The 492500-nt window shown below is 40.9% G+C and overlaps 22 protein-coding genes and 2 non-coding genes across 47 annotated transcripts in view; 12 read left to right on the forward strand and 12 right to left on the reverse strand.

Moving 5' to 3' along the window:
- Positions 1 to 84495, forward strand: part of frmd4a (FERM domain containing 4A) — a 103179-nt gene extending 18684 nt beyond the window's left edge. The window contains exons 1-25 of one of the 10 annotated variants that reach the window (XM_028584812.1): positions 22186 to 22395; positions 47603 to 47668; positions 52644 to 52738; positions 54625 to 54717; positions 58714 to 58798; positions 61412 to 61468; positions 62359 to 62381; positions 64277 to 64360; positions 64477 to 64542; positions 64639 to 64696; positions 64920 to 65006; positions 69475 to 69551; positions 70465 to 70606; positions 70770 to 70911; positions 73323 to 73456; positions 73548 to 73670; positions 75140 to 75371; positions 75591 to 75647; positions 75790 to 76027; positions 76446 to 76604; positions 76880 to 77209; positions 77321 to 77904; positions 79911 to 80019; positions 80490 to 80561; positions 81149 to 81234. In XM_028584812.1, the coding sequence (XP_028440613.1) occupies positions 22303 to 22395; positions 47603 to 47668; positions 52644 to 52738; positions 54625 to 54717; positions 58714 to 58798; positions 61412 to 61468; positions 62359 to 62381; positions 64277 to 64360; positions 64477 to 64542; positions 64639 to 64696; positions 64920 to 65006; positions 69475 to 69551; positions 70465 to 70606; positions 70770 to 70911; positions 73323 to 73456; positions 73548 to 73670; positions 75140 to 75371; positions 75591 to 75647; positions 75790 to 76027; positions 76446 to 76604; positions 76880 to 77209; positions 77321 to 77904; positions 79911 to 80019; positions 80490 to 80559 (3204 nt within the window). In that variant the 5' untranslated portion in view covers positions 22186 to 22302 and the 3' untranslated portion in view covers positions 80560 to 80561; positions 81149 to 81234. Of the gene's footprint in view, positions 1 to 13848; positions 14386 to 22185; positions 22396 to 44431; positions 45041 to 47602; positions 47669 to 52643; positions 52739 to 54624; positions 54718 to 54754; positions 54826 to 58713; positions 58799 to 61411; positions 61469 to 62358; positions 62382 to 64276; positions 64361 to 64476; positions 64543 to 64638; positions 64697 to 64919; positions 65007 to 69474; positions 69552 to 70464; positions 70607 to 70769; positions 70912 to 73322; positions 73457 to 73547; positions 73671 to 75139; positions 75372 to 75590; positions 75648 to 75789; positions 76028 to 76445; positions 76605 to 76879; positions 77210 to 77320; positions 77905 to 79910; positions 80020 to 80489 lie in introns of those variants that run through there. The other 9 variants (XM_028584810.1, XM_028584806.1, XM_028584809.1 and 6 more) reach the window with 9 other exon arrangements.
- trnam-cau (transfer RNA methionine (anticodon CAU)) lies at positions 77996 to 78068 on the reverse strand. Its single transcript has one exon. It is a non-coding gene; the product is annotated as a tRNA-Met (tRNA).
- trnam-cau (transfer RNA methionine (anticodon CAU)) lies at positions 79577 to 79649 on the reverse strand. Its single transcript has one exon. It is a non-coding gene; the product is annotated as a tRNA-Met (tRNA).
- Positions 84496 to 85696: 1201 nt separating the features above from the next.
- tmem253 (transmembrane protein 253) lies at positions 85697 to 89198 on the reverse strand. Its single transcript, XM_028585237.1, has 7 exons — positions 89189 to 89198; positions 87540 to 87724; positions 87321 to 87431; positions 87178 to 87234; positions 86977 to 87087; positions 86599 to 86745; positions 85697 to 86308 (listed from the first exon to the last, which is right to left on the reverse strand). Exons 1-7 carry the CDS (start codon positions 89196 to 89198, stop codon positions 86255 to 86257), a joined length of 675 nt encoding a protein of 224 aa, XP_028441038.1. The 3' UTR covers positions 85697 to 86254.
- A 1508-nt stretch (positions 89199 to 90706) lies between these two features.
- LOC114560085 (B-cadherin) lies at positions 90707 to 95275 on the reverse strand. Its single transcript, XM_028585239.1, has 14 exons — positions 95245 to 95275; positions 94837 to 94943; positions 94570 to 94725; positions 94286 to 94427; positions 94037 to 94200; positions 93838 to 93966; positions 93562 to 93747; positions 93232 to 93467; positions 92971 to 93113; positions 92653 to 92877; positions 92162 to 92386; positions 91948 to 92078; positions 91269 to 91412; positions 90707 to 91127 (listed from the first exon to the last, which is right to left on the reverse strand). The coding sequence occupies exons 1-14, from the start codon at positions 95273 to 95275 to the stop codon at positions 90873 to 90875; spliced, it is 2274 nt and encodes a 757-aa protein (XP_028441040.1). The 3' UTR covers positions 90707 to 90872.
- Positions 95276 to 96149: 874 nt separating this feature from the next.
- On the reverse strand, positions 96150 to 101451 carry pdp2 (putative pyruvate dehydrogenase phosphatase isoenzyme 2). Its single transcript, XM_028584673.1, has 9 exons — positions 101366 to 101451; positions 100673 to 100808; positions 100352 to 100570; positions 100025 to 100144; positions 99651 to 99937; positions 98972 to 99077; positions 98651 to 98887; positions 97586 to 97885; positions 96150 to 97457 (listed from the first exon to the last, which is right to left on the reverse strand). The coding sequence occupies exons 2-9, from the start codon at positions 100751 to 100753 to the stop codon at positions 97188 to 97190; spliced, it is 1620 nt and encodes a 539-aa protein (XP_028440474.1). The 5' UTR covers positions 100754 to 100808; positions 101366 to 101451; the 3' UTR covers positions 96150 to 97187.
- Positions 100382 to 115715, forward strand: terb1 (telomere repeat binding bouquet formation protein 1). Of its 6 annotated transcripts, none has more exons than XM_028584669.1 (21): positions 100382 to 100589; positions 102656 to 102766; positions 102995 to 103126; positions 103790 to 103921; positions 104117 to 104177; positions 104276 to 104394; positions 104554 to 104682; positions 104797 to 104949; positions 105161 to 105292; positions 105433 to 105558; positions 106077 to 106219; positions 106305 to 106684; positions 106781 to 106851; positions 106959 to 107036; positions 107356 to 107592; positions 108500 to 108580; positions 108762 to 108827; positions 108928 to 108969; positions 109997 to 110073; positions 111233 to 111411; positions 111488 to 111706. In XM_028584669.1, exons 2-21 carry the CDS (start codon positions 102703 to 102705, stop codon positions 111639 to 111641), a joined length of 2556 nt encoding a protein of 851 aa, XP_028440470.1. In that variant the 5' UTR covers positions 100382 to 100589; positions 102656 to 102702; the 3' UTR covers positions 111642 to 111706. The 6 variants fall into 6 exon arrangements, 5 of the variants coding, with proteins under 5 accessions (XP_028440470.1, XP_028440468.1, XP_028440471.1 ...); XM_028584667.1 differs by lacking the exon at positions 100382 to 100589 and adding an exon at positions 102044 to 102522; XM_028584670.1 differs by lacking the exons at positions 100382 to 100589; positions 111488 to 111706 and adding exons at positions 102045 to 102522; positions 113583 to 115715.
- On the reverse strand, positions 113928 to 116546 carry LOC114559783 (protein TsetseEP-like). The gene is made up of 2 exons (XM_028584674.1): positions 116411 to 116546; positions 113928 to 115516 (listed from the first exon to the last, which is right to left on the reverse strand). The coding sequence occupies exon 2, from the start codon at positions 115507 to 115509 to the stop codon at positions 114472 to 114474; it is 1038 nt and encodes a 345-aa protein (XP_028440475.1). The 5' UTR covers positions 115510 to 115516; positions 116411 to 116546; the 3' UTR covers positions 113928 to 114471.
- An 11852-nt stretch (positions 116547 to 128398) lies between these two features.
- Positions 128399 to 136113, forward strand: neto2b (neuropilin (NRP) and tolloid (TLL)-like 2b). 3 transcript variants are annotated; one of them, XM_028585853.1, is made up of 13 exons: positions 128399 to 128461; positions 128558 to 128756; positions 130360 to 130416; positions 130594 to 130752; positions 131321 to 131569; positions 131762 to 131809; positions 131917 to 132044; positions 133218 to 133319; positions 133606 to 133732; positions 134134 to 134247; positions 134772 to 134902; positions 135004 to 135096; positions 135173 to 136113. In XM_028585853.1, the coding sequence occupies exons 2-13, from the start codon at positions 128693 to 128695 to the stop codon at positions 135620 to 135622; spliced, it is 1722 nt and encodes a 573-aa protein (XP_028441654.1). In that variant the 5' UTR covers positions 128399 to 128461; positions 128558 to 128692; the 3' UTR covers positions 135623 to 136113. The 3 variants fall into 3 exon arrangements, with proteins under 3 accessions (XP_028441654.1, XP_028441653.1, XP_028441655.1); XM_028585852.1 differs by having other exon boundaries at positions 128402 to 128756; XM_028585854.1 differs by lacking the exon at positions 133218 to 133319 and having other exon boundaries at positions 128402 to 128756.
- A 680-nt stretch (positions 136114 to 136793) lies between these two features.
- On the reverse strand, positions 136794 to 143660 carry LOC114560586 (transmembrane protein 116). 2 transcript variants are annotated; one of them, XM_028586071.1, is made up of 12 exons: positions 143394 to 143660; positions 142859 to 142902; positions 142031 to 142094; positions 141658 to 141789; positions 139848 to 139952; positions 139699 to 139748; positions 139469 to 139588; positions 139337 to 139382; positions 139116 to 139187; positions 138768 to 138921; positions 138541 to 138623; positions 136794 to 138448 (listed from the first exon to the last, which is right to left on the reverse strand). In XM_028586071.1, the coding sequence occupies exons 4-12, from the start codon at positions 141733 to 141735 to the stop codon at positions 138296 to 138298; spliced, it is 861 nt and encodes a 286-aa protein (XP_028441872.1). In that variant the 5' UTR covers positions 141736 to 141789; positions 142031 to 142094; positions 142859 to 142902; positions 143394 to 143660; the 3' UTR covers positions 136794 to 138295. The 2 variants fall into 2 exon arrangements, with proteins under 2 accessions (XP_028441872.1, XP_028441871.1); XM_028586070.1 differs by having other exon boundaries at positions 143015 to 143660.
- Positions 143661 to 143780: 120 nt separating this feature from the next.
- LOC114560331 (ADP-ribosylation factor 5) lies at positions 143781 to 150048 on the forward strand. The gene is made up of 6 exons (XM_028585630.1): positions 143781 to 143993; positions 144931 to 145011; positions 145146 to 145255; positions 146896 to 146967; positions 148412 to 148537; positions 148660 to 150048. Exons 1-6 carry the CDS (start codon positions 143927 to 143929, stop codon positions 148744 to 148746), a joined length of 543 nt encoding a protein of 180 aa, XP_028441431.1. The 5' UTR covers positions 143781 to 143926; the 3' UTR covers positions 148747 to 150048.
- Positions 150049 to 152616: 2568 nt separating this feature from the next.
- On the forward strand, positions 152617 to 157679 carry LOC114560087 (protein tyrosine phosphatase domain-containing protein 1). The gene is made up of 12 exons (XM_028585240.1): positions 152617 to 152789; positions 152879 to 152959; positions 153629 to 153747; positions 155245 to 155382; positions 155496 to 155767; positions 155865 to 156167; positions 156275 to 156529; positions 156623 to 156739; positions 156836 to 156937; positions 157087 to 157167; positions 157273 to 157383; positions 157509 to 157679. Exons 1-12 carry the CDS (start codon positions 152617 to 152619, stop codon positions 157587 to 157589), a joined length of 1833 nt encoding a protein of 610 aa, XP_028441041.1. The 3' UTR covers positions 157590 to 157679.
- Positions 157680 to 158481: 802 nt separating this feature from the next.
- cimap1b (ciliary microtubule associated protein 1B) lies at positions 158482 to 161129 on the forward strand. The gene is made up of 7 exons (XM_028586095.1): positions 158482 to 158563; positions 159756 to 159871; positions 159974 to 160174; positions 160305 to 160406; positions 160499 to 160620; positions 160727 to 160867; positions 160947 to 161129. Exons 1-7 carry the CDS (start codon positions 158559 to 158561, stop codon positions 161037 to 161039), a joined length of 780 nt encoding a protein of 259 aa, XP_028441896.1. The 5' UTR covers positions 158482 to 158558; the 3' UTR covers positions 161040 to 161129.
- A 1233-nt stretch (positions 161130 to 162362) lies between these two features.
- rabl2 (RAB, member of RAS oncogene family-like 2) lies at positions 162363 to 167746 on the forward strand. Its single transcript, XM_028585309.1, has 8 exons — positions 162363 to 163149; positions 163805 to 163834; positions 164022 to 164101; positions 164222 to 164301; positions 164811 to 164922; positions 165126 to 165223; positions 166314 to 166397; positions 167428 to 167746. The coding sequence occupies exons 1-8, from the start codon at positions 163043 to 163045 to the stop codon at positions 167500 to 167502; spliced, it is 666 nt and encodes a 221-aa protein (XP_028441110.1). The 5' UTR covers positions 162363 to 163042; the 3' UTR covers positions 167503 to 167746.
- A 4760-nt stretch (positions 167747 to 172506) lies between these two features.
- On the reverse strand, positions 172507 to 361177 carry shank3a (SH3 and multiple ankyrin repeat domains 3a). Its single transcript, XM_028585066.1, has 25 exons — positions 360977 to 361177; positions 359711 to 359857; positions 322626 to 323059; positions 294495 to 294698; positions 291711 to 291782; positions 262451 to 262559; positions 261313 to 261464; positions 259985 to 260152; positions 255954 to 256070; positions 246480 to 246557; positions 245902 to 245968; positions 244802 to 245031; positions 244402 to 244571; positions 235085 to 235266; positions 211815 to 211928; positions 195180 to 195255; positions 192540 to 192622; positions 191030 to 191154; positions 189906 to 190041; positions 185754 to 185834; positions 185024 to 185151; positions 184653 to 184758; positions 183422 to 183951; positions 181294 to 183338; positions 172507 to 174020 (listed from the first exon to the last, which is right to left on the reverse strand). The coding sequence occupies exons 3-25, from the start codon at positions 322935 to 322937 to the stop codon at positions 173450 to 173452; spliced, it is 5856 nt and encodes a 1951-aa protein (XP_028440867.1). The 5' UTR covers positions 322938 to 323059; positions 359711 to 359857; positions 360977 to 361177; the 3' UTR covers positions 172507 to 173449.
- A 32570-nt stretch (positions 361178 to 393747) lies between these two features.
- Positions 393748 to 398136, forward strand: arsa (arylsulfatase A). The gene is made up of 8 exons (XM_028584938.1): positions 393748 to 394075; positions 394945 to 395185; positions 395327 to 395545; positions 395719 to 395888; positions 396140 to 396264; positions 396659 to 396786; positions 396878 to 396980; positions 397087 to 398136. The coding sequence occupies exons 1-8, from the start codon at positions 393819 to 393821 to the stop codon at positions 397380 to 397382; spliced, it is 1539 nt and encodes a 512-aa protein (XP_028440739.1). The 5' UTR covers positions 393748 to 393818; the 3' UTR covers positions 397383 to 398136.
- Positions 398137 to 399224: 1088 nt separating this feature from the next.
- mapk8ip2 (mitogen-activated protein kinase 8 interacting protein 2) lies at positions 399225 to 428489 on the reverse strand. 2 transcript variants are annotated; one of them, XM_028584936.1, is made up of 14 exons: positions 427951 to 428489; positions 414719 to 414824; positions 408768 to 409007; positions 408591 to 408666; positions 407762 to 407965; positions 404291 to 406493; positions 403865 to 404070; positions 402981 to 403056; positions 402107 to 402279; positions 401901 to 402010; positions 401660 to 401782; positions 401444 to 401514; positions 401253 to 401351; positions 399225 to 400373 (listed from the first exon to the last, which is right to left on the reverse strand). In XM_028584936.1, exons 1-14 carry the CDS (start codon positions 428013 to 428015, stop codon positions 400301 to 400303), a joined length of 3825 nt encoding a protein of 1274 aa, XP_028440737.1. In that variant the 5' UTR covers positions 428016 to 428489; the 3' UTR covers positions 399225 to 400300. The 2 variants fall into 2 exon arrangements, with proteins under 2 accessions (XP_028440737.1, XP_028440738.1); XM_028584937.1 differs by having other exon boundaries at positions 399565 to 400373; positions 407864 to 407965.
- On the forward strand, positions 416632 to 419462 carry LOC114559916 (gastricsin-like). Its single transcript, XM_028584939.1, has 9 exons — positions 416632 to 416690; positions 416847 to 416988; positions 417121 to 417238; positions 417597 to 417715; positions 418055 to 418254; positions 418387 to 418503; positions 418645 to 418792; positions 419070 to 419168; positions 419298 to 419462. The coding sequence occupies exons 1-9, from the start codon at positions 416632 to 416634 to the stop codon at positions 419460 to 419462; spliced, it is 1167 nt and encodes a 388-aa protein (XP_028440740.1).
- A 2740-nt stretch (positions 428490 to 431229) lies between the features above and the next one.
- On the reverse strand, positions 431230 to 441457 carry LOC114560088 (zona pellucida sperm-binding protein 3-like). Its single transcript, XM_028585241.1, has 10 exons — positions 441415 to 441457; positions 440493 to 440935; positions 434193 to 434311; positions 433879 to 433982; positions 433596 to 433773; positions 433386 to 433503; positions 433198 to 433280; positions 433051 to 433121; positions 431605 to 431889; positions 431230 to 431410 (listed from the first exon to the last, which is right to left on the reverse strand). Exons 1-10 carry the CDS (start codon positions 441455 to 441457, stop codon positions 431343 to 431345), a joined length of 1512 nt encoding a protein of 503 aa, XP_028441042.1. The 3' UTR covers positions 431230 to 431342.
- A 6725-nt stretch (positions 441458 to 448182) lies between these two features.
- chkb (choline kinase beta) lies at positions 448183 to 457155 on the forward strand. The gene is made up of 11 exons (XM_028585606.1): positions 448183 to 448756; positions 449702 to 449810; positions 450327 to 450440; positions 450542 to 450675; positions 450774 to 450878; positions 452856 to 452914; positions 453364 to 453451; positions 453597 to 453705; positions 455580 to 455680; positions 455791 to 455872; positions 456015 to 457155. The coding sequence occupies exons 1-11, from the start codon at positions 448248 to 448250 to the stop codon at positions 456069 to 456071; spliced, it is 1467 nt and encodes a 488-aa protein (XP_028441407.1). The 5' UTR covers positions 448183 to 448247; the 3' UTR covers positions 456072 to 457155.
- A 214-nt stretch (positions 457156 to 457369) lies between these two features.
- Positions 457370 to 461262, forward strand: LOC114560483 (actin-binding protein IPP). Its single transcript, XM_028585885.1, has 10 exons — positions 457370 to 457431; positions 457641 to 457711; positions 457903 to 458080; positions 458165 to 458353; positions 458472 to 458656; positions 458751 to 459102; positions 459197 to 459342; positions 459497 to 459651; positions 459807 to 459964; positions 460110 to 461262. Exons 3-10 carry the CDS (start codon positions 458045 to 458047, stop codon positions 460290 to 460292), a joined length of 1404 nt encoding a protein of 467 aa, XP_028441686.1. The 5' UTR covers positions 457370 to 457431; positions 457641 to 457711; positions 457903 to 458044; the 3' UTR covers positions 460293 to 461262.
- An 82-nt stretch (positions 461263 to 461344) lies between these two features.
- On the forward strand, positions 461345 to 476303 carry cpt1b (carnitine palmitoyltransferase 1B (muscle)). Its single transcript, XM_028584480.1, has 19 exons — positions 461345 to 461505; positions 462719 to 462871; positions 463677 to 463816; positions 464006 to 464177; positions 464388 to 464489; positions 465548 to 465685; positions 465775 to 465852; positions 466184 to 466291; positions 466394 to 466478; positions 466797 to 466992; positions 467083 to 467268; positions 467881 to 467986; positions 468074 to 468190; positions 468327 to 468491; positions 473481 to 473615; positions 475098 to 475250; positions 475374 to 475487; positions 475589 to 475681; positions 475773 to 476303. Exons 2-19 carry the CDS (start codon positions 462731 to 462733, stop codon positions 475905 to 475907), a joined length of 2364 nt encoding a protein of 787 aa, XP_028440281.1. The 5' UTR covers positions 461345 to 461505; positions 462719 to 462730; the 3' UTR covers positions 475908 to 476303.
- A 728-nt stretch (positions 476304 to 477031) lies between these two features.
- sephs1 (selenophosphate synthetase 1) lies at positions 477032 to 487128 on the reverse strand. 2 transcript variants are annotated; one of them, XM_028584858.1, is made up of 10 exons: positions 486867 to 487128; positions 484969 to 485091; positions 484743 to 484839; positions 483384 to 483487; positions 483093 to 483200; positions 482702 to 482856; positions 482503 to 482593; positions 482296 to 482395; positions 480696 to 480908; positions 477032 to 477874 (listed from the first exon to the last, which is right to left on the reverse strand). In XM_028584858.1, exons 2-10 carry the CDS (start codon positions 485062 to 485064, stop codon positions 477660 to 477662), a joined length of 1179 nt encoding a protein of 392 aa, XP_028440659.1. In that variant the 5' UTR covers positions 485065 to 485091; positions 486867 to 487128; the 3' UTR covers positions 477032 to 477659. The 2 variants fall into 2 exon arrangements, with proteins under 2 accessions (XP_028440659.1, XP_028440660.1); XM_028584859.1 differs by lacking the exon at positions 486867 to 487128 and adding an exon at positions 486771 to 486855.
- Positions 487129 to 487654: 526 nt separating this feature from the next.
- Positions 487655 to 492500, reverse strand: part of bend7 (BEN domain containing 7) — a 5713-nt gene continuing 867 nt past the window's right edge. For 3 of the 5 annotated variants that reach the window (XM_028585362.1, XM_028585364.1, XM_028585365.1), the window contains exons 3-10: positions 492120 to 492473; positions 491136 to 491255; positions 490705 to 491051; positions 489961 to 490068; positions 489650 to 489767; positions 489441 to 489554; positions 489206 to 489247; positions 487655 to 488264 (exon numbers count right to left, since the gene is read on the reverse strand). In XM_028585362.1, the coding sequence (XP_028441163.1) occupies positions 488206 to 488264; positions 489206 to 489247; positions 489441 to 489554; positions 489650 to 489767; positions 489961 to 490068; positions 490705 to 491051; positions 491136 to 491255; positions 492120 to 492473 (1262 nt within the window). In that variant the 3' untranslated portion in view covers positions 487655 to 488205. The remainder of the gene's footprint in view (positions 488265 to 489205; positions 489248 to 489440; positions 489555 to 489649; positions 489768 to 489960; positions 490069 to 490704; positions 491052 to 491135; positions 491256 to 492119; positions 492474 to 492500) is intronic. The other 2 variants (XM_028585363.1, XM_028585366.1) reach the window with 2 other exon arrangements.

The following is a 492500-nucleotide window of genomic DNA, read 5'->3' on the forward strand; positions in this document are numbered from 1 at the left end:
AGACAGGGAAAAGCAATAGCCTTTAAAAGCTGCACTACTCCTAATCCCCAGCTCACTAAAATGGGAAAATTGTGCTGAGATGGCTGTGTTGAAGAGTTGTGCTCAAAGCTCCCTCTCCTCTACCTCACTCCATGTTTCCTATTTTTTTTCCCTGCACTCTGAGTCTGTATCACTCTCCCTCTCTATTTTATATACAGTATTTAGGGTGACAGTAATGGGCAGTGAAGCAGGAAAATGAAATAAAATAAGCATCAGTAAGCTGTGTTGTTACATCCAACGGCAAAGCAGGTCAGCACACACAGAGCATGCAGAATATAGTGAGCAAAGTATTCCTGAGGGAATCTGAAAGAAGTTGCCAATTTGTTATCTTCGGCATCCATAAACTTTGCTCATGCGTATTCCTCATTATTGTATAGTCTCTCCTTACGTCTTTTTAATGGGATGTTATAGTTTGGTATTGCAGTTAGGACATTACTGATTCACATAGACATTATTGCAAATTATTTCCACATCCCAGCTCTGCTTAACTGTGCACACTATCCGCCTCTTATCTTTCTGAGCCAAAGATGAGAGGGAAAGAACAGATTCAGACACACTCACACTCACAGATTTAAAACTGAAAGATCAAGTCCCCTGTTGGTATACCCAGTTGTATGTAATATATGAATATAGGGCAGTAGAACAAGGAGCTCTAGCCTCATAGAAAACTTCCTCTGGAGAATGTATGCTGTTGTACGGCAGATATTTTACACAGATCACTTAGTGTGTGTGTGTGTGTGTGTGTGTGTGTGTGTGTGTGTGTGTGTGTGTGTGTGTGTGTGTGTCTCAACTCCTGTGTGTTAGTGGATCAATAGGGAGTAGTTATCAAGAGATTAACCCCGTCAGTGCTCGATCAATCTAATCAGAGAGACTCCTCTGCTCTTTCTCTCTCGTTTACTCTATCACTCTCTCACTGGTGTCGTTCATCTGCTGGCTCGCTCTCTTTTTCGGCACAGTGTCACTGCCTCTCTTGTCTCTAGCCTCTTTCCTCTTCAGGTCATGTGTGTGTGTGTGTGTGTGTGTGTGTGTGTGTGTGTGTCCAGCTGCCCATGACAGATGGAGCCATTACAGAAATGACCAAAGGCTTGGGCATGCATGCACACTTGCCCAAACACATATTTATTCCATTAAGGAATGGCCATTTCACACACACGCACGCGGACACACACACACACACACACACACACACACACACACACACACACACACACACACACACACACACACACCCTTCTTCTCACTTTCCCCTCTTCTTTGTTGTTGCCTTAGCTCCACTGCATCACATGCAAAACATCACAAACACTCCAACTTGACATCAGTCTGACGCATTTTCTCCCTCCCCCAAAATCCCTACAAGCCCTGGGTAGCACATGTTCTCCCCCCCCCCTCCCCTGCCCCTTCGCTCCTTCCTTTCCCCCTCCATCCGTCCATCCATCCATCCACCTGGTTCATTAGCGGCCAGGCGGCTGTCAGGATGGTTAAGGTCAGGGTGGCACGGAGACGAGGATGAAGCAGCCAAGAGGGAAGTGACCAGACCCACATCCCTGAAGCCAACCGTCTCACTGCTTAGATGAAAATAATTAGGAGAGAAAAGGCAGATCTGGTGGGGTTTGGATTAGCAGCACAAGGTGGAGCTGCCTTTGGCAAGCCACTCAGACACAGAGACACACACGCACCTACACACATTCAATACACAGCATGTTGGCTGGCAGCATTTAAAGGCCAAAGTAAGCAGCAATGGGGAGATGTCTGGTGGCTGCAACATGAGGCACATGCATACAAACACACATGCTGAGGCACACACACACACACACACACACACACACACACACACATTGTACAGCGCCATCTCCCAGCTGTCATCACTGTCAAGGGTAGTCTCTATTATGGACAGTGTCACTATGTGTCATTATGTACTGTGATTTTATTAAAAGTAAAAAATAAATGTAACCCATTTGTCCCATTTTGTTTTTCAGAGATAATGAATCTTAAATATAATAGAGATGCATTCATTATTTGGTTTTGATAATTGAATGAGGTGAAATTGCTAAAACACAAAAAACTAAAACATAGCCACACTATACAGTAATAAAGCTAATTGTAGCTAATAATCTTTAATGACTTTATTAGCTTCTGACCTTTTCATACAGTGTTCATACAGAGTACAAGGGAAATGTGAATCCCAACATGCACATCTGTTAGGACATTTATGCATTCATGACACACAGGGAGGCAGATGAAGATAAAGAGAGGCGGAACTGTTGCTTTACTGTGTAAGATGAGATCGGTGGGATGCCATGTAAAGAGATATCCTCCTACAGTTCCCTGTTTGAATCTCTCATCTCCAATTTGCCCATTTGAAGATGAGGCACTGCATGTCGGCCGTACGCCATCTCTGATCGTGAGTGTGTGTGTGTGTGCAAGTGTGTTTGTGTTTGTGTGTGTGTGTGTGTGTGTGTGTGTGTGTGTGTGTGTGTGTGTGTGTGTGTGTGTGTGTGTGTGTGTGTGTGTCAGCACATGTGAGCGTGCCCTGCTGTGTCAAGCATGTCAAATGTACTCTTGTCCTCTTGAAGAGGCCCGACCGATGACATCAATCAGAGCGCAATTGAGCAACCAAAGAGGCAAACCTGTGATGCACTTAATGTTAGGTGTTGTCATGGAAACATGGGGAGCAGATTTTCCACTTCATCGCCTGACATCAGTCTACAGGCATTTTTCAAAATGATTTCCAAGAAAGCTGATTGAACGATGGGAGGAGAAATCAGTCAAGTGTCCAAAAAGATAGTTAAAAGACACAGCAAGACACAGTAGTATCGTAATGAGAAATTCACACCAAATTCAACACCATGCTTCAGTTAAATGCACTTGTGTTTGTGTGTCAGTGTTAAAACCATGCACTTTAGATTAAAGAGCCTTTAGCAGTCCTATTATGTATATTGACTCTATCTGTGTGATCGCATAGAATAGATAGTCCCAAGAGAGCTTTGCCTGTACTGCTTTTAGCCTTCGGAGAATCAGAATGGCAATTACACTTTCCTATATTGGAATGTAATCACAAGCACGCGCACACACACACACACACACACACACACACACACACACACACACACACACACACACACCTTTGATGAACGAGCAGAGGATTGGTACTGTCACCTCTGCGACAAAAGGTGACCCTGCATTGAACAGGTATCATACATCACCCTATCAGTAGATCTACTTAGCAATTTTACGCATGCACAAATACACATCCACTCACACAGGAAATAGGTGTTTCTTATCTCCTCCAGTCACACGCACTTAAGCATTTCCTGCACTCTTCATTGTGCCATTTTTACCTCAACCCCACCAGAGAGCCACCGTTTCTAGCCCATTTCTCCCCTCTTTTAAGCCATCCTACCTCCTTCTCTATACATCCTCCCATGGGCTCTGAACTGTGACCTCTTTACATGAGCAGAGAGGAAGCTGGCAGCAGTCACTAGCAGCACTCCTGAAATATGATTGGCTGACCAAGAACTGGAGTAGTGTCAACCCTGTCCTGAGGGGAGAGAGAGAGAGAGAGCGAGGTGTGTTGTTGTAGAAAAGAGAGAGGAAAGAGATGATAGAGGTAAAAGAACAGTGTACAATGTATTGTGGAACCTAATTTTCCGAGGTGCTCAGTACATCTATATCAACAGAAAAACACCATAAAACAAGTCAGCATTTAATACTCACAGTTGGTCTCCGGCAGCAACTGCACTGGTCCAGCTTTGACCTGTTCACATACACGAGGGATACTGGCTCTATTACAAATAGAAATGCAGCCTGAAGCGCCGGGCAGGACAATGGAAAACCGTTCCCCCACCACCGCAGGGACTCAGGTTCAATCCCTGGCAGTGGTGTTTCTGGCTACTGGCCTGGGTGCCCCTTTGAGCGTAATTGGCAAAGTAGCAGGTAGGAAGCCACAAAGGATCATATCTTTGTAACCGCAATGATGTGATCACATGGACCTCCTTGTGTTCCTGCCTCCTGGTGAAGCTTCTAAGTGGCAGATGAAAAGAAGCAACTTGCGAGTCCACGTGTCTCGAAAGGTCTACACCTTTCCCAGGCCAACAGAGGGAGGTATTACTTTAGCGGAAAAAACCCTGCAGTGCAGAGGTACAAAAGGAGAACAGAAAAATACCAAGGGGGAAAGCTTCGCTTCAGAACGCTAACCTCCGATGCACCATTTTGTTGCTACTAAGCGATCACCTCTTGATAGCATTACACTGACCGCCTTTTTTTTTTTACGTCACTTGACTGCGAATAACTTTACATCTGAAGCGTTTAAAGACTCTATTTGTCCGTTGCTTATTTATAAAGAAACACGACAATGTATAAAAGGCTCCATTACCTTGTATCTCACGTTATGGCTCTGTAGCAGACGTTTTTGTAAAAATAAGCTAACGATTGTGTCATAACCAAGTGACTTACTGTCGCACAGTAGAGGAATTACTGTACAGTACAGGAGAAGCTCGCAGGCAGTTTCGACTTACATTAGCTGTTTAGGTTTAATTACTAATGTTAACTAGCATGTTAGTTAGCAATAATTAGCCTGTGCTTATGTTATCTCCTTACATATACCTACACTCTCCGTCTCTGTAAGATTGGAAATGATTGAGATTTCTCTTGGCACAGCTACCACAAGACTTACAACTTTCAGACACGTTGCTCACGTCACATTTACGTTGTCTCTGTCAGTTGTAGGCTGCGCAGTAAAGCAAGTGATCACCGGAAAAGTGCTTCTAATAGCCTGCACTGGTCTCCGTCCAGAGCAACGGGGTCTATTGGTCCATTGTATATATGTCAATGAAAAATACAAATGCTGCCATTTTTATTTCAAACAGTTATGCTCTCTACGACTATAAAAGCAGTATTTTGGTTTGTATTATACTTGTCCTTGTTCATTTGTTCACTTCTTAAGGATATTGGAAGACAGAGCGATAAGAGCGGAACATTTTGTGAAAGACCATACTGTTGCAGAGTTTACAGCTCTTATTCTAAATATTTCATTTTTATGTTGTTCAGTGGAATACTTTAGTCATTTCAGTTTAAAGTGCACAGTGCATGCACAGATTTTACAATTGCACTTTTTATGCTCCAGCACGCTAATGTCTAATTCATGATTAACACACACGCCTTCTCAAGGAGACAAAGACATTGCACACTTTCCCCCGTACACACATACAGATGCACACACAAACAGTGCATACCCGCAAACACACATGCACACTGGTCCATTTGCATGCTCCATAACATCTGCATGTACAGCTCCAGACATATGGACCCATATGCTGCCACCAGACAGCCTTATTGATGTAGGCCTGTCAGCCTCCCAGCAACACGACTGGGGCTAGCAGGCTCAGAGCTGCTGCAAGGATGGATGGAGGGATGGAGGGATGGATGGATGGGATAAGGGGAGCGATAGAATGAGAGACGATGATGGTGAAGGTGCCAGATGATTGGAAGCGGAGGGGGGAGGAGAATCTTTAGAGCCGTTCTTGACTTTGTGAAGCATTAGTCCATGACACCAATGCAGTTTACCGATCCCATCCAGCTTTTGGGATCTTATTGGTGCTTCTCAGAGGGAAAAGCAGCAGTGGAGACATGCTTTTAATAAATGTCTTTCTAAAATAGGTCTACACTAAGGGATTACTTGCAAAGTGTGTGTGTGTGTGTGTGTGTGTGTGTGTGTGTGTGTGTGTGTGTGTGTGTGTGTGTGTGTGCATGCGCGTGCATGTGCGTGTGTGTTTGGCTGCTCATATAAGGCAGTCCTTCCTGGGAAAATGGCTGCTCTTGTGTGAAGTAAACGCAACATTTTTCAACTTTCTGCTAAGATATATGTGACTTTTTTGCAACGAAAATGCGGGGATTATGAAATCATGCAAGCCCATTTTGCGCGGAAATCGGCAATTTATGGGGCAAAAGTGCGCCGTATTTGGGAAAAAAGGGGCCCCCCCACATAAATATGCGGACTTTGGCTGATTATGCATTGAATTATGCGATCGCATTATCGCATTTTTCTGGATGGACTGATAAGTGGGTCATTCAACTAAATATACTTCAACTGGTGTGGAGAATCAAACCATTTATTTTCTTTAATTTCAATCTCACTGTCTTGCTTCATTACCAAAGTGTAGGTAGTAGAGTTCCGTATTTTATTGGACTCTTCCTGCCAGATTTTTTTCCGATCTTCCAATCCGTTTCTTTAGTTACGAACACTCTGCAGCGGTTGCCAGGTATCCTATTACCACCCTTCTCCCATGTGTAGACATCTGCCATTACGCTGAATTAAACCCAAATATGGAATCAAGGTTGCCAGAGTGATGCTCATCTATCCTCCAAGGAATACTTACATCATCCTAAGTGTCTGGCTGACCCTCAATGCTCTCATTACTGCTTGTTAGAACAATTAAATGTGACGTGTGTCAGATTCATAACTCACCCCTGTGTGTGTTTGTGTGTGTGCTGAACAGATGTGAGCATCTGCCATTGCAGTTAAGGCCATTAATACATGTCTAGAGGTGTTTGTGTGTGGATGTGTCTGGTTTTTGGCAACAGCTGTTTGTATTTGCTGTGTACTCTGTTTGCACATGCACTTTTGGAAGTTGTCTGACAAACTTGATTTTATATAGATGTGTATTTATGAGACACAGATAGTCAAAGTGTGCGTCTCTTTTCACGTGGGAAATGACTGGATCCTACGCTTCCTGCTTTAGTTTGTTGAATGTGCAGATATGTACATTTACACATTTAACACATACTTAAAACACACAGCAACAGAAGCCAAAACATTTGGTAAATAGTGATAAAAATGTTCTACATGCATTGCATCAATCGCATGTTGGGATTCCATAAATATAAAGTGGATAATAAAGAGGAGGCCGATCTCTTTAATTAAGTACAATGTCAACCTCAGTTGTGGAATGTTGTCTGGCATGTCCTGAAGTGGGTGCAGTTAAATCTTGGGAAATTATGAATACTGGCCTTGAATACAAACAAAATAATAGTTCTACAGAAATACACTTTTGTAAATCATAAGGTGTTTTTTGTTGAGGCAAACGTTTCCCATGGGCACTGATCCAATTTTGTGGTAAACAGTGTGTTGCAACCATCCTCTTGTGTCTTTGTGTAAGCTTGCACCCACCGTTCCTGTTCTCACCAGTGTGCTGCATTTCCTACTCTGACCACCAGAGTGCGCTGTGTGATGGGATTCCCCTTGCTTAGCCCAAGGCTTCCCTAAATCATGAGCCCTAGCACTAAGTTGAGTCTCATTCACTGGAGAAGAGCAGGCCATCTTGGCCCTACGTGTGAAGTGGTGTACGTACTTCTTCCTGTAGCTCCTTCAGTAAAGTTTATTTTAGAGGAATTTCTCCACAGCAAGGTCAGCCCTGGTGAAGAAAAACTCCTGACTTGGCTTAAGATTTGCGGCTGTCAGTAGCAACCGGCCTCCTCCTCGCCATGTCCTCTCTGATGTATGGAGCCAATAAGAGGAGACCTTCAGCTCTAATGAGCAGTGGGTCTGCTGCTCCGCTGCTGTGTGTGTGCGCGCTGGCCGTTTGGCCCCAATAAACACCGAGCTGTATTGGACAACTCCACAGTTCCTCTCATCCGTCATCACAGCTTTCTCAGGGCACAAGGGCTTGTGGAAGGGACCAGGTGGGGAAGGAGGAGAGAAAGAGTGTGCGTGTGTGTGTGTGTGTGTGTGTGTGGGTGTGTGGGTGTGTGGGTGGGTGTGTATGTGTATAATTAATGACATCATCCTGCTCCTCCTGCTGTCCAAGAGGGGGGACAAAGAGCAGGGAAAGAAAGTGAAATCAAGAGCGAGAAACTGACAAGAAGGAGTAAGGGGAGGACAGCGAGGGACAATGAGATTGAAGGAGGGAAGCATATGTTAAAGGCTGCATGGCTTAATAATGAGTTTTGTCAGTGACCGAGTGGCCGTCCCATTACCCCTGCTGTCTAATGGAGGGGCTATTACATAGGACTTACCCCCCCAATAAGTCCTCCCCCTCTTCCCCCAGTCCTTAATTTTTCATGTGCCCAATATTTAGCTCTGTCCTGCCTCCCTTCTCTTTCGTAGCTTCAGCTGCTCCTCTGTTCCCATGGCAATGATGCGAGCTGAATGTTACTAAGTGGTAAATACCAAGGGACAGGACCTTGGCTTGCAGTGAAACCTGGGAATGATCAAGCCCTACCTGTCACAGCACCTTTTTTTTCTGACTGTTGTGGGGGGGAGGAGGTGTAGCAAGGACAAAGGCAAGAGAAGGGTGGGAGGTGACCAGTCTGTCTAGAAGTGGACTCCAGTGGAGGCTGTAGCCCCAGGGGGTCTGTCTGGCCCCCCTCTGTCAGCCCACCCCCTCTCTGGGTCCTTCTTTGATCCATTTTAGATATTAAATGTTTGCCCGTACAACATGCAGTAGTAGCTGACCATCAATACCTCAAACTAATCAATGTAAAACCATACAGACACAGACTGCACGGCTGTGATTTATATTTTACCTTCACAGCGATGCGAGGGGTGGCCTGTAGTAATGTCAGGAGGTGGACGTGATCTCCTCAAATTACGCATGTTTTCCCCTGAACCCCCGCCCCCCCCAGGGCTCTCCTCCTCCTCTGCACGTTAACAAAGACAATCTGCCTGAGTCATTTGACCAGAGTTCGGCATTGGCTTGCGTGGCAGCGGTGCACCTGTCAGAGGTGTAGGGCCCATCTGTACAGTGACAGGCAGCTTAGTCCCATGCCTGCAGCAAGAGGTGGATCTGGCACAATCTGGTTTGGGTTACTGCACTCCTGGGAGAAGGCGTGCATGTGTGTTGTAGGTTATAAAATGAGTAGGTCATGTTAGCTCATTAGAAGAACAAGGAAATGCAAGTGTGTGTGTGTGTGTGTGTGTGTGTGTGTGTGTGTGTGTGTGTGTTTAGAACGGTGTGCACAGGTGCATCCTCTTTGTACTTTGCATTTGTTTTTTTTTACCAATCCTTTGTTAGTTTGTGGTTTGCATGCTTAAGGGGTCTTTAATGATTGTCTATAAAGGAGAGGAGTTGTGTAGTTATGAGCGGCTGAGAGGTTTACGAGGGTTACAAGCACAGCTGCATCCTGCGTGTAGACGAATGAGTCTTACGCAAAGGTCTGAGGAATGAAAACTCTTTGGCTCGAGTGTGAGGAGTGCAGGAAAGCTTACATTAGTTTATGGGTTTTCAGTAGTTAGCCTCCGTGGATAATGAAACTAATCCTAGTTTATACAGGACCTAGAATAGCAGCTGTGGGGGCCTACTTTTTGTAGACGATACACATATCTATAGTAAAGAATCAACATATAGGACAGAGATCCATTTCAAATTCTCTGTCCACATTTTTAAAGCACCTAGACACACACACACACACACACACACACACACACACACACACACACACACACACATTAAAATGTGTTACCCCATGTTTTCCCCTTTATCCAGTATCCCAGTATTCTCCCCTGGGAGTACGATCATGTATAACCCATTTCCCCTCATGATCTGGTCTGTAAAGATTAAATATGTAGCCGTATCATCAAACATTTAACCCTCATGCTGCTACAAATCAGAGTCCTAATCGTGTGTGGACTTTGGGGATGGGGACTCACGTGTATGTCTTGATCCTAAGTTGATGTGAGTGTGCTGTTTTGCACGCTAGAGTAATTCATAAAAGTTGTGCAGACTTGCTGGCAGACGGGCATGCCTGCTTACCAGAGTGTTAATTGTTAAATTAGTGTCAGGTAAACAATGTTTTCATATCCCTCTATCTGTGCCTACTTCTGCGCATGGCGTGGGCTGGGAAGCCTCCTCGGCACTGAGTAAAGTGGGCTAAGTTTACTGGGGCAGAAAATGCTGGAGCGTGACTCAATCCAGCGCCTTCATACAACCAGCCTCTAAAATATGCCTCTGTCGCATTCTGTCTGCTCAGTGCCTCTCAGACACACTCACTCTGTGTTAAGAGGCTTGTATGTAGGACAGGGAAGATAGAAGCAAAGGCTGTGACCTTTGCAAAGTTAGAAAAGGTGGAAGGTGTGTGTGTTTGCTTTAACGAATGCCTTTTGATCCCCTGCATAACAGATATTCTATTCATTTTCTACTCATGTATGAATGGGTCTCGCTAAAATCCAAGGTGACTTCCAATGCAGCAAGAATGACATAAGATAGTAGAGTGCACCTGCCTCTCCCGTCGCAGGCCTTTCTAGAAATCACACACACACACTTCCATGCACACACACGCACACATGCACACACACACACACACACACACACACACGCGTGCGCGCCTGCGTCCAGAGAGACACACAGAAATGGAGAGCCATTTATTGTAATGTGGAACGACAGATTTGGGGTGCGGAGTGACAAAGCAAAATTCAAATTACTAACAGTACTGCAGAGAATGACTAAGCAGAATCCCTTTCATCTGCACTTGCTGTCCTTTTGTCACTCGAGGCGGACAAAAAAAGACATGAATGGAGACAAAGAAAACTGGAAAAGACAGAACAACGGACAGCAAAAAAAGATAAAAATACTAAAGACAAAAACAGACCTACATTAAATAAAGATATGTCAATAATAATAATGCTTACAGGCAGAATGGTAGGCATAGAAAAATGCAACACAAAGATAATAAACTCACAGACATGATATGACATACATCAAGTCATAAAAGCATTTAAGTTGATTTGGCTCTACACATGAGCAGTTGAGGTGTGTATGAACTGTGTTGCATTCTCTGGAGACTTGAACAGCTACTTGTCCGCTGTATAAGAGTAAACCCTTTAGACAGTTAGCTTTAGACAGGTGCTTAAGAGGCTTTATCAACATGTCTGGAATAGATACTATTTTTGAGTGTGCGAGTGTGTGTGTGTGTGTGTGTGTGTGTGTGTGTGTGTGTGTGTGCAAATCTCAAACCACTTGGAAGATTTGATTAGAACACATCCCTATTTTCCAAGCCAGGTGGACATCGCGATCAATGAGGCTCACACAGAAAAACACTCTGCGCTCTTGCTCAAAATTAGAATTAAAGACCAAAACTGTCCTCGGAGCTTTTACCATCAATCAGAATTTAGAGAGGCTTGTTAAGGCCAGTTTTGCGATGCACAGTCTGAGGTGCTGCAATAACCACGACCCTGGTGTTCTCGCTGCTTACTGGATTACTGGGACAGTCAACTTCCATGAGGAAAGCGTTGGGGGAGAGACATTGGAAGACTCCTCAGACTTAAACTGCTTCAGCGCTCTTCATCTTAAGGTACTGTAAATTGGAGTTGATGTAGTGGGTGATTATCAGTTTGCATTCGCTACCACGTCTTTTATTTGTATCTATAAATCTATGTAATAGTTATTGTTTATTTATGTGTGTATGATCACGTTTACGTGGCAGTGTTCACAGGGCATTCTTTATTCCACATGTATATTCACAAAGATCTGTTCAGAAACAGTAGCTTGGCTGTTCAAACTCCCTCTCTTGTGTAAATGACATGAGTAATGTGTTTGTGTTTGTGCATTTGTAAGCACATGCGAGTGTCCCCTGTATGTATGTGTGTGTGTGTGTGTGATGGAACATAACGTGTTGTTTGCTTCTGCGTATTATGTAAAGAGGGGAGGGGATGTTCTGCTTTCTCTGCAGTGACTGTTGTAACCATTGCATCGACGATTCATTCCTCTACCTTCACACACACACACACACACACACACACTGGATTCTACACAGAAATCTGGGTTTTAACCCTAGCCGTGCTAGGGAGTCACACTGGGACATGCTGTCCTGTGTTGCCTCTCTGTTGGGGGCTAAGCTCCTCACTAATGACGAATGCTGGTCTAGATAGGCTACCTGCTGCTCTCGACACTCTTCACTGCATTCAGACTCCACGTGCCACCTGCTTCGCAAGTCTTAGTAGCCATATACTGTCCATCTTCACCATGCTGGAAGGTATTTATGATACATGAGCGGCATGCAGATGAGAATTAGAGGGATATTCTGAGTTATGGTGGGGTGTTACATATTCACATCAGGCAGCACTAGGAGAGAATTCAGGATAACAGTGAGGCCTACTGAGGGAAAACAAAGGACTGATGGATCTGTGCACTCTATCTTTAACACCCAGTGACGTGTATTATGGTGAACGTATGCATGTGTGTGTGTGTGTGTGTGTGTGTGTGTGTCACACACAGAATCCCGGGTGTGCAACAGACTTGGTCACAGCCCAGTGCTCCTGACCACAGAGTTGACGTGAGGACTGATGAGCGGCCGATCCAGCCGACCCCACTCCCGAGATAGGTCAGAGGGCAAAGGTCATTGGTACTCTGGGTCTGTACTGGTTTAGGAAGGAGAGGCAGGAGAGAGAGACAAGATTGAGAGGGATGTGTCTGAGACGCAGCGGGGCTGAGAGAGAGAAAGAGAGATGAAGCAAGAAGAGAGAAGAGACAGAGGTGTGAAAGGGGTTTGATTTGGAGAGAAAGGAAGAGATGTGACCATTTTAGTTAGAGCATTACAATGCTTTGGTTCAAGGAGAACAATGTAGTCAGTGTGTCAAAAACTGCTCACTGAATTAGTAATTTGCATGGTTAATCTTGGTTCTATGCAGGAACCTTATGCGCTAAATGGTCAGTGCGTCCATTTAAGGAAAAATGTGATTATATGAGAGCCACACTGTCAGTCAAAATGCTTTGGCCAAAACAGTCAAGGAAATCCTCAGTAACCAGCATCCTATATCACTAATACACTTCAAATAAACCAGCCCTGACTCCTAAAATTGTAAAGGATGGCAGAGAAATCTGATCACTAACCAGTTGCATGGTCCGGTTTTCCTGCAGTACCTCCTGTTCCCCAAGTAACTTGGTTACTTTGGTGCATGTAAATGTAGTTTGTGTCTCCGTCCTTAAAGCTTGTTACTGTATTCAGTCATATCCTGTTTGTTGGGACAGCCCAGCTAAGCTCACTCTCCCCCTTACACCCTGCTGTCTGACGCTGTCTCTCTGTTTCTTTCTTTCTCTGTGTCTGGCTAACACAGAGAAAACAGGGGGGGTACATTCCACCAGCGTTTGACTGAAAAACAAAAACAACCCCTCTCCATGGAGCGTCCCACCAACATCCGTCGTCCCCCTGTTTCCCTTCTATTTCCCTTCCTCCCTCAGTGAATCTTTTCCCCCCCTGCTCTGCTTCACCCTTAATTCCCCTCCCACCCCTCTCCTTCCCAACCAGCCCTCTACCCCACATGCCCTGTCTCCTGCAAACCCCAACGCACCCCTCCCCATCACTGTTACATAAGCTTCCAGTCATAGATCCAGGGCCATATCGCTGTTGTTTTCCCCCTGTGTGTCTATTGGAGCCTCAGCATCCAGGGCCAGCCGTTAATGAGCCCCCTACAAAGGCCCATTGATGAGAGGCTCAGTGTGAGAGAGGATGACCCCAGCCAAGAGCACCCAGAACTGGGCATCAGCTGCCCTAGGCTCTCCCTTCACACAAAGACGTCCACTGTGGACAGGGACCTGAAAGGGCACAGAGAAAAACAGGGAGAGAGAAAGTGGAAAAAGAGGGAGGTGATGTCCTGTTCAAACAACTTAGAGAATGTGAGCTAGAAAGATATAAATAAAAAATAAAAAAATGAAACAGATGTATGACTTCATCACATAGTAGTTGATTATCTGACTATTAGCGTATGCTTCTTCCTCCTCCTCCTCCTCCTCCTCCTCTGTGAATCTTCTGAACAGTGAGACCCACCCTCTGCCAGGGAGTCTTTATCTCACCCATGGATCATAACTCAGATCTGAACCGGGGACTACAAGGCTCTAGTCTGTCACAAATCCAAGCCATAGGCTTGATTAAAGGAGCGACCGAAGCACTTTGAGGGGACCCCCACCCCACACTCTTTTTTCGGAAACATTTGGAGCACTAACTGGAATCCAGACGGTTTTCAGAGCCAAGTTTAGTGGAGATTGACACGCTTGTTTATCATATTTGGACTACAACTGGTCTTTTGGGAAGCTGCGTTGGATGGAGAATGAGAGGAGAATGTGGACGTATTAGGCTGGACTGTTAGAAGCCGTCATGGTACGATCAGATGAAGAATCGGGATGTTATATGACTGACATGGCTTAACTACTTCCTCTAAGTCATCTGTCAGTATCCCATGGTTACACCTAAGAAGATATAGAGTTTGAGTCCTTGTTGAGACTTTTCAATTTTGTCGAAAAATCTTTATTATTTTCCGTGGTGTTTTTTGTTTTTTTTTGGATCAGCTGAAGGATGACTCTTGCGGCACGGCTCGAGGACTTAGAGGTGACCCTGGAGCACATGCTTATGGATGTCTTTGTAAGTTTTCTCACTCTCTTTTTGGGGTAAATTGTGTTTTTAAAATGCGTTTGTCTTTCGTCACTATTCCCCTCACTTCTCTCTGTGTGACCTCTCCGGTCCATAATTACAGTTGGAGACCCGAGGCCAGCATATGTCTCTTTCCAGATGCTCTCTCGTTAATTGGCACCGACAAAAAACAAAAAAACATGCTGATTAGAAGTCAAACTCTCTGCAGAGGGAGAGTTAGGGAATAAACTGGCTGACCAGGAATGTAACATGGACTGCATGGCCAATGCATGACTCAACACAGGGTTAGCCCACTGAGTTAAGACTTTGGGAATGTTAACTCAGCATGTGAGGAGCACTGATGCAACCAAGCTCCAAAGTATTACATCTAGGTACTGGGCTTACTTGTGCTTTTCCGTGGTCTGCAGCCTTCATATTTATCCGCATGTAGCCATAAATCTTTTTGATTAGGAAGGAATGAAATCTCCAAGTGAAGGAAGGTGAGGATTGAGAATGAGGAAATGAGGGATGAAAGAGGAATAAGAACCAGAAGTAAAGTCTGATGGATGTGATCGTCAGGTTTCCATTCCCCGTGACGCTTGGTTAGAGGTAGATTACTCAGGCCCCTGTGGTTTACAAAGCATTCGCGCTGTGGGAATAAAAAAAATAAAAAAAATTGCTCTACACTGCATCCCGGCTCAGGCTCACAGATACACAAATGTGCCCTCACACACATTTAAATATGATAGCACGCAGTCACACACGCAGTCTACCTCTGCAGACACACACAATCATTGTAAATACGAGATGTCAGAATCCCGGGTTGCTTTGATCTGCCGGCTGCTGTAATGACTTTGGTCGTTAAGCTGCTGTTTCCCTTTAACATTGTTTACAGGCACAGGCATCTGTTGGAGGAAACAGTAATCTGTCCTTCCCTGAGATATACTTCGCTTTCACTGAACACTGTCAGCACTCACTCCACTGCTGCAGGGGCATCACCCACATATGTGGATATGTGCTTCCTAAATCTATCAACCTATTTTGGAGATTTAGTCATTTTCATATATCCAATAGATGATTTATGACTGAAGCAATAACGATAAGTGTTTGTGGCCAGAACCGCATTTGGATTATTCATGCATGTCATGTGGGATGGAGAAATGGGAGTCAGGAAAATGCTTCCGTCCTCCACATTTCTTCTCAGCATCCTAATTAGACTGCTTATTTATTTATTTATTTATTTCGGTAATTGCTGGAAGAGGCTGGAAAACAGAGGGTTATCTGGCCACTTTGCATACTTAAATGAGAAATATTCAAATCGCCTACACCCTTTCCAGGCTGCTTGCTTACTGGACGTGCATATGGCAATGCATGCGTACATCCAACACACGTGCGCGCACACGCACACACACACAAACACACACACACACACATGTTAAGATGAGCTAAGAAGAGGCCTATTTCAGTGAACCATCAAATGAAGGCAGGGTGATTTAAATACTTTGATGGGAAGGCTTACCAGCAGCAGACGTTGTGTCTTGGATCAGGCATGTTACTGAAAACATTTTGTCAGAGTGTTCCAAAACAGGAGACCAACAGTAATATAGGCTATAATATATATTGAAGGGTTCAATTTTTCCGTTTGTGTGAATTTTCCCAGCAGTGAGCAAAGACAGGGGTCGTTAGAGGAATATTGAGGGTCATTAGAATAATGACAGTGCTTCTCCATCCTCCAGTAGAGACGGACCTCCAGGGCCCTATCTATGATGCTCATTGGCTTGGAGCAGCAGCTGAGTGCGCAGCTATTTTCATTAGCACAGCAACGCATATGAATGATTCAGGAAAGCCGAGAGGATCCAGGGCAACAAACTTCCTCTGCAACCTATTTTACTACTAGAAAAGGAGGTTATTATTTTGTCGCCTTGATTGCTCGCAGGAAACTGGAGTCGAAGCGAGAGTCATTTGTAGACTTGTAGATTTTTCAAGTCAACACGTTTATTTCCTCTGCATTCGAGACCACTCATAGATTTAAAGCACAAAATGAAGACCGGTGTCAGGTTAGCTCAGTTGGTAGAGCGGGCGCACATACGCAGAGGTTTGTTCCTTCGATGCAGAAGTCCAGGGTTCGAGTCTGACCTGTGACGGTTTTCCTGCTTGTCTCTCAGCTTTCCTATCCAATAAAGGCAGAAATGCCCCAAAAAACAACAACAAAAAGCACATGACTGAACACAACATGGTGAAAAAGTCAGCCTACTGTACCAGCTTAGACTTGAGAAAAGTAGCACGAACATCCATCAATCCTGTTTACATTAACTTGTATTTTCAAAGAACACGGCACTGCCATTGTCACAAAGGCAAGGCAAATTTGAAAATAGCAATTGAAAATTGTGCTGCTGGTCCGCTGAGCTGTGTGAACTGCGAGGGGAGGACAGGACAGGACAGGGAGAGAGACGGCAGCTCCTCTTTGAGACTCTGCCTCACAAAGGCTGACGGTTACGTCAGGGAACGAAGCGACGTGATTAAAAATGCATTCGAACCTTGTGTAGTTTAATTGAATCTCCTCCTCGTGCGCCCCACAAGCATCTCCAGCCCCGCACGGCCCTCTCCCCCAACATCCTCATCGCGTTTATGATGCAGGCCTGGAGGCAGAGCTAAACTTCCCCTCTCTCGCTCTTCTTCCTCCCAGGCCTGTCGTTTTCTCCTCCATCCCCCTCGCCCTCCTCTGACAGAGGAAGATCTCAGCTGGCTGCCAGGGGAACAAACACTGTGATTTACTGAAACTCTCTCCACATTGTGTCACTGTATTGTACGTTATGTGCGTCTATGTGCATGGCGCGTAACCTATTCTCCAGCATGCTCTTCTCTTTTGACTGTGCTACTGTAGATGGGTTGTGGTCAGATGGAGGCCATTGACTGGGTGTATTATGTGTGACCATTCGGTTATGTAACGGGTGTGTCCTCTGCCCAGTGATAAAATTGTTAAATTATAGCAAGCAGAGCTCTTCGAGCTATCTCCATCCCTCCCTCCCTCCCTCCCTCTCTCTGTCTCTTTCTCCTCTCCCCCTCTACATCTCTCGCTCTCTTGCTTTTCCTCTCTCTCCACCAAGCAGTTGTCATCCCGTCTACATTGACCTGATAGTGGTAATGATCGCTACGAGGCTGGAGTCACAGTGTCACGTCCTGTCAGGACCAAGGCATAACTTTTAAGAAATCTCAAAGCCTTTTTTCTCTGCAGCCTTACCCTGCTCGTCCTTTTTTTTATTGATTCCTTTTCAGGCATTTTTGCCTTTATTCGATACCAGATAGAAAACGAGGGGAGAGATAGGGGGGTGGCATGCAACAAAGGTCTATCTAACTGGGGACGTTGTGGTTATGTGGTATGCTTTGGTATACCCAGCCGTCCGATTTTTCAAGACTATTCCTGTATTCTATATTTGATTGTTAACAAATCAAATAATAAGACCAAAACCAACATTGTTTAGTCTATTAATATGTATTGACTTTCCTACTCTGTCTGTGGCATTCAGCCCCGAGCTCATTCATTCCTACTGAAGACTTAAATCTTTAAAAATAGTTCACAAATATACATATTTCCTAAAACAGACAGGTATTTATTTTTGGAAAACATTACCAAACAGGAGTAGATAGTGTCAGGTCGTGGATTAATCTTAGTCTTGGTCTTTGCATAAAATTTAGAACTAAAGAAATATAGAACAGAGGAACACATTCTGTGTTATTATACAAAGTTCTGGGAAAACTTCAGTTCCCTCCATAATATAAATTTAATTTAAATAATATAGGCAGATTTACCTATCAGATGTTTCTCATTTTCTTGCCTCATGAGTCTTCACTCTGACTGCAGAATCACCCGAATAAATAGAGAAAAGACAAGCATCATAAACTTTATCCATTTTTTATGCGCACACCCATAAACTAATCAGCTATTATCATTCAGCCTTTAATTCCTATCGTAGGCATGGCCCAGAGTCTGACGGTGACCGGCCCAGCACATACAGAGGCTTTCCAGTGGACTTGGGTGAATAATTGAGAAGCCTTGTGTGCTGTTCACTGGTGCAAATTGCACATCCAGCGCCCCATTCAAGTCTTTGGCTTCCCTCATAACAGACGACTGATTGGCCCATTGGAATGATAGCCTATATTCTAATTCCATTTAGGCATGAATGACTATATAATGACAGTGTATGTGTGAATGTGGACTGCACCCAGACAAAGACAGAGTTTTTTTTACGCACCACGTCGGGGTCCAAACATTCAAAGATGGATGTGATTTTTCAGTCTGTCTACATTCCATTGGTGCCTCTGTCTGAAATTGTAATCATTTTTGAAAGACACACGAGCAGATATGCAGTATGTGCACACACCCAAACACAGTCACCTCCCAGCGGGATGAGCAGATGTTGTGCTGAGCGACACGGTTTGTCCAGGACAACCTGTCCCCGTGCACCAAATCTCTCCGAAACATAAACGCGTCCCAGTTTTCACAACGAGTCGCACAAATGTCCCTGTTTCCTGAAAATCCTTCAGCCCCTCGGTCACCTTTCCGAGCATGTAAAAGTGTTTCCCAGGCCTTCTCACACACACACTATGATAATGGGATGATAATTGAAGTGGATGCTCCCCTGTGGAGAAGTCATTATGATTGGTTCTGGCCTGATGAAGGGTGGGAGGGCCCCCTTTCTGCTCATCTCACTCTCATGAGATAGAGGAAAAACAACACCAGCATACACTTAGAAGCGCAGACAGAAGCGCACAGTGAGAAATGAATTGAGTTACGCTATCAGGGTGGTATTGTTTAGATATATAATCTGTTTTCTGCGCAATGGCCCTGCAACTCAACCCCTTTGTAATTTGTGGAGTCTTGGAACATAAACATTCAACCCCCTTCTTCACTGCCTGGGATGGGGAGAGAGTCCAGCTAGAGGGCATTTCCATAAACACCACCCACACACACACACACACACAAACACACACACAAACACAGTGAGGAGTGGGACCAAAGGGATGAGTCAGACAGCCGTGGGCAGAGACTGGCTGGGTTATCAGGGTAAATTAATGCATCACAATGCCAGCGGTCTACAATTGAGAACCATTGGTTCTTCTTATTACAAATACAGACAAAGACTAAGCAGACAAACACACACACACTAAACACACGGTAGAAATAAAACCCAGACAGTCTAAGCGCTTTGTTTGCACCTCCCTCATTAGCATCTCTCATAACCAGGTAGTGATTTTCTCTCTTTCTCTTCTTTGTCTCGCTCCTTCTCTCTTTTGTTATATGCAGGTGTGTTGGAAATGTATTAATAGTTAGTTCATTTTTGAGGACAGTTGGTGTGAACTGATCCAGCACAGAGAGGCAGAATCTCCTAGCTTTTTGTTTTATGTTTATGCCTCATTATGTATGCAGTTTAGTACTTCACATATTTTTATTACGTGCAAATCCCATTTGTGTTTATTTCTGTTGACTGAAATGGGTCATTGTGCATCTAGCCTGAGGCATCAAGAATAACAAGATTTTTTTTTGGTTTCTTTTCCTCCTGTCAAGACGAGGGCTTATCACCTCACTGGATTTGAGGCAGTGGAATTTAAAAAATCTCAAAAGTGAAAAAATAAATAATAATAATAAAAAAAACAGAGCGAGGAGGAGAACAAACGAACACAAACCATACTTAAACTGTTCAATTAGAGTGTATTGTCATCTCCCTGTCAAGGTGTCATACGAGCCTACTATGAAATGTCTCCTGAATCAGCAGTGGCTGTTAATCTCTGTCATCGCAATCTGAATTAACATCAAACGCACACATCGCAAAGAGTACCAGGAACAGGGCAAAGATAAATGAATTCTGTCTTTTTGGATCCCTGTTCAGTTATTCCAGTGTGTCATCTGCAAGACCTGGATGTCTGCAAACTAAGTTTATAAATAGCCCTCTGATATTTCTCATGTAGGCCACAGTCACTCACACACTGATGTGGGCTAGGGTATTGAATAAGTAATGCTTACTGGGGATTACCACCGCAGATGATTTTTCCTGTATGCTTGCTGTGCAGCTTTAGCACAATGTGTGTATGTGTGTGTGTGTGTGTGTGTATGTGTGACATATACAGTATCATGTCACTAAAGCCAGCGCTGGTCCCCACTTAAAGAAATGATATAATGGATGGAAAAGGCTTGTTTGTTTGCTCATTTTGACTGGTGGCTTTAATCTGATTTCATACCCTGTCACCTCATAACTGATAATACCAAGCTAAATCATACTGGTTATAATACAATGCTGCTGGCTTACAATAGCTAGCTAGCCCATACAAAACGTTAGCTGTTTAATGCGTGAACCTACTGTAGCCTATAGGGGTGGGGGAAAAATTGATACAGCATAGTATCGCAATATTTTCCGTGGCAATACTGTATCGATACACAGACGCCAAGTATTGATCTTTTATTCTATATGTGTTGGTCAGTTTGTCTGCTTGACAAACCCATTTTGCAACAATAAAATTGAAGTGAGATGAACAAACAGAGAAATGTATCTTTTTAGATAAAACAGATGTTGACAAAGTTTTCTTTTGGGGACATCATTTGAAATTGGGAAAGTTGGGAAAAAAGGTAACAAATTGCAATATATCGCAGAATATTGCAATATCTTTAAAATCGCAATAATATTGTATCGTGATGATATCGTATCGTGAGGCCTCTGGTGATTCCTACCCCTAGTAGCCTACATGTATGTGTGCATATGTGCAAAGTGAACATCTGTGTACGCCCACATATGTGTGTGCATGTGTGTTGATCCACTTAAGTTAATCAGCTGGCAGTGGAGTATTGATGTGCAGAGGCAAACAGAGCTTAGTGGTGAGTGATGATGAGAATATGACAGTAAGTCACTAGGTGCAGATGTAACTCATGAGACCAATAGCTTTAATGGACATGTAAAGACCACCGTGGTGGAAACAGAGGACTGACTCAGCTCTCCGTGGCTGCAGCCATCATGATAGAAGATCTCTGCTGGAGCCCCGCCCCCAAAAGTCCACAACTGTCACAGCTTTGTGAAAAGAAATTCAGGCCAGTTTCCACACTTTTCTGCATGTAGACGATGAACCAAGTGATAGGATGATCAATATCTGCATGCGTGAGCATTGTGGAAGGATGTGTGTGTGTGTGTGTGTGTGTGTGTGTGTGTGTGTGTGTGTGTGTGTGTGTGTGTGTGTATTCCCCCTTTGTGTCCTCGTCCAGACAGTGCAGGGAGAGAAAGCTGGATGTGGGATTTCAAAGATAATCTCCCTACCAGATGGCAAAACATCCCATATTCCTTTTGAGGTTCCCCACGTGATCCCCTGTAAGGGCTGTGTGTGTGTGTGTGTGTGTGTGTGTGTGGATGGTGGGGGGGTATATATCCCCACACACAATTATTATTGGATCACGTGACACGAGCGCGTATGCTAATAACAGCCGTAACGTCACATTAATCCAGTGACCTGGTTAAGCCCCCCACTGAAGGAAGTGAGTGTGGGAGGCAGGGAGGGGGAGCTGCCAGAGCCGGAGAGAAGAGAGTGGAGAAGAGAGAGGAAAGACAAAGCGCGCTCCCTCTCCCTCTACACTCTCTCTCCTCCTGAGCGGCAGAGTGGAGCTGAGCGGAACAGAATGGGAAGTGTTTCAACACAGAGGGAAATAGAAGGAGAGAGAGGCACATAGGACCAGTGTGGGGCTGCTATACCCACCCACCCACCCACCCACCCACACACACACACACACACACACCACTAATATCACACACTTTTTTTCCTCGTACACACCCACGCGCATAGCTCGCGTGGACCCTTGCTGCCAGGCTGGACGGGACGGCGAGGACACCCACCTCACACACTCGCACACATGCTCGCACACCCACGGACACACACACTCTGGAGCGTACTATGGTGGTCCAGGGAGCAGTGACGCCCGGGAGAACCCGCCGGATGATGCTTAAGCTGCCGGTGGGGACTCTACGGAGGAACAGTGGAGAGAGGGTAAGACACAAACTTCCCTCAATTCCTCTTTTACACTTTCTCCCTTCTTCTCTGACTCCATCCTCTCCGAGACCGTGTCTTGCCGTGCTGTCCTGTGTGTAAATGGGATTTAAAACGGTTCTTGGCTAATCCAGGGGATGGTATTAGATTTGAATTGGTGGAAGGCAAGTCAAGAGCAAAGCTTTTAATCTCCACAGTGGACAATACTTCTCTGTGTTTCTCTGTCTGTCAGTCCGAGTCTGTCAATCTTTCCAGAGCTCAGTCTGTCTCTGCTAATGTATTCCACTGCGGTCCTCGGATTTCAAGGTTACAGGGAAGTCTCACTGTGGGAGAGCTGTCTTTGAGTGCAGCTCGTTTGCCTGTCACTGTCAACGCAATTGAACTGACTTGAGGCATGAGTTAGCTTCCTTTTATCAAGCAAAGCCGCACATAGTCTCGCCTTCAGCGTGGTTTAAAGTGCTGGATCCCGTCCTGGCCGAGCTTTCCTGCCAGGCATCAGAAGCTTCAGTGTTTATGTGTTTGTGTGAATCTGGTGGGTGTGGGCTGACAGCAGAAGATAATAGTTTTCAAGCTAAGCTCAAGACGTGGAATGTGTGTTGCAAAGTTACCCTTTATTTCAGTTGTAAAGACAAGCTGTAACCTGCCAGGTGATTCACCTCTTACGCTCCTCCACAAAGTTGTTTACACCGCGAGAAAGCTGCGAGCGTTTGGAAAGGAAAGTAGCACTCAAGTTCGCAGCTGTGACTGTATTTGTGTGTGCGTGTCCCCATTGCATTCATAGGGTGATGCACGTCAGCACTCTTTCATGTTGTAAATACAGCAGTATTAAGTGAATCCGATTTAAGTAGAGTGTGTGTGCAGGTGATGAGCGAGCTGGGCCTATGGCTCATCCAAACTGCTTTCCTAAAATCATGAGGGGCTTTATAGGATCATGCTGAATTGAATTCCATCTCCTTTTTGGAAAGCTCAGTCTTCCCACTTGATGTAATGTGACTTTAGTTTCATTAACGCGCCTCTTTGAGTGAATGTGACTTCTGAGAACCGCTGGTCTCTTAGTAGTTCTCTCTTTGATTGAGCGTGTACACAGAGGATACAGTAATACGCACAAGCACACACATGCTGTGCTCATGCTATCATAAATTACACAGAATGGCTTCTACATATTGAATGAATACAGCTTTCACTCTAATAACCCTGGACACAGTACATATTCCCAGCCTGCTTCAACACAAAAAGAACTGCTATAACCTTCACATCTCTTCAGTCAAATACATAAAACACTACGTGGTTCCTTTGCTTCTGTAGTGAAGTTGCACTGAAGTAAACAACTTGACAGGTCTCAGGCGATATAAATTAGAATTTGTTCTAATGCTTTCAGGTCATTTTTTAGTGGATGGAAAACTGATTAACTGTGATCCAACTGGCTGGCTATCATATTGCTTGATGGGAAGAAACTGAATATTCACTGTCCTTTTCAGAGAAGTAATTGCTACTGGTTGATTAGCTGGTGCCCGTGCAGATACACATACACTCACTCAAATCAACTTCATTAATGGAGAAAAGCAGATTTTCTCACACAAAGGGGGGTCTCTGTCTCCTGATTGCATTCCTTTTTCTCTGCCTTCCATTCTTCTTGCAGCCAGCTGTGTGCAGACAGACTGAAGGGGGGGGGGGGGAATACTTGTTGTGATTTACATACATTCACTCGCATTATTGTGCTGCAAAAAAGGTCTGAATGGATGCATGTGCGTCAGCTTGCTGCGTAAGGTAGTGAATGCATCGGATTTTCAAAATAGCTATCCATCAAATCACACAGGCAGAAAAGTGTTCAATAAAGGTGTTTCTGAAAAGAGAATTTAAATCCTCAGACTGACTGATTCCTCTCCTCAGCGATGGCAGGTGAACAAAGCTCAGCGATCGACCGGTTTCTACCCTAGAGGCTCCATAAAGGTTGACTGTCTGCTGGGTTATGACTTTACCTGCCCATGTGTTCACTGAGCCACTGAAATACTTTCACTTCTATACACAGATGCAGCTCTGTCTTGCTCTGACTTGCTATGTTAGATAACTCATTGCTTTGTCGTCCATTCTCCGCCTTATGCAACTGCGTGAGCCGCATAGAGCTGTAACAGCATACAGAAAAAATATTAAAAAAGTCTTTATCTATAAGCAGCTGACTGAGCAGAGGGGAATGTTGTAGTGGAAATGTTTATTGCTGCCTGCTTAGATCCCGCTAAATGCGTTTTGCACACTTGGCAGCTTCATTTTTCATATCCGGACCTTCACCATTTCCCAGTGAACACACAGAGGTTTGTAGGTGTGCACTGCCGCTGGCTAAACACTCTTCTCCATAACCATTAGCATAAGTTAACTAGTCTGAAAGATATTTTCAAAATGGATCCTCCAGATTGCTTTTCACCTTTCAGATTGCCCACCTTCTCATCCGTGCCCTGTCACTCATCTAATGCAGATGAATCGCCTCACGTCTGTGTCAGTAGTTTCTGATGGATGTGGGTTTCTATCACAGTTAATTGAGTAACATCTACAGGCAGAACACAGACCATCTTTGTTCACGGTCAACAGCAATGACACATCCGAACAAAACATGCCTCGCTAACTCCAGAACAATAGGAGAGGAGGCAAACTTGATTACTCCTCTTTTGCTCAGTGAATCACTTTCTTTTCTATATCCCCATCCCGTCCTTCTACTCCTCGCTGTCGTGGCTCAAATCGTGGCTGTCTTCAGATCTAGACCCGTCATGCTTCTTTATCACTCATTCCCCCTTTCTCTGGCTCTTGCATACCTTTTATTACAGTAGAAATGGCAACACGTGAAAGAAATGTATCAGCGTGGACAAAATGGGGAAAAAGGACTTATAGATCATCCTAAACACTAGGTGTTCACAGTATAATGTGATGATGATACATTGCACAGTTGGTGTTGACAGTTTGAAACAGCTTCTTTTAGGGATGTTTACTGTTTAGATTAAGGCCTGAATTAGGATTATCTCCCGCCTTTGTTATTTTGCTTTCATATTTTTTTTTTGTTGCTTTTCTGTGAAATTAAGAACAAAAACAACAAACAAACAAGGGAAGACAGGGCACAAGAAAGAGCGAGACATGCGTGTGCGTGTGCGTGCATGCTTTTTCTAAACACACAAAAAACATTTCAGATTTGAGGAGGTTGAATCGCTCTCCAAGGGAAACATGTTGTTGTCAGGGGCACCGCAGGGGAGCGAGGGTTTAAAGGTGGGAGGGGTGGATCACTGTCAGAGAAGTTCACAAAGACACGCAAATACAGACATGCACATGTTCAAAACACACATTCATGAGCGGAATAGGAATGCAAACGCACAATGGCACGACTGTAACTTACCACAATAGGCCTGGGAGCTACAGTAGAGGCAGCCAGGCAAGTGGCGAGGCAGGAATACTAATCGATCCCTGTTACCTTTAAACATCTCGTCTGCACCAATCACAGAGAAGGTCATCGCTGGACTCGGGCATTCTGTGGGTCAGGTTGTTACTCTGCTTGTTTCTTATTAGATTGATTTAATTGTCTCGACATTAGAGTCAGGATTCATTTATGCAGCTGCAAAGTTGATGTGGACACCAAAGGAACAACATTCAAAATGAGTTCCTGTTTCGTTTTCTTTTAACATCCCTCTGTTGGCACATCAGTTCTGAGCCTTTGAGTTTTTGCCCCCGCAGCTCTGCTCTGCCTCGCTACAGTATTGATTCCCAGGGATCTCAACCTGCCCCCAGGACTGTAGGTGAGAGAGCTGTGGTCAGTCAGTCCAATTAAAGAGACAAAGAAAAGGGGGAAAAGGGGAAGAAAGAGAAACAGGGGTGGGAATAGCTGGAGCTAAAAGGCTCCTGAAGGCCCCTCTTGCACCACACCCTGTTTGGCATGAAAGGGGACCCCCCTTTTCTCCCCAAGGCAGCTCAGAAGGAAGAATGTTTTTGAGCAAGCGAGGAAAGGGGGGAGCACATGGGAGACTCCCACCCTCCTCTCCATTCCTGCCTCTTTCATCACTCTCTGCTAAGATTTTTTTTTCTTTCTCACTGTCTTTTATTCCCTGTCCAAAATCAACCCGCAGACCTATAGACGCATGGCACAGCTGCATACAAGTTCAAAGTAAATCTGAACCGAGCATGATCAAACAATGAAGAGACGATCGGCCATTGACTGTGAGCGAAGACTGAAGGCGCTGAGCTGCTGATAATGTGTTTTCGCTATGGAGACATAGCAGGGTAGCTATGGTGAGAGTGGACTCTGTCCTCTTCCAAAAAATGCCCAGTGGATGTGTGTGTGTGTGTGTGTGTGTGTGTGTGTGTGTGTGTGTGTGTGTGTGTGTGTGCACGCGTGTGTGTGCGCGCGCGTGTGTTCCCATCCTCATGCAGAGCTCAGAATGATTTCTTCATTATCTCTGCTTCTCTATTCTCAGAAATGACTGCGTGGAATCCTTTTAAGAAAGAGAGAAACCGAGCAGAGAAAATGAAAAGATGAGTGTGGATTGATGGGAAGGAGTCTGTTGGATTCCATCTTCCCCCAGAAAACAGGATGTGGAGACCCCGACATGTTCCTTAAATATCCCAGCACAATCTGTGCCCTTTGTCAGACAGAAATAACACGACTCAATGAGAACGGAGGCACTGTCTGTGACTCACTCACATGAAGGGGTTTGATCATAGCTTGTGAGTGTGTTGTGTGTCAGAATCCTGCTGTGACAGAATAAGAGGAATAGAAAGGAGAGATGGGGATAAAAAAAGAAAGAATTTCTCTTGTAAAATAAAAAAGACAAGATGTTGAAGTGTGTGTGTGTGTCTGTGTGTGTGTGTGTGTGTGTGTGTGTGTGTTTTTGGGGGCGTGTGTGTGTGGGCGTGTGTGTGGGCGTGTATGAGTGACAAAGAGAGACAGAGCGGGAAAGGGTTATAAAGAGTGAGAGAGGTGCAGTCTCTTGTTTTCCCGTGGGTGTGCTGCAGTAACATAGTACTCCTCATTAATATGTATCTGCCAGGCAAAGTGGAGAGAATGATTAGCTTGAGAGTGTGCATGTGCATGCTTTCTTGAGTGAACAACCCTTTGTGCATGTGTGTATGGCATATTAAAGCATATAACGCATGAACTAGGTCAACTTCTCTACTTAAGAGACCAACAAGTCCCAATACTTTAATTATTGTAACCACTTTTGTGAATACTGAAGCTCAGGCACATACATTCTCACATACACACACACACACACACACAAACACATAGACATAAAGATGCTCACTGCTTTCATCCCCCTCTCGAGCCACATTACGTTTTGTTATTGATTTTCCTGCTTGCACCTCTAATACAATCACATTAAACTAGACTGATCGGAATGGAATTTCATACTGGGTCTATACACGTATGTCACTTATAATCTCTGTCACAGTGATGCTGGTGTGTGTGGGTGGGTGTGCGTTCCAAATGAGCCAATAAGAATATTAAGCCTGCAAAAGCCAGATGCCAGGTTTATTGTCAGAAGAAGTGCACGAGTAGTACCTGTACAACTTTTCCTGTGTCATACGCACGTCCTCTCTTGCACACAACTGGTTTTATGAATTTGTCTGCCATAGTGCCTCAGCTGAGTATGTTCTCGTGAATTTATGGGGTCTGTGACCCATTTCCCTCCACTGCTCTCCCTCTCTCTCTCTCTCTCTCTCTCTCTCTCTCTCTCTCTCTCTCTTGCCTGCACTAGTATAACACGCCTGAGTGGAGATCAGAGAGCAGGAGGACGATTGAGAGATAGAGAGAGATATGAGGGAGAGATGAAAGAGGGAGAGAGATGGAGACAGGAGAAAGTAAGAGGGTGGAAGACAGCAGGAGACCTCAGGCTCTTACAACTGACTGGGTACAGGTCTGAGGTTTATTTGTCATTAATATGTGGATCAATATGTGTAAGAAAGAATGAAGCAACACACAGATAATCTCACTGTTTGGCTGTCAATTCCTGTCCATCACAAGGCAAATAGCGTCTTCGTCTCGCTGTCTTATTACTATGGTAACAGCCGGCCAGCTGACACTCTGGTGATGACTGTTTACATCGCAGGGCCTGTGTGACCTTTCCCAGGATTCAGCGGGACATGTGTCATGTGAACAGTGCACTGTCATACCTAACCTCCTGCCTCCCTCCCTACCACAACAAACATTTACACAACTCATAAATTACAGTGGCTCCAGTGTGTGGCTCCAGCCAAACCCTGAATTATTTTGGAAAATTCACACTATAGGAATGCTACGCATTCCTCATGGGTTTCTCAAGACACCACTGAGAAAGCAACATGAGGCCCTGAGATAGAGGGATGGGAAATTGGTGCTGTGGAATGAGGGATCTCGTAGCATGTGGTTGGTGAAATTAAGTAAATTTTAAAAAGATGCAAGCTTATTGCGTTATCGAGGATTAGGATTTCTGTGCAGTCAACCTTCTGCAATCTATTTAATTAGCCATCTGTGGAGAATATAAAGTGAAAGAGAAAGCGGCAGAGAGAGAAAAAAACAAGTTTTCATATACACACTATACTATAGTTGATTAATGCCATGGCAGTAACTCACTCATGTTCATGTTGACATTCAGTAACAAACAAATGCTTTGAGCATCATACAACAACTTGAATGCACACACACACACACACACACACACGCACCACCTCAGCAGTACAGGAGTGACCTCTTTCATCGATAAAGCCCTCCATGAATCAGAGTGAGCTACGAAAGACCATTTAATCCACCTACAGTCTGATCGGGTTTGGTAGGAAGGCAGAGAATTACTGGACAGTACAGAGTTATTGAATTCTCTATTGATCAAGGCTCTCAGAGGAAAGTGGAAAAAGTGAATCAGTCCGGCTGAATAAAACCATTGGATATTTGACCTTTTTTTCTTTTTTAAATGTTTAAACTGGCATATAAGATATCCTTAGTGACCGTAAAGATCAAGAAATGGCTGCTGGAGCTTGAAAAAAGTGTGTGCCTGTGTTTGATTTCAGAATGATTTCAACATTTCATATCACCCATAACACAGAGAACATTGGTCATTTAAGCTGTATTGTTTTAGCAGAGCTGTTAAGCCAATAGTTTATCACCGACTGGCAAGGATATACACACAGACTGTAGGCCTGGCACAGGTTGTATATGGAGGTTGTATTGCCTCCATGTGGCCATTGTTGCAAATGGGTGTGTATCAGCAAAAGCAAGATAAGCTTCATTGTGGATTTCTATCTTGAACACTGTGCAGGCATAATGTGTGGAGTTGGAAGAGACTAACAGATGGGTTGTATTCTTGAATTTGTTTTGGAAGAATTTAGCCAGGTCAAGTCAGGATACTCCGGCCTGGGAAAACTGGCTCAGAGGAAAATGTCTCCTTTTTAAAAAAACATTCTGGCTACAATCCCAGTGCTGTTAGAAAGTAGTATACTCTAGACTTTGGAGACAAAATATCATAATGTGTGTGTGTGTGTGTGTCAATGACAGTGTCTTCTTCAAGCATACAAGATATTGTCCAGTCTGACCAGGTGTGTGAGGAGGTGTGCGGCTTGTAACCAACCCCTCTCTCCTTGAAAAGTGTGACGGTGAAGGAGCGAGTGCTGTCGTCTGTTCATTTCTCTGGCCCTGGACTGGTTGCTCTCCATGTGAGCTGCAGTATGAGAGTGCATATCGCTTTAAAAACAACTACCAGCCAGGGAGACTAAGAGACCGGCTGCATTTTCTTAGTGGGAATGTTTGTGTTTGTGGCGCGCAGACCAACGGACGGAGGCTACATTGCTTCGGCGAGAAGAAAAGAGAGAGGAAGGGAGGAGGAAGAAGAAGACCGAGAGAGAGAGAGAGAGAGAGAGAGAGTCAGTAGGGACCACTAGCTGTGTGGGACTGGGACAGAAGCACCAGTCTTCAGACAGCTGAATCCCAGAGAGACTGGGAGGACAGAGAGGGACACAGGAAAGGAGACAGCCACAGGGTTATCCTGTCTCTCTGTGGCTTACCTCTAGAGATGACCCAGTTATTATCTATACTGGAGCTAAGTGGTATCAGGAGGACAATAAAGGCTAATAACTTCTAATTACCTGGGCCTCAGTGGATTTTACCTGTAATGGCTCACTGATATCAACTTGTTCTGCTACACTGCACATACCTCTGGAGCTGCATCACAGAGAGCTTGCAGTCAGTGAAGTCATGGAGGCGGTCCTGTTGGGTCTAGACGAGGTGGTCTGCACTCGGCAGGGTCTGCTGTCGACTCTCACCTCGACAGCCCTCCGACGCCTTCGTGTGCATGCCAGGAACCTTCCTGCACCCCTGCGTCTATTACACACACACAGGTGTGTTTCAAGGCCACTCTACCAGGTACAGTAGGCTGCACCTCACATACAGCACATACAAAACAAACATAAGCTAGATGCGCATGTGCGAAGCATTCAAAAAGGGCACCCTCGCACAGGGAGTTTATTGCTAATTTAATTTAGAAATTAGAGAATTTTGAAATTGAAGTGAATAAAATAATGGGTGCATCGAATCGTGGACGTGGACGATGCTGCATCGATAATTGTCCAGGCCATAATCGATTATTTCTGTTTACAATTTAATGTGGACCTAGCAACATTTCAAATTACATATTCTGTTATGTTTTGCACATTCAGGAAGTGCCATGTGCTCAGTGCTGTAGTTTTATGTATCCAATTTATTTAGCATTAGAGCACTGCAGAATGTTTTTTTTTTGAAGCTTGAAAAGCTATGAATTAAATATCCTACACGGCTTTAATAGAAAAATGTATTTGACGCATCGTGATGCATCGAGATATCGAATTTAATTGAATCGCTTACACGATAATCGTAATCAAATCAAATCGGGAGATCAGTGAAGATTCACACCTCTTATTAGAAATGTGTACTTAATGCAGTGATTACATTTGAAACCTATTCCACACTTGTGTCGAGGCTTGGAAGTGATGATGTACTGTAGGCCAGGTATGTCCTTCAGGCGATAGACCGGGCCCAGAGACAGGGGCAGGGTTAAACATGACTGATTTGTGTCATTAAGCATGGAGGACAGAACTGGGTTGGATGCTGTGGCAGTGTTCATGCTTTGGGAAATGGGACACATATGTTGACATAGTTTATAACACTCAGCTCAGGTGCATGTGAAACGCTGTCCTGCAAAGTTCAGAACGCTGCCTTGTTTTACATCGTTGTCCTTGTGTGGCGTGCTCTTTTGTAGTTATTGTTGGATGCAGAGCCTTAACAGGAAGTCGTGTTGCTTGGGTCACTATAAGGAGTCGGAAAACTAAGCTGTTAAGCTGGTAAGTGTTTCTATGGATACAGTATGTGAAAGGGGAGATGCTTGCACACAAAACACACACAAAGACACTGTTTTATAGGCTGTCCGGTCGGTCACCATGCCTCCTTTGCCTTACACATTTAATCTAACTCTGGTGACGCACTAAACGTGTCCGTTTGCTTGAAGAGAACAGTTTCACCGCTGAATTATGTTTGAATTGCTTTTATTAGGAACTGTGTCTTTTGGGCCTTGTGTTTGTCTGTGATTCAGCAAAATGGGTGATTAGTATTCTCTTCACCATGTCAGAATCGGCACTCAGGGCTTTCATGGAGCCATTAGTATTCTCCAGGCGTCTCACCTGCCCTGTATGCAGCTGGCACTACCAGATAACAAAAAGCACACACTAGACTGCATAGCACAAAATCATCCCACAGCATCTGTGGACTAACTTAAATACATGCACACAATAATAAACACACACACACACACCATGTGTATTTTCCTGTCGTTTTGCTCTAATTCCTTTATTCTCAAGAGGGGGATAAACTGGATTGTTATTCTAACTTTTGTCTTAGGATGTGTTTTTATGTGGCTCCTAAGTTTAAGCATCCTGAGGGAGGGCAACACAATCAGAGGAAACTGAAATAACATACCAGACCTCCCGAAGACAAACCCGTCCTTGACACCCCCTCCTGGTTTTGAGACGCACAAACATCTGAGAGAGGCCACACTAAAACCCCTTTTAAACAGAGGTATTTTAACACTTTCCCAAATATCCTCTGGACAAGTGCTTTGATGATGAGCTACAAACAGTATCTCCCCCTAGACTGATGAAGTGGTACGGTCCAAGGTGGAGCAGTTAATAGTGGAGGGAGTTACAAAAGCAGGGAAGGAGGGGTCAGTGTGTCAGGCTGCAGGCTGGGGATACCCCTGGCTCACTGCACTGCCTCTCTGCCTAGCTTCCTCTATTACTGTTAATGAGATACCCAGCTTCAACTGGCAGCAGACACACAATGGAGAGAGACAGATCAGAGTGAGAGAGGACTTAACTGTGTCTTTATATTTTTTCAACCCATTTTTACTTTTCTACACTCATTGTCCACCTTTTTTTTCATCCTAAAAGGAAAATACATTTCCACTCCAGTGCCCTGAGCTAAACCTGTTCCCCCATGTATCCTTTTCCTCTCGGACATTCTATTTTTTCTTTTTTTTTTTTTTCCTACTTAAATTACTTCTTCATTTCTTATTTAACTCTCTCTACTCTCTTTTCAACTCTCACTGGAGAAGGCCATCATCCTTCGCCAGCCGTCCTACATACTCAATCAGGACACCAGCTCAGATATCGTACTGCGCTCCAGTGTGTGGCACACATGTCGAAGGTGATCACTTTACGCTTTGCATGTTACGCGGCGCCGCACCGCGTGTGATTGAGCTGTGGCGTTACGGTAACCAGCAGACTGCAACGTTTGTGAAGTGTTGTTTGCTCCCGCAGATGTGTGTTTATGTCTCTCGTGAGAGAACGCAGCCGCGCGTTCACACTTTCATACATCAGGCTGAGTAATATTGACTCAACAGCCTCCAGTCACACATTTTCCTCTGGTGGTATGACCCTGTAAATACGGACGGTTAGTGCTGTCAGGCGTGTGAGGGCGGTGCTCTGTGCTACGCAGCATCTCTGGGTAATTGTTGCATTGTGTCATTTCTTTGGTTGCTTTGGCGAAATTTGATTGATCTGTGTATCTTTTTGCCTCTTGTTTTTTTTTTTTCTTCTTCCTACCAGCCCCCCCTTTCTTACCACCTGACCCCATCCCAAAAGCAGGATATCCTGCATGGGGAAGAAGCAGGGGTAAAGGACTGTAGCAAACACAGGTGGTTGGACTTTCCCTAAGTTGCAAGAATTCCTCATTTACCTGTAATCATCACAGTCCTGCAACTATCAACACTTACCGCACGCCATCGATTTTGTTGTTAGGAATGTGAAGTGACACTTTTATGAAGCCAAACTCATCCTCAGTGTGTTCGACATCCTCGTATCCTAGATAGACCAGGTTTATTTCCTGTTCTAGTGCTTGCTAATAACAGTAGCTGTCAGGAAGCTGGTTCTCCTCGCTGTCAAATGAACTTAGATTCAAGCTGTTTCCTAGCAACGCAATTCCGCTGAAATGTTTTAGACGTATTTAAAATCTTGCATTGTGTCACATCGATCATACACATTCATCAGACCTCGCTGCTCTGTTAGCTTGTAGGGTGGACTGCATCATATTTAGGAATGCAACCCAGGCCAGTTTACTCCCACTGAGCTCATCTGGTCCTGTTTCCTGTGAGAACGGCTCTGCCACCGATCATATTCCTTTCCCGCTGACGAGTCCCAGTCCATCGTGATACCAAGCAGAGACACAGCAGCACAAGTCTGGAATAACCAAGATACACAATCCTCCCTCTGTCTAGGAGCTGGATCGTTTGTGCCTGTTCCGTTACTTCTTTTGTTTGTGGTCAGATAAGCTGTGGGCACTCAGTCAAACCATGGTGTTTTCAAGCAAGTGGATTTCTTGGAAGAGGCTTGTTGATGTCTGAATTTAAGAACAAGGTTCCTGTGGAGATTCATCAACAGTTCAACCACGGGACACACATTTCTCTCCACCTCATAAATCATAAATCGCGATCGAAATCTTATCAGTCATTCATATTCTTTTGATATAAATGTGTTTGACGAGTCTCTTGGTGATCTGCAGGCTTGTTACATGTTAAACATTTAAAGCACAACACCCCTGCTCCCTGATGCGCCATGTGTCATTTAGTTACTGTGCGCCATAAGCTTCTTAGCCACGCTAGAATCTAATTTCTCTGGTAATGCGCGAATACGGCACGCTACTTGATAGGACGGCCACTCGCTTGATTAATTACAGGCGTTTGCGTGCTCACACGCTCCCTTCCTCACACAGTCATCCCAAAGGACTACTGATTCTCTGATTTAAGGCATATTGTTGATTAAAAATGGAATGGTATTTCTACTTTGGCATTTCCAGCAAAGCTACACAGGAAATGACATATTATTGTTGCATGACACACAAAGATATTCCCGATATAGGCTAAGCCTTACTGACAGTGTTTTTGATTTGATATAAAAAGGATTCCCAGATATCAGTTGCCATGTTGGAAACTATTTAGATGTTAAACATGATAAAACACACGGATTGCAATATCTTGCTGGTGTTTTATTGGGCCAAGGTTGAGCGGCCTACGTGACACATCTGGCTGGTATCCCTCTAAATCCTCTAAGTGTGTCTGAGTCGTGGCCAGAGTCACAACTGAGTGGCCAGAGCGGACACGATATAAGGTTTTTGGAGGTGGTCCACTTGTATTGAGTGAAGTGATAGGTTTAACTGTGGCATTAGTGATGGGGATATAAGGGCTTATAATGTTTTAGGTTCAGAGGTTAGGGCCTGAGTATAGAATGGTAATCCCAGAGGATTACTAGGGGAATCTGGTGAATATCTGAGGAAATCCCTCTCAGGGACTCCCAGATCCTCTGTTTGTATGGATATTATATCCTCCTGCAGTGTGTCCTGCATTGTGTTTACCGAACAGAGGTTTAAAGTTTTGTGTGCGTGTTAACTTGCAGAAATGAGTTAAGAGATATGATCATTTCCTCGAACCAAATCTTCACAGTTTACAACTAGTGCCTCCTCTCTGCAGCCATAATCTGACCACAGTTTCCCTATAAGGACACTTTGTAGATACAAGACAAGACAAGTGTATCAGTCACATTAATGCTGAATGAGAGTGGAAAATATTATGCATACGTGTTCGGACAAGATGGAGTTTAGTCATTGATTTTCCATGGTCCTTTGGGGGAGGCATGGTTAGCCACTATAGCATATTTAATAAATTATATAAGACATCATTTTGAGATTTGAAAGCTGGAGGGACTACATTTTGGCTCTCATACATTTTTATTATATGTGCTTTGATATTACAAAGGCCTTCAAACTCTCTCTGTCTCTCTCAAGTATGTACACCTGTATGCTTAATTATGCATTCATAAATTGGACACACACATAATGTGCACATGCTCGCATAGGCCATGCAGGTCTACAGTATGTTGCCTGGATGTGTGTGTGTGTGTTTGTGTGTGTGTGTGTGTGTGTGTGTGTGTGTGTGTGTGTGTGGTTGTGTGTGTGTGTGTGTACACATTTCAAGGTTACCAAGGACTTTAACGTACAGAACAAGCTTTCGACAAATACATCAACCACTAAAGCTAAAAAATGAACCCAGTTCCCAACTGTAACCGTAGCACGTGATTAATCAGGTGTTTATATTTATTGAACAAAAGTTTTCCACCTCCTACCTTCAGATTCTGGCTACCCCGAGTCCAAATGGCCAAATGGAAGACATAATACGTTTACAATGACGGGATTCCCTTTGGACAAAAGGAATTGCACACGCACCCACACACACACACACACACGCACACGCACACGCACACGCACACACACACACACACACACACACACACATACACAGACCACACATACTTGCCAAAGGACTCTCCCAGCAGATGATCTGGGTCATTTTTCATTACCCTGGCACAGAGGAATCAAGTGTGTAATAAAGGAGCACAGTCACATTGAGCCAAAGCAGTGGAGGGATAAATCCTGACTGCAGAGCACAGTGGAGGCAGACCAGACAGGCTGCAGGACAGAGCCTGTGGAGGTATATACATATAGCTCTTTTTCACTCTTCTATCTGTCATTAGAATACCTCAGGCTAGATCCCGAGGGAAGCGGAGAGAAAGGTTCTGAGGCTGCACTGCAGCCTATTCACACCGTCTGCTCTTATCGCTCCAATGCTTCTGTTTCCCTTATTATATTGCTTCTATTTGTCTGCCTCATCTCCAGTTTATTCCCACTTTCTGTCCTACCTGTCTGCTCTTCCCTTTTCAGACTCTTCCCCTGTGAATCCCTTGCCTCACTGTCTTTTCACTGTTGAAGTGTGTGTTTGTGTTTCTCTTCTACAGTATATACCTGTCCCTTTACTGTTGTTGCACATAAACCCTCTTACATCATCTGAGCCATTCTAGCTCGAGGAGGAGCAGGGGGAGGTATGACTGGGGCGGAGGAGGGGGGGGGTGGGGGGTGATGGGTAGGGGGAATGTCTTTTAAAATTTTGTATATGTTGACTTTATAGAGCGAAGGATTTCCTTGTTTTTGCCATCCAGGGTTCATGATACTGTCGTCAACTGGATTGAATATTTTTGTGAGAGAAACATTCATGGCATGCTTTTTTACTTTTTATACCCCTGGGTCATACTTTCCCCTGGTACAGTGTCTTATTGTCTTACAGTGCCTCTTCCTCTAAGTGCCCTACATTTCTGGCAGAGTGTGCATGGCGGAGATGGCAAGATCTCCCAGAAAGTTGTCATGGCAACTTTTGTGCGTCTTAGGTTGGAGAGCACCAGGGAGTGAGGCTGGTCAAACATTTAAGTGAGTGTGTGTGTGTGTGTGTGTGTGTGTGTGTGTGTGTGTGCGTGCGTGCGTGCGTGCGTGCGTGCGTGCGTGCGTGCGTGCGTGTGTGCGTGCGTGCGTGAGTGTGTGCGTGCATGCTTGACAGACAGTGCAGGTTGTGTCTATGCCTCTCAGCTTAAGAATGTAAGCACTTTAAAAACCTAAAAGTTATCATTTGGATGTAAGCTCACCGAGCTTCTGTAAAGCCAGTGCCTTGAATGATGTTGTTCTGTGGCTGTCTCCATAATTAGCCTGGAGGGTCTTTGGAGCCCCTGAAGGCCCCCCCACACACACACACACACACACACACACACACACACATACACACACAAACACAAGGGCAAAATTTGTGAACAACAGAGAGGATTTGGGTGCTTTTAACCCTAAACTCCCTTTCTCCTCTCCCCTGCTGTTCTAGTCTTAGGGTACATGTTTAATAGGCTAGTAGAATACATTAGGACTGTGACACACACACACACACACACACACACAGGAGTTTTCGGACAGGACTGTTTAATATTCAGCATGCTAAAAGATTAGAGTGTTTGGTATTCTATCCAGTCACAGGACAGGGGATAGAGGCCACTGGAGTTCAACCGCTCTGCAGTACACAGTACCCTTGAATTTAGAAGCAGTGTGTGTGTGTGTGTGTGTGTGTGTGTGTGTGTGTGTGTGTGTGTGGTGTGAGTGTGTGTGTGTGTGTGTGTGTGTGTGTGTGTGTGTGTGTGTGTGTGTGTGTGTGTGTGTGTGTGTGTGCGTGCGTGTTTATTTGTTTAAGAGAAACAGAAAGAGAGACAGAAACAGCAGCAGAGAGATAAAGAGAGGTCAAGGATGAAGATTCATCAATCAACAATTGGTTTACAGGCACTAAAAGAGAGTACACTATGTACATATATATATATATATATATATATATACAGTGGGGGAAATAAGTATTTGACCTCTTGCTGATTTTGCAGGTTTGCCCACTTACAAAGAATGCAAAAATCTACAATTTTAATCATATTTACATTCTAACAGTGAAAGACAGAATCCCAAAGAAAATTTCGGAAAATCACAACATATGAATTTATTCAAATTGATAACCATCTGATGAGGAAAAACAAGTATTTGACCCCCTGGACAAACAGCATGTTAATATTTTGTAGAAAAGCCATTATTGGCCAGCACAGATGTCAAACGGTTTTTATAGTTGGCGACAAGGTTTGTGCACATTTCGGCAGGGATGTTGGCCCACTCCTCCCTGCAGACAGCCTCCAAATCATTCAGGTTCCGAGGTTGTCGCCTGGCAACTCAAATTTTAAGCTGCCTCCAAAGATTTTCCAATCGGATTCAGGTCTGGAGACTGGCTAGGCCACTCCAGAACCTTGATGTGCTTCTTCTTCAGCCACTCTTTTTGCTTTGGCGGTGTGCTTAGGGTCGTTGTCGTGCTGAAACACCCATCCTCGACCCATCTTCAGCTCTCTCACTGAGGGAAGGAGATGTCGGTCCAGAATTCCACGATACATGGCCCCGTCCATCCTCCCCTCAATACGATGGAGTTGTCCCGTCCCCTTGGCTGAAAAGCACCCCCAAAGCATGATGTTGCCACCACCATGCTTGACGGTGGGGATGGTGTTCTTTGGGTTGTACTCGGTGTTCTTTGCCCTCCAAACACGACGAGTTGAGTTGAGGCCAAAAAGTTCTATTTTGGTCTCATCTGACCACATCACCTTCTTCCAGGCCTCTTCTGAGTCGTCCAGGTGGTGAATGGCGAACTTCATGCGGGCCTGTACATGTTTCTTCTTGAGCAGGGGGACCTTGCGTGCGCTGCAGAATTTCAATCCATTACGGCGTAGTGTGTTACCAACCGTTTCTTTTGTAACTGTGGTCCCAGCTGCCTTCAGTTGATTCATCAGTTCCCCCTTGTGGTTTTGGGATGATTCCTCACCGTTCGCATGATCAGGGACACCCCACGAGGCAAGATCTTGTGTGGAGGCCCAGACCGAGGGAGGTTGGCGGTGGTGTGGTGCTTCTTCCATTTCCTGACAACTGCACCGACAGTTGATCTTTTTCTCTCAAGTTGCTTTCCGATTCTCTTGTAGCCCATCCCAGCCTTGTGCAGATCAACAATCTTGTCCCTGATGTCCGTGAGAAAGCTCTTTGGTCTTGCCCATGGTGGTGATGTTGTTTGGGTGTTGACAGGTGTCTTTTATACAGGTAACGAGGTGAGGCAGGTGTATTTGATGTAGATAATTGGTTCGGATTGGGGCTGTGTCTTAAAGAAAGACTAACTGGCTTGTAGGAGCCAGAATACTTGCTGTTTGTCCAGGGGGTCAAATACTTGTTTTTCCTCATCAGATGGTTATCAATTTTAATAAATTCATATGATGTGATTTTCTGGAATTTTCTTTGGGATTCTGTCTTTCACTGTTAGAATGTACATATGATTACAATTGTAGATTTTTGCATTCTTTGTAAGTGGGCAAACCTGCAAAATCAGCAAGGGGTCAAATACTTATTTCCCCCACTGTATATATAGGATTCAATTAGCAGTGCAGACTGCTCTACGTCACTTTGTCTTTCTGCATGCATTACCAGCGGTATCAGTAAACACAGGGTCACTCAGGTCTACGTTGATTTCTCACTGTGTAAATTATAGATGAAAAGAGGAGGTGTAGGGGTAAAAGATCCTTCCCCTGTGAATGGCTCAAAGGCACACACACACACACACACACACACACACACACACACTGACGACCTCGATCCTTGCAGATCAACCCCCATGATCACTAACTTCAAATGATGTCCTCAAAGAATTAGCTACGTATCTACTACGTATCTTTCACGCTTTCACCCCTGCTGACTCCACCAGAAGAAGAAAAAACTCAACTGCACCACCTAGTGTACTGAAAAAAAGCTATTTTATTATTCTAGTTTTAAAAAGTTGTGTGTGCAATTTATATAATAAAAGATCCATACTTGGCGTCCGTGTATCGATACAGTATTGCCACAGAAAATATTGCGAATCTGTGCTGTATCTATTTTTTCCCCGCCACCCCTAACAGACACACACAACCGTTGTGCTTACAGTATAATGGCTTAATCAACCAAATGCTCTCTCTGGACTGAAATTTTAGGAATGTCCAACCCGTGTCAGTGAAGGGGAAAAAAAAGCAATGCGTGAAAGAGAGGGAATCACAAGCTCATCCCCATAAAAAAAGGCAAACGTGAGCAGACGTGAGTATTCAAATTGTTGGTAGCATGCAAAAATTGTCCAGTGGTGACTTGCTCTCAAACGACACACTGTGGCGCAGCATCATCACACTGTGCCCATGAAAGGCTTTTATTTGCTTGGATGTAATCAAGGGAGACATTTTGCTGTGGCTTTGTTTAAGAGCTTTCTGTATGAAATGCTGTATACGTTCTGGCTATATGTGAGTGCCTATACACACAGGGTTTTTTTTTCAGCCGCATCAGTGAAACAGAAACAAACCACATTATGGATAGGGAGAGGAAAGGAAAAGAAACAAATGAGGAAAGAAGAAAGATGTGAAGAGGAAACCAGTGGCTGAGCAGAGTAGGAGGGTCCATTAGCCGTCTTTTGCGTGGATAGGTTACTAGTTGGCAGCTAGGAAATAGATTCAATTCCCAGCACAAGATAATACTCCATTACTCACTGTTGCGGTATGCTGCTGGATATAAAAAATTTTTTCACACAATGAAAAGGATGATAACAAGAATGTCAGACCATCAGGAATTTATCAAGAACAAGGTGAAGTTATCAGTGTTATGACTACAAGACAATATTCAAACTTTGTGCCTTTCTGTTATTTATCTGTCTCTGACACGCGGTGTCATTCTGTCTGCGTTGCAAAGTGCAAACTGTTGGCTCACATTTTGCATAATATTTTGAGAACCTTTAATGGTTTGTTCTGACCGGTGACTAGAAGACTGCTGCTACCGCTGTTGCATACCCATTTTTATATATATATATATTTTTTAGCAAACTATAGATGTGTAATGAACATGTAAGAAGCAACTTTTGTACATCTTCTGGGACTTTTCAGCATGACCTGAGCGATTCTTTGCAGTTCATTGGGGGTTGAGGCTCCTCTAGGTGCATATGACAGCGAGGCTGAACTGAGGCAGAGATGGATTCCTGTGGATTCAGCACAACTGAAGTTTGGATCACACAGAATCGTCTATAAAGCATGATTTCTGATGTCTTTATTGTGCCAACTGAAACACCTCACAGCGATGTTCCCAGTAAAAGTATGTAGTATTTGAAATCCATAAGCATCTCCATCTGTCTGTTTTAGAGGAAGTAGTTTTGATGTGAAAATGTGGGGAAAAACCTCTCCTGAAAAAAAGGGGGAAAGATGTTTTGTAAAGTCTGGCAATTGGGCTGTGTTGTAAAATGGGAACAAAGCAGGGTTGGCTAGAGAAATATCTCCAGTTTGTTTGAAGTGGCAGTGTTTTTCTGATTTAAAAAAAAAAAACGGCCTAACTGGAACCACATTTCAGTCCCAAAGTCACTCACGGGCAGGGAGGGTGGAGCTCACACACACACACACACACACACACACACACACACACACACACACGCGTATATATACACTTGAACAAACAAAACAGATCTCTCCCGGTCAGTCGTTTCTCTACACATTCCTGGCTGCCTTTCCATGACCCTCCCTGCTCCGTCTCACTCTGCAGCTTCATGAAGCGCTGGATGGAGAAGATGGATTTGGCCCTGCTATTATTTTTCTAGCAGGTTTTCAATAACCCATTCAACTGAAACTGTAGTGTATTGAGAGCCACAGTGTGTGTTTGCTGAATCTTGTGTTGTAATCTAATCTGCACCACATGCAGATACTGTTACATTAAAAACTGACGGCAAGTCATAAAGCCTTTTTAGCTACAATGATCTCAGCGTCATAAATCACCTTGGGACTGCTGGTGTCAGACCATGCTTGCTCTCAAAGTGATGTGTTTAAGTGTGTGTGTGTTTGTTTAGTCTCCATAGATGTGGGAGGGATGCAGACAAAGACAGACAGAGCAAAACAGAGAGCGAGACTGTGGTGTGTGTGTGTGTGTGTGTGTGTGTGTGTGTGTGTGTGTGTGTGTGTGTGTGTCAGTCTTAACTGCCTACCGCAGCGTCCCGCAGTCAGGGTTAAAGAGATTCTCCATCTTGCTTCAATTAACCGCTGGGCGCTGTTTATATCACATTCCACCAATATAGGTTACCTTTTCCAGCACAGACAATCAACCCTGTTCCCCTGCTCGACGCTAAAACCTGACTCTAATTCCCACCGCCTGTTAAACCCACCTCACCCATCCAGATCTGTCCCATTTGGAGCCCTGCACTATGGAAATACACCAGATCAGCACCTCATTACGACCACACCTCAGCCCAGAATAGAAGCCCACTGGCTCCATAACAAGGCTCTGTCAGGGCCCAGATATGTCACACCTGCAAGTGTTACCCACCTTGTGCTTCTTGGAAACACTCTCTATAGGTCGCTGAAAGGTGACCATCATGTAAAGGGAAGTTAAGGGACATGAGCATCGGACAGAGAGGCTCACTAAATCACAGCTTTATTTTTCATTCTTGCTTTGCTTCCTTTCTTCCTTCCTTTTCCACTCTGGCTTTTTTCTGGGAATCTGTCTCCCTCTCATTCAGCTTCTCTGGAGCTCCTCACATCCATTCCAAACAGGAACAATCATTCATTAACTCACATAGTTAAAGGGTTCAGGATCTTCCTTCTGCCTTTTTTTTTTTTTTTTTTTTTTTCCCTCCTCTTCTGTCTTCTATCAGTTTTACCCCATTCCCCCACTGCCTGCATTGTCCCCTTCTCTCGTCCTCCCTTGCATTGGTCAAACAACAGGGCCCTTGTGATAGCAAACTGGGGAAGTTACCAATAAAGGGAGATATGTATTTGACCGGAGAAAGCGAAGGAGGGATATGTGTAAAGCCAAAGAAAGAGTCATCTGGAGATGTTTAAGTTAGACAGGCCAGTTTCCGGTGTCTGGAACAGGCCAAAAATATCCAGAAACAGACAAATCCAGCAGGGAGGGGGTAAGGATACACCACCTTTTTTTCTCATGTGACATTCTATTCAGCAAACTAAGCTGATGATTTAGGGCCTGCAACATAAGCTATGGTAGCAACACAACTGTTCAAGCCAAGCACATTCAATTGCTTAATGTCTGAGAAGAGAGTATTTCTGATGAATCCTGCAAATTTAAGATTATGAATTTCCTGTCATATACAAATTTGGTGCAACTGCATTTGGCTCGGACAAACTGTATTTATGACTATCGGAGAAGTTAAGACTGCCTTTAGTCAACAAATGGTAAAGTATCACTGAGGCTGACAGCTTAGTGGTGTACTACATATGTGTGCATACTGTACATGTGGCCTCACAGTTTTCATAACGTAGGGATTACTCATGTTGTAATACAACAATAGAAAACAGACTAGCCTATGCTTGCCGAGTCATTCAAATACTTCATTGACAGTATAGGTATAGGCTTAGCCCTGCCTTCACACAACCCACATTAATATCTATTTATGGTACCAAAAACTGGGCTGATTTTGTTATTTTAACAACTTGGTGGTTTCAACGGCTGCTGCTCCAGCTGTGTAAGGTGAACACAAGTGCCCAATTTAGGTCATACAGAAAAAAAGAAGTCAGTCTAACGGCTGCAGTGGACTGAAGGCCAGAAATCATTCAAGCAAGCCAAGCTTGAGAGCAACGAGATCTGTGTTTAAAACTGCAGACAGGAAGTGACAAGGTGGAGAGAGAGAGTGATCTCTACATCCCAAACCAGGGATGTAGAGATCTAACTGAATCTCCTACTCTCTTTTTTTAGCAGAATCATTTAACCATTTCAGGCCCATCAAAATACACATGGCATAACTGTATTGCCAAAGTAATAAGATGAGAAACTCTTTCTCACTCACAAAGCCTGCATTTCTAAAAAAAAAAAAAAAAGTACAGCTGCTTTTTTTAAGTAGGCAGACTTTGATCACTGCTTACTGTATCAGCAGTGCATCCCTTGTTATGTTTTAAAGACAGACTATTGGTGTGCTCTGCTGACACAGATGTCTGTTTGGGTTTGTAGGCACACACACACACACACACACACACACACACACACGCACGCACGCACGGAGAGAGAGAGAGAGAGAGAGAGAGGTCTGCAGTTTCTCATGGCTGTGAGCTGCTGCAGAAAATTTCCCCTCATCTCCTCCTCTCCCCGCCCCCACATCTTGCCTCTATTATTCCCGTGTTTTCGAAGCAACTCCGATGACAGCGAGAAACATAGCTGGCAAGTGAAGGCAGGCTGGAATCGTAGCCATTTCTTCCGGTCGTCCCCCTCGGTTGCTGACCGTTGGTATGGTCTCCTGCTATCCGCACATTCACACACCGTTTGTGCACGGTACCGGTAGCGAAAGGGGGGGGGCGGGTGGTCGACCAGGACTAGCCCCGTGAGACGCTCTCTGCTTTCGGAAGGAGGGAGACAAGCCAGCCTTGGAAAACGCTACACGGTCGCCGTTAGTTAGCGCTGAGTCTAGCTTTGAATGGCGAAGATATGAGATATAACGTGTCTGTGGCGTTTAGAGAATACAGGGAAGACACAGCGAGCTGCGTCGCTTGTAACTAACGTTAACTAATGGTCACTAACATGGATGCTGATGTGCCTCCTCCCCTAGGCCGGCCGGGGGGGTGTTTTTTGACGATTTTCTGGCAGTAACTCGACTCGTTTCTTTCTGGGATTAATAATTTGTTATTTTCTCTTCCTCTTGGAGTCGATTTTTGTTTTGTTTTTGTGGGAGCCTCGCAGCGAGCGCTTGTTTGCAAGGTAACTAACTAATGATAACGTTGGTACCGTTGCCAGCACTGACCAAAGCATCACTGTCAGCTGTATGTTTGTGTGTGCCTCTGTAATTTGTGCCAGCTCCAGCGAAATAATGAAACGTTGTGAACATGGCTGCTTTATAAGTTGTTTATTTTCATGTCTTGTCTTTTAATTTCACTGTTTCTTGCCAGTGAGTCAGGCCTGCCTGGGGATGTAGCTAAGTTAGCCAATTCAAACCTGCCTAGTAATGGATCAGAAATGTTGGTGGATAGCATGAATCACACACCAGGGCAAAGTGATATTGCCAGTAGCACGTGCGTTCTAACCTACTACATTGTACTACTACATTGTAATGTCATGATGATTGCAACATACATTAGAGGTCAGTGTCAAGATGCTGTAAATATCTTCAGCGAATTTTGTCATGTGAAAAGGGAAATAAAATGAACTGTGTGTCTAAACTATGTCATGGTGCAGCAGTATCCACATTTTCTATTTTTCAACTGTTATGACAAGAAGCTATTCATAGAAACTCTATTACATTTGGTTTCACAGTGGATAGAAACTCAGTAGCATGTGTCCAATACCACAAAGTGACTTGTATGACTAAAACCAATAAGCGTCTGTCTCTGCCAGATTGGGTTGCCTAATTTTAGCCTTAAGGCAGTGATTTGTTACCTTGCCGTTAAGATTTGTACTATTCCCAGGTGCCTCAAGCAGAGTGCCAGTGAGTGTGTGTGTACACTGTCTGCATTGCAGTTTAAAGTATTATGCAGACAAGATACGCAAGATGTTTTGTCATTATACTGACTCAGGGCTATTATATTAACTATTTTTGGCAGGAATTAATCTATGGAATTATGTTTGCACCACTGACCTTCTACTCAGTTGACATGGCATTAATTAAAACCACTGTATACAGTATAAACATGAAACGTTTTGGAAAGGAAATGTAACTCCAAGACAGGAGGGTGGGAGATGAAAACAAAAGCCAATATTGGAAAATGTGTGTGTCTGTGTCTCTGTGTGGGTGTGGATGTGGGTGTGGGTGTGTGTATGTCACTGTGTGCGCAGGTGCACCCAATCTAAACCGTCAAACCACAGGAGATCAATGGTGAGTGGGAGGGTAAACCAAACCCTTCAAAGTAGCTAGAAGCCGCACACACAGCGCGCACACACACACACACATACACCAGTAATCATTTAGCCGGGTTCACAAAGTGATGAGTGTTGAGAACCAATGCTGTAACTCTTCTTCCTCTCTTTCTCTGCTATCTTCAGCTCTCTGCTAAACTCTCACCTCCAACTTGCCACCTGGATGCAAGCTGGCACGAGTGGTGAGAAAGTAGGAGCTCTGTAATACCCATGTTATGGACACACCCTACCCAAATTGCAAAGGCCTCAGGTGGCCAATATGATCCCTGTGGTGAAGAGTTACAAACCGGTTACGCTCATGCTCGTGTTTACAGCATCCAAAGATATAAAACAATATATGGTGGCATCTATGGGGATGTCTCTCCCCCATTCTTTCTACTCCTTCTTCTCTAACATTTTCTTACCCCTCCACCTCCACCTCCTACTCCCAACCCCCCCTCCCCTCCGGTGTCCCTCCCCATCTCACAGATGTGAGGGAAGTGTGGGAGGAGCCAGGGGGTGTTTGTGTTCCTCAGAGTCCCAGCTTCCTGCTAAATTGTAGAGAAACTCCACATGTGCTGAAAACACCAGCACAAACAAACAGACCCTAACATGGGGGAATACTCTGGCCCAGTTTGTACATCTTTTCTTGACTTTATTGCTCCTGTGCATTTTTTTTTTAACTTTAATCCTGTGTTTGTTTGAATTTCATCACGCAGTAGCAAACTTTTAGACAGGTTTGGAGAATTGCCTTGGCTTTGTCAGTCATGTAAAATATTTGGTCTAACGTGTGTGTGTGTGTGTGTGTGTGTGTGGCGCAAATTTCTCACAGTTGACTGTTTCATCATTGCACCTGCTTTACACCTGAACTTGGCAGACGAATAGTATCAAACATAGTTTTTTGCAGCTCTATTCAGCAAACCTTGTATCAACGACGCAGACAAACACTCGAGTGAACATCAGCAGGCAGCTTTACTCATTGTGGTCACTGTAGTCCACTGATGGATAATGGATTTCCTGCTTAAGGAGGAATGCTAGAAATGTCAGCAAGGAAGAGAGCAGCGCAGTCATCGTCTCTATTGGCCCATTGTCTAGTTAGGTCAGCTAACCTTGTTAAGACTTTAAGACTTCATTGCTCAGATTTATGAAACGCTAACTGATCTATAAGTGCTAGTTCTTAAGAGTCCAAGGGTGGGCAAGGAAAAGGTTTTTAGCCGTATGCCCTACATGTTTTTAATAAGACTTCACTGAGATAACATATGGACACACCAAGCTTGCCATACAGCACATCACCCATACGAATTGATTCTTGTTTGTTATATGGAAATATAAGTACATTTCTTTGTATAATTGGCATCAGTGGAGCCCTGCTTTTGATCTGTAATCAATTTATAAACAAGCATCCCTTGTCTTTTTGTCTCCTTTTCTCAGATGACAGAGGGGAGGCGATGTCAGGTCCATCTCCTGGACGACAGGAAGCTGGAGCTCCTTGTACAGGTGAGTCTCTCTTCCTCCCACCCTTTCGCTCGTCCTTCTCTTTCTTCCCTTTCTCTTTGTGGACTCTCATTTCCTCAGAGCGAGGGAGAAGTGATGTCTTGTGTCCTAAGAGACTCGATTACTGCTGACCAAGGGAAATTTGGTCAGCAGTAGATGACGTTGCTCTTTCTTGATGCTCACCTGATCTCTCCACACACACACACACACACACATACACAAATACACACAAGGCTGCATGCGACAGACCCTGCCCTGAATTACTCTCCCTGTAGAAGCTTTGCATCCCAATACAGAGTTCAGTCCTAATCATCAGGAACTCTTACTTCCCCTAAACTCATGCTTCGCTGATCATTCTTCATCATCCATCCCTACTGCCTACCCAGAATGCCTCAGAAATGCTGGAATCATCTAACAAAAAACATCAACTGTGTGTACTTTGTGTAATTGACAATGCTCCCTTTTATCTTCTAAACATCTTTGTGTAATTGACAATGCTCCATCCTATCCTCCAAACATCTAGGAAAAACAAAGCATCATGCTACCCCCCCACACACACACACACGCACACACACACACACACTTTCAGCCTACAATCCTCACTGAAGCCTTTTTGCAGTCATGGCCAAAGGCAGCAGCGCCCACAACACACCTGTTTTCCCCTTGTTTGTCATTTAAAGCCCCTACCCTTTTTAGATAGCTGTTTACTACTGTAGATCTGCTCAGGTCTGTTTTCTGTTCTATATCTGTTGAGGTTAAACGCTGTTATGGAAGCTTTTTCTTCATTGATTGTTGATGACATTCACTTCCATCATCTATAAGATCATGGTTTGGCTTTAAAGTCTGAAGCAATTTTATTAGAGGCTCCGTCCCTCTTCCTAACCTCCCTTAGCCCCTTTTGGGTCTGACCATTACCCAATTCCACTGGAAAAGAGAGAAAGACAAAAGAAGGAACAGAAGAAGAAGAGCAAGTGGAGAATAGAAAAATTGACACAGAAACTCAGGAGGTTTAGAGAGAGAGAAAAGTGAGATGAGAGCTCAGGAATGGAGAGACGGGAGATGACACTAAAGGGATGGGAATGGAGGGGAGAGCCGAGGATAGGTCTGCTGACTTTCTGATTTGATTACTCTGCCAGAGCTGATCCTCTCTTTCAAATTGGTACTTCTCTCTGTTCCTCTTCCATTTCTCTTGACTTTCCCCTCTTCATTTTCCATATCTTCCTTTCTCAGCTCCTTCCTTGCCTTTACTTGCACCGGTTCTGTCTCCTTCTAAATCTCCAAAAATACAGCTGCATCAGCTCCATATCTCATCCATTCATCATCTTTTCCGCTCATCCTCTTGGTCATCAAGAAAGGAAATAAACAAAAAGAGAGTTAAAGAGTTGAATAAAAACATTAAAGTAATCTGTTTATGTAAAGAGTTTAACAGATACTTGAATACCTTGTGAATGAGAAAATCTGTTCTATTTACCACATACTATACACAAGGTAACTAATGTTTTTTTTTTAAGTTTGGCAATGGTATTAGCAAGAGAGACGTCTGGAAGACGGGATGTTATTAACAAACCATTGTCATATAAATCAGGATACTGCTCTCTTTTTTTTTTCTCTTCCTCTCACTCTCTCTCAGTAGGCCAGTAAGTTGCTAGTAGGACCACAGAGAATTAGGATGTTATTCTCAGTGTTCCGGTGAACTAAGAAACAGTCAGGACCTCCACTTGTTTGCAAAAAAAAGGATTTCTCGGAGTGATGCTCATAATTCATAAGCATTGCACACAGTCATGTTTCAAATATTACGGCAGAACTCCAGTATTACACACTCCGTTGGGCTATTTCATGTCTTCACTGATCATTTAACAGCAGTGTGGCCAAGTCAGTCCTGCTGCGGTTTTCATTTAAGTTCCTGTAGCATGCCAAGTGCTCCAGCCAGCTAGCCTCTGAAAGGCTGGGTCTCATTTCTGTCACTGACTTGTAACATTGACTAGCTGTTCAATCCCAGAAGTGCCGTTCACCTTTTTCCTCTTCCTCATCCCCTTCCTCCTACCTTTGATAGTGTGTCCTCTGTGGTTTTTTTATGGAGCAACGCCTCATTGGCAGGGAACTATGTGCCATAAGGCCAACACACCTATTGACCAGGCCGTAAAAATAAAAGCAAGCTAACCACCAAATACACCACTGGGTGAAAATATATATGTCATATGGCTATCACTCCCTAAGGCTAGAGTGGTGTAGGTTGAAGAGAATGGGGTATTAAGCTGTGTAACAGTTTTGTTCTTCCATGCCAATGTTTATATGAAGAACTCTACATTGATGTAATAAAGAGACACTTCAGGGTTTCACTGTGACATGGTATGGTGCTACAGCATAAGTCTGTATACAAAGTACTATTTATTAAAACATGTAGGGCATGTGGCTAAACACCTTTTCCTTACCCAACCCTGGAATCTTAAGGACTGGCACTGATAAATCAGTTAGCGTCCCATAAATCTGAGCAATCCTGAAGGCGCCAAGGGCCTGACTAGCTGTTTGCAGAGATTGGGCCGTGACTTGCTGCCAGCCAGGCAAGTGAGCTACTGTTGTGTGTTTGTCACCTGTCTGGGGGTCTCCTCCTCACTTGCACCTCCCTGTAATTGCTATGCTGTTAATTACCTGTGCTGCTGAGGAGGCACAGGCTAAATGTCTATTAGCAGTAATGCTGTCTAAGCTAGCAGAGAGCTTTACAGTCTGATAGATGGCTTCATAGTGTGTGTGTGTGTGTGTGTGTGTGTGTTTGTATGTATGTATGCTGTATGTGTCTGTATATATCTGGAGTGTGTCTCAATTGTGTGTGTTTAGTGTCCCATATCACTTACTATATTACCTGTCATTCATTGTCTGTATCCCTGTTGGTATCTCCCACAACATTATTACACATCCGTTGGGTATCTGCCATCTCACAGATAAGCTGTAGCGTCTGGATGTGGGTATGCGTTAGGAAGCGAGTCGTCACTTGAAGTGGGAACCAAACTCAATTATACTATCCAGTGCAGCCCATTTGATTTTTACAGTCTGCTTGGTATTCATAACAATATTGAGGCAAGAAGCTCAGCTTAACCTTACAGGGGTCCTTCAGTGTTTATTGGGCTCATTTTCTCTCCATATCATCCTTCTAACAGTTTACTGTATGTGTCCATGTGTCCCTGTCCCCCGCTCGTTGTTTGTCATGCTGTGGTGGCATGGATGTCGGTGATTTGATATTGTTGCCAAGGCAGTTGACGGCTGTGTGGTAATGAGAGACCACGACAGCATGTGTCTCAGACTGAACCAAAACATGTATTACTGCTAATACTGTAAACATAGCCTGCTCCAGGCCTTAAATTTCCACATCTAAAACGTTTTTGAGTACTTCAAAGAGATCTAGTGTCGCTCTTGTGAATCGCTGCTCTCCCATTTGGAGAAACAACAGAGCGAATCAGAGCCTTTGTGGACGGGACAACCAGTGTCAGACTGATGCGACTTAAACACAGATAAGGTCAGCACTTAAATCACCACTCGTGTTAACTACACGCAACCATAGTATAAATACAATTTAGAATGTCCATGATCTTCTCTTTGCTGAGATAGGTGAGTTTATCATTCCTACTGTGAATATGCATTTGAAAGATGTTCTGTTAATGATAACCTCAATATTCCATAACACAGCAGTGTGGGAGTCTCCTAGATAATTCACCAATGCTATAGGGTGTAGTAAGGTTAGATCAAATGGACATAGAGACAGAACCAGCTACTACAGTAGCCATGTTTTTTTTTTCTATTTACAGTAACACTTTTATCTGATGCAGAAATCTGATACATGGGAATATAAGTCAGAATCAGCCTGTGTTTGCTCCTCTCTATCTATTCACTCCAGAACCTTTTTCTGTTGCAGGATCACTGTAGGCGTCGTGCTTATATGAGATCTAGGTCATTGGAGTTTTGTGTGTATGTGTGTGTGTGTGTGTGTGTGTGTGTGTGTGTGTGTGTGTGTGTGTGTGTGTGTGTGTGTGTGTGTGCTTGCCGTGTGTATGATGTCACCTCCTTCTCTTTAAATAGCTCTCAGTACCTTCTGTTACTGAAGTTGTAGTTGTGCAGGGGGAGATATATATGTTGAGTATATATGCATAGCACAACACATACCTCCTGTCTGTTGTGAGCGGGCTGCATGCATGTTGTGAATGGGCTCTTGTGTGCAAAATATGTTCATGCAGATTTGTCTATCTGTGTGTGTGTGTGTGTGTGTGTGTTTCCATGTTACTGTATGTGCTGAATCTGTCTTTTCTGCCCTCAGAACCTTTGCATTCAGGCCAGTGTGTGTGTGTGTGTGTGTGTGTGTGTGTGTGGTGTGTGTAATGAAAATGTAGGCAGCGAGGCACACCCATGGTTGACCTCAGGGTGGGGCGGGCTGTTACTCAGGATGTCACAAACCAGCAGCATATGGCAGCAGTCCCCGGCCTCTGCTTGGCTTTAAGATGCTCTGCATGCCCTGAATGTCGTGATGAATAGAGGTGGTCATCACATAGTATAGCTTGAACAGTATTCCACAGTATTAACTAGTTAGAAAGCTCTAATGCTAGCTGCAGCCCTCTCCCTACAATACAGTGGTTGAGCCCAGAGCCATGACTCTGCAGTAGATGTTCGGGTCAGACGGGCGGAAAGGAGGGAGGGAGGGAAGGGCAGGGTACCTGCACTGTCAGCAACATCCACACACTCCATCCATCTTTCTCGCACTCTCTCTCTTATTTATCTCCTCCTCTCTTGCTCTTTCCCCCAGTGTTTGTCAGAATGCTTAGTCATTGCAGTAAATCAATAGCTGATAGAATACATTAACATAAAGCTCTACACATGCATGTGTTCCAATTAAACTACAGTGAAATAAACTGCAACACTCACACACAGGGAAAGTTTGAACTGGTATGTAAAATCATAAAAGAGCAATACTAATATTTCTGTCCCCCTGCAGCCCAAGCTGATGGCTAAGGACTTGCTGGACCTTGTGGCCTCTCACTTCAACCTCAAGGAGAAGGAGTACTTTGGAATTGCATACACAGACGAAACGTAAGTCACATTCAAATACTAATGCCATTAAACTCTACTACTGCACATGGTGTATCAGTAGCCCAGGACTATCTCTTCAGTTGATCTTGTTTGTTGGATTGGATTTGTCAGTGCTTCCCCACAACACCGCAACTACACCCAGGCTATCAACAGTTACACTCATGTTTGGATAGTCAGTTTCTATCAACAGAATTGTTAAAGCAACATGTGGGACATATTAGACTAGTAGCAGACAATCGGCAAAGTCAGTATCAAAGTTCAGGTGCAACCAGTTGTGCTGGTAAACAAAACAAGGCCCTAAAGTGGAGTGTACAGTATCGTCTGTTTCTGTGAACTTCTTGGTGGCTTGTAACTAATGATAATGACATGGTCAGCACAGTTGTAGTCATAGATGACAGAGGTGGAAAGACTGCAGTTGAGAATTCTCTGTCAAGTTTTAGGCATAATGTGTAGTAGCAGGTTTGGTTTCCAGTTACTTCAAAAAAGCCAAACCACATTTACATGTAATTGATTTCAGCTTTGGGTTTATTATTTAAAAATATTTTTGCTTTCAGCATGTTTCCATATGTCTTGTCCAAGACCTATTTGTTACACAAAACAGTATTACTTTAGTTCCAACATTATGCAAAGAAATAATACTTGAATTGTACCCACGTATTTTGAAAAGACAAACGGTATTGTCAAATACATAGAGTTAACATTAGCAAGATGCTGCACCATGAACAGAAACACCGCTATGAAAACTCCAGTTCCCAGTTCATTGTTTGAGTTTTAGATACAGTTTCAGAACTCTTACAGTGAAATGTCGCTGTTGGTTTTGGTCTGTTCTCCTGATAAATTAGCATTACCAGTGCCTTTATATATTATTATATTTATATATTATTATATTTCTTTTTGTAGGTTTATTTAGGTATGAAATGGCTCTTGAATTAAAAAAAATTCACATTTAACTTAAAAAGAAAAGCTAGATATCCAGTTTACGGTTTTCATCTTTTACTGCCAAGTAAAAGGGGATGGCTACCTTCATTCAAGTTAAAATAACATAATTGTGATCATGAATATCACGTTGAACCATAAACTGATATATGATGAAATCCCTAGTTAGAAAGCGTTTGAATGTTATGATGAGGCTACGATAACCTTGCTCTGGGGATAGCAAAGGATCACAGGTCTATGTCGGCCAGAAGGCTTGCTACGAGAACTGTGACTTGAAATGCAAAACTTACATTCAAATTATATGTTCTGTGTTTGGTGACCTAAAAAGACTGAAAAACCACAGCATAGTCCAGCACTAGTCATGCAAACATATACATTTTTTACACACAGGCAAACATTGCCATGGCCTTTGTTTTAGCTCTTTTTTGTTTTATCTCATGCACCCACTGATGCCAAGCAAGACTGACCTCTGCTCCATTGCATTTACATGGCTGTGACACATACTGTAGCCAATGTTAGTGCAGTAAAGCAGTATCAGCTTTGCAGTCGTGTAGTCCCCCAGGGCTAATTCTATGATGTGTATATTTGTTGTGTGTGCCTGAGGACAGCAGACAACTCAGCTCTGTCCGCTCAGTGGTCAAAGAGGCCATTTGTGAGGGAAAGAGTGAGAGAGATTGAGAAACAGAGACAGAAGGAGGGAGAGTTTGAGGGAGATGTTGCTCAGGAGACCATGCAGGGTTACCAGGGTGACAAGCTGTCTCTGCAGTTTTTCCCCCTGTTGGTTGGAGGGAGATAGAGAAAAGGAAGGGGGGGGTAACAGGAAAATAGAAATGTGGAGGCTTAAGGAAAACATGTTCAGTGTGATTAGACAACATTTGTGTCCATCCTTGTTGGATATTCAGACATCCCTGAATAATAATAGCATTGATTGTTTTGTTGTTTTGTCTCAGGGGCCATTTTAGTTGGCTGCAGTTGGACCGCAGGGTATTAGAACACGAGTTCCCCAAGAAGTCTGGTCCCATTGTCCTCTACTTCTGTGTCAGGTAAGTCTTTCTTTATTAAATTATTCACCTAACTTACGCATGCCATGTTCTCTGATTGCAGACGGTGTATGAACGTCTGTGGAAGAGAGAAAGAAAGATGGAGCGAGTGTATGTACTGTATATGTGTTTGTGCATGCACATGCCTTCATATGGTAATAGGAAGAAAATTAACAAGGTTAGTTATGATATGCTCCTATGAAATTGCTTTGACCCTGGTGTTTAACTTCCGCCACAGGGCCTCTCCGCCAATCATGAGCCTCTTAGACCTCATCTGTATGTGCTGCATGTAAATCCCGTCAAATAGCTTTGCAGTGACTGAGACCGCCATACTCCAAATAAGATGGCAGAATCCCATAAAGAGAGGAGCCGTACCATTTTTATCTCTACGTTAGTAGTACTATACATTTTTATGCAGAAGCACTATGACAACTGTTGGAAACTCGTTTGTAAAATGTTCACTTGTCAATGTAATGCTAAACATGGTAGAAAATATTCTGGTACATGATTCAACCTATGATGAGGCATGTGTCCTTGCAGTGTGTTCTTGCTATTGCTGTCTTAGAGTCGTCCCCTCAATTGAAGCCAATTCTTCTGAGCTATTATGAAGGGTTATGAAATAACCCTACAATCCCATACTCCTCTCTTAGCCCTTTGCACTGCTCATACAATGGCCCCACTCATACAGTATATGAAACACTCCTGACTCACACACAGGCACTTGATCATGTGTGTGTATATAACCTGTGACAGAAATGCAAAGGGTGCACATTTGTGTGTGTGTGTGTGTGTGTGTGTGTGTGTGTTTTTCTTTGTTTGTGTGTATGTGGGTGTTTTATCTTCAATAAGCTATTGAATAAACAAGAAAAGGGTGCCGCACCTGGCTTTGTTTTGGGTCCACTGGTGTGCTCTGCCCCCAACATATCTCTATGATCTGATATACACCCTAGGGACTAAGTCTTGGTTAAAGGGTTACTGCCGTTTTTTCAACCTGGACCCTATTTTCCTATGTTTTTGTGTCTCAGTGACTGATGGGAACAACAATCTTTGACATTGGTCCGGTATTAAGCGAGATCGCTGCAGTCGGCAGCGGCGAAACAAGCTACAATGTAAGTTAATAGGGCAATTGTCTAGCTTGTATTTACCTTCACAAAAGTGCTCGTTTTGCCAACGAAAATCGTTGCTGCCTACATCGTGTTATCCTCCTGCTACAGTTTGCACCCAGGAGGCTGAAACAGGGCAAGTTTTAAATGTGCTTTTAGCCTCTTAACATGTTAGAAATGTCATTACAAGGGCCTACCCACGTGAAGTGATTCCTTCTGAGGGAACACAGTGAATCTGACTGCAGTAGATGTGAAAGAAATGCATAAATGTTGTCCTAACTAAATAAATAAGGTAGCAGTGTTTCCTCTATGTTCCGTTTCATTGGAAAGGTGGGGGGAGGGGGGGGAGTTCGGACCTGCCCCCACTGCTAAAATAAATCCTAAAGGAAACATTGAGGTAGTGTCTCCAAACTTACCTCAATTATAACTTGTATCCTGCTAGTTGTTCTACAGCACTTACTTTTAAAAAATAAGCATATGCCTATTTTTTAAAAATATTTTTGTATCTCTTTTCGTTGTTGTAGTTTGTAGACGGTCCCGAAGCACTCGTCTTACCGTCTCAACACCGGAACTAAACAGAGCTGATTTAGAACAACATTTATGCATTTCTTTCACATCTACTGCAGTCAGATTCACTGTGTTCACTCGGAAGGAATCACTTCACATGCGTAGGCACTTGTAATGACATTTCTAACATGTTAAGAGGCTAAAAGCACATTTAAAACTTGCCCTATTTCAGCCTCCTGGGTGCAAACTGTAGCAGGAGGATAACACGGTGTAGGCAGCAACGATTGTTTTCGTTTTTCTCGCTACTGACAGCACTCCAAATTTACAAACAACAGAGCTACGTGTTGAAATCGACCGGAATTCTCCTTTAATACTGGACCAATTTCAAAGATTGTTGTTCCCATCAGTCACTTAGACACAAAAACATAGGAAAACAGGGTCCAGATCAGGTTGAAAAAAACGGTAGTTACCCTTTAACAACATAAATAGTAACGTGACGCACATTGCTGATTCCGCTAAACAATGTCATAGAGAAGTCATTTCCACATAGGCATTTGCGACACAGCTCGTCGGTCTCGACACAATAAGAGGACTGGAAATAGGAAAATCGTATTTTTAGCACATAGACTTATTGTGGACTATTTAGCGAACAATGGTATCATTGTGCAATGTGACAGTGATATAATCAATAGATGTGCAGATAAGTACATTTGGCTGCTGTTACTGCTGTTTTAGCCATCGTCGCTATTTCAGTTAAGTTAGGTTACTATCTATCTTCTCTCTTGGGTCAGCCATAGAACCATATAAAATAACTGTGTGTGTGTGTGTCTGTGATGGTCAGGGTGGGGTCACTGTGTGTATTTACATAGACTAATAGGTGTTTGAGGATATGGTCGTGCTGCTGTGACATTGTGAACTTTGACACCATTTTGATGCTTCATCCCCCTTTTTGTCTCGCAGTTCAGTCCAATCTCTAACCTCAATCTCTCCAAATGTCACACTGACTACACCCCCCTCTCTTACGTGCACACACACATCCCACCCTATTTCTTCGTCACATGTACACACACATACGCAGATTCAGGACTATACTACATTCAGCCCAAATGTCAGGCCTGAATCCATTATCAATTTGAGCATATTGTTTTCATTAGCACTATGTGTGTGTGTGTGTGTGTGTGTGTGTGTGTGTGTGTGTGTGTGTGTGTGTGTGTGTGTGTCTGTGTCTGCGCAGGTGCATGCCCGTCATGTATTTGCATTTTTATGTGGTATTTGTGTGACGTGTGTGTTCCAAATATGCTCGGCAATGCAGATGCCCACCTCCTGCTGATTCAGTGGGTGCCTTTTTGCATGCTTGCTGCTGTGCTGGCAGTGTGTGTATGTCCCATCAACACTGGGGCTTTAATTAAATGTTCACACTGAATATTGACAGGGCTCCTCTCATTCTCTCTTGCAGCTCAATAGGTAATGCGATTTAAGCCCCCCAATATTGATCCTCCCACAATCACTCTCACTCAATATACCTATACACTCATACAAACACACATCGACACATTCATTCACGTGTGTTCATGGGAACATGTGCTTAGGTCACATTATACACACTTGTAGGGAACTAGGGATACATCAAGTCATATACTGGAAGGTGTTTACTAATATGTTACATTTCGGTGTACGTTTCCACCAGAGATGAGCTAACAACGAGTAGCTTCCTAGTGAACCATCATGGCTCCCCTCTGGCTCTGCATGCTATCATGAGCTAAATTTAGACTGCATTATTATGTTAGCTTCTTCCTCACTGCTCTGCCAGAAGTGGGTTACTATGCTTCTCTCTCCAGTGTGTGACAGTGTGTGTGTGTGTGTGTGTGTGTGTGTGTGTGTGTGTGTGTGTGTGTGTGTGTGTAAGTACTGTATGTGCGTGTGGAATCACTACACACTGCTGATGATGCAGAGAGGCAAACAATGTGCGAAGTGCATCATGTGCACATTCAGTGTAGTGTGTGTGTGTGTGTGTGTGTGGGTGTGTGGGTGTGGGTGTGTGCATTCAGATTGTGGAATGTGCTCACACTAACAAACTAATAATGGATCATTGCCAGCCTTCATTGGGAGAGGGGGAATTGGTTTAAGGGGTGAAAGTGAAAGGATGTTGGTATACAGGGTCAGCATTTGGTATGGTGTGCCCCCCTCTGGTCACTTTGGCCATTGCAACATTTCTGTTATATGTTCACATGACATAGCCTCCATGTTTAACTCGTTCTCCTATATTATTTTTGTTTCTGAAGCAAATGAATAATAAACCTCACTGATCTTATTCTTGGACTGATGGTCAACCATTTCCCTTTGCTGTTGCATACTGTATGTATTGAAGCTTTTCCTTCTATGTTTACAGGTTCTACATAGAGAGTATATCCTACCTGAAGGACAATGCCACAATTGAACTGTTTTTCCTTAATGCAAAGTCCATCATCTACAAGGTAAACTCATTATTTAGTTGCCATAATTAGGGCTGGGCAATATGTCGATATTATATTGATATTGTGATATGAGACTAGATATTGTCTTAGATTTTGAATATCGTAAGTGGCTTAAGTGTTGTCTTTTCCTGGTTTTAAAGGCTGCATTACAGTAAAGTGATGTCAATTTCCGGTACCAGACTGTTCTAGCTCTTCTATTATTTTTACCTTTACCCACTTAGTCATTATATCTACATTAAGTTTATTAAGATTAAGATTATTTATCTAAAATCTCATTGTGAAGATATTTTGTTAAAGCATCAATTGTCAACTTGATAATATCGCCACAATATCGACATTGAGGTATTAGGACAAGAATATCGCGATATCTGATTTTCTCCATATAGCCCAGCCCTAGCCCTAATGTATGTTCCTAATACTGTTGGAGGAATGTATTTATCCTGAAATGCTTTAAAAACTATGGACAGTAGGAATACTCTGTAATTTTGTATTTGAAACTTAAGTTTTCTTCTAGACATTTTTTTTGTATTTTTTGCTAGAAGAAGTTGAAGGTGTTCAATGGGTATATTTAAAGAATTCCACTTCATTAGCCCATTTTTGGTCCAAAATGAAGAGGCCAGCTTGGACTTTGGTCCTCCACATGATTTGGTGAAGCAGAACATTTGAACCATTTGCATCAGCTGTTAGCCATCATGTTATGTGCTGCACCACATTCTAGCAACGCAAATCATTCTACACATTTACTGTCATCTGTCAGTGTTGAAGCACATGTATTTCAAGTGCTTAAATAGACACTGACAAGTTGCCCAAAAAGAAATGCAAATAGGCAAATATAGAGTTTGTACATTTAGTGGTAGACTTAAAGCATTCCACTCAGAGAAGGCCATTTGCATGTTTGCTTACAGTGAGGGGAGACTGTCTTAATTCAGTGGTTCACTTTCTCTTATCATATGTCTACCTGCTACCCTGTGCATAGCTTTACTGTAGCCTGGTTAGTGTACTGTACATGCAGTGACACCAATGTCAAGCAGTTATTTGCCATGTCCAGAAGAGGGCATATGTGGCCTGAAGGAAAATAATTGATGCAGAAATGTCCCAGTCAAAGCCCTGTAGAAAGCTGTGATAATTAAAAAGACCCATTACTTTATTAGAGCCAAATCAAGTACATTTAAATACAGTGTCCCATCCATCAATTGACATAGAGCCAGCACTTCTCACCTGTAATGTTCAATGTTTTGAGTGGGTCAAACGGTTGTTGAATGCATATCCAGAATAGTGCATCATTCACAGGTTTCTCGTATGCAGTATACATTAACTAAGAAAGGCACCCATGCATACCCCGCCTTTCTTAGTTAATGTTGTCAATTAGTAAAACAAACCTAAGTGTACATTGGAGGCTTTAGGTTGTCTAGTTTAAGCCTAGTTGTACACATGTCCATTAGGACACTGAGACTTGAATAGCAGTGACTATGTAACCAAGTAGTCAGGAAGAGACTGTCCCACAAACAAAAGGTTTCTGATTCAGTCCCACCAATAGCTCTGTTAAAATGTCCTTGGCAGAGATACCTGATCCCTCTCTGCTCATTTATCACAAATCACCCTGATAAGAACAACAGCTAAACACCAATGATCTCTCTAGCAACTTTGAGTTTGTGAAAAGCGCTATATAAATTCAATTTATTATTATTATTATTATTATTATTATTACCAGCTCTCCTGACGATCCCATTAAGGGAGAGAGGCAAAAATAGAGCAAGAAAATAAATATCACATAGTATTTTTTAGAAAACATTTTTGCACTTACACAGTAGTTAAAATATAGTAGATCAGGCTATACATTGACCTCATTTGTATAAGTAGTGAGACACATTCTACTGTTCTGTGGGATACAGTACAGTAGCACATGCTATGTGACAATGTGTAGCTAGCCACGCTGGGTGGTACACCCAGGGTGGGTTTGTTCTGTCTAGTGTTTCATCATGGCTGTCTGATCTCCCAACCAATTATGTGGTGGATTGTAAAGGGAACATTCCTGGCATAGTTGACCCACTGCTCACTGCCCACTAACCCTTATCCTTCTCCCTCTCAATGCAGACCTAGCATTCCATGTATATGTACCTACATATGGTCGGTGATTACACGCACAAACACCAAAAGAAAAACCAACAACACTAATGATCATGCAGATAAAGACTCCATTCCTTTACCTTTTCCCCGTCCTTAAATCCCCCCTCCATCCTTAAAAAAAAATAATAATACAATAAAAAAAATTGGAAAATGGATTGAGTAGTGAGTATGATTAGTAACCAGAGCATCCATGCCCACCCTCCAACCTTAAGCCCCCTCTCCCAAACCCCCTCAGTTTGCCTCTAATCTCTGAGCTCAATCCACATGAAGAGGTCATGAAATTAGAGAAGGGAGAGAGGAAAAATGGTGGGGAGGGGGGTCATGTGGGGAGATGAAAGGAACTAGCAATCCATCTCGAATAAATGGATAATGATCAGAGGCACGTCCACTTTTACTCTGCACAGTGTGTGTTTTATTTATTTACCTGCTGGCCAGCAGTAAGACAATGTGTCATTCATGGCCCCTGTCCTTCTATTTTTCTTCCAGGAGCTTATTGAAGTGGACAGTGATGTTGTCTTCGAATTGGCTTCCTTTATTCTACAAGTAAGATAAAGCGTGTCTGTTTGTGTGTGTGTGTGTGTGTGTGTGGGTGTGGGTGTGGGTGTGGGTGTGGAGGTCTGTCTGGATATCTGTTTTTCACCATTTGCACATGCAGCCAAACACACTAGTTATTCCAGTTGCTGTTGTTCTGCAATGAAGCAGTTCTGAAACAGTTTGAAGTTTTCTTCCAAAATGTCTCCACCAGCCTTTGATCCTAATTGACCATGACTAAACTCACATTATCTATTTCGGTCTTAATTGACGATGATTAAGATCACATTATCTATTGCAGTCATCAATCTGTTAGTAATCTGAAATGACGCTGGGAGGTTATAAATCCTAAAAACCTAAACTTTCTTTGTTGGTAGCCAAATTCTTGGCTACCAGCTAAATTCTTGGTGCAGTCAGTCAGTGCTAATATAAAACAGAGCAGCGGGGAAACTCTTTTACTTCACAAAATCTCCTCAACGCCAGCCCTTTCTCTCTCCTATCCCTTTCTCAGAGTAGGTCAGTCCATTAACTGTAATGCTGCAAGGTCATATTACACATAGACTGTGTGTGTGTGTGTGTGTGTGTGTGTGTGTGTGTGTGTGTGTGTGTGTGTGTGTGTGTGTGTGTGTGTGTGTGTGTGTGTGTGTGTGTGTGTGTGTGTGTGCCCTCCATGCAGGTGCAGATGCACAGTATCAAGTATCTGGTCTGTAGACCTTCAGAGATTTCACTCCAGATGGAGGTTTAATGTTTCTCTCTGATTTCAGCACGGCAGACCTGACTGCTCTTTCACCAATACAAACAGAACATAAATGCCCATTTTATGGTCACTGCTTGGTGCTCACATATCCAACATATGTAAATCCTTTCTTCTCTCAATAAGTTTTTTTTTTTTATTTCCACAGGAGGCTAAAGGTGATTTCACCAGGTAAGCACATCAGTAACTTGTAATGATTATATGTAGTGGACATGTAAGAAAGAAAAAGGTTGTAGCTTGGAGTGTTCTTTTCCAATTTTTATATCACGTATTCTGTCTCATCACCTAAGTTTCTTCCCTAGTGACAGGGGTGGATGGGTTTATACATGTTGATTTAGAAGAGAGAAGCCCAAACAGAATGATATCAGTGGTCCGTCTTCTCCCCTGTGCATTGAGGTGCATCGCTGAGAACTCTCTTTGATTCTGAGCCCATTGGGAGTGACTTCCTTCCAATTTAAGACAGGGCTCACCATTGGGACATGAAATATTTTCTAATGAAAATGAAATGTTTTACTGACGACTTCAGTTCAGACATATCAGATTAAGTATCAGTCATTAAACTCACATTAGTTAAACTCTATAGCTAAGGAGCTTTCCAGTCATGTACGTTTCATGTGAGCTACGTTCCACATGTGGCTCTTTAGATGTACATCTGTGTGATGTTGGCCTAAATGTGTGTCATCCCTCATCCCCTCATCCCTTTATTGTAGGGATGATAACAGACCACAGCGCTCATCACCCCTGACCTCATTTCCGCCAGTGAAAGGAGTAAATAAACACAATATCCTGCAGAGGGATGGAATGTGACACACTCTGGAGACATTCCTTTCACCCTCCTCCCCCTTTTCTTTATCCCCCTTACTCCCACGCACAAATACCTTTCTTTCTCTAAAAGCTCTATAGACCCTGCCCTCTGCATATCTCTTCAAAATCATACATTGTACCCTTCCTTCATATTAAGTTTCACTATATCTGTCACTGCTGCTCCCCATTATGACGCTAATGTATTGGCTCTGTAGATATCATTATTCTAAAATAAGTGTCAAATTTTGTCAAATTCAAACAATTTGTTCTAAGAACTTCCTTGAATCACGAGCACTTCTCTTGATGGTAGTGGAAACAGCCTTTCAATGACTTCAGTATTTAAAAAAATCTATCAACAGGTGAATCTGCTTGAGAAAGAAGTTGGATTTCGGTTTTCATTTCAAACTACTCAAAGAAAAATCATATTTTAAGACTGAATATATGATTTAGTGACTTGTGAAGATGAACATCTTACAATGCCATGGTGCACATGTTGCATTATTCAAATTGAGCCCTTGCCTGCCCTTTCATCGAGTACAATGCCAAAGTGGTGCACACAACCACGTATACCTAATGAGTAGTTGAATGGATATCAACCAATCCAGGCACACAGCTGTGTTCACACATTGAACAGACGGGCAGGGTGGTTGGGAACTCTTCCAGGGCTTTAGCTCATAGGTTGTAATGTTCCCAGGGCTTTCCCCAATCCTCGGAGGCCTTGGCGGAGGCTGGAGAGAGGCTAGGGGATTAGAGTGGAGTATTAAGACCTCCTGCCACTGGAGGTCTGAAAACTGAATCTGGGGCCAAGTCTCTGTGTGGTTCCCTGTCTCATTTACTCTGTCTTTGTGGTTATCTTTTCCTCCATCCCATATGTATCTCCTTTTATCTTTCTTTCTTTATCTCTCCCTCATGTTTGTGTCTGTGTTTCTGTCCCTTTTTTCTCTCCTGCTTCCAACTGTCAGTGTCTCTGCCGCTGTTCTGAGATAAACAGCGCCCAGTCTCTGAAATAGAGAGCAATTAGGCCATCAGCAATTATTCCTCTCTTTGACTAAACTTAGTTCATTTCCCACCATTTTTTTTTCAACGTTAACATTTCAATTCAGTTCTGGGAAATATTGGGTTTTGCAAATTTGAAGTGTTCCTTTTTCTACAGTTCAGTGGTATCTCCCAGTCAGTTTTTGACTGAAACTGTGGCCTACGACAGAGAATGATTGTTCTTGCAGAAGTAGTGTTGACCATGTCTTGTGGTTTCTCCCTTACAGCAATGATGCAACCAGGTCTGACCTGAAAAAGCTGCCCGCTTTGCCCACCCAGGCCCTAAAGGAGCACCCATCTCTAGCCTACTGGTGAGAGACTAGTCAGTTATCCAGCAAACCACCACAACCTTGCACACGCTCTATTCGTCTTGTTTTGCCCCTTCTAAATATTTGTCCTTCTTTCTCTTTATTGTACTGTCCTACAGTGAAGACCGGGTCGTAGAGCATTACAAGAAGCTCAATGGGCAGTCCAGAGGGCAAGCTATTGTAAAGTAAGTGTGTGTATGTATGCCTGGTTGTGTTCGTTCACTTTATGGAAGGCTGTGTTCTCTGTAACCCTTTTATGTCTTTTTTTCTGCTCCTCACAGTTACATGAGCATTGTAGAGTCTCTCCCCACATATGGAGTACATTACTATGGTGTTAAGGTACAGTTTTACTACTCTGCCTTTACTTTTTTCACACACACACACACACACACACATTTTTGTTGACTCTGGACCTGCAAGCAGGGAGTTTGGGATTTGGAGTTTAAAGCTATTTGTACTCTGTCCTTCTTTATCTGTCCCTCTTTTGCTTTCCATTTCTCTCTCAATCAATCCCATACACATGCACAACCTTTCCTGAGGTATTTCTCCGTTTATGTTTTAGGACAAGCAGGGGATCCCATGGTGGTTGGGTCTGAGCTATAAAGGCATCTTTCAGTACGACCACCAAGACAAAGTCAAACCCAGGAAGGTGAGATGATGTTCCCTCTGATCTCTCTGCACCACAAACTGAACTGTCCTCTGCACAGCCTTGACTCTCTCAGTGAGCTTTAGCATCAATTGGTATCATTTCCAAAATTGCAAAATGTTGTATTAACAAAATATTCTGCTCCTGTAAAGAACGTACGACTTATCTTAGATATCTTTCAATTTGGTACCTAATTTCTTTCAGCGGCCTTTTTAAAGAAGAGCGAGTAGTTACGTAATATAATTAACATGTAACTTTAGAAGGAAATGTTTTCATGGCCACCACTCTCTATTTTTTTCCATTCAGTGATCAGCATATTGTGTTTGGGAAGAGCTCTAACAATGCTGTACAAAAACTACTGTCTGGAGACATGCAGTCTTGGAATGTTTTGCATCCTGTTCTGCTTTTATTTCTGTGAATGGGTTCTCCTCCCAGTCGATGCAACCAGTGGGTTGTCTGTGAAAGCTTTTCTTAACCTTACCTCTGACCTCCAGTCGTCTTTAGGGCCTTGATCTATGGCATTCAGCCTTGTCTTATAGGGTGTTAATGGGGTTAACGGCATCCCTGCATACTGACCGACTACCAAGACCCTCTCACACACATACACTGACACTCTGTTGCTCATAAACGCGCACACACACAGGAATTGGACTGAACTCTGAACCTACCATCCTAATGAATACTTCCTCTCTGCAACAGCTTTCCTGTTTGCCACTAACATTGTGCTCTTTGTGTGTGTGTATGTGTGTGTGTGTGTGTGTGTGTGTGTGTGTGTGTGTGTGTGTGTGTGTGTGTGTGGTGCATTCCAGTCTAAATGACTGTCTCACCACTGAGCACCAACCCTGCCTCATTACCAAGTACTCCAAATGTTGTGGCTGCTTGGATAGTTAAATAACCATGGTGATGGGAAAAATGCAGTCCACTTGATGTCACCTCTAACTCACAGACACAAACGCCAAAACCTGCTGAGAAACCTGTGAAAATGTCACAAACTGTGTGGTTTTTTTTACTATACAATGTATATACATGTTTCTCTGTGATAAGAACAAAGAAGGAGAGGGGTTTTAGATATTTTAGAGAGAGATGGAGGAATGAAAGAGTTAACAGCATTCCCACACATAAGACTTATCAAGCGTTCAGGTGCTATAGCAACAGTCAGTGCGAGTCATTGGTCCGTTAAGCTTCTGTACTGAACCCCTCACTGTCTCCCCCCCTCTCTCCTTCTTTCTCCCTCACCCTCACACACACATATTTAAAGCAGAGAAAATAAAGACTGGGCCTCTTCACTGCACAAGTAAGATTGTAGTCTAAGGAGCTTGACCCAAAAGGGATATGTGAACTGCATGTCTTGCATGCAACATCACGAGACTGACTAAATCCCAATGAACACAGTAAGTTTTTTTTCCACTAATAAGACAGATAAAGGAGGGTGGGCGGTGCTTATTTCCAAAGTTGTTCAGTGTTTCATAGGAAGAGAGACTCATAGAGGTCACTAGGAGCTTTCCATATGTTATGGTAGTAATGAGAGTCATCGCTATTTCAGCAAACCAGAGGAAGAGCAGATTATTTGGTGATTAGTCAGTCAGCTAGTCAGTCCAGCACTACTGTAGTAACCAGTGATTCAGAGTGTAATCACTGCTCAGGTCTTCAGTACTGTGACGCAGAACACTAATTATGAGACATTATGGGCCAATTACCGTCTTTTGTCACTGTAAAAAAGGTTGATGTTTTCAACACTAACCTTTTTTATTTATTAATTAGCGCCTAAGTGACTTCAACTTGTGCTGTAAAAATAGCTGCGTGTGTACTGGAGGCAGTCGTGTTTAATTAGTTACCAGGGGAGATCCCTGTTGTTTCTAAATCCAGACCATCTTCTGTACCCTTTTTATTGGAGTCTTAACATACTTTTCCCTCTCTGCCTACCGCAGGCCACATACAGACACACATACAGTACATGCAGGCAGGGGTTTACAACTGAACCACACACCATACTAGTGCCTCGTTAGTGTGTTCTGACTCATTTAGACAGAGATTATAGGTCTACCTGACTGATTTAAGGCAAACATGTGTCTGTCAACACTGTAAAGAAGCCGCAAGAAGGTTCAATCAAACACAGCAAACTACAGTTTAAATTGATGTAATGTCACAGGCATTTCACTGCATATTGATACCTTTTTCTGCCGTGGATTGAGAATACACACCCACTGATTTTAGTCAGCTTCTGTCTGTGTTTCATTTTAGAGCAAATAGGCACATACAGCCTTTTCTGATTAGTTTTCCAATAAATGTTATCCCTCCAAAACACAACAACCCAAACACAAACAAAAGGAAGTGCCTCCAGAGTGTATCTGCATCTCCATGACAACTGGTAGATATAGTGTAGCATACAGAGGCCCACCAATGGGTGAAACAATAGTCTTTTGAGAGCCTTGGGTCCAGTTCTAGAAAGGAATAATATGCGTATGCTATTTAAACTTTCTATTCTTCCCGTAATCCCCTGGGAGTCCACTACATCGAAGAAAGGCCTTTACACTGTATCAGATCTGACCTTTTCATCTGTAATGGATGTGTGCTCGGGTGCACAGACGTGCGTCTGTGCACCCGAGCACCCAGTTGTTTGTGAATAATGACCAGCCACTTCCTCTGCTTGTGCGTGTTTGTGCCATTGTGTGCGAGTGTTTTACAGTCAAAAGGAAGAGGATTTATAGCATATGCACGCATACGTGCACCAGCTCAGCCCTAATAGAAGCACCCAACGGCTTTGACTGAGTTCCAAAAAAAAGAATCTGTCAGCATGTTTTTATCAGATTTTGACGCTATTCACAGTCTGCCATGAAGACTACAAAGGTTTCATTACAGTAATACAATGGGCTTATGTAACTGGGGCACTTTTTGAAAAAAACAGAGAACCACAACAAAAATGTCTCACTTACACGTTTAGAACTTATCCTGAAACATCAAAGTCTACTTCCAAAATTGCAGCAGCTCTGTCTCACTAATGGAGAGGACAGCTTTAGTGGTCTCGTGCCTGAACACAGTTACAAACACCTATCTTATCTCCACAGCTCTGGCCCATATGTAGCCAACACACACACACACACACACACACACACACACACACGCGCAGTCACTAACTCACTCAATCTACCCTGCCCGCTATATTTAGCACCATGCTACATTAGCACTTCACACTCCATTGAAAATGTACGGTACAGCAACAGTTTTGATAACAGTGGCGGTTTTCTTTTTTTTCATGCTTGTGCACACAGATACAGTACAGAAATACATAAATTAGATCGTTGTTTACATACGTTTTTCATCATATTTCTTCCTCTCCTCCCCTTTCCTCCCTCTCATCCCTATGTCCATTGTTTCCCCAGGCTGTTAAAATTCCTAGGCTGTGACCTGTTCCTCCCTTAGCTCCTTTTCTCCTCTATTCCTCCCTCATCCTGTCCCATAGCTGGGTCTTATACTTTGTTTCTTTTCTCCTGTTTGTCAGTCCTTAGTTTTGCTTTCTTCAATGATGGTTGGTCAGTGTGTTTGTATGTCAGCTCCAGCTGATAGATGCAGGCCCACTTGTGTTCTGAAATAGCCCACACTCTACTCTTCTCTAACAAGAAACAGACTCAGACTTTGTGAATGTGTGTGTGTGCGTGTGTACACAGAGGTCTGACTAAACAAAGGAAGGGCACTTCAATTGCTGGGGCCACAGAAAGCTTCTTTCCCCTTCATCACTCCGTCCCTGATCCCTTGTTACACACACACACACACACACACACACACACACACACACACACACACAGCCCAGAGCAGGAAGCACAGTCCCTGAGGGAGGGAGGAGGGGTCAGGAGGAGGGGATGCATAAACGCCCCCTCCCTCCTAGCAAAGCTACAGGAGAGGAGGAAACTTAACTTTACACACTTTCTCTTCACCAACACACACACATACACACATGCCTACAGATGGTGAACACCCACCAACTCATAACATTCTGTTCCCCTGCCTCTGGGAGGATTTAAGATACACACATGCTGTGGAGTACGTCTTGGGGAAAACTTTCTCGCCCAGCTGGCTTGGGCTCCATTTAAAGTGGATCTGATGGTTCATAAAGGGGACGGAAAAGAGAAAAAAAAAATTCAAGCAGAGGGAAGAAAGCCTCCTCCCTCTCACACTGTCTTTCTTCAGAGTGAGGTCATCCAACGAAGGGATCCACTGTGGACAAGACCGCCTGGTCTGGACCTCATCAGAGACTAGGTCCTTTTCTCTCCCTCCACCTCCTTCTCTGTGTCTAACTCCTCCTCTTCATCAGCTTTTTTTTCTCCTCTCCCTTCGTATCCATTTCATTTTCTCTCAAAACAAATTGGAACATACAAAGAAGAGAGTAGAGGATTTGGCTGAAGGCTGTGTGGATTCATGTGAAGCATGTTTTTGTGTGACCAGCGCTGAAGTGTATGCTTCTCCTAAACCTCAGGTGTTCCAATGGCGTCAGTTGGAGAACCTCTACTTCAGAGAGAAGAAGTTTTCAGTGGAAGTTCATGACCCCAGGAGGTAAATTTATATCACAAATTGAAGCTGAGTAACTGAGTGTTGAACTGCATGATACCAATTCTACTTTAGTAATTGAATGCTATTGCCATTGAATTTTCTGTGGCTCATATTTGGAAGGGATAGAATTTTCCCTCAGTTATGGATACCTTCCAGTAGCTTTTACTGTAAATTACCACTGTGCCATATGTGAATGTGTTACGATTCAAACTACAGGAAAGGAAAGGAGAGATTGGAATCTAATTCAGTAATGGTTGCGGCATTTGTCTTGGCAATTGAGCAAGATATTGGGGATGTCCCGGTGGAGCCTGACATAGATTGATAGGCTGATTATTAACACACTTGTGCAGCCACATGCATGCACAAACACATGAGCTCTTTCACACTTACACACACACACACACACACACACACACACACACACTCAGGATAAACCCTTGATAGTTGACCACAGAAGGATAGATGGCTGCGCGATAGCTGTTTTGCGGAGGAAGTGACCTCTCTTGTGTTTATTTAACATGGCTATATATGTGGAGTGTTATTCTACAGACAGAGGGAGGGAGGGTATGGGATAAAAAGACAGACAGGGTGAAACAGAGAGCAGTGATGTTTTCTTTTAAAGAAGCTGTCATTAGGGTGAGCTGGTCTGTTGCTCAGCTACAGATGTGTGTTTAAATAAGGATGAGTAAACAATGGGGAACATCGTGTGTGGCTTTGCAAAAGAATATCTCTATCAGGTTTGCTCTCTCAAGCTTCCAATTTCTTTTTTTTTCCCCTTGCTTACTGTAACAGCCGCAGTAGTAGTCGTAGTAGTGGTAGTGGTGGTGCAGTTGTCGGGTGGGAGTGTTTTCACTCAAATATGTAGCCATCTTTTGTATTCAGTGTATTTAAGGAGGCCTTGTGTCCGCTCCTACTGTAGGGCGTCGGTGACAAGAAGGACGTTTGGTCACAGTGGCATCGCTGTGCATACGTGGTACGCCTGTCCGGCCCTCATCAAGTCCATCTGGGCCATGGCTATTAGCCAACACCAGTTCTACCTGGACCGCAAGCAGAGCAAGGTCAGTCAGGCCCACCACCTACACACTCACACCACAGACCACAGACAGGATTAGAGATGTACTAGAGATACAGCAAACTCAGCAAGCATGGTCAGCAAGAGTGTTGCAATTAAACTGCTGCATGGTGTGCTTTGACGAACCCTCTTCATTCTTGTCTTTCCAGTCTAAGATCCATGCTGCGCGGAGTTTGAACGAGATCGCTATAGACCTTACGGAAACAGGAACTCTGAAGACCTCCAAACTTGCCAACATGGGAAGCAAGGGCAAAATTATAAGTGGCAGCAGTGGCAGTCTGCTCTCGTCAGGTCAGTACATGGTCAGCACATGACTGTGCTTGCGAGAGAAGGAGAAACGGATTGTGACACAGGGGGAGAGAGAGATTGATTTGTGTGCGTATTAGTCTTTGTGTAGTGGTGAGGGGGAGTCTTGACAACTGAAGCGACAGAAACAGCTGCTTCTGGAAAGAGGCCATTGATTCTGTGCTGACATTTCTCACGCACATACTGTACACACACCCCACCCAGTGTCTTTCTGTATGTATGGAACACCACACCCACTCTCCATGTCACACAGACTCATCCTCCAGAGGCCCCCTGCCCCCTCTAAATTTAGTGGGTGAGGGAATGAAAAGGGCAGCGGGTCAGTGTACAACTTTGCCACTGGCTTTAAAACAATGCTTATCCGTGCTGAACAAGTAATGAGTGTGACAGAAAGATTTGTACACAAACCACATTTAGAGTAGAAAAGAGAATGCCCTTTTAAACCCAGACAGCCATGTAAACTGTGTTGCATGCTAGGAAAGCGTGTGCAGTAATTGGCTGAAAGTCCTGAAACGTGATTAGCCACTGCTGCATTATTCACTTACAAAATGACGTGCGCTACACCAAAGCAGCATCAGTTATGATTGAAGAGGCAAGCATGTGTGTCTGTACATGGCTGTGGGCTCATCTATTTCAAGTACTGTATAGTACCCAATCAATTACTGTTCCCAGGAAAGAAGAACACTATTCTCTTTCAGTAAAAAATGTCCTGCATGCTCTCCTCATTTTCATCACTCCACAGCTCATTTTCCTGATTGGATCGCTTATTACTTTTCCTCCTTTTCTTAGTACAGATACTCTCTCTAGTCTACCCTGTCTGGTCCCTCCCCCTCCCTGTATCATACAGGGTGTCTCTGTCTTATCTGTCTGTGTCTTGCCACTTGTCTCCTTGGTGTTGTGTCAGTATGTTGATTTCATGATCCACTGCTGACTGGAGGCCATCTCTGCCCTGCAACATAAATATGTCACAGGAACTGCGATGCCACATCCATGCACCTCCCCTCTGCACCACGGCTAACACGTGTCTGTCTGACTTGAATGAATGAATGAAGGTTTATTTGGTTACTAAACATAAAACATAATATAAGTACAGCAATTTCATTACAAACAAGGGTGGTAACCGAAAAGGTGAAGGCTGAAGCCATAGCTCATTACGCCTACCCTATTTACAAAACAACATCTACCCATCAGAAGTTAAACATAAACAATATACATGAATAAACATATCTCATATGCATACGCATATACATACATACACATACATATGCATGCACATATACATACAACATACCTATACGATTTTACTTAGGCAACCTTATATTTGAAAAATATTAAAGTTTTAAACTGTTTTTTGAAATAATGAATGGAATTACTCCTCTTAAGATCATTGGTGAGACCATTCCACAAGTCGACCCCTTTTACCGAAATGGTGTTCATTTTAAAGTTTGTTCAGACCATTTGTTTTTTAAACATGTTCTCTCCTCTTAGGTTATATTTCTGTTCCCTTTTTTCAAACAAACATAATATATTTTCAGGCAATATTTTCCTATAGACTTTGAACATAAAGACAGCTGTATTCAGACTGACAAGATCGGAGAATTTTATTGCTTTAAATTTGCAAAATCATGACTTGATCATAGTTTGTCTGATCAATTTAAAAACCCTTCGTGACTCCAAATGAGCCGCTACAGAAATATGGCTGTTCAACATGACTTAACGCACCAAACTGATTGTGTTTGAGCTGTAGGACCTGTTGGATGGTCACTGCTTGCTGTGTGTGTGTGTGTGTGTGTGTGTGTGTGTGTGTGTGTGTGTGTGTGTGTGTGTGTGTGTGTGTGCGTGCGCGTGCGTGCGTGCGTGCGTGCGTGCGTGCGTGCGTGCGTGCGTGCGTGCATGTGTATCTGCAAAACAATAGGTGTAGAAACAATGAACTTAAATATAGTATATCTTGTAACAATAGAGAGCCATTTAATGTTTCTTTCTACCACGACTCCTTCAACGGTGGTTAGTTTTGTATTGTTGCTATGTCTTGCCACTGCAAGAGCAACAGAGAGAAACTGTGTGTGTGTGTGTGTGTGTGTGTGTGTGTGTGGAGGGGGGGGAATATTTTTTTTTAACCAGGCATGTTGCATATAAGACTGGCACCATCGAAGGGCCTTAGAGATTTGTCCTAAACAGCCCCTTCCTTGAAACACTCACTCGCTCGCACAAACACACCAGTAAAACTCAGTTTCCTTATCAAAATGTTCCATTCACTTCCCTGTAAACATCCTGCGAGGATAGCAGGTGCACACGCAATTTCTACCTCCCCTCAGCAATCTGCCTCAAAAGAAGTCCCCAAAACACACATGCTCTGGACTCCGGCAATCACGTTATGTGTTGTCTGTACGCTGCAGGCTCTCAGGAATCGGACAGCTCCCAGACAGCTAAGAAGGACATGCTGGCAGCCTTGAGGGCCAGGCAAGAAGCTCTGGAGGAAACGCTAAAAAAGAGACTCGAGGAACTCAAGAGCATCTGCATCAGGGAGGCGGTATGGGAAAACAGATCTGTCACATGTTTTGAAAACCAGAAAACCTTTTAGCTCTTCCTTTTTAACTTGTCCCCATGTCCATCTTTTGTAGGAGCTGACAGGAAAGCTTCCGAAGGAATATCCTCTGGATCCAGGAGAGGAGCCGCCCACAGTGAGGCGGAAGATCGGTACCGCCTTCAAACTGGACGAGCAGAAAATTCTTCCTAAGGGAGAGGTGAAGCTGCAACTCCCTGTTCTCCACAGTAGCACTTTATCACACTCTACAATCTCCACACTCCCCACACGGGCCAAATAAACACAAGAGGTCATCTAGAGGTGCCAGTGTTTGAAACAAATACATAATACCACAAGTACCTGTATCAGGTTCTGTGCTGCTCTACTGGAATATGTCGAATGCAATGCTAATTAGTTAAGAGTGTTTATCTCCTTTTAACCCAGCTGTAATGTTAATGATACATTTATGAACAGTGTGGGCATTATAAATCAAGACGGGTGTTTAAAAGCTCTTTAAGTTTTAGAGTGTAGATCAAGGGATGTTCAGGATTATCTTCATCTAAAACCAAATACTTAATACTCACATAATGGCCGGCATGATGATTGACATAATGATATGTTAACTCATCAACAGAGAGCACTGAAACGCCACAGTCGAAGACGTCTTGGACCTTGTAAAAATAGTGTTACTGCATCTTTGTCTTTCTGTCTTTTTGTGCCACGGGTAGATTTTCCAGAGCAGCAGAACTTCTAAAAATAGTCTGGCAGCATTCTCGCCACAGGAAGTGGTGATAGTAGGAGTGTGTGCGCGCCTGTATGTGTGCAGGCGTGTTTTGCTGAGGTTGTATGCTTATAAAAGAATCCAGGGACAAAATATCACACAACTGCCTTGCAAGCAGAAAGATGTTTCTTAATTTACACTGAACACCTTAAACACACACACACACACACACACACACACACACACACTAACAGAAGCCGCTCTGGCAGTAGTGTGAAGGGATTGTTAGAGCGAGGGATTCCTCAGAACTGAGGTAGTCCAGTAAGATGTTGACCCAAGTGAATACATCATCGCTGTCAAGTGAAATCATGTGTGTTCTCACATATAGGACATATGATTGCCATAAGCTTATTTCCTTGTCTATGGTCACATTTACAGGTTTCTACTATACTACAACAATATACCACACCATATATTGCAGTATATGTACAGTAAATTGTACAGTAGACACATTTTGCAGTGCAGAAGACATGCAATATGCCATATTCTGATTCTAATACATTTGCAGCATGACAGAGAATGTTTAACTTACTTCACCTAATAGTCACTGCTCCAGAAATCTCAGGAGAAATGTAGAGGAGGGTAGGATGGATTGATGGAGAGGTGTTATTATTGGGGGACAGAGTGTCTCAATAGACTTAGACATCAACAGTGGTGAGAAAATGCGGAGCTGCAGCACAGATAAATGATTTCCGCAGTGTGTTTTCTCTGGCAAGGCTTTGTGTGTGTGTGTCTAACCAAATACGTTGCATGGGAGAGTTACAGTCTGACTACGCGTCTGCAAACTAACCCTTGTTGTTTTTGGATTGTACCGAGTTTTCTGTTGCTAAAACTGTGAGCGAATCCAGTGTCTGCGCTTGTGTTGCTCAGAGTTTGCACTCATGTTTGTGTATGTGTGCTTATCCCAGGAAGAGGAACTGGAGCGTTTGGAGCGGGAGTTTGCTATTCAGTCCCAGATTACAGAGGCAGCCAGGCGTCTTGCCAGTGATCCCCACGTGAGCAGTAAGAAGCTGAAGAAACAGAGGAAGACTTCTTATCTGAACGCACTGAAGAAGCTCCAGGAAATTGAGAACTCTATCAATGAGTACCGGGTCCGCTCTGGCAAGAAGCCTACGCAGAGAGCATCGCTTATCATAGAGGGTACCAATATACTCCTATTTTCTACAGGGAAATTAAATTGTTTTCATATTTTTTTATTTCTATTAGCTGTAGTTGCCACCACACACAGCTTGGATAGTTAAGCTTGACAAGTTCTGCTTTTTTGATACATCAAAAGTTTGTAAACATCAGGCTTTATAGCTTTTTGATTTTGTAATTGTACAATCTCTAACCTCTTGTCCTTGTTTCTCTGTTCTATAGAGGCCAATATTGGTTCTGAAGACAGTTCATTGTCTGACGCACTGGTCTTGGATGATGGTGAGTCTCTGTCCTCTGTCCACATTACTCTGCAAGATTTTAACAATAACTCGCTGATTCTTGTGCTTTTTTTCTCATGATTTAATGAAATATTAAACTATCTCAATTGCTCCAACTTAATACAATGATTCCTCTATTTCAGATGATCCTCAAGTTACAGGTACTCCAACCTTCTCTCCAGTAGCATCACCTCATAAGGGCCTCCCTCCTCGACCACCATCTCACAGTCGGCCCCCTCCACCGCAGTCCCTGGATGGTCTGCGACACCTGCACTACTCACGCCCTGACTACGATAAATCACCAATCAAACCCAAAATGTGGAGTGAATCGTCACTGGATGAGCCCTATGAAAAAGTCAAGAAACGCTCCTCTCATTCCAGGTATGAGGGAGTTTATCTTAACTAGCTTTAGAAAAGAGCTACTGTATATTAATGTGTGTGTGTGTGTGTGTGTGTGTGTGTGTGTGTGTGTGTGTGTGTGTGTGTGTGTGTGTGTGTGTGTGTGTGTGTGTGTGTGTGCTGTCCAGAATTATTGTAATCAAGCGTTAAACAACCACAAGTGCATTTAAGATGTTGTTTAGTCATCTCAAATATAAGCAATCCAGTCAAAATGAACAGTAATGTGTGTGGAACTACAATTTCAGACTTGGGTCACAGCTTGGGACAATAGTCTTAAAATGAATGCCTCAAATGTGGGTTCAGTAGATAGATAGATCATACATAGGTTGCCTACAGGTGAAAGGAGTATATACGTAATAACATTCATGATAAAATTGTGCTTATTTGCCTCTTTGTCAAGTCACAGGCGTTTCCCAAGCTCTGGCAGTGCAGAAGCAGGGGGTAGTAACTCTCTGCAGAGTAGCCCCATCAGGAGCCTCCCTCACTGGAACTCTCAGTCCAGCATGCCGTCAACCCCGGACCTGAGGACCAGGACCCCACACTATGTACATTCCACTAGGTCAGTCTTTATACCTTCAATTTTTTACTGTTTATTTAAGACCTAATCTCCTATAACAGGTTATATGTAACTATAAAAATGGCTAGTAATGGCAAGTCTTTAAAACTCTCATATGTGGGTACCATTTGTGCCCCAACAGGAATGGTGTTACAGGGTTTACTTTCCTCTAGCGTTTCATGTAAAAAATAAATAAATCCACCATTCCATTAATTCTGCAGATGTGTTCCAGCTCAGATACAATATTTAACTTTTTTTTGTGATTCTGCATCTCACAGGTCAGTGGACATCAGTCCCACACGTCTGCACAGCCTCGCTCAGCACTTTAGGAACCGCAGCTCAAGCCTCGAGTCCCAGGGCAAACTGTTGGCGCCCGACCCCGACGCACACCCGCACACCCTGGGCACACTGGGCAGCCCTGACTTTTTCTTGGTCCCAGGACGCAACTCCAATGGCTCTGACCCACTGGACGACTGCTCATCCTGCACCAGCCAAAGCAGCTCAGAGCATTACTACCCCTCTGGGGGCCCTGGCAGCAACCCCAATTACTCTACTCTGGGTGAGGACTCACCCTCCAAAGCCAGGCAGAGGCAGAGGCAAAGGCACAGGTAAGGACGGAGGGAGATGCAGTGAAAGACACAGACCAGGACAACTCATTTTTGGCAATATAAGTTCTTTAGTGAGATTAATATATGCGTTGTCCTTTGTTCTCTCTCCAGGTCGGCAGGTCACCTGGGTTCCTCTAACTCCGGTTCCATGCCAAACCTGGCAGCTAAGAACGGCTCTGGTGGAGGCTCGGGTGGAGGGGGGATGGGAGGGGGACACCACGGAGTCTACCTCCACAGCCAGAGCCAGCCCTCCTCCCAGTACCGCATCAAGGAGTACCCACTTTACGTGGAGGGCAGCCCCAACCCCGTGGTGGTGCGCAGCCTGGAGAGCGATCAGGAGGGCCACTACAGCGTCAAGGCCCAGTTCAAGACCTCCAGCTCCTACACAGCCGGGGGACTGTACAAGGAGGCCTGGGGGGGAGACGAGGGAGGAGAGGGGAGCGGCCGACTCACGCCGTCGCGCTCTCAGATCGTACGGACACCGTCATTGGGGCGAGAGGGTGGTGGAAGCGGAGCAGGGGGGCGAGCAGCAGTGTCTGAAGAGCTGCGGTGCTGGTACCAGAGGTCCTCAGGGAGCCTGAAGGAGAGGAGTCACTCACACTCGGGATCTACCTCCTCTGAGACAGGGTCACAGCAAGGCACTCTGGGACATGGTCGAGGGAGTAGAGTAGGGACACTCGCCAAGGGCTCACCAGGTGGGTGATCTTTATTTATTCATATTAAACACCATCTCAGAATTATCATTTTACGTTTTAGATAGTTAATTGTCAAGTTGAGAAAACACAATGCCCCGTGTGAGGCTCGAACTCACAACCTTCAGATTATGAGACTGACGCGCTGCCTACTGCGCCAACGAGGCTCTGACAGTGTTGATCCATTTGTCCGTGTGACGCTTCTGTCGCGCCGCACTCCACTTTGTTCCTATGGGTGACGTCAACGTCAAGTGACATTAACGCCCCCGCAAACCATCCCGGGAAGGGATCTTTCCGTTTGCGACGCGACTATCCAGTAGATGTAGACGAAAATCTTTGTCAATCTGAAATGAAGACAGATTCAGCAACTGCATGGCCTATTTCTCGCTTAAAATGTTTTCAGAAACACGTTTCGGTGAGCTATTTTTGTAAAATATGAGATTGCATTCCATCCACGCCGCCATGACAGTGGCTAGAAATTCTCGAGCAGCCAGACCCACGTGACACGTTGGTCCAATCAGCTGCCGGTCAGGGGCGTGGAGCATCAACCATGGATGCATGACGTCGCGACACCACGCTTCGGCCGTGTCGCAAAAATGGATCTGTACCGCGACAGCTGCCGTGGGCACTAAAACTAAATTGAGACAGAAGCACCAATGGAGTTTAACTCAACAATTTAACATTTATTTTTTTAACTCTAAATTAATACAAAGTGTATCTAAAAGAAACACATTCTGGACTTGTGGAATGAACCCTCGCAGACTTTGGTCACCTAACATTCGCATCAAAGCCTCTCATCTCAACCTAAGGATTCTCATCCTGTATTGTAGATGGCCCCATTTGTTTCTTACTTGGATGAAAATCAATCAATGCATAATCGGTGTGGAGGGAATTTCTTCACATTGGGCACAGACATCCACTTGGACTCAAGGATGAACTGATTAGATTTTGGAGATCCAAGGTTAAAGGTCAAGGTCACTGTCGTCTCGCATTGCCAGACCTTCCTCCACAGCGGAGGAGCTCTGGTTTATTGGCATTTCTTTAATCACGATCCCAATCATCTTGGGCGGTGCCGCTGCAAAACAGCCTCGGGAAGGAACTTCATGTGTACGTTCAAAAGCATTCCTACGCTAATCATGACAACATGTCACACAAATGTCTTGATAGGATAAAAGGATGAAATTATGACATTTTGTATCTAAAAGGTCAAACGTCAACTTTACTTTGACATCATAATGTTATGCAGAAATGCTTTTCTGGCCATTATTTCACGCAATAACTGAGGAACAGAAGGGGAGAGTGTGACCATGGTCGGTGGTAGGGAACTGAATTGCTGACACTAATCTTGAAACTGTGGTGGCATAGATCTTCTGTGCTGCCGGTTTGAACATTTGTGTGAAGCATCCACGTCTTCACTGCATATATTATATGAGTCTGGACAAACGGATGTGAATTGCAACCGGACTGGTTGATACATACAACCGCAAAGTGGTAATTCTGATTATTCTTGATGTCAGTTTAAGAAATTATAAATGGCATGGTTGATTGATGTATATGTCATGTGCTGGAAGTGAAATTGGATTCATCATAAGTGTGTGTTGAACAAGTCTAGTAGTACAGGGCTTCTTTACTGACATACTTTGTTTTGACAAATAACGGAGATAGGAAAACACAATGCCCCGTGTGAGGCTCGAACTCACGACCTTCAGATTATGAGACTGACGCGCTGCCTACTGCGCCAACGAGGCTTGTGTCCCTAGTGTCATGTGACCTTAGTCAAACATGACCCCTGGGCCAAATGAGCTTAGTGGCTCTGAGGCCACATTCCCCTGAACCCCCCATATGGGAAGCATAGTTGAAATTCCTTTGCCACTCACCTCACTGTAGCCTCTGTTGTGTGTGTGTGTGTGTGTGTGTGTGTGTGTGTGTGTGTATTTGTTTCTTGTGTTCCTCTGTCTCATGCTGCATGTGTTGTATCCCATTTGACTAACTGTCAGTTTCCCCCATAGCTGCATCCCCTCACAGCCAGAGGAGTATGACGCCCTCCAGCGAACACGCAGCCACACCAACACCCACACCCCCCTGTAGCCCACAGCACATCCTCAACTGGCAGAGTGGGTAAGAGACACACACACACACACACACAGCAGCAGCAGCAGCAGCAGACCCGGGGTATCAAGATGTTTGAAGCCGAATATGAATTTATTTAAGACAAACTGCATCTTGGCTGCTTAGCTTCTTTCTCTCCATCTTTATCCAAACCTCAGTCTAACCTCCTCACACCCTTTGACTGTCAGCTGATGTTTCACACTGTGGAACTAATCCTTTCGAATGATTTTATGTGATTTGGTGTTTAACATCTATACTCAAATGATGTCACTCACTCTTGACTTTTCACTCTATTCTGCTGTTTGTGTTATTGATTCCCTCACCGCATCGTCGCTCCTTGTTTCGTCACTCTTTTTTCCTGTCATCTTTTTCGTCATGGAGATTTCTCTTATAACCTAATATTTGTCATTTCTTCCTCGTCTCCCTCTGTCTGCACTAACCCTCCTTTCCTTGTGTGTGTGTCCTCTCTCCTGGTTTAGAGGCACAGCAGACAGCTCTCCTACTGAGGACGTCTGTCAGTCTCCCCCTCAGCCCAGCTCTGATGCATAGAGGTACTGTCTGTGGTCTCGGCCTCTCACTGGTCTAAACCTACAGTGTACTGTTCAGAAAACACAGCAGCAGCCTAACAGAGCGAAAATAACCTTGAAGCAAAAAATATATGTAATGTGACAGCAGTGCCGAATATACTCACAATCAGACTTTTATTTATAGAAATCTACTCCGTGCACAATTCTAAACGTATGAGGCACTCATGCCACATTACTAGTAACTTTAATCATCAAATGTGGGGGGCTAGCAATGGGGAATGTGGACAATTTCATGCTCTTTGACGGTGGTGGTATCTGTGTCATGTACTCCTTCTTTGGCTGTATCTGTATCTCATCTCTGCATGTGCTCTGCTCTGTGATCTGACACCAACACCGACACCTTACAGGATTTACTAATAGAAATACATAACCATGTGCTGTATGTGTTGTAACAGAGAACATTCTTTAACAAACAAACAATCTCAAGAGCAGGTAAACACTTGAAACCATGTAGATGACAGTATCTATTACATGTTTGATAAATGTACCTTTTGAGATAAAACGCTCCTCTCTGAAGTCACTCTCCTCGTGGTCTGTGCCTTCCTCTGCAGGTCTTTCAGTGACAGCTGTTTTCTCAGCAGCCCTCTGTGTTCAGAGCTGGCAGATGTGCAGTGGTACGGACACGATAAGGCCAAACCTGGAACCCTGGTCTGAGACCTTCTTATAGGGCCCAGAAAAGTCCCATTGCCCTCTCCTACTGCCTCTGCCCTGCCCTGACCGGACTGGGGGTACTGGACATGAGCCTCTATCCTCCCTAAATCCTGCCCTCCATCCATCCCACCACCTCTTTATTATGCCCCTCTATCACAGCTCAGCTGGACAGGGACACACTTGCTGCGCTCTGATAAGGGCCGATTTCACAGGACAGACTGAGAAAGTGCCACCTCAGCTGTTGAACTGTTGCTATACAGCCAGCACCACAGAGCCAGTTCTTTACTCACACCTCAGCACACAAGCAAAGGGGGAAAGGAGCGATGGGAAGAGAGAGCACAGAAAAATATCAAACATACAACTCAAACTCAACAGAACCAACATCGGCGATTCCAGGATGTGTTTCATATCTTATCTTTGGTCCCCCGACCTAAACTAACTCCAGTGCACTGCCACCCAATCAGAGGATACCTGCTGGATTTGAGCCACCAGTTTAAAACCCATCCCCAGGCCTAAATGAACTGTGTTGCATTTCATTATTGCTATTAATGGTGTTTGTCTTTTTTGTTTATTTGTCCCAGCATATTTATAAGAAGAGAAAAGACTACACAGACTTTTCAAAAAAAAAATCTGGATTAACAAACATTTAGATGACAAATTCAACTCCTCTCAGTTTAACCCACAACCAAAGACAATTTACTGGATTACCTGGTCACACTGGGCTGGGGTCCCTGCAGAAAAGTCAACTGTATGTGAGTGCATTCACAGTGACAATATCAGGACGGTTTATGGGACTCTATCTGGGATATCGATGAGGACTATAGCAATAACAAACATTGTTCAAGTATATGAACTGGTTTAAATCAACGGAGTGAATTGAAGCAGGTATTTTGCTGTGTTCTCTGCCTTGTGATGCTTGGAGTAAAAAGATCATAAGTACATCATGGGGAGAATTTGCAGTTGTGGTTATTGGGTTTGGCATTAATCTATGCTTATTTTAAGTGACTTCATCAATCATGATAATTTAATGTCTTTGGTCTTTTCAAGATTTCAACGTCCACATGTTTAGTCCACAATTACTGCAACATTTGATCCTGATTCTGCCTTTTCCCATTTTTCATTTTCACCCCTGAAAGTAAAAGATTTCTAGCTGTTGACATCTGTTGGCGTTACTTGTGTTTGATATTGAGTTTTTTTTTTCAGTGATACATCTCTGTAGTGAATCATCTTTTCTGTCACAAGTGTCTCTTCTTCTCCGCTGGTCTTGGCTCTATACCGGATCTCACCACACTGAGTATCTGTCGGTCCCGTTTTAGTGGCATTGTGCTTTCTCATCTTTCTGACCATCTCTTCAGCGTGACAGGAGCATCCTGACGGTGCACAGACAGTCTGAACTCAACGTCGGCTAGAGCGCACACACTGACAGTCACAACACATCATATTATAGGCATGCAATGTTATAGTTTATCAGTGCCAAACATGTTGGTGCTTTACATTTGTACTGTAATTCAGCACTGGAACAGCCACTCATTCAAGCTACAAACAGTTAATCCCCACAGTCTATAACAGACTTCTCGATGATTTGGCACCAAGTATACAGCAGTAGGAATTCTTCAAATGTACTTTGAAAAGCACAACATTAACAGTGTCTATGAGGGCTGGACCTACAATAAGTGTGTTCTCATTTTCCACTCTCAATATTTTAACAATGAGTTATATATCAAAGTGCATAACGGGAAACTAGAAAATCCAGAACCACGGACAAGGTGTCACATGATAGTACTCTTTGAAGCCATAGCCAGAACTAAAACAAACAATTCTTTAACCCTCTCAAATTGGTGAGAATTATTATCTTACACATCCCAATCGATAATCAGATATTCGGAAAAGGGTTAGAAAAGCACACCTGGTTTTGTAAGGAAGTCGAACTCTGCATGTTTTAGCTATATTTCGATCAATTTCCCTCATCTTCTCCGAACCAGAGTTTATGTTAAGAATCATTTTTTTTCATTGTTGCTCAAACTCTGAATGAATCAGATGTTCATTTTACTAAGATTATGACAGATTCTACATCTTAGTGATAGAGAAGTGGATGTGTTTTTGTTGTTGTTCTTATAGCACCATTATGTCTGGATAAATGGTGTATCATGTTGTATGGCATGGGAGGAATGGTACGCATCTCACCCTGTCCCTCATAGTGTTGTGTTTCCTTCATGCACTGACACAAGTTGTTGTAATCTGCCACTTTCTAGACTATTGAAATAAGAAGGTTCAACCCACTCCCTGCATGGTTGGTTCTCCAAGAGTTATCCACCCATGCCTGGTCACACTTGATCGGTCTTTCCCCAGGATTGAAACCAGCACTATCTGGTTACCATCACAGGAATGAATGACTCTAGCTTGCTAAAGACACGATCCCATGCATGCCCTGCAGATCCGCTGAAAAGAAAAAACAAACAAAAAAACAACCCAAAGACATTCAGCATTCGACTTCTGTTCGCTAACATTGGCACGTGTTGCTCAATAGTGTTTCCTCGACCCCAGAAAGTTGTGGTGATCTCTGACCTCTGAGCCCGATGTGACAAAGTGTGACGTCCCTTCCCTCTGTAGCTCCAAACACACCATATTTGCTGTGCTCCATAGAAATGTATAAGGTTTTTGTAATACTCCAAGAAAAATTAACTAACTCTTTTATCAGTCTTTTCCTGTATGTACGGAGGGGCACTGTAAGGTTGTGTGGGGTTTTTAACATTCACGTCATTGTTCTAACAATGTTCCATTTTATACGAACCAGTATTGTTTTTTTTTCTTCTTTTTGTTCTGACATTGTAACAACCCTTTCAGGTGCTACAAAATGACCAGTTACTGCTTTGTCACGTAGGATCTAGACATCTTCATCATTATCAATAGATTCAATTACCAGATGTGCAAAATGAAGCTTATTTTAACAGACAGTTTAATAGTAGAACACTTCCCCTACCAGACAATAGAGCATGTAACTTGATTTTATCAGTTCTGTTCAACTGTAACAATACATTAAAGGTGTTGTAGAAAAAAATGTGGAATTGATTAAAACATATGTAATTCCACAGTTAATTTATTCTTTTTTCTATTAAAAATTTGTATAGTAACTTTACATTTTTCAAAACTGTGTTGTTGGAAATTGATGATGAATTTTCAAGAGGAGAAGCGGTGGGGGTTCTTGAGAGTAAGAAAAATAAATTATTGATGAATGTTCTCAAGATCATGCCTTTGTCTGTTTTGTTTGTTCTCTTTTCCATTTTTAAAAATGAAAAACATCACGTTATTTAGTCACTCACTCCCAAGGTGGCTCATATCAAATCCTCCTGGGCCATTCTGCTGAAAGGTCAGGGTATCAGTCAGACTTATCAAAGGGAATCCCCTCATGTAGTCGCCACTTCCTCTCCTCCGGACACACTCACTCTCTTGTCATCACATCCAGGCCTCAGTCTCTGGCCTCCCAAGAGAAGGAGAGGAAGGATTTCCTGTGGAGTCAAAGGGAAGATACGCTCCACGATATTACTCATCCCCCAACCGCAGACCACGAGATTAAACAGCTGCACAAATGGCAGGCTTTATTTTACACATTTTGTTGCTTTTGATTTGCAGGCCACTATGTCACGTGATTGGCTGCTACCTCTGATCACAGTGAACCATCTCTCTCCCTCTCTCTCTTTGTGTACTCTGTAAATGCAACGTGGACCCATTCAAGTGTACTTGTAGGAGATTCAGACATCTGAACAAATAGATTGTTTGTACAACTGAACATGTACACTCATATCATGAAACACCAGCTACACAGACTACAAACACACGCGCAAACAGTAGTTTTGATACCTCACCACATAGAAAAGTGGTTTCTATCAGAGGAATCAGTTGTCAGGGTCTGTGAGGACATCCAAACTCGTCATCCTGCTTTCTTTTCTCCTTCTGTGTCCATTTACTAATGAATCCCATGTTTCTCTTTGTACTCGGTGTGTTCCCATAGCAGCTCTCCCAACCAGGCAACAGCTGGAAGCTGTTATCCAGACATGCCGTGAGAAACTAGCTCCTCTGTGATTTTTTTTTCACTCTCACACTACAAGTCTGCTTGTGTGTGTGTGTGTGTGTGTGTGTGTGTGTGTGTGTGTGTGTGTGTGTGTGTGTGTGTGTGTGTGTGTGCGTGCTATAGTTTTAGGGCTTAGACTTGATTTTAGGGTTAAAATTAGTTTTTGGGTGAGGTTAGGGTAAAGGTAAAGGTGAATGTGCAAATTAAGAATTGAAGAGATCAATGCAAGCTTACCAAAACAGAACATTTATTTATACTCAATGCTCATTAGATTAAAACAGTGAATTCCTTTAACACCAAGTGTGGTCCGAACATGTGTAGTTAAATCAATGCAGCTTAGTGTGCGGCCATCTTCTTTCCAATATATGTCATTGCCCTGTCCAGCACCTATACGCTTTGGTGTGCAGTCAGCGGACAACTCTTACTGATTTTTATATTTTGCAACTAAAATTCTTACACTAAACAGAGAGCCGATTTGTGGATGAGACTGTGCAACACAACAGAACACTGGCAATGCTGCCCTCTAGTGCTGACCACAGAGCAGCATCTGTGAAAATGGGGAAAATTGGAAAACCGTAATGCATTTTAACAATGTTAGATAATGAGATTGCTCAGCTGTTAAAAACATGCATTTATTTGTTTGATTGCATGTCATTGTTGTGTGTGATTTACACAATTACTTTAAAATGCTCTTTATTTTTTGTAAGTTTTAACTTTGCTGTTGCACTTTGTTTATGGTGAATTTTAGGTTTTTGGGAATCTCAAAGGAGAAGTGATACTGAGGCATCGTGGCATGATATGATTTCACAATATCTAAAGCAATTTCCTCAATCAGGATTGCACAAACTGTTTATACAAACCATACAGACCCTGATCAACAACAGTAACTGAGTTTACGCTGTGCAAGCTGGAGTGTGTCTTTTCAGGTCTTTGAGTTTCACAGACTGAATTCCACCTGTTCCAGTAGAGGCCCGTTGGTTTCATCAGGATCCTGAAGAGCAAAAAAACATTCAGACCTCATTAAATCTCTGACACTCTAAACTGGAATATTTTGCTTTTGAAATTTGATACTCATTTATATACATTTTATTTCACTGGAAATGTACTCAGAGAACAACTTCCCACAAAACATTTTATCATTTGGCATCATCAAAGCAAATCAGCTGACAGAGTTAAACTGTATTCCTGAAGGAAAAAGCATTTTATCGAACTGGAAATGACCAAAGCACCTAAGTTAATGTTAAACCAATGTCTCCATACATCCTACCCTACTATATTTACCTGGGAGAGGCGGCTGTAGGTCTGAATCTGTGGAGGACTGTAGCGACGCAGTCCTCTCAACGACAGGAAAAGTATGTAGACTGATGCCAGAAAACACTGTACAGTAAACGCTATGGAGCTCCCCTTTGCAACATATGAACCAACACGCTAGTGGGAAGAGTGGAGAGAGAGAGAGAGAGAGCGAGGGAGAGAGAGTGAGTAAGGAGGACAGTTCACTCACAGCTCAGAAAGCATTTATTTCTACACATTCAGTAAGTAAGTTGAAACACACTTTATGATGGTTAGAATAGAAATGTGTTGTCCAGGCTTATTGGTGGATGTCTTGAGAAAAACAAACAGTCACACAGTCTCCACGTTATAAATGAATTACAGAATCACCTGTTGGTGTGTGTTGAGTGCGACAGGCTGCGTAGACCTGAGGCTGTCGGCCAGGAGAGCAGAGAAGCCAAACAGTAGACTAAAGAGGTTCAGACCCATCAGAGTGATGATCTGTTCAAGATTAATGCAAAATTAAGCGAGGCAGCAGTTGACGTACGTAAAAAAAAAATTGAATTTGAAATGATCACATTAAGTATTTACCTTTAATTTATTAGCTTTCCTTTGAACCTCCATTGCCAGACACCCAGCAGCCACATACTGTAACAACACAAACAGTTATGACCCAATATTTCTCTCTCTCTCTCTCACTCTCTCTCTCTCAATGGCAGCAGATGTGAACTCACAAATAGGCCTGACCAAACGGGTGTTGTCATGGAGACAGAGCAGTTGTAGCTCACACATGAATGGGTGACTGTGGCTAGTATGCAAGCTAAGGCACTGAGGATCTGCACCACCTGAGGGGAAACACATGGTATGAAGCAGGCAGACAGTTTAATAGCTCAAAAAGCTTAAAAGCTATGTTAACCAATGCTTTGGACGAGCACAAGAAAGTAGCATCTCACCCCAGTGACTAAAAGTCTGGTATTAACCACAGTCCCAAACCAACGATAAATCCTGCCATTGATTAGCTCACTATGATTGGTAACCTGGCTCAGTGGGCGAGTTGACGGTGTCTCCTTAAAAAACACCTGGTACAACCCCTCCTGGAACATGTTCTGCGTCATCTGTTGTAGAAGAAAAACGTAAACTTGTAGGAGTGGGGGAATGAATGCTGGAAAAAAATCAGTCAAACACAAACACACACACACACACATTTGATTCAGATTTCACACTTGATTTAGTGCCAACTTACCTTCCACCAAATGTTGTAAAGCTTTCCCTCATTTATCCACAGGACCTCATATCAACAGAAAATGTCATCTAGCTGAAACATGAAACATTTAAACAGATTGTTTTCTCACTGGAGCTATTATTCCTCAGTGTAGCAGCAGATCCAGGGGGTCAAAGTTCACTTGAGTTGGATGATAATGAATGGTTGAAGTCCACTCTTGAGGAAGTGATACAGGGAGATCATTGGCCGTGACTAAAGGAGCTTATCAGCTTGTAGGCAAACGTTACAGTGAGGAGAACTGGTTTCATTTTAGAGACAGGCCGAGATTATACTTTGTGTCCTAACTCCATGATCCACTCTCATAGATAAACATAACACTCATTACATCCTGCGCCCTTACCCTCAGGTTCATATAGTACATCAATCAAAATACATACTAGTTTATAAAATACATACACTTCCCCAAGTTTACAAATAAATGTAAAATTATAATCAGACCACAGACACACAAATATATGTATATTACAGTTTTTTACAATTGCTTACACACTAAAATTAAAACATTCCCACAATTAGCAAAACCTTACAGTCAAGGAGCAAAACACTAGGCTAGATTTGCACAACTGTAAGCACATTGTCAGCTTCACACTTTTTGCAAAACATTACACACAGTGATTGCAAAACACTAAACACACTTGTATGCATTTGACACAGAAATTTATCATGATGTCATTTCCTTGCAATTTCAAAGCAAAGGCTTTCAAATGAACACACATGAACCAAATGGTTAAACACAGCCACCAGGTATGCAAACACATGACTGCTAAATTGTAGACACACCAATCGGGTTTAAGCACTATATAAAATGCAGCAGGTAAGTTCACCTGCCTTCAACCAAAATGGAAGGAGTCAGAAGAAGAAGAAGAAGAAGAATGAGAGTGAGAGGGAGAATCCACAGAGGAGGAAAAGGAGGTAGAGGAAGAGGAAGAGGCCCAGCCAGAGGTAGAGGCACACTAGTGGACCATGTTGTGAACCACGGATTGATGCTGAGGGAGGCTGGACTAAAAAACTGTAATAGTTATGAGGGTAAGCATAATATGGATAAGATATCATAGAAAAGTATGTAAAAACAAAACAGTATTAGAATTATAATACAATAAACTGAGGTCTAGATGTTTTAATTGAGAGATATGAGTCAAATCAGCCAGCCAGCAGCATACACACCAATCCATGATTTTTACAAAATTAATGGTATCACTGCACCATTCTTGGTTTCAAATTCTTTACACATGCTGACATGGTCTGATGTAAGTGCCCTGTAACTATGAGCTCCACCACAGGCCTGCCAATGCAGTAAGCTGCCTGTGATACACACAGTACCCAACTCCATCACTTCAAATATTGTCCACTTTTACATTAATGTAAATCAACTTTGAATAAGCCATGACCTAGAATTCCAGTACCATTAGTGACTGAAGCTGTTCATAATCATCAGAGTAAACAATGTTTACTTTTGTTTGTGCAATCAGATTCATTCTGGCATAAAAGAAGTTTAACAATAATATGACATCATGGAGACAATCACGTGTGGAGCATGTGATGTTCAGTAAGTTTGGGACATGCATATTATTAAATATCATTTAGTTTTTGAATGTCATTGTTTACCTGAAGAGTCAAGTAAACAAGCTAGTTCGATAAACAAGCCAAGAAAGCACTTCATACCACAACCAAGGTTGGGAAAAGCCACAGAATGCAAAAAGAGGTCACACACCTCAGGACTTTAGCACCAGTGGTTCAGGCACCGAAAGTCCTGGTCCTCATCTTTGTATGAGGAGTTGATAGAACTGAGCGAACCCGGCTGAGCCAAGAAAACAGGTTTTATTGTTAAGTCCAGGTTTGAAATGTGATGTTGACAGATAAGCCCAAAACAATAACTTTACCATTGTCATAAGCCAGAACTGGGATTGTTTATTTGCTGTCTTTGACATAGTGTGATTCTCTGTCAATGCTGTTTTTAACTTTGACTGATCCTGTCTTTACCAACTCAGCCACATGGCAGAATAATGCAAGTTCAAGGCTAGAACTGTATGCAGTAACAGTGTCTCATCCACATAGCAAAAGGAGATAATGATCCTACAGTTTTTTATGACCTATAAAGAGCAAATTGAAAATAGGATGGGACCTATGATTGAGCCTTGAGGAACTCCACAGGTAATGTGAAAGAAAAGAGTTTCCACTACTGACTGTGAATGTTTTGTCTGAGAGATATTATTCAAATAGTTTAAGTGCAGCAGTTTTTTAATACCCCAGGAGTATGACAACAGTGCTGCTTTCACTTTTAAATTTAAAGTGCTCATATTATTTTTTTCATTTTGTAAACCTATAACGTGAACAAAAATATATATAACACAATAAGGGAAGGAAAGCATAATATGAGCAGTTTAAAAATTTTAAAATCTCTTAACAGATGCTAAGATAAGATAAACCTTTATTGATCCTCAGAGGGGAAATTCAATTTTTGCAGCACCACAAGGACAGCAGTACAGATAAATAGAGAAAGTAAAATAAAAAATAAAATGTGTAGAGTTTAATGTTAGCCCCCTGTAACTACGAGCTCCACCACAGGCCTGCTAAATGCTTTGAACTTCCAACCACGAATGCTGTTCACACTCACTTCTTCAATTATTGCCCAAATTTACTTGAATGAGATGAAAATAAATAAATTAAAATTCCAATAGCACTTGTGATTGAAGTTGTGGACATTACAGAAAAAATACTTTTATTTGTGCAATGAAGTTTTGGCATGAAACAAGTGAAACCATATAACCTGAATAACATGACCTCATCACCATCAGCTCAGGACACATATTAAATATTATTTGGTTTGTAAATGTCATTGTTTACCTGCAAATTCCAACACGTCAGTGCAATGAACAAGCCAGGAGGAATGCTATGGAATCTCAGCTAAAAAGCCATAGAGGGCAGCAGAAAGAGGTCAGCACTCTGTGGACCTTGGACAGATGGACACAAATTTAGCAGATCTATAAATACATATGGGGACATGTCAGACCCATTCTGTTTTTCCTGGCAGTGTTTCTGTGTCGTCCTCGTCCTTGTCTACCCAGCCAGTGTACAGGTCAGCCAACCTGCTGAAACGTGGTCCCCAGAGGGCCGGGCTCAGAAAGTCCTGCTCCTCATCCGAGTCTGAGAAGTTCATTGAACTGAATGAACCCACCTCTGAGCCAACACCCTCATAGTCAAACACTAAAAGAGAGTCATAAGGAGGAGCTTCGGGGTCACTGTCTGCAGCATGCAGGTTCTACAGGGGAAACATATTACATACTGAGTTATAGCACTCACAAACATACAATGAATATTGTACTGATACATTTATGTAGATCTTTACACTCTTATATTCTTATATATAAAGATATTTTTGTATCAAATCAACATCACTCACATCCTCAATGAATTTGACAGTCTCGTCATTGGCTTGGAGTTGTAGGCGGTAGCGTGGGCGGCTATGGACAGTAGGAAACACATCAGTGCAGAAGACTTCAGGGCGTTTATCAAGCCGTCTGTGAAGCAGGCTCAGGTCATACTCCTAAAGAAAAAAAAAAAAAAAAGAGGAAACGGACAATCATTTGCGAATATCCCACTGAACAACTCTGACATAAACAGATGGAGTAGCCTCAAGAACATTTGTTTTTTACTTTAGCGTGACTCAGGGTTTAAGTTTCACAGGAGGGGGGTAGTGTGATGTAATGTATACCACAGCACGTCTGCAGTTTGTGTCATGATTTCACCTGATTTACCCTCTCCTTCCTCTGTTTTATCTTTCTCATGTTGCATCACTTATATGGTATCTCCTAATATGGTTACTCCACACCTGGTTGTTGCTCTTCCACCTACCTGTTGCCCTCATTGAGCTTTCCGTACTCTGCTAATCATTGGATCACTCAACACCTTCAGCCAACATTCATTCCTTTATTAGATTGTCTGTGTTGCTTTGCTGATGTAGATGTTCAGCCATTCTTCTGTCTAGTGTGCCTGCCTTAGTTTCCCTGACTATTGGAAAAACTAACAAGACACCTGATAGCACAGATTGCAACAGCTGCATTAAAAACTCCTGCTCATACCCGGTCCTCTTCACCTCCTCCCTCCTCATTGTAGCAGAAGATGTGGTCGCTGGGTACGTCTACAAAAAGAGGGACATCCTTCTTCGATTTCCTGCTCCTTCTCAGCAGCAGCAGCAGCAGCAAGAGCAGTACTATGGTCAACAGAAATAACTGAGCGACTAAAGACAGAACAAATGTCGGACATCGGGTGAATAAAAAAAGACCTGCTACGTACGCAGAAGACCAAAAATTGCTCCAAGAACTGAGGTTGCGAGAGAAGAAATGTGCAGATGTGGGGCAGAACGTGGGATGAAGCAGGTTGAGACAGCCCCTTGACATTGGCACACTTCTACGTCCAGTGTACTGTCTAGGTAGATCATCCCAACATCATAGATACGCAACAGCACATAATAGTCCCCAGGTGACAACTCGCGTTTGGGGGCCAGAGCTGCAACATTGCCTGCAATGGGGAAAAAGATGCAGAATTAACATAGCATTGAGAAGACATTGAGGAGAGCTCGGTTTGAGTTTGGAGTAAATATTTGTTTATGTACGTGTGTTGTGGAGAGTTGGACTTCCTCTAGCACATCACTGTTATACTTTCAAATGATACAGCATGTGATTAAAATGTTGCAACTTTGCAAGAATAGATTAGTAGTTTACATTTAAATGACAACTTCTACATTTTATTCACTGTGTATTTCTACTTTTAATGAGCTCTCTTACTTGTGGAATTGGTACTAATAATCCAGTTGATCTTGTGCTCTCCTTGAAGCTCCACAATAAACAGTCCAGCATGACCAGGTCCGTCTGGGTCCACTATATCCAGCAGGGCAGGAAAAGGGTCACTATTGCACAGGCTGGCTTTCTTCTGCTTGATCACAGGAGGATGGTCATTCACATCTAATAAACTCACAACCAGAGTGCCTGTCCCTGTAGCTGGGACGGTATCTAGAAGAATAAAAAGAAAAAGCTCATTGTTTGGCAAATGGGAAAGATAGGTTGTAACAGTGTTGTCAGGTAAGACCAAAAGTATAAATGTACCATTGTCATAAGCCAGCACTAGAACTGTGTATTTGCTGTCTTTGACATAGTGTGATTCTCTGTCCATGTTGCTTTTAACTTTGACTGATCCCGAGTCTTTATCAATACTCAGCCACCTGGCAGTGTCATTATGTAGTTTATATCTGAAAAAATCAAGAGACACAACCTGTTTAGAATTAAAACAGAATAGAGCACATGACATAAACACATTACATACATACTGTGGGCATGTGTTAACAGTGTGTTATTATTACCTAACACTGTTTCCTGGCTGTGTCTGGGTCCTTCGCCCTGAGGTCGTCCACAGAACTCTCTGTTTCCGCATCTTCTGAGATACTTACATGGATCTCGGCTGGACTGAAAACAGGAGGTTCGTTCTTGTCCACAACTGTTACATTGACGGTGGCTGTCGAGGTTGACACCCATCCAGAAAACGGCACCTCATTCGTCACCACCACCAGCAGAGTGAAGACAGGATTGCTCTCAAAATCCAGCTCCTGCAAAGTGATGGAGAGCAAGAAGGGAAGGATGAAGTACTCTGCATGTTGAGTAAAACAACAAGACTTATTAACAGCCTGAGTGTTTACCAACCTTTGCTGTTTTGAGGATTCCCTCCATTTTACTGGAGCCTGTGGTGATGTTGAAGTCTACCCTCTTGTTGCCTTTGATTATTGAGTATTTGGTGTTGGCGTTTGGAGATCCTAACTCATCCTTGTCAGTGACCTTTAGTCGTATTACTTCCACCCCAACCTCATTCTCAGGGACCGATGTAGATATCTGGGGAAAAGCATTAAACTGTATAAAACGCTATTACAGATTAAACTTATTTCAACATTATTATGAAAGGTTTAGGCATTTTTAACTCACAGATGTGACAGTGAATTGTGGAGCATTATCGTTGCTGTCAGTGACACTAATGATAATAGTGCATGTGGTTGTTAGCCCCTCTCCATCCATGTCAGCAGCTTCGACGATCAACTTGTACTCTGAGTGAGTCTGACACAGGAAAGTGAGTTACAATGGAAATGAGAAAGTTTTGGAAAGAGGAGTATAGTGATTATATTACCTCTCTGTCAAGTCCGCCTGCCATTACACTGATCCTTCCACTCACTGGGTTTATGGCAAACGTGTCCTCTTTGGGCATCTGAGACTTTATCCTATACCTTATCATAGCATTGCTTGTCTGTGGGTCATCTTTATCCACTGCTGTTATCTTTAAAACTGAGTCACCTGTTGAAGACATTAATACAATACTATTAGGACTTGAAATTCCCATTTTAGTAAGTAAGTAAAGTTTTCTGAATCCTTCTCTCACCACTGTTAGCGCTTTCGCTCACTCTGCCATAGAAAGGGTTCTGAGTGAATTTTGGAGCGTTGTCATTCTGGTCAATGACATTGATAATGAGCTCCATGGGCTCCTCAGCCCTAATGGCCTCATTCAGTGCATGGGCCCACAGCTGTAACACACACACACACACACACACACACACACACACACACACAATGTGTATATTATAATAGCAGTAATTGCATAAGGATAAAGACATAAATTATGGAATTAACTGTAAAGGTAAGATTTTTTTGTTTGTTTTTGCTTACACTGTATTTGGCTGTATTCTCCCTGTCCAGTGGCTGGGTCACATACAGCACCCCAGATCGCCGATCAACAGTAAAAACACCCTCAGGGGGCTGATCAGCCCCTGGTCCAGTGATTCTGTAGGTTATCGCCACCTTTTCCTCATTGTTGGACTTTATCTAAAGCACAATAATTCAGATATTTTAGTCAAGGCAGCTTAAGTCACAGCAAATACATTTAGTGAATATGCATTCAAAACAATTACATTAGCTTAATACTACTTTAGTTACCTTCACCATGAATTTGGGATATGGACCCCTGTCATTTTCTGGAAAGTTAATTGCTGGAATAACCCACTCCCTCTTCATCCGTTTCAAACTGCCAGAACGTGTGCAAACTCAACGGTGGGGAGCTGCCCGAGGCCCACGCCAGAGTTTATCTATTTGAATCAGAACTCAAAATGTCAAGTCACATATATAATTGCAATCTAATCAATGAGCAACGTTTAAGATTACCTCTAAATTTACCTCTAGATTTTTGCTTCTTGGTATTTCATTGTTTGAGCAGTTGATTCTGTTATTCAAGCAGCATGGCTGAGATCCTGCTGCAGCCAGAAAGGCCAAACACTGAAAAACAGATCACCAAATATTATAACATGTTTTTTTAAATACCTAAAGCCTACTAATATAATACAGTACCTTTTGGGTGTAGGAAGCTGAAATGTTTCATATTTCAATGATAATAATAATCATATTTTTACTTTGTTTATAGTGCTCAAAAACAGAATTTATCAATACACTAAGAGCTGTTTAGTCAGAGTAAAGATTTTAAACAATACATTAAATATATTCATATTCATAAAAATGAAATATATATATATATATATATATATACATATATATATATATGTATATATATATATATATATACACTTTATATCTAGTGACAAATAATAAACATTAAAGAAATTATATAAAGGTGGGAGGAAGGTGCAGGAATGGTGCAAGTTGTATTGAGCCAAAAAATCTGTTGACTGAAGAAAGAGAATTACTCCAAATTTGAACACTCACCTGCAACTGGCACAGCAAAAAGAGCACCCTCCAAATCCTTCTCTTTCCCGTCATCTCTTTCAGTGTAGAAACCAAGCTCTTTCTTTTTGCTGCTTTGTTCCAATGGCAGCCTGCCAAGTCTGTGGCATTTACCTCAGTGTTCCTGTCAGTGTGATTAATGGATCATCTTGTTCTTTAAGCTGCCTGCGGCTACAGTAATCATGCCGCACTGTGCTCCTACTGATGCTGAGTAGTTTGATTTTATCAGTGAATGGTTGGTGAAAAAACAAAGAAGTTAGAGGTGACCTCAGGCCTTGTCACACATGCAGGTGTGCGTTTATGCAGGCAAGCGTAGTGATGCACCTCCGACAGTAGCAGTGTTTACATAACACTTGAGGATCAGATTGGCTATTGTGACACTCATCACTAAATTTTCCACACAGGTTTGGATGTCAAAACTCTCTACATTTTGCAAAATGTAAGTTGTCTTCTGTTTTTAATGTCACTTTTTAATCCACGTCTCTTTGATTAAAAACACAAGCAACACAACAAAATAATTTAACAATTGTTTATTATGAAGCCTCAGCACCTTTGAGTGGAGTGTCAACTTATATACTTCTAACAACCACACTGAAGACAGTACATTTATACAACATTAAAACTATACTTCACAGCTTACATGTAGGTAAACAGCCAAGTAATCAGAAAAATAACATCACAGATGGATGGTCTAGAGCAGTGCCTGAATAGGTCCAAAAAAAGTACCAGTACCCTAATTCAGCAGTTGCATGACATTCGTATATATCTTGAATATATTTATACATATATTTTGTAGGGGTGACCGCGTATAAGTTGACTATTCAACAATTCAATCTAAGGAGCCCGATTCGACAGCCAATCTTACACTTGAATTGACGCAGTGTCGGAAAATGTGGTTATGGAAAAGGGATCATTCCATTCAGCCTATATGGGGTTGCTGAATCTTATTTTACATAGAATTGCTTGGTTTCTCCCAATAAATCATGACGTATAGCCTATTATGGTACAAATATCAGCCATAGGCCGTATATATGTGGTATCAATGACATCAGCCTATTAATAAGAATTGAAGGTAAGGGTACATGTGGACAAAAATAAGAAGTGCCGGTACTCAGTACTGGCCCATTGCACGCGCTGGTCTAGAGCAAACTGTGCAAGAGAAATAGAAAAAAAATTTTACACAGCGAACAAAAGGAGTGTCTGCATTATTCTGTAGCGTTGTGATTACTGCCAACATTTCCACTTTTGACACGCGACTCAGGTGATGTATATAAAATGTCCACCATGAATACACTGAAGGATCAAAAGCTTTTCTCCACAAAGTCTGTGGGACAGTGGTTCTTTACTTGTACCTGCACTGCATAATACAACACTGAAAACTGCTCGTTCATTTAAAAATATTTTTAAACCCATGTATGCAATAGGTTATAATGATCATCCTTTTTGTCCCAAAATATCCAGAAAATGACAGCCTGGAGGAAATGTGGACTATGACATGAACAGTCTAGCAATATATATATATATATATATATATATAAATAAAAAAACTTCTGTTAGCTGTGTCTGGCCAGGTCAGAGTTCAGATACACCACGGTTACTGTGATATCGTCCCTGTACATCCTAGCTAGGTCCTCTGGCAAAGTGAGCAAAGAGGCCAGCCTCTCCTGGCACAGTTCTCCATACTCCCCAGTGCCCAGAGCATGTCTGATGAGGTGTGTAGCAGCGTTGGTGTCTAAAGCGGGGGAGGCACGGGCCTGGCGTTTCAGCAAGAGTTCATGCATCTGACCCAATTTCATCTGCCTCTCAGATGGAGAAACGGGAGCCTAGGAAAAAGAAAGAACAGTTAGAAAACACTTGTACAGGATAAGTTTACGATACAATAAATGAAAGAAACAAAATTGCGAGGTTTAAGGTGAACGTTGTGTGCTGTGAATCAGCTCCTCACACAAACCTGTAGGTGAATCCCACTCAGGTGCTCTCCGACGAGTCGTACAGCCTCCTCGTTCCCTAGTTCATCCCACAGCCCGTCGGTGCCGAGGATCAGGAAGCGGTCCTGAGGTCTCAGCTTGTGACAGGTTATGTCGGGTGCCACATCCAGATAGGGTGGAGTTAGGTAGTTAGGTGGAGTGTAATGGTACAGGTTGAGAGAGTCCAAGTCGACTCCAGGTTCCAGGCTGGCTAAAATGCTCTGCTGCAACTCATGGCTCCATTTGAATCTTACGTCACCAAACGCACGGAGGGGCATCAGAACCTTGATAGCACGATAAAATCTTAGGATCAGGGACTTCTAAATCCAGCAGTCAACTCATTGAACAGTGCCTGTTAAGCGTAGGGTTGGGTAAGGTTGCTAATATGGCACCGGTGCCTAAACGACGGTCCGGTAGATTCGGATTTCTGTGCCACTGAAATGCCTGCGCTTCTCTCGGATGCTCCGAAACAGACGTTACAGGCAACAGAAGCATCGCTGCACGGGACGCTAGTTAACACTACACTTGACAGCAGGTAACGTTAGCCGTTAGCTAGCAGCTGGATTAAACACGGTTAAAATGCTGACAGCTAAAGTAAAATGTGACTGTATTTCACTGTAGAGGATTCCAACACCAGGACGTAACAGTCTGCAGCTGCCGTTGTTGGAAAAACAACACAGACGGTATGTTTACTTGAAACTGGTAGCCTAAGCCTTGTGGTGCATTCAAAGTTTTTGTAAAATACCCTTTTCCCATCTGGTTGTTGTTTTTGTCGTTTAACAGCAACTTAATGGTGAAATAAGTTATTGTTATTACATCATTGATAAATCATTTAATTTTGACCATATGGCCTTAGCAATAAACAAGATGTTCTTTAATGTCGCCGAATGTCGTTTTGCGCTTCTTTTTTTTTTTTTTTTTTTTACTTTTTTAGTAGTATCGGTTCAGGCACCGGCACCGTTTTAAAAGTATCACTTTAGCACCAGTATCGGAAAAAACCCAAACGATACCCAACCCTAGTTAAGTGATATGCAATGAAGAACTCTCACCCCGAGAAGTCTGTCATCTAAGACCACTGTGTCTCTCTCTGAGGGCGGGTGCTGGGCCTTGATCCGCTCCATCTCAGCCTGGTTCTGTGAGTTGTGGTCTTGGGAAAGGGGCAAAGCGCTCCATGAACCGTCCTCCTCCAGCACCCCCAATACTGCTCGGCAGTCACCGGAATTCGCCACGTGGATCCTGTCTGTGCCAACATGAGCGACACAGGCAGTGCTACCAGCAAACGCAACCTGGAGAGATGATGGTGCAAGTGTATCAACACTGTGTGTGACTGTGAATTCACAGAAGCAGCAGAGAAAGGTTTGTGTTGGTACCTGGATGGCTGTGCTTTTCATCAGATCATTGGAAAAGGAGACTTGAGCCTCCAAGGAGATGTCAGCGTCAAGCCGTTTAAAAGAACAGTCCAGAGCATCCAGAGGACTAGAAAAGGAGGTGGAGGAAATCACAGAGAGATACAGGAAAAAGCAGTGCTGATCATATATTATGTCTAGACATACATCTACAGATAAAATGTGGATATAGTGTTAGAATCATTCAAATATCAAGAGACCACAAGCTACATTAACTGTTCATATTTACTAACATGGTGTATAAAATAGACCAACAACTTTTGGCACTAACAGACAGCAACACACACACACACACTTTACTTTGTCAACAAAAATCCTGATAGTAAAAATATATAGACTACATAAAAGAATATACATGACAGGTATGCAGATCTTACGCGTTTAACCCTAAAGAAAAACAGGAAAAATCCCAAAACGCCAGTTGAAGTTAAAATGCACATTTATGTAATTATGATTACATAAAACAGCAAGTGTTTCTTGTTATTGTTATATTAGCTAATGCACAACAATAGTAAAATGGCAAATGAAGGGAAATAAAAACAGGCAAAGGGATTAATTTCTTAGAAACAACAGGATTTGACACACACAACCCAAAGAATCACCCCCATTTAAGTTTGCCAGAAATACATGTCTTTGTATTTACCTCATGCCTTCACCGTGTTCCTCACTGTCCAGTAATTCTTGCCAGAAGACTCTCAGGTGGTCAATGTAGAGGGAAGCAGATTCACGATAGTTAAAGTCTGTATGGTGTTTGTACCACTGCAAGATGGGAGGAACAGCTCTGCCATGCTCAATGCATTTCTCAAGCTCTTCCAGGATCTGCTTTGACATCATTGCAACTGCAGTGTAGTACAGCAGACGCTCACTGACAGCCTGGGCACATGCCCAGCCCCCATGGCCATCAAATACTCCAAAGAGCATGCCCTTTGACTGAAACCGATAGATAAAAAAAAAAATCCTTTAATTTTACAAGAAGGGATATGGACTGAATTACAGACAGAGGGAGAAAATGCATACCTGTAAGCAGGAGGCAGCACTACGACGATCCTCATTAGGTGTGTTAGCAGCCAACTGGTTGCTCTCAAACTTTTTCACAGCACTGAGTCCCCTGCCATCAAACTCTGGCACACTCACCGTCTGAGACACAGATGCACATACACACCGATGGACAGGGTTACTCCTAACTGCAAATGTACTATATTGAATACTTAAATAATATTTAACTTACTTGAATAAAAAACAACCTTTTAATCCTACTCGGCCTCAGAAATATAATGTCTACTTTGTTTTCATATCCTACATGGGTTTTTTGCCAGTTTCCCAAACACCTATGGCATTCATTACCTGCTCATTAGATCGCAGAATACTGTTGATTTGGACCCGGCTGAGCTGGAAGTCAAGGTCCTGTTGAGTTGAGAGGTTCCGCCCACTTTGAGACCAACTTCCGGACTCCTCACCAGTGAAGCTCAACCCTGATCTGGAGGTAACGTTACCCCAGGATGAGAAGTGACATTGGTATGCTGCTCGAGGCTGAGATGAGGGAAATCCTACGAAGTGGGTGTACTGAATGAACAAAAAAATTGTGAGGACAACATATGATATACCGTAAATAAAACTGAATATAAAAATCTGATAATTAAGTAAGAAGTCAAACAGTGTACAAACCTGGAATGGGGCAGTACAATAAAGTGTCGAAGTGTAGCTTGAAGCTCTTTGAAGGATGCTGGCGCACACACGTCCAGACATCTCTAATAATGCAACGCTGTTGGTAGGGTGTAGTGCAACGTATTCACCCCGATGTCTAGAGGGTAAAGGGAAATAAACTAGGTTATGTTGATGCCGTTTCCCTCGTGTAAAAAAACGTAACCCCCACCCCTCCGTAGTTAGGGTTTGGTTCAGGTTTAGGTAAGGGGGGGGAACAGATCTCAACAGGGAAACAAACACCGTCACGGCACTTGACAATCAAGGAGCTAACGTTAACGCAAGCTAATGTTAGATGTCATGTGGCACAAAATGAACATCATACTCAAGGTGCTAACGTTATAACTTTAACGTTAAGCCAATACCGAGCAGCATGACGTTAACGTTACCTCTTGTTATGTCATTTCTGTGGCGTTAATATGTGCAAGCTAGCTAGCTAGGTAACATTACGTTAAGTCAACAACTATTTGCACAGTCTATAGCTAGGTAGTTAACATAAAATCTAAATTTAGCTTGCTAGCTGGCTTGGCTCACGTCAACATATTAGCGACAATAAGTGTTATACCAAAACCGTTACATCAACTAAACGGACACAGATTGATTTGGTACGTTAAGTACGCAGAATAAATAACGTTACTTGATTGATTAAATACGTACAAACTTGGTAAAATTACGAAAGAATCGATGTCTTCTTCTGCTGCTATTTGGCAGCCTACACGCAAGCAAGTTGCGGCACTGCCTCTCGCAGGGTAGATGCTTTTTTTTTTTTTTTTTTAACTTTATTTCAAAAAGATAGTTTACAAATATTCAGTTTTCGCAATACGTAAACAAGTAAGGTACACAAATATATACAAATACTATAATATGAAAGTAAAAAAGAAAGTAATAGACTAAACAGAGGGAAATAAAAGATACAAAAGAGACAGACTTTAAGAAATCATTAATAATATAGACAGCAGGAGTACTTAAACAAAGAAATTTGAGTAGACATCAGATATTAAAATAGCTTTCTTATTGGATACCAACTTAAGAGACTCAAAGTACATGTCAAATTCAACCTGGAATAGTTTGAAGCACGGTGTTGATCTGGAAATGTTTGCCTTATGGATATGGAACTAATAAAATAAAGAGATTTACAAAATTACATAACTTTCTATCTTCACATTAAAAATAGGTAATAATATGTCTCCCTTCAAGTGTGATTGTATGTTTTGTTTTAGATACCATATAATCTTCAACGTAGGGTAGATGCTAGATCGCACCCATAGACTAATAAGATCGCACCTCGAAACCGAAACACGTGTCGACGTCAACACGGACATACTCGACATACTGCGTATGCGTCAACAGTGTGTTACTATGGTAACGTGATGTGCCGACGCTCTGTCACCAACGGCAAACGCTTAGCTAACATTTTGATAATTGACTAATGTTAATATGTTGTCTTGTCACCTTAACTTACCCTAACCTTTGTTTAATGAGAAGTGGGGATTAGCTAAATCAACGTTAATACTCCTCAAGCAAAAGTTTGGACATTAGCTTGAAGAAAAATCGAGCTTTGAAAAGCGACTGGCAGCTAGCTTGAACATTAGCTACATTTTTGTTCGCTACCGTTAGCTAGCGAGTTCTGAAAATAGCACAACATATAATGCTAAATGCTGGTTGGATAAGAGATGGTATTCCTCTAATATTAAGTTAGCCATACTATTACTTTGGTGACATTTAACCGATGTTAATGGTTTTTAAACCAGTGAGGTATTAAAAGAGTGACATGGATAATACAGTGGTTTACAGCAGCAGCCGTAAAGTGAATAGTAAGTGATGTTGATGCCAACTCCAGATGTGCACATTTTGTATTTGTATATGGACGTAGCTTAACATTATACATTTACAGATGTATGACTGTCTGGTTAACGTGGCCTTGCTTTTTCATCGTTCTGCTTTCAGCCACAAGGACAGATCTTAGTTTGCTGCTTGAGTGTCTGAAGTTTCAGATGAAATGTCCCGATTTGCAGAAACAAGCTCTTCTCGCCATTCACTCAATCTGTGAAAAGAGAGGTACAGTAATAGTGCTAACCCTAAACATCAATGACAAAAACATGGCCTTGCCTCTAACCATCTCCTACATACACCTACAGCACCATAAGTCAGATTTGTTGTTTGACACGTTTTCTGATGAATACATAATAATAAACTAAGTCAGTAATGCATATATTTACTTATTCAGCATTACACCCCGATGTATCTTTTTTCTGTCTGTTTCACTTTAAACTTTAATTATTTCAGAGGATAATGTGGACCTCCTGAGAGAAATGGGAGGTGTGGTATTTGTGTATAACCTCTCCAAATCCAGTATTGTTCGTTCAGATGTAAAGGAGACAGCACTATTTACGCTTGGCACATTAGCAGAGGCCAATGGTAGGTATGTGTGTGTGTGTGTGTGTGTGTGTGTGTGTGTGTGTGTGTGAGAGAGAGAGTGTGATTGTTGCTGAATCACAATTCAGGGCCGCATTTTGTGAAGGATGCAGTCCCAAAAGTTGTGTCCTTTGCAGCAGTTGAAGCCTAGTATTTCTTCCCCCAAAGAGACAACTCAACCATACAGGGATCAACACTATGCATTTAGGTGGTCCTTGTCATCTTGTAAATTTGAAAATTTGCAAGTTTACAGGCAGGAAGTTGCCCTTAAACAGCTAAGTGGTAAATATAGGTGGTGAAGGTGGGCACCAAAACAAATAATAGGTAACTGGCAAAAACTGTAGTATGTTAATGTTAATCTTTTCCATTTTTCTGTAGATTGTGGGATTCTAAAAGCTGCAAAGGACACACAGGATAGTTTTGTCACACTGTCCTTACATACAGTTTTAAAAATGTGGACACCAGAGACTGTGGTCCTGAATTGAGATACAGCATATGTGTAATTTTAAGTATACAACAAGCCTGTGCCATACTGTGCATAATATCAATTGTTTCACAATTTGTGTTTATGTATTTGTGTTATGTAGTATTTTCAAGTGCAAGTCATTTGAGAGTAAATGACAATTTTACTTTTGATAATATACTATGTATCTTTCCTTCTGGTAGTGTATTGCAAGAATTCTCTGTGCAGAAAGGAGACATTTGCAGACCTTGCTGGTTTTTTGATGAAAGAAGACATCCCGCTAACACAGAAGAGAGTGTCTGTCTATTTGCTGTCTGTGTTGGTAGCCAACAACAGTAAGATCAAGCTCCTCAACTGATAAAATGAGTTAAAGCCACAGGATTGGTTGTCCCATATATGTGCAAGTTTTTCCGTCACAACATACATTTTCTTTGCTTTGATTTAGTTTTAAGCTCATGAAAGACATGTAATGCGCGTTAAACAAAATACAGTACTTTTTATAGCCCTCATGTCTCTGTGTGCAATTGCAGAATCAGGACAGACTCTAGGCCAAACCACTGGCTGCTTGGATATTCTATTGCAGCTTTTCAGGTATCTTGCAGTTCTAAACAGCAGACATCAGTTATACAAAGTATGCCAGAAAATTCATATAAGCATACATATACGTTTAATAGTATACATTTTTGCAGGACCACTTCCCCTGTCTCCACAGAGGCTACTTTGAGAGCAGCTAATGCTACTCAAACCTACCAACTTTGGGCCTCTGTGTCTAGTGCTCTCTGTGGATGTGTCAACAACCCTCAGAATGGTAATGTCATCTGTGTATTTGTGCCTTGTACTGAGCAGTTAGTATGTAAGACATTGATGTTATGCTATCCAGGCAACTACTTTCAAGTCAAATCATAGAGTACCACATAAGTTTATATTTGAAGTAAGAGCAACAACTGTTTTTGCTTTTCTCTTCCAGAGGATGGTCAGCGTATTTGTGTAGCAGCCTTTCCCATAATAAAAGTCTGGCTTCAGCAGATTGCTTTGCCATGCACTGAGATTTTCCAACCCATATGTTCCTTCATAGCAATGACAGTTGCAAACAACTGTAAGTAAAAGGGGCCGAATGTCTTGAGCTAAACCTGTGATATCTTGTGTTTATGTAAAACATCTAAATTGAAACAAAAACTGTAATTCTTAAATCACATCTTTGGTTTTGCAGCCTGTGTTCAGGAGAGTTTTTCTGCTTCGGGGGGTCTGGATACTCTCACCCTTGCACTGGTTCGTCTAGCTTCTGCGGCAGATACAAGCTTGTTGTCTTGCCAGCTTTCCGTCACTATATCCAAGACCCTGTCAGCTTGCATCACAGATAACTGTGCGTATCACTCTCTCACACACATACACACACACACACACACACACACACACACACACACACACACACACACACACACACACACACATATACACACACACACACACACATATATATATATATATATATATATATATACATACATACACCTTAACAGTTCACTTAAACAACCAAAGTGTCTCCTTCTTCATTCACAATCTATTCTTTGTAGCTTCCCTGGCTTCAGGTCTGGCTCAGTATGGTGTGGTTTCCCACCTCTTCTTCCTGCTGACTAGTCCACACCTACACCCTGAGGACAGGCTCTCTGTTTTACTCACCCTGGGCCACTGCACTGAATCCTCTGGTAAGACTGCACAGTAGTGTGCTGTTTGTGCCAACATTTTTCTGGTAGTGTTGGAGTGTGTTTCCACTTTATTTTTACACACTTTCCACTTCAGAGAATTTCAACCACTGCGGTGGTCTTTTGTTTCTTCCTGTCTGTAGAGGAGCACCAGTCCCAGTTGGTGCAGTGTGGAGGCCTGCCCCTTATCATAACCCTACTCACAGAGGATACAAATGAGGAGGTTAGGAAAGCTGCTACATTCATATTGCAGACCTGCAAACAGGCCAGTAAGTCATCATCGTTGGTTTAAAGTCACTCTGTGACATTGTTATTTAGCACTATTACTCAGGAAGTAATACAGATGCTTAATTTGCACCATTGCCACAACAATGTCTTTCTTTCTCCCTATATTTACTTGTTTAATGGGAAAGTGTGCATTTTACTTTTGAAACATTAAATATAAACAAGTTTTCTTTCTCTTGCATATTAAAGTGACTGACAGTTAGTGGAAAGCATTATATGGCTCAGTGTAGCACAGTGATCTCGAGGCAATAAAGATCAGGGTTAATAATTTTCTTCCCTAACCTTTTTTGTTGTTGCATTTCCTTCACTTTTTGCATTCCTTTCACATAACTGCAATTAGAAGAGTATTTAAATGAGTTAGTTAGATAGCTTTCTTGATACCTTTCTGAGAGTGAAAGTGAGATCTAATAATAAATAAATAGAATAAGTGATTGGAATAATACGTGGGGTGAATGTAGAATATGGAACTATCATAATGACTTGTTTTTCCTTGTCTGTAAAGCCATGTCCTTGGGAGTGCCTGAACTGACAGCGAGACAGGGGGAGGGTGAAAATGTGACCCCCCTTACAAACATGGGCGGCTTCAGGAGCTCAGCCAGAGAGGTGCTGCGCAGGATTGAACTGCTAGAGAAGAGACAAGCAAAGGTCAGATATACATTCCCACACATGGCGACAATGTAGTCCGCATGTAGCGTGTTGACTCATGATGTGTGCTTGTGTCCATTTTTAGGAGGCTAAGGATGAGCAGGAAGACACAGAACCATTAACTTTAACCGAAGGGCTAGGCCAACTGCCTTTGCCTCCAGCTTTACTGCAGCCTCTGCAGCTAAAGGAGAGGATTAAAACCATTCCCACAGCATATAGACAGAACAGTACTCTTGAACATGTCGAAGCAGGGGGTGACAACTACATTCAAACTTTCAGAAACGTGATCAAGAATAGGAGTGACCGAGAACTGAAGCACATGAGCTCCAGTTTAAGTATGAAGGAAGAGAAGGCTAAAACCAGTGAAGGGGATGTGTGGTGTTCCATGTGCAAGGGTACTGGAGCCCTAAAGTCTTCCTCTCTGCGGCCAGTAGAGGGAGGCAGAGAGCCTCATACAGCAGACAGGTCAGTAGAGTTCCTCAGTGTTGATTACTTCTTAATGAGATAAGCTCAAATGAAATGATAGTTTTCAACATTACTTTTTCTTCTGTTTTTGTTTAGTCAGTTGTTTAAGCCCCCAGCACCAGTGAGGCACAGTGTACCAAAAGAAATTAAATGTACTGATGTGGAAGGTAAGAGTCACGGCTTCGTGCCACTTGAACGTTTTTGCTTACATTTTTGTTTTCACTAGATGTGCAGTTTCAGGCATGTTTTTTCAAGTATATATTTTTATGTTAAGAGTTACAGCACCATGAGATGAGTCAGGTGGGGAACATCTCAGTGGAGGAACACTCACTCTCTAGTATACGGTGTGCAGGTAGGAGAACAAGATGCTGGCCCTCAGTGAAATGCTTACCATCTTGTATTATCAAATGGTTATTGAGAGTTCAAGCAAGTGTAGTGTATGTGTCAGCCTTTACTATACTGTATTTTCTGTGTTAGTGTAATATGTTTTTTTAAGCACTCTTGTCCAAGATTATTTTGGACACTTGGGACTGTGTAATAAGGCTACACAAGTAATCACCATTGTATTTATATTTCTAAACTTTAAGGGATCATTCAGTTAAATTATTGTGAAGCCAACACTGGATTTTCACCACTGAATTCCTTGCATTCCTGTTCTTTCTCTCCTTTAGGTTGTGTGCTGCCTTTTGAGGAGGTGACAAGTCGCACTTTTGCATCTCTCCAAAGCTCTTGCCACTACAGCTGTGACATGCACAAGGTTCTCCAGGAGGCCACAGAGCAGTTCAGGACTCGTCACTTCAACCTTCTGTTCAGGAGAGAGTACCAAGACGACAGCGTGGAGCAGACAGAACCAGACCCTGAGAGAGTTTCAGCTGCAGAGCCACAGAGAAGCCGGGAGAACTGGAGAGGTCAGCAAAATTCAGCATTTGCATTTGCACAGGAAATCCATCTTATGAAAAGGAGTAGTTCCAGTCAAAAAAAATGCATTGCTCGTGGACACATTTTTGGGATAATAAAGTTTACCTTGACCTTGACCTTGACATGGTGGTGCAACATTAAGCACTTTGTATTCACTTTAAATATAGGAATTGACAGAAGTGTTCCTCACAGTTAAAGCTCATTGCTATCTTCCATATGATTACCCCACAGTAATTCCCTGTTGATGCTCACAATGATAAAATAATAATAAAATGTTAAATGTGTGTGTAGTGTGAAGGCACTACAAGTTACATTTCATTGTGTGAGTGTGTGAAAAGTGCATGTTTTACTTTTGTTTTGGCAGTTTTTAGAGCTCTGAGAGCTCAAGTTCTACATTTTTTTACCCTGTTCCCTATAACCTGGTAATATGGGCTCAATATTCCTGCATTTAGCAGGAAAAGATAGTATACATATATTAAAACCTGGGCATGTGGCTACATTTCAGACTTTGCCCCTAACATATGCTATGTAATAGGTGCACTGAATTATGGGTATTGTACTCATGCTTTCATTGCTTGACAGCTATAAAAGGCTATTTGTAAAATATATAGACTAGTAACATCTCTGAACTATATCATAGTGCATATACCTCAGTCAAGATAAATGTTTAAACGTTACAGATGAATACATTAGATCCTGTCTGGAGTTGATTAAATATGAACCTTTCAGACAGTAAACATGCCTCATGCATGAGGCTGTTGTTCCAAACTGTTTTTATGATACAAGACATATATACTTTCCTTGTCCATTACTTCATAATTGTTCCTCAGTTTGAAACAGACGGTATTGTCTTGAACTACTGCTATAAAATGTCTCATTTCTATTCCCCTGTAAAAGAGGTCTGCCTGACTCCCATACGTAAAGGAGCAGGGAAAGGCAAGCCCTCCCTGCCAGAACACCAGTGGAAGAAGCACAATGGTAAGAACTATGCAGCAAGTGGATCTATCTAGCTCTTTAACACATCCATGTCTATAAGGACTGTAGGGATCTAAAAAATCAACAATACATTTTCAAACACAATTTTGTTGTAGGCCACTAAACCATCATACATGTACAATATTCTGTAGGTTTGTAATTTGGGTGTCTTCTTCCATCATAGGCATCACTTTGACTCCACGGCACAGTGGAGCTAAAAAGCAGATATTCACCTCTCATAACAGGACCGGTATGTATATGACATAATCACAGCTATGTAGCATTTATTGTTGTCCTTGTCCTATTTTTGTCATATTCAACAGCATTGATCTCATCACTCCTCCTCTCAGGTCCAGACTTGACTCCCCTGAAAAGGTCTCGTCTTCCTGAAGGTAGATATGTGAGGTCAGATATGGGTATTTACAGTAGATGACTTTTAAGGGTGTGTGAATGTTATGATTGAGAGCCTGTGGGGAGAGCTGTCCTCTGTAGTGTGTTTTTGGCAGTATACAAACCAAAGAGCAGAAGGAATGTTGAACTGCAGCCAGTGTTCTCACAGTGCAGGCTAGAGCTCGTTCAGAGCCGCACAGCTGTATTAAGCTGTTTCACACTCTGTATAACACACTGTGTGTGTGTGTGTGTGTGTGTGTGTGTGTGTGTGTGTGTGTGTGTGTGTGTGTGTGTGTGTGTGTGTGTGTGTGTGTGTGTGTGTGTGTGTGTGTGTGTGTGTGTGTGTGTGTGTGTGTGTGTGTGTGTGTGTGTGTGTGTGATTGAAAGGGTGTGCACTGATGCTTTTGTATTAAGCCAGTGACATGGTGTTAAAGGAGGAGACATTTTAGTCTGTTCCATCTTGAACATGATTTTGCATTACATTCACTATACTGTAAAATAAAAGTATATATTTTGTGGCTGTATTTGCCATCAATCCTATTTTTCACCTTCTTCTTCCAATTCTGCCAATTCCCATGCTTTTAGTCAAATTTTCTGTAGTGTAAAAGTGTGTGCTGTGGTGTTGTAACATGGGTGCAGAAGCACTGTTGTGGAATGCAGTCTTTCTGTGCTGTCATGTGTGTGAGTGCACACCTAGAACAGTTTTGTCTTCCACTGTACAGTCCACCTTTTTATTATTTCTCTGTCAAGTTCAGCTGTTTTTTTACGCCCTTCTCTTCTCTTAATTTTCTGCCCCTTTCTTCTTGCCCAGTCATTCTTCCCCTTCTGTATTGTTTGTATGGTAGCTGTATTAGTCATAAATGGTGATATAATATTGCTCTTATAAATAGTAGGGCAAGAGAAAAGAGAGACATAGCCAGTTGATGTGTTGTTGAATAACAGAATAAGTTTCTCAAAGACTGTGAGAACCTGCCGTCCTATCAGTATTTTTCACACACAAACGCAAACTGATTTATGTTTCAAATACAGAGAGAAGAAAAGGGAATAATAGTGGAAATCCCGCTCCTAATGATGAGCCGAGAACTAGCACAGATCACTCTTCCACTGTAAGAGTTTAAAAGAATATTTTATGTCAAAAATGCATTTATTGAAATTGATATGGCCTTCTGGGTTTTCCAACAGCTTTTTAATGCTATAATTGTATGCTGTATTGCATTGAAGTGTAAAACATATTTGAGGAATACAATGAGGAAATGTACAGTGAAAAGTAGCGATGGGATGTGAGAATCAGTTCCCATTTAGAACCAGAATTATTTGGCTTTGATACTATGATTATATCATTGCCTACTGAGTATTTTTATTTATTTAAAGTGAAACTTAATCCATGGCACAAAGGAGAGAAGATATTTAAATATATGCCCGCATTTGACCAAATTGGAAAAAAACATTGTAGGCAGTACATGGGATTTCAGGACATATGAAAATCAACAGGCTTTTCTTGAAACAGAAATGACACAACATCAGATGTCAAGTCTCAACAAGTTGATTTTCATAGGATACTGAAATAAGTTAAAACTAATAGAGAGTGGGAAATCATTTTAAAACTGTATGATATGCTTTGAAGAATGGCTGCGAGTAATTTGTGCAATCAGAATCAGTTTTATTGGCCAAGTATACTTAACATACACAAGGAATTTGACTTCGGTAGGTGTTGACTCTATATACATTCAACTATAAACATGTAGTAGTAACATACTGTACAATAGAGACAACAATATACATGTAGGCACATATCAACATAATATACAAATAAGACATAATATCAAGACAAGTACACATGGAGTGGGATGTAAAGTGCAAAAAGTAATAGTGCAAAGTAGTGTGCAAGATAGAGAGCGTTGTACCGAGGCTGCCATCTGCGGCGCCATCTTGGAACTTAATGTGTTAATAATGGGCTGAAATGTGGAAAACCACCAGTATGTTATATAAACATTAGTCACACAGGCATCTTTAGCAGATGATTTTAAACAGGAAAAACATCTATTTTAGATTTTATTATTCTATTAAGTAGAGCTTTAGTAACTAGCCCATGTGTCAAAGAAGGCCTTAACAGTTCACATAAGAGGCACAGATATTGTACTGAATGATGTCAAGTGTGCACCCATGCACATGAGATTATAATCCACACTCTCCTGTCCATTTGACAGATTGTCTTATTTTTACTTGAAGTTTTGCCTTTTATGCCTTCCTTATTATTAATCATAGAGAAGGGAGAGGAAAGACTTCAGCCGTGAGGAGGTGCGTTGCCTGCTGTACGGAGTGAAGACTTACGGCTTCTCCTGGAACACCATCTTGTGGTCATACGACTTCCAACCTGGACGCACCAATGTTGACCTGGCCAAAAAATACAGGAGGCTAATGGCAACACGAGAAAATCTCCTTAAGTAAGACATTTGATAGTTTTCTTTATAAATGTGAAATTGCCCTCAGATGAACTGCTGATTGTTTCTTTGCCTTCAGAAAGGCTCTGCATAATCCTGGCCCTGAGATCTTGGACCCTGTAAATAATAGCTCTGACTCTACTGTATTTATGACTCTGACTGTATTTATTGGAAAGAAATCCAAAGAAGCGTTTACTTCATATACTAATATATTGTACTCTCAGTATTTATAAAGATTTTTAGTACTTTTAAAAAAAATGTTTTTGCAGCTCTTCAGTGCTTTATATTGTTAATTGTTTCTTTTTGTTATGTTAAAACATTAAAACAGGTATTGAAGATTCTTAAATTTCTGTCAGCTTCTTCTCTGTCAAATAGGCTTTTGTATTTGAAATATGCAAACAGACTTTAATAATTTTTTTAATTAAAAATGTAGCTACAGACACTACTACGTACATGTTCATAGAACAAAGGGTCACTTGAGACTAAATCAGAAACCAATGGGACTTTTTGTAAAAATGAATTGTGCCAGATTTAGAGTGAATTAGATGTATAACCTTTAAGTTTTAAAATCCTTGTTTCGTTGTAGCACCACCTATTGATGAATCACCACCACTGTGTTGCCACATGTAGGTTTGTAGGTCTGATTTGATTACAACAGCACAATGTGTTGATGAGTTGCGGCAGTAAAAAGACCCAGCCCTAAACAAATTGGCAAACATGTATACTAAAGCTGTGTCATAATTGTTCTTTAGGCCAGATCAGGTTTGCTGTGTACCAGTTTGGATACCATTGGATCTGAATTTTTTAAAGAAGCAAATAGTTTTTGTTTTTTCATAAATAATCACAATGTCAGAACATCTTTTTGAATGTGATTTGACCCAAGTTACTGTAAAGTCTGTTGTGTAGTGTGCCATTACTCTATACATGCATTGCTTTTTTTTTTATATCTAACAACAAGTTACTTAAGCAAAACAAAAGAAATATATATATATATATACACGCCAAAAGTTTGGACCTAAAATATAAGACATGTTTTCAGTTATTTCACACTTTTTTGTTAAGTAAATAATTCCATATGTGTTCATTCATAGTTTTGATGCATTCAGTGAGACTTTTGGCCTATACTGTATACAATACAGTATATATGTATATATATATATATATATATATATATATATATATATATATATATATATATATATATATATATATATATATATATATATATATATGTATAGCAAATACCAAGTTCTGTTTTCTTTGTTTTTGTGCTTTGGCCATAGTGTCCATAGTGAGGCAGGAAATCAACAAGGAGGGGGCAGACTCAAGTCCAGCACTTTTGTTTATTGAGCTGAAAGCTTCTGGTATGACAGGAATCACAAATAGTTCAAATCAGCTGTTAATCTATTCTCGGTGTGCATCAAGAAGCAGCTCCGTGAGTCTACTAACTGCAGCCTCTACTAAAGGCTAGCTTGACTGAGATCACTGTCTGAAGAGTGCCTCTCCCTCTCCACGGGGACTCATCAGTGTGTTGCCAAAATCATGGGACTTACCCGGTTGCCATGCCCTGAGGCGTAGGCTGTAAAGGTTAGGTGTGGCTGGACCAGACAAATGTTTATTGGGAGTGGGACGTAGTATGATGAAACTGTAGAATACATAAGTCATGCACAATGATTTTCTGATATACATTTAATATTGTATATCAAAAGTTAAATTGATGACATTGCAGTGTCGTCCATCTTCATTCTTAGTATTCCTGTCAAATTGGCAAAGTCAGTTATTTTTTAAGTTTAATTTTTCGGCTTCTCATACCAATCCACTGACTACTTGGTCAAGATGTTGGGATAGCAATGCAGTGAGGGTAAGAGGAGTGCGGTGGGAGAGGCATGTGAGGAGCAGAATTCTCATGGACTGAAACAGCCACACTGAGGACTTTTGACCCAGAGCCCCCGAAAACCTCCTTCCTTTGGAAAGAATGTGGCTTCGTCTCTCCACTCTCGTCCTCTCTCCCACAAGACTGTGAGGAGGCACTGTCTCTCTTACGTAATCTATGCTGTGTTGGCTGGAATTTGATTTCCATATGTGCACTGTGTTCCATACATGTACTGGTGTGTTACAAAACATGCTCTAAAATTGGAGAAAGCTCCAATTGTTCCAATACGTACATTTAACAGATCCATGCTCTGGACTGGCAAGCTCAGTCTTGTTCCACATTCAGAATGACGGGATGAGCCTACAGCTACTGTAGATGACCTCACAGCTGATGAATGTTAAGTATAACACCAACTCACTTTTATCTTGATCTTAACCTATTTTCCATTCCCCAAATCTTCAACATAACGATATCTTGTAGTAAAAAAAAAAGGGACAGTCAGGGACAATCACCATAACACATGTAGAATAATGTTTTTATTTTCACAAGCAAGCCACTACCTAGTTTAAAAGTTAAAAAAAAATCCCATTATTGCAATGAAAATATATACAATAAAGACAAGGAATATTACAAAGTCCAAACATGATTATGTTAAGGCATAAATGTTTATTGGAGACTATTCTGCTATAAAGCGGTATGCATTATACTGTCTCCATCTTTGGTTGCATTGCTGCTGTCCCTTGCCTATTGTTTTGTATTCACTTGATGCACATATCCTCCTCAAAAAAAGGTTTTGCTTTTGACTTTGTTCTAGATCAAAATGACAATTCTTGCCTTCAATCTTTTTTTTTGTCAGGCGTTGTTATATATAGCAATGACTTTATTTTACTCTCAAAGAAATTCATTTAAATTCTTTCTTGGTGCACTTGCATAGAGGAAGATCTCTATTGTCCAGCAATACACTAAAGTACACTGATAATAACCCCTGTGCTGTTAAAGCCCCACCAATACACATTTTGGCACATTTGGTTCATTTAGAAAGAGAAATACCTTTTTGCCTGTATAAGGCCACTAAAGTGAGTAGTAAAAACATTGCATCTGTGATTCTTTCAGAATTCATGTAATGGCTAAAGAGGGTTTCACAGAAAAATATCCATTCACTTATTTAATGAATAACCTCTTCCATGGTTTCACATCAGCTCAGTGGAAGTGCTCATGGCATCAGGGATCTCGACATCAGCGGGAATGAGGTCAGCGGCCAGGTCATTTCCTTTCAGCTCTAAGTTCTTCAGCAGTCCACAAACACTTTCCTCGTTGATGTCGCTCACAAGCTGCTCCAAATTCCCTGCAGCCTGCACCCCCATCAGCTTTTCCAGAGGTTCTGATGTGTCCTCACTCTCTTCAACCTCAGCACTCTCTTGGTATTCCTTGGTCACCGGGATGTCTGAGGGCTCGTCTGCATTGACTGGGGCGGTGATGGAAGCCGGAATGTCAATAGGTTGGGGAGTTACATCAGGGACACCCAGGTCGATCAAAGGGGGTGAAGAAATCACTGGCTCAGGGAGAGACTCTTTGCTAAGCAGGTCTGTCTTCTCCTCCAGTGCCTCAGCTGGGGCTGGTACTGACTCTGAGATGGGTTCAGGGTCTGTCTCAACTTCTGCCTCTGGTTCAGGAACTAGCTCTGGTTCGGGAACTAGCTCTAGTTCAGGAACTAGCTCTGGTTCGGGAACTGGCTCTGGTTCGGGAACTGGCTCTGGTTCGGGAACTAGCTCTGGTTCGGGAACTAGCTCTGGTTCGGGAACTGGCTCTGGTTCAAGAACTGGCTCTGGTTCAGGAACTGGCTCTGGTTTGGGAACTGACTCTGGAGCAAGCTGAGCTTCAGCAACAGGTTTTGGATCGGATTCTGGAGGTGATGGTTCACTGACCAGAGGCTTGGGTTGGACTGGAGCTGGGGTTTCCTTTGCCACAGGCTCTCGTTCAGCATCAGTTAATGGGTCTGAGGCAGCAGGAGCCTCTATCACTTGACACTCTGAGACACATTCTTCAGTGGGTAAACATGCCATTAGTGTTACTGGCTCCCCCATCACCACATCTAGGTTCTCTGCCTGAATGACCTCCTGAGTCAACGTTATCTCAGAGTCTTCTGCTGGTTGTGCAGGCTCCTGTTCAGTTTCATCAGTTTCAGCACTGTTGCCTAGGGCTCCTCGCCTGTTTAATTGGTTTCCCATGATGAACCTGAAGAAATGAGACAAATGAGAATACAATTATACTTTAAATAATGAAATGTCAAGTTCTAGTATTTAAGTGATTACAAAAAAGTAATGTCAAGCTTTTTCTTTAGCTCAGTATTACATAACATTCCTGTTGCATGCATTGCATTACAAGTTGAAGCTTTTCTCCCAAATTCATGAATACGCAATTGATAAAGGTGTAGAATTACCGATTACTACAAAAAATGTAGAATAAAAACTTGTTATACTTGTCAAGATGCACTAAACTGGTTGAGCAGAAAATATCCCAGTGTGTGTTCTAAGGTACATTGTGTTCTCTTTTACCCTCCCCGGTACAGCACGTATAGTGTCTGGGATTTGTGCGTGTCTATGTAGTAAAAGTTTCTGGAGTGCCCGAGGGGAATTCTATCCATTTGTTATCTCTTTTCTTGCCTGTTTTGCACGGCATGTCATCTCTCAGGTCTTAACTCCATTACAAACCAAATCTGGACGCGTTTAGACGTGCACTGAAAACGTTTGCCACGATCACGTAACAGCCCCCTATGTCAGGAAAACTATATTTGTGATTTGCCTTAGTTTGCATTTTTTTAATTGTTCTGTAATAACCACACCTTGATCCAGTTGTGCTGCCTATTAGAAGAAACATATCCGCATGTCGTTCAAACTGTTTTATTATGAATGGCATGACAAATATTCCGATTGTAATTATTATTATCAACACAAACAATACCCGTATGCTAATTGTCATTAATTGTTGGTCAAAGCAAAACGAACAAAGAAACCCTTACAGACGACCCCGCCTCCCTGTCGTGCTGAACAAACTTAGAACATCTATCCAAAATGTAGAAGTCAAATCAGCTATAACAGTTATAATGGGAAGTAAGTAATAAGAACCTACCGTTTGAACTCTGTTGCGATTCAGTAAAAGTAAATAACGTTGCAGAGGATGTCGCACTCCCAACTTGGAGAAGACGCACGTCCAACTGTCTGTCGAAGCGCGTACCAGTGGAGAAGACTCCTGCAAATGCGCGTTCCCGGTCTATGCGCGTGCCGTAGCGTACGCCAACCCCAGGCCACTACACTTCCCGAGCCGGATTGATTTAACAAACGTAAGTAAACAACTCAAAATTAAACTACTCGTTTTTACATAATCAAACTTAATATCCAGCCATGAATCACTATTTATTCTTGACGTTCAAAGTGATCACCACTAGTTTCAAAATAATCATCAATGACTCATGTTTCAAAATGTTTACCATACGTTTCAAAATGATCACTACTAATCCATGTTTCAAAATGTGTACCATACGTTTCAAAAGGATCATTACTAATCCATGTTTCAAAATGTTTACCATACGTTTCAAAATGATCACTACTAATCCATGTTTCAAAATGTGTACCATACGTTTCAAAAGGATCATTACTAAGCCATGTTTCAAAATGTTTAACAGTTTCCAAATGATCACCACTAAACCATGTTTCAAAATAATTACTAGCTTTTAAAACTGATACTTCTAGCTACTAAAAGCTAGTGGTTTCAGTGTTGACTACAGTCCATTGTGGTCATGATGAGGAAGCTGATCAGCTGACCTACTGTTGGGTTAAATATTAAATATGTGACACATATATTGCTGTAGCACAAGTTTGTTATGCTGAGAAGTAGAGAACCGTCCCATCCAAAGCAGGTTCTTAAAGATCACTCAGATACTGAATTTTGTTCATGCAGACATATTGAATTTGTATATCTTTTTGCCTACTAACGAGCACTCTTATGATTGTTTTTCCAAATGATGAAGTGTTTGTATTAATTTCTGTCAACATGAATATTAAATCCCCAGGTCAGGGGACATAAGGCCCAAGACATCTTCAGTTATGGCTGTTCTCTCTGCGAGGAGATCCACAGGTCTCTTCCTTTGGATTTCGGTGTTTCTCCTGCTCATCTTCATTCAGATGTTAACCTCTCTGGTGTTCTTTGCTGGTGTGTTCTTCCTCTCCAGCGAAGCCCTCATCAGCCCCTTTCACTTTTGTCTAACACGTCAACATGGCGAACTGTCCTGCAACTACAGCAGACCTGTCAGTGGAGCTGAATCTGAGATAAAAATTAACATCCTTGCAACAGCAGTTATCCTGGGTTTGTACATTCCTGTGGTGCTTGTGGCCTTTGCCCTGATGGCCGTGCTGCTAGCAGCTTACGCCAAAGACACAGCAACACTCAGGTTCAGCATGGCCTGCCAGGCTGCATCAAGCCTACTGATGCTGGCTGGCATTATAGTTTTTCTGATACTCTATCAGTCATATCTGAGCTTGGAACACATGACCATTTGGTTCTATGTCTGTGTGGGTGTGCCATTTGAGCTGTTTATCATAACTGTGCTGAGCGCCCGTGTCAGGGGAGAGGCTCACTGGGAGTAGATGGGTCAAAGTGCTTGATGAAGGTATTATCAAAACAGTGTTATTGTTTTTTTAAATTCAAATTACATTATTATGTTAAATGTCCTTTGCTTTCTTTGCGTTCGGGCATTTGCTGCTGAAAACCAAGAATTTTATTGACAGATTTTATGACAAACCTGTTTGTTTTTTTCTTCAATAGACTGGAACATACTGTAGTGCTGTAACAGTGTTTTTGAATTCTACACAAACTGGTTTGTGTAAGTGATGGCCAGGACAAGTGTGTAAATAAAAAATATGGCCTGCTTTTTGTGATATGCGCACCTGGTGGATAGGTGCTCAAGAGAATAAAACTGTTTCAAAAGGTAGTAAACTAAAAGAGACTGTGCTGACAGTTGCTGGAGTCCACACTTAAGTTTGGGCTTTTTCCAGGATAAAAAAATGCAATACCGTGCGTACAAACAATTGCTAATTTAAATATTAAAGTAATAATAATAATAATTTATTGATCCCCAGGGGGGAAATTAGAATTTGTTGAAAAAATATATAGTGAACATACAGTACATTCCCATTCAAAATAAGTCTATACTCTATGAGCTTCCAGTCCAATATCAATGTGCCGCTTTTATCTGTGGTGACATCAGGAGAAAACCTGGAAACAAAAAGGCAACAGGTACAGCTACAGTATAGTGCGCATGAAATAGAAACTCAGTTTCAAGCGTTCAGTGCTTTGCTCATACAAGCACAGGTCTTCTGGTTGAAGCATATCTCTAACTACTACAACTATGGGTGATGTACTTTAACATTACCACAGCTGCTGTCAGTTTCACATTCATTATCAAAGAATAACATCAAACGTTTTTTGGCTTTCTGGTTTAAGCTTTCAGTGAAATGCTCTTTTTCACAAATTTAGTTTAAACTTTACAAAATACCATGTTATCTGTGTTAAAGGAATTTCCATAAATTCACGTGTGTACCCACAGCCAGTTAAATGAAACAATACAGTGGGATGTAAAGGATATAGCAGCTCCATTAACACACTGCAGGATGCTTAATTAAGTTTTCTCACAGAAAATTGGGTTTTCGATGCTGTCATTAGAAGTATACACCTCGTGTCGATGCAAAAACTTTGGTAACTTAAAGGTGTCAGTATTTCTATCCACTGTTTGTGGAGCTGTGCCAAATTTGACATCAATTAAAAGGATCAGTTCTCAAATTTGTAGCTTTATAGAGGAGTTGTCTGGTGGATTTGTAATGTGGATTGCATTCCCCTCCAAGAGAATATTTTCCGTTTATTGCACACACAACACTTTAAAGGAACACGTCGACTTATTGGGACTTGAGCTTATTCACCGTAACCCCCAGAGTTAGACAAGTCGATACACACCCTGCTCATCTCTGTGCGTGTTGTAACTCTGTCTGACGCCCCCAGCGCTAGCTTAGCCTAGCACAGATCCTGGAGGTAACGGGTTCCAACTAGCCTACTGCTCCCAATAAGTGACAAAATAATTCCAACATGTTCCTGTTTACATGTTGTGATATGTATAGTCACAGGGTGTACAAATAACAAGGTCACTATGCTTTTACTATCTAGTAATTGTTGACTCTATTACTCCAACTCTGAGCAAACTCCAGGCGAACTCTGTGCTCCTCACCACAGGGCTTCAGGTGCTGCGAGCAAATCACTCCGCCCAAGTAGTAGAAGTAGCAGTGCTTCGCCTTTCTGAGAATATAGTTCCCAGTTTGTATACAGTTAGAAGACGGCTGTGTCTCATGTGACCTTGTTATTTGTACACGCTGTGACTATAAAAATCACAACATGTAAACAGAAACATGTTGGAGTTATTTTGTCACTTATTGAATGCAGTAGGCTTGTTGGAACCCGTCACCTCCAGGATCTGTGCTAGGCTAAGCTAGCGCTGGAGGCGTCAGACAGAATTACAACACGCACAGAGATGAGAAGGGTGTGTATCGACTTGTCTAACTCTGGGGGTTACGGTGAATAAGCTAAAGTCCCAATAAGTCGGCGTGTTCCTTTAAAGCTTAGTGCACATTTCAGTGGTCAGGTGAAAAAGATTTCTCGCACAAGCCGCATAGCCTCATCCTCCTCTGCTGCCTCTGCCGGCATCTGTGAGTGCTCCTCTTTTTCCTCAGCGTCCAGTCCAACATTCACAAGACCACCACGATCCTGTACTGGTCCTGACCTCTGACCCCCAGGTCCCTGATGCTGCGGGCTCTTAGTGTACGGCACTGTTTCCACCTCTGTAATGTCTAAGTCTGTTTCTGAAACATATGTCTTCTCCGGGGCATCACCGCAGTCTGAGGACTCCTCCTCTAAAGTCACCAGCTTTGCTATCGCCTTGGAAGTGGCAGATTTCTCCCTTATTTCCACAGGGGGGGCATCTACTGCCTTGTCTTCAACCTGTGTGGGGAGATCAATCACTCACGTTTTACACAGTGCTATAGGGATATTGCATTTTACATCCACTACTAAAATGATGAGATATGATTTAAAAGTGTTATATATATTTTTTTTCTTTTTACTTTTTCCACACGTAGGCTAAGTTTATCTGAGAGGCACAGACTTGGGCTACAGGTACTGTATACTACTAAGTGGACAACATATGTTTTGCATATACTTGAAAAAGCAATAAGCCTGTATCATGATATCCAAATATAATTTTTTATTTGAACACATATGCATTTATTTTACAGTTTTGATTGTTTTACATAATCTGAACAACATTTGGATGTTTTCATTTTGATAGGCTATTTGATTCATATATAAATATCAATAACTTAGTCTGTTATGGCATTCGGCCCCCCCCCTCCCCTTCCCCATTTCAAACGTTGAAAAAGAGAGAAACAGGGCCACCTTTTGGTCAGTCAGGAGATCCACGTCCGCGCAGGCAACGTTGGTAAGATACGAGACAGCTGCCTCTACCAGCTCTTTCTCGTTCATACAGTAGAAAGCAGCCCTGAAAAAACAGCCGCGCATATTTGTTAGTCAAAATTACTTAAGGAGCTTTAACTGAAGAATAAAACCAAGGCTTTGTCTTGGTAGTTTATCAACTACCGTGTCGTTTTCTGTTTTCTCCTGCTCTTCAGCGGCTCCTTTTTCACTTTCTCTTCCTTCTTCGCCATCCATGGCGGCAGCGCCCGGCGGTGCCTTTCTGACATGTTGGCGTTATATTTTAAAACGTAACGTCATTTGTACATGCGTACAAAGGTTACTGAGCTATTATCAGAGACAGTTAGTACGGAGGATCTTTATCATGGATCTTTATCCACCATTTAGTGAAGAGCTTTCTCTATCACTCTGGTGTAGAGGAAACAGAAACAGGGGGGTTGCATTGTTAAAGTCACGTGACGTGACTACAATGGCTGACTGAGTCTTTAGCGCCTCTTAGCGGACAAACTGCTAAATGCGCCACAAAACACCGTGCTACCTTCCATATATGATTCACAAAAAGCATTGTTTTCAATACAACAATTCCTACTCTTGTTTAAGAGTACGTCCATTAAAAGAAGAAAACTTTTACCTCATTTATCTGTCTTGTTATTACTGTAACATCTGTTTTAAAAAGTGCTAAATAAATGTATTGTGATTTTTATTTATAAACAGGTTTGACATTGTTATACCTGTTTGTCATCTAATCTATAACAACGCATCCTATTTAACATATTGGTAATATGTTTAGTATGTTTCTAAAGCACTCAAATAAAAGTAGTTAGGCCTATGTAAAAGAAAAAACATTTCCTTCTTAAATGTAGATGAGTAGTAGAATTTGTATAAAATGCTAATTGTTCACATTCACTAACAAGTGAATGTGAACAATTAGGCAAAGACTGTCTTATAATAAGACATTTTATTAAAGTTTGGTTTATATGGGTCCTCACGTGTGAATCAGAAAATGTAGCCTTGTCCTGTGATTTCACTGGGATAGTGGCACATTGCCCACATCATACTATTATTTTCACATTACTGCTAATGTCCTTATTGAATGTACTCTACTTGATACTAAAAGGACTATATTCATGTATAGTGCTGGCATAGGAAGGTACTGTATAATATTCACAAAGTTCAACTATGATTTCCAAATCTCTCTCTCTCTCTCTCTCTCTCTCTCTCTCTCTCTCTCTCTCTCTCTCTCTCTCTCTCTCCCCCCCCTCATTCACTTCCATCTCCTGTATCTCCTCCAAATGTACCAGCAAACTTAGATACACACACACACACACACACACACACACACACACACACACACACACACACACACACACACACACACACACACACACACACACTGTGTTGCAAAGTCTGACCATCCAAACTCACATCTCTCACCCTGGCCTTTCTGTTCTTCAGCCACATTTGCGGTAGCCTGCGGTTAAATATTTTGGTACTTATTGCTGTTCCTTAACATATTTCAATTGACATCTTCATGCCAGTAACATAAAACAAAACTTCCTTTTAAAAAGTAAAATCTGTTTCATCATCAGCACCTCTTTTTGCATTTTTTTTCTCCCAATAATAATAGTTGTTTGATGGGTTTTTTTTATTATTTTGAAATGCATTCTGGGTATGTGTGGACATACTGAAGCACGATGGCTTCTAACCCTGTGTGCCTTATTTTTACTGGCCAAAATCAGCATAATCCATGCTAGTCTAGTTTTTCTCACTTTTCCCTCTTTTCCTCTCTCTCTGTCCTTTTGTCACCCTCTTTCAATCTCTGGTGTTCCAAACCAACTTGTATCAGACTCTCACTTTCTGACAGTTTGATTCAAAGCTGCCTTCTCCCACTCGGCCTTTTAATTATGTCTCTAAATCCTCTAACCCTAACCCTTCTGAAGTGCTTAGGCCTTGATTGCAAATACCAGCTTTGTATATTTGACTGAATTAAAAAAGTGGGGGAAATGGGAGGGGGAAAAAACCTCATGGCAAAGAGAATGTTAACAGCCAGATGCAGGCACAATGTCATTTCCCCTAAAGCTCTCAAGTTCAGCGCATTTTAGGAATGACAATTAATCAGAGGGCTGAACTAGTATCAAAAGAAAAAGAAATCCTCAAAATCTCCCACCATATTATTATCATTTACAACAGATGTCAACAGAGGCACTTTTTTGAAAATAACTGTATTATATAGTTATCTTGCAATGCAATCCATCTCTTTAGAGAAATATTTTTTTAACTTATTATCATTAACTCATTACCATTGTTGTTAAAATAATTAAATTCATTCTAAAAAAAATATTTAAACTTAAAATATCTGTGAAGAACCTAAAGTGGCATTGAACTCATCCTCCTCCATGCCTCCTGCCACATCCACAGATCAGGCCGTGCTAAGAAGATTTCTGTTGGCTGATGGAGTAAAGCTTGTCACTGCTTTACTTTACTCGCTGCTGAATTTGTGGGTCGAACATGGCCAAAATGTTTGCTGAACTTACTGACACGAGAGCATCAGCACTGCGGTTTTGTTTGGCATTTGTTTGATGTTGATTTTTATAAGATGAATATTGTAATAAGCCTAATTTTTATATTTCAGAACACACATCCATAATTACATTATTATTATTATTATTATTATTATTATAATTACAATTTTGAATAGGGCATACTGCAGATTTTTGTTTAAAGGTCCCATGACATGGTGTTCTTTGGATGCTTTTATATAGATCGTAGTGGTTCCCTAATACTGTATCTGAAGTCTCTTCAGCCTTGGTGTAGAATTACAGCCCCTAGAGCCAGTCCCACAATGAGCTTTCCTTAGGATGTGCCGTTTCTGTGTCTGTAGCTATTGAGGAGGAGAGAAGGGGTGGGGGGGGGGGGGGGGGGTGGAGGGTGTGGGTGTGGCCTTGACCAACTGCCACTTTGCTCGTATGAAAGCCATGATGTCTCTCTCTCATGGGTGGGCCAAATTCTCTGGGCGGGCAAAGCAGAGAAAGGGGAGGTAACCTTTCTCCTTATGACCTCATAAGGAGCAAGATTCCAGATCGGCCCATCTGAGCTTTCATTTTCTCAAAGGCAGAGCAGGATACCCAGGGCTCAGTTTACACCTATCGCCATTTCTAGCCACTGGGGGACCATAGGCTGGGGGAACGCATATTAATGTTAAAAAAAAACTCATAAAATGACATGTTCATGCCATGGGACCTTTAATGAGAAGCTATTGTGTAGAAAACACAAGTTGGATTGGTCATAAACAACTTGATCAGGAAAGCTCAGTCTGTCATTTTCTTATTCTGTCTCTCTTTCCGTTTTCCACGGCCACCTCTTTAGCCTAATTGGTGAGAACCAGACTTCTAGGTGTCATCTTAGGCTTAACCCTGCTTTGAGTGAAGGTCATAACTATTGGCCATCTGGCCCAGAAACGCTTGTTGTGATTGGCCACATGGCATAAGAGTGCTAGATTTAGGAAAAGCAGAATCTTTAAATTGAATTGAACATATTTAAATGGTCAGGAAGGGATGTCATCTGTTGGGAGAGACATAATATCATATCATCTTATTATGTTAACCAGGACCATCTTATAAGGACACACAAACAACTTCAAAATGTCTGACTTACACACACAGCCTGATACCTGAGGAAAAGAGGAATTCATTATTACAGCTGCTTTTGCTGCAAAACACATGGGAGCCCTCCCAGTACAAAATCATGTTCAAAGACACAAAGCCCAATCTTTCAGCACTCATTCAGTGTGCTTATGTACATTGTTGATGTGCATACTGCAGATGTGTTTGATTAGAATGTACAGAGTGTTCCTATTAGGCCTATTAAAAACTTTTCTTTGTGACACGGATACTTCACTCCTGGTTTACTTCACATCTTTGAAAATTAGGAAAATGCTTTAGGGAGCAAATTCTCAGGTGACATATGGGACCTGATTAACAAAAGAGTGTTGCTCCACTCAAAATATTAATTTGCAACAGGATGCATGCACTTGAATTTTGATCTCAAAACGAACAAAAGACTAGAGGGAGCAAAGTGAGTAAATGATTTTGCATCTTGTGGCATGACACAAAAGGATTGCAAGTTTTCTGTAAAACTGTGTGTGTGCGTTCATGCATGCATGTGTGCGTGCGTGCGTGCTTCTGATGAATTATGAATCTTAGAAGATATCAGACAGACATCACATACAACAAACCATAGAGATTTATATTAATACAGAAGAGATGCAGCGCTTCATGGGAGCAGGAGCTGAGTATAAACAGATTAGAAGAAGGGATATAAATTACCCCAAAACACAGGATTGGGGTAAAAGTGAAATAGGGAGCTAGTAATCTCAAATATTTAAATTTTTTTTTTTTTTACAATAGATTTTGCATTGTTTTGATGGCTTATATAGCATTGGTTTTTTTCTGACATTTGTCTAATGAGGTTATTTTTCTTTCCTGTCTTTCTCCATATAATCTGTTGTCATATGGGCCAGAGATAAGAGTGGAGTTTAGCATCCGCTCTTCCTGCTCCATGATATCGCATAAGTCTAAATCTGCCCAGGAATGGGATATTTGTGTCAACGCTTATTGACTGGGGCTCCTGGGACAGTCTGGCTTTGAACCTTAAGCTGACTAAGGAATCCTTCATGAAAATGATTTCATCTCAAGTCAAAATTCTGTGTAGATAATGTTTTTGATGAACGTCTTTGGTACCTTAAAGAAAAAGAAAGAAAAAGTTAAGTCATGCTGTTGGTACATTGAAGTAAAGGCTTTTATTGCTCCGCTAGATAACCTGTTTTTGTAAGTGTAGGATTTAACACAGTGGGCTGTGCATGAGGGTGATTAGACTTCAAATGCCCATGGTGATAGCAAAGGCAATACAATCTGCTGCGGGGAAAAAAAACACACACACTTGTACTTGTAGGTTACTGTGCTTCCTCATCAACAATAATAGGCCAAATCCACAGGGATTTCCTTCCAATCACAGGCTCGTGGTAACCTAATGACTTTTCCTCAGAAGCTGATTTTCTTCTAAATTCGCCAATCTGTTATTTTTTTCTGCACCGAGCAGATCGAGCAACAGTGGTATTGAAAGTTCAAAGCAAAAATTCAAAGCACAACCAGATAATGTATTACTATGGAAGTGTGCTCGGGAATAGTTGAACAGCACCTAGGACCTCTTGACCCTTTTGTTACATTTTGCTGTTGAACTGCCTGAAATGTCCTGCTGTGTAATCCCTGACCTTAACGATGACCCTTTTCTTCAAAAGCTCATTGTTTTTTTCCAGACATTTTCAATTATTTTCAAGACCTTGTCCTTTCACAATAAGAAAAAAAAAAGAAAGATTGGAGGGAGGGAGTGAAAGTTGATTTCACCCAGCAGTGTCACCTGGCTCACTCAACCGTAGATTCTGCCAAATTAAAGATGCTAATTTCATCCTTATGCACAACGCTAAGAAAAGCAACCACTTGCCTGCTTAAGACTCCAATCAAAATGTTAATTACAATGATGAACAGTTTGGGATTCATTAACCTCCATTCCAGTTTGTTGGCTCTGCACTCTTTGGTGGCTGCCAAAAAAGGTTGTGAGGTTACAAAAAAATCTTGTTTTCATTCAGCACATTTAGAGTCAGGCAATTTATTTTTTCTGGGAACATTGCGTTCATATCATAAAGTACCAGCTTGTTGAATAGTTCTTACAGAGAGAGCCCACACACATCCAGCACACATTGAAGACTTGTTTTACAGAGCACTTTATTCAGGAAAATGACAGGGTTGCAGTGATGAGCATTGATAGTGAAAGCAAAGACCTCAAGGACACCTCGTATTACAAAAGCTTTACCAACATTACAGCAACTCACGGGGGATTAAAACATAAACTATTTCAATTAGCTTTAGGTTACTGTTTCACAAAGTGTTCTATTTAGTAGCAGCAGCAGCAGCAGCAGCAGCAGCACAGGTAAACAGATTTAGTCTTTTGTTCCACTTTGATCCCTGTATCTGTTAAACCCCCTAAAGCATCTGCTTTCTAGGTCCTTGATTGCCTTAGAAGAAGGAGGCAAGACACCAGCATGGTTGTCATGGCAACATATGCAGATTTTAGCACCTTTTGATGTGCAGTAAACAAAGGTGTATCAGTTTGCCAGTTTGAATGTGTGTTTACAAGTGACTGGATGAGTGAGTGAGTGAGTGACAGACAGCCAGACAGACAGACAGACAGACAGAGACTTGTCTTCTTTCTCCGCTGCAGTTCAAATGTCACACAGCTCAGGATGATGCTGTGTCTCAGGAGTCCTTACAAACCAAACACACCCCAGGAAATAAATTATTCATGCATCTCAGAGACAACACTTTCACTTGATTATCAATCACAAGGGAATAGTGTCATCTTTATGCACAGGCCCACATGATGCAACTTTCTGATCGCACATATATTTTGTTAAATCACCCCGAGGCTGTTACTGCTGAAGAAAATTTGGTCCCTCCTTACTAAATAATGACGGCCTTGGACATTTAGAAAATATGGCCACTGGGCTTTCTGATAGGATGTGTATTACTTTGTGTTTTGTAGTTGTTTGTGAAGTTTGGTGGCTGCTGTTGTTCTTTTGTCAGGCTTATATTTGTTTTGCAAGTTTTTACATGAGAAACAGAAATTCAAAGGAACAGGAAAGGAAAAAAGCTCATTATCATCAGAAATAAATAACACAAATGAATAGACTTTTCCAACATAAATAGCACACATTGAAAGGAAGGCTAAATCTGCTGCTCGTGTGAGTAGAGTTGAGCAGTGGTGAAATGTAACTAAGTACAAATACTGAATAACTAGCTAGAGTTTTAGGTAGTTGTACTTTACTTTAGTATACTTTTGTAGTATGGATGCCATGTAGTGCAAGTGTGAAAGGCATGGAGGATGTCACAATACATAATTTGCACCCAGGCATTTGTCAAAGTCAGAGTGCCTTTCGCTGCCGGGAGCACCCTGACATTGTCCATATATGTTAAAGTCGCTGATTTAAAGCGGTTACCATCAGCTAAAGAGGCACAAATCTGCCAGCGGACCTGGTGACAGGTTGGGTTGTTAAAAGGCAACACATCAAAGGAAAATCTCCATCCCACCAAGTCTTGGCTTCCATTTTCATCTTTCTGCAGCTCTCGCCAGCTTTTTTAGGCTTTGGGCACCATGTGTCCTTCGAGAAAAATGAGAATAGACAATGAGGAATGTGCCCTGCTCTGCCTCTTGGAATAGCAATGCAGGAATGCAATGTGTGTGACTGATCTATGCCCGGTGAGCTTTTTGGCACAGTTGTCCTGTGTGTGTGTGTGTGTGTGTGTGTGTGTGTGTGTGTGTGTGTGTGTGTGTGTGTGTGTGCGTGTGCGTGCGTTTGCCTTCTGGACACTAGTTGTATCATACTTTTTCATAATTTTTTTTAAATATGGGAATTCTTAATGTAATTTATCAATGTGCAGGCTGTGAGAGGATTATTATTCCGTTTATTACTCGTGTATGATGATGCACATGCGCAATCAGCTCTTCCCCCTTCTCGCGCCAATTGAGCCCAATCTTAAAACCGCGAGCAGCCGCAGACAGATCCTCCGTGTATTTGAGAGGACAAGTCTCAGACTGGTAAGCCACAGACATGAGCTCTGCAACAACTGCGTCCTTGCTCTGAAATATTGACCTCATCTGACTTTTTTTTTTTTTTTCATTCTATAATGAAAGACTGATGATGAGTCAGAAGTTCATCAGCTCTTTTTGTCCCAGAAGCTTCTCTCATCTTGACCATTGGTATTAGGATAAAAGGTGAAAGTTGGATTTTTTATTTAACATTCGCTAATCCGTAACATTGACGGAGGGATGTACAGTTGGACAAGTTTGAAGTCAAACCCCAGAAAACGGACAGTTGAGAGGATGCATGTAGGTGAGTGGAACGATCCATATTTCCATGCTTAAGGGAGAGAGGCGGTAGTTTGTAATCTTTGATAATCCCTTTCCGAGATGTTCTCTTGGCAGACTCTTGACACATTTGTGTACATTGCAATCTGCATGTTATGCACAAAATAAGCACATGCTAATGACATCACAATTAGGCTATATGGGAAAAGGTAGGCTACGTGCAGGGATTTATTTATTTATTTATTATTATTTATTTTTTTTACATCCTGGAGAGACTTTAAAAAACAGGAAAATGCCAAACTAATCTCTTTGCGTTGAAATGTTCTCTGGTGTAACGCTTCATAGTGCTGAAGTGACAGCTCCCCACTTGCGCTCTATGCACTCTGGTAAAAAGTAAAGCCACATTTTACAAGAAAGAAATAAAAACATGGGGAACTCTCTTTTGTCTCTTGCATCAGCATGTGATGGCTCTGTGCCTGCACAGGAGGATTTGGGCTGTTGCTGCCTCAGTTCCTTCTTCACACACACACACACACACACACACACACACACACACACACACACACACACACACACACACACACACACACAGAATATGGTCTCTGTGGAACTGGTATAGATTCAAAAACAATTCTTCCGTGAAGTGGCATGTCAGTCAGCTGGAGTGTAGTAATTTTTGCCATCAGTTAATTCAAATAATACGTTGTTAATTCAATTCAATTCAATTTTATTTATAGTATCAATTCATAACAAGAGTTATCTCGAGACACTTTACAGATAGAGTAGGTCTAGACCACACTCTATAACTTCCAAAGCCCCAACAATTCCAGTAATTCCCTCAAGAGCAAGCATTAGCAGTGGCTATTGCGACAGTGGCAAGGATAAACTCCCTGTTACAGTACCTTTCTATAGATTCATATTTGAGGTTTTGAAGTCTGGTTTCTTTATATATATATTACATGTTTTAGATGCCCATGTGAGCAATTTACAAACAAGCAAAAGGCAATCAATAAATACAACTTTCGGTGCAAGATGCAGAAAACAGACATTAATAATGTTTGGGAAAATGTCTTAAAAGTTTCAAACTGGTTCGTTCACACTGTCAGCCTCATACAACAAACATTCAGCCTACGCGATAACTGCTGTTGAGTATCTAGCAGTTTGTGAGTGACATTCACAGCAACACTGAGAAAACTCAAAACAAAATTTTAGTGGCCTTGGGCTAGATGCTCTATGTAGGTCAATTTTATTTAATATACACAAATGTGGCACAATATATGACTTCATGACACAGACTTTTTTTTTCTATAAGAAGTCCTTGCAGAGTACCATGGCACACAGCAGATGGTCAACAGTTTTCGTCCTCTGTGTTACATATAAACCTTAGGGAAAAAAAGGAAAAGGAGGATGTAAAAATAGGAGGAAGAGTTAAGCGAGCAGATGGTGGGAGCAGCGCATCCTTATTTTCTTCCTGTCAAGCTTTTGAACTCCACTCTGCTGACCTGTTATATACATTCAGGGATTCAGCTGAGTGCACTGAGACAACAGACACAGAAATCCTGCTAAGCTCCTGTTTCCTTTATTCCTTGATTGGACTTTTCCTCTCACAGTGTCTGCTTCTTTTACAGTGTGGGTATTTATCCTGTTCATTGAGGAGGGATTTGCTCTGGCACAAAAGACTAAAGGTACTGTAAGATCAATGCATTCACTGCACTCCTTTGATAGATTGACTACATTAAATCAAGACAAATCAAAATATGTTGATTAAAGATCAGTGAAGCTTTTTGCACAATTAGCTATACAGTTGCTTCCAATTGTCTTCAAATTGTACCATGATGCACTATCATTAAATATACATACAGATGGAGGTGCAGGATCAAAAGGGCTTAGACCCTCTCTGCGGCCGCAGCAATCTCATCACTGTGGAAACTGGGTACGGAACACAGATGGTGGCTCCTTCAGCTCCCCAAACTACCCAAAAACATACCCTCCCAACAAGGAGTGCCTGTATGTACTGGAAGGTAACCAACAACATGCCCCTGAGCTTAATAATGTCCCTAATGTAACTGCTGGGAAACAAATTTGAGCTCCTATTCAAATTTCTATGATGCAGATTTTGACTTTAAATTAGGTCAGACTCATCTGATGGGAATTAAAGGGAATCTGAAAATAACGCTTACATTTGTAATGATCTGTTGTTGGCATTTCTCCCTACATTGCTCATCCTAAATTGGTCACACATGGTGTTTGGATTATTATTATGTAAGGATTATTATTATTATTATTACTATTATTATTATTATTATTATTATTATTATTATTATTTTATTTAAGAAACAATATTCTCTATTCACGGTGCATTCTTCATTAGTTTGCTCACCAAAGAATGCATCAAAAGTTGTTGTCATTTCATGCATCAGTTTCCCTATAATTGCTACTGGAGCCCACAAAACAGTCCTGGCCTTCAGTAATTCTTGGGTAAGAATTTGAAAGGAACGAATATCTTTTCCAGCGCTTTCCATTCTCTGGTTATATCCCTGAATCACCTCTGTGGCTGTAGATGTAGACACACTGCTCTGCTTCCCTCAGCCTTGCCCCGCCAGAGGATAGAGCTGCTGTTTGATCAGACCTTCTACATTGAAGCATCATTTGAGTGTCGTTTCGACCACATCGAGGTGAGGGACGGTCCCTTTAGCTTTTCGCCGCTCATCAATCGCTTCTGTGGCTCGGCCAGTCCCGGACTCGTTCACTCTAGCGGGCGCTTCATGTGGATCCGCTTCTTCAGCGATGAAGAGCTGGAGGGGATTGGCTTCCAGGTTCAGTACAGCTTTACTGCAGGTGATTAAAACACAGTGGGATGATGTATTGATCCCTGTATGACAATGTTTTCACTGCACCATCCTGGTACTCATTCAATGTTCATCCGGTCTTCTCAAATAACGCTTTGATCAATGGTCTCTGCTGTATTAGCCAATCAAATATCTGTTCTTCCACTGATGATGCCTCTCATTGTGTGATATCTGTCACCAGATCCTGAATTTCATCTGCATGTGGGAGGACTCCTAAACCCCATCCCAGGTAGTGCAACCACACAGCTCAGCCTACTCAAATAATTCAGTTGTACATTTTTGGATTAATATGTTTGTTTTCCTCTAATCTGCTTCTTGTCACTGTCCGTGCGTCAGATTGTCAGTTTGAGCTGTCTGGGGCTGACGGCCTGATCCGTTCCAGTCAGGTGGAGGAGGAATATAAAGTAAGGCCAGAACAGGCATTGGACTGCATCTGGACTATACAAGCCCCAACAAACAACAGGGTATGGTATGGCATGTTGCATGTTAAAGTTTAACATTTTTGCCAGTTATCTAATGCACAAAAGCAGAATAAGCTTAATTTCCTACCATTATCCATATTAGTGATAACTGGATGCTCATATAAGGAAAAAGTATAATAAAGGTAAGAGTTAAGGAGATATTTAAAGAAATACGTATAGCTCTTATTGCATAGCTCTTCATCTCCTCCACATATGTTGTGATGTGTTTGTTCCATATCCTTTACATAATCATGAAGACAGAGTATGTGGATTACTACTCAGTATCACAAAAACCCTAGATAAATGCGCTCTACCTCTTTTATTATCAAGCATTCCCTGACAGTACACCCACAGGGTGACATAATGTGCACATGCAGTAAAGCTAGGGTTGCAAAATTCCAGGAATTTTCAAAGTTGGAAACTTTCCATAGGAATTAACAGGAATAAATGGGAATGAACTGGATATGTTTAATATTGCTTGTTATAATACTGTTAGTCTATATGGGGAACTTAAATGTAGTTGAAAAAAAACATCTTGCAGCATAATCTTGGTTAAAACAACCTGATTTAATGCAACTTCAGTTGAATGTCCTCCCTGTATTCGTCAATGACATGTACGCACGCAGTAATGAGCATAGGCTACTACATACTGGCCAACATTTCGTTTTTAAAATACGGGAGGTTTTTTTTTGGGGGCTTAATACATAACCCATTGCTATTATTAACCATGTGTGTTAACTATGTAGCCCACTAACCATAATAAGTCAAAATTGAAATGTTTCCAAAATTCCCCAGCTAAACTTTCCATGGAAAGCAATATAAAAAAATATCTAGTTCATTCCCATTAATTCCCGTTAATTCCCATGAAAGTTTCCAAATTGGAATGTTTCCTAAATTCCCCAGCTAAATTTTCCATGGAAAGTTTCCAGATAGTTTCCAGAAATTTACCGGAAGATTTCCACCCCTTTGCAACCCTAAGTATAACACAAACATATGCATTGATAATACAACAGTGTACATACATACATATTCAATAAAGCTGGCTTGATATGATTTATATTTGATGCTTTAATGCAATGCCTTCAAACATGTCTTCTTATAGCAAAGCAAAATACACTGAAGTGCATGAAAAATGAACAAAATGTACAGTATATCCGTCGTTATCGCTTATTCCAGATTTACCTGCGATTCTTGGAATACCAGATGGAAAACTCAAATGATTGTAAGAAGAATTTTGTGGCTGTTTATGATGGCAGTAATGCCATTGAGGACCTAAAGGTAATATATTTTATAATATGTCTAATACTTATATACAGTTAATCCAGCCTGTAAAATCAAAGCCCCTTCATAAGATGTACTTTAATTTGTTGCACATTGTATCAGATTTATACTCTCAGTTTTTCTCTCCTTCTACACAACAGGGTTTATCTTTCTTTACTTCTCATATATGCTCCTTTTATTATAATATTTGAATCATATATGTAGCAATTGTTTTACAGACCTTGGCCTCAATGAGACTACACATCCAAAACTATACGAGAAATCGGTGTGTGGTTTCTTGCAGGCCAAGTTTTGTAGCACAGTAGCTAATGACGTCATGCTGGACACCGGTGTGGGAGTAGTGAGAATGTGGGCTGATGAGACAAGCCGTCTCAGCCGCTTCCGGATGCTATTCACTTCTTTTGCAGACCGTGAGTTTCTCCTTCATATTATTCTTAACCTGTGTCATTTGACGTTTTGACCATTGTCCCTTTCGTTTACTTTCTACAGCTGACAGGGCAAGCACAGTATGTGGACTGGATGTATGATTGCAAACAGATTTGTAGTAGCACCCTCATGTGGTTTCTATTCAATACTGCAGCTTTTTAGGTAAATTGTCTTGGTAGCTCTTGTGGAAAATGCATGTATTAAGAATGCTGAGTTTCCATGTATCCTCTTGAAAAGAGAGAAAGTCAGTGAGCACTTTATGAATGGAATCACAGTTACACAGCTTTGGTCAAGAATTACAAGAATTTCCTCTCACTGTTAATGGCTTTGGTTGCTTTGTCAGCCTGTTTCATCACATACTGATACACATGTGTTTGTGTTTCAGCACCCTGTTCAAGCAGTGCATTCTTTTGCCACAGTAACATGTGCATCAACACTTCTCTTGTGTGCAATGGCATACAAAACTGTGTATTTCCCTGGGATGAAGGCAACTGCAAAGGTACTCCAGTTGTGCTAAAGCTCTTTGTAATTCTTCTTTTAGAAAGTCTTCTGTGCTGTGCTGTATTACAATGAGTTATGTTGTGTTATGTAATACAAATAATGTCCCGTCAGGCTCTGTTGTGTCACATTGAGCCTCCTTGAGGATCTGTGGTTCTAATTCTACAAAATAGACAGTCACATAGCCCCCCTTATGCAGTGCATATTGGTAAAGGGTGGGCAGGACAAAATATACATTCAAAATGTCTTCTTGGCAGGAAAACAATGATCTCATCATCTTTAATGCCTTTCCAACTAAAAGACCTTGCATTTTGGCTTTTTAGTGGCTCTTAAGCACCTCAAATGATTGGGATGGCTGTTTATCAGTGAAACTGGCTTTTAGTGAAGGTTCTGAATTGTTCCTGGCAACCGAAGATACAGAGTGTCCTAATGGGAATGGCAAGTTATAGACTGATATACTCTCAGTGCCTCTAAATGTCCTTTATATGTCATCTGTTTGTCACTCTCTTCATATCCTTCATTCAGAGAAAAAGAGCAAAAGTTATTTTCACCATATCACAAAGACTCATGGGACAATAATCTGTGTGTCTACGGGTGTGGTGTTACTGCTCCTCATCATCTCCATCCTGGTGCAAGTCAAACAGCCACGAAAGAAGGTAATATTCACAAGGAAATTATTTAGTATCATTCCACAAAATATTGGTGTAGAAATTGCCAATTTATCAAGTGTGTTCAATCATAATTTGGTGTTGGTTAGGTGTTGGTACGTAAGAATAACCTATTCCAACGGGGCGACTTCCAGGAGGTGTTTGACCCTCCACATTATGAACTCTTTACTCTCAGAGACAAGGTTAGTTTGATTACTTTGATGCACTATTAGCTGTACATGGTGATTTTCTTTTATGTAACAATATTATACTTTTTAGGAGATGTCTGGGGACCTCGGGGAGTTATCAGAGGAACTCCAGTCCCTGCAGGCGTTCAGGAGATCCTCATCAAGCTCACGCTGCATTCACGAACATCACTGTGGCTCCCAAGCTTCTGTCAACTCTATTAAAGCCAGTCAAGTTGAACATGGCATGGGTAGGGGATCAATGGAGCTTCCCCCTTTCAGAGGGAACTTCCAAAGCGTCTTACCTCCCATCAGGGACTTGAACAGCAGTATGCGGAAGAAGAGCTGGCCTAGTATGAAACCAGGCCGGATGCAAGGTCATCATGGTATGGGGGATAGAGCGTTGGGGAGGCAGGATAGAGTGATGGAAGAGGATGAAGAGGAGGACGAAGATGGAAGGTATGATGTGTATGTACGCAGAGCAGGAAGCCGAAGAGGGAACTATGAAATGGCCCAGCAAAGATCCTTGTCCATGGACTTCTGAAAAGAAAAGACAAGGTTGGCACTGTAACTACTTTGGGGGCAGAACTCTGCACATTTATAGAAGAGGGGAGACATTTTAACACCACAGGGCGGATGTGTCTCACTTACCTTCTTTATATTAATAATGATTAAAAAGAAGCAATCCAGGACTTCTCTTCCTTCACTTGCCTCATTTATAGTGAGGTTGGGAAACACAGGGTCTGTTACAGAACGCTGCCCGGACACTGACAGCTGACAGGGAGCTGCTATTGTATTTGTGATCAGTGTAAAAGTGAAGACAGATGATAATGCTGTGTATTGTTCTTGTTGTATTTTTTTTAAATACATTTTACTATGAAGGTAATAGATTTTGTTGAAATATGTTTTCAATCAGTGTTTAGGTTCCTAAAGAATGTTTTAAGAGGAAGTGTGATTACGGTACATTTAAAGCAAACAATGTAAAAGTCAACTCTCAGTTCTGTGATTACCTGTATTTAAGAATAAATATGTACATTTCTGCACCACTGGTTAAGGAAGTATCAAGTTGCCTTTGATATAGAGTCAGTTTTAACAACAGATATAAAATGACCATCAACAGTCAGGCTGTCACAGTGTTCCTTCCCAGGAGAAGGGTGTGTGTGAATGTGTGCGTGTGCGTGTGCGTGTGCGTGTGTGTGTGTGTGTGTGTGTGTGTGTGTGTGCGTGTGTGTTTTCAGAAATCTTCTAGAAGGTGAGCTACAGGTGTGCCCTTATAAAGTTAAATATAACCACAAAAAGCCCCAAACTGTTTGCCATTTACAGCCTATCCTTAAATCTTATGTTTCATTTTCTTTTTTGGCTGTAGACACTGATTATAATCGACGTGTGTCAACTCGTCTAGAGAAAAACTACACAGTCTATCTATCCACAGAGAGAACTGCTTAGAGATCAGTCTCTGGTACGTTTTTACTCATAATATAGGACCACAAATGAGCATGTGCACACTGTAGACCTTCAACTGATGGCTGTAGACTGCTTTGTGAAAGGTTGTATCCCAATGGTGATGAGAATCAGATAATGTGAAAATGGTTTATACACTGTAATCAGAATACACAATTGTTTTATTTATTTTGTTTATTTTCCTTTTCTCACACAGACACAGTTTTGTGTTCAGTGTGCCAAACTACTTCAGTAACCTTAGAGCTGGAGGACAGAACACATTTTGAAATCCAGAAAGTAATTTCTAAGCCACAGCCTTGCAGTTTAGTCAGCAAATCTGTGGGGTTCATTTATCATATTCAGAAAATTCACTGGGCAGATGATTCATGGAGCAACTATGCATACACACAGACAAACATGAACATGCAGTCCTGTCAGTACAGTATGGGTGCAGTTTATGCCAGTGTCATGCTAAAAAATAATTAATATGATAATAAAAGGTTTGGCTACTGGTTGGCTACTTTATACACTTGACCAAAACAATAAAAATACTGTATGACCAAACAGCAGATAAATACTGTACACAGGTCATGAGTGGCACTGTTCTGCCCAAAAGACATAATTTGGCCTCATATTAAAGGGAAGAAGATTTATCAAATCTCTGTCTTTGTGCCTGCTTTTTCAGTAACACTCTGGTGCGTAGTACATCAAAAAATGGAATGCTTCAAATAAATTCAAATTAGGTCAATAAGTGCAGGCTGCATGGCTTTTAACAGTAAGTGACTATTCGGATCTGTGATAGTAACTCAACTTATTATCATACAAAGGGGTTTGTTTCTTAACTGAATTCATAGCGAACACAATGGAGAAAAACAGCTCTGCAGAATGGAACACCACTTATTTTTAAACAGACATAGATATGTTATATCTATAACTTCCAACCCTGTGTTATGTATAACCCTTATGTTGTATTAAATGCGTCAACAGCATGCAGGTGACTGTGTGGTCTTCAGCAAAGAAAGTTAACATCAAGTTGATTTTACAGTACATTGAATAAATGAGTGAGTCAGGTGATCACTTATTCAAACATCAACCGGTTGGCCTGCAGTCTGTCAACCATTAACAGGGAGTTCAACTCAGAGACAGACATGCATGCTTAAAAGTTATCATGGAGTTTAGGATACTATGACATAAGAGTGTACTGATTGTCGTGTCTGTGTGTGTGTGTGTGTGTGTGTGTGTGTGTGTGTGTGTTTGTGAACTACTATACTGTATATGCCTCATGTATGCCCTCAGTTACACAACCACACATGATTCTTTATGAGATACAGTTGTGGTTGCACACAGGCATGACAAAGCAGATATCGTGTTCATTCTCTTGTGTGCAGCAACTCAGCGTTCCTCACTGTTCCAACTCATAAATGCTCCACAGACTATATGTGACACATGCTTCTGATATGACACAACAGCGAATGCAGAGTATGTAACCCTGACAGGTTTTTCATCATTCCTCTCTGAAACTACTTTACATAAATGTGATGTCACAAAACATAACAAAAAATTAGCAGCCGCAGAGAAAAACACTGCATCAGTCTTTGTGCATCCTTCATCTGTAAGTTCTATTTCTTTTTCTCTGCAGGCCACACATGAGAACATTATGTTTTTCAGTCTAGATTGACATGAAGTCAGGCTTGCAGTCAGTCTTTCTCCAGCCAGCGTGTTGTTTCAGCAGTACAACAATGTCTCTCAGTGTGTTTAGAGGCGACTAATTTTCGAATCACAACGAGCTCCTCAGTGATTCATCAAAGAAGGCCAGGTGTTCGTGCGCCAGCAGGGGTGTATTCTCCCCTAGAACAGCCTCCCTGAAGTTGGGCCGTCTCCAGGCGTACACCATACTGTTTAGAAAGCCTTGCAGGGACACGCTTGCAGCCTGAAATAAACAAAACAATACTAAAACCTGCAACTCAACGACAGATGATATTTTAATTTCCTCAATCGAAAACCCGTTCTTCTGAAAGTTACCTGTAGCATGTAAAGGCCAAATAGGCTGTGTTGTTCAATGTTTGTCCAATTCATCAGGGTAGACAGTAGAATGAGTACAAGAGCTACATAGAGGAAGAAACAAGGCATCAATCTGAAGGTCGATTTAAAATTAACGAAGTGTAATACATTAGCTTTAAAATGTGTGTGAGTGTGTGTGTGTGTGTGTGTGTGTGTGTGTGTGTGTGTGTGTGTGTGTGTGCGCGCACCTGGTGTCCAGCAGAATAAGATGACCATCACCATATTTCTTGCAGTAGAAAACACTCTTTTGAATCTCCTTCTTGAACGTCCATCTCCCTCCACAGGAAAAAGCCCTTCCTGCTCATGTCTTTCATACCATTTGCCAACCTTATAGTAAATGACCTGAAAAAAGAAAAAGAGAAATTACATTCTGCTTACACATGTAAATATATACTATTCAAGGCTTCAGATAGCACTGTAAAATTATAAATCATAACTATATTTCCATGGATGTTTAAAGCCAATTCACAAGATAAAACTGTAAATGACAATATGTCTAAATTCCTCTTAAAATAATGTGATTGGTGTTTACTTACAGAGCAAGAAAGCATCACTGATATCACGATGAGGAAGAGAAGAACTCTAATAAAAGTGTCGTGAATTCTCTCCTGGGAAGAAAAAAAATCATGTTAGCATAAACGCACTACAAACTATAAATAAATGCTTATTTAATAAAACGTGCAACAATACCAATCAAATAAAGCAAAATAGCTAAAATATTAATAATTATACAACAAATTATGGGTTTTATACTCACAGCAACAGAGCAGGAATCACTCCAGACGTGCAAGAACAAAATACAACTGAGAGCAAAAAAAATCAAAAAGGTCAAAAATGCAGAAAACAGACCTATTTCAGTTCTGTAACTTATTTGAAGTTGGGTGCTCACCTGGTGCAGTATTTGCTATCATTACGGACAATCAATGCTCTGTCAGTGACTGGAATCATCGGAGTTGTTTTTATGAAGGGAGTGAGCACATATGCTATGTATATTGCAATGGGGATCAACCTGTGATATTAGACAACAGAGATACAGCATTTTAATTGTTTACAATAGGAATAAGTTCCATAAAGTCTGGAAAGGTAATTGAAGCTAAAGTATGCTGTTAACAAACTCACCACACAATGGCATATACAGGTATAGCGACTATTTTCCTTCTACACCGGCTCTATTAACCAGACAGATAGGAAGAAATAAATAGTTAAATTAGACTGTTTTTGTACAAATTATTACCAGTGAAATGCAATAAATGCAGTGGGCGCCTCACCTGTCCACCCTCATCCTCAGTGGATCTTGCTCTCCACCCTTGGATTGCATTCTTTGAATTCCATGCGTAAACCACCACCAGCAAAAATGAAATGAAATAAAATGTCTGAAACAGAACGGACAAACACACAAAATGCAAAGTTGTGAAATATAACAATTTGTCGTAGCACAATGTTATGCAAAATGTCACTTGATCACAATCTGATCAGTTCTGACTTCCCACAGGTACTCATTTTTGTTTGCATAAATGCCGTAGGGTCCCAACTGCTGCCCACGTATGTTATAGCATAACATTATGTCCTTGTCCTACTCCATACATTTTTTAAGTTTGTTTGAAGAGGGTTTAGATTGGGGTTTACGGCCAACTGAATTGTTTTGAGAACACACCAACCAATAAAATTATTTATTTTAGCCTTGTTGTGCCTTCCTTTTTATCAATTCAGAAATCTAAACTAAAACAGTTATTTTTGCTTTGAATACATATTTGGACTTTTGCAAGTCTAAATAGTTTCCATATGTGCATTTTGAAAGAAAGCCACAATCTGAACTGAATGAAAGGGATTAACAGTGTTTTAGCTCCTACATTACATTCTTTTCTATGTTTGTTCTATGTCAAATCAAGATCTACTCTGCCCTTAACTCCCATCACTGCAAAATACAATGTGAATTCAGAAAATGTTGGATTTAAGTTGATAAAGTTTATAATAGAGTTACAGAAACATTGTAAAACTTAAAACAACTATTAACATCACCTTTCAATCTGAGGAAATAATGTAGAGACATTTGCATATGTAAAGACATGACACAACAAGTTTTGACATATTTTACTGGTAGAATGACATGACACATCTCAGTTACAATCCTGGGGAAGTCCTACAGTGATGTGATTTGACTCTGACATTGTTTTCAACCCTGAAAACTACAGATACTTCAGCTGGAAAGTACATGTATTAATTCAAGCTCAACCTCTCAACCTCCCTGCCTCGTTTAGGAAGAATATGATCCCTTTCACCCACCAGGAAATTATCTTGTAACTCATTTATTTGTAGGGGGTAAGAGGTCTATGTCAAACCCCCACCTCATGCCCAGGCCGATGAGGTGGTGGGGTGTTTTGAGGAAGCTGGAAGAGAACAGGAAGCTTGAGAAGTGCAAAAACGGGTGTGTTTATTAACAAAACAACAACAAAAAGCATACTCAGACAAAGGGCACAAAATGAAAACCAGGAAATACAAAAAAAACTAAAGGAGGCAAAATCCAAAGAGAGAAAACAGCAACCTCACAGCAAGCTGCCAAGTTCTTTCTATTTTCTTCTCACCTAATTGGACCCTATCACCTGCACAAGTGATTATTCTGTGAGCTAAACTGAAAAAGCAACCTTAACTTACTATTTATACATATATGTGCACCTACAATAATAGGCACCCCAAATATTATAAAAATGTAATTCACTGCATAACTATCTTACCTATTGTTTGACACCTTATAAGTGCCCAGCCCATCCCTGCTGAAAGGACCTAATCAGGCAAACCTTTACAGTACGTTCTCTCCTTGATTAAGCGGGTGAGCAGCTGATCTACCACCCACATCACAGGCAGAACCATAGAAAAATATTATGAACCCATAAACATACTAAACAGGCCCATGTCAAATGATAAAGTAGTACATAAAACTAAAACATTAAACTAAAACATTACACTGAAATTAAGGATTAAGCAGACAAAAACATTGATAATTTTGGGAACAGAGGCTTGTGAAAAGGGAGAAAGGCAACCTTTTCACAGTCTTATAAAGTGAAAGTAACTGTTCCTCACCAGTGACAGTGGCAGGCTGTATTGGCAGATGATTACACTGTTGTCAGTGCTCAATTTGTTCATGACACTGGTGGACATCAGGATCAGAGCAGCCAGGAGGTCCGCCAGGGCGAGCTGCACCAGGAGGTACACCTGTAAACACATACACAAAAAGAATGTTGCTGTAAATCTGTGAGATGCATAAGAAAACAAAAATAGTAAATTAAAAATATCCTGCACTGGAACATTCAGTACCAAAAAAAAATCAACCAACTATAAAAAATATTGAATCTATTAATTATAATTATAAACACAACATACAGTACACAGGCTACCAAAAGCAGACACACAGCACACAGGCATGTCCATACATAAATAAATACATACGACTCACCTGTTCTTTTAGATACCTCCATCTCACTGTAGAAACCACCAGAACAGAAAAACTTCCAATCACACTGCAGTTAATTAGAAATATGTCATATATTAGACAACCCCATAGAGGCTGTGGCAAAATTATATCAGCACTGCATTCAATTTAGTACATTTCTTGACAATGTGTACAAGGTTTAAAATGAAGTAGAAACCCGAAGTTGTGAATTCATGGTCATTTGGCACCACATCAAAACTAAACCTGAGCCAAGATTGGTTTATTGCACAGGTCAGAGTGTCTAGGACAGCTTATCACAGACACATGTGTGACACCAGCATAAAAAGCTGTAAAATGACACACAATCAATCATAACCGTTCTCTTGGCTCATCAGAAACTAAGTGAATTAAACCGTATTCCCATTCCAGCACCAGGTTTGTCCTCTCTCTTATTGTTTTCATTTCTTTTTCACAAGCAAAAGAAAGAAACCGAGAGACTCATAAACAAAGACACAGCAACAGGGTGACTGAGTTCACTGAAGAAATGTTTAAGTTTTCAGCAGCTACAACTATCCTGTGAGCTACAACTCAGAATTCAGAAAGAAAACATAAGGCCTCCTCTTGTTACGTGTTGCCTTGCTGGTTTGGCAAACCTCTCCACAATCAGAAAATTAAAATTATAAAGATTATTATTCTCCTGATATAATAATAGAATTATAGGCTTACTGTACAACCCATTTTTAAACATGTTTATATGCTACAATCTGGTTGCTATAGAAACTCCTAATGTAAATAAATAACATGAAGGGTATATCAAGCATAAAAGAGAAAAAGCATGAGGATGCATATTACCTGGGAGTGAGTAACACTAAGTACTCAGTAGAGAGAACATCAATCTAAGAAAGAGAATTCAAACATGCTATTAGAAATGTACCTATTATTTCCCTCCTATCAGTTCATTACATTTTCAAGTAATGTATTCATGCACAGAAAATTATGAATGCCTACCTGATCTTCACTCAGTGTACCATTGAGCTCCATTGTAAATATCTCAATATCTCACACTCTGTTCTGGCACAGCCAAATGACCTGTCTCCATAACAGGCCTTTGTGAAAATATATTTTCTTATCCAAGCACACCTCTATAAAAGTCTGCACCTTGTCACGTGATGCTGTTTTGACTCCACCTGCTTTGAGTGTGTGCTCAATGGGTTAGTGCAACACTTTTAAATGGGAATCCCCAGGTGCAATGGGAAATATTCCTTGTCTTACGGTTACCTCCAGTGTTTCAAGAAATGAAAACACTCACACAGTCAAAAATAGTGAAACGGAATTTCCTCCGTACTAATGGATTTTACCTTTCCCCTGAACCATGCTCTGAACTTACCTGTTAACATCGAATGCGATCAACCATGTTACTAGGTTCACAGTGTGGAGATAGGTCTGACAACGCGAGACTGGTTCACAGCAAATGATAATTCATAAAGGATAAAATCCATATAAATATGATAAAATCTGTGTTACAGAGACATCCAGTGGTATGAATCGGCCTTGCATTTTACTACGTTAAGACCTACTTTTTAAGCGAAAATAAATAAATAATGCAAGCATTTTGCTAAACACGGACAACCAAAAAATGGCGCAGGGTATATTGTGTTAATATAACAGCTTGAATGTGTATGGAAAAAAAAATAACACAATGTTTTTTTTTTTTTTTTTTAGTTACAGATATTAACGTGTGTTGATAAAGTTGATTCAAAGTGATGACGTCGAGGATTCCACGTTGGCCCGGACGTGGCACTCGGCAGTAGTCCTGTGTGGAAATCAGAGTAACCGGATCAGTGTAAAACTATCACACGTCGCGCCTAACGTGGCTAATATTAGTACTTCTTTCATAGATTGAAACATCAGCGGCCAGTTATGGGGCTCACCATTTCGTCAATCTTTGAACGGATTTTTGGCAAAAAGCAAATGAGGATTTTGATGGGTGAGTGAAAGCTGTGTTTGGCTAACTAATGTTAGTGAGGGGCACGGTGTTTAGCTTTAGCTTCAACGTTAGCTAGATAAGTCTCGTTAGCTAGCTAGCTAGCTAGCTATCTATCTATGATGAGCTTAAAATGGCATTGAAGTTCTTAAACTTTCCCAGTATAGCACTGGGACAGAAGCAGAATTATAACCCAACTAAGAGCCATTTGATTAATTGTAATTACTGTAAAACTACAACAAAATCAGCTAAGTTATCTTACAGCTAGATTTAAGGTGTTTTTCTTCAAAGGAAGTTTGCTTACGACAACCTTATCCCGAAAACCGCTGAAATTAAAGTAGAATTGTTGTTACATATTAGCTAATAGTTTGTAATAAATCAACGTTTGGCTGCCAAGTGTCTTTTATATAATACACACTTCCTAACCATAACTTAGTTAACGTTACATCTAGTTGAGAGACAACGTTAATAGCGGTTTATTGATAATCAATCTTAAATGACGTTAACGTTTAGCTATATAGCTTTAGGTAAGGTTAGCTTCTATAAGTTAACCTGACGGTATCTTGTTATGGCGTTTCCTTGGGTGACGCTAACTAACTCCTTATGACGTTTGTGTTGCATTATTTTCAGTCATGTTTCCGGATAGTTATGGAGTTATAAGTTTCACGACGGACATATTAATATAAAGATCAGCTTTAGTGGATTGTTTTTCCCCTCCTACTAATTGATGGCTCGCTAACTTTACCTATGCTCTGTACACATGATTCACTTTGTGCAGTCACATGTTCTCTGTTGTTTCATGTCCTCTGATGATTAGCTCTATAGTAAAACACCTGTTATGCAATTTACAGCAGGTTGTTATCAATAGCTCTAACTTTGCTATGCTCTCCTGATAAAAACGTTGATTTTTATCACTTTTTTTTTTTTTCTTCCCCTGTAGTTGGGCTGGATGCTGCCGGAAAAACAACTATCTTGTATAAATTGAAGCTTGGTGAAATTGTGACCACCATCCCAACCATTGGTAAGAGAAACATGAACAGTTAATTTAAGTTAAATTATGGTTCTTTTGATCGTTTAATGTGTACCTCAACATGATTGATTTATTGAACTTTGTGTACAGTGTTAAGATCTGTCCCTTCTCTTTCCCCTGTAAAGGTTTCAATGTGGAGACAGTAGAATATAAAAATATCAGCTTCACTGTATGGGATGTTGGTGGCCAGGACAAGATCAGACCCCTCTGGAGACATTACTTCCAGAACACACAGGTATGAATGTGACTGCTTTGGTTTCATAATGCAAAGCTAAGCTCCTGTTTAATATAACAAAGACAGTGTCAGGGAGGAGCAGTAGTAGTTAGAGCTTTAACAATTTCAAATTTTACTGTACCGTAAATTGTCTCAGAAATAATTGCAGTTAACAATGTAATTGTCTCTTTCAGTCAAATTTGAAAGAATCCCAGATACATATTTTGGTTATATCACAGTTATGTGACCCAGATAATATAATAACACAAATACACAGCCTAAAAAGTAAACCACACCACTTCATTATCATAAAACAGTTTTTTCTTCAATGAACATTAAATTGACAATTATCATCAACAGTCATAACCTTTAGGGCCTTAACTAATGTGAGCAATTAATTGCGGTTAAACAAAGAAACAGTGATTATTTTAAAACAAATTACAATTATGTAATACTTGTTACATGCCTAGTAGTAGTAGTAGTAGTAGTAGTAGTAGTAGTAGTACACACCACCACTCTGAAATACTTCTACTCAGATCACCAAGTAAAGCTATTTCAGTACAATACTTCAATCAACCAGAACTCATGTCATCAAAGTATGAAATTGACGCTTCACCAAGTAGACTGGAATAGTGCCAAAGCGGCCACAGATTCCACTTAATGTCATTTCAACACATTCAATGTATTAATTTTAACTCGCATGTATTTAACACACTACTTTGCAGCACACATTCTGTTGAACGTTATCCTCTGACAACATTGGTGCTGTTGGTAAAAGTTAATGAGTGTAATGCTCACATTTCAAACTTTGTACTTTATACTCTTTCATGTAGCCTGTTACTTATTTTATAAACATTTTATTTTAATGGAATAAAATAGTTTTGCTTCTTCCTGTAGCTGTTTTTTTTTTACCTAGATCAGTCCTGCATCAGCCAAGCTACGTAATTGGTAGCATTGCATGTCCAAATTTCATCATAAACACTTCTTTTCTCTCAGTTTTGTAGTTTTTGGATCTTGGGATCATATTCAATACATTTTCAACATCTCTGTACATATATAGATAACTACTCTACATAACGACATTTTAGTCTTTACATTTATTTACTCGCTCAAATTATATGGAGCTGCTTCTAAAGATTATTTTCATTATAGATTAATCGGCACATCACAATTAATGGATTAATTGTCATGTCCACAAATGTCAGAAAGTTGTGAAAAATGTCCATCACAGTTTCCCAGAGCCTTTGTAGGAAGAAACCTCGGCAGACCCAGACTCTTGGTAGGCGGTGTCTGACGGGCTGACGGGGGTGTGATGAACAGTGGCAATAATAGTCATAATAAGGATAATGGAACAGTGACTACAATGGTAGTCGTAGTAGTTCATGTCATAGCAGGGCACGGCAGGGCGTTACGGGATGTAATGTGGCACAGCAGAGCGTGGGTGGATGCAGTGGACGCGGCAGGACGCAGCCAGACATTGCAGCAAATATTCACATCACTGTAACCAGAGAAAACAAAAATGACAAAATGATTTATTTATTATCAAAATAGTTTGTGAAATACATTTTCAATCCACTATTCTGCTTATCATTGCAGCTCTAAAATTAAGAAAAGGGAACTACTGTAACCACTTCAATGCTTTTTTTTTTTTTTACATGTAGGGCCTCATCTTTGTGGTGGACAGCAATGACCGAGAAAGAGTGGCAGAGTCTGCAGAGGAGCTCACAAAGATGGTAGGTATTTAATATGTTCAGCTCAGGAGGCACTGTAATACAAGGATAGTGTTCTCTGTGCATTGATCAATTGTAAAGAGTTTCATAATTTGCCATTATTGTGAAATGCGGAAAAGCTGCCTCTGACTTAGAGTTGTCTAATATTGTGACATAGTTAAATCAGAACAAATAATAGTATTATGATATTATTTACAGTGCCAACTTTACATTGGATAACAATTGTTCACACCACCAGGATCTGTATATAGTCAAACTAAAACCTGTATGTATGTGTTCATGTCTTAGGGAAATATAAATTTTTCTCAATAGGAATCTGGGTCTGTGTATATCTATCTATCTATCTATCTATCTATCTATCTATCTATCTATCTATCTATCTACCATAGTTCATAGAAATGCAGCGCAGTGACGACAGACATTTCATCCACCTCGTTCTCTCTATCAGTCTGTTATTGTTAAAACTGCTGAAGGAGCATTCTCAGTGATAGGCCTGTTCTTATTTAATATAGGCTTTTTATTTTGGATAATTTATTTACATTTGTTACAGCTGTTTTTCAGACAGGGAAGGAAAACTGTCTTTGCATTTTATTTTGATCTGTTTTAATAAAAGTGCTTGTGACATCTCACATGTGGCTTTGACTTACAACTGAACATTTATCCTGCTTCGTAGAAAATACCCAGATATATATTGCCATATAGCTATTCATCTGGAAAAATATGCGATATGATTTTTGGCCCATATCGCCCAGCCCTAGGTTAACCCGTGACTTCTTCCGAGCCCATTAACAATACAACTGCCCAATCGCCTTAACCCTGATATTATCCATGCCTTTGTGCTGCGTCAGTGTTACTGGCATTGTCTGTTCTTTACAATAGGTGTGGTCAACTTCTTGATGATTCACCAAAATATTCCTAGGTGAAGGCAAAGTAAAAAAAGTATACACTGGATGAAATGCCACTTCTCCAGGGTCCAAATTGTTGTGACAGTCAATAGCATTTTTGAAGTTTTTACATTGAATTCTTTACACTGTATAATCACTTCACATTGTCTGTCATTATTTTGACTTGCCGTTATGTTATAATGCATTTTTTATGTTAACCTTAAAGTGCTGTAGGCTAGTGGGGAATGATTAGCAGAGTAGAGTTTTTTTGTTTGTTTTTTTCTAGTAAAATGTGAGTAAAATGTTTTGTTTAACCATGCCTCATTTTTGCAGCACTTATTCTGACTGCATTTCTGTGAAGCACTCTATAAATAGTTTTTTTTGTCTTGTTGAGAAATTCTTAGGCCTTTAGAAACTTCCGTAAGGACTCACAACAAACAAGTAATATTGTGTCACTGTAAATTTATGTAATTAATACAATCACACATTATTCTGTTTGTAGTGTTTTGTCCCTAATATGTAATCTTAGAGCTGATGTTCTAATCTGTCGTCTGCCCCTGTAGTTGACAGAGGACGAGTTGAAAGACGCCGTTTTGCTGGTGTTTGCTAACAAACAGGACCTTCCCAATGCCTTAACAGTCAGCGAACTCACAGACAAACTCGGCCTACACGCCCTCCGCAACAAAACTGTAAGTAATCTGAATAAACATGCTCCCTACACCTGCAGTACGACTCAAATCTGTAAGCATGTGCAGTGCTGCATTCATATCTTTCTCATATCTAATTTACGCTATATAATCTGACCCCACAGTGGCACATTCAGTCAACCTGCGCCACCCAGGGCAGTGGGCTGTATGAAGGACTTGACTGGCTATCCAAAGAATTGTCCAAGAACTGAAGAAGGATCGGCTGGACAGATGAGAAAGAGAGAGAGAGAGAGAGCCTGAACACCACACCACAGGACAGGAGAGAAGGCACAGACATTCAATCCAGAAACATTTGGTCTTCCAGCACCAATGTTCACAAAAAGGACAAGGCTGGTGGACAATATATAATCATCTTTGGGAAATTTTAATATTACATATTTCTTTCTTTTATTATCAATAATATTACCATATTATCTCTTGGTATAGCCTCTATTCTTCTCCTTTTGTACCCAAACTCTTACATGGCAACACTTTGTAATTACACATTCAGTTGCATAATGAGCAAATGCCATATTAGAGAAATGTCATGGAAACAATTAATAATGGGAGGTGTTCTTCAATTTAACACCTTAGCTCCTGTGTAGGCAGCATTTTCAGTAATTGACCACTTGTAGAAATTACTCACAATGTTTAGGCTGCCTCAGGCTGTTCATCTCCACAACCCATCATGGATATTTGACTCCCTCGCAGACCTGACCCTTTGCTCTTCACTGCTATGTCTCATGCAAACTCATTTCTGTAAAGGCCTGTAGCCCGTTGAATGAGATGAATGAGGATTGCAGCGATTTCACAAATAGATCTTGTTAGTAGTGTGGAACCACATGGCCTGCCAGTAAATGGATCCAAAAATGAACCTTGTGCCTTCTGGTCCCTCTTAACACAAATCGGAGTAATCCTTTCCTTATCTCATTCTGAGGTCATTCTCAGTCATAAGATGCTTTTGTGACTTTTTTTTTTTTTTTCGGAAAGACAAAATAATGCAACTAGACATTTCTTTTATTCTGCAAAGTATGCAGAGGTGCACCAGAACCACGCCAGTGTGAGTGTAGATTGCTTCTTTACAACTTGACTTCACTATTAACCAGGATTTCATCCTCTTTACTCCTCCAGCTTATTTCTTAATAGCCACCATGAAAACAAGGATTTAATTAAAATGTTTACTTCTTCTGTCACTCTAAGAGAACATCTTTTTTTGTCCTAAAAGGAGGAAGAAAGCCTTTTTTTTTCAGTGTTGACACACGGCCAATGTCAGTGTGACACAAAGTAGCATGTTTTTGTTGTTTGAGTTTGTTGTACTGTCTGAAAGCAAATACTGTATTATATTCTAATTATTCTACCCCTCTTGAAACACAAAAACATACCTGCCCATCAGTTTGTTTATGTGTATACATTCCAACCTATGCTTGCAGATGCTGGAGCTGCCACTCTAAAAATTATTCGCAAAAAAATATTTTACAAAAAAAGCTCTGAATAAAGACGATGTTAAAAACAAATGTGCGTTTTGGACTCCACTCATTGTTTGGGATGGGCAATTGTCATTTGACCTGGACTTTTAACCATTCAAAATAAAATGTCAAACATCTGATCACTGTATCACGCAAGGTCAAATCAGATCATAATTACGTAATTATCAAATTTTGTTTCACAACTCAACTGGCATCTTTTATCAGGAACTATGCCTGATAAGAGGAAGTGTAAGAGGTTTAGCTCTGACTTAAGACAGATCTTGTTCCTGTCTATCTTTGGTTAAGTATTCACTTTTAAACCACGTTTACACCACTCTGAAACATTTCACATCTTGTTAATATATCTTTGTCTAAGCTCAGGGACGGTCTAAAGTCATCTGCATAGCAAAATGCACACCTGATTGTTGAAAATAGCTGCAGGCAGGGGCGGATCTACCGGGGTGGCATAGGGTGGCAAATGCCACCCTAAAAGAAAGCCTTGCCATCCCAGTTGGCAGCATCGAATTAAAAGTTATGGCCAATTTGACCATTTACGAGCGTGAATCTCCAATGTCCTACTGCAGGCAGTCAAAATTTGTTTGCTTCCCCTCTCACACATCTGCCACTCATCACCTGTGTCTTACCTTAATGCCTGTCCTGTGATAATGCCCCTTACTTCTATCATACGTCTATCTCCTATTAAGTGAGATCACATTGTATGGTCACCTCAAATGCAGGACAATGATTGCATGAGATTAAGTTTATCAGTATGAGTTTTTAAATGGCAGCCTGTGCCCTTTTATAGTGTGTACATACTATTTCTCATCAAACTGTGATTAAATTCAGTATATATACGTCTGCCATATGTCGCCACCCCTCAAAAATTCCTGCCCCCCTCTCGCCACCCCATAAATATTTTTCTAGATCAGCCCCTGGCTGCAGGCAAGCTAATTTTGCATAAGAACTAAAATGTTATGGATGTAAATAAGCTGTCATGAAGCTCTCTTACAGCTATAAACAAACAAGTGAAGAGTTAAAAGCAATACATCTAAAATGCCCACCAAGACAGGGAACATACATGGCCTGCAGTGGACCTTTGTTCTGAACTCTAATAATAGGATGATACCTACTGTAGGAGAAAAATACAGAGAGAACATGCCAGCATGTTCATATATACAGTTCTGTGTATTTTTGCTGCATATTAAGGTCAACAATTAAGGTTGTTAATTCTGTAAAGTCTATTGGCTTTTTTGTGAAAGTGGACAGTAAACATGAAACTGGATAAAAGATGTTTTAATTGTAATTCATTTTTTGAATCCTGTAGGCATTAGTGGAAACTCAGGGAACAAAAAATATGTTATGTTCTTCTTGTCCCTGTGATAGAGCAATGAATTAGCACCAGGCTTAGAATGGTTTCATATACACAGTTTGTTGTGTTGAATTTTTCCTTTTGCAAAACCAGTTAACATTGAAATTATGCAAATTAATTGAATACATAACTAAACATGAACTTGGCGTGGAGTGTGGGTGTTGTAAGGTGCATAAAAGAACAACAAGGAAACTGAGGTAATGCTTGTGACTCATCGTGCTGTTCCCATTGCTGCACTGCAAGGGGCGATATGTCCAGAGCCGCTCCAGCAGAGTGATCTACAATGTTTTAAAGGCACAAAACAATAAGCCAATGGTGTCTGTCATGCTTGGTCCTTAAACATTCTATTGAAATAAATGTAATGTATTTTTAGGAAGTCAGGTTTTCAAACAACTACTTCTTTTAGGGTTGTTATTCCACGTATCCACAGTATGTTTAAATCTGTTCAGACAGTTGCTAAGTGGTGAAGTGAGAGACAGTGCTGATTTGTTTGGATATGAGGCCAACATTATATTGTTCTTTCAAAGTAAACAAAAACACTGTCAGTGCTTATTAACAGTAGTGAGATCAACAACAATTCATATTTTCTATGCATCACAATCAAAATCATGTCCGAAGCTTTAGCTAGTCCCAGGTAATTAGGACCTTCATACAGTGTTTACAGGTGAAGGTATAGGCCTAAGCATTATATAATTGGCTTGGCTATGATGTGTGAATGACTGTCCTAATGTATTTATGACAGTTAATCAGGCTTAGTGGAGCTGGGTCAATGCAGTGTGTGTGCAGCAGGGTGGGTCAGCATAGAGGAGCACATGTGTGTTCTCCTGCCTTCAGCCCCCCTTTTTCTTCACTTTCCTGCACTCTTAAACTCTGGAAATACATTCAATGGGATTCACAGCTTCACTGCCCAACATAACCAAAAAGGTAAGTTTCAAATTTGATTGTGCTATATTAGCATATATTCATTGTATTCTGGATACTTTACTATTTTTGATATAATTTCCTGTGTTTTTCTGCTAACTCAACTTCAGTATTAAGAATCTTGCACAACATGCTAAATTACTGCAAAAAGTAACAGCACACAACTACAAAAATGGTCAGTTTAACAAGCCGTGTCTTTGTTAAAACTAACGTACAGTGTGGCAAGAACATGGGGTTTCCAGTTGGCCCAGTTGGAGCATAGTCCTTCACATCTAGACAATGTGGTAGCTCAGGCTGATCTTGGGCGTTTCCCCCGGTGCAGGACGATGCCGATACCAGTACCACAGCCGGCCTACTCCCAGGCCAGGGAGAACCTTGTGAAGGCTATCCCACCCAAGCTCCTGTGTCTGCTGGCCTGTGGAGGAATTGACTGCCGCTATGAAGGACCAGCATGTTGGAAATTAAATCAACAGGTCATTCGAGGCCTTTTTTCCTCCTGGTGAGACTATGTTACTGCAGTCTCATAGATATTGCTGTGTTTAAAAAACAATAAGTGGCAATTTGCTGATTATGAACTTACTATTGCAGGGTGACAGATGACATTATTGCCATGGCACGACCATCCAATCATCTAATTGAGAAGTACAACATCATAGAACAATTTCGAAGGTAATCCCTGTTGATTATTATTCCTGCAATGTGTGACATTATTATTGTACAACCCCCTGCGCACATACAGGTAATTAAAGGTGCAGTAGGTAAGACTTATACAACTAACTTTCTGTCATATTTGCTGAAACTGACCCTATGTTCGAGTAGAACTACATAAAGCAGGTAAAAAAAATTAAAAATCTGGCTCCTCTGGCACTACCTACAGCCTGTAGTGCGATTTGCAAAAATCCACAGCTCCCTGTTCAGATGCACCAATCACGGCCAGGGGGGGTGTCAGTCACTGCTCATGCATACGCATTAATTCTCCCTTGTGGGGGGAGGGGCTTAGGAGACCATTTAGGGCTTTAGCAGAAAGGGGGGAGGGACTGAGAAGTTGTCGATGTTAACATTTTTTGGCTAAGTCCTGAATCTTCGCAGTCCTACCTACAGCACCTTTAATTGAAAACAAAGTGGGAAAACGCATCTAGAAAACAAATATTTAGTCAGTTTAGTTACTTTTACTGTGTAAAATGAGGATAAGACATCTGACATCATTGTGTTTTAATTACAGTAATCAATTTATCCAATAGTGAGCAAAATTTTAATTTATTATAACAAGAAATATGAGACAAAAAAACAGCACCAGTGTCAACCGTTGTCTTCATAATATATGACATTTATTCCCAGGTTGAACATCAGATCGATCATCAACATGCAGCTATCTGGAGAGCATGCTCACTGTGGACCTCCCCTAGACCCTGAAAGTGGTTTCACATATTCTCCACAGATCTTCATGGACAATGACAGTGAGATCTTGATATACACAACATGGAAGACTGACTGTCCTTTTTAAATCTATACCACTCACAAAGTGGGGAGATGTAAATAAACAGAAACAGTTACTGTGTGGTTACAGGATTTTATGAGACCGTTATGGTTTGTGCCAAAGGGGCAGCAACTTCTGTAACTCTTGAGTTGCAGTATACACTCGCCTAAAGGATTATTAGGAACACCTGTAAGATTTCTTGTTAATGCAATTATCTAATCAACCAATCACACGACAGCTGCTTCAATGCATTTAGGGGTGTCGTCCAGGTCTAGACAATCTCCTGAACTCCAAACTGAATGTCAGAATGGGAAAGAAAGGTGATCTAAGCAACTTTCTGGTGGCATGGTTGTTGGTGCCAGACGGGCTGGTTTGAGTATTTCACAATCAGCTCAGTTACTGGGATTTTCACACACAACCATTTCTAGGGTTTACAAAGAATGGTCTGAAAAAAGAAAACATCCAGTATGCGGCAGTCCTCTGGGCGAAAATGCCTTGTTGATGCTAGAGTTCAGAGGAGAATGGGCCGACTGATTCCAGCTGATAGAAGATCAACTTTGACTCAAATAACCACTTGTTACAACCGAGGTATGCAGCAAAGCATTTGTGAAGCCACAACACGCACAACCTTGAGGTGGATGGGCTACAACAGCAGAAGACCCCACCGGGTACCACTCATCTCCACTAAAAATAGGAAAATGAGGCTACAATTTGCACGAGCTCACCAACATTGGACAGTTGAAGACAATGTTGCCTGGTCTGAGGAGTCTCGATTTCTGTTGAGACATTCAGATGGTAGAGTCAGAATTTGGTGTAAACAGAATGAGAACATGGATCCATCATGCCTTGTTACCACTGTGCAGGCTGGTGGTGGTGGTGTAATGGTGTGGGTAATGTTTTCTTGGCACACTTTAGGCCCCTTAGTACCAATTGGGCATTGTTTAAATGCAACAGGCTACCTGAGCATTGTTTCTGACCGTGTCCATCCCTTTATGACCACCATGTACCCATCCTCTGATGGCTACTTCCAGCAGGATAATGCACCATATCACAAAGCTTGAATCATTTCAAATTGGTTTCTTGAACATGACAATGAGTTCACTGTACTAAAATGGCCCCCACAGTCACCAGATCTCAACCCAATAGAACATCTTTGGGATGTTGGTGGAATGGGAGCTTTGTGCCCTGGATGTGCATCCCACAAATCCCCATCACCTGCAAGATGCATGGGCCAACATTTCTAAAGAATGCTTCCAGCACCTTGTTGAACCAATGCCACAAAGAATTAAGGCAGTTCTGAAGGCGAAAGGGGGTCAAACACGGTATTAGTAGGGTGTTCTTAATAATCCTTTAGGTGAGTGTATACTGTGTACTGTGTTTCTACATCATAAAGTAGCTTACAAACACAGTTAATCCTTATGAATGTCCATTATGTTCCTAAATGCATTCATGTGTGCACACATTTGTGTATTTGCAGTTTACTTTTACAACTTTGGGATGCCAGATTTCGGTGTGTCCTCTCTTGTCGGAATAATTGATGGAGTGAAAGTTTTGGCCTTTGCAGTGAGCGAAGGAAGAGTGGCTGTGCACTGCCATGCAGGCCTGGGCAGGACAGGTATAAACATACTGCATCTACTGTTAATCTAAACACTGTGTGTAAGCTTGTGCACATGTAATGCTCTCATGTATATTCAGTGTGTTTGCTTGTGGGTTCTATCTGCTTCACAGGTGTCTTGATAGCCTGTTACTTGATTTACACCCTGCGCATTAGCCCGAGTGAAGCTGTCCACTATGTACGGATTAAACGGCCACGCTCGATCCAAACCCGAGCACAGCTCAGCCAGGTGTTTGACTTTGCTCGCCTGCTTGGCACACAGCAAGTCCAATACCCAGACCTCAGCCTGCGGCACGGAGCCCCTTTCACACTGCAGCACTACCTAAACCGACAAGCGATACTGCTGCATGGCCAAGAGGCACGCACCCTCAGACAAACACCCAAGGTCAGGACTTCATCATTATACTTAATCTTTTTTCATGAACATTTGTGACTGCACTGTAGAATAGTTTACCATCTCCTCATTTGTAACCTCCTGTTAGGTGGTGTACCTCCTGTGTGTGCGTCTCTCCTGCTTAGCCCTGGGTCTCCCTGCTCCTCCAGGGATCCAGGCTGAGCTGGAGAAGAGGTCAGCACTGAGGACCCTGAACAGGACTGTGAGGGAGACCCTGGTGGCCAAACAGTACTTGCCCTTACTGAGGGAGGGCCACAAGGGGCCGTGGGTGACCTCAGGGTCGGTGTCCTCCTGGGACGAGCCACTGGGATTCTTGGAGAGAAAGAGAGAGGTGCTGCTGGACAAACGCAGCTACAGCGACTCTGATCTCAGCAAGATCACAGTACATCAGGTCCAATTTCACATGAATTGTCTGCAATTACTTAATGTTTTTGAACATCTTCTGTAAAATCCAACTGGTCATTGAGGCTTTTCTCACGTTTGCATTCTGTCCTGCAGGATCTGGACTTGAGTCCATACTGCACCCCAGCACTTGGAAATGAGAGACAGTGGTGTGTGCAGGATCTGATACGACCTGATCTGAGACCAGGTAGTCCGATCCTTGCCACCGTATCACCAGGCCACCAGACTACCAAAAAGGAATCTCATACACTTAACATCCCAATATCTAGCATGACAACAAGCAACAACGGTGCTAAGAGATCAAAGTGCACAGCGAAAAAGGCACTTGCCAAATACAGCTCCAACATTGAGGTAACTGATTCTTACTGTGAAAACAATAAAGCTAATAAAGAAAGATTTGATGTGAATGCTTTAAAACAGCATATATGTCTTTTCTTTTTAAAGTTGTGCAGAAATCCACATAATCCAGGCCCAACCTCAGTTGCCCGTGCTGTTGCTAATGCAATGGCAGATTTTGGTCCTCCAGGAGAAACCATCCTTCAAAGATCGGCTCTGCTGCAGGTAAGAAACACTGGTGCACGTTTGCGTCAGAACATAACACTTTGATTTTGAGCTCTAAAGCCACTGAAATAATACTGTCACTCACCTTTTCAACAGGAGGAACTGAACAGTAGCGACTGTGGCTGGGCTCTGCTGGTCACCGAGTCAGATCCTCAGGTTCTCAGTTGTCTGTTGTGGACCTGGCTGGACAAGTTAAAGGTCAGTGGTATCTAACAAGAGGACATAATTCCAGTATTCTCAAATTGCCCGGGGCGCTAATACATCTTAACGTTTTCAATTTCAGTTTTGACTTCTGTGGTAAACATCTTTCTCTCAGTCCTATCTCTGTTTCTTCCAACCTCATCCAGGAGCCTGTTCTGGGTGCAGAGGATGTAGACAGGTTGAGCTGTGGCACAAACAACAGGAAGCCTCTCAATGTGCTCAAGAAGGTAAAGAAAAAGATGTATGATACATTCTCTTTGATTCTTGAGTGTTCTTAAGAAAGACTCAGACTTTTGGCAAAGATTTGCATTTTCAATTTGACATTATTACAGCCACAAAGACACACTATCTATTGTCTACTGAGCTGTGTGAGCACAGTGACCAGCCTGTGTCCACACAGAGAGGATGCAATGCTGCAACAACTGATGAAGGCACTTACAAGGGTAAGACAAATGTGGAACTATACTATGCTAAAGTGTGTGTGTGTGTGTGTGTGTGTGTGTGTGTGTGTGTGTGTGTGAGAGGGTGCATTGTTGAGGTTAATAATAAGCCTTTTTTTTATTAACAGCGTCCACAGGAGGAAATGAGAAGCCTTGCAACTTTAATGAAGGTCCTGAAGTCGAGTTTGAGAGAAACCTTCCACAACTAAATCTACCTCCCGAGGGCCTCAGGCACCAATGCTACACTTTGAAGAGCGGAATCCATATTGGAACAATTTCTAACAGAGCATTTTTTATTTTAAAAGAAGGTGGTATTTTATCCTCTTCACCCGATAGTGGGCAAAACCATGTGTAATAGGCCCTTCTTAGAGAAGACATTTTGACATGTCACAGTAGGAAACACAGGTGTACATAATACATAAAATATATTATGACCGTTTAGCTGCTTTAGATTCAGGATCCTGGACTGTCACACTTCTGGGATACTTGAGGAGAACAGAGCCATGGTAAATATTATTAGTAACACCTTTGTGCTTCTGTTCTTTCCCTACTATGACCGGTTAAGATGTCTGCTGTGAAAAAAGGAAGATTAGGAAGGTTCCTAAATCTTTTTGTAGCCCTGAAATTTGGCTCCTGGATTCCCCTGATCTTACTGTTAATGATACTGACATCTTCCCTTTTACAAAATATAAACCAAAAGTACACAATGGGTGTTAAATCAGCACCAACTGTCTCTAAATTTCAGTGGAAACATGGTTAAAGCTAAAGTAGATTTCAATTATGACACTGAAACAATGTTTACTTTTACTGTGACTATTTACTGTTACTTTAAGTACCGGTATGTAAGCTACTGTACCTTAGTACTAGGCTAGCAGACTGAATCCAAACAGTGTGTCCACAGTGTGTTCTGTGGCCTGTTTCAGCCTTTCATGATAATAATAAATAAATCATTTACACCATCTGCATACTGTGTTTTCTGTTATAACATATTGGGAATTCCTTTACTTGACCTGCACTGTCTTCCCACTCACATTCATACTTAAACATGCCTGTCAAAGAGTTGTCTCCATGGCAACGTTGTCATAGTGAAGTTGACAAGCATTAAACAATCTGTGTCTGGGTTCAGTGCACATGCTGAGTTCCAGGGATCTGACACTCACAGAAGGATCAGCATATATATGAGGTAAAATTATTTATCCTTTTATTTTAAGTCAGAAACTGATCTTAACAGAAAGTAAGTCACTGATTTCATAAGTTGTATGCACTTGGTAAACATCTTGTTTTGTTACAGACTGCTCTGGGTGTATGATGTGTTCACTGGTTTTGGTGTAACGTTAGCATTGGTTAAACTTTGCCCACAAATGACCAATATATTCCAGCATATAACCTAGTAGTTTGCCAAAAAATATATTTAAATAAAGAAGTGACAGTGAACTACTGCTGTGTAACGTTAGCTGTTAGTTACAGAAATTGCTACCAGTAGGTTAAACTGGGCCAGTAAAATGATTCATGATTAACTAGCCTGCTGCTTTATTTACCTTGTTAACATAGCAAGTCTTTTATACATGTGACAAGTGTAGGAACCAATCAACCATAGAAACAGAGAGACATTAATATTACTGAATTTAATTTATACTTAAGATGTTTATATGTTTTTCTCATAATGGTTTAATGTGGTTATGTTTTCTACCCTGAATGTTTCAGTCAGTTAACTATACATTTTAATAGTAAAAGTGAACTAAAACAAAACTAAAATCTGTTAGACAATGGAATTCAAAAACAATCACACAAACCAGAATGAAGAGTGTTTTCCCATTTTTGTGACATATTGGTTTGAGTACTGTATGTCTATGAAGCACATTGGTGATTTTTTCCACCACCAACGGTTTTTTCCACATCAAGCTCAAATAAACACAAGCTGCTGATTATTATTGTTATTCAAAAAGTACTGATTGTCCCTGGTGACATCACACTAAGGAGCAGTTTAGAATGTTGCAAAATGTTTAAATCGTGCACTTCCATCACTACCTTCAGCACCTAAATAACATTTCTAACAGCAAAATCTTTCCCATAATACGTGCCCTCTTTAAGAGCTTGTTGCAAAAAGTCTCTGGAATTTGGAGTACAGAATCTTCAGAAATACTAGAATTGACTCTAAAGAACCTCAAGCAACAGACCTGTTAGCTAAATTTCAATTTAAAGGATATGTGTGTCAAGACACCCTGATAAGGAAAAGATTTTATGTTCTTTCCCCTTCCAAGTGCACTGGTGAGTGTAAGGGGCAACAAGAAGTGCTCCTGTTTTCATTCTTTTTCTTCATAACTTAAAAGCTACTTTATCAATATGCTTTTGGCCACAATCCATTTCTCTCACAGGGTGATGTCAAAAGCCGAAGCTTGGGTTGGGACCTGGAGGCCTCACAAGCCAAGAGGGCCCATTGCTGCACTCTATGGCAGTCCAGGGCCCAAGTATGCACTGCCTGGACTCACAGGTATAGCCAAAATGACCATTAAGCCTTTTTTCCACAACCAACACCATTATTATCATTATTATAACTGACTGACATTATCTGTCCTTGTTTTCTTCCATAAAGGTATTGCTAAACATGACCCTACTAAATACAAAGCACCAATGTTCAGCTTTGGGGCACGTCATACTCACAAGTCCGAGAGCTCCCCTGGACCAAGCTACCTAATCCCCTCCAACATCACCAGAGTGGGCCGAGACGGCGCTCCTGCATTTTCCCTCTACAGCCGTCCAAGGGAGCCACAGTTGTTCCAGGCCCCTGGACCAGGTCAGCAAACCCCTTACACATCAAAACAGATTTTGTCAAAACAATACGCCGCTTTTGTCGTGATGCACACTATGGTCATTTGAGTTTACTTATCAGCAGTGTCTTTCTATAACTTTCTTTGGTGTTCCAGGTAAATACTCACCAGAGCATTCCGGGAAGTCCGTCTTCCAGTCTGCTCCTGCTTATTCTCTGTCTGGGAGGACCAAAGACCTCAGCATTATCACTACACCAGGTAACATATTGTGTTTGCTGTCAACTTTATTTGAACTGTGGGTTACAAAGTTTCGCGACACATAGAATATTAACCTGTTGCTCATACTGCAGGTCCAGCCTCCTACTCTCTGCCCCCAGTGCTGGGGCACAACACTGTGGCCACATCTGCAGCTCCCACCTTCTCATTCTGTGGCCGCAGCAAAAATGGAAGCTTCCATGAGGATCTGAAAAAGGTACATGTGAATGTCATAAACAAAATATTTCCTTTAAAAAAAAAAAAAAAAAAACTAGAAATCCTATGATTTACTTTTGTCCTCTACACTGTTGTTTCCCCTCCAGACTCCTGGCCCTGCTGCCTACAAAGTTGTGGATCCTTGTACTTACAGCCAAAAATCTCCCCAGTTCAGCATGACAGGCCGCAACTTCCCACCTGCTGAAACCACAAAGAAGCCGGGGCCTGGTGCACACTATCCTGAACAGGTAAGAAACCCCAAAAGCCCTACTAAAGCCCCAAATATTTAGCATTGTTTTCCTTTATTGACATTTTCTCTCTCTCTAGGTGACCTTCACAAGAGCAAAAGCTCCCAGCTTCTCGTTTGGACTGCGTCACTCGGAATACATCTCACCCCTCATTGTAGATGTGCCTGAATAATGTCACATGTGCTCGCTTGTATTAACTGGGAATTCACACAACATACAGCACAAAGAGCACAATAAAGCACAAAAAGCAAACTGCTCAGGATTATTGAGATCAGATTTTATTGCCGCAGTTATAGGCCATATTGTATTAGCACTTGGCACTTTGCCAGGATTATTATGACCATTATCAGTATTTAAAGTAAATTATACTGGAAAAAAAGGTTTCATTAGTGGCATGTCTGCCATTTGTATTAATGCAACAAGATTAAAAAAAGTATTTTAGACCAATTTTATTTTTCACGGTATTAATTGTTGGTTTAGTATTTTGATTGGTTAAGTAACATTTTCAGTCAGTACTTTCTGCAGTATCAATTATAATTGGGCATGCCATGACAGCTACAGCACATGTGTTAATAATAACATAAAAGATGGCTCCATTCCGTTTAGGTGCCCCATGTCAGGGAGCCAGTCTGCACGGTACAGCAAGGCTCTGGTACATTCAATGGAATAAAGCAAGGATTAATGCTATTAGATACACCTGTTTGTCAAGAGAGGTCTATTGAGCTGTCAAATAAAACAGCAATGAAACAGCGACCATGAAACTATTTTATCAAAAAAGTGGATTTTAAAATTATGTTGTATTAGCAAATCCCACTTAATTTGGTGCACTGAACAAAACAAGTTTCCCAGTGTACACACCCAATTTGTGAAAATCTTTATTATGTTCATTAATGTCAACTAAATCCTAATTACAACCATTGCAGTTATTTTATTATAGATATAGTAATTGGGATAAAATAACACATGGAAATAATGCTTCTCTATTCCTCTGTCTCTATTTTACTGTAGCTTGATGTGACATTAGAAGAAGTCTAAAGTCTTTGATGGGCTTCTCTGAGGGTAACAGGTGGTAGAGATAGGCAGGGTCGCTTTTTAATCTGGCTGCAGAATTTAATTGCTTTATTTTTTTATAGGTTACTTAGTTAACGATTTGGGCCTGCAGATGCAGAGTTAACTGCAGTGCAATCCCCTTATTACTCACTGCCATTTAAGGCAAATGGATAGAAAACAGTTTTACAGTAAATACTTTGTGGTAGGCCTATTCCTAATTTGAAATTTAACAAATTTTAATGGATTACCTTTGAGATCCTGCGGGATAAAAAATAATGAGAAAATTGGCCTTGATGGGCTATTGATGTTGTTTATTACCATAATGATATGGTTAAATACTTAGTCAAATTTTGGTCAAATGTTTCAAAAATATTTACAATTACAGTTACAGTTTTATTCGTAAAAAGACGGATAATAGTATGCTATCCAGCCGTGGGGAGGAGCATTCTGGACAGGCACCTGTAAGGACAGAGCACCATGACGAACCGTGGTCCTTCAGGCGTCCCCGTTGCATAGAAACGAAAACCGTCAGAGAAATCATGAAGCATCTAGCTACAAACTTTTGATCGATAACTTAGCTAGCTAGCTAACTAGATGAGTGTAGAGAATCAACAGACCTTTCTTTGTGATAGACAAACAAAACATACACAAGACAGCCAGCGACATTTGGAGTACCAAACAAATGCTATCAACTCGTTAGCTACTTCAACGGCGCTAGCAGACTGTTAACTAACGTTAGCAGTCGTTGCCTCTCCTTCAGGGTGCATTGTGAAGGTAGCTAACGGTAACCATACAGGACTCTTAAGAGACTTTTTAAAAGACAAATGTAATCTGTACTATTCCCAGCTTCAGCTAGCATCAGTTGTGTCGATGTGTGGACCGACGTACTAGTGAAATGAGCGATATCAAGCCGAACCACACGATGTTAACCTCAGCTAACGTTAACCTATGGAAAGCTAGCTAACACTCATTCCCGTCCATACCCTTCGAATGCTACCTAGCTAGCTCCTGCAGGAGCTTAGCTAGCTAAGTCATTTATTCAGGTATTTATCAATTCAGCTAGGAAAGCGTCGACTAATACAATAATCCCAGTCAAAGCGATAGAAAGTTCAAAAAGATAGTAAAATGGCTTGCGACGTTGGGAGCATCCCTGAACTGGACCAAAAGAAGTACGATTCAGACGAGCAGGTGAAGATCATCTGTCTGGGAGACAGCGCAGTTGGTAAATCTAAGTGAGTATATTAGCTGCTGTAACAGTTAAGCTTAGGCTCCTTGTAATGTAGCTAGCTGTTTTGTGTTTTATAATATTTATAACTTTCCTCAGTAGATTACTGTTGTCCTATCTAACATTACTTTTTTGTTCTGTTTCTCTCAATAAATCTTTTGGGGAATTTATTTTCCAATTCAAAAGGGCTTTAGTGGCATTAGAGTTTAAGTAACAATGTTGCCAAAGCATCAAAATAAAATGTGTCCAAATATTTGGACAGTACATACAATATGCAATAATGTAACAGTAATATGAACATTAACACAACATTACAATTTATTTATATTAATTATATAAAAGTATATTTTATGTGTATTTGTGTCAATGTTTATACAGTTAGTGTTGTATGTGTGTGTGTGTGTGTGTGTGTGTGTGTGTGTGTGTGTGTGTGTGTGTCTGTGTCCGTGCGTGCATGTGTGCAGCAAGATATCAGAATCATATGCTGTGTCTCCTTCTGCCAGGATTTTTTTTTTTTTTTTGTTGAGAGGTCATTCAGCTCTTTGAAATCAGAGATTACAGAGTTAAATGTTCCTTGTTTTATTGAATGTTTTGCATTGTAGGAGAAAGTATTATATTCTGAAGAATATAATAAATATAAATTCTCTCTCTCTCTCTCATAGGCTGATGGAGAGGTTTCTCATGGACGAATAGTATCCTTTTGCAGCTTTAGAAATTTTAAATAAAACTTCAGTCAGTGTAAGTCATATTATACTTTCCTGCCATAGCTATTACAGCCATTGTGTGCACATGGACATGCTGTTGAAGGTCAAGCTGGCATGCCTCCAACAAAGCAGACCAGTTGTCCTGAGAGGTTATGATTCTTAACTCTTTTTGCAGTCGTCCCCAGCAGTTGTCCACTTATGCTTTGACTCTCTACAAACACACAGCCACTGTAGGAAACAAGACCGTAGCGATAGGTATTTATTGTGCAATTGCTTTTGTTCTGCTCTCAGTGACCACAGGAAATACATTTACCCAGTTGCAAATCATCTGTACAGCTTAAATCAGCAGGGATGGTTTTTGTTTTTGATTCACAGATTTCTGGGACACCGCTGGTCAGGAGAGATTTCAGAGCATGCATCCCTCATACTACCACAAAGCACATGCATGCATCATGGTAAAACACACTCTTGGTTTCAAGACTGGTGCCTTTCCGTAATCGTCTAGCTTGTCCTTTCTCACTCCCCGCCAGGGCCCAGCAGGGAGGTAGAATAACAAGTGTTTATAAAATGTTTTCATAAAAAGTAAGTAATACATTATTTCAGATTGATTACTTAAACAACAGTTTCCATAAAATGATCCAAAATATTGGTTTATGTATCATTTGGTCCTCATCCGTGCATTGTGGAGAGAAAATTATAAAATATCAAATTGCATTCTGGATAATATCCTCCTCTGAAGTGTACATTACTTGATCATTTGGTTTTGAAGGGTGGTATATCTCACAAAAAAAATGTAGTCATGTTTTGGATGCATTTAGGATGCACATGGCGATTCTTTCACAGAGAAGTCAACAAGGACTTGTTAGATGACTGCTGGAATGCACCAGTTGGACTGGGGAGTTGTCACACTGTCACTGTCAGCAAATACTGAAAAGAAAAAAAAAAAACTTTCTCTTTTTCTTAGGTTTTTGATGTTCAAAGGAAGATCACGTATAAGAATCTGGCCAGCTGGTATAAGGAGCTGAGAGAATATAGACCAGAGATACCCTGTTGTGTCGTGGCCAACAAAATCGATGGTGAGTCTGGCTTGGACACTGCACATAACAATGAGCTCTTACAATTGGATTAAATGTTAATGTTACATTATATTAATGATACTTTTTTTTTTTTTTTTTTTAGTTTGCACACATTGTATATTTGCTCTACTCTTGTGATTAATTGTCTAACAAACGTGACTTTAGAATTATAGACATGAACATGTTTGTTTTTGTACTTGCAGCTGATTTGAAGGTGACACAAAGAAGCTTTAGCTTTGGAAAGAAGCAAGGACTGCCATTTTACTTCGTATCAGCGGCTGATGGGACTAATGTTGTTAAGGTTTGAACTTGTGCCTATTCTCCACAGTGTTAATGTCAGTGATCCCCAAGTTTATTTGTTCATGCTCATAGCTAGTTTTAAAGTTAAATGTATGTGTGAGGTTACAACAAGATTAAAAGTGCTCCTTTTTTATAAATCAAAGTATCAAATTAATTAATTGTATAATTCAGTATGTTGAGGGTTGATGCGGTGAGTAGCCTTGAGCAGGTATTAACACTCAGGGTGAGGCAAAGGTGATGTGAAAAAAAATGATGGGTTTTATTATCAATGACCCAATTAAGGCCCATAAGCAAAAATGACAATTGACAAAATTAACAAAATTAAGGAAAGCAACTAAAAAAACACTTTCAAAAAGACAAATTAAAATTGACTTGAGAGTCAAAACAATCGGAAGTATAAATACACAACTATTCACTAAGAGACCTTAAATCAGGTTTAACGTGGCGATCATCCAGCAGGCTTATGTTCTACTACCTTCACGTATACTCCAGCTCTGTTCCCCCGAGCAAATACCATGGCCACCCTATATAGCCTGACGCCAACCCCTCAAATTGGAACATACCAACATGTAAAACTCAGGGGTGGCTCAGGTGAGTAGGCCGTAATGGCTTCATACAGCAAACATAAATATCCAACAATCTAGATAGATACAACATATAATTTATACAATTGGTATTACCATTAACCACAGCCACAAGGTATCTTGTTGGCTGTAAAATATAATACACCACAATTCATGTTTGTGACAATCTATAGCTTTTAAACAATAAATGATAGATGCATTTAGCTAGGCCTATAACAAATCACCGCAGCAATAGATGTTAAAAATGTGTGCACAAAACTACGGGATTAATACAGGGAATGTGATGAATGACAGACGATATAAAACCAGTATTTATAACCGGACATATAGACAGTCAAACAAACCTATACAAGCAACTTCTTCACTCAGTCTTTGAGATTAAAACAGGTAGCGCATCGCTACCGTGACGGCAGCTACGCGCCCCGTCACACAGTATAATCTCATGAATTGCCCAGACCACTTGAACAGCCCTGTGTGTGATAGTTCTGACTGTAACTGTCACAACAGATGTTCAGAGAGATGATCAAGAGGGCACTGGACTACAAGCAAAACCCCAGCGACTTCATGGATGAAGTGATGCAAGAATTAGAGGTACACCTATCTGAATTTCCAAAACAGTCTGACCACTGCTGTGCTCGTCTTTTAAGCTGTCATAGTTTTAAGGCCCTGACACACCAAACCGATAATCGTCTGTCGGACAGTCTGGCGAGATCAGTGACTCGAGTCTGTTCGCTGTGTTCCGTGCCGTCGTCCGTCGGAGGAGCTGTCGGCCTTCATTTGGGCCGACCTGACTTGCTGGATCGGAGGGCGGGCAGTCGGACTCAATGACCAATCTGATTGGTGGAGTGCTAACCCGGAAATGAGGAGCAGGATGAGCGTGACTAAGCCTCTCAAAATCTGACGAAAATCTTTTAAACTAACCTTTGTCGATCTAAAATGAAGACCGAGTCAGTAACTGCATGGCCTATTTCTCACTTAAAATGTTTTCAGAAACACGTTTCGGTGAGCTATCTTCGTAAAGTATGAGATCATATTCCAAACGAAGCCGCCATTATGACCGGTTGAATAATCTGGGAATAGCCAGACCCACGTGACGCGTTCGTCCAATCAGCTGCCCGTTTTATTTTTCTTCATTTTTTGGGCAACAATACAGATTAGCACCGCCTGCTGTTATGGAGACGTATTACATCTCACGCACGCGCAGAAAGTACTCTCAAGTTGGCGTCGCTTCGGTGTGTTCTGAGGCACTTTTTGGACCTCGGGGCCCTGACTGATCAGTCCGACTGCCTTTTCTGCCGACGGTTGGCTTTAGATGACCATAACTAAAGGATGTTTACAGCAAGAATAAAAAAAATAGAACATGTGCTCTGAAGAAACCCCATAATTGGTTTATAATCTGCCATTGTTGTTTTGTTTAATAGGAATTTCTCAGATGCTTACTAAAACCTATTTGTGATCTCAAGCACAATTTACTTTACTTTTTTTTTTATGACTTTTTAGTTCATGTGGAAAATGCATGTACTAATTTAGTCTTCTGTCCTTGTTGCTGAAATAAGCTGTCAAAGTGTTTTTGACTGAAAACATGTTTGTTTTGATGTCATTTGTTGCACTTCTTTTATAGAACTTTGACCTGGAGAAGAAGGAAAATAATTCAGATGAGGATGGATTGAAAGCACAAAGTCCTGAGTTGGTCTGAAAGATGTTTACAGATCCTCTCAACCCTCCTGTCATCTCATGGATAGGTTATCCTCCTCTGGGGTTGATGCTCAACACGCACATTGTTTGTCCTTATGTACTTTTGGTGGTCTGCTTTTATACCATTGATTTGTAAGTCTACCACTGGAGGTCGGCAGACAGTCTTTTAGTCAGGTTTGAAGTCCCTGCCGTCCATCCGTCCAGTGACATTGGTAGTGAAATAAACATGATTGAATAATTAGGAATTGTGTTGTTTACCTTATGATACTTCTCAACAATACATACTATAATAATAGTAGAAAATCCTACAGTGAGACTGAATGTGTTTTTATTTAGTAATAAGAATGTGAAGCATTGGAAACTAACTCACACAGAGCAAAGAGAATGTGTGATTATGAACCGTATTTGCTGCTGTTGTGCAGTGCCAGCTTCCGTTGGCTGCTTTTGTTGCGTTCGTTTTATGATGTAAAGTGTGTTTTCAGCACCATTTCTAAATGAGAACTTAATGTACCATGTAACCAAATTGTTATCATGTGTCTCTTTCTGACTTGCTGTGATCCAGCAGTAGGCACAAGAGCACTAAGTAGTCAACTTCAGTGTATTAGTCATACGTGAGTAGACATCAGCTGTATTGAACTCTTGTGAAGGTTCCGGGCTTGTGAAACGCTCAGCCAGCTGTGTGCTTCAAGATGCATTCGAGGTGGCTGTGTGTACATTCATTCGTTCATATTAGCAGGAATGTTGCCATGAAGAACATTAAACCAGTTTTCTGGCAGAAGGTGATGCTCAATTTAACACACCATTCAAATTATTTCTATATGATAATAATGTTGTACACAGAAATCATGTATATATATATATATATATATATATATATATATAGATATTGTATTTATATTTGACTGTTTTGTGTGGCATTTACTCAAAAATAAATCACACTGGAATATAATTGTACTACTGAGACACTGAATTAGCAGGAACAAGACTTTGATGCAGTGCATGTTTTAATTATAAATTTATTACATAATATAACAAACATATATCTCTGTGGTGGACATATCCTGGGCAACATCTCAGCTCTTGCCTCAACCTTCACTATCTCCCTTACTCTGTGTTTGCATGAGGAATACTAGGTAGCTTCTGGTTCACTTTTTATTTTGACTCAGGCTTTCATATATTAAAAGGGAGGGGGATTTCTAATGCTATAAGTGTAAAATCTGTAGATGATTTGCCTGGTCATCAGATGCTGATAAGGGGAAGTTCACCTGTGAGACAAGGCTGAGGCGTTGCAGTGATACATCCACCATTCTAAACTTCACAGTGCAAACAAGGAGAAAACCAACAATGAAAGAAAAACCCCTTTGATGATAAGATCACTGGTTCCAGTGGATGACCGGACCCCAGTGGGTTTTTAAAAAGGTTACACTGCTCCCCCTACAATATTTAGATTGTGCTTTGTTGATTAGAAAATAAGACAAAGATATCCCTTCGCTGAAGTTTTTTGACCTAATGATGTGCAAGTCTGTTACACGTTGCATTTTGCATCTGTATTTGTCGTAAACTTACACAACCATCCGACCAGGTATTCACTACAGCATTGTTTCTTCTAACCAGGCCAGCCTGTGCGAGTCCAGACTGTACACATTCACCCCTTAAGTGTTTGTGTTTATATGGGAACAGTAAGCCATCTGGATAATAACCTTCATCACAGTAAAATCAAGCAATTGTGATACTTTGTCTCAAAATTTAAATAGAAATGTTAATGCAAAGCTCACAGGTAGATATACACAGGCTATTATATATATATATATATATATATATATATATATATATATATATATATATATATATATATATATATTAATATAAACAATAGCCTGCTTCTTTACAAAATAATAACAGTGACTGTATTTCCACCTGTAGGAAATACAGACGGATCTAACAAATGTCTGTAGTTCTCAAGATTTCCAGGAGATGGCACCATATTATTGAGTCTTAACAGCTCAAGAATGCTGTAACTAAGATAGTCCTAAAGCAAAGACAAATATACAATTGAAAGTTAAGTTATTTTTTGGCACATTTTTCCTTTGTGTTTGTTCCTCACTGGATCACCTTATATAGCATATCCAAAACTCAGAAACTGAAGGTCTGAAAAAGGAAAAAGGAGTGCTGCCAGAGAGAGTGGAGGGTAAGGAGCGCAAATGCCATCTGGGAATAGGTGTACAAAACAGTGACACTGCATAAACCGTACCTACACAGTTACAAGGTGAGTTATAGTTGTCTTGCGATATAAAATGTGTCAAGGGTTTCGTTCAATACCCTGTGGTAATCTGTCTATCTGTCTCTCCCTTGGAGCAGAGCAGTCCACTTTTTGAAGACGTCACTCAGTACAAAACAAGAATGCAGAACAATGATGTTCAATCTATAGAAGATGAATGTATGTGTGCATTTTTCTGGTTGTATATATATATATATATATATATATATATATATATATTGTGTGTGTGTGTGTGTGTGTTTGTGTGACACAGCCACTGCCGGGAATCTCTGATGGTAATACAGTAAGGCTACAGTGGACTACTCCAAAGATGTTAACCCTAACAATCAACCATACACTCCCTCACTGTCAAATGTCTTGTCTCTCTCTCTCTCTCTCTCTCTCTCTCTCTCTCTCTCAAACAAACAAACAAACAAACAAACACACACACACACACAAAAATGGAAACAAACAAGCATTTGCACACACACACACACACACACAGTCCTACACACATGGTAAAGAGGAACGGCCACACAGAGAGAATCGGGGAATCCAGATGCACACATGCGCTTGGACGATGGGTGGCTTTTATGTTAGCACCTTGTCACCTTGTTTTGTGCAAATCATCCCCTAGTTCATAGATCAGAGTTCAAAAGTTCAAGAGTTCATAGAAAGAATAAAATCTGCTCACCTTTTTCACAGGTGGTTAACTATGCATATATGCCAAACATTCATATATAGATCTATATACTTTTTGTTTTTCAAAAATTTATATGAAATCTATCATATATACATTGCTTGTGATTTAAAAAAGAAAAAGAACATTTTTGTAGTTTGATCATTTTTACAAGTGTAAGTATGTTTAGAATGGACAGGATATTAAGTTTTTTTCTCTGTCTTTTTTTCGGTCACTCTAAAATTCTAATGAGTGAAAGATTTAAGTTTCATGTTCCACACGCTACAAAATCTACCCCACAGTTTCCAAGGGTAACAAATCAACAAAGAAAAAAAAAGACTAAATAACAATTAACACAAAAAGTCCATATAAGTCTGAGTACGTACTGTAACACTGGAGACAGAAGTAAAATAATCAGTGAGGTCACAGTGAGGCAGTGAGTGCTATTCCTACAACCCAGATACAACGTTATATTCACCACCCGTTTTTACAAACTGCTAGAATATAATAAAAAAAGACAAGAAAAGAAAAAGGATGCACACAACTTCTCGCTAAGTGAAACCGCTGTGGCGAACTGACTGGATGCTGCTGATGTACGGAGGTTTTTAGCGGTAATAAAGATTACCTGGCTGTCTGTTAGAGAAAAGCTATGGATAAAATGCTCTTTGTTGCGTGAATAAAACTCACTGTTTCTCACTGCCAGCAGAAGCTACTCATGAGTACAATTGCAGATTTTGCATTGTTAAAAGAAAAGTCAGTTTTTTACAACCTGGATCTTATTTGTAGAGTTCCGACTGCCACCGTTTATGATAATATTTTACTCACTAAGTAAGTTGTAGAGATAGAGGGAAGCAGCGAAGTTGCAAGACACTGCCAGGTTGTAAAAAACTGAATTTTCTTTAAGACCTTACAGAGGCGTTCCTATCCCCACAGCCTGATAGACTACAGACAAATTTCCTGCAGTGGCATTTCAGAAGGACACAGACTGTTTGTCTTGCTAATTTAAAACCATGTATGACATGTTTTTTGTTGGTTATACTCCAGGAAAAAGTAAGGAAAACAAACATTTGCTTTATTTCAATAGTTAAGCTTGATTTGGCCAGGCTCGCTCACTTGGCTTCCTTCTGCAGTGAAAGTCAAATCTGAAAGAGATTTCGGTTACACTTTACTTGAAGGTATCTGCATAAGAGTGACATGACACTGTCATGAACGTGTCTTGAACAAGTCCTAAACGTTTATGACATAACGCTTCTGTCAGACAGTGTCATTCGTTTTTTGTCATGACAAGTTAGGGTTAGGGTTAGTGTTCATGTGTCATGACAGTGTCATAAGTTCATGACAGTGTCATGTCACTCTTACGTAGATACCTTCAAGTAAAGTGTTACCGAGATTTCTATTATCTTCCATGATCCTTTCCTCTCTACTGGTGATGAGAAACATCCCAGTGTTTCCTTCTTCCACTTTACCAGACCTTGTGCTGGACTGACAAGCATCATCAGGGGTCACAGGGATGGAGATTTTACTAGCATAACATTTTTTTCAGACTGTGGTGGTGTTAAAATGTCCTCACAGATAAGATTTTAAATATAGTCATAAAACAACAGCCAACAACCTCTCCATGCTAGTGCCCCAAACGTCCATCCCTGAGTGATAAATAGGCAAAAGATGAAGAGCTCCTTTTACCAATTAGCTGTCTCATTAGGTGGTCCTACTGTAACTGTATGTTGTTGTGGATAAAATAGGGTCAGAACCATGTCAGTCTGTAGCTGAAGCAGTAGGGATGGGTGTCAACTGGGGTCTCAGCCTCACATTACGGGATGGGATGCCCTTTAGTATGAAGGAAGACCGTAAGAAAATAAAAACAAACATCAAACTCTCTGTCCAAGACATAATGCAACTCGTCATGCTACGGTTCAAGAAAGGGTGACCATAAGGAAAGTTGTATACCTATGACAAAAATTTTATTTCCATATCTATATACTTTTTTTAATTTCAAATATATATATTTATATATATATATATATGTATATAATTGGTAGAAATGAGTAAACTATTGGTGGAATAAATTTAAAGATTTGTCTCTGCCTTCTATACTAAAAACCAAAAACAGGCGCAGATTAATTTATTACATTTCCTCTTTGCAATATTGTCTTTTCTTCTGAAAGCTATATTTAGATACATATATATCATATTTTATAATACCTATATATAATATTCCCTTTGGAAAACCAAAAAAATTGATTATGAAAAAAGCCACGAGTGTTGGTTAAACATTCTCCAAATATAATAGATAGCACAGTCTGGGTACCAAGGCGTATTGGTTTTCTCCCGTGGTTTACTTGGTGGAGCACCACCTCTGGGCTCGAAAGTCTTCGGTTTAAAAACAACAGCAGGTATAGAGGGGACACACCTGTTCAGAGTTGTGTCAGCTCTATGTCCATAGTCCTGTGTTCATCATTGATGATCTCTGTATAAATATTTTGAAAGGCAACTGAGCTTTCTGTCTGGATGAAAATTCTTCCTCCTCCTCCTTTACTCAAACTGCAAAAGGCTTTCAGAGGCCTAATAGATGGAGGGATAGAGGTAGAGAGGAGAGGAGGGAATAGTGAGAAAGAAAGTGTGGGTGTTGGTAAGGGAACAACTGAAGCTTTTCACAAATCAAATGTTTTAATTGGATCATGCTATTCTCCTCGGCAAAGAAAGACCAGAGCCCATTTTGAGGTCTGATCTAATTGGCTGCAGGCAAGGAGGTGGGCAGACATTAAGGGCCGAGGATAGGGGGGAAATGTATTGACTCCACCTCTTCAGTGCAGTGCTAAGTGCAGGGTATTAATGCAGAACGGGAACATGAAGTGTCGCTAAGGTACACAGGTAAACGTGTGTGATGGAGAACATAAAAGCAGCCGGAGTAAAAGAGGAGCGGCCCCTATCTTTTCTATTTTATCAACTCTACATCTCGCCCGCTCTGTCTTCGTCTTTCTCTCCATTTGTTGCTGTGTCTCAGGGCAGGGGTCAGCTCTCTAGCAGCATTTTTAGTGCTCGTTCAATGTTCATGCGGTGTCCGACTCGTGTCACTCCTAGCTCTGCAAAGTCCTCCTTGGTTAGAGCTGGGAGGTGAGAGCCTTCGATCTCATGCTCCTGAAACCCTGCTCTGTGCTCCCCCAGATTGATGCTCTCCAGCCAGTCGCCGACGTCGTACTTATTCCAGAGGTGGAGGGGTTTCTGGTGGAAGGGTCGGAGGGCTAAAAGTGGTGACCCCAGGCCAGGGGAATGGGAAGGTGATGGGGACGGGGAACGAGAGCGGGAACGGGCGCTGGAGCTCCTCATTACAAAGCGGACCTCTTTAGGCTCCTGGGGTAGGCTGAGGCTTGAGGATTTGAGGATGGTTTGTGGCGGTGTAGTCGGTGAAGTCGGTAGGCCAAAGCTTGAAAATCTTCCAAGAGGGTCGCCCCGATCAGGTGAGCCTGAACCTGGGCTTGGGGTGCGTCGGGTGACGGGGTAACGGCTGCCAGGGCGGATGGTGTATGTGGTGCCATAACCCCTCTGAGAAATGGTGTGGAGCTCCCCTAGGCTGCTGAAAAGTCTGGTGGAGACAGACAGAGAGAGGGTTTCAGGAATGTTAACAGAGGAGGTGAAGGTGAAAAAATAAAGAAGAAGAAAAGGAGACCAAGCTTTGGGTTATATGTATTATTAACCACTATATGTTCTTCTAAGGTTAATTTAGTGTAGGCTTGAGGTTAATGACACACAAAGCTAGTCTCACATCACATCGACAACAAAGCAGCAAGCTGCACTCATTGGTTATGAGTTTCTGAGATTATTTACAGCTTTGGATAAAACTCTTTTAATCATGAATATGTCACATAAGACTTGCATCACTATTTTAAGTAATACATTAACTATGCAAGATAAGACGGCACTGTTTTCACTGACACCCATCCTACACTCAGTCCATCTGACTATTACTGAAAGTTTTCCTCCCATGACTTTAATTAAAAGTTACTTCCTGTTAAGGCATATGATATGCTTCCCTATAGTGATCACTGTGACCCGCAAACAGCAAAAGGCTTACAATTAGATTACAGTATCAAACAGATTTGGTGTTTTACATTACAACTACAGACTGCATAACCTAAAAGCACTGAATTCATATTTTACAGTACAAACACGCATACGCACGCACGCACGCACACACACACACACACACACACACACACACACACACACACACACACACACACACACACACACACACATACACACTTTTATGAGAATTGTAGTGTATAAAGAAAACATTTATCACGTCTGTCAAAGGCCAAATGAAGGTACACAAAGCAGCATCTTTTTCTAGAGCTTAGCTTCATTTCATCAAACTAATACTTATTTACTCTGAAGTGCAGCCTACACTTAATTCAATTCAGTAATTCAACCATTTCAGAAATTTCAGTGACCAACCAACCCAATCTTACCATCTGCAGCATGAAGTAGAAGAATTATACTAACACAATCTGGCAATAATTCCTATGCCGTAAGAATCTGACACTGCAACAACAGGCATCTCAGTATATTCCAAAAGAACAATAAATGCTGGTTTATCTACCTTTTAACACCTGACCCTCTTTTGAAAATAATAGCATAAATTTGTGAAAAGAAGTCTGAAAGTGGCTGATTAGTACACTACTTTTCTAATGGAGGAACAGATGGTCGGAAAAGAGAAGAAGGATGGATTAGATTAAGTCTAACATGAACGTTTTGTCTAGCTTGGTGCAAGCAGGGAGAAGCAGAAAAGAGGAGGCCTAAATGTGGTAAGAGTTGGTGCAATGGTGTCTGTGTTATTCATGCATGTTAGTGAGTGTCTTATGTACAAGTGTGGCACATGTTTCTCCTCTATTACATGTGTTACAAACTTTGATGTGGAGTAAAGAGTGTAATGGAACAAGGCAGCGCCAAGCTGGAAAAATCAGAATCAAAACTGATCAGACTACAGGGAGCCGACGGATATGAGATGAGCTCCATGCGCACTTACACAGTCGTCCTGCCCTCCTGGGCGCACAGTCAGTTCTAGACCAATCAGATCAGAGCAGCAGGGCGGAGCATGCAAGGTGAGCAGAGAGAGAGCAATGGGAGAGAATGTTAGCATCACTCCATGAGACGCAGCCTGCCAACCAGACTCATAGCCTGCTTCAGCCACCTCTGCTGTCTTTGACACGCCTTATGTGTGTGTACAGGTGTGTGGAAGTGGCTGTATGAGTGGTGCTGTGAGTACATGTTTTTATGTATGTGTGTTACTGATGCATAAGCATGACAAAGACAGCAGAGGTGGCTTCAGCACTGGAAGGTCTGACCAGTGGGCTACATGAGAGAGAAATGAGCACACTATTCACATATCAAACACTGCACAAACAAAAGAAAAACAAATAAAAGGCGGGCACATGTCCCTTGACTTTCGTGATTGCTTTTGTATTTATTCTGAAATGATGGATTAAAACAACTACTGTTCTTGTTGGCAAACACACATTTGTTTTAGTTCAAGTAGTCATTTACATTTGAATGTGCTGTATATAAGGGTTGTGTTTACGTGTTTTCTAATCAAGAGATACAAATTGCAAATATAAATTATATAAACATATTTTGTTCTGTTTTAGCGTGGTTTAAGAAACCTACAGTGTCCAATAAGCAAGTCAGTCAGGGACCATGGCCATCCTCAACACAATCACTGAAAAACAAAACAAAGTTATGCAAATTACATGAACAGAGAAGAACAGAAAACCAAAGAGCACAAATGAAATCAAATGAAAACCACAGGTTTCTAAACAACCCAAAGCTATGATACACAGCATGTGAACGAGGTGGATACAAGAGAGACAAAATACAGCAGCATGTGTGGTTTTTGAAGTGGTTCAAATGGGGCACACAGCGGATGGGGTAGGTGATGGAGTAACACTGCAGTTAAGGGGGCCTATGCTACATGTGAAATGCTCCAGTAGGTGAGGAGAAACAATTGCGGAGGCAGAGAGAGACAGAGAGGGACAGAGAGAAATAATGGTGTGCATGATCATCTTTGTCACAGCCGAGGGCAATCAACTGTTGAAAACTGATGGAACTAGTGAGGATGAATTTGATTGCATAATCTCAGGAGAGGATGAGCCCAATCATGAGTGAGTGTTATATGATATGTTGTATTTGATATCATGGCCACCTGTTCCATCCAGGGATCATGATGTTGTTGAGGTACGGACTTGATAGATGATAGATGGCTGAATTTGGCTCAATGTTTCATGGTGACTTCATATTCCATTTGTGGTCACCCAGGCAATGCAGTGTCTTAAGCAATAGGAATGAATGAGCTTTTCAACCCAAACTACAGTATTTTGGTAACAGACTATACTACTAGTAAAGGAATGGGACTGCAAAACATGCTTATGATGCTTTTACAATGCAGAATAGTTTATGCTTCTACAACTGTTTTCATAAAAAAAAAAAAAAATGATGTTCTAAATACATGACATTGCTACATTTATGGAGGTGCTGGAGGTCAATTCTGCATTGGAGATGTCCAGAAGCAACAACAAGGCGTAGCAGCAGCAGACTTCTGTTGACACCAAACTACACTAGTCAGCATAAATCAGCCAATAGCTAGCCATACTGATCAATTCTTGAAAGACTTTCCATTCTTGGATGGCTATGTAACTAATTTAGTTGAAAGCTGGATGAAAGCTGAAAAATGTGAAGCATTTTGGTCCCAGTTGTTGAGAGTTGGTCAGCACCTCATTAATACAATGAGAGGACTAAAAAAAGAGTCTATTCTAACATCTTCTAAATCTTAGATTGTCTATTCGCATCTTCCAGCTCCTCTTAATCAGCAGTGAAGTATAGTGAACATGAAAGCAAAATTGTCCACCCACTTTATTCATTTGAACAGAAATGAGGACACGGATAGAAGAAAGAAGAGGAGCAAGGCTATATAAATCTACTGTGCCTACAAACTCCTGAGCTCTTTGAAAGCTACATTTTGATTCATAAATTACTGTGAATGAAGGATTCTACTGAAGAGCCCATTAAAATCATCAATTAGTGTCAATTCCATGGCAGAGTAAAACCACAATGGGCAAGCATGTGTTCTTACAACCTGCCAAACCATAAAAAGACAACCGGGCCAAATCCTGAGTAGATCAAAAGAGAAGCCTTTTATTTGTCCTAATTCTTTATTTTTGTACCAATGTTCTACAGATTAATGATTGTAATCTTACTTTCACACTTTCTACAAAAATGAGCACTGATTTGACTATGTTACCTCTGTACAATAGTCTTTGGCTCAATAAAAAACAATGTGTTAAAAGAAAAAGAGACATTTGTTTGACAGTTACTCCCCATGGTCAGGTCTTTGTCTGGTACTGGTCGCATCATTAACATGGCTGTTAATGCCAGGATTGTGAGGGGATGATTTTAACGTGACACACCATTATAGTTCAGTCATGTTCAAATACTTTTGAAAAAACATCCTTAAATCTTTGAGGTTATCACTGATATTACTGTAGGATGGGGGGAGTTGATAAGAAGGAAACTACAGTTTCTGGTCTTATCAAATGTATATCAGTGATGGCTGCAAAGAGATGTAGATATAAAGATGTATTGTGCATTATTTGAACAAGGACTCTGGGAAAAGCTCAAGGAAAAGCTGGAAGGGTAGCTACTAGCAGGGTCAAAGGTTAGAACCCAACAGGGTGTGTGTGAGAGACAAACCCTGGTACCTTGTTTGCACCAACATATAATCTACTACTAATGTACCACACACACACACACACACACACACACACACACACACACACACACACACACACACACACACACACACACACACACACAATTAATAAATCAGGTGATGCAAACAAGGTAACGTGATACAGTAGTTAGAACAAAACACATAAAACAAAATGTATAAAAAGAGTTTTTATCTTTTAATGGGATTAGCTGATAAAAAAATATATAAAAAAGCTTAAGTTTACCCTAGGGGCTATAACCTTAAGGTTTACTCTCTTCGGTGTCTTCACATCTGCAGAAATATAAAGGACTTCATTGTACTTTCAGGTATGGTGTGGAAATAAGAAACCCACAGATAACAGACAAAACAGCACTGTGCTTCAGATACTTTAGATAACCCCAGTATTGCTGTGTGAGAAGCAAGTTTGTCTTTGACTCTTTTCTATGCTTCATATTGGCTTTTTATCTACAGAAGTTGCAACATATTGTATGACCAATAGAAAGGTATAGCACATATTAACAATGTTGTTACACTAACATCTCAGCTAATGCTAACAATGCTGGTGACCTCTGATCTCATTACCGCTTACCATCATGGTGGACTGGCCTAAATATGGATTCATTTGCATGTTTATGTATGTTTATAAATGTGAGTTACCAAATCATGCCGACATCTTGGACTCTCTTGGACATCTAACCCCTAACCCAAGGTGGAGGGTGGAGGTGTGGCCTTGACCAATTACCACTTTGCTCGTTTGAAAGCCATGATGTAGAGATGCGGAGAAAGGGGAGGTAACCTTGCTCCTTATGACCTCATAAGGAGAAGATTCCAGATCGGCCCATCTGAGCTTTCATTTTCTCAAAGGTAGAGCAGGATACCCAGGGCTCGGTTTACACCTATCGCCATTTATAGCCACTGGGGGACCATAGGCAGGCTGGGGGAACGCATATTAATGTTAAAAAACCTCATAAAGTGAAGTTTCATGCCATGGGACCTTAAAACCCAGTGTCTGACAAGTATGCAATTTTAATTCATAAAGACCTTTGTTTCTTATGCTGGGCACTGGAATTTCTTTAGATTGCTAACTCTCTCTATCATGTCCCCAGTGAGGCAAAAAGAATCTATAGCAAGTGAGCTTAACACATAGTATGCTCACTTTGAGGCCATCGGCAGCCAACAAGCAAAAACAGCTAAAGCAGTGGTTAATGGACACCCTTCTCCCTTTCTGTCAGGAGATCTTTCAAGCATGTGAACACCAAGAAAGCAGCAAGACCTGGCAGTATCAGGGGGCAGGTCCTCTAACAGTGTGCTGACCAACTAGCGCAGATATTCCCAATGATATACAACTTGTCACTTGCTCATTCTGTCATACACACGTGCTTCAAGAAGTCCACTATCAAGACCAAGACGAGCCTGCCTGAATGACTATCACCCAGTGGCACTCACCTCTGTAGTGATGAAATGCTAAGAACAACTGGTCAAGGATTACATCTGCTCCTATACTACCCAGTACAGTGGACTTTTTACAGTTTGCCTACCGTCCCGACCAATCAGCACTAGATGCCATAGCACACGTGCTCCACAGCAACCTATCTCGCCTGGAAAAGAAAGGAAGCCATGCGAGATTGCTGTTTATTGACTACAGTTCAGCATTTAACACCATAGGTCTCTCCAGGATCGTCACAAAGACCTAGGATTAATCATCTCACTGTGCATGTGGATCCTTGACTTCCTGACAGGCAGACCCCAGGTGGTGAGGGTGAGTGGACACACCTCTTCCACCCTCATTTTCAACATGAGGGAGCTCATCTTGAGCTCCCTGCTGTACTCCCTGTACAGTCACAACTGTGTAGCCACTATCTACTCCAAAACTATTATCAAGTTTGCTGATGACACAGCTGTGGTGGGCCTGATCACAAACAAACAGCCTATCTGAAAGAAGTAGAAGACCTGACCCGCTGGTGTCAGGACAACAACCTACTCATACATGTCAGCAAGACTAAAGAGATAATAGTGGACTTTGGGAAGAAGCACGGAAGGAACTATGCCCCCCTTAATATCAACAGGTCCTCAGGGAAAGAGCGAACATCTTCAAGTACCTTGGTGTCCAGATCACGGAGTGTCCATATCACAGAGACAGCCTTTTCTTTCCATTGAGGTTGGGCAGAAAGTACCCGATAGACCAGTCCAGCAATAGGCCTATGTCACGCAACAACTGAAGATCGGAAGAACGTCTCTGAGTGGGGATACGGCTCTTCCGCTTAGCTTTTTACAATGGCGGAGCCCGATAGATACTGCTGGACCAAGTCTCTCCGCAACCTGCCTGAAGTCACCTACGACAATGTGGTTCGGATTGTAAATTAACTCTCTCAAAGTAAAAAACATTTTGAAAATGGCAAAAAAGGCAAAAGGTACAAGACCGCGTACAGAAACTATCATAGGCGGTTTCGCGGATACGGTAAACGTTTCTATGGTAACAGCAAGTTGGACCAATCAGAGACGTTGCTGTTACGTTTAGGGTTCTGGGTAGTGTAGTTTTTATCCATAAGATAAAACATGTTTTTCTTAAAACAAGGTTGATTTCATACAGACTTCTAGCTTCTACAAGAGCAGAAACTTTTGTTTCACAACCACGTAGCTCGTGGTCAGTCTACATCAGATGGTTTAGACATTATGGCTGATAATCTAAATCCTTATGGAGAAAGGGACTGTTGACTGGAAGTTCTGATTCCCTACACCGCGTTCCAGAAGCAGGAAGTGTGACATAGGCCTATTAGAGGCTCAGGAGGAGTTTCTACCCTCAGGCCGCTAGGATACTAAATTAGGACACTGACTACCCCCCCACCCCCCACCCCCACCCACCATATTCTGCTTTTAGATGAATCATGCATAAATTGAAGTTGAGTTTATGCGATTACATTTTACTGGACTTGTACCCTATACGATTTAATGTGACAAATAAAATGTATTAATTGATTGATCTGAGTAAAATATATAAATAACACTTAAAATCATTACTTTAAATGTTACCATTTGTTTTGTCATTCAGTGTTAAATACAGTTTTGCAGTACAGTTTACTAGCTTTCCTCTTACCTGGCACCTGCCACAGGTGACTTTCTCCCCGGGTCAAGCGATGCTCCCATTGGTTCCTCTCCCAGTGACCTAGTGTCTTTATTTAGCTGCTGTAGTCGTGAACTGAGCTCACCCATAACAGATGGTTTTGCTCCCTCATCTATACCCAGCCCCAGTCCCAGCCCACCAAGATTGCCCAAACTCCCAATACCTAGCCCCACCCCTTGCCCACGAGGCTCCACTGGGTCCCCCCATAGCTTGGACCTTCGCTGGAAGAGGTAGCGCGGCTTGGTGGGGGCTAGTCCAGTCACTGAGGCTGAACCACCAGAGGGCAGCCCAACTCCTCCAGCTGCAGCAGCAGCCAGGGCAGCAGCCTGTTGTTGTGATAGCAGCTCGCTGTCAGAGCTCTGCTTCAGCAAAGGGTCCCTGAAGGTGACGGGGCCTTTACTGCCTCCTATTTGGGACTTAAGTCGGGGCTTAGGAGGCACTGGCGGCTTGTCGAGCACAAAAGTCTGCCCGTCGGCATAGGAGGTGTGCGTGGTGTGTGTGTCGGCAGGCTCGCCGCTTTCTGAGGACAATGTAGACATGCTGGAAACCGTGGAGATGGTGCTGGTGGTCTCGAGATGGTGGTCTCGCTCTCTGTCGCTGGAGCTGCGCGTGTCAGCCTCCTCCACGCCTGAGTCAGCCGCAGAGCCAGACTCGGCCACCGGTGGGGGATCCAGAGGGTCAGAGGGCTTCCCTGAGACAGCTGCTGCACTGGGTGGAGGTGCTGGCTGGGGAGGCTGAGGCTGGGTGGGGGTCACCATTGGGGTTGTTGGGGTTGAGGGAGTTTGGGGTGTTGTTGTTGTTGTTGTAGGGGTGGTGGGAGAGGAGACAGGTTTAGTTGGGGACATTGGCGTCCCCTGTGCCTGTGCCAGCAGCCCATTAGCAAACTCGTCTGGTGGTGGAACAACTCCAATCTTACGTAGCTCCTCTCTAGTTTCCTCATCACTGGAGGACAACATTGCAGGGGGCAGGGTCACTGTGTAAGGATCCACATCCTCCTCGGAGCTTCCCTGAGCCAGACTCTTCTCTTGGGCTGGACTAGCAGGACGCTGAGTTTGAGGCTGGGTCTGGAGCTGGGCCTGGGGCTGGGAGACTAGTTCTGAACCCACCCCGACAGCCTGGCCGTTACTGGTAGCATGGACCATGATAAGCCCTGCTGTTTTTTGCTGTGACGTATCCATAATACTGATCAACATACTTTTTTTATCCTCTAGTCTCTTCTCCTCCTTCCTTTCCTCTACTCTGGCCTCCATCTCCTGTCGGAATGATACAGGGGATGGGGATGTGGCCCACTGTGGTTTGGTGGGCTGGGGAACTAAAATAGATACTGGAGAAGATCCAACACCATACCCCGCTGCCTTGGCGCTTTTAGGCGAAAAAGGGGGAGTTGCGGGTGCCCCTTCCCCATGTGGAGACTCTTTGGTCTGAGGGTCAATGAATATTACTCCCTGGCCAGCCCGCTCCTGTTTAGTCCTAGGTTCTGGGCTACTAGTTGGGGACTGGCTCTGGGAGGTCAGTGCTCTCTCCCTTGCGGCCAGCGCAAGAGCCAGTGGAGAGTTAGGGTCCAGGGGCTTTCCTGTGAGCGGATGGATAAAGGTGGTCCCACTAGGTGAGGGGCTTAGTGCCAAGGCAGGGGGAGGCAGCTGTCCCAGCTCTCGGGTGAGCATCCGTTCATCGATGGAGTGAGACTGAGTCAGAGAGGGGGAGTCAGAGCTGGTGGTAGATGCCCCCTCCATGGTTCCAACAGAAAGGAAGACAGTGGATTTCCTTCTTTCTTCTAGGCGACGCTCACGATCCTTCACTGCTCCAGCTATTGCAGCGGCGAAAGGTCCCTTACCCTGAAACATCATCTCTCCCTGGGCACGCAAACGCTCTCGCTCAGTCATCAGCTGCTGCTGGTAGTAGTCTGCACGGCTGGTGTGTGTTTGTCCATGGGTATAAGGGTGTCGTCCTGAGGGTGAGCTCTCTCTAGAATGGGCAGCAGCTAAGGCCAAACTTGCTTTTTCTTGTGCATCTTCCACCTGCAGTAAGACAAAGAAAATCAGCCAAAGATGTCAAAGTTAGAGCGTCTTTGACACTAAATTATCCTCAACATGTAACCTACCTGTAGCTGTTTCACCAGGGGACTTTTCTTCCTCTGTGGCTTGGTGGGTGTGTACAGTCCAATGCTAAATTGACCAACATTAGCATAAGGGTTGTCAATAACCCGTCCCTTCCTTTTGATTCGCTCGGGTGGAGTAGCAGCAGAAGGACGGGGAATTTCTGTAGCTTCTACAGGTAGATGGGAAGAGTCCTGGAGGATGATCATGGAGCGGGCTTTCTTCTGTCTCTCTAAATGTGTGGCCTGCCGATGAGCAGCCTCGTAAGGCAGGTCCAAGGAGGAGGGCTTGAAGCTGGAGCGTCCCCCAGGTTCATGGCCCTGACTCTGGGTCCTAGATGGAGGAGGAGGGGGACAGAAGGCTGGGGGAGGACCAGTGTCTAGGTAGTAGGTGGGTGGAGGAGGAGGTGCTGTTTGTGGAGGTGGAGGGATGGGATGGGGCTGTGAGTGGTCTCGGAGACTGTCTGTCATAGAGGAACTGCGGGGAAATCTGTGCTCCCCTGCAAGGGCTGACAGCTGATCCTCCTCAGTGGCACCTGATGAGGGAGGGAAGAGCACAGATCTCTAGGTGACCGGGAGTAAACTCATGAAATAGGACCATTTTATACCAGCCTAGCAGTTCCACAGCTGCTTGCTGAAAAATATACTGCAATGCATCCATCTGTAAATCTGTTAACTCACACATTTAATAATGTATCATGTGTCTCAAACCCAGCCATACAATATTTTAATAAAACTTGTAACGCTTACTATTTTTTGACTTATTTAACAATTAATTTAACATTTGTTTAATGAGTGTACTTGAGAACAGGAAAAATGTGTAATAATAAAGAGTATTAATAATGTATGTGCATATCTACTTTTGAAATAGGCTCTGTACTTGAACATCTGCTCTGCAAATCTGTTTCTGTGAATATCCAATAAGCACATTTGCACATTCTAAACATGTAAAGTAATATATTTGTAACCATGTAACCAACATTTGTTCATCTATATTTCTTGTCAACAGCAACTTTGATTGATGAGGATGCAGCTTCATCTTCAGTATTTTCTATTTGTTGTCCTGCTGTCTAAATGCTATTGTGGGTGTAGTGATGCAATTTTACAAAAAAAAAAGAATAAAGCTTCCTTAACTTCTATTCTCTACATATCAATATATTACCTATAAGCATACTGCAAATAAGATACACTATCATTCACCTTATTTGAATATGTACAGGATGGGTGATTGTTTTACCAAATGACTTGGTCCTGGACATCCCCTTTGGTAGTGGTATGTGACCTCTCTCAATGCCTGGGTGAAGACCTCCATGTAGAGTCATCCCTTGTCTCTCAAACAGTGACTGCAGCACAACCATACAGAGAACTGACTGTGTTATGAAACACAGTTATAATGCATTTAAAGATTCATTTAAAACTCCTAAATATAATAATACAGAATATCAACAACAAAGTAGCACAAAGCAGTGCATGCGTACATGTGTGCAGCGTAGCACAGTGCTGTGTAGCCCAGGTGTTTTGAGTATGTTATTTGTCAGATTGAGTTTTATGTATGCCAGCATAGTGGCATATGCTGTCTGCCACTGTGCTGTGTGTAGGTGCACTCACACTGATTTCTGCTGGTGTTATTCTCCTGCTGGTAGGCCTTTGTTTGACAGTAGCTGCTCTGTAATCTGCCTCCGGGGGCTGAGAACGCAAGATAGACTCTTGGGATGCCAACATCTCATCTAGTCTCTCTGTTGAGAAGGAAATTAGCCACAACTAAATACTGAGACATAAGACCAGGGGAACACTGTGTCATCATTTCTGACGTTGCTAACAAAGTTGAGAATACAAATTGTGATTAAATAGGCATTTCCAAAATGTAGCTTTACAGTACTGCTCTATGGTATTGTACAACATTACTGTACTATCGCAATACTCGTTCAATGTGTTTCCTTGATGACCACTAGGGAGTGAGCACTAAGAATGGAAAGAGACAGAGAAAGAGAGAAAAAAAGACAAAAGGTGGAGAAAGAGAGAGTCCACATTTTTCAAGTGTTCTGCTCTTCAGCTCTAAATCAACACTGCTTTAATTGACACAGCAGTGATAAATCATCTTTATGACGTTCAGAGAGGTGTCAATTTCTTGCCTCAGACTCACCTCCTCTTCTCCTCCGAGCAGAAGCTTGGTGGGAAAAAGATAGCGTCAGCAGAGGAGGGGAAATGACAAGAACAAGCCAACAGAAGTGACTATTCTAAAAGTTAGGAGACACACCGAGTTTTAATGACAAAGGGAAAGCATAAATCTGACAGAAAAGAAAGACAGGAGTTTGCATGCCAGCTATCTGGCACTCACCCAGTTCCTCCAGCTCAGCGGTCATGGACTTAGAGCGCAGTGTCAGGGTGGTGCTGGGAGCTCTCTTGGGTGGTGGGGGAGCTGTGGAGAAAAGGCATGGTGTTGAGGATGAAGTTGAGGGGGATGAAGATCCTTTGGATTTGCGGCTGAGTGCCCTCATGGCATCCCCCAGACGGCCAGCCCATCCCGTCTTCACTGCTTTGATCTGGTCAAAAGACGAACTGGACGGCTCCCACTTAACCAGAACCTTGTTCAGGCTACGGTTGGAGCCCGACTTCTTCATGTTTTGCTCTTTGTTGGTTTGATGGCTTGTTTATCTGTCTCCAAGACATTCAGTTTTCTAGTCTTTGTGCTGCAAGAATTTCTCTCTGTTGAGGAGCCCAGAGCCAGCAAATGAGCAGCTCAGTCCATTTTGTAACATCCCTAGTTTTCTGAATCCTCCAATTATACACAGAACAACAGACTTTGTCTGCCACAATAGGCAGAATGAGTAAAATAAGTGTGGCAAGCAGAGGGAGAAAGTCGTCCATCTTACTTTTTATATGCTGCCTGTCTGAAATTTAGCAGGTGTGTATCAGACAGAGATGCGCTGACACAATGGCTTACACACACATGCATATCCTCCCACTTGCGGGACCACATGCAGATACACAGAGAAAACTCCCTGAGGAAGGACATAATGATATGTGTGCTGATAGTCGAAAAAATGACAGTGAATTCAACAGCTAAGAAAAATGATGCGCTGCAGACTATATACCCCAAAGCTCATGGGAGCCTCCCAATCCTACTACTGGGCTGATATCGTCACACTCAAAGCGGTAAAACAGATTGAACTAATAAAAGCTTCAAAATGCAAATGACAGCGTTACAGGTTTCAATAAAAGGCTTTAAATCAGGTTACAAGAAACACTGTAATTAACCAAATTAAAAATAAGGTGGTCATGTATTTAAGCATGTTAAGTCTGCAGTAATGCCATGCAGTCGGACAGAGATCCTAAAGTCACATATAGCAGCAGTCTCTACATGCTTTAACAAACCCAAGTTTCCTTTCAATACCCCACAATACAACTAGATCAGCTCACTCTCTCCGAAAACGGCCAGCTAGCATTCAGTGCTGTAGAGCGATAGAGCTCTAAATCCCACAGATGCCCTCGTGCCTTACTAGAGTCTAACTCTCCTGCTGCTGTCAGCAGATGCAGATATAGTGTACATATGCCATCCTGGGTACAGTCCATATCAAACTTCAAATCTTCATTTCTTCACCAGTCTGCACATTCTGGTACAGTAGCAGGGAGCAGAGGAGATAGAGTAGGACGGAGAACGAGAGAGGAACAGAGACAGAGTCAGAGGGAGAGAGAGACGCTTTTGCTGTAATGTAATGCTTAATTCAAACATGCAGTGTAGTCACCATGGTAACGGTGGCAGTAGTGAGGCCCTGCATAGTGCAGAGAATGTGTGTTTTGTGTGTGAGTGCGTGTGAGAGCATGCGTCTGTGCGTTTTTGCAAAGGTGCGGCACAGTATGAGCAGTGCAGAAGGCGAGGGTGTTCAACACAGCTTAGGATGTAAAAAAAGAAGACATTTTGGAGAAGTTTGAAACAGAAGCATAGAATCCCCGTTCTCGGCTCTGAAACACTTAACATGCTCTATCTTATCTATAGCTGTTTGTACCGTCTGTGTCTCAGCACTGGAATCAGTCCGTCCAGCTTTTCTTTGAATTACAATAAAGGAATCTTAACATCCATTGTCTTTTTAGTCTACCTCACTACTTCTATCACCTGCCATATATCTGTGGTCTTAGCAGCTTACACACAGGCAGAGATAAGCAAGCTTTAATGGAGGCAACAATGACTTGGGAACACAAAAATACACAAATAAATGGACATGAACCACTAAGGCAAAGGCACTATATATAAATGCAATTATGCCTACATATTGTCATGTAGTTGCAATACATCTATCATGATGGTGCTATATTACATAAATGCCTTAAAGGTGCACTATGAGTTCCTGCATGATTTCAGCGCGATTTCATTTTTGTCTCAAATCGTAGGCATCTCCCCTTGATGAGCTAGCTGCCTGCCCCCTGAATACACTGTGAAAAAGCCCGGTCTCGGGAAACAACACAGGGGTCGTAAACGTCAAACAAACACAATGCACAGGCTGTGCACCAAAATACAACAAACCACTCCAGCCAATCACCGACAAGATGGTTAGGGGAGGGGGTGGGGGTTAGTGACATTTAGTCAGTTAGTCATGACAGTTACAGAAACATGGGGGCAGGGGCGAGCTTGGTCTATTTTGTTTGGAATTTACTTGGAACGTCAACAGAAGTGACCATGCAGGAACTCATAGTGCACCTTTAAAGTTGTAGTCCGTAAGATTTGATTTAGGGTTAGGATTGTTTCTAGCGGCAGCTTTGGCAGTAAGATGTAATTGCAGGCATGCCTCTGGGACCTTATCTCCCAGAGTTCCTTTCAAAAACAAACAGTGTTGACTGAATGACGCCGTTAGATCGCTGCGCGATGCCTTCACATGCTCCAGTCCAGTACATATAGCAGTTTAGTCTAAGATGAGCTAAGAGCTAATACATCGATGAAGAAGCGAGCCGTGTTGGGACATGTGCAGCCTTCTCTCATTTAGACTGGAAACAAGAGGAAACAGCTAGCCTGGCTCTGTCCAAAGGTAACAAGATATGCCTACCATCACCTCGAAAGCACATTAATTAACACATTCATGTTTTTTTAATCCATACAAAACCAAAGTGTAAAAATGACAAATCTCCCTTTTAAGAGGCTCTGCTGGTTGGCTGACAACCTCTCAGAGCAATTTAATAGTCTGGCACAATCCCCAGTAAAACAGCAAATTGTAATTCTTACACCCTTAATTTTGTATAGATTAAACAAACAAGATATAATGTGTTTAGTGAGCTTTAGCGATTCTGGTGTGCGGGTATTGTTGTTTCTTGAGAGACCCAGACTCACAGTTTCCCTGTTTCTAGTCTTTTTGCTGGGTTCAGAGCTCCAAAAAAAGGTACTAAGTTGACCTTCATTTAAAAATGTTTTTTTCCAAAATATGTTAAATTGTAATATTATTATTATTATTATTATTATTATTAGTAGTAGTATTATATACTGGAATTAGGCAACTTAACATAGCTAGAAGAATGCTGGCAAATGTCTAGAGAAGGGTGTATTTTATTTTTTAAAGATCATTTCTTTGAGCTTTTCCACCATTAATGGACAGGACAGCTAAATGAGAAAGACATGCAGGAAATTGTCACAGGTCAGACTTGAACCCTGGACCTCTGCATCGAGGTATAAACATCTATGTATGTGTGCCTGCTCTACCAACTGAGCTAACCTGGCCACAGAAAATGGTGTATTTAAAAGAGACAAGCTTAAGGAAATATACACTATACATATGAAGACAACAGGGGTGAGAGAGAGAGAGAGAGATCAAGAGAGACCATAAGGCTTTGAGTAGTTGAGTAGTTGATTTACTGTCCCAATGAAACTAGGTCAAACCCATTCATCACTGTCTCTGTATCTCTATAATTGCAAAGGAGGTACACACACCACTCTACCACACACACGCATGCACGCACGTACGCACGCACGCACGCACACACACACACACACACACATGCACGCAATTTGCAGTGTACACAGTCCTTAGGTCATAGTGCCAGGACTGCGTGGGAGCTGAGTAATGGCGAGCTGTGGTTGACATGGAAACCACATAAATATACAGCAGGGAAATGTGGCAGTAATCACCTTAACAACAGAAAACACACATATCTTACCAAGTCATCTGTACATGAAACTTACATGTCTCCATTGTATTACAGTTATAAAATTCATTATCAAATAACTGAGACATCCTATGACAATATACTTTAATTAAGTTGTGACTATATAATTAGTGGAACAAGTTATATTTAAATAATTTTCATACTTACTGATATGTTTAATAATAGTTACAAAAGCACATATGTGAAGCAGAATTCCCTGTGATACATAATACAGGTACAGGCATTTTTGTGACATTTCAATGTTAACATTATAGATATTACCTTTTCTACATGTGAATTGCAATATTTCATCTGTGGAAATGTGAATTTAACATAGAGGAGCTTATCCTCTGGTCTTTACCTTTCTTGCGAACGACTTCCTCGGACTCAGGTTTGCGTGTGACAGACACCACCTTCATCAGCAGCCTGTTGCCCCCTTGCCGGATCAAGGACACCACCTGCTTATGGCCCACTTTCACTACATTCACCCCGTTTACCTAAGACAAAACACACAAAAGGCAGAATGAGACATGTTGACATCAGTGTAAACTTGTTTTGTTTTTTACAATTCTGCTGACATTAAAGGTCCTATGACATGCTGCTTTTTGGATGCTTTTATATAGGCCTTAGTGGTCCCATAATACTGTATCTGGAGTCTCTTTCCCAAAATTCAGCCTTGGTGCAGAATTACAGCCACTAGAGCCAGTCCCACAATGAGCTTTCCTTAGGACGTGCCATTTCTGTGTCTGTAGCTTTAAATGCTATTGAGGAGGAGAGAAGGTGGAGGGTGGGCGTGTGGCCTTGACCAACTGCCATGCTTCGCTCGTTTCCAAGCCATGATGTCTCTCTTTTTCTCATGGGCGGGCCAAATTCTCTGGGCGGACAAAGCAGAGACAGGGCAGGGAACCTCTCCCCTTATGACGTCATAAAGGTAAAGATTCCAGATTGGCTCATCTGAGCTTTCATTTTCTCAAAGGCAGAGCGGGATACCCAGGGCTCGGTTTACACCAACGGCATTTCTAGCCACTGGGGGACCATAGCCAGGCTCGGGGAACTCATATTAATGTTAAAAAAACTCATAAAGTGAAATTTTCATGCCATGGGACCTTTAAAGCACCATAGTTACTAAATTCTGGTAAATTCATAAATGTATGTTAGATGTTATAATACTTTACATGTTCAAATTTTACACTCAAATTACTTTCGGCAAATCCTGTCTATTCTTTACTGGGCCGTATCCCATTCATTTGAACAAAAAAAGAATATATAACTTACTATATTAGGTGCAAATATTCCTAACATTTCTACAAACCCTCTTGGCAGGCACAAGAAGAACTATGCATCATATTCATAAATGCACCATAGATCTGTACAGAACCCTGCAGGTGTTACTTTTTCTTCTCTGTTCAAGGTCAATACAAGTGTGTTCAGTAATGAGATAGGTACAGATGAAGAGGAAGCAAATGAAGAGCTATACTTAATTACCTCAATGAGGAAGTCTCCTGTCCTCAGACCAGCCCTCCAGGCCACTCCCTCCACGTCCACAGACTCCAGGTACTGAAGGGCAGGGAACGCTGGGGTGGGGGTGAACTCTTCAATGGGCGTCTCGGCTAAGAAGAAACAGAGAAAACCCCCGCAAATAACAGTTAATGGAAATCTATAGCTTCCTTTGATTCTTTTTTACTTTTCTATCCAACAAGATTGCCAATGACCATAACAAGATCACAAACAGAAAATGTACTACATGCTGCTAATAATATTTGGAAAATGTTGGCTGCTGGTTTGAATCTGCTCTAATGTAATTTCCTTGGAGGCCATAACACATTTTTCAAAACGTCCCTTTTAGCTTTATTAAAATTATTCATTAATACATTTGCAATGTGTTTAGTTCTATTTCTTGACTACAGAAGTCTATATTAGGCAGGGATCCTAGCAGCCTTGAGTGCATGTACTGCTGTTGCATCGGACACTGTTATTGATACATACAGTATAGTTGCATACAATCATGCTCACACACTTGAAAAACTGTATGCATGTCTCAACAAAATAAACACACACGCACACACATACAGTACACAAGCACAGTTTGTTAAGTGAGTGGGCCACCACAAACTCCATTTAATCTTGGAACAAATCCAACTAAATCACTGACACATGAGAGTTCTCAAAGGACCACTAAGTGAACTGCAGTGTGTTGTTTGTGTATGTGTGAGTGTGTGTTTAAGGGTACTGGGGAGTAAAAGATAGGGTGTAGGGTGGGCCAAGATCCGTAGTAGTGAGTGATGGAGCAGTAAAGCACACTCAGACTCCCGGCAAGGTGCCTGAGAGGGGTTGCCATGGTAACCAGCCTGAACGGGGAGCTGGCACGTGCATGAGTAAAATGATTTTGTGGTGATGGAGATGAGTGGAGAGGCGGTATCGGTTGAAATGCGCATGGTATGAAAGTGGTTTGCGTGAAAATATTTTGAGAGGATAATGGACGGGAAGGATATGAAGGAGGTAGAGGAGAGCAGAGATGAGCAACAACAAGGACAGACAGAGCAAAGATGAGAGAAATAAGAGGTGGAGGGGAGAGAGGAGTGTGTCTCTACTAAAGCTGAACGCCATGTGTGGGGAACAGATGGGACAGCCAGCCGACAGCTCAGCCAAGGATGACGCCACCAATGGGGCAACACATGCTCACACACTGTACACACACACACACACACACACACACACACACACACACACACACACACACACATATATACACACATATACACACACACACACACATTGCATTTGAGTATACAAGCTGAGTGTTGAACAAAGTTAGTCGTGTTGTTGACTCACACAGTAACAAAACAGACTGAACCGTACTCAGTGACTTTGATCAACAATTTATTCGTCACATCAAAACTCCCACACTTTGAAAACAGGTAGGTAGTGAATGTGAATGTTTAGGCAAAGTGTGTGTGTGTGTGTGTGTGTGTGTGTGTGTGTGTGTGTATCTCACCTTTGGCTCCCCGGAGGACAAAGCCAAACCCCTCATTTTCTTTCTTCTGTAAAACAGCATTCTTCTCCTCTATGATATAGTCACTGTGAAGAAGAGAGCAGAGGGAGAGCAAGTATGAATCCAACACCATCCTCACTCATACAAAGAGAGAGGGGCGAGAGGGAGGGCAGAAGAGTAAAGTACTTCCTATCCTATTAACCAATCAAGTTAAAAGCCAAGCAAGCAACCTCAGGATTCCGAGGTGTTTTACTAATATTTTGAGCATCTAAAGGCAGGGCCCTGATAGCACAGATAAACTTAACTCCACTTCCATCTATCACTCACGCACACGCACACGCACACGCGCACACGCACACGCACACACACACACACACACACACACACACACACACACACACACACACACACACACACACACACACACACAGTGCGAGAGAGTGAGAAAGTGAGCAGGAGAGTGAGAGAGTCCTTGTGACTGAAGTATCTTTGGGATAAAACCTAAGAGTGAATACATTTTCTGGCTGATCCCTCAGATGAGACTGCAGCTGAGGAGGGTGTGGAGGGCTTCTGCTAAAGAAACCAACAGAGCCGACTGAGATGCAATATTATCCTCTGACTAATGACAGAGGGAATAGGAGGCAAAAGTAAGTGAGCACTTTATCACTGCCTGATTTTCCTGAGTGTTGAGGGTTGGAGGCTGTGGGATGGCATTAACCTGTGCCACTCGGCACACACTGAAATGTATTTTTTTTCAAGCCACGCATCTGTGTCCAAAGCCTGTGAGTCAAAACCAAAGCAGAATTAGTATGGCAATCTTTAGCAGCAATGCGAATATTAGCATGACGGCTGGATGTGTGTGTTAGTGTGTTAGTGGATGTTAGACCATCTTTTTTCTCATCAAACTGACTGACTGAGAATGTTCAGGTAAGAGATGAGTTGTAATGGTTTTTAATCTAAGTCTAATGCAGAACAGTAAAATAATATTTTAAATGTAAAATAAAATATTAGAAAGGTGGCCTGAATATGCTCCACCAAAGGTTTAGATGACTATAACCCAATATTTCTTAGCTTAGCTTCCCGTCCTTTCACACCACACTTTGACTGAGGGGCCTACTGCCAGTGTACAGCCTGAACACCCTGACAAAAGCCAGGATTGTTGTAGTATATTGTTATTTCAGCATTACCATCCTACCTCAGAGCTGAGGCGGATGTAGAGGGCTAGTGTTCAGGTTGCAACTCAGTAGGCGGCTGCAGTCTCCATTAGCTTAGTTACACTCCACTCAGACTTACCAAGGGAACACAGAGTTCCTGCTGCTGGAGCCAGGAGACCCGTAACAAACCTTTCTGCAGGAGGGAGGTCAAAGGTTTGATTTCATAAAAAGCTATCTATCCACTTTTGGCCAATTATTATGCACAGAAAAAAAACTGTGTTAGGCATCATTAAGATGCTTTGTTTCAGTCCAAACCCTTTTATCCACTACACTTTCATCTCTGCTCAATGGCCCGAAATGCTGCATTAATGCAATACGCTTGCTGTCCTTGTTCCGAATCTCTATTTGCCTACATAACTCAATAAAGAAAAAACTGTGTAAGACTTTAAAATGGTAAATGTTTTCTCAAAATGTCATTTGAAATTAGTGATTCTAATATTCCTCAGACTGCACTTCAGATATCCATCTAAGAAATTGTACAATGTAACTCAATAAGGTTCTGTCCTAGCTGGGCCTTTTGCTGGCTTGTGCAACTAGTATTTTATTCAGACATTCATATGTTGCATCTGCCCCTTAAAACCTCTTATAGGTGCAACCTGCTATGGTTTTGTGCAGTTTCTATGTCTTCAGTTGTCAACTAAACTGTATACAGTTAAAGGTCCTACCTGCCATTCCAAAACAAAAATATATGAATGTAGACTATCACAAGCTAGTGTGACTGTGTAATTTTACAAACCTGGAGCTATGGTAACAGATATGACATTTAATCCCACTTAAACCTAGAATGCAAGAACTTGACATTTAATAAAAGGCTGAGAAAGAGGGTGGAAACAATGCTCACTCAGACTTGCGCTGTGTCTCAAACTGACACACTATGTCATCAAAGCTGGAATTTGCATCATAACAAAACCACACATAGCTTGATACTCCAATCTCACATAACAAATCTAATTTAGAAGAGAGGGAATCCAACACTCTCTACACAATAAATGTCAGCTTAAGACAGGGACTGCAAATAATAATGGAAAGACATGGACTAAGAGTAAAAATAAAATAACATAAAAATAAATAAAACATCCAGCAAATCATAGAAAGCACAAAACCATGCATGTGCCCATGTGAGAATAGAGTATATATTATGCATGTGTGTGCACAGTGCACATACAGACAAAAGCAAAATGTTAAACAGGATTATGCAATACAATTTCATGTGCATTTACAATAGAACTAAGTGCACTAGCAGCCTTGTGCCTTGAGATGGCAGCAGCTCCATAGCACTCCAACACCTTCTCACATGGACTTCATTACCCCTCTTCAGGCAAGGAACCACTCTGTGATATGGCCAATATAGTTTGTGCAGTACAGTATACACTAATACACATTACCTGTACCCTGCAGTAGCATGCTAGTTCAAGGAAAGATGCTGTACCTGTATGAAGTGAAGTTGTCGTAGGATCCCACAGTGTAGTGTCTGAACAGCCTCTTAGTGCGGTCCTCCCGAGTCTCTGCAAAACAGATTCAATGCCTTTTTTTAATTTGGATTGAAATATTGTATTTCGGTTTAACAATAAATTACTCATCTGTTTTTGTATGTGTAAGTACACCTGTACACCTGCTTTTGGTATTATGTAGAGTAACTTCAAGAGAGAAGATATTTAAACTGTGGAGAAAAAAACCCTCCTCAATCCACAAAAATCCCAAAATGTCAAGGCTCTTTCCGCCCTCGCTCTTTGCATGCTAGAATAAAAATGTCAGCAAAAATGTAATTCAATTCAGCACAGAGAGGAATTAAGCAACTACAGAGAAGCAATTATCATTAAAATGCTTCATTTATCATAACCTACCAGAGTATAATTGTTCCATGGTAATGTTTTGTTTTTGAAACAGTAAGATAATTGCATAAATCATATTTAAAGTCTTTCTTTTAAAGCAGGCAAATGCACTAGAATGGGAACCGTGTTGAGCTCAATTAATATAGTGTATGTGTGTGTGGTTCCTGTCAGCATGTGGGTGAATTTATCCTATGGGAGTGCTGATAGAGATCGATGCCCTCTCCCCATCCCAATAATACACACTGCACCTCCACTAAACAGCAATCTGCTGACTACACACCCCAATAACCTTTCAGGCCACACAGAAACTCTTAATTGGGCAAAGCTGTGAGAGCAAGGGGCGTCATGGAGGTGATGTGAGACACATGGCATGAAGCCACGAGTCTGGCTTGTAATCCTGGTCACATGTCCCCCCACGGCTTCTCTGTTTCCTGTCACTTTTACTGTCTGCTATCTAATAAAGGCAATATATCAAGCTGTTGACAGATATCCTGTAAATGTGTGTATGAGAAAGAGACATGTAAATAGCTTAAAAGGGAAAGAGACCAAAGTAAGTAAGCAGACTTAAAGTGGCTAGTATCTTCAGATCCACTTTAGCCTGTCCATCTGACTGTGTGTGAGTGACAGACTGTCAGCTGAGAACAACTTGAAGCTCTGATAATGGTGTCCACCAGAAGGGCAAAAACAATAGGATTAAGCAGTCCGCTCCAAAACTCTGAACCATATTTCATTATTCTCTGCTCTTCCTCTCTTATCTGCCTTTACCTGTCCTGTGTTCTTCATTCTCCAAGAGCACAGCTGTATGAATCCCAATCTCATTGATTCTTACACATTCATTTGTTTCAGCATAGTTTGCAAATGTTTAGATTTTCTCTTCCCTCACTACACATTCCCCACTCACAGGAACAGGCCGTTTTAATAGAAGCACCCTATATTACAAAACAAAGCTCTGCCTATTTGCCAACAAGGCCCATCTCTCCCTGAGCAAGAACCACAGTCAACTGGTCGTAGAGTCACCTCCATGGTAACTGACTGTGACGTGACGTATGTGTTTTACTTGTGGCTTAGTTGAAAGGAAAACTCTCCCACAAAAGATTTTTCATGGGCAAAAACAACTTTTTGTGATCTAATTGCCCTGTCTCGAACTATTTTTGGTGGTGTCTTTTTGATATTTTCATAGATTATCAGCCACAATCAGACATTGATTAATTCATTAATTTGCAGTGCAGCCAGAAACAAGATTGACAGCTATTTGCGACTGAATGTCAACATCAAACGTCATGTTTTGGGTTCAGTCCAAAAAAAGCATGTGATTCTTTCTAGAGTCATAATTTTGCTGCAGTGATCAATAATACAGGGAGAAATTAATATTGAAAAAGCAAAAGAGACACCAGTTCATACAAGGGACACATGTATACTGAAACCTCTTTCACTGCCTTGCTCTTACTATGCGATCAATTACTGCTCTCTCCACCCACATAAATAACCCACAATGAAATGCAACAAGTTCATGTCTGTTCTCTGAGGGTGGACAAAAGTAATTCTGAGGAATGTGTCAGAACAAATTGCAAAATCCACTGGACAACCTTTAGTTGTTCATCTGAATTGTCTAGACAGTGTTTCTTCAGCATATATCCCTGTGGATGTAGAGGATATCTTCTTTCTGGCTACCACTTCCCTGGACTGGGTTTATAGGTGTGTTGGAAAACTGCTGAGGTAATGATGTTACAGCAACAATGTAAGCAGCAGATAAGTGGTGTCACCGTCTCTTCCCTCCAATCAGACCCTGTTTCTTTAGCATTATCTGCTGCCAAAAGGAAGCCCAGTTAATTGTTTTAGATTTGCTCTGACATCTCACAACCTGGATGACTAAGATGACACATAGATGTAAAATGTGCAAAATTATAAACTAAAGGTGAAAAAGGCAATTCGAGGGAAAGTGGGTACATGAAAATGAATGCTATTTCCGAAAAAAACTATGAAAAAAAACATGAATATTGATCAAGAGTGTGTGAACATCAAAGATAGAGATTTGTAATTAAGAATGAAGCTGAGTGGGTGTTTTTGTGAGGTTTTTGGTTATCAGAGGAGGGAAGGCGGAACAAAGAGGTGAGGTGAGAGCTGGTCGGTATTTTTTCTGGCTTAGAAGGTTACTCTGCGTCCATTCTTGAGAGGAGAGACCTGGCATTTTGTTAGCACTGGTTGTCAAAGGGAGGAACTGATGAAAAAATAGGTGATATTTGGAGAGAAAGTTTTAGATGAGTCAGCAATGTCTTCTCCTGCACATTTAGAGTCTGTGTTTTACAGCCTTCCTTACTCTCACACACATTTTAACAATTTACACACGCACACACACACACACACACACACACACACACACACACACACACACACACACACACACACACACACACACACACACACACACACACACACACACACACACACACACACACACACACACACACACACACTCATTCAACCTCACGCATCATCAAAAAGCCCTCACTTCAAAAAAGGACAAAAGAAAAAGAAAATCAGCCAAATGCTGGATAAGTTAGGGAGTGAGTGTGAATGTGCACTGACTGTGCACACTGACACTGTTATATGGTATATGCATTTGTGTATGTACAGTATGTGTGAGTGCGTGTGTGCACGGATGCAGAGTGTGAAATGCAGCTCATTCATCACAGTTGTCATCTATTTTGTACAGCCCAGGAGCATCTAAAGGCAGGGCACTGATAGCACAGATAACCTAAACTCCACTTCCATCTATCACACACACACACACACACACACACACACACACACACACACACACACACACACACACACACACACAATTACTATTATTATTATTATTATTAATAATAATAATAATAATTTTTGGTTTGCTTTCTAGTACAGGAGGCCATAGTTTACTTTAGTACCAGATGGGAATAAAACAAGGATCTTCCATGAGAACTACAACATCTGGGGGGCAGACAAGTGCACTGAGATTCCAGAGAACAAAGGCAATCATGAACTGGCTGGATGTTACACAGTAAACTCTTTGTACATAGAATAGGAGATGAGCTCTTATAACGCACAGCACTAAAAGAAAAGTTGGACAACTTCTTGTCTTGGTTCTATAAGTTAAAAGGGCAGATCTGCCCTATTTTGTTTCTTTAAGACAAATAGAAGGTCGCTTGAGTAATATCATTTATTTGATAAAGACATATATATACTAAAATAGGAAACACCAGTAAGAACCTTCAATTACAAACACACAAATGTTCAGCAATAAAACAAAAAAGCTTTCCGTTGTGGAGTGGCGTAGGGCTGAGATCAAGAGGAGGCAATGGATAGCAAGAACAAAGGAAAAAGTGGACAAATGATACAACCTTTGATTATCATCTAAGTGGACACTGAGAAGACCTTTCATACGTTATTTGTTGTAAAATCTTTATTTCGACAAGTAGTCAAATACCTTCTGCAATTATAGTGTGTTTTTTGCACTGAATCAAGCTCAAGTCATAGTCACTTAAATGTGTAGTAGTGCACACCCTACTCTAAAAATGGAATAGGTCTGTACGCTTGCAGACAGACACTTCTCTTCTGTCTTTACTACATTTGCCCTTATGCTGAATCACATTGCAAGTTTCTCACATTTAGACAAGGGGGTTATTTTTAGGTTATCCTACAAGATACCATTTTAACATTACATAGAGCCATCTGTTTGCCCTCTATTGTTGTCATATGATGACGTCAGAACAGTGTAGAAAGTTGTGTGGAGAGGGAGTGACTTACCCCAGTACAGGTCATGCCATGTGGAGTTTGGATGCTCTGCCTTCACAACCGTTACCACCCCGTCTATCCTGCTACACAGCACAGGCAGATCTGACACCAAGACTGGACAACAGTCCATTTTTTTGACAAGGAGGTTGCACCTCCTGCCACTGGTCCGTCTCCCAGCTTGAATCACTGAGAAGAGCTGGGCCTGGCCTCCCTCTCATTCTTGCCTAGAGACGATTAAAAGCACTCCTGAAACGCCCATTTTGTGCAGACGGCAATTCAAAATTCCTCAGCAACCTTTTTTCTGCAAAAGGCCTCCCAGATTTCTTCGTTTTGAGAGTGAAATAAGACTTCCTGGACGAGTAGCAATGAAACAGTGTCGGTGTCTCTGGCCTTAATGTCCCATTTTATTTCAGCCTCCAGCCAATAACTCCAGCATATATTTCACATCTCTGCTTCACTGCTGTCTTTCTTTTTCCTCCTCCCCTCTCTCAGAATTGGTTGGTTTGTTGAACAGCCTTCAGAGAGCTCGTTGTTACCGTGTAAGTGTCGAAGGCAGAGACCAACGGCTATAAATACCTCTGCTCTGTCAAAGTGGAAGCCTTGAATAATTCAGTCAAATTCAGACAACAAGAAACAACTACTGTACAAGCTCTACACACACTGTGACAGCTCATCACAACATGCCTTTCAGTCAAGGTCAAGACAAGCAGTGATGCACTCAGACAAACACAGACACACAAACGCATATTCCAGAAATGAGAAGGGAAGCATGAGAGTACGAGTGTTCAGTACAGGAACAAATGTATCTGTAACACTGAATCTGCAAGCTGAACTGAGTGTACTGAATCTTCAATGTCACTGCTTGAATCAGGAGCATTATGCATTGGAACTGAAAGCATCACTGTTCTGCTCTGCCATATGATATAAAGTATGCTACATCCTGATTAACAGCTTCCTAAAAGATGGCGAACGTGAACATTGTGGGGGTTTGGTTCCTCCCATCCCACCTTTCTCTCCTCCGTCATTTCCTGTATCCTCTCTACTGTACACTTGGAAATAAAGGCAAAAAAGAGACAACAAAAGCAACAGAAACAATCATGTTGAAAGTTGGTGGCTATTGAGCTATTAAACTTTACAGTAAGCACTGCTTATATAGATGGATTAAATAAATGTACTAGTGGCCACACACTCCATCCATAAAAGTATATAATCAAGGATCTTTTATCAACGTTGGCTTGAAAATTGCATCTAGCTCATGAGGTATAAAATACATTCAACTTGCAGTTACCAGCAGCTACCGTGCTGTGTACAAATCTTTTTTTTCCTCCAATGCTTATGTTGGCCCAATATTGTACTCAACAGAAGAACGCTTATTATTTTGTTATTCAAATACAAAAAGAGATTCGTAATTTCCATCTTCCAATTCTACAGGAGTATGGGGGACTAATAACTTCACGCACCAGATGGTTTGTTACACAGAACCATTTGAGAAGCCGCCATTAAAAACTGTTTGGGAAAGGGAAGATACAAAAAAATATCTGGCAGGTGATTGGATGAACCATCTGTCTATCAGGTTCACCATTGTTGTTTTGAACGAACGGTCGTGGCCGCCACACATACCTGATCCGCGCCTGTAGCTGTCACTGCTGTGTGTGATATGTGATCCTGCGATTCTTGTGTGATCTTGTGAGGTCGCGAGAATCCAGCTGCCGTGCAAGGTAAGGGGACTAATGCTAAGAAAGAGATGGAGGAAGTGAGAGTAAAAAATGGAGAAAGAAAAAACCAAAACGGGGTGCCTTGGTGTAAAGGTAGGCATGTGATTAGTCATGCCCAGTCAGAGGGATGCTTTACAGCTCTGCAAGTTGCTCTGTGTGTTGCCACATTTTCTAGACATGACGCCCACAACAGTGAAACACAGTAGTTGTCAAGTCATGGCATTGAAAGAGTTTATGTAAACAAAATTATTCTACCAACTGCGTCAGATTACGCATAAGAACGAGTACTAGAGGTGAATATGGTGTGTAAGAGCAGCCATGACACTGTGAAATAGACTTGACTTTCAGAGGGAAATACAGTAACCTGCCGATGTGTGTACATGGTTGTTTATTTGTGTGTGTGTGTGTGTGTGTGTGTGTGTGCGCAGATGACCTGTCATCCAATACCGCCCCTGTCAAATGTGATATGTCTCTGCTCCACTGTGAGACCTGCTTCAGCTTTGATTCATTGTTCAAATAGCATCACCATCTATTATGATTTGATATGGATCTGTCCTCTAGAGAGAGAGAAAGAGAGAGAGAGAGAGAGATGGCATAACACACTCGACTGACTTCTGATGAAAAGTACAGATAGTGGCCATCACTCTACAGTGAACAAACAAACACAACACAACACAACACACACACACACACACACACACACACACACACACACCTTGAGATGTGCAACTGTGAGACACTTGATGTGTTTTTTTTACAGGGGTAAATGGCAGAACTCCTTCTGAAGTGCCAGTCTTTAACACTGACTCAGCTAACTTTAATACCAAAGATGTCTTCCAACCTGTGGTTTCTACTCATTCTCTCTCTCTCTCTCTCTCTCTCTCTCTCTCTCTCTCTCTCTCTCTTTCTAATAAGATGGATTAGTTGGCTATGCTAATCTATGTGCTGACTCAACACAGAGTATAGACAATAACTGAAGTGTGTGCATGTGCATAAGCGTACACGTGTAAAAAAAAAAGCCTGTCCATTTCTGTGGTGTCAGCATTTGCATACTCACTCTGCATTTTACAAGTTGCCACTAGAGAGTTTCTGACTGAACTCACTATCTATCTGATTTGCAATCTGGGCTGGTACGGACAAATTTACAGCACCATGAGAGGACGTAACTAAGTAGTTTGTCATTGAAAGGTAAATTCTTTTTTGTTAGTTATTTTTATTAGCTTGCTCAGTTTAACCTTTGAGAACACTAAAACTACAGACTGAATAAATCTGAACATTAAGACATAAAATGTAGAATTGCTGCTATTATTAATCACAGCAAAAGATGGACAAGGTGACCGTGAGAACACCAGGGGGCTTGATAGGGGATAAGGACACACTGGAGGATCAAAGCAATATAGTTTTTTGTACTCAATTGAGTACGGTATATTGTTTTCTATTATTTTCTGCCACCATCACAGATTTGGTCTTTAGCTTTCTGGTTTTCATGATTTTGGATAAGACTGTACATGTACGGAGACAGAGACATATTAATTAAGTAGGCTCCCTTTTAAATGATGGTCTCAGTCTCACATAAAGGTATGTATGTATGTATGTATGCACTGCATTTTGCCTTATACATATTTATGCAACATTTATCGTGTTTTGAAATCACTATAATTCTACAATATTCCTGTTTTACTGCAAATGTTTTAAAAACTAAAATAAAGAAATAAAGCTGATATGAGCTCCAACTATCCATTTTAATAACTGAATGATGCATCAAAACACCTGGCTTCATACATATAATTGCTGATCAATGACCACCACCCACCACTACAGTATTCACTCATAAACTATTTAGTTTAAGCTAAGGAAAAATAATCTTGCAATTCACATCACATGCCTTATTTGACAATAACTCTTTACTCTTACTAGCATCCAAATGTGGCTCCCCGTCCCCATGGACTACAGGAACATCTCTTTGTCCTGATGTTTCAAGAGCACTCATCTCCCTAACTGACTCATAAATTATGAAGTTAATTTATCTTTCTTTATATAATCAAGCCTCTGTATTTGGGTCTCAATTGTATAGTATGTTGACACATGTGTAGAGAGTTGTCACTTGTTTCCCATAGGGGTTTTGCTTTAGCCTGAAAACAGAATGGCTTTCTAATTAGGAAGCTGCTCTGAATGTAGCTATTACAACACAGTCAACTGTATTTGCAATATAATGTAATACTAATCTATGGCAAGAATGTCTCTGACTATGCTGATATTTTAGTAATATACAGTTGGCTTGTATTGTATTTGCAATTGCACCATTGAAATACAGCCCTCAGCATTCGTCTTTTAAGTTGACAATGCCTGTAAAGATGTTCAAAAGAATGATATCGCAACTTATTTTGAAAAAGTTTCTACCATTGTCTTTAAACAGGCTTAGATTATTACTGGAAGTCATAAAATGTTAGTAGCAATAACTATTGACCTTGCACCTTGCACAAAAAGCCCACACAGACCCCCAATTATTGGGGAAACTATGCTGATAGTTCCACAGTTTTGACCAGATCACTCCTCACCATTGCACCATATCTCTAGTTATCTATCTTTTACCTCTTTCTACCACCCTACCCTCCAACTTGCTCTGCCCATGTCAGTCTCAGCTGCCGCAGCAACGCTGATGTTTAAGCATTCTAGGGGAGTGCAGACACACTCCAAAACTTCTTAATGGGTAGGCTAAAAATAGCTCAGGCTGGATCTGACTGGGCTGATTCATGCGGCTGTGAGTCATTCAACTGTGCCGCGGTGTAAGGAGAGCAAGGGAATACAGTGAGCGAGCACAAAGACAAAAGAAATAAAAGTTTTCATGCCTGTTTAGATATCGAACCTCGAAAATCAAGCATTGTCCCACCACAGAGAAAATGTGCATAGTTATGCTGTAGGTGTGTGTGTGTGTGTGTGTGTGTGTAGAGGTCCTGAAGGACATTCAAGACTGCAGGGCAACCTAAGAAAAATTAAGGCTGATATAATGGAAACTGGGGCTAGTAAAAATGCATTGCTGTTTCATTTACCATTTGGCAGAGTGTGTCTTTGTATTTGGCTGTAGCACACCCATTTCTTAATAGGGGATAGTAGGATGGGGTGGGGTCTTTTGGCTGGAAGGCTGTAAGATCCTAACAGATTGTGGCCAAGAGATTAACAGTACCATTGCTGAAAATGACTGGCCCACGGCAATTTGGTAGCATCATTAGAAAGGAAAGAGCAGTTCTTACTCACATCATTATCCCCTCCATTACCACGGGTAAACATCTACTATTAACCCCCACATACAGGCTAGCAGCATGTGTGTGTTAAGAGGGAGTGGGGGTGTTAGCAGGATGGGTGAAGATATTCAGGCATAGCCTACAGATTTAACAACTGTTCAGCTTTTTAAAAAATTATGCTGGACTCTGAGTAGTTTGGAGAGCACAGTTGTTACAGTACAATGACTTATAATAACACATGGATACCGTACACCTCCACAACAAAAACACATGCTCATCACCCCTTTTTTGCACTTGTCCGCCAGTCCAGACTTATCTCATGAAGTGGCGTATGTATGATTCGCCAATTTGTATGCCATTATTGGCGTGTTATCAAGACGCATACTCGCTTTTTAGCGTGTTTATCAACGCCGTTTGGCCTCAATTGACTTACATTACCTTGCGTTTGCGTGTGAACTGACACCGTCGCGAGTAGTATGAAAGGGTCGGGGTGGAGGATGAGTAAAACACAGGACTTTCACCCAGGAGAGCGGGATTGTTTCCTTCGTGTCCCGCGTGTGACGTTTCCTTTCCACGTTTGTTCTTTTCCTAAACCCAACCGGTTCTTCTTTTCCTAAACCCAACCCGTGTGACGTTTCCTACCCAACCGTAGCCTCGTGATAACACGTTGCCTCACGATAACACACCACATGGCATGTATGTTTACTCTGTGACGTTGCAGACTGCCGTCCGCTGTATACAGCGTAGACATACACGCAGATAGCTCAAAATGCGTACAGATAACACGCCGGAAAGTGCCGTGTATGTTTACGCAAAGTCATGATGTCATGTTGCAGACCAGTTGCTCATGCCAACCTCTTTCCTATTTTTCTCCTTTTTTTCCCCCTTTGACATCTACACTTTGCCTTTGTCTTTCCTCCCTTTCTCTGTCCCCTCGAGCAACAAGATTAACTGTTGGCTGCAGGTAGCCCTGGCCATGTTAAGAGACAGAATAGCAGTGTGGTGACAGATAACAGCCAAGACAGTCAGTGATGGTTTAAACTGTGCCTCTTTCACGTGGTCACCTGCTTCCTTTCTCTTTCCTTCTCTGTCTCTTTATTTCTTGCTAGCTGCCTTGACCCATCCCCAACTGAAACAGTTTTTCCATCACCACATTTTTTGGTCTTTCCCCTGTCTCTATCATTGCTCTTTCAAACCTGGCAGAGAGGAGTGAAAAGAGATGGAGGCAGATATGGTAAAAAGGGATAGCACTTTCAAAGTCATGACTCATAGGTGATGTACAGTGGAAAACAGAGAGAGAGAGAGAGCAAGAGAGCGAAAGAAAGAGAGAGCAGTTGTACTTGGGCTACTTAATTGTAGACAGGGCTGTCTTTCCTGCTTCACTAGGCTGAGACATATTGCCCTAACTGTCAGTGACGCCTCAACAATTGCCTTCAGATAAACAACTCTGTGCGTGTTTTAGTGTGGCCAGGTGTGTTATTCTGCTGTTGTATCACTATTCATGAATCTAAGGATGAAGAATTAAAATGATTGATTTGATAATTTGAAATGCCTCAGTAGGTTCAGAAATTAGCATGTCATTAAATGATATATGAAATATATTTTGCTGTGTAATATACTTTCATTTTCATCACTAAACACAATTAATAATCAAATTTCCTTTATCTACAAGTAGCTCTTCTAGACTTTGGAATGAATGGATACAATTCAGATTATACAGAGTCATGTTTGGTGTATCGGTGAGCAGCCATTCCATTGTGGTAATTGTGTATGGGGGAAAAAGGCTTTTGGGGCCACTGTGCGTCATGTAAAACTGTAATTCTACGAGTGGCGGTGGCCTCAACACCAAACATTTCCTCACAGCCCAGCGCTGTTTCTGGGCTTGGTTTAAAGTGTGAGTGAAACGGCAGTTAGACCATCTTTAGCTTTACGTAATGTGACATGTGTCCGAGTTGTATGGCATATGTGGGTGAAGTTTAGTAATGAGAGGGATTTAAATCAAATATTTGTCTTCTGATTGGATCAATTAAAGTTGACGTGATTCGGCAAAAAAAACAGAGCGATACTGAGCTGTAAAGAGAAACATGGCTGTGCAGGACTGTTGGCCTCCACCCACACCTCCCTCAACTGTGTTAGTACATCAAGAGGTGGAGGATAAAAGAGAAATTAAAAATTAAATTAGACCTAAACCACATTCTTTGGAAATCTAAACAAAGCTTTTTCCAATTCACATCCAAACACAGACCTCCTCCTATGATTATCTCTGCAAGCTACTACAAACCCAAGAGATAATGGCCACGTGTTTTTTTTTTTATGATGGTGTGTTTTTAATCTGATTGGATCCATTTATGAATAAGCCTCGAGTTTAAGATGAGTCATCAAAACTATTGTAATGTTTTCCAGGAAGAGAAAAAATATTTTAACACAACACACCCACTGTGTATTTAATAAGCTCGGTGTTTGTGATGGTAAACTATCAGCCTTTTATCAACAGTGAGAATGACTGTATGGTGATGATTAAAAACTAAAACAAAGCATCCCTGTTTAATATCAAAGAAAAACAACTATTGCTACAGTCAGAGAGGAAGGATAGGGGAGGCATAAGACACTTTTAATCGCTGAGAAATAGGTATCTGAGGGTTCTGAGTTTTTCAGGATTTATGAGTGAGTGGGGCTCAATTTCAGGCCCATCTTCCTCCCTCCCTCCCTCCCTCTCCTCGTTCTTTTCCTCTCTGAAAGACATGCTCTGGCATCTCCACTTTGCTGTCCTTTAGAGGATGCTCCACCATCCGTCTCCCTCGCTATCTGGCCCTTTCTTTCCCACCTTCCCCTATCATTCTCTCACAATGCATTTAAATGGGGTATTTAGAGATTCCGGCCTTTTTCATCTCTTCACACATACTCTGAGGTAACCTCAATCCCTCAACAACCCTTTGAAAAGGGAAAATGTCCCAATTGCCCCAGAAATAGGTCCAAGGAGATGATGCATGATAACCCCACAAGGAATAGGGAGATATTTATGACAAACTTGTCCTTGGCACATTTCCAATATATGTACTTGATGCAGCATCTCGCTAAACTTTTTCACACAATGACCAGATGTTTTTTCATGATGCTGCACATTGTTTCCCCTGAGACCACAGCAAACAAAATGTGCCATCTGCTAATGAAATGACTAAATGGGGATGTGGTCACATTAATCTGATGTACTCATAGTTATTTACAAAGGGTTCCATTTAAATCTGTCACAGGAGGAGGGGTGGCAGATTTGTCATAGTCAGCATATTTACAGTATGTAATAATATAATTCATAATTCATATAATTCAACATAGTTCTTTGAAAGAGACTGGCCTTTAAACATATTTACAGTGTTAATACCATTTAACAGGGACTGCAAGACTAGGCCTGTTTTGTTAGATAGAGTATTTTTTTAATTTTTATTCTTTTCTTGGTTTTGTACATCAGAGAACTGCTCAAAAGTCACAATGATAACATCAGGGGCTAATGCCAAATTTTGGTGATTTTTGTTGTTTGTAATCTCAAGCACGATTGATTTCTTCACTTATATAAAACATCTAAAACTCAAGCTCAGGCACGTTCTCAGATGACTGTTGACAGACATTGTGGGGAATAACAAACTGATATACAGTAGAAGTTGATGAGGAAGGTTGTGGGGAAGGGGTTACACCAAAAACTAATTTACAAAATGTCACAAAAACACAAACACAAAAAAAAAACTTAAAAAAAGTGCAATACTCTTTTGCAGTGCAATTTACTGTACTGAGCTTGTCACTTGTAATTATGTGTCTTTGAGAGCTTTCCACACCTGATGCTGTATTATGTCACAAGTTTTTATTTACACTCAAATTGAGCTTTTTTTATTTAAAGGTCCAATATGTAATATTTGTACTGTAATAATCCAAAAATGACACCAGTGCCTTATCAGATATTAAGGAAACATGTTAAACTGAAATACTATCTTTTCTGACAACAATGCTAATGTCAGTATTTTTTCTTTTTGAAATTTACATTCCGTGACGGAATTTATGTTTATGTTTTGATCTGTGTGTTGTTATCAACGGCCCAGTTTGACAGCCAGGCCGGGTTGCCAGATATACCTGTAAAAATGTAAACCCAGCGTGCTACAGCTGTAACGGTAGTACAGCCATGAAAGCAGCAAACAAACGAACAGGATCAACGGAGATAGATTCTACATGACATAAAAAAAAGAAAACAGCATGTTTCTAACAGTTGCGTGACCAGAGACGTAACAACCCCCTGGTAAATATTGGAGATGTATTTGAAAGATGGAGACAGCTTAGAGCCCAAAAGGACGCAGAGTTGGCTTATTTTCTCCTGAACAGGTAAGCATTTGCTTCAGGCTAATTTATCACAGCTACTAGGGATGGGCATTTTTTGTCATTTCAACATTTGTGTACTCACATTGAATTATATAGCTAGAGTACCCGAGTTGGTTACTCGCAAAAACAATTGAGACATAGCCAGTAAAGTGATCCCGACTGGTCCTGGCTAACGCCGCCATGCTAACCCTGCTAACGTTACCGGAGGAAGCAGCCCATGGCTGTTTACAACGTGTAGTTCAGCGGCTGGAGCCGACAACGGTGAGTTATTTTAAGCCACGAGAGGGGGGCTGTAAATCAGAAAGAGAGGACTGTGAGTTTGCAGTGTGTTTAGCGATTGTTGCCGTAATTCTAAGCCAATGAAGTGTGTTCCGTCGGCAAGGTAGTGGTATTTTTAGCGTTTCGTATTGTAATTCTAAGCCGAGGAAGTGTGCCTGACTGGCGTGTGGAGAGGACAGTGAGGTTGTTGTGTTTTCAGCGGTTCATACTGTCATTTTAAGCCGAAAAAGTGTGTCTGTCAGTTGGTTACAGAGCTCTGCGTGAGCACAGGCTTTTATGACTGTCAATATAGCCAGCATCTAACGTTAGCTACTCCGCTGTGCTGTGGAGTAATGTCTGGCTATGTGAGACTAGCATCTAACGTTAGCTACTCCGCTGTGCTGTGGAGTAATGTCTGGCTATGTGAGACTAGCATCTAACGTTAGCTACTCCGCTGTGCTGTGGAGTAATGTCTGGCTATGTGAGACTAGCATCTAACGTTAGCTACTCCGCTGTGCTGTGGAGTAATGTCTGGCTATGTGAGACTAGCATCTAACGTTAGCTACTCTGCTGTGCTGAGTAATGTCTGGCTATGTGAGACTAGCATCTAACGTTAGCTACTCTGCTGTGCTGTGGAGTAACGTCTGGCTATGTGAGACTAGCATCTAACGTTAGCTACTCTGCTGTGCTGTGGAGTAACGTCTGGCTATTTGAGAAAAGCGTCTAGCAACATTGTTGTGAATGCTGCTGTCTCAGCCTGGCAACCCCCGTGAACTTCGAGTCAGGAGGGGGGCGGGGGAAACGACTCTCCAGTATTTTGAATTGGTAGTGCAGTAACTATTTTAACCGCTAGCTGCCAGTATTACACACAATATTACATATTGCACCTTTAAAGCTAAGGCACTGTAATACGAAAATTAAAACACTAATTAAAAGTGAACATGTTTAAATCATGTATTCAAGAATATATGAATTGTTGACACAACATGACAGTTTACGGGTAGTTTGCTGTTGCATTTCCTGAAAAATGTCCCTTAATCTAAATTTAAACAAAGGCTTAACTGGTCGACCTTCTCAGTGCACCTGTGTTTAACTAAGCACTAATTAAGTGTTCCTAAAAGCTTGCCAATCTAGATTGGAAAACTCGAGACAGTCAGCATGGGAGGCAAATGTCAACTAATGAAGAAGGAAAGACACACTTTTAATAGTCTAAGCACAACAGGTTGTTTTAAAGAGGTATTGCCAACTGTGTCTTTCACTTGAGCTTACATTGTCATAATGGATCTAGAAACAGGATTCAATTCAATTCTAAATTAAGTTTTAAGACCAGTATGTAGCAGGCTGTGCCTTACATTTTATAGTGGGGACATTTTAAGTGATACAATTTTATTGCAAAACAGGTAGATATACATGGCTCCCCAAAATCAGAGTCAACAAAATTGCTGATCCTTTTTTTTTTTTTTGCCTGGCCAAACAAAGGTCAAAAGATTAACCATAATAATTTCAGGCAACTTAGGAGCTTTTCAAGAGGACATACTGTATATTTGATGATAATTAACATGCAGGGCTCTTAAAACCATGCCTAAACTGACTTTTGTCTCAACTCAAATTATTGTTGTCTACCACTCCTTGTATCAAGTAGAACAATAAGTTCTTTCACGCAATCTCATACTGATGTTTATTTAACAATAAGCCATTATCTACGTGGTCACAGGTGAGTTGCATGCACACTTTTTAGCTTCTTGCGACAGAATTTGCAGTTAATATTGCAATGTCCTGGGGATGCACAAGTTATGTCATTGCCACTTTGTGCATTGTGGTTTAATCATTTGCTGATCATTAAAATCCCTACATTTTCGTTTTTCATTAATTTTAGGCAACGGTGGTTGGTTGTAGAAGAGCTATTTTACTCAAAGAATTTCTGTAGTTGACACAGGTGGTTAATAAAAAAAAATTGAAAATTAAAATCAATGAGAAAATCAAGAAAGGGATCAAGATGAAGACTGTCTACAATAAAATAATAATGCTACTAAAAGTCACAAATATTTCTCCACCCTCCGAGAATCAACGCTTCATCATGTTAAAGCCCTGAAATGTTCTTCGCCACATAGCACAACACGAAAGTGAAAGAAAGTACGTCTGAAATGCAGCAAAAATGAAAGAAAAAGTGCATCTCCCAATTAAGAGAGACACTGTGGGCATTTAGGCACGAGGCACAGCATCGTAACTTCATTGATTATTCAAATCTCCAGACATGCCTATAATACATTTACCTCTTAGTAGCGTTTGTGTGTGTGCTTTTACATGTATCAGAGAGAGTGCACATCAGAGAGATGGTGCTGCTCTCTGGCTGAAAAATTGCAGACTTGGGCTTGGGCTTAAACAACATAGGCCAGGGCCAGGCTAAAGTTGTTTGCCCTTAGCAGAATGGCAGACCGGGGGGATGATTCCCATGTTTAAAAAGGGGGACTGGAGTGTGTGCTCCAATTACTGTGACCTTCAGCACGCACTGGGGCGGTTTGCAGTCGGGTTGATAGGTTTCTCATTAATTTACAGTGTGCTTTTTCCTTATTTATATTTTCTAGTTTTAGGCTATTTACAATAAATAAACAACTACATCACTTGAGACATAAACATGAATGTTAAAATATTTTGACTGCCAGATGTTTTGTTTATTTGATCACAAATACATAAGCAGATGTTCTGACACCATAGCAAGGGCTAAAGGACTTCCAGTGCTTTTCAGCACCACGGACAGAGTTATGGCCACACACCAGTGCAACTTACTACAGCAAGATAGAAACTTGTTGCAGTGTGACAAGTGTACAGTATGTACATGTACTGTATGTGTGTTTCTTTGTGCATGTAGACATCTTACCTAGCCGTGGGTCAAACTGCCTCATCTGAACCTCTTCCACATAGTCTGCTGGAAACCAGCCTGTCCTCCCTTTGACGGTGCCTTCCCAGAAACCTCCTTCCCCTATACTCAGCACTGAAAAGAGAGAAAAAATACAATCAAACATGTCATAAAACATGCCTAGTTGTCATCGTTGTGAGGTTGTGGAGCCAGTAGAACCTTGGAAAAAAGACAAAAAGGGACAAAGGGCAATATAGCAAAATGAGGTATTTAGGTTTCCATGTCCTGGGTTCATAAATTATAATGGAGTGTTCACAGAGGGAGAGGGAAAGAAGAACAAGTGAGAGGGAGGGAGAAGGATTTTAGGCCTTTATTTTCATAGGACAGCTGAAGACATGAAAGGGGAGAGAGAGAGGGAATGGCATGCAGCAAATGGTCCCAGGTCAGAGTCAAACCCGTGGCCCCTGCTTCGAGGAGTAAACCTCTGTATATGTGCGTCTGCTCTACAAACTGAGCTAACCCAGTCACGGGAGAAGGATTTTTGTTTTACAAAAACACACATAAATCAGGAGAATAAAGACAGGAGAAACTGTAATGTAAAAACATTGGTCTGTAACTAATGTACCGTACCAAGGTGATTGGGCAATATCGGCTTATTTCCTTTCACACCCAATACATTATTTTTAAATTAAAAAATACAGAGAAAGGCCGACTTTGAGATGTAAAAGTAAAAGGAAAGAGTGGAGGGAAAATACAAAAGGACATCAAGAAAGAAAGAGGAAGGAGAGAGGCTGAAAGAGAGAAAGAGGGCGGGACAGAGAAAGAGAGAGATTCCTTCTAAGTTCTGCTGTGGTAATTAGAGATGAATGTATAGTTGATATTGATCTTCCCTGCAGGACTGAGGCCAGCATGCTCATTTCTACAACACTCATCCATTATTCCAGCAAGCTCACACAGACACACACACACACGCACACACACACACACACACACACACACACACACACACACACACACACACACACACACACACACACACACACACACACACACACACACACACACACTCCTCAGAGATCACCAGCTGGAACTGAAGCTTTGCCTGAGCGAGCCCTTCTTCTAAACCGGTTGCTAGGATACGGCAATATGATGTTGCAGCCAGCAGACAGCCTGCTAAATGATGTAGTCTACTTCCTCCAAACTATATTCTACTCTGGCATGGGGACATGTCACAGTGATGTAACCTGGGGCACTATGAGAAGCAGCCAACTGGACTTCATCTTCAGTGACATGATAGTAAAAGTTCAAACATCAGCCATTCACAGGATTCCTTGCTGTGTCTTTTAACAAATACGTTACTTTCTCGAGGACTTACTGCTGCACTGTGCCCACATCTCACTTCCCCTAAAATTCAAGTTCATCCACATCCTGTTCAGAGACACACATGTAGAAACCATAGAGAGTAAAAGAATGGACACAGCGACGCCATATATATACTTTGATGGAGACCAGTGAAGTCACTTTTCCGGTGATGGCTGAGCGTTACTGCGCAGCCTTAAACTGAGCTTGACGACGTAGATGTGACGTGAGCAACCTGTCTGAAAGTTGTAAGTCTTTCGGTAGCTGTGCCAAGAGAAATCTCAGTCATTCAAAATCTTGCAGAGACGGAGGGTAGGGCTGAGCGATAAATCGATTTTATTGATTAACTCAAATTACATTACATGTCATTTAGCTGACGCTTTTATCCAAAGCGACTTACAATTGTTATACAGTATATGTCAGAGGTCACACACCTCTGGAGCAACTAGGAGTTAAGTGTCTTGCTCAGGGACACATTGGTTGATGTATCACAGTGGGAGTTGAACCCTGGTCTTCCACACCAAAGGCAGGTGACATATCCACTGCGCCATCACCACCCAGACCCGAATTTGTAGTTAACGTCGATTTGTTAAAATGAAAAATGTCTTTCTCCTTAACATCCGCCGACGCTCCCCTCTGGGCCCCCGTAGTTCCAAACGGGCTCAGCCCTCCTCCCGCGTGTTTTCCATAAAGATACACAAACAGATAGGGAGCATGGAGGATCAGTGGTTAGCACTTCTACCTCACAACAAAAAGGTTCTGGGTTCGAACCCAGGTCATCTCAGGCCTTTCTGTGTGGAGTTTACATGTTACATGCTCCGGTTTCTTTCCACCATAAAGACATGCATGCTAGGCAACTAGGACTACAGTTGAAAATTAGCTGACTGGCTAACACTAGTGCATTTACAGAAATGTTCATTAATGTGAATTGTCCTAATCAAATAAATAAACAAACAAACAACATGGCAGGTACTAACATTAGTTCTTTTCTTAACTAGTCGTTTCATTACTTACTTAACCCTAGTCTCCGCCGAAACGACCGGCAGCTCGAACTGAAAACTGAGCACCATGCGGAGCACCAGAGGCGGAGTTGAGGAACTCTGTTGTGGCTCAACTCATCTACTAAATGCCGCTGATACGACGAGCTGTGACAGAGGTCTGTAGCGGCTTAAACAACTAGCAATCACCGCTCTGTATCATGGAGCTCTTCTTTGACGTTTTTTAACCGCTAGTTACTACGAAGGAGCTTGCTACAGGTATGCTACATTCATGAGACCATGGGATGTTAATGTACGTTAGCAACAGGTGAAAATAGGGGCAAGGTTGCGCGATAAAGTTAATGATTTGAACTTTTAGCGAAGAACGAGAAGTGAATTACCTGTGTGAAAACAGCTTTATCTCATGCATCCGTTTTGTTGTTGAATATATAGCATAATTATATAAATTGGTCATACTTTCAGGGGGGGCGGGCACCAAAGAAATACAATGGTACACTCAAACCAATTTATTTTTCCACACAACTGGAATGAATAATCATAATGGTATACATGCCCCACGGGTGTGCGTGTGTGTATGAGTCAAAACAAAATAAAGTTTTGTACAATTTCATTGTCATCTGCAGACTGATTTTAAGTAGGGGGGGAAAAATCGATTTAAATTGGATTTTTTGTAAAAAAAAATTGGGGACTTTTTTTTTTTTTCGCCCAGCCCTAACGGAGAGTGTAGGTATATGTAAGGAGATAACATAGGCACAGGCAAATTATTGCTAACTAAAATGCTAGTTAACATTAATAATAAAACTTGCCTGCGAGCTTTTCTTGACTATACGGTAATTTCTCTACTGTGCGACAGTAGGTCACATGGTTATGACACAATTGTTAGCCTATTTTTACAAAATCGACTGCTACAGGGTCATAAAGTGAGATACAAGGTAATGGAGCCTTTAATACATTGTTGTGTTTCTTTAGAAATAAACAATGGACAAATTCAGTCTTTAAACGTTTCAGATGTAAAGTTATTTGCTGTCAAAGTGACGCCAAAATGAATTGGAGTCAATACAATGCAAACAGATGGTGATGGTTAACCTACAATCTCTTGTACGCTTTCCGGATGCTTGCTTAACCCCTTGGTAGAAACAGGCAAGAGCAGGAGAGTGTGTTTAGAAACATTAAGCTTAGAGTATTAATCTGAATGCATTCTTTCTTCAGATTTTGTCCTAGCTGTCTTGTCTCATCCTGTGGCATATTATATAATTAATGCTCTCTGTCTATGTCAAGTACATGAGCTATCTTTACAAGTAGTTATTCTACACTGCCACTGAAAGAAAACTGATTTACTATCAATGCAAAACAAAATACAAGTTAGCCTATCTATGTACAGGCTTATTATTTAAAAAAATATTGAAATGCACTTGTTGACTGGAGATGCACACCCAGCTAAACCTCCACTCTGCCAGCCTAAACATATAGAGGAGAAAGAAGCGGTGCGCAAGAGGGGGGAAAGGCTGCTTATCGACTTCCCACTGTAAAAAACATGACACTCAGCACACAGAGGATACATGGACTGATCCCCCTCTCTGATCTCAGCTTAACACAACTTTACCATACCTGTCTCCTGAGAGCAGACTTACTCGGTCTCTTTATTTCCATGTTTAAACCCTTTTATCTTCCTCTCCCAATCCTCTCTGCAGTGTTTCTGAATGATTTCTCGGTCATGAACTCCATCCCCCTCTTTGTCTCTGTCAGTGTGTCCGTCTATACTGTAATGTTGTCCCTGCAGTAGATAGGTGCCGGTTGTGCTCTCTGTTCCCCATTGACAGAAATGAAAGAAAAGGTGAGACCTCTTATTGATCTTCTAGGACGCCCTCGCTCACTTCCCTTACTCCTTTATATCCCCACTATTAATCCATTTCTGGTCCAAGACACCGACACCTGACAATATGGACAGAATCGACCACTGAGTAATGCAAGCAAAAGTACCTGTTTTACACATCTAAAAAATCCATGTACACCTTCATACCGTAGGCTGTTATTCCACACATACATAAGTAATATACATACAAATGTCTGCTTCAATTTACTTTAAACACACCCCAGGCACTCTTAATGCAGAAATCAAGCCAATTGTCAGTGAAGTCAAGGAAAGGTCAGTTACACACACACACACAGACACACACACACACACACACACACATACATACACAAAGATAAGTATTTTAAGTACATAACATGTTTGATAATCCTCACAATGCCCTCAGAATTTTATAGCAGATGGTCTCCACAAACACACAGAGAAAACATAAACACTGTAAACTAAATTTCACTGACCCTCTAACACTCTTTGTAAGTCGTTAAAGCTGTAATTTAGCCGAAATAATACCTAGCTGTTTTGATTAAGTGATACTGTGTATTTACAGTAAATCTGGTTCTACAAATACATTTATTTCCTTTACTTTATACAGTATCTGGCACAAACAGACACAACAACCGCATGCATGTATAGTACTGTATATGTCCACACAGCAAAATGGCATGCATGTACCTCTACCTTAAACTGCCACTCTGTTTTGTTGCTTGCCAACACCGTGTTGGCATGGCAACTGTCCTTGTGAATCAGATGTGGGCTCACAGGAGCCAAGTGGCAGGAAGGAACTCAAACAGTGCATCTCTTTGCAGGAGGATTTACAATAAGTGTGCCGCGTTGATGTTTTCGTCCAACCAGACCACTTTGGGACCACTGCCATGTGAAGACTACTATTTTAAAACTATGGGCTTGTGTCAATGCGTGACAATGGACATTTTGCATTTCTCAAAGTTAAAGGTTTTTACGATAAACTGATTCAATCCAAAAACAAACATTGCAAAGCAGTCACTACTAGGGCTGGGTACCGAACGTCGATACTTTTATGGTATCGAAAAAAAATACTCCAATCCTATGAGTATCGAAAAATTATTTATCTTTCGGTGGTAAATTTCGGTTCCAAAAGCATCTGAGCGCATAAGCGCAAGCTTATCTGTCCTCTGCATACTGACACAGAGCGGAGCTCCGACCGACACACACACACACACACACACGCACGCTAACGGAGAGGTGCGGACGGAGTAAACTGTCTGCAGTGTTGTTGAAGTCACAGAGAGTCACCGTTGGTCTCAAGTGTGGTTACAGTTTTTTAAAACTTCACGCAGGCAGTGTTTGCTGGGATATGATATTAATGCCGAGGTGATATTAATGGCGAGCAGAAAGCGGTCGCGGTGCTGTTGACGTTACACTTCCTCTTAGACAAGCAGCCACAACGGTGGTTTCTCTGCCCTGATGACTGACTGACAGGCTTGTAAGCTTGTAAGGCAAGGCACTTTTATTAATGTTACTCTGAGTGAGCAGTTTTACCAGATTTTTTTAATTTTGATAACTGTTTTAATTCACAATTAAGGTGGAAAATAAAAGCTTTGTGTTTAATGTATTTTTGTTGATGTTGAAATTAATTTTAAAACATATGGTATCGAAAAAAGTATCGTTAGGAATCGGTATCAAAACTGAGGTATCGAAATTGGCACCAGATCGAAAGATTCTGAACGATACCCAGCCCTAGTCACTACTAAGGTTTTGTAGATGTAACTGCATTTGAGACTGGTGACTTCAAACAACTATATTTGCTCATCTGCTCTGAGGAATGTTATAAGGTCACATTCTGCGATAAAGAATTTCTGGCTCAGTGGTGGAAAAATCACTTTCTAGTTTATTGGACCTTCTCCATGAAGAAACATCTGACCAATAGCTCTTACAAATTACAGCTAAACACTAAACTAAAACTAACTAAAATGTGTTTCTGACTAAATAATAGGTAGAATTTTGATGCCGAAGGGCAGGCAAAGGCAGTAAAAATTATGTTTGCAAGTACCTGATGTTCATACTGAATGGCCATTTGTTTTTAACTTAATTTTAGAGGTTTTGGAAAAGGATAACATCTCAAGAACTTGATACCTGGGTCAAAATGAAGAATGAAATTATTTCTCAAATGGAGGTATTCTGTAAGAATAATTACACTGAACAAAAGGCATGAGTGGCAGCTGACCTCAAGCAGGAAAATAAATAAACTTTGATACTGTGGGTTTCACTTAGCTTCTTTCCCCAGATTTTCCACCATGCACATTTGTGCCGTGGTTTTGTTCCGCCACGCGTCATACCACTCAGAAGCGGAGCATCTTGCCTGCCCGACTCGCAGATTTTATTGTCTCTACAAGTACTTGAAAGAATAATCACGTATTTATTGAGCATCTACCTTGCACTCCAAGCACTCCTGCAAATAAACTTCATGCCTCTCTTCCCTTTTCTGGAGTTGTCCTTATAAAAAAGGTTTGTGATGTCTATTATTATGTTTTTCCATCTCCGAGATGAGTCTTTTGTTGTTTATGGTGTTGGCTAGGAGAAATATACAATATTGGGGGGTGTCTTTTGGTAAATTGACAGAATGCTCTTGCTGTTTTACTTCCTGCCCAGCTGTTTGAATGCCCCGCGAAAATAGACCTGGTGCGTATCTTTAGAGGAGCAGAGAGCTGCTTCTCGCACGCTTCTGGGACGTGCCGTGATGTGGGTGGTGGACTATCAAGCATTGACTTCAATGGCTGCGATTGCTCGGCCTGGTCGCAGCGCCTCTGGAATGTAGCGCAGATGCGCCAGGTGAAAAATAGGGTTTAGGAAGAGTTGCTTCACTGAAAAACAATGAATGCCATTTAATCTACTCTCTATGGAGGTTAATTGGGTCTTAATCTAACAACAGTTCAGTACATGAGGCAATCAACACCTCAGCTGGATATCAGACAATAAGAGGTCAGGCCTATCTCAAATGTACCACTAGAAGCAGTGACCTGCTACGCTGAATCATAATCACCTCCACGGGTAAACTAGTGGGTGCAAACACACAGCATATGTTGACATGCAATCATACACACAGTCACACAAGAACACACACCAGTGTACACGTGGTAATACAGTGGAGTAGCCACTTGATTATGTACACCTATTTACAGTAGTAGCATGTTGTGCTCCCTCTAGAACAGCATATATTTGTCTGGGAATCATTGTGCAAGATGCTGGATGCGTGCAATGTGGAGTTGACTGAGTTGAGCAGTTGCTGCAGTTTCAACAGCTGCCCAGTCATGTTGAGAACTACCAATTACCAAATATGCTCAGAAGGGTTGAGGTCTGGGCACTGTGCAGGCCACAGAAGCAATAAAAACCGTGTTCAACAAATCATTTGGTGACGTATGTGCCTTGACATGGTGCATCTTCATGCTGGTGGTGTGGATAAGCTGTAGCCATGAGGGACTGACATGGTCATCAACAGTATTAAGATATGCTGTGTTGTTCAGTCATTTTTAAGGTGGTATCAGGAACCCTAACGTGTTAATGTGTACCAAAAGAACACACACCATCACATCTGCTACAACCGGCCTGTGATGTTTACACCTAACTTGATGGCTCCATGGATTTATGCTGCTTGTGCCAAAATTCAGATTCTTTAATCAGCACAATGCAAAAGGGGATTGGATTTTTCTCTCAATGGACCAGTTTTGATGTTCCTGTTCTTTCTTATACATATCACAATTTGAATTACACTGGCTGAATCCGAGCTCAAAGTCCAATCCAGAAGTCCAGAATAGAAGTAAGACTTTGTCTTTAACACTGGCCAACATACTGTATTGTAAAGCCTCATAGAAATCCACAGACAGTTATCATAGTTTAGTGGATTAAACATCTCATTGAGCAATAATGGAAAATGCTGGGCTTATATAGAAATAACATACAGACGAAGCATCAAATGTGACAAGAAAAGAGAGTAGCATAATAGAGAGCCCCAGAGAATGAAACAAAGGGAAAAAATTTGACAGAACAAGGCTTGCATTCAGCAATGACAAAGAGAGATGAGAGCCAGCTAAAGACAGACACAAGCTGACACAGGGAAAGAGCTATCTTTCAACAGTTATTCATGAGTGTCCAAGAAGTCTGCTGTCATCATGAAAATGGTGAAAGGTCGGGTACCATATTGTTCTGTGTATGTGTGTGTGTGTGTGTGTGTGTGTGTGTGCGTGCCTGCATGTTACTTCTGAGTTTTGCCTGGTTGGTTAAGTCATGGCTCCCAGTTTAAAAATAGCATCATTGAGGATGCAGAGCTATTTATACTCTTCACACACCCTGCCTGCAAGCTTCAATGCATCCCTGCTCGAATGTGTGTGTTTGTGTGTGTGTGTGTGTGTGTGTGTGTCTGCCTGTGTGTGACAACCGATTGAGCTCATTTTAATTCTTGCTTTGCTTCGCTCTATTGCTTTGAGCTGAGTCATTCATTTTCTTTCTCCTTCTCACATCGTCTTTGTTTCTCTGTACACCAAGCAACCAACACACAGACAGACACACGCACACACGCGCACACACACACACACACACACACACACACACACACACACACACACACACACACACACACACACACACACACACACACACACAGAGTGAGGGCAACTGAATTAATGAAGGAATAAATGACAGCTGGTGAGGAAAGGACTAGACTTTTTAAAACACATACACAAACATTTTTCACAGGTATCAGGTGCGTCAAACTACTATATTTGCCTGCAAAAACATAAAGGATGCAGCTGTGCTGAGAAAGGCTGATGGCTTACTGCCACTGATGCACTCACACTGATTCAGACAGGGATGCCATGGATGACTTTCCAAAGCCAAAACACAGCTTGATTTCCATAAAATGCCATGGTAGGCTTTCTGCACATTGGATTTGCCATCAGAAACACATGGAAACTGTGCATCTTTGATATCATTATTCACATACCAAATTGAAATATTGGGATGTAGCAATGTTAAAGAAAGAAAATATAATATTGGGGTGATAACTGACCTATTTTTGCAACTATTTAACTCCTACCTGCTGAATGAAAGTAGATGTGCTGCTTTGTGGTACTATTATGGAGTGCTTAGACAACCTGCCTCTTAAATTTGTCTCTCTAGCTGCTGCATACTATTCTTAATGCTTTCCATTGAACTGCTCCACAAAAGCAATCTGTCACTTGCCTTTTCATTTTTACAGCATTCACTGTTTAACTGTGGTCTTCAGGCAGACAGATGTATATATGTATCCAAAATAATCACATTCAAAGTGATGGACTGTACATTTTCTGCATCCATATTCCAAAGTTGCATAATGTAGACATAACAAAATAGGGAAACAGTGAGACAGACAGAGTGAGGAGATCAGTAATTAGTAAGCTACCTGGTAGCTTGTTCTACTGGTGGTAGCATAGCTCTAAGCAGGAGCTTTGTGACGAAACACAGGCTATTGTAATTTTTTCACCATTCTGTTGCTGCTCTCACTGCTTTGCTTCTTAGTTTCCTCTGTGTCTCTTTAGCATAATGAGTAACAAACACTATCAGCATTGTGACCACTAGTGTTAAGAGGTATTAGCATGCAAGAATCACACAGACAACAACCTTTAACCCCAAGTGGAACATACCAAAAGTTTCAAGTTTAAATTTCAGAAGATAAGGACATTAAAGTCTTATGAATGTTTAGATTATTTTTAAATGAAATGAAATATGAATACATTGGGGACCCCACCTTTGGTCCTGACCTCTGGGTTAGCTCCCACTATCATGTGGGAATTGTACTATTCTCTATTAAAAAACCTAGAAATAATGTGTTACTGAAAACACTCCACAGCACTATTCCGTGTTTGCATGTGATGTACAGTAAGTGTAATGTAATGTGAAAGATGGACTTGCTGAGTAAGTATATATCTCAGCCTACATAGCTGTGTGTGTGTGTGCACTTGACATAAAGTGTGTGAAGGTGAGAGTGGAGAGCATTCCAATAACCAGAGTGGAGCTGTTATTAGATTTGGATCCCTGCACTTGTTATTAAACCTCAGTTCAATTCAGTGTAATAGAGAGAGAGCACAGTTGCATCTTTATGAAACAAGGAGGACACAAACGGAGAAATGCTAACACACGCCTACACACACGAAAGAGAAAGGGGGATGACTATGTTGTTTGCGCAACAGGTATGGTTTTCATTACTTGTAATATATGCGGAGGAGAAAACATGCTAATGCTCTGGAGGGAGAACAGAGGACACATGGAACCATATCGATTAAGTATTATATAGCAATACTGGTTATAATAACAGAAACTGAATAGGTAAAGAAATGAAGTGTAATGACAAGAATGGAGGTGGACATGGAATAGGAGAAGTAGAGATGGCTGACAATTAAGAAGGTGATGTGGGACAGTGTGAGTGGACCCCAGAGTAGATACAAGACTGAATGAAGTAGAGAGACAATAAATAAGTAGGAAGAGCGATAGCCACACTGCTCTGAGTCAAATGTGTGTTGTGTTTGCTGCATGTTCCTTCTCACAGGACTTATTTTGCTTACAAGAGGGCGAGGGAGTGGTGCAGTCTCTGGCTCATCAGTATTCAACTGAGAGAGAGCCTGAAAGAAATAAAGACTTGAAAAGTTAAAGAAAAAATTTGAAAATATAGAAGAATAAATGGCTTTTGTTGTGAATGACAGCAGAGTCAGGAGAAGGAGTGGAGCAAAGGAAGAAGGCTATGGAAAAAAAAAAAGGAAGAACAAAGAGGGCTGGAGTGTTGTAAATTATAGTGGGAGGAAGCAGAGGAAGAGAAGAGGGAGGAAAACTCCAAGGCTGACTCAGAGGGATCCCTCTTTCTTTTCTTCTCATGTTGTTCGTCCCTCCCTCCCTCCCTCCCTCCCTCCCTCCCAGGCTTGAGTGATGCTACATGGCATTCCTCTTCTTTCATTCTCACTTGCTTTTTATTCCATTTCTCATTCATTCTGTCCTTCTGTGTCAACCCTCAGGTGGAGACAAAAATAGAACAGGCTATCTAATAGTCACCCTCTGTCTTTGCTTCTTCTTTTTTTCTTACTCCAGGGCAATATCACTCACATGCCTGGCTCTGATGGCACAGAAATAGGAACAAACTATTAAATTCAATGGTGAATTATCACATGGGTGACCCTGAATAGTCGAATATTCCAGACTGATCTCATGAAGTGGCGTATGTATGACACGCAAATTCGTATGCCATTTTGGCGTGTTATCAAGACGCAAAATCGCTTTTTAGCGTGTTTATCAATGCAATTCCCCCACCATTGACCTACATTACGAGTGAATTTTCGCCATAGCTAGTAGGATAAAAAGACGTAGGTCCGCAGAGGGAGGTTGGTTGGGGACTTTCACCCAGGAGAGCTGGGATCGCGTTCCGCGTGTGGCGATTTTCAGTTGTTTTTTTTTGTTATTGTTTTTTAAGTCTTCCCCAATGTTTCTTTCCTAAACCCAACCGTTTATTGTTTTCCTAAGCGTATTTTTGTCGTTTTTTTCCGTGTTTTTGTCGCTTTTTTGGGTTACTAAAGCCTTTCCCTGTGTTCTTTTCACTAAAACCTTTTTTTTTTTACGCGTGTGACGTTGTTCTCGCGATAGTACTTCACGTTCTCGCGATAACACACAATGTGGCGATGCCACGTGTGGTGGGTACGTTTACATAGACGTGGAAAGCTCAAAATGCGTACAGATAATACGCCATTTGGCTTTAGGAAAGTGGCGTGTATGTTTACGCAAAGTCATGATGCCATGTTGAATATTTGATGCTTCGATCGAAGGACCATGATTCTCACAGTCGAATCTTTGCAGAGGTGTTATGAAATGAGAATCATACCATTTGGGCTATATTGGGGGTGCTCAATGTCGGATTTTACATATAACTACCTGTTTTCTCCCAATAAGTTAATATACAGCATATTATTATATAAATATCAACATATAATGCGGTAAATCAAAATGTGCAAAGAAAGAAGCTTTTAATAAATCTTTTTAAAGTGCGTGAGTAAATCAACAAAGCCCCATGACAGATTAAAGTTTCACTTTCCATGATCCGTGACCGATGGAGAAGCATCTTGGCAGCAGGGATTTAAACTTTTAACTGAAAATGTCTGTAAAAAAGAAAATCTTAAGTGTGGGTACACTTTGAAATAGCAAAAGATGTTACAAAGTAAGGCATGATCTGTCTGCCTCAATGATCACCAAATCCCGCACACCAGACTAGCAAGCCACGGCCATATATACAACGAGGCAACGTTTGAGGCAGAAAAAAAAATTATGACAAACGGATTGTAAAAGAAGTATAGAGTGTGCGCTTCTCGTCAACGGGAGCGCGTGCCAGCTGCTGACTGCTTGAGTGACACGCGAGCACGCGCTCCAGGCCACGTGCAATTAATCTTCTACACCCCTGCAACACTTATACAACAGTACCTTGCCAGACCTTCCTCCACAGCGCTGTGGAGGGCCTGGCTAGTCCACACAGCATTCTGGGATGGGAGAAAAACTGCTGTGGTTTATTGGCATTTTTTTAAACCAATCACAATCGTCTTGGGAGGTGCTAAGTGCTGGACGGAGCCACAGTGCCGCTGCAAAATAGCCTTGGGAAGGAACTTGTTTTGGTGGAACATGTACGTTCAAAAGTTGTTTTATTCGTACAACAGAACACTCAGATTCGACAGACAGACAAACAAGCACTCTGGATTTACCCTGCAGAGATCTGAGGAGCAGTTAACCATAGTCCTCATAAATCGACCAAAGTTCAAAATTACAACACAAAGAAAGCGCAAGGTAACGGACATCTGGCCGAAAAGAGTGACATCCCGCCAGCACCGGAGCAATCCCGGAAGTGGAACGTCGTGGATATAGACTACTTATACAATAAGAAGCTACTCTTTTTATGTCTGTGTCCTAATCGGTTGCATGTTTTCATACAAAAGGAACTTTACACACAGCGTTATCACAGCTGAGGCAAGACTTGACCAATCAGATTTGACTATGTAAATTCTTAGTCGGGGACACCCTTAAATTATCATTAATATGTATGCATGAGCACACGCAAAAAAATCTCCATCAAAACATGGACACATACTGATATGACAAAATCATATCATATGGTTTCACATGGTACACCGACCAACAAGGAACAGAAAATAGTGGAGTTCTCCATCAGAGTATGCCAGTGATTGATTAGCTGTAGACCAACCATTGATTGTCTGTTGATTGTTAATAGATCAGTGATAGATTGTTTGTTGTGGAGTCGTTAATCACACACCTAATAGTTTGATTGACGAGTCAGGGTGACACATAAATGATGGTGTTTATGCTGTGATAAATGAACATGCTGTAATGAGCTGAGCAGCGCCCATGCTCCAGCCTCCGCTAGATATTATTACATGACAAAAATGTTGACTGAAATTGCATGTGGATGCATGTGAGAGTTAGGTTGGCGAGTGGTCATCAGGGGGCTGAATTAAAGGACATTAATAACAAGGATAATCTCAGTTCTTGTTTGATTGTTGTTGTTTTTTTCTGGGAGATTCTGCGTGTATTTGGAGGGAGAGCTCAACAATAAGAGGTCAAGACACAAGGTTTTTCAAAATGTGTTAAAAGCTACTCTACCTGACATTACCAGGTAAGGACATGACCTTTACACACGCATTTTCACACCCACGACGGCAGAGTAGGTTGTCACTGTGCAGGACAAATATGCCTGTTGTTAACAACCATCTGGAGTCACTCAGTCAGTTCAGCGCTGTTCTCAGCGTGCCCAACTCAAACAGTGTGCATCACATTGAACATGATAAAGTGATTGTAAATTAAAAGGATATCAGTGTTTTGTTGAATATGTATCTCTGTGTCAGTCAATGGCTCCTGTTAATGCAGCAGTTTTCTTGTTCGTGTTTATTCATCTACTGATTAACTAATTCATGTATGTTAGGCAAGCATGGGTTTTAATTTCAATTAGAGGGTAAGTGTGGGATGATCCTGTGAGCTAGCGTGCAACGTATTGGCACGTTTGGACAACAACAAGATAAAGAGGATGAGAGTGTAACAGGAGGACAGGTGGTGTGTTCAGCAGGGAGCAGGTAGGTGCGTAGGCGGGACTTTGCACCCCACTGCCATTCTGATTGGATAGCTGAAGGTTAGCTGTGACATCAACGTCCTTGCCTTGGGCATGTCCAGTATCAATAACACACACACACACACACACACACACACACACACACACACACACACACACACACACACACACACACACACACACACACAGCTTTGAACATTATTAATGACCAACGAGTGAAATCTGTTAATAAACTGACTCGCCTCAGGTCCATACTGTGATAATAATAATTTCTCCTGTGGAACATGGCATACACGCTCTAACCCTCATTGCCAACATACTCTTTCCTCCACTGCCCCAATGCAGACGGCACTATGCTATTACATCTTTGTGGGCTCTCAGGGTTTCCTCGTGAGGGGTTGGTGAGGGGCATGTTAAAAATGTGCTTTTTAGGAATGATACATTTTTATTCACCTATCTTGTAGCCACACTTTTCACATCTATGGATCATACCTAAGAAGAGCGTAACATTTGACTTACGCTGTGTAGCTAGCAGGTAGTAAGCATGTGTAATGAGTAATAAGGTGAGGATGCTTTTGGGAAACAACCTACAAGTGTAAAATTGTGTGCAAAAGGGGTGCTATTACTGTTTTAGCCTTAAGGAATGTTCAGCAGGGTTCTCTTTAGACACTCTTTACATCACTACAGCTACGTCTCTAAATGCCGTCATACTGTACAATAACTTTAAATGCATTCAACACTGTTGACCTCAAAGGTTATATAGTTGATCTAAATGAGGTCTCACATTGTGTTAATGAAGTGCAAGTAAATGGGTGGAAGGCACACATTGCAGAATGTTTACCCTACAATAAATGATCAAAAACACTAAACCCGTATAAGCAGTGTATATCTGATCAAAAAAAGATATATATTGTGTCTGTGCATGCATTTGCGAATAGGTACAAGATAGAAAGAGAAAGACAGACAGAACAAGGGCAGAGAAAGACAGAGAGACATTTCTCCCATATGTGCTTCGGATATTAGGACAGCTGGTTGCTGAATACTTGAAGGATGCTGTTTATCTAACTTGTGGGAGGCAATTATTTACACTGTGCTGCTCAAAGACAAACACACACAGAGGCAGACATTCACTTACAAATCTACACACGTGCACGCATCACATACACACTTCATGATGCAAGCAACAATAGAGAGACGCTCATACTTGCACAAACACAGAAATACCCACACACGCGTACGGTACACTTCATGCAACTAGCAGACAGAGAGGAAGTCTAATTAATTCAACTCAAGCTCACTGTTGGAGGCTAAAAATGGTAGTCTAAATAGTCTAAAGTCAACACTTAGCACACAATATCTCACCCAACCTGTTTTCTAAGTAGCAGATAAAATGTAGGAATATGTGTAAAAAAATATGTAGGTAAAAGAATATTGTTTCTTAGAACCAAATGGAATTTTTGAAAGTAGTGCCAGACTTTGTGCCTGACACTAGACTTTCATATTCTCAAGCAAACTAGAAAAATCCACCTCCAAATTAATAACAAGAGTTAAACATCAAAATTGATGATGATACTTGATGATACCAACAGATCCATTTGAAAGTAATTCATGGACTACATTACATTAATTAAGGGTAAATTGCACAGAATTTTTCGTGATCTCTCGCCTTCAGGCAATAGGTGCAAAGTTGCTGAGGGTACTCCTATCCACCATTTCTGGATGTGTCTAAAACTCCATACTTTTTGGTCTCTCCTATTCCAATGGTATTCAACTGTTTTTAAATGTAATTTAACCCATGACCCTAAAACTGCTTTACTTAGGTACTCCACAACCGTTGGAAAAATTAGACCACAACGCCCGCACAGCCTTAAGCCTGATTTATGCTTTTGCGTTAAATCCATGCCGTAGGAGAGGGTTAACTTTTCCTGCTACATATTTCCCACCGTGGCCAGAAAGCACAGGGAAGACACTTTGCTTCTCCCACTATGCCTCTAGAGTCAGCACTCGCTCCGAAGTTAATCACGTCGCTCTACAACACATTCCCCACAAACACATGCCGGCCCTGCTATTAGATTGACGCACACAACAACACAACTATAAACTTCAGGCCACATACGTAGGCTACGGCAAAAGCTCTGCGTAGAGCCTCTGCAGAACCATAAATCACACTTTAGCGTACAGCATGATATTTGCCAAGAGATGCATTGTTAAACTATGGAAATCTGATTCAGCCCCCCAAATTTGGGACCTAGTTAAGGGAGTTGATGGGCATTTTGCATGTCTGGCAATCCTTCAGAATAGGGGTTACAGCACATCAAAGAAGTCTCTCTTCTTTGTATGAAGCACCTTACTGTTACTATCAATGTATATGTGTGTGTGTGTGTGTGTGTGTGTGTGTGTGTGTGTGTGTGTGTGTGTGTGTACGCATGCATTTTATTTGTATGCCTTGTTTTAATATGTATGCAAAACCACTATGAATAAAATGTTTGGAAAAACATACCAGAGCTGTAATGCACTTAGCACCTGTTGCTTGGTAACAGACAGATGCATATGCATTTTAGTCTTAACAATAGCAACTTTTGAAGTCAAAAACATAATGCATTGTGCAGTGCTTCATTTTTAAAATCTTGTTCAAAACACATATAGTATGTGTAGCTATTGTTGGAGAGACATGAGAAGAGAAGCATACCTTCAGACAATGGGTTTAACAGAAAGCTTTTGCAGTTCTATGACATGTGATCAGTATACCAGCATTAGTACGTACATGGCTGAGCTACTGTGAGTATTCCCAGAGATCATAACAGCAGTAATAGTTGCTTTCTAAACATGTGGACCTAGACCTGGAATAATCCATTAAAACCCAGTATATGTGTGTGTGTGTGTGTGTGTGTGTGTTTGTGTCGGTATAGCTGGTCCAGGTATCCTCCACTGCCCATAGCAGTGTTAATATTCTGCACACACTGGGTGCGGCCAAACCCCATTAATCATGTTTGTGAATGTCTAATTTCAACGTTACTTGTGCTGGTTTCATTTTCATGGCTGTCTGCAAGATTTATAATGGCGTTTGGTGAAGGTGTATGTTGTGTGTGTGTGTGTGTGTGAGATGTAATACATTGTTACGGAAGCATGCTCTTAAATGTGTCACCTTGTTGAGGAGAAGAATGTCCTGAACGTGCAGTTAATGCTCCCAGCGGGGGAACCAGCATGTTGATACACACATCTGTTCCGTTGAACAGGTTTTTGTGTTCCTGTGTGTTACCTTTGCACCTGCAATTGTGTGTTGACTTTGAGCAAGTGTGTACAATGTTTGTGAATGTGTTTGTATCTGCGATTGTGGGTTTGGATGGGGTCACAAGTGTGCAAAAAGCTGTGTATCCCTGTTTGTTACCATGGTGATAGTAAGTGGCCTTTCAAGAAATGTCCATCCGGAAGATGAGATCAGATTACATCAATAAAGGGGAAGACTGGAAACAAGCACTGGGGTGAGCAGGGGAATGAGTATAGAGAGGGGATGCAAGAGGGTGGGGGGGATGGTCGCAAGTGACCTGTTAATGGAGTGTACCAAAGGGATCACACAGACAGAACACACACAACACACACACACACACACACACACACACACACACACACACACACACACACACACACACACACACACACACACACACACACACACACACACACGACCCTGCTAAATGGCGGACAGCAGAGCTGTTTGTCTAGACGAAGGCTGTCTAGAGACATTGATCTCAGACAGCAGACCAATGGACTGACAATCACAGAGTAAAGACTGGGAGTTTTTCCAAACAGTTCTTCATATTGGAGGAGGAACTGGTTGGATAAAACACATGCTCATGGGGACTGTAGCATTTGATTCAGTCATTGAAACTAAGCACCCATTTAGGGCCCATCTACTGTTGCTCTTGGGGGTTATATGTGCATCTATCAGTGCTAGTCTAAGTGAAAATGAAGGATGAAAATGTGGAACCATAAAAAGTCTTTCTTCCCGTTACACATCTCAATCTCACAGATTACTTTTTTTTAATTGGTTTCACACAGTAGATCTAAATTGTAAACTTGTAAATAAACCGTGGAAGTCACTACATAGAACACAAGCCTGCAACATTCACATCATTTATTTGTGGTAGCAGAATGGTAAAGAATTTTGCCTCCTTGTTGATTTACAGTTTTAACCACTTTGTCATCCTTCTTTCAAAAATAAAAATTATTTATGCACATTTTACCTTTATGTTCATCATCATCATTAATGTCATTGGCACAATCCTCTTCGTCTTCATTATACTGGATGTCAGCTATAAAGCATCACATGGATTAATACATAACTATTAAAAAGATAGTGTCATATTTTCATTATAGTGTAAATACTTAATTACTGTAAAATGATACAAGTAAACAAATTCATAAAAACACAATGCTCAAACCTAAACATATGTACTGGCTTTCTACACTTAATGCATTAACAGTAAATGACTAGAATCACATTATTATTATTTTTTAAGCCATAATGGCAGAGTCAATTTGGGAGTCAACTTAATTTAAAAGTAGTTACTAAGTAGTTAATAGCTTTGTATCCTCGTGGCCATGGTAACTAGTGTAGTTTTTTTTTTTCACTGTCCGTTTTGTGGAATAATTTTAACCATTAGAAGAAAAGTATTTAAGAATGAGGCTCATTGTCACCACTGAGCTAAATGCTGCTCAGAAATCTAATGAGCCTGATATACAGTGGTAGGGTTTACTGTAATCGATCCAACTCCATATGTAATTAAACTAAGGGTTCAAACAGAAAATGATGATAAAATTATTATTGATGGTGGCTACAATCAGAATGACAGTATTTTCGGAATAGGTGTGGCGCACATCCAACATACCGATATGAATAAACTAGGCGACAATATGGGGATCAGTTGGATTGCCAGAATTTGGCTGAATTTAAATTTACAGTGCACAGCCACACAATCTCAAATGCCTAGAAGCTCAAATCGGATTTGCTGACTGAGAGGTGCTTGGAATTTGTTTTGTGCTCTCTCAAATCAATTGTCATCAATATACGTCCATACTGCTACAGCATGGATTACATACTGAATATTTCTGCTAACACTTATGGGGAATCTTAACATTAAATAACAAACAGGAGTTTTTAAGTTTCAGTCGGCTATTGGTCATTGCAAGAAATCGATCATGCTGTGTAAAAAGCAATAAATAATTGAGGAAGACCCTAGAGCTGGGCGATATGGAAAAAATCAAATGTCACAAAATTTTTGACCAAATACCTCTGGAACGATATTGTGGCGATATTGTAGGGTTATCAATTGGTGCTTTCACAAAATATTTACACAATGAGATTTTTGATGAATAATCATCAGTAATGTGGATATAATGACTAAGTGGGTAAAAGCTAGAACAAAAAAAACCAGCTAGAACAGTATGGTAGTTCAGACAATTTTGCTTTACTGTAATGTAGCCTTTAAAACCAGGAAAAGACAACACTTTATCATATTAATATCATATCAACAGAAAATGTATATATTGCCCAGCCGTAGAAGACCCTTCAGTTTACCTTACTCTCATTAAATTTAAAAAATTGTTTTCCACTCAAATTGTGATAAATATCTTGATAATGATACCAGTAAGGTCAGCTGTGGGGTTTACATAAAACTAAGTGCTATGGAACATTTTGCTACAATACTATATTTACCATTGGAGTCCAGATAGTCCTCCATCACTAAAAAGAAGTAGACAAGAAATCATTATATTGTGAAATTCTTAAAGCTTTGATAATCTTATATTAAAAAAAAGATTTGCTGTAAACACACTTGACTGGGAATGTGCTACAGTCTACTGCTAAAAACTAAAGTATGTCTCCCATTAGAACAAAATCAATCTTCTTCATTAAACTACACAGTGTGGCACCTCTTTCCCTGTACGACAAACAATATTCCTTGCCTCAACAGGCCACCAATCTGTCCTACTAACAGGTGAGCTAATACACATTTAAGCTAAAGCTTAAATGCTTAAACAAATTTAAGCATGGATGCTAACACACCCACACCCACACACCTATACCCACACACCCACACACACACACACACACACACACACACACACACACACACACACAAATACAAACAGACAAATCATTTAGTGAGATTTACCCAGTCTGATCTCATCATAAATATGCTCCTCTGGAATAGCTGGTGATTCACAAGGGTGTGAGGACATTAACAGGAAGACAGAGATGAGTGTATGAGTGACTGTGTGTGTGTGTGTGGCTCCATATGTGTATGTATGTCTGTGTGTGTGTGTGTGTGTGTGTGTGTGTGTGTGTGTGTGTGTGTGTGTGTGTGTTTGGGGGTTGAGGGGGGGTAATGAGGCTAATTATCTAACTAACTGAATCATCAATATATTTGTAGTCTGAAGCAGTATCACAGTTTACTTCAGGGTACAAACAATTCTGTTGATATTTACTTCACATACATGCACACTGACACACAAATACAATAGTTGTGGCTTGAAGCTAATCAAAATCTCTTAAGGTTTAGATGTTTTTGATTTGTTTGTCACCTTAATCAGGAAAATAAGAAAGGAAAAGATAAATAAATCTTCCTATCGTTTCCCCTCTCTTTCACTTGCCTTACCTCCTCTTGTCCTCCATTGCAAATGAGCCCTATTACTATTAACAACTCATCTATTTATGAATGCAGATGAGATGAAATGCATTATGTATCAAATCAGGGGTCATCCATCCCTAAAGGAAGTTGCTTCTCAGGCCTTGCCTCTGAGCACCAGGAGGGCTGGTCATTCCCTGCTAGTAGGACTGCAGCTAACGATTATTTTCATTATCGATTAATCTGCCGATTACTTTCTCGGTTTATTGATTAATCATTTGACCTATAAAATGACAGAAAATGGTGAAAAAAGTCCATCCCAGTTTCTCAAAGTCCAAGGTGATATCTTTACATGTCTTGTTCTGTTAGTCTTAACCCCAGTTTAATATGAGACAAAGGACATGTCCATATTTAAGGGGCTGAAAACAGCATTTTCTGTCATTTCTGCATGAAATGTGAAAACGATTATATAAACAAACTACGATTATAAAAATAGTTTGCGATTATTTTTCTGTCAAGCGATTACTCAATTAGTCGACTATTTGTTGCAGTTCTACCTGCTAGGACTACTGCACTGTTCAACAACCAGTTGACATCAATGACATATTTCTCAGTTTATATCCCAGGATAACAGAAGCACAGTGAATGCAACACAGTAATGGTTATGATGGTCAGTGTTGCATAACAGAGCCAGATGGTTTACTTGGCTGGGCCATGGTGCTGGCAGCCATGCAATTGTAAGCTTGTTTCCTGCATGGCCAACATGAAAGAACGGCAAAACACTGTGTGTTCACATTAGTGGCAGGGTTATGGATTCAGCTGCACCGACAGAAAAGCCAGTGACGGCAGATCCATTCAGTAGATGGAGGCATACTGGCTGCTGTTGAGTTAGCACATTTCCGATAACATTTGTGTCAACATCAGTATGCATCGCTGTTTCAGACAATGCTTTAACATTTGGTTTTGGTCAGCAAAAACATGAGTCTGATTTATTGAATCTAAATTGTTTATCATCTGTATTAGTAATTCTTGTGTAAATGACAGTTGAGTTTCCATGAAAAAGACACAATGCTATAAAGACGAGGCATCAAAGCATACAGGAGGAGGTCCACTGGTAAATGTTTTTAAGGTCAGGGAAGCTGGAACACAAAAGCATCTAGGATGGGGTGGGAATACTGTATGTATCCAGGCAGAGAGAAGGGGTCTTAGAAGAGGTTTAGACAACTGTTTGTGTGTTGTTTGCTGCTGAATGTTTCTGAGAAAGAGGGAAAAAGAGATACAAGTGGTTGTGTGTGTGTGTGTGTGTGTGTGTGTGTGTGTGTTTGTGTGTGTGTGTGTGTGTGTTTTGGTTGTTTGCACAAAATCCAAATTGAAATTCCAAATTGACCCTTAATCTGTACTTCCTGTGCCTCTGTAGACCTGAAAGGAACATGAGAGGTCTCAGCATGAGTGCAGCCGCTCTTTCTCTCCGGCCTTTCTGAGGACATGAGGGAACTGTTTTCATTAGGCTAATGTGGGTTTGATCCATGGTGATGTATGTGAAGTGGCAGCATGTAGGGTGTGGGGTCAATGTGGAGCTGGGGGTCTGTGGACAGGTGATAAGATGAGGGAGAAAAGCAGTTACAGTATATGTTCAGGGGAATGCACTCTCAGAGAGGAGGAAGGGCACAGTGTGTGTGTATGCATACCAACAACCAACAGCACACGGGACCTGTTTGAATTTGCATGTTCTCTCCTTGAAGTAATCACAGATTGATATAGAGATTGTACACATGTCTCAAGTGGATTCAAACAGGACCATGAACTAATTGCCACACTGTATGTGTAGGGTTGACACACTGAAGTGTATGGGAGGGATACAGGGTGAGAAGAATATTATGGAGTTTACCTTCCATGTCATTACAGTCATAGTCTTGAGTGAAGCATGGATGGAGACAAAAGCACACACACACAAACACATAAAAGCGAAGCCACAGCACCTTTGTGTAAAGCAGAAAAAAGCACATTTACAAAGTGGATGAAATGATAATTCACAATGTCTGAAATGACTTCCAGGTTGAGTGATTACATAACTGCTTTGCAGCCAAAAACATAGTGAAGTAATGGTGTGCTTTGTATCTGAGAAGTATGAGAGCATAGGAATGTCTGCTGTTTTAATCTGCAACAAAACCAGCTCTGACAGTCATGAGAGCCACACATTACAGGACATCCTAAACATAACTAGTGCTGATGAAATACAGAACATTAACAGTAGCAGTAGTTTCAGTGTTAGGTTAAGTGAGGGAATAAAAGATGTAGAAATATAATAGCAGACAACCTACCTTTGACTCTCTCTCCACGGTTAAGTTGGATCTCTCCCTCCCCCTGTGGCGTGTAGGGCTTGACCACAATGAAGGTACGTCCCGGGACAGCACTATAGAGTTTCCGTTTGGGCCCGCGGGGGCCCCTCAGCGCTGGAGGCGTGTGATGAGGGGGGCTTGGGTCTCGCTGCACTGAGCCAGGGCTGTAAACAAACACATATGTTACTGTGGTGATTCCAGGGAGCTGGTAACTGAAGCCTGTGGTCACCGACATGTTCGTCAGCGGGACAGCAACCTGGTGACACCCCCTGGTTGTAATGCTGACCGGGGAGGGATTCATAAACAAGTCCAAGTGACTGCCGATCAACAGTCAACAGTCAGTGTTCCATGGGAGAGTCATGAGAGGAGAGTACACTCCTCCCAACCACTCTCTCCCCCTCGTCCTCTTCTTATTCCCTCTCTTCCTTCTTTAATAGCACAGACAATATCCTTCTTGCTCCCTTTTACCCTGTCCTTTTATCTCTCCCCTCTGCCCCGCATCCTAACCGAGGCAGAAGCAGAAATGTTTAACGATAAGACGGACTGCACTGTTTCCTTCCCTGTGTGGGTCTGTCAGATCCGTCTGGAAGCCCCCCTTAGTCAAACACATCCTGAGTTGGGGCTCCAGAAGAAGCCACCTCCAGAGAGGGAGAGAGATCCCTGTGTGTCCCTAGTTCCAGCTGCTCCAGGCTGGGTTACAGATCCTGCCAAGTCCTAGGGTCCTGGTTCTCCTGCTGTGGAGAACAGAGGCTGGGTCTGCTCCCCGACTCCCGCTCCTTCTCCTGGGAGTCCTGCCGTGTCTGCCTCTCCTCTCCCCTCCACCCCTTACACACACACCGCTCACACACACTCACACACACTCTGGCAATGCCGCCGCTGCTGCCGCCGCTGCCGCCGCTGCTGCCGCTGCTGCTGCCGCTGCTGCGCTCAGTGGCTCCCCTCCCCTTTGATGGCTCGCTCACACTCACACACCACAAGCCTTCTATGTGCATTCTAGCCGTGCGCACAGGCACATACACAGACAGTCCCCTCCACTTCTGCTAACATTGCACCTCCGCTAGCATGGCATACGCCACAACCAGCATATGCACAACTAACACATCGCTGACACTCACATACACACACTAGACCCAGAGCACGACTGATCTCATCCAGCCTGTCTGTCTGCAAGCGTGCATGCGCCATGACTCCCTGAGGCAGCTGTGAGAGTATCTGTGTGTGTGTGTGTGTGTGCGTGTATGTATGTGTGTGCTTGTGTGCAGTGGGGCGGGGGGCAAAAAGCACCAGCCCATTTGGTTAAATTGTCGCTCCTCCCTCTTTCCCTTTGACTTGAATCCCCTCCTTTTTTCTCTCATTCTTTTGCTTCCATTTCACCCTCTTAACATTTCTTCGCATTGCATCTCCACACTCTCTCTTTCTTTCTCTCTTTCTTCTCTCTCTCTCTCTCTCTCTCTCTCTCTCTCATGGTGAATTCTAATACAGCAGCAGCAGAGCTCCGCCTAGTCTTCATTCATCACTTCTTTGCCACCACTGTGTAAGTTGTATTCAGCATCATTCTGCTGCTCTTGTTGTCTAAGCTTTCTCTCAAGCCTTAGATTCAAAACACATGTAATACATATACATCAATCACTTATAAATATATTTAATAAAATCAGATGTTTACCTGGTCTGAAATCTGCTTGAGAGTGTGCTTGTGTATATTACAACTTGATTATAAACTGGGACTTTGATGCTAGTCTCTGCAACATTTCCTTGACAGATTAGAACTCTTTTAAACCCTTCATATCTATCTATCAATCTTCAACCTCTTTCAGTCTCTTGCCATTCATCCACCGGCACTTTGTATCAGTCACTTTATAGCCATCATTCTTTTATTCACCTGATTCAAACCTCATGTGCCCTTTACCACTCTTCCTACCTTTTTCTGTTCACCCGTTTCCTCATTTCAAGCCCTGTTTGTCTCATTCTTTCCCAAACTCTCTATTGCTTTTCTTGCTCTCCCCATCTCACACAGCCTCTCTTTCTTTGTCCCCCTCTCTATCGAAACAACGGCTTGCTGACGGCTTTCCAATTACCGCAGGGACTGAGGGGCCGAGATGGCTGCCGAATGTTAATGTCTAAGCAGCATCAGGCAGCAGCACACACAGCACAGAGGAGGGAGGGCTGGAGAAGCAGTGAAATGAGGCTATGTCAAAGTGACACAGAGGGCCAAAAAAGTAGATCCCATAAATTATATCTATTTCAATGACTAAAATCTGCCTCCTCCACTCACACACCTCTGCCACACCATACACCTAGTGTGAGGTTACTGTATGTATACAGCTTGACCTCATTTTACCCTGCAGTTAAGATGATGATGGTTGGGTTGACACATGCTATCTATGTGTCAGACAGAAGGGAGGTGGTGGAGATGATTCCTGCTCTCTTTATGTCTTTAATGACATGTTTGTGTTTCACAGGATGAGGCTTACATTGGACACTACACTTTAACATTTTAGAAGATAAAAATACTGAATGACATTTGAAAGACCATAGATCAGATATCAGAAATTCAAAAAACATCCATAACTGTAAAATGTGATATGACTAAATGTTATTTATCAATTTGATCACATTTCTACTTTCTCATTTTCTGCTCTCTTTACATTTGCATTGTAAGATTTGACCATTTCTCATTTGAAAGCATTTCCGTAGGATGCTCTATAACTCTATATAGTCAAAGTTCCCTTTGCAAGCATTAGTATCATGGCCCACCCACAAAATGGTAATATCTTAGATATCACTTCTACATTATTACATATCCTCTGGCTGTAATACAGTTTAACAGCCCACTGGGTGGGTCTACCAGAAAGATATGTACAGTCACTTTGAAATAGGACCAAATGAGAGCAAAGAGCTGACTCTTCTTTGTTGTTATAGTGACCAGGAAGCTTAAAAAAAAAGTTCAAGGATTTCAGATTTATTTCTTATCTGCACTCAAGAGGGGCATGCTGAATACTGTTCTTGCCTTTGTCCAAAATTGTTTGTCTTGATATTTTTGCAAAATAGTTTTCTACCTAGATCTATATATAAATTGTAGTTCGACATGATGTCTATTTATTTTTTCGATAAGACACCAATGGGTCAGGCATCAGTTTTATGATTTAAACATGCCACTCACTCGATGAATTTTGCAAGGTGACATGATTCACGGTTTTCATTTGCAAACTTGTGCTACATTTGCAACAGCTTTTTTTTCTTGCTTCGTATGTTGTATCTTTTTTTCTCATTTCTTCTCTTTCACTGTGCCTCATTATAAGTAGCTTTTACAAGATTCAGATGTAGGATCCATTACATGCACACACACAAGTACACACACACACACAAGTACAAACACACATACACACACACACACACACACACACACACACACAAAGTTCTAATGCAGTCTATTACAAAAGCTCCATCGTTTCCTAGGACACAGGCCCTGCCTCTGTAACGATGGCAACTGTCAATAAAAGGAAAAAAGAATAACCAACAAATGCACTGATAAGTCAGTAATAGGCACTATAGGATCTCTATAACAGTCAATTTGTCATAGATAATTTGCCTTGAAATACATGGATTTCTCTCTATATTCTCATCTCACACATTCAAGTAGAAAAACAGTGCACTACAGCTACTGAATGAGGTAGTTGATTTGTTGTTTGGTTTCACCAAACGTCATTTGGTTTGAGTGAGTCAGAACGGAAAGATCTGAAATTCAAACAAAGTTCAGTTTTTGTAAATATATATCTTTACTTTAAGTTGTGAGTTGCACAAAGCAACTAAAAACAAATAATGTGGAATGCGGTTTAATAAAAGTTGCAAAATAGAGAGCAAACACTTGCATCTCATTTATGCCGTGCCTTTCACCTGTTCATCTGTGTTTTCAAGATTTTGAGAAATTTATATTATTCCAGATAAGTGGCCCTTATCAGTAAAGTCTAAAGACAATAACATGGACATGCCTGCTATCAGACGCTTGATTAGGATCAATGAGACCACTAAAGACAGGTTAACATTTGAACTGCTCAATAATGAGTCTAGCTGCCTCAGATTAGAAGTCAAAATCTATTAACTGCCTACATAACTCTGAAGACACAACTGCAAATGTCACAAAATGCCATTTACACAGATGCTATCAAAATAAGTAGCTTCAGTGTGGCATTTTCTCACATGACTGCTTTGCCTTCTCAGGTAAATGGCTTTTTACTCAATTAGCATTTATCTAAGGGGAGATTAGCATATTTTCAAACAAAGTCATAATCAGCATCACATTTTGCATCCTAATGGTCATCAGTCTGTTCTTGCTTTTCTGCACTTGAATGAATATATGCTCTCTCATTCTTTCTTGCACAATGTGGGAGTGTTCATGGCTATCAAGGTGGAAGTAGAATGTGGACTCACTGGGCAGAACATGTTAAGGTTCTGAACAGCAAACCTGTTTGTATATGGACAGCGTATGCTTAATTAAGTGAAATTAGAAGAAAGGGTCAATTGGTGTGATCAACACATAACCCTAAACTCCACCTCAATTTGAGAAAGGAGATGATAAACAAACCACTTTGCCCATACTGACAACATTTGTATACTTTGGCATCTTTTTTACTACAATATTCACCTACACAAAAATATTTACTCTACACTTGTGTAGTATCTAAGTGTATGGTGTAAAGGAAGTGCTTCCTAATAAGAATTTTAACTATAGTCTCATGGCTTGGATAGCATGTTCACTGCTTATCTTTATGTTTAGCAACAGGGCCTATGTCTATAGACTGGTGAAAAGGCGTTCCAGCTCCAAAAGGCTTTAAGTGCTTTATGGACTTGATAAAGGCTTCTGACAAAGTCCCTCAGGGTGTGTTGTGGGTGTGAGGGAATATGGGGAACCAGGGTTGTGCTCTGAGCCATCCAGTGCTTGAATACAGCTCTAAGAGAGTCATAAACAAATCACTCCTAATCAAACCGAAGGAATTTAAGTATTTTGTGGGCTTGTTCACAAGCGAGGGTTAGCGAGAATCTGAGACTCACAGGTGTATCAATGCGGCGCCTGAAGTGATGTAGGTGTTGTACTGGATTGTCATGGTGAAGACAGAGCTGAGCTTAAAGGCGAGGCTCTCAGTTGAAGCTCTGGGAACTAACAGAAAGAAGGAGATCATGGATACAAGAAGGCAAAATGTGTTTCCTTCGCCTGGGTCTCTGGGCTCCTCCTGGGGGACAAGGTAAAGGACTTAGATATGCAGAAGGAGCTCAAAGTAAAACCTCAGGGGCACATCAAACTGGAGGAGACCCTAGGGCAGACACATAACACGCTGGATGGATTACATATCCAGTCTGGCCTGGGAACGCTTAAAATCCTCCAGGAAGAGCTCAAGGATGTGGCTGGCAAGAGGGACATCAAGGCTACCATGTTACCCTACTGCTGCTACCACGACCTGGACCGAAATGAGTGGCAGAAGATGCTAAAGAGTGGTTAGTAGTACTGAAGCTACTTGCATGTTACGGTTCTGTGCCTGCAGTTACAGGCAGTCACCACAATTGGAGGAGCCTCTTCTATTTGTATATCCATATTCACATTGTTGGGGTTCATTCTGACCTGGTATTTATTTAATATGTGAGTTGCACATATTGTAAATTGCTGAAACACTTAAGAAGAGCTCTACACTGCATGACACAACCGTATTGTTTACTAATTGTGTGTGACCTGGCCAGTGCAGACAGCATCAGTGTTTTAAACTATTAGCATCACTCTCTGACGTGAATTATATACACAGACCAATACTACTGTGTCCCCCTTTGATGTGGATTCTCCACAGGTGAAGCAGTTGAAGCTCAACTCTTCATCTCCTCCTCCTCTTCCTCCCTATTCCTTTCCTCTTCACTCCTTTGGCTGTGTTAACACGCCATGGATAATCTACACACCAACAGCCACTGGTGTAACTGATGCAAAGAAAGAGGGATGAATATGGGGTCAAAACGAGGGGAGGAGAACAGCAACAAACAAAGCATTAAAAGGTGAAGGGAATGGGACACCCCCATGTTGGGGTTTGTTGGCATTTTACATCACATGAGGCATCACGCTACAGCACATGAGCAGGTAATGACACAAGTTCTTGCACATTGACAGAGCTAGCTATCACAACAACCTTACATGACAACATGTTTCAGGTAACATTGTGTGACTGAATCTTCATTTGAATGAGGATTTGGCCCCTTTGTGTCCAAATCTCCTCTCACACTATTCAGATAAAGGGTAGCTTGAGCTTTTACTGACATTCAAACATTTTGTACAACCAATGGCCTTGTTATGTGGGCTGTGCTGGCGGTGCTTTACGTAATAAACTTGACTCTTAGATAAACCTTACATATCCATCTCTTGCCCGAACCAGTCAGATGGTGTGTAATATTTGTTTTTACTGTACCTAATAAAATACTTATACCACTTTGACAATTGCAAAGGAAGTTGGTTGAAATGTGAATTATGTGTTCACCCATGCTTTGCTGTTGTAGAAAAACTGAAACGACACAATGGAAATGGAAAAGATAATAGTTGGTATACTCTGCTCGGTAACATACTGTAATATTTGTCTATCTGGCATTTTCAGAACTTTTATTCCAAACCAAGACAACTTAGTCCTAAATTGCACAGCTCAATATCTCAATTTCAGACACTGACAATGTCAAGACAGTGTCCCCTTCATGATTAATTATCTCTTTGTATTGAAAGCACATCATGGTAAGTTGCCAATTAACCACTTATGACAAATTTGCTTTTTTCTAAATACAATTCTGTCACATCCAGTTCCTGTCTTATTGTACTGTCAACTGCATCAGCTGGAGAGATTGTTATTACCACACTTCTAAGCTTTAATCTGTCTTGGTCATCTTTGTTTGTTTTCCTTCGTGATCTATTATTAATGAGCCACTCTGACCTAACTGCATCCTCTCTACTGTCTCCATCTTAACTTTCTGCTGATGCCTGGCCAAGCTATTGAACCCTGGCAGCACTGCACACATGCGGAAGTGCTGCCATTGGGCGGGCTGTTAACCGGCCAAGCTAATTTCACACTCCCCTGGTACTCATAATGCCTCTAGAGTTACCATGGGCATAGACAGAAGGTCAGAGAGAGAAAGAGAGAGGGAGGGAAAAATATTAGAGGGAAAATATTCAAGGACAGCATCAGTCTCACTTGGGGGCAGGTTCTGGCCATGGAGACCAGCTGCTCGTTTTGGCCTTTTTATACATTCCCTCACTTTAATACTTGATGTAAGAGTAAAACACACTGAAGAACAAGGTCTCAACTCCCTGTGTACAGAAGGCCATTTAGGCCAGGACACAGCGGACATAGTAAACCTGCTATCCTTCGTTTTCTTTTTCACTTCTATCTTTTTCCTTTTTCCACACTCTGGCTATTAAGTTGTAACCTTGTACAGAAAGAGCACAATGATGAGCAAAATATCTATCTCTGTTTAGTGAACATTAATGCTAATGTAGTGCCAGGTAAAGCAGAAGAAGATGCACTTAGTTTGCTACCATAATGGGGCACAACATTTGACAGGAAGAGATGGAGGGTGGTTAAACACTCCTGTGTGAATGTATTAATGAACTTCATATAATTCGGTTTAGGATTGTGAAAACGATGCCTATACGATTTAGTTCGTCAGAGCTTTAGTTTCTATGCGGCGTGATGTGTGCATGTTACATGATTTAATAAAGGATGTTGATTGCTCTATGGCTGCAAACCATACAGTAGATTAATGGCACTCACTGTCTGTATGTGTTTGTGTGTGTGCGTGTGTGTGTGTGTGAATGAGAGAGAGAGAGAGAGAGAGAGAGAGAGAGAGAGAGAGAGTGTATTTGATGGAGTAAAGTGACAGGAGAGTAGTAGAGTGAGAGGGGAGCATGGCTGGAGCTGGGTCTGTAATGCAATTCCCCTGTCAGACATCAGACTGTTTCACACCCAAACACACACACACACACACACACACACACACACACACACACACACACACACACACACACACACACACACACACACACACACACACACACAGACACAAACACAGTGTGTGGCATCCAGGAATCACATTAGGTGTGTGCTGTACATAGGTGATCTTGCTCTGACATATGATCATAATAAAACGCTTTACAAACCAAGTGTCAGTAAACCACTTAAATCTATCGCCCCGAGATGTGATCAGAGTCCTAGTTTTCTGTGCAGCTTGTCTAATGTTTCAGTATACAAGGGAGGAGATTTGTTCCAGCACCCCAGCAGCACAACTACATCCATGGATTTATTTATCAATCGGGTGACAAGCTGTTTTGAACTGAGTGGCTCGTCCAATGAAATTACTCATAGCTCTAATTTCAGAATGTATCCTCTGTCTCTCAATCTCTCTCTTACACAAAACTGACATACAAACACATTCACAGCTTGGCAGCCTTCAATTGGTCCCCATGGTGATCATTATAAGCCCCTTTCCATCCGTCTATCTCTAAACTGTACAAGGACCCATGTGGCTATACATACATGCTCACACATACAAACACAGAAACAAACACACACAGAGATTTGAGGTATATAATTTGCCACCGTTCTCCCTGCAGGAAAAATGCTGTATATAAGTCTAGCTTGTTACATAAACAGGGCTGTTGCTAGACACACACCATGCCACTGACCATTGCCCTCATACCCTGACAGGACCAAGGGCCACACAGCAGCTACACCAAATGCAAATATAAGTTGCAGACCTCATACTGATCAGTGTTTCAATCAGCCACTATACATCTATACATCATTTTCATATTAATTTCCCAGTTTATGCTTTTTACAGATTACTATTCGGGGCAGGTTGCAAGTACAGTTTTGACAGGAAAATGACTTTTAATATGTGCCCATGGTTGATGTATGAATAATAAAACAAGATTTTGCACTGATTGATGTTATGACATGTTTACAGTATCACCAGTAGCAGACGGTAGCAGATGGAATAAGATACAGAATGCTGCATGGTGACTAACTAGTGTCTCTGACACATCACATGGGGCCTTTTGCTTTTTGAAATTTGGTTTAAATATCAAAGTAGGTGCTTAATCACAAGGCTAATCACAGATTATCTACTAAAAGTGAATAGCTACTGAGACTGGTGAGTGTGAATAAAAACTTAGGAACAGGAAGAAAGAGATCTGCTTGTTTACAAAGCTCTCTAAAAATGTGTTTAGTTGAGTAATCAAGTAGACAATGAGTAAATAACATATGAACAAACAAAATCTTACAGACCTGAGTCTTCCACGATGGCCGTGTCCATGAGGGTAACCATGGCTGTGGGACCTTCTGGGCACCGGCTTGTCTTCTTCATGCATGTGATGTAGCGAAGGCGAGCGGGAATGGGAGGATCTGGAGCTGCCTGTACTCTGGAGACTGCTGTCAGGGAGCTCTCCATGACGGCTCTGGCACAGAGCAGAACAAGTATCATATGCACGCGTAAAACACTGCAATCATCTTTGTGTAACAAATGCACCAAAAACTACAAAAGAGACAATATATAAAATGAGATTATGTCATTTTGTTTTCTCATTTTTTCCCTTACTTGTTTTGTTTACTCTGAATTTCATGCTATATGTGCACACACACTGACACAACTGAATTACATCTTGACAGCCTCAAAGCTCCATCCTACCTCTCCAAGACTACTGTGCTGCTGCCCAAAAGCTGGCAGACTGCGCAGTGAGGGGACAGGGGAGTGGCCCTGACGGCCACGAATTTCTCTGGGAACCTGACCGTGGATGTGATCGTGGTCCCCGTTCAGGTTGTTATCACTAGCAGAGCGGAGCAAAGAACGTGGCGAGGGCAGGGGGCCAGGCGTCGCACGTCGACGGTTGGTGTAGGAGGGGGTCTCCCTGAAAGGCACTGAGAGGAGAGAGAGACACACATTTGACCGAGAGCACCTCTTAAGACTAGACTCACTATATCATATCAAGCTACTGGAGCAAGCACAACGAACAGAACGCTTCACACATCTCACGGTCACTCAAATAAGTTTAAAACCTGTTACTAGGTCGCACTAATCTGACAGTAGGCTGATAATACATTTGATTTCCAACATTTTCACACAGATATAAACTATCCGCAAACTTTTACACAAGGATCAAGTAATACAATGGATCAAGTGATGATGGTACTGCAGCAAAACCTTAGAGATGAGATTATTGAATCACGGCAGTGCCTAATGAAGAATGAAGAGCCAAATACAGAATAAGAAATGCTGTTTAGAATCTAGCTGTGAATTAAACATTCTCTTCATGAAAAATTTAAACTTGCAAAAATCATTAACAATGTGTGTTTAAGTTCACACATACATTACCAGCACATTGCCTGGGTAAAGTCTATTTATAGTGTAATGATGGAGTGGCAAAATTATATTTATATATAATTCCAAACATTAGATGTGATTTCCTTTTTATGCTGTTTATTGTTAAAAAAGGATAAAATATGTGATTAACACATTTCACAATCTATAAATTGGGATATTACATCCTGTCCACACTAGATGGCAGAGTTTTCCTGTAACTGATCAACTCATCAGGGATCCAATAAACCCTTGAAACCTTCTCCACATCCCTTAGATTTCCATTTCCTTCCCTTCGTTTCCCCACACCTCTGTATATAAACTGTAATCACTCATTCTTTAGTCTGATGTTTCCCTGACACTGCATTCATGTTTAAACCTATACAACACAGAGGTAGCCTGGTGATATACTACCGCTGCTGTCAACTTACCAACATCTGATGCTTTGTGGACCTTTATGATTTCAGCCAGATCAAAGTTTCCTGCTATAATAGCCACCTGGAGGAGAAAAGACAGGGGTACAGGGAAGGGAAAGGGGGCAAACACATAATTACAAAAGTGTAAAACAGCAAGATTTAATTCTATGAATAAAAAAAACCTCATGAACATAATTGAAGATAAATATATCTATTTTTTTCTGTTACTTACTCTCCTAATACGTGTACATGTACATATTTAGTCCTTTGTTGTGGCAGATGTGTAAAATCTGTATGTGTGGCAATATTCTGGGTGCTGTGTGGAACAGCCACAACATCAATTTCACAGAGACTTCATCAACCAGGAAGGCTGGAATTCAGACACATACCACGATGGTAAGCCAGCAGGGCTGGGTGCTGTTAAGTTGCTTAAATTTTTAATAGCAATCAACATATTCAATGTAGCAGGATTAGACTGTGTACTGTAAAAAGCAGAGACAAGTCATTCAATCCATTCAGCTCTGACATGTCAAAGATGTAAGGTCTGATAATACACACAGTAACATGCAGTGGTTCTTGGATACCACACATACCTGAAAGGCGGTCTGGCTGTTGTAGTTCTTTATCTCTTTATTGGCCCCCCGGAACAGGATAACTCGTGCACAGCTATCCTGAATGACAACAGAGTAATGTATGTGTTTGGCTAGGACTTTTAAATGTCATCCTATTGGTTTTACTTAAAATATAAAAATTTTAGAAAAACAAAACTTTATATAATTTGGACCATTTGGTTTATAAAAGCCAAATATCATGTGGTACTGTGTACACTTATAGACTGACAGTGCAGTGCAGTGTGACAGTTATTGCCAGAGACAGCATCACAAGCAACCTTTGATCACACATCTGCAAGTGTGAGTGCTGTTTAAGAACAGTGGAAGCTCTAGAGGCAGTGTTGAACGAACAAGGATGCCCCCTCTCCACAATCTACCTAACGTAAAGGTTATTTAGATTTGGGTGGAATATAGGGGCGATTAAATTGATATTTCATGATGAGGTAATGAAAGGCTATCATTATTCAAACATTGACACTTTTCTGTTTTTAACAGCAGAGTTGGGCTTGATGTGATTGCTGTCTATGTTTGCAGAGCTAAAATTAGAGTGAAGAAATTAGTTAAATACTTATTTTTTACATAAATCCCTTTTACCTACCCTTGGTACTATCAAAGTGAGTGCCCTCTATCTCTGTCTTACACACACATGCACTAATGAACACACATACTGTATACACCTTAAGCCAAGTGCAGACTACAACACTTGGAAAAAAGGTTCCTGTGCTGCTCACACGAGACAGTATTTGGACCAGACTATTGTCATGTTGACCTGAACTGATTATAAGATTATTACACGTGGAGAAATTCCCATACTGAATTAAATAACTGCTTTATTGAAAAGGAAATTATGTGAAAGGTCACTGTGGGGCATATTGCAACAGTGTTTCGGTGCCCATGCAGTCTTTCCCAGACATATGTGGTGTATGTATCAAACAAAAGAGCAGGTGTAAAAAATATCACAGAATGGATATACACAACCCATAAGGAAGCCTGTGGTTAAGAAAAGAAACAGGAACTAATCCGCAGGAATATCAATAACATCAGACATACTGTAAAGTGAACAACTACACAATTATTTAGAGAGCAACAAAGTTCACTAAACTTAAAAACTTGAGTTTGAACTTGACATAAAATCAAATAATTGTAATATCACTGTATGCTGTAACTGAACTCTTGTATTTTTTACTGCATTTAATTAATCAGTGCCTGGTACGAAAACAGCCCAGAGGACTATTGAACTAGAGGACTGTCTGAACTGCTTGAACTAGAGGACCCATCCGGACGGCACAAGCGTTGATTCAGTGCCGACTTCAGAGTTTAGTCTCAGATCAAAAAAAGGGAACATTAAACAATCCTTTGTTAAACAAACCCATTAAACTCATCATGATTCAAGCCAAAAGAATATTATTACTAGGCGTGAAGAATTATGTGCAAACATACAGAATAATTCAAGGAAATACATAAAGCATAGTAAATACCTAAGAAAACTAAGCTCCTGCTGAAAATGAAGCCCTGATCACAGAATTTCAAGCTTTCACTGTTCGGACTCTTAGATTACTTTAAAGATACATGAGGCTTGTGCAACAATTAGTAGATCCATTTGCTACAAAGGAAGTTTGTTTCCACCCTGGAAGGAAACACTTTGTTTGTATACTGGTACAAACAACGGATTAATACGTCCTTACTAATGGTGAATGCATGAAAGCTACCTGACAGCTAACATCTCCCTCTTCAGTAAATCAGCAGCCTGAATGAGTTTGTGAATTTGTAAAGCCAGTGGTGGAAGGACATTTGAATGGCTGCAACTGTGATTCTACTCAAAGATTAAATTCCAATTCAAACTGTGACAAACAGCTTTAAGGCATGAGTGAAAACAATGTATTCACAGTATGTAATACCAATCTGCAGATTTCACCCCAAGCACACGGACCCAGACGTTGTATAGCAGCATCACACACATAGCATCAGCTCTGCAGAAATAAGCTCTTAACTTCCAATATGCATGACATATTGCTAACATAATTGCTAACTAATACATTGCTGAACTCTTAGCAATGTATTAGTCTAGTAAGTAACATTAAAACAAATTATGAGGGTATATAATTATGCATGCTAATATACTTTATTAGTCTCCAGGCTTCAATTTTTACCGCTATCCATTTTTTGCCTCATACCATCCAGCCCTAGTTTCTATATACAGGTATTTACATCTTTTAATAACAGTAAACACAAAGGAAGAGAAGGAAAAAAGAAAAGAGACCCAAATACAGCCAAACATGCCCTGAACATATCATGAAAGTTTGCAAGTAAGTGTAGTAAGACAACACTTCTTATAAAAGGCGTTCAACATAGAGCCTGTTGGCAAAGCAATGGCTAAACTATAAGCAGCAAGGGGGTATGGCTAACGTAGGCTAAACAAAAAAGTAATACAAGGAATACATTACAACATGCACAAAAATACATTCTTTTATAGTTCACAACAACACATTTCTTCCTCTCCCTTGTTTCTCTCCCTGTGTCAGACTATTACCATAAATTGTTTTGTGTGTAAATGAGCACAGGGCCCTCAGGCAAAAACAAAGTCAAATTGTAGATTGATAAACATAGTTATGTGTCCATGTGCCGGCTGGCTGAGGGTCGATATGTAATTTAACACAGAGCAGAATTAACAGCACTAGCCTTGCTCTACAATTAGCACACTCTGGTAAATCCTGTCACCACTGAGTCACACGTTCAAGGACATGCACGCACAATGAATTAAACGTGGTAAAGTTAATGACGTCCATGTGATTTTACTCATCAAGCTGGATTAGGGGTGCATGATATATCGACTCAATATCGTTATCGCGATATCACGTTGTGCAATATTATATCAAAAGTGTTGCGATAAGTATGCAATATTTTGTTTATATTGTGGAGCGCTGCGTCCCGTCCGTTGGCTGTGTGGCTTAGTTGTGTTCGATTTAGAGCCCGCTTGAAACGCTATGTTGATCGTGTTTCATTGGCCAGTTACCGTTCCACTTGCACATCTTAGTACACGTCGGCGCACGGGTCCACTACGTGACAAGCCCTATGGAGCGTACCACCCGTGTGCATATTTCGACAGAGTGACAGTGTAAGTGAAGAAATAGATAGAGACAACATAACGGAATAAATCAGAGAAGTGAAAGAAAAGTTGTGTCCTGTTCTCGTTATTTATTTTATACTGTAAAACCAGTAAAACATGTCCTGTTCTCTTTATTTATTTTATACCATTAAACCAATTAAACATGTCCTGTTCTCTTTATTTAGATATTTTATTCTGTACAACCAGTAAAACATGTCCTGTTCTGTAGACATGGTCCTTATTTATTTATTCATGTTGTAACAGTCCAATATGACAGTATGTTTTTATTATGTAGTGTTGTATTTGTTATGAATATATTTTGATGCGTTTTCCCACAACTTTTGTAATTTTACATATGTTTAAAAATATCCAAATTAATATCGATATCGCAATATTCATAATCAATATCACAATATCACATTTTGTCAATATTGTGCAACCCTAAGCTGGATGTATCTGATGAACCACTCTTGTATTGTACCTAATGTACAGTATGAGGTTAACATTAATGCACTAGTGCACCCTCTTCTGGTAAGACACATAGATGGTAGCTATTTGGGTGCTGTGTTGGACTCTGCCCTGAACTGAGCTGGGTGTATAATGACCATGGTAGGGCAGGAATTTCGCCGTTAAACTCTGTTTGCGTATTAATACTTGTGCCCACTCCACCACTCATTAGACATGTCAGTGAGAAATATGGCAAAAAAAAGTCCATACCACTAATTCATCACGTTTTTGCAAACTATCATTGTGGTAAACTCTTAATCATCATTATTATTAAACGTCAGAAGGATGATCAACGATTAATTCATAGTAAATTTATAGTGATTCAATATATTTTTAAACTGAATTTACAAAGTGCTTCACAATTCAGGATCAAATTAAATCATCACTAACAGGGAGATGATGCTCAAATGTCAATAAAATTAATAAAAAATAATTTAAAATTAAGTTTATAACTACGCTCTTGACTGACATTTCACAGAACGCTGTGTAGCCTACAAAACATTGTGAAATTGACAAAGTGACTTTAACATCCTGATGTGCCAATGCCACAATCTGTGACTGAGTAAACTTCTTTTTGAAGAGTTTGTACGAATATATATTTTAGTTGATGGCCTTGCTGCTCTGGCATTTGTGCCCTTAAAGTGGCCTTGCACCTAAAATGGTATAATTCCAGGCCTGGACCATGGTGTTAACTAGGACACAGAAAACCAGTGTAAGCTAGCAAAATCCATGTAAACATAGATGGTGAAGACATGTGAGTATTTGTAAATGGAGCAGGTGTTATGAATAATGCATGGTTACTCTTGCTGCTAATAGCTTATACAACCACTAAGGGTCTAAAACATCTAAAAACCTATATAGATAATCACCTACGGCTGTTAGCTTAGCTAATTGCTAATCACCCACACATTATGCATTTGCATGCACAATGTACACACACACACACACACACACACACACGCACGCACAAACGCATGCACGCACGCACACACACACACACACACCTTCCAGCGTAAAGAGTAACAATGAGCACCATTTCCAAAGTAATTTTAAAAGAAAGTGAGGAGATAACTGTACATTTTGTATGAATTGTTCAGACAGATCTGTGATTGCATGTGCAAACATATGTGTATTTGCACTTCTTTACTTTGGTGACAAAACAGGTTTATTTACTAAAAATTAAAGGAGAAATCTGTCGAATGAGGTGGTTTTGAAAAAAGGTAGCATGTAGAATACATCCAAGTTGGACACGTGAACAACGTAACATGAGACACAGCCATCTTCTAACAGTAAACAAACCGGGAACTATATTCTCAGACAGGCTTGCTGCGAGCATCTGCCCAAGTACTATATTCTTCCGCCTGAGAATATAGTTCCCGGTTTGTTTACAGTTAGAAGACGGCTGTGTCTCATGTTACGTTGTTTTTTGTACACGCTGTGACTCTATAAATCACAACATGTAAATAGGAATATGTTGGCGTTATTTTGTCACTTATTCGGAGCAGTAGGATTGCTGGAACCATTCACCTGCATGTTCTGTGTTGGCCTGATGCCGCTGGAGCCGTCAGACAGCATTACAACACGCACGGAGATGAGAAGGGTATGTATGGACTTGTCTAACTCTGGGGGTTACGGTGAATAAGCTAAATTCCCAATAAGTCGGCGTGTTCCTTTAAGGGTTACACATAAAGCCCATCTGGCACACATTCTCTCCATTTACATGCATGTTAGTAGATATCAAGCTTGTTTCATTCATTTAGTCTGTTGTCGATGTCAACACCATATTATCCGTAGCATACACAGGCATGTACACACACATGCACGTGCAGAGGCCAATTACAGTGTTAGCCATCTGTCTTGCTCTTCTCTTCAATGCTTCCTATAGGAATTCATTAGGAAAACCTTCCCAGTTGTTCTCACCCTGGTTTGCTAGATGTGATTACATTAGCTACACAGGAATACAAAATGAGGTAAGTCAAGTACTTTACAGTAATGACGCCGGTCAGCCATGTGTAAAGAGTGTGACAGATGGTGCCTCTCACAGCCATGTTTATACAGTTAAGGATTCTTCTCTCATTGGAATTGAAGCAGATTTGGCATCCTCCACTGATTGTAGCGCTTGTTTTTACATTGGATTGTGACTAACATCTAAAGCAAAGAAAATGCATGATTTAAGGCTGTAATACCTTAAATAAGGGCTAAATTATTCCTCATTATTGTGCCCAACAACAGCAAAACACAAGTCCTGTAGCATGAAATGCAGTGACACTTTCTATATACAGCTTATTATAGAGTTGCCCCAAGAGTTCATTGGTCTTACTGATTTGAAGAGTTCTGTGGGTGTCTTGCGCCACCTCTCTTTAATTTCACCCATCAGTGCTGTCCCCATTTGCCATTACCTACTGTGTCCTTTCTCAATCATTCATCCAACCACCTCCCATGGATCTGTGGATTGGTAACCACCTCCCATGGATCTGTGGATTGGTCTGCCAGGTAAAAGACCCCTGCAATGCCTTTATTCACTGCTGTTGAGTGATCACATATGCCAAGCTAAAAGCCTAGTAAGTAAATGTTAATGGCCAGTCGGACCCCAGCAATGGGACTTTTAGACCATTGATCAAGCTTATACTGTTGCTGATTATGTCGTCTTGCCATTCATCTACTCTGGCCCACCTTCATCTATCTGTCCCTCTGACACTCTATCTTTCTCTCTCCACATGGATATATTGATCTATGCCACTGGACTACTAGATTCCCGGTCAATTCTACCAGCCCGCTTCCTACCGTAATGGTACATAATCATCCGAGCCAGGCCTGTTTGGAGCCTGCTGGAACCCTGCTAAGAGACACCGTTTCTGGGATCAATCAGCTCGACGTGCTGTTCGACCTCAACTGGCAAGATAACACACAAGAGCTAGGACCATGTCCATTACCAGACTGTACACTCACAAGAAGTTGTACAAGTTTTACAACCAAGTAAGTAACTGTAAAACTATTCATCCATATTCTCTCTCTCTCTCTCCTGAGATTATGGTGTTCCAGTCCAGTTGAAGCAGATCATTCCTCATGACTGGAATTCGTCCAGCAGTACACAGTTCCAATTACAACACGCAAACACACACACATGCATTTTTCACTTGTTTGTATGCAAAAGAGATAGAGGGAGAGGAGTAAAGTGCTCATTTAATGTTCATGAACTGAGCAGTACTCTATTTTCCAATGAAGGAGCAGAAAAAACACTTCCAGAATGCCCAGTTACATGTTTCTCTTTGAGCAGCCACTAACCAAGCAGAACAGCTCAACACATGAGCACACTGTACTGTACCTTACAACACTTATCATTTTCCCGGGAGCATGCTGGTTTTCACTGCCCTCATCCCCCCATGTCCTCATGTACCTCTCCTGATATAGAACACATTCATTCATATTTTAAAATATAAGCTGCTACTACCATTTAAGTTTTTCGGTACTGTATATCATATAGGGTGCGATATAAATACCACCACCCCAACCATCATGTCAGGCAGTGAAAGGTTCGTCACTTGGGGACTGCAAAGGTTGGCAGGTATGCACAAAGCTGATGCGGATTTTTGTGGAAGTTATAGAAAATGACTTAAAGGATAAGGTTGGAAATGTTCCATAGTTGTTTTATTGCCAACAAAACCTATGTCAATACCAAAATAACCATGGATTTATCCTGTAAACAAGTATTGCCTGTGTAGCCAAAGCCTGATATGTCATATTCCTCTGTGTCATAGAAATTTATTGTTGTCTAAAAACTATTAAAAACACATAATTGTTGCACTGGGTAACATGCATTACCACAATCATGGGCACCACAAATAACACCATTCTGCTGCCGTAAATACTGACTAGAGCACCAAATGTGTGTTAATATGCAACGGAAAATAGTCCCCAACAAATGCATTGTTTATTCCTGTATGAGTAAGATTTGCAAAAAACCTTTAATGGGATTTATTGGCAAAAGGAAAAATTGTAAAACGTCAGCCTTATCCTTTAAGATATGTTTTGCGAATAGCAAATTATTGGAAATACAGACGAAGGTAAGATCTTTTGTGTGTACTTATTAATGAGATCTTGAGGTTGTCATTGTAGTACAAAGATTCAAACCTGATCATTGGGGACAGCTCAGTAATAAAACTGTACTGAACAACTGCACACAGTCCCAGTCTGGCACTGATAGGCTCTAAGGTATCATTCACATTTAAATACAGAGCATTCATCCAAATGGCAGCAGACAAAGTGCATTAATGTGCAATGGAAACCCACATGACAGAAATATACCTGATCTTTGGCCATTTTAGTGCCACACTCCCACTTGGACCACTTCTCTTTAATCTTTCCTTTCAGTCCATTATGATAACAGGCAACAAATAAGATAAGATAAGATAAGATAAGATAAGATAAGCCTTTATTGTCTCCCATAGGAGAAATTTGTCTTGGGCACTCGAGAGAACAAGATGGCGACACATCACGCATAACACACAACATACAATTAACCAACTTACAACATAGTCAATTAATAAACAACGAATAACAACAAACAACATAAATTGCACAAATGTTTAGATCTTATGCACATTTCAATAAACTCATGCTGTGGTGAATAACACACATAACAATGCCCCATTGCAAATACCATGTCAAATATAACTTTAATTTTGCACCAGTACCCTATCATTGCACATCCTATAACCTCAATGTTCAGTACCAAAGTCTTATATAGTAATAGTAGTCATACATAAATCACTGCAGCCAACAGACACAGACGCAGACACACACACACAAACACAGACACACACACTCTATCTGTTATTATTCATTAATTTGATTGCAAGCGGCACAAATGAGAATTTGTACCTGTTAAGCTTGCAGTTTGGTAAGCTGTACCTTTTGCCTGAAGGCATCAGCTCAAACTCACTATACAGGACATGATTTGGGTCGTTGATGACTTTGAGACCCTGTTTCCTCGACGCCTCCTCAAAAAACTCCTGAAGAGGAGAAGGTGGCAATTGGCCAATTATTTTGCCAGCCCTTATTATCAATTTTTGTAGCTGTACAAAAATACAGTGGAGATAATGACCAGGTAAAGGATACCTATGTTTTAGACTGCCACTCAAGTTCACACTTGTGTGCATGTACGTGCACACACTTACACACACACACACAAAGAGGCAAAGCATTGTGCGAATGCTATTCTGCAAATCAGAAGGCCCTATACCATAACAACAAGACTCTACATTGCATAAGTGTCCTCGAGCAAGGCCGGAAGCCCCACCAGGTTCAATGCTGCAGCACAGTGATTGCTCCTGTCCTTGGAGGATAAGCAAATGCTTAGATGCTTACATATGTTAGGCACATAGTTTCATAATACTCACACAAAAATGCTACCATTCACATTATACAGACACACAAACCCCACCAACCCACTCACCAAATAAAACACCAAATTGATATGTTGATTATTGATGATTCTTCAGAACAACTTCAATGACAATATTTGTAAACATTTACACAAGATCTAAGTGTGGTTAAGTGATCGTTAGGTTTAGGAAACTAAGACCACTTGGTTGAAGTAAGGGAAAGATTGAGGTCATGGTTCATTATTTAAGAAATCCAACAGACTTTTAGATGGGAATTCAGCCACGGCCACTGGTGTCTAAGTTAAACATGTCATTTTACCCTGCAATGTGAATATGACACTTCCTCATGCACTGGCACTGAACATTGGCAGTGGATATAAATTGTGTATTGCACGACTGTCCAATATGAATGTAATTCCACAAAAGACTCCACTCTCCAAGAACACAAGCACAACATACCTGGTTGTAGAGAGCGCACACATGCAGGGCGGTGTTTCCAGATGCATTCTGGGCACTCATGTCAGCTCCGTAAAACAGCAGGTGTTCCAGGTGCTGCACATGGCCATAGCGGCAGGCCTGAAAGGACAGATTCACACATTTATTCTTTATACAAATCGAATCCTTGTTCACTTACAAAGTCAAAAGGAGTGAGAAAAGGTGTACATGAGCAGGTCAAGGTACTTGTATGTTACAGTTATATTTGTTGTACTGAGGAGGAACATGAAATGAGGTGTGTAAAAGTGTGACAAAAGTGGATTTTATCCAGGGATATAATGGGTATGTGCAACTTAGCCAAATGAGCCAACAGCACATTGTGTTTTTGTGAGCAGATCATTCACAATGAAGAAAGGGTGAGTTGAAAGTTTGGCCGCAGCCCCCCTCTGGCTCTGCCTGTTTGGCTGATACCAGCCAGTTTTTTAATCTGACGTACCTCTTTAATTATTTATTTAATTTGCCACAAAATAATAGTTGCAGCAGTGATTACAGTGGAAAAGCTCAAATATTTTTAAATATAAACGACAGCCCAAAGGTTTCTAGAGATCACACAAAACTAAGACATGTACACACCTTATACATGTTTAAACTATTGGATCTTTTCCTTTCGTTTTTCCTTGGGCTAATTGTCCTTACACATGTTGTTAAGAGTCTCCAAAAGCAAGGGAGAACCTTGTTTGTATTACCTGAGGCAAAATCTGTGCGTTAAAATTTTCCTGACAAGAGTGATGCCTTTTTTCACCAACTCTCCCCAACAATTGTTCTCTCCCTCCTGTGTTCTGTCTCGTTAAGAGTGTGTGACAGCAGTGAGACAGCTCACAAATGATTCTGGGAATGCTGTTTGTTTCCAGACCTTCTGCAGTGTATCCTATAGTAAACAATATATAACACTAGAATACTAATGCTGGAAAGGACACAGAAAAATTGAGAAAAAAGGAGAAAGAAATGAAATGGGAAGAAAATGTGTTAGATAGAAGGACTTTTGGATTTATTGCACAGTATCTTGAAATTATAAACACAGAAACATGATCCGAGCACTTCCATTTAAACCTCTTACTGTATCTGCACAAGGAAAAGAACACACGTATTAAAACAAGCCCTTATAGTCATCGTTGTTTCTTTCCTATCTTATCTGTTGTGAGTCAACCTAACTCTTAACTGCACAAGTTTCCCGTAAAAACGCTTATTTCAGACTGATGAATGCCACCTGTTCACAAAGACGTGGCCATTCATGAGAAGCAAAAAAACTTCATACCGAGCTTCAAGTCCTGCTGTCAGAAATCCGCACACAAATCCATACAATTTCTGCACTGTCAGTAGTCTTTTTATAGGATCACTTTGTGGTTATATTTTTAATAGTACAGCTGCCAATGACAACAACGTCATCAGAGCAGCGGTATATTGACATATAAAGGCAAACATAAAGAGGGAATGTTTAAGACTACATGAAGTTACTGTAGATGTGTTTTACCCCTGTGAAGAAAGACAGACCATCTGTTCATAAGACATGACATACCGGTAACTAAGACAGGTCTGGACCACTCATGAATTTCATCCATACCTTAGAAAAATTTTAAGTACGAGTTTACAGTTATTTACAGTTACACAAATTCCCTTAATTGCTCGTATGTGGCACAAATCTGTCGGAATGACTGGTTCTCGCATGAGGCCCATTGTCTTTAACTTTTGAACCAACATGCTTATACAAAGAAACACTCCACAACACAAAGATTACCATAGTATACCAATAACAGACAGGTTTAATTGTTGGTGTAATAATAATTCTAGGCTACAAAGTTGAGTTCAGCTTATTCCAGGAAAAAAGAAAACGTGTGAACTCTGTGAACTTTTCCGCTTGCTCATAATTAATTCAAAATACCAATAATAGCAAGACCTTGAGATGAACTACACCAGACTGATAGTTCAGCGTCAGTAACTATGGAAGAGAAAATAACAGATGAAGGGGGGAGTTAGGGAATATCCAAGTAATGAAAGGTTGGTGCAGGAGACAGACAAATATTGACTGATTGCGCCTCTTTTTGCAATTTTATTTGCAGAGTTGGGGTTCTCATGCTACTCACTTCAAAAATAATTATTATATTTACTGTGGAAAAAGAAGTATAGATAAAACAAAAAATAGTGTGTTGTCATCTCCTATGATAAAAATAGAGGGAGAAGAAGACCTGAAGCCGGAGAATATGCTCAAAGAAGAAGAGGACCAAATGTATCAAATGAAATTTGCGCAACACTAGTGGACCATGTTGTGAACCACGGATTGACGCTGAAGGAGGCTGGACTAAGAGTTCAGCCACATCTTAGTAGATATACAGTGACATCTGTTATAAGGACATTTTGACAAGGAAACAGGTAAAAAAAAATCTGACAACAGTTACAGTAATCAGCTGCTCATTGTATGCACCATATCAGCAATTTTGATACCCCTCCCTGTGACATTTGAGGATTGAGGGTCGAGAACGACAAGGAGGAAGGGGGCCCATATTCTCATTTGTTGTTTTTTTTTTTGTGATTGTAATCTGTACTAGATACCGTATTTTATGTTTGTCTGTTGTTTGCTGAGCTAAGTATTATACACACTACTGTAGTAGCATGATAACTTGTGATTCTCCATATTGACTGATTTGGGTATATGGAGAGAAATAAATTATATTTTCCTCAGTCTGCAGCATTTGTCTTGGTCATTGGTGTAGTGTTTGGTGAACTTATTGTAAATTTGCACTTTCTCTGTGTACTTCATTTACAGTACTCTAATCACTGAGAACTAGAATTGCTAAAAGTTTTTTAGGTTAGCATGTTTTTTATAAATTAGTGTATAGTTTTTGCAAGTGTTTGATTTTGCAAAGGGTCTGAGGTGTTCTGCTAATTGGGTGTGTGGTTGTGCTAATTGTGTGGAGTGTTTTGAAAAGACGGTCCCTGTTTTCAAAATTGTGCTTAAGCAATTGAAAAAAACTGTAAAGCAGAATGTTGCCATTCATCCTCTGTACCTATTCATATTCAGTGTGAGCAACAGAAGTAATGAGTCCAAGAGCTTTCTGTTTGGTTTCATTCACAGCACAAGAACCTTCAAACCTCCAGTGTCTTTCTGTCACTACTCAGATATACTAAGCTGAAAAGCCCTGACACAGACAAAAACAGTAGGCACTAGCCTCCATTATGTTTACAGAGCAGGACATGCCTTGAGGCAGTATGCTTATAAAATGCACACAATATGCCGTGTTTGCTCTTCGTAGGTTAAGAACCTTAACACAGATGGACACCACTACTTGGACTGCCAGCAGGCACTGGCTTACATACAGCTGCAGCAACAGTAGAATGAGTAACTGTGGGTATCAATGAACTCTGAAGTCCCAGTAACTCCTCATTTCTGGAGGCCTCAACTTCACAAAGTATAGAAACATATACAGCATGTATAGTTCATGACATGTTAGTAAACGTCAGTGTTTGTGCTGGTGCACTGCACATCTCTGAATGAATGAGCATTTAAAATGTGCGTGTGTGCACAGTACAGTACATGTACTTTATAGTTGTTGGTTGTCATGCACTGAACAATGCCATGTATCAGTAGTGGTTTTCCAAATATAACATTTACTTGAGCACCCAACCCAAATACATTTGCAGAAAAACTATTTCTTTTTTTTAATATTTTAATTTATTATGTCTGCTTTGAAATGCAATTGAAAGTGCAAATTGATTGAAACCTCTGTCAAAGTGGTGAATAGCAATCCTTTAGACTGGAAAGCAAATTACTTCCTTCCTAAGTTGGAGCTTCTAACCAGCACATGACCCCCACCCCACCCATGGGATTTAACCACCACAAAAGAAATTGTCAAACTGAAGGGTACACAAAAATCAATTCAATGAAATTCTCAAAACCAGACAAGACTCCTTACCCTGTACCTACATATGTATTCTGCACACACCCCATCACTGTTCTATCTGTGTGTGTGTGTGTGTGTGTGTGTGTGTGTGTGTGTCACCTGGTGTATCTCCTGCCAGCCATTCTCATCCACACAGCCGACCTGTGCATGATCATGCAGAAGCAGCTCACAGCAGTAGGGATCTCCTCCTACCATCGAGCTGTGGTAGAGAGGAGTCAAACCCCTACTGTCTTTATAATCAGGGGATGCACCCAGATCCAACAGCGTCTAGTGGGAAAAGAGGAAGGTTGGGGGGGGAATAACGCTTAAATTACCTCATACAATCCCCAGTCACTGTTGGATATATCATCACATCTATATATATACAGTACAGGCCAAAAGTTTGGACACACTTTCTCATTCAATGCGTTTCCTTTTTATTTTCATGACTATTTACATTGTAGATTCTCACTGAAGGCATCAAAACTATGAATGAACACATATGGAATTATGTACTTAAAAAAAAAGTGTGAAATAACTGAAAACATGTCTTATATTTTAGATTCTTCAAAGTAGCCACCCTTTGCTTTTTTATTAATAAGGGAAAAAATTCCACTAATTAACCCTGACAAAGCACACCTGTGAAGTGAAAACCATTTCAGGTGACTACCTCATGAAGCTCATTGAGAGAACACTAAGGGTTTGCAGAGTTATCAAAAAAAGCAAAGGTGGCTACTTTGAAGAATCTAAAATATAAGACATGTTTTCAGTTATTTCACACTTTTTTGTTAAGTACATAATTCCATATGTGTTCATTCATAGTTTTGATGCCTTCAGTGAGAATCTACAATGTAAATAGTCATGAAAATAAAGAAACACATTGAATGAGAAGGTGTGTCCAAACTTTTGGCCTGTACTCTATATATATATATATATACACATACATATATTCTGGTACTGTAGGATGTGTACAATATTTGTAAATAAACTAGATTTTATTTGGAGAAATTAGCTGGAGTATGACCTTTCAAAGACTTAGTATACTAACAGCAGCCACATCTTATATATGTTACATGTTGAATATTTGGATAATGACAATGACGGAAATAATCAATTCCATTTTCAACAGTCCTGGCTCAACATGAAATCAATTATATGACTGATGCTGTAAATCCTTTCATTCAGGTTACAAGCCTCCTCAAACCATACACATACAAGGCCATTCAATAAATATGCCAGCCCATTTAAAGAGGGCATGTTAATCCTCACATATTTAGTAATTGCTCAAGCACCCTCTGTTCTCAATTGCTCAAGCACCCTCTGCCAGAGATTGCCTGCCTGCAAACTCTCCTTTCCCAGAGGAAAGTTTGCAAGCAGGCAATTGGTGTAGCAAAAGAAATAGAAGAGATGAGTCAGCTTTCTGCTATGATTGTGTGTGTTACACTCACTATAAGAGCTGTATGGTTCTTGCTGCGCACGGCCTTGTGTAGGGCAGTAATGCCATCTTTTGTTCTGAAGTCCAGATGTGCCCCTCCACTTTTCAGCACCTTGATGAGCTCTCCACATCCCTCCAGCTGTGCTGCCAGCGTTAGAGGACATTCTGTGAAATCCAAGGATGAGCGAGCAAATGATATTAAAAAAAATCAACGTATTTCCAGTGACATTATCGTGCATTCTTCTTAGAAAATGAACATCCAACAATAGAAGCTGTCAATATTTGATGACAAAATTGCCCACTACAGTTGCTTTTACATGTTCAGTGACTCTGCATTTGGATAACTGCCTTGGCTGTCGTGATTGTCACCCTCCTGTCTGCCTAAGTGTCTGCTTCCTGTTGGTGTTAAACCAACCAATTCTCATGTTTTCCCTGCTTCACAGCTCCTCACAGGTCACCCAACAGGGAAATCTCCTTTATGGCTGAACAAACATTGGCATAAACCGGAAGAGATTAGGCTGCATGCAGAAGGCTCATTGCATACAATCCATAGATGGTCTTTTTGTGGTGAAGACAGAAGGATGGAGAGATAGATAGATAGATATATAGATTAGAGCTGGGCAATATATCAATATTATATTGATATCGTGATATGAGACTAGATATTGTCTTAGATTTTGGATATCGTGATATCGTAATACGGCCTATGTGTTGTCTTCTCCTGGTTTTAAAGGCTGCATTACAGTAAAGTGATTTACTTTTCTGAATTTACCAGACTGGCTTTTCCCCACTTAGTCATTATATCCACATTACTGATGATTATTTATCTAAAATCAAAGTGTGAAGATATTTTGTTAAAGCATCAATAGTCAATACTACAATATCGTTGCGGTATCGATATCGATGTATTTGGTCAAAAATATTGTGATATTTGATTTTCTCCATATCGCCCAGCCCTAATATAGATAGATAGATAGATAGATAGATAGATAGATAGATAGAGATAGATAGATAGATAGATAGATAGATAGATAGATAGAGAGAGAGAGAGAGAGAGAGCGCAAATAAGAAAAACAAGGTTAAAAAAAGACAAATAATTAAGTAGGGAAGTAGGGAAGGGATTGGATATTTCTTAACCCAGACATCCTCACCTCCTGTTTCGGGATCATGGAAGTTGGGGTCCAGGCCTTTTTCCAGGAACCTTGAGACCTTTTCAATGTTCCTCTGCTGCAAATACTCCATAAACTTCTTCAGGTTTGCCTAATGGAGGGAGACAAGGGAGCAGGGAAGTAGAGGAAGAGACAGCTGTGATTGGGTGATGTCAGACTCATGTGGCTGGGGATGTTTAATAATGCAGTTTAGAGATAAAAGCTAAAGCCGCAGCTTTCTCCTTCTGTGTTTGAAGGTTTTATTTCTGTTCTATCATGGCAAGCAAATGGACCATGTGCAGTAGATATACTGTAAAAGCTAAAATAGGATGGACCAAAAAAGACACTAAAATGAATACCTTTCCTTTGGATATTAGTGCCAGGAAAATGAGATTCTGAGGCTAACGTCACATTTTGAGTTTAAATGTAATGGTTATAATATAACGCAGTGCTGAGAGCAACACTTTTATATTACTGGGTCTAACATTGATGTTTAAAACAATTTTCATAAAACAAGCAAAGACACATGCACAAACCCACGTGCAAATCCTACCCACCCAAATCCTAATACACACTTACTGTACCACACACACACAAATACACTTCATTTCCTCTGTGACTTATGATTAAAAATATTCATCACCTCTGCTGATGGGTGTGAGCCTCTAGAGTATAGAGTGACAAATGAAGCTATGAGCAAGGTAGCAGCACTAACATTTAATAATAGATTACTATAGCCTGAAGATTCAGGGCAACAATCTATCTTGGACTATCTGAGACATAATATTAAAGTGCAGAAAGTCGTTTATATAGAAAATCTAATAACTATGCACTGTACTTACAGAAGACATGAAGTAAAAGAGGAAGTATTGAAACAAATCTAATATACAATAGTTACTGAACATATGAAATACCAATAAAAACATCGATGATAGACTAATATGTATCTTGAGGATGTAATTACACAATATCTGCGGTATACCAAATGAGCTTCACAGAAAACTTTAATTACTATCGCATTCTGTTTCTCAGCCTTAGTCAAAATGTTACATCCACATGTGAAAAAGCCTCCAGACACACACACACACACACACACACACACACACACACACACACACACACACACACACACACACACACACGTGTACGATTTTATTTTACAACTTAATAACTAAAGACATTTAATATAACATATGTGATCACATACAAACATGTAAACTTACATGCAAGAATGTGAACAGAACACAACAGCCATTTTTGACACTCACCATCTGCGGAATAATATAGTGTATATCCTTCGGTCTTAAAAGTCACCAATACACCTTCCGAATTTTACATTACACACTCACTTTCTCTTCACACCGAGTCATCTGCAGCCTGCTTGCCTCTACAAGCTTGTTCATACACACCACACTGACATGCTGCAAGGAGCTGCCGACCGCGACTCTCACATCTCCAAGTCAAACTGAGTGAGAGAAATTCACTTTTCCTTTTTTTTAGATGTTCTGTGAGGCAGTTGTTATGGTGATAGGATACAAAGACAGCTCTGGCAGCCAATGTACACATGAGTGGGAAGAGCATTGAGGTTGTGTTTGTGTGTGTGTGTGTGTGTGTGTGTGTGTGTGTGTTTGTTTTTGTGTGCTACACAATTCCTCGGATACTGCCTCGGTGATGATTTGCCAGTGATCAGCTGGATATGATGTGTGGTTTATTGCCTGTTGAACAAAGGGCTGATAAAAAGCCTTTGTAATGATTTATCTGCTTTAGTGAGGGTCTTAATAAACTCTTAATATTTTCTCCCTCTTGCCAGCTTTCTCTCTCTCTAACACTCACACACACACCCACACACACACACCCACACACACACACACACACACACACACACACACACACACACACACACACATACATATACATAAATGCACACACATGCAAAGACACAAACAGAATTATTTCCTAGTCACTGTGACATATAATTGTCTAAATATTTAAAACAAACGACAGGTTGTCATACATCAAAGCTCTGTGCAGAACTGGTGGAGTGACTTAACACAATCCGCTCGTTGTTATTATGCAAGACCAATTATTTGCCATGAAAATTACAAAGAAAATATTTCGACTAATCTACTATTAAACCTAGATTTAAGGAGAATGTTATGCAAATTTCAAAACAAACAGTTCAACATAAAATGGACAACTTAAGTTACATTCCAAACTCACCCATGTCAATCTTACAGTTTTTTCCGATTGCTAAACAACAGTGGGTACAACTGAAGTCACATGTGCAAAACTCAAACTACAGTCTGCACTACCTACAGTCACATGAGCTAAACAGTTCACATCACCTGCAAAACTCAGTGGCTCAGTACAGCCAAACACTATGCACAAGCCTCACTGAGATAACACACACTGTCACTCAGAACACACTGAGGGTAAAAACACTAGCGTCAAACACCAATACAGAAATTACAAACTTTTTCATCTTTATAGTTTGAACAATTTGAGTGACTTTTACACTACTCAATAGTTTATTTAAAGACAAAATATAGATTGTATAGCATACCAATTTTTACATAAGGTAAAAAAGAAGAAATGAAAATCAGCAGTTTTCTTCAATATAGTATTTTGTCTCTAGTAATTTATGGAATTACTGGGGGAAAAAAACTAAAGGTACATATGTAACAGTACCAAAGAATAGTGTGACTAATCCTGCCTTGCTCCAGCATCATGTGGCAAGTTTTCTTCATCACATTGGATGTCTGCATCATCTCTAAATAAAAATGAATGTGGTGTTTCTATTGCTTTCACCGCCATTACTTTCTGAAAAACAGTAAGAACGCAGTTTTACTATTGTAAAGATATAGTGTTTTTCACTTTTTTTATAGCTGTGTACATAACCTCAGACATCTTACCTGGACATATTGGTATCTTTGCTCTTTTACCTGTTTCTCTCAAACGGTATAGTGTATAATTGTTTCATTCTTATTTCGTGTTTGTATACAAAAAAAGGCTTTCTGAGCTTTCTCTGTATAAATACCGTATATGTTCACTAACTAGTCTAAAATAAGACACCTACTTAGGCTTTCAGCTAAAATTGTTTGATAGGCACCAGACTGAAATCTAGGCTATTCTGTTTTGAATGTGTGGTTAACAGTTTTGACAGCAGTGTCTTAGAATTTCAACAAAGTGCTGTAAATCTACAGTGTTGTGCACGTTGTGGTTAAAGTCATGGAATAAGTGTGTAGAGTTCTGAAAACTGTGTTCAAGCAATGAAAAAACGAACTAGAGTTTGGTCCACATGAATTGCTGCTGTGCAGACTGTAGTTAGAGTTTTGCACATGTGACTCCAGTTGTGCCCACTGTCGTTTAGCAATCGAAAAAAACTGTAATAAATAGGTAAGACAGTTTTACAGTTTATATTTCAAGCTCAAAAACATTTCCGAAATTTCCCAGATTTTATTCTTTGGCAATATTTAAAAAAAAAATAATCCAAACTATAATCTCTGCATGTCTTTTATGTCTCCTCTTTTAGATACTGCAATTCTCTTTCTTCCTGACTTCCATCCTGCCCAGGGACTACAGGTGGAAATTAGCAATTGTTGCTATAACCTGGCCCAAGACATATTCTCTTGTTTAACAAGTTTAATGTTTATTTGTGCATTGTCCCTGTTTCAAATAAATCAATTTCCAATTCCAATTTCCATCAAAAACTCTCAAAAATGTATCCTAGCTTGAACAATATATTGTAAGAAAGCCTTGGATCATTTCATTTGAACCTTCTGTACGGGGGGGGGGGGGAGGAAGGTAACGCTCAGTCAAGATAAAAAGAAAGTACAAAAGAAATGTACAGTCTTCAAAACACTACATAATTCATCTCAGATAGAAAAAGACAGTCAGTATATTTAAACAAAAATACTACTATGGGAACAGAAAATGTCATGTTTGCACAGACAAAATAGATGGTTTACAAAAACTGCTGCAATGTGCACAAGGTCTTGACCAAGCGAGTCTGAATTTTCACACGGCAAACAGCCAAGTGATACTGCATTACTCGCAACTGTTCAATAATGTCAAGTGATTAGTGGTTTCATCCTATTATTTCTGTTAACATCTCATTTTCATTTGTGTCCTTCTTCCATCTGCCATGATTTATCAGTTTGAGGCTAAGCCTGCTCAGGTTGTGATAGTAAAACAGCCTGTATTATACGTATGTACTGTATATAGCTATCCCACAGTTTGCAAGATTTGTCATTGAACAAAGCCCAAATAACAAAGAGTACACACAATTGCAGATGAATATATTTACTCATTAGCTGTACTGTCTAGAGTCCAAACTACAGTATGCAGGTCTATGCAGCTTTTGTGCTTACCCTACTGTCATGAGGATGGTGTAACCCTGCTGTGCTGGATCAAGTTAAAAAGGAACAGAGAAAAGAAGAGAGAACGAGAGAGAGGAAGGGCAAAATAAAAGCTATTGTCTAATCTCAGCGCAGCAGAGCAAGAAACAGCAGTAATAATCAACTCTGAGAATCTATGGCAATTTACCAACTTGTTAAACCAAGAAAATATCCTGGAGATTCAGTTTGATTTGTTTTTGTTTATACTCGCACATTTGGATGTGTCCTGAATACTACGTATGCAGCACTTTGTAAAGGATCACCAATCAGAGACACAAAATGAGTGGAAGAGCTACTCCAGATAGCAGGACAAAGATGATAAAGGTTTCTTCTTTTAGTTCAGTACCCTGAGGATCCTAGTGTCTCCAGCACCACTAACGGGGGATTATCTGACACTACCTGATAAAAGCCTGGGTAGGAGGCCAGAAATTACAGAGACAACAAGACTCCCCCTGCTTTTGTTACTCACTGTGTTCTACGGCTATTCTCTTAGTTTCCCCCTCCTTTTTTGAAGTGTTTTTCCCATAGCTTCATAAAAGGAGGTGTATGCACTCAATGTCCTGTTGAAAAGCTAATGTGCATCCAAGTGTGATACATACAGCATGCACATATGTGTGTCAAAACACTTTCACTGCCCTATATTTACACTCATTACCACATGGCTACATAGCCCCTGGTCCCTCACAGCTGGCCTACAGTACGCTGTGCTGTGGATGAGTAGTAATTACAACGTTCACCAACATGATGCTTATTCGAGAGGATCATATGCTAGCCTAATGTGAGCTGGCCCGTTAAATATACACGTTTCAGAGCGTTAGAACTGCTTAGGCAATAAAGACAGTGAGCCCGTGTAGTGGGTCATGGGTATGCTCTAGGGACCGTCAGACATAAGGATAATATGAGTACAGCCCAAACAGTTGAAAAAGAGCAGAGGCCTCAGAAGACTTGGAAGTAATGCTTTACCCCATTGACACAGGGTCCTGCTGTCAGTGATTCTGTATCGTGAAGTATGTAGTGACAAGTATGTGGTTACGATCAAAGATATTCCCACATTACCATCAAGGCCTATTGCCTATGCCTACATGTGACAGAGACTCATGTGTCCAAAGTCCAATAGAAGACCGTTAGACCTACTGCAATGTGCAGTGAAGTTAGCCATTTCATAGGGTAATCCCTGATAGTTGGCAACACAGCAGACTGTTAAAAAAGGTCACAGATCTTATTGTGGCTACATAAACTGACTCGTATGGGGCTACTTTGTGCTTCCAACTCATCAGGTAAACCTTGTCAGCATCGAGCTGTCATATTTTTTTATAGTGAAGCCTATTCAGATGCCAGGTGACTTGTCTATTCAGCCTGTCTGACAGTGATGCGGAAAATGGCCGTGACTGATTGATAGTCTGATAAATCCGACCCAACAGTGTCACTGATGAGCAACACAGCTGAAACGGTTGTGGTTAATTTGATTAACTCTGTTAATAAATACACATGTAGGAAATTCTGTACATATACAATGTAATATTGTTTATTACGTTGTTGTGTTTAATGTTGTAATATTGTAATATTGACTTCATGAGTTTCTTTAATGATAAAATTATAACAATTAGAGATAAAATTCATCACCTTTTGCCCTCAACTTCTAACGGTTCATCTTTAAACGCAGAGTCGCTAGAAATAACGACTAGTTTCGACATATACTTAGACTGCTTTTATCCTATAGACCTTCAACAATTAATGTTAAAGATATCCTCAGCTAAGCCATCTACCTGTCTCTTAGACCCCCATCCCAACGAGATTACTCAAAGAAGCGTTACCCGTGGTAAACACTTCATTACTAGATATGATCAATATGTCCTTATTAACAGGTTATGTACCACAGTCATTTAAAGTAGCTGTGAAAAAACCCACCCTTGATCCTAAGGTCTTAGCAAACTATAGACCTATATCTAACCTTCCCTTTCTCTCCAAGATCCTTGAGAAGGTGGCTGCTAATCAGTTATGTGATTTTCTACATAGCAATAGTTTATTTGATGACTTTCAATCAGGATTTAGAAAGCATCATAGCTCAGAGACAGCACTGGTGAAAATTACTAACAACCTTTTAACTGCTGCAGTTAAAGGACTTGTCTCCATTCTTGTTTTACTAGATCTTAGTGCTGCATTTGACACTATTGACCATTCAATCCTGTTACAGAGATTGGAACACTTGGTTGGCATTAAAGGAATCGCTCTAAGCTGGTTTAAGTCCTATTTCTCTGATCGATCTCAATTTGTTAATGTTAATGATAAATCCTCCAAGTACGCTAAAGTTAGCCATGGGGTTCCTCAAGGCTCAGTGCTTGGACCAATTCTATTCTCCTTATATATGCTTCCTCTAGGCAATATTATTAGGAAACACTCAATTAACTTTCACTGTTATGCGGATGACACCCAATTATACTTGTCAATCAAACCAGACGAAACCAGTCAGCTAGCTAAATTTCAAGCGTGCATTAAAGATATAAAATCCTGGATGACCTATAATTTTCTGATGTTAAACCCTAACAAAACTGAAGTTATTGTACTGGGACCTAAACACCTCAGAACCTCATTATCTAAAGACATAGCTGCTCTGGATGGTATTGCCCTGGCCTCCAGCACTACTGTCAGAAATTTAGGAGTTATTTTTGATCAGGATATATCCTTTAATGCCAATCTAAAAAAAACCTCAAGAACAGCCTTTTTTCATCTTCGTAACATTGCCAAAATTAGGAATATCCTGTCTCAAAACAACGCTGAAAAACTAGTCCATGCATTTGTTACGTCCAGGCTGGACTATTGTAATTCCCTACTGTCAGGTTGCTCAAATAAGTCCCTTAAGACTCTCCAGCTGATCCAGAATGCTGCAGCGCGTGTTCTCACAAGAACTAAGAAAAGAGATCGTATTTCTCTTGTATTAGCTTCTCTGCATTGGCTTCCTGTTGAATCCAGGATTGAGTTTAAAATCCTTCTCTTGACCTACAAAGCTCTAAATGGTCTAGCACCATCATATCTAGAAGAGCTCCTAATACCCTATTGTCCCACTAGAGCACTGCGCTCCAGGATGCAGAGTTACTGGTGGTACCTAGAGTCTCTAAAAGTAGAATGGGAGCAAGAGCCTTCAGTTATCAGGCTCCTCTCCTATGGAACCAGCTCCCGATCTGGGTTCAGGGGGCAGAAACTGTAATAGCTTTCAAGAATGAACTTAAAACTCTTCTATTTGAGAAAGCTTATAGTTAGGGAGTGAGGAGTTGCAGTGTTCACCTAACTGGCCCACCTGCTTCTCTTCATAATTGTTAAATTAATAATACATAACAAAGTAGAGGGAGGCAGGCCAGCCAAGCCCGATACGGCAGGGGGAGAGTTCTAAGCCCGAAACGCTATTATAGTTCTAGACTGCCGGGGGACTTCCTTCCTTCCTTTGACACACTGAGCTGCTCTCTCCTCTCCCTTTCTATTACTATTACTATTACTATTTGTGTGTATCCCGTCCCAGAAATGCTTGTTACTAATCCTAGCTTCTGGGGAGTTTACTCCCCGGAGTCCTTATGTTTTTTCCCCCAGCATATTTCCTTGGAGAACGTTGGCACCAAGATTGCCGTGGTCCTGCTGCACTCCCTGCTGAACTCAGCGGTGCCCTGCAATGTCAGGCTGCTTCCTGCTGAACCCTGCAGCTTCCCGCTACATCCAGTCACTGTTTCATTATTAATGTGACTATTATTGCCACTGTTCATCACACCCCCAGCCCGTCAGACACCGCCTACCAAGAGCCTGGGTCTGTCCGAGGTTTCTTCCCAAGAGGGAGTTTTTCCTCGCCACTGTCGCACTGCTTGCTCTTGAGGGAATTACTGTAATTGTTGGAATTGTTGGGGCTTTGTAAATTATAGAGTGTGGTCTAGACCTACTCTATCTGTAAAGTGTCTCGAGATAACCTATGTTATGATTTGATACTATAAATAAAATTGAATTGAATTGAATTGAATATTCCAAACTGCAATCATCATGAGGGGGCAGAGATTCAGGGAGTGTCCATTAATACAAACCTCCCAAAGGCATTAGCTGACTATGTTTCACAAAATGTGGCATTAACAATCACATATAAAAGACACAACTGCCTTGTCTTACGTGAAGTCACGTCGGCAAACGCAAACAACCTTATCTGGCACAGAGTGTTCCTGATTCTCTGTCTGTGCTTTGTTGACAGTCACTTATATAAAGGCTGGAGCGAGAGCGGGCAAGCCTTGACCTCTGTCTCCCAGATGTTTTGTACAGAGGCTGTCTTGCTGCTGGGGCACTGTATTTTGATTAGACACACAAACCTAAAGAGACACAACTCCATATTATATACATTCATAATCTGGCTACATTATCCTACCTTCTTTTGCATTTGTGTGTCATTTTCCTAAGAGTCTAATCGAAAGTAAATAACTTAAAAATAAAGTGATATAAGGAATTTATATGAATGTCCTGTACCATTAAAATACATAATAACACATTAGAATATTGAGTACTGCATGCTGAGATGAAAACAAAAAAAGTGCAGGTTGAGAAAGGATTTTATTTTCAATCTGGAATACGAGGCATATTCTATAACAGGCAATACATATGAATGTTTTTGGTAAGTAAGTCATAATGGTGACAGTAAGGGAAGGGAATGTATGATAGATAATAACACTGCAACTGTAATCTGTGGAATATTGTTTTGATTAGTCCAGTGGTTCCCAACCTTTTTTCCTTGGCGCCCCCCCGCCCCCCCGAAACTGAAGTTGAGGAAACTCTCAAGATAGAGCCTTACCTTCTTTTTTGATACAGAGGAGTTATCAGCACTTTTACGCTTCTCCGCTGTGTTTCATTCATAAAATAGTGATGCCGTGGCGGCAGGAAAAACGAGGATGATAGCAGCTAGCAGCTGACCTGATGACAGCAAGGGTCCCAGGTTAAGAGGTCCCGGAGGTTTGGCCTACTAAGTAGCCTGCCTACAATTTTAAGCAAGAACAAAAATATATAGTTTTTATACAGACTTTTGTATACATTATATATTCTAGTGTATTATCATAATTTGTTTAAGATGTGCACCCTGAGGGGTGCCTGCCACTGGATTAATCTATTGTTGTTTGGTCTATAAAATGTCAGAAAATGGTGAAAAATGTCGATCGGTGTTTTGTAAAGCCCAAGATGACGTCCTCTAATGTATTGTTTTGTCCACAACTCATATAAATCCAATACTACTGTCATAGAGGAGTAAGGAAACCAGAACATATTCATGTTTTTTTTTCCTTCTAAAAATTACTCAAACTGTTAATCAATAACCAAAATGGTTAATTTAATAGTTGATTAATCAAATCATCTTTGCAACTCTAATACCTAAAACAGCCTACATGTAGATAGAATAAGACAGGAACAATTTGCAGAGTGAAGGTATTGTAGTAGTATCTTATAGTTTGCAAAAATGAGGTCTTTTTGATAAACTTATAAGCTGAGGAAGATAAAAGCAAGAGGCATCATGTAAGCATACTAAGAAGCACTTTAAGTCTTTGGCAAAACCACAAAGCAAACAGTGACAGCAGAGACTGTACAGTGTAGTGAAGCTGTCACTGGTCTACTGCATCTTCATTTGACTCAAGGTTCCCTATCAAAACAGAGGCTCCTCTTTTTACCATTGTCTCATCAGAAGAAAAGAAAACAGGCAGATGGCTTAGCTAGCTTTATTTGTAAGTTTATCTTATATTTAATGCATTTATTGCAACACAGTTATACGGTGGGCAGAAACACAAGACAAAAGGGGCCACGTGAGGGCAAGGAATGGAGAACAGCAGTGCAAAGACATGATAGAAGAACAAAAAAAGGGTGTGGATAAGAGATATGAGAATAGAGTGGAGCAGCAATCTATTTACAACTCTTAGCAATACTGTAATTTACTCATGTGGATGAAACAGTCAAAGGTGAGTCAACAGATGTTTGTTTTTCTTTCTGTTAAGGTTTGCCAGATTTTTTTTTCTTCTTTTTCCTTTGTAGTCAATCCCAGGTTACATTGGCCTTGTTTGCATGAAACACTAGTCGAGCACCAAAGACGAGTAAAATGTGCCTTTTGTGAATACGTCAGTAAGGGTCACCACACACTGGCAAACAATTTTTGGATGATTAGAAATCATCAAAAAAGTACAGAATATATGGTTTTGGTCTTTGCCTGTTTCCAGACTGTAATGTTACTGACCATTGTACGCCCTCTCTGACTGTGAGCCAATCTTATTATAGCAAATAATGTCTCTGTGTCAAACAGGCTCCTGGCTGGCTGGCTGCCTGACGCAATGACTGTAAAGAAAGCAATAGCATCTTAAACTTCCTGGGTTGTTATTCAATGATAAACATGTAAAACTGTAGTCCTGCAACTAACAATTATTTTCATTGTAGATTAATCTGTCTATTTTCTTGATTAATCAATTTGTGTTTTTGGTCTATAAAATGTTGAAAAAAATGGTTAAAAAAGTCGATCGGTGTTTTCCAAAGCCCAAGATGACGTCCTCAAATGTCTTGTTTTGTCCACAACTTGAAGATATTCAGTTTACTGTCATAGAGGAGTGAAGAAACCAGAAGATATTTTACTCAAACCAATTAATCGATTATCAAAATAGTAGGGGTGTTGAAATTAATCATTACATTGATGCATCGCGATGCGGGACAATTCTGCTTCGATGCAGTGACAGACCATAACTATTGTCTACTGATGTTGCTTGTTGATTTTCCAGTTTCAGCTTTTTTTTTTTTTTTTTCCATTTGTCTGTTGGCTGCTGTGTTCAGACTCCGCTACGTTCAGGAAGTGTCTTTTTTAAGAGCAGATACGATAAAAGGGGGAATTTGTTGATGAAAACCATGTGTAGCAATATATAACAACATTGAGATTCACAGCCCTTACAAAATAGTTGGCTATAAATGTAATAGTTGACAACTAATAGATTAATCATGTCAATTTAGTTTGGCACATTTTCACTAACCAGTGTATGATGAAGGCATGTTGGGTGGGTGAAATTAGAACGCTAACGAGTTAGCGTCAGCTAACGAGTAGCAGCTGGCCATTCTGTCGCTCCGCCCCCACTGTAGGGAGCTGTCATTTGCCGAGAGAACAGCTGAGAGCCCGGGAGAGGCACTACACTAAGGTTTTAGCTGTGACTGTCCTTCCTTAGCCGTACCTGAAGTTGTTGCATTTTGACTGCTGTCTGTAGATTCCTTCTTGCACAACTCATATTCTTTCAGATGTTTCATATGCAAATGTTTTAACAGTGGCGATGTTGTGTATTGTTTAGGGTCCTCGTCACCACGAGACAAATCGGCATTGCAAATTGAACATGTAGCTCAACTTGAATTGCCTTCTTTTGACTGAAAGTACTGCCAAACACTACTTTTCTGCTCACAAGTTCCATTTTCACTTTCTCACAGCCTACTGCAATGAACGGTCCATCTACGTAAACACCTTCCCGCAATCAACGGCGGCATCATTACGTCGACCAGCATAGCGTGCGTAGTGCAAGCGTAGGGTTCGGTTCGGTTTGGCAGAAACCCAACCCCGTCAAAAAGCACAATACTCGGCTGACCTTCAAACTGGTTAGAAGTCCAAATCCACTTTTGCTAGTTCGACAGCGGAAAAAAGGGTCTGTATGCCGGGCGCATAGTTTAAAAGGGTTGTACTCAGTGTCTTAATTAATCATAGGTGTGTTTTGGGCGTAACATGCAATAAACCAATCAGAGTGTCATCTCCCATTCCCTTTAAAAGCCAGGCACGTTTGTACCTTGGCGCATTGCTATTATGATGGTGGATTTGCACCGTAATATTTGTATTTGTAATCTTTTGCATGTTTGTGTGCTGCTGCGCTTCCCTATGTGTGTGTAACAAGCATAGTGTGCGCGCTGTGCATAAGCCTAGGCGCATTTCACTAATTTGCTGTTAAAATAACAATGAAATGCTGTGCTATTGACTTTACACCAGGTTTTTGTTGGTCAAGGGTGCGATCCCTTCCCGCTGCCTCAAGATAGCAATACGCCAATAATTCACCTGAACACACCTCCCTGTAAGACCAGCACGCCCATGGGCGCACAGATGGGCGCAGGTGCATTTGCTATTTAAATCACGGGGGCGCTGGACGGGAAATTGACAACTGCGTTGGGCTTTGCGCTGAGCCGAGTGCAAGATAGGGCCCTATGTCTTACTGGTGGATTTAGTAAATCTGTCCAACAAAAGAACATATTAAATAACATTCTTGGCTTTAATGAGGGTGTTTAAACTCCCCTAAGAGACACAGAGCTGCTGCATACCATTTCACGCCTGTTAGAAAAGATTGGTGTTTCTGTTTTATCTGTGTGTGTCTATAAGCACTGTGGCCTCTATCTACAGTATGTTTATTTAGACCTCAGCCTACAGTGTGTTTGTCTGAAAAAAGCGACAGCTTAAAGGAACACGCCGACTTATTGGGAATTTAGCTTATTCACCATAACCCCCAGAGTTAGACAAGTCCATACATACCCTTCTCATCTCCGTGCGTGCTGTAAGGCTGTCTGACGGCTCCAGCGGCATCAAGCCAGCACAGAACATGCAGGTGAATGGTTCCAGCAATCCTACTGCTCCGAATAAGTGACAAAATAACGCCAACATGTTCCTATTTACATGTTGTGATTTATAGAGTCACAGCGTCTACAAAAAACTTGGGCGGAGTGATATGCTCGCAGCAAGCCTGTCTAAGAATATAGTTCCCGGTTTGTTTACTGTTAGAAGATGGCTGTGTCTCATGTTACGTTGTTTTTTGTACACGCTGTGACTATACAAATCACAACATGTAAATAGGAACATGTTGGCGTTATTTTGTCACTTTTGTCACAATTGGGAGCAGTAGGCTAGTTGGAACCAGTTACCTGCAGGATCTGTGCTGGGCTAAGCTAATGCTGGAACCGTCAGGCAGCGTTACAGCACGCACGGATATAAGAAGGGTATGTATCGACTTGACTTACTCTGGGGGTTACGGTGAATAAGCTAAATTCCCAACAAGTCGGCGTGTACCTTTAAGTAATCTCCAATATCCATAACTAACAGGCTTAAAGTGTAATACTCTCAGCTACAAAAAGACCAATATACTGTGCGACAGAGTATGGACTTGATCCCAAGGAATAGTACTTTCTTAAAGGGGAAACTTAAACCTTCACTGTATAGCTGCAAAAAATAAATCTCTCAGTAATTTGATACACTCTTAAGCTTAGTGGGAGGCTAACACCACATGAAAAAGCATTGGAGGCTTGAGGATGAAATTCACACACATACCGTATGTACACAAGCATTCACTCTAGGGCTGGACGATTGAAATTCTGAAGCTGTTATCGACGCATTTTTCGCATGACGATAATTTCGATAATTTATTTCTATTGATAGGCCTACTTTCTCCTTAAAAACATTCTACCACGTGTGCAGGGTCCGAAATTAACACTCGCAAGTCGACAAATGCGGGGGCGGGCCGACACACACACACACACACACACACACACACACACAAACACAAACACTGGCGCACACACCAGACACTACCTTCTGTTTACTGATAGCTAGCGTTTAACTCGGGCTAATTAATTAGCTAGTAAGAGGCGATTTTTGGCAGCCAGCCTTCCAAAAGAAAGCACAATGAAATTAAATGTTCATCATTAACCACTGACCAACAAGCAGGAAACGGAGTCTTAGTTCACCCTTTCCACACTCCGTGTCCGTGGACAGCTGTAGGCTTGTACCGGTGTTGATGTTTTGTGCATTGTTGGACACATGCAGTCACTTTCCTGAAACCGCTTGCGGGACTGACACAAGTCTACAGTGGCAGGCAGTGTGTATGTCCGAGCCTGTCTCCAATCCCTCCATCTGCAGGTTGTCAGCTGTGTGTCTGCCTGGTATACTCTTGAACGGTTGATTTAACTCGCTGGTCCCCATCAAATATAGTTTCACGTGTCACGTAGCTCTCCACAAGCAGAAAAAAAGAGGCGATTAAAACACAACTTGCTGGTTCAAAGTTAGGACAAACTAAGTTAATTAACAGTTAAGAAATAGATTGTATAGCCTATTTACATTTTTATCATGCAAAAGACGTCTTTTGTCAAATCACAAAAAATTTAATTATTGTTAATTTATGTTATCGAGGTAAAATGTGCAATTAATCTTGATTTTGATTTTAGGTCATATCGTGCAGCCCTAATTCACTCACATACACACACACGCACGCACGCACACACACGTACACACACTTATTGATTCATTATTAGCACACTAAACACATGATGAATGATTGCAGTAAAAAAAATCCTGATGTTACTATAGCAACAACATTACACATCATTGACAGCAAATGTTTTTGCACAACGTGCAATTCAATTTTACACCTCTCTGGTGGGGCTTTAGAAAGAAGCTCAATCTCACAGCTTGCTTAGTTCGCCACACTCATCATCATAATAATCATAATACCTGGTCTATATAACTTGCACCCACCAGTGTTTCTCGCAGTTTCAGTATCTTAGACCTTCCTTTGACTGATATTTGTGTCTGTTTGTCTTGTTAATGTACGTAAGGGATTCCTGATGTTTTAATTGATGTTTTTTAAGGGTAATAGAAAGCAGATGAACGACTAAATGAAAAAGAGACAGAGAGGGAAACAAAAATGCCTCTCTGCATTTTAGCCTAAAGCCAGCCTTTACCTGGACCTATGCCATCTGCTGACACAGCATGCACTACGGTTACCCTATTATGTGGCCTACCTCTGTTTTTAAACTATATAAATTGAGACACAATAGGATGGACAAATTGATCTGATGCAATACCTCTAACATGGAGCATGTAAAAGCAGCCTTCACTAAATGTGATCAGTCATTTCCTGTTGAGGTAAAATATGTGTAATTCTTACCAAACAGTAAAAAATCAACAGTCACAGTCAAAAAAACATCCACATACGCATCTAACCAGTTCATCATGTGAATTTAAATTAAATGCTACTTCAATAGGAATGCCAGAAAATGCAAAGCTGGCAAACAAACAAACAAACAAACAAACAACATTGCTTCACTACAAACTACTATAAACATCCTTTCTATTTGGGTATGAAAGACGAAATGTTTCTAAAGGCATAGCCACAGTGTGACAGTAACCTGCATTTATTCTTGATCTCATGAGTCATTTTAGCAGTATCGTGTTGAGTCTAACCTCTGTGGCCCGGCTCCTGAAAGTTCTCTCTGAACGTAGCAGCATGGTGCCTCCTGAGTTATCCTTTTCCGAAGAACGTTTTTTGCTTTGTATATTTTCTAGTATTCCTCTTGATGAACTACAGTTTGGGCAGGAGGGACAGTATGAGTTAGCTCTGACAGGGTTGGCTAGAGCCTGGAACAAAGCATGGCAAAGCCACAGCCTCTGCCCCACTCATCAACACACTCACAAACATGCAGAGCACAGGCTTATTGTATGTGGACCCCCAAACACATTCTGCTGTTCGCTCAACCAATTCTACCCATGCTCCTGGCCACACTGGCAGCATGGCTTTGTCCAGCATTGTCTCTTCCATCAGTACAATTGAGCTCTGGCTTACTTGCCAACCCATTAATGCAAAAAAAAAAAAAGGCATTGGCATAAACAGGAACACACACATTTAAATGCACAGATCTATGTTAATGCCTACCCAAAGACACAGACAAAAGCTCTGTGAAAGGCAGACCATTCATGGGTGTTGTTACAGTGATACTCCACTCAAACTCTATGGGCCCTATTCTCGTGTAAGCGCAGGGTGCGGAAAAAACGTTTTGCACCGGTGAAATGGTAGTTTTCTGGATAACACTGAGTTTATTTCCTATACTGCACTAAGTTAGTGTCTTGGTGACTTGCCGTGTGCCCCAGTGGGAGGAGAGGTCCGGTAGAGAGTAGGTCCTAACTGGAGTGGTGTTGTGCACTGTCAAGCCGCAATTGCCCACGGCAGATCCGCTGGTTAACAAGAAAATGTCTAATAAGAAAATAACCACAGACGCCACAGTGCTTATGTGCACATCAAACTTGTCATTTTGTTCAATTATTCTGCAGTTCCACTGCAAACCAACGGAAACACTGTTCCATGAAAAATAGCAGATCAATTCAAACTTCTCTCTCCACCAATAACTCCCTCAGGAGTGTTCATTCCTGCCAGTCCTCTCCCGATTCATCCAAAACAGAGTAACCGGGACAACAGCTATGCGCGCCATCTTCTTTGTCTGGCCAAAGTATTACCCTATGTTTAATAGGAATATGATTGGCCATGATTGTCACAGCCTCTAACACGGCCACCTACAGTATGATGTATGATAATATGTTGTTTCTGATCCCACTCTCTATCCAAGTGTGCCACAGGTGTGCCAGACGAGCCTGGCCAAAAAAATACCACAAGTTTACACGGCACGCCCCGACTCAGTGAGCAGGGCGCACTTCACTGAAATCTGCGCCGATATGTTGGGATGGGCGATATGGCAAAAAATTTGATCACAATATATTTTCCCATTTTGATCGATATTGATAATTATCAGAATATAATTTTTTTGCTGATACTGCCCGTTTGAAGTGCATACTGACTGAAGCCAGAAGAAAACAGAGGTTAATTACACTTTAGAATATAGTTTATTAACATATAAAATAAAAAAAAACATGCCTTTACAATATTCAGCACAATTTACATTACACATTCACATTATGAGATGCCCCACTGGTCAACAGAGCAGTAGTGTCCTCTACTGGCAAAAAAAAATAAAGAGTAGCCCTGTTTTCCTCTTACAAAGTCATCTTACAGTTACGTTTTCCTTTTTTGTGTCTCCAAACAACAATCTAAAACTACTTAAAAGCAACATCAATGTTTAAAAAAAACTCCTACCAAGAAAGCATCTCAAATGTTTGTAGAGGTAGCACAAAACCAAACAAAGTAAACATGTGCATGTCTTAACAAGTGTCTTTCGCTATACAATAACTAATAGCACTTGTTATATTTTTGCTCCTTTTTAAATGTTTTTCATATGGGGCAATGGCCGGAAAAAACAACACGATTGATTGTTGTTTTCGTACAGCAGCTACAGCACAGCTAACGCTTTTTTTTAGCTTGATATATAATTTGTTGCGTCTAAATATGAATGTGGATAAAGTTAGTGATAATGAGATGCTGGCTGCAGTTGCATTTCTAGTGATGAAACAGCAAAAACGTTTTATTTCTCTGATTGACTGCTTTTTCTAACGCCACTTTTTCTAGCTCGCTCGACCATATTACCGTGCTCGCGGGCTCTAGTTGAAGCTTTAGCCAGCCTCTGTCCAAAACTGTCATTTCGACCAGTTGACAGTTTGTAACATAGAAATAAAATGTATTATGGATAATTTTATTTCTATAGTTATGAAACGAGGATCATGCAATTTGGGCTATACGGGGGTGCCCTATGTCTGATTTTACATAGAATATCTCTTTTCTTCTTTCTCCCAATGAGTTAATATACAGCCTATTATGATATAAATATAAAATGTTTAAATAAAGAAGCTTTTAATAAACCTTTTTAAAGTGTGTGAATAAATCCAACCGCCACATGACAAATTTAAGTGAATAATACCGCCAGAAGAGGGCAGTGTAGGACAATTTTATGGAGCCAGAAATTCGGAATCAATGTTTCTGAGAAAAGTGGGAGAGAATGAGATAATTGAACTTGTAAACAAATTTAAAAACAAAAAAGCCACAGACTGGAATGGGATTGACATGACTTTAGTTAAGGAAGTCATTTCAGCCATTGTAGTGCCAAGGTCATACATCTGAAACCTATCGTTTCAAATGGGCCGCTTCCCTGACAATATGAAAACAGCAAAAGTAATTCCACTGTTCAAGGCCGGAGATAAAATTATACACAAATTGTAGACCGGTTTTATCTCAATTTTCTAAAATACTTGAAAAACTGTTTGTTGCCAGACTGGACCACTTTGTTGAAAAACACAATCTATTAATTGATTGTCAATATGGTTTTAGATAAAGTAGAGTGCAGTTGATGATAAGAAGTTTGCAGTGTGAGTGTTCATAGACCTTAGGAAAGCATTTGACACCATAGATCACAATATTATGTTGGAGAAAATGGAAAAGTTTGGAATCAGAGGAGTAGGTCTGGAATGGCTGAAGAGCTACATCAAACATAGGAGTCAGTATGTACAAGTGGGCAATGCCATGTCCAAGCTAGCTAACATCGATAGTTGGACCAAAATTATTCATTATGTACATAAATGATAGTTGTAAAGTGTCCAATATATTGAAATATGTCATTTTTGCAGATGATACCAACATATTTTGTTCAGATGACTGTTTACAAAGGCTAATGGAGAAGGTGACAGTAGAACTAGGTAAATTGAAACTGTGGTTTGTGATTTTTGGAGATCGCAAAACACATATAACAGCTCAGCTAAGCTTAAGGATAGAAACCATTGAGTTAGAGAGAGTATATGAAAATACCTTTTTAGGGGTAATAATAAACCACAAATTCAGATGGAAACCACAAGTAAACCATGTAAGATCCCAAATTTCCGGAATCACTGGGGTGTTGAGTAAAGTCAGTATATATATGTATGTATATGTATATGTTCTTTAGTTTTTTTTTCTAGAATTTATTGTATCTTTCTTGTCTTGTCAAATTTCCCTTTCTCTTAAAAATGTCAGAAGGGGGGGCCTGATATAAGCTGAAGCTTCTGACCCTACCCTTTGGCTACGACCAATAAATTCATTCATTCATTCATTCAAGTGGGGCCGGGTCACACATCATCATGTGCATGCATAAAGGCATTTTTATATACACATGCAGCTGCACACACACAATTTCATAGAGAAATGTCTGCCACACACACACACACACACACACACACACACACGATTTGACGATTGCAGTTTCTTCAAGTTATTTATACTCAAAAGATAGATTTTGGGTTGAGTAATGACTAAAAGTTATTATGCAGTCTAAGTTACAGTTCATACATTCTGTCACATGAAATATGACAACAGAGCACTATTGTTGTTTGTATGCATGACTATGTGTGTTTGCGTTTGTAAGCAGTGGGAATGCATGCCGTCATCAGTATCAAAGAGTCCAGACAGAGAAAGAAAGAGCTGAATCAGGCTCAGTCATGTGTTTTTATACAGACACACAAACTGACAACAGGACACAGGCAGGCTGACAGTAGGGGGGCAGAGCCAGTGGGTGAAACACAACTAAACACACCAAAGGTGAACTGGGGCTCAGCTTAGTAAAACTTTTGTCAAAATACAGCTGAAAATATAGCAAATATTATCCTCCCCTACATTTGAACTTTGGCTGCAAACAGGCCTACGGGCTACATAGAACAGAAGGGAAAAGGGGCAGCCAACACTGAGACAGGGAGTATGTGGGTAGTGTATTTATTCAGCCAGATGATGATTAGAACTCTATTGTACTTTATGCCTCTGGCATCCTATTATACAGTCATCTATTCATACTGCCTGACCTAGAATGATGGAGTCTCCTGCTAGTGGGATGTTATACTCTATAAAGAAGAAACTATACAATGTGTTATTTCTTTATTGTAAAATGAACTTGTGCAATGAGGTGTAGCATCATCAAGACCAAACAGCAATTTGAGTTACAGTTCAGTTAAATGGATGGATGGATGGAAAATGCATGGCACCTCCACTTTTGATCAAAAACACCAGTCAGTGATCAGTAGTGTCTTAGATTTCAGACGCAAACATAAACAAAAGGAGAAAGAATGTGGGCCTTTGTGCCAGCTAAAGGGCTTTTTGTTGGGTTTACATTATCTGCAAACATGAATAATAAGATAATTTTTTATTCTAACAGTGTAGTAGGCATGCGGCTGTGGTGTGCATGATTGTCATTCACCACAGAAATATCTGTATAGTATGAGCCATAATGCATGGAGTGGGGAATGTGTTGACTGCATCCTCGATATTGCAAATGTCAGAGGCTGACTGGTGGACGGTCAACAGGGAAATGGTTGAATTTAACCAACTTCTGCTTGTCTCAGTCTGTTGTCACTAAACATTATTTCAGTAATGGTTCACTAGCGCAATACATTTAAACCAATATTTTGATATACTTCCTAATTTAACTTTGTCTGATCACAGCTGCTAATTTGTGGATGTCACCCATTTTTACATGCAATGCAGAACATGGTGAAACTTTTAAACTAGGTTCATCAACAAACTGTCGGGAGTGCCATGACACAATCCAGTTTAAAACTTAAGGTTAAGTGCTATGGACAGCATATTTCTTCCTAGCCTCTACTTACTGTACTGACATAATACTCAACATGAATCACAAAAACAGAAAACTAAAAAATGAACATTAGCAGTACCTGCAAGCAGAGACCCACATTGAGCTCACTGGGGTGTATTATGAAGAGCCTGGAGCTATAGTTTCTACATGGCCTGATTTCAGAGCATACTGAACACAACATAATCAATTCCTGCTTTCTAATCTGTCTAATCACAGTCTCCTCTTACACACAAATACAGACACTACTCAGGTTAAGTGAAAAAATAAGAGGGGGGGTGAGATACTCTTGTGGTGCTGAAGTGTAACACATTGAAGAAACAGACTCTCACACAAGAACTTGCACACATAATAGCAGTAGCTCACAGATGACACAAAAACATTAGGGTGGGAGCAGTAGCCCAGTGTATGAAGTGTAATTAGGCATCTGTAAAATGTTAAATAAGACTGTCACTCTACAAGCCAGGGCCAAAACAAAAGAACTCATATCACACTTAAGTGCAGTGTGTAGTTTTAATGGCTAATACTTACACTAACAAGATTTATAAGCATCTGAAAAACAAACTGACAAAATAACAGAGATGTTGACATGATGTAAAACTGTAAATTATGGGGTTTTATATCCCATTGATTCTATACTGTATCAATAGTCTTTTTCCTCCACAGCGCTGCGGAGAAGGGTCTGGCTGGCTGCTCTGGTTTATTGGCATGTCTTTAAACTAATCACAACCATCTTGGCCGGCGCTACGCGCCAAATGGAGCCTCTGTGCCACTGCAAAATAGCCTTGAGAAGGAACTTGTTTTGGTGGATGTGTACCATCAAAAGTTGTTTTAATCACGCAACAGAAAACTCAGATTGGACAGATAGTCTAGCTAGCTGTCTGGATTTACCCTGCAGAGATCTGAGGAGCAGTTAACCATAGTCCTCATAAATCCACCGGAGTTTAAAATTCCAACACAAAGAAAGCGGAAGGTAATGGACGTCTGGCCGAAAAGGACATCCAGCGGAATTTCCGGCGGCATCAGAGCAATCGCAGAATTGGAACGTCGTGGATATAGACTACTGTATCAATAATTGACCAAATGGACTTATGGAAGACATGTTTGTGAGGGGATATTTTGCAGAGTAGGTCAGGGTGCCCATTTGTGCAGTAGCTCAGGTCAAGCTGCCTGCAGGGCATGCTGTTGACAGCTGCCACCTGCTGAGCCCTCTCTGACTGAGTGAGACTGACAGCGCTGAGACTCCCAGTGGAGGTTCACAGGAAATACTGTATGTGTATGTGCAGTTACCTAGCTTAACAAGTTTACCCACTGTGGCCCGGCTATTATGCTGTCTTTTCAGCTCTTTGCATCATTGTCCCTCTCCGACACAAACACACACACACACACACACACACACACACACACACACACACACACACACACACACACACACACACAGCGAAGCCGTCTCCATCAGAGAGCATCAATAGCAGGTTATAACAGCAATGTGACACAAGCGGAACACTGTGACAACAGACAGTAAAGACCACAAGGCAAGTTCTGTCCTGGTGTGACCCACTGGCAAAAACACATCATCATGTGCATGCATAAAGACATTTTCATACACACAGGCAGCTGCACACACACACAATTGCATAGAGGAATGTCTGCCACATACAGACACACACACACACACACACACACACACACACACACACACACACACACACACACACACAAACACAGTGCTCCAAGCCTGTTGTTAGTAACTGAACCAGTGCAGAGAGAAACATTAGCATTCTGTCAAGGTTTCAGACAAGACTGCACCAGCTCTTCACACAACCAACATGCAGCATAAAAACTGATCGAATGCCAGAGAGAGATAGAGAGAGAGAGAGCATTACACAGGTACACAGGGATGAGTTGGGGAGTGTTTGGGCATAAGGAGGAAAAAAACATGTTTACACCATAAATAATGATAAAATTAAATTGAAGAGATGATGAGAGCAACTGGGGTACCTTACTATTGAGTCTGGCCTTCCTGGCTTCTTTAGTTTTTCTTTCTCTTCTCTCAGCTTTTTGTCTTCTGCCCAGAGCGGATCCCATCTCACACGCACACACGGACACGCTCCTCGTGACACACACACACTCCCGTGGGTCAGTTACACTCCCAATGCCAAAACATCATCCACATGGCCATATCCTGTCCCCCTCCTCCTCGTCTCCTGTCCTCTTGTTCTCTCTCCTTCTCTCCCTCTCGTCTTGTCAAAGTACTACATGCACACTCACATGGTCACTCACTCACACAAACACTCAACCAAGCACAGGCGCACACACTGACTCCTGTACATGCACAGACGGAGAGATGGTAAGGGACAATTTTGCAGGATGCTGGAGAGAACAGAGGGAGGGTGGAGAGAGAGAGCCAGAGAAGAGGGAGGGAAAATAGAGGGAGGAGAGAAAGCGTAAGATAGAGGGAGGGAAAACAGAAAAGAAATAATGGGGAAATAAAGGGAAAATGGGTGGGGTGTAGAAACCAAGAAGATAAGGATATCCTAAATGAGAGAAAATAAAGAAAAGAATACAGTCCAAACCAAGTGTTATATGACAGTGGGAGCTTTATGACTATTGACTAATGCTCATGTTTTTGGATCTTAGTCTTCCTAAAAATTTGCCTGACGTCGTCATACTCAGATTCTAGTCAGAATATGAGTCTGATACTGCCCATTGGGCTGTGATTATGGGGCATGTTTCAACTGAACCAGGAAAGAAAATGCCTCTGTACTCAACTTGATAGACCTACAACCAATCAGAGCAACGGAGTATGTAACGCCCCATCTTTTAGCGACCATCGGGGCCAGCTGATAAATTAAGCTATTGCCGAATCCCGTAGGAAGGACGGCAAAAACATCTTTCCAATCGACAAATGCCTTAATCACGGTTCTATGTTCCTCTTTTAAAATTAATGCGCTGTCGATATCTTCTATAACAGACGCGATGGCGGAATCTACACATCTCAATTATCCAGCGGCAGCCATCTTTGTTGTAAACAAATTCAACCCAAGCGCTCTTTGGTGACGTGGTTGATTACGTTACTGTTGATCATCTGTCCATCATCGTATAAAGCCCGCCCTGACAATTTGATTGGTCCGAACAGCTCTAGTTCGAGCATAGTTGCTCCACAACGGATCAAGTCCAGACCGAACTTCCCGACCTCCAATGTTGTGGGCGGGGCTAAGTTCGGCTGGCATCCAGGCTACTTAAAAATATGGTAACATTTAAATGCAAACTGTTAACACAATTGTTGGTATGAAATTGTTAGTACAAATAACCCCATTTACACAACTACTATATATAAAGGGAGCTTTTGTGTGTGAGGGATTCCCTATTGGAAATATGCTCTAATCCTGTGCCATGCAGCTGTGTGTGTGCGTGCGTGCGTGCGTGCGTGCGTGCGTACATGTTGTGCATGTCTAATAGGTTATGCTGAAATCGCACATCAAATTTAATGACGGCTGGCTGCAGTTGCAATAACACTGATAGGAGGGTTTAGGCACTGTACAAATGCTTGGTCGGATCTGGCATCTCAGAACAATATCACACCTACAATGAGCAACATTCTCTGGGTAGTTTCATTGTAAATTAAAAATAATGCAGGAATTCTCATTCATAAATACAATAACCTGCAAACAGCAATACAAAGCCTCAGTGTAGGAGGAATAGAATTACCCTGCAATATGTTTTATGGGGGAGCCTTTTGTGAATAATGCTTTCCCACACACTATCAACAACATTGGCATGCTGTGTGAGGATTGGTTTAGCTTGTGAATCATACTGAATCATTTTTAACCAGTAAGAGTAAGTAAGTTCCTTTTAGATGTTGATATTGTGTGCAATTTCTTAACTGGTTGATGACATTAGCACAATTGCAGTGTGTTCAGTGGAGTCTGTGAGCACATTACCAAATAGTGCATAAGTAAATGCTCTCCATTACTGTATATGCTTTTAGTTTCTTCCAACCCACCCCCTCCTTAGCCATCTCTACGGCTATGATGCCCAGGGTTTCATTCATATTTATAATAATTAATATATTATTATTAGAGGTGTTGAAATTAATCAAATAATCGACCGGGCCATAATCGATTATTTCTGTTTACAATTTAATGTAGGCCTAACAACCTTTCTGTTTACATATTCTGTTATGTTTTGCACATTCAGGAAGTGCCATGTGCTCAGTGCTGTAGTTTTATGTATCCAATTTATTTAGTATTAGAGCACTGCAGAATGTTTTGTTTTTGAAGCTTGAAAAGCTATGAATTAAATATCCTACATGGCTTTAATAGTAAAAATGTATTTGACGCATCGTGATGCATCGAGATATCGAATCGAATTGAATTGCTGACATGATAATCGTAATTGAATCGAATCGGGAGATCAGTGAAGATTCACACCTCTAATTATTATATTATTAAATAATTCATTATTGCATATACATACACCAACTTTAAACTCCAGAACATATACAGTAGTTTCTCACAAGGTTACATACATCTGAAGCAAACTGATCGAACCCACTGCACTAGGTGTTGGAAAATATACTGAGTTAAGAGGCGATATGATAATTCAGTGTAGACAAAGTTTATGGGAAAAATGTAAGGGTAAAATCAAGTTTTAGATATTAAACAGTCATTGGTCAGTTTAAGTAAACTGCTGATAGTTCAGGAGGACTGATTCAAAAAAGGGATTAGAAACCACTGGAAGCCCTTTGTCACACTGCAAGAAAGCCACCCATTATGCAGCCCTGTCTGTCACATGGCACACCTCCTACACCAAACACCCACACACATGCACTCTTTTTTCCCCCCTTAAAATATACTATGTAAATGTTCTATGCAGCCACCCTGCGTTGTTAACCAGGACAGTTCCGGGGTGAGGAGGTCTGGTTGGGTCGGGTGTAGTGGGGGAAAAAAAACAATGAGAAAATCCTATCAATTATGACCTCATTTCAAACTTTAGCCTGCGGCTAATGAGCTCCATACCAGCAAAGTAGGCTAATGCTTGACCTCTGCCTTACAGGGCAGTTTGCTGCAGGATGAATAGTGAACATCGTTACTGCCAAGGCTGCAAGAGTCACCCATAACAAGATTTCCCTCTTAACCCCTGGAAGTCATTATGCAACAAAAGTAAATGTGCCATTCAGAGAAAAGAGAGAGGGGGGCAAACGTCAATGTTCCATTACGTTCTAACATCACTTGCTTAAAGTTCATCTTCGCCAATGCAAGCACAAGAGAATACTTTGTTTTTATTACCACTGCCTAGACAGAGACTAGTAAAAAGCCTTTAACATTCATGATTGAATAATTAGCATACTACTTTTGCTACGAATAATTAATATACCACTAAACTTTTCATACATCTGCATATATTAGGTATAAATTAAGCATATGTAGTTAGATAGCAGTTGGCTCTGACTCCAACACATTTAATCGAATAGTATCATAGGTCAAGCTGCATTCCTTCTACATAACTTTGACTGAGGAAGCAGTAGATACTCTAGCCTATTACAGCATCCAGGTTGTATAGCAATTGTAATTGGACCTTTCCAATTTATAATGTACATACTTTACACACAAACAATCACCAGTATTTTATAAATAAATGAATTGTGACAGATATTTGACTTGATATCTCCTAAAATTTGACTGGTCTTTATCATCATGGTGTCTCTGTGTTGAGAGACAAGCCGATTAGTAACAGAGGAAAACTAGAATGTACTATGGCTGCTTCTGTAAAGCCAAATTACCACCTTTATTCTCTCCAATAACACAGCTGTCCTGGATTACTCATTGCTAAGAAAAATAAAAATAAAAACTCAAACAATACAGTGGCTTTCACTACCCATTCACACATTCAGGTTTGTACTCAGTGAGATAGCGTTAGTGGCCGGGGGATTCCCACTCTTTTCTCCATTTGAGAATTTAACCAATTCCACTCCCTTCGGCCTGTGAGGCAGGCCAATAAAACAAATTCTCTCTTTATAGACGAAATTACCACCTAAATTGCAGCGGGTCAGAAAGACATCTTGGTTGAGTAACACTCATATACTTTGTCATAGCGATGTAGCACAGTAGCAGACAGCAGCACCTCATACCAGACTGGTTAGACAAGAGACAATATTTGAGAGTATGACTCATCCCACTCATTCACTATTTCTCATTCTTGTTCTCTCTGACACTCGCAATAGTACATGGTACACAGCAGAAAACACTCACTCCTCTGAATACAGTAGATGTACAAAATAGCCCAACAATGGACTCTTTCTACTGTAAGAAACCAATTTAAATGACTTTTCAAATGTCCCTCAAACAAATCCAGGACACAGCCATGGATCCCCCAAACAGACCACATTTTGGCCTCTTATTTCCAAACTAAATGTTCACAAGTCTCTCACAAGGAATTGGACCCTGACAAAATGTCCTACTGCATGCCACGTCTGCAAAGACAATGCCTATGGCTACAACCTCTGTTCATTTATTATATAGAGAATAGTATTTTGCAATATCCTGAAAGTGCTGTTGTCCCGTCTGCTCTTTAAGTTGAAAGCAACTGAGAAACATACAAAGACAGTAAAGACTGGATTTATCACTGTGACAACTGTACTTTGTACAAGTAGCAGACACCAATCCAGCAATAATGTAAAATGTACAATTGCAGGAGCTCTTTTACTAATTCTTTGAAAAAGAAAAGATAATTTGTTACTAGGAGGTGCTAATCAATAGTGTTAAACCGCCAAATCTTTGGTAGGCACTTTAGTGTAGTTCCTCAAGCTATGACAGCAAGGATTTACAATATACTCACATTTTATCATGGAATATATTGTATATGGAGCTCACTACAAAGCTTAATCCGTAATAAGCTGTTAAAGTTCTCTCAGCATTAGTCTATTTTCTACAAGAAAAGCAAATTTTAGAACATTAGCCACACATAAGGGGGATAGCGGCCTACTTTGTGGTCTTACTTAATGGTATTGTATTCATCAGATTATGTGATGCAGCATGTTTCAACAGTGTTTGACAAAATCTGCATATGCTGAAAAACTAAAAAATTGTATCAGTGAAGTTGAGCTGAAATTGGAAAATAGGCTTTTGACAATCACAAGACTGAAACGAACTGATGCATACTGTAAATTAATAAAACTGCAGTTCTCTGATTTTAAAGCAACAGCAGCTCCCACTATTGTTCTCTTTCTCCCTCCAACACACAAAAACAGACAATTGACACTGTTTATTCGCTCCAGTGTAAATCGTCTGCCCTCTGATGGGGTTTGATAAAAATGCATTTAATTCTCTCTGCTGTCTGTTCCACTTATTACACCCACATGGGTGCACACACACAAATGCTCAATGAAAAACACACACACACACACACACACACACACACAAAATCATCTCTATCTAACTCATCTGCATCTACTTACTGACATTTGATATTTCAGACCTGCCATTCTTCACCTGTCCACCAGTAGTCCCCACTGAGTTCCTGCTTCAGACGACCACCTGATCAGTCATCTGCTTGTACACCTGTTCCCCATTACTTTATTAGTCGTAGTATATACAGTGCCCAGCCAGTATTCACACTCTCGCTCTGCCAGATTGTCTAGGTTGCTCAGTAGCCTTCCTGTGCTAGTCTTTGTCCTGTTCTGCAGCTTTGTATCTGTGTTTGTGACCAGCTGCCTGCCCTTGACCACAGTGTCTGCCAGCGTTGCCGCTTTGGTTCTGTTTGCCAGTTTGGACTGTCTTTTCGGTTTCTCTGTATAAACCTGCCTCCAACAGGTAAAGAATGATTTTACTGCCTCGCCTTCTGTATCTATTCATGGTCAGTAATAAACAAATGTCTGTTACACATATTCTCAAATGTCCAGTATGTTTTATTTCCACAATAAAACAGTGTGTTGGTGCTCAACAAGAGACAAATCAGTGTAGCTTAACCTGTCATGTTGTGTTTGGCTCTAGTTTGTATGTTTGAGTAGGACAGGATTTTATGTGTTCAACAAAGAACAAGGAAGAAAATTGCAGTGCTACCACCTGCTGAGTATTTTGACAGAAGCAATTACACAGGACTGGTGAAAGATTGGGAAGGATTGGGGTGATACATATGAAGGGAAACAAGTGAAACCACGGTTTTACCTTAATCTCCACCAGTTCATGTTAACATGCTATGACAGCACAAAACCGACATTGTCACACACAAACTGTCCTCGTGCAAAGCTCTTGGGGCTCTTCATGGCCTCAAGAGATTACTTCAATTACACATGAATGAACCAACAAACACACATGGTTGAGCTGTTATTAAGGTCCTCTTTTCAAGCATTTTATAAAGATTAGAGCATAAAACTTAACCAGAGCCTCCCTGAATTTGCTGAAACCACATGGCCTCCATGCTATCCAAGCTCTGACCAAAGGCCTTTGCACTGAATATATGTCATTCACTCAGTTTAGCAGATTGCACAAAGCATACGCTCTTCAGATGTCAGGATGACTGAGTGCACAGCTGTTTGGTCTTACCTTGGTGTGGAGCTTAGACAGCTGTTTTTCATCCAGGTGACTTTGGGTGTAGACACGTCTTTTATAGCGGAACTGAAACACAGCAAGAACAAACATAAGAGGCTAAGCAGGTTTTACCCTTTCTTGTGTTACTGCTTAACAAAAACACTACGCACAAAATAAACAATAATAATGTTAATTATCAAAGTCACTCCAAATTAGTTTGTCACACAGTATCAGCTGCTCAGACCAAATTATGTCTAATCTGTATCACATATTGGCTTGTCCTCTGAGAGAGAAAGAGAGCAAATTCTGACTCACTTAATAACCATGCAATAACATTAGGGGAACAAATATTTCCCTGTATACGGCTGTCATCTTTTTCCAGCGTTCCTACTTGTCATCTTTCCCCATATTACATCTTGCTTGAAAGCCCATCTACTGCTTCTAGAAGCTTAAATGTAAAATATAAATTGCAAAACAATAAAAAAGCTGTCCAATTTCAAGTTAATGAATACGCAGGAGGGACATTCCATACAGGTTTGACAAATTAAAAAAGACAAGTGGATTCATTTTAAAAAGACAAAGCCTTTTGAAACTTTGAGTTGAACTGTTTCTACAACTAGAAATATCAATTTAGTATGTCAAATAGTTAATCGAAGTAAAAACAACGTTGATCTCTGATGACCAGACATTGATTGGATTATACAAAACTACAGTATATGAAAAAGTTAAAGGTAATGACAAGGTAGAATAATATTGTAGCAGAAATGATGCAAAATAAAATTGTGACAATACATATTGTAGAGCTGAAAATCTCAACATCAATGTCATCAGAACTGAGAATGGATTATTTCTAAGTCGGACCATATGTGTTCTTTCACTACAACAAACAGCTGCATTTACTTTCCCAACATGTTAAAATCCAGATCATTTAGTAGGTCTGTTGCAAGCTGCTTAATAGATAGGTTTCACTGAACACTAACAGCCTGTAATAACTTTCACTGCCCAGTACTCGCAATGTTTCATTTCTGTGTGTGTGTGTGTGTGTGTGTGTGTGTGTGTGTGTGTGTGTTTGTGTGTGTGTGCACGTCTGGTTCTACACCGATGTGTGGTGTTCACCAGGGTAAATCCACAACGGAGCAGAGCGGTTTTGAGCTCCTAATCCAAACCTGTCAATCATCTCTACACACCACAGGCCTCAGGGAATAACTGCTGGTCAATCAATGACACACACAGTACCCCGACAGAGTAGTAGCAGACACTCGCGCACATACATACACACACACAAACACACAAACTGATCGGAGCACCACACTTATTCTGTTAAATTGTAAGCCTTTGCAAGTTCAACCATAGATTTAAAGTTAGAGGTGAAACAGATTGAACAAGGAAATTATTCATGTAAACAGTTTAATTTGAGTTTAGTTTGTTGAAAACATGGTAAAGTATTTTTAATTAAAGAGATATATTACAATTTACAAAGCCATCTGGGACTATCATAAGTAATAATATAATTAAAAATAACTGCAGTATCTCCCAAAGCATCAGAGATTGCCATTAAACTGAGGCTCAAGGTAAAAAGTAAATCTGTATTATGCTCTTTATCTCTTCACACATCATCATAAAACTAGTAGAAACTAATACCGCCAGTCAGAAAACCACCTGGACTCTTTACATCAGCGTTTGTAAAGCAACACATCTTTATACGCCTGCATTTCTAGATCAAAAACCTTGATGGACAAGCACAACAATTAGCTCCAAGAGATGACAGCCACTGCAGACAACACACTGTCATTGAGCATGGTATTATTGCTGCTAGATTTAACTGACACATGAAAGAAAAAGCTTACACTGCGTGCACAACGATGCACATACCCACACCAACATGCTGCATGAACCTGCATGTGTGTGCCTATGACACACAGACAACTTCAAAACAACTACAGCAGATTCAATAACAAGCTCATAAGATGGTTGACAGACAACAGGCATAATGTGTTTAGTCTATATAAACAAAATGACCTGAGGCACCACTACAGTGGTGGTCAATAATGAAATAGTTGTTGAATATTGGGGGGCCGCAAATACCCTCATGTTGTTGTTATATAGTAATTTGACATGATTTAAGCAAGTTCCCGCCTACATTATTTGTACATCTGTTAAGTCTCTCTCTCTTTTTCTAAGGCTGGATTACTAACTGGGCAAACCAAGTGAATGTTGCATAGTATTCATTCAATACTTCACCAATATCTTGCAAAGCTAATTATTAATACAATAAATCCAAAAGACACGCAACAGTCAGTCAAGTATGATCTGGATACACTGCTAATCTATTCTGGGATGGAGAAAAAAATCACTCTGGCTTGTTTGTATTTCTTAACAAATCACAACCAACCTCGGTGGTGCTAAGCCCCGGATGCAGCGACGGTGCCCGTGCAAACTAGATAGCGGAAATAGCTAAAGGGGAGGGATATCTATGTCAGGCTTTATCCCTGCAATGTACATCCGTTAAGCCAGACTACAGTAGGTCCTGCCTTTCTCATTCCATCAAGGTAACTTTATCAATGACACACATTTTTGAGTTTCGGAATAATTGAAATTCATAATTGTAAAAGTTAAAAATAACAATTCTTATGTGAATTTATTCCCCCCCCACCCCTATAATCATTAATCGGAGGATGATAGTGTACATACAGAGAGTGTATCTATGGTGTGGTGGCATGTATCACCTCTTTTTCCACCTCTTGCTCTATCCTGCTAACTCTCCCTAAAGCCTCATACATACACATGATCCATACCTACCTCCAGGTAAGGTACAGGAGCGATGGATGGGAAGGGGTATTCCCTTAGCTGTCTCTCCTCATCCAGAAACTTGCCAGCCTTGCCGTTGTAGGCTGGCTGGAATAGGCCATAGTTGAGTACATCCTTCAGGCTCTGGTTGAGAGTACACAGGATCCGCTGCTTTGACAGCCAGATAGGAGCATCCACATTGAATTTCATACATTTCTGCAAAGACAAGAGGAAAAGAGGAGAGAAGGTTAAGCACATGCCATTTTTTTTTAAATATCACATATTGCACTTAAGTTAAGTAAAACCACGATACTGAAGAGTGATATTTTGCAAAGTCAAATGAATATAACATTTCCGTGCTGAAAAACGTGCTAGAATATTCAATCAGACCTCTTTTACTAAAGAGGAATGTATTGAACTTCCAATGTCATGCCCGGGTGGGCAGCTAGACCTTTTATTATAATAACGTATTTACATAGGTATGGTAGCATTTTACCATTATCCATTACTTTTCACAAAAGGTTATCCTGAAAGCCAGTGCTAAAGTAGTTACCATACTAAAGTAAACAAAACCGCAATATGTTTTTTTTCAACACTCTTCTGACACCCTTTTTTCAGCAGCATAAATTACATGTGAGTGTGCATTACTAATGCTTTGAAAGTTAAGCTGGAAAATATGTAGTCTCGCTTTGCCAGACCCTCCTCCAAAGCGCACTGAAGGAGGGTCTAGCTACCTCATATAGCATAGACTGTACATGAAGATGGATGGCTTGACAGCTCCCCAAAAGTGAAGCCAAAACCTCTTGATCACCCCCTGGTGACTGCATGGCTGCAGTATAAGTCATAGACCCTGCCCCCACCTTGGATAAAACATGGGCCAAACTAAAAAAGTACACAAAAAATACATTTCATAAAGATAATTTCCATCATTTAAGGTAGTTCTTATCATGCTTATGATGATATTGTTGTATGATGTTCAAGAGCCCATCTTTCTGATAAGTTTGGTGGGGTGAAACGTCTTGATTGACAGCTGAGAATGACTCGTGATTGATTGGGTGGGTGTATGGGTGGGACTTGGCGGTACCACTGCCCTATTTACTATCTACTTACTAAAAAAAGGCAGCAGATGATCAACAGTTTCCTCCTTCATACAGGTAGTAGATAAGGATGGCGTTTATAGAGCCAGCTATCATGTTATCGTCTAAACATTCACTGATGAGGTTGAGAAGCATCTGATTCGGCTAGTTCTTTACCTGAGTAGGCCTGGTTGCAGTGTAAATTCTACAAAATTGCCTATATACTCTAGGCAACTGTTGCACTGTTAAGTTTTTAGAATAGAAAAAAAAGTGTTGTGGTATTAAGCAGCTCAATATTATAACTCTTTCAGCCCCAATTTTGGACATCAGTATCACTAGGCTTCTGATGATAATCAGATAATGTGTTTTTCAAATAGTTTGTTTTGTAGATTTGCCTGTGATGTGTTATATAATGACCTACTGTTTGCTTTCCAACACTACCGTTTTAGTAATCTCTTAGAATGATGTTTACCTTGATAGTGGCAATTTTTCCCTATCCGAAAAGTGGGATCAATCCACCAAAACAGTGTTTTGTAGCGTAACTTATGTACTTTTAATGTCGACTTGAAAACCTGGGCAACACAAGCGATAGGAAGATGCTAACAAACTAACATCAAACATAGCTTTGAAAAGCTGCATCTTCACTTGAGAATCGTTGCCTTTTTAATTACACTAAGACGGTGGAGGGTTGGAGAGACTAAAGGATTAAGAAGGCCGTTTTGTCGAAACATTGTGAGTGAGATCTTACCATCTACACACATCCACACAGCAATGAATAAGCACAGCCACAAAAACAAATACACACATCTGTAACTTCAAAGAAGAATATTTAATCAATAATTTCTCACTACGTTTGCCACTACAAAATTGGCGACGCTTAAAAAGTTAATCTCAGAAATAAAAGCAACCCATACCCATAAAACAAGCTCACTCATGGCAAATTGTCTTTGTATCTTATTACTATAGCTCTGTGTAGGACTTAGAAATCAAACTCTATCAAAAACATTCAGAGCTACCAAAGTCATTTTCAAGAGTGACTAAGTAATTACAAAAATGAAAACTGATACATACAAAAGATAATTAAATGCCACTGTGGAGAGTAAGCTGTGACAGAGTTTTAATTATTTATTTTTTTAATACTGGATATGATGAACAAAACCTAATATCTCCATAATTTGTCAGTCTGGGCACTGTGCAGGAGAAAAAAGTAAGAATGAAAGAATTCTACATGTGTCTGTGATGATGTAATACAAAACTATATTCCTATACATTATTTAAAAAAAATAGACACTAATAAAATATTGACTGTTGACCAGCAGGCAAAAATACATTTTTAAGGCATATTTGCTGCAAAGGTTTTCCTTCTGGTTAAAAGCATACTAAATATAAATAAATAAATAAAAATACAAAAACATTGGGCAGAGTGTCAAGTCACAGGTTTTATTTGTATACTTTCAGAGAACAACCAGTCAGTCAAATCATGTTGTCGGTTTAGAGAGAAGACATGCACACTCTTAGTCCTCCATTGCTATCTCCATTGCTGAAATACTAAAAATGACACAGTCCTACTGGGTTAACATACTGTATGTAAGTTACAGGTCTTGGCCATTCAATGGTGTAATTCAATAGAACTGAATGTGGGGGCAATTGTTTCTTGAGGGTAAAGTTAACATACAGGAAAAAATCATTTTAGAGCCAGTGATGTTATGTCAGTCAGAGAAATATTCCTGTGATTTATTTTTTCCAAATGTATTTTAATCACCTCTAGTGTATGCGTTGGGTTCTCTAACTGTCATCTTTCAATGAAAATACATCATACAAGATGTACGTGTGATAGCATTTTCAACCACACATCTATAACTGTGAAAGTGGCCAGACTCTATAGGGTACCGTTTTATTTTTCTTATCAGCCACATGTTTAGTTGCTCTGTTGTGAAAAATAACCTTGATTTTAGTTCTCAAGGTGGCAGCAAAAGATGTACGTTTATGTGAATGTGGGTCTTTGAATCTGTGTGTGTATTTGTGCAGTGCTGACACTGTTTAGGTAATCAAAGAAGCAATAGTAGTAAAACTTTCATTTAAGGGCATAACCCTTATTGAAGGTTCATAAAAGAACTACGTTGGTTCTTAGTACTAAAACCAATGACTGTAATTACTGCATTAAGGACAAGCTCATCAATAATTTTTAAATCAAGAGGAATTGTTAGATTGCACAATTATAGTTGATTGATTCAACATTACTGACAGCACCCTGACTGTTTATTTGTTGCACAGATAGGGCAGAACAACTTAAACTTTTTATACATTCTTATGAGTATATGGCGTTTGATGACTTTAACAAACTCTAATCACTGTGAGTGTGCAGGATCGTTAGGCAGAGACTCAATGCAGGAACACAACAACCACTGCCTTATCGTACACTATAATTATGTACAACGTAGTTCTGGAAGAGCAAGACAAATTATCGACTTTTTATGTCATTTTCAGTGCACACAAGTGCTTAATATGTGAATGCAACTCATTAAGTATTGTTTTTACACAGGTACTGTATGATGATCCTAAGGGACATATTTTTGCATTTAGAGTAGCATGTATGTTACAGTGATTAAGTAAAATGCTTGGCCTTTACATGAGCTATTGTACTGCTGCCTTCACAATTTGCACCTTGTGTTTGACTGGCATACCCAATGTGTTCATTATCCAATGAAAGCAAAACTAAGTTTGCAGTTTCTTAAGGTTTAATAGTGATTGTTATTGTGGACGGAGTTGTTAATAAAGAGAAGATTGCCACAGGTAATTGACGGTAATTGAAATTTTAAATCTCTCTCTTTCTTGTCTCTGCGTTCTCCATTTCATTATATTTTGCTGCTGTGCTCCACACACGCACGGGCCCTCACAATGGAATGAATGGACAGGTCTTTTACGGTTTTACTGAGGTTTCTTGGTGCCATTGAAAACAAGTGTCTTCCCTCAAAGTGTCCTATAGGTCTAAATAAAGCCTATGAATGATTTGCTCTTTTTCCTGAGTAGTGCCATTGAACCGCAATGCAGAGCCAGCCAGACTGAATATAAAATTTAAAGCATGAGAGAGAAAGAAAGAGTGTGAACGCATTAGAAAGAAGAAAAACAAATGGAGTGACTTAACCAGAGAGAGAGAGAGAAATAGAGAGAGAGAGAGAAAGAGAGAGAGACCAAAATAGTGAAAAATAGCTAGGAGAGTTTGCTTTGAGTATGCAATTGTGTATGTGTGTATCTGTCTGCTCTTCTATCAAGGGGCTCTGTTTTGACTGCACAATCACAGCAACATTTGCAAAGCATTAGGTGGTATGAATATAATGTGGAAATGTATTGTCAATGACATTTATTTCCACAAAATAAGTTTTCTAATTGTTCCACTTTTCTAGCTCTTAGAAACTGGGGGGACTTTGATATCAAAATAATTAAACAGACAACAGACTAACAGTCATAACTTATCTCATATGGTAATACAGTATTTCCACACTACCTACACCAGACCTGGAAAGGCAATGTATGGATTTGTAACAAGGATAGCCACATCTATTGATATTTTAGGTTGAGTATGTCAGACTTTTTATAAATACAAGTTAAATTATGATGTCGCAGTGAAGTTGACCTTTGACCTTTTGGATATCAAATGTCATCCCTTCATCATTTTATCCTATTGGACATTTGTGTGAAATGTTGTCATAATTAAGAAATTCTTGCATTCTGCCCCAAAACATGTTTTGTAATGCCACAGTGACCTTGAACTTTGACCACCAAATTCATTTCAGTTTGTACTTGAGTCCAAGAGGACATTTTTAATTAAATTAAATTAAATCCCCTCAAGGTGTTCCAGAGATATCCTGGACGGAAAACCCGAAAATATAATGCCTCCGTCACAGTGCGGACGCATAAAAAGAAAACTGACACAACAGGAGAATCAGGTAAGTGCTGAGGTGTCGTACATACACCTTGTTCTGAGAACTGGTTCTCATTCTGAATGTTGTCCTGTGTTAATCTTTGATCATATTAAGGTATGTAGGCCTTTGCACACATACTATGGACAGTTTCTTTTAGAGATGAAATTATCAATTGATTAATCAATTAGCTGATTGAAATAATAATAATAATCAAATATTAGTTTCAGTCATGTTTCAAGCAGAAATGGCAGAAATTAGCTGGTTCACTTGCTGCTTTCTCTGTCGAATGTGATGGTAAATGAAATATCTTTGGACTGTTGGTCAGGCAAAACAAGACATTTAAAACTTGTGTGGCCGTTTTTTACTACTTTTTGACGTTTCATAGAGTAAATAATCAATCGAGAAATAATCTGCAGATAATCTGCAGATAAACATTAAATACACTTTAATGTTTAAATGTTGTTTAATCCAGAAATGTACAGGTATAATGACTAGAACAAGCTTGAATTCGTCCGAGCCATACCGCCTTGGTACTGTAACACTCCTTTAACACTAAAATGATCTTGGAAGAGGATGAAAAGAGATAAGAGCCATGGAGACCTGAAGAATTGTTTTACTATAAGATAAGAGTACAGGTATATTAGAGTAGAAGAATAAGATACTGCAGCATGAATATGTTTCAGTGGAAAGAGAGTCAAGTGAGGAGATGTGGCTGGTCACGACAATTAAGATGCAATTGTTCATACTGTACATGCTGAAATATGTTCTTCTGCCAAACTGAATGTGTTGGTTGTATTTGTTTACATGTGCAGCCAGTGTGGCCTTGTGTGTTTATCGGTGACCCTTCCTGTCAAACTCATTCACACACTGGTTGAGATCAGACACCCGGGGGTATAACATTCTTCTCTCCGGTCTCCCTCACGTCTCCACACTCTTTAATCAAGGGCCAAGCCGTGATCTTTTGTCTGTAAATTAGAGACATAAGTGAACGATGATTGGACAGGAGAGTAGGGGCTTGAGGGAGGAGATGAGACACAAACTGTAGGTCACACTTGTGAAGCACGGTGGGACAATGGACAAGGGAAATGTGAAGGAAGACAGAGAAGGCTGCATTTTCTTTTTACTTTGTCACATTGTTACATGGCCTGAAGCTAGACCGATCATTGGGCATTTGGAGGGTAGAGCTAACCTAGTTTGAAAGTGTTAATCTCTATGCCTTTCAGAATCCCAAATAATTCTTACAATTCTACAGTCTGTTGACAGAAGAGCACACCTGCAGTATAAGCAAGGGGCAACTCTGTGCCTACCTACCCAGTTGACATTGCAGGTATGTATCTAAAGACGAGATGTGAAGAACTACACTAATGCAAAACAGCATTAGTTCTTCACTAGTTGCACTTACTAATTAACAAGTATGGCCTGAAGTTCTGCATGCACATTAATGAACACAATTAGTATACTGTATTCTGTTTTGAAATGCCACAGAAATTAGGCAAAATGCATTATACTAGAATTTTAAGCAGGTTAAGGCTATGGGTTGAGTGGGAAATAAAAAAACACAAGCCAGTGTGAACACAAGTTCAAGTCAGTGCAAACAGGTTGACTAAGTGGAAACAAACACATATTACATCATTCTACATCTGAATTCAAAACATGGCCCAAAGGTGCCTAACTAATTAAGATGTGTTGTTTGTGTGTGTTTGTTCGTGATTATGCAAGCAAGGATGATGCATGGAGCAGGAAATGACTATAGGATCTCTAAAGGTGCAGATGGCATCCAGTCACAATAGAAAGAGACAGGGCATTGTTGTTGCCTTTTAGCAAGAAGTGATGCATTGGCTGAGAAGAGAAAAGAGAGAGAAGCCTAGTGGTGAACTGAAATGAAAGAAGAGAGAAGTGCTGAGATGATGGAGTGTGGACTCTCACACAGCCCTGTCTCCATCTCCCAGAACCTCTGGCTTTCGCTGCCCAGATGACATATGCACTAATTAACAGTGCTGAGCCTCCTACTGGATGGGGGAAGAGCAAAGAGTCCTAACCGATGCCCTAAGGAATAATACAGATCAAGCTAACATGTGTTTGTTCACTTATAAACTGTATCATATAGCCGATGAGTTTAAGAGTGTTCTGCCACCAGATACTGCTGTATGTGCGTATGCATTCTCACTGTGCTTGCAATCAACTATAGACAAGCTTGGGTTTATCTGACAGACAGACTAAATGAACTGCCTCTGTCTTCTCCAGGTATCCTCCCCTGGCTCTCTGCTCTTTGATATTCCTTCTGTTTGGCCAGACTCCAAGATGACAGCAGGTGCATATGTTTCTCAATCTGAGGATCCTGTAGGAGTAGACTCAGCAACAGGGATTTTTACTAATACTGTTTCATCTTTTACCCCTCCATATTTCATAGCACAGTTAAAGCAGCACTTTATAATAGATGAGCAGCAAGATGTAGCAAATGTTAGTGCCTGATTTGTAGATGACTCACTTACTGTGTCCTTTAACCTTCCCCTTACTTAGTCTATTTATCTCTGCTTCTTTCTGCATCTCTTTCTCTCTACAATATGTTTATCTCAATATGCTACTAACCAAGATGTTAGATCTAACAGGCATTCAAATATAACCCTCTGTATCCACCTCTGCCTGTTTCTAATTACATTACAGTAGCAGTTCTACAGCTTTAAAGTCTTTCCATCCAAAGGTGTGTTTTCTAATGAGATTCAGTGATGAAATGTTCAACATGCCTATTCTTAAAGCCAGGAAGAGCTCATCTTACACTCTTGTCAGACCAGCATAAGAGTGTAGCAGAAGACAAACACCATGTGATATTAAACATGACATCAGTGGCATCAGGCTACACATTACATTCACTGTAATACAGGGCACCTGGCATGCAATTTCACATCATAAAGATGTGTCACAACAATGCACACACAAGACAGAATTAAGAAGCCTATTCATTGGCAACAGCAGTAATTAATGCTCAAGATAGCCAGCTCTATTAAGGAAAGGTTTCGTAATAGTTCATGCTGTGACTAAAACATTTACTGGACGCATTACGTTTTCTTTAATAAAATGTGTTGGCTATTAGTTTGTTGGGCAATTTGCTGATGAAATTTGTCACAACAAGTGTGTGAAGTGGCAAAACAGTCATTGTCTGACAAACTGAGCTCCTTACACAAAGTGATAAATGAGAATGGAGAATGGAAATCAGTCACAGTTTGTGGCGGTGCAATTAAAAGTTACACCGTCCCAAACTTACGTTTGTTAGGTGTTTACTGGTGTGTAGAATGCAGGCACAGTCACTGAAGTGTGGTGTGCCAATATCTTGCACAAGTCATTTCCTCTTTGTTTAGCCTAGTTAGATATATGCTGAAGAGCTGAGCAATGGATCACTGCCAAATCTTTCTCATTCACATCTCACTTTTTTAAGCAAGTGCTGAAAAGGCAAAAGCTACTTTTATTTATACGCATCTTTGGCAGTTTCTAGGTAGCCCATATGTCAAACATTTCCATTTTTCACTGGGTTTCTTTTTTTTTCTTCTTTCTTTTTAAGTTTGGTTGAGTCAAACTGCTGCTGTGACCAGAACAATTTGAAGGTCTTAATGCATGGTCTTTCACTCAGCAACAGTTGAAATTAATTGAAAATTAATATCAAAGAACATTTAATTCAGCATATTGAAACCAATTTCAAGTTAAATGTCCTAGAAAGCAAACTTCTTGCTTCAGTGAAATATGTTTAGACACCTCTGGTGCGAACAAACAACAGCCATCTTTTTCTTATCAGCTGCATTCATCAAGTCAACCATGAAAGATTGCTGTTAGAATTGAACACGTGAGGACACATCTGGCTACGGACAAACTAATATAAACCCAGCTTGTCTCCATTTGTGTCTATCATAGTCAGCATCCACACACATTTGTTGTAAAGACAGTCTGACCCCTTTAGGTAACCACATACTTCAGCTGAGCTCACTCTTTACAGTAGGGGTGTACGATTCAGAAAATGTCACAATTTGATTCGATTGCGGTTTTTAGGCTCACGATTGGACTCAATATCGATTTTCGATTAAAAAATGATTCTCGATTCAAAAAACGATTCACAGTATGTAAATGTAGTTACTTTTCCCATGTGATTGCAGTAGACATACAATTTAAAAGAAAAGAAACACAACAAATTAAATGTAGTTTGATATTACTTTATTTTTTAGTCTTCATACAAAAATAAAAACTTTTGCAACTAAAAACTGCAAAAGTTCCAAGCTTTGGCCAGCTTTCAAATATATTTATTTCAAGTATAAAACTGTTAAATAAAATGAGCTTTTAAATTTAGCTTTAAATTGCTGTAGATAATGCAGATAGTACACAGATCAAACAAAAAAATACTGTAAAAGTGGTTTAAGGAGTACTTCAGCTACCAGGTTGACTGTTGAAATGTGAACTCGACTGGGCACATTGAACTTCCCAAAATTAGGCCCTTTCTTTTTAGAACTGTGGCAACTACATTCCATTCAACAGAACTTTTGTGATGTGTCAGAATCACATAATGGATACACATTTAGGCATGTGTGTGTGTGTGTGTGTGTGTGTGTGTGTGTATGTAACCAGTTCATAGTCCACCACTGGCTGGAATCTGTACATTCTTTTGCAGAAACAGAAGCTGGTCTATGTGTTTCGGAGTGAGCATGCTCCGCTGTGCAGGTACGATGTCTCTGGCAGTTGAGAACACTCTCTCTGATGGAGACTGGTTGACTGGCACGGTACTTTAGGTTGTTGTTCGTCCACGTCTTTAATGTTAATCTCTGGGTGATGTCGTACCATGTGAGTTCTCAAGATTGTGATGTTTCCAAAATACTTAACTTTCGCTTTGCAAAGCCTGCATATAGCATGATTCCTATCAAGTTCCGTCTTCCCCTCAAGGTTATAAAAGCCGAAATGTGTCCAAACTCTCACGTTCAATGAGGATGGAGCAGGTTGAATAATTCTTTCTGTGAGGTTTGCCATTGTTTGCGCCGACTAAACTATTCCGCTGCACTCGTTACTCTTCTGATTATGACAAGAGTGCCCAGGCGATATGAATTCGACGCAGCGCCATCTATGGGAATGCGGAAGTAATGTCATTTCAGGACAATAGTGTGAAAACGAAGAAAGAAAAATATGAATCGGTTTTTGGAATACTATGAATCGATTTTGAATCGGTAGAGCTTGAATCTCGATTTTAATTTGAATAGATTTTTTTTGCACACCCCTACTTTACACTTAACACACATCTGTTTGATATGGGGTATTATCAGTTAAATACTATGAACAAGCCTCTCGCTTTAATCTTAAGCCTTACTGGCTATGGGAAACTAACTGCGGGTCTATACACAGTTGACTTTCAAGTCAATCTCCAAATCCCATAGCATCAAATGAACACACCACCCAAGGGTTTACATCTGAACTATTACCATACTTTACCCGTGAGACAAGGAGGGGAAAACAGCATTGATTCGATTAACTCGGATTAATGGGCTACCATCAAGATTCAGACACCTTAAAAGACACTTTGTGAACACACACTACACACTCTATTAACACAGAAAATGCTGAGGCTGGACTTTCCCTAATTATGGACAATGGTGCGTGATTCATGCTGTCCATTTGATACGAATAGTTGAGTTTAATTTGTGTTGAAGTGGCATGTCAAGGAAAGCAGATTGGAAAGCTAAGGTGTGTGTGTGTGTGTGTGTGTGTGTGTGTGTGTAATCGTCTGTGTGCTATAGCAGCACTACAACGTGAATCTCAGTAAAAGAAAAAAAGGATTTTAATGCCTATTTTATCTTACAAGACAGTTGATGACAATGACCAGCAAATCGATTATTATCTACGAAGACAACCAAACTTGCTGTAATTCCACAAAAATGTATGTAAGGATGGCCATATGGACCTTGTCCTTGGACCGTCCTGACACCAGAGATAGTAAATAATTTGGAATTTAGGTCACAAATGTCATGATGGACCTGCAGATTTGAATCTTATAAGAGTTACAACTCTGCATATGCTGTCTGCAGGCAAATGTTGCATATAATTAAGTAGCAGGTTAGCTGCAGGTCTTAACAGTTTACCATGAGTATTCCCTTATGAGTCATACCAGCCATGGGATATCTATCCGGCTTCATTAGGATGGAGCGGGGTACATTTTGAGAAAGTTAGTAAGAAAAAGAAAGAGAGCAAGAGAGAGCCGGGGGTTATTAGTGACACTGTGAGCCAGGAAGAGAGGGAGAGATTATATATCTGTGGTTCTAGCTTCAAATTGAGAAGCTTTAAATGCTGAGAGGAACCTTATCTTTCATCTGCAGAGAACCCTGGACCTGAATCTGTAAAGATATAGCAGGCTGTAATCTCCGGTCAATGGCCACTGGCAGCCACTTCACATTCAGCATTAGTCTCGTTTGTACTGCAAAAAAAAAAAAAAAAAAAGGTATATGAAAACTTCATGATCACCAAAATGCACGCACAGTACACAACAACAAATACTTAGAAACAGGTGTTTACATTACATGTCATTTAGCTGACGCTTTTATCCAAAGCGACTTACAATTGCTATATATGTATATACTAGTGGTTAAGTGTCTTGCTCAGGGACACATTGGCTGATGCTTCGCAGTGGGAATCAAACCCAGGTCTCCCACACCAAAGGCATGTGTCATATTCACTGCGCCATCACCCACCCTACAAAGATATTCTTCAGCAGCCTTCTCTGCCATTTTCTCTATAGAGACATAGTGCATTTAAGTCCCGCCCCCAACGGAGGGAAAACAACTCTCTGCTCTCCATTGACTTGTATTGCATGAAGGTGCATCTTTGTCATTTCCATCTGCTTTAGCAAACAACAGAAAAATGCCTAAAAGCTGCTGTGTGGTGGGATGCAATACCGACAATGTAAAGAACCCATAACTTCATTTTACAAGCTGCCACATTAAAAAACTGAGCTTTTATAAAGACAAACGTGGATACAGATGTGAGCAATAAGCAGGAAGAATGGGAAGACTGGGATCCTGAAACAAACCTAAAATGATGCCCAATTTTACGTGTTCAACAAGCAAATTATGTGTTTATCAGTGTTTTTTTGCCCCCAATGGGAGGCACTGGTTATGGTTAGGGTTAGGGTTAAGGTTAAGGTTAAGGTTAGGGTTAGGTGCCTTGAAGACAGCGGTTGCAGCGCTGCCTGGAAGGAGCAGTTGGGGGCAAAAAACACCATTGAGCGCATTATGTTACCAAGTACAATATCCAGTCAGTTTTAGGCTAACTATATTTCTGTAAGTTAGTTAAAACTATAGTGTGCGACTATTTTATTTTAATGAACGTCCGTTACATTGCCAGACGAGTTGATAAAAAGCTAATTAAGCCTATCAGCTCCACAAAAGGGTGTAGTCCGGCGAAATTCGCACGCAGCAGCTCAAGGGACGCGTTTTACTTCACCACTGATAAAGGACAACAGCAGCGTTCAGATTTGGAGACAAAGAGGACATAAAAATTGCAAGATAATTACCTCTTCTGAAGAGTCCATCATGTTTTCGTTTTTTTTAATCCTCCGTGCCCTCCTTGATTTGACAGGATAAACGCTACTAGCAACTCCGTGGAGGGGGGGTGGTAATGGTGCGTGATCACCGAAGGCTTGCGTCATGTGGATGCCATGTCATGTTGTTGACATTACTTAGAATGCCCCATTGGGAACTATGCACTATAGCTTTAGTACACTGTATGCAACTTCAGTTATAGTGGATTGTGGATAAATCAGCAAACTATGTGGTATTATTTAGTATTATATATATCTCTGTGCCAATCTCTCTGTCTGCCTCAGTCTCTCTTACACACACTGGATTTTAAATATACACTTTATTTATCTCGTCTAGGACCACAGCATCATGACATGCTGCACAATGCTGTCTGTAAACAAACTGCAAACTTACAGTTTACATTTTACACAGATTTTTTTCGCAGGACATATTTATCCTGCCTCTCAGCCTTTCTTTTTTTTTTTTTTTTTTTACTTTAAATTTGCATATCATCAGCCAGTTACGCTCAGGGTGTGCCAAGGTGCAGTGTACCCAAGCTGGTTGCCAAGGAAACTTGCTGAAATTTTCAAATTGGCCAATAGGGACTGTTGGTTAAAGCTTTTGAGCATATAAATTTCCTCAACCACAAACGATTAAGTTATGATGACACACTTCTTACTAGCACATTTGTGTAGCAATACTACAGTTCATTTAATTGATTCCGTTTTCAAAGGGAAATTCATTACTTGTTCAAACTTTCCAACTTCCCAAGGTAAAGTTATTAATAATTTAAAAGCCATACAGCCAAAACAAGCATGCTATAACATTAGAAAAGGGCTTTGGAAGACTAAAGGCAAACTGGAAGATGTCAAATAGTCCTTTTATTACATACTATTAGCTTTTTGTCATATATTTGCCATACTGTGGTAAAGCATATTTAATCTTAATAGTGATACGGCTCATTTGGGTCTGTATGTATTGCTATTCACTGATTGTGTCCTGTGTGTTTAATTATTTGTTTATTAAATATTGTTCATTTATGTTTAAACTCTTCAGAAAACTTGCTCTAAAAGGATTTGCTTTATTATTGATTATCGTTTTTCCCAATTTGGACTCATGTTTGAAATGTATGTAATTGATTAAAACTGGGATTTATTTTTAAACTTGTATCTGTCTCTTTGTTGAAACTGAAGACTGCCATTGACTGACAATAACAGGTCCTGCCACAAAGCAGTAAAAGCTGAGATGGTATCACCTGTCCACTGCTGTCATAGCCCAGTGCTCGAGTGGATCTGCTGGAGCATGTCTGAACCCATGTCACCGTACTGACCCCAATATCCCTTGTGTGCTTTTCATCGAACATAGCCTTCTTTTTTACATGTCACTGTCAACCTGCCTTTTCAACATGTCAGGCACATCACTACAGTGATGTCCTGCTTTGTCACCCCGGTTATCTGTCCCCCATGCTGTCAGGGTTCTCTTTGAAATGCATTTCCACTAGAATTTGCTGCTAATAGTCTCTCTCTTTTTTTAAATAATTCAACTCTGAATGACAAGATTGAAACTCTCCGCTCTTAAATGAGGGTGTTAACCACGCCATTGAGAAGTCAGACTTCTATGTGTCTAGCCAACAATGGATAATTGATTCAGTCATCAATGTAATGTATGACATATGGACTGTAATGATGAAAACAATAAAGGAATCAAACAGTCAAACACATTACATTATACTGTAAATACTATTGGTAATAAAGTAAGATAAAATAATAATGAATGATGACATAATAATACAATCTCTTCACCTTGGCACTTTTAAAAATCTACATATACAGTATAAATAGTTAAAGCATTTGGATGTGATTTCATATTTTTTTGGGATTTACTCCCTAACATTTATGTTGAAAATTTCTTTATCAGGAGTAACCCCTTGTGATGCACCATCTCGTTTTCGAGGGGGTCCTTAACAATAATTGAATATACAGCACAATCATAATTAGACACAACAGTTAACAAAACAGAAACAGACAACAAAAACAAGCAGAAAACAAAAAACAAAAAAGAAAATAAAATAAGAAAAAAAAAGAAAGACAGTCAGTCAGTCATAATCAAGTTTGTGGCAAAGTAAGAATGAAACTGGATACTACTCATAATATTAGAAGAGGTGTTATGGTGTTGTAGAGGCTTAAAGACAGGTACAGTTGGTACTGTAATAAGAGAACAGGGCATTTTTAAAGACTTTCAAATGCACTATTGATGCACATCAGAAGAACAATGTGTGCCTTCCCTTTGTGGCACACACTGTTGATCTTAACACACTGTCCAAACAAAGATGACAGAGCTGGATTGAAATCAGCAAAATGTCTATTTAATAATGCATCTGTATCATCAACACGTACAACTAAATGTAATATGTGATTGTAATATCTTATATATATGTAGGTACAGTTTCCAGCTTATAAGGCAAATCTCGCTAAAACTACAAATACAACAGCCCCATAATAAATCCGACATAATCCTCATATTTATACCCCATTCATATCAATAAGGCTAGTTCAAATAGTAAAACCACCTCTCAGTACTACACAATAGCACCACAAACAACAGGCTTCAAGATGATCATGAAGCTGAATCAACGCCTCTCTAAAACAGTTTTAACAAAAACTAAACATTAGAACCTTCAGGAAGGTTAGATTTATTGCAGGGCTGTTCCACATTAGTCAGGTGTACCGGTACCTAATAAAGTGTCAACTGAGTGTACAGCTGTGGACATGATGTTACCTATAATTTTTGCAGTTTAGTGAACATTTTGAATTCATCTCACAACTCACATTGTTGAGTTACCTGCATGGGTGAAATGTTTAGCCATGCGGCACAAAGTCGTGACACATACATGCATGCATAAAGCACACAGATCTGATTGCTCAGCTGTTACTCTCAGCGGCCACAGGACCACAGGAATATTCGATCTTGCCCATAATTTCTGAACAAGTGCACACACAAATCTGCATGCAAATCTGCAAATCTCTTCTGTTGCTCCTCGAGAATTACTTCCAAAGCAACTCCACTTGTGAGTTGGTGTCATAAAGAAAATGTAAGAAACATGACTCATGTCTAGCAAATACTCCCATGCATTAATGTGTGCACATTGCGACACACAAACATACACACAGCTTGATTAAATTAACATTTGTCAAAAGTGAAGTGCAGGTTCTCTCTTCCCAGCCCTCTACTTCCCATCTGCCTCACTCAGACACTGTGTTTTATGCAAGCATAAACAGGCATAGACACACACTAGCACACAACAAATCTCGATTAAAGTCCTCTTCTCTATTACTGTTGACTGGCCAGACTGAATATGCCAACAAGATCTACAGTTAACGTCAGTCACCAGGGAGTCAACGCAAAGTTTATGAACACTCATGAAGACACAGCCAAACATACAGACACACATATCCATACACATTTGCATATTTTCAGAGAAATAAAGTATATGTTGACTAGGGTTGGGTATCGTTTGGTTTTTTTTCGATTCCGGTGCTAAATCGATACTTTTAAAACGGTGCCGGTGCCTAAACGGTGCCTGAACCGGTACTTTTCAATAAAGTTAAAAAAAAAAGAAGAAGAAAAAAAATAAGGGTAGTAAACAACAGTCAGTGACTTGTTTATTGCTAAGGCCATGGTCAAAATTAAAGATTTAATAATAATGTAATAACTATAACAATAACTTATTTCACCAGTAAATTGCTGTTGAACCCCAGATGGGAAAAGGGTATTTTACAATTACTGTGAATGCACCACGAGGCTACCTATTTTAAGTAAATCTGTGTTGTTTAATTTCGACAACGGCAGCTGCAAGTGAACGCACCGTCTGTGTTGTTTAATTCCGACAACGGCAGTTGCGAGTGAACGCACCGTCTGTGTTGTTTAATTCCGACCATATAAACATACTGTATATCTATGAATTGCGACAACGGCAGCTGCTGCGCAGACTGTTACATCCCGCTGTTGAAGTCCTCCACAGTGAAATACAGTCACACTTTACACTGTTTAACGTTAGCTGTCAGCATTTTAACCGTGATTAATCCAGCTGCTAGCTAAAGGTAGGCTAACGTTACATGCTGTCAGGTGTAGTGTAAAGTTGAGCACCGAAATGAGGCACCGAAACTTTCGTTCTTATTCGGTCTTGTTACTACCGTTTACGTCGGCACCGGTTCCCTATTGGCACCGAGTTTCGGTACCCAACCTTAATGTTGACACTTGCTCCTGGTAAAAGTCAACTTTATGAACTTTATGAAGTTTATAAAACAGAGTTAAAAAAAACTGTTATTTTGATATATTGGAATGCACTAATTATTCAAGATATTTATAAATAATGTAATACTTTCACAATTAAAATTCTGTCAATTTAGTAACAGTTAAATGTCTCTTTAATATTTTTCCTATAATTCTCAGTGTGTCTTAAGCTTTTCCATAACGTCTGACTAATTACAACCTCTAAGTGCACGATGTGCATCCATGTGACCAAATCAAGTTAAGATGAAAGAGCAGGCAGCTCCAGTGGGAAAGAAAACATTATGTATATCATCTCTGGAAAATCATAGCACTCTAGTACATACAATCTCAATTCAACTGTAGTGTATAGTCAGACAGATAAAAAATAAAAAATATTACTAAATGAAATGATTCCATCTCTTGGTGGAGGCCACAACAGCCGTCAATGCCTAAAAAAAATCAAATATTAAAATCTAGTGTCCTCTCCTTTCTGGTTCAGATAATATTACAAAGGTGAGAGTTGTTCCCCTTATACAAAACGCAATGAATATCCAGCAGCACAGAACTGTAATAAAAGCTCAGTATGATTGGGCTGATATTAATGTCTCCATCTATTCCCAGGCTTCTTTCAGACTAGACTCCGAGAGAAAGAGATTAAGGAAAACAAAGACAGAAAAACAACTGAGAAGAAGGGAACAGGGAGAGGGAATATAATAGAGTTAACTCAAAAGGAGAGTGGATCAACAAACCAAACCAAAAAGATTTAAATGAGAATTAATGAACATTAATTATTTTGCCAACTTTCCCAAAAAAACAACATTTATTCTCTCGCTACATCCCAATCACAGTTATTTTTGCCCCAATGTAAGACTGTTAGTGTCTGCACTAAAGAAAGAACAAGCTTGTACCAAAATTACGGCTGGGCGGTATATCAATTTATTAAATTATATGCAGGGTTTCACCCAGTGTATTGCAAGCCAGGTGGCCCACTGGGCCTAAGTTGCCCCCTACCGGGCCTAAGCCACTGGGAATAATTGTTTAATGTATTTTTAAGACGTTTTTTTAAACTACAGTCACGGTGGGGCGGCTCGATTGGAAACTTAGACGTAGGCATACTGTATTTTGAAATCTCCAGTTAGCTTTTTAGCACCTACTTAATGTAGGGCCCTATTGAATCTGTCTTATAGCTTTTTTAAATTCTCAATTTTGCAGTTTTGTCCATCATTGTGTTATCACAGAAACTATTGGGCTCTACATTAATGCTGCCATCAGTCTGTGACTGGCCCCAGCCGGGCTCTCGTCAAAAATAAAGATAAAATAACTTTTCTAGGGGAAACACTGATATGGATATATTTTCAAACAAGATATGGGATAAGACAATACATTTTTTATCGATATGGTGTGATGTTGCGTTACATAACCCATTCCTTCCATAAAGCCACGCCAGTGTTTGCGTCTCTCCTTTCTTACACTCTGCGTAACCCCACCCCCACTCTCCCACTGTGCCTGCACGACTCACTCACTCACAACAGGGTCCAACAATCAGAATTTCCTGATGCCCCGGAGCCAGTTAAAAGTTACATCGGGCCAGTAAATCAGCCCGATGCCCGATCGGAGCAGTGCTTGAAAAAAATCGACTACTCTCCGAGACTTCCCTATGCACAGACAGGCTTGTTTACTTCATGGATAAAAAGGCAATCAATCCTTAAACAACATACGAGTTAAACGCAAAAGGAACATTTATTCCCTCTTGGAGAAAAACATGACTGGGTTGAGAATAATTCATGTGTGTAACGTAGCTCCTTCAGGGCGAAGTGTAGGTCCAGAATCTGACCTTCTCTGCAGATTACATGTAAATCATGCTCTCCTTTACCCGTCCCCTTAAATCCCCTCACTCCACACCAAAAACCTGACAGAAAATTGTAACTGACAAAAAAAGATTGAAAGAAAACACTGACACTGAAAAAAGTAGTGTCCCGAACACAGTCTGTTTTAATAAAAGTGCTTGTAACGCCTCACACGCGGCTTTGACTCACAACTGAACATTTTATATAAAATACCCATATCGCCCTGCCCTAACCAGCATATGTGAGTTAGGATTTGAGATGGGAAACTCCACAACTGGCAATCAAACTAGTCTGTATTGGGTCATTCTGGCACTGGAAAATGTGTGTTCACTGTTAAGAACAGTGCTGGTTTAGCATAGCTGATTTAAAAACACACTCCTGCTTTGCCCACCTCGCCTTCAGATATGCCAGAAAATGTCACTACTCTTGTTTCCACCCTTTTCCATTTTTCTGTATCTGCATTATCTCTTTTTGTGTAGGACCTGGTAGACAGATAAAGGGGAGAAGGGATACATGGCAAGTGAGATGAGAATAAGGGGAAGGGTGTTACATTGGGTCAAATCTCTCTCCAGCTCTCTCCCTTCAGGGCTGTTGTGGGCAAATGGTAAGAACATGATAGCCACATCTTGTGCCCCTGCTGCCACTGTGAATGAAGCTAAAAAAATAGCAACATAGGGACGAGGGAGGCTGTCCAGAGAGATGCCCACCAATCACTGATACAACATTGCATAAGTCAATCTCTGTGTGAGTTTATTTGGAGGAACTGTCAAACCACTGTTGCGTGTAAGACTTGGAAGCCAGATGCAGAGAGAAAGACATGAAGCGTGGATGAAAGACAGTGAAAAGAAAGGCAAACGAGAGGAAGCAAGAGTGAAACAGACAAAAAGAAAGGGATATAATGAAATCAATCAAAGAGGGACATTAGACATGAAGCAATGGGGAAGAGGAAAATAATAGAGTACATACGTACATATTGAACATGTATATAGAAACATTAATAGGCAGACAAATATAAATACACAGCGTCCACAGAGAGACATATTAACAGACACACAAGGTCCATATCAGATGTTTGACAACCTGGACAGTCTGATATAAGAAGTTATTAGAAAAAAGATTCATAGACAATGGAAGAAAATTGGAACGCTACTATGACAGACAGCCAGTGATATACTGTAGATAGACCATCATCTCCATACTTATCAAACTCAACATTAATCACAGGCCATTCTACAGTAGTATGGGAAAAACAAAGCTGTTATGACAACTGTAAAATGATGAGTACTCAGGAGATGTCACATTCACCACTACCACTGTACCCCACACAAACAATCTGTTTGTCAGCCACAAGATCAGAAAAACAAGATATAACCAATTCTGCCTTGGAAAACTAATGATGCAACAATCACGTATCGGTCCTGGCGACTGAAGAACTACAAAGGGATGTCCATAACTGAGGCCCTAGAGACTGCTTAAAAAGGTTCACAATGCTGGCAACCAGACTAAGGAAACACACCAGAGAGTCACAGGCCAAACGATAAATGCTCTGATCACAAAAAAAAATCTAGAGTGCAATACCAGCTGCAGTGCAGTAATGTAGCAGGAGCAGACCCACCAAGAGCTGAAGCTGAAGACAACTGAAAGCGCATATGGGAGAAACAATCTTCGCATACCACCAATGCTCAACGGATACCAGATCTGAAAGCAGACCGCTACATTCTCAGTTCAGTTCAAGTTTATTGTCATGTGCATATTAGTACAGAGTACCACAGCAATGAAATACAATGTGCCTTGGCACTCTCTCAGCACCAGTCAATAGTAACAATTATAAATAACATAAACAGCATTTAAAAACATCTAGAATATCCAAGCACAGTAGACATCTTGACTAAGTTCAGACCACAGCCCTCCTTCCTGCTGTGCTTTCATTCAGTAACCTTATTACCTGGGGGTAGAAACTATCCCTAAAATGTGATGTGCGCATTGGGATGCTCTGCAAACGTCTCCCTGATGGAAGGTGGGAGAAGAGATTGTGTGCAGGATGACTACAATCCTGCATAATACCTAGTGCCTTCTTGGTGCTGCGTTTCCAGTAAATGTGTTGTAGCGGTTCAAGTGGAACCCCAATGATTTTAGATGCAGTTTTGACCACCTTTGTCAGAAGATTAAGGTCATGTGAAGAAGCCCTGCCAAACCACACAACAATGTTACCTGTCAATATACTCTCCTGTAGAATGTTAAGGGACATACCATATACCTCTGATGTGTCTTCTTAATGGCACACCTGATATGGAACGACCATGTGAGGGAGTCTGAAATGTGGATGCCTAAGAACTTAAAAGGTGTTGACAATTTCAACTGGAGAGTATTTAATATAGACAGGTGTATGTGTGGGTTTGTTCTTTCTGAAATCTATGATAACCTCCTTAGTTTTCCACACATTGAGGGACAGATTATTTCTGCGGCACTACATGATCAAATTACTCACCTCCTCCCTGTAGGCAGTTTCGTTATTGCTGTCAAGGAGTCCTATCACAGTAGTATTGTCTGCAAATTTCACGATACTGTTAGTGGGATGTTTTGCAATACAGTCATAGGTATACAGACTATATAATAGAGGCCTGAGACAGCAGCCTTGAGGTGCTCCAGTGTTTAATATTATAGAGGCTGAGTATGTAGTGCCAACTCTAACTGTCTGGGGGCGGCCTGTTAGGAAGTCCTGTATCCACCTGCATATGGTATCGCAGAGGCCCAGGTCTAACAGCTTAGGTATTAAAATAGGTCTGACAGTATTAAAGGCACTGCTATAATCAACAAATAGCATCCTGACAGCAACTTATCCCTGCCCTCTAGATGTTGGAACACAGTATGTAAAGCCAAGGATACAGCATCATCCACAGCTCTATTGTTGTTGATATATGCCTTCACAAACTGTTCAAAACACTTCATAATCACAGAAGTCAATGCTACAGGTCTAAAATCATTCATACAGGTGGCAGTCGTTTTCTTAGGCACGGGAACTACGATTGATTTTTTAAAACAATTTGGAACGACACAAAGAGAGAGTGACAGGTTAAAAAAACGTCAGTGAAAACAGAGGCTATAACATGTTCTTAAGACTTGTGGAGTAATGCCATCAGGCCCAGCAGCCTTCCCTATTTTCACAGATTTAAAAAGTTTACGTGTGTCAATGACCAGTGTTGGGTGTTACAGTAACGTAACTACTTTTTTCGGGAAAAAGTAAAGTAACGCGTTACTACTGAAAATTTGGTAACGACACGTAGTTCCTTTTTCAATTCGGCGCAACGTTACTTTTCCCAGGGACAGATTTGACAGCGACACTGCCTTCTCAGCTGCGCACTCACAAGCTCCACCCAGACATGACAGAGGCTGGTAGTAGCGGAACAATGCTGCAGCCAACGCTAGCTAACTTTTGAGAGCGTTTTTAGCTTTGTGGCTTTTTACTGGACGGCGCTCTGAGCGGAGAGCTATGTGACACATGCCACTACATCGCTGAGGACTGGCGGTTAAATAGGCCGTCCTACAAATAGAGCATTCCAGGCAGACACAAAGCTGACAACCTCACAGATGGATGCATACATAGGCTAGGCTACACGCAGCGGACCGCTGTGAACTCGTGTCGGTCGCACAGACACGCAAGGACTTCCAGAAAAGAGGCTGCATGTGTCTACGACAATGCACGGACCATCGTGGCTGCGCGACCAGTACTACAAGTAGATATGGACATTACACATTAACACTGTGTAACGCCGATGACCTGCCGATGTGCATTCAACCTGCGCTGGACTCGTTCATAATGAATCAGCCATCACTCTGTGAGTAGAGAATCTGCAGTGTAGCCTAGTTCAGACACTTCACTGATAAACCAGAGATTGGCTTTATGGTCAAAGATAGCTTTTGTATAATTAACTTCAGTCTCTGCCAGAGACATCTGCTTTTAAAAGTAACGTAAAAGTAACGAGTAAAGTAAAAAGTTACTTTCCATAGGGGGTAACTAAGTAAAGTAAAGGATTACTTTTTTAAGAAGTAACAAGTAACGAGCAAACACTTCTTTTTAAAAGTAACTTCCCCAACACTGTCAATGACTGAGACCCGATGTGCTTGCCTGCTGAGCAGATTCCCAGTTGGAGATGATGTGTCTGTGTGTGTGTTCCCAATTGGAGGAACTTTGACGTACACATCACCAGTTGGAGATGGTCCCAGCGCCAGTGTCTCAGCAGTGCATTCAAAATGAACATAGAAAATGTTCAAGTCGTCTGGGAAGGAAGCAGACGTTGTTGTGACGGCACTAGGTTTGGCCTTGTAGCTAGTAACCGCTTGTAAGCCTTGCCAAACGTGCCTAGAGTCCCCTTCAGAACAATATCACTCTATCTTGTCCCGGTGTTGTTTTTTAGCGGACTTGATTGCATTCCTAAGCTCGTATCTTGTGTTTTTGTAATGAGCATCGTCCCCAGATTTAAAAGCCACTATCCTCTCATGCAATTTCACGTGTACATCACTGTTTACCGAGAGTAAGATCCAGGTCCAGTGAGGGGGCCTTCAGTTACTGTGGTCCTGCTCTCTGGAAGAAGCTGCCTGACGTCCACATTCAAAATCAAACTCAAAACCTCAGTCGTCTATCTATAAATTGAAGGAACGTCTTTCTGTCTATGTGTGTGTATGTGTGTGTGTGTGTGTGTGTGTGTGTGTGTGTGTGTGTGTGTGTGTGTGTGTGTGTGTGTGTGTGTGTGTGTTCAAACTTGACAGGTGTCTTGCTATGGGCACGAGTAAGTGCAGTGCAAAGTTTGACGTTTGGATTAGAAATGCAAAAGATATCGTTAAATATATATCGTAAAAGAAGCACACATAAAGTAAAGTATGGTGGTGGACTGGTAGCTGGAGAGGTGCAAGTTCACCTCCTGAACACTGAACTGCTCCCAACTTGTGCACGTGCATGTCAACCAACCAATCAATCTATCGACCAAACAGTGTCAACCCTGCCAGCAGCACATATAAACCAGATACTAATAGACGGCTCCCACTCTGGCTGGCTAAGGCAAAACAATACTTTCACCTTACCTACAACTACAACAATGACATAAGCATTTCATTTAGACTGACAGAATCAGCAGATGGTAGTTAAGTAAGGAAAGGATAATTGAGACAAAAAGGATCAAAATACCAGAAGACTACAGAGCAGGTACTGGAAACAGGATGGCTACATGAACCTAAGATTCCACAAGCGATCCCAGTACCTTTAAGACAAGTACTCATCTGTCAGCTCAGTGGAAAGAACAAGTTCCACGCCATCACAGAAGCACTACCTATAATCCTTATTTGGTTGGCCAATATAGGACCTGGAAGCTGATGAAATCAGGACTAAGAAACCGTGGATGGAAAATGTTAACCGTTATTTAAACACAAGTGCCTTTCTAGACCACATTAAAAAAGTATCATCTAAACTAAAAGCTTTCTCCAAATTAGTGAGGGTCTACTTGTGTGGTGGAAGGAAAGTGCTTGCAAAAACTTTAAAGAATAGCAGTTGGCTCATTGTTATTGTGCAACACTGCTGCTCCTGTGGTGTTTCTCAATAAAATGAGTTCCAAATGAAGTTACGTTTTAATTTAAGTTTAGTTTCTCTTGCTTACAGGCTCTATGGCACTCTCACTCTCTGTAAGACTAGTTGGGTATTTCATAGCAGAAGGTCATGTAAACATCAACAACAATCAAATATTTTCATTCCTCTCTCCGTATAGGGAATTTGTCACAATACACAGATAACCAAAATGTGTACACGTGGCTAAAAAAGGTAGGACTAACCACACTAGACACAACCATAGTTGCCATTGAGAATGTTCAGTTTAGGGGGGTAAGATGCAAGCACAACATATACTGAATGGCACAACCAAGTATGCGAGAAATGTGGAAAGGAAAATATGCACATAGTAAGGTGTAAGTAAGTAAGAATGGATAATAAATGGATACAATCAGGACTCGAGGTGATTGTATTGTATACTGACTGTATGGTTCCTGGGCTTATATACTATGTCTAGTTTGGATGTGTAATTATTTAGTTTGATGTAGATCGATGGAAAAGAAAAAATGTATGTGTGTATGCATGCGTGTCTATGTCTATGCGTATGCATGTGTATATGTGCGTGTAGGTAGATATACTGTACATGTATGTGTATGTATACATATATAAATAAGTGAAGCATCAAATTGTTTTGTATTTAACTAAAGTAGAAAAGTAGAAAACGGGTAGGATCAGAAAAGTTTTTTTAACTTCTTCCTACTCCTTTTTGAACATGCGGATTCCTTATTTGAATAACTTTCAATACTTTTGGAAGATTGTGCTGAAATGTACATGTTCTTATTTATCTTTTATTTTTTTAATTTAATTTTTTAACATTAACCTTCAAAATAAATTATTAATCATCATTTGTAATCATCATCACACCGTTATACGTCTGACAGCAAGTTACCTTCTGTGAATAAATAAAGAGAGAGAATCTGGTTCCTGGGCTTATATACTATGTCTAGTTTGGATGTGTAATTATTTAGTTTGATGTAGATAGATGGAAAAGAAAAAATGTATGTGTGTATGCATGCGTGTCTATGTCTATGCGTATGCATGTGTATATGTGCGTGTAGGTAGATATACTGTACATGTATGTGTATGTATACATATATAAATAAGTGAAGCATCAAATTGTTTTGTATTTAACTAAAGTAGAAAAGTAGAAAACGGGTAGGATCAGAAAAGTTTTTTTAACTTCTTCCTACTCCTTTTTGAACATGCGGATTCCTTATTTGAATAACTTTCAATACTTTTGGAAGATTGTGCTGAAATGTACATGTTCTTATTTATCTTTTATTTTTTTAATTTAATTTTTTAACATTAACCTTCAAAATAAATTATTAATCATCATTTGTAATCATCATCACACCGTTATACGTCTGACAGCAAGTTACCTTCTGTGAATAAATAAAGAGAGAGAATCCACTAAAAGAAGCAAGAAAAGAAGCAAATGGAGAATAAGGATGGATGCAGGTAGAGAGTAGTGGGGCAGACTATTCATGTCAGTTTCCCCCTCTCCTCTGTTGAGAGATGAATGACACCCATTAGCAGTATTGGAAAACTGTCTTTTTTTTGCACCAATCATAGAAATGGAGTTTTGGTTGAGTTGGATACGTAGACTGACAAATGATACCCATGATCCGAAAACTCTCCCCCATGAGGCCTTGCTCCTCCCTTCAAGTTTTGCATGGTCCTCCATTCTCCTGATCCAGGTTTGAAACACAGCAGGAGGTGTGTAATCCAACTTCAGGCGGACTATTCTAGTGTAATCTCCTGCTTACTCAGAGTACACACAAGTCACTTGTGACTGCTTCATAAAAGATTCAAACAGAATCTGTCAGAATCTGGCCATCTGTCATCTGCCTCTATGTTTGCCTGTCAGACTTTCAGGCTCTCTCTCGGTTTGTCTTTTTGTCTATCACAATGTCACGATGCATGAGTTCTTGCCTGTTTGTCGGTATATTGGGCTAAAGGTGACTTCTTGAAAGTGAAACTAGTGATCTGTTGAGCATCTTTGCATTACATAAGCAAGTCAAGGGAAGTCCCTTGGCAATGGGATTAGGACTGAAGGGCACGTGTGCATGTTTGTGTTTGAGTGTGCATGCATGTAAAAGTACCTTTCATGTATGTCAGCTGTGTGTGTGTGTTTGTGTGTGTGTGTGTGTGTGTGTGCATGTGCATGTGTGCATGTGTGCGTGTGAGTTAAACTAAGAAATATTTTTGTTTACTGACGGCAGAATTCTCTGCATTCTTTTCAACTGCACTCCTTTTTTTTCCTGTCTTTATTCCTAGCATGCAGTGCCGGGGCCTCACTAAGTTACAATGGGTCATTTCAGCCAAGAAGCCAACAACAATGAGGTAATCAACAATAACAAACACAAAAACAGCCTCTTGCCTTTGCCATCAATGTCTGGAGAAAGCATCAAAAGGATACTCAAACTAAGCCACCTACAGAAAGCCAACTGAGTACCTGAGCATGAGTATGCAGTGACTGGTTGTAAAGGTTGAATCGGCATTTTGCTATACCACAATGTCTCCAGTGGAAATGTAAGGGCAGAAAAGGAGGGGTGATTAGAGAAGTGTTGACACAGAGGCACATTACATGTATTAATAAAAGGCTTACTGCTGTGTTGTTACATAGAAAATGTCACAAGGTATCTCTCTAATAGTGTGATCTTATGTGTGCTACTGACAGCGAGAGAGAGAACAGGGATATATAATGACAACATACATGGGCTTAGAGATGTGTTGAATTGATAAAACTTCATTTCATTCTACAGCCAATGGAGGGTAAAATGTTTCTTCCTCTCTGCACTATGTCCAATTCCAGGCAATCACTTTCTGTTCAAAATCATTTTAACTGGATTTATAAGGGACATTTTAATGGGAATATTGACCTGACTTTACTATAATATATAAAATAAAATGAAGAACTTTCTTTAAAATAGCTAATATAAGTACTACTAAAACAATTCATTAAGAATGGCTGTTGTAGTGCCCAAATGATCACTGGAACATGGCAGGATGGCTGTTGCTGAATTCATCTAAATTACAATAGCAGAGCTTGAAAAATAATTGAAATGAAGTTATTTGGGATCTGGACATTTGCCCTATTCCATACCACCTTCTGCAGCAAACAAATACAGGCACAAACACACTTCAGTATGGTCACATACAGTGATTTTGAAAAGAGAGAGAAATAATGCATACTGTATGTTAAAATGGGAAAATAAAGAGAAGAAAGGATCAATGTCTGCGTTTCTTCTGTGGCTGCAATACTACGTAGACATAGGCTACATCTTCAGGAAAACTCCTGCGTAAAGATGTTATTAAGAATGTAGGACTGCATCACTTATTCTGTCTGGGCATGAAGCAACAATATAGAGAGACAGAGGTTTAGGTAAAGTTTCACGGTTCAGGTATAACTATCTTGATTCTGTACTTTAGTTTTGTTTAACAATGCCTTGTAGCCTTCTTTATCCCTGATGCCTTTTCTCTCCCTCTCCTCTCCCTCCCTCTCCCACTCTCACCCTAAGTGGCCAGTTGTCAAAGTCAGCTGAAGCCCAGTTAATGAAGGGGTAGATTTATTAGCGAGACATCAGTAGAATAGGCGGGGAGGAGTGGAACACCCAGAAGCCAGCAAGCAAATACAGCCACTAAGTGTGCACACCAAAAAAAGAAACAGAAAGAAAGGAGAGAAAAAAGACAGATGGGATAAAGAAAGAATGGTAAAGAAAGAGAGGAAAAAAAGATCAAACTGAAGATGTTTAAAAGAAATAAAGCAAAATCCAAAAGGCAGAAAGAGGAGAAGAAAAGCCCCAGTCAGAGAGGAAGGGGGAGAGGCAGCTTACCTCTCGTTTATCCTCTCTCCAGCAGTGGCTACAGAACAGAACAAGCTCTTACCGTCTGTTGTAGGTCTGGGATTCCAATGCGGATGACCACGGTGTTGCCTGTCGGCTCCTCCATGGGTGCTCTTGCACTGTGGCTCCGCTCTGCACCGGGACGGAAAGCCGGAACACCGACAGGAATGGGAACGCCGCTGTCCTCTTCCCGGGAGCTGCTGCTGTCAGTGCTGGCCCCCTGGCTGCCGTTTGCTGTGTGTGTGCAAGGGTGTGTGAGTGTGTGTGAGTGTGTGTGTGTGTGCTGCTGCTGCTGCTGGTCCTGCCGTGGAGGGCTGGGTGGCTCATGTTTGCCGGCTGCCGGACGCAGAGGCATGCTCCGTGTTAGGGGCTCGGTCTATGTCTCTCTCTCTCTCTCCAGACACACGGGCACACACACACACAGATGTCTCTCGCTCACACTACACGCACACACCTTTTGCAGCGTGCATCACTCGCCTGGGAAAGAAAAAGAGGGAGGGAGAGAGAGGCAGGGAAGGAGGGTGGCAGAGAGGGAATGGGCAAAGAGGAGGGGGCATTAGGAGATTGCAGAGAGATGAAGGGTAAAAAACACAGAAAGAAAATAAGTACTAGGGGAACTTGCATAGAAACGTACCAGGGAAACTTGCATAGATGCATACATAAAGCAAGATCATTAAATGGTGTAAATATATTCATCTTATAATGCAATTAGTAAAAAAGAGGCACATTTAGGCTGTAAATAGAACAAAAACAGAAGACAAAAGCAGAATGGGGGCAGGATTTCTCAAAATTTGCATACAAACATTTGGTTCATGTGAGTGTGTCTGAATAGCGTCTAATAGCAGCACTATTATTAATGTGACTGCTGATACAAAAAGATAACATTTTTACTTTAGTTTGATATTATACATTTTTTTAATATGCTATATTCATATGGTGTGAAGCAACTTAAATTCTCCAGTACCACATAAAATGAAAATCTGCTATATACTACAGTGTTTATAGTGTGACATTGTTGCTCTCACACGCTGTGCTCTAGCTGTAGTGCACTGACACTGTGGTGACATCAGGACAGCACAGGGGGATTGTTTGTGCAGATCAATGATGGGCAGGATTTGGCCTTCATGCTTAACTTTATCTATATATGGGGGGTTGTCTCAGATCAAATGGTTCCCAGGTAGACACAGTGACAAATAGACAGAGCAAGCTGCCATAAAAGAGAATGAGGTTTTCGTGGGAGATCTTCTCGCTGATGGTCATTCTCAAAAGGGGGGCCGTTTTCATTTACTGTTTCATCATGCAGGCCGTGTGAAGCCATTAGACTGCTGTGATTAAGTGCTACACAAATGATATAGATCTGACCTTGATTTGGATATGTGCGTTGTAAAAGAGGCATCCCAAAGCAATTTCATAGTCTGTGACTGTCATGTTTTATGAAGAAAGATGTGTTGTTTTTACGTTAACCAACCAACATGCTTAAGGTATTGGCCTATTCAGTTGCTGTCATATTCAATTGAACTCAAGACAACAGTGGAAAAGCTTATCAGAGGAGATTGGTACACGACCTCTGTGTGGTGTGTAAGAAAAACACTTAAGGGCTCGAGCATTGCCACTTTCAAAGCCTACCATTTGAATACATGCGCTTGTCATGCAAGGAAAATGTCCCATGAAACATTTGTGGCAGGTCTGTAAATTATTAATTGTGATCTTAAATCAGTGCTATGCTCCATTGTATTGTCAGTTCCATCGTTGTTCAGCTGACCCGACAGCCCCAAGACAGCATTTTCTTACGGGGTGGAATTTAAAGCAAGCACTTTGGGACAATACAAGTGATGAAAGCTCTAAAGCTGCTGTTATACATGGTAACCTGGGCACTTGAGCTGACACACACATGCAGAGATACAGTATATGGACACACATATGCACACAGACACACACAAGGGACTCCCAAAAAAATAAAGGCTGTAGGAATGTTTACACACATTAGACGTTAACATTCTCTTGCTCTGTGTCCTCTTCATGGTTTATTTATTAAGACCTCATTGGTTACCCAATTCATATGCATATTTGTATTTTGTAAACTTCAAAAGGTAAATGTACTGAAGTGTAAAGTTAATGAAGAGAGACAAATTTAAGGCCATCATCACACGCTCTACAAACCATCAGACTTTTGCCATAGTGGTATGGCAAACGTTATAAGATATCCCGTCATTATATCAGAAAAGCCTCAGATTCCTGCAGAGAGCTTCTCACAGAAAAGAGTTTAAGAGCAAATCCTACATGCTCAACTGAAAGACTTAACTGACAAGAGAGTCTCAGAGTAGCTAATTTGGAGGCATGTGTTTGCATTTAGCTGAGGCAAACACAAATTATTTATGGATATTACATTACATTAATAATTCATTTTGTTTTACAAAATTAACCCCAGTGCATTACTACAAGAACATGTGGACATACATTCAATTCAAAGTCACATATTTACTTCTCGTTGTTGTATTCACCCAGCAGAAGCTGAGCTGTATCTATTTCCCTGCACTACAAAATCTTGCATGCGAGTGCTCTGCCACTGCTGGACACTCTATGTCAGTATGTAATCCCATTAGCATTGGAGAAAGAGCATGGCAGGTAGCCCTAATACATTAGAGGATTTAGCAGATCACTCTGCCTGTATGTGACTTTGGCCTGCCAAGTCTTTAGGGCAAGGGAAATTGATAACTCGTACCCAGACATTGTAGTGTGGCTCAATATTCACTTTTTATAAAGCAATTTTGTGCCCTTACAGTATGGGTCTCCGTGTACTATAAAACTGACACAATGGATTAACAACATCTACCGACAAATTCCCAACAAATTGCAACACGTTGTTACTAGTTTCAAACAACATATTAAGATATAATTTTGAGTTGTATATTTGTCAATATCAATAGCCAGAATGCAACACTATTTTTTTTTTCAAAATGACTGATATGTTGGTACATGAACTGCTAAAATAAAACATAAAAAAGATCACCAATTAGAAGGATAAGTTCTGGGAATGTGGCAAAGGGACTAAGATGGCTTGTCAATCGCAATAATGATTCCCTTGGCTAGCAGGGGCAGAGACAGGGAGGGATTTCATTCTACTTGCATCATACAAGGATAAACTGTGTAGGCAACAGCACTTAAAGAGATCTGCATAAAGGGAACACGTTATCTGGTTGAGCAAATGGTAAAAGAAAACAACAGGGAAAAAGGAATAAATGTTGCTATGCAGTACACTTTTTTAATCAACTTGATTAAACATCTTTCAATGTTAACCTTTACCAGGTTTACAAGGTTCTACAGTCTATTCTGGCAGATCTAGTGCATGCTTTTCATTCTACAACTAAAGCTGAAACGCTTAAGTAACTAAAGTCAATTGTGATCATTGACTAATTGTTTCAGTCATTATGAAGCAAAAATATCAAACATTCACTGGTTTCAGCTTCACAAATGTAAGGATTTATCGCTTTTTTCTGTTTGATATTGACCAAAATGTAATAGTTTGAGGTTTTGGACTATGGTCACACAAAACAAGCAATTTGAAAACAACAAAAATTGCATGTCTGTCTGTCCTAAGAAAGGGATCCCTCGTCAGTTGCTCTTCCTGAGCTTTCTTTTCAATTTTTTCCCCATTAAAAGGGGTTCGTTTGGGGAGTTTTCCCTATCCGAAGCGAGGGTCTAAGGACAGAGTGTGTCATATGTTGCACAGATTGTAAAGCTCCCTGAGGCAAAATTGTGATTTGTGATAAATAGAAATAAAATTTACTTGACTTGAAAACATTACCTTAGGCTCTCGTAAATAGTCATGACTATTTTCCACCATTTAATTTGATTAATCTATGAATCAAGAAAAACAATCAATAAAAATAATTTTGTTGCAGCCCTACTTACAATGTTATAGGTGTGTACCGAATGAGTAATCTCTACAGAAACCAACTTTCATATATGTTTAATTCCATGCTATACTACTGAAAACAGTGTTTGATTAAATGAACAGTACTTGGCACTGGTACAACTGCTGAATTAAATAGTTGGACCTTGAATTTGGCCTGAAAAAATTACAGGCGTGGATATTTATTCAATATTATCATATTTCACTATAGTGACAAATTTATCCTGGACCTCTAATAATGTGTATAGTATAGTATGATGATATCTTATACCTGTTTAGAGACTTGGCTGGCAACAGAACTAACTTAAAAACATTTGGGAGCTATGAGTACCTATAGGTTAACACTGCAGTCAAGATTCTCTGTCTCACTTCAATTGCTTGGGAACATTAAGAGAGTGGACTAGAATTATAAGGAGGCTAGCTCCCATGCCTCAGCTAACAGCTACTGCCTCTTCTCTCTGTTGCTCAGATCTCTTTCACCCCATCCCCTCTCACCCCATCTCTTGCGCTCCAGCCCAGTGAAAACAAAGTGAATAATTCATGACCATACAGAGCAGTGTGTGCATGGGTACAGTGCAATGTATGCATGTATCTGAAACATCCACTAGGCTGTAGAAGTCCTTGCCATAGAGCTGTACATGAGGGCATTCACGAATACAACCAAAATCCACAGCCAGCCATCAGCCAGCCCTACCAGCTCCCTGCTAAGATGTCCACATTGGAGAAAAAAAGGAGGCTCTGGCAGAGGTAGGAAGAAAGATAAAGGTAAGCAGTTGGCTGAGGTAGTATGAAGCAGAGCGGGTCAGAGAGGATGTGGCTATGACAGGTAGTGGGCCAAGAAAAAGGTAGAGAAAGGGAGCGTGGAAGAAAAAGGGAGGGTGGCAGCGTGACGACAGAAAAGAAAGGTGGGAGAGACAGCGAGAGGGTGGGAGAGACAGCGAGAGGGCGGGAGAGAGGGCGGGAAAGCATTACATACAGTCAGCTTTGACAAACTAGCCACATAGCCCGTGGCCTGGAGTAAATGTGATAACTGTTCACAGACCCCATCAGAGTCTGCTTCACGCTGCTCTACACCTGGTAAAGCAAATGTCATGGCCACTCACAAACTGAAGTCACCCAGGGCCACATTTATTCACACACACCTACACACACACACACACCTTTCTGCCCCTAAAACATTTCCATTGATTCCATCTTACATTCTCTTGCTACCTCCCTCTCTCATAGTGAATTTGAATGAAGGTAATTCATTGGTAAGGCTGAGAAGCATTAAACAAAAAGAGAGAATCTGGTTTTAGCTGTCTGCTATCGTTTTTTCTGCAGTACCTGCATGTTTGAAGGGTATTTCAGGCTGCCGGGCATAATTGGCTGATTTGTTTTTCAATAGAGCTGCCCTCAGATAAGACTAGACATCCATTTTCACTTTAAATATGGATAAATATGATGAATAGAACTTTTTCAGATGTCCATTCCATTCTAGAGTTAAGTTAGAGTGAGAAATGTGATATTACTGGGTGAGAATTAGATATCGAGATTCATAGAGTTTAATTGTATTGATTTTTAGTTTTTGTTTTTCTCCCCTCTCTCTTCCTCTCTCTCTCTCTCTTTTCAAAGTTCTACAAGGGACTGGGCTGGGCCCATAGACTGTAAAAATAGTGAACATAATAATAATAATGATAATACATTTTATTTATACAGCCCTTAAAATACTACTTCAAACTGGATGCGTTGGGGAACAGGGAGCCAGTGGATATTCTGGAGGACGGGTGTGATGTGGTCGCGGGAGCGAGTATGGGTGAGGAGACGGGCAGCAGAGTTTTGACTGTACTGAAGTTTTTGCAGATGAACCATAGAGAATGTTGTGGCAGTAGTCGATTCTGGAAGTGATGAAAGCGTTTATCACAGTTTTGGCAGCAGGGAAGGTGAGTGATAGGTAGGGTTGGGTACCGAAACTCTGGGCCAATAGGGAACCGGTGCCGACGTAAACGGTAGTAACAGAGGGAATAAGAACGAAAGTTTCGGTGCCTCATTTCGGTGCCTGACTTTACACTACACCTGACAGCATGTAACGTTAGCCTACCTTTAGCTAGCAGCTGGATTAATCACGGTTAAAATGCTGACAGCTAACGTTAAACAGTGTAAAGTGTGACTGTATTTCACTGTGGAGGACTTCAACAGCGGGATGTAACAGTCTGCTCTGCAGCGCAGCAGCTGCCGTTGTCGCAATTCATAGATATACAGTATGTTTATATGGTCGGAATTAAACAACACAGACGGTGCGTTCACTTGCAGCTGCCGTTGTCGGAATTAAACAACACAGACGGTGCGTTCACTTGCAGCTGCCATTGTCGGAATTAAACAACACAGATTCACTTAAAACTGGTAGCCTCGTGGTGCATTGACAGTAATTGTAAAATACCCTTTTCCCATCTGGGGTTCAACAGCAATTTACTGGTGAAATAAGTTATTGTTATCGTTATAGTTATTACGTTATTATTAAATCTTTAATTTTGACCATGGCCTTAGCAATAAACAAGTCACTGACTGTTGTTTACTACCCTTATTTTTTTTATTTATTTATTTTTTTTTTTTACTTTATTGAAAAGTACCGGTTCAGGCACCGTTTAGGCACCGGCACCGTTTTAAAAGTATCGATTTAGCACCGGAATCGAAATAAAACCAAACGATCCCCAACCCTAGTGATAGGCGGAGACAGGCAATGTTTTTGAGGTGGAAGAAGGCAGTTCTGGTGGTCTGGTTGATGTGATGTTAAAAAGTGAGATTGCTGACAAAAATGACCCCAAGGTTACGGATGTGCAGGGATGGAATGGTGTAGTTGTTGATGGAGAGACTGAAGTTGAGGGTGTTTTTTATGAGGAATGTGGGGTCGATGATGATCATATTGGATTTACTGTAGTGGAGTTGGAGGGAGTTTGTTTGCATCAAGGTTTGTATATAAGTGAGGCAGTTGGTCAGAGTGGAGGAGGAAACTGTGGTGATGGAGTTGGTGGAAATGTAGATCTGGACATCATTGGCGTAGCAGTGGAAGTGTAGACCATGTTTGCGTAAGGTATTTCCATGTGACAGGATGTAGAGGATGAACATAAGAGGACCAAGCACCCAACCTTGGGGGACGCCTTGTGACAAAGGTGCAATGGAGGTGGTGCAGTTGTTGATGTGGATGAACTGTTGTCTGTTGGTGAGATAGAATCAGAGCCAGGAGAGTGTGGTGCTAGTGATGTTGCAGTAGCTTTCCAGTCCGGACAGGAGGATGGAGAGGTTGATGGTGTCGAAAGCTGCAGTGAGGTCGAGCATGATGAGGTGGCCAGAGTCAGAGGAGAGGAGGTCATTGGTGACTTTGACAAGGGCTGTTTCAGTGCTGTGTACTGAGCGGAATCCAAAATTGAAATGGGTCGAAGAGGTTATTTGAGATGAGGTGGGTTTTAATTTGAGCAGCAACAACACGTTCCAGATTTTTTTTTTAAAGGGGAGACGGGTCAGAAGAGATGGGTTGGAAGATGGACATGTCAGGGTTGAGACCAGGTTTCTTGAGGATGGCGGGATCAAGGCTGCAGGTGGAGCTGTTCATCCGTGTGGTGAATTTTGACAACTTCATGGGGGACAGCAGGGAGAAATAAGACAGTGACTGAGAGTCTGGAGGGGTGAGGCAGGTGGTGATGGAGCAGGGGGAGGTGGTCAAGTTGCTGTAAATAGTATTGATTTTGGATTGAAAGAATGACAGAAAAGAGTTGCAATTGGCCACTGTAAAGGTTGTAGATATGTTGCCGGGGGGTTTAGAAGTTTGCTTATTGTAGAGAAGAGAGTCTTGGGGTTGTTAGAGCCAGAGTGTATGAACTGTGAGTGGAAGGTGGACCGGGCAGTGTTAAGGGCATTTTTGTATTAGTGAAGATGGTCTGTGTATCCTTGGAACTGTTAAACCGGTTTTATTGTGGAGTCTATCCAGCTGACGCTTGTGGGACTTCATTTGGTTAAGTGCAGGACTGTAGCAGGGGGCTGAGTATGTGAAGGACAGTTTTGGTAATGGTGGGAGCCAGCCGGTCCGGACAGGAGGAGAGAGTGCTTTTGAGATAGTCCACAAGGTCGGTGGGATCATCAGACAGGGGAGGCAAACATTGCATTGGACAGCGAAGCGGAAAAAGAGGAGTGGGTCCAGAGAGCTTGAAGGTGAGATGTTCAAAGACAGCGTGGCTGGGGCGGAGATGGTGGTTATTTTAATGTCCTTTCTGTAAACAGTGGCAATGCCACCTCCCCTTCCCTCGTTGCGTGGTTTGTCTGTGTGGGTTAATCCTGTGGGTGTGATCTGGTTGAGTGAGAAGTAGTCCAGGGGTTTGTGCCAGATTTCGGTGATGCAGAGGAAATCCACTTTATTGCCGGTGATGAATTCATTCAGGATGAGAGTTTTATTGCTTAGTGATTGAGTGTTGATGAGTGCCATTTTCAGGTGACGTTGATTTGGGATTTGTTGGAAGGACTGGGCGAGAGGACAGAGGTTGAGCAAATTTGCATGCTGTGAATTGCTGTGATGACGTGATGAGGGAATACGGTTCGACCATAGTGAAGAGATGCAGTTTGGCGATAAGAAGTGGTATGGCCAGACGGCCAGAGCGTTTGTGTAGAGGACGGGGTGGTGACATGGGAGGCCTCAGTGGAGAGCTGGTGAGGGTTATTGAACTGGGAGCTGCCATGGTGGGCAGAGAAGAAGGAGACTCCGGGGAAGGGGGGGCGTGTGGAGTAAATAGTCACACGTGGGGCAGACTTTATAGCGTGCTGTAAATTAGCTGCTAAAAACGAGCTACCTAATCTGTTTGGGTGAACTTCATCAATCCTATAAAAAAGGGAACGGGTCCAAAATAAATTAAAATTGTCAATAAAGAAGTTGTGGGCATGGCAGGTGGACTGAAGCCAGGTGTTGAGGCTGAGAAGCCAGCTGAAGCGCTCCGCGTCATGGGACAGCGTCGGTAAGGGACCACTGATAAAAACTGATTTCCGCAGTTTTATAAAAGGCTAAAAAGTTCATCAAAATACCTTTTTTATCTGCTCAGATTACTGAAGAGCTGTGTCATTATGGCCAATATGAACTAGAACACAGCTAATGGAGGATGTAAGTGAGCGCAACAGCCCGGGTAGTTTGTTCAGCAACGCCAAGACTTTGGTGCCAGGGAAACAGCGTGTGGTGTTGTTGATGTTTCGGATGATGCTATCGCCCACCGTCAGGATGGTTGGGGTGAAAAGGGGGCGAGGAGTGGGAGGATGTTGACGCTCAGTGCTGGGGGGGGGCACAATTGGTAATGCGTGCAGGTGGGTGTGTCAAACCAGCGGCATCGGCGCTGGGAGAGGTCCCTGCCGGAGCCTCCTTTAGAATCCTGCGACAGGCGGAGATTGATGTGCGGGAAGAAAGCCGGTGAGTTGGTTCTCCAGTGGGATCCCGAAACGCCCGCACGTAGCATCGGTGATGTCACCCACTGGTTTGTGGACTGCTGTTCTGAAACCTTTGGTTTGGTGGTATGGGTCACCATCTTGGTTTTTTGCAACCAGATGTGAGTATTTCTGATGAGAGGGTGGATCTGTGGTGGATGGCGTGGCCAAGCCAGTGTTGTTTATGGTTACAACCTAACTTAGATTTTCAATCCTTCTGAAGCGAGTCATCCATTGGAGATTTACCCGTGGGTAAACGCAGACCTCCAGGTACTGCTGACATTCATCTGCATGTACAGCAGTACACAGAAAATTGGCAAACTTTCCCCTAAGTTACCAGCTAATACTAGCTGTAGCTAGCTTGCCCTTACTAGTAAAATAGTGGCTCTTTTGGACGTTACTAGTTAATTAGTAAGGGACAATGCCATGCCACATACATGACACACGTCCAAATACTTCAGTCAATGAAAAACTAATTTATAACTGACAGCATTGCAGTGTGAAAAGAGGACATTATGAATGAATAAAAAGCCTTAGAAAGCAATAATTTATAACACATAATTTATTAGTGATAATATATGTGACATGAAAATTAAATGGAGTCAGATCAAATAATTTTTTTTTACAAATTATATTTCCTCATATTTGAACTGTCATAAAAATTAAATGTAGCATTGGTCAAGGTTGGATATCTTTTCAGTCGGATCCGGCTGCTTTAAAGTGCAATATGTAAAGAATATAGAACTGTAAATATTGCTGTGTGTAAGTTTGTCTGTGTATGCGTTAGAGTAGAGAGATGCTTCACACTTTAAAATCAAAGAGTCAACAGACACACACACACACAATCTCCCTCTCTCTATCTGACACACACTCACATTCACAGCCAGCTCACATGGATTAGCCACTCAGTGTAAACAAAACACTGCCTAACCCATTCAAACCCCCGGGCCACATGCAGAGGCTCCATATGGAAAATTAGCCATGCGCTAAAAGCTTTTGGAATCGATACTCTACAGTAGCTGCACCACATCCCAAAGCCACTATCTCTATCCAGTTCACATGGGCTGACACAGCTAGCAGATCTGCCCCTCCTTTTTCTCTCTCACACACACACACACACACACACATACAGCTGACATACATGAAAGGTACAGTGACTGTCCAAGGTTGACAGCAGGGTAATCATAATGTTGTATTTTATGAGTTATAATATCAATACTTATTTTGATTTGGTTGGCAGGGTGGAAGTCCTGCTTGGCAAGTTCATTCATTATGGCTTTTCAATCATCCGTCACCCCCACAGACAGGAGTGGAAATGTGACAAACTGACAGAGAGAAACATTTTAATGTTATGGAAAGAAAACCTAGTGCATCTCTTTTTTTGACTATACTGCTAAGAGTACATTTGAGGACATGGCTATTTCTACTGTACTTACTCTGTCAGAAAAGATTTTGTACTGAGTCTCGGCAATGCATCACTGGAGCTGATGTGACATTTTTAACACTGGTTTGTGGTACCACATTATTTTACAGACAATAACACAGACATGCAGAGGAAAACAAAAAAAAACACTTTCTAAGGCACACAATTGTGTGTACCAAAATCCATTTCCACACAGCATCCTCACAGGTTTTTTTCCTCCCGTCTTCGCTGTTATTGCTTCCTCTTGTTCTCACCTCATCTTTCTTTCACTATCTGTCTGTATGCTTATCAATTCTCTCTCTATGTACACAGAAAGTTGTGGATGTACAGTATCTGTTGATCTCTGTGTTTCCAGGGTTGCTGCTGGAGTGACTCTTTGATGCAGCCTGCCTATAAATAATCAATGGAGCTCCCAAGAGAGAACTTTCATAAAGCCTGCCAGCCAATTAAGACCTTTTTCATACCATGGTCTGCATTATCTTTTCGCACACCACCACAGCTCTTAAAAGGCAGGCTGGGGATGCTAGGGAGGTCAAGGATGTCACTGTGCTGCTCAGCTACTATCAAATATATGCTACACTGGGGAATCAGGGTTTGTGTCTTTTAGCTTACAATACTGCCACAACGCCTAATGCAGTTTTAATCACAGACTGTATTTAAATATGGACGTATCCACTTTCTCCCACTGTTAAAAAGTGAAGCCAAAATATCCCGGATATGGGCTCTGCCATCTTGTAATATTGGAGCCAGGGGCAGTAGTGGCCGGGCAGTGGAGCCGTCATATTGAAGTCCCGCCCATACACCCACCTGACCAATCGCTAGTCAATCACAGCAGTCAATCATGACATTTCACCCCATTTCTATGGCATCAATTAACTTAATTGATTAATTATAATTCATTGTAATATAAAATGTATATAATTAAAACCAGACTTAACAGAAAAATTAACACTTGGAACAAACATCAGCATGATAAGAACTAACTAAGCAATCAAAGATACATTCAAAATAGCTAAGAAGCTCTGTTTTCTCATGGCAAGTGAAATACATTTTGGTTACAAAATGCCAAATTAATTAATACTATACGTACTGTAAATAAAATTTTACAGAGAAAGTGCAACATGTACTGCTAGATAAAATGCAATACCACAGCTTTTAAAATCTGAAAGTTTATAAAGGTATTGCAGTTAGAGTAAGAAGTAACTTCCAAAGCCTCCCTTCTCTGTTATTTTCATACTGTATACGCCCTGTCAGAGAATGAAGCTGCTGATTCAACAGCCAGGCTCTGGAGTGTGATATAAAATTATATATTTGAATTAAAAAAGACAGGTCATCATAGAAACCTCATCTGCAATCTCCCAAGCCTGAAAATAATGAAATAGTGAAAAATCTTGTATATTGTGTAAAAATCAAATTATGGCCTAAATTACATAACTAGCTAAATCACTCAATGCACAATGAGTGCATGTTCAGTACTGTATCTGTGACATGTGAGACACTGTTTACCATATTCCTGCTGAAGCAGCAAGAATCATGATGGAAAAATAACGGTTGGAAGTTAATATGGATGTGTCTTTTGCACCTTAAATTTACATCACAACAACAATGTGGAGCTATGGCCTGGAATCCTCCCTGCATACAGTAATAAATATTTCACGACGTTTTCTCCTTTGCTGCCCTTAAACCCCACATAATTCTATCTTTGTTTGTGCTTGTATACATCCCTTATCCATGCAAAACTGATTTCATATAATTGGGGTTATATAAGGGAAAATTAACACTGAGAGGGATGGAAAAAAGAAAAGTGTTTCTAATTTATTAGCACATGTAGGGAAAGAAAGAATAAGAAACAGACTGAAGGTAAACCACTATTCATTAGCACAAAAAGAGCAACCACTTTGAGCCCTCTCAACCAGGGATATAAACCATTACTAAGCCATTTATTCCTGAGCTTTCATGACTATTGATCTGCATCTATCATCTGTTAGAGAAACATACTGTATCTGGTTCACAATCCAGTCCAGTGTCAATTTGACCTTTCAGACTAGATGATTTAGGTGATAGGTGATTTCACCATCATAAACAATTTGTTTAGCCTTGGCAGTGAAAAGGGAGCACATATGACTGAGTAAATACAGAGAACAGCAACACCCCAATCTCGCAAGAAAACAAAAACATTTTAAGAAGAATAGTTTGCTAGTTAGTAGTGTTGCTAATTTAGTGTATGCTACAATTTGAATGGAAAAGGAAAGGGGTGCTGTGGCTCTGCACTGAAACCTGGATGAACTGAAATAAGCTATGCAGTCATTCTTCATTATGTCAATACACATTATTTTACTCTTTTTAAATAATTTCTACCGCTCACAGACATGATGTCAGTATTCCCAATTCCTGTAATCAATAATTTTACATTAGACACTGGGATTTCATCTTCCAACTCGACTGGCCCGGATGGTAGCAGACTGGATCCAATTTGATGCGATCAATTGTGATACCCAAATATCAGGCCAACAATCAGGAAGGGTTTCCACAACCTACATTTACTCACAGACGACAACGTGCCCTTGAGGAAAATGATTCAACCAACAACTGGTCCAGCAGGGCTGCCTAATGGGTAACAGATAACCCTCGGTGTGCTGGGCACTTGCCAGGTGCAAATGCATGGCTGTGAAAAGTAGCCTACTAATGCCAACACATTCATGCCAACTTCAAATTTGATTGATTTGGGTAATTTGAGATTAAAATGTATGGCTGTGGCCATGTACATAAAAACATACATGTAAACAAGCAACACTCTCATTAGAGAGAGAGCTCTTTTCTGGGGGATTCTGAAGTAGTTTTAAGTCTCTGCAGATGCATTATTCATACATTAGGCTAGTCCTTGTAGCAGCCCCTGTTTTCACTGTTCCTCTCTCTCGTCTTTACTGATACAGATAAAGGTTGGTGAGAACAAGTTATTCAGCTCCAACCCATCCCCATTCCCGTCACTGTGAGTAATGGGAAGAGAAGGAAAAAGGGTAGATCATAACAGCTACACATTACTAAAGAACAGTTCCTAACCAGATAAGGCTGTTTTAAGTAAAACGCCTTAGGCCTAATCTACACATACACAGGTTGTTTTTTTACTTAGCTTTTGAAAGTTGGAACTGAGAAAAAGAATAAAGATAACAAATAAAAAAACCTGACACTGAAAAAAGAGTGACATGACAACCTCACAGTCTCATGTTGATTGATCCATGTTTGACTTCAACTGTGCTGCCTGATGTACGAACAGCATTTAGGCCTTGATGTAAGTTTAACTCTAGATTTATCGGTGGTGAATGCCTTCCCACAAGATGCACAATTGGAGGGATTCATTTGATCAACTTCACATTCATAACCTAGTATGCCTGAAACCCTGCAGTTTCTAGTGCTTCCATCCTTTGCCTGATGTAACTCTATTCATTTGCATACAAATAGATGCCAGTGAAATCAAGAGGAGGTAAAATATTGAATCACAAAAACTAGGAGGAAGTGAATTACAATGTGCAATGCTGTGTTGATTGGTGTATGAAAAATGGAATAGTATTTAATGTGACTCTGCTCAGTTATGCAAACAAGATGTGGCATTTATGTACTCAAGATTTTAAGGCATCATTAAATGAGATGGCAAAACAATGGTGTACAGATGGTATAAAGACATACATTTGAAAGTGACAGGCCTTTAGGGCATCCTGAGTCGGTCCATGGATAGAGCCTCAATCTCTCTCTAATTGTGAGGCTTTGTGTGTCAATGACATGCCAGTACATTTGATATGCCTGCTTGCTGCTGTTATGCATTTCGGGAGATGCCATAAATAAGAGATATCTAAATATTTCTGTGCAATAATTCTGTGCACCCTGTTTAGCGGAATAATAACATTGAAGAACCAGCCTTAAAATGCCTGATAGGAGCCACCCTACTTAATAAGCGAGAGTATTTACAACGATTAAATATCCATTAAATACCTTTTTTAAAGTTAATTCATTTTATTTGTGCAGTGCACCCAAAACAACCTGCTAACCAAAAGATAAGGAAACATATTTTAAAAGGAGTATTGTTTGATCCACTTCTTTGTTACAAGTTGATGAACAATATATTCACATATTTGAGTATTAATATTAAGTATATTAGGTATTCCTGAATATTTGGCTTGCGAAAGACATAACACTGTAAAATAAATACCTTTGACATTTTTGGACGTCATTTTAGATATCACTTCATCTTCATCATGGGCACTTGACATTTTAGAGACCAAACAATTCTTTTTTAGAACCTTGATAATCAATAGATTTTTCCATGATGAAAAAAATATTTTGATGATTCCCTACAAGATAGATTATGTTGTTAAGGTGTTGTCTAAGCTCTAGTCAAAACACCACAGTTTACAGTATGTAATCCTAAATTCATGCTGACAAATGCCAATACACAGAAGTGGAGCAATATTATATATCTCTCAAAACTCAAAGACAGCATTTCCGCTTTGCTTATTTATAACATGCCTCACTGCGTTGAAAGCAACTGTTGTAGAAAGAAGTGGCTGATCTTTAATGCAATATTTATATTGCCCATTATCAGCAACCATTCATCTAATGTTCCAAAGGCACATTCGGTTTACTAATCTGATATAATTTTAAAAGGCTAACTGAGAAAACATTGGAGAACCCTTTGTAATTATGTAAGCACATAATGTAATCTGAAAACTGCTGCCCTGGTTAAAAACACAATGCAACTGATCTCAGCTGGTATTCTGTCTATAATGGAGTGGAATAGAAATTTCTAAGTGACCCCAAACTTTTGACCGGTAGTGTATATCCACCTGTATTGTCTTGCATGGCTTACTCTAAAACTTTTCCCAGGGCTGTAATTTTTCAGTAAAAGTTGAAAGTCAGAAAAAAATCTGTGGTCCTCTTTTTCGTCGCAACACAACTCCCCCTCCCCACAGCTCTCTTTGATTTTGCTCATCCCCTCCCCACACATAAAATGTGTCTGTTGTCGATGTGTCGTGACTGTCTGCCAAGTGCAGTAATTACAGTACGGCAGTAGGAGCTGAGCAATAGAGAGAGAAGCAGCATATCAAACATGACTGCACAGGGCAACGGGTGTACAAACTCATTCTCAGAACTACAGGCTGCTGCATGCCACAGAGCACCAGACTTACAACTATTACGGTCTTCATTTCCGCTTATGTATTTACTTAGAGTTAATAAATCGTACATGGCCATTAAAATAAAATGTTTTTCAACGTATCGTATATTGTTTAAAATGAGTCAGAGGTTTTAAATTTTAATTAGGCTAGATAACCACTGTGAGACAACTAGTGATTCCAGACTCCTACATGCCCACTTTGTCTAAAAATGCTGAGATCTTACACATACACACACACACACACACACACACACACACACACACACACACACACACACAAACAGTTGTTGATGTATTGCCTATTACACTGCAATGACAGGACTGGCAGTGGGCCCAGAGCAGTGGATAGTTTATGATGTTGGGAATAATAGGCGCAGTTAAAAATAACTTTATTATCTAATGCACCTCAGAGACAATGGTGACGTCGGCAAAGAGGGCATACTCTGACAAGAGACGAAGGAGAGCACACACTACTCAGACAGCGTGGGCTGGTGTGGGAGTCGCTAAAATTACAGTGGAAACTGAGCCCACAATAAAGACTGAGTGAACAGGTACTTGCCTATCAAGCTGTGAGTGGCTCTGGCCCATCCTACATCCAGGACATGGTCAAATCACACACCCTAGCTGTCCACTATGCTCTGTTAAGGCCCTGACACACCAAGACGACCATTGGCCGTCCGTCCAAGTTGGGCCGACGGTGAGCGACCGCCACCCTGGTTTGTGCAGTGTGTCCCGCCATGCGTCGGCCTGGCAGACAACAACACGTTAAATCGGCTTGAAAATAGTAGTGAGGAAAGCAAACAAACAACTTTGAGAAGAGCACAGAAGGCTCTTCTCGTTTTTAATCTCATTTTATCAATCCAACACACACAGCTTTAAAACTGGCCAAAAATGACGTTTGAATGTTCCTTCTAAAAAACACAGTTTTGAACGACTTGAATAATGCGCAGAAAAACAATTCCTAACACCACAAAACGCACTGACAAACTAAAAGAAGACCTCTATGCGCCGGTATGCAACATTGTTTTAGCCTGGGGGGGGTCCTGTACAACATCTCGCAGGAAAACACGGTGCCATAAATGTAGCGATGGAGCCAGATGACCCGATGCCCGGAGAGCAGTGTCCAGAACAGCCCCAACTGGGGGCTATACTAAGGAGACAGGATATTATTATTCCTCGCTTTTAAAAGGTAGCCTATAGTGTTATGTTTGGCAATAATATTCAATACAGGAAACATGACGATGCACAACATTTTTATTTATTCTTCAGGTTTTTGTTTCTCTTTCAAGTGAATGATTTATTTCTGCCATTGACCAAGTTATTTCGGCTTGTTTTTCCAGCCCCTCTGCTGTCAGGAGACAGGGTCCAGCAAGAGGGGGCGGAGGACAAGCGCTCTCCCTCAGCTGTTGCCTCGTTCCGACTCATAAAAAAAAACACGAGTAAAATAAAAGACACTGCATAAACTCCGCTGCCTTGTGTTTATTTAAATATAAGTACACCTACATATGTAGGCCTAAGAGATTGCAATAGAAGCCTGTATATTACTAGGCTATTAGGACTATAGAAAATGTGTCGATGTATAAATTAAATAGGCACTAATTTTCAGTAACCAGGGTAGGATGAAGGGTATGATGGGTGGGTGGAATTAGCAAGCTAACATTTCTAGTACTGTAGTCCTATTTACTATTTCATTTTATCCATGCGTGGCCACGGAGACGCTGGCCTCACTAACCTCTGCTCCTCCTGTGTCGAGTCTCCCTCGCGCTGGACTCAGTTTCACTGAGCCTAACACTTACTACTAAATGGCATTACATCAGTGGGTTCAAACTGCTTATTGTGCGTAATTTGGACTGACACTGAGATGCATGTTGTTCGGTAACTGGTGTGGCGCTGGCACTATTCTCTTGATTTCCACTTCAACATTAGACCTTTCTTTTAAATTTCTTCCATGGTTCGGTGCATTCACCACCCGGTCACCATTTGCCATTCTGGGAAAAAAAATTCTCGCCCCCACCTCCACAATCAGCACCTCAACCTCACAAGTTTTTTTTTTGTCTGCAGCGGGATAACCCGTTGTGATTGGACAAAGAATTACGTCAGGATTTATCAAGGGGGTAAGCTTCGCTTCAGAACTCGAGCCATCATGGCGCCATTTTGTTGCTAACGGCCATCACCTCCTGTTAGCATTCCGCTGACCGCCATTTTTTTTTTACGTCACTTGACTGCGAATAACTTTACATCTGAAGCGTTTAAAGACTCTATTTGTCCGTTGTTTAGTTCCAAAGAAACACGACAATGTATAAAAGGCTTCATTACCTTGTACCTCACATTATGGCTCCGTAGCAGACGTTTTTGTAAAAATAAGCTAACGATTGTGTCATAACCAAGTGACTTACTGTCGCATAGTAGAGGAATTACCGTATAGTACAGGAGAAGCTCGCAGGCAGTTTCGACTTACATGAGATGTTTAGGTTTAATTACTAATGTTAACTAGCATGTTAGTGATCAATAATTAGCCTGTGCCCATGTTATCTCCTTACATACACCTACAGTCTCCGTATCTGTAAGATTGGGAATGATTGAGATTTCTCTTGGCACAGCTACCAGAAGACTTACAACTTTCAGACACGTTGCTCACGTCACATTCTCTCAGTTGGAGGCTGCGCAGTAAAGCTGGCCATCACCGGAAAAGTGTTTCTAATAGCCTTCACTGGTCTCCGTCCAGAGCAACGGGGTCTATTGGTCCATTATATACTGTCTATGGGATTTATAGACGGGTTTCCTGTTTACAAACATTACAGGGTGCGTGCGCATACCAGGGGCAGAAAGCAAGATTGGTGAGCTGGTCCGATAATGCAAATGCATTTTTGTCTCAGTGCACATAATGTCTTAATCACTTCATTTTGACATGGCATTTATATAACACATACTCTATGCTCTTACAAAGCTAACGTTTTTGACCGATTAAATTGTAATTTATTTTTTTTTGTAGCTTGCAGGCTACAGTATTTTCAAGGATGTAAGCCATAGTGATGATCATGCACAATTTATCTGGAGGGTGGCGGTAGTGCGCTAAATTAGTCCGCATCCGCCGTTAAACAAGCAACTGAAGAAGAAGAAGAAGAAGAAGAAGATTAAAATGTAATCAATGTTTGTGAGCTGGAGAGCTCTCTTATGAGAAGCAAACTATAGCTCTGTTTGCCATTTATTCCAATGGGGAAACATCGTGGCTAGACTTTCGACATACATAGCATATATTTACACTTTGAATTTCGTCATGGCATTTATATAACACATACTCTGTCTTACAAAGCTAACGTTTTTGACCGATTACAATTTAATCATTTTTTGTGAGCTGGAGAGGTCTCGTTATGAGATGCTAGCTAGCTATAACTCTGTTTGCCATTCATTTCAATGGGGAAACATCGCGGTTAGACTTTCGACATGCATTCCAGTGGCGTATTCCTTTTGTTTGTATATAACTGCTGACTCAAATAAAACATGATTTTAGTAGCATCGGTTTGTCGGTCTTTAATTTTGCAGTGTTACTGTGATATATATGTATAGCTATAATTATAATTTTAGGCTAATGTAATAGCCCGTGTTAGCAGCAGGGTTACTCCTGAGTGTACCCTTATGGTTGGTTTATGCCTTAAAATAATGGCCATGATTTCTGGGAAAACGTACGATATGTTTGTTTCAAAACATCACTGCAGTTTGATTGTTTTTAGCAGCAGAGGTTGATTGTGGGCGAGAGGGCGACAACACTGTCTTGGTTAGCTCGCCGAAGCTCTACTGCCACTGTCTCGGCAACGTTAGCTAATGTAGGCTAACTATAGCCAGTTAGCTTTGTATGTAACGTAACAAAAACCCACCCATCTCAGAGGAGCGAAGCTTAATATTTCATCCAATAAAGTTATGTACAAAATGAGCACTAACTCCACAGGTCTTATGTTGGCAACGTGGACGCAGATATAGTAAACTCCGAAGGTAGTCGTAATATGTACCTAGTAGGCTAGGCTAACGCTGTTGCGCTAACGTTAGCAAAACATCGGCGTAGCTTTAGCTAGCTGTCTAAACCCTAAACTTGTCTTGAGTCCGGATCTTTAACGGTCTATGGTCCGGACTAGAGTACCACAGCCCTGACAGGTAGATATCACTGAGCTGAACAACAACAAGCTGCAACTTTTCTGATTGATACAATGGGAGTCTGACTCTTGCATATGACCCCAATCTGCCCCTCTTATGGCTTGAAGCCATAACCTCTGCCAGTTTTTGGCAAAAGCATGCTTCCCCCTAGGTGTGTTAAACATCAGGCACCCATCACTGGCTCTGTTTGTACAATTAACTACGCAACAACTCCTTGGCATTTTGACTTACAATATGCCGCTACTACTACCTAGCTACACAAAAGCACAAAATTCGTCTTCTTTCTGCCCCCCGGTTGCGTGCGCAAGCAGTGATGACGTTGCCGAGAAACCCATGTATAGTCATTTCAATATTAATTTATGGGAGGAGGCAAAGCGGGGTCGATGGCTCGTTCACGTGCGCTCAATTTCACGTTGATTGTCATGTATAAAGGAAAGGTGTGCAGGACCTGGCGTACGCCCGGTTTTATACATGTGAATATTTTTGTGCATAGGTACTTTATTTAAGTTTTGGCCGTACGCCATCTTCTGGTATGAAAGCTGTGCAGTCTTTTATACGTGAGGCCCCAGGACTAGTCAAGACCGAGTTAAGAACAAGTCCAAAGAGGTTCAAGTCCAAGTCAAGACCAAATAACGTAGAAAGAAAGGGTCAAATTAGGCCACATTAATTACTTAAAATATTACTTATTACTTGTCCTGAATAATTCATAGTACAAAGTGCTCGCTGACATTGTGTCTGTGGCCAAAATGAAAATGACTGATACCTGATGATTGAGGTATATGATGCAGCCAGGTGTATACCAGGCGACCAATCTCGATGCCTTTTCTAGATGGATTTTGAATTAAATAATACCTGTTCTCTGAAGTGTTTTTTTTTTTTTAAAGATTACTTTTTTGCCATTTTAAGGCCTTTATTTGACAGGACAGCTTAGATTTGAAAGGGAAGAGAGAGGGCGAATGACATGCAACAAAGGGTTGCAGGCCGAAATTGAACCCGGAGCCGCTGCGGCAAGGACCGAGTCTTTGTACATGGGTCACACGCTCTACCAGGTGAGCTACCCAGGCACCCCAATGGTTTTGTTTTGAAAGAGGAAGTTACTTTAGAATAAAAGCAAATAGTGCTGGACTCGGTCGAGACCAACTAGAATATTCTAGTTACATAGTATACATAATAGATAATAACTAGACTCAAGTACTACAGCCCTGCCTGATGGTCACCCACTAATAGATTGTCACATTGGCTGCCCCTTGGCTGCACAGCACCAGATTAACAAAAGAGAGTTATTACTAAGCAGGACTCCTGCCAGTGGCAGGAATGAGAGGGTTTTGCAGAAGTATTTTTTTAGTAATAATGACAGCAAAAATACATGTATTTGGCATGTACTGAGGATATGAATGGATACCTGAAATTATGCCACATGCATAAGCTGATCATTTCAACGGTTTAAGCTAAAAATCAAGGTAAGGGAGGAGGGGACCTGTGGTAACTATAGGTGCAGCAATATAAAAAACATGAAGAATGGGTAAAGACTACTGTACATATTCCCATTCTTCATTATCTGACATTCCCTATAATATGCCCTGAAACTAAAAAACACACACAAACACACACACAACTCTGCAGAGGGAAGGTTAATCAATAGCTTCTAGAGAGAAGTTGGAAATGAAGTGTTCATTTCACTATAACTACGATAATGACCTAGTACCTCCACTTCTAGGTCCACAGGGATCTGTGTGCTTTTGTGATTGTGTTTTATATACACGTTTGCGTGTGTGCGCCTATGAAGAAAACAAATGATTACCCTCTTTTTCAGGGCAGTGAATTAAGAGCTGTTGCGTTCAATGCCTTTTTCTGCTTCACAAAGCACATCCACCACTCGGAACAGGAAAAAAAATATGGAAAGGTAGGATTGTAGATGAAAAATGAATGTGTAATGTAAGAAAAAGCAAAACAAAGCTCATTGCACTTTCATACCCAAACAGCTTGGATGAGGGCTCGCTATGTAGTTGGCCCTGCCACTGAACCACTGAGCATCTTCAGGGGTGATATAATGAGGGCAGTAGTGTGTGTGTGTGTGTGTGTGTGTGTGTGTGTGTGTGTGTGTGTGTGTGTGTGTGTGTGTGTGTGTGTGTGTGTATAGTGTATGTGTAGTGTGCGTGCACACTTATATAAACATATTGGTAGTTTTGGGCCTTAATATTCATGTACTTGTGTGGTGAATTCCAATGGATTAAAACAGTCTGTGCATTAGTCATGCAGGCATTACATATCACAGAAAACACAGAGATACTGTGAATGCCTGATAATGCTATGGTTGACAAACAGTTCCTTGCTACCTCCTGCATATATACACAAGGTGATTACTACAGAGTTCAATCTATAACCTAAATCGAGAATTAGGAAATGTCTACAGTTCAACAGGATTTAGGTTGTAAGTACAGGCTTCAACATCACTATCCAGTCCCATGACGACAAAAGTCTAGTTGTTTTTTGATGCCACACAAGTACCTCATTATCAGATTTGAGTGTGTTTATGCACAATTGACCAAGAAAACTGCACCGCTTCTTACGCAAATGCAAATGCAAATGCGACCAAAATTTGTAAGGGTGCGACTAAGATTTTTCCTAGGTCGCACCGGTGCACCTAACGTCCTCGCATCCGCTGCCTCTCCACGAACGAAGCGATGTCGTTTATATCGATATGGTTTAATGTTGCGTTACATGACCCATTCCTTCTGTAAAGCCGTGCCTGTGTTTGGATCTCTCCTCCGCGCAGCCCCGCCCCCATTCACTCACACACGGGCCGGCTCACCTGCAACATGGAGAGACGCAGCGCCGCCGGTCCACATGCTGACATTTGTCTACAGTTTTAATTGTTATTAACACAGCTGTATATTGTTAAGTATGAGAGGGAAACCTGTATTGGTACCAGTGTTTCCGCTGGTAACTATCTGGTATTGCGGCCGCCACGGTGAAAAACCCATAAGAAGTTATTGAATGGAACTAACTTTAGTTCGTTGAGTAATAGCGTGTGAGACGGAGCCTGCTGGACCTGGGCGAGAGAAGTGACCCATGGCCACATTATCATAGTTCATAAAAATGCAGCGCAGTGACTATACAGACAATTCATAGCCTACACAAGACGTGTGTAACGCCGCTGACCCGCATTCGACCCGTGCAGGACCCATTCATAATGAGTCAGTCGTCACTCTGTGAGTAGAATACGCTTCAGTCCATCGTACTCCCCCTCTCTCCCTATATGAGCTACTGGGCTATCCGGGTCTGTTATTGAAAACAAGTGAAGGAGCTTTCTCAGAGATATATATTTTTTAAATATATCCCAGGCTATTTATTTCAGACAATTTACCTGTGTTGCAGCTGTGTATTTTGAAATTGGGAAGGAAACCTTGTCTTTGCATTTTATTTTAATCACATCTGTTTTAATAAAAGAGCTTGTGAAAAGTGGCTTTGACTTAAAACTGAACATTTAGCCCATTTTGTAAAAAAAAATATAAATTAAAGATAGAGATATATATTGTGTATCGCCCTTCAGCCGAAAAATACAGAGATATGATTTTTAGTCCTGGACTAGTGGAAGATCTGATAAGAATCAGTGTGGAGGGGTATAGTATAATTGTGCTTCAAATAAAAAATAAAAAAAATTTACCAACTCCTTATTCTTTTTTAAAATAATTGACATAATATATATGAATGTATATGGAGTGTGATAAAAAGGTGACCTTGAAATTGTGGCGTTAATGGCGACGCGAGAAAAAATTTGGGTGCACCTAAATTTTGTGCTGGTGCACCTAAAAAGAGAAGGTGCACCAGTGCGACCAAGGCAAAAAGTTAGTTTGGAGCCCTGAAATATAAAACATAAAATAAATGTGTGGCGATGATTACAATCAATTCAAATGTACACAGACATTTTTTTTAATACAATTTGTATTCCAATTTTGAACCGTTGTTTGTACTCTAAATTATCTGGCATGTTGTTCACTAAAATGCCACTTACTAAGCCTGTATGGAGTAATGGGATAGCGCCTGCATTTCCATTTTTGATCCAAAGCGTTGTCATTTTTTGGAACGTGGCCAGCATCATTACCCAATGCCCCTCTTTCAACCTCCTACACTGCCTCCCATCTACTTTCACACACCATTTAGTCTACTTTCCATCACCTTATATTTTTTGAAAAGTAATATGCAAGTCAGACGGGTTGTTATAGAAACCTAGCCTTACAAAAAGGTTAAGAGCACAAGAGGTTGATCTAGATGAATAGTGAGTAACGAGTGGCCTTGCCAGTCTTGGGAATACCCCTATATATATATATATATATATATAATGTATGCAGGTTTGATTTCCATCTCTGTATAATTAACAGACCTCCTTTTATATGGGGTTATCTTCCTTGGGCTCTTAGAGAGGAATGTGCAGACAAGTAGAAACAGAAAGGATCATGGACAGACACAGACGCATACACACACACACACACACAAACACACACACGTGTAACTAACGTGCCGTGTATCCTGAGTGTAAAATATTTTCTAGATAGACCCATAATGAATTTTAATTTACATTTTTTGTCTAGTAATGTCTGATTTACCGACAGCCTAAGTTAAAGGTGCTCTAAGCGATGTTGGGTGACATTATTCTTGTTGACGTTCAAAGTATTTTCAAACAAAACGAGACTAGCTCGCCCCTCCCTCCTTCTCATCCCATCCCCTCCGCCTCCCTTCCGTGCTTCAGAGGACTAACCCTCCCCCCCCAAATCCTTCTTGTTGGCTATTGGCTGAACACTGGAACACGGTTTGTTATGTTTTTGTGGTACAAGTTGGCCACTTTGTTTTTGTTGGAGTTAGTGGAGCCTGGGCTGTCTACAGAGACCGCGTTTTTTTTACAGTGTGTTCAGCTCGCGGATAGTGAGGAGAGGTTTGCTGTATGTGACAAAAAACATTGTAGCCTAAAAAACACGTGACATCGCTTATAGTACCTTTAAGTAAATCAAGTACGTTTAGCTAGTTTATACCAAAACCTGTCACTAGTAACCACTGATACAATATAGTGCTGATTCATACAAGAGTTGGGCCTAAAGCTAAAAGAAGGAAAAAATAATACTGTCACAAAAACATACCAAATTTACAGAGTATCTAAGTAAATCAGAGTTCAAAAGAAGCTAAAATGCGTTATAGTGTAGCTGTTAGAGAAACATGTACGCCTCAAGCTTGCTAAAGGCTTTTGATGATGCCTTTCTGCATCTTTCTGGTAGAAAGACATTTTCAAAGGCATTAATAGCAGAGAGCTACAATAGCTTTCCCTTTGGCAATGGGAGGCAAAAAAACCACAGGCATATATCACATGTACACATGCATTTATATTCTACACTCAAATACACATATACATGTAAACCCACCATGGGAGCAAGTAATTAGTAGAAATAATTCAGTGAAGAAATCTCCTCTCATCTCTCTCTCGGATGTGTCAATACCCTGGGCCAATGGTATTTACATGTCGCTTGAGGGCACATTTGCTGTGTGGAAATAATTTTTGGGTGAGGCATACAACCCATAAATTAAACAACATATTTTAGATGTATTGTAATTTAATGGTCAACCCCTTTACAATTACTCACAAAGGAGACTAGAATCAAGCTCTGAGACTCTTTTCACTCCAAGGTATTAGTCCCACAACAACTGCTCAGCTGAATGCAGCAGGAGCAGGAAATGTTTTACCTGTCAAGACCCGTTTCTTTGCAAGACTTGCTTGAAATCAACATATGACTTTATCTTCTACAATGCCAACTCACATTAACATTCAGGGAACAGTCCCAGATTGAAGTGGCAGATTTTGTGTAGAAAATGTTCTTTAGTGGAATCAATTCTAAGCCCACAAAGGCTTAGAGGGAGAAATAGAGGAAGAGAAAGAGCGAGAGGAGGATCAGTGATGACAAACAGGAAGAAGAAAGCAACAGAAAAAATCAATCAAGTGGCATTTCCCCAAAACTAGCCATGTTTGCCCACTATAATGTGATTAAGAAGTGGTTTTAAAAGAAATACATAATTTAATGATAATACGCTTCCCTTGGGCAAATAACATTAATGAATTTAGGGATGACCAGACAGTACAAACAGTAATTTCAGTAATTGCATTACATAATATTCAAGTCATTTCAGATTGTTTAGGTATAATAGTTTCAGATCAGTTCAGTGCTATGCAGGGCTGTGATGAAAACTAATGCATCTAGTAAATTTTATGCTGGTGTAATCCTCACAGCCCCTTTGGGAAAACACAGACCCCCAACTGACACTCATATACACAGACTAAATGTTGAGGCAGTTGTTAATCTTGTAAACATCCTTTCACTGATCTCTCATTAATTCAGCCCAGAGGATGACAGGGGGAGAGAAAGAGACAGAGAGAGAGAGAGAGAGGGAGAGAGCGAGAGAGAAGCATGCATTTGAATTTGAGTCAATTAACCATCAGTCTAAAGGTAGATCTTTCCTCTCTTTTACCAATATGCTAATGTAAATTATGCTAATCTTTTCTCTCAAAGGTTGCTGTTGGAACACATTACAAGGCAGGGGCCTTATATCTGCATTTTATAATTGTTATTTAAAATACTGTGTGTCCATGTGTTTCTGACTTCTTTGTGTAAGCAAGTAAACAGATACACAGATATACATGAATGAGAAGACATGTAGGACCTCAAGCCAGCCTTTGATTAAAAGGAAAATCATTAAAGGAATAGCTCACAATTTTTGACATAACTCACTAACTGGCAGTAATATCCTTGCAAAGACAATAACTGTGGCAGTCATGTTGGACGACTTGCTAGGTCACAATAACTACACACAAAATTGTGTAGTGGGTGCAGAGGCATAATGAAACAACCCACTGGCTGTGAATTGTACAAAACTGAAAGTTAAAATAATATTTGCCAGTGACAAAAACTGGCACTTTTTTTTGCATTGTATTGCTTCTTGTACTTGAATCCAGTGTAAAGGCATCGGGGTTTGATGCTGGACTCATGGGGTTGCATTTGCAGGCCAGTCTGGCAGAGAGAACACTCAAATCAGAATAGACACTGAGACAGATGGTGATTTTACACCAGCATGGGAAAGGAAATGGCTCTTTAACATCAAACCTCAGCACATTACTTTGAAACCAGCTGGCCAGACACAAAAAGGAATCGTGAGTCTGGGGAAGCAGCCAGACTCTTAAGCAGATTCCTAGGAGAAATGGCAAACCAGGTAAGAGGGAAAGCAGCACTACCATACTACTTTCTAAGATGTCTGCATAATTATGATTTAATTTGAATGTTTTGGAATATAGTGTCTAAGACTAGGGCTGGGCGATAAATCGATTTTATTGATTAACTCGAATGTGTAGTTAACGTTGATTTGTTAAAATGAAAATCTCCTCTGGGCTCCCGTAGTTCCGAACGGGCTCAGCCCTCCCCCTGCGCGTTTTCCATAGAGATACACAAACAACATGGCAGCGACAGGGACTAACATTAGTTCTTTTCTTTACTAGTCGTTTTATTACTTACTTAACCGTAATCTCCGCCAAAATGACCGGAATGACCGAAATGCCACTGATACGGCGAGCTGTGACGGAGGTCTGTAGCGGCTTAAACAATTAGCAATCGCCGCTCTGTAGCATGGAGCTCTTCTTCGACGTTTTTTTTACTGCTAGTTACTACAAAGGAGCTTGCTACAGGTATGCTACATTCATGCGTTTCGTTATTTTTTTTTTTTTTAAACGCTATTTAAAATACGTTCTTCTGCATTTCCTTTCCCTGCTCTCCTCCGTCTCTCTGTCACTTGTGTCTCGCTCACATACACACACACACACACACAGCTCCTCCCACCGTGCGGTGTTGGGTTTTTTTAAGCCCCCAAATGTCACCTTCCAGGTACCGTGGCAATGGTTATGTTTAAGGTTAAGGTGAAGGTTAGTGCCTGTAAGGCGATGTTGGAGGCTAAAAACACCATCAATCCCACTGTGCACACAGCGTCTGTCTCCATCAAGGAGACAAGACAGCTGGCGAAATTCACAAGTTCACGAAAGGTTGGTATCTATCTCGTGAACACCTTTACACAATCACACATTCACAATCACTGACCCGACTCTTAGCAAACAAGCAATTGGGCCTGCTTTAGAAAGTTAACTAGTCGCAAGTTTGCGGTAAAATGCAGTTGGGTTGTCGAGGTCAAAACACTATATGTGGCAGCTGTGTATCAAATAAACATATTATAAATAATGTTATGTCATTTTTTACTCTTACACTGAAAGTTTGCTGTTTCAATCCAGATGAGTATTGAAAAGTATTTTCCGCGTCTGAAAAAGGCACGTGTTGAGGATGAGGACCAGCCTGAACCGGAGGTATCAGTCTGAAACAGAGCTCAACAGTGTAATTAGTTATGTTATTAATTTGTTTTACAATATTTTCAGGCTTCAACCAGTGGAAGACAGGGGAGAGAAAGAGATTCTTTAGGCATTGAAGTAGGAGATGAGGACAGCATCCAACTGCGTGCGTCTCTCTCTCTCTCTCTCTCTCTCTCTGTCTGTCTCTCTCTCTCTCTCTCTCTCTCTCTCTCTCTCTTCCCCACCCCCCGTTGACATGGGGCGACACCCACCCACCGCCACAAGTTGCTTCCTAATCTGTGGGAAACACTGAATATATAGCATAATTATATATTATATATAATTTTTCAGGGTGGGGGGCACCAAAAAAAACAATCAAACCAATTTATATTTCCACACAATTGGCATGAATAATCATAATGGTATACATGCCCCACGTGTGTGCGTGTGTGTATGAGTCAAAACAAAATAAAGTTAAAACTTGTTTTGAACAATTTATTTTTCATCTGCGGATTGATTTTAAGTAGGGATCGATTTAAATCTTAAATCAGATTTTTTGTGAAAAAATCTGGGATTTGTTTGTTTTTTAGGCCATATTGCCAAGCCCTAACAAAGACAAAGATCGAAGACAACCTCACAGAAGAAGAGAGTAAGTGTTAAACCCTTATTTTAAATGGGTATTAATCAATGTATCTAATTCTTAACTTAAAACTAAGCCTGTAAAAACAAGAAAGGAAATAACTGCCAGTCCATTTAAATACTACTATTAGCCTTCTTCTTTCTGTCAATCTCTACTCTGTATCTGCATAGGCCTTTTACATTACATTACATCTCATCTGCCCTTGTACTTGCTATCTCCTCACTCTCTGCATCGAGCAACTGAAGTAACTTTGCATAATTATTAAATGCAAATGTCAGCCGATAGTTGGAAGCGCTGAGTGCTGATGGTGAGTCTGATAAAGATAGCAATGTCCTGGTTGATGCCTTGGGGCATTGGCTGTCACAGTAAATGCTGATGTGTTTCAAAACATGCCCTTTCTCTGTTTAAGATGCAGAATTCCAAATAAAGTATATTATTATGATGATGAATATTAATCAAAACACATTTTCTGAAACATCTTATCTTATCGTTGTTGTAGTGCATTTTCCGTTCCGGCTGCGTTCCGGTTTTGTTTAGTCCTCCACCACGCACACGTCTTGCTGCCCAACTCGCAGATTTTATTGTCTCTACAAGTACTTTACAGAACAATCACATGTTTATTAAACTAGTATCTACTTTCCACTCCAACCACTACTAAAGTTAAACTCCATGTCTTTTCTGGTGTTGTCCTCATAAAAAGGATCTGTGATGTCATATTATCTTTTTCCACCTCCAAGATGAATCTCTCGGCGTCCGTGGTGTTGTAGAGGAGACGTATACGATATATTGGGTGGGGGGGTGTTTTGGTAAACTGACTGGATTCTCTCACTGTTCACTTCCTGCCTTGCTGTCTGAACGCCCCGCGGCTCACGGGAAAATAGACCTGCCGCGTATCTTCAGCGGAGCGGAGAGCCGCTTCACGCACACTTCTGGGACGTGCCATGACGCTGCTGGTGGAATATCAAGCATTCCGGTTAAGTTGGAAAAGTTTAAAGAAATTCTGATTTCATACTTTTTTTGAACGTATGAGTTAATGTCAACAATTGTGAGTACTGGAGAGCATATTAGGACTTTAGAAATATAGCCAACATAATTGAAATGGAAAGAATAATTAACTACTCAATATTAATTACAGTAATTCTTAAAAGCCATTCTGTTACCACTGATGTACCATGACATAACTTTGGTTAAGCATTTATTTTTTTACTTCCACACAACTGCATTAGATTGACAAAATTTTTCAAACATCAGTTACATAGTTATTGTGTGTACATTCTAATTTCCTATGACTAATAATAATTTAAGGTAAGTGGTTGTTCATCAACAACCATATATTCCACTTTACATCTGATCCCCATAAAGCCAACACTGAATACTCTGGAACGTTATGGCCGTCAACTAAGGCTGGGATACCCGACCCGAGCCCGACGAGTCCCGACGAGTCCCAACGGTACCCAACGGGCCGGGCCGGGTTCGGACGGATATTTAGAAATGATGGACGGGTTCGGGCCGGGTTCGGGCCGGGTTCGGGCGGGGTTCGGGCCGGGTTCGGGCCGGGTTCGGGCCGGGCTCGGGACGGTCACATCAGCGCGGTAGCCTAAGGCATTGGACATTTAAAATTTTAAACAGCTTATTATGTAATGGGCCTGTTTCACTTGATGCAAATGTTAATTTTTGTGATTAAAATAAATTTAAAATATTAACCTAACAGAAACACGTGCATATCAGGCAGACTGCATGATTTGAGCGCTCAGAGAGCAACGATGGAAGATGTTAAAAAGAAGTTGGCCTCAGAAGATTTTAAAACCACCGAAAATGAAGGAAAGTCTACTGTGTGGAAGTATGTCCACATAGTTTTCTAGGCATATGTTAATTTTATTTCAATTATATGATTGGGCCTCTTGTGTGCTGTGCGCCTGTGTTAACGTGCGCTTGTTGCCCCGTCGGTTGACATTTCTGAGTGTCTTCCTTACAGTTGCTTAAAAAAAGCTTTCCACACAAACACACGTAGTCTACATGTGTCATTAGTATGAGAAAAAATGAGATTTTAACGGTGTCGGGCCGGGCTCGGACAGAAATCTCTTGATGCCTGTCGGGCTCGGGCCGGGCTCGGTCACGGCTCTGTCGGACGCGGGCCGGGCTCGGACAGAAAAATTCAGCCCGATCCCACCCCTACCGTCAACTACTAATAAAAGGTCACAGGCATGTCTAGGCAGGAAACGTGACTAAAAAGGATTAGGTCAGTCAAGATACAAACTTCCCTTTGAAATACAAATGAATCAGATAAGACAATGAACACTTCTTGGCAAGCAGTATGATCAAAATCCCCCCTAAAGACATTCAATAGCGAGATGTCAACATTGCTATATTATTGCCGCCATGGATGTCTATCAAATGAATATCTGTTGATATGAACTTTCAAGTTCAAAGTGACAAACTTGTTGTCGCAGACAGAGCAAACAGACTTATTGAGAAAGGCACAACACTTGCTTCTCATTGCCTCACTAATGCAATAGTGCCCGTCAATACATTTCTACAGAGAATACTACTGGTGTGTGTGGCAATCATGTTTTACTGAAGGTGTTGGAACATTAGGATAGTGTGGGACAAATGAAATGTGTGAATGTGTGGTGAGGTGAGTTTGAGGAAAGATTGCACAGTGATCACGACAAAGATCACGTGATGTGTCCATGGTCTTTTTTTTAAATCAGTCTCTAGTTAATTTTCTTTGGAGTATTTTCTATTAGGGGTGCACGATATTGAAAAAAATTTGATATTGCGATATCGATAATGAGTATTTCGATATCGATATTAATTTAGATATTTTTAAACATATGTAAAATTAACAAAGTTATGGGAAAACGCATCAAAAATAGATTTCATATTTCCCAGTGCTAAAACGATACATTTAAAATGTTGCCTGAACTGAAAGAATGATAACAATATCTTATTTCACCAGTAAATTCCTGTTAACGACACAAAAAAAAAAAAAACACTGGCTGGGAAAAGGGTATTTTACAATTACTTTGAATGCAGCACGAGGTTGGCGAGGCCAAACCTTATATATATATATATATATATATATATATATATATGTCAATGGGCCAAACACTGTATGGGAAAGCGTATTTTAGAATTTCTTTGAATGCAGCACGAGGCTGGCGAGGCTCAGTCTGTTCTGTTTTTCAGACAACGGCAGCTACAGTCTGGTGTTACAGTTCTCTCAAGTGAAATACAGACACACTCTTCACCGTTTAGCTGTCAGCATTTTAACCTCATTTTTTACTCGGTTAAAATGCTCGGTTAGCTGCTAGCTAACGGTAGGCTAACGTTACCTGCTGTCAGGTGTAGCGCTAACTAGCTAACGCTAATGCCAAGTGTTTGTTAACTAGCCTCCCGTGCGGCGATGTTTCAGTTGAGTTCCCCTTAACGTCCGTTTTCGGATCATCAGAGAGAAGCGCAGGCATTTAAGTGGCACCTAAATAAGGCGCTCCACGCAGCTGATGTTTGTTTATAGTTCTCCGCTGGTGTGTGCGTCGAGCCAGCCGGTGTGTGTGTGGTAGAGCGAGGAAGAAGTGAGAGAGTGAAGGCGTTTTTCTTCGGAGTGAGTAGCGACTCTAACGTTATAGTGAGAGAACTAAAGTGTCTCCCCTGTTCTTTCTGAACACGGTGGGAAATCTGGAGCAAGAGAAGTTAACCCTCTCCTTTATTTCATGTTGTTTATGGAGAAGGAGAACCAGGAAATGAGTCGGGGAATCGCAACGCTACCAAGTGATGTGTATTTTTCGAGAGGTGCATCAAAGAGTGTAGACGTAACAAGAGGCTAAACTCAAAAGAACGTTGTGCTGCAGCTTACAAAGGAAGAGTCTATTGAGTGCAGCTCCGCCATCTTGGACTGAATGCAACACAATGTTCTATTGAGTTTCTCCTCTTGTTGCTTCTATACTCTTTGGTTATATGTCGGGCGGGATGCAACATAAACAAAATATCGCGTACTTATCGCGAGACTTCCGGTATATCACACATATCACACATAGCTAATGAACAATTCCAGATACATTTTGCAATGTGCATCTCAGATCACATATTCACTGACTAAGACCACTACTACTGTCATTACTAAACATTGTGCCAAAATATGAACAGTAATGTTGCCTTCAACGGGCTTATTTGCTAGCTAACCCCCACTAAGGAATAATCCAGCACATAGATGGTACCTTAAAACAACGTTACGTGAAACAGGTGATTTAACGTCACCGCTCTTTTTACACACAGTTTAGCAACAAAACCAAATGCTGAGAAAATCATTAGTACGTTATTTTCATGTTGGTTTGGAGCAGTATGCATCCCCACTAACCTGGAAAAAGTTTCAAACAGTAACGTTAATACAGCGTGTCGGGGGAGTCAGAGGCAGAGGGACTGCAGCGTTCGCTAACGTTAGCTTCTTGTCTCATTTGGAGTCTGATAAACAGTAAATTCATCAAAGTCATTGCCCATAAAGCTATTTTTCAAGCTACTGTGGCTGTCATATTTCACAGGACCAGCGTGAGCAGACAGCTCTGAAGAGTCGTGTAAATAATAAATAGTGGAAACACTGGTATGCTGCTTTTATTTACTCGCCAACGTAGCTGGTAGGTAGAGCAAATTCACCTGCCACTGAACAAAATCACCCGCATTTGGCAGGTGCTAATTTCCATCCCTGCATAAATACCACAAGGATATTATGCTAGACTTTTTTTTTTAAACCATGTTATTGCAAAAAAATATAAAATATAATCAGAAATGTCAAAACAGCTGCTTTATAGCGATTTTAAACACAGGTGCAGTAATATTTACTTTTTCTTGTATTTTTTTCAATTTAACTTTATTTTGTTTAACTTCCAACTTGGTGACTTTCCTACAAAATATGCCAACCTTTCAGACCCCTTTAGTCAATCAATTTCAGAATAGAGCCTGGTACCAAACCACATCCACTTTTTAGTTTAACTACATTTCTGCACTCACTCTCTACTGTAGCTCACCGCTTCACTTTACCTTACTGTATAAATCCTGCATGTTTTACAAGTGGCAGAGCCATGTTTAATCGACCAACCAGCACTGTGTCTAAAACATGAATGAGCTGCAAGAAAGTAATTCAATGTAACCAACAGCAAATCTAATACAAAATAATTAGATGGTGATTATGATCCAAAGATTTCTCCATCATTGGCTTAATCACATGGTTTTCAGAGCATGTCTTCGCCACATTACACTAAAAAGGTAACCCAGCACACTGATGAAAGCATCTAATCACAACACCAAAGATCAACAAAATCCTTTTTTAGAGACACATACCATGAGCTGTGGTCAGTCCTGCTTCCTGAAGGGATAGGCAGGGAACTCAGAGGTCTGTCCAGAGTTAATGAACAGAAAAACCAAACCTGTCAATGTGTACGGTCTACTGTGGAAAGGAAGGATCTGGAGGCAGACACACAACAGTGAGAAGTAACAGGGAGGTAATAGGATCACAGCTGTCCATCTGGCCTCATCCCAACACACGCCAAAGGCTATAAATAAACCCTCAATAGCTGATTCTGTTGATTGACTAATTCCATCCCTACTCAGAGACAATTTGGTGTGTTAATGCAACCAAAGGAAAACTAATGGATATGGGTTGTTTTAAGTGTTTTTGGAGATATTTCAAACCCATTTAACTTGATAATATGGGAAGGAAAACCACAACAACTATAATTTTTTATTTCTTTTGGGGGCTTTTCCTTCTATTATTAAGTGACAGTAGATAGACTTGAAGGGGGACAGAGATGGGGGATGACACGCAGCAAAGGGCTGCAGGTCGGATTCGAACCCACACTGCTGCAGGACTCAGCCAACATGGGGCGAACGCTCTTACTGGGTGAGATAGAGGCCGCCCCTATATACAATATATAAATATGCAATTTACTACTTTATACTGCCAAGTGATTCAACACAACAGTGACTGTGTTTTTTTAAGGGGGCACCTCTTTCCTAAAATGAGTCAAACTTGATCAATAAAACTTAAAACAACTTCTCAGAGGAAGGGCACGCAAATAGGAATGGACTGAAGGGACCTCAAGCAAAGAAGGGAATATCAGCACTGCTTTTTCAAAATACTCAAAGATAAGCAAGAACTAAACGAAGAGGAAAATGTGACTTATTATTTTGAACTTTTGAATTGTATGGGTAAGAACTAACATGTTGTGCTGTAGGTCCAACATTAATATTACTGCAAACAAATCAAAGTATATGACAACTGGGCCATCACCGTCACAACTGAGCAATCTCCATCTGCTGATATCTGTATGTAAGATGCTGTTGAAAGCCCCAGAAGGCTAATAAATGGAGCATGTATATTTGGACTTTATTCTCTTGATTCTCCACATTGTAATTTTACTATTGTTGTGATTGTTGTCTACTCGGTGTATTTGAAATCTAAGAGGGACCCCTCCTCGGTTGTTTACAGAGGATCCTACCTTTTTTCTCCTGCTAAAGGATTTCTTGTGAAGTTTTTCTTTATACATATTGAGGTTCAAAGCCTAGTGTTTTGTATGTTGTACAGATTGTTGGTGATGTTTGCCACTAAAAGTAGCCAAGTGATTGCTAGACTGGGAATAGCTACTCAATAATCACCAGACTGCTTCTAATGGGGGGCAGTAAGAGATGTTGTTTGGGCATCAACAACTAGTGGTAATTTACTAGTGATTTTTTTTAAAACTGGCTTGACTTAACCTTGAGTTAAGATTAGTTTACCTTTGTGTACACTTTTAAACTCAAAATATATTTTTTTCCTAAACTTAAATGGACAGCTCTCACTAAAATCATTCAAACAGCTGTCCTAAGCACACAAAATAAACACTAAAATTAAAAAGGAAAAGGGAGCATTGCATTTTCAATTGCAAGGAACACGAGCAATCTCCATCATAACAATATACAGTATAGCTTCTGGTGAACAGCAGCTGTATAATCTGTAGAAATCAGTATGTTTTCAGATACACGTCCTGCTCATGTTCATCGGTTATTATAGTGTTCATACAAAAAAAACTCGACTTGTACCTGCCCCATGTATGTCTCGCCTCCCTGTCATCTCTGCCACACACAGATAAACACTCCTCTTACGGCACGCACACAGTGACTAGATTCAAATCAAATTAATGATTAAGCAAGTAACAGTCAATGATCCCTTGGGTCAATCACTTGTTTGACTTCTATGAGAGAGACAAGACAGGTTGAGACACAATGAGACAGGGAGCGAGTACTGCTGTGAGAGGCAGTTGATCTTCAATGCCGCCAGAGTCTTTGGTGTATGTCAAAAGCCAATGCACTCCATAGGAATACGATAACGAGGGCTGCGCACAGAGGGAATGCCAAATGAGATATCAAACACAGAGGAGAGCTCAAAAACAGAGCACAGCGCTGAACCATTATAGATGGAAAGACTGCCTACCTACATTGTACTTTAATACTCGTCTCTTACTCATCTGAGTTGTGACAACACAAAAGGTGGCACAGGACATAACATCTGGATGCCATGCCGTGACATCAGGGTATTTTCTGCAATCGTCCTATGGCGATGGGTCCTTAGGTGAAGTGTGTTGTCTAAAGATCCCATTAAAACTCTTTAACCTTGGGATTAAATATACACTCCCTGATTCTGTTATAGTGATTGATAGTGCCATCAAATTTCCTCCCAGCACACATTTTTTTGTCTTGAAACTCAACAGTGAACTATATCCAATGTATCAATACTTAACATTGACATTACTTTACTGTATATGGCAACATACCAGGAAAAAAGACGTCTACCAAAGAAAATTATAAACTTATGAATTGTGTCAACAATGCAATACATATTAGTCCAGGGCAGAGTTTGTAACACTCTCAACTCTGTATCTAATTTAACAGAATTGGTAGAGAAAATAATCAAAGCTAATATTAGGCATCTACAAAATGTTGTGGAGTGAGATTTGATGAAAACAAACATACAAGAGGGCTGAAAACTGTTGGATGTACTCACTTATTTGGAAGAGTAGGCTACTACTTTGATGGACTGAAGAGATTTGGGGAAAGTGTATTCCCAACAGGCTTCATGATGTCTGCAGCTGGTTTGCATACTTGCATCCTGAGCTGAATGCGATGTAAAACATCTGAGGAAATCTCGACCCTACACCATGTAAACAGAATCAGCCGGTCAAAAAACAGTTGCCATTAAATGAAACAAACCTCCTAATATGTTGATTAAAAACTATTACTGATGGAAAAGTAGATTAATGTTGAATGGCTTATACAATTCATGCAAATTCAATCAATCTCCGTGAATTCAGTGCGACTCACAATTTTGTCCAATCACCGTAACTCTGCCGCAAATTTGACTAATAACCTGAGCTTCGCGCGACTTCCAGTCACAGCAGTCCCCTGTGCCAGACTTTTGTATCAGTATCTGACGCTGAGAGCTTCTGACCAAGCGTCAGTATTTGAAGAACGGGATGACGTAACACACGTTTGTCACCAAATTCATTGCCTTGTTTCTGGTATGAAGATGAGACGTGTGTGACTCAAACATCTCACATTTACCAACAAAACGTACAGCAAAAGAATGTGCAAAACAATTGAGAACCACTGCCCTAGCCTACGTTATACTACAATGTGATGCAGCGTTAGGACTGTTCTCTCACTTTGACATGTCATAGCAGAAAAACCACAGGTGAGCTATGCTATGGTCCTGATCTGTTAATCTGTCAGTTGGCCAGTGAGCCAGCATGCACAATACTAGGACCATTGCTATGTTACACCTAAATGGAATGCAACCATTCATGTTATTAATTACACCTGTGTTTGACATCACAGAATGTCCGCTGCACAGGTGTAACGTTGTAATGTTACTGCATTAACCTAAGCCAGCTAACTGTATTATTAGCTGCCCTTTCGTATGGTAACGTTATACACTGCAATTACAAATACGTTATAAATATGACGTTAACTTAATAGTGATGTTATGTGACCAATGTTTTTTTTTCTCTCTTAATTTACAAAACGCATATAACGTTAAATGGTTTAAATAAACACCGAGAGCATGTTTATCGCCTTTAAGTTAGCGTTAACCTTAGGTCAAATGTTAGTTTCATGTAGCTAGTTATTAACGGTTATCGCTAGCTGTTTTGCTAGTTAGTTGGTCTGTTCTTGCTAACCCACAGGAGCAGGTCCTGCGGGTTATATCAACAAACGTTTTCGGACAAACAAGGTTAGCTTGCCTGTGAAAATTGCAAACAGAGACTAGCTTTACCTGAAAAGTCACGTAGAAGTGGCCAGTGGCGGTGGACTATCTTAAAAACCACTCAGAGATGAATGAGGTGAGCTAGCTAAAGTTACTTGGTCAACCACAGACTGACGTCAAAGTAAAAGCATTCTAGGTCATTTTTACTGAAACCATCAATTATCGATGGATGAGACCCTTTTTATTTTGAAAACACATTGCTCTGCGGCCGCATACAACATATGGCCATAGTGTGTGGATACCTAGTGATCACATCTATTCAGCGTGATCACCATATCATATTTTTTGTATAGTCTACTTTTGTGCCGGGTGTTATTTCATTATTAGGGTTAGGCCGTTTGATTGTAATTAATATATAAATAGTATTGTATGGTACAACATACTCTAGCCTATGTTTAACAATAGTGTGCCTTCAACTTTATGGCAAAACTTTGGCAAAGGCCCTTTTCTGCCCCTGTGAACAAAGCAAGGCCTGAAAAGAAATAAGTTTGACCTGCACAGAGCCCTGACATGAAAGCCGAACACCTTTGGGATGATTTGAAAAAAAAAAACAGCTCTGTGCCAGGCCTTTTCTATTCCAAAACCTTGCAGAAAAACTTTACAGTCAAGTGGATGTTGTTTTAAAAGTTCTAGCTGTAATTTTATTTAATCTGTTTGCAATTGCCTAAATTACAAATTGTTTTTTTTTATCACTTTGGTACTATTATCACAACTATGTGGTACAATTTCACAATTTTAACTCCAAATCACTCTTATCACACTTGTAACACATTCTTTTTTTCAAAACTTGCCATTGTGCATTCATTTGGATTGTTAACATCTGTCACCACACAACCATTGATATGAAATATAAGTTTTTGTGAAATGTCATGAGGACATATGGTTTAATCACCAAAATGCCTCAGCATTCAGTTTTTGCTGTGGTAAAAGGTAATTTGCTCTAAGAGACTAATAAATATGATCTACATCTTAAGAAGTGACATAACTGCCTGTATACAGTACACCCAACAGCCCAACTCATTTATCTCCTTTTCCTTCAACTTTCTGTCAGATGAAAGAGACTAATTTAGAAAAACACAAATGTTATAGCCCCTTAAGAATATTCCTGAATGCATTGTTCTGTATCACGTTGAGTGCTAGAGGGGAAAACAGAAAAAGCCAAAGTGTTTACAGCATTAGTGAAAAAAAAGAAGGGAAGGGTTTGAAAATTCGTCAGGTCCTACATTCAAGCGCTGTCAACCTGTCTTTATGAAAAATGAGTTGTGATGCTTCTGAAGTTGCAAATCATGGGCTACTGTATATTAATGTGTTTGTGTGTGTGAATGTGAAAGTGTGCATGTAAGACTCTTTGTTTGTGTGCGTGCGTGTGTTCGTGCATGCGTGCGTGCGTGAGTGTTTGCCAGTCAGAGTTGAGAGCAACAAACTAAAACAAGGGAACACATGCTGGGCAGAGGAGGCATTTTTGCATTTTAAGTTGATGCCAAAGTCAGCAAGTCCCAGGTGCCACCTGTGTATAATTTTGTATATCTATGCATTTTAAAAGACATTTCAAAAACAAGGAAGAGGACACTCTGCAAATGATAACAGCAACCATCTATTATGTTCACATGCTTTCAATGTTGGAGTCACACACACAAAGAAAACTATTCATCTGAATAGCTCTAATCATCTATATTAGCCAGGAATTATATATCCCACCTGAAATTCCAGATATGGCAATTATTTTACAATAATAATGTGTTATTACTGTGCCATCAAAGTCCTCCTGTCATGAACCAGTACAATGAACTTACAAGCAGCGAGAAGTATGTTATTGATATCATCAACAACAACACCCTGTACAAAACAACGCACCCTGGCCTACACACCCAGAAGAAAAGGCTGATGCCATTCCCTTACTTCCTGCCTACCAGAGCAGAACAATCAGCACAACTGACCTTGACTAAGAGATATGGACGGAGGGTTATTGGAGGGTCACATATAAAGGATGGGCTTGATTTTACCTTTGATTATAATTCTCCTTGGGTCTGAAGGAAGCCTGTAATGAGGGGGTCTGTGAGAGAATATGATGCAGTTTAAACGCTATAATGACAACGCACACAATGCCCTCTCAAATGGCTCGTGGCTATTGAAATGATTGAAATGCACTCTGTGTCATATATTAGCGTATCATGCCTTTTACTGCTAAGTTGAACTCTGGCTCTAAAGCAGCAGAGGGGAGAGGTTGGCTCACAGAGTGGATAGCTGCGTACCAGTGGGTCAGTATATGGAGACAGATGGCTGTGTGGCCCCACTGTTAGCCTTGGCAGCAGAACCTCAACAATAGATCTGTGATGTGGCAAACTGGTCCTTTGCTGCCTGCTAAGACACATGGGAACACTAACACAAATACACATACAAACCCTCCTCTGTGCCGCCTTGGCAGGAGCAACCCTCTGAGCAGTCCCACAGTCCACCTCCACCCCACCCCTCTTCTCCTTTTTCTCTCTTCTCCTCTGTCCTTTCTCTGCCTCCATCTCTCAAGATCTCTGCTGGACTGTTGCCCAGCAAGCAGTGGAAAAGCCATTTTACAGCAATAGTAAAAGAGAGAAAAGTAGCGGAGGCAGTATGAGGAGGAGGTTAGGTGGCTGCAGCAAAACAGTCCTAAGAGGGACATGTGTAAATAAAATTCTGAAAACACACCCTATAGAGTAACATGGATGGAGTAAGAAGAAGGGACTAAATCAAAACCTGGCAACCCAAAAAAATCAATTATCCTACATTATATGAGTTGAGACAACAGAACATCTGGCATTATTAATGGACTGCATTTTGGAAATAGTTTTGTCACTTTCTGCGGAGTACATTATGGCTCAAAAAATGTTAAACAATTATGCTAAGACATCATGAGTTTTTTTTTTTATAACAGACCCACACACATGCCTGTTTCAAGAAGGTTTAACAGTTAATCAAAAGCTGAGAAAACCTCCATCTTTCCAATTAGAGGGATTTCCAGAGTTGACTCAGCAAAGTAGTCCAGGTAAGTATAAGCACTCCTAATTCTTTAGTTGAAGAGTGAGTTTAACAACACAGGATAAATAACCCCTGCTAACTTTAAAATACAAGCTACAATTCCTATGATCATAATTGTTACAATATTTGAAGTATATTAACATTCAGACTTAAAGGTCATTGTTTCTTAGGCAATCGTTAGCGTAAGCATAATTTATGTATAACTGACAAACATTTCAGCAAACTTTGTCATTGCATCGGTGTGATAACAGGTTTCAGTCTTGTATGTTTTAATGGAAAGGGTAGTACTCTTTCATTACCATCTGGATTATAGACTGTGCCTTAACCTCTATTTGTACACTGTCAAATAATAAAAGTTTTTAGGACATTTAAACTGAGGTACTCCAGCTGTGATGTACATTTATAGCAGATTTACATCAGGATTATTGAAGATTATACTCTCTCCTTGACTTGTTGTGTCAATAAAATGGGATCATTGTTATTGATGTGCGAGCACATATGTACTGAGAAGGTTGCGGCTAGGGATGAGTGTCTATACTAAAGATATTGATCAGCTGTTGCCAGACTCAATAGAAACAAGTATCTGCAAGTTAACAAGACACAATAAACAGGGGAAACATAGTATCACACAACATCCTCTCTCTGTGAAGTTTATATTCCACACACAGCCGCTGAAGAGACAACTAGAGAGAAAGAATTAATGAATAGAGAAAATGACAGAGAGGGTAAACAGACACCAGCATGCAGATGAGCAAGAGAAGGGTGGAGAGTGAGCGAGAGAGAGAGAGAGAGAGAGATGACTCTGTTTGACATCTGGCAGGGGAAGATTGATTAAGTGTTTGTGAAAACAGATAATGGAAAGGAAACACAGAAATAAAAAGACAGATAAAATGTTTGCCAGGCCGATAGGGCTCTGGATATGTGGTTGTGGATGGTGATAAAAGTTTGATAAATATAAAAAAGGGTTACACAATGTGAGAAAATAACATAAGGCTTGAGAAATGAGAGAATAAGAGAGTGCACAGTAAAAGAGGAAGTGAGGGTTTTGGGGGGGAAAGCATTACGAACCAAATGACTCTCTGAAATCTCCTGGCTTTCCACTTTCCTGGTGTCTTCGCCTGTTAATCCATCATCAACTGTTCCCACATCCCTGCTGCCAGGCTGCCTGGACTGTGTGTAGTTCTGGGTGAATTAACAACCTGATAAATGAAGGTCAGAACTAGACAAAGTGCCCACTCCCAAAACTGTTGCTGTGGGGCCACGGGGGCCAGGTAAACCATTTAATGACCTGGGGTGCATTCGTTAATGTTTAAACAGCAACATTTTGTCCCATCTGTGGTGTCAGTTTAGTTCATAACATAGTCAGTTGGTAGAAGGGATTCTTTTTTCTCAGACACAGTGGAGTGGTTATGATAGCTAGTTTTGATGGATGTGAACAGCTGGTGGTGTAAATAAATTGGACTCTATACTTTGTTTCACTGTGTGTGTGAGTGCGCGCACGTGCGTGCGTTCACGTGTGTGTGCGTGTATGTAGAAAGATAGAAAGCCTGTACTGCTCTGCGGCTCAGTGTTCAGCCATGCAGAACACAGAAACAGTAATCAAACAGAAAGGCAAAAACAAACCACCATGACTACAACCTGGAACACCTGCTATCACACATTTGACTGGGCTTCAGTCTCTAGGCCACCATAAAGGATTTGCTTTGCAAATAGCTGTAGCAACCTGGGAATATGGTTAGCCATTAGTGAAGGACACCCATTTCAGAGGTTGTGGGTTTAGCAAATACCACAGAGCTACCCAGCACTACGAGACTTTTAACAATTCTGAGCTGTATTGCAGATAAGATAGACAGACAATAATAAACCACATGGCTGTCTCTCTGCCTCAGTTAATTAAAAATCCACAAAAATAGCATGTGGGGGCAATGTGTATTGTATTATAAACGTCAGATCCCTACTTCAGGAATTCCTCATTTAGGAATGGAATCAATCTATTGTTCAAACACGTGTCTCTTTATGAAGAAAAGGGATTTTTTTCCTCACTGAAGTAATTTACATTTCACGACACTTTGTTTAAAACAACTTGAAACTTAATATTCACAGCAACTTAAATCTCAGGTGGTAAATCTTTTTTTGTTTCTCCATATGAACAGTCTAGATAGTCTTTACACATAACTTAGAAGCAAATCATTGGTTAAAGGGCAAAGTGGAAATGAAGGGAGACCTCCCCAAGCAGACACATGACCACAAACCCCCCTGAGCCCTTTACCTGAATTGAATTTGCATTTGGATTAGGACTGATGGTGATAATTATGCAGAATGTTCTGAGTTGAACTCTTTTTGAAGGTGCTTACAGCTCTCTCTGGAGCATTTACTTCAACAGTGTTTACTGTTGCACAACAAACCCACCACCACTGGAAGAGCTGGACTAATTCTGACACTGCTGTCACCAGAGCTAATAAACACAGCTAATGTACATGCTAACACATACTCAGCACATTCAAATTCACTTGCATATGCATATACACATACAGACATGGGCTCTTTCTGTCTCTCTCTCTCTCTCTCTCTCTCTCTCTCTCTCTCTCTCTCTCTTCTCTTTCTCTCTCTCTCTCTAATTGCTGATTAGCCTTATCAGCATCATCAAATTTCAACGCATCACTATGGGGTAGATTGCACAGACAACCATACCCATGATGATGATAATGGAAATGGAGAGTATTCATCAACAGCCATGAAACAGACTCTGATTACAGTCATTATTAGTTATGATGACTCGGACTGATTAATAATTTAAATAATCAAGTTGATAGATCTAACTAGGTGGAGGGTAATGCTTATTAAATACATTTTCTTTGGCTGAAAAGAAGTGTTTAATTCATTCAATACATTATAATTCAATATATTTCAATATTTTTTCAGGCAATCATACAAATTAAAATATGATCTAAGTTTTAACCTCTATGTTTTTTTAAAAACTCAGATCAACTTTTCCTTTCATTATTTTATATATTTTTACGTGTCCTTTTGAGTCAAAAAAATGTGTGTGTGTGTGTGTGTGTGTGTGTGTGTGTGTGTGTGTGTGCAAGTGTATGCATGTTTTTGTGTGTTTTGTTCCTCCACTGACAGATTGTTAAACTAGCAGAGCCAAATGAGGTGCTTCCTCATTAGCCTCATTAAGCTGAACCATTGTTTTGTTAATTGACATAAAAACACTTGCTCATGAAAGAGAAGCTGCCAATGATCAGCTGTCCCCCTCCCCCTGGTTTCTTTGTCTTACTGTATGTGTGTGTTTTGTGAATCAGGGCCAACAGATGGATGATTCAAGCATTCTATGGATCCTTCATTCATACCAAATTATCCCAATACTTGTTGATGAATTATAGTTTTCTTCTTTGCACCTAGAGAGGTTTTGATTTAATTTCATGTATGACTGCATCTACACAAAGGAAAAACTATTTCATCAAAACCCCAGGTCATTTTTGGAATGGCAAAGCCTTTAAAATAATAATTATGGGGCGCCCGGATAGCTCAGTTGGTAGAGCGGGCGCTCATATATAGAGGTTTACACCTCGACGCAGCGGGGCCCAGGTTTGACTCTGACCTGTGGCCCTTTGCTGCATGTCATTCCCCCCCTCTCTCTCCCCTTTCATGTTTTAGCTGTCCCGTCAAATAAAGGCCTAAAAATGCCCCAAAAATAATCTTTGGTACTTTGCTTCAACTGGACTGTTGACGGCAGTGTGTAAAATAAAACTTAAAGACGGTACTTGGCTGGACGAGATATGATTGTAAAAAAAAACAGAGTGAAACATTTATCGGTGTTTTAAGCCCCCAACGTCTTCCACCATGGTTATGGTTATGGTTATGGTTATGGTTATGGTTATGGTTATGGTTATGGTCATGGTTAGGGTTAGGGTTAGGGTTAGGGTTAAGGTTAAGGTCAGGTTAGGTGCCTTGAAGTCAACGGTTGCAGCACTGCCTGGAAGGAGACGTTGGGGGCTTTAAACACCATCGAACGAGTAAAACGCTGAATGCAAAAAGCTATCTCATAGTGTTCCAGGCATTCAAATAAACAGTAAAGTGAACAAATAAGAATTCTATTTATTATATATGCTATAGGTCAGTATACAACTTTTTTTGTTGATTTACCCACATGGGAGAATCTAGCTCTACTGAACGTAAGCAAGATAAACATGCCTGCTGGTAACCATGGACACCCCACAGCATTTCTGAGAGCGACACAGAAGAAAGCTTTTGTCAGACAATTTCACGTCCTAAACACACACACACACACACACACACACACACACAAAGGCACAATAGATACCATACAACTATCAGCAAAACATGAAATCGATCATTGTAGTGATCACCATGTGGAACTAAGATGATCACTTGCAGCAGAAACAAACAAGCTCTCAACACTTTTAGTAGCCTTCGACTGCACACACACACACACACACACACACACACACACACACACACACACACACACACACACACACACACACACACACACACACACACACACACACACACAGACACAGTGGGACTTTTAACAGAAATGTTTGAGTTGTTAGATGATGACAAATGCATAGGAAAAGAGCAGTGGAGAGAAATGAGATTTTTCTTGTTGGAGCTGTCTAATCTCTTTCACACAGCCAGTGCCACATGACACTGCAGACACACACACACACACACACTCACACACACACAAAGCTCTCGCTCAGAAATGGGTGTGATCAGGAAGTGAACAGTGGCAATCTCTCCAAATGGAACAAAACATGTAGTGATTGAAAATGGAATGATTTATTACCAATCCACCCTTGCTTGGGTAAAAACGCGTTTTCATTTGAGCGGGAAAAAATGTGACAGTAGCGAGTCACGTTGTACTGTCTTGAGTTTGAGTGGCATCTCCTAAGCCTCTCCAGAACATACAAACAAAGCAACCCTTCAGCAATGTCGACCAAGACATACAAAGACAAGGACACACATGCAAACACAGAGACACACACACACACACACACACAAATCATGGGTGATAAGGAGAGTGAGGGGCTGGCCAAGGAATGTCTTTGCTTGACATTTGTAGAGCATTCACAGAGAGAAAGAGAGAGAGAGAGAGAGAGAGAGAGAGAGAGAGAGAGAGAGAGAGAGAGATCAACCAGGAATAAGTCTGGACAACTAGGAAAGGAGAGATTGATGAGTCCTATTTGTTCATTAATGCCTTTTAAAAACACTGGCGACAAATTATATTACCTGAAGTTTCTTAAAGGCTCATCTGCCTAAAAACTGCTCCTGTAAGAGCTGTTGAAGGGAGCCCGAATTGTAGGAAAATGGCTGTGGTGGAAAATCAATTTCTTTAAAAACTAACTTGCTTTTTTTGTTACTTGTTTTTACCTAACTTGAGTATTTAAATTGTATGCATTACTGCTAACATGTTACGTAATGCATCATTAGTAATAATCCATTTCAATATATTGATACTGGATAAGGATTCAGAATTACAAAATTAATATTAAGGATTAATTCTACATAATGAGTACACCAGTACATTTTGCTGATACTGCTTTGATACTTTTACTTCAGATTTTTGTTTTTATTGCAAGAAGAATTTTTTATAATATTGTACTTCTGCTTAAAATATATGAATACTTCTTTCACTACTGGAAAATGATGGCAGCTGAACCTCTGGGAAAAAAACAGGATGGATAAAATAAGAAATGTAATAATAATAAGACATCAGTTATCATTCAGTCATCTACTTTGGTGGTCCCCATCTGTCTAATACTAGTGATTGTCCAAGCCTTACTAATTATGTGGCCTAGTGGTTAAGATGCATACCACAGACCCTTGCATAGCAAGATGAAAAAAAGAAAAAGTTTAGAGGCATCTTGGTAAACAAAAGACGAAGAGATTGATGTACATACTCTATGTAGAGTAAAGACATAGATGAAGAGAGAATAAAGAATAGCATGAGTACGATTCAAGAGTGAAGGGGTAACTGTAGCAGCTTTGGTAATCTTGTTCTGCCAAGTGTCCATCTTTTGTGCATCTTTGGGAAGATGGATATCAAGCTCTGAAAATTCCCGGCAGGTCCCAACAGATATGCCTCTCTGACACCTCCCCTGTGTATCTGTGTGTGTGCGCGTGTGTGTGTGCGTGTGTGTGTGTGTGTTTATGTGTGCGTTTGTTTGTTTGTGTGTGTTTGTGCTGGTGGGCTGACATGGCTGTATAGCGCTTAAGCTCTTATAGTCGCATGTATTTGCATTGGCTTGTGCATTCATGCATGGGTGCATGTTTAAAAAATGTTTGCATGGTTGTGTGTGTCTATTTATCTCCTTGATTGTATATGGACCTCTATCTGAGTCTTCATGCTGGTGAATAAGATTATCAAAGTTAGCGGTCCCCGCAGTCCAGTGCATCTAGACTAGCAATTACTGTCCACATTGCAAAGGCTGTACTGATGTACTGTAAATGGATGTGTAGTTCTGCTTCATATCCTTTCAGCCAGGGATTGTCAGACTGTGGAGCTGTGCACTGATGAGCCTAACAGGGCTTTGATTAACCTGACTGGCTATCAATAATAAATGAGACAAAGCAGTAGCAAAAACCTATGTTCCCCTGATCGTCAAGTTAAATAATACATGAATTGTGTCAATAATATGCATTCAGTATTGATAGAGTCAACGATACACTTTTGCCAAAGACCCTGTATTTATACACAGTTATTAAGCAACATTCATGTCCAAAATATTCCTATGAAAGACATTGAGAGACAATACCTCAAGGTCTGCTCTCTTTCTCTCTGTCTCTCTCGCCTCTTACTTGCTGCAGAGCTTTCTCTAGGTCGCTATGGTAACTTAGGTTTCCTGCCAAATTCACTTCCAATGCACCAGATTTGACGATCCTCCTTTCTCCATTTGCTCCTTTTCCTCTCCATCAGTCTGTCTTCCCTTCCTGTTCTCACCTCTCTTATCAGTAATCCACCTCAAACTCCAGCTGACATCAGTTGAGCTGAGATAGCCCTCAGCGTTCATCTCCCTCAACCCTCCACCCGTCTCACATAGTGAATGGGCTGTGTGTTTGTGTGTTGACTCTTTGTCGTGGCACAGAGAGATGTTTTTTCAATAAGTATATGATTTCCTAACAGAATACAGATTCAAAAATCTCCTTAATGGCAATATCTGCAGTATCTTGCACATGCAACATACACATATATTTACAAAAAACAAACCAGATCCACTTTTATCTCACAAAAAAACTAGTAATTCACTGTATCAAAAAGAAAAGCTAGCTTTTACATACAGGATTAAACTACAAACCTGCCTGAACATTTCTTTCTCTCATCTCATATGTGCACACAATACACAAGGGGCGCATGTGTGTGTGCTTTGTGGAGCTTAATTACCTGTGTTAATAGGTGTAATTGTGTCAGATGTTTGGGGATTAGAGCTCCAGTCAAAGTGTGATTATTGAGGCGTTTTTCTTCACTTGTTTTTCGGGGTGAAGGATTATCAAGGGTCTCCACTCCAGCAGGGAAATCAAACTCCTGGTGCCTAGCCTCCCTTGAAACCAAGTGACCTTAATGTCAATGACAAAAAAAAAAATGATTGGAAACTGGTTATTTTTGATTGTGTGTGGCGTGTCAGTGTGCATTGTATGCTTTTGTAGCTGATGTTCTTAATCTGTATACTAGAGAGATATTATTTTAGCATCACTACTGTAGATTGTGGTAGAAAAACTAGCTGGAGTTGAAATTACTCTCTTTCTGCCATTCCGTCTTTATCTTACCATCATCTTTATCAGTTTTGTTGTTGATACACTCTGAAATTTGTATTAGGAATACCGAGGCTCTAATATCTGCTTTTATTGTGGAACAAATTTGCAAATGACAATAAAATGTATTGGGGGAAAAAGCCTTTGGTGTAAGTCAAGGCCGTACTTTTACTAACTTTCTGATTTAGGGAGGGAGAATTTAGGTGTATTTTTTTTGCAGAAAATGCATTCATAACCTTGCTCAAAATCACCATTATTTTTCTTGACTGTAGACAAAGAAGAAAATGGTAATGTGGAAGAAATAAAAGGAACTAAAACGAGATGGAATTATACTGACTTCCACTGACACAGATTTAGCAAGGGACCACAGTCCTTATCAAAGTGGGGTTGGTCATTTGCGTTGGAATTTTTAGTTTAGAAATTTACATATTTCCATGGGATTAAAACCACCAAAGATCTCTGCAACTCTCACATTACCAAGTATAATTAGTCCTAGTATAGGACTCAATAATGTATTTAACAGCAGTAAGTTTTCAGTGGAGGTTATGCTCTGACCTTACTGTCCAGTGCTGTCACTTAGTAACAAATGCTGTACAGGACATTCAGAGGACAGACTGAGGGACGCACTTAATAAAAGACACAGCAAGCTATGACCTATACACGCAGCAAAAGTTTCCCAAGAGCATCTGTTCTGAAACCAAACCTCATACTGAGGTCAATAGGAAGACAGACTCACTGATTGCACACACTCATACATGCACACATACACGAACAATAGGATCCTATTCAAATAGATTGACTTTCAAATCCCTAACCCTTAGAGCAGCTATCATTATGGCATGTGTTACCTATACCTATATATCCATGGCTGTACCATGGATGGTCCATGGCACACCCTGGCCTGAATTCTGATTTGTAACCTTATACCCCATGGGAAACCATTTAGTTAATGAGGTCTGGAAAACCACCCTTACTGTTCTTGGGTTTCTGTTGTAGTGGGGGTACAGTGACTCCACAAGGATGAACCCTCTCTCTCTCTTTCCCTCTGTCTGTCCTTCCCTCTGTCCCTCTTCTCTATCTCACTTCCTCTTATTTTCTATTCCTCACACACACACACACACACACACACACACACACACACACACACACACACACACACACACACACACACACACACACACAAAGAATCCCACCAAAGGGTTGTGCCGAGCACTAATTACTCCTCCTATCGGCCTTCCTCTCAGCTTCGATTCTGGCCTCATAGAGCTATTGGCTGATTGTTTGGTGGTGTTGAGCCACTGAGAGTTAGGAGAAGAGAAAACAGAGATCTGCTGCCTCTAAAGGGATTGTCTGGACCTCTGCCCGGCGATGAGATGCGAGGCTATGACATCTTTGCCCGGTTATGTCTGTCCAGTGGCCGCTATTGGCAAAGCAGAGACAGACAATGAGGGCACAAGATCTGATAAAGAGAAATACATCAGAGAGATGTGATAGAGACAGATTAAGCAGGATGGTAGCCTTGCCCAAATATGGATTTCAGAATCAAAAGCATGCATGCATTAGCCTGTTGTAAGTCTTTAAATGTGAAAATGTTTGTAGAATTCAATGGATTCAGGACCATTACAGAGACAAATGTACGCTGGTAAAAATACCACTGTTTAAATTTTGTTGGTTGAAAACAGACTACTGCTTAAATAAATTAAGGAAAATCCATATTAGGGCAAGCTCAAAAACCCATAACTACATCAGATTTATGAGGTTTATCAAAGTCCCTGTGAGACAGGACTAAGCATCACCGATTCATACATGCACACAGGCACACAGGCACACACACACACACACACGCTGTATTCATTTCTGGAATGTTTTGCAGACTCCCCCTTCAAAAAAATCCAACTGGATGCCAGAAGAGCAGTAATGAGTTTTTCTGTTTTCTTTGTTTTTGGCCACCAGCTTAATCGTGATCAGAGTGAGTGTGCTACCAAGCCACAGAGCGGAGAGAATGAACTGCTCCACACATGAGACGCATTTTTCTAACTGTATGCAGAGGGCAAGACTTCAAAGACAAACTCTCAGAACTCAGTTTCAACACTGTTAATTAGGTTAGGCCAATTTATATGAAAACAAACCACAATAATTCAATCAGAAATGTAATATGTTTCAGAAAGAGGCTGCAATCATCAAATTCACATTGTTATAGTAATTTTTCTCCATTTGTAATGGCTAAGCATTGTTGATATTGGCGATAATGAAAGTGTAACAACCATATTGTTTTATATGCTCCCCTGTGGTTCTCTGTAATTGCATCCACATCACATTTATGCATGTCTGTCTGTCTGCCTGCCTGCCTGTTTGTTTCTATGGGTATCTGGCGGTCTATCCTCTTCACCCCAACAGATCTGATTTTGCCCATTTACTAATGTCTATGTTACAGCCTACCAGATTAACTCCTATTTCAGGGGGCAAAAACCCCAAGAGCAGACTTTGTTCCACATCTCTGCAGCATGTAAATTGCAGCTCCTCAATCAATGTCCAACTGTGTTTTTTTCCACCTCTGAGCCCAACCACATAGAGACAAGTGAGTTCTTTTTGCATGTAAACAGCAGGTTATAGCTGCAACCGAGTCCTCCATCAGCTTCACGATGGCTGCCATTCCAGCTCTCACTAATTATAATGGAGCTACTTAATTGCATTAACCACTCTTGAGTGCTAGGGGCTGGTAATAAGAGCGCAATGGATGGATGAAAAAGTTAACCATCTAAAAACAAGAGTGGTTAGATATTGTGGCTTAGTTGTGTGAGCAGACGCAAATTGCTTTGTGTAAAGCAATGTTCAAAAGCTCAGTCCTATAATGCAAGCATGCATGTGACACAAGCCTCAGTCACTGTAGACCACAGTGTAGTAGATCACTAAGTCAAAGCTGACACACAAGTGGCTTTAGCAGAGTACCATCACTGTGAGATGCAATCACAACAGTCTCTCCCACCTTCAAGTCTCTAAGTGATAATAATGAACCAATAGAACACAACCTGTCACAGCTGGATTAATCTCATTCATCTAGGTGGTACAACATCAAGTCAAAATGAAATTTTTCCACTAAATTGAAGCTGCAGAGTTGAAGATGTCTTGCCACTAATCCAAGAGCCCTCTTTAGTTCTGAAATTAAGAAAGCCTGAGTGAATAGTTTTATTTTGGACTTGATAAAGGGACACAGATCAGGTGTTTCAGTGCTAACTATGGACATACAAGGACTCATACACTTAAAGCACACAGGTGAATCAAATGGGAGTTGTGTTGGAAGTACACAAATCTGCTGCACAGATAATCCACTGAAAAAAACTGCTGAGGCACAGAGGTGTGTGAAATGCCATTGCAGACTACAGAAGGATGATAGAGCCCAAGCCCGCCTATTTGCATAACCCAAGGCACAACCTTTTGTGAGTACAAGCATCTGACTTCATTAAGCCCATAGAGCCTATGGGTAAAACCTGCATGAAATAAAGGCAAAGGTGTGCATTTTCACTTTAGCTCTACCAGCACAGGTGGAACCATGTTGCTTGGCTGCTCCTTGACTCACCATCGACACCACGTTAGGGTAAGGCAGCAAAAGCTGGTCTCAGTCTAGAAGATATTGGTGAGTTCGTCTTGATGGGCTACACATAGATCTTTAACATTACAGACACCTAGGCTACATCTATACCACTACGTTTTTATTTTGAAGCAGCGTTTTGAGACAAAAACAATCTCCACACATGAGTTTTAGCTCCAGTAGCAGAACTAATCTCCATCCATATTAACATGTCTGATAGTGCATATCACATGACCATTCGCATATTATTAGATGTAATCAAACATTGAAAATGACTGCGATTGAAAATCATTGATGTATAAATTGAAAATAATTTGGAGAAAGAGCAAAACTGGCGAAAAGTAAGATCAGGGATTTATTTACTTGGATCAACGACGAGGTGGAAATGTTACTGAAAGAAACCTACCTTACCAATAAGACTGACGGACTTGTATTGTTGTTTCTAAAGGTCTCCGTTTGTGCCCATCCAGACTACCAAGCAACATCGGAGTTTTCAAACCAAAAAGGGAGTAGCAGTGTTTCCAAATGTCTCCGTTTTAGGGTCTCGGAAATGCCTGAGTAGTAGTGTGGGCGTGAGGCAGAAACATAACAAAAGATATTTGATAACATAGGTAAAGGTACTTTATTGTCACATACATGTAGCGAAATTCATTCTCTGCCTTTAACCCAGCCATTTACAGCACCCAGGGACCAATTCCAGATCTGAGCCAATGCCTTGATCAAGGGCACTGACTGGAGAACCTAGTACATGTTTCTTGATGGTGGGGGAAACCGGAGCACCCGTAGGAAACCCAAGGAAACATGGGGAGAACATACAAACTCCGCACAGAAAGGACCAGAACAACCTGGATTTGAACCGAGAACTTTCTTGCTGGGAGGCCACAGTGCTAACCATTGGGCCACGATGCTGCCCTAGTACACTTCCTTGTACATAGTAATGTAAATGTAGCCTTAAAGCGCTCAACTGCATGTGTAAAGTCAAGTAAATCTTATTTATATCGCCCAAAATCACTAATTTGCTTCAGTGGGCTTAAAGTCTAGAACTATGTGTTTTAAAGCATAACCTTTCTTCTGTCAGGTTTTGTTAAACCTTAGGGATGTAACATTTCAATTTGTTTTTATACTACAACCCTACCCATGTCACTCATGCACATGTATACAAAGATATCTGCTCCACCACACAACATGATTCATGCAAGAGTGCTATGATTGAGAACATTGCATTTAATTACAGTTTGAGTGTTTGGCATGACAACATGTCTTGAGTTACCCAATAACAGATGCCTAATTCACATTCCTGTGTGAAATGTAATACTTGGGATGGTTGCAACTAAATTACATAATCAATGGCTTTATTAAAGCTCTTGTTCTATTGATCTACATGCACAATTATTAGATGTAATCAAACTTTTCATCTACCAGCATTTATGTGAAATATTGAATGAGTAGCACTGCCAAATTCAATCAAGAGTAACATTGCTGTTACATCTGACAAATACAGACCTTGTCCATGGTGGCCAGGGAGGGTTGCATTACCATACAAGGTAAGAAAGATGGAGGCAGAGAAGGTAAAAGACACATGAAGGAAATCAGAGAAGGATAACACTAGAGCAGTGATGGTTTACTTGAGTGCATTTCTTTTGACGTAATGCTAACGTTAAGTGTTGAATATATCCTTGAAGAGGGAGGAATAGAGGGCAGACACATGAAGTAAAATAAAGAGATGGAGAGACAAAATGACAGTGAAAATGAGAGGGACAGCGAAGCCGGCGGCAAAGTCAACACTGTCATTACAGTGACGATTAGATCAGCAGGAGGGGTGAACCTGAGAGCAGAGACACTAAACACCTCAGAACTCAGCTGAGAGTTAACCCCTAATGCTGCTGGACTCACATGACACCTATGTCATGATCAGTATTATAGGTAGGAATAAGAGGGTAGCCATAGTATTAGTATACACCCTTAACATGATGCATTACCTATAAAAGGTAACAGTGGCATCCATATACTGGTGATTTGGCAATATGCGATATAAAGCAAAGTAAATAGAGAAGATAAATTAACTAAATGTATTCACTGCTTTATGAAGAGTTCTCAATTTTGGTGAATTTTGTTGACAACTGAGATTAAACTGTATAGTACATAAAATGTAAATAGCATGTGATGGGAAGTTAAGTACATTTATTTAATTATATGTACTGAAGTACGGTTTACTGGTACTTCGTACTTCACTTACTCCACTACAGTACATTTCAGAGGGAAATATTTCACTCTTTACATTTAGCTGACAATTTGAGTTACTTGCAGATTAAAGCCCCTGACACACCAACCCGACGGCTGACCGTCGGCAGAAAAGGCAGTCAGACTGATCAGTCGGCTCCCCGAGGTCCAAAAAGTGCCTCGGAACACATCGAAGCGACGCCGTCTTGAGCGTACGTTCTGCGCGTGCACAAGACGCAATACAAAAAATAAAAACCAAAAATGACAATGCATCACTTAGGTCTGGCTTCTCCAGCTGATAGTTATGGCGGCTTGTTCGAAATACGATCTCGTATTTTACGAAAATAGTTTCCTGAAACTTGTTTCTGAAAACATTTTAAGCAAGAAATAGGCCATACAGTTGCTGAATCTGTCTTCATTTCAGATCGACAAAGGTCAGTTTAAAAGATTTTCGTCAGATTTTGAGAGGCGTTCGTCACTCATCGTTATTTCTGGGTTAGCACTCCACCAATCAGATTGGTGGAGTGAGTTCGACTGGCCGTCCTCCAACCCAGCAAGTCACACACAACAGACTTGAGTCACTGACCTCGCCAGACTGTCCGGCGGCTGATTATCGGGTTGGTGTGTCAGGGCCATTAAGATTTACCAAACAAAACCTTTGATCAGTTAAACCACCACCTCTACAGTATACAGATGAAATCAAATGAGCTCCCTTGCGACCAGCTACAACATGTGCCGCTTGAATGTCAACGGCTTCAGTAAGATTAACAAAATGATATAAAGTAATATGTAATAACATAACACTGACAGGGGTCATCCTGCTGCTTAGTAAGTACTTTTTATACTTTTAGGTACATTTCGGTATCTCAATATTTCTATTGAAAATTTTCTATTGAACGCAGAACCTTTACTTATTATTGAGTATTTTTTGTATTGTTGTGTTCCTACTTTAACTTAAGTAAAAGATCTGAATACTTCTTCCACCGCTGATATTAGCGACACTTTGTAGATCATGCATTGCAAGAGACCATATCATGTGCTGCTGTTTCAATAATTTCTCCTCCCTTTAATCTGCATGATAAATTATTTAAATGACTAAATCAAAGCACTGAACTCTAAACCCTATGAGCTTCTGTGTGGTGTCACATTTAAGAGGAGATCGTATCTCGCCTGTAGACTGAAGAAAATGAACACAATTTAGATACTATCTGTTGAAAGAAGAGGCTAAATGTCAACTCAAGTCTATGCAAATACAAGACGTCAAAATGTGTTGTGAGGTCTTACAGGTCTTTTACGTGCTGACCCAGTTCTTATGAAACAGAATAAAATACAATTTTGGCAAAACACATGTTTGAAAGAGGCCGTAGTAGAGAACGATCACATCTTTCCCGAACAAAACAGTATGCTTCAATCAAAGTGCACTCACAGTTTGCTTTCAGATGTGACACCAAGGCAGCTGACCACCTCCAAACCTTCCAAAAATCCCTCAGTGGAATGTTGTTTTCTCCAGCGGAAATATCCAGCTGGAGAGAATTTCAGTGTCAGTGTCTAATTTCAGTGCTCAAGTAGCTCAAAACAATGTAAACACACACACAGTGTTTAACCTCCCACAGTGACTGCCCATTAGTTCATTGACCTCAGTCTTGGTGATTTTGCAATTCCCCAACCTCCACGTTTGTGAAATCTTAACAGCAGGGAATGATGCGTAGGAGAGAGAGTGAGACGGGATCTGAAAGTGACAGATGAGTCTGACTCTCGCCCCAAAGTGCTCCTCTCATCCCTGATGGGGGGTTAGAGACAAACAGTCAATCATTCTTTGCGGAGGCACCCCTTGTAGGCATCTCTCAGCCAATGAGGGATGATAAAGAGGCCGGACTTCAGAATTCACCTCAAGCTTCATGTCCAGAGAAAGAAACACCATATCAGACAGAGAAAGAAATTCAACTTTTTGAAATGTAAAGGCTTTTTGTTGAGCTGGAGAAACAGATGGAAAAACCTGGAAAGATACAGCCTGTATTTTGTATGACGCTGAAATCTTGTTCAGAGAGGAGAGGTTTTTTAATGTTGCTCAGCCATCCAATAGTTTCTTTCATATGTATTAGCTTTCTTTTGGTTGTTTTTTTAATATGTAACTGCTTTGCCACTGAGAATAATAATGTTATGTAAAACCACACAAAGACACAAAGTCACGGATAGAAGTTGCACATAAGTAAGATGACTGTTTATACACCTTTAAATGACAGCTTTAAAACAAGCAGAAGTGTAGTGAGTAATATCTCTGTTAAACACTATAACCTCTGATGACTGAAGTTCCAGGCTCAAGTGTGTATGTGTGTATACAGTGTGTTTGTGTGCCTGCACAAGCATATATGTGTAGCTGTAACAGACACTGGGGCATGATAATTTCCTTAATCATGGACGGATTCTCAGAGGAAGAGACTGTAATAAAGCCAATTACTCTGCCTTCCACTATTAACGCTGACAGATATTAGTTAGGGAGGTAGCAAAAGTTGGAAAGACATCTTCCTTTGTTGAACTGCAGAATACAGAACATGCTGTGGTATGCCCTTCCTTATTCATTTCACTTTAGTTTGACATTTTGGAATATATGCTTTTTATACTTTCTTGCAGAGAGTTAGATGAGAATATCGCTACCACTCTGTTCGATAAAGATTAAGTTACAATCAGGGTATGCTTAGCTTAGCATAAAGACTGGTAACAGGTTTCTAGGAAAACAGAGGAGACACCAACAACATCAACACATTTATTGCACAGCCATGAGAGGGCTATTGATCTTCTCATCTAACTCTCGACAAGAAAGCAAATAAGCGTATTTCCTAAAATGTTGAACCAATTCTTTAATGATAAAGATCACAATAAAGACAGAAACGGGCACGAGGTTGCCAGGTTTTTAAGGGGAAATACTTGCACTGAGGATGCCACTGTGAGAAAAAAAAACATCATCTTACCTCGTTAATTGCACAGACGTTTTTAATTGCCAGACAGTTTCTGTGTGTAGTTGACTCCAAAGATTCTGAATAGCATGGTGTTACTCTGCTGTGACATTTAACAAGCTGTCTGCAGGCTTGCTACAGTAGTGACCAGAGAGATAGAGAGTCATTAGTGTTTCTCTCTCTATATCTCCTCAGTGCTTTAGGGAGAATGTCATTAGCATCTCTCCCTGTCTGACAGGGAGTCAAAAGAGCATCTGCCTCTGTTCTGTTGGTATCACATCCGCTATCCCTTATCCCTTAAGGCCCTCAATAGCATTGTGCAATTGGTTGACCTGACTGTCATCCGTTTGGCCAATCACAAACATGTGTCGGACCATGTGGGTCAAAGGGAGCCCTTTCTCGGTTGGAGGCTGTAACACTTGCGATATTTGCGGGGCACACAGATGGACAGATCTAAAGGCTTTTGATCAGCTTCATGACTACATCACCGGCAGCCAGGGAGCCTTTTGTTAAAAAATAGAGCGATGACTGTTCCTCTGTGGTAGCCGGAACACAGACATCTGGACCTATACTGTATGTACAATTATAAAACCACTCAGTTAACTTAAAATTTGGCTCTAAGTTTGACAAATTTCTGAAGATCTGGGTCCGTATTTATTAAGCTTCTTAAAGTGCTATTTTAGTCTTAAGTGCTGAGAATTCATGAAATTTACTCCTACTTTCAAAAAGCAAGTTATCACATTTTTTAAAGTTAAGAATCACTCTTACTCTCCAGTTATTTAAGACAGCTCAAGAGGTCTCTCAAGTGGTTAGGAGTGGCCAATAGGGGCTTGTGATGGCCTTGAGAAGACAGAGACGTGGGCCAATAATAATTGTTCGGACAGAGCAGGCATAAAATATTGTAAAATCTAGGCTTTACAGCCAGGTCAGTTAACAGCACACCGGTTTAAAATGTGTAATTAGGACATGGTAGGACGTTTCCGATGTGTATATCATAATGTATTCTCTTAAAAAAAATCTTTATTGTCAAATAATCTTAGGAATTTCGCCATTCAATGGGAATTTATCTGAGAATATTCTTAAGTAAGGAAATCAATTCAGTGATTGGTCCATGCCTATGTCATCATCCAAAATCCCATTTGTGGTACAGCAAAGTGTCGTGAATCATCCCTAAGACTGACACTTAAGATATAGTCCTACACTTGACTTAAATTACAACTGAGATGCTTGATAACTAACTTTTAAGCTCAGCTTTGAGCAAAGAATTCTTTTATTCTTAAATCAATTCTTAGCAGTGTTCTTGTGAGTAATTCTCAGAGGCTTGATAAATACAGGCCCATGTATATATTTAACACATTAAGAATTTGCTGAACTCTCATGGCTCGAGAGCTTAGAAAGCTTTCAAAATTGAGCCAGGACATGATTGTACCCTCTAGACAGAAAGCCAACCAAAAGACCGCAAGCAAGGAGGGATGTTTTGACAGAGGCACCTTGATTTTCAATGTATTTTGTCCGACAGTAAGAGATGTAATTAGGGGCTAAATTGTATCTATGGCTGACCTGCTGAGAGTAGCTAACACCATTTCCACTGGCTGCAAAGATCGTATACAGAAAATAAACAAAGCAATGAATAATGTTCAGATTCCATTTTTGGGCACAGTATGTGTTTTGAAAATTGGCACATTTCTGTTTTTAAAAGCTGTTTCACAAGTTTATCATTCATGACAGTTTTTTCTCCTAGAATAAGCCTATACAGATATCTTCAACTACTTAGAAAACGTTTTCAGTCTTCCTATCTCTTAATTTGAGACCACATTTAAGCATGATTCTGACAGTAACAGATGCTACATGTCCACCTAGAAATCAGCTATTCAAATACTGCAGCGAGCAATTCACACTGCTGGGGTTTAGCATATTCCACAGCGCCGTCCGTCCTTATAAACAAGGCACTTAATTTGTACGTGTGACAGAATAGGCCCACATACCAGATGTCCTTACTACTCCAGGAGATACAAACACACCAAATTAAATGCTTTATTTTGGATAAATTACACCTGTATGTTGACACAATATACTGCACGTGATGCATGCTCAGCAGCACTGGAACACCAGAATCAAACTCAGAGAGGCACATTTGCTTCTCATCCAAGGTGAATAGCAGCACAAAAACACTTGTATACATGCACAGCAGACACACTGATGCAAGAGGGAAGTCCAAACTGTGTCAGAGGGAGTTAGGTAAGGGGTGGAAGAGGTAAGTAGGTGAGGATGGGTGGATAATGCATGTGTGCGGTTGTATACTTGTGTCTGCATCTCTGCTCTGAGTGTCACTGATGGTCCCGTTATCCCACTAATACACTTGGCAGCTGCCTTATAGCAATGCTACTCTCACCTGTGACAGTGTACCCCCTAACAGGCACAGAGTGACTCTTGTTTGTCAGCTGTGTGCTACACTGTAGGTGCACCTGCAGCTTGTGATCGACCTCTGCGCTCCACCCCACACTCTGGCTAATTGAAACAGATGGAGGAGTTAAGGAGGGTTGAGGAAGAGCCCCAAGGGCAGTGGTGATGAATGGAGAAAAGAGGCACAGAGCATGTCGAGGCCATCAGCAAAGGACGCAGAGAGGACCAACTCACTTTTACAGTGCATGTAAACAAACACTATTTATCAACTGAGGCTTGTTAATGAGCAATCCTGAAGTCATGACACATATAACACTGATGAATCTTTGACGGAGAGAAAATCTCATCTACTGATCTACGATGTATTTTTTTAATATAAGTTGTTTTGATTTGTCCCAAAGGTAATAAAGGTTATAAAAAAAATACAGCTTGGGACTTTATTAAATAAACTAAAGCTTTTGTTAGCAAAGCTCATAGGGAAGCACTTCTTTCTACCTTAGATCTTTCTTATTCATTGTACTTCCTCCTGACTCTGACAACTTGAACAAAATCAACAAAATTCTCATTTATTTGTTTTTGGTGTCTTTGATTTAATAGTGACTCTTGGATATTGCATTTTTTTTTAGGGTAATGCATGTTTTCATCTAGTGTTATTTCTGAGTGCTATTGAATTATTCCGCTGCTCCCTTTATTGAAGTTACTTGAACACTGCAAACTTGTGGAAAAATATACATATCTAGCTCTCTTGACATTGTTGTATTGCCACTTTCAGTCCTTTATGTGCTGGTCTTAGTGATGTTTCAGGAATTGGAGCTTATTGTTTCAAACTTCTGGATAAGATTATAGTAGTTGTCTAAGATGGACTGTACATGTAAATTTAAATTTCAAGTTAAGTTTATTTTGTATACCTGAATATCAGATACAATGTCTTAATGGGCTTTCAGGCCTAAAACAGCAACAGTTTTGACATTTTTCAAGCTCTCTATGAAAAACAAAATTCCTCGGACACAAGGAAAAAATAGAAGAGAGGAAGGGGAGAGGAGAGGAGAGGAAATTCAAAAAGAGATTTCGTCACCTCAGTGTCTGGGAGTGCAATAGGAGCTGTAGTATTGAAATGATGGAAAACGGAACAGAACTGTTCATTCAATGAACATTTAGTGGAAATACAAAATACAACAACGGATTTATAACCGAACAATAGGATTATTAAAGGTCAACTGTGATCATTTTAAATCCAATAATTACATCCAAATAAATGCAATGTATCTATGTATGATGCACTTAAGACCATCGCTGAAAATCATTATTAAGGTATGAAAAAACAGTTATTGATAACGATAATACTCATTCATTCATTTTTTGCTCTGTCCTACCTGAAGAGATGGACCCCAGGCAGCAGGAGGAGAAAACACTGCTGAGTTCCACCAACAAATTTACTTATGTGCACAATAACAATTAATTACAGAATGATTCTGTCATGAAATAGCAGGAAACTCCAAAGTGTAGAAAGAACTTGATTCCCTTAAAGCTCTCTAGGCAGACGCCTGGGGAAAATGTGACTGCTGGTCTCTCAGGCGGTCGACCCAACTACTCTGTCTGTTCCTCTGCGTGTGTGTGTGTGTGTGTGTGTGTGTGTGTGCGTGCATGCATGCGTGCGTGTGTGTGTGAGTGTGTGTGTGTAAGGAGGGTATGGTGGCCTCTCTTTGTTGTCCATGGTAAGAGGATCCTGGCTAGTGAAACAATACCTGTCCATTCAAACGGAGATGAACAGACTGAACTGAGTCACGCTGAGCCGATCTTAGCCAGGGTAGGACAGACCAGACGGAGGAGGGGGGGGAGGGACTGAATACCTCCTCCAGTCATTAGCTATCAATGTGGTTTTGTGTAAATGTGTGTGCATGTTTCATCATGAGGCAGGTTCAAAGGTTCTCTTGGGGAGTTAAAGGGGATGATATGGCTGAGGGGGTCTGATGGAGATGAAAGTGGGAATAGGAAATGGGGCAGATAGAGTGAAACGGATCACTTTTTACCTATGAGTAAACTCTCCCTCTCTGCAAAGGTAATCCACACCCCCATTAATAATTGAGGAATGCTCTGTGTGTGTGTGTGTGTGTGTGTGTGTGTGTGTGTGTGTGTGTGTGTGTGTGTGTGTGTGTGTGTGTGTATGCCTGAGAGAACTCCAGCCATTGTGTATCTGTACCGTGCAGTAAATATCTGCACCCTGTATTTTTTTCTGCATTGAAAGTCAGCAAAATTCTGCTTCTCTGGTTGGAAATTAACCAGATCTGAATTAGGGGGATAAGGATTTACTTCTTACAATTACCACTCTCAAGCTTTGGCGTTATATCTTTATCGGCACAGTTTCTCTCTCTCGCACACGCGCACACACGCACACACACACACACACACACACACACACACACACACACACACACACACACACACAATCCTTATATTCCTCTCAATCTCCCACCTGAGAAGGCCAGTGCCCGTCACTCATGTCAATGAGATTTCTGGGTATTTAACAGTCTGCAAGTCAATCCTCTTCAGCCTCACATTGATCTCATCTCAAATGGAGCCAAAAAAGACAATTTAAATATTCATGGTGAAACTGAACAATGCTGACTAAATGTAATGAGGGTCACCTTCAAAAAAGGCTGCAGTTGATCAAAAGCAAGGCAAAAGCAAAACAGGAAGTCAATAGAAAGCCAGCTTAAAATTGAATGTTTTTACATTCCTGCAGCTTTATTATTTGCTCCCTCACCAGTGAAATATTCAAGTAACGTGGCACTAATTCAAGCACTAATGTAATGACCAGTTATCCTTTATTATAAATAATACATCATTTAATTTTTATTTCTTTCTTTATTTCCCCTCTTTTGTCTTCAAACCAATGCGCCTCTTACCTCACCACTCTCAATGGACCTTTTTTGAATATGTTTTTCTTGTACGTGTGTTTTTATGCTGCCACAACTTTATTCCCATGTGCAACTGTTTTCCTTTCATTAACAATGTTATTTTGACAGGTTTGTTTTGTTGACAGCAAGAACGTGATGTACGTATCCATCTGTTTTACCAGGGACCACACAGCAAAGTTAATGCTGCATTTTCATCAAGGAAAACATGGCACTATTTAGTGTACCTAACAGAAATTAAGATGTGTGTGTATATCTGTGTATGGTGTGTGTGTGTGTGTGTGTGTGTGTGTGTGTGTGTGTGTGTGTGTGTGTGTGTGTGTGTGTGTGTGTGTGTGTGTATTAGGCTACAGTAGAGTCTGGTGATGACAGCTATTGATCATTCTTGTTTGAAATAGATGAACATCAGCATATTTAAACAGACAGGGTTTTGTACATAAATGAAAGACAATTTATTTCAAGCAGAGAAAAGTACTAAAAGGGCATCTTCAGACTCGCTGTGAAAAAGGGTTATGAGTTGTTGAGTGAACATTTATGGCAATGTAGCGACAAAGTTAGATTTTGCCAGGATTATGAGCGTGGCAGAAAGACACTTGCTTAGCTTCTTAGTGAAGTGCTGATGAAGAGATATAAGTCTGTTGAGTGTCTAAAATCAATTTCAATTGGACAAAGTTTACAGAAGGAAAAAAAACTTCATTTGTGGTGCCACTACACTGTGAATTCCTTGTACTCATCTGCAACGAGGAAAAAGATGAGTTCCGCTTGTGAATGTGATGGCAGGTAAAGTCAAAACGTAAACTATGACATTTGAGAGTTTGGGAGTCTTACTCTCTGCTCTGATTCACTTCACAAAATGTGAAATAGCCGGCGCTTTAAAGATCAGATGAAACAAATGAGAAACAGCTTCAGCGCTGAGAGACGGACAGTGTAGAAAGACAGGGAATAGCTTTTATCGAGCGTGACACAGAGAAATGGGATCTGGGTTTGTGGGCATTGGAGTGGTAATTGATTCAAGGATCTAGCTCTGCTTTGAGGCTAACCCCAGGAACATTGTTGTACGGGAGCTGATATGCAGTGTGATAGCTTAAATACCCATTTGACGGAGAGCGATTTTGAGCTCTCTGAAAAATCACTCCTCAAACTGATGTGGCTAATAGCTTGCCATGCTAATTCAGACTCAAAACTGTAATTAGACACTTTGTATTGCTATACTTGTTAATTTATTTACAGCCCTTCTGCTTCCTCAACAAATGAATTCTGGGTGATTAAAGCAATCTGGCACGGGAATGAGTAACAAGGATGGTGAGCGGTACTGTACTCCGTTGAAGTCAGAGCCTCATTATGAAGTTAAGAAATACTTATAAAGAAAAGGTACCACTTTATTTTAACCACCCTCATTAGCATTTATAAGCAGTGTATAAGCAATTAATATATATTTATAAAGTGTTACAGATATGGGTTTATGCATTTGTCAACAATGGTAACTCCTGTGAAGCTTAACTGGTGTTTAAACAGATAATGAAATGATTGCTTGATGCTCTGCTAAACAAGGCCATGAAATGCAGCTGACAGCACAGGTGAAAACTAGTTAAGTAGACTTTTAAAGTAAAAGAAAGTTGTCACTATTTTCAACGTCACCCATGGACCTTTAAACTCAACATGCCGTCATTAGTTTTGACCACATTAAAAGTTTTAAATTAAAGCATTACCAATGAAACCTTAATAAAGGAAATTATAATAAAAAATTATCATAAGAAATACAGTGTCTCTGCCTCCTGCGAATCACACAAAATGAATGATGTTTAAAGTTTCTTACCTTTCCATTTTTTTGGCATATTATCTCCTCTTACCTTTATCAGATCCGCCCTGAACTGAAGACCAGCTGCAGAGGAAGCCACTTCTAAACAGCTGATCAAGATAAGAAAATAATCATGTCAGCTCATACGTTTTGCATTTGTGGCTCCAAAGTCATTAGAACTGATCTGGTCACATACTGCAACTGAGCCAAGCACTGAAGCTGCTAATGAAGGGCCTAACAATGTTGTGTACATCTTCTACTGTGAAATATAATCTGTTTGCATTTATCAGTGTTTGGCATCAGTTTGTCCTGCGTGACAAATGATACATCTTAAAAGTGAAAATATTTAAATAATGTTGGGGGGGGTGGGGGCGAGCGTCTCCGTTGCTAATTTTTGTAGCATGACAACTACACTGTTAGTCAGAATTTACTAAATCCACAGTGCTTGTTACTCTTTTTAATCAATCACAAGAAGCTAAAGGAGTACAGTGCAGCTTAGTGGGTTGACAGTGTCTGTTCCAATTACAAATAATGACAATGCAAAATTCTAATTGGAAAATGAAAGAAATTACCATTTACTTTCAACAGTAGCATTCGCAGCAGCAGTCGCATGAATATGGAAATACAGACGTGAGGAACTGGTATTTGTGATTATACACTCGTGGCAGATGATAATAAATTCAGACAGACTTGTTTACAATCAAAGCCGTCCCCGAGGACAAGCTGAGCTAAAGCGCATCTCAAGGTGAGCTGAACAGTAGATGAAGGAGCTGGGATGATAAATCTCAACATCCGTACACATTTTTTGGCATTTATCGCTTGTAACGCTCATCTGAATGTTTTCAGCTTAGCTCTGAGCATACATCGGTTAGCTCATAGCCCAACTAATGCAGCAGAAACTCCATTTTGAATATACATCATCTTACTCTGTGCAGGCCCCGTTCCTCTCGAGTCATCTCTGTTTATCAGGCCTGTCTGTCTACATGATGAGAGCAGAGGTGAAGCAGGAGTCAGCCTGAGAAAGAATACATCACTTATGGAGCTTTGTGTGGCAGCAGATGACAGCCGGAGGGTAGTTAGAGCATGAGGGCCACTCAGACCGCTTTTCTTTATAATATTACCAGGCAGTTGTGTAGGAAATGGTTGCAAGGGCAGGTTGTTCTATACCACCAGTAGTCCATCATAAGCAAGCAGGGATCACACAGGGACACATTAACTGGATCATAGGGGTGGTGTGGATGGTGCTGTATATAAGTATCAATGTGTGTGATAGTGCAGCAAAGACAAAACCAGAGTAACTCTCATTTTAACAGCAACGTCTCTTCAGTATTTTGTGCACAGGTGACGTGCAGTTGAAGAGGACATTTGCTCTATGTTTAGTGAATTGCAATGAGAGTGTCAGTGTGTGCATATTACCCGAGCAGGTCCTCAAACATTTATGAGTTCTTCAGCTTGTGTTGCTCCACAGAGGCCTGTTAGATTTCATTGCATAATTCTGTGCTCTGTTCCAGCCTCTATTGTGCCAATGCAACTCTGTTTATTTGCCAGGATGTTTTCTATGACTGCTCCCTCAGCTCACAAGCCAAAATAACAATGTATTTTCATCATCTAAAGAACTGGTTGATCCCTGTTCATGCAGCAGATTGTTGCAAAATGTGCTCACACAACAACCTTGCGCAAATACCTCAGGCTGTCTTCAAAGTATCTGGAATGTAATCTTGCTATTAAACTTGCTGGTAAACTGTGTTTACAGGCGTTTCTAATATCATATACTGACAATATGTATAAAAACTGTTATTCATTACGATGAAGTGCAGTTTGCCTGTGAAGTCTATAATGAAAACCGCAGGATATGAAACACTTTTGGTGTTATTTACAATTTGCCCTTATTCATCACTATATCTTCTCTCAGGAACAACTTCAAAGATGCTGTGGCATATGCTGCTCAAAATGCATTTGCATGACGACAAGATAATAGCAGGCACGCTCATTTAGAAATGTTCTGCTATCAGGGCAGAGCTGAATCAAAGTATTAAGAGCTGTCCATGGTTCTGAATTATCCACTGATTTATCCTCCTGCCTCCTTTTTTCAGTCCTCTTCCTCTCTTTTCTATCTATCTATCTATCTATCTATCTATCTATCTATCTATCTATCTATCTATCTATCTATCTATCTATCTATCGTACATGTATGGGCTGCAGATGCATTTCAACCCTTAATTGCCACATTACTACTCAATGTATTGTGTAGCATAACCCAGGAGATCAGATTGTCTGTGGAAATAATGGTAACAATCTGACTAAAATGAGGTTCTTTTTTCCTTTATAGACTGTTAAAACTGGTACATCCATGGAAATGAGCAGAACTGTGATCCAATGGCGCCCACTAGTGCTCACACAGTTTACCTGCACTTTATGGAGCTGATTTACACAGACTATAATGGTCTACAAACACTTCCACATTATCCTTCACAGTTTAACTCACAGGTGCAGGCTTTTCAAATTGTGTGAAATGACAAACAGCAAGAAGAAGACGACAACGAGAAAAGAGACCTAGTGGTGCTTGTTTACTGTTGGATCAACATACCAGTTATTACCTGATGTGCCTCTTGTGAAGCCAAATAAACGAGCAGGGTGTGCACAAAACTGTGAGCATGACATCTTATTTTTAAGAAGAGGAGAAGGAGGTGAGGATGGGGAGATAAGAGGTGGGAAGAGAGACTCTCCCAGCAGGTGTGAGGCTGGTTTGACTCTCCTTGTTTCTGTACTGAGGGATGAGTGTGGATGGTAGGATTCCACTTCTCCATCAGCTCTTTTGAGCTGTCTTGTACCACAACTCCATCTGCCTGAAGCAATCGCATTATATGCACATACACACACTAAGTGCACACACATGAACACACAAAGACACAAACGCACACCCTTCCCATAGGCTGTGAAAGCAGATGTGCAAAGCAAAAATCTGAACTCTCTCTCTCTCTCTCTATTGAGGGACAATAAATCAGATGAGTTTTGTCTGCCAGGACAACCCATCTTATATAAAGATGCGCACATTCAATCCGAAATAAATTCAGCAACACTTCCTGGACACAGAGACACACAAATTCATACACACCATCCCCATCCACACCCACCCACACACACACACACACACACACACACACACGCACACACACACACACACAGGCAGAGGTGAGGACCTTTATGTAGCCTCAGCTGCTTCAAGCTACTTGTTCTGCGCTGTGTTTGTCACTGACAACAGTTTTCATTTACTCACAGTAAAAGGTCAGAACAGTCTTCTTTTCGTAAATCACAGCACAGGCAGGGCATTTATCCACAGTGGCTCTCCTCATTCCTTTCCATGAGACATGCTTGTCCATTAGATGGGCTGTCTGGCAAACACCCTCACAAGTCATTAGTGGTGGCAAAACCTAAACCGTCATTGTTAGGGGTGTAAGAAAAAATCGATACACTTGAGTATCGCGATATTTTGTTTTGCAATACTGTATTGATTTTCAAAAAGGAAATATCAAATTTCAATAAAAATATAATGTTTTTTTTTTAAACGTTCAGAAATTTTCATGTAAGACAGTGGTTCACGTTTATGTTGTCTTTAAACCCCGACAAGGACACTAGACGCACCACCAGTGTCCTTGCCTAACAGTGCCTAGCAGTGCCTGACTTTTTGATAGAAGCTAACAATGTAGCTATGACTGAACTTTGGCCTACTTTAGGATATAAACATTAGCTCACTAAGAACCTGTGAACCACAATCCCAAACTTGGAGTTTGATTTTCTGTGTACTGAATCGTTTTCCTAAAGTAAACTTCTTTGACTTCTATGAACTTCTATGTCTTTTTTTAAATATTAGTTTTTCTAAAATTATACTTAAAAAAAATCCCAATATATTGCCTTTCGCACAGTATCGAAATATATTGCAATATATTGAATCGTGACCCATGTATCGTGATACGTATCGTATCGCTAGATTCTTGCCAATACACAGCCCTAGTCATTATCATAAATGATTTGCTCCTAATGATGCTGCTTCTAGGTACCAAGCTAGTGGACTAATGATGGATTCATATGTTAACTTGAACTGAGCATGAATCCTTCAGATCAAATGTGGTCTTATAGTGCGTAGTTTCTGCCTCCCCCATGAGGAATTCTAAGTAATGACAACAACACTGTCGTTGCATCCACATGATGCAAGCCTTCCGTGATTGCGCACCACCCCCACCCCTCCTCCACGCAGCTTCTTGTAACCAAGGTCACGGAGGATTAAAAAAACACGATGGGCTCTTCTGAAGAGGTAATTATCTTCACTCGAGCTTCTGTGTGCGAAAGTCGCCGGACGACACCATTTTCTAAACATAGCCATTCTGAGAACTACAGAGAGAGTTTTGTGGAGCTGACAGTCTTAATTAGCTTTGTATCAAATCATTTAGCAATGGTTTGAATGTAACGGATGTCCATTATTATAAAAAAAAAGGTTACGCCCTAAATCTTTCAATTTAAAACCACAGCTGCCATGGAAAAAGAGGAATGTCAATGGCCCCCCTCCAGGCTTGAATCACCATGTTCCCTGCAGAGATGTTTCCAGAGGTCAGGGTTTCAGACAATTAGATAAAGAGAGCTCCTGCAGTGAGTTAGTTCTTCAAAAGCTCAAAGTCATCATGTTCTGTTTAGGCTTTCCTGCATGTAACAGCTTAATTTTTACTTATCTTTTATGTATATATATATATATATATATATATATACTGGATTACAAGAGTGTGTTTGTGCGTGTGGTTCAGTCAGTGGCAGTCGGTCAAGTATTTCAATAAAAGATGTTACTTTACGCAGTAAGCCTGCTTCTTCCCTTTCCTCCAAGGTCACGCTATTGGCTATACGCACACAATGACTCGATACATTACACACATGACGTGACTTGTACAGAACTAATGCAGATTCCAATCATCCATGGATGGCTGGGTGATTTTGATATTTCCACAGCATGAAAAAAAATACAAGTAAGAGAAGCCAATCAACAGAGAATGAGAAAACAGCTGGTACAATTGCAGCAATAGTTGCGGAGCATCTGTCACTTTATATCTTTTATCTCAATTCTCTCTCTCACTCTCTCTGCTGCTGAATGTAGGTCAGTCCTGAAGAGAGATGTGAAAGTGAATAGTAAATCAAAACTATCTATCAGCCGATGCCACAGCAACCAATGCCTGAGGCTATAGTTGCTGCACCGCACGCAAGCTAACTGATAGCCACGCGCGCACACACACACACACACACACACGCACGCACACGCACGCACACACACACTCACATACACACAGACAATATAAATCACTATTACACGTGTCATTTAAATGACACGTGTAATAGTGATTTCTATGTACAGTATTCTCATCTCTCATTCATCTCATTTAATCTCTCTCTCTCTCCAAGCTTATTTGAATGCAGGTAGTGCCCTCTTTTTCTCTTCCTGTCCACCTCACTGAAGCATTGCTTTGAGAATAAATAAATAAATAAACAGGCCCAGTAGGCCTACTGGGCTATATCTGTACAGGTGTGACGTCCATTTCTCCTCATACTGGTGGCTCCTGCAGCACTGCACCAGTGATTTATTTCCACTCTTGTTTGCTTGATTGACCATGTGTCAGGGCGAATCAGTGGCAGAAACCAAGGTTGTCACAGAGGACAAAAACTTAGCAGCAGGCCCTCTGACTAACAACTTCAGGAGAGGCAGACAAAACCTCTGATGTGCTGAGGACCTTGTGGACAGTCTCTGTCCTGCCACGGTAGACACAGTCACGAGACAAGCGCATCTTTACATCGTACTGACACAAACGTAGGCCTATGTGTTAGAAGCTTTTGTTATCAAAGCCGAGCAGCTGTAACCAGTAAAATGCTTAACATTGTTTTTTTGTTTGTTTTTCTTAACATTGTTAATACCTACCTTATGGAGAAGGGTCAGAGTCCAAATAAGCATGAAGAAAGCACCTTTTTTTCTAATTTTAAATAACAAATTAGTTTACCTGCATAATGTAGTCAATAATAAGAGACTACATTTCCTAGCCGTGCGTGACGTCAACTGTACGCGACACTTTCCACAAGTGAACACGTGACGTTTTGTTTTGGTTCCTCTTTCCTCTCTGCGGACCTGACGGCTATCTTCCTTTTGTATATGTCAATACTATCTTCACATGCAGGACGACGCAGAATGGACAACATCGGCTTCCTCTTTTTGAACACTTTTCTTTTTTGCACCTGCTTGGCTTCACCGCCGAATTTTGTCCTCCTCTTCGCAGATGATTTAGGTTTCGGGGACTTAGGTTGTTATGGACACCCCAGCTCACTCACTCCCAACCTGGACCGCCTGGCAGCGGGAGGACTCCGGTTTACAGATTTCTACTGCACCAGCCCCGTCTGCTCCCCGTCCAGGTATAGTAACGTTACACTATGTGTAATTCATGCAGGACCCACGGTGAATGATTTAGTTTAATGTGTGTCTGTGTGTGTGTGTGTGTGAGTGTGAGTGAGTGAGTGAGTGAGTGAGTGAGTGAGTGAGTGGACTAACAAACCATGTTTTAATCTATGCACACACACGTTTTTGTAATTTTAGGGTTCCGTTATGGCCCGTGATTGTATGCCACCCTCTCTAACTTTAAATGTAAATGTTGAAAACAAGTGGTTAAAAGCCATAACCATTTGTGTAATAGCAGACTGTGGAGTGCTGGGATTACTTTATGTTTTATTTATTTCATTTATTTTTATTTATCCTTTATTTTACCAGGTGATATCCCATTGAGATAGTCAAATCTCTTTTACAAGGGAGCCCTGGAGCAACAGTACACAAGTTACACAGAATCACAAAAACAGACACAGCAAACACATAGGCCTACTTTTATTATGCATCTCATTATCATTAACACTTCAATAGTTTGAAGGATGAAAATGTGTCACCAAAAGTGTGATCGTCGTGAAGAATATCCAATAGGAGATGAAGATAAAGTGTTTAATATAAACTCACTGCTGATCAGCATTATTCAGCTGAATGCAGTACAACGAAGGAGTAACTCAAAACAGATCATGTTGTTTATGGAGGAATTAAGTAACATAACTAGTAAGCAGTGTTTAGAGCACATAATACATAACAACTGGTTCACAGTGAATAATATCTCCATGTTGAAAGATATTTGTAAATGAGTAATTTGTGAATTAATACATGGTATGCATGGGTTCTTTTATCCATGTCTTACAAACTTTCCAGTTTTTCCTAAAAGCCTTGCTTTGATTTGTTGGCTTTCCAGGGCATCATTGTTGACGGGGCGCTATCAGACCCGCTCAGGTATCTACCCGGGAGTGTTGTACCCAGGCTCTAGAGGTGGTCTTCCTCTGAATGAGACCACAATTGCGGAAGTGTTGAAACCTATGGGCTATGCTACTGCTGCCATAGGGAAGTGGCACTTAGGAGTTGGGGCCAATGGGATGTTTCTTCCAACCAGGCAGGGGTTTGACCAGTACCTGGGGATCCCCTACTCCCATGACATGGTCAGTGCAATTGAATTTAGCTCCAAACCTAAATTATTAAAAGTTTTGAAAAGTAATCTGTTATGGTATTTGTTAAAAAGAAATTTCTTTTCTGCAATGTCTACTTTATTATTTGTTCCTTTGTCTCCCTGTTCTTCCCAGGGCCCCTGTTGGAACCTGACTTGTTTCCCTCCAGATGTTAAGTGTTTTGGATTGTGTGACGTTGGCACTGTTACCGTCCCACTAATGCACAATGAGGTCATCAAGCAGCAGCCAGTCAGCTTCCTCGATCTGGAAAGGGCTTACAGTGATTTTGCAACCAATTTCATTACCACATCAGCCAAGAAAAAACAACCTTTCTTCCTCTACTACCCTTCCCATGTAAGCAACAGAAACAGTCTGTGATCACACTTACAATCATTGCAGAATCAGAGCTCTCTCCTGGTCAGCTAAATTCTTGAATGCGTAGTACAAGTCCATGTCCACACACACGCCCACGTTAGTTTTTAAAAGCAAGAAAGTCAGTAAACACCTTTTTCTACTTCCTCCTACAGCACACCCACTACCCCCAGTATGCAGGTCAAGGGGCAGCCGGGCGCACTTTAAGGGGCCCATTTGGAGATGCTCTGTTTGAGTTTGACAACACAATAGGAAACCTACTAACAACCCTTGAGAAGACAGGAGTGACCAACAACACACTGGTCTTCTTCACTTCTGACAATGGGTTGGTTTTTGCCCCTTGTTTGTTTTTTATATGAATATGTTGCCTGTGTTGTACTTATAGTTACTTTCATACTTTCTTATGCAGGCATTTTAATCACCCTCCACAATAGCTGTGGTATAGCAGTGTGTTTATCTCTGTTCAAAGGGTGCATAATATCTCGGCCCTCTTTTATTTTTGATTTTTTGTCTTCTTATGATATTGCATTTATTGTCTTTTATCTAATGGTGTGTTATTCCTGTCTCTGTGTGTAGGCCTGAACTGATGCGTTTGTCTCGTGGAGGTAACGCTGGCCCTCTGAAATGTGGAAAAGGCACCACGTATGAGGGGGGCATGAGAGAGCCAGCCATCGCCTTTTGGCCAGGGACTATCAGGCCAGGTGTGGAATCCTTAGTCATCTGCACCAAAAGTTTAGACTGAGTGATGCTTCCAAAGACACATTTTTTCTGTTGCACCAAACCAGCACTTTGGTCAACTTTTGTGCTTTATAAATACATTTTGATTGGATTTTGATTTGGAAACCAGAGTTTTCTACACAGACCACTTCAATTTCAGAGACCATACTGGTGGTTTTGCTTATTGCAATCAAAGCTTCACTGGTGACCATTTTCAGAAGCATACCATGCGTCTTCACAGTGATTTCATACAGTCCAGGCATCAACTGGTCTATGGTTCCAATATGAAAATAAATAGCATAATCAAATGATGAAAACAATTTACACATGTCCTTTTTATGATGGCTGCTTGTTCTTTTTCTGTATGCATCTCTTTAGGTGTGACCCATGAGATGGCCAGCACTCTAGATATCCTCCCCACCATTGCAAGTCTGGCAGGAGCCAAACTACCCCAGGTGATGCTGGATGGGGTCGATATGACAGAAATCCTTGTCAACCAAGGAAAGGTAGTGGCGTAATACCTTACACTGTAGAGATTGAAATATGTGAAAACCAAGCTGATGTATTCATTTTTATTTTTTTTAACTTTTTTTGCAGAGTAAAAGGGAGACAATGGTGTTCTATCCCACAGATCCCGATGAGAAGTATGGCCTGTTTGCTCTCAGGCTAGGGAAGTACAAGGCCCACTTCTATACGCGAGGTACAGCAGACTTCATATACATCATTAGTTGAAACGTCAAGAAGCATTGTCACTCAGTCAGAACTTATGTGTTTTTAACTCCTGCTTGTCCATGTTTGTGCATCAGGTGCTACCCACAGCGGTACTACCCCGGACCAAGACTGCCCAGTATTTGCAGTCCTCAAGGCCCACGACCCCCCTCTTATTTTTGACCTGGAGGCTGACCCCTCGGAGCACTACCCTCTCCCCCTGACGGGAAAACCCGACCTCCAAGCCCTGCTGGAGAGGATCAAGAAAGTCAAGGAGCAGTTTGAAGCCTCCATGGTATTCGGAGAGAGCCAGATATCAAAAGGAACAGACCCCGACCTGGAGCCTTGCTGCAATCCTCAGTGTAGCCCCAAGCCCAGCTGCTGCAAGTGTTAATGGGACAAACTTCCACAACCGCTGAGAGACAATGTGGGAAAGCCTGGAGCTACTGCACTGATTTTTGCCTCAAGATTGCTTTGCACAAGACGTGATGCTGATTTTGTAATTTCCTGATAATGCATCGCCACTTGCTTGTGTTACTGAAAAGTAACATTGTAAACACTCCTCAATGAGGAGATGATTTTCTTAATTTTGATATTGACTATTTTTAGAACTAATGTATGTATGTATGTATGTACTGTATTTTTCCTGACTATTTGAACACATGTTTTATTCATTGATTTATGATTTCATTTTCCACTCAACATTCTTTATAATCATAACATTTGGACTTTATGTGAAAACGCTTTGCAACATATTTCAATCACACAAACAATCAAGAGTAGATCTCAACAATAAAGACAACAATAAAGGTTTCGGACATCAAGCATATATTTTATTCATAAGACCAAACCCATGACAAGTCAGAGTGATTTTTTTGTCAATTTTTTTTTCCTTTGTTTTTCCCTGGAATTTTAATTCATTTTACAAGTCCTTTGTTTTTAAAGATACAAGATAGGATATGTTTGTTCTGTCACATACTGTTTTGCTCTAGGTATACAGTGAAGAATCTTGTTGATGTAATAAAGTCAAAAATTTGGTTTAACTTAATGTATGTCTTAGCGGATATATAGGACTAGATCATCCTCAGAGGTTGTTTTTGTATAGCTGTGTGAAAAGAAGGGTTTTAGGCTGTGACAAGATAGAAAAACATAATCCGAAGCAAATAGATACAGATCAGAGATAGATCACACTGTTGGAGCTCAAAGGCGATAACTATAATCGGCAAGACGCAATAATAGTTTTCCAGTGGCAGCGGACTCAGTCACTACTCAGCTCTAACAGCAGATTGGTCAGTAGTCTGGTGGGTGTATGTGTCACACACTAATGATGTCACATCTCACAAATGTGCTCTAAAGGTGCTGCTGAAGCCTGTCTGTCCAGAGGTATGGAGTTGGCAGGAACTCAAATGCCACCTGTGTGACAGATACTGAGTTAACATCTTGTGAAGAAACACAAGACATTGAAATTAAATTATTGCAGATCACAGAAATGTATGTGTTTCTCTTTTTTTTCAGGGGTTTTTGTCTGGTTGTGATCTCTTTTTTTTTCTTTTTAATTAATGTACATATTCATTTTATAACATACTCAACATAAAGGACACAGCACTATCTTAGATTCGCTATTGTATATACATGATCTAACTGACAGCAATACGTATGTAGATAACGCTCTGCCTCCCTCCTACCATCAGCAGTGAATCGAGGTGTTTGTTCTCGTGAACTGTGACTGAAAGCAGCGGAACAAGATGCTAAACGGTGTCTGAAAGAACAAGGGGGATGGTCAGGGGTGTAAAACCTGAAACTTCAGATGACTTTACTGAGTGCATCATTTATCAAATCTACCCCCTCCGCTATATAAGGTGCTAGACTGTAAGCTATGGTATGCTACAACAACCCCAGAGTATGTTGTTGTGTAATGTAAGAATGATGTTTCAACCTTTGAACCAGATTAACAGCAATAAATAAATATAGGAACACGTGGCCATCCCTTTTATCCATCATACTTAAAAAACAAGATCAAAGTCTAACCATTTACATAACTATAAAACCTCCCTTTTAATGCTTTATTAAAGGTTTGATTACATTGTGATACCAGGACCAAGTTTTAGCAGGACGCTTTCACTGTACAGTAGGCACACTGCAATACAGCATTACTGACACGCGGCTACCAGTCAGTCTAGTCATTCCTTTTCCCTCATTAAAACTGCCAAGTCAAAAGAAAACGGAGACTAGGATGTCCCTGACAACCAGATTTATACAGTCAGAGGTATGAGAATATGGCTTTTCAGAGGGCTTTTGCTTTCTCTGACCTGGAAGTCACATCAGTCATTGCAAAGCATACAGCGATCAGTGATTTGCAATTTTAACAGTTGAATGATTTCATGTGAAAGCTCCCTACGTCGAAGGTCAGCAAGCAGTGCAACTTTGAGGACTGGGCGAAGAGTAAAATGGATCTGTCGTATCATCCAAATGTGCTGACACTTACTGCACCTAATCCAAGCTGAATGAAATATCTGTGGGGCTATTAACATTCAAAGTTCATCACAAGTCATCACTCTAAAATCTCTTACACCTGCAGTTACTCCTGTCAGAGTGAGTCATTAATACCCACAATAAAACAAAATCCCCTCCATCAGTCTCAGCTGTGAGTGTTTCTTAATTAGTCTGGATGAGGCGCCTGCATGTCTACGTTCTATACATATATTTACAACACACACTACGTCTTGTACGCGACACAGGGGTAAGCTCGGACCAAGGACAGTTCACTGCACTCTCTCTACTTTGCTCCAATGTCACTATCAGTAGAAATCAAATTAGCAGTTATAATATTTTGAACAAATACATATTTACAGTTAATTAAACGCCGACCTCTTGGTTCTACACCATTTCTGTACTGATTGTTGAGCTGCTTGCCATTCACTTAGATATGTGTATTTCTTGGTGTGTCTGTGTGCAGTAACCCTACTAGCCATGCATTGAAAAGTGAAACAGCAGTAGTAGGTATATTGTTTTCATTTCAAAAGAGGAACCCTTAAATAAACAGGTGCTCAGCGTCTTAGTTTTGTATCATAGAAAAAGTTAAAAGAAACAGGCAATCAATCCATCGAGATGATGGAAATAAACAGAGAGAGGGATGAATGAAATCATTCAAATGCCTAGCATACTGTAGAAATGAAGATCCCAGTTTTAGAGGGACACAAAGGAGTATTTTACAATGGAGAGAAGACCCCACTGACAGCGCCCTCTGGTGGCAAACCTGATGAACATACACAAGCTGCAGAGAAAGAAGGTGGGTCATCATGGCAACACTTCTTACTCCAGGTAGATGTCCTCGGTGGGGCAGGCGTACTCCAGATGTTCCTGGTAGTACTCCTGGAAGGCTCGTCTGTGGAAAATACAGACAGAAGAGAGCATGACTAAAGATCAACCTGCCAGCTATTAAAGGCAGCCTTCCATAGTAATCCTTCTTGTATTGTATTGTAACAGATTTTATGAAAAATTTAAAATGCTTAATTAAAATAATTCCAGTGCAAATACAGAATCACTCTTGTTGAATCAAAGGAGGGTAATTGTTTTTGTCCTTGTTGTTGGGTCTGTTCCACAGACAGAGCCGGATGAGAACCTGATAGATGAAACAGTTTTGCCCACCCCATGCTCTGCTGCCTGCTGTCGCTCCATCCAGACACAGTGAACTATCTGTATCTTTAATTATTCAAACCCCGTATGTCTGAATCCGACATGACTAAGCTTCCACACATGCACACACATTAAATACTGCAGTGCACAATAAACCTGGATAACTGCTCACTTATCCGGCTACAGATGAGAGTGATTGGAAATAAAGATACACTTTAATCCAGGAATATGAGATCAGACTACAAGGGCAAATCATCAAAGAGCACTTCAAATATGATGTACAGCTAAATAATTTAGTTAATGTTTCCAATCTCTTTTAAGGGCTCTTAGCATTTTCGGTATCTTGACAAATAAAGTGCATTTAAACACATTTTCAGTATCTTGACAAATAAAGTGCATTTAAACACATTTTTAACATATATATATATATATACACATATACATATATATATATATATATATATATATATATATATATATATATATATATATATATATATTTAACATGTATATATGTTAAATCAAACAAAAGCACAGAAACACAAAAGAAGTAGAAGTAAAGTCATTACTGTGCCTTGGTATACCTTTGATGTCGAGTAATTGATGTAATAATGTGATTTGGACTCACCCAACACACTCTGCTACAGGCCGCATGGACTCCTGGGATACAAACACGTGGCAAGCAAATCTGTTCAACATGGGGTGCTTAGTGATAAAGCCAAAGTAGCTGCAGAGAGAAGAAAACAATATGATGAAATCAGTCAGCTGTTACACTGCACACTTGTGACAAGAGGGCAGAAAACCAATGTGTTTGTTTACCAGTTGTTCCTCGGATGGCATCCACAGAAGGAGATGTTCTTCATCTGGAAGAAGTGACTACATCTGTCATACTGAAGATGGGGCGAGGTGCAGAGACAGAGACAAGAAGAAAGCATTAAAGCATTAATGTAACTTGTTATTCCATAGCAGAGGGACGACTGACTTTGAATTAATTGTCTGAGGAATTGATTGATTCATTTTTTCATTTGTCCATACCTCATCGAGTGTGTCATATTCATCCTCCAGACTCATGATCAGTTTCACTCCTTGCAAGCTAATCTCCAGCTCACACAGAGAAGGAGGTCGCACATGTACCGTCCGTTTCCTTGATATCGCGATCTAACATAAATATATCATATTTACATGTCAAAACAACTTCCTTTAATGGTGCATACAGTGTAGCAACATGCTTGTGTCTGTTTTGTGCCATTGTTTTGCCGTTTTCCACTTGGCTCACCTTCTGCATGGCGGCGCAGAGAATGCCGTTGCCTTGGTGATAAGGTACCTCAACAGACCCCAAAAACTGAACGCTGAAAGTCTCAATCCATGCTGGATTTCTTTTCATGCCTACAGAGTGCAATGTAGACACATACAGAACATGTGATTGTTCTTACCTTCACAGTGAGACAAAGGAAACAACAGTCGATGACTCTCTCAACTCACCCAACAGCTCCTTAGACTGGCCTATGACCTCATGGGCATAGAAAGCAGGAAAGATGCCCCTCTCCCCTGTTCGCATGTTATAGCCTCGGTACCAGTAGTCATCCTCTTCTTCCTCCACATACAAAGGATCATCCACATCCAGCTCCAGCTCATCTGCATGTCTGGGGATGAATCTGCAGAGAGCAGCAGAGAGGGAGAGGACAAAAAAGAACTCTGTTAAATGTTGTGTCCTTACATTGTATCCCTGCTGCTGCGCATCCTATAGATGGGAGTTAATTCAATCAGGAAGCATCTGTTTGGGTTTCAGGTGACTCCCATTGGAGAGCAGAGAGAAAAGAGAAATTAAACAGCTGACAGAGAAAGACAGTGGGGTGGGTGTAGGGAGACAGAGCTCTACATTTTGGGATGTACTTACTAAAAAAAGTACTTTAGCAAAGCAAATACATTATTATAAATGCACAACATGTACATGTATACAAGGGAGGTGCATGTAGCTTTCCCTCTCGCTCTTGCACACACCCAAGCGCAGACACAGGGGGTGTCTCATGTGATTATTACTGGTCACCCTGCAACTCTCGAGCCCAACTGTAGCTTGGACATCTGCTCTCCTCCCTTACATAATTAGTGAATCATCAAGGAAAAGTAGCTTTGTTTATCTCCACAAGGGCCTTTTCTCCCAGACACAAACTGGTAATTTGCAAATTGGAGTTAATGGAATTCACAATTTATTCCACCATACTGTTTCTACAATCGCTGAAAACAATTGGCCGCATTTCTTGCAATCTTTTATTATGTATATGCTCTTTGCTGGAGTTCGCATTGCTCCCACTGATATCCCATTATCAAACAATGAGTGTACTGTAGATTGTCTTACCTGTAGACTGCCCTGTGTGTCTGGTCCCTCTCCTCTCCATTGATGGTACAGGAGAAAAGCCCAAAGGACTCTGTGCCTAAGTGGCAAACATACGCCTGTTAGACCTTTTTATTGTCCTGAAAACAACCTTTTCAAATAAAACTGAAAGCTAAATGTCAAAAACAACATACACTGAATTATTTGTTGTAATTATTTGTTGGAGGTACATTCTCAAGTAAACTTTGTTGGAAGTAGTCTAAATGGGAGCTCATTTGATTTGTCAAAAAAGAAATGGCAAAGAAAGCCTTTGTAATGAGCCTTTGATTATGCAAATCACCCTTTATTAGGGATATGAATCTTGAAGCGAGAGCACTGATTGATGATGGATGTACTGGAAGGCAGAGCCCTCCCATAGGTCTTGTGTGGGATCCCTGCCAAATTTAGATCACATGTTAATGTATCATGCTGACAGTGATGAGTTAAACTCTAATGTAGTATATTCATTCTACAGAGCCTGAGTACATTTTAACGATAATAGGTATATTTACATTAGCTTAAGTTAAAGGAATAGTTCCACATTTTGAAAAATGCACGTATTCACTTTCTTGCCGGGAGTTACTGTAGATGAGGAGTGGTAATGAGTAAGCTTTAGAACCAGGATGGATGTTTCCCCCTGCTTTTAGTCTTTATGCGAAACTAAGCTAATATCTCCTGACTAGTTTCATATTTAATTGACAGATATAAGAGTGTTTCTTATCTAACTCTCAGAAAGAAAGTGAATATGTGTATTGCCCAAAATCTCAAATGATTCCTTTAATCCGTAAAATTACATCTTTGATTGCAAGTACATATCTGAGAGTTTTCCAAAAGGGTGCAGTGTCTGAACAGCCTTGTGGACGACTTACTGGAGGAGCGGGAGGTGCTGTTGACGAACACATTGAGGAACTTCTTAGAGAATGGGAGGTCAGCCTCAGGGGATGAGTCCTCAGAAGAACTGAGAAGTTCTGGCCTCACCTCCTCATCATCGTGACCATAGTCCACCCCTCTCCCCAAAGGTTCCTCGTCACATAGCGTGGAGAGCTCACTGTCATCACTCAGGACGGAGGTGCACCTGAGAGGACAGGGTTTGTTGGTTTCAAGTACTGTAAGATTACTTGATTTACCACTAGAAGGCACACCCTACAGAAAGTAGTGTTTAATTAAAAAATTTAAATAAGTGTTTACCTCTAATTAGAGAATAATGCAAATACTATTGCATTTGTTCTGCCCAATTTAAACACAGACACATACTCAATTTTCACACATTTCACACACTGATTGTCAGAGCATACCTTCTGAGACTGACTAGTTCCAGCGTAGTATTCTCATCCACCACCAGCGTGTACTTCATGGAGTCATACGCCAGTCCATCATCTTCATTCGGCTGCCTCAGAGCCAGATCTTTCTCACACAGTGGTAGGTCATGGTCAGATATGAGATGGTCTTGCACACTGGAATCAAGGGGTGGTGAACTGTCAAGCTCTAAGTCACTTCCCCTGTAGGACTGCTTCCTCAAGCCACCCAGGAATGGGTAAGAGTCTCCGTCGTCCTCCTCTTCTTCATTGTCCGTGGAGTAGGTGAGGCTGAAGCAGCGGTTTGTCTGGGCAGTGGGTATGTCCAGTGTCAGGCTTTGTTTAACCTCGGTGATACGCTCAAGAGAGGCTGAGGAACGACTCGTTGGCCTGGGCTCAGTTTCTCGTCCTTCGTCCTTGTCGCTGACCACACTCTCACTGAGGCTTGGTGAGTCCAGATCCTTCCTTCCCTCTAGCATCATCAAGTCATTGTTGGGTTCTTCATCTTCCTCCTGTCTCCTGGCATTCTTGGATGGTTTGTCTGTGAAGTTCTTCTCAGAGTCTTTAGTGGTATCTAAGGAGTTGAAATCTGTGGTCCCCCTCCCGTTGTTTGCACAGCGCTCTAAGATCACAGGGTTTATGGTGTCACCAGTACAGTTGTTCATATACAGACAGGTATTCATCACTGCTCCTTTTGAAGACTCCACACTCTTCCTCCTCTCTCCTTCATTCTCTTCTTCCTCTGATCCCTCCATCTCTGCTTTCTTCTCTTGGTCCTCATCATTGAAACCATCTCCATCTCCAATGTCTGAGGATGGTGAGATGGTGTCTGACACAGACACCTTCCTCTTGAAGCAGTCCTCAGGACAACTGATTGGGTACGAGCCCTCTGAGATCATCCTGTTGACCAGGTTGCTGAGCAGCCATGGTGAGTCTGAGTTCTCGCTCAGGTCGTCTTCGCTTTCTGATTCGGAGTCTCCCTCACTGGTTCCATCATATTCATCTGCATTGGGCATTAGCCTGGGTCCCACTGGCAGGTAGAAGGAGCGTTTGAAGCTCTCTAGACTGTGGTCTGGTTCTATCTGCAGTACCATCTGTCTGGACATGCTGTCTTCACATTGTTGGGCTGGAGGCAAAGTTTCATCTGGGTCAGCCTGGTGTTCGAAAGACAGCTCATCGTCCACATTCTGCAGCCCCATCAGAGCTCGATCATCATCGTAGGACTCAGGGGGTAAGATGGGTGAGTCAACAGGGGATGGTGTAGCAATAGTGGGTGAGGGTAGAGGGGAAGGAGAGGGAAGAGGAGACCCTTCTTTGATTGGGTCAGGTTGGCCCAGAAGTAAAGACACTTTCAGTCCCACGATGCCACTGTCCTGCTCTAACTCTGTGTCCGGGTCCAGTTCCTGGTCTGATGTAGGCGAGCTGGCCTCCTCAATGGAGTTGGTGAGGTGAGACGAGCGTCCACTGCTGCTGTCATCACTTGTCAGGTCAAGCTCTGTCTCTGAGATAGAGGAGATCATGTTGGAGACCACGGGACCTCCACAGGCAAACGCTGCCTCCAGCTCCCCTTCAACGTCAGAGTCAGAGCCTGGAGAGCTGAGGTCCTTGTCCTGGTCCGAAGTCATGTAACCCTGCTGGTTCATGTCTGCTATCCCTGGGTCTGAGGATGGAGAGGTGGAGTCGTTAGCGGCTGCCTCCATGGCAGAAACTGCTGCATCGGAACTGTTGGACCGGTCAAGAACATCTGAGCGGCTGTTGGCCATAAAGCTGGAGAAGGAGGCGGGTTCAATGGAGGGGAATTCCACATAAGTCGACTGATTCTCCTTACACACCATATCGTAAGTCTCCTTACACATGAACTCCACCTCAAAGTCCTTCTCCAGCTCTTCATCAGAGAAGGGTGTATCGGCACCGTCGTTGGCTCCCATGGGTGCAGTGGATGACAAGCAGCGACTGGTTCCATCTGGATCTAGCTCGTTCTCCGGCTCCACACCAGACTCACTGGTGATCGTGTAAGTGTCAGTGGCACGCCGGTTTGAGTGTTTGTGGTTGTGGTCGCTGTTGAGGTCATGGTCCACCTCGGTGTCCGAACACTGGGAGTGCTCGTCTACAGAAGGTACTCTGGCTGTCTGGACTGAAGGGTCTACTTTTGACTCAGTGACATCACCAGAGAAAGGGTGGGACTTGTGTTGACCAAATGAGCCTGTGAAGATAAAATGGTGGGGAGAAACAAGAAAGGCAATGGGAGAATGAAAGTACAGGATGACATAGAGGATTATGAAGAAGATGATGTAGAGAATGCAAAAAGAGAAAGGAGACAGGTCAGAAGAGTTGCAGAGCAATTTGGACAATTAAAGAAAGAAGATTATAGAATAATATTTTTTTCTTGAGTTCATAATCAGTTTTTTTACAAAAGGATGTGGAATGAGCAAGTTCAGCAAATGCTTTTTCATTAGAAACACACAAATATGATTTCCCAAAGTAGACTAGTGTAAATGGGTTTGTAACAATTAACATGATGTGTTTTGCTAAACATACAGTATCTCACAAAAGTGAGTATACCCCTCACATTTTAGTAAATATTTCATTATATCGTTTAATGGGACAACACTGAAGAAATGACACTTTGCTACAATGTAAAGTATTAAGTTTACAGCTTGTGTAAATGTGCAGTCCCCTCAAAATAACTCAACATACAGCCATTAATGTCTAAACCGCTGGGTACACCCCTATGTTAAATTCCCATAGAGGCAGGCAGATTTTTATTTTTAAAGTCCAGTTATTTCATGGATCCAGGATACTATGCATCCTGATAAAGTTCCCTTGGCCTTTGGAATTCAAATAGCCCCACATCATCACATACCCTTCACCACACCTAGAGATTGGCATGGGGTACTTTTCATAAAATCATCTCTCAATGCAAATCAAACTAGCTATTAGGCTAACTGACATAGAACCATGCCAATCTCTAGGTCTAGGTGCATAGTATCCTGGATACTATGCATCCTGATAAAGAGATGATAGAGAGATGATTTTATGGAATCTACCCCATGCCAATGTCTAGGTATGGTGATCTTTATCAGGATGCATAGTATCCTGGATCCATGAAATAACTGGCCTTTAAAAATAAAAATCTGCCTGTCTCTATGGGAATTTAACATAGGGGTGTACTGACTTTTCTTGCCAGCGGTTTAGACATTAATGGCTGTATGTTGAGTTATTTTGAGGGGACTGCACATTTACACTGTTATACAAGCTGTAAACTTAATACGTTACATTGTAGTAAAGTGTCATTTCTTCAGTGTTGTCCCATTAAAAGATATAATGACATATTTACTAAAATGTGAGGGGTTAACTCACTTTTGTGAGATACTGTATATAGTCATATAAGTGAAATTCACATCACTACACTACACGACACTGATGATAATGGAATGAGCTCTAAGCTTGCTGGGCTGGCCTTTTTGTTACCGTATTCGGGCCTCTCCCGCCTGTTGCCCTCGATGTCGCAGAGGAGGGGCCTATGAGGGGATTGGGGGTTCCCGCCCTCCCCTGCCTGTTTTGGTGGAATACCTTTGCTCTGAGACCCTGGTGCCTGGGAAACTGGAGAGGTTGGGCACTGGCCTGTCACATGGCTACCATCCTCCAGACATGAGTGGGTTGGAGACAGACGACCTTGATGTAGAGAAGATATTTATTTTCTAATTGTGTAATGCCTGCAGTTTGTAAATAATCATTTATAATAGCTGGGGCTTCTTTTAAACAAGGCAACAATACATCTGCCGATCTGGGACAATCATTTCACGAATGAAAAACTTAAAAAAAAAAAAGAAAAAAAAAGAATCAAGAAACTTAAAATACTTTCAAATCTAATATGATGTGCATTGATGATTTTTTTTTTTTTTTTTTTTTTTTGATTATTTCCTTCTAATTACCTGACATGAGCCAATCCATGTCATTTTCAAATAATACACAACTTGCGTTTCATCAGGTTGAATTTAAGGATATTTTATTATATGATATGATATTTTATTATATTATTTGCAGAAAGCTGTGATGGGGCAGACTATATACTGTATCTGTTATCAGTCATTAGAAGATCCCTAAGTGATGCAGCTAATGAATTAGTGTTGGGTAAGAAACTGGATCTATTATGTATGAAATGTATTTCTTCTCCAAAGATTTACCAAAATATTGTCAGTCAAAATAAGCAGGTGTGGTACACCAACAAAAGAATACAATGAAAACATATCTATAGTCCATACTCAAACTTATCACAGCTAATTACTCATGTATTCACCCTGTGAGGTCTTGCGTAAAGAGTCCTGCCAGCTTCCTTTCTTTGGGGAGAGACTGCTGTTGTTGTTCAGTGAATCCTAATAAGAGGAGAGAGAGGAAGATATTCAACAAAGTTGTACAGAGTTATACCTAATCTGTGTTCAGTGTGTGTTTAGGACCACAGCTTCAGGCTGCTTACCTGTGACACAGCAGTGGTGAGGTTCAATGTGGTGGGTCTGCTCTTCAGAGTGCCAAGAGTAGGAGAGAGAGGGGGGGAGGCAGAGGGGGACGGGGGTGCATCAGGGTCAACCTCTTCATCTTCTTCCTCTTCCTCCTCATCATCCTCATCTTCATCGTCAATCATCTCAAACTCTTGGAAGTCATCCTGGAAGGAGCAGACTGGGTGGTGCATGTCACTCTTCTCCAGAATGAGGGAGTCCTAAGGCCAAGGACAGAGATAGAAAGACAAAAGAGAAAGAGAGACTTGTAATGTGGTACACACACCTTCAGCATGTTTTAGATAAACTAACCAAAGCATCTCCTGTTCTCACAGCAGAGGGGAAAGTGTTATGTAGTGAGTCAACACAAAGAAAAAAGCTGCTACCTTCTATCCACTGCATATTATTTCCATTTTCATCTAAAAGCTTTGCCAAGAACAGGCCTGTCTGAGAGATGATTAGAACAAGGAGATCACAGATGGACGGCATGCAACACGATGTTCTTTGATTACACAGAGGGCATTTGTAAAACACACATAAAAGCACTGTAGTGGGCAACTCTGTCACATAAGCAGCCACAGTACATTTTGCTGATATGTTCTTTCTGCAAACTCGGGTCCTCTGTGTGCAGTGTGCACCCATGAATACACTTGTGTGTGTGTGTGTGTGTGTGTGTGTGTGTGTGTGTGTGTGTGTGCATAAGACAGATAAGCTAAGTGCAGCCTTCAGCATCAGCAGCGTTCCCACCTCCCTATGAAAAGATAAAGGTGAAAAGGTTGAAACAATTAAGTCAATACAAAGTAAACTGGAAAAAAACTAGTCTTTAGGATGGACTGTTTGGAAGAGAAAGGAGGACGTGATAGTGTGTGTGTGAGGCAATGAAATAAGAGTGGATCAATCAATAGTCTCTCAGGTTTCATTTGGTTTACCGGAAAGCAGTGCACTAAATGATTGAGGTTTAATAGACCACACCTCCATGGACGTGAGTGTGCTGCTGTGTAGTTTTCATGTTTGCCAGATACAAGGTATATTGATGGTGCAAGGTCTATGAAGTAGCTTTTTGACACATCTCACACTGTCTGCTAAATATGGAAGAAGAGGCAATTGCACTTTGTCTGTGACAAGGCAAAATTGATCACATTGCTGCATTGTGGAACTGCATAATCTCTCACCTACATTCAACCTTACAAAAGTGAGATCACAACAACACCATCTCCCCTGATGAGCCTAAAAACATTGAGTATATGGCGTTGCTCATGCTAATATTACTGTAATAAAAACTGATACATCATGGACAGAGTGCACAGACATTACCACAAACATTTGTGTCTTATTTTTCTTCGGATTATCCCTTCCCTACTTTAAATTTGACAAAGCAACACAATTATTGATTTATCTGGTTTACAGTTTGAGCAACGCAGCAGTTTCTTTGCCTCTCAGTACAGACTCTTTAATGGAGGAATCAAAGCTCACCCTCTCGGCCATCCAACGCGATTCTGCTGACGCCTGGTGCATCCACTTTATGCCACAGCAACAGAAATCAACTCTCAATCTATTACTGAGAGAGTACACATGAATATGTATACTTATATCTAATTAACATATCTATTTTTTCTGTTCTTTAGCTGTTGAGAGAGAAATGTTTTGAAAGGAATTGTGTATTGGCATGTGTTAGGAAACCTTTAAATCAATCATTATAGGCATTCTCACTTCATGATCTACAGACAAGATTCATAATGTTGTTTCCTTACACTGACCCATCATAATCCATCACTGGGTATATGTGACCTATAACGCCATGGCAGGGTAAAAATCCAAAGATCCATCAGCAGGGTTGTGAAAATGCCACACCTGCCCGGGAAAATAACCTGCACTGTCAGGAGACATCCTTTAGCGGGGGCCACCTGACAGACTCGAAGAAAAAGAGAGAACTATAAATAAGAGTTGTGTGTTGGAGAGAATCGATCTCCATAGTCTCCAGTTCCCAAGGACATCCCATCAGGCCCAGTGACTGTCACTCCTCTGTCACCCAGCAGACTTATGCTGGCACAGGGAGGTGTTGTGAATGAGTTTAGCTCTTACATACACAGAAGCATAGGAGAGTACAACTGCAGTCAATGGAAACTAAATTAGTCTAAAGTTAAAACTTTATTCTTTGTATCATACAAACTGCCCAAATGCATAAAAGCTGTACTGCTCCACATTCATACACACACTTTTGAACTTTTAACAGCTCTGCTAAAGACTAACATTTATTCAGTCATTTCTGCTAATCAGCAGCTCAATAGGGCAGTGTCTCGGGATGCTGATCAGTCGGCAAAGAGACGACACTGTGACAAAAACTTAGAGTTTCATCCTATAAGTCATTTGTGTGAAACGTCATAATTGGCGTACAAATTCTGGAGTTATGGCCAAAAATGCATTTTGTGAGGTCACAGTGACCTTGACCTTTGACCTCTGAAATCTAATCAGTTGGGTGGGTGTTTGTGCCTAATAGGGTTAGGGTAAGATTCCCTCCACACGGACAACCTAAAAACATAATGCCTCAGGCCATGGCCGTCGCCAGCATGGAGGCATAAAAGGATGAACACAGAGCAGCTTTTGGATCATGAATTAGCAGACCACAGGCTTGTCCAGCAAGGGTAATTCTATACAACCTACTGCGTCTGCTGCTGCACATCAGAAGAAAGTGACATGGCAGCTCCACTATACAGCACTGTCCTCAGCAGTGGGGAGCGGAGAGGCTTTGGGTTGAACTGCAGGGCCATCTTGCTTACTGAGTGGACCAGCTGACAGAGCAAAGCACTGGACAGATGAGAGAAACTGAGGACATGATCCTCAAGTGATCACACTTGTAGCTCTCAAAGAAGAGAAGTGGAGGCTGAGAAGGAAGTGACCTTTTACTATAACACCTAACAGCAGGGTCAACGGAAAACAGGAAGGGTCTGGTAGAGGTGCAAAAAATCCTTGCAGAGACCAATATACAACTGTTGATTGACCATGAATGCAATGCTGTCCAATTACTGCAGATGTACAGGAGTTATCCGTTGGCTGTGTCAGTACTGCAGTCAGGTATTCGACTAGGTGTTGTATTTTGGGTCTTTTTCAGTGCATAAATTACTGGCTACATGTTCACTGGTGCATGATTGGCTCCATACACACCTGCAAAGCCATTAGTCTTGTATCACTCAGGCGGTACTGTTACAATAATTGAAAAAAGGGAAATGATTTACTATTTACTACATTTATGCTCTTTTCCCATCTAGCTCACAATATGATCATAAAAAAAGGTATGACTACATAATCACTATCGTCCCAAATGTATTTCTTACATTTACTTTGTTTGTAATGACAGTATGATTTGTGTCTGTGTGTGGGTGCATGTCTGTCCACTTAAAGCCCATTAACCTCTTAATCTGGGTGAATTTTATGTTGGAGGGTATGACAGATGTCGATTAGCCTACCATTAATGGAGACCACCTAGTGTGTGATGGCCTCCATCTATCAGTGTATTACTCAATTTCCACATTTTTAACTAGCACTACGTAGAGACACAGATACACCATTGCTCTGTCACACACTGAATTATGCATGCGCTCATGGTGTTCAATCGGGGCTGTGGAGAGACTGAGATGGATGCTAGAGAGACAGGAAGTGAAGAATCAGGGGAGAGTCACGGCAGAAAGCAGCAGGGTGTGTGTGTATGTGTGGGGGGGGAAGATTCAGACAAAAAAGGGAGGGGCTCCCTCTATTGTGGTCTCTCTGCTAGTTATTTTGATATTCTGGATTAAAATAATTAAAGGTCAAGGAGAAAAAACAAATCACACGGTTGAAAATACATTCTCAAACCTAATCCCCTCTGACATAACGGATAGTAGGAAAGGACAGCCTGAGTCGGAAATGCTATAGCAAGTTGGCATTTGGCCAGCAATCACCATTTCCTCAGAGATATAAAATCAGACATTGATAACAAACCCATGTGAACAATCTTTAATTGCCTATCTCTTTAGCTCTGGATGACAGAATAAGCAATTTTTTTAAGTGTGTCTATTTGTTTTTGTTCACATGTACGTATGTGTGTGCTCCTGTCAAAAAAAGCTAAGTACCGATCTAAAGGGTTATGCAGATTAAGACCTGAACCCCATAACGAATTGGAATTAATCAGAGCTGGGGATTGGGGCCGGAGGATAATCTCACTGTTTAGTTTGGCTGTTCTTTCTAAACATCAAAGACATGCTGCCCAATATGGCTAAATCATACTGACAAAAAAACAGAAGCCATTCTCTTAATCAGCAGAGTGTTGTGCACGAGGGAGTGACTGCTGCTGCTGACGAGCTAACAGTGTCACCCACCCGACTGATGCAGGCAAAATCAAATACCATGCGTAATACCCTTTGCACATCTCACCTTTCATTCTCTGTTATTTAAATGTACATGGACACACTCAGAGGGCAACTGGGTGTCTGTCCTATCCATCCCATGTCAGCAAGATTACTTCCTGTGGGCAATGATGCAATGTAACAAGGACCGACACTATCTCTGCCGTGCGCTTTCTTGATTGTGAAGTGAGCAGTCACAGCCTTTGCTGATGTGTATATGATGTGTGTGTGTGTGTGTGTATGTGTGTGTGTGTGTGTGTGTGTGCATGTGTGTGTGAACACGTGTGGAAGGGAGAGAGGAGGAAAAGGATACTGATGCATGGTTTACTATACTGTATTGCCTCTCTGGAACAAAAAGAAAAGAAAAAGAAAAAGTCTTTCTTACTGGAGAGGTTTCCTCACATGCTACATGAACACAGCTTTGCTACAGAAGGGCTGCTAGCTATCCATAATGTGTTTTGTTGGTGGATTACAGTGGAGGAAGCAAAATATCTAGCACAGATTTATACTGAGAGCTTAACCCTCAGAACCAACCATCCCTGAGCTAAATCCCTGTTTCCAGTCACCTCGGCAGTAAGAGAGAGAGAGAGAAAGGGAGAAAGTGAAGGAACCATAGCTTTAAGGGGGAAAGGGAGTGGAGAAGTGGTAAAGAGCAAGGGGGAGGGAATCTGAGCTCTGTCTCCGAGCAACACTGCATAGCAGGGAAGGAAGGGAAGACACATGGGAGGGAGGGAGGGACGTTGTCTCTGCATAGCAGCAAACTGCACTGGGTCACCCACCCTCTGCTGTAGCTGTGGCTCCACGCCACCAGCATAAAACATTTACATCCCACAGGATGGAGAGAGGGAGAAAGACAGAAAGAGAGAGGGAGGATATGAGAAAATAATTCTTAGAAATTGTGTAATTAAGGTCTAAGCTGGTCGGACATGTGGGGTGTTGCAGCTAATGATTAAATTATTTGCATATAATTCCTAACACAGTCACTAGAACAGGATGCTTAGTGGACATGCTACTTAGAATTTCTATTATATGCCAAGGAGTGTAGTGAATGTATGCTGTTTGCTCAGATCCAGTGTGTATGATGATTTGTATGATTATCAGAGTACATAAAGGAAGCGTCACAATGTTTACCAAAGCCACGCATGTTTATCATTTTGCCACTGGTATTATAATATCAATATCAGAGGCTTATGACAATTACTGTGACGACTGAAATGCTGGTCGCTTAAATAAAAATCCAGTGCTTACATAAGATAGCTATGTGCAAATAAGCAGTTTTCAACACTAAATAGCTATGCAAACCAAGTCAGTCTCTATCTTTCTTTCTGTCACCTTAAGTATGCAACACGTGTCAGCTCATTTTTACTATAGCTTGCTTGAAGTTTCTCTCCTGTCACTGCAGAGGAGCAACCGATATGCCAAAATTTGGTAAAAAACAGAAAAATGGGTTCCATTCCAAAACTTTCAAATATTTGAGACACAAAGCGCAAGAGATGCAAGAAAAGGTCACTTTTCAATAAAAGAAACCACATAACAACAATAGAGGGCCCCACCTTCTCATAAGGATCAGAGTCATAGTTGAGTCCAATCCCGCAGTCATCCGTGATTTCAGAGAGATCTTCATCATCAAACTCCTCCAGGCTGATGTCGTGTGCTGGCCTGGAAACACATGAGAGACAATATATGAGGGGAATTTCTCATTGATTTATGCCCACACACTGAGACCTGCTCTAGGGGAAACCTGTTCTAACTCATGGCCTGTTACTGTCTATCTGGGTCTCAGTCACATATACTGGACACAGGCAGCACACACCCACGTCCTCTACCTTCTTTTCCTTAAAAATCCACACCAACGAAGTGTGACACATTTCAGTGGTGTGGAATGACAACAGCAACACATACAGTATTGCAATTAAATTTCACATTAAGTTGGTTGGATTATGTCATATGAGCTGTGGATGTTCTAAACAGAGTATGTACTAAGATGTTCTAAACAGAGTATGTACAGCAACAGCACACTACCGGAGGGAAGTGATGCATTTGTAATGAGCTGTGGCATTGCAAGTTTTCTTGATTAGACTATATCTCATCTTTGCCCCATTAATTTCAGCAGGCTCAAAGTTCTACAGCAGTTAGCTTGCTTTGTGTTGAAGGAAATGCTGCATTGCAGCTTTCCTACTAAGAAAAGGGCACTCCACATATTACGTATGGAGGTGAGCTTACATCACGCAGTCATATAGTATCCCAAATATTGGTCCCTTGGAGAAAACAAGGACATACTGATGCACCTAAAAGTATAACAAAGAGGGTCATGAAAAAGTCATTGTAATCAGAGTGTCCCAATGCTAATGGTCTGCTTTAATGTACATCAAGTGCTACTAACATAACATACAGGGACAATTCAAAGCTAAGCATGGCGGATATATTAAAGGGTAAAAAGGGGGTTTTGAGGTTATTGAGAATGCAATTAAACTTATATGAAATGAACATTGCCTGTTATAAGCCTTTGGTCCATTACTATAGTTCAGTCAAAGCACAAAAAGCAAAAATAAATTGCATAAACACATTTTCATCTTAACTGCATGCCCTTAAGCGTATCATATAAAAAAGCTATCAAATGTAAACAATATTAAAAGTTATGATAAGCTGAATGGCACGAAAGGTTTCGATAAAACTGTGTGGTTAGGGTGCTACTGATACTGAAGCCTTAAAACACATTCATTTTTCATTTGCGGAAAGTTACAGTTCCACACAAACAATTAGACTTGACCTTGCTGTTGATATGTGTATTTAATTGGATACAATTGTACTAATGCTACAACTTGAGGATTTCCAACAGCATGCAGAACATTTTCAGGGAAAACAACAGAAAGCTCTTATTACAAAATGCTAGAAATAATTCATAATCCAAACTCAAAGTCATAGCTCAGTACTCAGCACCAACTTCTTAAAAGACAAGAAGACACATTCATCATACTTCGTTATGTATAGTTTTTAGATTAAAAACTTATTTCTACAATTTGTATTGGTTTTCGTGTAAAACAAGCAATATTTATCTATGCTATACATTTAGGATCACGGGACAACAGAAAAAAGTTAAGTACGTAGGCTTACTGAACTTAAAGTGCCAAATTTAAATACCCATATGAGTTATTTAATGGTGCCACTATATTATTCCATTGGATGTGCCCAAATTAATAGCATCTAATTATGTCCTTGTTTTAAATATGTGTAATTAAGAGGTTTTTGGCTGTGTTTGTGGAGTGTGGCTAACGCAGGAGGTTTAATGTGTAAATTAAGTATAGCTTTAAAGATAAAGGCTCTAAGGGTCACTTTGTCTGAACTGATATGACTGAAGTTTTGATAACAGTCTGGCTGATATGATCCTAAACATGTGTATATAAAGCCTGTTCAGATTCAAGCAGAGTTGTATCCATCAAGGAGTGCTGTGTGTACAGGAGGGATCATGAAGTGTCTTGTTGCTGTTTTGGTCTTTGTGGTGCTCGCAGAGGGACTTAAAGTAAAGTAAGGAAAAACTATCTCTTTGTATTTCTCAATTCTGTGCCTCTTTTGTGATAAAAAAACAAAAAACAAAAAAAACAGAGCGCAAAATCATACTATTTTTTTACTGCTAAAGTGACTTAAAGTGAAAGTCATAGTTTTTGCTTCTTACTTCCTCAGGATCCCTCTGCAGAAGCACAAATCCATGCGTGAGGCCCTGAGAGACAAAGGGATCGAGCTACCTTACCAGGATCCGGCTCTCAAGTACTACCCCGATCAGTTCGCCGGCTCTGCCAGCATGTACATCAATAACTACGCTGATGTAAGAAATCCTAACGGCACTTTTACACACTGCAGCACAGCATTTTGATGAAAGCATTGACTGACTGATTGGTTTGTACTATCTTTTATTCTGTTCCTCCCGTTCTTTTCCTTCAACCAATGTGTTGCACAGACCACCTACTTTGGCGCCATCAGTATTGGAACACCCCCCCAGTCCCTCCAAGTGCTGTTTGACACCGGCTCTTCCAACCTGTGGGTGGACTCCACCTACTGTAACACTCAGGCCTGCAGTAAGTACAAACCAACAGGCTTTTTACTACAAAATCCCTCATCTGTCACACTCTCATAGAACATGTTTGCATGTGAAGAACTTCTCCAGAGGACTTAAAGCTGATATAGGCCAAGCGTGCAGAGCTAGTCAAGAGATTACATATTGTACATACATGGGATTTAGAGTTCTAGTGTAATTACAGGCATGTCACTAAGCATATTCGGTTTTTGGGAAACATCAGACACTGTGTTAGTTCATATTTAGCTCATGATTTCTATAAACAAATGAATTATCAGTATGTCAAAAGGCTTTGCAAGGCATGAGGACATGTTTGTAGAAAGGGCTTCAGAAAAAATCCCACTCTATTCCATTTGCAGACGCACACACAAAGTTCGACCCCCAGCAGTCGTCTACCTTCTCTGCCAATGGACAGAGTGTCTACCTACCCTATGGAGCTGGAAGCCTCTATGGACAGTTGGGCTATGACACTGTCAATGTGAGTCAAAACAAATCATTCAAACCAAGTACATCAGTTAAATAAAAGACTAGACTGGAGTACTACCAGAAAGCAGACATTTTCAAAGATCAGTGCAGCTGACAATTTATGTAAAGTGTTGAATTAGTGAAAAGAAAAGGAATACAATTTTTATACACAAAATACTTTCAAAACTACAAATGTAGAACTAGCAGAATCATTGAAATGATTTATAGAATCAACAGAGGTTTACCCAATTCATTTATTGACGTTGCTGTCTAGGCTGAAGCTTGAACATGTATAAATACAGTTTATGAATTGGCATCTTACTCATCGTATTGGTTGGTTTTGGACCCATAGGTAGGCAGCATTGTGGTCACAAACCAGGAGATCGGTCTGAGCACACAGGAGCCTAGTAACCCCTTTCTGGCTGCCAAGTTTGATGGCATCCTCGGCCTGGCCTATCCAGCCATCTCAGCTGGAGGACAGACTCCTGTCATGGACAACATGATTTCTCAAGACCTGCTGAATGACGACATATTTGCTTTCTACCTGTCCAGGTGACACAATAGATCTACTGAGTAGTGTAAAACATGCATCATCACATATAGGACATACTGTACTGCCTGAAATAAGACTGTATATCCACATGGAGAGCTTGCAGCTAAGTTTTGGTTTGTTGTCTGGTTTAGGGGAGGGCAGCAGGGCAGTGAGCTCTCTTTTGGAGGAGTGGACAACAGCATGTACCAGGGCCAGATCTACTGGACCCCTGTCACCTCTGAGACCTACTGGCAGATCGGCGTTCAAGGGTCAGTGCTTTTCAACATTTCATCAACGTGAAAAATCAAACGCTCTTCTGTATTTCTGTATAGTATAGCTTCCTAGATGAGTTTTTTTTTGTGTCCTAATATGACTGCATGAAAATCTTTGGCATGTGTGGTGCCTTGCAGATTCCAGATCAATGGCCAAGAGACCGGCTGGTGCTCTCAGGGCTGCCAGTCCATTGTGGACACTGGAACCTCATCGCTGACAGCCCCAAGCCAGTATATGGGTAACATCATGCAGGCCATTGGAGCTCAACAGAGTCAATATGGAATGGTAAGACAAATGGAGACAGACAGACGCTCCTACAGAGAAGTAGTATGAAAGTTAGCCATCATTATTATTGCCCATAAAGATCCAGCTCTGTCCGCAGGCTGCATTTATTTAAAAGTCATATTGAGCAGTTGAGGTGAAGGTCCCAAAACATACCTTACCATACCATACCATTCAAAAGTGGAAAAGTAGGAATGAAATTAAACTATATACAAATTGGGCCGGTTTGTTTTGGTCTGCGTTTCTATCATTCTTAACAGTGTCTCTTTGTTGTCTCCAGTACATGGTGGACTGCAGCCAAATCAACAACCTGCCAACTCTCAGCTTTGTTATCAGCGGTACTGCCTTCCCTCTGCCTCCTTCTGCTTACATCGAACAGGTACGTTTTTTTACATGCATGCAGAGTGTAATTTGTGTATGTGTCCCTTTATGTGCATGTCACATTGAATGATTTGTGGGTGTGCGTGCAATGTTATAAACATTTCAAATCACCTGTCTCCACATTTAGCAAAACCAGAATGGATACCAGTTCTGTTCAGTGAACATCAACCCCACCTACCTGCCCTCTCAGAATGGCCAGCCCCTGTGGATCTTTGGAGACGTGTTCCTCAGAGAGTACTACTCCGTCTATGACCGCACCAACAACCAAGTCGGCTTTGCATCAGCTGTCTAACTGTCGTCAGTGTAACCTAACCTGACCATAAACCTGATCAGATAATATTTAAAAGTCTGTGTCCACTCTATATAATTGACAATATATTTTGATTTGAATATTAAAAACGGAAAAATGTGTCCATAAAATTGCATCATCCTCAAGCAGAATAAATGTAAAATGCTCACTGCAAGTGTTTTGATATTTCATTTTTCTAAATGAGACTGAGGGACATAATAAGGGTTTCCCACTTTAATAATTAACCTTGAGTTTGTGTGTGTGTGTGTGTGTGTGTGTGTGTGTGTGTGTGTGTACACAGCAAATGCACATATGCATGCTCTTTGCTTCTGAGCACTTGTGTTTGCTCCACATCAAATGTTATTAAATCAGGATAAATTTTATTTATTAGACGGACAAGACAGTTTGTTGTTATCTTAGTAAAATTGATTATATAGCGTATAATAGTGGATTAACATGTAACTTGCCTTATGACACTGGTGCCATTGCATTATTGCATATTACCGGTGCCAGACATTGTGAGACAACATATTATTTATTACCATTCATCATCAAAGATGAAAATGGTATGAACCTTGGGTGTGGTTTGTAGGTTTGTGACTGGAGGTATCAAGATTATTCCACATGGTCACATAAGGTCACCAATGCAGACCAATGAGCTCTTCACCTATCGAAGTCTTCAGGGAAGCTGTATGTGTAGATGTATGTTTGTGTGTGTGTGTGTGTGTGTGTGTGTGTGTGTGTGTGTGTGTGTGTGTGTGTGTGTGTGTGTGTGTGTGTGTGTGATTCACAATGGAAAAACACCACAACAGTGCAGTTGTATCCAAGCCAGTTGTCACAAACAAATATAGGTGGAACAAAGTCCTGTGTTCTGTTTCTGGATGAAGGGTTGGAATAGTTGAGGTGGACAAGGATGGAGGGCAATGAGAAGCCTGTAGCTAGTCAAGTAGAAATGTTGAATTCAAAAGGTTTAACTGCACTAGACAAATCAAAATCTTTGTTTGCGTCATGGCACAAAGCAATTTTTCATGGAGACAACAAACAATGCAAATGATTTCCTGTGAAATCTGACCAACCGCAACTGCAACTCCAGGCTTCTAATGCTGTTTGTGATGGTCTTGTTTTCAAACTAAGTACACTAATGTCCCAAAATGGATGTGGTATGAATTAATTTACACATACTGTATAGCACATTAAACGGTCCGGCCATGCAGATAGTTTGATAGTGCTTTGAAAATGTACAATTACAAAATTCAACCGCTACCGCAAATATTGTCTGTTACTCTGGATAATCAGTGAACAGGTACACCTCATATGCATGCACATACAAACTTCTCATGTTATATCACCTTGTATGTTTTATGTCACTTGCTAAAAAAGTATTCTGCATTATTTTGATTTCAGAATCTATATCACATAGTGAGATGCAGCCACCATTGCAGTGTTGACATTACATGTCCATGTTCCTGCTTTGGTGTTTAGACAGCATCCAAGTGAGCGTGCAGTTACTGTCACACCATACCACTCGCTGCTTATCCGACAGCGCACTGTGACTCCGCTTGCTTTCAGTCCAACCCTGCTTGTGATCATTCTAAATAATTATGGTTTGAAGCTGGAGGGGAATTATAACTATACCACTCTTCATACGTGTGCAGAAAAATAAGGCCTACATCACATCAGTCTCAAACCTATTCTGAATTGTGATATGCTGAGCAAAATGAGAATCCAAGAAAACAAGTCAGCACAAAATGACCATTCACTGATACCGGTCGGGTTGCTGCAAAGGCACACCCAGATTCACTGGCACTGCTGAGGTTTTGCAACCACCTCTGTGTGTCTTCAGCTCCTTCTTTTCGTTTTCTTCCTTCCCTTCTCAAACAATCTCTCCAGCCCACATTTGTACTAACAGCTATTCTCTGCCACTTCTGATCCTGTCAAGTCCGCACCAGAAATTGTCAAACCGGCACGATGTCATCTTTGCTTGTCTAATTCTGTATACACACTGACTGCATGTTCATGCATAAGGTGTCCTTTTTTGTCTGAAAATAAAATCTCAACTGTCTCACTGAGCATCTACACACTTTAATTTTTTTTTAAATAATTGATTAATCAATGAAGTAATTTTTCAAGCAATAAAGTCCAACATTTGATAGGTTGAGTTTCTTAAAGGTCCCATGACACAGTGCTCTTTGGATGCTTTTATATAGACCTTAGTGGTCCCCTAATACTGTATCTGAAGTCTCTTTCCCGAAATTCAGCTTTGGTGCAGAACTACAGCCACTAGAGCCAGTCCCACAATGAGCTTTCCTTAGTATGTACCATTTCTGTGACTGTATTGAGGAGGAGAGAGGGAGGGGCAAGGTGGAGGGTGGGGTTGTGGCCTTGACCAACTGCCACTTTTCTCGTTTGAAAGCCATGATGTCTCTCTCTCATGGGTTGGCCAAATTCTCTGGGCGGGCAAAGCAGAGAAAGGGGAGGTAACCTTGCTTGTTATGACCTCATAACAAGCAGATTCCAAAACGGCTCATCTGAGCTTTCATTTTCTCAAAGGCAGAGCAGGATACCCAGGGCTCGGTTTACACCTATCACCATTTCTAGCCACTGGGGGACCATAGACAGGCTGGGGGAACGCATATTAATGTTAAAAAACCTCATAAAGTTAAATTTTCATGCCATGGGACCTTTAAATGTGATTATTTGCATTATTATAGTAAATTGAGTCTTTTTGGGTTTAGGACTCTTTGTCGGACATAACAAGACATTTGAAGATGTCACCTTGGACTCTACAAAATAGTGATGGACTATTTTCTGATGTTTTATTGACCATTCAAAAAAAAAGGTATTCATTGCTTCCATAGCTAAACCTGATATGGTATAGCTACTCCTTAAATAAACCTAGTGACTCCAATTAAAACAAATACAAATGCCTATAAAGTTGTATATATGTAAAAACATTACAGTAGAATGGATGTCCACAGTCAAAAAATGAAATGAGAAAAAAATAAGAATCTGAGAAGAAAACTGATAAAAATATTAAAATAGATACAGATACAAAGGGGGGGGGTGGGGGTGATGGGGTGTTGTCTGTAATTAAGCTGCCTTTCAACCATCACCACCTGCTCCACCACCATATTTTACAGTTGTGACATCATCATCTTTTGAAAATGTTGTCCCAAAAGGACATTTGTTCTGTGGCTTTGATGTTCTTTTTGCTCAGCAGTGGTTTTCTCCTTGGAACTCTGCCATGCAGGCCATTTTTGCCCATCTTTTCCTGATGGTGGAGGCATGATTTCCCTGCAGGCTTTTCACCCTCTTGGACCATCAGTAATGTCCTGGGAAGGTTCACCACACACCCACTGTGGTTCGCAAACACACAACCCTTTCCAGACATACATTTAACCTAATTTCTTTGGGTCTCGGCATGAGGCACTCTCTGTTGTCTGTGTCAGATCCAAACCTGATGCTAAAATTGAACCATCAACCACAGTTTAGAACCAAACTTTTTCACACAGGCCATGGACATGATGCATCTCAGAGCAGATGATTTGTCTGTATTTGGGATTGATGAAGTCATCCGATGTAAAGCAAATGATGCTGATAGATGGGAAACATTCACTGGCGTCATACTGATGAAAACCAAGTCAAATTGGCATTGAATCTGACACACATGAAGAAAACTGATAAAAATATTAAAATAGATACAGATACAAAGGGGGGTGCTTAAATATGATGACTGGAAAAACACAGCTGTAGCAACAAGTCATACATTTAACAAAGATTGTTGTCATGTAAAAACATGCCAAGTGTTGGTTGTACCAAAGGCGGACATGATGCATCTCAGAGCAGATGATTTGTCTGTATTTGGGATTGATGAAGTCATCCGAGAAAGAAATGATGATATGGAAAACATTCAGCATGGGGAAAACCAAGGCTTAAATATGATGACTGGAAAAACACAGCTGTAGCAACAAGCCGCTGCAAAGATTGACATGAATCTGTGTTTGAGTTAAGCCTCTTACCCCATGGTAACCATACCCACCACTCACTTCCCCCCCTCTGCCCTCTCAAACAGCCTTCAAAGAGATGGAAGGCAAAAGTGGAACATCGACTGCTAAACATATGAGATTCGCAGGGAGAGGGATTGTTTTAAAATACAGATGTACTATGATGGAATTCAACTGGGGTTTGACAGAATTATATCAAATCTGAATCTGGAATCAAATGATCTTATCAAATCAAAAACCCTTTCAAATCCGTTTTTGAATCTAGGGCTGCAACTAAAGATTATTGTCATTATTGATTAATCTGCCGATTATTTTCTTGATTCTTTGGTTACTCAGAAAGAAGTGAAACACATCCATACCAGTTTCCCAGAGCTCAAGGCAATGTCTTCAAATTTCTTGTTCTGTCTGATCAACAGGTGACATTCTAAATAAAATCGATTTATTGTCGTGGAAGACTATGAAAACCAGGAAATACATTTCAGACGCTGTTACCAGTGAATTTTTGCCATTTTGCTTAAAAAATGACTTGATTAATCAATTATCTAAACAATTGCTGATATATTTTGAGTTGATCAACTAACTGACAAATTGACTAATCATATACAGTCTAGTTGAATCCATTTATATCCATTTTAAGCTCCACAATTTATTTGAAAAAATAAATGTTATGAATACATTTTTACATAAAAAATAGAAGAGATCATAAATACTCAGTAGGTGATTTGTTGAAGCTAAACACATTAAACCATTTTGAAACCAGATCTAAAATGGAACCTGCTTTCCAAACCCAACCCTCCCACATACAGCCTAACCCCCCCAAAAATGACCTCCCACCAGTCTGCATTAAGACTGCTGCCTCAGCAAATTTAGAACAACAATCCTTTCACAAAATGTAATCAATGAATTCTAAAGTATGGGTCATTGGTACGCTATAAGTCCCACATTTTGATAGATCAGCACATTAGTTTTAGGTTTCAGCAAACCACAACAGGGGTTTATTAACTTTAATCATGGCATACCTGGATGGAGTTCTTTTCTACATAAATATAGTGTATCTGTAAGATAAAGCCTTGATGGAAAAATGAAGTATTGATTACGTAACTTCCCCATATGAAACCATGTCCCTCATTTTATGTTGTAAATGAGTACACTCACATATCTTACCAACACCAATTAGAGGTTACATCAATTGAAAAGTGCACTTGATATGCAGCTGATATGTACCTTTTAAGGTTAGTTTTTTTCAATGGAAAGACTGAGAGGCCAGGAGAAATTATAGTCTGTCATACATTTCTGGTACTCAGGAGAGAAAGATGGGCTCACTTACGGATTATGTTGCCCATTGGAAACAGTGTTAAGGTTATGTAAGGCAGATTACTGTACCACACCATCACACCACTGGTGGCTTCACCCATGAATCAGTTAGACACACAAACACATAGACACAACATAAACATACTGGAAGGAAAACACACACACACACACACACACACACACACACACACAAACCTATTACTAACTAAACAATATACTTTCAGAAAACAAATCTACATATCTGGACATTTCATCTCCTTATGCTCCAAATACTAATATTTAATCGAAGTGAATTATTGGTATTCACAGACAGAAATCATGATTCATAGCTAAACAAATAGGCATAATTTGTGTACTCTTGAATGTTCACATTATTCAAAACAATCAAGTGTAACAGAACAGTTTCAACCCTTAAAGGAGAACTCCGGCCAATTTTTACATTAATCTTGATCGCTATAAATATGCTAGTACAGTCAACAGAATAAAAAATCAAAAAACGGAGCTGCTGCAGCTACATGTAGAGCTCCAACTTAGCTAAAGGTTAGTTGTGTGGGGCATGATCTAAAGAGTGCCTTTGTGCCTCATAACAGACACAAAATACAATTCAAATGTCTGTGCAACATGAACAGGGCCCTTACGTGACAACAAGATGCCTTTTCAACTCAGACATCCTGCCGGTAGCTAGCTCGCCCTGCTAGCTGCCGTCTGGCCGTCAGTGTATTCAGCCAGGCTTCGGTGGTAATCAACACGCAGCAGTTCCGTGTGTAGTTGTAGCGCATCCATTTTGTGTATGATCGATCTGGCGTTGGTGAGTAGGAGGCTTGGCATTGAAGATCTGTGTGATAGTTCCCTTAGCCGGGCTAGCAGGCCCGCCTGGCATCCTTGCTTCTCCCTGCCTTTGTCGCCTTCCGCGGCCCGACAACAATCCACCGAGCGCCCACTGTTCTGGCTATGTCCTCCAGAGGACAGTTATACTTACTCCAAGCTTATTCACCTCTGATCTTCACTCTTCACACACTACGCTCCGACCTGCACACTACTGTTTACCTTTTCCTGCTACAACTGAATTCCCACGGGACTTCAGCGTGACACTACCGTTAGCCTTCTCTGCTATCACTGTGCAAGCCACAGACATAATTTGGTCTGTTTCCATGTAGTTACATAGTCACTGATATGGTCATAACCACTATAGTGCTCAATTACCTATTTTTGAGGGGGAAATAAAACTAAAACTACAATTTTTCGCCACGAAGGAGGACATCCACCAGACCAATGGGCGCTCGTTGGATTGTTGTCGGTCGTGGCAGGCGAGGAAGGCGGGGAGGAAGCTGAAGCAAGGAGGCCGGTCAGGCCAGCTAGCCCGGCTAAGGAAACTACCAAACAGATCGCCACTGCAAAGACTCCTACTCACCAACGCCAGATCGATGTCACACACAGTAGATGAGTTGCAAATACACACGGAACTGCTGCGTGATCATTATTGCAGAAGCCTGGCTGAACACAGACTGCCCTGTTCATGTTGCACAGACATTTTAATTGCATTTTGTGTCTGTTAAGAGGTACAAAGGACTCTTTATTATATGCCCCCAAAACTGCCGTTTTAGCTAAATGGGAGGTATGGGCATTAGCTGCAGCAACTCCAGTTTGCTAGAACCGATTCTGTTCATTTTTTTTGCTATCGACTGTACTCACATATTTATAGCGATCAAGATTAATGTAAAAATTGCCTGGAGTTCTCCTTTAATATAGTGATGCAAGCAACTGCTCTTTACATGTCATCTGTAAACCTGGCTTTATTTCTGAGCACTGAGAAGTATACTAAAAAGTCAGTAACACAATATACTGTATCAGCTGGCGAAAAGACTGCATAAAGAAAAGAGTTATCCCAATTCCTCTAATAAATAAAACATGAATTATGACTAGTTCGCTTTAGCTGTTCACCAACGCTATTATTGATGCAATGGCCAAAGTTTGGCTCTATGCTCTGAACTAAGGTCATTTGTAGTCCTGTAAAACAAAGGCCTATTGATCTGATATGATCCAGCCATGAGATGAAGCTACAACTAAATCCCACATGAGTGCATGTTGTGGATATAAAATCCATTGGGATCTGGCTTGCTAATGTGATTGCATTCTGTAACACGGACAAGGCAGACACAGGGGCACTATATGCATATGTGCAAAGAAGTGCTCTAAGCAACATCAAATGCATACTTTTACAAACAAAAATGTAACAATAGACATTCACAACATTTTTCAAATAATTGTTTTTGTTAATAGGATTTATTCTACTGTATTTGGTAACAGAGAGGAAGGCCTTATGTCAGCAATAGTAGGCGTGACATTATTGCATATGGTAATGAAATTAGAAATACAATGAAATATATCATGTTTCTGGAACATTTTCCAATCTGCCTCAAGGCATAAGCAGATGTGAATATTGCAGCAGCCTCCACACAATTCTATCCAAATCCCAAAGTGTTGCATTACTCCACATCTTACCAGGCCTAAGTTACATCCAAAAAACAATTAAAGAAACCCCATGCCATGTCGTTTAACCTAACATGGACAACCTTGGAGAGAATACTGTGTCACTAATTCAGCACAAGTTATTGATCTCTACCAGCCAGTAGAATCCCACTCACAATTGTGTTTAGGCGAGAAGAAAACGCAAGCTGATTTGTCATATTGTGTGTCGCAGAGGTCACATTAGAGACATTTGAAACAATGTCAATATCAGTGGACTTCCGTAAATCATTGTTCAGCAACATGCCCTTGCCTGGGTTGGACTCAACAGGGCGTGGGCCTCACACAGAGAATGCGCAAGGCGGATGCCAATGTCGCGACAGCTTAAGATCAATCATTTGTCATCTAATTTACCATTTGCTCACCTTCACACACGGAGAATAATACAAGTTGTCTTAAAATAGTTGTCTTTAATGAGTATCAACTCCAACCGGCCCTGTTTAGCTGCAGCACCTATCGCAGGGAGGCAGCAGCAGGCCGGCAGGTTATTCAAAATATCTACTACCCATGGTAGGGAATGTGTTTTATTGCAGTCATCAAAACAAAACGGATACATATGTTTATCACCTTGAGTGTCATTTCCTCCACTCATCAACCGTGAGCATCGTCCCCCATCAAACGTCATGTCGCTCTGTGTTGTCTCTTACCTGCAGCCAGGAGGAGACAAGGAATGGAAAGTGGATAGGGAAAACATCTCAGCCCTGTCCGCCATCTTCTTCCACAAATGACTCAGAGCGACTGCAGAAAATCACGGAGGGGAGCGCAGTCCATTCACAATCACAGGGCAGAGGACAGACGCAGCCGTGGACAGAGGTTTCTCTCCCTGCGGCCCCACAGATGCCCCCCCTGGTCGCAAGCCTTCAATCAGACGAGCCTGCTCAGCACCATCAAATCCGCAGTCAACCATCCACACAAGCAGATGGGAGGGGGTGTCAAAGGAAGAAATGCTCTTCGGAGACAGTGCACAATGCCGCGAAAATTAATATACAATCCTGTTCGCCCCCGATACGTCCACGCGAAGCATAAGCGCGCAGTATGTGACCGCAGTCCGTGTTTTTCCTCGCCAAATGTCTGCTGCTGTGATACCGCCTGTGACACACAACGGATAGGGGCCAGCAGTGCGGAGACAGGCAGAGACAGAGGAGGAGGGGGTGTGGAGCAGAGACGATATAACGTCAGTGCCGATACCGTATAAGTAGGCTGTCCTGAGTGGATGCAGGCACAGCTTGAGCCTGCAGGCTCGATAAGCAGAAAAAACAGTGGCGTAGAAAAACTATTTTCGTAAAGTGTTTACACTGACATAGGGAAATAAGCAGACAGAGCAAACGTGCTTTCCAAAGTTAGGTCCTAGCACCACTAGAGAGGTCCTTGGGGTTGGGGGGATCCAGGGGTTCCCCGGAAAAGACTTGCGTTTCAATGGCCTATTATTCAAGCCCCTGTTGGTAAAATGGATTATGGTTTATTGTTTAGCTTTTGTTGATTTGTCCTCCATCCCGCTTGTGGCAGTCAACTTGAGATAGGAAAGAGATAGTAGGCCTACTGCCAGCAGGAGAGCAGTGCTACAGAAAATTGACCAACAAACGATAGGCCTATGAGCAAAGGCAGATAGCATGACATATGCAATGGCAAACATGTAAATAAAGAACTGGCAAATTCTCAGGGCAAAAAAAGACTACAAAGTGCCAAAAAATGCACAGGTAAAATACAAAACATATTGGGGACTGTTGCCGGTATGTATAGGCTATTTAACACAATACATGCCACTGTGCAGTGTGTATCTATTTGATTTATTATGAAAATGGTAATACACATGGCCTAATACAATTCCATGTAGGGTATTATGGAAGGTCTAATCACATACAATCCATATTTTTACATTGAGCATGCAATTTACCAGTCTATTTAACCTGGCATGTAGGCTATCTCAAATATATAACTTTTGTAGATAGAATCACTATAATAAGCCATACAAACATCTTAATTCTTGTTTTCCCCAGAAAACACTGTCTTTTAGAGAAAAAAACATATACATACTATATGCTAGGTATATTTTGAATTGAGATTGGCTTTGGTTGAAAATGATCAGAGGCTGAAGGTTACAGTTTTCCTCCATTTGTATTTATCACTGATTATAGATTGACAATCACTGAATCACAACTCAGACTTTAGGAAGTATTATGCAGTATTGAGCAGGCGCAGTGTGGAGCTGTTTACTGCCTGTGGTGCTGAAGTGTATATGGCTAAACTGCAGTTTACCACCTGTGCCACACGGGGCGGTAAATGTCCACTCACTTGCTGAAAAGCTGACAGAACAAGTCCGCCCCCCCCACCCCCCACCCTAACCCAACTGATTTTCTTATTTATTCAATTTATTTTGTAACTTTATGATGTTTACTAATAAGGAGCCTTACTATTCCTCTAGTTAATCACTATATGGTCAGTGTACAGCTTAAAGGTCCAATATGTAATATTTGTACTGTAATAAATCCAAAAATGACACCAATGCCTCATCAGATATTAAGGAAACATGTTAAACTGAAATACTATCTTTTCTGACAACAATGCTAATTTCAGTATTTTTTCTTTTTGAAATTTACATTCCGTGACGGAATTTATGTTTATGTTTTGATCTGTGTGTTGTTATCAACGGCCCAGTTTGACAGGCAGGCCGGGTTGCCAGATATACCTGTAAAAACGTAAACCCAGCGTGCTACAGCTGTAACGGTAGTACAGCCATGAAAGCAGCAAACAAACGAACAGGATCATCGGAGATAGATTCTACATGACATAAAAAAAAGAAAACAGCATGTTTCTAACAGTTGCGTGACCAGAGACGTAACAACCCCCTGGTAAATATTGGAGATGTATTTGAAGGATGGAGACAGCTTCGATCCCAAAAGGATGCAGAGTTGGCTTATTTTCTCCTGAAGCATTAGCTCCACGCTAATTTATCACAGCTACTAGGGACGGGCATTTTTTGTCATTTCAACATTTGTGTACTCACATTGAATTATATAGCTAGAGTAACCAAGTTGGTTACTCGCAAAAACAATTGAGACATAGCCAGTAAAGTGATCCCGACTGGTCCTGGCTAACACCGCCATGCTAACCCTGCTAACTGTTAACGTTACCGGGAGGACCAGGCAAGCGGCCCATGGCTGTTTACAGCGTGTAGCCTCTTCAGCGGCTGGAGCCGACAACGGTGAGTTATTTTAAGCCACGAGAGGGGGGCTGTAAATCGGAAAGAGGGGACTATGAGTTTGCAGTGTGTTTGTTGCCGTAATTCTAAGCCAATAAAGTTTGTTCCGTCGGCAAGGTAATGGTATTTTTAGCGTTTCGTATTGTAATTCTAAGCCGAGGAAGTTTGTCTGACTGGCGTGTGGAGAGGACAGTGAGGTTGTTGTGTTTTTAGCGGTTCATACTGTAATTTTAAGCCGAAAAAGTGTGTCTGTTAGTTGGTTACAGAGCTCCACGTGAGCACGGGCTTTTATGACTGTCAATATAGCCAGCATCTAACGTTAGCTACTCCGCTGTGCTGTGGAGTAATGTCTGGCTATGTGAGACTAGCATCTAACGTTAGCTACTCCGCTGTGCTGTGGAGTAATGTCTGGCTATGTGAGACTAGCATCTACCGTTAGCTACTCTGCTGTGCTGTGGAGTAATGTCTGGCTATGTGAGAAAAGCGTCCAGCTACATTGTTGTGAATGCTGCGGTCTCAGCCTGGCAACCCCAGTGAACTTCGAGTCTGGGCAGGAGGGGGCGGGGGAGACGACTCTCCAGTATTTTGAATTGGTAGTGCAGTAACTATTTTAACCGCTAGCTGCCAGTATTACACACAATATTACATATTGCACCTTTAAAAGAAAAAGGGAAAACGTTTGCCTTTCCTGTAATGGTTCTATCCAATGAATGACACAAGCCTATCACACAATTGCATTTTTTATTTCCATCCAGATGTAATCCATTATGTAACATTTAGCATAACACAGAGGGCAATGTAAAGCAAGTTATACTTTCATTTTTTTCTGGTTCTTACTCTTTAATTATGTTTTGTCTTTTCTCTAATATGGATGGGACCCAGCATGACATCACCTTCCCATTCGAACCCTAAGGAAAAAAGACAGAAGACGTGTCACAGCATGCACCATTGTAGTTGTCTTACAACACAGGCACACATACAGTACCAACATAATATCAACTCTGATAAAAAATAGTAGTGTAATATAATGTGTTGACTGTTCAATTTTCATCATATAATATCACATGCTTTAGACAATGAATTTTTTTTAACAAACTTTCGCTTTGGGAAACATCTCGACCCGTTCTCGAAGGATTAGTCTTAGTGCCGCCGCCATAACCAGTTGAGCCGCCACCGCCGCCATAACCAGTTGAGCCTCCGCCAGCACCAGTTGAGCCGCTGCCATAACCAGTTGAGCTGCCACTGCCGCCAGCACCAGTTGAGCCGCCGCCATAACCAGTTGAGCCGCCACCGCCGCCATAACCAGTTGAGCCTCCGCCATAACCAGTTGAGCCGCCACCGCCGCCATAACCAGTTGAGCTGCCACCGCCGCCAGCACCAGTTGAGCCGCCACCACCGCCAGCACCAGTTGATCCTCCGCCATAACCAGTTGAGCTGCCACCACCGCCAGCACCAGTTGATCCGCCGCCATAACCAGTTGAGCTGCCACTTCCGCCAGCACCAGTTGATTCGCCGCCATAACCAGTTAAGCTGCCACCGCCGCCATAACCAGTTGAGCCTCCGCCATAACCAGTTGAGCCGCCACCGCCGCCATAACCAGTTGAGCCTCCGCCATAACCAGTTGAGCCGCTGCCATAACCAGTTGAGCTGCCACCGCCGCCAGCACCAGTTGAGCCGCCGCCATAACCAGTTGAGCCGCCACCACCGCCAGCACCAGTTGATCCTCCGCCATAACCAGTTGAGCTGCCACCACCGCCAGCACCAGTTGATCCGCCGCCATAACCAGTTGAGCCGCCACCGCCGCCAGCACCAGTTGAGCCGCCACCAGCACCAGTTGAGTCGCCACCGCCGCCATAACCAGTTGAGCCGCCACCGCCGCCAGCACCAGTTGATTCGCCGCCATAACCAGTTGAGTCGCCACCGCCGCCATAACCAGTTGAGCCGCCACCGCCGCCAGCACCAGTTGATTCGCCGCCATAACCAGTTGAGCCGCCACTGCCACTATAACCAGTTGAGCCACTACCGCTGCCAGCACCAGTTGATCCGCCGCCATAACCAGTTGAGCCGCCACCGCCACCAGCACCAGTTGAGCCGCCACCAGCAACAGTTGAGTCGCCACCGACGCCATAACCAGTTGAGTCGCCACCGCCGCCAGCACCAGTTGATCCGCCGCCATAACCAGTTGAGCCGCCACCGCCGCCATAACCACTTGAGCTGCCACTGCCGCCATAACCAGTTGAGCCGCCACCACCGCCAGCACCAGTTGATCCGCCGCCATAACCAGTTGAGCCGCCACCGCCGCCAGCACCAGTTGAGCCATCACCGCCGCCATAACCAGTTGAGCCGCCACCGCCGCCAGCACCAATTGAGCCGCCACCACCGCCATAACCAGTTGAGCCGCCACCGCTGCCAGCATCAGTTGAGCCGCCACCGCCGCCATAAGCAGTTGAGCCGCCACCGCTGCCATAACCAGTTGAGCCAGCACCAGAGGCACCAGCGTTAACTCCACCACCTGGAGGGAAAGCTGGTAAAGCTAAACCAGGTAAATTGCCAGGTGGTCCAAATGAAGCAGATTCACAGGAACCACAAGCTGCATCAACTCCGCTGGCCTCCTTCCAACTAGGAAGAAAGAGAGATGCAAGCAGTGAATACCGTATCACACATAATCACACTTGTTTCACACATGCAGACTCACCCATTGATGTAGGAACAAGCTCTACGTGTAGCATCGATGCCAACGTTAGCGGATGTCGCTTTTAAGTGGCAGGTAATGTAGAGCTGTTGGAATAATAGGGTTTGGGTTATTATTGCGTAAATGTTTTTTACGCAGCACTGGATGTAGGATATAGCAGAAAATATTAAATCAGTCTTGAAGATGCTCACCACTCCACTGGCAACACCCTGGAATCTGAAGGCTTCCAACTGGAACTGAAGCTTGTTGTCTGCAACACGAGGTATGAACTTAGAGAGAGAGCCTGTGATTCTAGCATCCACCAAACACCTGCATGTGGAGAAACATTAACATTAGTGATGGACTCAAAAGTGTTTGTGATAATGTATTCTCACTCTACAGAAAAACTTCAATTAACTCACCCAAAGTTATCAATAAAGGCATAGCTAGGGGTGGAGGTTGCGTCAGCTGACAGAGTAGCTACGCAGGTATCCACATAAACTCTGAGCGGCACATGGAAGAACTGCTTAACAGTAACCTGAATATTTATAATGTCTCCCAGGAAATACTGATGGCTTGGCCTCTCATTTTGCCAGTCATCTGTGCAAGGAGATAATGCCATTTTAGCATCGTTGACAAATATATATTTCAAATCACAGGCCCATAGAAGTTAAAAATTGCAGATAAATCGTTTTTTTAACTCACCCGTCATGAGTTTCAGGGTGAAGTATAAGAATTCATCTGCTACCATAACCGCAGAGAATGGGATCCACAGGGGGTCAAGAGGAAGGCTGCTCACATTGTGCTTCCTGAATGATTAAATGTTCATTACAATGCAGACTAAAGTAATTTTCACATCAATGTCCATTTGCTGTTTGAATAAACTAATCAGATTATGGTTACTGGATTTGCCTAGGTCAAGGGTAATGGATTACATATCAGTTTAAGATTGCTATGTTGTATTGTTATTTATTTGTTTGTCTGTATACTGCCACACCTTTCACATACAGTCTACATACCTTTGGTAGTGGCACTCCACAATTACAGCAGCTTGGGTAGTCCTCACCACAGGAGCAATGCTCAGAGGATGGGGAACATAGTTCAGAGTGAAGCTGTAGATGAGGGAATCTTCTTTCATCTAGTTGAGATATATATACAGTACAGGCCAAACGTTTGGACACACCTTCTCATTCAATGCGTTTCCTTTATTTTCATGACTATTTACATTGTAGATTCTCACTGAAGGCATCAAAACTATGAATGAACACATATGGAATTATGTACTTAACAAAAAAGTGTGAAAAAACTGAAAACATGTCTTATATTCTAGTTTCCTCAAAGTAGCCACCCTTTGCTCTGATTACTGCATTGCACACTCTTGGCATTCTCTTGATGAGCTTCAAGAGGTAGTCACCTGAAATGGTTTTCCAACAGTCTTGAAGGAGTTCCCAGAGATGCTTAGCACTTGTCGGCCCTTTTGCCTTCACTCTGCGGTCCAACACACCCCAAACCATCTCAATTGGATTCAGGTCCGGTGACTGTGGAGGCCAGGTCATCTGGCGCAGCACTCCATCACTCTCCTTCTTGGTCAAATTGCCATTACACAGCCTGGAGGTGTGTTTGGGGTCAGTGTCCTGTTGAAAAATAAATGATGGTCCAACTAAATGCAAACCGGATGGGATGGCATGTCGCTGCAGGATGCTGTGGTAGCCATGCTGGTTGCAGTATGCCTTCAATTTTGAATAAATCCCCAACAGTGTCACCAGCAAAGCACCCCCACACCATCACACCTCCTCCTCCATGCTTCACGGTGGGAACCAGCCATGTAGAATCCATCCATTCACCTTTTCTGCGTCGCACAAAGACACGGCGGTTGGAACCAAAGATCTCAAATTTGGACTCATCAGACCAAAGCACAGATTTCCACTGGTGTAATGTCCATTCCTTGTGTTTCTCTGCCCAAACAAATCTCTTCTGCTTGTTGCCTCTTCTTAGCAGTGGTTTCCTAACAGCTACTTGACCATGAAGGCCTGATTCGCGCAGTCTCCTCTTAACACTAGAAGTGCCGGAATTCCATAACTACTAGAACTGCCGTGAGTGGTCATTTTGACCGCCACATTCCAAACTCTATAATCTCTCATGATAAATACCTAATTGCGATATTGTATTATGTATTGTGTTAGGATATCTTTAGAAAAACGTAATAACACCGAAATGTACATTTTAACGAGTTTAATTATACATTTGAGTAGTAATACGTGTTTCAATAATTCATATCATGGCATAGTAAACCGTCATTATTCCATACATTCATATCCCAAAAAATATGGTCTGGAAATTCATTCAACTTAACTCATAACAGCCAAATAACAATTAAAAGTATCTTATTTGAACATTTAGCTATAACCTACTCGGACCATGCCCCGCTGCCCTTTTTTCCTCCATAAACTCCGCTCTCGGCTCCTCTGCCAGTTGCTGCATGAACTTCCTCCGGACAATTTTACTGCTGGTGCACTTCTTGGAGAAGATGAGTGCAATGATTCCAGCCAGTTCAGGATGTATAAAGTTATATGAACATGTAAACAGCCACCGGCCATCTACGTGTACTGCGCCTTTCACAGAGCAAACGCCCGATGCTTGCCTTCTGATTCAGAACTGAGTCCATCCACGCCGTATTTATTGTAGTAGCCCACGTTACCGGCTCTGGCTTTGCCTTCGGCCCATCGGTGATGCCCACACTTTTTACTCGAGACCGCTAGTTACGTTTCTCTGATAGAGACTATGGTAGTTACTAAGCAACCAAGATGCATCTTCAACAGCGAGAATTATTAAAAACAATACCGCAAAAATCCGAGCGGTCCATATGACCGTGTATGGCCGGAATAGGTAAAAGTGATTGTATTTTCTTTGCCTTTTGTGTAATGTATGTAAAAACAATTTTAAATTAAAATACAGACTATTTTAGGAAAAGTCAGGCAGCAGCAGGATTGTATTTTTTTATTCAGCAAAGTTATTACACATAAATTTCAAAACGGTCAAAATGACCGTCATGGCCGTTCTAGTGTTAACAATTGTTCTAGAGATGTGTCTGCTGCTAGAACTCTGTGTGGCATTTATCTGGTCTCTAATCTGAGCTGCTGTTAACTTGCGATTTCTGAGGCTGGTGACTCGGATGAACTTATCCTCAGCAGCAGAGGTGACTCTTGGTCTTCCTTTCCTGGGGCGGTCCTCATGTGAGCCAGTTTCGTTGTAGAGCTTGATGGTTTTTGCGACTGCACTTGGGGACACATTCAAAGTTTTTGCAATTTTCCGGACTGACTGACCTTCATTTGTTAAAGTAATGATGGCCACTTGTTTCTCTTTACTTAGCTGATTGGTTCTTGCCATAATATGAATTCTAACAGTTGTCCAATAGGGCTGTCGGCTGTGTATCAACCTGACTTCTGCACAACACAACTGATGGTCCCAACCCTATTAATAAGGGAAAAAATTCCACTAATTAACCCTGACAAGGCACACCTGTGAAGTGAAAACCATTTCAGGTGACTACCTCATGAAGCTCATTGAGAGAACACCAAGGGTTTGCAGCGCTATCAAAAAAGCAAAGGGTGGCTACTTTGAGGAATCTAAAATATAAGACGTGTTTTCAGTTATTTCACACTTTTTTGTTAAGTACATAATTCCATATGTGTTCATTCATAGTTTTGATGCCTTCAGTGAGAATCTACAATGTAAATAGTCATGAAAATAAAGGAAACGCATTGAATGAGGTGTGTCCAAACTTTTGGCCTGTACTGTATATATATATATATATATATATATATATATATATATACACACACACATTGATTGAGTGATTGATTTATTTCTGGATAGAGACAATAAAACAGTAATCCAAAGGATAACATGCTAAAGTAAAATACTTATTTCCAGCACTGCCCTTGGTGTTTCACATGTAAAACAATATACAAAAAGCAAACAAACCATTATGGAAAGACGGAAAATATGGAAAATATATAAACATCACGTAAAAAACAAACTAAATGAAAAACAAACAAAAAATAATATAAATGCTACACAAACTCACCAATTTATCAATAGATATTCACCTTGTTCCATAAAAACTGCTTTACCTGTGTTTTAAAAATCCTTCGTGATGATAGGAGTTGTTACCAGTGTAAAAGAAAGAATTTTTTGTTGCATTTGTAGCTCAAAGAACTATGCATGAGCAGATGCTGGCCTTAGTATTATGACTATGCTGCATGTAGACCATGGTTACATTAGAGCATAAATAATTGGGGTCATGACCATTAACAATGTTAAACATATGGTTCAGCTTAAGTTGTTCTACTCTTAGATGTACAGGTAGTAGACCAGCTCTTGTAAACTCCTCCCTACCTATGTGAGTACGGTGGGGTGCTTTTAATAGGTACCGAATAACATTGTTTTGCAGCACTTGGAATTTGTTTTTAAGTTTTACAGTCAACCCAGAAAACCATGCAGAGCAAGCAAAATCTACCTGGCATTGAATCAAAGTTAATACCAATAATTTCTTTACAGAGAAATCAAAAAGCTTTGTCTTACGATATAAAAACTTCAACTTACAGGCACATTTAGCTAAAACCTTGGCTGCAATGGATTCACCTATAAGTGATTAATCCAATGCTAAACCCAAATATGTGACACTGGATTTGGATACAATTTCAGACCCATTACACATCACCTTTAAAGTATTTAATTTTGAGAACTTCCTTTTTGTACCAAACAGGATTGATTCAGTCTTGCCCAGATGCATAGAGAGCTTACTGTCTACCAGCCACTGGTTGACAGACTCTAGCTCTATACCAAGAGTATTTTCAATGTCTTTTGCATTACACCCTGGGACAAGTAAAGCAGAATCATCAGCATATAATAGCAACTTGCACCGAACCACAGCTGATAAGTCATTTATATATACTAAAAATAACAGGGGCCCCAGAATCGAACCTTGGGGCACCCCGCATGTTATACTCTGTGGATCACAGAGGGTCCCCTCAACATCACAGACTTGAGTCCTATCTGTTAAGTAAGAAGTGAAACATGTGAGTGCAGAGTTACTAAAACCCATGCACTGTAATTTAGAAATCAAAATCTTGTGCTTCACAGTATGGAATGCTTACTGCAGGTCAAGTAATACCATGCCAACATAATTCCCTTGTTCAAAGTTCTGACGCACTTGGTCGAAAAGGTGTCTGTCGAATATGCAGCTCGAAAGCCAGATTGGAGCTCATATAATAGATCAAGCCTGATGAGATACTCCTCCACCTGTTCATACACCAAACGCTCAAAAATCTTTGATATGGTTGACAAGATTGATACTGGCCTATAATTTCCAACGTCAGCTTTACTATTTTTCTTAAAAACAGGAACCACCCTGGCATTCTTCATATGATTTGGAAAAACACCCTGTCTTAATGGAAAGATTTATGATATGAGTAAGAATACTTTATGTAACCCCAGCACTATCCCTTAAAAACCTGGAGGAGATAAGGTCCAAGCCAGAGGCCTTATTCACTGACAGGGTCAATATATATATATATATATATATATATATATATATATATATATATATATATATACATACACACACATATATATATAAAAAAAGGTACAATTATCAGAGACACTGCAACACAGAGACAAGATGCAAGGGACAGAGAGGGAATAATTATGATCAGTGTTCTCTTTAACTTCACATTGCCAAAACGGATAAACAATAACAGTAGTGATAATGTTCATTATGTATAAGACTCTAAATCAAAACAAATATATACTGTATAATAAAGAACAAAATAGTAAAGTGAAGTGCAAATTCCTTTGGATGTCGGAATACGTTTTTTTTTCATTTAGACATGTATATATATATACACACTACTGGTCAAAAGTTTTAGAACACACCAATTGTTTTTGTGTTTTATTGAAATTTTAGCAGTTCAAGTCCAATGAATAGCTTGAAATGGTACAAGGTAAGTGGTGAACTGCCTGAGGTTAAAAAAAAAGTAAGGTTACCCAAAACTGAAAAACGATGTACATTTCAGTATTTACAAAAAGGCTTTTTTCAGGGAACAAGAAATGGGTTAACAATGTAAAGCTGTTCTGCAGCAATGGAGGTTGATCAAGCTTTGAAAGTTGGTGCTACCAATTCCGACAGGTGTTCCAACTTGTCTGGATTACTTACAACCCCCTCTGTTTGTATAAAAGTATTGTTGGAACACACTGTGGTACCATACCCTCGTGAGCATTATTTGAACAGTATTGTTCTGCAGAAAGTAGTGTGTTGCTATAAAAATGGTGGGAAAAAGGCAATTAACAATGGAAGAGAGACAGACCATCATAACACTTAAGAATGTTGGTCTTTCCTACAGAGAAATTGCGAAGAAAGTCAAGGTGTCAAAAAGCACTTAGAAACTGGGGAAAACTCTGACAGGAAGATGTCTGGCAGACCCAAAGCCACAACAGAATCAGAAGACAAGTTTCTGAGAGCTTGCGTGATAGGACAACAGCTTCAAGCACAGCTTAATAGTGGTCGTAATAAGCAAGTCTCAGTTTCAGCTGTAAAGAGAAGACTTTGAGTTGAAGGTTTGATAGGTCGAGTTGCAGCAAGAAAGCCATTGCTAAAACGTCAGAATAAGAAAAAGAGGCTTGCCTGGGCCAAGAAACATCATCACTGGACTACTGAAGACTGGAAGAAGGTGCTATGGACTGATGAATCCAAATTTGAAATCTTCGGTTCATCACGCAGGATTTTTGTACGCAGTCGAGTAGGCGAAAGGATGGTTCCTCAGTGTGTGACATCAACTGTCAGACATGGAGGAGGACGCGTGATGGTCTGGGGCTGTTTTGCTGGATCCAGGGTCGGTGATTTGTACAGAGTGAAAGGCACCCTAAACCAAAACGGCTACCACAGCATTTTGTAGCGCCATGCAGTACCCTCTGGTGTGGGAAGTTGGGAAGAACTTTCTGAAGAATATTTGATTTCCATTGTAGAAAGAATCCCACGAGTGTGTTCAGCTGTTATATCTGCCAAAGGGGGCTACAATATATATATATATATATATAGTACAATAAGACATTTAAAACCTGGAAAAATTGGGGTGTTCTAAAACTTTTGACCGGTAGTGTATCATATATATATATATATATATATATATATATATATATATATATATATATATATATGTATACATATATACAATAAAATAGCATCATACATGATCATATTTTACCATAGTCTGAATTAATATTCATTGCAGTTTATTATTTTGGCATCTTCATCTTACCGTTAATGTGCTTTGACAATCTTGCAGTGCCACTTCAAAAATCAACACTTTAGCAACAGGGTCCTCTGCAATAGGAGCACAGTTTCCCAGGAAAATGTCGGAAGGATTGATTAACTGGCCAATCCCAAACATGTCCTTCTTGACTTCCACATGAGCAACCTTCTCTTTGCACTCAACAGCAACAGTTGCAGCAGAAACAGGATATCTCAGCTCGAAAGGCACCACGACTGGGGCCTCAGACGGGGCTACTATAGGGTATTTCCAGGTGAGTGGTTTCTCAAATGTCTGCTTTGTCTGTTGTGGAATTGGAGAAGTATTGCTAGGCTGTAGCGCTGGGTATGCAGGTTGCAGATTGTTAGAACGAGGGTTCCATTGAGCATCACATAAGCTGACATGCAAGGCCAGTGCCACAAGGCACACTGCAGTACATTTCATCACTATTGCTTCACAACACCAAATTATCTACACAACTTCACTAGATGCTGTAGGGAAGGTGGACATGTGCACCTGCTTTTATAGTACAGAGATCATGTTTACTGCCATTACATTCCCGCCCCTTTTGTTGGCCATTACCCATCAGAACTGATGAGCATAAACCTTAGCCAGTGAAATCATTCCAGCTGCAGACCAAAAGGGATACCTACAGCTCTGACTAGGCATCTTCAGCTGGGTTTAGATTATTCATTCTTTTAATGCATAAAATGTTACTGTGCGCATAAATAACCGTTCATGTGCTGAAACAAATCAATGTGAGGTTAAAGTACCAAATGAAATGTAAACTGTAATAGCATCATCAAGTTCATTTAAAAGTTACCAATATTTTTTTTTCAAGCAAGTGAGAAAAAATATATAACTAGTTGGCAAACATGCACTTAAAAAGTGGTGGTAACAAAAAGTTATGTTGACTCTGGGTTAAGTCTACCTGCCCTCAACATGTCAAACTTCAGAATTTTGCCAAAGTACATTTTGTTAAGGGCTGACAATCAATATGGCTCCAGCCTCCAGCCAGAAGTGGAAGAAGTATTCAGATCTTTTACTTAAGTAAAAGTATTAATACCACACTGTAAAAATACAATGTAAAGTTAAAGTCCTCCATTGAAAATGTTACTTTAGTAAAGGTATCTAAGGATCATCAGAAAAATGTACTTAAAAGTCACAAATCCTCACATTTTAGTAACTGGAAACGATCAAAACAGTTCTGTCAATCAACTAAGTGTTTACACTGCTGATTATTTCATCTGTTGCTGGGTAGTTTAATTCATAATAAAACATTGTAGTTTATAAATTATTACGTTTTTATACTCCAGTGTTAGATTTCCCTTCTGACAGAGATGTTATTCTCTGTTTCCTGCCAAGGGACTTCAGATGAAAATTAGCTTATAACTCTGGTTTTGCTAAGGAGCTGTGCATTGTCCCTGTCAAATAAATCAAATAAAAGTAACTAAAGCTGTCAGATTAATGTAGTGGAGTAAAAAGTAAAATGTATTCCTCTTAAATGTAGTGGATTAGAAGTAGAAAGTGGCATAACAAAAAAGACTCAAGTAGCCTACAAGTACCTTAAATTTGTACTTAAGTACAGTACTTGAGTTAAAAAGTCAAAAACCACTAAACCTAGTGTAGGCTGTTGGGTTTTGTGTAGTGATGTTGTGATGCTGTATGAAGAAGAAATCCGCTTGACACTGTACTTGATCATAAAGGTTTTATTACATCAAGTTTCCAGCATCAATGACAAGTCCCACAGAACCCGGAGAGACAAAGCCAATATGCACTCTGACTTGCTGCAGCAAGAACATGGTTTATAAGGGGTACGTTTAGGTAACATGTTAGATAAAGTAAACAGTTGTGAGTTGGCAAGTAAAGGTCTGAGTCCCTTTGAGGTCAGAGTCTCTTTTGGGGGGGGCTCCAACACTACTCATAAAATCATTAATCTCACTCAGCCAGCTAATCACAGAATCAAATAGGACATCCTCTTCAACACATCACTCTGCTGAGAGGAAAATCATTGAACTTACATCCCTAACACAGTGCTCATGATTTCTCAGCATATTTGAGCGTTATAAAGACTTTAACCTTATATGGCCAGATACCACATATTTCCCCCCTTCGAGACTTAATAAAGTCTCAAAAAACAAAAGGAGTAAAACATACATGTTTACAATTACAATTTCTCTGACCCATGTTCCCTGTATTGTGATTTTAACAATACAACAACTTTATGGAGTGTGAGAGTGAAAAACCTGTCCGGCAGCTATCTTTCCAAAATATCCATCAAAACAATCAAGACAGGAAAATTCTCTCATGGCCCCTCTGCCCCCACGCTTAGTACTCCAATTCAATTAAAAATAAATCTTTAACAATTTTAGCAAATACATGTCAAAACCTCAGGAAAATGAAATAAAATCAAAACAATGTCCAAATTCAGGCTGGTCGACCCATCATACTGTCCAATGGACCTATCCCTGCCTAGACCCCAATATCCCTAAACTACAAGAGAAAAAAGAAAAACATCTGAGGTCCCCACATGTACCTCACAACAAAAAACATCATCCTCCAAGCAATTTATATAAAACAAATATGGTACACAAATTATGTATTACTCAAGCAAATATGCATATACTGTACGTCAGAACAAACAGGAATGTAGTCCACTGCAGCCTCTCAACAGTTTTGACTCCGGTGTAGTGTAGATGGAATCTGAACAGTTCATCGCTGTATCCTTGTTCAGAGTTTTCCAGTCCATTCTTTATTGTCCATATTTGAATATCTAAATCCCTTCTGCCCATTCCCCCATATACTCTGGAAGAAAAGAAAACACCAACCAGTATCTTTGCAAAACAACACATGAAAACAACACATCAAACATAAAGATACTATGGAAATACAGAGTAATATCAGAAATTATATGAATCACATTCCATTCCATTTCCCCCCTTTGCTGGAAACTTGATGTAATAAAACCTTTAGGATCAAGTACAGTGTCAAGTGGATTTCTTCTTCATACAGCATCACTCTGCTGAGAGGAAAATCATTGAACTTACATCCCTAACACAGTGCTCATGATTTCTCAGCATATTTGAGCTTTATACAGACTTTAACCTTATATGGCCAGATAACACAAGGCCTATCCAAAGATCACCTACGTCCAACTTGCCAAAGGTCCTCAACCTCTACCTCACAAAACTCTACAGTTTAATCAGTAGCGGTTTTTGGCACGGGCGAACCGGGCAGCCAGCATATTTTCATGACACATGCGGGGGAAAAAAAATCCTCTGCGCCGCGAAACGGTTTTCTGTTATCTATCATTTCACTGTGTGGCAAATCGGCGCCCCCTGCAGCTGCAGGCGCCCTGCTTGCTGAGAGAGAGAGGAGCATCTCGCTGCACAGCTCCCGGGAAGGCGGATGTCAAGCCACGAGCCTCCTTGAGCTCATCACTTTTATGCATGATAAGGATCTATCGGAGATCTACCCCAACTTTTGGACTGCTCTAAGGATTGCACTTACTCTGCCAGTCACTGTGGCTCAAGCAGAGAGCAGCTTTTCAAAACTAAAGTTGATCAAGTCATACCTGAGGTCAACCATGTCCCAGGAACGGATCACTGGCCTTGCCGTCATATCAATCACTCAATAGGGCAGCAGATTTCATACGATAACATCATTGATGATTTTGCATCAAGGAAGGCCAGAAAGGTCAGGTTTTAGTTTTAGTTTTAGTTTTAGTTTTAGTTTTATTTTGTGTTTTGTGTTCTGTGTTCTGTGTTCTGTGTTCTGTGTTCTTAGTGCTATAGTGTAATAATTAGATTATCTTCAGTGTGTTTTCACATTTGTTCAATGAAGGATTTGAGCTATTTAGAATTGGCCTATTTATTCTTTATTTGTATATTATTCTTAATATTTTATATTATTGTTGCTCCTGCCAACCTGTATTTATTTTAACATCAATGTAGCCTACGCTGGAACTTTTTTTCACTCTAAACGCCGCGGCTGATGTTTCAATCCTGCTGCTCCGTTCCCCCCGCGTCGCACGCACACACACACACACACACACACACACACACACACACACACACACACACACACACACACACACACACACAAGTTGGATGCAGGAAAAAAACGATATGAGACGTACATGATAACCTAAATTGAGGACAGCTACGCTTGTTATTGTAAGTGCTATGATAAGTTAAAGTCTAATAAGTACTTCATCAAACCGTATGAATGTGTGTCCCAGGCAAGGCCAGGGAACACTAAGATCAACCAGCACTGACAGACATGTTCAAATTTGATTTATTCAATAAATTGTTATTTTTTGTCTTAAATCCACCAACTATTTTCATATTTTACCAACATTTGCATGTTTGCATCCTGAGCCTTTTAGGTAAGGTTACTGGGAAAACTCAGCCCAGAGTAATTTTATTCTCCCCAAAACAAGTTTCCTTTTAAAGAACTATACAAAAAACAAAAAGCACAGCTTTTTATGTTTAACTATTCTGACTTATTCAAAAGATGGACCTTTAAGAGTTCCTCTCTTTGTGTTTTAAGGAATACACTTTTGGCAAGAGCTACACTGAAGTTGGCAGTTTGTTATTGTTATAAAAGTTATTTCAATTAATATTCTGTAATACAGTACAGGCCAAATGTTTGGACACACCTTCTCATTCAATGCTTTTCCTTTTTATTTTCATGACTATTTACATTGTAGATTCTCAAATGAACACAATGTAGAAACCAAAAAGGAAACTCCAAGGCACTCTCTTTTAGAAAAATACAAAGCCTTTATTTATGGCTTAGTCATCATAAATCTTAAAATCCAGAAACTTTCTCTCTGGTTTAGTTGTTTTTGTCTGTCCCCTTTCCTCAGTGACATGGAATATGATCAATTCCACAGATCTGTACGGTTGATGGATCACTATTATGGTGTTCCCTGTAGTGCCTCGCCATAGGGTAGTTCATGTTGTCCGTGCGAATTGCATATTTATGTTCTGCCATTGATAAACTGCAGGCTACTAGTTATCCAGGCTTAAATGAAGAACTTGATCTCAGTGTTTTTCTTTAAAACCATATTGTTTATTTTTCAATCGGGTCCATTTCTATTTGTATTTGTGTTGTACATGTTTTGTATTTTGAATTTTACCTTGATTTGTAGTCAAATACACTGGTCTATTTATGACCAATGAGGACATCTATTGGTCATTCTATAACCCTACAATTTTGAACCCTCTATCAAAATTATGGCTTTTCATTGGCTGTGTTTCTTGATTGGTCTGTTTGAAAGCGTATAAGAAGGTCTCTTCCTGTTTGGGAAATTGATTGACTCCCTGACGAAGGCTTGTATGCCGAAACGCGTCAGAGTATTTTAAGATTTATGATGACTAAGCCATAAATAAAGGCTTTGTATTTTTCTAAAAGAGAGTGCCTTGGAGTTTCCTTTTTGGTTTCTACATTATGATTATCCCTTCCAAAGAGCACCTCAAGCTAATTTTTTGAGTCCGGGAAGCGCTCCGCTACAGACATTTGTATAAATGAACACATATGGAATTATGTACTTAACAAAAAAGTGTGAAATAACTGAAAACATGTCTTATATTTTAGATTCTTAAAAGTAGCCACTTTTTTTAACTTTTTTATTAATAAGGGAAAAAAATTCCACTAATTAACCCTGACAAAGCACACCTTTGAAGTGAAAACCATTTCAGGTGACTACCTCAAGAAGCTCATTGAGAGAACACCAAGGGTTTGCAGAGTTATCAAAAAAAAGCAAAGGGTGGCTACTTTGAAGAATCTAAAATATAAGACATGTTTTCAGTTGTTTCATACTTTTTTGTTAAGTACATAATTCGATATGTGTTCATTCATAGTTTTGATGCCTTCAGTGAGAATCTACAATGTAAATAGTCATGAAAATAAAGAAACACATTGAATGAGAAGGTGTGTCCAAACTTTTGACCTGTACTGTATTTTAATCTTTGTGTGCTAAAAAGGCACATAAGTTCCTGTAGATGGCAATACACATTCTCTTTTTTTGCCAAATAAATGAAAAGCTTGTTGAAATCACCAATGTCTTCTCTCTTGCTGTATCAACATCTCAGCTGCTAGCTTTCCTCAGAGATGGTCCCAATAATGGGCTTAAAGTCAAGTCAAATTCAGTTTGTGCATGATTACATGATACAACTTTTTGTTTTTTTTAATAATGTACCTAACATTGTGGATAATTAAGCTATATATAATACGCTGAAGTATATTTCTGGAGTGTTAAAGATTAAAAGAAAAAATAACAAGAACCGTACAGAACCGAAAACCGTGACCCTAAAACCGTGATACGAACCGAACTGTAGGTTTTGTGAACCGTACCACCCCTAATACATATATGTAAGGGTTAATGCCCAACGAGGACTCCGCTGCGCGTCGGATGGTTCACACCTCGCCGTCGTCCATTAATACCTGACAATGGACACCTCAAAGGGCATTAACTCGCTTATACCATGGTCACTTGCCAAATAACATATTTTTAAAACATTATAGTTTATATTTTAATTTGTTTTACAATCGAAATCTAGGCTGAACAGTAAACAGACCGTTTCACCGGAACTCCTTTAGTAGGTGTCCTACATCACTTTTTAATGGACACCCTGCAGCCAATCAGAATCAAGTATTCACCCAGAACATGGTATAAGTAGGCCTACATATATTTTACTAAATGGAAGCTACTTTACCTCAATGTACAGTTTTTCAGGAAGTAGAATGGAAGTGAAGGATATATTCAGAATAGGGATTCATGTTAAGACACCAGACATATTCACAATATTATTTAATATTTAGTTGGTATTTTGTAACGTTATCCACTTCATAAATATGATATTGGTTTGTGTGCATGAGCAGTGATTGACGCAGTCAGACACCCCCCTGGCCCTGATTGGTGTATCTGAACAGGGAGTGGTGGATTTTTGCAAATCACACTACAGGCTGTAGGTGGTGCCAGAGGAGCTGGATTGTTTTTTAAATGACCTGCCTAATGTTCTACTCAAACATAGGGTCAATTTCAGCAAATATGACAGAAAGTTAGTTTTATTTTTTAAGTCTTACCTACTGCATCTTTAAAGGACAATAGCAGTGTTGTCCCTGACACATTTAACTACCACTCTGTTTATATAACATTGTTTATTGTGTAAATATGTTTGTTTTATTACCATTATTATTATAACTAATTCTATTTTTTCTATTTCTTATAAAACTTTCTGTATATTTTTTCCTATGTCTACTTACTGTGTATTTGTGTTTTTCTGATGTGTGTAAAGTGTGTTCTTTTTAGCTGCTGTAGCACAGGAATTTCCCCAGTGTGGGATTAATAAAGTCTATCTTATCTTATCCCTATTATTTAAAACCTAACTCAAAAACATGAAAACATCAGAATTTGCAATGATCCACGTCATAAAACCACATCCCCAGGAGAAAATTATAAACTATAATATAATCTATAATATTCCCCACTCCCAAGATTGCACATTTGATTTTCTATGAAACCACAAAAGTGTACGCCAATAACGTAGCTGAAAACCAACTTCATTTCCCAGAAACCTTCAGCGTACGGGGAACTGACGTATAAAGTCTAGCAACGACCGTTCTTTAACTGTCCAATGAGCTTAGCATAAAATAGCGGAATTGAATTGGGATTGGTCATTGAATACGCCAGTTCGACTCAGTGCAAATCCCCGGTCCCTGCGCGTGCGATGAGTATAATAACAGTCATATGAACGTATGATGCGATTCAGATCTTTCAACTATGTTTGGCTCTTCCGGTTAAGTAGCCTTACCGGTGAACTGCGTTTGTCAGCGAGTCCCTCCTGCCGTTACAGACCCATATTTCACACCGGTCTTCCTTTGCTCTTCGCCCGGCATCTCACGATGCAGTCGAGTGGAAATGTGACCAGCAGGAGTTGCGGAGTGGAGGGCATGAACAGAGCAGAGAAGCCAGGGCCAAAACTTTTCAGCAACATCCCGACTGTCACAACAGAAGGTGTGGACCCTCCGGCGGAGAAGAAAGGAGTAGGCAGAACGCTTGTCGTTAACGAGAGAAACTTGAGGACCCCGAGTCCCCTGTCTGGGGCCAACTGTGATGACGACTCGGAGGCAGAGTCTTTTCGGGATGGGAGAACCGAGGAGGTCGACCGGGACACCAGGGGAAGGGCGTTTGCTTGGTGCCGAGACTTTCTGTCAGGGTCGTGGAAGACCATCAAAGAGGGTGATTTTCAAATCAGCATCGTCAGGTAAATTAATGCCAATTACCAGTTTGACACCAGTTTGGGTACCACTATGGTATTGCTGCCGCTGTTTACGTTTGTCATATTTTTCGTGATATCCATTCGGCATCCCTCTAACACTAACGTTATAGGATTACATTTATGATTGATTTCTATAAGTAGCCCTCAATTTAACCGTCAAAGCTGGACACAATTTCGATTAAATTCAAGTGAATCTAAATGTTGAAAGATTAAACTTTTTTTTGGTCGTTGCACAAAGTAGGCTACAAGTAGGCCTACTGACACATAATGCAGTTTAGCATCTAGCTAACCAGAAGTGCTTAAAGCAGGAAAGTGCAAAGTAATGTAGTGGTATGCAAATAATGAATACAAAGAAACAGTGGAGGGGAGGAATTAATATGCTAAGATACAGTACGAACAGTATTAACAATATGAACAGTGTGATACAAATGCACTTAGATATGCAGTAAGAAAACAGTATGAATGTGCAGCAAGTAGGCAAAACATATAGTGCAGAAGTATAAGTAGTACACTTGTATAAATAAGAATAGACTATAGGTGAGATGTATACAGTATGGACAGACAGTAGATTTCATTTGTATGGGTTGTAATAGCATATAGTCAGGTAGTGTATGCACAGTGGCAATGGTAATTAAGTATGAGTCAGCAGCCAGTGAGGCTTGGTGCAAATGATCATTCACTTTACAATAGGTATATTAGCCAGGATGGCAAAATAGTTTTGTCTGTGACACTAAACCTCTTATATACGGTTTGACGTTGACTTTGCCAATATTCAGTGGTGGATGTCATGGCCCGCAACAATAAACGAACATCAAAGCATTCAAAGAAAAATCTACTGGTGTTGTCTGACTAATATTTAGTATGACTAGATCCTGTGGTGTCACATTACATTTCCTCCAATGTGATAACACTGATGTTTTTGTCTTGCAGTGGTGGACTGAGTAATCTGCTGTACCTGTGTAGTTTGCCTGACCGTGTGCCCTCTGTGGGAGAGGAACCTCGCCAGGTGCTCCTTAGAGTCTACGGTGCCATCTTACAGGTTGGTCTTTCTAGTAGGGTCCTCAAGAAGTTATTGCATACCATCATTGTAGTAGTAGCAGCACTGCAGCAGTGTCATTTTCCTTCACATGGAAGTAGAACTGGGCAATATAATGATATTAAATCGATATTGTGATATGAGACTAGATATCGTCTTAGATTTTGAATATCGTAATATGGCATAAGTGTTGTCTTTTACTGGTTTTAAAGGCTGCATTACAGTAAACTTATGTCATTTTCTGAACTTACCAGACTGTTGTAATTGTTCTGTTATTTGCCTTTACCCACTTAGTCATTATATCCACATTATTGATGATTATTTATCAAAATTCTCATTGTGTTAATATTTTGTGAAAGCACCAATAGTCAACACTACAAAATCGTTGCTGTATCGATATTGAGGTGTTTGGTCAAAAATATTGTGATATTTGATTTTCTCCATATCGCCCAGCCCTACATGGAAGTATAACCTAAACTAAAAACGCCATCAAACTGTGTCTGACTTCCTGTGACGCAGGGAGTGGACTCCCTGGTGTTGGAGAGCGTGATGTTTGCCATCCTGGCAGAACGAGCTCTAGGACCAAAACTTTACGGCATTTTCCCTGCTGGACGCTTAGAACAGTACCTGCCGGTATTATGCACAACTAACCATATACACACACACACACACACACACACACACACACACACACACACAGCATTTGTATCATCTGCATTTCTCTGTGTTTTCAGAATACCCGCATGCGCACAGATCAACTTTCAGATTCGGCCATATCAGCTGAGATTGCTGTTAAGTTAGCACGTTTTCATGAAATGAGCATGCCCTTTAACAAAGAGCCTAAGTGGCTGTTTGGGACCATTGACAAGTAAGTACACCTTGATATCACTTTCTTTCTTTTACTAGAACTGTGTTTTTTTTTTTTTTATAAATTAAATTATTATAAATGTCTGTTTTTTGCTTTAGATACATGGATCAAGTGATGAATCTTAGTTTTGTACGTGAAGCACATGTGAAGAAGTACAAGAAGCTGATGAAGTTGGACCTGCCTGCTGAGCTGGAGAGCCTCCGGTGAGTTGGAGCACAGGCTTCAAAGGATCAAATACTGTATATTGCACGACGTGCCTTAATGCATATGGTATACACATAAAGCCTTCAAATTGTGGAAGGGTAATTGTGGTATTTTTAAGCCATGCATTTTTCCTATGCATTTGTGTCTAAGTGACTACTGTAAACAAAACTCTTCGTAGTTGGTCCAGTATTAAGCGAGAACGCTGTAACCGGCAGCCGCAAACCGGGCTGCAATGTGACCATGTAGGAAAAAAAGGACACCGTCAATGTACTTGTTTTTGCCTGCGACCGGCTCAGATTGTCATTATAAGTGTCTGAATATATTATGGGAAGATGAAGAAGTTGCCGTTATCCTGCTATGTTTTCCTGTGTAACTTATTGATGCCAGGTCAACACAGTTACTTTAGCTAAACTAATTCTGACTCTCCTGATCAAAGGAACGTGGGAGGGCAATTGAACGGTTAAATGGGTGTGTGACTTTTTCTGCCAATGAGGCTACAAAGTGACCCTGCAAACGTGTGGATTCTGAAAACCGACGTGGGACAGCAAATAGGGTGTCCTGTCATCTAGCATATGCTTAGATATATTCATTCATATTTATCCAACATGTTAAAAAGTCACAGTAAAGCCCAGTTTTAGTCCTGCTTTTGCTGCATTAAAAAAAAAGTAAATTGACTGCATAAAACTTATTTAAACACAATGTATATTGATATGAAAAGATCATATGATACAAAAATTTTTTTTTTGCTTTAAGGGTTCTAGTTTGAGATTTGTTGCACACAAGAATTTAATTTTGGGTACAAGACAAGCTGTGTTTTTGTCTTCAGTCTAATGGCTGACCTTTGTCCCAGTGCCTCCACGACTTCACTGCTGAGTCCTCTAGGCAGTTGACCCAGGCAGCCAATAGAAAATCAGCCCAGTATTTATTGTCAGTGTTTATTTATGAGCACACACTAATCTTATCTTGTAGATAAGATAACTTATGCTGCAAGTAAATCCCTTGGCTAATTGCTTATTTGTTGTTGTTATCTGAAGTCCTAGAACATATTTAATTTTATAACACTTTTTATTTTCCTTACACAGATAACACTTCAAGGTACTTTGTCTTTGTCTTGCTCAAGGCAGTTCAGTCAATCAGAGTGACATCTAGGTTTAGAATTGTGTGTTTCCACTCCTAGAACTATCCCCCCCAGTATATTAAAGATTTCAGTTATATACACCTAACCTTCTAGAGAGTGGAACACCACTTTTGCCACTTGTTCAAAAAGCAGTTCTGGAGCTTTTTTAGTCATACACATTCATTAGATTAGATTAAATTAGAATCAACTGCATTTTACCATCTAGCCAGAAGTGCAAAAAAGCAGGAAAGTGTAGATTAATGTACAGAATTTACAGAATAAAATAAAGAATAATAAAATACAATGTGCAATTAACAGTAAGGGGTTTTAATACACTAGATATATACAGTATAAACAATATTACCAGTGGTATGAATATGCTACGATAGAACATAGTTAGCAGTGCAGGTAAGAAAGATATGATAAGAAATATTGAGTAATGTGACTGGGTACATACAGTACGCAGATGCTTTGAATTGCTCAGTATATATTGCCTATGATGCCTCCATATATACCTGCTATCCAGTACAAATAATGAAATCGCTGAAATATGGATATGGAGTTACATGTACGTGTTTAATCTCATGTATGTTGTCCACCAGTAAAAGTGAAATTGGAATGAATATGATGTAATGCAGCGAGTAAAATAGTGTGAGTTGTAGATGTGTGTCATTGCCTCAGTGTAGTTACTATGGTCTAGGACATCTTCATGTTTGTATTTTATACTCAATACAATGTATTTTCTTTCGGCCTAATTTCTCATAAATCACCTGATAAATGCAACACTGACACACTCTTTCTGCTCTCCCTTTTTCTGTCATCACCTACGCTGTTCATCTGGGTCTTCTCTCCACCACAGTGCGTTGCTGGCAGCAACTCCATCACCAGTGGTGTTCTGCCACAATGACGTCCAGGAAGGTAAAAACGTATTCTGTCCTCTCATTGCTCCCGTATCTTCACACCTCTAATATAGGCTGATTGATCAACCCTCTGGCTTCACTGTCACATTGCCTCAGAGAGCAGTATATTACGTAAGTCAAAGGAAGGCCTGCGCGTAGATATTAATAGGAACGGCTCACATGCATATACACCATTCTGTGATTTGAAAATGAGCCTCGAAGTAGATGAGGCGGCAGTCAGAGATTTAGGTTTCTAGTGAGGGGGAATGTCTCAGAACAGGCGAGCGCCTCAGTTGAACTAGCATACTAAAAAGTATGTAGACATAAATATATATATATATATATTATAGCACAACTGTTGTCCACATAAAACACAGCACTTACACACACACACACACATACACACACTAAAGTAATTAGAGAGTGTGTATGATGGTGGTTTTCTCACCCCTTGTTTGGCTACTGCAGGTAACATTTTGATGCTGGAAGACAAGGACCACAACCTAACAGATAGACTCATGCTGATCGACTTTGAGTACAGCAGTTACAATTACAGGTAAAGTATAAAAGTTTTTTAGCAAATCAAATGAGTTATACATCAACAGTATTTGTACCCTTTGTTTAGAAATGATTGTTGTGGGCTCCAATTGTAGATTGTGCCCTTGTGTATTAATATACATTTTATATTTTCTTTTGTTTAGGGGTTTTGACTTTGGGAACCATTTCTGTGAGTGGGTGTATGACTACACCTATAACCAGTGGCCCTTCTACAAAGCCACACCCGAGAACTATCCCACCAGAGAGCAGCAGGTCAGTCTAAACCCCCTTTAAGCTCAAACAAAAAGGCAGTCTACCTTTCTTTGGCTCACAGAATGGCTTAAATAATCTATTATTTACTCATGCTTGGAATAGAATTGCCACACTGCACTGTAACAAAATATATACATGGACATATTTAAAAAGTACAAATTTAGCATTAAGGTAAAACCTAATTTAATTAAATTCTAAGTGTATGAGAACGATTAGAAAACATGTGAAATGGTGTAAATGGAGACTACTCTTTTGATTAAATGTATATATTTTATTACAATTACTTTAATTAAAAGCATTCAAATGCATTAGATTGGGGGTGTTGGGGTTTTTCCTCAATATTTACATTCATGCAGTATCAACAATTTTAACTGTGAAAACAGCATATAGATATTCCCAATGGTAGTATCACTCTGATAATTACTGATTGGATGTAGCATTATGATTTTCTTATCACTTTTCCCTGTGATGCTCAGACAGATACTAACTACAGTACTGATGTTTAAGTTATCTCCTGAGAGAATAGATGTGACAAGTACATTTATCGGTGTTTTAAGCCCCCAACGGCACTAGGATTAGGCAAGGGGGTAAGCTTCGCTTCAGAACGCGAACCTCCAATGGCGCCATTTTGTTGCTACAAAGCGATCACCTCTTGTTAGCATTCCACTGACCGCCATTTTTTTTTTTACGTCACTTGACTGCGAATAACTTTACATCTGAAGCGTTTAAAGACTCTATTTATCCATTGTTTAATTCTAAAGAAACACGACAATGTATAAAAGACTCCATTACCTTGTACCTCACGTTATGGCTCCGTAGCAGACGTTTTTGTAAAAATACGCTAACGATTGTGTCATAACCAAGTGACTTACTGTCGCACAGTAGAGGAATTACCGTATAGTACAGGAAAAGCTCGCAGGCAGTTTCGACTTACATTAGCTGTTTAGGTTTAATTCCGAATGTTAACTAGCATGTTAGTTAGCAATAATTAGCCTGTGCTTATGTTATCTCCTTACATATACCTACACTCTCCGTCTCTGTAAGATTGGAAATGATTGATTTCTCTTGGCACAGCTACCAGAACACTTTTCAGACACGTTGCTCACGTCACATTTACGTTGTCTCTGTCAGTTGTAGGCTGCGCAGTAAGGGAAGAGATCACCGGAAAAGTGCTTCTAATAGCCTTCACTGGTCTCCGTCCAGAGCAACGGGGTCTATTGGTCCATTGTATATATGTCAATGGGATTAGGCTATGGTTGTGGTTAAGGTTAGGGTTAGGTGCCTTGAAGTCAACGGTCGCAGCACTGCCTGGAAGGAGATGTCGGGGGCTTAAAACACCATTGAGAGACAGGTTTTCTGTTCACACAGTGCCATCTAGTGGTAATACTTGTTAATGCAATTTTGTGTTAAAAAGAGGGTTATATCAAACACTGTAGCACATTTGGGAAATCACAGTAATCAAAATGTTAATGTAGTTTTTCCCTTTGGAGGACCCTGCCTGCAGATATTTTACTACACACTATCACACTAAAAAATCATTGTCTGCTTGTTGGGCCCATTGTCTATATAATAAATCCTCTTGCACTAAAGTCATTGATTTGAACATTAGACACTGGAGCTCTTGAGTATTTTTTTAACCTATTGCTAAAACTAAAATCAATACCTTCTAAAGATAACCAAACATGAAGAACACAAAAATATTAGATGGAATAGAACAGAAACTAAAACAAATTTTGGGGGTTATTTTTCAATATTCACTATTGTGTAGGGGAACACGAAGGGTATAAACAAATAAGTATGTAATAAACCATTAACAGATAATAACTTTACTGCATTAATTACCATGTGACAAATCACTTTGCTTTTTATTTCAGCTTCATTTTATCAGACGTTATTTGGCAGAACAGAGAAGACACTCTGACATAACCTTGGACCAGACACAGATGGAAGAGGACCTGATAATTGAAGCTAACAGGTAACACATGGTGTTGTAATGATTTACAGCAGCGACATCTATGACTAAAGGTTATAGCAGAATTACCTAAGCCCTGGTGTTGTTATGTCATCATTATTTTTGATTTGTAGGTATGCATTAGCATCACATTTCCTCTGGGGGCTGTGGTCCATCATTCAAGCAAAGATATCCAAGATTGAGTTTGGATACATGGTAAGAAGAATGATGCGTCTGATGCGAACACCAGCTGCATACTACATTTATTTTAAAACACACAATAATGTTTGTCACTCACATATTTAATGTTGTATTTGAGTAAACCTTGCCTAATAGTAAAACATATACTGTTTTGCAGGACTATGCCCAGAGTCGGTTTGATGCCTACTTCAAGCAAAAAAAGCTCTTCTCCTGATTTCGACCATTTTAATCAGAATGTAATGTCTCTTTTTTTCAACTATGTGTTCTTGAAACTTCAGCCCTATGCTGCAGCTATACTGCTTACGACAAGTAGTGCGGGGTGAAAGATAGACGTTTACATTTGAACGCAACGCAGGCAATCCTTTTTATTAAAGGACTTTCCCTATAGTGTGAAATTCTGTTAGAGCAGGTGTAGCTCTATAGCATTGAATGTTGGTAATGTTTTTATTGTTAATCATTTGAAGAGCAAGGTCAGTCTGATGGTCAGTTATTATAATGGCCAATGCTGGCTGCCAGGGAATTCATTTCAGACTTTAAATCTTACTGTTATAGTCATTTTTGGTGTAGTTTTTTTTTTTTATATCTCATTGTTTGAGTGTTTGTAGTCATTCTACCTCACTTATTTCTTCTGATGTTCATTCTGCATTAGCATTATTCTTTCAAGGTCCAATAAAGTTACACATTCAGCAAATTATTCCTCAAGGGCTATTTTATACAGTGTCACTGTAGTCAACAATAATCTTAATTTAACGGTTAGAATTTGAGAGGCACTTAAATCAGTAATATTGTATCTACTAACTGTACATATCAGCTGCACTGTCTGCCCATATTTAATTTGGCTTGTATTACCTTTTGTCATCCATGTATCATTCTATACCAATAATATTATTCAGAGCCTTTTCTGTTTTTGTCTCTGCCAAGAATCATAACTTGGAATATCTAAACATTTGTCATTTTTACCTATTGTATTAAGTAACTAAAATGTCCATTTGTTCACATGTATGCAACCACATCAACCTGGAAGCTTTTTTTTTCTCCCGATTTTAATAATTTCGTGGATCTTATTAATTTGACTGTCTCCTGTATTTGATAGAATGTACTGCCGTCATAATGTCCTTGTGTTAACATCTGTTTACTCATGAAAAGAAACTAGAAGCTTACCTGTCTCTCATTAACTGTTTTTTTTAAAAGCAGCATCTTTCCTGTACAGTTTCATTCTGTTAAAACGGCTCACTATTATGTTGGTCCTCTTTGCGCTACTGAAAATATAATTTTAAAATAAACATTTGTGCTTAGAACCTGTGTCACAACACCTGTTTTTATTGTATGTTACTATTTATCGCTCCTTAAAGATATTTAACAATTAATGTATTGATGCATTTAGTAAAACACAAGTTATCAAGTTACTACTTAGTAACTCGATTGCCCTATGATAATGTCGAGAGCAGAGTTTCATCCCAGAGGGTTGACTGTCCCACCTCCATGTGCCAAGAATAGACCAGCCAGAAAGAACTCCACTGCTCAAAGATCGAGGGACACTCCTGAATCGACCGAAACTGCTGCAAAACCAACAGGTATTCCGGAAGATTTAGCCTTCCAGTTCATTGCACATTTTCTTTAACAAGCTGTTTCTGTTTGAATGTGGCCTTAAATCTGTGTTCTTTTTTTTTTTTGCTATTTATGCTGTCAAAGAGCATGTGACGGTGAGAGCTGCAGCAGGGAAAAGGAGACGAGCAGGCGGTACATGGACTAAACTATTCTGTCCTCTACTTCTCCATTGCAGTGGCTGCTTGGAATTCTTCAGGGGGCTCGTCTTCCCATTTTATGGAGCATTAACAATGTCATTCTGAATGTGTGAGAGATGCATTGCATTTTTATACCTTTGGAGTTTTACCAAATAATATATGGCACAGGCAGTATTAAAACTGTTGTAATGGGCTAAACTTTAATCCAAACAACGCTGTCAGTGAGATGAATTCTCTAAGGCAACATGTTGTGACATTATTAGAGTGGATAAGCTTATGGCTGAAATGTGTTCTTACTAGACTTTGGGGAGCTTTTCCAGCAGTCAAAAGTCAGATAGTATCCACAGTTATTACAGCTACAGGATCATGCAAAGCAGACTCAGAGGAGTGGAAAACCAATGAGGCACTTTGCACCTATCACCCTGGAGATGGAGATGAAGCCATGGTTACAGTCCAAACTAGCACATGTGCATTTCATGTAAGTAAAAAAAAAAAACTAAAACGCACCTGTCAAACTAACCTTTAGGCCGCATCAATTTTGGTTTAATCATTAATGTTTAAGGTGGACCTTGGGAGACTTTCAGAGTGCAGCGAATACTTCAGAGCCTTGTCCAGGTCCAGAATGAGAGAGACCTCAGAGAGCCTCATCCACCTGGACCATGTGTCCTCCTCTGTATTCCACAATCTCCTTGAGTTCTCCTTCCATAATAAGTTTAAAGTCCCTCAGGAGGAGTTGGGCACACACATCCAGGTAGTTAATATCTCCATGCCTATTTATCACGATCGCTATCGGACATCTCGTGTTTTCCTTCAGTGCTGTGCTTCACCCCAAAACCAACCTCTTGTTTTCTCCCTTCCTGACACTGGAGGTCAGCAGCTATCTTGTGGCTGAGGCCTTCCTCTCAAAGTGCCTGTCAGTCCTCGCAGATGACCTCGGCCCAGGCAACTGTTTGTCTTACCTGAGTCTGGCTCAGGAGATCTGCTGTGTGGAGCTGAAGCTGACAGTGTTCACCTACCTGAGTAGAAACCTACTGGAGCTGCCTCATCTCATCAAGTATGCTACGTATAATTACATGACATGAAATGTTTGGACTGTAATGTGGACAGAGTTGACTATGTTTCTTTGTTGTCTCTAAAACCTGATCCAGGTGTCTGAACGATGCAGAGAAGGTCGAACTTGTCCACTTGAGGATACAAGGAGACAGACATCTCTGCAGCCTTAGGAAGGAAAACCTGACTTCTTGGAATGACCCAGAAACAGAACGTGCCCGACATATCTTCACCCTGAAAGGGTCCGAGGACAACGGAGATTGGTATCCAGTTACAGAGCTTCCTTTCAGGGCTGACAAGTGGTGTTTCACTACAGTGGTCCTGAATAACTACCTGTACGTAATAGGAGGCTACCGGCAGCATGTGAAGAGAGGCTGGGAGTTCAAGTTGGCTTCCTTAAGGTATAATCCCTTTACTCATGCATGGGCTACCACAGCTCCTCTGATTAAGGTGAGACATTATTCTGGCTTGTGAATCAAGCTGATGACCAGTCTGTCAAAATGAAACTTCTAATGAAAACTGTCCCCATCTGTTGCGTCAACAGCACAGACGGCATTTCAGTGCAGTGGCCTGTGAAGGCTGTATTTACGCTGTGGGAGGCTGGTACTTGGACTCATTGGTGACCCCAGACTCCAGCACAGCTCTTTATACAGCTGTAGAATGCTATGATCCGTGGGGGGACACATGGAGGTTTGTGTCTTTTTTAATAGTGTAGTTCAGCTGGTAGGTTTTTGGGATGACACTGAAATACCATCATTTTTCTCATTGATATCTTTCCCCTTTAGAAAGGCATCCTTCAGTTATTAGTTGGTGTATAAGTGACTGAATATAACCTTTGCCTCAGGTTTGTCTCATCACTGCCGCTCACTGACTTTCAGTTCACCGTGTCCTTGTCCCATGACGTGCCCCTTGCCACTAGCCTTGGACACTGTCTCTATGTGTTGGGGAGCATCCAGAGGACTGGAGAGAAACTGCTGCTGCAGTACAACACGAGGCATGGTAAGACAGACCAGAATAGCCCTGTTTGGCAAAATGAATATATTGGTTTTTTTTTTACAGCCCAGGAAGCTTATACACACAGTTTAGACAATTTTCTAACAGATTAATCTGGACGTATAAAAAAATGGCACTTCTGTATTCTCTCTGTCGATTAGACTCCTGGTCTGAACTACTTCCCACCCTCACCAGAGCAGATGCAGACCTCCCTACTCTTTACTTCCTGGGTGCCACTGACAGGCTGGTTGTGATCGGTGGGAACAACTCAGGGAATGTGGTGACATCATTCTGTGTGCAATCACAGAGATGGGGACAGGTACAAAAGACACTGAGACTGTGTTGATCAAACAAGCATCACAACTTCTTCACATTTAAAGATAGCTGAGTTATTTGTATCTGAAGCACAAAGACATCTACATGTATTTGTTACTAAAGTGGGTTTTATCCTTTTTTTTTTTTAGGTGCACAGGGCTGAGAAAATGGCCTTAGCAGGACAAGGGGTGGTTGTAGGTGACCAGATCCTGATGCCAAGTATAGAGCACAACACTGTTGCAAGGATGGATCTCCAAACTCTCTCCCTCACAGTTCTTCCTCCTCTTCCCATCTCCACCCAATATGAATCTGTCTTTTATCTTTACTTTTAATGTTATAGTTTTGCTATACTGCACATATTTTGTGATCATTTTAGTAGCTGAATGTAAGGGGTGGAAGTAACAAAGTATTGTAACAAAGTCCTTTTTTGTGTACTTGTACTTTTATTTTAGTATTTTTAAATACCGTTATTTTTGTTTAATTGTCTCTTTTCTGGTTTATTCTAGTGAGGCAACACAGAGGAAGGTGGTTGTATATTTATAGCTGATAATCAAAATCTGTTGTATGTGCAGGCTGCAAAGTGCGTCTATAGAAATGGAATTTACTGTTGATTTGGACATAAGGGGTCCTGTTGCAGATGTTGTTCCACTTATATGTATAAGTTGACATTTAATTCAATTTATTTTGTAGCCTAAAGATGTTTTCCATTTTACAGTAGTATTATATATCATTATAACCTGTAACCAGTACTGTTTACTCAGAGTAGGCTACATTTTAACTGACCTACTTTTTACTTTTATTTTAGTACATTTACCACTTCTGTTTATTAGACTGCTTTTTAAGAAAATGGATTTGGTGATGTGTGTGTGTACCTGTATGTTCTGTATATTATGTGTCTTAATAGTCTCTGCTGTTCTCCCTCATATGTGAGATCCAAAATCTTGATGGGATTTTTCTCAGTTCATAAAGGTTATTAAGGGCTTACATTATTGTTGGTATTTAAATTGTGATGGTCTGACCTAAGCTCAGTGGGTAAGGGCAGTTTTGTAACCTCCTAATTAAGGCAAAGTCACAACGCTTGCTAATAATAACCTGAGAGTTGTATGCCATTATTCTTATAACACTGTTATATTTTACTATCACAGTTAAATACTTCTTGCACTCTCTGTCATTGAAAAGACAACGTCACATTGCTCTCACTTACATCCTAACACAGCACTGCAGCAGATTCAGTTACATAGCAGAGACCTTAAGGCACATGAGGTTAGGCTCTGCCTGTTTTTGGTGTCTTGTTACAAAAAAAGAAGCATGTCACAGGGGAGAGAGTGAGAGAATGGTGTTGGGGAGTGGGGGAGAGAGGGAGGGGTGGAAAGCACATGGGAGGACAGCTCTGATCTCACTACCTGAGGAAAGGCACACCAAGGGCACTGGAGTCACACAGAGTATACAAGCCTGAGAACAGAAGAATTTCACTGCCTCACTCACACAAACCAAAGTCACGGCTTTCCTCTGCCTGGGTGGATTATACTGATTCTGTTCTGACAGGTAAATCATGGGTCTGTTTTTATTTAGAAATCATATTCATTTCTGCATGTAGATGTGTTAGCTGCAGAGGTTTTTCTGCTTGAAACGTGTAGTGTAAACTCCATGTTTTAATTACATAAGAGTATAACAAGTCAAACAAATTGACTGTTAAGCGTTAAGCCTTGTATGTAAAACAAAGTCATGGGGAAATCATGATGAGCAAGTTTAATAACACAGTCAAGGTGTGACCAATACATTTTCACTCATAGTTCAGGTGTCGAGTAAAAATAAATAATGACTTTCACATTGTCGAATAGATTCTCACAGTGTTAATGCCAAACTGTTTTGCATTTATCTGTTGGTTGTACTCTGTGTTTATATTTTCATGCCCATCTGGTGTACTGCTATATCTGGCCATTGAACTTTGTCCCACTTGGTGACTGTTCAGTCATATGCAATGGAAAAAGAAATCCTAGACCCGTCATCCTGGCCATAACATGGAGCGGTTAATGAACTTCAGTTCAGAACTTCAGTTCAGAATTCCACAAGGTCATTGCATTTAAAACACAATAAATGAACCCTTCCAACTTTACAATATACGTTTTTATGCTCATATCTGTGAGTCCTATATCAGTGGCCTTCCCTATCACATTATGAGCAAACAGTACAGATTGTACAACTTTCCTTCCAACAACGTCCCCACTGTCCAATCTGTGAACGTCTACCAGCTTTTACTCTATATGTTATAATTGGTAAAAAAAAAAGAAAGAAATAAATAGATTATAGAATGTATTGGCATATTAATAGAGAATTAAATACCAAAGGATTCTAAAAGTAATGCATTGTTCAAAGGATCTCTGAAGCAGAATTCTTCCCATGATGAATTGATGGGAATAAGAGATTACTGTCTGATCTTTAAATACTAGAAGATATGGGGTGTGGATATTGAGAACTAGCATCCAGAGCTGACACAAAACAACTTACATGACATTAAGCATAGGCAACCTTAAAATGAGCTTAAGAGTTGATGGACCTTAAAAAAGATTCATTTATTTTATATTTCAGAATCAGAGATTTTGAAATATGTATTGATGATACACACTTTACAATGAAACAGTAATATTTCTATCAGGACCCACATCTTTTGATTCATTTTCAACATCATTGTCATAGTCATTATTTCCAGTCAGAAAGCTGATGACTTAAAAAATCTTCCTTTTGATTTCCATGTAAGTACTATCCAGACATGGCTGAGGCACATCAGGCGGTGGGCTTCCAGTTCACTGTGCGCCCAGATGGTGTGGACGTTAAACTGAGTCAAGAGGTCATCAAAAACATCTACTTGTCTGGAGTGACAGCATGGGAGAAGCGAGCCATTCAATTCAAGGTACAACAGTAGCCAAAACTTCAGATCTAGCTTTGGGTGTAAGTGTCACTCAATAAGTTACAAAAACGCTTTCAAGTGTAGCATTTTAGATCTATAAAGGTGTTTCCAACACCTGTGCATTGCCATTAACTCATTATTCATCATGAACAGAACATAGAAGATTAATCTTGTGTGTGTGTGTGTGTGTGTGTGTGTGTGTGTGTGTGTGTGTGTGTGTGTGTGTGTGTGTGTGTGTTACATATTGCAGTGTATCAGTTGAGATGGTGCTAAGTTTAAAGACTTAACACTCAGTTTAATCAAGAGATGTGGTCTTTTTTATATCTATAATCTCAATGTTCTGTACTGTAACTAATAACAACAGCTGTTAAATAAATGCAATGAACTAAAACGTACGTTTATGTATGTCCCTCTAAATAGAGTACAAATATAAAGAAGCATACAGTTAAAAAAAAAACGGATGTTTCTCAAAACTGCACGTGTGTTACATGTAGTAGCAAAATAATAAAAATGTATATTTACTAATTTTCATGAGTTGGGAGCAGTTCCCCCAGATTTTACTTTATAACCCTTTTAGATTGTTTAATTCCACACATGTTAAAGAGGTATTTCACCTAAAAAGACCCAAAAGATTTGTTTTTCTGACTTTTCTCTCACATTCTCATAAATAAACTAGAATGTTCATCATCTCTTGACCCCTGAGGGGTTTAGCTCCCCTCAGTGCAGTACAACACCACAAACTAGGAGCTCAGAAATGACCATAGTTGTATGTTGATATCGAATCTTTTTTTTTTTTTTACATTCACAGAATGGTATATTGACTGGAGTCTATCCTGCCAGCCCATCCAGTTGGCTGATAGTTGTGATCGCCATGATGAGTTCCTTGTATATCCATATAGACCCTTCTCTAGGAATGATTGACACAATCAAGGACAACCTACCTCACAGGTCAGAAATCTCCTGCAGCAGTATTATGTCGTCCCTTGTTGTGGTTTAGTTTTCACGTATTCTACTAGACCTTTAGGTGTACTTAGATTAACTATGAAGTCAGCTATTTAAAAACAAAGTTATTCTGCATTTCAGTTTGATTTCATACCATAATGCTGACAAAGGCAGTGTTGTTCCTTTTCTGAGCAGAGACTATATATCAGTGCAGACCCGAGCGGTGCTGAGCACCATCCTGTTTGCCACTGGGCTGTGGCTGTTCCTCATCTACCTCTTGAGATACACTCTCAAAGCTCTGCTCTCCTACCATGGATGGATTTTTGAATCCCATGGAAAAATGAGCACATCTACCAAAGTGTGGCTGGTACGTTTGTCCTCTCTTTCTCTCACTCTGTCTGAATCTTTAATCGTATGTGTGCTATTACTGTATATAGTCTGGCTACAAGTACACCATCTATTAAATCTTGGCATCCCTCAGTTCAGAGGGTATAGTTGATTCTTGTTTGTTATTAAGAATCATCTAGCATACTATAATATGTGTATGATGTTCTGGGTGTTGTTGTTTTTTTACCAGAGTCTGGTGAAGATGTTCTCTGGGCGCAGACCGCTGCTCTACAGTTTCCAGGCCTCCTTACCCAGACTCCCTGTGCCCAGTGTGGATGATACAATTCACAGGGTGGGAAATGATAGAGGCCACAGCTCTGGGATTAAAACCTTTCTTCAGTCTATTAGTTCTAGTTTTGATTATCCTAAACCTTCAGAGGGCAGTGGTTCAAACAGGGAGAGGCCAGGGTGTGTGCTGTCCTTGTGGATGCTGGTTCTTGCTAGAAACACACTAAATGCATGCATGTTATTATATGATATCTAAACATCACCATTTATAATTTCATCTCTGAATAAATTTAACAACTAACTACCTTTTACAACTTTTACAACTACATTTAAAGTGCTCATATTATGCTTTTTGGCTTTTTCCCTTTCCTTTACGTATATTGTTAAATATCTTTTTGTGCATGTTATAGGTTTACAAAGTGAAAAATCCCAAAGTCCACCCCAAAGGCACTTACCATCTTTCAGAGAAAACACTGTTCACAAACTGCTCCAAACAGCTCTATTGTAGTCCAGCCTTTATTTCCGTGACGAACGTGCGTAACTTTGTAACACATGTTATAATGCTCGCCTAGCTGCTAGCATGGCACTCCCTCATACTCAACCGACAAGCTAGCAGTACTTACTGCGACTCCCACCAAAGATGGAACAGAAGTGAGATGCCTCACTCTGTAGCTAAAACAGAGAGCTCAACACACAGGGTGAAAAGAGGAGCTGCAGCAATGTGCAATACAATAAATATATGGTGTTTTCTGAAAATTAAACCACATAAGCCTATTCTGGTACAACCTCTAAATACAATTATGAACCTGAAAATGAGCATAATAGTAGCACTTTAAACCTATCTAGCACATTAACTAAACCTATACAATGAAGCCTCTTCCACCCATTTGATGAATGTAGTTTGGCCGTGCCACCATCTACTGTTCTAGCTCCCTCCCTGCACCTTGTAAAAGCTACAGTTCTACAGTAGTAGATACAACTCTGTCATGTCCCCTTAGCTGCACATGTGCTGGATGTCTTCCAGGTTTTCTGTGTGTGTATACCAGCTTCTCTATTTCAGCTGTGTTTTCTACATAACACTGCTCCTTTGTCCTGACAACACACACCACGTTTTCCCCACAGTACCTGGAGTCAGTCCGTCCTCTCCTGGACAGTGAACAGTACAGCCAAATGGAGATTTTGGCAACTGACTTTAAAAATTCCAAAGCAGCCCAGCTGCAGAGATATCTAATCCTAAAATCCTGGTGGGGGACAAATTATGTGAGTGGTGTTTACCAGTGATACAACATTGGAACTCAAATTCAATTGAATCCTAATGTTATATGATAGTAATGTGTTATCTTCTCTAGGTAAGTGACTGGTGGGAGGAGTACATCTATCTCAGGGGCAGGAGTCCTATCATGGTGAACAGTAACTTCTATATAATGGTAAGATAGACTGTCACTAGGTCACTAGGTTTTACCAGTGGAGTTTATTTTTGTATTATATCAATACAGATATTAAACAGTAAAATGTAAGAAATAAGTACATAGAATATGATTATTTTATGAGAACTAAAAAAACATTTTATTTTTGAAACTTCACCTCGCAAAATGCCAGTAACTAAAATAATTAATAATAATAATTATTATTATTATTATTAAATAATATTTGGAATAAATGTCTCTTTTTGTGATTTGTATTTGGGCTCTGCTTTCTGTCTATGTCTGTATGTGTTGACTGGATGTTTCTGCTTTGTCTTTGTGGCGAATGTGTTAGGACCTCTTGTACTTGACCCCAACACACCGACAGGCTGCACGGGCAGGGAATGTGGTTCATGCCATGCTGCAGTACAGACGCAAACTGGAACGTGGTGAACTTGCACCGGTATAAGGCTTGCAATGACTACCACTCTTCTCTAACCTACAGTATTTAAAATCATACATACATCACACTTCTCTGTGATTTCATTTTCTCTTTTCTTCTCAGCTGAGGGCTTTGGGGACCGTTCCTATGTGTTCCACTCAGATGGAAAGGATATTTAACACCACGCGCATCCCCGGGATTGAAACAGGTAAAAAACCTGCTCAGGTCTGTACAGAAAATCAACACCCAAATGCATAAAGAATAGCTGGGTTAAAACATGATGTAATTTCCACCAGCTGTTAAAAGTGGAATACCTGCTTTGATATCACTAATTGAGGTATGAACAGAAGTGCAACTGGCTTTAATGTTTCAGTGTTGATTTCCCCTCTAACAGTAGCACTGCAGGTGCTCAGGATTAGGAATGTGGGATAAAGGGAGCATTTATCAATCTGTTTGTCCTAAAGAGCTAGTCCTCTTATTTCGTCCTCTGTCCACACTTCCTTTTCTTGTTGGCCCTTCCCTGCAGATACTGTTCAGCACCTGACTGACCGTAAGCACCTGGTTGTCTACCACAAGGGCCGTTTCTTCCAAGTGTGGCTGTACACTGGAGGGCGCCACCTCTTACCCAGTGAACTGGAGACACAGTTTCAAAGAATCCTCAATGATACATCAGAACCCCAGCTAGCTGAACTTAAATTAGCTGCCCTGACTGCAGGAAACAGGTCAACAATCACACACATGCACAAGACACATATGCACTAACACACACAAAATAAGATGGAAAGTTGCCTTACTCTGACATCCCCTTCTAGAGTTCCATGGGCTCTGGCTCGGGTTAAATATTTCAGCCAGGGAAGAAACAAAGTGTCCCTGGACGCCATTGAGTCAGCTGCCTTCTTCCTGACACTAGATGACGAGCCGCAGGGTTATGACCCTGCAAACACCAAATCACTTGACAGTTATGCCAAGTCCCTGCTTCATGGAAAATGTTACGACAGGTAGGCAGAAAAGTCTACGACGGAGTATTAGGGCCACCTGAGGTAAAGAAATAAAAGAGAATATAGTAATATATTTACATTGCGAGAATAAAGTCAAAATTTTATGAGAATAAAGTAATATTACGATAATAAAGTCATCATTTTAGTTTTTCAGATTTTCTGATTAAAGCCGTAAATTTACGAGAAAAAAAGTTGGAAAAATTGTGTTTTGTTTTTCAAGGACATGCTTCAGGCTCTGGCAAAATGGATTCCTCCCCTTTGAATAGCCCGCTGATGAAGGCAATGCCTTGCAGCCAACCCCTACCGTCCATTTCCTCCTCCACAAGAGACAATTTCCTCCAAGTCCATGTGGTTCTTTCTTCTGAACAGATGCAGTTTCTTGCATATTGTTTTCTAGGTCCTGATAGGCTACTTATGATAATGTGCATGTGCTGATGCACCAAAAGATTAGGTATATTTTTTGTAGGCCTATTTGTGAAACCTCATAACATTGCGACTTTATTTTTTTTCCCTCAAGGTGGCCCGTTGTAGCTATTGGCTGCAGCACTACTTAGATTTTAAGTGATCTGTTTCCCTTATAAGAATTCATTGACACTGTTCTTTATTTCACAGGTGGTTTGACAAGTCTTTCACCTTGATTTCTTATCCAAATGGAAAAATGGGTGTAAATGCTGAACATTCTTGGGCTGATGCACCAATTGTAGGACATATGTGGGAGGTATTAAAATGTGTGCAAATATTGTATTTTTTAAAACAATGATTCAAGTTTGCAAATATCTTCAGCCAGCATTTTCTGTTTGGGTAGTATGTCCTTGCAACAGACTGCTTCCATCTTGGCTACACAGAGGAGGGACACTGTAAAGGAAATGTGAACAAAGGCCTGCCTCATCCCACTCGACTACAGTGGCAGATTCCAAAGGAGGTACAGCAGAGCCTTAAATCATGTATTGCCATTGACCAATTTGATTTGCATTTATTGGTATTTGCTATGTTAGCTTAGTTTCTATAAAAAAAAAAAAAAATCAATCAGGCTATCCTTCTGTTTTCCCCTCTATTAGTGCCAAGACGTCATTGAGACTTCCTACCTGTCAGCCAAGCAGATAGCTGATGACGTGGACTTCCATGGCTATCTGTTCACCGAGTTTGGGAAAGGACTGATCAAGAAGTGCAGAAGCAGTCCTGATGCCTTCATTCAGCTGGCCCTGCAGCTGGCACAGTTCAGGGTAGGGCTGCCATCGCCATGACATTACTAATATTATTGGCTAACACTTTATAATAACCATCATTAACGACTGGTAAATTAATAGTTAAACTTTTGTTTGCAATGTTATAATTCATGTTGTTTTACCATTCGTTTAGTGTAATATGAAAGCCTAATTTATTAATTTAGATAGTTAATATATTTGTCAGTGGTTGATAACTGTTTTGTCAGACCATCACATTTGAATGGCATTTATAAAGTTGGAACTAACGCTTATGCTAACAGTTTATGATTAATAAGTGGTTTACAAGCACCAAACATTACTTTGGCCCCATTAAATATATTTTTGGTGATGTATAAAAGAGGTTTGGTTATTTTTAGTTGATTATTTGTGCACTGACATCTAAATACTGTTTATAGATGCTTTACAAAGTATTTATTAACCACCAACATTGTATTACAATCATTAGTTGAAACTTTATAGCCATCCAAATAATGTTTGGTCGTTTACAAACGATTTCTTAAAGATTTACAAATCATTTGATAATCATTAACACAAAACATATCATACTGTATGTCAAATGTTATGTCTGCAGCAATACACTGTTAAAATAACATACATTATAGCAATACTAATAATTAGGTAACATTGTTAATCATTTCATTGTTTGTTAACAATAACTATTCAAGTTTAATTAAAGTGACTATATGTAACTCAGTTTGGGTTGATTTCAGCGGCCCCTTTGGACAAAAGCGGTAGGCCTAGTGTTTCTACCACACCTGCTGTAGTAAAAGAGGAGTTAGCGTTACAGGGAGGTCATATAGTTGCAATTAATGTTTTGCTCAAATGTGTTATTTTATGTTACCTCTCCGTGAACCATCACCTTATCGTGGTGGAGAGGTTTGTGTGTCTCTGTGAACCTGAGGGCTGTGTTGTCTGGAGCTTTGTGCTCCTGGTAGGGTCTCCCAAGGCAAAGTGGTCTCAGGTGAGGGGCCAGACAAAGAATGGTTCAAAAACCCCAATGAAGAAGCAAGGTAGAGATGGAGTGACCCTGCCCAGAGGAAGCCCGGGGCCCCCGTCTGGAGCCAGGCCCAGACAGCGGGCTTGTCGGCGAGCGCCTGGTGGCCGGGTTTGCCACGGAGCCCGGCCGGGCACAGCCCGAACAAGCTACGTGGCTCCCATCTCTCCAGCCCATGGGCCCACCACCTGTGGGAGGAACCGTTGGGGTCGGGTGCGATGCCACATGGGTGGCAGTGAAGGTCAGGGGCATCGACGGACCAGACCCGGGCGGCAGACGCTGGCTCTGGGGACGTGGAACATCACCTCTCTGTGGGGGAAGGAGCCGGAACTGGTGCGGGAGGTGGAGCGCTACCGGTTAGATCTGGTGGGGCTTACCTCTACACACAGTCTTGGTTCTGGAACCATACTCCTGGATAGGGGTTGGACTCTTTTCTTCTCCGGAGTTGCCCAGGGTGTGAGGCGCCGGGCGGGTGTGGGGATACTCACAAGCCCCCGGCTGAGCGCCGCTGTGTTGGGGTTTACCCCGGTGGACGAGAGGGTCGCCTCCCTACTCCTGCGGGTTGTGGGGGGGAAAACTCTGACTGTTGTTTGTGCATATGCACCAAACAGGAGTTCGGAGTATTCGGCCTTCTTGGAGACCTTGACTGGAGTCCTGCATGGGGCTCCAGTGGGGGACTCCATTGTTCTGCTGGGGGACTTCAACGCACACGTGGGCAATGATGGAGACACATGGAGAGGCGTGATTGGGAGGAACGGCCTCCCTGATCTAAACCAGAGTGGTTGTTTGTTGTTGGACTTCTGTGCTAGTCATGGATTGTCTATAACGAACACCATGTTCGAACATAGGGATGCTCATAAGTGTACCTGGTACCAGAGCACCCTAGGCCGAAGGTCAATGATCGATTTCATAATCGTTTCATCTGATCTGAGGCCGTATGTTTTGGACACTCGGGTGAAGAGAGGGGGCAGAGCTGTCAACCGATCACCATCTGGTGGTGAGTTGGGTCAGGGGTGGGGAAGACTCTGGACAGACCTGGTAAGCCCAAACGTGTAGTGCGGGTAAATTGGGAACGTCTGGAGGAGGCCCCTGTCCGACAGACTTTCAACTCACACCTCCGGGCGGAGCTTTTCGTGCATCCCTGTGGAGGCTGGGGGCATTGAACCCGAGTGGACAATGTTCAAAGTTTCCATTGCTGAAGCTACGGCGAGGGAGCTGTGGTCTTAGGGTCTTAGGTGCCTCAAGGGGCGGTAACCCACGAACACCGTGGTGGACACCGATGGTCAGGGAAGCCGTCCGACTGAAGAAGGAGTCTTTCCGGGATATGTTATCCCGGAGGACTCGGAGGCAGTTGCAGGGTACCGAAGGGGCCCGGGGGCTGCAGCCTCTGCCGTGAAAGAGGCAAAGCAGCGGGTGTGGGAGAAGTTTGGAGAAGACATGGAGAAGGACTTTCGGTCGGCACCAAAGTGCTTCTGGAAAACTGTTCGCCACCTCAGGAGGGGGGGGGGAACCATCCAAGCTGTGTACAGTAAGGATGGGACACTGTTGACCTCAACTGAGGAGGTAATAGGGCGGTGGAAGGAGCACTTTGAGGAACTCCTGAATCCGACTAATACGCCCTCTATGTTAGAGGCAGAGCTGGAGGATAACGGGGGATTGTCGACGATTTCCCAGGCGGAAGTCACTGATGTAGTCAAACAACTACACAGTGGCAAAGCCCCGGGGATTGATGAGATCCGTCCAGAAATGCTCAAGGCTCTGGGTGTGGAGGGGCTGTCCTGGTTGACACGCCTCTTCAACATTGCGTGGGACGGTGCCAAAGGAGTGGCAGACTGGGGTGGTGGTTCCCCTTTTTAAAAAGGGGGACCAGAGGGTGTGTGCCAATTATAGGGGTATCACACTTCTCAGCCTCCCTGGTAAAGTCTACTCCAAGGTGCTGGAAAGGAGGGTTCGGCCGATAGTCGAACCTCGGGTTGAGGAGGAACAATGCGGATTCCGTCCTGGTCGTGGAACAACGGACCAGCTCTTCACTCTCGCAAGGATCCTGGAGGGAGCCTGGGAGTATGCCCAACCGGTCTACATGTGTTTTGTGGATTTGGAGAAGGCGTATGACCGGGTCCCCCGGGAGATACTGTGGGAGGTGCTGCGGGAGTATGGGGTGAGGGGGTCTCTACTCAGGGCCATCCAATCTCTGTATGACCAAAGTGAGAGCTGTGTCCGGGTTCTCGGTAGTAAGTCGGACTCGTTTCAGGTGAGGGTTGACCTCCGCCAGGGCTGCACTTTGTCACCAATTCTGTTTGTAATATTTATGGACAGGATATCGAGGCGTAGTCGGGGTGGGGAGGGGTTGCAGTTTGGTGGGCTGGGGATCTCATCGCTGCTCTTTGCAGATGATGTGGTCCTGATGGCATCATCAGCCTGCGACCTTCAGCACTCACTGGATCGGTTCGCAACCGAGTGTGAAGCGGTTGGGATGAGGATCAGCACCTCTAAATCGGAGGCCATGGTTCTCAGCAGGAAACCGATGGAATGCCTTCTCCAGGTAGGGAATGAGTCCTTACCCCAAGTGAAGGAGTTCAAGTACCTTGGGGTTTTGTTCGCGAGTGAGGGGACAATGGAGCGGGAGATTGGTCGGAGAATCGGGCGCAGCGGGTGCGGTATTGCATTCAATCTATCGCACCGTTGTGACGAAAAAGAGAGCTGAGCCAGAAGGCAAAGCTCTCGATCTACCGGGTCAGTTTTCGTTCCTACCCTCACCTATGGTCATGAAGGCTGGGTCATAACCGAAAGAACGAGATCCAGGGTACAAGCGGCCGAAATGGGTTTCCTCAGGAGGGTGGCTGGCGTCTCCCTTAGAGATAGGGTAAGAAGCTCAGTCATCCGTGAGGAGCTCGGAGTAGAGCCGCTGCTCCTTTGCGTCGAAATGAGCCAGTTGAGGTGGTTCGGGCATCTGGTAAGGATGCCCCCTGGGCGCCTCCCTAGGGAGGTGTTCCAGGCACGTCCAGCTGGGAGGAGGCCTCGGGGAAGACCCAGGACTAGGTGGAGGGATTATATCTCCAACCTGGCCTGGGAACGCCGATCCCCAGTCGGAGCTGGTTAATGTTGCTCGGGAAAGGGAAGTTTGGGGTCCCCTGCTGGAGCTGATCCCCCCGCGACCCGACACCGGATAAGCGGACGAAGATGGATGGATGGATGGATGGATGTTACAAATGCACCGTTGCATTTCAAGTGTTGCATACGGTAACTTAGCCTACTGTGGATGTATCGTGAGCTAAACCGATTATCACTTTCACTGTGTCACGAGCCAAAGCAATAAGAGATTGTTGTAGCAACCAACGTGATTTTGAACAACGTCGGTTTTGAATCATTTACAATCACGTAAATGTCTCCATCTGTTGAAAGGCCGACCGAGATTGACTCGGTTTCGCACGTACGTTGTCTCTCACTTCCCTTTTAGCTTTTAGTTGTTCTTAGTTTAATTTCCTTCTTTCCTGTGATGGTCCTGCCCCTGTATCAGCCATAACTACAACAGATAACTTCTAAAATAAAATTAAAATACAATTAGGCCTACATAAAGATATCTCCTGCTACCTTTTACCTGCATACTCATAACACAGGCTTTTCCGGTGTTCAGCCAAAATCTGTGACCAGTCAGAATGTGTGCTCTGTAGCGCCGTCTATACTGCCGTAAATCATTTTGTGGGAAAAATCTGACCAGGCAGAGACATTAATAAAAAACAATTTAAAAAATAAATAAATAAATAAAAACTATTCTTTTCACGGTTAGTCTGGTTTGCTGTTACAGTTCATTTGTGATCATCAACATTACACAGTTTCAGAAACATTTAAAAGTTACAAATAGTCACTTTAACTATCAATTTACCATTTATGGTTATTATAAAATGTTACCCATTATTGCTTACTGTTGTCTTTTGGAAGTTTGTTTACATCATCCACCATCACTAAATGACTTAAATCCATCTGCCTTTTAGGACCAGGGAGTGTTTTGTCTGACGTACGAGTCATCAATGACTCGCATGTTCAGAGATGGTCGGACAGAGACGGTACGCTCCTGCACTTCTGAGGCTGTTGCATTTGTCAGAGCTATGGAGGATGCAGGTGCAACAGTAAGCAGAACACAACCACACACACAAAAACACTTTAAATAAATCAGGGGCACACAACATAAAAACAAGGATCGAGGTCAGTTGAATTAAACTGTGGGTTCAAACAACGGTTAATTGCTTAACATGCATTTGTAACAATGGATTAACATCCACGGTTCCAGCCGGGTTGAAGACCAAAACTGGAGTAAAGACTTTAGTTTTTTCAGAGTAATTTGACTTTGGACATATCTGGTGTCAAATTTGTAGGTTATCAGGCTTACAAATTCACAATCCTTGACATGGTGTGCATCTACACTTTCGCAATTTCAGAGAATGTAGGACACAAGTGCGACGACGTAACAAGAGGCAGGTGACACAAGGGCTGGGAAACAGGTGAAAGACATCAGACAATCACAAAGGCGGGAAAACCAAAATACAGGAAGTAAAACAAGACAAGACAAGACAGAAAACCAGACTACCAAAATAAAACAGGAAACAGAAACATACACAACCATAACTTGCATACTTACTGTTGAAAGTACAAAAGGGCACATTTTAATAGGGCAAGCTGTGAGAGGTCACATTGTGCTGCTTAGGACTTGGTCACCAGGACTTACAGTAGAGGCAATGTGTCTCTGCATGTCAGTGTCACAAAGTAGAAATTTAGCTCCTTTAAATCCCCAGGCTTGATACACATACCGAGACGGTTTTAGTTTTAAAATGGTCTATATGGATTTTTTTTTTTTTATGCTGCAGCTGGAGTGTTTTGGTACAGTTGTTTTTTACACCTGATGCAAACCGTAAAAAACACCTTTTCAAGTGGACTTGGGCATGGATGTCTTCACACTTATCAAACGAGCAGGACTTTGGGGTCAACTTTAGGATCCGGGCCCGGGTCCCTAATGTAAAAGCCCCCCTTATTGCCTTATATTCCATTATATTTTTATACTTTGAATTGTTACTTGTATTTTCCTTCCCATAAATAAAGGTATTTCCAACATAAATTGGTGCATAAAAATTATCAGAATGCAGAAAATGGGTTTGAAGCTGAAAATGTCCTACCCACCACTTTCATATGTTTCCCCAAAAAGGCCCATTCAGAGAGCCAGAAAAACAATTACTTATATACACCCCAATGTTAAACCTAAAATTACGCCCTTGAAATGTACATTAGTGGACATGCAGTTGACAATTAAAAAAAAGGGACTACAGTCTTTATGCCGATGGAGGCCGGGAAGTGGGCTGGTGTGTTTGCCAGGCAAGCAAAGAAAACACAACAACCCAAAGCAAAACACCACATTCAAACTATAAACAGTAAAATCATGAAAAAAAACACTAGCTGCCTGGCTACACTTCCATCAGCACCCTGGAGTCAGAACTCTCTGATGTTCTGGCAGGGTTGAATTGAAACTTGCATTGACAAAAATACGGTCATTGTAATATACATGTGTTAATGTACGAGCCTGGATGCTGTTCTTTTGTGCCTGTTGTTTTTGTGATCAGAATGCCCAGAGACTTGCCCTGTTTCGGAAGGCAGCAGATAAGCATCAACACATGTATCGTCTGGCCATGACTGGCTCTGGTATCGACCGTCACCTCTTTTGTCTCTACATTGTGTCCAAATACCTTGGTGTTGACTCGCCATTCCTTAAAAAGGTTAGAACTATTATCCTTCATCATCTCTAAATCGTTTTATCTGTTTCCGATTCACATTTTTTCTCTTAACTTACCTATCACAAACTTCTCCTTACTTATCTGCCATAATATATTTGCTTCTAGGTGCTTTCAGAGCCCTGGAAGTTGTCTACCAGCCAAACTCCGCAGCAGCAGCTTAATTTAGTTGACATCAACAAGTTCCCTAAATATGTGGGTGCTGGTGGTGGATTTGGCCCAGTGAGTTAAATTGTTTTATTTTTCAGAAATGTGCACAAGTTACACAGTGATCTGGAAGCGTTTTGTGCTGTAATATAATAGCATCTTTTGTCTACCTCTAGGTAGCTGATGATGGTTATGGTGTGTCTTATATAATTGTTGGGGAAAACCTCATCACATTCCACATCTCCAGCAAGTTCTCCAGTCCTGACACAGTAAGAGCATGAAGAGCAATGCATAGATTCATGTGTATATCGTTTATGCTATCTTTCAAAACTCAACACTATTTCTCTCTGTGACCTGCAGGACTCATGCCGGTTTAGTCAGCACATTCATAAGGCCATGCTGGATATCCAAGCACTTTTCAAGCCTGAAAACGATAAGAAGACGGTGGAGCACACTGAGCATGTACAGCTGGAAAATGGGAAAAAGCACATATAACAGACACTGTGATGAGTGAATGCTGGATTTGGCTCCTCACATACAACCTGAGTCTCTTCGTCATGCTTCAGCCATAAAAAGAAAACAAAGTTCTGGTGACAGGTTGCACTTTTGCTTTTTCAGCGGGTCCCATTATATGAGCTGGTCATTCCACTCAGCCAGACTAAAGGCATAATGTTACTTCTCTAATTTATTTCTATTTTATCTTGTACCTTCCAGAGCTGTTGATTTGGTGCTGCGGGAAAGATGTAATCTTTCAATGTTTGTTTCTTCTCCATTTTTGTCAGTTTATGCCATATACTGTATATAAAGCTAATCTAATCTGAAAATATGTCTGCTTAAAGAACTCAGTACTGTTTGAAACTATCCTTTGTCACATGCAAGTATTTATGAATTGCTGTTCATTTTAAGTTGTCATTATACATCAATTACATAAAGCTCACCATCTGTGGCTTTTGCCCAATTTAAAATGTAGTCCTACAAATCACTAGAAATGAATTAATCATACTCTAAACTGATAATTATTTTTCTATTCTTTTCATATGACCAATCGTATAAACGCTTTCAATACATCAAAAATAGACACAGAAAAACAATGTTATAAGAGATGTTTATTTTAAGAGGTGGGGTGGAGGTCATATCTTGTTCCTGATATCCATATGAACATTTACAGAGGCCTTCCAGATTCATCCAGGCTATTAGGATAAACCGAAACAATCAGCTGGAAGCTTCGTAACAGTAAGTCAGACTGCTCGCAGCAACATTGAGAAGCAAAACTAAATGCACCAGATCATGAACAAAGGCAACAAACTCACTGATTAGAGTACTTGATGTTAACAACCCAGACTGCTTTAATGCTATATACCATATTACCCTAAATATGATGACATATTGGGAATGCAAATGGTAAAAGGTTCATCTCCTGAGGGGTATGCCCATTTCTTCTCCTTTATGACTTTAAACCACAATATTTCTCTGACTTCAGGTTAATGCAGAATGAGGCAACATGAATTGTTTATGTAAAAAGAATCTGCAGTTTTATGATGCAAGTAGATAACTTCAGATCTGGTTCATTCCATTAACAAAAAATGCAGCTCCCAAAGAGTGAGCAAAACCAAACGGTGTTCTATTTGAATATTTATTAGTTGAGGTGGGGACAATACAAAAAGTGAAAGTAATAAAAAAACAAACCATTCTGGTCGCACTCTGTTTCTTTCAAGGCATCGGTTACAGCAATGAACTAAAACTAGGCTTTATAACTGTACAAAGTGAATGGACAAACAAAAACACCATCATGCGGTCCGCTTGCTTGATGAGAGCAATTTTAAAAGACCCTAAGAGGCAACAGACACCAGACTTCTTTAGATTCAAAATGAATCAACAGTATCACATTATTGTCTTCATCATCATCATCATCATCATCACTCTCTTATCAGAAGCTGTCTGCCAATCACAAACATTTAACATAACAGAATACAACAGACATGAAAGGCAAATGGACTTTAAGTATGCTCCAATTCTTACCAATTTTTATCATGGGGATACTGCAGGTTGAGTCCACTAGGTGATGACATGCCTCTTGGGCCACTGTGTGGGGCTGTTTTTCATGTAGATACACGCCAACCCAGTCTTTTCTGTGTACATACTATGTTGTGTATATATTTCAAGACTCTAGGATGGTTTTGTAGTTTATGTGTCTAAAAACACTCAGCAGAGCATTAGGCTTCCGGTTTATGATGCAGCAAAGGTGGATTAAGAAGTTGCACCGGGAGTTGGGTTGACATTCTGTGTGGCTGCTTGTGGTGCCACCTCTATGATCCGCGGTTTGTCTATGATGCGAGCAGTGCGGTTTCCTTTCTCTACAATCCCAATGATCCACGCTTGGTGGCCCTCGCCGTATTTTGGGGATTTGATCTCGGCACAGAAGCGGGCAGCCTGCTCCCGAGGCAGACAGATAAGCAGGCCTCCTGTGAAAGTAAAAGAAGTCAGTCACAAGGGTCTTAAATTATGTTTTTAACGGGTAGTGATGCTGGTAAGTGCTTAGTTCTCTTACTGCTGGATCTAAGTGCTGCCCGTGAAACTGATGCTGATCACATTATTGTAGGCACAGGGCCCAGGTGACATTAGATGGTGCTGCAGTGCAGTGGGTTTCATCCTATCTTTCTGACTGATGGTATTAAGACCCTGTAGGGATTTATCTGTCTTTTTGAGTTCCTCTTTGTGTCCCACAGGGCTCAATTCTCAGTCCAGGCTTATTCTCCCTTTACCTGTTTCCACTTGGACATATCATTAGTAGTTTTTTTTTTTTTTTCCCCTTAGCATTGTTATGTGAAAGACACTATGTTTCAAACCAAAACAATTATACAAGTTGGGTTTAAAGGATTGGATAAGCGTAGCTTCAAAAGGATACAAATTACCTTCAGTCCAACTTCAATCTATACTAAGTCATATTCTTAGGGCTTTAAATGAGCAAATTACTGTGACATTTTAGCTTTTTCCTGCTTAAAATATGTATTTCTATAATGGCTTGTTGTCTTAGCCTGGTCCTACCAGACTCTGGTACATTTCATTTGTACAGAGAGTCTGGTCACTCTCCATTGACAAGTGTTAACTTCCTTGAAGGCGGGTACTCTGTTGAAGTTTAAAACTATTGGGTTTGCCCAGAGTCACTCGGGATCTGCCATAACCTGGCATGTTTGGTCGTGACGTACGTCATGCGCAAAAAGAGGGGAGACCGACAACAACTATCGGCTTATATTTAGCATTAGCATCGCTAGCGTTGGCCTTAGCCAACTCCTTCACCACTAACGGAGCGAGCTGGAAAATCAAACTTTTCCCGAACCTCGTGGGGAGGAGGGCCACAACATCATGGCCACCAACACAACTCAGCAAAGATTGTTCTTGCTCAAGCTTTAACTTCTGGATATTCGGCAGCGTTGCCACAACGGACCGAATGGCTTCGCTCGCATCTTTCTAGCGCGCGTCCTCAACGTAATGGTTCTCAGCCACTCCCTCTGTTTGCTGATTGGACCGCCAAATATTTGGCCAGAGAAAACCCAAGAATATACCACAAACCCAGACGGAGTACTGAAGGAAAAGGAAAATGAAAAGTGAGTGGAAGTACGTATGAGGGTGGAGCCAGGCTACTGTTGTCTCTCTCTATGTTGTAAAGTTAGTTAATCTTGTCCCAATTAGACAAACTATGACTGAACAAATTCTGAGAAACTGCAGCTGATTCAGAATGCGTAAGCAAAGTAGGCTTGCCGCGGTAGTCAGTGGTTCTGGTGTTACACGGTGGTCGGGTAACAAATTAGATTACTTGCCCACCAGTGTTGTTTTGTTGTTATAGAAATAAAACCCATTTAGCTAATTTTTGCGTATCAGCGCCCAGATTCACTGACTCTTAAGTTGTAGAGTACTAAGTGTGTTATCAATACCTAAGTGTAAGTTATGGTTCTGCGGAGGCTCCACGCAGAGCTTTCTTCGTAGCCTACCTAAGTGGCCTGAAGTTTATACTTGTGCGTGGGTGTATGCGTTGATCTCTTTAAGAGAATAGCAGGGCCGGTATGTGTGTGTGTGTATGTGTGGTAGAGCGAGTGAGAGAGTGACGTAATTAGCTTCGGAGCGGTTACCGGCGCTAGAGTCATAGTGAGAGAAACAAAGTGTCTCCCCTGCGCTTTCTGATCACGGTTGGAAATCTGTAGCAGGAAAAGTTAACCCTCTCCTTGATTTCATGTTGTTTATGGAGAAGGAGAACCAGGAAATGAGTTAGGGGAAATGCAACGCTACCAAGCCACGGCCGAGCGATGTGTAGTTACATTTTTCGAGAGATGCACGTCAGTGTCTCCACGTACGTAGCCAGGGCATCAATTTAACACAGAAGCATAAATCGTGTTTTAGTCGGACAACAGACGTTACAATTATAAACTGAAAGTGTCTATATATAGATATGTGTGTGTGTGTGCGTATGTATGTATGTATGTGTATATTTATTTGATATTACAGTGTATATTATTTATTTAATTTTTTATTATTTTATTTATTTATTTTTTCTCTCCTCTTCTTTAACTTTTTGGGGTAAGGACAGTCGTGCGCTACCTGAAGTCATTTTGGTGTGGATGTTGGTTTATTTCCTTCCTGTTCTGATATTTTTGTGAACACAGAGAGCACTTGTATGTTGGTTATGTTCTATTTCAATAAAAATCAAAATCTATTTACAAAAACAATAAATAAACTGAAAGTGTCTGCTCCTTAAAGCAGCACAAATTGGCAGGAATTACTTAGAGAGGAGAGCTTACCAACGATGGCAGAGGATTCAATGTCAAAGAGAAAAGCAAAAGCGCCAATATGCCAATATTTAAATATTTCATATTTAAACCAAATACTAATAGGGACCCTGATAATGTTATTGAGGCAATCTGTAAACTGTAAACTTTGGTGGCCACTGCGGAGCCAGGGGCAGCTGCAACGTGCTCTACAGATATTGAGCGTTGAGGACAAATATATTTTCTTGTGAAATGTCCAGTGTATTAACCGGTGGAAAGTTTTCTTACCGTGGCATCCCTACAGCTAGGGTGACTGAATCTTTGTTGTTGTGGCCCTCAGAACAATGCATCAGCCTTACCTTGGTGTATTGTTATGTTGGGCATTTTGTCATTTGTTTACATTGACCTGCAAAGCATTTTGTCTCACTCTACAAATGTGCCATATACTGTAACCTTTACATTCACAATATACAATGGTTATGGAAGAAAGAAAACAGAGCCATGTATATACACACACACACACCTGATGTTTCAGGGCAGGTGCCGTGCATGAGTCCAAACATGTTCCCACAGGCCTTGGAAACGGCGGCCATCTTGGCGAGCACTGGGAGGTTGTGGATAACAAATGACACCTCACTTCGTTGTTGCCGTGCCAACGTCTGAGCATGGCCAAGGATGCCAAACCCTGTGATGTCCGTGGCTGCATGAGCGTTGAAGGTGTGCATGAGACCAGCCGCTACAAGCGAAGACGGACAGAGTGAGAGAGGGACTTAGAAGGGCATTTGGATGATTAGTTGGTTGATAAGGGATGTGCACAACTCTGTTTTAACAGTTGAAGATTACTCAGTGGTATGAACAAATATTGACTATTCAGTTTGTGCAAATATTCACAAAGACTGTCACTCATTGTGGGCCAAACATTGTGTGCCATCTTGAAAACAATCAAAAAAACATATATTTTGTGTGTGACGCAAGCATGAAGCTGTAGTATGCACATCTCACATGGAACATTATCTTTTAGTATTTTAAAGTTTCATTTTGCATATATTTTTACCAGTGTTGGGAACGTTACTTTAAAAAAGTAATTAGTTATAGTTACTCACTACTTGTTCCAAAAAGTAACTGAGTTAGTAACTGAATTACTCTATAATAAAAGTAGCTCGTTACCAGGGAAAGTAACTATTTGCGTTACTGTTAAAAAAAAGTTGCTCCATATAAACTTATATGACACACATAGGCCTACTTTTAACAACAAACCTGCCTATCATACGGTTGACTTCAACTGTCATAGGTTTTTGTTGTGAGGCAGAAAGATCTAGCTTTTGCTGCTTGGAGGACTTTGCTCCGAGTCCTTCTTTGCTAGAGGTTGGCGAGCTATCATCTGTGGTGGAGGTATTGGTGTTTTGGCCACTAGCTTTAGATGCGTGTCGTTGTGAGATGCTTCATTAAATTAGAGTTGCTTACAATGGATGTCGACAAAGTCTTCGTTCCTGGACATAATGTACAGATTACATGCACGTTCTTGCCTTTGACCACAATGAATTTGAAGTAGTGCTTATATCTCCACCTTGAAAACGCCAACTTTTCATCGAATTGCTCCTGACTCGCCATCTCTGCTGCTTCATCGAATCTCTGTTTAGCTTGCGTGTGTGCTGCCGTGTGTGTAAAAACACTGGCTCTGATTGGCTACCATGAAACATGACTCTGCCTTAGCCAATCATAATCGCTTACCTCGTTATTAACCCACCTCCTCACTAGCTGCGAGCCAGGGTTGCGTTCGGATTACACAGTTTATTCAATCAGTGCATAGCAACGCACTGCATTTAATGTCCAGTAACGTTAACGGCGTTGTAACGACGGGAAAAGTGATTAGTTAGATTAACCAGTTACTGAAAAAATAACGTCGTTACTTAACACCGTTCTTTTAAACGGCGTTATTCCAAACACTGATTTTTACATTATTAACAGAAGCTACGTAGCCACAGAGGGTGCAATACAGCTAAGCTGAGGCTGCTGATGTAGTTATGCCCAGCTTAACACACTGATTAACAAAAAAATAAAAGAAGAAAAAAGGCCGTTAGGACTGAAAATCAAGTATGTGGACACATTCATAGAGGTTTTACCTGTCCTGTTGAGTCGAGCCATGTTCATCATGGCTTCGTGGTAGGCCAGCTCTACATCCTCCTGGGTTACCACCAGCTTGATCTTGTTCCACTTCTCAGGCTGAACAATAAAAAAAAAAAAATATTTACAGCCAATGGTATTGGTGTGTATTCTAAAAACAGAAGTGTCCAGACAAAAATTATTCATGAGGGAGCAGGTGGACTTACAATATCTAGCCATTGGTGTACTGCAACGGCCACTTGTGTTCCAAGTGGCTTGGTCAACACCAACACGTCTCCTGGCACTGCATTGTCTGGCCTGAGAAATGTCAAACATGGCATCATCATGGTTTTTGAGTTTTAGCAAAATATACAAAAAAAAAGTATACACAAGTAAGTAAATATGCAGTATGGAACTAATTCTTACATGATAAACTCGTTGGGTTGGCAGACTGTTGTAGCAACTCCTCCCATTACCACCCAGGGGTTGAGCACTGTCTGTCCACCTGTTACAGATGTGCCTGCCTCCTCTGATGCATCCTTGAATCCCTGGATGATTAGTGGCATGACTTTGTCCCTCTCCTGTGAAGACCCAGAAAATCCAGAGCAGGGCGGGGAGCAACGAAAAAAATAAATACAAATATAATAATAATAATAATAATAATAATGCATTATTGCAACACTTTTCCCTTTAATAACTGTTGAATAACATGTTTTTTCATTTTGATTCTCTATTATGAGTGTATTTGGATGTGGTTCTTTACAGTTTTTTGCAAACAAGATCCAAAAGTACACGCATCAACGGACATGCCTCTTACCTTCTCTGACATTTTGTTGCTGACTCCCAAAAGCATCAACATGTTGTCACACTCTGTTACTCCCATGGCGTACAGGTCACTTAAAACATTGGCACAAGCAATTCTTCCCTAGAAATGAGAAATACTTAAAATTGGTGTGGGTTGGTGTGTAAAGTAAACCTGCGTCACAACTAACAATATAGACAAAGAATTATAATTGTGGCACCCTTCCATTTGTCACATGTACTGTATATATAATGAATAGGACAACGATGGGGCAAAAGTAATAGCCATAAAAGAGGAGATCCATACCATCATGTAGGGGTCATCCACAATGGGGTAGATGTAATCTGTTGTCTGGACCAGAGAAAGGCCTCCATGTCTGAGAGGGATCACACATGTGTCCATTCCTATGCCTTCAAAATAAAAGAGCACTGTATGTGATATTTTGAAGAGGTTTATGCTTGGGTACTGTACAAACAAATTCTTAAAGCTGCAGTGGGTAGAAAGCTAAAAAAAACGCCACGATTTGAAGTGGAGCGAGACCTCTTCCTGCAGCTCTCTGTCGCAGAGGCACATATGCATGAGCACAACAGCCAACAGGAACTCTGAAATGACCTGTCATTGGCCAAAGTCTCCCATCACGGGCTAGATTTTCTAAAGCCTGACAACAGAGCCAAGAGCCATGCAGAAGTATAGTTTTCTTTCAGACCACTTGAATTACAATAGGCTGAAAGATTATTATGGAATGTTTGCCAACAAATTGCCTACGATAGATTTAACTATAGAGCAGATCTCCAGATATCTCCAGAGCCATGCAGTGTAGAGACTTTTTTTTTTTTATAAGAGATGTGCCGTTTCAACAAGGTCTTTCGTGCTATTGTAGGACTTCCAGAAGGTTTTTAATCCAGCCTGGAACTAAGTGTCTTTGCACAATAAATCCATATTGATGAATCCATGAATCAAGTTAGGTAATCTCTGCATGGCTTCAAGGTAGTGTCGCCCTGTTTGTTTAGCATGAAAGCTAACACCTGGGCCTTTCCAAAGACGGCTATGGTGTGATAGTAGGCCTTTTTTAGAAGCTGTGTTATCTGGCCTGGAACTGCAGTGTCTTTTAGGAGACTTTGCACATTAAGTCCAGAACGATAAATCCACAACTGAACGGTTATTTATTCATCTTTTCGTATGACAAGCCCCGGCCGTTTTGACTCCCAGAATGCAGTGGGGTGAGTGTGTTGAGGCTGTCTTCCTGGCTATCTTTTTCTTCTTTGGTGTTTTATGGGAGCCGGCATCCACAGTTGCCAACGCTGCCACTTTTCTGACTGTGTTACTTTGCTGCTACAATATACTAAAAGGTGGGTGCACGCAATATTTCTTAAAAAGGAAAAATATGTGTCAAACCATTATGAATTAAGTACATGGTGCTGCGGAGACATCCAGGCCTACAAATACTATCCTACAGACTAAAGAAAAAATCTTTGTTCGGTACAGATTCTTGCAAAAATCACATAATAATTATTTTAATTTTAACATTTTTCAATGAAAATGAGAATAATTATACAAAAAAGGTAATTCCCTCCAATATCGTGAATCAGTTTAAGCCATATCATTGTTAAGCACTTTGTAACATATTTGTTATTATAGTGCTGTATATATGAAGATCATAAATACCTAATCGGGGCATAACTGCCCCCAGGAACTGTTCATCCTCTTGATAGTGGTTCTCCTGAAGGGCTTCTAGCAGCTTCTGTAACACATCTTGGGGCACCTGTAACCAAAGACAATAACCACCATTATCATTTTTACATCTTATTTCTTATCTAGCAGAATACTTAATTTATATAGCTATACAAAGACAATAATGCATCCAAGGCAGATTTTAATAAGGAGAGCCAACCTTGCAGCCTGTGCCCTTGAGCTCAGCAAAGCGTGTGAGTCTGAAGTTCTTGTCCAGCTCATAGCTTTCGGGGTTAAAGGATTCCCTCACGGACATGTCTGAAGAAACTCTGGGTCTTCACCACTAGGACCACGCCAATGACCAGGACAGAACAACAAAATTGGTGATTTGAAAAACTGCTTGGATGTCCCAAGGGGCTAGAAGAAAATGTTGTTAATTGCATAGACTTTAAATAATAAAAGAAACCTCAGTTCATTCACTGCACTGCAATGCCATTTCAGATAATCCACAAATGTGCTCCTCTGTGCATCATTTCAAGTGAATCATGACAAAATACAAAATGAGCTTCTATACAATGTGAAGGAACACTGCAATGAATCCCGCCTTTATAATATTATTATTTATAAGACAGTGTCAGAGAGCTGCTGATTTAACTCTGTTGTCCCGAGAACACCTTTAAATGTTTTCTTGAGTTGTCTGATCAACAGTCCAAAACCTAGCAGCAAATCCTCACAATCGATTAATTTACTTATCATTTCAGCTCTTGTCATCTTTTGTCCCAGTGACAGAAATAGCTACAGAGCTGAACAAACATTTAACATAAGTAAGTAACAATGTTTTGCTGAAGAAATATTAGGTACACCTAACCAAAGCAAACCAACACCAGATGTTCTACAAACACAACCAGAATTAAATCAGCACCTCTCTCAACATTAAATGATCAATTCATGTGTAGTATTTTTGGAGGTCTGTGGTATTGGATTGCATTCGATTATACAGATATATGCATGTTTGGGGCAAAACGACATCGATGCTGTACAAATTAATAATACAATTACATTGATTCTGTACAAATTAAGAAAAAAGTGCACTTTCATTTTCAGGCACAAGATTTATTAAATTGGCAGTTCTGTAAAAACATTAATGTTGGTGGGGGTTATTAGAGTCTGACGTGCACAATAATGAAGTGTTACAAATTACAAAGCATCCAATACTCTTATTAATAACCTCTCTCTCTCTCTCTGTGCCACACACCCATGGCAAAATACAACTTTACAATGAGCTGGTAACGTTGCGTGTTTACCGACTCTCACATTTTCAAATTAATCTAAAAGTAACACATGAATGACCCGCGATAATATGAAAATAGGAAACACTTGGCCACCTGATAGAGAAGCCAAACGAGTTATTGGTTACGTATAACCCCGGTTTGTTGTTTAAACTGCTGAAGGGGCCTCGGTTAGTACAGAGTGGGAGTGTTCAAGAGACAAAATGCTGCTAAGTTCATTCAACCCTGAGGCACTGGCTGACAATATCAGTGCTGCTCCGATGTAAACTATTCGGTGTAATGTACACCACATTATAAACTACTGGGCGCTCAACTGTAAGACACACATGTGCTGATAGTGACATCTACATCTTTTTCACGTTTGTTTGTTTTGCTGGAAATGCAGTTTCAGTTTTCATGCTAGCTCTCGCTTGCAAACGCTGATCAATGCATGAGGTGAAGCCGCTCTGTGCAACAAAGAACTGAGAATGTGCGAGCTGCAGTACATTTAAAAACACACATGTACAGGCTACAACCCAAATGTGATGCATAGTTGTAAAAACATAGTGCCAGCTCGTTGCACATGTAAGTTAAAAAGTTGCGGTAGAGCGCCGAATAAAAATGTCGGCGGCGGAAAAAATTAACCCTTTCCTGTCTCTCGCCATGCGATGTGTGCAACATCAGAGTTCGTATCAATAAAACAGCACTAAACATGCTACTTGTGCAAAGTTTGTAATGATATGGTGCAACATACGTGTTTACAATTGCCCTAAATGCGATTTTAGGACCAAAGCGGAGTTATATTCTTGCAACATTTCCCCTTTAATTGCTATGTCCAGTTTATTCTTACCAGCTTCACGTTAGCGGTGAATCCCAACAGAAGAGCGGGGACAGCACCAGAATGCATTGGGGCTAGAATCGGGCGTCCTCCGAGAATGCCTGACGAAAAGTGAGACATATTTGTCTTCTAACTCAGAACTAGATGACAAAAAAAATTCGCTATCTCGTATAATTGAATATATTTTAATGGATATAGGAATCCGACCACACGTTTTCTTCATCAAATAATATATGGTTTACAATACAAAGAGGAAACTCGCGAGATCTCAAAGGGTCCTCTGCCTGTACGGTGGCGGCTTTAACATCCCCTTTAATGAGCTGTAAAGTCTGGCAACAAAATCTCTACAATGGAGTGTACCTTTAATTTACTGTTTTCCCTCCAATTGCACCTACAACATAACATTGCCTGCCTGGCTGAGGCTTATCTTACCTTTTGCTAGAATTATGTTCATGTTGCAACAAATACTTTGCAACAAGTACTTTTTTTTCTTTTTTACATTAGAACAAAATGTTCATGTTTATGAAAGAGATCAAGCAATAACAATACAACGTCTTTTTCTAATTTATTGTGTTGTTAATCTTTTAGCTAGCATGAAAAACGACACAATCAAAACGGTCAGGAAACGATATTTAATGTTGTAAATTATTCATTTCATTTGCACAGTGAGCAAAAACTAAAGAAAACTGTAATTCTATCACAATATTAATAACAATAGCACAGATATGCATACCCAAGAGATTCTACCAATAAACAAAAAAACTATTCATAGAATATTGTAGTTTATATTTTCAGCCAGTTGAAGCCTATCAACACATTTTTAATTTGCAAAATTGGCACAAAAAATAAATACATAAGATATTTACTTTTAGATGTAATGTTTGTAATTACAATAAGGTTGATGCTGCACTGCACATTACACGCATTGAAGTATACTGGTCATTTAAAAGGCACAATCCACAATGGAAAACTTCCCATTTTAGACTTGTGACTCCTTCTAGTATAATGAGAACTAGGCAAGTTAAAGCTGGAGCTTATAATGTAAACAGTAAGTCACTTCTAAACCTGAAAATGATCTGACGTTTTTTTAACCACTGTATAGTTCATTGACTATTGGCGTAAATCCCAGTATCAGTCCAATAAAAGGTCTCAAGAACCACAAAGGGTGAAGTGTCTGGTAGGTGAAGCAGGCTTCTTCTTCATTTGGTCCTATTGTTTTTTTCTCTTTACATCCATAACACAGAGCAGATTACAGCTGCAAAATAAATATCTAAAGTGGCAAAATGCATCAAATTAGAGTAATGAAGACAATCAACAAATCTGCTGTAAGGCCATTGTGGCAACCCTTGAATCAACCAGTCATGTTCACCACCGTCCCCTCCACACGGACAGGCCTGTTATAGTCACAGCCTATAAAGGAAGTGAGAAAATAATGTTAACATCTAAAATAGCACTACCATAAAAGCCTCAGTGTATTTGTGTGTGCTAAGACAACTGCATTCACACATTTGGAGAATTTTATATGGGTCTCATATTCTTCATTAGAAAAAAAAAAAAAAAAACACTGAATTGCTATTTTGGCAGCGAGGGGAAAAGAGAGGTGAAAAAAGGGATAAGGTGCATGGTGTGAAGATAATTAGCTGACATTTTGGGAAGCTGTGTGAGAATGTCAAATGTCACAGCAACAGCATGACAAAGGCTTATGAACCAGTGAGTGAGCCAGCAACACCAAATTGTGTGTGTGTTGTGACAGTGAAGTGGTGAGAGGTAAAGACATGGTGGGCTCAGAGTGGGGGGGGGGGTGCTGATGGAAAGATTTTAGTTAGATTAGATTAAACTTTATTGTCATTGTGCAGAGTAGAAGTACAAAGACAATGAAATGCAGTTTGTGTCTAACCAGAAGTGCAAAAAAAGCAGAAAAGTGCAATGTGATATACAAAGTAGACAGGTGGTGCATAGGCAGGACAAGAAATATATTGCCGTGTTATAAGAGTAGAATAAATATGGCTATGTAAAATGAACAATGTATGAACAACATACAGATATGTGCAATGTAGTAGCAGTGACATTATACTAGTAGTAAGAATAATATAGATATATGCAGTGTATTAGCAGAATATATAATAAGAAAAACAGAGTAAATACGGATATTCTGTATGAACTCTAGACAGATATGTAAAGTATGTACAGCTATGTGCAGTGTGGTAACATTATTGTGAAATTGAGTACTGATATAAGAACTATGAACTGAATAAATGGGTAGGATTGTGTGTGTGTGTGTGTGTGTGTGTGTGTGTGTGTGTGTGTGTTGCCATATATGTGTGTGTGAACATTTAATACAAGGTTCATACTTGTGGAAGGTCCATTTAAGACTTCTTCTGCTTCTGCAGCATCTAAGGAGTCAAAGGAAGAACAAGTTTAACGGACACGTTCACAGAAGGCCTCCCTGGTAACGCCTTAATAATGATAAATTAACTTCCTTTGACCATGCTCACATAATAAAACAGGATACTAGACAAAAAGTATACAGTATACACTACTTCAATAAATGAAAGAAAATAGGCGGGAAACAGACTCTATCAGTACCTCTTTTCAGCCTCCTCCTGGCTAGTTTGATCTGATCTTGAAGGATCTGGACCCAGTCTCGTGGCCCGGGCAACTTCTCTATTCTGTTTTCAGTGCAGTATTTCTCTGTAAACACTGGACACAGTACACAAAATTATATTAATGTTCCATTTATGTCATTATTGTTGTACTCTGGTACAAAACAACTGATTAAGTCTTTTGTATCTTACCTTTAATGGCCCCCACAATGTTCTGGTCCAAGCCCTTACGGTTATCATTGAGCCCTCTCTTCCGTTTACCATTTGGCAAGGAGTTAGCCAGCGTAGCATCGTCAAAGAACGCACACACCTAAACAAACAGTAGCTCCATGTTGAAACATTGTTGAGCCTTTCGTGAATGTATATAGCTTATTAGGGAAGTACATTATTAGGTGTTTGTTGTTGTTTTTAATAAAATGTAAGTAACCAGTGATGCCACATGACTGCAAAGTTAACCCCAATCAAAGGGCTAAACAATTGGGTCTTAAAAACATTGAGCGCACCAGTTTCCGAAACAGCAGGCTGCCAGAGCGTGTATAGTTGACCAGAATGGAGTCTAGCTGAGCCTTTGAGATATACACGTCATGATCCTCTGCAAGACGCACCTCAGACTGAAAAAGAATCAAATAACACATACTTTGAATTATTATGGGAAATGGGAAATTAAAGCATAACAAGATAAATTCAGTTTTACGAAGGAAAAGGAGATAACACACAAATTGTTTTACAGAAGTCATTGGCATGAGTACTGGCCTGATGTTGTGGGTGTCATTGTAAAATAAAGCACAAGGATGATTGTGCAAAACTATATCTCATACCTTCCCAAAATTATGATTTTGAGATCCAAAGTGGTCTGACACAAAGGTCCTGCTTTGCAACAAAGCAAGGCTTTTAATATATGCACATGGAGTTAATAGATTTTAAATGTCTTAAATGTAGACAAACATGCTAAAGAGAAAACCTTTTATAACAGAAATACAACTTAGTTCTGTATTTTTATAAAAAATCTGAATGAAAATTAAGGCAGCATTATGTAGTGACTTTTTCAAATGTGTGGTAGTTTGAGTTAAGTAACATTTCTTTTCTCTGTGTAAATACAGTACAAAATAAATATATACAAAAACCTTTTGATAATCAGTTATTCAGAGAGATTACATTCAAGTTTCTGTGGAAATGTGGGAAACTCAAATCACAAATTAGAGCTACCAACACAGAAAAACACACATGTACACTAACATGCCGATTACCTCTAACAAATGAGGTCCCCTCAGCTGGTTCAGGACAGGATTGTGTCTGTTGTTGACAGTTACTGGATTCTTCTGCAGCACAGAAACCTCAGAGCAAACAGGGTGACTGTTGGATGTAGATAAGCCATGTTCTTTCTCACATTCCTCACTTTTTCCAGATTCTGCAGGTGCAGCTATACTTGGTGATGCCTCTAGAGGAACAAGAGCAGCTCTTCTAGTACTTGACACAGTCAGTGGTGCCACTTTATAGATTGGCCTCCTCTTGCGTGGCCTACAGCGAGGAGCGGGGCCTGGACCAAGACGAGGTTGGCATGGTGATGCTGCCTGTTCCTGTCTTTCCAAGGATGCTAGTAAACGCGGTAACACATCATTTTATTATTTAAAAAATCTCAAATTCTCACAGTGTGTGAGTATTTGTGTTATCCACTGACCTTTTTGAGTCTGCATCAGCCTCCTCATGGCACGCAGTTCCTGCAAAATAGCGTGCAAGGTGCCCTTACAGTTACACATGCAGCAGGGGGCTTCTGGCGTAGTAGGAGGGGCTACATCTGCTGGAAAGTCAGTGGCATGTTGGTTAGGGATTGTCTACTTAAACATGCAAACAAACATGCAAGTGTGTATACTGTATGTGCATGAGTGATTGACTCTCTATATTGATAAAAGTGTCTGCCGTACTTAATACACAAATACCTGTGTTGTTATGGTTTCGGTGTTTTGCTTTGCATTTTGTTAATTTCTGTTCCCTGTTGTGTTGATGTATTCTGGTCTGTGTATTGTGTGTTTCAGTTATTCCTGTCTTCTCTGTTATTCTTTGTCAAGTGTCTGTGTTTAGTTGATGTCAAGTTTTCTGTCTGTGTTCCTGTTTCCTGTTTTATTTTTGATAGTCTGGTTTTCTGTCTTGTCTTGTCCGATTTACTTCCTGAGTTTTCCCGCCTTTGTTGATTGTCCTGCCCCGCCCTGATGTGTTTCACCTGATATTACCACCTGTTCCTTGTTTGCTCCCTACCTCATGTATTTAACCTCTGTGAATCCCTTTGTGTCTTGTCAGATCGTTTTGTAGCCATGTCCTTGTGTTTCCCCCCTGTGCCTTGTGTGTGGGCCTGCGTCAGTGTACTCCTGCCTATATGTTTCCCGTCAGTTCATTTTTGTGAGTTTTCCAGTCTTTGTACTGCCGCTTTTTGTTTATATTAAATCCTCCACTTCTAACGTCCTCCTGCCTGCCTGCCTGCCTGCTCTCTCTGCATGTTGGGTCCTCAACATACCTCGCCCCGCAACATGTGTATAAGTGTATATATTAAAAAGCTTGTCTGGTGTTCAGCATTAGATACTATCTCCTCTTCTATCAGCATCCTTTTTCTTTAGGAAATTAAATGTCTGTTGGTTTTCTCTTCTTCAAACCTGCTTTGATACCATACCGTTCGCTTCGTTCACTTTGATCGGATCCTTGGTATTGTTGAGGATCCTCTGGGCTTTGGAGCGGGTACTGTACTGTCCACAGCCTGGACCGTTGACAATGGGGCTCGATATGGATGAAGGTGAAGGCCCTGGATCCCCTGCAGAGTTCCAGCTGCTGCTCTGGTGGTCCTCTGATACAAAACATGAAGGTGCAGGCTGATGTACCCAGGTCAGATGCCGTTCCTGGGGCTCCTTTGTTGAGCTGTCCTGCTCTGTTACCACGCGTTGATATACCCTGCTGGTCTTATCACTCAGAAGCCTCATCATTCCTGTGATTTGCCTCTTGATCTCCACTCCCTCATCCCCTAACCAAACTACGTTTAGAGAGAGAGATAGAGAGA

The sequence above is a fragment of the Perca flavescens genome, chromosome 8 (assembly GCF_004354835.1).
Source record: "Perca flavescens isolate YP-PL-M2 chromosome 8, PFLA_1.0, whole genome shotgun sequence".
Taxonomy (NCBI): Eukaryota; Metazoa; Chordata; class Actinopteri; order Perciformes; family Percidae; genus Perca; species Perca flavescens.

Excerpts from the sequence above, each read along its gene's own strand:
- tmem253 (XM_028585237.1), bottom strand. Across the intron at positions 87,235-87,320 it reads CCGTTTGGTCAGGCCTATTT|TATGTGGCTGCTGGGTGTCT; the intron begins GTGAGTTCACAT and ends GTGTTGTTACAG. Across the intron at positions 86,309-86,598 it reads CCTACAGCCGCCTCTCCCAG|GATCCTGATGAAACCAACGG; the intron begins GTAAATATAGTA and ends TTTGCTCTTCAG.
- terb1 (XM_028584667.1), top strand. The coding sequence starts at position 102,480 with ATGGATAATACAGTGGTTTACAGCAGCAGCCGTAAAGTGAATA. Across the intron at positions 110,074-111,232 it reads GCACAGATCACTCTTCCACT|AGAAGGGAGAGGAAAGACTT; the intron begins GTAAGAGTTTAA and ends TATTAATCATAG. Across the intron at positions 111,412-111,487 it reads ACACGAGAAAATCTCCTTAA|AAAGGCTCTGCATAATCCTG; the intron begins GTAAGACATTTG and ends CTTTGCCTTCAG.
- LOC114560085 (XM_028585239.1), bottom strand. The coding sequence starts at position 95,275 with ATGAAACATTTCAGCTTCCTACACCCAAAAG. Across the intron at positions 93,114-93,231 it reads CCAGACACAGCCAGGAAACA|ATATAAACTACATAATGACA; the intron begins GTGTTAGGTAAT and ends TGATTTTTTCAG. Across the intron at positions 91,128-91,268 it reads CTGTCAAATTCATTGAGGAT|AACCTGCATGCTGCAGACAG; the intron begins GTGAGTGATGTT and ends TTTCCCCTGTAG.
- LOC114560483 (XM_028585885.1), top strand. The coding sequence starts at position 458,045 with ATGGTTACAGTCCAAACTAGCACATGTGCATTTCAT. Across the intron at positions 458,354-458,471 it reads AGTTGGGCACACACATCCAG|GTCAGCAGCTATCTTGTGGC; the intron begins GTAGTTAATATC and ends CTGACACTGGAG. Across the intron at positions 459,652-459,806 it reads GCAGTACAACACGAGGCATG|ACTCCTGGTCTGAACTACTT; the intron begins GTAAGACAGACC and ends TCTGTCGATTAG.
- shank3a (XM_028585066.1), bottom strand. The coding sequence starts at position 322,937 with ATGCCTCTGCGTCCGGCAGCCGGCAAACATGAGCCACCCAGCCCTCCA. Across the intron at positions 235,267-244,401 it reads GGCCATCGTGGAAGACTCAG|CCCTGGCTCAGTGCAGCGAG; the intron begins GTCTGTAAGATT and ends GTTTGTTTACAG. Across the intron at positions 195,256-211,814 it reads GCAGTTTGACCCACGGCTAG|AGACTCGGGAGGACCGCACT; the intron begins GTAAGATGTCTA and ends TCTGTTTTGCAG.
- LOC114560087 (XM_028585240.1), top strand. The coding sequence starts at position 152,617 with ATGCCGATACCAGTACCACAGCCGGCCTACTCCCAGGCCAGGGAGAAC. Across the intron at positions 155,768-155,864 it reads CCCTCAGACAAACACCCAAG|GTGGTGTACCTCCTGTGTGT; the intron begins GTCAGGACTTCA and ends ACCTCCTGTTAG. Across the intron at positions 157,384-157,508 it reads TGATGAAGGCACTTACAAGG|CGTCCACAGGAGGAAATGAG; the intron begins GTAAGACAAATG and ends TTTTATTAACAG.
- arsa (XM_028584938.1), top strand. The coding sequence starts at position 393,819 with ATGTCAATACTATCTTCACATGCAGGACGACGCAGAATGGACAACATC. Across the intron at positions 394,076-394,944 it reads CCCGTCTGCTCCCCGTCCAG|GGCATCATTGTTGACGGGGC; the intron begins GTATAGTAACGT and ends TTGGCTTTCCAG. Across the intron at positions 395,889-396,139 it reads TTCTTCACTTCTGACAATGG|GCCTGAACTGATGCGTTTGT; the intron begins GTTGGTTTTTGC and ends CTCTGTGTGTAG.
- cpt1b (XM_028584480.1), top strand. The coding sequence starts at position 462,731 with ATGGCTGAGGCACATCAGGCGGTGGGCTTCCAGTTCACTGTGCGCCCA. Across the intron at positions 468,492-473,480 it reads TGCAGCTGGCACAGTTCAGG|GACCAGGGAGTGTTTTGTCT; the intron begins GTAGGGCTGCCA and ends TCTGCCTTTTAG. Across the intron at positions 475,682-475,772 it reads AGTTCTCCAGTCCTGACACA|GACTCATGCCGGTTTAGTCA; the intron begins GTAAGAGCATGA and ends TGTGACCTGCAG.
- rabl2 (XM_028585309.1), top strand. The coding sequence starts at position 163,043 with ATGGCTTGCGACGTTGGGAGCATCCCTGAACTGGACCAAAAGAAGTAC. Across the intron at positions 163,150-163,804 it reads AGCGCAGTTGGTAAATCTAA|GCTGATGGAGAGGTTTCTCA; the intron begins GTGAGTATATTA and ends TCTCTCTCATAG. Across the intron at positions 163,835-164,021 it reads AGGTTTCTCATGGACGAATA|TCGTCCCCAGCAGTTGTCCA; the intron begins GTATCCTTTTGC and ends CTCTTTTTGCAG.
- LOC114560586 (XM_028586070.1), bottom strand. The coding sequence starts at position 143,047 with ATGGAGCTCAATGGTACACTGAGTGAAGATCAG. Across the intron at positions 138,624-138,767 it reads CTTATTCTGCTGGACACCAG|CTCTTGTACTCATTCTACTG; the intron begins GTGCGCGCACAC and ends TCCTCTATGTAG. Across the intron at positions 138,449-138,540 it reads TTGGCCTTTACATGCTACAG|GCTGCAAGCGTGTCCCTGCA; the intron begins GTAACTTTCAGA and ends TGTTTATTTCAG.
- pdp2 (XM_028584673.1), bottom strand. The coding sequence starts at position 100,753 with ATGTCTGGACGTGTGTGCGCCAGCATCCTTCAAAGAGCTTCAAGCTAC. Across the intron at positions 99,938-100,024 it reads GTGCTGCCTCCTGCTTACAG|TCAAAGGGCATGCTCTTTGG; the intron begins GTATGCATTTTC and ends TATCGGTTTCAG. Across the intron at positions 97,458-97,585 it reads TGAGTGGGATTCACCTACAG|GCTCCCGTTTCTCCATCTGA; the intron begins GTTTGTGTGAGG and ends TCTTTTTCCTAG.
- LOC114559783 (XM_028584674.1), bottom strand. The coding sequence starts at position 115,509 with ATGGGAAACCAATTAAACAGGCGAGGAGCCCTAGGCAACAGTGCTGAA.
- cimap1b (XM_028586095.1), top strand. Across the intron at positions 159,872-159,973 it reads TGCACTGCCTGGACTCACAG|GTATTGCTAAACATGACCCT; the intron begins GTATAGCCAAAA and ends TCTTCCATAAAG. Across the intron at positions 160,621-160,726 it reads TCCATGAGGATCTGAAAAAG|ACTCCTGGCCCTGCTGCCTA; the intron begins GTACATGTGAAT and ends TTTCCCCTCCAG.
- chkb (XM_028585606.1), top strand. The coding sequence starts at position 448,248 with ATGATGCGATTCAGATCTTTCAACTATGTTTGGCTCTTCCGGTTAAGT. Across the intron at positions 449,811-450,326 it reads TCTACGGTGCCATCTTACAG|GGAGTGGACTCCCTGGTGTT; the intron begins GTTGGTCTTTCT and ends CCTGTGACGCAG. Across the intron at positions 450,879-452,855 it reads GCTGAGCTGGAGAGCCTCCG|TGCGTTGCTGGCAGCAACTC; the intron begins GTGAGTTGGAGC and ends TCTCCACCACAG.
- LOC114559916 (XM_028584939.1), top strand. The coding sequence starts at position 416,632 with ATGAAGTGTCTTGTTGCTGTTTTGGTCTTTGTGGTGCTCGCAGAGGGA. Across the intron at positions 417,239-417,596 it reads CTGTAACACTCAGGCCTGCA|ACGCACACACAAAGTTCGAC; the intron begins GTAAGTACAAAC and ends TTCCATTTGCAG. Across the intron at positions 418,504-418,644 it reads TGGCAGATCGGCGTTCAAGG|ATTCCAGATCAATGGCCAAG; the intron begins GTCAGTGCTTTT and ends GGTGCCTTGCAG.
- mapk8ip2 (XM_028584936.1), bottom strand. The coding sequence starts at position 428,015 with ATGGCGGACAGGGCTGAGATGTTTTCCCTATCCACTTTCCATTCCTTG. Across the intron at positions 407,966-408,590 it reads TTTACGCAAGACCTCACAGG|GTCGTCTGTCTCCAACCCAC; the intron begins GTGAATACATGA and ends CTCTACATCAAG. Across the intron at positions 401,783-401,900 it reads TCTGCGCCGCCATGCAGAAG|ATCGCGATATCAAGGAAACG; the intron begins GTGAGCCAAGTG and ends TATTTATGTTAG.
- LOC114560088 (XM_028585241.1), bottom strand. The coding sequence starts at position 441,457 with ATGTACTTTGGCAAAATTCTGAAGTTTGACATGTTGAGGGCAG. Across the intron at positions 433,281-433,385 it reads AGGGTGTTGCCAGTGGAGTG|CTCTACATTACCTGCCACTT; the intron begins GTGAGCATCTTC and ends TTATTCCAACAG. Across the intron at positions 431,890-433,050 it reads TTCATTTGGACCACCTGGCA|GCTCAACTGGTGCTGGCGGC; the intron begins ATTTACCTGGTT and ends GCGGTGGTGGCG.
- sephs1 (XM_028584858.1), bottom strand. The coding sequence starts at position 485,064 with ATGTCCGTGAGGGAATCCTTTAACCCCGAAAGCTATGAGCTGGACAAG. Across the intron at positions 482,857-483,092 it reads GCAACAAAATGTCAGAGAAG|GAGAGGGACAAAGTCATGCC; the intron begins GTAAGAGGCATG and ends GGGTCTTCACAG. Across the intron at positions 480,909-482,295 it reads GGCTCGACTCAACAGGACAG|CGGCTGGTCTCATGCACACC; the intron begins GTAAAACCTCTA and ends CTTCGCTTGTAG.
- LOC114560331 (XM_028585630.1), top strand. The coding sequence starts at position 143,927 with ATGGGGCTCACCATTTCGTCAATCTTTGAACGGATTTTTGGCAAAAAG. Across the intron at positions 146,968-148,411 it reads CAGAGGAGCTCACAAAGATG|TTGACAGAGGACGAGTTGAA; the intron begins GTAGGTATTTAA and ends CTGCCCCTGTAG. Across the intron at positions 148,538-148,659 it reads ACGCCCTCCGCAACAAAACT|TGGCACATTCAGTCAACCTG; the intron begins GTAAGTAATCTG and ends CTGACCCCACAG.
- neto2b (XM_028585853.1), top strand. The coding sequence starts at position 128,693 with ATGTACAGTTGGACAAGTTTGAAGTCAAACCCCAGAAAACGGACAGTT. Across the intron at positions 128,757-130,359 it reads AGTTGAGAGGATGCATGTAG|TGTGGGTATTTATCCTGTTC; the intron begins GTGAGTGGAACG and ends CTTCTTTTACAG. Across the intron at positions 130,753-131,320 it reads GTGCCTGTATGTACTGGAAG|CCTTGCCCCGCCAGAGGATA; the intron begins GTAACCAACAAC and ends TGCTTCCCTCAG.